This window comes from Lodderomyces beijingensis (assembly GCF_963989305.1).
Source record: "Lodderomyces beijingensis strain CBS 14171 genome assembly, chromosome: 5".
In the NCBI taxonomy this organism is placed as follows: domain Eukaryota; kingdom Fungi; phylum Ascomycota; class Pichiomycetes; order Serinales; family Debaryomycetaceae; genus Lodderomyces; species Lodderomyces beijingensis.
In genome coordinates, this window is record NC_089974.1 from 978491 (window position 1) to 1513145 (window position 534655).

At 44.8% G+C, this 534655-nt stretch overlaps 234 protein-coding genes across 234 annotated transcripts in view; 114 read left to right on the forward strand and 120 right to left on the reverse strand. All coding sequences in view use genetic code 12, as the record gives it.

Annotated features, from left to right (window-relative positions):
• Window positions 1–3514: 3514 nt before the first annotated feature.
• On the forward strand, window positions 3515–5689 carry LODBEIA_P43020 (uncharacterized protein; the record flags this gene model as incomplete). Its single annotated transcript, XM_066974509.1, has 1 exon — window positions 3515–5689. One exon carries the CDS (start codon window positions 3515–3517, stop codon window positions 5687–5689), a length of 2175 nt encoding a protein of 724 aa, XP_066831240.1.
• Window positions 5690–6232: 543 nt separating this feature from the next.
• On the forward strand, window positions 6233–6967 carry LODBEIA_P43030 (uncharacterized protein; the record flags this gene model as incomplete). Its single annotated transcript, XM_066974510.1, has 1 exon — window positions 6233–6967. One exon carries the CDS (start codon window positions 6233–6235, stop codon window positions 6965–6967), a length of 735 nt encoding a protein of 244 aa, XP_066831241.1.
• A 260-nt stretch (window positions 6968–7227) lies between these two features.
• LODBEIA_P43040 (uncharacterized protein) lies at window positions 7228–9399 on the reverse strand (the record flags this gene model as incomplete). The annotated part of the gene is made up of 1 exon (XM_066974511.1): window positions 7228–9399. One exon carries the CDS (start codon window positions 9397–9399, stop codon window positions 7228–7230), a length of 2172 nt encoding a protein of 723 aa, XP_066831242.1.
• Window positions 9400–9965: 566 nt separating this feature from the next.
• Window positions 9966–11126, reverse strand: LODBEIA_P43050 (uncharacterized protein; the record flags this gene model as incomplete). Its single annotated transcript, XM_066974512.1, has 1 exon — window positions 9966–11126. The coding sequence occupies one exon, from the start codon at window positions 11124–11126 to the stop codon at window positions 9966–9968; it is 1161 nt and encodes a 386-aa protein (XP_066831243.1).
• A 674-nt stretch (window positions 11127–11800) lies between these two features.
• Window positions 11801–13213, reverse strand: LODBEIA_P43060 (uncharacterized protein; the record flags this gene model as incomplete). The annotated part of the gene is made up of 1 exon (XM_066974513.1): window positions 11801–13213. One exon carries the CDS (start codon window positions 13211–13213, stop codon window positions 11801–11803), a length of 1413 nt encoding a protein of 470 aa, XP_066831244.1.
• A 484-nt stretch (window positions 13214–13697) lies between these two features.
• LODBEIA_P43070 (uncharacterized protein) lies at window positions 13698–14945 on the forward strand (the record flags this gene model as incomplete). The annotated part of the gene is made up of 1 exon (XM_066974514.1): window positions 13698–14945. The coding sequence occupies one exon, from the start codon at window positions 13698–13700 to the stop codon at window positions 14943–14945; it is 1248 nt and encodes a 415-aa protein (XP_066831245.1).
• Window positions 14946–15094: 149 nt separating this feature from the next.
• LODBEIA_P43080 (uncharacterized protein) lies at window positions 15095–16126 on the reverse strand (the record flags this gene model as incomplete). The annotated part of the gene is made up of 1 exon (XM_066974515.1): window positions 15095–16126. The coding sequence occupies one exon, from the start codon at window positions 16124–16126 to the stop codon at window positions 15095–15097; it is 1032 nt and encodes a 343-aa protein (XP_066831246.1).
• A 262-nt stretch (window positions 16127–16388) lies between these two features.
• On the forward strand, window positions 16389–17570 carry LODBEIA_P43090 (uncharacterized protein; the record flags this gene model as incomplete). Its single annotated transcript, XM_066974516.1, has 1 exon — window positions 16389–17570. One exon carries the CDS (start codon window positions 16389–16391, stop codon window positions 17568–17570), a length of 1182 nt encoding a protein of 393 aa, XP_066831247.1.
• Window positions 17571–17617: 47 nt separating this feature from the next.
• LODBEIA_P43100 (uncharacterized protein) lies at window positions 17618–20125 on the reverse strand (the record flags this gene model as incomplete). Its single annotated transcript, XM_066974518.1, has 1 exon — window positions 17618–20125. The coding sequence occupies one exon, from the start codon at window positions 20123–20125 to the stop codon at window positions 17618–17620; it is 2508 nt and encodes an 835-aa protein (XP_066831248.1).
• A 191-nt stretch (window positions 20126–20316) lies between these two features.
• LODBEIA_P43110 (uncharacterized protein) lies at window positions 20317–21831 on the forward strand (the record flags this gene model as incomplete). Its single annotated transcript, XM_066974519.1, has 1 exon — window positions 20317–21831. The coding sequence occupies one exon, from the start codon at window positions 20317–20319 to the stop codon at window positions 21829–21831; it is 1515 nt and encodes a 504-aa protein (XP_066831249.1).
• Window positions 21832–22412: 581 nt separating this feature from the next.
• Window positions 22413–22910, forward strand: LODBEIA_P43120 (uncharacterized protein; the record flags this gene model as incomplete). The annotated part of the gene is made up of 1 exon (XM_066974520.1): window positions 22413–22910. The coding sequence occupies one exon, from the start codon at window positions 22413–22415 to the stop codon at window positions 22908–22910; it is 498 nt and encodes a 165-aa protein (XP_066831250.1).
• Window positions 22911–23208: 298 nt separating this feature from the next.
• Window positions 23209–24600, reverse strand: LODBEIA_P43130 (uncharacterized protein; the record flags this gene model as incomplete). Its single annotated transcript, XM_066974521.1, has 1 exon — window positions 23209–24600. One exon carries the CDS (start codon window positions 24598–24600, stop codon window positions 23209–23211), a length of 1392 nt encoding a protein of 463 aa, XP_066831251.1.
• A 1479-nt stretch (window positions 24601–26079) lies between these two features.
• On the reverse strand, window positions 26080–28174 carry LODBEIA_P43140 (uncharacterized protein; the record flags this gene model as incomplete). The annotated part of the gene is made up of 2 exons (XM_066974522.1): window positions 26080–28061; window positions 28138–28174. 2 exons carry the CDS (start codon window positions 28172–28174, stop codon window positions 26080–26082), a joined length of 2019 nt encoding a protein of 672 aa, XP_066831252.1.
• A 269-nt stretch (window positions 28175–28443) lies between these two features.
• Window positions 28444–29691, reverse strand: LODBEIA_P43150 (uncharacterized protein; the record flags this gene model as incomplete). The annotated part of the gene is made up of 1 exon (XM_066974523.1): window positions 28444–29691. One exon carries the CDS (start codon window positions 29689–29691, stop codon window positions 28444–28446), a length of 1248 nt encoding a protein of 415 aa, XP_066831253.1.
• A 283-nt stretch (window positions 29692–29974) lies between these two features.
• On the reverse strand, window positions 29975–32224 carry LODBEIA_P43160 (uncharacterized protein; the record flags this gene model as incomplete). The annotated part of the gene is made up of 1 exon (XM_066974524.1): window positions 29975–32224. The coding sequence occupies one exon, from the start codon at window positions 32222–32224 to the stop codon at window positions 29975–29977; it is 2250 nt and encodes a 749-aa protein (XP_066831254.1).
• A 1109-nt stretch (window positions 32225–33333) lies between these two features.
• Window positions 33334–34119, reverse strand: LODBEIA_P43170 (uncharacterized protein; the record flags this gene model as incomplete). The annotated part of the gene is made up of 1 exon (XM_066974525.1): window positions 33334–34119. One exon carries the CDS (start codon window positions 34117–34119, stop codon window positions 33334–33336), a length of 786 nt encoding a protein of 261 aa, XP_066831255.1.
• A 247-nt stretch (window positions 34120–34366) lies between these two features.
• On the forward strand, window positions 34367–35719 carry LODBEIA_P43180 (uncharacterized protein; the record flags this gene model as incomplete). Its single annotated transcript, XM_066974526.1, has 1 exon — window positions 34367–35719. One exon carries the CDS (start codon window positions 34367–34369, stop codon window positions 35717–35719), a length of 1353 nt encoding a protein of 450 aa, XP_066831256.1.
• A 179-nt stretch (window positions 35720–35898) lies between these two features.
• Window positions 35899–36390, reverse strand: LODBEIA_P43190 (uncharacterized protein; the record flags this gene model as incomplete). The annotated part of the gene is made up of 1 exon (XM_066974527.1): window positions 35899–36390. One exon carries the CDS (start codon window positions 36388–36390, stop codon window positions 35899–35901), a length of 492 nt encoding a protein of 163 aa, XP_066831257.1.
• A 491-nt stretch (window positions 36391–36881) lies between these two features.
• Window positions 36882–38183, forward strand: LODBEIA_P43200 (uncharacterized protein; the record flags this gene model as incomplete). The annotated part of the gene is made up of 1 exon (XM_066974529.1): window positions 36882–38183. One exon carries the CDS (start codon window positions 36882–36884, stop codon window positions 38181–38183), a length of 1302 nt encoding a protein of 433 aa, XP_066831258.1.
• An 877-nt stretch (window positions 38184–39060) lies between these two features.
• Window positions 39061–40080, forward strand: LODBEIA_P43210 (uncharacterized protein; the record flags this gene model as incomplete). Its single annotated transcript, XM_066974530.1, has 1 exon — window positions 39061–40080. One exon carries the CDS (start codon window positions 39061–39063, stop codon window positions 40078–40080), a length of 1020 nt encoding a protein of 339 aa, XP_066831259.1.
• A 155-nt stretch (window positions 40081–40235) lies between these two features.
• LODBEIA_P43220 (uncharacterized protein) lies at window positions 40236–41013 on the reverse strand (the record flags this gene model as incomplete). Its single annotated transcript, XM_066974531.1, has 2 exons — window positions 40236–40247; window positions 40372–41013. 2 exons carry the CDS (start codon window positions 41011–41013, stop codon window positions 40236–40238), a joined length of 654 nt encoding a protein of 217 aa, XP_066831260.1.
• A 795-nt stretch (window positions 41014–41808) lies between these two features.
• LODBEIA_P43230 (uncharacterized protein) lies at window positions 41809–43542 on the forward strand (the record flags this gene model as incomplete). The annotated part of the gene is made up of 1 exon (XM_066974532.1): window positions 41809–43542. One exon carries the CDS (start codon window positions 41809–41811, stop codon window positions 43540–43542), a length of 1734 nt encoding a protein of 577 aa, XP_066831261.1.
• A 1115-nt stretch (window positions 43543–44657) lies between these two features.
• LODBEIA_P43240 (uncharacterized protein) lies at window positions 44658–46571 on the forward strand (the record flags this gene model as incomplete). Its single annotated transcript, XM_066974533.1, has 1 exon — window positions 44658–46571. The coding sequence occupies one exon, from the start codon at window positions 44658–44660 to the stop codon at window positions 46569–46571; it is 1914 nt and encodes a 637-aa protein (XP_066831262.1).
• A 665-nt stretch (window positions 46572–47236) lies between these two features.
• On the forward strand, window positions 47237–48664 carry LODBEIA_P43250 (uncharacterized protein; the record flags this gene model as incomplete). The annotated part of the gene is made up of 1 exon (XM_066974534.1): window positions 47237–48664. The coding sequence occupies one exon, from the start codon at window positions 47237–47239 to the stop codon at window positions 48662–48664; it is 1428 nt and encodes a 475-aa protein (XP_066831263.1).
• Window positions 48665–48778: 114 nt separating this feature from the next.
• On the reverse strand, window positions 48779–49873 carry LODBEIA_P43260 (uncharacterized protein; the record flags this gene model as incomplete). The annotated part of the gene is made up of 1 exon (XM_066974535.1): window positions 48779–49873. One exon carries the CDS (start codon window positions 49871–49873, stop codon window positions 48779–48781), a length of 1095 nt encoding a protein of 364 aa, XP_066831264.1.
• Window positions 49874–50152: 279 nt separating this feature from the next.
• Window positions 50153–53383, reverse strand: LODBEIA_P43270 (uncharacterized protein; the record flags this gene model as incomplete). The annotated part of the gene is made up of 1 exon (XM_066974536.1): window positions 50153–53383. The coding sequence occupies one exon, from the start codon at window positions 53381–53383 to the stop codon at window positions 50153–50155; it is 3231 nt and encodes a 1076-aa protein (XP_066831265.1).
• Window positions 53384–53741: 358 nt separating this feature from the next.
• Window positions 53742–54131, forward strand: LODBEIA_P43280 (uncharacterized protein; the record flags this gene model as incomplete). The annotated part of the gene is made up of 2 exons (XM_066974537.1): window positions 53742–53813; window positions 53877–54131. 2 exons carry the CDS (start codon window positions 53742–53744, stop codon window positions 54129–54131), a joined length of 327 nt encoding a protein of 108 aa, XP_066831266.1.
• A 227-nt stretch (window positions 54132–54358) lies between these two features.
• On the reverse strand, window positions 54359–55804 carry LODBEIA_P43290 (uncharacterized protein; the record flags this gene model as incomplete). Its single annotated transcript, XM_066974538.1, has 1 exon — window positions 54359–55804. One exon carries the CDS (start codon window positions 55802–55804, stop codon window positions 54359–54361), a length of 1446 nt encoding a protein of 481 aa, XP_066831267.1.
• Window positions 55805–56623: 819 nt separating this feature from the next.
• Window positions 56624–58384, reverse strand: LODBEIA_P43300 (uncharacterized protein; the record flags this gene model as incomplete). The annotated part of the gene is made up of 1 exon (XM_066974540.1): window positions 56624–58384. The coding sequence occupies one exon, from the start codon at window positions 58382–58384 to the stop codon at window positions 56624–56626; it is 1761 nt and encodes a 586-aa protein (XP_066831268.1).
• A 1651-nt stretch (window positions 58385–60035) lies between these two features.
• Window positions 60036–61934, reverse strand: LODBEIA_P43310 (uncharacterized protein; the record flags this gene model as incomplete). The annotated part of the gene is made up of 1 exon (XM_066974541.1): window positions 60036–61934. The coding sequence occupies one exon, from the start codon at window positions 61932–61934 to the stop codon at window positions 60036–60038; it is 1899 nt and encodes a 632-aa protein (XP_066831269.1).
• A 3082-nt stretch (window positions 61935–65016) lies between these two features.
• Window positions 65017–66345, forward strand: LODBEIA_P43320 (uncharacterized protein; the record flags this gene model as incomplete). The annotated part of the gene is made up of 1 exon (XM_066974542.1): window positions 65017–66345. One exon carries the CDS (start codon window positions 65017–65019, stop codon window positions 66343–66345), a length of 1329 nt encoding a protein of 442 aa, XP_066831270.1.
• Window positions 66346–66448: 103 nt separating this feature from the next.
• Window positions 66449–67438, reverse strand: LODBEIA_P43330 (uncharacterized protein; the record flags this gene model as incomplete). The annotated part of the gene is made up of 1 exon (XM_066974543.1): window positions 66449–67438. One exon carries the CDS (start codon window positions 67436–67438, stop codon window positions 66449–66451), a length of 990 nt encoding a protein of 329 aa, XP_066831271.1.
• A 307-nt stretch (window positions 67439–67745) lies between these two features.
• Window positions 67746–69137, reverse strand: LODBEIA_P43340 (uncharacterized protein; the record flags this gene model as incomplete). Its single annotated transcript, XM_066974544.1, has 1 exon — window positions 67746–69137. The coding sequence occupies one exon, from the start codon at window positions 69135–69137 to the stop codon at window positions 67746–67748; it is 1392 nt and encodes a 463-aa protein (XP_066831272.1).
• Window positions 69138–69625: 488 nt separating this feature from the next.
• Window positions 69626–69886, reverse strand: LODBEIA_P43350 (uncharacterized protein; the record flags this gene model as incomplete). Its single annotated transcript, XM_066974545.1, has 1 exon — window positions 69626–69886. One exon carries the CDS (start codon window positions 69884–69886, stop codon window positions 69626–69628), a length of 261 nt encoding a protein of 86 aa, XP_066831273.1.
• A 199-nt stretch (window positions 69887–70085) lies between these two features.
• Window positions 70086–71894, forward strand: LODBEIA_P43360 (uncharacterized protein; the record flags this gene model as incomplete). The annotated part of the gene is made up of 1 exon (XM_066974546.1): window positions 70086–71894. One exon carries the CDS (start codon window positions 70086–70088, stop codon window positions 71892–71894), a length of 1809 nt encoding a protein of 602 aa, XP_066831274.1.
• A 143-nt stretch (window positions 71895–72037) lies between these two features.
• Window positions 72038–72967, forward strand: LODBEIA_P43370 (uncharacterized protein; the record flags this gene model as incomplete). The annotated part of the gene is made up of 1 exon (XM_066974547.1): window positions 72038–72967. The coding sequence occupies one exon, from the start codon at window positions 72038–72040 to the stop codon at window positions 72965–72967; it is 930 nt and encodes a 309-aa protein (XP_066831275.1).
• Window positions 72968–73245: 278 nt separating this feature from the next.
• On the forward strand, window positions 73246–75093 carry LODBEIA_P43380 (uncharacterized protein; the record flags this gene model as incomplete). The annotated part of the gene is made up of 1 exon (XM_066974548.1): window positions 73246–75093. One exon carries the CDS (start codon window positions 73246–73248, stop codon window positions 75091–75093), a length of 1848 nt encoding a protein of 615 aa, XP_066831276.1.
• Window positions 75094–75182: 89 nt separating this feature from the next.
• LODBEIA_P43390 (uncharacterized protein) lies at window positions 75183–77081 on the reverse strand (the record flags this gene model as incomplete). Its single annotated transcript, XM_066974549.1, has 1 exon — window positions 75183–77081. The coding sequence occupies one exon, from the start codon at window positions 77079–77081 to the stop codon at window positions 75183–75185; it is 1899 nt and encodes a 632-aa protein (XP_066831277.1).
• A 1986-nt stretch (window positions 77082–79067) lies between these two features.
• Window positions 79068–80495, forward strand: LODBEIA_P43400 (uncharacterized protein; the record flags this gene model as incomplete). Its single annotated transcript, XM_066974551.1, has 1 exon — window positions 79068–80495. One exon carries the CDS (start codon window positions 79068–79070, stop codon window positions 80493–80495), a length of 1428 nt encoding a protein of 475 aa, XP_066831278.1.
• Window positions 80496–80550: 55 nt separating this feature from the next.
• Window positions 80551–81465, reverse strand: LODBEIA_P43410 (uncharacterized protein; the record flags this gene model as incomplete). Its single annotated transcript, XM_066974552.1, has 1 exon — window positions 80551–81465. The coding sequence occupies one exon, from the start codon at window positions 81463–81465 to the stop codon at window positions 80551–80553; it is 915 nt and encodes a 304-aa protein (XP_066831279.1).
• An 830-nt stretch (window positions 81466–82295) lies between these two features.
• On the forward strand, window positions 82296–83759 carry LODBEIA_P43420 (uncharacterized protein; the record flags this gene model as incomplete). Its single annotated transcript, XM_066974553.1, has 1 exon — window positions 82296–83759. The coding sequence occupies one exon, from the start codon at window positions 82296–82298 to the stop codon at window positions 83757–83759; it is 1464 nt and encodes a 487-aa protein (XP_066831280.1).
• Window positions 83760–86268: 2509 nt separating this feature from the next.
• On the forward strand, window positions 86269–87564 carry LODBEIA_P43430 (uncharacterized protein; the record flags this gene model as incomplete). The annotated part of the gene is made up of 1 exon (XM_066974554.1): window positions 86269–87564. The coding sequence occupies one exon, from the start codon at window positions 86269–86271 to the stop codon at window positions 87562–87564; it is 1296 nt and encodes a 431-aa protein (XP_066831281.1).
• Window positions 87565–87657: 93 nt separating this feature from the next.
• On the reverse strand, window positions 87658–88341 carry LODBEIA_P43440 (uncharacterized protein; the record flags this gene model as incomplete). The annotated part of the gene is made up of 1 exon (XM_066974555.1): window positions 87658–88341. One exon carries the CDS (start codon window positions 88339–88341, stop codon window positions 87658–87660), a length of 684 nt encoding a protein of 227 aa, XP_066831282.1.
• Window positions 88342–88503: 162 nt separating this feature from the next.
• LODBEIA_P43450 (uncharacterized protein) lies at window positions 88504–89199 on the forward strand (the record flags this gene model as incomplete). The annotated part of the gene is made up of 1 exon (XM_066974556.1): window positions 88504–89199. The coding sequence occupies one exon, from the start codon at window positions 88504–88506 to the stop codon at window positions 89197–89199; it is 696 nt and encodes a 231-aa protein (XP_066831283.1).
• A 13-nt stretch (window positions 89200–89212) lies between these two features.
• LODBEIA_P43460 (uncharacterized protein) lies at window positions 89213–89743 on the reverse strand (the record flags this gene model as incomplete). The annotated part of the gene is made up of 1 exon (XM_066974557.1): window positions 89213–89743. One exon carries the CDS (start codon window positions 89741–89743, stop codon window positions 89213–89215), a length of 531 nt encoding a protein of 176 aa, XP_066831284.1.
• Window positions 89744–90526: 783 nt separating this feature from the next.
• Window positions 90527–92341, forward strand: LODBEIA_P43470 (uncharacterized protein; the record flags this gene model as incomplete). The annotated part of the gene is made up of 1 exon (XM_066974558.1): window positions 90527–92341. One exon carries the CDS (start codon window positions 90527–90529, stop codon window positions 92339–92341), a length of 1815 nt encoding a protein of 604 aa, XP_066831285.1.
• A 278-nt stretch (window positions 92342–92619) lies between these two features.
• Window positions 92620–93303, forward strand: LODBEIA_P43480 (uncharacterized protein; the record flags this gene model as incomplete). The annotated part of the gene is made up of 1 exon (XM_066974559.1): window positions 92620–93303. One exon carries the CDS (start codon window positions 92620–92622, stop codon window positions 93301–93303), a length of 684 nt encoding a protein of 227 aa, XP_066831286.1.
• A 1000-nt stretch (window positions 93304–94303) lies between these two features.
• LODBEIA_P43490 (uncharacterized protein) lies at window positions 94304–96133 on the reverse strand (the record flags this gene model as incomplete). Its single annotated transcript, XM_066974560.1, has 1 exon — window positions 94304–96133. The coding sequence occupies one exon, from the start codon at window positions 96131–96133 to the stop codon at window positions 94304–94306; it is 1830 nt and encodes a 609-aa protein (XP_066831287.1).
• Window positions 96134–98101: 1968 nt separating this feature from the next.
• Window positions 98102–100474, reverse strand: LODBEIA_P43500 (uncharacterized protein; the record flags this gene model as incomplete). Its single annotated transcript, XM_066974562.1, has 1 exon — window positions 98102–100474. One exon carries the CDS (start codon window positions 100472–100474, stop codon window positions 98102–98104), a length of 2373 nt encoding a protein of 790 aa, XP_066831288.1.
• Window positions 100475–101526: 1052 nt separating this feature from the next.
• Window positions 101527–103689, reverse strand: LODBEIA_P43510 (uncharacterized protein; the record flags this gene model as incomplete). The annotated part of the gene is made up of 1 exon (XM_066974563.1): window positions 101527–103689. One exon carries the CDS (start codon window positions 103687–103689, stop codon window positions 101527–101529), a length of 2163 nt encoding a protein of 720 aa, XP_066831289.1.
• Window positions 103690–104717: 1028 nt separating this feature from the next.
• Window positions 104718–106136, forward strand: LODBEIA_P43520 (uncharacterized protein; the record flags this gene model as incomplete). The annotated part of the gene is made up of 1 exon (XM_066974564.1): window positions 104718–106136. One exon carries the CDS (start codon window positions 104718–104720, stop codon window positions 106134–106136), a length of 1419 nt encoding a protein of 472 aa, XP_066831290.1.
• A 421-nt stretch (window positions 106137–106557) lies between these two features.
• LODBEIA_P43530 (uncharacterized protein) lies at window positions 106558–107547 on the forward strand (the record flags this gene model as incomplete). Its single annotated transcript, XM_066974565.1, has 1 exon — window positions 106558–107547. The coding sequence occupies one exon, from the start codon at window positions 106558–106560 to the stop codon at window positions 107545–107547; it is 990 nt and encodes a 329-aa protein (XP_066831291.1).
• Window positions 107548–108004: 457 nt separating this feature from the next.
• Window positions 108005–108235, forward strand: LODBEIA_P43540 (uncharacterized protein; the record flags this gene model as incomplete). The annotated part of the gene is made up of 1 exon (XM_066974566.1): window positions 108005–108235. One exon carries the CDS (start codon window positions 108005–108007, stop codon window positions 108233–108235), a length of 231 nt encoding a protein of 76 aa, XP_066831292.1.
• A 347-nt stretch (window positions 108236–108582) lies between these two features.
• LODBEIA_P43550 (uncharacterized protein) lies at window positions 108583–109386 on the reverse strand (the record flags this gene model as incomplete). Its single annotated transcript, XM_066974567.1, has 1 exon — window positions 108583–109386. One exon carries the CDS (start codon window positions 109384–109386, stop codon window positions 108583–108585), a length of 804 nt encoding a protein of 267 aa, XP_066831293.1.
• A 315-nt stretch (window positions 109387–109701) lies between these two features.
• LODBEIA_P43560 (uncharacterized protein) lies at window positions 109702–110073 on the forward strand (the record flags this gene model as incomplete). The annotated part of the gene is made up of 1 exon (XM_066974568.1): window positions 109702–110073. The coding sequence occupies one exon, from the start codon at window positions 109702–109704 to the stop codon at window positions 110071–110073; it is 372 nt and encodes a 123-aa protein (XP_066831294.1).
• Window positions 110074–110355: 282 nt separating this feature from the next.
• LODBEIA_P43570 (uncharacterized protein) lies at window positions 110356–112008 on the reverse strand (the record flags this gene model as incomplete). Its single annotated transcript, XM_066974569.1, has 1 exon — window positions 110356–112008. One exon carries the CDS (start codon window positions 112006–112008, stop codon window positions 110356–110358), a length of 1653 nt encoding a protein of 550 aa, XP_066831295.1.
• Window positions 112009–112412: 404 nt separating this feature from the next.
• LODBEIA_P43580 (uncharacterized protein) lies at window positions 112413–113346 on the reverse strand (the record flags this gene model as incomplete). The annotated part of the gene is made up of 2 exons (XM_066974570.1): window positions 112413–113213; window positions 113338–113346. The coding sequence occupies 2 exons, from the start codon at window positions 113344–113346 to the stop codon at window positions 112413–112415; spliced, it is 810 nt and encodes a 269-aa protein (XP_066831296.1).
• Window positions 113347–114141: 795 nt separating this feature from the next.
• On the forward strand, window positions 114142–115335 carry LODBEIA_P43590 (uncharacterized protein; the record flags this gene model as incomplete). Its single annotated transcript, XM_066974571.1, has 1 exon — window positions 114142–115335. The coding sequence occupies one exon, from the start codon at window positions 114142–114144 to the stop codon at window positions 115333–115335; it is 1194 nt and encodes a 397-aa protein (XP_066831297.1).
• A 116-nt stretch (window positions 115336–115451) lies between these two features.
• On the reverse strand, window positions 115452–116504 carry LODBEIA_P43600 (uncharacterized protein; the record flags this gene model as incomplete). Its single annotated transcript, XM_066974573.1, has 1 exon — window positions 115452–116504. The coding sequence occupies one exon, from the start codon at window positions 116502–116504 to the stop codon at window positions 115452–115454; it is 1053 nt and encodes a 350-aa protein (XP_066831298.1).
• An 844-nt stretch (window positions 116505–117348) lies between these two features.
• LODBEIA_P43610 (uncharacterized protein) lies at window positions 117349–119409 on the forward strand (the record flags this gene model as incomplete). Its single annotated transcript, XM_066974574.1, has 1 exon — window positions 117349–119409. One exon carries the CDS (start codon window positions 117349–117351, stop codon window positions 119407–119409), a length of 2061 nt encoding a protein of 686 aa, XP_066831299.1.
• Window positions 119410–119844: 435 nt separating this feature from the next.
• Window positions 119845–121725, forward strand: LODBEIA_P43620 (uncharacterized protein; the record flags this gene model as incomplete). Its single annotated transcript, XM_066974575.1, has 1 exon — window positions 119845–121725. One exon carries the CDS (start codon window positions 119845–119847, stop codon window positions 121723–121725), a length of 1881 nt encoding a protein of 626 aa, XP_066831300.1.
• Window positions 121726–122036: 311 nt separating this feature from the next.
• On the forward strand, window positions 122037–123164 carry LODBEIA_P43630 (uncharacterized protein; the record flags this gene model as incomplete). Its single annotated transcript, XM_066974576.1, has 1 exon — window positions 122037–123164. One exon carries the CDS (start codon window positions 122037–122039, stop codon window positions 123162–123164), a length of 1128 nt encoding a protein of 375 aa, XP_066831301.1.
• A 2969-nt stretch (window positions 123165–126133) lies between these two features.
• LODBEIA_P43640 (uncharacterized protein) lies at window positions 126134–131343 on the forward strand (the record flags this gene model as incomplete). Its single annotated transcript, XM_066974577.1, has 2 exons — window positions 126134–127766; window positions 130130–131343. 2 exons carry the CDS (start codon window positions 126134–126136, stop codon window positions 131341–131343), a joined length of 2847 nt encoding a protein of 948 aa, XP_066831302.1.
• Window positions 131344–131832: 489 nt separating this feature from the next.
• LODBEIA_P43650 (uncharacterized protein) lies at window positions 131833–132570 on the reverse strand (the record flags this gene model as incomplete). The annotated part of the gene is made up of 1 exon (XM_066974578.1): window positions 131833–132570. One exon carries the CDS (start codon window positions 132568–132570, stop codon window positions 131833–131835), a length of 738 nt encoding a protein of 245 aa, XP_066831303.1.
• Window positions 132571–133366: 796 nt separating this feature from the next.
• LODBEIA_P43660 (uncharacterized protein) lies at window positions 133367–134578 on the forward strand (the record flags this gene model as incomplete). The annotated part of the gene is made up of 1 exon (XM_066974579.1): window positions 133367–134578. One exon carries the CDS (start codon window positions 133367–133369, stop codon window positions 134576–134578), a length of 1212 nt encoding a protein of 403 aa, XP_066831304.1.
• A 237-nt stretch (window positions 134579–134815) lies between these two features.
• LODBEIA_P43670 (uncharacterized protein) lies at window positions 134816–136630 on the forward strand (the record flags this gene model as incomplete). Its single annotated transcript, XM_066974580.1, has 1 exon — window positions 134816–136630. The coding sequence occupies one exon, from the start codon at window positions 134816–134818 to the stop codon at window positions 136628–136630; it is 1815 nt and encodes a 604-aa protein (XP_066831305.1).
• Window positions 136631–136791: 161 nt separating this feature from the next.
• On the reverse strand, window positions 136792–137808 carry LODBEIA_P43680 (uncharacterized protein; the record flags this gene model as incomplete). Its single annotated transcript, XM_066974581.1, has 1 exon — window positions 136792–137808. One exon carries the CDS (start codon window positions 137806–137808, stop codon window positions 136792–136794), a length of 1017 nt encoding a protein of 338 aa, XP_066831306.1.
• A 1576-nt stretch (window positions 137809–139384) lies between these two features.
• LODBEIA_P43690 (uncharacterized protein) lies at window positions 139385–139975 on the reverse strand (the record flags this gene model as incomplete). The annotated part of the gene is made up of 1 exon (XM_066974582.1): window positions 139385–139975. One exon carries the CDS (start codon window positions 139973–139975, stop codon window positions 139385–139387), a length of 591 nt encoding a protein of 196 aa, XP_066831307.1.
• A 294-nt stretch (window positions 139976–140269) lies between these two features.
• LODBEIA_P43700 (uncharacterized protein) lies at window positions 140270–142597 on the reverse strand (the record flags this gene model as incomplete). The annotated part of the gene is made up of 1 exon (XM_066974584.1): window positions 140270–142597. One exon carries the CDS (start codon window positions 142595–142597, stop codon window positions 140270–140272), a length of 2328 nt encoding a protein of 775 aa, XP_066831308.1.
• Window positions 142598–143190: 593 nt separating this feature from the next.
• Window positions 143191–145989, forward strand: LODBEIA_P43710 (uncharacterized protein; the record flags this gene model as incomplete). Its single annotated transcript, XM_066974585.1, has 1 exon — window positions 143191–145989. One exon carries the CDS (start codon window positions 143191–143193, stop codon window positions 145987–145989), a length of 2799 nt encoding a protein of 932 aa, XP_066831309.1.
• Window positions 145990–146253: 264 nt separating this feature from the next.
• On the forward strand, window positions 146254–147477 carry LODBEIA_P43720 (uncharacterized protein; the record flags this gene model as incomplete). Its single annotated transcript, XM_066974586.1, has 1 exon — window positions 146254–147477. One exon carries the CDS (start codon window positions 146254–146256, stop codon window positions 147475–147477), a length of 1224 nt encoding a protein of 407 aa, XP_066831310.1.
• Window positions 147478–147626: 149 nt separating this feature from the next.
• LODBEIA_P43730 (uncharacterized protein) lies at window positions 147627–149198 on the reverse strand (the record flags this gene model as incomplete). Its single annotated transcript, XM_066974587.1, has 1 exon — window positions 147627–149198. One exon carries the CDS (start codon window positions 149196–149198, stop codon window positions 147627–147629), a length of 1572 nt encoding a protein of 523 aa, XP_066831311.1.
• A 1998-nt stretch (window positions 149199–151196) lies between these two features.
• Window positions 151197–152408, forward strand: LODBEIA_P43740 (uncharacterized protein; the record flags this gene model as incomplete). Its single annotated transcript, XM_066974588.1, has 1 exon — window positions 151197–152408. The coding sequence occupies one exon, from the start codon at window positions 151197–151199 to the stop codon at window positions 152406–152408; it is 1212 nt and encodes a 403-aa protein (XP_066831312.1).
• Window positions 152409–153458: 1050 nt separating this feature from the next.
• On the forward strand, window positions 153459–154742 carry LODBEIA_P43750 (uncharacterized protein; the record flags this gene model as incomplete). The annotated part of the gene is made up of 1 exon (XM_066974589.1): window positions 153459–154742. One exon carries the CDS (start codon window positions 153459–153461, stop codon window positions 154740–154742), a length of 1284 nt encoding a protein of 427 aa, XP_066831313.1.
• A 1953-nt stretch (window positions 154743–156695) lies between these two features.
• Window positions 156696–157808, forward strand: LODBEIA_P43760 (uncharacterized protein; the record flags this gene model as incomplete). Its single annotated transcript, XM_066974590.1, has 1 exon — window positions 156696–157808. The coding sequence occupies one exon, from the start codon at window positions 156696–156698 to the stop codon at window positions 157806–157808; it is 1113 nt and encodes a 370-aa protein (XP_066831314.1).
• Window positions 157809–158368: 560 nt separating this feature from the next.
• LODBEIA_P43770 (uncharacterized protein) lies at window positions 158369–161508 on the forward strand (the record flags this gene model as incomplete). The annotated part of the gene is made up of 2 exons (XM_066974591.1): window positions 158369–158386; window positions 158473–161508. 2 exons carry the CDS (start codon window positions 158369–158371, stop codon window positions 161506–161508), a joined length of 3054 nt encoding a protein of 1017 aa, XP_066831315.1.
• Window positions 161509–161950: 442 nt separating this feature from the next.
• On the reverse strand, window positions 161951–162532 carry LODBEIA_P43780 (uncharacterized protein; the record flags this gene model as incomplete). Its single annotated transcript, XM_066974592.1, has 1 exon — window positions 161951–162532. One exon carries the CDS (start codon window positions 162530–162532, stop codon window positions 161951–161953), a length of 582 nt encoding a protein of 193 aa, XP_066831316.1.
• A 1400-nt stretch (window positions 162533–163932) lies between these two features.
• On the forward strand, window positions 163933–165630 carry LODBEIA_P43790 (uncharacterized protein; the record flags this gene model as incomplete). The annotated part of the gene is made up of 1 exon (XM_066974593.1): window positions 163933–165630. One exon carries the CDS (start codon window positions 163933–163935, stop codon window positions 165628–165630), a length of 1698 nt encoding a protein of 565 aa, XP_066831317.1.
• An 894-nt stretch (window positions 165631–166524) lies between these two features.
• Window positions 166525–167484, forward strand: LODBEIA_P43800 (uncharacterized protein; the record flags this gene model as incomplete). The annotated part of the gene is made up of 1 exon (XM_066974595.1): window positions 166525–167484. One exon carries the CDS (start codon window positions 166525–166527, stop codon window positions 167482–167484), a length of 960 nt encoding a protein of 319 aa, XP_066831318.1.
• Window positions 167485–168094: 610 nt separating this feature from the next.
• On the reverse strand, window positions 168095–169708 carry LODBEIA_P43810 (uncharacterized protein; the record flags this gene model as incomplete). Its single annotated transcript, XM_066974596.1, has 1 exon — window positions 168095–169708. The coding sequence occupies one exon, from the start codon at window positions 169706–169708 to the stop codon at window positions 168095–168097; it is 1614 nt and encodes a 537-aa protein (XP_066831319.1).
• Window positions 169709–171888: 2180 nt separating this feature from the next.
• LODBEIA_P43820 (uncharacterized protein) lies at window positions 171889–172195 on the reverse strand (the record flags this gene model as incomplete). The annotated part of the gene is made up of 2 exons (XM_066974597.1): window positions 171889–172096; window positions 172188–172195. The coding sequence occupies 2 exons, from the start codon at window positions 172193–172195 to the stop codon at window positions 171889–171891; spliced, it is 216 nt and encodes a 71-aa protein (XP_066831320.1).
• Window positions 172196–172503: 308 nt separating this feature from the next.
• On the forward strand, window positions 172504–173958 carry LODBEIA_P43830 (uncharacterized protein; the record flags this gene model as incomplete). The annotated part of the gene is made up of 1 exon (XM_066974598.1): window positions 172504–173958. The coding sequence occupies one exon, from the start codon at window positions 172504–172506 to the stop codon at window positions 173956–173958; it is 1455 nt and encodes a 484-aa protein (XP_066831321.1).
• A 211-nt stretch (window positions 173959–174169) lies between these two features.
• LODBEIA_P43840 (uncharacterized protein) lies at window positions 174170–175570 on the forward strand (the record flags this gene model as incomplete). The annotated part of the gene is made up of 1 exon (XM_066974599.1): window positions 174170–175570. The coding sequence occupies one exon, from the start codon at window positions 174170–174172 to the stop codon at window positions 175568–175570; it is 1401 nt and encodes a 466-aa protein (XP_066831322.1).
• A 65-nt stretch (window positions 175571–175635) lies between these two features.
• On the reverse strand, window positions 175636–178203 carry LODBEIA_P43850 (uncharacterized protein; the record flags this gene model as incomplete). Its single annotated transcript, XM_066974600.1, has 1 exon — window positions 175636–178203. The coding sequence occupies one exon, from the start codon at window positions 178201–178203 to the stop codon at window positions 175636–175638; it is 2568 nt and encodes an 855-aa protein (XP_066831323.1).
• A 1022-nt stretch (window positions 178204–179225) lies between these two features.
• Window positions 179226–180905, reverse strand: LODBEIA_P43860 (uncharacterized protein; the record flags this gene model as incomplete). The annotated part of the gene is made up of 1 exon (XM_066974601.1): window positions 179226–180905. One exon carries the CDS (start codon window positions 180903–180905, stop codon window positions 179226–179228), a length of 1680 nt encoding a protein of 559 aa, XP_066831324.1.
• Window positions 180906–182272: 1367 nt separating this feature from the next.
• Window positions 182273–183739, forward strand: LODBEIA_P43870 (uncharacterized protein; the record flags this gene model as incomplete). Its single annotated transcript, XM_066974602.1, has 1 exon — window positions 182273–183739. The coding sequence occupies one exon, from the start codon at window positions 182273–182275 to the stop codon at window positions 183737–183739; it is 1467 nt and encodes a 488-aa protein (XP_066831325.1).
• A 129-nt stretch (window positions 183740–183868) lies between these two features.
• On the reverse strand, window positions 183869–184612 carry LODBEIA_P43880 (uncharacterized protein; the record flags this gene model as incomplete). Its single annotated transcript, XM_066974603.1, has 1 exon — window positions 183869–184612. The coding sequence occupies one exon, from the start codon at window positions 184610–184612 to the stop codon at window positions 183869–183871; it is 744 nt and encodes a 247-aa protein (XP_066831326.1).
• A 1160-nt stretch (window positions 184613–185772) lies between these two features.
• On the reverse strand, window positions 185773–186180 carry LODBEIA_P43890 (uncharacterized protein; the record flags this gene model as incomplete). Its single annotated transcript, XM_066974604.1, has 1 exon — window positions 185773–186180. One exon carries the CDS (start codon window positions 186178–186180, stop codon window positions 185773–185775), a length of 408 nt encoding a protein of 135 aa, XP_066831327.1.
• Window positions 186181–186511: 331 nt separating this feature from the next.
• Window positions 186512–187693, reverse strand: LODBEIA_P43900 (uncharacterized protein; the record flags this gene model as incomplete). Its single annotated transcript, XM_066974606.1, has 1 exon — window positions 186512–187693. One exon carries the CDS (start codon window positions 187691–187693, stop codon window positions 186512–186514), a length of 1182 nt encoding a protein of 393 aa, XP_066831328.1.
• A 1310-nt stretch (window positions 187694–189003) lies between these two features.
• On the forward strand, window positions 189004–191049 carry LODBEIA_P43910 (uncharacterized protein; the record flags this gene model as incomplete). The annotated part of the gene is made up of 1 exon (XM_066974607.1): window positions 189004–191049. The coding sequence occupies one exon, from the start codon at window positions 189004–189006 to the stop codon at window positions 191047–191049; it is 2046 nt and encodes a 681-aa protein (XP_066831329.1).
• A 251-nt stretch (window positions 191050–191300) lies between these two features.
• LODBEIA_P43920 (uncharacterized protein) lies at window positions 191301–192647 on the forward strand (the record flags this gene model as incomplete). Its single annotated transcript, XM_066974608.1, has 1 exon — window positions 191301–192647. The coding sequence occupies one exon, from the start codon at window positions 191301–191303 to the stop codon at window positions 192645–192647; it is 1347 nt and encodes a 448-aa protein (XP_066831330.1).
• Window positions 192648–193018: 371 nt separating this feature from the next.
• On the forward strand, window positions 193019–194044 carry LODBEIA_P43930 (uncharacterized protein; the record flags this gene model as incomplete). The annotated part of the gene is made up of 1 exon (XM_066974609.1): window positions 193019–194044. The coding sequence occupies one exon, from the start codon at window positions 193019–193021 to the stop codon at window positions 194042–194044; it is 1026 nt and encodes a 341-aa protein (XP_066831331.1).
• A 172-nt stretch (window positions 194045–194216) lies between these two features.
• On the forward strand, window positions 194217–194471 carry LODBEIA_P43940 (uncharacterized protein; the record flags this gene model as incomplete). The annotated part of the gene is made up of 1 exon (XM_066974610.1): window positions 194217–194471. One exon carries the CDS (start codon window positions 194217–194219, stop codon window positions 194469–194471), a length of 255 nt encoding a protein of 84 aa, XP_066831332.1.
• A 715-nt stretch (window positions 194472–195186) lies between these two features.
• On the reverse strand, window positions 195187–195990 carry LODBEIA_P43950 (uncharacterized protein; the record flags this gene model as incomplete). Its single annotated transcript, XM_066974611.1, has 2 exons — window positions 195187–195245; window positions 195324–195990. The coding sequence occupies 2 exons, from the start codon at window positions 195988–195990 to the stop codon at window positions 195187–195189; spliced, it is 726 nt and encodes a 241-aa protein (XP_066831333.1).
• Window positions 195991–196245: 255 nt separating this feature from the next.
• LODBEIA_P43960 (uncharacterized protein) lies at window positions 196246–198540 on the reverse strand (the record flags this gene model as incomplete). Its single annotated transcript, XM_066974612.1, has 1 exon — window positions 196246–198540. The coding sequence occupies one exon, from the start codon at window positions 198538–198540 to the stop codon at window positions 196246–196248; it is 2295 nt and encodes a 764-aa protein (XP_066831334.1).
• Window positions 198541–200896: 2356 nt separating this feature from the next.
• On the forward strand, window positions 200897–202573 carry LODBEIA_P43970 (uncharacterized protein; the record flags this gene model as incomplete). Its single annotated transcript, XM_066974613.1, has 1 exon — window positions 200897–202573. The coding sequence occupies one exon, from the start codon at window positions 200897–200899 to the stop codon at window positions 202571–202573; it is 1677 nt and encodes a 558-aa protein (XP_066831335.1).
• A 2041-nt stretch (window positions 202574–204614) lies between these two features.
• On the forward strand, window positions 204615–205685 carry LODBEIA_P43980 (uncharacterized protein; the record flags this gene model as incomplete). Its single annotated transcript, XM_066974614.1, has 1 exon — window positions 204615–205685. One exon carries the CDS (start codon window positions 204615–204617, stop codon window positions 205683–205685), a length of 1071 nt encoding a protein of 356 aa, XP_066831336.1.
• A 182-nt stretch (window positions 205686–205867) lies between these two features.
• LODBEIA_P43990 (uncharacterized protein) lies at window positions 205868–207514 on the reverse strand (the record flags this gene model as incomplete). The annotated part of the gene is made up of 1 exon (XM_066974615.1): window positions 205868–207514. One exon carries the CDS (start codon window positions 207512–207514, stop codon window positions 205868–205870), a length of 1647 nt encoding a protein of 548 aa, XP_066831337.1.
• A 1236-nt stretch (window positions 207515–208750) lies between these two features.
• On the forward strand, window positions 208751–212446 carry LODBEIA_P44000 (uncharacterized protein; the record flags this gene model as incomplete). Its single annotated transcript, XM_066974618.1, has 1 exon — window positions 208751–212446. One exon carries the CDS (start codon window positions 208751–208753, stop codon window positions 212444–212446), a length of 3696 nt encoding a protein of 1231 aa, XP_066831338.1.
• Window positions 212447–212642: 196 nt separating this feature from the next.
• Window positions 212643–214259, reverse strand: LODBEIA_P44010 (uncharacterized protein; the record flags this gene model as incomplete). The annotated part of the gene is made up of 1 exon (XM_066974619.1): window positions 212643–214259. One exon carries the CDS (start codon window positions 214257–214259, stop codon window positions 212643–212645), a length of 1617 nt encoding a protein of 538 aa, XP_066831339.1.
• A 1579-nt stretch (window positions 214260–215838) lies between these two features.
• Window positions 215839–216864, forward strand: LODBEIA_P44020 (uncharacterized protein; the record flags this gene model as incomplete). The annotated part of the gene is made up of 1 exon (XM_066974620.1): window positions 215839–216864. One exon carries the CDS (start codon window positions 215839–215841, stop codon window positions 216862–216864), a length of 1026 nt encoding a protein of 341 aa, XP_066831340.1.
• A 212-nt stretch (window positions 216865–217076) lies between these two features.
• Window positions 217077–218093, forward strand: LODBEIA_P44030 (uncharacterized protein; the record flags this gene model as incomplete). Its single annotated transcript, XM_066974621.1, has 1 exon — window positions 217077–218093. One exon carries the CDS (start codon window positions 217077–217079, stop codon window positions 218091–218093), a length of 1017 nt encoding a protein of 338 aa, XP_066831341.1.
• A 344-nt stretch (window positions 218094–218437) lies between these two features.
• Window positions 218438–218887, forward strand: LODBEIA_P44040 (uncharacterized protein; the record flags this gene model as incomplete). Its single annotated transcript, XM_066974622.1, has 1 exon — window positions 218438–218887. One exon carries the CDS (start codon window positions 218438–218440, stop codon window positions 218885–218887), a length of 450 nt encoding a protein of 149 aa, XP_066831342.1.
• Window positions 218888–219182: 295 nt separating this feature from the next.
• On the reverse strand, window positions 219183–219476 carry LODBEIA_P44050 (uncharacterized protein; the record flags this gene model as incomplete). The annotated part of the gene is made up of 1 exon (XM_066974623.1): window positions 219183–219476. One exon carries the CDS (start codon window positions 219474–219476, stop codon window positions 219183–219185), a length of 294 nt encoding a protein of 97 aa, XP_066831343.1.
• A 1758-nt stretch (window positions 219477–221234) lies between these two features.
• LODBEIA_P44060 (uncharacterized protein) lies at window positions 221235–222869 on the forward strand (the record flags this gene model as incomplete). The annotated part of the gene is made up of 1 exon (XM_066974624.1): window positions 221235–222869. One exon carries the CDS (start codon window positions 221235–221237, stop codon window positions 222867–222869), a length of 1635 nt encoding a protein of 544 aa, XP_066831344.1.
• Window positions 222870–224087: 1218 nt separating this feature from the next.
• On the forward strand, window positions 224088–225080 carry LODBEIA_P44070 (uncharacterized protein; the record flags this gene model as incomplete). The annotated part of the gene is made up of 1 exon (XM_066974625.1): window positions 224088–225080. One exon carries the CDS (start codon window positions 224088–224090, stop codon window positions 225078–225080), a length of 993 nt encoding a protein of 330 aa, XP_066831345.1.
• Window positions 225081–225174: 94 nt separating this feature from the next.
• On the reverse strand, window positions 225175–227049 carry LODBEIA_P44080 (uncharacterized protein; the record flags this gene model as incomplete). The annotated part of the gene is made up of 1 exon (XM_066974626.1): window positions 225175–227049. One exon carries the CDS (start codon window positions 227047–227049, stop codon window positions 225175–225177), a length of 1875 nt encoding a protein of 624 aa, XP_066831346.1.
• A 253-nt stretch (window positions 227050–227302) lies between these two features.
• On the reverse strand, window positions 227303–229990 carry LODBEIA_P44090 (uncharacterized protein; the record flags this gene model as incomplete). Its single annotated transcript, XM_066974627.1, has 1 exon — window positions 227303–229990. One exon carries the CDS (start codon window positions 229988–229990, stop codon window positions 227303–227305), a length of 2688 nt encoding a protein of 895 aa, XP_066831347.1.
• Window positions 229991–230729: 739 nt separating this feature from the next.
• On the forward strand, window positions 230730–231956 carry LODBEIA_P44100 (uncharacterized protein; the record flags this gene model as incomplete). The annotated part of the gene is made up of 1 exon (XM_066974629.1): window positions 230730–231956. The coding sequence occupies one exon, from the start codon at window positions 230730–230732 to the stop codon at window positions 231954–231956; it is 1227 nt and encodes a 408-aa protein (XP_066831348.1).
• Window positions 231957–232569: 613 nt separating this feature from the next.
• Window positions 232570–233208, forward strand: LODBEIA_P44110 (uncharacterized protein; the record flags this gene model as incomplete). The annotated part of the gene is made up of 1 exon (XM_066974630.1): window positions 232570–233208. One exon carries the CDS (start codon window positions 232570–232572, stop codon window positions 233206–233208), a length of 639 nt encoding a protein of 212 aa, XP_066831349.1.
• A 128-nt stretch (window positions 233209–233336) lies between these two features.
• On the reverse strand, window positions 233337–234440 carry LODBEIA_P44120 (uncharacterized protein; the record flags this gene model as incomplete). The annotated part of the gene is made up of 1 exon (XM_066974631.1): window positions 233337–234440. One exon carries the CDS (start codon window positions 234438–234440, stop codon window positions 233337–233339), a length of 1104 nt encoding a protein of 367 aa, XP_066831350.1.
• Window positions 234441–234767: 327 nt separating this feature from the next.
• Window positions 234768–237785, reverse strand: LODBEIA_P44130 (uncharacterized protein; the record flags this gene model as incomplete). The annotated part of the gene is made up of 1 exon (XM_066974632.1): window positions 234768–237785. One exon carries the CDS (start codon window positions 237783–237785, stop codon window positions 234768–234770), a length of 3018 nt encoding a protein of 1005 aa, XP_066831351.1.
• Window positions 237786–238214: 429 nt separating this feature from the next.
• LODBEIA_P44140 (uncharacterized protein) lies at window positions 238215–239078 on the forward strand (the record flags this gene model as incomplete). Its single annotated transcript, XM_066974633.1, has 1 exon — window positions 238215–239078. The coding sequence occupies one exon, from the start codon at window positions 238215–238217 to the stop codon at window positions 239076–239078; it is 864 nt and encodes a 287-aa protein (XP_066831352.1).
• A 194-nt stretch (window positions 239079–239272) lies between these two features.
• On the forward strand, window positions 239273–240196 carry LODBEIA_P44150 (uncharacterized protein; the record flags this gene model as incomplete). Its single annotated transcript, XM_066974634.1, has 1 exon — window positions 239273–240196. The coding sequence occupies one exon, from the start codon at window positions 239273–239275 to the stop codon at window positions 240194–240196; it is 924 nt and encodes a 307-aa protein (XP_066831353.1).
• A 34-nt stretch (window positions 240197–240230) lies between these two features.
• On the reverse strand, window positions 240231–241148 carry LODBEIA_P44160 (uncharacterized protein; the record flags this gene model as incomplete). Its single annotated transcript, XM_066974635.1, has 1 exon — window positions 240231–241148. One exon carries the CDS (start codon window positions 241146–241148, stop codon window positions 240231–240233), a length of 918 nt encoding a protein of 305 aa, XP_066831354.1.
• Window positions 241149–241363: 215 nt separating this feature from the next.
• LODBEIA_P44170 (uncharacterized protein) lies at window positions 241364–242503 on the reverse strand (the record flags this gene model as incomplete). Its single annotated transcript, XM_066974636.1, has 1 exon — window positions 241364–242503. One exon carries the CDS (start codon window positions 242501–242503, stop codon window positions 241364–241366), a length of 1140 nt encoding a protein of 379 aa, XP_066831355.1.
• A 312-nt stretch (window positions 242504–242815) lies between these two features.
• On the forward strand, window positions 242816–243418 carry LODBEIA_P44180 (uncharacterized protein; the record flags this gene model as incomplete). The annotated part of the gene is made up of 1 exon (XM_066974637.1): window positions 242816–243418. One exon carries the CDS (start codon window positions 242816–242818, stop codon window positions 243416–243418), a length of 603 nt encoding a protein of 200 aa, XP_066831356.1.
• A 138-nt stretch (window positions 243419–243556) lies between these two features.
• Window positions 243557–245131, reverse strand: LODBEIA_P44190 (uncharacterized protein; the record flags this gene model as incomplete). Its single annotated transcript, XM_066974638.1, has 1 exon — window positions 243557–245131. One exon carries the CDS (start codon window positions 245129–245131, stop codon window positions 243557–243559), a length of 1575 nt encoding a protein of 524 aa, XP_066831357.1.
• Window positions 245132–245828: 697 nt separating this feature from the next.
• On the reverse strand, window positions 245829–247331 carry LODBEIA_P44200 (uncharacterized protein; the record flags this gene model as incomplete). The annotated part of the gene is made up of 1 exon (XM_066974640.1): window positions 245829–247331. The coding sequence occupies one exon, from the start codon at window positions 247329–247331 to the stop codon at window positions 245829–245831; it is 1503 nt and encodes a 500-aa protein (XP_066831358.1).
• A 1314-nt stretch (window positions 247332–248645) lies between these two features.
• On the reverse strand, window positions 248646–250199 carry LODBEIA_P44210 (uncharacterized protein; the record flags this gene model as incomplete). Its single annotated transcript, XM_066974641.1, has 1 exon — window positions 248646–250199. One exon carries the CDS (start codon window positions 250197–250199, stop codon window positions 248646–248648), a length of 1554 nt encoding a protein of 517 aa, XP_066831359.1.
• Window positions 250200–250416: 217 nt separating this feature from the next.
• Window positions 250417–252219, reverse strand: LODBEIA_P44220 (uncharacterized protein; the record flags this gene model as incomplete). Its single annotated transcript, XM_066974642.1, has 1 exon — window positions 250417–252219. One exon carries the CDS (start codon window positions 252217–252219, stop codon window positions 250417–250419), a length of 1803 nt encoding a protein of 600 aa, XP_066831360.1.
• A 498-nt stretch (window positions 252220–252717) lies between these two features.
• LODBEIA_P44230 (uncharacterized protein) lies at window positions 252718–256653 on the reverse strand (the record flags this gene model as incomplete). Its single annotated transcript, XM_066974643.1, has 1 exon — window positions 252718–256653. One exon carries the CDS (start codon window positions 256651–256653, stop codon window positions 252718–252720), a length of 3936 nt encoding a protein of 1311 aa, XP_066831361.1.
• Window positions 256654–257065: 412 nt separating this feature from the next.
• LODBEIA_P44240 (uncharacterized protein) lies at window positions 257066–258190 on the reverse strand (the record flags this gene model as incomplete). The annotated part of the gene is made up of 1 exon (XM_066974644.1): window positions 257066–258190. One exon carries the CDS (start codon window positions 258188–258190, stop codon window positions 257066–257068), a length of 1125 nt encoding a protein of 374 aa, XP_066831362.1.
• Window positions 258191–260650: 2460 nt separating this feature from the next.
• Window positions 260651–261961, forward strand: LODBEIA_P44250 (uncharacterized protein; the record flags this gene model as incomplete). The annotated part of the gene is made up of 1 exon (XM_066974645.1): window positions 260651–261961. The coding sequence occupies one exon, from the start codon at window positions 260651–260653 to the stop codon at window positions 261959–261961; it is 1311 nt and encodes a 436-aa protein (XP_066831363.1).
• A 419-nt stretch (window positions 261962–262380) lies between these two features.
• On the reverse strand, window positions 262381–264492 carry LODBEIA_P44260 (uncharacterized protein; the record flags this gene model as incomplete). Its single annotated transcript, XM_066974646.1, has 1 exon — window positions 262381–264492. The coding sequence occupies one exon, from the start codon at window positions 264490–264492 to the stop codon at window positions 262381–262383; it is 2112 nt and encodes a 703-aa protein (XP_066831364.1).
• A 3226-nt stretch (window positions 264493–267718) lies between these two features.
• On the reverse strand, window positions 267719–269911 carry LODBEIA_P44270 (uncharacterized protein; the record flags this gene model as incomplete). The annotated part of the gene is made up of 1 exon (XM_066974647.1): window positions 267719–269911. The coding sequence occupies one exon, from the start codon at window positions 269909–269911 to the stop codon at window positions 267719–267721; it is 2193 nt and encodes a 730-aa protein (XP_066831365.1).
• Window positions 269912–272671: 2760 nt separating this feature from the next.
• LODBEIA_P44280 (uncharacterized protein) lies at window positions 272672–274792 on the forward strand (the record flags this gene model as incomplete). The annotated part of the gene is made up of 1 exon (XM_066974648.1): window positions 272672–274792. One exon carries the CDS (start codon window positions 272672–272674, stop codon window positions 274790–274792), a length of 2121 nt encoding a protein of 706 aa, XP_066831366.1.
• Window positions 274793–274969: 177 nt separating this feature from the next.
• Window positions 274970–275962, reverse strand: LODBEIA_P44290 (uncharacterized protein; the record flags this gene model as incomplete). The annotated part of the gene is made up of 1 exon (XM_066974649.1): window positions 274970–275962. The coding sequence occupies one exon, from the start codon at window positions 275960–275962 to the stop codon at window positions 274970–274972; it is 993 nt and encodes a 330-aa protein (XP_066831367.1).
• A 3046-nt stretch (window positions 275963–279008) lies between these two features.
• LODBEIA_P44300 (uncharacterized protein) lies at window positions 279009–280787 on the forward strand (the record flags this gene model as incomplete). Its single annotated transcript, XM_066974651.1, has 1 exon — window positions 279009–280787. The coding sequence occupies one exon, from the start codon at window positions 279009–279011 to the stop codon at window positions 280785–280787; it is 1779 nt and encodes a 592-aa protein (XP_066831368.1).
• Window positions 280788–281187: 400 nt separating this feature from the next.
• LODBEIA_P44310 (uncharacterized protein) lies at window positions 281188–282585 on the reverse strand (the record flags this gene model as incomplete). The annotated part of the gene is made up of 1 exon (XM_066974652.1): window positions 281188–282585. One exon carries the CDS (start codon window positions 282583–282585, stop codon window positions 281188–281190), a length of 1398 nt encoding a protein of 465 aa, XP_066831369.1.
• A 1428-nt stretch (window positions 282586–284013) lies between these two features.
• Window positions 284014–285240, reverse strand: LODBEIA_P44320 (uncharacterized protein; the record flags this gene model as incomplete). Its single annotated transcript, XM_066974653.1, has 1 exon — window positions 284014–285240. The coding sequence occupies one exon, from the start codon at window positions 285238–285240 to the stop codon at window positions 284014–284016; it is 1227 nt and encodes a 408-aa protein (XP_066831370.1).
• Window positions 285241–285655: 415 nt separating this feature from the next.
• On the reverse strand, window positions 285656–287212 carry LODBEIA_P44330 (uncharacterized protein; the record flags this gene model as incomplete). The annotated part of the gene is made up of 1 exon (XM_066974654.1): window positions 285656–287212. The coding sequence occupies one exon, from the start codon at window positions 287210–287212 to the stop codon at window positions 285656–285658; it is 1557 nt and encodes a 518-aa protein (XP_066831371.1).
• Window positions 287213–287686: 474 nt separating this feature from the next.
• On the reverse strand, window positions 287687–289105 carry LODBEIA_P44340 (uncharacterized protein; the record flags this gene model as incomplete). Its single annotated transcript, XM_066974655.1, has 1 exon — window positions 287687–289105. The coding sequence occupies one exon, from the start codon at window positions 289103–289105 to the stop codon at window positions 287687–287689; it is 1419 nt and encodes a 472-aa protein (XP_066831372.1).
• A 690-nt stretch (window positions 289106–289795) lies between these two features.
• Window positions 289796–290836, reverse strand: LODBEIA_P44350 (uncharacterized protein; the record flags this gene model as incomplete). Its single annotated transcript, XM_066974656.1, has 1 exon — window positions 289796–290836. The coding sequence occupies one exon, from the start codon at window positions 290834–290836 to the stop codon at window positions 289796–289798; it is 1041 nt and encodes a 346-aa protein (XP_066831373.1).
• A 440-nt stretch (window positions 290837–291276) lies between these two features.
• On the forward strand, window positions 291277–293957 carry LODBEIA_P44360 (uncharacterized protein; the record flags this gene model as incomplete). The annotated part of the gene is made up of 2 exons (XM_066974657.1): window positions 291277–291477; window positions 291786–293957. The coding sequence occupies 2 exons, from the start codon at window positions 291277–291279 to the stop codon at window positions 293955–293957; spliced, it is 2373 nt and encodes a 790-aa protein (XP_066831374.1).
• Window positions 293958–294271: 314 nt separating this feature from the next.
• Window positions 294272–295462, forward strand: LODBEIA_P44370 (uncharacterized protein; the record flags this gene model as incomplete). The annotated part of the gene is made up of 1 exon (XM_066974658.1): window positions 294272–295462. The coding sequence occupies one exon, from the start codon at window positions 294272–294274 to the stop codon at window positions 295460–295462; it is 1191 nt and encodes a 396-aa protein (XP_066831375.1).
• Window positions 295463–295640: 178 nt separating this feature from the next.
• LODBEIA_P44380 (uncharacterized protein) lies at window positions 295641–296702 on the reverse strand (the record flags this gene model as incomplete). Its single annotated transcript, XM_066974659.1, has 1 exon — window positions 295641–296702. One exon carries the CDS (start codon window positions 296700–296702, stop codon window positions 295641–295643), a length of 1062 nt encoding a protein of 353 aa, XP_066831376.1.
• A 257-nt stretch (window positions 296703–296959) lies between these two features.
• Window positions 296960–297517, forward strand: LODBEIA_P44390 (uncharacterized protein; the record flags this gene model as incomplete). The annotated part of the gene is made up of 1 exon (XM_066974660.1): window positions 296960–297517. One exon carries the CDS (start codon window positions 296960–296962, stop codon window positions 297515–297517), a length of 558 nt encoding a protein of 185 aa, XP_066831377.1.
• Window positions 297518–297695: 178 nt separating this feature from the next.
• Window positions 297696–303047, reverse strand: LODBEIA_P44400 (uncharacterized protein; the record flags this gene model as incomplete). The annotated part of the gene is made up of 1 exon (XM_066974662.1): window positions 297696–303047. The coding sequence occupies one exon, from the start codon at window positions 303045–303047 to the stop codon at window positions 297696–297698; it is 5352 nt and encodes a 1783-aa protein (XP_066831378.1).
• A 1392-nt stretch (window positions 303048–304439) lies between these two features.
• On the reverse strand, window positions 304440–305633 carry LODBEIA_P44410 (uncharacterized protein; the record flags this gene model as incomplete). Its single annotated transcript, XM_066974663.1, has 1 exon — window positions 304440–305633. The coding sequence occupies one exon, from the start codon at window positions 305631–305633 to the stop codon at window positions 304440–304442; it is 1194 nt and encodes a 397-aa protein (XP_066831379.1).
• A 2578-nt stretch (window positions 305634–308211) lies between these two features.
• On the forward strand, window positions 308212–310809 carry LODBEIA_P44420 (uncharacterized protein; the record flags this gene model as incomplete). The annotated part of the gene is made up of 1 exon (XM_066974664.1): window positions 308212–310809. The coding sequence occupies one exon, from the start codon at window positions 308212–308214 to the stop codon at window positions 310807–310809; it is 2598 nt and encodes an 865-aa protein (XP_066831380.1).
• A 101-nt stretch (window positions 310810–310910) lies between these two features.
• On the reverse strand, window positions 310911–314075 carry LODBEIA_P44430 (uncharacterized protein; the record flags this gene model as incomplete). Its single annotated transcript, XM_066974665.1, has 1 exon — window positions 310911–314075. One exon carries the CDS (start codon window positions 314073–314075, stop codon window positions 310911–310913), a length of 3165 nt encoding a protein of 1054 aa, XP_066831381.1.
• A 454-nt stretch (window positions 314076–314529) lies between these two features.
• Window positions 314530–315758, reverse strand: LODBEIA_P44440 (uncharacterized protein; the record flags this gene model as incomplete). Its single annotated transcript, XM_066974666.1, has 2 exons — window positions 314530–315590; window positions 315704–315758. The coding sequence occupies 2 exons, from the start codon at window positions 315756–315758 to the stop codon at window positions 314530–314532; spliced, it is 1116 nt and encodes a 371-aa protein (XP_066831382.1).
• A 627-nt stretch (window positions 315759–316385) lies between these two features.
• Window positions 316386–318761, reverse strand: LODBEIA_P44450 (uncharacterized protein; the record flags this gene model as incomplete). The annotated part of the gene is made up of 1 exon (XM_066974667.1): window positions 316386–318761. The coding sequence occupies one exon, from the start codon at window positions 318759–318761 to the stop codon at window positions 316386–316388; it is 2376 nt and encodes a 791-aa protein (XP_066831383.1).
• Window positions 318762–318966: 205 nt separating this feature from the next.
• Window positions 318967–320115, forward strand: LODBEIA_P44460 (uncharacterized protein; the record flags this gene model as incomplete). Its single annotated transcript, XM_066974668.1, has 1 exon — window positions 318967–320115. One exon carries the CDS (start codon window positions 318967–318969, stop codon window positions 320113–320115), a length of 1149 nt encoding a protein of 382 aa, XP_066831384.1.
• Window positions 320116–320414: 299 nt separating this feature from the next.
• On the reverse strand, window positions 320415–321446 carry LODBEIA_P44470 (uncharacterized protein; the record flags this gene model as incomplete). The annotated part of the gene is made up of 1 exon (XM_066974669.1): window positions 320415–321446. The coding sequence occupies one exon, from the start codon at window positions 321444–321446 to the stop codon at window positions 320415–320417; it is 1032 nt and encodes a 343-aa protein (XP_066831385.1).
• Window positions 321447–322255: 809 nt separating this feature from the next.
• Window positions 322256–330709, forward strand: LODBEIA_P44480 (uncharacterized protein; the record flags this gene model as incomplete). The annotated part of the gene is made up of 1 exon (XM_066974670.1): window positions 322256–330709. One exon carries the CDS (start codon window positions 322256–322258, stop codon window positions 330707–330709), a length of 8454 nt encoding a protein of 2817 aa, XP_066831386.1.
• A 2217-nt stretch (window positions 330710–332926) lies between these two features.
• On the forward strand, window positions 332927–334741 carry LODBEIA_P44490 (uncharacterized protein; the record flags this gene model as incomplete). The annotated part of the gene is made up of 1 exon (XM_066974671.1): window positions 332927–334741. One exon carries the CDS (start codon window positions 332927–332929, stop codon window positions 334739–334741), a length of 1815 nt encoding a protein of 604 aa, XP_066831387.1.
• A 418-nt stretch (window positions 334742–335159) lies between these two features.
• Window positions 335160–336401, reverse strand: LODBEIA_P44500 (uncharacterized protein; the record flags this gene model as incomplete). Its single annotated transcript, XM_066974673.1, has 1 exon — window positions 335160–336401. One exon carries the CDS (start codon window positions 336399–336401, stop codon window positions 335160–335162), a length of 1242 nt encoding a protein of 413 aa, XP_066831388.1.
• A 662-nt stretch (window positions 336402–337063) lies between these two features.
• LODBEIA_P44510 (uncharacterized protein) lies at window positions 337064–339028 on the reverse strand (the record flags this gene model as incomplete). Its single annotated transcript, XM_066974674.1, has 1 exon — window positions 337064–339028. The coding sequence occupies one exon, from the start codon at window positions 339026–339028 to the stop codon at window positions 337064–337066; it is 1965 nt and encodes a 654-aa protein (XP_066831389.1).
• A 1734-nt stretch (window positions 339029–340762) lies between these two features.
• LODBEIA_P44520 (uncharacterized protein) lies at window positions 340763–342607 on the reverse strand (the record flags this gene model as incomplete). The annotated part of the gene is made up of 1 exon (XM_066974675.1): window positions 340763–342607. The coding sequence occupies one exon, from the start codon at window positions 342605–342607 to the stop codon at window positions 340763–340765; it is 1845 nt and encodes a 614-aa protein (XP_066831390.1).
• An 810-nt stretch (window positions 342608–343417) lies between these two features.
• On the reverse strand, window positions 343418–345940 carry LODBEIA_P44530 (uncharacterized protein; the record flags this gene model as incomplete). The annotated part of the gene is made up of 1 exon (XM_066974676.1): window positions 343418–345940. The coding sequence occupies one exon, from the start codon at window positions 345938–345940 to the stop codon at window positions 343418–343420; it is 2523 nt and encodes an 840-aa protein (XP_066831391.1).
• A 577-nt stretch (window positions 345941–346517) lies between these two features.
• On the reverse strand, window positions 346518–347702 carry LODBEIA_P44540 (uncharacterized protein; the record flags this gene model as incomplete). The annotated part of the gene is made up of 1 exon (XM_066974677.1): window positions 346518–347702. The coding sequence occupies one exon, from the start codon at window positions 347700–347702 to the stop codon at window positions 346518–346520; it is 1185 nt and encodes a 394-aa protein (XP_066831392.1).
• A 598-nt stretch (window positions 347703–348300) lies between these two features.
• On the forward strand, window positions 348301–350439 carry LODBEIA_P44550 (uncharacterized protein; the record flags this gene model as incomplete). The annotated part of the gene is made up of 1 exon (XM_066974678.1): window positions 348301–350439. The coding sequence occupies one exon, from the start codon at window positions 348301–348303 to the stop codon at window positions 350437–350439; it is 2139 nt and encodes a 712-aa protein (XP_066831393.1).
• An 81-nt stretch (window positions 350440–350520) lies between these two features.
• Window positions 350521–351639, reverse strand: LODBEIA_P44560 (uncharacterized protein; the record flags this gene model as incomplete). The annotated part of the gene is made up of 1 exon (XM_066974679.1): window positions 350521–351639. One exon carries the CDS (start codon window positions 351637–351639, stop codon window positions 350521–350523), a length of 1119 nt encoding a protein of 372 aa, XP_066831394.1.
• Window positions 351640–351843: 204 nt separating this feature from the next.
• LODBEIA_P44570 (uncharacterized protein) lies at window positions 351844–352623 on the forward strand (the record flags this gene model as incomplete). The annotated part of the gene is made up of 1 exon (XM_066974680.1): window positions 351844–352623. One exon carries the CDS (start codon window positions 351844–351846, stop codon window positions 352621–352623), a length of 780 nt encoding a protein of 259 aa, XP_066831395.1.
• Window positions 352624–352789: 166 nt separating this feature from the next.
• Window positions 352790–354328, forward strand: LODBEIA_P44580 (uncharacterized protein; the record flags this gene model as incomplete). Its single annotated transcript, XM_066974681.1, has 1 exon — window positions 352790–354328. The coding sequence occupies one exon, from the start codon at window positions 352790–352792 to the stop codon at window positions 354326–354328; it is 1539 nt and encodes a 512-aa protein (XP_066831396.1).
• A 129-nt stretch (window positions 354329–354457) lies between these two features.
• LODBEIA_P44590 (uncharacterized protein) lies at window positions 354458–357409 on the reverse strand (the record flags this gene model as incomplete). Its single annotated transcript, XM_066974682.1, has 1 exon — window positions 354458–357409. The coding sequence occupies one exon, from the start codon at window positions 357407–357409 to the stop codon at window positions 354458–354460; it is 2952 nt and encodes a 983-aa protein (XP_066831397.1).
• A 200-nt stretch (window positions 357410–357609) lies between these two features.
• On the reverse strand, window positions 357610–362739 carry LODBEIA_P44600 (uncharacterized protein; the record flags this gene model as incomplete). The annotated part of the gene is made up of 1 exon (XM_066974684.1): window positions 357610–362739. One exon carries the CDS (start codon window positions 362737–362739, stop codon window positions 357610–357612), a length of 5130 nt encoding a protein of 1709 aa, XP_066831398.1.
• Window positions 362740–363861: 1122 nt separating this feature from the next.
• LODBEIA_P44610 (uncharacterized protein) lies at window positions 363862–364545 on the forward strand (the record flags this gene model as incomplete). Its single annotated transcript, XM_066974685.1, has 1 exon — window positions 363862–364545. The coding sequence occupies one exon, from the start codon at window positions 363862–363864 to the stop codon at window positions 364543–364545; it is 684 nt and encodes a 227-aa protein (XP_066831399.1).
• A 171-nt stretch (window positions 364546–364716) lies between these two features.
• LODBEIA_P44620 (uncharacterized protein) lies at window positions 364717–365196 on the forward strand (the record flags this gene model as incomplete). The annotated part of the gene is made up of 2 exons (XM_066974686.1): window positions 364717–364738; window positions 364943–365196. 2 exons carry the CDS (start codon window positions 364717–364719, stop codon window positions 365194–365196), a joined length of 276 nt encoding a protein of 91 aa, XP_066831400.1.
• Window positions 365197–365340: 144 nt separating this feature from the next.
• LODBEIA_P44630 (uncharacterized protein) lies at window positions 365341–365907 on the reverse strand (the record flags this gene model as incomplete). Its single annotated transcript, XM_066974687.1, has 1 exon — window positions 365341–365907. The coding sequence occupies one exon, from the start codon at window positions 365905–365907 to the stop codon at window positions 365341–365343; it is 567 nt and encodes a 188-aa protein (XP_066831401.1).
• Window positions 365908–366587: 680 nt separating this feature from the next.
• LODBEIA_P44640 (uncharacterized protein) lies at window positions 366588–369101 on the forward strand (the record flags this gene model as incomplete). Its single annotated transcript, XM_066974688.1, has 1 exon — window positions 366588–369101. The coding sequence occupies one exon, from the start codon at window positions 366588–366590 to the stop codon at window positions 369099–369101; it is 2514 nt and encodes an 837-aa protein (XP_066831402.1).
• Window positions 369102–373216: 4115 nt separating this feature from the next.
• LODBEIA_P44650 (uncharacterized protein) lies at window positions 373217–374782 on the forward strand (the record flags this gene model as incomplete). The annotated part of the gene is made up of 1 exon (XM_066974689.1): window positions 373217–374782. One exon carries the CDS (start codon window positions 373217–373219, stop codon window positions 374780–374782), a length of 1566 nt encoding a protein of 521 aa, XP_066831403.1.
• Window positions 374783–375235: 453 nt separating this feature from the next.
• On the forward strand, window positions 375236–377929 carry LODBEIA_P44660 (uncharacterized protein; the record flags this gene model as incomplete). Its single annotated transcript, XM_066974690.1, has 1 exon — window positions 375236–377929. One exon carries the CDS (start codon window positions 375236–375238, stop codon window positions 377927–377929), a length of 2694 nt encoding a protein of 897 aa, XP_066831404.1.
• A 247-nt stretch (window positions 377930–378176) lies between these two features.
• LODBEIA_P44670 (uncharacterized protein) lies at window positions 378177–379790 on the reverse strand (the record flags this gene model as incomplete). Its single annotated transcript, XM_066974691.1, has 1 exon — window positions 378177–379790. One exon carries the CDS (start codon window positions 379788–379790, stop codon window positions 378177–378179), a length of 1614 nt encoding a protein of 537 aa, XP_066831405.1.
• A 1575-nt stretch (window positions 379791–381365) lies between these two features.
• Window positions 381366–383600, reverse strand: LODBEIA_P44680 (uncharacterized protein; the record flags this gene model as incomplete). The annotated part of the gene is made up of 1 exon (XM_066974692.1): window positions 381366–383600. The coding sequence occupies one exon, from the start codon at window positions 383598–383600 to the stop codon at window positions 381366–381368; it is 2235 nt and encodes a 744-aa protein (XP_066831406.1).
• Window positions 383601–385577: 1977 nt separating this feature from the next.
• Window positions 385578–387575, forward strand: LODBEIA_P44690 (uncharacterized protein; the record flags this gene model as incomplete). Its single annotated transcript, XM_066974693.1, has 1 exon — window positions 385578–387575. One exon carries the CDS (start codon window positions 385578–385580, stop codon window positions 387573–387575), a length of 1998 nt encoding a protein of 665 aa, XP_066831407.1.
• A 258-nt stretch (window positions 387576–387833) lies between these two features.
• On the forward strand, window positions 387834–389060 carry LODBEIA_P44700 (uncharacterized protein; the record flags this gene model as incomplete). The annotated part of the gene is made up of 1 exon (XM_066974695.1): window positions 387834–389060. One exon carries the CDS (start codon window positions 387834–387836, stop codon window positions 389058–389060), a length of 1227 nt encoding a protein of 408 aa, XP_066831408.1.
• A 410-nt stretch (window positions 389061–389470) lies between these two features.
• On the forward strand, window positions 389471–391261 carry LODBEIA_P44710 (uncharacterized protein; the record flags this gene model as incomplete). Its single annotated transcript, XM_066974696.1, has 1 exon — window positions 389471–391261. The coding sequence occupies one exon, from the start codon at window positions 389471–389473 to the stop codon at window positions 391259–391261; it is 1791 nt and encodes a 596-aa protein (XP_066831409.1).
• A 560-nt stretch (window positions 391262–391821) lies between these two features.
• Window positions 391822–393405, forward strand: LODBEIA_P44720 (uncharacterized protein; the record flags this gene model as incomplete). Its single annotated transcript, XM_066974697.1, has 1 exon — window positions 391822–393405. One exon carries the CDS (start codon window positions 391822–391824, stop codon window positions 393403–393405), a length of 1584 nt encoding a protein of 527 aa, XP_066831410.1.
• Window positions 393406–393492: 87 nt separating this feature from the next.
• On the reverse strand, window positions 393493–395394 carry LODBEIA_P44730 (uncharacterized protein; the record flags this gene model as incomplete). The annotated part of the gene is made up of 1 exon (XM_066974698.1): window positions 393493–395394. The coding sequence occupies one exon, from the start codon at window positions 395392–395394 to the stop codon at window positions 393493–393495; it is 1902 nt and encodes a 633-aa protein (XP_066831411.1).
• A 427-nt stretch (window positions 395395–395821) lies between these two features.
• LODBEIA_P44740 (uncharacterized protein) lies at window positions 395822–397186 on the reverse strand (the record flags this gene model as incomplete). The annotated part of the gene is made up of 1 exon (XM_066974699.1): window positions 395822–397186. One exon carries the CDS (start codon window positions 397184–397186, stop codon window positions 395822–395824), a length of 1365 nt encoding a protein of 454 aa, XP_066831412.1.
• A 1748-nt stretch (window positions 397187–398934) lies between these two features.
• On the reverse strand, window positions 398935–400845 carry LODBEIA_P44750 (uncharacterized protein; the record flags this gene model as incomplete). The annotated part of the gene is made up of 1 exon (XM_066974700.1): window positions 398935–400845. The coding sequence occupies one exon, from the start codon at window positions 400843–400845 to the stop codon at window positions 398935–398937; it is 1911 nt and encodes a 636-aa protein (XP_066831413.1).
• A 1577-nt stretch (window positions 400846–402422) lies between these two features.
• LODBEIA_P44760 (uncharacterized protein) lies at window positions 402423–403526 on the reverse strand (the record flags this gene model as incomplete). Its single annotated transcript, XM_066974701.1, has 1 exon — window positions 402423–403526. The coding sequence occupies one exon, from the start codon at window positions 403524–403526 to the stop codon at window positions 402423–402425; it is 1104 nt and encodes a 367-aa protein (XP_066831414.1).
• Window positions 403527–405066: 1540 nt separating this feature from the next.
• On the forward strand, window positions 405067–406092 carry LODBEIA_P44770 (uncharacterized protein; the record flags this gene model as incomplete). Its single annotated transcript, XM_066974702.1, has 1 exon — window positions 405067–406092. One exon carries the CDS (start codon window positions 405067–405069, stop codon window positions 406090–406092), a length of 1026 nt encoding a protein of 341 aa, XP_066831415.1.
• Window positions 406093–406390: 298 nt separating this feature from the next.
• Window positions 406391–408028, reverse strand: LODBEIA_P44780 (uncharacterized protein; the record flags this gene model as incomplete). The annotated part of the gene is made up of 1 exon (XM_066974703.1): window positions 406391–408028. The coding sequence occupies one exon, from the start codon at window positions 408026–408028 to the stop codon at window positions 406391–406393; it is 1638 nt and encodes a 545-aa protein (XP_066831416.1).
• A 2000-nt stretch (window positions 408029–410028) lies between these two features.
• On the forward strand, window positions 410029–412947 carry LODBEIA_P44790 (uncharacterized protein; the record flags this gene model as incomplete). Its single annotated transcript, XM_066974704.1, has 1 exon — window positions 410029–412947. One exon carries the CDS (start codon window positions 410029–410031, stop codon window positions 412945–412947), a length of 2919 nt encoding a protein of 972 aa, XP_066831417.1.
• A 144-nt stretch (window positions 412948–413091) lies between these two features.
• Window positions 413092–413850, forward strand: LODBEIA_P44800 (uncharacterized protein; the record flags this gene model as incomplete). The annotated part of the gene is made up of 1 exon (XM_066974706.1): window positions 413092–413850. The coding sequence occupies one exon, from the start codon at window positions 413092–413094 to the stop codon at window positions 413848–413850; it is 759 nt and encodes a 252-aa protein (XP_066831418.1).
• A 94-nt stretch (window positions 413851–413944) lies between these two features.
• Window positions 413945–416369, reverse strand: LODBEIA_P44810 (uncharacterized protein; the record flags this gene model as incomplete). The annotated part of the gene is made up of 2 exons (XM_066974707.1): window positions 413945–413970; window positions 414038–416369. 2 exons carry the CDS (start codon window positions 416367–416369, stop codon window positions 413945–413947), a joined length of 2358 nt encoding a protein of 785 aa, XP_066831419.1.
• Window positions 416370–416549: 180 nt separating this feature from the next.
• Window positions 416550–418688, forward strand: LODBEIA_P44820 (uncharacterized protein; the record flags this gene model as incomplete). Its single annotated transcript, XM_066974708.1, has 1 exon — window positions 416550–418688. The coding sequence occupies one exon, from the start codon at window positions 416550–416552 to the stop codon at window positions 418686–418688; it is 2139 nt and encodes a 712-aa protein (XP_066831420.1).
• Window positions 418689–420942: 2254 nt separating this feature from the next.
• On the forward strand, window positions 420943–424011 carry LODBEIA_P44830 (uncharacterized protein; the record flags this gene model as incomplete). The annotated part of the gene is made up of 1 exon (XM_066974709.1): window positions 420943–424011. One exon carries the CDS (start codon window positions 420943–420945, stop codon window positions 424009–424011), a length of 3069 nt encoding a protein of 1022 aa, XP_066831421.1.
• Window positions 424012–424566: 555 nt separating this feature from the next.
• Window positions 424567–425493, forward strand: LODBEIA_P44840 (uncharacterized protein; the record flags this gene model as incomplete). The annotated part of the gene is made up of 1 exon (XM_066974710.1): window positions 424567–425493. The coding sequence occupies one exon, from the start codon at window positions 424567–424569 to the stop codon at window positions 425491–425493; it is 927 nt and encodes a 308-aa protein (XP_066831422.1).
• Window positions 425494–426876: 1383 nt separating this feature from the next.
• Window positions 426877–431550, forward strand: LODBEIA_P44850 (uncharacterized protein; the record flags this gene model as incomplete). Its single annotated transcript, XM_066974711.1, has 1 exon — window positions 426877–431550. The coding sequence occupies one exon, from the start codon at window positions 426877–426879 to the stop codon at window positions 431548–431550; it is 4674 nt and encodes a 1557-aa protein (XP_066831423.1).
• Window positions 431551–431600: 50 nt separating this feature from the next.
• On the reverse strand, window positions 431601–432812 carry LODBEIA_P44860 (uncharacterized protein; the record flags this gene model as incomplete). Its single annotated transcript, XM_066974712.1, has 1 exon — window positions 431601–432812. The coding sequence occupies one exon, from the start codon at window positions 432810–432812 to the stop codon at window positions 431601–431603; it is 1212 nt and encodes a 403-aa protein (XP_066831424.1).
• A 353-nt stretch (window positions 432813–433165) lies between these two features.
• Window positions 433166–434557, reverse strand: LODBEIA_P44870 (uncharacterized protein; the record flags this gene model as incomplete). The annotated part of the gene is made up of 1 exon (XM_066974713.1): window positions 433166–434557. One exon carries the CDS (start codon window positions 434555–434557, stop codon window positions 433166–433168), a length of 1392 nt encoding a protein of 463 aa, XP_066831425.1.
• Window positions 434558–434730: 173 nt separating this feature from the next.
• Window positions 434731–435192, forward strand: LODBEIA_P44880 (uncharacterized protein; the record flags this gene model as incomplete). The annotated part of the gene is made up of 1 exon (XM_066974714.1): window positions 434731–435192. The coding sequence occupies one exon, from the start codon at window positions 434731–434733 to the stop codon at window positions 435190–435192; it is 462 nt and encodes a 153-aa protein (XP_066831426.1).
• Window positions 435193–435262: 70 nt separating this feature from the next.
• Window positions 435263–437562, reverse strand: LODBEIA_P44890 (uncharacterized protein; the record flags this gene model as incomplete). The annotated part of the gene is made up of 2 exons (XM_066974715.1): window positions 435263–437423; window positions 437540–437562. The coding sequence occupies 2 exons, from the start codon at window positions 437560–437562 to the stop codon at window positions 435263–435265; spliced, it is 2184 nt and encodes a 727-aa protein (XP_066831427.1).
• Window positions 437563–437874: 312 nt separating this feature from the next.
• On the reverse strand, window positions 437875–439959 carry LODBEIA_P44900 (uncharacterized protein; the record flags this gene model as incomplete). Its single annotated transcript, XM_066974717.1, has 1 exon — window positions 437875–439959. The coding sequence occupies one exon, from the start codon at window positions 439957–439959 to the stop codon at window positions 437875–437877; it is 2085 nt and encodes a 694-aa protein (XP_066831428.1).
• Window positions 439960–441192: 1233 nt separating this feature from the next.
• LODBEIA_P44910 (uncharacterized protein) lies at window positions 441193–442557 on the forward strand (the record flags this gene model as incomplete). The annotated part of the gene is made up of 1 exon (XM_066974718.1): window positions 441193–442557. The coding sequence occupies one exon, from the start codon at window positions 441193–441195 to the stop codon at window positions 442555–442557; it is 1365 nt and encodes a 454-aa protein (XP_066831429.1).
• A 236-nt stretch (window positions 442558–442793) lies between these two features.
• LODBEIA_P44920 (uncharacterized protein) lies at window positions 442794–443213 on the forward strand (the record flags this gene model as incomplete). Its single annotated transcript, XM_066974719.1, has 1 exon — window positions 442794–443213. One exon carries the CDS (start codon window positions 442794–442796, stop codon window positions 443211–443213), a length of 420 nt encoding a protein of 139 aa, XP_066831430.1.
• Window positions 443214–444125: 912 nt separating this feature from the next.
• On the reverse strand, window positions 444126–444980 carry LODBEIA_P44930 (uncharacterized protein; the record flags this gene model as incomplete). Its single annotated transcript, XM_066974720.1, has 1 exon — window positions 444126–444980. One exon carries the CDS (start codon window positions 444978–444980, stop codon window positions 444126–444128), a length of 855 nt encoding a protein of 284 aa, XP_066831431.1.
• A 571-nt stretch (window positions 444981–445551) lies between these two features.
• LODBEIA_P44940 (uncharacterized protein) lies at window positions 445552–447777 on the forward strand (the record flags this gene model as incomplete). The annotated part of the gene is made up of 2 exons (XM_066974721.1): window positions 445552–445797; window positions 445879–447777. 2 exons carry the CDS (start codon window positions 445552–445554, stop codon window positions 447775–447777), a joined length of 2145 nt encoding a protein of 714 aa, XP_066831432.1.
• A 539-nt stretch (window positions 447778–448316) lies between these two features.
• Window positions 448317–450353, forward strand: LODBEIA_P44950 (uncharacterized protein; the record flags this gene model as incomplete). Its single annotated transcript, XM_066974722.1, has 1 exon — window positions 448317–450353. One exon carries the CDS (start codon window positions 448317–448319, stop codon window positions 450351–450353), a length of 2037 nt encoding a protein of 678 aa, XP_066831433.1.
• A 235-nt stretch (window positions 450354–450588) lies between these two features.
• LODBEIA_P44960 (uncharacterized protein) lies at window positions 450589–452535 on the forward strand (the record flags this gene model as incomplete). Its single annotated transcript, XM_066974723.1, has 1 exon — window positions 450589–452535. One exon carries the CDS (start codon window positions 450589–450591, stop codon window positions 452533–452535), a length of 1947 nt encoding a protein of 648 aa, XP_066831434.1.
• Window positions 452536–453579: 1044 nt separating this feature from the next.
• On the forward strand, window positions 453580–454749 carry LODBEIA_P44970 (uncharacterized protein; the record flags this gene model as incomplete). The annotated part of the gene is made up of 1 exon (XM_066974724.1): window positions 453580–454749. One exon carries the CDS (start codon window positions 453580–453582, stop codon window positions 454747–454749), a length of 1170 nt encoding a protein of 389 aa, XP_066831435.1.
• Window positions 454750–455877: 1128 nt separating this feature from the next.
• Window positions 455878–457203, reverse strand: LODBEIA_P44980 (uncharacterized protein; the record flags this gene model as incomplete). The annotated part of the gene is made up of 1 exon (XM_066974725.1): window positions 455878–457203. One exon carries the CDS (start codon window positions 457201–457203, stop codon window positions 455878–455880), a length of 1326 nt encoding a protein of 441 aa, XP_066831436.1.
• A 779-nt stretch (window positions 457204–457982) lies between these two features.
• Window positions 457983–459425, reverse strand: LODBEIA_P44990 (uncharacterized protein; the record flags this gene model as incomplete). Its single annotated transcript, XM_066974726.1, has 1 exon — window positions 457983–459425. The coding sequence occupies one exon, from the start codon at window positions 459423–459425 to the stop codon at window positions 457983–457985; it is 1443 nt and encodes a 480-aa protein (XP_066831437.1).
• Window positions 459426–460411: 986 nt separating this feature from the next.
• On the forward strand, window positions 460412–461188 carry LODBEIA_P45000 (uncharacterized protein; the record flags this gene model as incomplete). Its single annotated transcript, XM_066974729.1, has 1 exon — window positions 460412–461188. The coding sequence occupies one exon, from the start codon at window positions 460412–460414 to the stop codon at window positions 461186–461188; it is 777 nt and encodes a 258-aa protein (XP_066831438.1).
• Window positions 461189–461309: 121 nt separating this feature from the next.
• On the reverse strand, window positions 461310–462479 carry LODBEIA_P45010 (uncharacterized protein; the record flags this gene model as incomplete). The annotated part of the gene is made up of 1 exon (XM_066974730.1): window positions 461310–462479. The coding sequence occupies one exon, from the start codon at window positions 462477–462479 to the stop codon at window positions 461310–461312; it is 1170 nt and encodes a 389-aa protein (XP_066831439.1).
• Window positions 462480–463659: 1180 nt separating this feature from the next.
• LODBEIA_P45020 (uncharacterized protein) lies at window positions 463660–464451 on the forward strand (the record flags this gene model as incomplete). Its single annotated transcript, XM_066974731.1, has 1 exon — window positions 463660–464451. One exon carries the CDS (start codon window positions 463660–463662, stop codon window positions 464449–464451), a length of 792 nt encoding a protein of 263 aa, XP_066831440.1.
• Window positions 464452–464654: 203 nt separating this feature from the next.
• LODBEIA_P45030 (uncharacterized protein) lies at window positions 464655–467357 on the reverse strand (the record flags this gene model as incomplete). Its single annotated transcript, XM_066974732.1, has 1 exon — window positions 464655–467357. The coding sequence occupies one exon, from the start codon at window positions 467355–467357 to the stop codon at window positions 464655–464657; it is 2703 nt and encodes a 900-aa protein (XP_066831441.1).
• Window positions 467358–474547: 7190 nt separating this feature from the next.
• On the forward strand, window positions 474548–476902 carry LODBEIA_P45040 (uncharacterized protein; the record flags this gene model as incomplete). The annotated part of the gene is made up of 1 exon (XM_066974733.1): window positions 474548–476902. One exon carries the CDS (start codon window positions 474548–474550, stop codon window positions 476900–476902), a length of 2355 nt encoding a protein of 784 aa, XP_066831442.1.
• Window positions 476903–478480: 1578 nt separating this feature from the next.
• Window positions 478481–479860, forward strand: LODBEIA_P45050 (uncharacterized protein; the record flags this gene model as incomplete). The annotated part of the gene is made up of 1 exon (XM_066974734.1): window positions 478481–479860. One exon carries the CDS (start codon window positions 478481–478483, stop codon window positions 479858–479860), a length of 1380 nt encoding a protein of 459 aa, XP_066831443.1.
• Window positions 479861–480199: 339 nt separating this feature from the next.
• Window positions 480200–480982, reverse strand: LODBEIA_P45060 (uncharacterized protein; the record flags this gene model as incomplete). Its single annotated transcript, XM_066974735.1, has 1 exon — window positions 480200–480982. The coding sequence occupies one exon, from the start codon at window positions 480980–480982 to the stop codon at window positions 480200–480202; it is 783 nt and encodes a 260-aa protein (XP_066831444.1).
• A 215-nt stretch (window positions 480983–481197) lies between these two features.
• LODBEIA_P45070 (uncharacterized protein) lies at window positions 481198–482544 on the reverse strand (the record flags this gene model as incomplete). The annotated part of the gene is made up of 1 exon (XM_066974736.1): window positions 481198–482544. The coding sequence occupies one exon, from the start codon at window positions 482542–482544 to the stop codon at window positions 481198–481200; it is 1347 nt and encodes a 448-aa protein (XP_066831445.1).
• A 357-nt stretch (window positions 482545–482901) lies between these two features.
• LODBEIA_P45080 (uncharacterized protein) lies at window positions 482902–483813 on the reverse strand (the record flags this gene model as incomplete). The annotated part of the gene is made up of 1 exon (XM_066974737.1): window positions 482902–483813. One exon carries the CDS (start codon window positions 483811–483813, stop codon window positions 482902–482904), a length of 912 nt encoding a protein of 303 aa, XP_066831446.1.
• Window positions 483814–484300: 487 nt separating this feature from the next.
• LODBEIA_P45090 (uncharacterized protein) lies at window positions 484301–485845 on the reverse strand (the record flags this gene model as incomplete). The annotated part of the gene is made up of 1 exon (XM_066974738.1): window positions 484301–485845. One exon carries the CDS (start codon window positions 485843–485845, stop codon window positions 484301–484303), a length of 1545 nt encoding a protein of 514 aa, XP_066831447.1.
• A 503-nt stretch (window positions 485846–486348) lies between these two features.
• On the forward strand, window positions 486349–487353 carry LODBEIA_P45100 (uncharacterized protein; the record flags this gene model as incomplete). Its single annotated transcript, XM_066974740.1, has 1 exon — window positions 486349–487353. The coding sequence occupies one exon, from the start codon at window positions 486349–486351 to the stop codon at window positions 487351–487353; it is 1005 nt and encodes a 334-aa protein (XP_066831448.1).
• Window positions 487354–487961: 608 nt separating this feature from the next.
• On the forward strand, window positions 487962–488198 carry LODBEIA_P45110 (60S ribosomal protein eL38; the record flags this gene model as incomplete). Its single annotated transcript, XM_066974741.1, has 1 exon — window positions 487962–488198. The coding sequence occupies one exon, from the start codon at window positions 487962–487964 to the stop codon at window positions 488196–488198; it is 237 nt and encodes a 78-aa protein (XP_066831449.1).
• A 497-nt stretch (window positions 488199–488695) lies between these two features.
• LODBEIA_P45120 (uncharacterized protein) lies at window positions 488696–489853 on the reverse strand (the record flags this gene model as incomplete). Its single annotated transcript, XM_066974742.1, has 1 exon — window positions 488696–489853. One exon carries the CDS (start codon window positions 489851–489853, stop codon window positions 488696–488698), a length of 1158 nt encoding a protein of 385 aa, XP_066831450.1.
• Window positions 489854–490239: 386 nt separating this feature from the next.
• On the forward strand, window positions 490240–491664 carry LODBEIA_P45130 (uncharacterized protein; the record flags this gene model as incomplete). The annotated part of the gene is made up of 1 exon (XM_066974743.1): window positions 490240–491664. One exon carries the CDS (start codon window positions 490240–490242, stop codon window positions 491662–491664), a length of 1425 nt encoding a protein of 474 aa, XP_066831451.1.
• A 280-nt stretch (window positions 491665–491944) lies between these two features.
• LODBEIA_P45140 (uncharacterized protein) lies at window positions 491945–493138 on the reverse strand (the record flags this gene model as incomplete). The annotated part of the gene is made up of 1 exon (XM_066974744.1): window positions 491945–493138. The coding sequence occupies one exon, from the start codon at window positions 493136–493138 to the stop codon at window positions 491945–491947; it is 1194 nt and encodes a 397-aa protein (XP_066831452.1).
• Window positions 493139–494134: 996 nt separating this feature from the next.
• Window positions 494135–494398, forward strand: LODBEIA_P45150 (uncharacterized protein; the record flags this gene model as incomplete). Its single annotated transcript, XM_066974745.1, has 1 exon — window positions 494135–494398. The coding sequence occupies one exon, from the start codon at window positions 494135–494137 to the stop codon at window positions 494396–494398; it is 264 nt and encodes an 87-aa protein (XP_066831453.1).
• Window positions 494399–494729: 331 nt separating this feature from the next.
• On the reverse strand, window positions 494730–495984 carry LODBEIA_P45160 (uncharacterized protein; the record flags this gene model as incomplete). The annotated part of the gene is made up of 2 exons (XM_066974746.1): window positions 494730–495811; window positions 495912–495984. The coding sequence occupies 2 exons, from the start codon at window positions 495982–495984 to the stop codon at window positions 494730–494732; spliced, it is 1155 nt and encodes a 384-aa protein (XP_066831454.1).
• Window positions 495985–496388: 404 nt separating this feature from the next.
• On the reverse strand, window positions 496389–497180 carry LODBEIA_P45170 (uncharacterized protein; the record flags this gene model as incomplete). The annotated part of the gene is made up of 1 exon (XM_066974747.1): window positions 496389–497180. The coding sequence occupies one exon, from the start codon at window positions 497178–497180 to the stop codon at window positions 496389–496391; it is 792 nt and encodes a 263-aa protein (XP_066831455.1).
• Window positions 497181–498572: 1392 nt separating this feature from the next.
• LODBEIA_P45180 (uncharacterized protein) lies at window positions 498573–499229 on the forward strand (the record flags this gene model as incomplete). The annotated part of the gene is made up of 1 exon (XM_066974748.1): window positions 498573–499229. One exon carries the CDS (start codon window positions 498573–498575, stop codon window positions 499227–499229), a length of 657 nt encoding a protein of 218 aa, XP_066831456.1.
• A 188-nt stretch (window positions 499230–499417) lies between these two features.
• LODBEIA_P45190 (uncharacterized protein) lies at window positions 499418–500428 on the reverse strand (the record flags this gene model as incomplete). The annotated part of the gene is made up of 1 exon (XM_066974749.1): window positions 499418–500428. One exon carries the CDS (start codon window positions 500426–500428, stop codon window positions 499418–499420), a length of 1011 nt encoding a protein of 336 aa, XP_066831457.1.
• Window positions 500429–501142: 714 nt separating this feature from the next.
• Window positions 501143–501745, forward strand: LODBEIA_P45200 (uncharacterized protein; the record flags this gene model as incomplete). Its single annotated transcript, XM_066974751.1, has 1 exon — window positions 501143–501745. One exon carries the CDS (start codon window positions 501143–501145, stop codon window positions 501743–501745), a length of 603 nt encoding a protein of 200 aa, XP_066831458.1.
• Window positions 501746–501802: 57 nt separating this feature from the next.
• LODBEIA_P45210 (uncharacterized protein) lies at window positions 501803–504884 on the reverse strand (the record flags this gene model as incomplete). Its single annotated transcript, XM_066974752.1, has 2 exons — window positions 501803–504765; window positions 504848–504884. The coding sequence occupies 2 exons, from the start codon at window positions 504882–504884 to the stop codon at window positions 501803–501805; spliced, it is 3000 nt and encodes a 999-aa protein (XP_066831459.1).
• Window positions 504885–505149: 265 nt separating this feature from the next.
• Window positions 505150–506628, reverse strand: LODBEIA_P45220 (uncharacterized protein; the record flags this gene model as incomplete). The annotated part of the gene is made up of 1 exon (XM_066974753.1): window positions 505150–506628. The coding sequence occupies one exon, from the start codon at window positions 506626–506628 to the stop codon at window positions 505150–505152; it is 1479 nt and encodes a 492-aa protein (XP_066831460.1).
• Window positions 506629–508096: 1468 nt separating this feature from the next.
• Window positions 508097–511630, forward strand: LODBEIA_P45230 (uncharacterized protein; the record flags this gene model as incomplete). The annotated part of the gene is made up of 1 exon (XM_066974754.1): window positions 508097–511630. One exon carries the CDS (start codon window positions 508097–508099, stop codon window positions 511628–511630), a length of 3534 nt encoding a protein of 1177 aa, XP_066831461.1.
• Window positions 511631–511863: 233 nt separating this feature from the next.
• On the reverse strand, window positions 511864–513981 carry LODBEIA_P45240 (uncharacterized protein; the record flags this gene model as incomplete). Its single annotated transcript, XM_066974755.1, has 1 exon — window positions 511864–513981. One exon carries the CDS (start codon window positions 513979–513981, stop codon window positions 511864–511866), a length of 2118 nt encoding a protein of 705 aa, XP_066831462.1.
• A 587-nt stretch (window positions 513982–514568) lies between these two features.
• Window positions 514569–517733, forward strand: LODBEIA_P45250 (uncharacterized protein; the record flags this gene model as incomplete). Its single annotated transcript, XM_066974756.1, has 2 exons — window positions 514569–514604; window positions 514686–517733. 2 exons carry the CDS (start codon window positions 514569–514571, stop codon window positions 517731–517733), a joined length of 3084 nt encoding a protein of 1027 aa, XP_066831463.1.
• A 179-nt stretch (window positions 517734–517912) lies between these two features.
• Window positions 517913–519829, reverse strand: LODBEIA_P45260 (uncharacterized protein; the record flags this gene model as incomplete). Its single annotated transcript, XM_066974757.1, has 1 exon — window positions 517913–519829. One exon carries the CDS (start codon window positions 519827–519829, stop codon window positions 517913–517915), a length of 1917 nt encoding a protein of 638 aa, XP_066831464.1.
• Window positions 519830–520281: 452 nt separating this feature from the next.
• Window positions 520282–521496, reverse strand: LODBEIA_P45270 (uncharacterized protein; the record flags this gene model as incomplete). Its single annotated transcript, XM_066974758.1, has 1 exon — window positions 520282–521496. One exon carries the CDS (start codon window positions 521494–521496, stop codon window positions 520282–520284), a length of 1215 nt encoding a protein of 404 aa, XP_066831465.1.
• A 607-nt stretch (window positions 521497–522103) lies between these two features.
• LODBEIA_P45280 (uncharacterized protein) lies at window positions 522104–522823 on the reverse strand (the record flags this gene model as incomplete). The annotated part of the gene is made up of 1 exon (XM_066974759.1): window positions 522104–522823. One exon carries the CDS (start codon window positions 522821–522823, stop codon window positions 522104–522106), a length of 720 nt encoding a protein of 239 aa, XP_066831466.1.
• Window positions 522824–524069: 1246 nt separating this feature from the next.
• Window positions 524070–524630, forward strand: LODBEIA_P45290 (uncharacterized protein; the record flags this gene model as incomplete). The annotated part of the gene is made up of 1 exon (XM_066974760.1): window positions 524070–524630. The coding sequence occupies one exon, from the start codon at window positions 524070–524072 to the stop codon at window positions 524628–524630; it is 561 nt and encodes a 186-aa protein (XP_066831467.1).
• Window positions 524631–524937: 307 nt separating this feature from the next.
• LODBEIA_P45300 (uncharacterized protein) lies at window positions 524938–526521 on the reverse strand (the record flags this gene model as incomplete). Its single annotated transcript, XM_066974762.1, has 1 exon — window positions 524938–526521. The coding sequence occupies one exon, from the start codon at window positions 526519–526521 to the stop codon at window positions 524938–524940; it is 1584 nt and encodes a 527-aa protein (XP_066831468.1).
• Window positions 526522–527861: 1340 nt separating this feature from the next.
• On the forward strand, window positions 527862–529574 carry LODBEIA_P45310 (uncharacterized protein; the record flags this gene model as incomplete). The annotated part of the gene is made up of 1 exon (XM_066974763.1): window positions 527862–529574. The coding sequence occupies one exon, from the start codon at window positions 527862–527864 to the stop codon at window positions 529572–529574; it is 1713 nt and encodes a 570-aa protein (XP_066831469.1).
• Window positions 529575–529722: 148 nt separating this feature from the next.
• On the reverse strand, window positions 529723–530811 carry LODBEIA_P45320 (uncharacterized protein; the record flags this gene model as incomplete). The annotated part of the gene is made up of 1 exon (XM_066974764.1): window positions 529723–530811. The coding sequence occupies one exon, from the start codon at window positions 530809–530811 to the stop codon at window positions 529723–529725; it is 1089 nt and encodes a 362-aa protein (XP_066831470.1).
• A 258-nt stretch (window positions 530812–531069) lies between these two features.
• LODBEIA_P45330 (uncharacterized protein) lies at window positions 531070–531912 on the forward strand (the record flags this gene model as incomplete). Its single annotated transcript, XM_066974765.1, has 1 exon — window positions 531070–531912. One exon carries the CDS (start codon window positions 531070–531072, stop codon window positions 531910–531912), a length of 843 nt encoding a protein of 280 aa, XP_066831471.1.
• A 13-nt stretch (window positions 531913–531925) lies between these two features.
• Window positions 531926–532768, reverse strand: LODBEIA_P45340 (uncharacterized protein; the record flags this gene model as incomplete). Its single annotated transcript, XM_066974766.1, has 1 exon — window positions 531926–532768. The coding sequence occupies one exon, from the start codon at window positions 532766–532768 to the stop codon at window positions 531926–531928; it is 843 nt and encodes a 280-aa protein (XP_066831472.1).
• Window positions 532769–533627: 859 nt separating this feature from the next.
• LODBEIA_P45350 (uncharacterized protein) overlaps window positions 533628–534655 on the forward strand; it is a gene marked incomplete at both ends in the record, with an annotated part of 3780 nt that continues 2752 nt past the window's right edge. Inside the window, one exon of the mRNA XM_066974767.1 lies at window positions 533628–534655. This exon is cut by the window's right edge and continues 2752 nt beyond it. Within this exon, the coding sequence (XP_066831473.1) occupies window positions 533628–534655 (1028 nt within the window).

The window sequence follows — 534655 nt, forward strand, 5'->3', positions numbered from 1 at the left end:
TGCGCGCGATATGTTTCGACATACACGAACCCACGATGCCGAATCTCGATTCCGGTGCCGGTTCCCACGAGACCAACGTCGTCACAAACTGGGCAAATTTGACCGCCCTTACGATTTCAAGAAGCATTTATTGAATCGCCATTGCCGATCCGATAATGCCAATATACCAAGCGGTTGCACAATTTGAGCGATAAATTGTGCCATTGGGGAACTTGTCCTTGTGGGCTTCGATTCAAGGGCAAGAACTGGCTAGACGAGCACATATTGACTGATATTGTCTTTAGAGAGTGTCCGTTGATGGAATGAAATGGCGTATAGTTGTGAAAGAATAAAAAAAATAGAAAAACTAGGTTATGGTTGTTTTTGACCAACCCCTTCTTCCCAGTCACTTCCCTCCTTAGCCACCCCCTCTTTTTGGAATTTGATCTAGTCTAAAATCAATCTAAACTTTGTCCAAACTAAAATGGGACTAAAAAAACAAATCAAGAAACAAGAAACAAAACAAACACTAGCCACTGCCAATGATAGCGGTTCTCAAGTATAGAGGGAATCAGCTTATCCGTTTATTTTTTTTCCCCTTGTTTGGGGCGGTGCTTGACGTTGTTTGTGGTGTCGCAAGCCACAAAGCAAAAGTGCAGCATAAAGCACTCCAACGCAGGGTTTGCTTTGCTGGCCAGACAGGAGCTGCCAGGAGCTAGCCACGCCCAGCTAGGCGCAACACTGACTTTAAATGGGAAAGCTTTGAAACGGTTTGAAACGGTGGTTTTGGTACTTGGATCGATTAAATCTTTTTCCTTTTTTAGTTTTCACGGGGAGGTATAATGAAGTAAAAAGGAGTTACATTTTATCAGTCTTCAGCGAAGATCCTTGGTTTCTATATCAGACAGCTCTCTGCCTTCAATTCCCTTGAAGTTCCAGCGACCAAAGAGGTTCACGTGAGAATGGAGATTCAAGACAAAGGATATTTTTTTTTAAAGACTGGGTACTGCAAAGTAGTTTCCTACGTAGCTGCTCGAATTTGTTACTTCCGTTCAAACTTTTGACCCTGACCCCTTTTATCTCAATACAAGGACATGGATCCGACCAGTCAAGATCCCCCCTCTCACGGTTTTCAAACGCCGCAGAAAATAGTAATTGGAAGAAGCCCTTCGTAAACGAGAGGTCAGTTCAGCATACGAAGCTGAAGCTGAAGGTGACGAAGCAAATGTTTGGGCTCTATCGAGTACAACACTCACGAGCAAAAAGTGGGAAGCACGTATGTCTTTATTTCCCTACAACACCGTTCTTGAACTCATATGTTCGTCTTAGTGGCGTGGAATTTATGATCCTTAAGCGATGTCAGAACTTAAATTATCCAAACACTTAAATGGCTGCAAAGTCGGAAGTAGGAGAGGCAAGATTTAGCGAATGTGCCCCTTGTTTTTTTTTTTTTTCTTTCTTTCACTAACCCTCGAGTCGTCGGTCTAATGCGAGGCGTTACCCCTTACTACGTCGAAACGGGGTCTCTTTTCCGCGGCTCCGCGGCTCCGCGGAGCAACCGTTGATAATAACTTTTGTTTCCTTTTGTGCACGTGCACGGGTTGGCAAACACAAAACGCAAAAATTCATGAAATCGTCAAGCTCGACCATGTTTGTTGAAATTTCATTAGCTGGCCCGGCACAGCACGACTGGAAGATGTTACCACGTTACATGAAGATGTTTTCCATGGCTGTAGTAATTCAGAGTAGCTTTCGTTCTATTTTTTTTCAAATTCTAAAGGGATCGAAGGGGGGGGGGGGGGTAGGCAAGGGAGAAGGTTTCCCACTAGTGTTGTGGCTTCAACTTCGCAGGTCCGCGTCAACAGACCAGTTCGAGGCCGCTCGCTGCGGTCCGAAACTATCTCTACATTTCTTTCCCTCTTTTTCCTGAGGTCTCGTAGCTATCCATGCGCGCAGAGATTGGTGTCGAACTTTGGAGAGGCTCTCTCTATTTCGCTATTTTGCGACTCCGCACCCGTTACAGATCAAGATTGCTACCCTGCTCGATGAGAATCTCAAGCGCCGGGGACTTCCTGACCGCTGTCTTCGTTTTTTTTTTTATTTTTATTTTTTTTTTTTTTAATCAAGAGAAGGTATTTACTGGATTCATCACCTGAGGTCAGAACTTGACAGTTTCTTCATCTTGGATGGCACTAATATGCGCTACACACTTCTCACCGAGTGGGCAAGCAGCGCTGGCTGGAGAGAGATAATGTCTGTAGCTCTTCCAAAAGATGAGGGTGATTAGCGAGACTAGTCACTACACTACGTGGGCCGCTCAAGTCACTCGCGATGAGCGGCAAAGTTTTTCCCCTCAAGAATTATCGGCAAATAGGGCAATATCACGTGACCTGGCTTGAGGAAATTATCCGTCACCACCTCAGTATCCGAAAGAACCACCACCATCTACTTCGTCTTGCTACTTTCCACACAGAGCTGGTCAAGAACTGCAGTCTCCTGCACAGTGTGCTTCTCTCCCTCCCTCTTGCACGTTGCTCAAGAAACATAAGATTCCTAAGAAAACAAGCAAACAGCAAAGAGCAAAGATAAATGTTTGGCAAAAAAAAAGTGATGTTGGCCAAGAAGAATACAAGTGGTAGTCTTCTCTTTCTCTACTTCGTGGTTTGGATTCGATTTGGCGGGATTGGAGCGATTAGTGCTAAAACAAACCAGCGGCAGCATAAGCCACAATTGACCAGCTCTTCAAATAGTGAACATTTTCCTTATTCCCCTTTAAAACGAGAGGATAACGATAAGACGAAGAGGAGGGGGGGAGTGGACATGTAAAAAAGCTCTTTTGGCTGTTCCAGGTTCCAACAATTGGATTAAAATACATCATCCGTTCGTAGAGATCTCTGTGTCAAAAATACGTAAAACAAATCGGGATATTGTGTTACGCCGCCGTCTTCTTGATTTGACTTGGTGCTTGATTGTACATTCACCTACAGTTACCGGCCGTCCTGGGCGCCAACGCCCCCAGCGGACTGTTGAAAAGAAAAAACTGACAAGCGTCCAAGCCGGGCGCCGGAAAGAAATAAATCCAGCGAGAGACAGCGAAAAATATAAAAATAAACGAGCACTCTGCCAGATTAATAATTTTTTGGGACTGAAACAAATCTCCTTCAGTTTCCATCATCATCATCAGTCACCAGAAAGATCTTGGGCTGTTCTTTGAAATCGGATCATCCTCCCCTTTATTTGGAGGCACTCACATATCGTCCAAAGCTAAAAACCACAGACAAGGATCTTTTTTTTTTTTTTTTTTGGCATCAACCCTTCTTTTTTTTTTCAATTTATTTATCTATTTCCATTTTTTTTTTTGGTCCTATTTCAGGATAAGCCAGTTATTTCATCAAAAGCTACGGGACAACAAGGTCGGTATTAGGGACATTGCTTTGCATTGACGACGGGTTTAAAAACGACTGCAATAGTCTGATATTACACCCTCATCATCCACGTATACATATATATTTATGAAGGTCTTGTCAAGATGACTATGAACGAACTCGGCCGGTCGAATTCAACCAATTCCTCCTATTTTGAAAAGTCGGGAAGCAACTACCATGCACAGGTGTCCAAGTCGTTGTTCAAAGGTTATAACAAGTCGGTGCAAATCTTCCACAACAACAGGGCCGCCAACGCTGAGAATGCAGCTGCTGGCGGTGGCGGGAACCCGGGACCTCATCCGCAGAACACTATGAGGACGGGAAGACGGGATTTCGAGGATAAATACCCTGCCAGTGACAATTCAGGCTACTTTACTGATCGCGCAGCAATATCAGTGCCTTCTTCTAGGATCGAGAACTACTATAGCAACAACACCATTGAGGAGGAGATTCAGCAGTTGATGGCACCAAACCAGAGTGACCACACCCAGAATAGTAATGGCAATCTTGCATACTACCAGAATCAGCCTCTGCACAACTATCAGCATCAACCTGTTCACGAGGCAAGTGCGTTTTCCCAGTACAATGCTCAAACTGATGAGTCCTCACAGCAGCAGCAACAACAACAACAACATCATCATCATCCTCATCATTACGGAGGCGATCATTTGAGCACGGCGCAGTTTCAGCACCCTCATCCTGTTCAATATCCTCAGGAGCACGCTCATCTTCCGCACGACGCATCATACCAATCGACGTTTAATAGCCAAACCCAAAATCTTAATCATCATCAACAGCAGCAACAACAGCAACAACAGTTCCACTCTCAGCCGCTATCCCAGTCTTTTAATGAACTGGAAATGGCAAACATGCAAGGCTTTCTGAATCCGCAAACCATGTTCGGCTCGTCGGAATCTTCCAAAATTGCCTACGACCCAAAGTTGAAATCACGGAGAGGACGTCCTAGAAAGAAACCAGGTTTTCACTTGAAGCTTGATGGGATAAGTAAGAAACCTGGTTTTGCCAATAGACTGGCGATTTCGTCGCAGTCGGACTCGGGAAGAGACTACTGGGATAGAACGCCCAGGAATGGCGCTCATGGCCTCCTGAAACTAAGCTTCACTCCCGCGTACGACGGAACCGAAGCACGGCGAGGTACGCTGGAGATGAATGACCATCATGACAGCCATGACAGTCATGACAACCATGGGGGCACCATGACACCTGCAATTAGCTTGACTCCATCGATTGACCCGCCTGCCGGCGGCACCAAAAGCTATTTCGAGTTTGACTTGACCCCCAAAAATGAAGGTTTAAACAATGGCGGCTTTTTCTCACCCGGTATCAAAAATGAAAATGTCAATAGCTTCAATCTGGCATTCCACAACTATATGGTTCAACCGCCAGACGAAAACCACAATGACATTGCCGACTTTGGCGATTTGAGTCTTCCCGGTAGCTTCCCCTCGGCAGGACACTCCAACTCCAACTCCCACGATTTGCCCTATCTGACAACCACTATAAATGAATCATCATTTACGCCCTTGGCGTTGAATTTTGATAATTTTGGACCTGGACCCAACACAGAGTCCTCTCCTGGAAACGAGCTTGGATCATTTGATGACCAAGAAAAGCATGCTGAACAGTTTACAGATTTCGACTTTGCAAGCTACCTCGATACAAATACCCAGGGTAATACCAATAACCACGCCAACAACAACAACAACAGCAACAACAGCAACAACAACAACAACAACAACCCAGATCCAGATTCAGATGCCAGGTTAGCCATACACGGACTTTACAGAACGGCGTCGAACCAAAGTACAGGAAGCGCGGCATCTGCAGAATCGGATGTTCTCAAAAACTCAGGCGAGCATTCATTAACCAGAACAGGGTCCAAAAAACGAGTTTCCAAGGGCGCCATTTGCCCCGTTTGCGATAAGTTCATCAGTAGGGACTTGACGCGGCACATGCGTATCCACAACGACATTGGCAGATTCCAATGCGTTTACCCAAAGCAAACGTGCAACCACAAGACCCAAAATTTCAACCGCCCGTACGATTTCAAGAAGCACTTGTTGCATCTGCATTTCCGATTCGACGATCCAAAGGGGAAAAATGCAAACACTTTGGGTGAAAAATTGCCCATACCGGGAGCTTGCATGGCATGTGGGACAAGGTTTGTTGCCGGCGACTGGCTCAGCGAGCACGTCTTGACAAAGGACCGGAGACAGCGATGTACCTACATTGAAGAAAGTGTGTCAGACGTACCGCAAGATTGATTCAAAATTCTTTTTCTCCGTTTTTTTTTCTTCTTTTTATTATTTATGAGGGTAGAAGCAGCTTGTTATGTATTAGTAAAACATTTTGAGAATAGTTTGGAAAGTAAACGTGATGAACCTGTTAGATCTCTTGTTCCTTTCTTTGGTTGTTTCGTTTGACTTACGTAGTGGTAGTCTGGCTGTCCGTTTTATCGTGATAATCTCAGTTCTCCAGTTGTGCTCGGAGGAAGAGAGAAGCACACCGCGCCGACTGAAAAACCAAAAAAAAAAGAGTACTAGGACGTAGCTAGACTTCAGAGGCCACTTACTCATCGACGAGAAAATCCACCATCTTACTAGACATACAGACTTGTAAAAGAACAAACTGAGTCCATTCTGTATGTGATGCAGTGCAGGAGATCCTTAGGTCTTGTGAAATCGGGCAATTTAGCGCCCATGACCGCACGAGCACCTCATCAAGCGATCGTCATGACACCCCTACATCACAAACCACCACCACCACCACCACGATCGTCTCAATTGACACTCCCGCGACACCCCTCCATGACCAAGTTCGCCCAATCCTCTCTCCTTCGCCAAATTAGCCCACCCGAGATAGACAAAGACGACCTCCGACGCAAAGCCAACCTCCTGAACCTCATCAGGGAGCTCAAGCACCAAATACCCCACATCCTCGAGACAAACTTATCCCGCGCCATCATCTCCCGCGACATCTACCTCCGGATCTGCCCTTCGCAAGTCGACGAATCCGTCTTGCCTAAGCTACACGGCACGCTCGCCTACTACAGCGCCTGCAAAGCCATCCAATTGTTTATCTGCTCTGTGATGTTGAGTCCGCGCGTCAAGCTCCACATCACCAACATCCGCACCACCACCACCAATAATAACAATAGTTCGCCAGATCCACAGTGCATGTACCCCAATTCAACTAAGGTGTACGTGCGGTGGAACACATGCATGCCGAACTGCGAGCACTTGGGCGCCATCGAGAGCACGTCGCATGCAAACTTGGGCTCGCATAAGTGGTCCCCAGAAGACACCATCAAGTTGATGAATGCATACAAGTTGAACAGCTTAGCGGGCATCGTGGCAAAATTGACCTCTTCCGTGATGAGCTTGAGCAAGGAGCTGGAGAAGTTGGAGCGGGTCTTGCTGGGCTTGTTCATTTTCGAGTTGAATGAGGAGTGCGATGCTATCATGGTTCACACGGTGGAGAATATGGATATTATCGAGCGGTTCGAACCTGAAGGGATCGATAACGGACTACGAGTCTGCTAGAGATATAAACACGGGGCGTGTTTCTTGGGTTCTCATTTTGATTCGGGAGTATTTTTATTGCAGATATGCGTGGGGGTAAAAACAAAATAGGGCTTGTAAATAGAGAGAAGGTCACCAATGTACGTGTGCGGTTTCTTTAGGAATATAAAAAAAAAAAATTGCTGTAAAAAATGCTATGGAATATGCTTTCGTTTAATGCCTCGGTTCACAGATGCTGGAAAAACGGGAATGAAGGTGACGGGGATGGTTTGTTGATTGTATTATGATTTCCCTTTATACTGCTCTGATGGCATCGACGCAATGCGGTTGAGGGCTCTCGTCATCGCTGAAAGCTGGTACATTACAGCCGCCTGCATGAGAAACATAATCGTGAATAGAATGAAAAAGACATAGACCACAGACCTCACGTCGGTGGGTATTGTAAACTTCTTCAACCCCACCGTGTCCTTGGTAGCCACTTTCGGGGCCTCTGCTTCCTTCTTCTTTTTCCTTTTGGAGATTTTTCTCGTTGGAGCACCTGCAGCAGTGGTGACATTATCTGCAATCTCATCTTTGAGCTCTTGAATCAATTGGTTCATGATAGTGGTGGACCCGCTCAACGACAGCTTTTCGATGACAGCCTTCATCCACGATTTGCCCTTCCATTCGACATAGTGGCTTATAAGCAACTTGGTGGTGTTGTTCTCACCCCACGAAAAGACATATCGGGTCTTGACAGCAAAGACACCCCCCAGGGGCACATCGGGAGTATGGGTGGTTGTGGTGACAACCACATAGTCAGCGAAATTCAAGTGCTCAATTGTTTCCACAATCTCGCATCTCGTGGATTTCGGACCAATAGAATAGCCCAAGGCTCGCCGGTAGGTAAACTCTCTCTGTAGTATCGCCGGATCGTCCGCGGCAGGGTGGAACTCGGTCAAGTCTGAAATGTCAGAGCCATCATGCCTTTCCAAAAAGCTGGTTTGGAATTTTGTGCACGATCCAAACAAGATGGAAAATACAACCCCCATCGGTGCTTGGAAAGTTTCTTCAACCAATTCCACTTCCTGTGGGAATTTCTCATATTTGGGAATCGTTGGAGGGTGAGAATCAGGGCCGCGATTGACATAAGGGGAACTCAGCTTCAATGTGACTAATCGCTGACCGCCCTTTGTTGACAGTTTTCTATTGATATCGCCGTTCGGCAAGCCGTCAGCGCCATCAACTCCAGCGCCAACGACATCAACGCCATCAAAGCCAGAGTCAACATCGAAATCCAGGACATCTGAATCGTCGCTCTCGTCGAGATCATCACTTTCTGCAATTTTGTCGTCTCCATCCAATGACATGATGTACGATTGGATCTTTGGCGACGTGTCCGGTGTAGGGCTACCACTAGCCACCTCCTTAGTTTCCTCTTCTTCTTCCTTTGCGCTTGGGGAGATGGCATTGACGCGGCCAGTTTTGCCCTTCCACACGGTGGTCATCAAATCGTATGTCTGATCACGCGAAAGAAAAGTAGCAAAAGTATGCGTTTGGCCCTCTTCAGTTTCAATGCCAATCCCGTTTGGAAATAAACCGGCGGTGGATTTTTTTTCAATCTTGACGATATTTTCAAACTTCACCACCAAGTTGGTCACCCACCCAAGCAAGCTCGAGTTGAAACATAGATAACTTTCGCTAATATAACATCGACCTTGCAACAAGATTTCCCGGCTAAGAGCACACGAAAAATCATCGAGGAGTCTATCTGTAAGATCTAGCGACCTAAAAAGCTGGTGAAAGTCAATGTTTCGTTTCATGATGGCGTACCGATATTGAGAATCCTTGTAGAATTCGTCGGTGTACAACTTGCTATCGTATTTTCTTGTTGGCGGCGGTGTCGTGGGCAACGCTGTGGGTTCAATCGCCATCAGCTCAACGGCGCCATCACTGGAGGTTCGCTTGGACTTTCGATAAGCTATAATCTTGGGCGAGACGACTTTGGGCACCTCCTCCTTTTCAGACAGCGGCGCCGGTTGCAACTTGATGGAGGATTCGTACTCCTTCAAGTTTTTCAAAAGGCGCGGGTTTTCATTCTCGCGCGGCGTGTTTTCGTTGTTGATGGACGCCCCGTTCGAGTCCCTCGAGATCACCGAGCTGGCGTCTTCCTTTGTGGTCAACGGGTGCAACGGCGATTTCTGCAATGTGCTGGAAAATGATATGGATGATCTCACGTTGGCGTTCAGATCAACCACTTCCAGCGGCTGTAGACCGTTCGAGACAAAACTGCTCGCCAACCTCAGGTGAATTTCGCTTTGATCCAGCATCCTGCCGCGCCTCAACAGGGCCAACTGTGGGTTGATCTTTTGCAGCGGCTGCGGCCTGTCCGTCTCCAAGGGCAAACTTTCATTTGAGGACGGGAAATTGTACGACCAAGGGTCGTCTTCTTCAATTGAAGCAGTCTGCGCCATCACTTTCCAAACAGAAGCTAATAGCAGTTGCCGTTCTTGTTAATCTTGCTGTTAATGTTGCTGTTGCTAACAAGAAGGTTGGTTGCTAATTTGTATCCTTTGCTTTGGCGCTGGGATCACTGGTAGTATATACTACATACATAGATGCTCTATACGAGGGAAGCACTTGGTAGCGCCCCACCCGCAAGAGAAGGCGCAAATTCCGATCTTGCATGATCTCCAAAATGTCACGTGACTCCGCCGGATCATGGATCTGGGGTAAAGAAGAACGAACAAGAGTATGTTACCACCGTTGCCACTCATGAAGAAGGAAGACAATTGTTTATTCAACAAACATTGCTTGTCTTCGCCTATATGCAATTTTGTTTTGTTTTTTTGTATTTACATTGGAAATGATAGAAGTCTCCCGGCCAAAGAACAAGTCATAACGTTGTGGGGATTTTTGAAAGAACAAAATAAAAAAAAAAAAAAGGAAAAAGGAGCACTGGGAACTGAAACATTGAAAGCCATTCATTTGACCATTAAAAGATGTTGATTGGTTATGTTTTTGGTGTGTTTAAGAAAACTTACTGGTTTTCTGGACGCAATTTTCTAACTTCTTTGCCGACTCTCCAGATTTCCATATCTCTGATAGTTTTCAATTCTTCTTCTAATCTGTCTCTGTAGTCAGCTTGCGAGTTGAAGTCGAGAGATCTTTGAGTCTCGGAACCGTTTCTGACGCTTTCGTACAAGTCCTCGAAAACAGGCTTCAAAGCGTCCTTGAATCTTGGGTACCAGTCCAAAGCACCTCTTCTGGCAGTTGTCGAGCATGCGTCGTACATGTAGTCCATACCGTATTTACCAATCAATGGGTACAAGGATTGGGTGGCTTCTTCAACGGTTTCATTGAAGGCTTCACTTGGGGTGTGGCCGTTTTCTCTCAAGACCTCGTATTGGGCCAAAAACATACCGTGGATACCTCCCATGAGACATCCTCTCTCACCGTACAAGTCAGAGTTGACTTCTCTTTCAAAAGTGGTTTGGTAAACGTAACCTGATCCAACAGCAATGGCCATGGCAATGGCCTTTTCCTCGGCTTTACCAGTGACATCGTTCCAAACCGCGTAGGAGGAGTTGATACCTCTGCCTTCTTTGAACAAGGATCTCACGGTTCTACCGGAACCTTTTGGAGCAACCAAAATAACGTCAATGTTGGATGGTGGCTCAACCTTGGTCAACTCCTTGAAAACAGGAGAGAAACCGTGGGCAAAGTACAAGGTCTTGCCCTCGGTCAACAAAGGCTTGATGGACTCCCAAGTTTCCGACTGAGCGGCATCGGACAACAAGTCCATAACAATGGTACCTCTTTGTATAGCCTCGTGAACGTCAAACAAGTTTTCACCAGGCACCCAGCCGTCTTCAATGGCTGCCTTCCAAGAAGCACCGTTCTTACGCACACCAATGATAACGTTCAAACCATTGTCTCTCAAGTTCAAACCTTGACCGTAACCCTGAGAACCGTAGCCAATCAAGGCCATGGTGTCGTTCTTGAAGTAGTCCAACAATTTTTCCTTTGGCCAGTCAGCTCTTTCGTGGACAATTTCCTCGGTGCCGCCAAAGTTGATGGTCTTGACACCACGGATAGCCATCAATGGAGCCTGTGATTTTGGGGCAGCAACGGTGGCCTTGGCCAAAAGCGAGAAAGTTCTCTTGGACAAGGTGGCTCTTGGAGCGGCTAATCTAGCCATACGAAGGGAAGTGGCTCTGAATGACATGGCAGATGAATATATATATGTGTCAAAGTTGAACTATCTGTTGTAGCTTACAGTCTTACAATTAACACGAATTGATAATGCTGAGAAAAGGGAAGAAAGGAGGGAAAAAGAAGAAAGAAAGTAACGAAGGAGGGGGTTCTTTTATATAAGTTGAAAATTTTTTACAGGAATTTTTCACCAATGAACATCTACCGCGTGTGCATACCTCCACCACCACTACCACTGTTTCACGTATAGGGAGAGTCTCGTGGAAAAGGGGAGTGAAAAATTTATCAATACTCCCACGATGATTCATCATGAAAATCACTTGGTAGCGAGATGAGGGTTGGACCGGTGGCCGGTGCGGCGGCCAGAAGCGATTATGCGCCGGATCCGGCGCTTCAGTGGTCTGCCATGGATCAACGGAAGACCCAGGACCCCCATCCTCTTCTTCTTCCCCTCTTCCGATGCAACGTCGCACGGCAAAAACAATGCCTTAGATCATCATCGCCACAAAGAGGAACCAAGTTGGCATTATCAGTCGCCCCTTATCGCCCTCCAACCGTTTTTGTCTTGTTTGGTAAATTTCACACAAGGCGGCCAATGGGTTCAAGTCAGGTCATCCAGCAGGTAGCTGCTCTTGTGTGTGTGTGTGTGTGAATCGAGTGTTACTCCCCCATGGGAGCAGTATAATGGTCAAGCCAAGCTAGCAACTGGATGGCGACCATCGCCGCATAGATTCCAAGCAAGACTGACACGAATAGAATGGGACCCCATCTCAATAAAACTAGACAGCTGCGGCAAATTGACCCCAAATTAGCAAACACCATGCTCAAGACGACAAGCACCATCATCATTTTGGACAAAAACAGGGAGAATGAAAACGACAGAAGCACACCCCACATGCTTGCAGCATCAAATTTACTCAACACGTCAGTGCTAGTCTGCTCGAGTCTTGATTCTAGTCTAGCGAGGGATCCTTGCAACGCGTCTTCCAAGTTCTCGGTCAATTTGGATGAAGTCTTGTTCACATGTTCTACTAATGAATTGGTTATCTGCTCCAATATTGACAGCGACTGCTGGTAGATGAGCGTCTTTTGCAAATACAAGTCATCGACGTTTGCTCGTAGCATCTTGCTTATCATTTCCAAGGTAAATTCCATAAACTGCAGTTGGCGATGGAAGACCAAGGCATGGGTTTTGGCCAAATCTTGTAAATCGACCAATTCCTTGGTAGTATCTTCCACCTTTTCAAGCACCTGATCTTGCAAATCCAAGAGATGCGCATTTTTGTTCAACATTTCCAGCTGTTGCATGCTCACCTCGCTCGCGTGCTGCTGGAGTCGAAAGCTAATGCCTTCCATTTCCGCAGTAAAGTAGTGTAGATGTCGCTCGACAATCTTGATATCAGTATCGATCCCTTTGTACGAGTCGCCAATGACGACAAGGGCATTGCTCATGGAAGATTCAAAATTTTGGAAAAACTTGGCAAAGGAATTGTTCAATTTTGCCTCTTCTTCAACCTTGCGTTCCAATAACGATTCCATGACTTTGAAAATCTTTTCAAACTTTTCCTGCAATTCATCTTGCACACTAGCACTATATCTGTGAGATGCTGTTAGATCGCGCATCATGGCCTTGTACAAATTGGTCACATTCCCATACACTTCAAGAATTTGCGATTTTTCATTCGGTAGACTAATCTGATGGCATATATCCTTGACGTTTCGGTAGTTGCCACTAAAACTGGTCCAGAACTGAGGACTTTTCTCCAACGATTGAATGCACCCACCAATATTCGCCTGTCTGATATCTACGTGGCACTCAAGCGGATATTCGATGCCGTTGTTTTCAAACTCGCAAATGGAAAGCTCTAATGCAACCCGCTTCTGGTCACTAAGAGACAAGTTTTCCAACCCCTGGGCGCATATGGTCGCCATTGGCTCTAACGCCCTTTGGTTGCAGTCCCCAATCCAGTTGGCCAAATTGGGGAAAACTTCAGCGCCAAACGGGCTCAACTCAGTGGCAATTGTCATTCTCGATAAAACTGTCCATAGGGGCACCAAGACGACAAGGTACATGCTTTTGCTCGTGCGCACAGCAAGCTCTTGAGGGTTTTTCGCTGCCATCAACAACAACAACTACAACTTGATCTTTTTCGATTCTTGATTGCCGTTTGAAATAATCTCTCCTTAGCGTCTTGAAACATTTCTGAAACAACATTTCCGTAAAGCAGCAACGAGTCAATTTCTCCCAGAATTACTTCCCCCCCTCTGAGCATCATAATAGCAGCATTGCTCTAGCCTCTCTATCTCTCACTTCATAGTTCCTGCAATAGCATTCCTCGAGTTCTTGTTTTATATTCCCACAATTCGAGCCTTATCGGCTGCCAACTCTCCCAATTTATGGTTGTGAAAAATAGAGAAAAAAAAATAGAACCAAAAATGAAAATCTGATCCTGGGTACGTGAATGTAATTGATCCACAACTTCACACACTTGTCATGTTACTACGAGGACATGGGTGGCGCCGTGCTTTGCGCAGGCATTCTAGGTCTACGTCTACGATGCTGACGTTTACTCCTAATCAAGGAGGCCATGTTTTTGAGGAGGAGATGTTGACACCAGAGGAGCAGTATGCAGCAGTGCCCGATAGGCCAGACTTTTCATCGGTGCAGAGAATCCATAAAGACATCATTAACCCCGAGGAAGTGGCCGACTTGTTCACCACCTTGAATGCAAACGACGTCTTGGTTACATCCTTGTCTAATTGCCAGCAGCTATATGGAGACCGCACTTTTCCCATCGCAAGCAAATTGCGAGAGAGCGTCGAACCGCCTGTTTTCCCCTACGCTAGTATCTTGCGTCCTTGGCAAGCCATTTACAACAAACAAGTTAAAACGCTAACGGATTTGGAACCTGCAACGCAATCTCCAAACCCACCACCAGCAAAATCGAGGCAGGAAGCACTTTTTGAAAAAGGCGATTTGACACTCGACCAATTCTTTAAACAGACAAGGGCAATTAACAATTCCCAAAACTTGCTCAACAAGGGGACCAGGCTCTCTTCTACTGAGCTGGTATTCACAGTCGAACAAGCGTCAGCTATTGTTCTCAGAAATGCCAAGAATGCATCGGATCTAGTGGAATTTTTGCAGTTCATTACACCAACCATCGGGCTTTTCTTCCCGCGAGGTTTGGAAAGAATGCTTGTACAAGCTTGTGACTCGTGTGAAAAGCTCGGCAGTGGAAGTTTTGCAATTGCCGACTTGGTGAGGGCCATCGAGAGGGCCAACCCTAGACTTGTTTCCAACATGTCTCCGCGGACTCTAGACAGCATTTCCTTTTGCGCCGCAGACGCCGATAACGATTTAAGTGTGTCCTTGCTCAAAAAGATGGTGACAAAGGGTTATTGTCCAGAGGATAGAACGCTAGATAAGGTCGCGGCCAATTATCGACAATCGAGCCCCGTGCAGACAAAGAAGGATTTGTATTTCTTGAAATCGGTCATTTTCCATCGAGAGCCCACCTTCAAGTTGTTCCAACTTCTTTTGTCATCCATAGGAAACATCAACGAACTCAACAAGTACATCACGCTCTTGAGCAAACGATACCCAGACACTTTGGCTCTTTACCAGCTCGATTTGTTTCAGAAAATGATGGAGCTTCTGAGCGAGAGAAACTTGTGGCAAGCCCAGTTCTTAAAGGTGCTAAAACAAAGCAACGTCAAATTGAGCAAGCCACTTGCAGAGACGATTCTTTCAAGCGCTAACGTTGATTTAAACGCAAAAGAAGCGTTGAAAACATTAATGTGAAAAGAAAGAAAATTGAAAATTAATCTTACCGATAACAATATGAGCGCATAAAAATACACATTAGAAACTAAACATATAAAACAAACAAAACAAAAAAAGAACCAAAAAGAAAAGAAAAAGGAAAACTAAGCTTCATTGACAGAGATCCGCTACCTCTGCCGAAGCTCCTCCAATTCAATTGAAGATCTACTCGAATTCACCGAAATTGCAGAATTTTCCTCGTCGTTGTAGTCGTCAACGTCTCTTTGCACGACTCGTCGCATGTCCATGCTCGAGGACGTTGTGGACAAGTTTCTCTCGTGGCCGACATTGCCCTCGTTTCTCGTGTAAAACCCATCCGTGTAAACAAAGAAACCATCGTCACTCGAGTTGTCATCCCAAGTCTGGTTCATCGCTCGCTTGCGGAGTAGTTTCATATCTTCGTTATCGTACTGGGTATCGTAGTTTTCAAAGAATTTCCTGCTTGAAATCGATCTCTTGATAAAGCATAGCATCGACGTGATCAACGCCATCGAAACTATCGGTATGAGCTGGATCCAGCCGAGATAGCTCAAGTTGGGGATGAATAGGAGCATATCGGCGAGAAACGCCAAGAGAGTGGTCAACACGGAAAAGATGGTCAAGATCAACATCATGTTCATGTACGACGTTAGGTCTCGTTGGTCCATCTTTAAGCTGTCGTTGCTGCTCTCACTCACGCCATTTGACGAAAATTCATCATCGTTATTGGGCTCGGCATCGCCAGTTTCCGCTGTGTCTTTTGCTCCGCGTGCCTGATTGTCCTCTGCCAGTCGACGGTTCCAGCGGTCGATTGATTCTAGTCCAAATAGCCATATTATGACAACCATGAATAAGCTTGAAAAGCAAAAGGCAACAACGTGCACCACTAGTAGTTTTGAAATGGTGTACTTGACATCCGAAGGTAGTAGAACCCCGCCATAGCCGTAGTCATCGGCAAAGTTGAACGAGCTGCTATTGATTGAGGGGTACCCTATTTTTGGCTCGCTGCAGCCGTTGCTGCGTTCATCGCAGATCCCAAACACTCCAAAAGTGTAGTTTGCGTAGTGTGACAAGTAGATCTTGCTCGAAAGCGGCGTGACGGGGACTGAGATAACCGGTAGGAGCTGGATTATCCAGCATATAAGACTTAGTATTAGCAAAGCTAGTAGAGCCTTGTACATGGCAAACAAAAAAAAAAAAACTAAATAAACAAAACAGCAAAATTTGAGGCCAGCCTGTGGTTCTTGATGAAAAATTCGGGAGAACAAGGGGCTAAGGCGTAGAGCCAGTCTTTGGCAAAAGCAATGGAAGTGTTTAAGCTGTGGTGTTGCTTGATATATATCTCGTGGTGGTCTCTTGAAGACTGTAAGTCACACTACTTGAGCAGAGGTGCTACCAGTCGGGATAAATCTGCCACCCCAATGTGTTGATATCTACGCTCTTATGAGACACAGCTTGGTCACTTTCCCAGTAGTCATCATTTGCGTATCGATTGCGTTGATCAGCTTGAGAAAGCAGTTTGTGAGTTTCTACGTCGGTCGGCTATTTTCAATGTCTGCAACTCCTACGTATGAAAAGGAACTTCGAGTCGCAACGTTGGCAGTCAAGCGAGCCTCGATCTTGACCAAGCAGTTGAGCGACTCCATCGCGCAGGCTGAGCAGGGCACCATCACGAAGGAGGACAAGTCGCCCGTGACAATTGGCGATTTTGCGAGCCAGGCTATAATCAACCATGCGTTGAGCGCAAACTTCCCCCAGGACGAAATCGTGGGCGAGGAAGACTCTCAAGATTTGCGAGACAATTCGAAATTAGCTGACCAGGTCCTTGACTTGATTTCTAAAGTTCAATCCGAAACTCTCGAGTATAGTGAAAGCTTGGGCGATTTGCAAGACAAGCAATCAGTTTTCAAAAGCATCGATTTGGGAAATTCAAAAGGTGGCTCAAAGGGCAGATTCTGGGCCTTGGACCCCATTGACGGCACAAAGGGGTTTTTGAGAGGTGACCAGTTTGCTGTATGTTTGGCCCTCATTGAGGACGGGAAAGTTGTCCTTGGCGTCATTGGATGTCCCAATTTGGCCAGAAACATCGAGTCCAACACGAAACAGCTGGGGACTATTGGTGGTTTGTACTCGGCAGTCAAAGGTCTTGGTTCGTATTACGCACCTTTGTTTGACTCTGGCTTCACCGAACTCGCCCAACAGCAACGCATAGAGATGAAACAGCACTACTCACCCCAGGATTTGAAAGTTGTTGAAGGTGTTGAAAAGGGGCACTCGTCACATTCCACGCAAGCGGCAATCAAGGCCAAACTCGGATTTGACCCGGAAACCGTGGCGGAAAAGACAATCAACTTGGACTCTCAAGTTAAATACTGCGTTTTAGCAAGCGGACAAGCTGACATCTACCTCAGGTTGCCCATAAATGATGTATACAGAGAAAAGATTTGGGACCACGCGGCTGGGAATATCCTCGTTTACGAAGCCGGCGGCAGAGTCGGGGACATCCAGGGCAAACCCTTGGATTTCGGCAAGGGAAGACTCTTGCCTTCTCAAGGCGTGATTGCAAGCAACAACAGAGTATTTGACAAGGTTATAGATGCAGTGAAAAGTGTATGCAATTTATAGATTTTTTTTTTATAAATAAAGGAACAAAATAAAATTTATTGAAAAGATTATTCGTTCAGGCTAATTTTCTGGCCTGCCATGACGTGAGGAGCAACTTCTTGGATCCATGACAATTGGATCGCGGAGCAATTTCTCGCATAACCTTTCGTGGTATACACGTATTCGATATACATGATGGCATCCATGTTGGGCTTCCCAAACAAGACGGAAGACGGGTGTATGCTGATGAGCTGGCCCGTGGTGAATGTTCGAAAAGATCGGTCGGGCATGCCCACGGCGGTGTTGGTTACAAACCCCTTGAGAAACGATTTTAGCACTGCTGCGACATCAAGTGGCTTCCCTTTTGCCCTCGCTCGCTGTTCTTCACCTTCTTCTTTGTGATCATCATCATCATCGTCAAGTTGCATCCGGAGAGATGCCAACTGCTTGTTTTTCTCGGCGTTGCTTATAAACTCATTCTGTTTAATCGTCGCAAGCATGTACTCTTTCAACTGATTTTTAATCTTTCCCACGTTTTTAAACCCCTTGTAGTTGAACATCAACTCCTGGCACCATTCTTTACCCATCGATAAATAAGCTTGATAGAACTCATACAAGGCAATCAAGTCGCCGTGTGTGTTTCCCTTTGGGCAGTATGATCTCCGTTTAAAATTCAACTCATCTCTTGCTTCTCCCGTTACGTTGATGATCAAATTGTCCACCGACAAGCACGACACAATGTCAATCACGGGCGCCAAGCAGCCCATTTCCACAGCAGTGAGCAAGACCACCGATAACTGAGGTGGCAAAGGGAGCACGCTCATTTTGTATCCCAACTCCGTGATCTTGCCCGCGTCGTTTAATGCTCCGAGAGTGTACAAGGTGTTTAATGCGCTCAAGATGGACTCGGAGCCAGGGTCTTCGAGCCATGTCCAGTTCAACAAATCGTCAATGCCCAATTTTTTGAGGGTAAGCACGGGCAAGATGATGTCGTTTCGCTTGATTTCGGACTCCTGCTGCTTGGGGAGACTAGCATATTGCGACTCCTGATAAAGCCGGAACACCTTCCCAGCGCTTTCTCTCCCAGCTCTACCTGCCCTCTGCCTAGCTGATGCCTGCGAGATCGGGGTGGTGAGTAAAGTCGACAAGCCGAGATTATGCTTCCAAAACTTGACTTTTCTCAAACCAGAGTCTATGACATACTTTACTCCTGGCACGGTAATCGAGGTTTCTGCAATGTTTGTAGCCAAGATAATCTTCCTTCTTCCGCGTGGCATAGTTTCAAAAATTTTCAGCTGCTGGTGAGGGGATAACGCCGCGTACAAGGGAAGCGGCACAATCAAGGGTGCCTCCCGCGGCAATTGCGGCGCGAGCTCCTCAAGACTCTTGACGCAATTGTCAATTTCCTCCTGCCCCGGTAAGAAGCATAGCACATCACCTTCGGGCTCGGTCAAGTTCACTTTGATGATGGACCGTATCATGCAATCAACAATGTCCTCGGAGTCTTCGTTAGCAATGTACATCTGCGACACGGGGTACATTTTACCCTCGACATACAAGATGGGCGCATCGTCAAAAAATTTGCTGAAGAGCTCGGCGTTCAATGTGGCCGACATGATGACGATTTTCAAGTCTTTTCTCTTGCCAGAAACCACGAGCGATTTCAAAAAACCCATGATCAAATCGGTCAACACCGTTCGTTCATGCGCCTCGTCCAAGATTATCGTGCTGTATTTTGTCAACTCATGATCCAACATAATCTCTCGCAACAACATACCATCGGTGAGGTACTTTAATTTTGTTTTATGGTTGCTCATGTTTGTAAACCGCACTTGGTAACCAACCTCGGCGCCCAATTTGCACCCATATTCTTCACTGACTCTTGCCGCAAGCGATGCAGCTGCCACCCTCCTAGGTTGAGTCACGGCGATGGCTTTGGCATTTTCCAGGACCAAAAACTGGGGGACCTGGGTCGACTTTCCTGAACCGGTTTCACCAATCACGATGGTGACTTGATTCTCCGTTATGAATTTTACAATGCGGTCCTTGTGATGGTATATTGGTAGTTTCTGTCTGGTTTCAAAAAGCTTTGCGGCTCTTTCGGACATTAACTGATGGGACTGGCTAGACTGGTTGAAGCTGTACTTGTTATTATTGCTGTCGGAAAGCGATTCATCCGCGTCATTGTGATACTTGACAGTCGTAGCTCTTTTCGTGTTTCCGGGCCCTTTTCGAGGAGAATCTCGCCAAGTTTCTTGCACGTTTGGAAAATTGGTGGGCTCTTTGGTTCCTGCCTCGTTTTCAACGTGGACATCTGCAACGTGTATTTGTTTCGCCAGTTCATCGTCATCAAACTTGATTTTCTTGTTCAGGCGTAGAGGACCTTCTCTTTCTACCTCATATAGCTGCTGCTGCTGCTGCTGCTGTTTTTGCTGTTTTTGCTGTTTCTGCTGTGTTGGTGCCGGCGGCGGGGACAGTGGCTGTTGCTCATTCTTTTGGCCGCGATGTTTGGTTCTTCTTCTTCTTTTCCTCTTCTGTGACCCATCAACCTGAATATTCTCTTCGAACTGAGACATTTATCTTTGTTGTCGTAGCTCTTTCTTATGTTTCAGTTGATTGTTCACGAGCTGACCTCTTATGATTGCAAAAAAAAAAAAAAAGAGAAGATCAAGATTCGTGAGAAATTTCAAAGCGCAAATGAGACTACAAGACACCCCAGACAACATAGACATACTCGCCTAGAACGACCTTTCCTCGCGTCGGGACCATGTTTTTTCGATTCCAGAGGGTGCAATTGCTCAAATACCTGAGGTTCTACTCGTCCGGCCTCAAAACTGTAGCGAGAGACCCCGTCACAATCATCCCCACGGTGTATGAGCTCACCGAGGGTAAAGATGTCACACCAGAAACAAATTCCGACACTTCGTTGGTCAGCTACTTGCAGTCGAGACACTTGATCGAGTCGTTGACTAATGACGATTTGTTTGTCATCACGAAACGCGGCAATGGTCACCGATTCAGGCTCTATTGCGGTGCAGACCCCACAGCGCCGAGTCTACATCTCGGTAATTTACTACCACTTATGGTCTTGTTGCACTTTAAGATTTGCGGCCACGATGTGTTTGGGCTAGTCGGGGGCGCAACTGGACAAGTCGGGGACCCCAGTGGACGGACATCTGAAAGAACCGGCTTGAACTTGACGGAGGTTGAGGATAATGTCTCCAAGATCCAACGACAAATATCAACGTTCCTATCTAATGGTATAAAGTACGCCAAGTCAAGGCAATTCCCCATGAACAAGGACATTGGCGAAACTTTCAGCGTCAACAACGAGACTTGGTGGAAGGACATTATGCTTTTAAACTTTTTGGCCACGTATGGGAGACACATCAGAGTCAGTGCCATGTTGGCGAGAGATTCCATCCTGTCGCGGTTGGAGCTGGGTGGACTTGGCTTTAATGAGTTTACTTACCAGATCTTGCAAGCCTATGACTTTTACCACTTGTATGAAGCCGAGAAAGTGGATATGCAAGTTGGTGGCAACGACCAATGGGGCAACATCACGGCGGGGATCGATTTAATATCGAGGTTGAGAAAGCGAACCGAGGATGGTGATGCGCGTGAGGCGTATGGGGTCACGGTGCCGCTTTTGACTACACCTTCTGGCGAAAAGTTTGGTAAATCTGCTGGAAATGCCGTGTTTATCGACTCGAAATTAACAACGCCGTACCAAATGTATCAATATTTCGTCAACACCCCAGACGACATGGTTGAAAAGTTGTTGAAAGTGTTTACATTGTTGCCCTTGAATGTGATTGAAGGCGAATTGATCCCCAAACACGTTGCCGATCCCGGCTTGCGGATAGCGCAGCGCGTGTTGGGCAGAGAAGTGGTGGACTTGATCCATGGCGTTGGTGTCGGTGACGAAATGGCATTTCTAACTGGATTCTTATTCCCTACTCCCGACCAGCCGTTTAACGACCACGTTAGCGCCGATGATCTCATCAAGAATTTGAAAAGATCGGGCATATTGCACAAGTTTCCCTTGCAAGAGTGCGATGACATCAAAATGAGCACGCTTCTTTCCAAAATCACAGGCAAGTCTAAGAATGAAGTCAAGAGATTGATCAAAGCAGGCGGCGTCTACTTGGGCTTAGACAGAGACCAGTTCGAGGACCCAAAAGATGTCGTCTTGTTTGACAAAGACCACCACTTGATCGATGGGAAGCTAATGTTGATACGAATCGGTAAACAGAACTACTACGTGGTCGAGTTTGAATAAGTCTCTCTCTAGGTTTTTCATGTAAATAGTGACTTTGGGGACTTTGTTAGGTTAGATATAAGAACTGAACAATAGTTGAGAGTAGCTTATCGGAACCCCGGCTTTCTTGTCCGTGTCTGTGTGTATTTGTCCTTTTTAATCTTTCTTGCCGCTGGAGTATTTTATCCCGAAGTGGAGATATCGTGGTGATACCTGAGCCCCCCCCCCCCCCCCCCCCCCCATCACGTCATCACATCATCATCGCAAGGCTGCCTCTCGGGATGAGCTCCCTAGAAAGTAAAAAAAAAAAAGAACGCTGATTGAGAGTTTCTAGGCTGTTGGATTAGAGTCCATTGCTTAGTTATCAGGTCCTCAAAAGCCTTGTGCCGTGTAAGTCTCAGACTATGGTCTATTGTAGTGGTAGTTGTAATAGTAAGGGTGGCGCTTTTGTTTATCGCGAGGCTGATTAAAACTTGCGGCTAACACCAACTTTCAGAGGATACACCTCGTGGAGTATAAATATACACCACCCACTCTTACCGTACATACATACACTTTCACAGCCGTCGCCTCGTTACTAGTTCCAACTTCTTGACCATACGATGTCCAAATTCTACGAATTGAGTCCCAAAGACGCCAAAGGCGAGCCATTTCCATTTGCGCAATTGAAAGGCAAAGTAGTGTTGATCGTCAACGTTGCTTCGAAATGCGGATTTACCCCTCAATACGAAGGCTTGGAGAAGCTCAATAAGGAATTCGCTGACCGGCCTGTCCAGATCTTGGGTTTCCCATGTAACCAATTCGCGGGACAAGAGCCTGGTTCCAATGAGCAAATTGGAGAGTTTTGCAAATTAAACTATGGTGTCTCGTTCCCCGTTTTGGGCAAAGTCGACGTTAATGGCGACAACGCTGATCCCGTTTACAAGTACTTGAAGAGCCAAAAATCCGGTTTGTTGGGTTTGACCAGAATCAAATGGAATTTCGAAAAGTTTTTGGTTGATGAAAATGGCAATGTTGTGGAGAGATTTAGTTCATTGACCAAGCCAGCTGAAATCGCGCCAAAGATCAAGGAGCTTTTAAAGAAAGGTGAGGCAAAGTGAAAAAGAGAAGGAAAAGAAAATCACAGGGTGACTAGTTGATGGTAAATTTTGATGATGATCTTCAGGTATCATGATTGTTTGTCTTTTGCTTTTTATCAATTTTTTGATTATTTATATTTGAATCTAATACGTCTTGTAATGGCTTTTGACTGGAGCTTACGTTGGAGGAGAGGCAACGAGTCTGGAAGAAAACTCCATTGAGGATTGAAAATCACTTACTTTATTTTTATAATATAACATTTATCTCACGATTTTGTTCATGTTTTTTTTTTTTGAATGTAGCTCCGAAAGAAAACTCTCATACCACGAGAGGAGCATCGTATTTTGTAGTTTTATAGTCCCAATAAAACGACAATTGTTGAGGAGTTGACGAATTGGTGCCGCATTGTGCGGTGTACTTGACATCACCGATTCTCTTGTTGATGTACTGCTCAAAGTCGTCAAATTTGCACGAGAATCCGGGACCAGAGGCACATGACTCGATTGGAATCACAGCATCGTTGATCACATACCTGACAAAGGAGTCCTTGCCACATTTGAACTTTTCAGTGTAAATTCTAGCACCTTGAGGAACAATAGCCGAATGGAGGTAATTGTGAGGAAAGGGGATGTAAGAAGTGGGCAAGTCTTCTTTTGGCTTAATCAATCCCAACGCACTATGGTAATTCTCCAAGTCGGTGTCATGGCTAAACGACAACCAGATCTTGTTCTGGGCAGATTCATCTTTCAAAAGAGCCAATGACGCGTTCAACAAAACTGATCCAATGAGTCTAGTGTAGTTGTTTCCTGGTCCATTTGAATAGTAAGAGCTTAAATCACTAGCATAGGAGTTTTTGATAAACTCCTCGTTGGTGAACAAGTCGCAAACTTGAGAGCTGCCATTGACGTTGATCTCGTAAGCACACCATGGAAACATGTTTTCGACGTCGCTGGTGGTGAGGTTCAAGCCTGGATTTGGTTTAGTCAATCTATCCACAATTGGCTTCAAGTAAGATTTGGTGTCATATTCGGCGACAACATGATCATTAGTTGAATCGTTATTGTTTGGACAACTGTGTCTTGGAGTCAATGAATTAAGTCCCGACTTGGCTTCTTCGGATAGAATGTTGAACACAACCGTTTTACCTTCTTCATATTCATCACCCAAGAACCCTCTTGCAAAGTATTTTGAGCTCTCGTGCACTCTATTTGAATTCGAAGTGAACACTGGCAATGTCGAGTTCTTCTCGTACAACGAGCCATACTTGGCCCGGAAAACAGCCCCGTGTCTCAATTCGTTTGTAGTTCCCGCATACGTGCCTTCGGAATTCGACGTGGTGGTCTCCAACCCATAGTACTTCTTGTCGTGGACAAAAAAAGTGTAGTCATTGAAAAAGGTCAAATCTCCCTTTAATGTACCGTTGTACTTCTTTATCTTTTCGTAAACCTCCTCCATCTTCTTCCCCGAGCCAGAAGTAGGGTACCTTTCCCCGTGTCTTGAAAGCAACTGCACTTGCTCTAATGAACAGCCCTGGGGTATACTGGTATCGATACCAAAACCGGCATTGGCGATATACGGTCCTGCTCCACCGAGGAAGTTCAAGATGTTGTATTGCTGAACGGAAGATTGTTGTGGCGTAGCAACGTCGGCGTAGATGCTTTGACCCACGAGGAGTAAGCCTTTGTTTAGCAAGTTTGATATTGCAACCATCGTCTATTGAGCCCCGTGTGGTGTGTGTAACAAAAGAACTACCTAGCTTTACAAGATGTATTTACTTTGGCATCTTGAGGCCCAAGGTTTATACATATATATATATATATGTATCTAAGGAGCACAAGGTAAATCGAATCAAGACAGGCCCCACGTTGTGGTCTGGCGCAGTTGATGTCAATAAATTGATACTTTTCAAAAATTTCAAGATGGTTTGGAGACTACTCTATTTGTGTTGGTACTAACCTTAAGTCGGTGATATCTTATTGTTTGCAAAGTACGTTGACTTGACACTAACAGTCTAAGCGGAAGAGCGGGAGAAGGGTTAGCATGCCCCGAGACAAACTGGCTCAATTGATCAATAGAAGCAGAAATGACGATGCTTGGGAGATCCCCAAATTTGTAAAGAAGCCAAATATTTTCAAAAACGATCCCCGAGAGCATATAATAAGTACTTGTTGTTTTCAAGTGGCTGCACCTAGCTGTACTACTCAAGTACAGAGTTGAACGGATCCTATTGGATATAATCCTTGTGAGTCCAGAAACAATAGAAGCAGAAGAGGACGCTGGAGTGGACACACATTGCATTGTCCTGTCCAAGATGCCAAACTAATTTGATTTGCAATTTTTTCTCACCAATTCTTGACTAATTGCAGATAATGGTGATGATAAAGAGACACACGTGTGTGGTTCAACCTACTTTTTTAATTGATGCCGAACAGTTCTTCCGGTGCATCATTCTATACATCCCTCTCTAGTGTCTTGTCGACCCTGGAAAGGACTCCTCCGATCCATTTTGGTTGCCCCTTGTTGAAATTTAACTTTAGAAAAGGAAAAAAAGATCCCGACAAATCTCACCAATCTTGGAAAGCTTTGCAGGAAATGAAAGTGCTTATTAAAAGTGTGAAGCTGACCTCGTAGTCCAGATAATCGAAAGGTGTCCTCGTCAAAAGGGAGGGGTTTGGGCCGCCAGGTTGAGCTTCGTGAGTGGCACGTGACTGACAATTATTCCGTAACTAAGATGCTTGGCAAAGCCAACCCCTTTCCCCCAAAAAGCCCCTTAACTTTCTGCTGTGTTATTTTTTTTGTTTCTATGCTTTTTAGTTCTGTATCTATACTGCACGAAATAAAAATATTCTCACAGATTCCCTGCAAATTTATGTGCTTTTGAGCAGGGAAAATACGTGATAGCTGGTTAGATTCTGTAATACACAAGCTCGTGTGACAAAGTACCTGTCCCCATGTCCATGTCCATGGCTTGAAAAAAACTCCGTTTCAGAACAAGACAGGTGCTACCGGAATGGTTTTGCTTGTTTTCATAATCAATGCCTTTATTGACCCTTGGCTTGAATTTTCCGACGGTAAAGTACTCTTGGCATTTCTTGCTCTCGTACTAAGAACCTTGCCAATTGCCCTTTTAGTTTTATTTGGCAGTAAGCAAGAACCAGTGCATCATATTTACTGAAATGTTTGCCAATCTCAAGCTCGACTGAACCCAAATTTCGGTTGATCGTCGTCATCGTCATCGTCATCGTCATCGTCGTAGTCATCTTCGAGGTGAGAATCAGTTTGACCATTCGCTCCTCGGTTGACAGCAGTTCCAGGGCGATGACCATTCCGCCTTCTCATATCCTGGAAAATAGAATCCGCTTCATCATCATCATTTTTTTCTTCATCTTCATCTTCGTCATCTCGTACAAATAGCGGCAGGTGATCACCTCTAACTTCACTCATGGCACCACCAAGCTCATCTTCAATTGTAGTGCGGTGTATTTTCCTTGCGTTTTGGTTTGCAACGGTGGGCATCTCGCCGCTCACCATTGGTATTCGCTGTCTTGCTCTCTTTGGAGTCGATTTTCTGAAATTTTTGAAATTTTTCGTTGTTGTGTTGGTAGTGGACGATGCGTCCAGCAAAACTGCCGAGGGTCGTTTGCGTAATGGAACATCGACAATTTCAACGATGACCAAATTCGACAAGTTTTTGTAAACTTCAGCATTGTCAGCATTATAATCTCCATCACCGTTACCACCACCACCATAAGAATAATCTGCATTGGTGTCTTTGTTCACCTCTGGGATCCCAAACTCTTTGTTCCAGAAATCTAGTGAACTTTCCTTAGCCTGGACTACGGCGTCAGCAAAGGATACTTTTGGTGTAAATTTGGCAATTTTAGGCGGTGTGTGAGCAGTAAAAGATTCAGTAATTTTGCGCTTAAGTGGATTGGGGGTTTCAACATGCTTGGTTTCGCTTGCTGCTGTTTCAACGGGAGGCAATTTTCTGGTAAATTTCTGATCAGGGTTGGAATGCGTCGTCGTCGTCGTCAATGATGATGGAGTCTCTGCCGTTTCTGTATGTTCTTGTGGAGCTTCAACATTCTGAGCTTCTACTGCTTTCGATAAATGTAACGTTGGTTGTGAGCCACCACCACCACCACCACCATGCAGAGACTCATCTGAGCCTTGCGGTGCAGAACTTACTGCTGCCTTGGTTGGCGAAGTATGAGGCGATTCGCCAAGTGAGAAAAAATGCAACTTGTCAACTTTCTCATACTTGCGTCGTTTTCGATGACCAGTAACGGGCTCGCCAAGTCTCTTTGAATCTGGAATCTTGTTGCGAGGTATCAGCTCGTAGGAACCGTCGACGATTTTTCGAAAAAGATCATCTTCATCAATTGCTTTTAAGGAAAACACATCTGAGGAATTCACGAGAATAAATTCATCGTTGCCTGCTTTCACTTTTATGTCTTGTTCCGAATTTTTTGCTACAATCACAGTGTCTAGCCAGCCGATCTTCTCAAACGATAGAAACTTGCTCATCTTGCAGAAATCGCTTCTTCCTCTATTAGGCGCAAAATTGCGATTGTGACTGGGCATGTATTCAACATTATCGCATTCTAGCACCCATTTAGGGTCATTAGGCTCATCAAGCGCGGTTTCAAACCAAGAATCATTCACCAAATGCATCCCCCTCACAATTGCCTTTTTAAAGTCATTCAGATCCGGCATGGACTCACTAGTATGGAAATGTGTAGCCTCATTGATCTCGTCAACTACAGCAACATCGACCTTGAGCTGAATCAACCCCTGAACCAACCCATTCTTCTTGCTCTCGGTGCTCTCCGTGTACAACTTACACTCCACCCACTCAATGGTCAACGGCGTATCCACAACATGAGGCTCGCTATCGCGCTCAACTTCAAGCACAATCTTGAATTCATGCGACAAGTCAAGGTCAATCGGCAGCTGCCCCTTTTTCAACCTCACGGTTTCGCCATTGATGATGCATTTAGCTCGAGATAAAACGCAAATATTTAATGCAGTTTTCCCCAGCGTCTGTTGGGAGGGTGGCCCTGTCCTTAATTCAAGTAGTTCTCTCGCTGTCTTGCGCGACTGGAAAATGATATCGACATCGGGGCTCCTTCCTACTCGGTAAGTTTTCTCTGGTTGCAAGATTCTGCTTACTTTGGAGATGGGAAAGAGTTAGTAAATTGGCATAACTTTTCTTTTTTTTTTCCTTTTATTCTTTGTCGGACGTACCTGCTTTCTTGTCGCCTGGGTGTTGAGCTATCCACATTCCATTCAAGGTTTCCAGGGCATTTGGGATTGACTGGAAGTGAACCGAACTGAAGCGAATGAAGTGAACTGGACTGAGTTGCGGGTGGTTGTAATTTCTGGCCATCCGATTCTTCACCGAAAATGGCTTTCGCGCGCCCGCGTTACACCAGAGATGATTTGGATCCCAAGAATCCAACGCTGGACAAAGCTATTAAAATTCTACAATCTGTAGATATCCACTGTGTTTATTCTTTTTTTGGTTGTTCCTACTGCTAAGCTACTTCTTCATTACTTATTTGGCTTGGTTACTTTACTATTCTTAACCTTCCTGTTTTGTTTAGTCTTGCTCTTGGTAGTTTCCTTCAACTTCTTTCCAAGAACCTTCGCAACGGTTTCAGCATCGGCCAATTCAGACAAGGTCTTTTCAAACGCCAGCAATTCTCCCTTGGATGGCGCTTCAGCTTCAGCTTCACCTTCAGCAACATCATCCGCATCTTCTTCCATCACGTCAGCGTCTTCATCATACAAGCTGTCTGTGTAGTATAACGGCAAAGCAGGCGACGCAGCGGTTTTCACCATAATCGTCTTGATGTTGTTGATATCGAACGCCGACACGACATCTTGTATATTCGACACAAGAGCATCTTGAGCCTCGGCGTCGGATGCGCCAAGATTACCAATCTTGATCGAGACGACAGTTCCTTGAGGAGGCAAATACCATGTGCTGCTCATGGCCTTTTGCAACTGGTTTTTCAACGTTTGCACCGACAATTGCTTATTGTTGGACGAGGTCGAGACTCTAATGGGGAGTGGGATCTTGCTCGATTGGTAAAAAGTCTTGCCCAACAAAGTCGGCATCGTGTTCAACACGGCATCGTCCACCAAAAACACATCGTACTGCGAAAGCAAATCACGCTTTTTTTCAAATGACTTGAATTCGGTCTTGAGTGCTCGAACAGGCACTATTTGGCTCAAGTTTGACGGCAACGAGCCTTCTTGCTCGAGTTGTTCGATTTCAGCTTCAGTCTTGACTATTTCATCGCGTAGTATCAAACATATCTTGGTATTGTCGTTGTATATCGACTTGGTGAGTTTGATGCTCTTTGGTTTAAACTGGGGCTTGGTGCTAAAGAATTTCTTTGACTCTATAGTGAGGTAAAGCGTATTGGCGTCATCTTCTCCAGCTTCGTCTTGAAACAATTGCAGCTTTTGGTCTGTTGGATTGCCAGCAGCTTCGTCTGCGACTCGGGTTAGGTACTTGCTCAACTCCGATATAGCCTTTTTTGGGACCTTTTCAGGTATAATGCTTGAGGGTGACACAGGCAAACCTTTCGATGACTCTTTGTGAGGCTCCTCCGCTGGTTTGGACTGTTCAGTTGAAGCTGGTTCTTTCTCTGGTTCTGATGTCTCCAATGATGCAACTTCCAGCACGGCTTGCTTTGGACTCTTTTTGGTCCTTTTGGTTTTTGCAACTCTAGGCCTTTGCACTTTGTCTGATACAGGGGAGGCAGCTCCCTTTGAGCGGGTCTTGGCCATGTTTAAAATGTGCTGTTTGAATATCAAGTAAGATGGTCTTGATATGAGTGGTGGAATTATTCACTACTCATCGCCCCAAACATACAAAAAGAAAAAAAAATTAACCAAAGCCTGCGCGCACCCATGGCATCTCCCACCACCGAGATCAGAGATCAGAGATGAGATAAGAGATATGGAGAATAGAAAATGGGGGACGGAGGATGGCCCACTTGCTCATAAAGACTCAAGATTTCAATCTTATTTCTATACATATTTATACAATCTCATTCTTTCTTTTTTTTCATCACACTTTATTGTAAACCAATATATAAGCATTTTTAACATCATCATTATCGGAGTTTAGCACGTCATCATCGGCAACTTCCTTCACAATGGTGTCATCGATTCTCCACCATTCTTTTGCGTCAGAGTCGTATATGTCGCATGTATAATGACCCGTGTCCGCATTAGCTCCGTGGTGGTAGACTACTGAGGCAAGTTGATATGTCTGCGAGCTGGCGGTAGGTATCTTTGGTGTTGCTGTTGCTGTCGATGCTGGTGATGTTGTTGATGTTGACGTTGACGTTGACGTTGATGTTGATGTTGATGTTGATGGTGCAGATGATGCTTGAGCTGTGCTCCATGGAGTAGCAGGTGACAAAGACAAGATCGCGGGGGGTATTGTTAACGTGTGGCTGTAGGTAACCTTCTTCTTCAATTTTTCAACGGCATTTTCTTGATCTTTGAAATAGCTGAATCTTTTCAAATGAATAACCAAGACTTCTGGCAATTTGGAGATGAATGTTTGTTTCTTGACATGTACTTCTGTGTTGTTGTTGTTGTTCATGTACGAGATATTCTCGACTTCATTCAAGTGCAAAAACGCATCTTCGAGCGAGTCGGAGTTGGAAATATCTAGTTGGAAATGCTGGAATGGATCCAATGTTATTGATTTTTGCGAGGAAGAACCCTTTGGCGTGGTGACCACCGATTTGAACTCGCCTCCAAAGATCATATTCAACGGGGTGGGTTCAACTTCAATCTTGGTGACATTCTTCTTGGACCCCACTTGGTTCCATTCGTCTTCTTCATCGTCCTCGTTCTTCACCCTTCGTATGCATGTTTTAACGTTATATTTAAATCTAGTGTATTCTTGAGCATCGTCATAGTCGTATGATTGGATCAACAGATCCACTTGCGAGGTGTTTACCCTTTTTAACGCTGCTAAAAACTCCTCATTCAACGCATCTAGGTAGTAGCCTAAAAACTCCTCAGCGTCCTCCTGTTGACCCCATCTCAAATGTGAAAACTTGCCGTGCCTGGATAATGCAGCGTAAAACCCTTCAATCGAGACTGGGGCTTTGGAAAAATTTTCATTAGGTTTGAATTCATTAAATAACCGTATCGTGGCGTCGAGTAACGATTTCGACGAAACGGAAAGGTCACCGATTGATTTTGTTTCAATCAATTTGAGTAATTTGTTGAATGGCGGGCAGTAAATTAAGATTTGAAGAATTGAATTCATGAAGCAAATGTTGCCTGTATTGGTCAATCCCTTTGGTTTGACATCAAAAGTGGGAAAATCTTCAAAGATGGAATAGCTCTTGTCAAACATGATTTTAAGGAGCAAGATGCCGAGCGGTTGTGCTGACTCGTTTGCAAGGTTAAGCTTTCTGCTTTCATTTGAAGCACTAGCAGCAACAGGGGCAGCAGTTGCAGTTGCAGTTGCAGTTGCAGTTGTATTTGTTGCAGTGGTTGTCGTTGTTGTTGTTGTTGTTGGTGATGTTGACGCGGCCAGGGCTGGCACTCTTGCTTGTGCTTCTTGTGAAATATCTGGTTTTGAAGTGATTTGCGAGCTAGATGGTTTCGATTTTAAAGGTCTTCGAGTTTGATGAGGTGTCACTGGCGCAGACGATTGCAAGAATGAGGCCCAATTTGTAACAGACTGGATTTGTGGTGTAGTTGGTTTTGCTTGATGCGTCAGCTTGTGATTGTTATTCTTATTATTATTACTATTATTATTGGGGACGCAACCACCGTATCTAGTTATTTTACCATTATTGTTCATGTCCACCACTTTGGATTGACCCTCAGCAATCAGAAAATTGCTTAGCTTCCGAATCGAATCTTCTTGTAGCGCATTGAGTCTGGATATCAGATTCAAAATGCGACTTTGTTTTGTCAAGGGATAGTCGTTGTGAAACTCACTTTCGGAGGTGTTTATGTACACGGGAAGTTTGTGACTTGTTGGTTCTGTATTGGTATGGGTGCTTTTGGAGGATACGGGAGCCTCCTCACTTTCGTCATGACTGCTCCGCGACTCTAAACTGTCATTTTTCTCTTCGCTTGGTTTTGTTTCTTCATGCAGACTTGGTTTTTCTAGTTTTGATGAACCATTTTGAGCAACTGCAACAGCAACTGGTTCAGGATTTGAATTATTATTATTATTGTTATTACTATTAGCACTATTATTGCCATTCACTAGCAGCTGTACAACTTGAGGTGACAGCAGAGGCTTCTGAGGGGACGCAGCCTCTGGCTCCGACTGGGCCATCAGTGGGGTTTGGTTATGTTGAAAATGTTGCTTTGCGGGACGTATATGCTGGTTTTGAATGGGAGAAAACTGCTGATGAGGCATGGGCGGTTGAACATGCTGGTGAATATGCGGTTGAGGAGGGAAATTTGGATGCACCATATAAGGCTGTTGAGACTGATGCGGCAGATAAGGTTCCGGCTGGTATGGGATGAAAACATATGGGCTTACCGGGACAGGATAATTGAAACTCCCGTATTGCATATAGTATTGCTGTTGCTGAGGAGTAAGAGGGAGGTGGTGATGCTGCTGCTGTTGTGGTTGTTGCTGTTGATGTTGTGGCAAGGGTTGTGAAAGTGGAGGTTGATGTTGGCTCTGTGGCTGAAAATGCAGTTGAACCGGAGTATGCGGTTGCTGATGGGCAAAGTGCTGTTGTTGCTGGTGATGTTGATGTTGCGGCTGACTAGAATAAGTCGTTGCGTAATGTTGAAGTTGTTGCGGTAAATACGCAGTAAAGCTATGGCGGGGTGAAAAGCTTACAGCGTCCCCACGAAAACGCAGCACCCCACTAGTACCATTACCATTGGAGCTATTTGTAGTAGTAGTAGTAGCTGTTGCTGTCGTAGTTTGAGTATTAGGATGTGAAGAACTTGAAGATGATTTAATGGACATTTAGAAAAAAAAAAAAAGTTTTTGGAAAGTTATCGGACTGTATGTTTTGTTAAAAACTTATTTGAAGCATGAATTTACACGGGGAACTTTGGTTCGTTGATTAATAACGAAATGTAGTAGCTTGGGTTACTTAAAAAAAAAGGGAAAAGAAAAATTCTTACTGTTGCTGCTGTTTTTTTTGTTAAAGCTTGCCTGGTTGAGGATGGATTGTATTTGGGGGAAAAAGATACCAGGGATGATTCTACTTTGGAGGATACCCTAGGGACTTGTCAACGTTGGTTAATTTTCCACTCTTGATGGAGGTGTCTAGCTGGGGTGGGTTGGCGATTGAGAGACTCAAGGGAAGAAAAATTTGATTTGAAGGTAACCTGTTGGAAGACGGGGTGCTACCAAGTGTGCCCTGGATAAGGGGAGGGTTCCAATGGGCATGAGGTTGAATGAAATCATCCTGGTTGTCATCAGGTTGTTCTTTTATTTGCTACAAGGATAGACTCTTCGTCGAGGATGTCGTAGTTATACAAGACGATCAAAAGCGCAAGCAAATGGCAGCAGATTGGTGAGGGGACCAACTGGTTGCATCGCAGTTGGTAAAGCAATTGCCAAATGAAATTATCGTGATTCAGCTCGTTAAACTGGAGGACATCCGCGGTCAGCTTGTCGAGTAGGAGACTCTTTAGATCGATACTCAGTTGGTACTGAATGCAATCGCAATACCAGTTTTCCAAATCAACTCTAAATTCGTCGCAATCTTGCTCCAAATCAGAGTCCCGGGGTAGTTCGCCGGTATCTTCGTCATTACCGTCACCGCCACCGTCACCGCCAGCTTCGCGAGGCACGAATATGCCGTCTTTCCAAGTAATGCTCAATTGGGCAAATAGGGACTCGAGGGACCGCCTTTGCGCGCCGCGCCGAATCAACACCTCGGGACACTGGCCGCCGCCTCGAGGCTCGAACTGGCAAGTTGAAAGCTGGAGATCCGTCTCCAACTCCATGTTCAACGCCCAGGTCAAGGCCTCATACACCACTTGGCCAAGCAACATGGTCAACACCAACATCTTGTTTGAGTCTACCGAGACCAGCGTCATGTTCTCGTCGGCTCGGATCAAGTCAAACTCGCGCAATTTCGATTCATCCTTCTTCAAGTGTCGCCTGATAATGTTGGCAACCGTGTCCCTCTGTAGCAATCCGCGCAAGTTGGAATCTAGGATTTCAAACCTGGTCAACTCTTCATCTTGACTAGGCATTGACAGACGCGGGATTCAACTAGAGTAACATCCCTCCGCGTATATACATATATATATGTATATGTATGCTGCAGTACAGAACCCACGATGACAGTTGGAATGGGCGCTGTTATTTTTCCTCCGGCCAGGAAACAAACAAAACAAAGGAAGGGGAAAAAAAAAAGAACAGCAATAAGTTGGGGAGGTTTTGGAAAGCTCAACATGAAACTGACTGCGTAAGAGTATATACCGGCGCTGATAGTAAAGTATGGAGTGGTTATCTCAACTACCTAATGTTTTAGAAATTCAGGTACAAGATGCAATTAGAAGAGACCCTTTGAGCAAGAAGGTGTTCCAAGAGCTAGTTACATATTTCACGGACGAGGAGAATAAACGAAGGAAGCTCAGTGGTGGTGGTGCTGACCATGATGGTGCCAATGGGAAAGATGCTTCGGTTTCAGGGCTAGAAGAGCTCGAGCCGTCGTCGTCGGTGCATCCCGACTCGATAATATTTGAGATCCAGCAAATCTCCTTTTCGTCGCCGTTGAGGAAACGAATGAACTTGACGTTCCACTTGATTGAGCAAAATGGCCAGGCGATACCTATTCTTTCCATCGTGAACCCCGCGAACAACGCGCCCGAGGTTTCGTTTGTCAACCTCCAGCACGCGGTGAAGCTATGTGTCATACTACCTGTGTTGGGCAACACCACCAATCCCCAAAAAAAGTGCGTAGCCTCGCTATGTTTCTGGATGCACGATCTGTACTATCAAGACGTCAACCAATCGAAAGATCCCGTTATATGCCAGTTGAACTTGGACGCAATCAAGAAACAAATGATCAAATCGGGCAAATTGGCGGCTGATATCGAGAGCCAGTTTGATTTGGCTAGTTATAAAAACCAGGTCGTCCTTAATCCGATCCAGGCACGAATCTTGGACTATTTCAAGAGACAATTCAAGTTGTGTGGCATGAACTTGGTGAGCTATCTACCATGCGATACTGTATTGAAAAGCAACTATGTCGTCAACGAGGACACGGCAATAGCCATGACTTTGGCCAACTCGACTTTCCCCTGCATGATCATGGTTGAATGTCACAAGGGTGCCCGCGATGGCAATTTGGTGTTTTTAGAACGCAATGACTGCAACCCGGCCTATATGATTTTTGCATTTAAAAAGCCGATATTGCTTTACACAATGTCGAGTGTCGTGAGGGCTAGTTATTTGAATGTCACCAAGCATACTTTTGATATCAAGTTGGTGGTGTTGAATGAAAGAGACGAAGAAAAACTGGTTGATTTTAGTATGATTGACGTGGCGTATTTCCAATTGATTGGAGACTTTTTAACGTCGCATGGCGTTACCGATGATTCGTTTAATGAGGCTAATAAGGAGAAAGTGGATGTCAAGAGTAATGGTGGCGGTGCAGGTGGTGAACCTGTTACGATAATTGATGATGATGACGTTGATGACGACGACGATGAAGAGGATGACGATTTCGAAGCTGGGGGTCCCGAAGAAGGCAGCGATGTTGCTGAAGAGTATGATAGTGCCGCAGAAAGCGAGCCGGGGCCCCCAGAAGATGGAGATGACGTCTTTACAAAAGCCCAAGAAGATTAATAACTCACAAGTTGGAAGGGGGCACGGTTTGCCCTCCTCACACTCGATGTCTCTGTAAATTCTTATGTATTTTAACTCAACTCATGATGAAAAAAAAAAAAAGAAAAAGACAAAAAAAAGACCAATCATGAACTTCCTCTTTCCCCGGATCCATATATATATAAAAAGGAAGTGTTTCTTTACTTGTAGGGTTGACTGTATTTTTCAAACAATTTGAAGAATCTGCCTCTGTCCCTCGCAGTAAAGATGCGATCTTCTTGATCATCAACACTGAGCAAACGCTCCTTCTTTTCTCGTTGCTCGCGCAACAGCACCAATCTTCTCTGCAACAACTCCTGGTTTCTCGTCATCAGCGGGTCGTAAATGAAGTAGTAGAAACTAGCCGTCAAACTCATCATGACACCGTAACCCGTCACTTTCTGTGTGAGTTTCGCTGGCGATCCACCGAGGGCCGTTTGGAACACCCTCATGGCTGCGCCTAATGCTAAACTTCCAAGGAATCCACTTGCTGTAGGCATCGTATCTGTGATGTTATTGAGTCTAGCTTTGTCTGACCAAAAGTAGTGAGCCAATTGGTCTTGTTCTGGTTCTGGTTTCGGTTTGCTTGGTCTTGGTCTGTAGGTGTATATGAGTTGGTTTTTTTTTTTTTTGCTTTCTCTGCGATCTTTCATTGGAGAGAAAGAAGCGTGAGACAGTGGGACATTAGCCATAGTAAGCAAACACACTCGCCAGATCCGCTCCTTTGAAACCCCAAAGATTTGACGCGAGAGACGTTAGGAGATATGGTATAGGGCTGTATCTTAACAAGAGGTTTTATCAGTAATACAGGGAGAGAGGATCGGGTTCTACTATCCGCTGTTCAGTCGTAATCAACAAGCGGAAACCGGGGGCTTCTTCTTCCCGCTCCGGCCTGGAAAGGGAGAAAAATTCCGCGCATCTTTCCCCAGGGCAAAATTTGGCGATAAAACTCCCTTTTGCAGCAGACGATGGCAGTTTGGGATCCACAGTTACGTGCTAGTGTATATATATATAAATCTGCTGCATCCGAGTAAGTGGCGATCCTCAAGGTTGGAAGGTAGGTGCTAGTCAAGTCTCAAAAGCTTTAGTTCTGAGGAAATTAAAAAAAAAGGTTAGCATTCAAAATCTTATATAGGTATTGCCAATGACGATTAATTTCTTCAAGGGACACCCGACAAGGGAGTTGCTTCCAGCACAGGAGATACAAGACTCCTACCGCAAGGTTCTAGTCGAGACCGACTATTTATCCTACGATTCGGACGTGAATAATCAGCATCCCTTGGCGTACGGCACCGACCCGGGCAATCTGGACGTGCGTGCCACGATTGCATCGTGGGTCAACAAGAAATACCACACAGATACAACTCGTGCGGATTTGATCAACTTGACGGCCGGTGCCTCGTATGGGATGGCGAACTTGCTCACGTCCGTCACTTCGCCCGGTATTACGCAGCGGGCATTTGTCGTCACGCCCACGTATTTCTTGATAAATAATGCATTCGTCGACGTGGGGCTCGGCGATTGCATGACGGCCATCAATGAGACTGCCGGAGAAGAATACGAAATCGACTTGGCCTATTTGGAACAACAGTTGCTTAAATACTCTGCAGGTTTAGATGCAGTCAACAGCGAGACGGGGATCATCAAGACAGACCCCAGGGGAGAGCGCAAGTACTACCGGTTTGTGATGTATCTAGTGCCTACTTTTTCCAACCCCGGTGGAGTTACATACTCGCTCAAGACAAGGTTAAAATTGCTCGAGCTTGCTAGACAGTACGATTTGTTGATCATGAGCGACGACGTTTACGAGTATTTGGATTATTCCAACGTTGCAGCCGCGCCGATTGCCAAGATCAACCAGTTGGACCAAGAAACTGTGCTGAACAAATACGGCAACTCGATTTCCAATGCAACTTTTTCCAAGATCATTGCCCCCGGGTTGAGATGCGGCTGGCAAGAGTCGCCCACGCCGCACTTGGTGCACCAGTTGGGCGTTACCGGTGCTAATAAATCGGGAGGCACGCCCGCGCAATTGGCAAGCTTGGTGGTGGCCGACATGATCAAGACTGGTACTTTGGACCGCATAATTCACGATTTCATCACCAAATATAAAGAGAGAGCCGAGGTGATCCACCAGGCCATCAAGGAGTATTTACCAGCGGGGACCAAGGTCCATGGGGGCGATGGTGGCTACTTCCTTTGGATTGAGTTGCCCCCGGATGTGGACAATCAAAAAGTCATTGATGCGTTGGCGGCCCAGGGGGTGGTTTTAGCTGGTGGACAGCATTTTGAAGTTTACGGCGATGAAAGAGGCTGGGGACGGCATTGCGTGAGAGTTTGTATTAGCTATTTAACTTCGCTGGAGATCAGACAAGGCATCCAGCTTTGGGGTGAGACTATTAGAAAAACAGACAAAGTTAGTAAGACCGCTGTTAATGGACATTAGACTTTTTTTTTTTATTTGTATGTGTAAAAATTTCCCTCGCTAAAAAAAAAAAAAAAATCAGCGTAGATCTTGGTGTATGTTGTTTGGTTTAATCTCATGTGTTATCGACTATAGGCGAAAACGTTATCATCATGTTCTAGTGAGGGAAACTTTCATAATCTTGAAAAGAATAAAAAAATAGTACTTAGTGGTTAAAACATACGTATTTGGCTGGGTCACTTGAGAGAAAGAAACAAGGACAAGATGTTGATGAGGATGGCAAATTTCAGAGGTCGAAAAATTTTGAGGTTTCTAGCAAAAATGGTGAATGTGGGAATGGGGTGCTACCATGTGTGCCATCGATCCAAAACCTTTTCAATCATAATCTGGACCTCACACCACGAGCATCAACGTCTGTTTGGAAGCCTCAAATCTGTCTTGAATAGCCACTAGCAATGGCTTTTGCTATAGCTTACTGTAAAAAAAAAAGAAGAATAGTCGTTGGGTTTTTGCAACCCAAAATGAGGCTTGTTCTCAAGCCCTCAAGCGGAAGTGGGCCGTACTGAGCCAAAAAAAAAACCGCTTACTTCACTCCCCAGGGGGGGTAATCCAGAACAAGCAAAGAAGGTATAATATGCTTTTTCTATTTTAAAGTAAAATGATACCAAACCGGAGGATGTATTCTTCCCATTTGCCAATTGTAACCCGCTCTGTCTTTCTACTATCTGTCTTTCTGAGAGTTTGTAGGTACCAAAAGTAACAAAAAAAAAAAAGAACTTCGTTTGGGGCCTTTTAAATTTAATTTTTTTGCAGTCAAAAGCTCACCAAATACCATAAAAAAGGAAAACTCCTTCAACTCCTACACACACACAGAAGGAAGAGATTTTCACCAAATGAAATGTTTCGCGATTGGTCATTGAGCTTTAGGACGATCCAACTATCGGGGCTAACAACAATTTCATACGCGGTCGACGTCGTCATCTATTTAACAATGTTGATTTTATCAGCCACCTTGGGGCGAATAGTCCCCCCGCGGTACCAAGAGTTTCTGATCTATGACATTTCCATCCGGTACACCTACTTCCCCAACGTCACCGTCCCCGTGTGGCTCCTCGCCATCATAGCAGGCGGAATCCCATTTTTGCAGTTCGGGGCATTTGCCATCTTCACTCGTGCCTCGTTGCGGCGCCGGTTCTGGGATTTCTTCGCTGGCAATCTTTGCTTATTGGGTGCGCTAGCGACCCAGTTGTGGGCGGTAGTGTTGCTCAAGAACATAACGGGTCTACCGCGGCCCGACATGATGGATCGATGCCAGCCGATTTTCCAGGAGTTGGACATTACCCAGCTATCTACGGTAGAGATATGTCTACAACCGGATTGGAATTTGGTTATGGAGGGGTTCCGCGCGTTTCCTAGTGGGCACGCGAGCACCGTTTTCTGCGGCATGGTGATCACCTCGTTGAATTTCGCGGCCCATTTGCAGACTTTTGACCAGAGGAATAATTCATTCAAGGTGTTTTTGACTATATCGCCTACATTGATAGCGGCCTTTGTAGCGGGCACGAGAGTCAGCGATAACCGGCACTATTTAAGAGATGTGGTATTTGGTTCAATGTTGGGGGCCTTTGTGGGCTTTGCTTATTACCATCAGTATTACCCCAGTGTTTTCAACTTGCGGAATCGCGGCAGAGCGTTCCCGCCCAGAAGATTTGGAATCAATCGGTTCTTGAGGAACGTGGGTGGGTTCTGGACTTTTAGCGAGGGGGAGCAGATTAACGACTTAAATTTGGTGGAGGAAAGAAGTTTAAACAATGACGATGTTGAAAAACGGCTAGCTTTGAATTCCAACGGTGAAGCTTGGCGGGTGCGGGATATGCAGGATAACATCCACTATGTCAATAACGTGTTGTCATCATAGTATTTTGCGAGCTCGTCTTCTTGCTTGTTTGAGCTTTGTTGTAGTTCCATCTACTTCTTCATTGAATTTATCCAATAGATAGTTTTGTTCTTCAACTTCGGCATTGATGGTTTCACCAATCTGCCGTTGTCGTGCGATTAAAGTGCGTAGTTGCTCTAGTTCTTGGTCTTGGTTTTTGTGGATTTGTAATTGATGTTGGAGTAGTTCCTGATTGGTTAAAGGTAGAGTATCTTCTGTCTCCTTCACTTGTTTGGGTTTACCCCCATCACCACCTCCTCCTCCCCCGAAAACACGTCTGTTACCACCCTTGGAGTCTTGCCACGGCGAAGGCCTTGGTCGGCTTTGTAGCTGATATAGCGTGTTTTGAAGCTGGACAACTAGTTGTAGTTTCTTGACTTTTTCATCGTTGTCCTGGCCTGCTTCAGCCGATTTCTGCAAGTCATCAATTTGCGGCTCATAGTCATTTCGTACTCGTTCTCGTAATCTCACGGTGTTGACATTCACCTCTGCGTCCAATACTTTCAGCTCCTGATTCAACTCGTTTTTGACTTTTCTATACATCTCGTGCCAGTTTTCATCTCTAATCTCGGGCTTTTGCTGGAATTTGAAATTCTTGGGCAATTGCAAGAAACTGAGCACTTCCGGTTCATTTCTCAACGAGCTGTCCAGTATAAGGCTGTTTAAAAACCGAGCCAATCCTTTTTTTCTTTCTTCAATAACACTTCTCTTAACCAACCAAGTCAATTTTTTGGGCGGTAAAGCATAGGGGAAGTCTTTATGATTGATACCTATTTGGTGGCACAAGGTTGACACAAGGTTATCGAAATCGGAATATCTTTTCTTTATCGAGTACGAGCGCAAGGGCAACTTGATATTTATCTGATAAAATGTCGAGCCGTCTATATCTGTCTCTGTTGGAATCGTAATGGACATGCCTTGTGGTGAAAACTGAATGTGGTGTGACGGAGTCTTGTGTGTGTGTCCGTGGGCTGGTCTATGGCAATGTCAAATTCTCCTTTTCTCTTATCGTGCGCGGATTATTTCACCTCCATGTTTCATTTTCAACAAAGTTTCAAACTATATATAAAAAAAAAATTGAGCCAAACGGTCAACAACTGTTCCTTTAACAACTGCTTTGAAATGAACAAACCAGGCAAAAGGAACAGTACCTAGTCAACGCGAGAAAAAGCCATCACTGTTGAAACTTCCACCAGGTATGAGTTTGTGAGTTTTTTGAAAAAAAAAAAACACCCCTCTCAGCTTTGGAAAAGTTATCGATAACAGCAAACAACTCAACTTACAAAGCAAGATGAAAAATGTACCACATATGCATCGGATATGTACGAGGTCATGGGGTCTCAGACATGCATCTGATGCTAAAACAGGCCGCAACCTTATGGCTAAAACATGTCCAGAGCAGAAACGTGCCGCCCACATCCACATTTACATCCACAGGCTTCTTATACAATTGCAACTCTCATCTGCTAAAGGGGTGCTCAATTGCCACCCCCTAATGCTCTTTTAGTCTTTTCCCATGATTGCTGCGCAAGCCGCACAAGGGACTCTTTGGTACACATTTAAATGCCTGACCAAGGGAGGAGGAAGAGGAGGAGGAGGAGGAGAAGCAAGGAGTCCAAACCTTTTTTTTACAGCCATCTTCATATCAACTTGGGCAACGTCTGCTTTCAAAGAAGGGTCAAGAGTACTTTCTGTTAGAATTTTGAACCAATGTTTCATTACAGGTCGACAGATAACGATAACAAGAAGGAAGATCCCCCCAATATAAGCAAAGCTGCAACTGGTGGCGCAAGTGAAAATAATGGACAAAGCCACGAAGATGTGGCCTCGTCGTCGTCGTCAGCCAGGCTTCATGAAGTAAGGCCTTTGTCAATTGCCTCGGGTGAGGTGCCACGAGAGGATTTGGCAGTTGCCTCTAGTAGAGAACTCGAAGCGCAACCCTTGCTTGACCCGGACGACCCCAAAGTGTCACCTTTGAACTTGGACAGGATCAAGGCGTTGAAATTGTTTCAAACGGGATTAGTTTTTGTCAACTTGGTCTTGTTTGTTGTTTTGCTATTTAGCGAGTTTTTCGCTATACCGGGCTTCAACAACCGAGGCAAGTCATTTTTGGAATTGGATCTTGCGTTGATTGCGCTCTTTATCAGCCTCGTTAATAATTTGTTCTTCATTGTGCCTTCTTATTACGAAAGGCTTGGTGGCTACATCGTTTCCGGGTTTTTGTTGTTTGACTTGTTATTGGTGTTGATTGTGCCTGGTACAAGAGACTCGTTGGGGGTCTTGGGAGGCAGTTTGTTATTGTGGGTGTGTTTAAACTCGTTGCTCAGCTCCTTAATTGACTACTGGGTCGAAGAAGGCAAGCACTATCAAGAGATTAGACTAACGGGGAGAATCGAAAAGAGGAAAAGCGTTGCAGAACTATCCGTTATACTCGTCAAGATTGTGTTTGAACTGTTTATTTTATGGGTCATTTGGTGTGTTAGTTTAACGTTGTGGCTCGCTTGTTTTGATACACATGAAAAGCCCTGGGGTAAACTAGTGCCAGTTGATAACAACCAGTTTAGAGTGCACTTGGCCTGTTTTGGCGACGTTTACAAGAAATCAGATCAACCGATCATCTTGGTTGAAAGTGGCCAAATCACTTCGAGTGAGGTATTTCAAGAATGGATCGAGGAGTTGTACCAATTGGGGAGAGTTGAACGATACTGTATATGGGACAGACCAGGATATGCCTGGTCTGATTCTGCGCCCCCGCCAGATTCAATTGGTATTGTAAGTGAGTATCTAGGCGAAGCTTTGAGAGCAGAAAAGATTGAAGGGCCCTTTACATTGGTTGGATTTGATATTGGAGGATTATATTCGCGGTTATTCGCGAGTAGGAACAAGGGCATTGTCCAGTCTATTTTATTGGTCGACGCGTGGTCGGTTGACTTGTTGAAGAAATGGCCATTTAGCGGCAGCGGCAAGAAGAATGAGCCAACAAAAGTTTTCAAAAACTCGTTGGAAGTTATGGATAATTGGACGGGGATGAAGTTATGGCTAAAAGGGTTTATATCGCCTTTGGGGATAATCCCAGATTTGCACTGGTTCCTACACCCCATGAAATTTTCCAGCAAGAGTAGGATCTTTGGAAGGGACATGTACTACAGCTCAAAGTATATCAGAGCAAGGTGTCAAGAGCAATTGGTCTCGGGGATCTTGTCCTATAACGAAGTTCGAGAGTCGGATATAAGCGACGTACCGTTGGCGGTTATTTCGAGTGACGTTATGATTAAAAAGTCGCTCAACTGGGGCAAATGGCAGCGAGAATTGACCCAGTTGAGCACCAAGACCACGGAGTGGGTTGTTGCCGAGAATAGTAACCACTTTATCTGGCAAAGTCCCAAGGGTAGAAAGCAATTGCAGGACTTGTTGTTGAGATTGATTGGCGAGGAAAAGTATTAATGCGAACAAAATGAAAAAGAAATGAGATGAAGAAAAACCTGACAATGAGGAAAAGGAGTGGGGGGGGGGGGGGGGGCGAGAATTGACCCAGTTGAGCACCAAGACCACGGAGTGGGTTGTTGCTGAGAATAGTAACCTTATGGCAAAGTCCCAAAGGCAGAAAGCAATTGCAGGACTTGTTGTTGAGATTGATTGGCGAGGAAAAGTATTTATGCGAACAAAATGAAAAAGAAATGAAATGAGGAAAAACCTGACAATGAGGAGGAGGGGGGGGGGGAGGGCAAGCAGAGCGTTATCATTGTATAATAGGAGAATAGTTCATTTACTTCAAGGTTGATTTGGATCTCATTGAATGGATTTGCAACTCTACTTGTAGGGGGAAAAAAGACCACTTTTGCTCGTTGAAGGTCGGTCACGTGACTGAGAAGGTCATATTCCACACTCCTCAGTCACGTGACTGGAGAATAGGAGTCTGGGACATTACCATATACCGCAATCACTCAAGCACAACTTCTCTTTATACATTTGGACACGGCTCGAACTCTATCAATGAGCTGTCCCGAATCGAACCGACTCATTTCGCTTGCGTCGGGTCGCCCCCCCTTCATGTGAGTTTCAAGTTCTGGCTAATAGGACACTTGCTGGGTGCTTCAGTTGGTAGCACACCGTTTCCTTCCCTCCCGTTGGTGTGGGTGTGGTCATTTTCACCCTTTAGACAACGGTATTGACGCTGGTGGAACTACTGCTCTGATTCAACCTCGTTTTGCAACAACTTGTTCTTCTCCCACTGCCTCTCGTGTATGTTGACGGTGCATTGTTAGCAGCAGTTTGGCGGTTGGCAGATTACTGGTGGTGTCTCTCTCCTAATTTCAATTGCGTTCTCTGAGACAACAAAATAAATTAATCCACAGTCGTAAAGCCAGCACTGCAAAGGCAACAGGCCAACTTGACCACATTGGTGGATATTACGTATCTCGCACATCACTTTGGCAACCCTGGTGCAACTGAAACGACCTACAGGCAGAGGCGCTATTCCAAAAGAGAAGAGAGTTTTTGGGTTGAAATTCCGTCATTGTAAACATCTACAACCTTCAACTCGTATCATTAATTTTATAATGCCTGAGAGTGGCCCTTCATCATCAACAACAACTACAACAACTGCAGCAGCAGCACCGGCAGCGACAACCTCCGTATTGAATCACAATCGTCACCATCACCATCATAACAGAGACCACAATCACTCACAGCAACAGCAACACCACCATCATCAGCACCAGCACTCGTCTTTCCCCATTAGAATCTTATCGACTAAACCAAATAACAGTGGTGGTATTATTATTAACAACAACAACAATAACAGCGGCGGCAGCAATAATAATAATCTTAATAATAACAAGGATACCATTTTACCGTCTTCAAACTCGAGCAGCAGTTCATCGTCGCCCATAACATCATCGGATACTACTGGTCAGTTTGTACCACCAAGAAGTGATAATCATCATCAGCAACATCAGCAACAGGTGCCCGCTCTTGCCGCTGGTAACAGTACCCCAAAACAACCACCACAGGCGTTACCCTCAAGCCACTCTTCACCATCTCAGGCACCTCCAACCACAAGCAGAAGACCTTCCTTTGGATTGCATTTCTTGACTAATTTGAGCATGAGATCACAATCTGACTCCAATACTGCTAAATCGTCGTCAACGTCATCACATTTCAATCAATCACTGCAACCACCGCCACCACCACAATCAGCTAATAGATTTGCTCAACCAAGCCAACCTAACCGACTGCTACAAGCGCAACAACAAGCGCAACAACAGGCTCAGCAACACCGCCAATATATGCAGTCTTTGCAACAGCCCTTGATGTCAAATAGTCCTACTATTGGTGATCTTCACACATATATTCATGGCGACAATGGAACTGCCGCCACCAACACAGGTCAAGACGACGCTGATGCTACTGCATTTCACGATAACCAGTCCAATCAACCTCTTTCTTCAGCTATAGATTCAGATAATGTTCCACCGCGCCAAACTGCAAGAGCCGCCGCGTCTGCGCATATCTTGGAAGATATCCATGGAGACGAGCCAAATGTGGTTGTAATCGAGTCCGATAGTGAAATGGCATCTCCTGCAAACCAACAACAACTGCAAGAGCCAGCATCATCAACAACAACAACAAAAGCTGCTCCTCCAGTTGCTACAGCATCTGCTTCTGCTGAAGATGAATTTTCAAATGGCATGGACAAAGATGGCCGTTTCTCAGTTAGACTAACTCCATTGATTGACCATTCGTCTGCATCATCCGGCTTGTATTTCTCACCAATTATTCGCAAAATCAAACCAAAGAACACCTTGAGTATAGGAAGATACACGGAAAAGAATAAAGCTGCAGCTCATGCGGCTCAGGGCTCATCAGCACCAATTGTCTTCAAATCCAAGGTTGTTTCAAGAACGCATGCATTATTAGATTGCAATGAAGACGGCCAATGGTTTCTCAAAGACTGTAAAAGCTCGTCGGGAACGTTTCTTAACCACATTCGGTTATCGCCTGCATCGCAAGAGTCAACTTTAATGCCCATAATCGATGGCGATATCATCCAACTAGGTATGGACTATCGCGGCGGCACCGAAGAAGTTTACAGATGCGTCAAGATGAGGTGTGAATTCAACAAGAGCTGGCAGAGAAAAGTAAACCAATTCAATTTGGAGATTCACCGGAAATTCAAAAACTTGCATTTGGGAGGAAACGCCACTGGGGAAACTGACGGTTCAAATGGCGGCGCAATTGACGCAAATGGAAGCTTGGGTGCAATCAGTGCCACTGATAGCAACATCAGCAGCGAGTGCGCCATTTGCTTGATGAAAGTTGAGCCTTGTCAAGCATTGTTTATCAGTCCTTGTTCCCATTCATGGCATTATAAGTGCATCAGACCTATTATTATAAAGAGCTATCCGCAATTTTACTGTCCCAACTGTCGAACCATGTGTGATTTGGAAACTGATCTCGAAGATGATGATTAATGGTTGAAGTAAAAGTGTCAGAGCAAACACACGTAGCATGGGTGAAAATTAACAACGACAAAAGGGCAATCTCAGTGGAGGAGATGAAGGTGGTTAGAACTGGCTCGAGGAGCAGAGGTATGAGGGGTGAAAGGGCCAAGGAGGAGAAGATTTATTCGCTAATTATCGGCATATATAGAGAGATTTACATATCCAGGTGTCTATGTGAATGCTTCAAATTTTTCGCTGTTACCAAGACCTCCCCCAAAGTTTGAACTCTGAAGAGATGATCAACGGTTGAGCCCGTTCAGTGGTGCTCGTTGTTAATAGTTTAGAAGCAAGCGGTTTCGCCATGTGTTGTGAAGTCAACCTAAACCTAAGCCTAAACCTAAGCCTAAGCCTAAACCGAAGCCTACACCTACACAACGTCTTTTAAAAAGTTTCAATGTAAATAATAAACTGTTCCTAAGTAGCCTCGCATGAAGCAGCAGCATTTCAGAGTATTCATCGAATCTCTCTAACGATTGGGACTTGGACCTCTCTCTCTCCTTTCCTTCGCCCAGTCCTCGGCTGAGATTTTGAAAAATCTCGCGAGGGTTTTTCTTCTAATTTTTCACGCCAGGCTCAATTGGCGGCACCTTTGCAAACCGACTGTGGCAAGGATTGAAGAAGGTCTATTTTGCAAAATGCACGGTTCTGTCAAGCTGAGACTCACACGAGCGTCGCTATCACTAGCGAGGAACTCAAGCACCAGCTCAAGCTCGGAAGGGACTATCAAAAACCTGGGAGCTAAAAACTCATCTATTCTACTCCGAGCGCAATTAGACATCAATGACATTATACTGCGACCTCAAATATACAAGGACTCAGTCACCAGGAGACATTTACCCTTGAACTTGATATCAGATATCGACTTTATAACTCAGAATCGCCCATTGCAAGCTTCGCACCTTGCCACGATCAATGCCTTGAAGCGAGAAAGGAAGGACATCACGGCAAACTTGAACAATACCCAGGAAAAAGATGGCGTCATGTCGAGGCTCAAGCAGATTAAGCTGGAGTTGCAGCCGTTGGAGAAACAATTGCGGGATCTACAGGAGCTCATCTACGCGAAGGCCGAAGACTTGCCCAACTTGTTGGACGAAAGTGTCCCGCGCGACTCGCAAACTGATGAAGTTGTATCCTATATCAACATGGATCCCGAGGAAGCACAAACCATAAGCCCCGCTGGAGCAAGGGACCACAGGAGCATCGGGGAAGAGCTCGGCATTCTAGATTTTGTCACCGCTTCACGCGTATCCGGCTCGTCATGGTACTACATGCTCGGCGACGGCGCGTTGCTCGAGCAAGCATTGGTGCAATATGCATTATCGCGCGCTCGCCAACGGGACTACAAGATGATCACGCCGCCTTCCGTCGTCAAATCTGAAATTGTGCAGGCGTGCGGATTCAAGCCGCAGGACCAAAACAACGAGAAACAAATATACCAAATTGAAGACGAGCCGTTGAGCTTATGCGGCACGGCCGAGATCCCCATGGGCGCATTCCACTCGTCGACCATTTTCCCTAGTGGCACCCAATTCCCCCTCAAATACGTCGGAGTGTCGCGCTCGTATCGCGCTGAAGCAGGCGCCAGCGGTAAGGACACCCGCGGCCTCTACCGCGTGCACGAGTTCACCAAAGTCGAACTATTCCACTTCACTAAACCCCGCGACGCCCAGCGCGAGCTCGACCAGATTCGCGATTTTCAAATTGACCTCGTGCGCAGCTTGGGCATCCAAGCGCGCGTGCTCAATATGTCGCTGGCGGACTTAGGCGCTCCCGCGATGAAAAAATACGATATCGAAGCTTGGATGCCTGGCCGTGGCTCGTGGGGCGAGATCACAAGTAGCTCCAACTGCGGCACGTATCAAGCGAGACGCTTGGGCACGAGGTACCATGATCACCAGGATCGAGTTGCTCATGTGGCGACTTTGAATGGCACGTGCATGGCGGTGCCGCGGGTGCTTGTTGCTTTGATTGAGCAGAATTATGACCCGGTGGCGAATGTGGTGCGCGTGCCTAGCGTGTTGTGGCCCTACATGGATGGCAAAGAGGTGATAGCTAAAAACTAAAACAACCGAAATAAACTAAAAGTAGTTGAATAAATAACGTCTTGAATATACAAGTGTACATATATATATGTGTATAAATATATGGGAGGTATGGGGGGGGAATCCCATTGTCTTTTAGTCATCGTCTGAATTGTTGGTAAAATTGGTCGGCATCGTCGCAATCCGTTTCTCCTGTTTGATATTTTGAGAATCGAGCGACTTGAGGGCGTGATGATGGAATTTTTGCAAGTTGGCGATATGGGGCAACGGCGACGCGACGCTAACTTCGTGATCCGCCACTTGAGCAGACAATTGTCGAAATTTGTCCATTAGCAGTTGATACTGCTGGAATTTCTCATTGTACTTTTCATTAAGTGAATTAAAGTTTTCCGTCAAGGAATCGTACTTGTGTTGAATCGTGTCGTAATCGTGTTGAAGATTCAAAGTCCTCTTGAGCAAAAGTTGCTCCTGCGCTTGAGTCTCTAGCAAGTTTTTAACTTCTTCCACGCAGTGTAATAGCTTTTCCTGAGTTGTCCTCGACGTGCCTGAATCCAGCTCTAATCGCTCGCGAATCTCGTCGGTTTTCCGAGTTACCCCAACTTCAAAATCACGCCGTATGTCCCGCTCCTTGTTTAGCAACACTTGCACCTGTCTCAAACTATCCAATACCTCATCCTTGTCCCTTGCGCTCATCGTCGCACCGTCCAGCAACCGACTCGACACTTCATCTTGTCGCTGAACAATCTTGGCCATCGCGGCATGAACCTCGGCTAACAACTCCGCCATCGTGCTCTTGAGCTCGCTGCTGTCCCGAGATGACTCGTCCCTTGACGAAGCAAGCTGCTCTTTCACCTCGCGTGCATAACCACTCGCCGACTTGATCTGGTCCAACGCGTCCAAGATGAGCTTCATGTCGGCCTTAGTGGCGTTGCCCTCGGTGGTGACATCCCTTGAATACTCAACCATACTCAGCAAGAGCTTATTCAAGTTTTCGTTGTTGCTCTTCAGTCGAGCAAACAATTGCTCCAAGTCGACATTCGTCTGGCTTGCCAACGTTTCAACCCTGTGGAGCTGAGTTTGAAGCAGCTGTTGCGACTCGTGAAGCGAGGACAAGTGTTTGTTGAGGTTGGCGACGTTGGCGACGTTGGTCATGTCTTTGAGCGTGTGCAGTAACGACCCCAATTTGTTCTCGTCTTGGATTGAGTGGACAAATGTGTTTTTGTCGGCCATCGCTTATGGTTTATTCTTCTCAAGCTAAAGATGGTGGAATTGTGGGATGGTGGACCGATGGATTGGTCCTAAGTTTATCTGGGAAAGCTAACGGTTGTTACTATCAGTTGGTCACTATCGGTTGTGTTTTGAAAAAAATTAACGTCAACACAACTCTGACACGCGTTTCAGATGAAAGAAAACAACCCACGACTGGTTTCAACGACTACCCCAAACAGATACGGATATAGATGTATGCATATGTATTTCTGTATTTTTCTACTTACAGTGTCAAAGGCCTCAGAAGCCAAACTTGCTTCTCAATGCTGAGCTGTAGATGGACTTTTTCTGGCTGTCCACACCCTCAGTGAAAGCTTCACTGGCGTTGTTTGCATAGTCGGTAATTGTCTCTTCAGCACTTTGCAAGCCCTCTTGTAAACTTTTCATAAACCCTTGATTGCCGAATCCGTATCCCTGAGTAGCTCTTCGCACTGGCTGTTCATAGGCATTCTCATACTTGACTTTGGCGCTGTAGCCACCGTAACTTGCCTGTGGATTGGCTTCGGGGCTGACGTCATGAGCCAACTTGGATTCCTCCGTCTTTGGCGGTTTCCTATTTAGTCCCGCAATCAACTGAGCCAAGTCGTCGACACTCACATACCTGATTTGTCCCTTTGCCCACTGCAATGCACTTGCCTGAGGTCTAGGTGGGATGACCAATGCTGGGTTGAACAAGGTATCAGTGCCGGCATCTCCCTTCAGCCTCAGCTTCTCATGAGCTGACATGTATACCGATTCCGTCGAGGATAATCTAAGGAACATGTCGCCCGAGGGAAGGAGATCCGAGTCACCAGCGGTTCCCGACGCCAACGATCTTTCAAGCTTCAGGTATGCTTCTTTGGGTAGCTTGACATTGGCAATATCTTGCAATGTTGGTAGTGATATAAGTTTAATGAATCCGGTTTTGACCAACACGGCTAGCACCACTCCAGCGTCGCGATATTGCACAACCGCTGCTTTCAAACAGGTATCATCAATGACCTTGTGTGCCAACTTTGTTTTCGGCGATTTGATAACACGAACGTCCCTATCTGAAACGGTAATCACTAACCCAGAAATGGCGATCCCTGTGGCTAATTTATTAAACATTTCTTGGCTTGCAACAGCAGATGCTCCGCGCTCTGCTTCAATGGGTATCAACTGCAGCAATTTCGAGGTCTCGACATTTCCCCCGTCGGAGCTTCTGTGATTGAGATTCGTGGTCTTGTCGGCAAACGCCACTTGAAAACCGCCATTGCCCATGGGCGTTATCTTGTAATATAAAAGACTGCCTCCGCAGTTTGTTCCCGCAAGCAATAACAACGATGAATAGCCATCGGCGCCATATTCCATTATCGAAAACTCCAAGGTTGTAATATAGCAGTTTCCAGAAACGGAAACCAAATTCTCCTTGACGTTGGCCAAGTTGAAGATTACCGCGGGTCCTCGTGCGATATCGCAGACGACAAGACGGCCGGATTTGTACGCCACTGCGGCAAAGCCAGCATCGCTCATTTTCAAAACCGAGATTGGCTCCGATGGATCCAACCGTAGTAGACTAACGGGGGAAAATGTTGCCGGCAGCGACGCAGTGCCGGCGATCCTACCACTAATGTCCAAGATCAGTGCCGATCCATTAGTATGCTGCATGGGACAAGAGCTGTAATCCCGTTGTGCAAAGCTGCCAACGCCAGCACCAGCGCCGACGCCAGTGCCTTTAAATTTACCAAATTTGCAAATCGCCACTTCTCCCGAGGCCAAGCCGACTAACAACTGCCGGTTTTGAAACGAGCACGAAACTTGCAATACCCTCAAGTTCCGTGGATTATCGTAATCATACAATGTCTCTTTCAATCCAACTTGAACTATACCTTCTGATCCCAGCTGTTCACCTTTAGTCACATCCAAAAACCGGACCAACCCATTCTCGTGACCGGTAACCATAATGTTGCGCGCGGTGTCATTAAAACCTATAGGTTTGGTGATTTTACTCAAGGAAACAGGTGCACCGCCTTGCAACAATGGTTCAAGTTTCGATGTAGTTCCAGAGGAGACCCTGCTTGACATGATGCTATACCAGTCAAGTCTAACCACGTGCTCCACGTTGAAATAGGTCATTGGAGGATGAATAAGGGAGATTGAGGTTGGCAATATAGTCAAGCCCAAATCCGAGCTGCCTTGCCCACCGGCATTTTCCGAAAAATGGATGAAATAGATTCTGCCTAGATTGGACACTAGCAACAAATACGAGGGGTTGTGGCCACAATGGAAATAGGGAGAGCCGTTTTCCGTGATGGGGTGGATCTGTTGAATCACTTCCAAAACATCTTCGTCGTTCAAGTAAAACTGGATTGGGATCTTTCTCTGGCCATTTTGAGGATTTGCATAGAATTTCCCCTGAGTTTCATGTGAAGTTAACGAGTACTTTAAAGTGTAGCCAAAGTCAATGACATGGAGTACATTTGTCGCCCTGGGGGCAGGATCGCCTCCACTAATCACCAATTTTGTATTTTCAGGGTCTTCACCACACACCCATTTCACAGCTTCAATCGGGTTGTGAAACTCGGGAATCTCCAAGGGCAACCCTTCCTTGTGGATCAGGGTCTCAGAAACTGTTCTCGCCTCTAACAACACTGCGCCTTCAATGTCCCAAAACACGATGGAGTTGTCATTGTGGATGGTCACGGCATGTAGCCCGTTTGGGTGGAAATGGGCCTCGGTGACAAACGGTCTAACCGTTTTCAGACTACCAAATATTTTCCTCTTGCCACCATTGACAATGTGGGATGTGTATTCAAATGCTCTGCTCTGTTTTGTTAGCTCGTACACCAAGACACTTTTGATCTCTGCGGAAACCAAGGAATAAACCACGGCACATTGATTGTAAGCGATTAGCAATGTGCCAATATCTCTCGGATGCCATTCGATAGAAACGACAGGCGACATTTTCTCCTTTGGCATCACTTTTTTCTGCAAGTTGTCGATCCTAAACGGGGTCAAGTTCATTCTGTCAATGTCGTAAAATAGAACTGTTCCGTTTGATAATCCGAGAATCAACCAGTCCAAAGCTGGATCCGCTTCCATAGCAGTAACAGTACCAGGGAACAGCGTCTTTCCCAAGATCGTCTTTGAGTAAAGTGAAAGTATGGTGCATCCCGACCCGGGCGAGCCACATAGCAAGTAGACTCCCTTGACAAAGTGCAAAAAAGTAATCGGGTGCTTGAGATTAAACTCAAACACAACTTCAACGTTGACCTGTCCGTAGACCCGAACGTCATTGTTCTTGGTCGAGACTGCCAAAAGCGACTGTGTGGGGTCATAGGCAACAGCAACGATGGAATCCTTGGGAATGCCGATTTGATTGACGACTGAGATGTCAATGGTCTTTGCATTGATTTCCTGAGGCGACAAGGATTTGGTCCCATGGCTCTTTAATGAGTTTGAGAGCGAGTTTAAGGACAAGGGAGCTTTCCTCGATTTGAATATCGCCATTGGATCTAAAACGTGCGGTCTTCTAGCAAACGTGTTTGTAGTTGAATCGATACAGTATTTGCTTGTTCGTCCTGGCTCTGGCGTCCGCGCGGCGTCCGTTGCGTGTACCCACTAAATAATGGCTGCCAGATTTATACACAACTCCTAACAGCTCTTAGCTTCTTGCCTGGCGTGTTAACAACCTTTGGGTGGGCAGTATGTGATACCTCCCACAAGAGACCTCCCTCCTGGATCGGCGGTTAATCAAAAAGTAAGTTGAGGGTCGTGGTTGGAAAACGCACACTTGGTAGCGTGCGGCGTTTGCCTCACGAGAGCAGAATCCCCCTCCCAAGACACGTCAGTGTGTTTCTTTCATGGCATGAACCACAGTCAACTTTCTCCTGATACTTCGTCAACTTTGTATATACACCTTTGTGGAAAAGACACCATGGTATGTAATGTTCAGGCCGGAATTGGAAAATAAGCATGCACGGGACTAACCGGTTTTTTATAGGCGCTTGATAAACTAATTGGTCTCCAGATGCTTGCCGTGGCTACGTTTGTATTCGTCTACTATTCGACTTGGGTCTTTGTCTTGCCGTTTGTCGATGAAGACTCCGCTGTGAATAAGTTTTTTTTACCAAGAGATTACGCTATAAAGTTGCCATTGTTGCTATTGCTAATTGGTGGGCTTGGTGTTGGCACGTTTGTTGGAAGAGTGTTGATCAAGAATCTGCAGAAACAAAAGAGTAAGAAGAAAACGCAGTGAGTAATGATATGAACCAAGGGAAGTAAAACGGGGAAACAGAAAAATGGAAAAAAGTATAGGGAACTTCCCGAGAGTGGTGCATGTATATTAACCATCATCTGTTCAGGTAGGACCCACTAAAGATAGAGAACTGATTTGGCGTGTTGAAATGAATGATTGAGTGATTGAGTAGGAGGAGCAAGGACGAGAAGGAGGAGCTAAGCTAAGCTGCTGGATTTGTTATTTTTTCAGGATCTTATTATATAACTGCCTGAGTTGGTAATATATTTAACGCCTTTGTAAGGCTTGACATTTGGAGCCATGCCTCTTGCGTTGACGACTTTCAAGCTCTCGATTTTCAATCCGCTAGGCACTTGGCCTTTGTAGCTGAATTCTAATTTAAGATGTTGCGGTGGGCTCTTATACGACGATTGAGTTTGTCCATTCGAGTCTTGCTCGTCTCGCTCGTCTCGCTCGTCTCTTTTACTGCCCGCTTGCATGACAACACCGCTCAAGATAGGCGTCACCCCCTTTTTCACATCCTGCATGCTCCATTCGTGGCTTCCCGATATCTTGGTTTGGAAATCCCCGTGAGTGATTCGATTGACTTTGATCTGGTCCTCGCCATCGGCGCAAACTATATGGACTTTGATGTAGTCGACTTTATTGATCGATTGCGCTGGAAATAGTCTAATTTCAAACTCCGACGAGAACTCATTGGTGATGAATTGCACATCGATCGAGCTCAGTTTGATCAAATTGGTCTTTTCTCTGTTACTTTTAAACGTGTTCAAATCGACTTGGTACTCCATCAATGTAGACTTGCCATCGGGTGGGATAAAAGACAACACACCTCGACGTTCTTTGAGCAAGTCATGGTTGATGCATCTGTGTAAAGTAGGCAATTGCATATTGGAGCCTACTTTGTTCAACACCAACTCAAGTGTAGGCGCCCCCGTCAACCTGCAAACAAGGTCAATTTTCCCATCGACATGGCCATTCAAAACGTAATTTTCCAGGCTCTTGTCACTCTTGCTTGAATAAAATGCCGAATCAAATTGCTCTAGTTTGTTATTTCGCTTAACAATTGGCTTGACAAGTAGGCTAATCTTTTCCACTATGTCCACATAGATTTCATTATTGGTATATTTCACATCTTCTCTTCTCCACGGAACATCGTTGGAAAAGCTTTGTTTAGCTTCACTCTGATTGAACCCCGTTTGCCTCTGCGCCTCGTTCAAAATCTTAGTGAGCAACGAGTTGTGGCTTACCAAATCTCGAATCTTGTTGAAATCAGTTATATGAGGCGAGCCATCGTCCAACATCTGGTATAGAAGAAGAGTAACCATGTCGTTATGGGTCTCAATTTTCGAGCCATTCAATTCGCCAAAATAATCCTCCAACGTCTCTAGAAATCTGGAGATGAAAGTGTATGGAATAGCGGGGTTGGACTCAATGTCGTTTGAACATAGCAAGATCAAGTTTAGCGAAAGGTACTTGTGAACAACCAAGACATAGCTGGAGTTTAATGCGACTTTGAATGTTTGGTTCTGCAAGGTCTTGCTGCTGGTGGTCTCGAGATGTGAAGTTTTGATTTTCGGAAGAAGCGACTGGAACGGAGGTACTGATAGCTTGCTCGAGTATTCGTACACTAGACTATGAGCGGCATTGGTGACATATATGGCATCAATCATTAGCTCTCAAAATGATACTACTCTGGTGGTGTGTGGTCTGTACCTACCTGCGATAGGCACCTACTTGCGTGAAAAAAGTTCACTCTTGTTGGTGAGGAAGAGCGTGAGAAACAGAGAAACTCACCGCCATTGCCAATCTGCCTACGTGTTGTGTTTCAAACCATCCTCTTTCTGACGATCCTCTCTTATGGTTTAAAGAAGCACCAAGTAGGCATGAATTAGAGAAAATTTCAAAGTTGATACTGCTACATTACCATGTTCCGATTTTGCTAATCACCGTGGTTTAAAATTGTATAAATCTGTAGGGGAAAAACAAGGACAAATATATACACACAACTCAAGAAGTGTTAGATATATCAGTGGCAAATCAAAATGAACAATCAAAACAAAAAAAAACGAAAATTGTACTAGGTGCAAAAGGTTTTGAATTAATTCATCTGAAGAAGGAGACCGGGGGGACGAGAGCGAGAAAGGAGTTTGAAGGTTGGAAGGTTGGAAGGCTGGAAGGCCGAAAAAGCTGAAGGGTGAAGGGGGGGGGGGGGGGGCTGTCATTAATTCGTTAATTGTTGGTGTTGGCATCGGGTAAAAGCTAGTCACAATTGTGTTTGGGCTTTTTGGTTCAAGCAAGGTAAAGTTTCATGAGATGATTTTATCATCCTTTGTTTATTTCAGGGAGCAGGATCAAACCTCATTCATCGTGTTTTTATCACTTTTGATTCAATCTTACTCCACACACACACATCTTTTTTCATTCTAAACATTGGAAGGACAAATCATGATGAAAACCCTTTTCTTGCCAAAACACAAAAAAAAATTGCTTTAGTGACTTCTTTTACCCGTTGTGTTATGTGAAGACGATGAGCCAGTCTCTATGATCTGGTCCACGCTGTCTTCGTTGTCTTCGACGTCGAGATCGACATCGAGATCTTCAGCAACTCTTTCTTCCACGTGATCGATATCTTGCATACCGTAAAAAGCAATGGTGGCCAACCCGAGGATTGCTGCAACGCACGAAAACACCAAGGCAATGATACCCTTGGCAGTGAAACCCGTGGGCAATCTCTTGACCTGGACATTTTCTCCGCTCAAGTCCAAATAGTTTGCCGTGTTTGCAGCGGCATTACCTTGGTAGGAAACGCCGACTTTTTTGCAAATGTCAATGTGGTTCTCGGTCAATTGCTGGGTTGAGTTGTTGATGATTGCATTTGGGTTTTCAACCAACACCATGGCCAAACCTTGGTCCAAGTGCCACTCAATGTGGCAGTGGAAGAACCAAACACCGGGATTGTCTGCTTTGAATCGAATGGCAAAGTAAGACTGTGGCCGAACATAGACAACATCTCTCATCATGGGGTACTGTGGGAACTCGGCATGGTCGCTAATGTTAAAGTTCAAGGGCGTCTCAGTGTCTTCTCTTGCTGGGCCTCGCGCGATAAGCTGGAAAACGTGTCCATGCAAATGGAAAGGGTGGGTACCAGTGTCAAAGTTGTTCAACACGATATCAATCACTTCGTTTTCCTCCAAGACAAAAGTGTTGGTGTTGCTACCGTAGATCAACTCATTCGTGGCTGCTTCACCTGCTGATAACACCGTATGCAAAGTGGGCACTTTTGGAGATGTGTAGGAAATGTTGTTAAAAAAGGCGTAATTGACCCCGTTGCCAAGATTGTCCATTTGCACGTCAACCGTGATGGTGTAATCAGCATCGTCATACAATTTGCGGCCTCCCAATGGCACCAAGTAGAAATCGTCCAAAAAGTCCAAATCCTGCACGATATTTTGCTTTGGCTTTGACTCTTCAAACAAAGTCTCGTTGTAAACGAGGTAATTTGTTCCGTTAAGTTGCAACTCTTTTGGAACATTGTCCAACATACTATCGTCGACCTTGTTCATAAAGGCGTAATTTTGATCAGTTGAATTCTTGGTTGTAATCAACACGGCATAACGTTGAGCCACTGTAATGTAAAGCATGCTTGCTTCCTTCGGTTCAGTGTATACACCATCAACTTCAACAACGGTCATGTTGTGGTCTTCAAGCCAGAGATATTGCGAAACAAACCTGCCCGTGTTGATAATCCTTAACAAATAGGTCTTGCCCGGCTCAACCTTCCAAGTTGCGTTTCTAGTTTCATTAAACAAGATATTGTCGATAATGGGCTCGGCTCCAGTGGGGTTGAATCTGCTCAAGAAAGCGGGCATCATATCGTCGGAGTACTGGTGGTAATGTTCACCCAAGGTCAACACCACTTCTTCGTAGTAGTCGTAGGGAAAGTCGTCATCTTCAATGATGAAAACACCCCTCATGCCATCGCCGTATTGGCCCGAAGTATGCGAGTGGTACCAATACGAACCAGCTTGATTGCCAACGGTGAAATTGTAAAGAAAAGTTTCCCCAACGGGGATAGGACACTGTGAAACCAAAGGTGGTCCATCCATTTGACTTGAACCCGGCTGGAACAAACCATGGAAATGTAACGTGGTGTTGGCTGTGTCAAACGTGTTTGTAAGGTAGAGGTTGACTCTATCGCCCTTTTTAACTCTCAAAGTTGGCAATGGCCATGAATTGTTGAAACCAATCATTTTCCTTGGAAAGACACCATCGGGGTTGGCATCGACCCATGTGGTGTTGAACCACCAGGTATGAGTTTCTGCTGATACAAAGGTTGCGAAAATTACAACTGATAAAAAAGTCCACCACTTCATCCTGTACCGAGCGTGACAAATTTATGAAAAAAAAAAATTACCTAGCTATGTCCAACTTGCGTCTCTGCAGATTTTTTATCCTGGTTGACCTGATGATTGGAGATTGATAAGTGTGTGGCTAGAGGGGGGTCCCTTGCCAAGTAAAAAATTGATTGAGTTTTTCCGGTTCCGGCTTGGCACTCTTGAGGGGGAACAAAAATGACGTACAAAATCAACTTCCACCGAGCTGTAATTGTAAAGTGTTGAAGGATGTGGAAGCTGGAAGCTGGAAGTTGTGGGCCTTGGCGGAGGTGTGAACTCTGGTGGAATCTGGTGAACTTCAAAGTTGTACATGGGGGAAGTTGAAATAAAGAGGGATTTTATCGGAGCTTTATATAGAAGGTTAATCGGAGTAGCTTTCTGTCGGGAACCTTTTTTTGTTTCAAAGATGCATATATTTTTTGAAGCCGTAGCTTATAACCCTAACGAGCCATTGGCTTTCTAACTTTTGTCGGGATACGGAATATTCTGACATTTTCTGCAACCAGTTGGGGAGAGGAGGGCAGTTGGCTCGTATATAGTGAGTGGTGCATAATAAGCAGTAATCTGATAATGCAAGAGGAACAAATTATTAATCAGATAAAAAAGAGAGAGAGAAAGAGACAGTGTTTGTCGTTCAATAAGTGAACTAACTGGAATTCACTAAAAACTCTGGATTTGCAAACCATCAAGTTTCAGGCAAGGAAAGCTGGGTGGAGCAAAATCAGACCACAACAATTATCAGCCAATAACGACCAAAAATTTTACATTTTTCAAATCCAAGTTTACTTATATAGCCGTATGTATAGAGACACACACTGAGAGAGAGAGCGTCTTAGCTACACGTTCATGAAAAATTTCAGCAATGAATATATTTTTCCAACAGCTGCAGATCGGGTCTTTAGAGTAGAAGCTGTCAACCAAATGATGGCTTAGCTCACATGAACATACTGAATAATTATCTACTAACCAACAGCGAAAAAGGTGGCTTAACTCACATCTACCGGTGACTGAGGGTGCAAATGAAACCATCCATGATTTTTGCAAAAGGAGGTTTGGAAAGAGTTGATATTTGCGCAAGCGTCTCGCACTCTTAATATCGGCTTATTCGTGAGTCTGGCGTATTTTTCAAGGGCTTGTAATGTATTGGTAAATTACATACTATAAAATGGGAAAAAAAGAAGGAAGGGGGGTTTGGGGGTCTATGGGGGAGGGGCTATTCTCAAATAATCATCACACACGTTTATCGTAATCAAAAAAAAGGGTAGAAAAAGGTCATTAAGTGAAAGCATCAGTAGTCGTCAAAGTATATTTTTGGTTCCCGCGTACCTCGTCTGCCACTCCTCATCGCCAAGGCAAATTCAAGAAAGTCTTCTTTATTCAATAGTCATTAGAAAGAAGACTTTCACGCACACACACATTTTTTATTTCTTCATCGTGCCTTATTTGATTCGGAGTGAGGCAGAAGGAGCGAGATGCTCAAGCCAAGTTGGTGTACTCCAAAAAACTTTTAATGCTTTCGAGTTGATGAGTCTCCAGCCGAAGAATTGGATGCTACAATCTCTGCAACTGCCCCATCTTCTTCTTCATCATCATCTTCATCTAAGTCCACGTCCAAGTCGCGTGCAACTCTTTCTTCGACATCATCGATATCTTGCATTCCGTAAAAGGAAATCGCCACCAATCCAAGAACACCTGCAACACAAGAAAACACCAAGGCAACAATACCTCTTGCGGTGAATCCAGTGGGCAATCTCTTTTCTTGCACGTTTTGAGCAGATAAATCCAAAAAGTCCATACTAGCAGCGGCATTACCTTCAACTTGAACACCATTCTTGCTGCATATTTGCTTATGGTTTTCAGTCAATTGCTGACTTTCTTCATTCTGCAAAGCCAATGGATCTTCCACCAATATAATGGCAAGACCTTGGTCCAAATGCCATTCAAGATGGCAGTGAAACATCCATATACCGGGGTTGTCAGCTTTGAATCTCATCACCATGTACGATTGCGGCTGGACGTAAGCGGTGTCTCTAATCATGGGATACTCGGGCCACTCGGCGTGGTCGGTCGCGTTAAAGGCCACGGGGTCGTCGTTGTCATCGATGGCTTCGTGTCTTTCAATCAACTGGAAAGTGTGACCATGCAAATGGAAAGGGTGCTTACCCGTGTCCAAGTTGTTCAACACGATATCGACCACGTCGTCACCTTGCAAGACAAATGAATTGGTGTTTGTACCGTAAACCAACTCGTTCGTTGCTAATCTGCCTGCACTTAACGCGGTGAACAAAGTTGGGATCTTGGGCTTGACGTAGGTGACGTTGTTGAAAAAGGCATAGTTGACGCCATTACCGAGATTGTCCATTTGCACGTCAATCGTGATTGTGTAATCGGCATCATCCAACAATTTCTCTTTGGAAAGTGGCTTCAAGTAGAAATCATCGAGGAAGTCATCGATAGAGTCCAACAAGTACGGTTGAGGTTTCTCTTGTTGGAACTTGTCCTGGTTATAAACGATATAATTGGTACCGTTCAATTCCAATTCGTCTGGGATAACGTCCAACATGTCAATATCGACTCGATTCATCATGGCATAGTTTTCGTCAGCCGTGTCCTTGGTGGTGACCAATACCGTGTATCTTTGAGCAACAGTAATGTACAACAAGTTGGTTGTGTTTTGCTCCACGTAGATACCATCGATTTCCACTACGGTAAACTCGTGGTCTTGCATCCAAAGGTATTGAGAAACAAAGCCACCAGTATTGACAATTCTCAACAAATAAGTCTTGTTTGGTTCAACATTCCAAGTGTTGTTTCTAGTTTCATTGAGCAAAAAATTTGCCGGAATTGGTTCTGCTCCCGTGGGGTTGAATCTACTCAAGAACTTGGGGATCAAGGCGTCAGAATCCTGATGATAATGATCAGATAAAGTTAAAATAACTTCTTCGTCGTAGTCATAGGGGAAATTGTCATGATCTTCAATGATAAAGACACCCCTCATACCATCACCAGTTTGACCCATGGTATGCGAGTGGTACCAATAAGTGCCCACTTGGTCACCAACGGTGAAATTGTACAAAAAAGTCTCCCCAGGAGGGATGGGACATTGAGTAACCATTTCGGGGCCATCCATTTGATTGGTGCCGTTTTGGAACATACCATGGAAATGCAATGAAGTGTTTCTATCGTCGAACCCATTAATCAAATATAGCTGAATTCGGTCCCCTTTGTTAACTCTCAAAGTTGGCAATGGCCACGAGTTGTTGAAACCAATCATCTTCCTGTCCATCATGCCATCTGGATTGGCATCCACCCATCCTGCTTCAAACCACCAAGTATGGGTCTCTGCTGCAAGTAACTGTGAAACGAAACTAGCAAATACAGCTAGAAAAATCACAGCGCTCTTCATTTTGTTTCTCTTCCTGTGCCTTAAACAATCTTCTGCTGGATGTAAAATTTGGCCACGTCCTGTTGAAATAAGTCTTTTGATTGGAAAACTATAAAGCGCTTTGATGATCAAATGAGAACCCAAAGAGCCAAAAAGAAAAAAAAAAGAGAAAGAGAAAACAGGACCTACAACAGTCAAGAAGGGATCCGTTGAGGTTCTTATAGTGAAACTTGAATCCCCAGTTCTACCACCTTTTGAACAAATACAAATAAAAAAAAAAATTTTGCAAACTAAAGCACCCTTTCAACACTGTGTGCTTTGTGTACCTGCCGCTGCTCCTCTGTCTTTACACCTAGAATTCCCCCAAAAAAAGCACTCGTAAAAGCCCATGGCGATGAAAAGGTTCAGCGTTGCAGAGGGTATTCAAATCCAACCTCATCAAGAAAAAAAACAAAGACAAAAGAGTATAAAAGTAGGGGCACATTTCTTGGCGTTTTTATTATGTTCCTGGCGGTGGAGAGTTTTTGGATAAAGGATTGGTGGACGAACGAGAATTGGGGGTGTAAGATGTTAAGAGCCAAAAAACTGAAGCTGGTTATGAGTAAACCGCTCCTCAAATTTTGCTAATGCGCTAATACCTCTATGCATCGCATGAGTTACCATAGCAGCTGCTGCTGCATGTTCTGGGTTGTGTTGTATTTCTCAGTAAAACCAGCCAATCAAACAATTAGCGTTGAGCCGTGATCCAGTGGTGGGCGGTTAATTAATGATGAATTTTATGCTTTCAAAGTTTGGAAAATAAAAAAGAAAGAAAAACAAAATTTATCAGATTCATCTATTGGGGGTAATGCAGACATTAAATTTTATTACACTTTCATCAGTCTATTCGACTGCAACATCACCGGGGAGATGGCTAGACGACCAATCTGTTGGAGATAAAAGAGAGACAAGGACTATTAATATTTTCTGCGTTGTTTATTAGCCGATAGACGGGGTTGGCTTGTGTGTATTTTTTTGGCTTTTTTTTTTGTAATTCAAATTTTTTCGTGGAGGACTTTTGTCATGTTGTTAGCCCTCAGGAGGACAGGGCTGAAAGATCAAATTACAAAGGGGAGGCGTTTGCAGTACTCTGAGTGTCTGTCTGGTTTGCAGATTCTTGAAAACCCGACGCCATGTCCGTGCGGTGGTGTCTGCGGGCTTACACGATGCTTCTATTACATCTGTTATAAAGCCGAAAAAGCCCATCTCTCAGAATAAGCCTGCTTGTCTACTTCCACAAACGAGAAACCTCATCTCTTTTAACGACAAAATGACGGGAGGTTTCAGTTTTCGTCCCTACAGAATTGTAATCTTGCTCTCATTCGCACTCTCCAGAGATCTGCTGTTAAGTGATTGGGCGTGGGTGTGTTTGACTTCTTGTCAGCTGCAGGCAGAGAAAGCAACGGTTGTCGCATGTGCCAATCATACTCAGGATTAGGTGATTTGCCGGTCTACTAACCGAGATTCGCAATTGACGGCTCTCTTTTTTTTTGGTTTTTTTAGTTCCTCAGACACCAAAGTTGTATGTCCCCATGTTGGTTTGATGCATCGTCTATTAATTTATCTGATCAATCACCTGCTTCCTCTTTCTGTAGACGAGGGAAAACTCATAATTTGCAGGGCTAATATACGAGTGGGGGGGAAAAAAAGTGGGCAATTCAACAGTTTCTGGCAGATTTTATAACCATGCAGTTAATTTAAAGATGTAAAATAAAAGAAAAAGATTTATTTCAGTCTGATTGGCTACAATTGCAAGGACTAGACCAGCCTCGCATCAATTGAAAAAAAAAAGATTTTATAGGGTCGTTGGGTCATTGGCTGAAAGAGATTTGAATTCAAACCCTGTTCGTTTGTTGTTGCTTGGTTTTTTTTTTCTGTCATCTTCCTGGTTTGTTGTTCTTGAAGATCTAGTTTTCTTGAGTGAGGGTGGGGGAAAGAATGGCTTACAAGGAGATGATTTTGTTGTGCTGTGCCTTGTCTTGTCTTGCTTTATATCCCTCCGAGGTCGAGGGTGTTCTTCTCTTGGCTCAAAAGTGGCTGATTAAACCGAGTCGATACGATCCTGGTATTACCTCTCTCGTCTGGATGTTATTTTGCCAACTCCGAGTTTGGGGAATGGGTGATCTGCAAAGCCGGTGGAAGTTATTTTTAATCCTTTGGGCCTCACTTTAGAGAACACCTTCCCTTCCTGCCCTGAGAGATATATCTTTGGTAGAGGTGGGCCCTACAACGTCATTTTACTGTTTTTGCTGAAAATTTGACAGCTTAGCTGAGGAAAGAATTTTATCCACTTGCATCAAAGGTCCCCTTTTTTTTTACTCTGGCAGGGTGGGCGTCACTGACTCGCTCGACATACTCTTGAATGGGTAGAAACCAGGAATTTGTCGTAAATCACATTCAATTGCATCGAAACTGCGGTATCGCGTCTGTTTCCGTCGGCGTTGTTGACACGTATCACATCTTGTAAACCTTCCCACATGGATATGCCTTGGTAAATGCCGTCTTGTTACTTAATAACAACAAGAATCGTCCCAATTCAGCCCGTTCAGCCCGTTCAACCTGTTTTTATCGTGCAAGTTCATGCCAGGACCCACACCGATAGTTTTGATATCTGATACCCACGCCCCGAGACGGGAACCCTATATGACGAAGGGAGATAATGAAAAAAAAAATAAAAAAAAAGAAACTAGACATCAGGTTTCATATTGCCAAAAACATCAAAATTTTTCAAATGAGCCACCAACTAGTTTTGACCAAGTAGCTTCTTCTTTACCTAGCTTACTGCTGCACAGGTGGAAAAATCTTGAGGTTTCCGACCTATATTTTGAAAGAAAGACTTCACCAAAAATCACTATTTCATCCTTAAGCTAGCTCCTTTATAACTCGTCTACCCCCCCCCCCCCCCCTCCCCTCCCCTCCGCGCACCGGCTTCAGTTTGATGTTTTAATCGCCATTCTAGCTATCTGTTGGCTATAGTTGGCAAATTCAGTTTAAAACCAAAGTCTTGCAAAACCATTCCGCATATATATATATTTAAAAGTAATATTTTTTCATCACCACCACCATGATGCAGAAACGACTATTGAGCATATCGAAACCAAGAGCCGACTCGGCGCTTCCAATCAATAGCTGGTCGGGACCTGCCCTCAAGAGAATGCCAAGGTCAAAGGATAAGCAAACAGATGCGGATGTCTCCCACGTGAAAGCAGTAGCGACAGCTTCAGCAGTCACCACGGCAAATGAGATATTTGCAGACACGCCAGCAAAGACATTATACAAGAGATCCACCCACCCTACATCGGTTCCATTATCAAAGATTTTCAGCAACAATTTCCCCTTGAGTCTCCCAGAATCTATTCAACATTTCAGATTACGCCACAATCCGCTCAAATTTCAGCATGACTTACTAGCTACACTTCCATTTTACCCGCACGTGGACGCAAGAAATGGGCGCACTTCAGAGGTTTTACAAGTACCAATTGATTCCAAGGGCAATTATATCAATGAGTTTGTCATTTACCCCGAGGGCAAGAGCCAAGCCGACCTGGCAAATATGAAACACTTGCTCATGGTTCACGGATACGGCGCCGGTCTTGGGTTTTACCTCAAGAATTTCGAAGCAATCGCCACGAGAAAAGACTGGTGCATTCATGCAATTGACTTGTTTGGGTACGGATGCAGCTCGAGACCTCATTTCCATCCGCAAAACTTGGCTCAAGTGGAAGACTGGTTCCATCACTCTTTCAAGAACTGGTTTGATCAAAAGAATATCCGCAAGGAGAATTTCTTGGTTATGGCCCATTCGATGGGAGCTTACTTGATGGCCACATATGGGATATTGAGAGATCCGTCATTTTGCAAGAAATTGCTCATGGTTTCCCCCGGCGCAGTCATTAAGCATAGAAACCAAGTTAACGTCCCTGCCTACTTTCAAAAATTGTGGGAACGAAACATGTCTCCTTTCAGTATCGTTCGCAAAGCTGGTCTTCTTGGGTCCAAATTGGTGAGTGGCTGGTCCTCGAGAAGATTCGCCAAGTTGGACAGCAAGGAAGCAGAGTTGCTACATACATATGCATATGGAATTTTCCAAGCACGAGGATCAGGTGAATACATGCTTAATTTCTTGCTTGCCCCCGGTGCAGATGCCAGGTTCCCACTTGTTGAACGGGGGATCCACAAGTTGAAGTGCGACTTGTCTTGGTGGTATGGAGAAGAAGATTGGATGGATAGGAAAGGGGGTGAGTTGTGTTCGAGAATCGTGAATGGTTATCACAAGACCACCAAGAGCACAGTTGATATTTTCAAGCATAGTGGACACCACATCTACCTCGACAATATCGAGATGTTCAACAATGCTGTTTTGCAGGAGATGGACCGGATCTCTATAGAATAGCTTTAAACGAAAAAAAAAAAAAAAAAAAAAAGGAAAAATTCTTGAATTTACACATACACCTATAAAACAAGACATGCCTTTTCCAATTTTTCTTCCATCCTTCTTATGCATTCCCACAGATGGGGCAGTTTGCTTTCTTTGCGTAGGAGTACGTGTAGGTAAAGATGGAGTCATCGCCCGCGTACATCATGTAGTTATCAAGCACGGGGTTCAGCGACGTGATTAGCTTGAACGCCTCATTGCAGCAACTAGCGGCAATGATAGCGTTAGTCGAGGCAATCGCGGGAATGATGTTCTTCACCACCCCCAAAGTCAAGCTCTTGGTCACGCCGTCGATGCCAAACTCGCGTGCTCTTTCCAATGCAACTTGGTACATCCACTCCACGTGTTCGGCATCGTCGGCATCGAATTTCTTGCTGGGGAACTCCTTGGGCCACTGCATTTGGTTTGCCCATTCGATGCAGTGCTCGGGTAGTCGCGGCGTGTTGGCGATGGTGCACACGGGGTAGGTGGTCTTGGGGCTCAACAAGTCCAAGCTGCATTCAAAACAGGATGTCGCCGTCGGTAGGATCACCCTGCTTTGCCCTCGGAACCCCTCCGTGCCCCCATCAACTAGCGGGATGATGTTTCCCTGGGACTTGACAATGGTGAACAAGACCGAGTTGATCCATCTGCGCGCCTCGATCGAGTCGAGCCCGCTCACAATCAACTGGAACGAGCTGTAGAAGTCAATATCGAAATCCTGAATCTTTTTAAAATGAGGCGTGATGGTTAAATCTGGATCATTGATTCTCTCGGTGATGAAAGCAGCTGCAACTTCAGCCTTGCTTCTGCCAATGTCGTCGTGCCGAAATAGGAATTGCCGGTTGAGATTGCTCAAGTCTATGGTGTCCATATCGATAACGTGGATGTTCTTGAACCCTGTTAACGCTAGGTTTTTGAGAATCTCACAACCTAGTCCCCCGGCTCCAATGGCTAGAATCTTGCTCATTTTGAGCACTTCGAGCGCTTCTGCCGCGTTATATTGATCTTTGTATTCATTGAATGGACCTACTTTGCTGACCAAGGATTCAAACGACGAGTTATCTCTCATGTGGTTGTACTGTTCAAAACAATATAAGCGACTTCGTGTGTCTTGTGTGTCCTGTGGGTGGGTAAAGAAGCCAGCTCAGTTTTATTGTAGCCTCCGAGGTAATCAAAAAGAAAGAAATATGAAAAAAAAACCCCTGCATCCTCCTCCACCGCCACCCCCCAATTTTTCCGTGATAGTCAATCTGACACCTAGATTTCCAAAGAAACATGGTTTTCCTTCAAACAGACGTAACGATTGTATTATTTAAAACAAAAAACTCTCTAGATTGTAGAACAGGCTATGTATATATATGTATATATTCATGGATTCATGGATTCGGCAGGTTATCCCTGTCAGTGTGTAAGCGCTTATTTATCTTTGGCGGAGGCATCCCCACCCTTTTCCCAAGATTGTTGTGCAAGGGGTTGATACTCGGTTTATTGATTCGATTGTGCAAATGGTTAATGCCGTTTGGCGAGTTGATTGCCCTTGCATCTGTCCTTTTCACGGGAACCGATTTGGTAGGGTCTACAGTTCGTCGGACGTTTGGAGACACGAAAGTAGTGTCGAATCTCTTCATCTCGGCTGTGCTGTCCTGTTGTCTCAGCTGCAATAATGGTGCACTCTTGGCAGTCACGAATGCAGTTACTGGTTGCTCCACTGGCGGAACACCCTCGTCAACGTCCATTGCTTCTTCTGACGCAGAAGGATCCTTTTGTTGTTGTTGTTGTGGTGGTGGTGGTGGTGGTGGTTGTGGTTGTTGTGGTTGTTGTGGTTGTTGCTGGTTATCATGCGATGTTTGAGAATCCTCTTCGCCAGGATCATCGCTGAACAAAAACGACTCGTCCATTTCATCCGCATCTTTCCCTTCAAAGTTCTCTTGCAACCTTCTAGGCAGCTTCGGCGTAATGAAAACATCTGGTGGAGCCATGTGCGGCTTCAAGGAAACCGCCACCGGTTCGATTCGATTTGGGCGTGCTCCTGCTCCTGCTCCTGCTCCTGCTACCCCATTCTCTGCTCTCTTTTGTTGTTCTTGCTGTTGCTGTTGTTTTCGTTGTTCTTCTTCTACTAGTTTTCTCTCTATATATTCCTTCTTGCGTGCCCTCTCAACAAGCAAAGGGTCTCTATGGAAGTTCTTCGCCTCATACTCAATCGGGGGTTCTTTCACTTTGTCAATGTGCTTAACTATAGTCTTGTCATACAAACAGTTTCCCAAGACGTTTCCAAAGCACCTCAAGCACCGCTTGATCCCATCGGTAAACGCCTCCTTCTTGCATTTTTCAAACGCCATCGCCTTGCTCTTGGAGTTATCGACAAACCCATACCCGATATCCTCGTGATACGTGCCGTCTTTGATCGTGATCCTAACGACGATGGAAAGACCTAGTGAAAACCGGCCGTTGTGCGCGTCGAGGTAGTCGATTTCACACGAGATCATCTCCGAGCTCCATCCGTTGAATCCAAATATCTCGTTGGCAAGGTTCAATGCTTTCCATCCTTCAATGTAGTTGATTTTGGCGCCCCCGCCGCCAGGTCGAGAGCTGACGTATTCTGGGCCCAAGGCTTTGCTCAACTTGGTTTGTATCTGCGCCCACTCGTGCTCCGTATAACTCACAACGGGCTGGCGACTTTGCGTCTCATGACGCCGTCCATGCTGTACAGGGGGTCTACCCAACACTCTAGCTTGTTGTGGGAACGGCTGCCCTTGGTTGTGGTTCATCCTGTGGCTGGTGTACTGACTGAAGAAGGGACGTGTTGCAAAAGGTTTCAAGTGAATTTATTCTGGGTGGTACGCGCCACGATCAGTCTCGATCGTGATATCAGAGATGCACCAAAAATACACCAGATACGCCATTGTGACGTGTAAGCATTCATCGTCAACAAGATAGCCCAAGATACTAGATGTATACGGACCCCATAGAGCCCAGGTCAACGGGGCCTGTTTTAAAGCTGCAATTTACGTCAAATTCCCATCAAACCGTGCAACATAGAGATAAAGAAAAGAAAAAAAAGATACTCATCTCAGAAGAGAAGGGTCCGCTTCAGATGTAGGAGAAGCTCTTAACAACAGCTGTGTATTACAATAACATCGAAGTAAACGTTGGGCTATATATCTTGACATGGGTTTGAAAAAAGGTCCTGCCAACGCTAAAGAAGGGCAGAATTTTCATTTTCGACTAACCGCAAGGGTGGGTGAGTTTTTCAACATTACATATCCAAACTTGAAATAAGCGTTATCGTATCGCCCTTTAAAAGCAAGCGTCCCAACTTGGTCTTTTCCCCATTTGCTATCTCTTCAGCATCATCCACCACGAGGTTCATAAACTCATCAAAACCTTGGATTTTCCCGCGTATTCTGTAGTCTGACTGTTCGTACAACCATATGGTGACTAGCGACTGCTGCTGCAAGAAATTGAATATTAGATTGATAGGCGGAAGGTTGGACTTCTTTATGGCTTTGGATGACATTGTTGAAACCACTGACATAGAGAGTGCTCATCCCTCTTCCTTCCTCTCCTCTCACTCTTTCAGCTCGCTTCTATATTCATTTTTATTTTGGGACGCGAATATCTTCTAACTTCTAACCAGGGGGAGATCTAGTGCCACACCAAGAGCACCATAGACCAAAGTGGTAAGAAAGGAATGCTTCTGCGCAAGTATATCAGCCATGGAATCTGCACCGAGTGACTTTAAGCCGCACATCATTGAATGGGTCCGGGAAGATGCCATTCAAGCGACGAGAAACGGATCAAAGATGGCTGTGTTGTACAACAGGATCTTGGGCCAAGTGAAACGCTTTCGCGAGCCAATCTCTGATATGAAAACGTTGAAGCTGATCCGCTATATCGGGGCGAAAACAGCGGTTGCTTTGAGCAACAGGGTGGTACAGTTGTGTAAGGATAAAGGGTGGGATCCGCCGCAGGGTTTTCTAGATGAGGCAGAGGCCCATCGAGTAGCGTTGCGAAGAGCAGATCAGCTAGAGGAATCGGCAGAGGAGCAGCAGCGGCCAGCGAAGCGGCCGAGAAGTGCGGCCAACAAGTACGTGCCCAAGCACAGGTCCGGTGCATTTGCCATCTTGATCACGCTATATTTGAGAGATCGCGAAGGGAATGGAATGACACGAGATCAAATCACGGCTGTAGCTGCTCGATATTGCGATAAATCGTTTGCCGCTTCCAGCTCCGCTTTCCATTCTGCTTGGGATTCGATCAAGACCCTCGCAAAGAGGGACTTGGTCTACCTGACTGGAAGATCCCCCAAGTACTATTTCCTAACGGATGCAGGCACAGAACTAGCGAAACAGTTGAAGGACGCTGTCGAGCTCGACTCCTCGCCGGCGCAGCTGCACGCTGCAGCAAACACCTCCTACGATAACGGCGTCAGATTCAACTCTTCGTTTGAAAAATCGTCACCTTTACAGCTCAAAAGCGGTGATTTGCTAAGTGACAACAACCAGCGACTACCACCAACGCAAGTGTTTAATCCAGCCCACGTAACTCATCCGTTGATCACCGAGACATTGAAGCGCCGGAAATTGACGCATGACGCTTCCAATAGAAGCTTTGACGGCACCTCCTATGAAATCTGGACAAAGGAGGAATACGAAATAGTCATGGTCATTGACAACAGAGAGGTTCGCTCGAGACAGGAGCGCGACTTTTTCCAGCGGAAGCTTGAAGCTGCCGGCGTCAAGTGCGACGTGATGGCACTCGCTTGCGGCGATTGCATTTGGGCGGCGAGAAACATCAAGACGGGCAAACAGGCCATCCTCAATTACTTGTGCGAGAGAAAGCGGACAGATGACTTGTGCGACTCCATCAAAGATGGCAGGTTTCAAGAGCAAAAGAATAGAATGAAGAAATCGGGAATGAGCCATTGCTTTTACCTCGTGGAAGAAGTATCGGCCCTAAGGGAAAGGGCCTTCTCGAGTCTCGACTCCATGCAGACGGGGATGGCACAAACAATGACCAACGCCAACATCTTTTTGCGGCGATTCAAGGATATCGACGAGACGACGAATTTTCTTGCATCTCTCACCGAAGTCATCAAGGACCGAATGGCGGAAACAAACTTGGTGGTGTTGAAACCGCGCGATATCCAAAATCAAGAACACTACCACCAGTTGTTGACGTCGTTTAGGGGAAAATTCGAAACCAGATCCAACTACGAGTGCAGCCATCTTTTGTCCAGCTTCCAAGATATGATGGGAAAAACGACCCAGATGACTGCTAAAGAGTTATTTGTGTTGATGTTGATGACCATCAAAGGATGTTCGCTAGAAAAAGCTATTGTTATTCAGAACCGGTTTCCTACACCAAAAAAATTGATTGACTACTTCCAAGTCCAGCATGGCCATGCATCGGTTGAGTTGAAGAAAAACTTACTAGCTGATGAGTTCAAGACCCAAGTTGGTAATAAAAAGATTGGTAAAGTGTTGCTGGAAAAAGTCTATGATGTCTGGGGATCCACAAGTTAGTTGGTTAGTTAGTTAACTAAGTATGTACGCTCCCCTGCACTATGAGTGAAAAAAAAAAAATTAAAAAAAAAAAAATTGGTGTAAATTTTTCAATCACCACCAAAGAGAGTTCATCTTCACAAACATCGATCGACACATCCAGTATGGGTAAGGGACCTCTCAAGTATGGAGGAAAGTCGGGTATTTTGCCAAAGTTGAGGCCGATCTTCGAAAGACCCATTCGTCCCATGAATGAGATTGAGTTGCAGAAGGAAAACTCGTCAGAGAGTGGATACGCCGAAGGGGTTCCCACGCCCTTTATCGAGAAATGGCCCGTTCCAAGAGATCAAAGAGCACAAGTTCCTCGTCAGCAGCCTCCGAGAAAGTACATAACGTTGGAAGAGCGCATCAAGTCGATTAATTACCCGCCAATGTCCTTAAAGGAAATGAACGAGTTGCCGGAACTTGAAAGGGACGCACAGAGGAGGGCATACTACAGAGCCGAGTTTTTAAAAGAGGCGTACCTCGAAGAAGGGAAGCGGTTGGAGGCCATTGACAAGATGAAGGAAAAGATCCACGAGCGAGAAGTGGAGAAACAGCGGAAACTTGCCGAGGAGAACAAGGACGATGCCGCAGTCATTTCGACTTTGCCAACAATCCAGCAATTGCTCGAGTTTAGAATGATCAAACAGAGAACACCAGAAGAAAAGCGATTGCTCAAGGAGGAGCGGAAGTTAAACAGGCACTCTCGGGAGTTGCATGCAAAGGAAGACAAGGCGCAGAAATTGTTGGAACTATATCATGCAGCTGCAAAATTCATCACCACCGAAGAGCAACTAGAAGAAGCCATCTACCGTGCATTTGAAGTTGATGTAGCCAAATTCGATACTCAGCAAAGCGTTGTGGATAGCAAGCTTTTCTCCAAGAATACCAGCTACTTGGTAGGCGAAGCCAACGAACAGAAAATAAGCGATGCAATAATGGGAGAAATCAATGGAAAACCCGGTTTGAATCAAGTTAAAGACGTTCTTAGTGGAACCAGAGAACAAGTCAGAAGAGAGGCCCGGCTGAACTATAGAAATGATCTACAGTAGTTAAATATATACATGTATATATATATATAGTGGGAAAAGTATGTAAATAGTGTGGAAACTGAAAAGATTGAAGGAAGTACGAAGCGCAAACAAGAACGAAGAACGCGATTATCAACATGTTTTGAAAGGTGTTTTAACTGAAATTTTTTTTATGTGTAGAGCAGAACCACAACCAAAACCACAACCAAAACCGCAACAAACACACACACAGCACAAACTTGCAAACGTAAGGTTAGATTTTTTGTCTCTTCAACTCATAGCACACCTTCCACCATCAAATGTCGACCCCGTTGCAGTGTCGCGGGACCGATAGCGAATACCATCGAGTCTTTAATAAAGTGCTCAAGAAACGACTAAAGTTTCTACTCAAGATAAACATAATTCTATCCGTCGTCGGAGCAATTGCGCTCGATCTACCATTTCAATCCAACTTGAGTCGATGGAACCGCATTCTAGTCATGGTTTTCATCAAGTGCCCACTCTTGTTTACGTCGCTCACGTTGATCAGAGAGTCAAGAAAAAAAGACTCAACGGTTGAGTTTACGCCATGCAAGACATTGGGATCTCAAATCTGCCACGCCGTGATATCCCGACAATTTTTGCAAGTCTCGTTATTCCACGTTGCGTCTGCCTTGTTGGTTTATGGCTTTTTCATCTTCCAGTTGCCATTCACGTTTGAGTATTACTTGATATCCAAGGAGTATAGGAAATCTCCCTTGTTGAATGACCAATGGGTTTACTATTGGACCAACGCCGTGACGCTCGCCGCTTATTACGCGGCTAACCAGTTGGTGTTTCAGCGAAATATGATCAAGGTGTCGTATGGTCGTTACAGGATCAATCCGCAAAGCGCCTTATTCTCCCATATTGCCGAGGCTTTTGGCCACTCGCTTGGGCTCAATTTGATATTCACCGTTGGATTTCCCATTTTGTACTGGTTCATCAAGCCTTATATCTACATGTCCTTGGTTTGGCTTAGCTTGTTTGGTATCGATACGTCTACTCCTCCAAATAACGTCACCATTAGCACCTACATGAAGATGACCCTCTTGTCGAATGTCATTTTGTTGGGATGGGAGCTCGCGAACCACTCCTTTGCAGTGTATGCAACTATTGGCTGCCTTGATGGGAAAAAACCATTGTCCACATACAGCGACGATCCCTTCAGGTGTCTACTTGGAGGCTTGAAAGATGTTTCAAGTGCTCGCCAGTTGAGCAGGTTGACGGCGTTCCAAGAGTTGATGTACATCGCCACTAGTAGCGATAAAGAGGCAGTCAAGTTGCGCTTGGCTCTTTTCAGCATCAAGTCCAAAAAGGACAACATTTGGCCGCAGTTGTATACGGAATGCGAGTTGGTGATAAAAGAAGTCGGCGATAGAGTCAATCACAGAAGTGCAAATGACATGAAAGTGTTGAATGGGCTCAAGTTATCAGTCGATAATGACCTTGGTCCAAAAAACAAAAGCAGTAGAGTCCCTGATCTATTTGGAAGAGAAGAACAAGTACGAAAAGCGCGAAAAGAAGATGAAACAAGAAATCAAAGCTCAAAACTGACTCATTTCTTTGCTCGGATTCACGACAGCGAGACATTGAGATATCTCGATAAGGTTTACCAAAAAAGCACCATCAACAAACATTTAAATCTCAACCGTGTAAATGCTGTTCTTTGTCAATATAGAGACAAGCTTTTAGACTCGGACCTTGGGCTATTTTTCAGAACAACGCTCAAGAGGGACTGCGAGTCGAGGGTGCGAAATCCCGTGAATTTCGGCAATTCCATCATTGCCATATCGGGCATTCTCCAACATTCACTTGAAGACGATTCTGTCGGCATAGTACAGGATGACGATGTTGCCGCTGTGCTCAACCTATTTGAGCGTACATTCCGAGTATGTGACAATTACGTGACGCATACTCCGGCATCTGTGTTTAGAGCCTCCTCCCAGGGCAAGGATCTGCTAATATTTAGACTAAGCGAGCTCACGCTTGGCAAATTCAATAGCCTCTGTCTCCAGTTCAATGGACAGTTGTACGACCTCAACTTGAACCAAAGGACCTACAAGATGGCTAAATGGGTGGTCAATATTGCCATTGCCGACAGAGAGCAATTGGAGAGGAGATATTAAAAAAATAAGAATTCAGAATAAATAGAAAATGGAAAATGGAAAATGGATACAAATGAATGGAAAAAAAAAATTCTTTGTTGTTATAAAATCTAATCTCTTCTACTACCCCCGGTGCTGAGCTCGTTCGTGCTGTCGCTGCTCGAAACTTGTCCAGTAGGTATAGTGTCTAGTAGCACTGGTTTGAGAACCTCTTCATCAAACCTGGTGAACCATTTAGCGTGCTCCTCGGCGCTCAAGAACGCCCCAAGCACGCCCTTGTCTCCAGTCCCATTTGAGAAAGTGTTTCTTGTTCCATGTGGTTCCAACATCAAGTCGTCTGCATCGCTGCCAGCGAAATCTTCATCGTCATCTCCAGAAATTATATTGGGATTCTCGCCATCAAGCAAGTTATGCATGGAGGAGTTTCTACTTGACAAGTTATCCTTGAATGCAGCGACTTTCGTTGTTGGTTTTGTAAATCTTCTGTTGCCCATTAGGTGCGGCACCGCCTGGTGAATGCGAGGTGCCTCAATGTCGAACTCGTCGTCGGACTCGGCAGCTTCATCGACACAGCCGATTTTGATCCCCAAGATTTCCAACATTGACGCCGTGGTGCCTCCAAAGAGAATAACCGTCAACACAACAACCACCAAAACCGTGGCAAGAAGAGCCCACTTCGCCTCGCCGCCAAAACCCATGGCTAAAGCAACACCAACAGCACCACGGAGACCAGCCCAAAAGATCATCATCTGGTACGAATGACTGATTTCGTCTGGGATATTGATGCTGTTGGTGCTCAAGTTGATACCACTATATTTTTCAATTCTTGCTCTGTACAAAAAATTGAGCAACCTCGATAAGGGGAAAACCGCGGACCATCTAGCAACGCAAATAGAAATAAATGCAACAATGATTAAAAGTGGTTTGAAAACCAATTCCACTTCGGTGAATAGGGATAACCCGAGATAAATAAATATGAAATTTTCCGACAATTGCGCCAACAACTGGAAAATGTATTTGGTGGCAATTTGAGTTCTTCTGGACATGTTGTAGTATGCATAATGTTTCAAAGTGATTCCGCAAAACAACAACGATACAATTCCCGACATGTGAGCGCCATTGGAGAAGAAATAGGATTGGTATGCAAACAATAGCACCAAGCATGTTTCAATTTGCGGATATCTGCGAACATGAGAATGCTTAAGGATCAACGCCACCAAGACACCAATAAGAATGCCAATAATTGTTGAGATGGTGAATGTCATCAAAAATAAGCCGATACCTTCAAAAAACGAAGAGAACTTCACGGGATGGCCATGGAACTTTTGGCATGTTTCAAACATGACAATGGAGATGGCATCATTAAGTAAAGATTCCCCGAAAATAATGGTGTACAACTTTGGATCAACTTTGTAAGCGTTAAAGATTGACAAGATTGTCACCGGGTCAGTCGCGGATAAGGTTGCGCCTACCGCTAATGCATCAACAAACTCCAACTTGACGTTATCGAGTCCAATCGCCGTCCATATGTAAATGATGATCCCCACAACCAACGCCGAGATAAACGTCCCCGGTATGGCAAACGTCAAGATGCTTCCGATGTTGCGGAAAAAGTTCGCCTGATGTAGCTCGTATCCACTATTTAAAATGATTGGCGGTAAAAGTATATTGAAGAAATAGCCAGGGTTGAATTTCACAGCATCTTGGATGTAGTGACCAGGACTCAATCTGATGATCAATCCCACAATCATACCACAAAAAATCGACAATACCGTTTCGTGAATAGCTTTAATTCGACGCTGCTGAAGGAAATAAGAAGACCATAATGCCAGCATCAACAACAATAACAAGATAAATAACGCCCACGAAGAAAAGATTTCATTTTCCACGGGGTTTGAATCTTCCATATGGTCATCATCGGGTGGGCTCAAATCGGGCACATCAACCAAATCATCCGGCACAGCTCGCTTGGCTAGTAATTGGAATGCATATATTGCTAGACTAGTCATATAGCATTGGGTTTGGTTCAAGGCCAAGTTGGAGAGAACTGGTACTTGTCCGGATAAATGTTTAGAAAAATGTGGTGAAAGTGCAAAAGTAACAATAACCCTTTTTTACGTCTTTTTTTTTTTTCCTTTTTTTTCAATACAGCCGATAGAATAATTTCCTGGTTATTCAAAATCGCCTATTCTTTTAAGATGAACTTTTTGAAATCTGGAGTTTATGTGGTTAAACTCTCTCAGGGAAAGATACTCGTATTACTGAGAGATCTATCTTTCTGGTAGACCTTTAAAATCAAAAGATACATAGACATAGAAGGTCGAGCTGTTCACATGACAAGCCGAGAATCCATACAAAAAAACAACTGGGCGAATGTCGCAAATCAAGTGTCGCAAGTTGAGAGAAAAAAACACGACACTAAGTAGTTTCTGCACTATCAAAATTCTTGCAACCAAATTGTATCCTTCCTTCTTTCCTTAGCTTGTGTCCAATGACGCCTGGAACTTGCCGTAAATCGATATCTGAAATGGTTTTTGGAGGCTGAATATCTTAACGTTTTTTTCTGAGGAGGGGAAGGGGGGAAGGGGGGAGGAGGAGATTGAAAGATGCATTGGTTGTTTCATAGGAAAGCAAAGAAACTTGGTGCGGCTATTGCTGTCTGGTCAACAAGGGGGTTCGAAGATTCGATAAGTGGGGGTTGAAACTACAGGTCCTGGGGTGATTGGCAAATTGAGCAACAAGAACTGGTTCTTTTTTGCTCCATCGGTAACTTGGTTGACAGAGAGTCTGCAGATAGACACCTTTGGCCTGGACAGGAGAGTCCAGCGCAGGCCGCAGTACATTGGTGGCACTTGTGGCCCTAGCAACATTTGAAAGAGGCATATACTGTCGAAACTTCTCAACTATCCCGATATTCTGCTCATGCCTATAACTATGGCTATGGCTCTCATGGAACAGGTTGAAGGGGCGTACGTTGTCTTTTTACTCGATAGTTAAAAGTTAGCTTCAACTTTTAAACTGGTGCTTATGACAGTATGGCTTTGTCTTTCTTATCAGATCATCGATCAGCATAAATATAGGCTACAGACAAGATCCACCTGTCCCAGTTCAACTACGGGATATTAATTGCGTGTTGCCGTTGTCAGTGAAAAACGATTTGCGCTTTGGTCTCGCGATTCCTGATCCAAGAAAATAATCCTAATACTAACAACAACCAAAAATAATAACCAACAGTAATAGCCAAAAATAAGTCAAAACAGAGACGACAATTTGGGAGGATTGAAACAATTTATGCGAATTGGGCGAGAGTTCACGTGCTTCTTCGAATCAATTGCCCATTTTCTGAATGCCTCCGGCCAAAACACTGTGTCCGTTCTATGCGTTCTTGGTGTTGATGCAATAATATGCTTTTTGGACTTTGGAACCCCCACGCAAGCAAAGCAAGACCGCCTTACGTCTCCTTTGGATGGTCTACAGCCACATTGTCAACTGGTTGAGCAGCCTGTTGCACTCTCACGTGATTGTCGGTTGGAAATTGCACGTAAACAAAGAGGCACAACAAAAAAAAAAAACAACAACAGCAGAAAAGAACAAGCAACTTAAAATAAATAATTTACTCGAAAACAATTGATAAAAAAAAAAGAAACACATCATCTTCAACACCGTCTTCATTTACTTGTTCGACTACTTGTTCACCATCGACTTGAAAAAAAAGTGGACGATTTGAGATTACCCTCGATCCAAAAAAGAAAAAACAACTTAAAATAAGTAATTTACTCGAAAACAATTGATAAAAAAAGAAACACATCATCTTCAACACCGTCTTCATTTACTTGTTCGACTACTTGTTCACCTGTCTGTGTATATACATATATATATACACATTATCAACATATGGAATGAGTAAACGAAACATTTACAGTCACAATGATGTACAAGGAACCAATGAACCTGCATCACCTTTCACTAGTTCACCACCAACACCGCTTCCCAAGATGAAGAAAAAACTACTGTCATTAGAGTTAAATGCTGTGAAGATCAACAATATATATCAGTCATCACAAGTCAACCCCAACTACTCATCTTCTAATTTATCCAAAATAAACCAAAATGGCAATCCATTTTATAGTCACAACGGCTCCACTGTTTCGATCAACTCGATCCCTTCAACGCCGTATGACGACTTTGGCTCGCCGTCGCCGCCTTTAATGTCCCATCCTTCATCATACATTTCTTTGAAAAATCTGTATTTATTATCACCACCCTATTCAGAAACTACTTCGCCTGAATTGAAACCGCACTATAACGATACTGGTCGTGATCAGGATCACGATGTGGAAATTGGACTAGGAATTAGGATTGATTCTGAAGATAATCTGAATTCCTCTACTACTATTGCTGCCACCTGTGTGTCAAGGTTGAAATCGATCTTACCACCCATAAACTACAAGATTTGTTCATTATGTCTAGCTTGGTACTTTTGTTCAATCATCTCCTCGAATTCAATCAAGTTGGTATTGAACAATTTTAAATACCCAGTCACTTTAACTCAATTTCAATTTCTCATCAATGCCTTGTTGAGTTTACTTGTCTTGTCCATTGCTGAGAGTGGTGTTGGTCAAAAGTTAATTCCTAGAGAAACTTTGCCAGAAAACACATCATTCAGCCTGTTTTTGAGACCAAACAAGTATGTCATTGCGGCTACTGTTCCAATGGGCTGTTTTCAATTCATTGGTCATTTAACGAGCCACAAGGCCACTTCAATCATCCCCGTTTCCCTCGTGCATACAATCAAGGCGTTGAGTCCCATCATGACGGTTTTGATTTATCGCTTCGCGTTCAAAAAGCAATACAAAAAGCAAACATACATTATACTTTTACCCTTGATCTTTGGGATCATGATGACTTGTTATAAACCAAATAACAAAGTCAATGCCGCTTCCAGTGGATATTTATCGGGACTCATTTTTGCATTCATTTCCATGGTGATCTTTGTTAGTCAAAACATCTTTGCCAAGGCCAAGTTATCGCCCACCACATCGGCAACCAAATTGGACAATCTAACCATCCTTTGCTACTGCTCGATTGTTGGGTTTGTTTTGACGTCGCCCATTTATTTGGCGTCAGAAGTGTTTAACCAAAAAGTATCACTCAAACAATTGGACCTCACCGTCATCTCCCTCGTCCTCATCAATGGCCTCAGTCATTTCATTCAGTCACTATTAGCATTTCAAATTCTTAGACTATTATCACCAATTGATTACTCAATTGCCAACATCTTGAAGAGAATCTTTATCATTTTAATTTCGTTCGTTTGGGAGCTGAAGCAGTTTACTTCTTTACAAACCTGTGGTCTCGCTTTAACCTTGTTTGGGTTATACTGCTACGATAGATGGGGCACGCAACGTTCAAAAGTTTTGTAGATTTTTCTAAGAAAATATTAAATAATGTTTTTTTTTTTAAAAAAAAAGTGGTTAATCAATGTGAACCATCCGTGTTTAACATCTTTTTGAAAATGTCACCAAATGCAACCATAAAGACGGTTTGCCAAACTCCGAGTCCGATTCTTGGTGTAACACCTCTGTACAACCCTTTGATACCGTTATTTTGGTAAACGTATTTGGCAGCTCCCCAAACACTCAAATTCTTTGGTCTATTTGGATCGTTTGTCTTACTTTGCATTTCGACTCTAATGACTTCAATTGGCTGGTTCCATGCACTTAACCCACCACCAATAACACTACTAGCGATTTTCTCAACATTTGACAATTTCTGGTCCTTGTTGGTTTTGCCCGTGAATTTTCTGATCCAATCCTCGGCTAATCTAGAGAAGCCAAATCGGGAACCCCAATTGGTCATTTGACGAATTGCAACGGCATTGACACCCTTATTGATCCCTCTCAACCCTTCTTTCCGCCAGATTTCCTTAAACACCTGGAAACTCGTTTGTTGAGGTGCTCCACTCACGGCAGCCTGTTTGGCCCTCGTGATTTCCACAGTCTTCATGCAGGTGCAAAACCCCATCGTCAAGTAGGCCTGAGCCAAGCCTCCCATGACACCACCACCCATTCCACTAACGAAATTGCTAGCTCCCACCTTCTTAAATTGGTATTCTGCCTCCGCTGAAACGAAAAGCAACACGGCACCTTTGGTACTGGCTTCGATCCAGGCCCAAGGGATCAACCCTTGGTAGAAGCCTAGTATGCCGCCACGGCTCCAGATCAATCTCGCAGCCTGGGCCATCGTCAACGATCTGTTGGCTGCCATGGTGGTCTTGATCACTTCTAGAGGCTGGCCCAAAGTGGTTACTTCAGACATGTTCAACCCGGCACCCAAAAGGATGTTGGCGAAACTGATGGGTTTCTTCTCTATGTTTTTGGACGCTGCAGCCATTTGTAGGTGGGGCAGGGAGGGGGGTCTATTCGTTGAAAAAAAAATGAACCAAGTAAGGGGGTGGGTGTGAAAAATGAGATTTGGATGGAAATTTTCGTCCACCAAATAATTGGAGAGGACTTTTTAAACCCTTTTTATTGTGCGTGAATGTGTATGGGGCGAGAACGGGGGGACAGGGCCGCGCCAAACATGAGAAATCTAACCGGCTTTTGGCCTTTCTCTACTTGTAATTTTGACAATGGACAATGGACACCTTTATTGGCAGAAGGAGCCTGTATATTTGTCGTAGATGAAGCTTAGATCTATATATTCATCGTCAGTAAAGAAATCGTAAAGTTATAGCTTGGCTTCTTGTCAAAATCAGACGCGTTGGGCCTGCTCCAATAAGGTTTTCACAGCCTGGTATCGAAACCCTTAGCAAGATCTGGGAGAAAGAGCCCTGCTGGTTGTAAAAATGGCGAGGGAAAAGAAAGAGTGATAAAGAGGAAGGAAGGAACTCTGGTCCAAAGTGTCAATTCCGTGAGTTCGCCAGTGGTATTGGGACTAAAGAAAGAAAATTCGAATGTGGGGATTCTTGCTAGATGAAGCTTACTTTGGTCAGGGTGGTATGTGGCGCCGTGGAACAGATTCTGTCACGTGCCAGTGTCGTGTCTAATTTGACGTAAAACTATCAATTTACGACATTCGCTCCACGGTCGCAAGAGAAGAGAAAAATTACAACTGAATTAAAAAGTGATCAATGAAAGTCACCCGAGGCGCGGTTTGAAAGCCACGGAATAACAATATTCAACCAATCTATCAACACACGCTATACAAATCCTCAAGCCAAGATGGGAATCAAAAAGATGTTTATGAAAAAAGATCCAACCGAGGAAGAGATACGAGAAGATCTCAACCGGGTTGGTATCTCGACAAAGTCCGGTAAAGTTCGAGAGGAAAAGTTTGGAGCGTTCAAGAACTACGCCCAGGAGAGGGCCCAAATGAAAGGTGGCTTGAAGCCTGTTAATCCATATGCAAATGCGCAGGATAACGACCCAAAACGCAACCCATATGCCAGTGGTGATCTTTCAAACAGCTCGGCGACGTTGACAAACACAAACGGCTCGAACCCTTCTCTGAATCCATCAAATCCCGCAACTTCAGTCTCAAGTGCCGGCGGCGGCGGCAGCAGCCCCTATGGGCAGCGCCAGCAGCCACGCAGTTCGCTGTATGATGTGAACCCTAGGCCACGACAAGCAGTTCCAACTCCATCGCCATCGCCAATGATGTCTTCGCTGCAGTCCAGCCCATATGGCCAGTCGCGATCTAAAAGTTCCGTTGATGCATACAGCCAGCTGAGGGCAGCCCCGGGGCAAAGGTCACTGTCGAGTGAAGGTCTTGCTTCAGCAAGTCGCGTGTCTACCAGGCAAACCACCAGCGGGGATACCGACTCGTCGCTCGATTTAAATGCCATAAATTCCCACCAGATGTTCCGCAACACCAAGCCCATCAAGAAGCAAACGTTTGATGACGAGTTGGATTTGAACGAAGAGTATGAAGAGCAAGACGCAGAGTTGGACTTGAATTTGGATATCCCTGAAGAGCAGCAGGAAGTCAACTCCGAAGACGAAGAAGTCGATGCGATAAAACAGGATATTCGATTTGTCAAGCAAGAGTCTGTCCAGTCAACACGAAACACACTCAGGATGGCCCAGGAGGCGGATGCCTCCGGTACAAACACGTTGGGAATGTTGGGATCGCAATCGGAAAGGTTGTTCAATGCCGAGCAGAATTTGCTCCTTGCCGACACCCAAACGCAGATTGCAGATGAGAAGGTGAAGGAGTTGAAAAGGTTGAACCGTTCGATTTTTGTGCCTGCACAGGGCAATCCATTCAACAAAAAATCCAGATTGCGTCAACAGGAGGAAACGATCAAGAACCGTAAATTGCAGGAGAAGCTTATGAGGGAAAATAACCGCCAAGGAATGTACGAAAGTGAGCAACGATTGAAGCAAGGGATCACCAATAACGCCACCAATAATGATGTTCATCAAAAGTACCAAAATGAAAAATACTTGAGCCAAGCTTCGAGGTACCAATTTGAGAATGATTCGGAAGACGACGAGATGGAGAAGGAGTTGGCATCGAATTTGGACCAAATTGGCGTTTACGCAAAGAAGTTGCATGGTATTGCTAATACCATGGGTAAGGAAGTTGACAGTCAAAATGTACGGTTGAGGAAGATCGAAGAAGATGCAGATAAATTGGATATCAATGTTCACATGAACAGTACAAGGTTGAGCAATATCCGTTAGAGTTATAGATTGGTTTTGGTTTAAAGTTTTTAGGTTGGCGCAAATGGCTAGAAATAAAAGATTGAAACAATTGTAGTAATTTGCGCCGTGTGTCACGTGACTTTTGTTCATATAAGTTCTTTGATCAAATTAAGGGAGTGCACACGGAGACCCAGTAAAACAGAGGTGTCATACAAAGCCGACGCTTCTCTTCTCTTTACCCTTGTGATCCTCATCATCACAGATGCAGAGTTTAGAAGGGATAAAAAAGAGTTGGAATTGGTGTACTTTCTTGTTTTTTTTTTTTTTTTTTTTTTTTTTTTGGAGCATTTTGCAGCAAAAATTTTGCAACCAATTTAGTCTAAAATTTGAAGCATGGGAAGAAAAACCACATCCCAGCAGAATCAAAAAGCTACGAAAAGTCAACCTATGGGTCGAAGAATGAGTTGGCTGGGAACTAATCAAGTTTGAAGGCAACGAAGTGGGTGAGGACCTTCAAAAATATTCCAAAACCATGTTTTGAGTCCACCTGAGACACAACCCAGTAACCCCTTCTTTTCAGAGTCAGAACATCCTACTCGTTTTAAACTTCGGATCGAGAAGCGCCCTTCAAATGTGCCAAAATTCTTCCGTCAGGTCCAGAACAAGATTATTTGGCTGAGTTTAGTAGCCGCGAGAAACCCTCACCCATTGGGCTGAAAAATGTCATGCGCTCTCCCGGACGCCGCGAGTTTACTCCCACGCAAAGAACTTCCTCTCCTCCATAACCTCGACGTGCATAGTCCATAAAATGTAGTCTCTACTACCAAGTAATAAAATACACCGTAGCGTTAAAAATATATATATAGAGTCAACCAACAACAACTCATTTCGTCATCCGAGGCGAAATGATCTACTGTCGAGTGAGCCCAAAGCCCAAATCATCTCTCCTTGCCCTTTTTTTTCCCTTTCTTCGTTTGAATTTCTTTTCATGTGAATCTTGCACATGGCACGGGCTCATGTTCAAACGTGGGCCAAGTTTGGTTTTAAATCATGCGCCAGGCGCGTTGTCTTTTTTCTCTTTTCCACCAAAAGGGGAGGACAGGTGGCATGTTTGAAATTGGACAAGAGGCGAGGCTGTCCATCGTCTGGTATGCATACAAAAAGAAAAAATTCAAATGGAGAGAGATGAGATGAGATTATCCTAGTGGGACGGGGATCAAGATGGGACCCGTTTACTTCAAAACCAAACCATTTCTCTTCCAAAATTTTTTTTATATCTATTTTAATGCTTAAGTCCGCTTACATTAGCACACGTCGATTTAGCCCATGGCGATGAGCAAGGAGATTTCTTTTTTTTGGGAGTTCGGCTATCTCTTTTACCAGCTGCTGCTGTTTGTTCGACATCTAGCATCTGGCTGTGAAAAATTAATCTAGCAAAAATAATTTGTTTCACCATGGCTGAAATCAAAGATTTTTTTTTACTCAAGGTTATTCCTTTTTAAGGTAAAGGAGAGTTAACCGAGGGTGGATGAAGAGGGCGAGGGAGAATAGGAGAAAGGATGGATTTACTGGATTGTCAGTGGTTCTGTTGCATCTTGTCCTTGTTGAAGCATACATAATAATAATCAGCGAACGAGGTCTCGAGTAGAAATGACATTTGAAGCGAGCAGTTAGTCCTTTCAGAAAAAGAAACAGGCAAAGATCGTCCACCCGTGGGGGGCTTGACTACAAAGAAACCATCTCAACATGCACAGTGAGGAATTCAAATTTCAAGAAGAAGAAAAAAAAAAACACCAGCGTTTGAAAGGGTTGAGGCAAAACGGGAAATGGCGAGGTTCAACCAACAAATAATCTCAAGAAATTTTTTTTTTTTTTTTTGCTTTGTCGGTCTGATTGTCTTCTTCTATTTCACTGGGATTTGCATTGTCTCGATCAAAGTAGACTTGATTACTTGTTATTAATTGTCTTGTCTTGGTTTGCGGATATGCAGCATTCGGGGTAAGGCTGATTTGACTCCTGTTCTTTGGCTCTTTCTTTTTTTTTTTTTTTTGGCACGTTCACCCGAAAGACATGTGTCTAACGTTCAACGTCCCTCTCTTGCTCAATAAGTTTATGCCATGACACATGTCAGTAACAACAACAACAACCACGAGCTACGCTAGAATTTGAAAACCGCTAGTACGTGGTGCGATGTCTCGTTGATTTTTTTTTTTATTTTTTTTATTTTTAATTTTAATTTTTTTTTTATTTTTCAATTTTGCAGTAATTTTTCTTCAGAGCACAAGCGACGTAACAAGAGAGCCCTTACCCCTACCACCCGGTTCCCTCCAATGGGATTGAATAAATAGGAAATGAACCGCCATTGGGTGATTTTTTTTTGTAGAAAGACTCTCTTCAAGCTGGGGATTTCGCTTCTTTCTTATACTCTCAAAACACCAGTTTTTGTTTCGGAAGTAGATTTTTCAAACTTTTCAAAACGGACTGGTTTTTAAAGCTCCCATAGCACAGGCTTAGCTTCAGCTTCAGTTTCACCAAATAATTTGACAACATGTCCTCGGCAACGACATCATCCGTGTCCTCCTCGTTCAATTCAGGAGCAGCGGCCAGCTCCTCCAAGATTGAGAGAAAGGGAAATGTTGCTACGCTTCTGACAAGCGCAGGTTACCAGACCAACTTGACTGCAGTCGATACATACGGCAACACTTTCCAGGTGCCCGATTACACCATCAAGGACATTTTATCGGCGATCCCAGCGCATTGCTACCAGCGCAGATTGTTGCAATCGTTATTCTACGTGTTTAGGGACATGACATGTATGGTTGTGTTGGGCTACTTGGCCAACAACTACGTTGCAGACATTCCTCTGCCATACCTCAGATTTGCAGCTTGGGCAGGCTATGTGTGGATGCAGGGTTTATTTGGAACTGGGCTCTGGGTCTTGGCCCACGAGTGCGGCCACCAAGCTTTCAGTGACTATGGCTGGGTCAACGACTTGGTTGGGTGGATCTTGCACTCGTATTTGCTAGTTCCTTACTTTTCGTGGAAATTTAGTCACGGCAAGCACCACAAGGCAACTGGACACTTGACAAGAGACATGGTGTTTGTCCCAAAAACCAAAGAACAATTCTTGAAAGCTAGAGGCTTTGACGATTTGGAAGACTTACTCGGAGACTCGCCAATCTACTCCTTGACCCAATTGATTGTGCAACAAACTTTCGGATGGATTGGATACCTTTTCGCCAACTTGAGCGGACAAAAATTCCCTGGAAAATCGTGGTGGCAAGTGAGCCATTTCAACCCATCTTCGTTGATATTCGAGAAGAAGGACTATTACTACATCTTGTTGTCGGATGTGGGGATTTTAGTCCAAGCAACGGTGATTTACCTTTGGTATCAGAATTTCGGCGCTTTCAACTTTGCCGTCAACTACTTGTTGCCATATTTCTTGGTCAACCACTGGTTGGTGTTTATCACCTATTTGCAACACTCGGACCCACAGATGCCCCACTACGAAGCACACCAATGGACGTTTGCTCGTGGTGCTGCTGCTACCATTGACCGAGAGTTTGGCTTTGTCGGAAAACACATCTTTCACGACATTATCGAGACGCACGTGTTGCACCACTATGTTTCGAGGATCCCGTTCTACAACGCAAGAGAGGCGAGCGAGGCCATCAAGAAAGTTATGGGCATACACTACCAACATTCAGATGAGAACATGTGGGTGAGCTTATGGAAATCGGCTAGATGGTGCCAGTTTGTTGACGGTAAGAACGGGGTCATGATGTATAGAAACACCAACGGCTTTGGGGTTGATCCCAAGAAAGAGACTGTAAAGAAGTAATAGAATGAAAGAAAAAGAAAGAACAAAGGGACTACATTACGCTATATATATATATTCATACACGTCAATCGATACGCTCTTTTTTTTTTTTTTTTATTCTATCAACATCCATGTCCGTGTTGTTGCTCGGTACTTGATATAACTGTCCTGGAACATGTTAATGAGAAACTTTTCCTCATATCTGATCCTGTCCTTGAAAAACTTCCAGAGGATAACGCTGCCAATGGCTAAGGTAGCAACGTTTCTCAACAACAACTCCATGCCTATAAACCACACAAAAAACCCAAAGTAACTTGGATGCCTGATGTAGCTGTATATCCCCGTAGTTACAAGCGTATGGGATTTTTTCCCCGACTGCTGCACATAGTGGTTGAAGGACTCGCGTGCCGTGTACATGCTTAGCGTCCTAGCAATCTGGCCCAGGGCAATCAGCAAGAGTCCCACCAATCTGACAACTGTAGGGATCTTCAAATACTCCGGCGTCAACCAGTGTTCCAACAAGGACAACGCCGTAATCATGTGGAACTCTTTATCCTCCAAGATAAACGAGTCGTCGTCCACCTGCGTGTTGTTGAACACGTATGTCGCTACAAACTCAAGCAGGTGGAACAAGCAAAGACATTGGATGTAGATGCACACGGGTATACACTGGGGTTGGCTAAACTCCATTACCACGGCGCCTGTGGTGACGGCGCCTAGTAAGAACGACTTGGCGGCAATTTTAAGGAGATTGTTCCTCAAGGGGTCATACCTCGAGTACTTCAGGACCAAGACCATGGACTTTGACACTTCATGGACTAGGCAACGAGGGGGTAGATCTCGAAAAGAAAAAAAAAAAAAAAACTAAAAAAAAAAATATGCATGAAACAGCATTGAAAAGAGGAACATGAGATATAACCCGTTCCCCTTCTTTTTTTGCCATTTCCTTTGCCAAAAGGAATGGATTCACGACGGCAAAAGGTATGCTATCACAATACGAATGTGTCCTTGATTGAGATTTTCATCGTTTGCTGGTGTCTTGGGTCACTATATGTGGTGGAGATATGGTCGTTATTCCACACTCGTAAGCACGCTCGCTTGGTGGTGTATCTCTTGGTGTTGCAGCTGTATTTCAGCTTGGAGTTTCTAAACTCGTGGTGGTACCAGCCGAGCAGTGTGACTTCGCAATCGTTCCTCATATATGGCGTCAGGGGCAATTTTGCCTTCTGGATGATGCAATGCTGTAGCGTGGTTGAATATTTGATGGTGGGCACGGGTGACTACTGCTTTGTTGGTGGTGTTTCTGCCGTGGGGGTATTTGTTGCTGCCACGGGTGTGCTCATTCGGCATTTGGCCATGAGACAATGCGGTGACTCGTTCAGCCATTACATTGCCACTGAGAAACTACACCACAAGTTGACGGTAGATGGAATCTACGGCTTGCTGCGACATCCCAGCTACCTCGGATTCTGGTTGATGACAGTTGGCATCGAGATCTTGCTCCATAATGCCGTTAACCTCGTGATTGACATAATCGCGTTGCATTTCTTTTTCCAGCAAAGAACCCGCTACGAAGAGGCAATGTTGGTTAAGTTCTACGGCGACGAGTATAAACGATATCAGGCCCGCGTGGGGGTATATATTCCTTTTATATAGCTGCTACCTACTACTACAAGCTTTTGTTCATGAATTTCCTCTTGGTGAATGAAAGCCAGTACTTGCTGGGAACATTTTCATCCTCCAGGTATACGCGTTTCAACAACCTTTCAGCCAACTCCTGTCTAAACTGTGTCAAGTAGCTCCTCAAGAGATCAGCATCGGCCTTGGTTTTCGGAGGTAGATATAACGAGTTCAAGGGAAAACTAATATCTCCGGGCAAGGCAAAATTGTCGAGACTCACATTGTTCAACACTCGTGTGGCTTCTCTCAACGGCATAGTCCGATTGAGCTTGCTCAAGCAGTCACTGATAAACAAGATCCCATATATCAACAACCTATCTGCGTTTCCTTTGATTTCAAAGTTTTTAAAGAACGAATTGGCCCGGAACAAGTCGAGCGTCTCTTGAGCGATATCGTAGTCTTGATCCGGTTCAAACGCGGGACCACGGTACTTTGTGTGGATAGGGAGCAACGAAAGGTTTCCCACGGTTCTGACACCTTGGGTCTCGTCCCCAAGAAACGTGGAATGGTAAGCAGGCATGGGGTGTATGTGTGTGTGGTTTGCAATTATGTAGATGGCAACCGTTCAAGCAACCACTCTCAAATCAAACACCAGAGTCTCCTACTATGGTGGATTTTGTCGCATAAAAGCGGACACGGAGGCACGCAACTGGTAGCGCCAGATTTTCGGGCCGATTGTCGGCTGGGAGATTGAACCCAGGGCCCAATGCTCTACACGTCAAAAAAAAAAAAAAAAAAAAACAGAGAAGGGGGGTCTTTCTTGAATGGGGGGTATGTCAAGTTTTGAATACAATAGAGCCTCCACCACTTTATTCAAAACAAGTTTTTTTCAGCATTATTCGTCTTTCTCTCTGACTTGTTGCGCTTGCTAACAAACTGGTCCTCAAGTCTACGTTTTCGGTAATGTGCGGTAAAGTGCATTCTGTGCGGACGTACACGACCACTCTTCGAGTCTCAATTAAAGTCCAAATCAGGCCCAAATGTACACAGAGGAGCAACCTGTTCAAGAAGGCTAAGAAGACACTAAGAAGACTGCAAACATAACGCAAGAACTTTTGAAAGCTTCACTCACTCATTTCCCTCAGGTTAGATCAAGATCTTCAACCGTTCAGTCAGTCCACTCATCTGCAGAACGGGCCCCCCGACCACTCCCTTTTTTACACGGTTAACATTGCACACTGCTCGACTCAAGTTGAGCTAGCGCGTTCCCTTCACTTCACCTCACTTCACATCATCTCAATTTGAATATCATTTCAAACTTCACTCGTTGTACAGCATAAAAGATCCTTCCCGATTGCAGTAAATGACCTCGGCGGCATCTCCCCCCATCAGCTCACGAGATACACAATCGACACTTAGCAATGAAAACGACAGTAAAACAGACTTTGGCAAGGACAAGCGCTGTGCCAGCGGACCGTTGTCGCTTACCGAGCCCATGCTATCCCCCTCCAAAAGACAGTTGCTCAAGCAGATGAGCCCCAACATAGCAAAAAAGCACCGGGTCATATCGAACGAGGCCATATCTAAACCGCCAAACTTTGATGGCACAAATACCAAAAAAACAGTCAAGGCGTCAAGGTTTGCCAAGCCGCTGCTCCCGCCATCGATCGCGGCAGGCCCCCAGTTTAGCCAGCGGTCAAAGTCGAGCATCACTGCAATGACCACCAACTCGTTGTCGTTGTCGTTGTCGTCGTCGTCGTCGTCGGCGGCGGCGGCTCCGTCATTGCTACGCCGGTCGAGTTCTCTATTGTCTCGGTCAAACAGCACCTTGACCGCGGAGCATAAATTGACATTGAAGGCATCTGACCGCTTTATCCCATCACGACACTACTCGGTTGGTCGCAAATTGGACCCCACGACGCCGACACCCGCGTTGAATGCATCACCTCAGAAACTCATCGAAGCGCAAACTTGTAAAATATATCAGCACCACGTCGCGGAGGCGTGCGGGTTGGAAGTCAACTCCAAGATTCTACTTTACCAGCCACAACCTCCCGAGAGGAAAAGACCCGTTGATTTGCAACCGGGTGGATTCAAAGTCAACTCGAAACTTCCCCCGGTGCTAGCCTCGTCTCGCATTAAAAAAGTCCCTGCTGCACCCGAGAGAGTATTGGATGCGCCAGGTTTGGTGGACGATTTTTACCTCAATTTACTCGCGTGGTCGCCTTACAATCTATTGGCGATCGGGTTAGAGGATGCCGTGTATGTATGGAATGCATCGACAGGTTCGGTTGGATTACTATGCGAATTACCGGAAAAGACCTTGGTTTCGTCCTTGAGGTGGTCTCAAGATGGGTCCTATGTTTCCATTGGACGAGATGACGGCTTGATTGAGATTTGGGACATTGAACAGAGTGTCAAGCTGCGCACGCTCAATTGCGATAACCATTTGACTAGGATTGCCTCGCAAGCGTGGAGCTTGCACACTTTGACGAGCGGGAGCCGGTTTGGCAACTTGTACCATTCCGATGTACGAGTCTCGCAGCACTTGGTGAGCAAAGCCGAAGGATGCCATTTCTCGGAAATCTCCGGTATTGAGTACCGACCCGATATGAAGCAATTTGCCACCGGTGGTAACGATAATTTGGTCAATATCTGGGACGTTAGAAGCAGCACCCCGTTATTTGCCAAAAGAACTCACAAGGCCGCCGTGAAAGCCTTGTCGTGGTGCCCCTACCAGCAATCGCTCTTGGCATCAGGGGGCGGCTCAACCGACAAGACAATCAACTTTTGGAACACCACCACGGGAGCGCGAGTCAACACCATCGAAACGGGCTCGCAGATCTCATCGTTGAACTGGGGGTACGCAAGCGGCACCGGCATGGAGATTGTCGCTACCCACGGCTTCCCTACTAATAGCATATCGTTGTTCCACTATCCCACCTTGCAGAAAACGGGCGAGATCTTGCACGCGCACGATACAAGGATCTTGAATGGCTGCTTGAGTCCCGATAATCTCACTCTAGCGACGATCGCCGGCGACGAGAACTTGAAGTTCTGGTCGTTGTTTGACTTGAACAAGCTGAGCAAGCGTGTTTATAATGAGGAAGATGCCGAGGAGAGCAGCGAGGAGCTCAAGGAGCAAAAGAGGTTGAAAAGGATGATTAGTTTGAGGTAGGGACAATATACGATTGCTTTACTTTGCAAGGAAAGGGGGGGGGGGGTAAGGAGAGGGATACGAACTGTAGTCAACTCCACAAGTAGTCGAAAGTCAATTCCAGAGATTGGACTTTGCTTCTTTTTCTTCTTTTCACTTGTTCTCGAAGTGAAATGACTTTTGTATATGTGCCAGTATGTTTGATGCGTGGGGATGGAGGTTTGGAGGGCACGCGAAATTCGAGATATTTGATACATTCGAGTATTCTGGCCACACTCTCCTCTTTTTTTGGAACACCAATGCGGAGCCCAACCAATTCCCTAATACTCACGAATCTTGATGAAACAGCCTTTGAAGACCCTCGCAGACTTATTGAGCAACTACCGGATGACTACCTAATTGAAGTTGTCTGCTTGCCCAAGCTTTCGAGAGTAGTGCTAATCTGCGAGTCGCTGACGGCGGCAAAGAACATCAAGGCCAAGTTCGATAACAACCTAATTTCGCACTCGGTGAAGACGTCATTTAGCATCAAAGATAACAAGTTTCAAGTTAGCAAACGCGATCTCTCTACTGTTTCGATCCGTGCCGACAAGAGCTATCTCGAGTTGCCTGATGATTTAGACCTGAAGCGGTTCTTGATAAGTCCGCCTATGAGTCCTCAGTCCGAGTGGAACCATTGGGATAGGAGAGAGGACGATCCCAATGACCGAGCTATATATTCACCCGAAGAGCTATCGAATTTGCTTTGGGAGAGATTGGGGAATACTAGTATGGTGAGAAAGTATCAAGAAGATGCAGACGAAGTTCAAGATCAAGATGGAGATGGAGATGCGGCAAAGAGGCCAACCATTAATCTCGAAGTCGAGCCTGAGTTATTGTTTGAAGGTATCGATAATGACGTGCCTGCTATTATCTTGGATAAAGCCGATAACCAGCTTTTGAATGAGAAATTACCAAAGACGTCGATGCCACCTGTGATTTGATTGATATAATCCTGAAATGGGGAACGGGGGGAAGACGGAGTTGTGCTATCGTTATCACTTCAATTTGGAGTGCTTCATTGGGAGCAGTTGTTGTTTTTGCCATGCGAAACAGGTGAAAGCAGACAGTTTTGAAGTTAGCAAGATATTAGTGCAAGTGGCGCAACTGGCGACTGGAACCACACGGTAGGCATATGCTGCCGTCTCCATAAAGTCAATAAACGTCGCAGCCACATAGTACTAGCTTGACTCGGGACGACAACAATATCTATTTAGCTATGGGTTAAGCAAACCGTGTACAAAATGGATCAAGAAATGGTCGATAAACAAACTACAATCAGATCCAATACCTCCAGCACTCCTGCCCTTTTTCCACCCATCTCTCTGTGTTTCCTTAAAAGGCGTGTGTGCGGCTTTTTGTAGATATCCCCATCGTCATACCATATACAATTTTCGTCCCAACCAAATTTGAGCAGTTGCTCGTTAAAAGGCCCAAAATCTTGAGTCTCTAAGGGATTATCGCATTACCGTAAAATGCTGTGTACGAGATTGAGAATAACGTTGAATTAGGTTAGTATTTACAAGGTTTTTCGCACTAACTTGAATTGGACCTTGGAGCTTACAAACTAGGCCCATTGAGTCTTGTTTGGTTGATTGGTTTCTGCTTAAATTCACCATTTTCTTCTATTTGTCAATCCGCCGTCTATTACTCTAAATTTTCAAGAGAACGTGGAGCCAGGGGCTAGTTGTGATTGTAGTTGAAATTAGAAAATGGACCAGTTTATGTCAAGCAGAACCGTTTCTCAATAAAATCTTGAAAAAAAGTGCCAACACTCTTCTTTGTCTGGTTATTTTGCACCCAAAAGACTCATCACTAATCATTAAACACTTTATAAATCGTTAATCGTTGCAATTCCTATATCATATGTCATATAAACATAACCATATCTACCTAACCCAGATCCAACAACCAAGAAAAGGTTCAAGCAAGGGGCAATCATCATCACATGAATAACACCTTGACCACTTTCTTGTACCATGGAGATCTTCTAAATTTTTCCTGCTCCTCTTCTCGCTCGAGAGCCAAAACTTCAGCATCAAAATGAGTTCGGTCCATGTTAATGTCAATGTCTTCAAGGGGGATAAAGAGCCTGTAATCGCCATATCTGATGCAAACGTAGACTTTCCGAACGAGGTAAAATGCCAACAAGACAATCATTCCAAGGTAACCCTGGAAAAAACTCTCCACGTCAACTCCGTTGCCTCCCTTGGGCCATAACGAGACCCAAAACTGACACACAAGGACCAAGATAAACATGACGCAGGCATAGTACGACCCCCAGACACCGGTCAGCGCGGTGTAGCCCAACGACGCGGTGGATTCGTCAGAGACAAAGATGCTCTTGATGAAACCCATAAACGAGTTTTGAGACGAGTCCAAAGCATTGGAATTTTTCAACATGTGATAGCGCAAGGCGGCTCTAAATCGAATGTGGCTCAAGCAGATGGCAACCATCCAGGTGAAAATCTGGGAAAGACCCGAGATGGCCAAGAGCCAGTTGAAAACTGTCTCCTGTTGATTGTAAGCTGCAATAAAGGAGAAAAGGCCAAAGATGGCGCAAACAACCAAAGCCCGGAATGGTCTACCTTTTCTGTCGATGTAATTGAACCACGAGGGAGCAAAGCCTTGTTCGGCGAGCGATTGCAAAGTTCTCGAAGCGGAATAAAGTGCCGATGATGCCACCGATGTCACCGACATCAAAATGACGGCATTAATGATTGAAGGAACCGCCTGGACACCATGCAACGATGCCGCCAACACAAAGGGACTCGCGTGGGATCCGCCTCCGCTAGAACCCATCAATCTATCGGAATTGTAGGGGACAAGCAAACCAACAATGGTCAAGCTTCCAATCATCAAGACAATAATACGATAGCCAACCAATTTCGTGGCAATTGGGATAGCCTTTGCCGGGTTTGATTGCTCACTGGCACTCAAGGCCACAAATTCAGTTTGACCCAATGCAAAACTACCAGTGACGAAAACTGAACATAACCCTTTGAAATTGGTATAGTAGCCGGGATCGTGCCAGTATCTGCCGCCGATGTATTCTCCGTGAGGACCTCCGCCGACATTGACAACTATACCCATAATGATAAAGCCCACAATCATCATGACTTTGCAACTACCAATGATAAACTCGGCCTCACCATAACTCGAGGATCCAATGAAATTGACAACCACAATGACAATGTAGAATATGGTCACCCAAACGTCCGAGTTGACCGAAGTGTTCCAGTAGGAGATGATCATTGCCGCGGTGACCAATTCAATTGAAATCACCGATAACCATTGAATACAGTAGTTCCAAGTAACGGCAAATGCCAAAGAGTCGTCAACAAATCGTCTTGGATAGTTGTTGTAACCTCCCGATAACTCGGAGAAATTGACAGCCATTTCACCTGCTGCTTGCAACGTTGGGTACACAAAGGAACCGACAATTGCAAAACCAACAATCAAAAACAAGGGACCCGAGTTGTGCAACACTTTACCCGTACCAACCAAGAGACCAGTACCGATACCGGTACATAGCGCCATGAGAAGCAAATGACGAGTACTTATACCCTTGGCCATTTGTTTGCCAATGGCATCTTTTTCAGACTCATCAACCTGTTTCCTCCTGAACGAGTCAACAAACCTCCCCGCAAACCCTTGTTTCTCCTCGGGAAGCGACTTTGTCGAAGTGTATGGCGCGTCGGAATCATTGAAGCTGCTAAACTCCTCCGGTTTCACCATTGCAGGAGATATGGACTTTTCTTTAATCGATGACATCTTCAATTATGAATCGAGGCAGATATCTTTATTGGCAAATGAATGCTGAGAATGATGTTTTTTATTCTACCCAAGCGATTCTTTCTTTTTTCTGGTTTTTTTTATGTCAACGATTAGATCTTGAGTTGGAATTGAAACTGTAGCAATGGAAGCAATTAATAGGAAATCTCAATTAGAGCCCAAGATCTCCGTTCTAAAAATTACAGAAGTTGCAAAACAGAAAAAAAAAAAAGAGAACTCACTGAGTTTTTTATATATGTATGTATATGTTTGACACTACAGGGGTTGCACAATATTCAGATGTTTTGGTCATGTCATAAATCTCTTTATCAAATGCACCCAATTCGTCAGTGAAAAATTTTTAGGGAAACAGGAAATATACGAAACATGAAATGGACATCGGATAGCGAAGGATTTGGTGAGATGAATGGAATTTCGGGGGAGGTATGGGATGTAGAAACAAGAAACAAATAAAAAAAAGAAAGAAGAGAAATAGCGAGGGCTGCAAGTGCGACTAAAACGGCAATCAGCACAAAGACACCCCCCAAACCCAAGCCCTCCATGCCCAAGCCCAACTTGGACTAAACCGCTTCAAACCACTTCAAACTAAGAAGGTTAAAAAATTTTTTCCCGATGATGGGTCTAGAGGGAAAGAAACACCTTGCCGTCCAAACATTGCGCGTTGAAAAAAAGTATGTAAGGGCGTGTGACATTGAAGGGCTCTCTGATGGGTGCAAAACAGCGCGGTATAACTGGAACTGGGATTCCACGCACTCGGCTTGTTCAAACTTAAGGCCACTTGACGAGGCATAAACCTCTATCTTCCTCCATACATATATACCCTCTGTGTACCTCATTTGCATGCGCTGTATCCGGCAAGCCCCTGTTTTCCAATAGAGAGACCCCTGCCCCTGTGTCCTGCTTTCATTAGCAGGACAGCAGAGCAACACAGTCTCCCGTCCGTCACTCCTTTTATTCTTTATCTGGGAATCAATTGTTCTTGTTCCTGCTATCTAGGCGGTTGTGTCTCCTCTTGACGCATCGTGCTCTATCAGTTGACACCATCAGCTGGGATATAACTCGGACTGATGAAAAAATTGAAACGGTGCAGCACTATAGTTATCAGCGCCGGTACCTGAATGCAACTAATGCGGCAGGAGGGTGAATCCTGCGATAGTTGCTGCGATGCAAGTCCCGGGGAAAGAGAGACTACACTACAATAGCTAACTTGGAACGAATTTCAGCGTCGTGTTGAAATTTGCTATCTCGAGTCTACGCTGAAGTACACCTGTACCAGCTTGCAGGTTGGGACTTCCCATGACCTCGAGTTGCCTACCTTCTCATACTGTCAAACACTAACTGAAAAAAGGGGGAAAAAAAAGCAGAGAAGAGTTTCAATCGTGCCCTCACTGCCCAAAGTGGAGGTTCCCAGCAACCTCCATCTCCAGCTCCAAGGAAATGACAAAGAAAGTGAAAACTTTTACCCTCATCTGCACAGCTCGTTTGCCGCTCGACTGATGGAATTCAAGCACAACGCACGGGGAAACTGGACGGAAGAGAGAGCGGGAATTCTTTTTTTTGACACATTAGGGAAGACATCCAGATATACGTACATTGCGCTGCTCTGCTGCTGATGTGACGGCATTTTGACCTGCGCGCGGTGAGAGCTGCAAAGAGGTTTTTTTTTTTTTTTTGGCCACCTTTAAGCCAATGACATGGTGTTGATAAAGGCGAGTCATCTGTGAGAAGAGGAAGCGGGAAGTGGCGGTAATGGCGGTCATGGCGGTGGCGGCGGCTGTGTTAGCCGAAGCGCTCTTTTCATGCTCTTAGAACTTGAGTCGATCGAGTCCCGCTGCGGAGGTACACCACCGACTCGTATTCTCCACCCCCTAAATATGACCTAATTTTGCATCAAACCTTTTTTTTATTTTTTTGCTTTCACAGTACGTTTTTTTGTATCTACAGGATCTATAAGTTTGACTTTTCAGCAATCAATTGCATGGCGTGCGAATCACCTCTGCTCAACTCCGGATTATCCAAAGCATCAGCTAAACAAAGCCAGGGGTCTCTAGTACCACCCCACTTCAACACGCTCTCCCTGTAAATGTTGCCCGCTTCGGGACTCCAGGGATCTTTCTCAAATAGCGTTTGCCAGAGCACGTCGGCGATCGCGCGATCTAGCAAGTAGGAGTAGTAGACAGCGCCGTAGGAGAACAAGTGCGGGAACTTGCCGTGCCATGTCGACCATTTATCTGCAAACACCCGCAACTGCAGCTCGACGGCGTGGTAGATCTCGGTCGAGTTGACCGCGTGCAATCCATTTTTCAACAGCTCAACCACGTTTTCATCGTGGAGTTTTTGGTCGAGCATCGCCATTTTGCTCTGCATAAACGTTTCGCATGCTTGAAGCGATTTGCTGTGCGCTTGCACTTGTTCGAGTAAAGGTGTGGGCACGGGCTCGCCGGTGAGGTAGTGGCTCCCGATGCGAGACAAGACGCGCGAGTCTTTGCAAAAGGACTCCATCAACACCGATGGGATCTCAACAAAGTCAGTGGCACACCTTGTACCGGACAAATTATGCAACTGGGTGCGGCCAATCATCGAGTGCATTGCATGTCCCATCTCATGGAAGATAGTGTCGACTTGGTCGAATGTTAATAGTGTCGGGAGACCATTTTTGCTGTTGCTTTTGCTTTTGCTTTTGGGGTGGTAGTTGCTAAAGTTGCACACGAGTGAAATCACCGGTAGTTGGTAATCGTTGCTCAACTGAACTAGTTTGCCTTGGTCTTGTACGGACTCGGAAGCGTTCAATTTCCGCGAACATACAATAGTGAAATGCGAAGGGAGCACTTTGGATGACCAAAAATCAAGGTACAAGAAGCCCAAAGTGGCATCGTCGCGGTTATCAACCACTCTTAGTTTGCGCACATTCGTGGCATTCCACACTTCTCCGTCCTGGGTGGGTTGAGGCACAAATGAAACGCCGTACAAGCTGGTGAAAAGCTTGCTGAGGCCGGCAATGACCGTGCCCACTGAGAAATATTCTGCAAACGTAGAAGATACCCCACCCCCGCCATTAGCGCCGTTTCCCTCGTTTGCTTCTTGAACTTTTTGAGCCAAGTAATCACGATCCCAAGGCTTCAAACTGTCGATTAATTCATCGTCGCTCATCTCTAGGTATCTAACATCCAGTCGCGTCAAGACGCGAAGTTCGTCAATGACCCGCTTCCGCTTCAACGACTGCTGCAAGTTGGCAAGAAACGAAACGACATTTTTGGGGCTCTTGGCCATCTTGTGCTCCAACTGGTAGTGGGCAAACGACTGGTACCCCAACATCCGCGCCAACAATGCTCTAAACGCCACAAACTGGTTCAAAATGCCAATCTGTTGCTCGCTGGCGTTATGCATTGCTATCCATATCTTCTTGCGCAACTCGCTCGACTCGCAATTTGTCATAATCATAAACGAGGCACTGGAAGTGAGAAGAACGTGGTATATTCCACGTGTTTTTTCTCCCGTGTATGCCTTTTCCGATCGTGCTATCTCCTGTCGTATTCGGTAATTTGAAATGCTGTCGTATTCATCTTGAGTGATTGTGACATAATACGACGCCAAATTGCTTGCCTCGTTGTTAAACTGCGATCCCATGAGCGAGATCTCCTGTGTTATAGCGACAAAGTTATCTCGAATCGTGGGGTCCATGTGGATCCCCGATCGTTCGAAATCTTGCTTTAAGCAAAGCCCCACTTTCACTTCTTCCTCACTTAATCGCGAGCTCATCTCCTTGTCCTCCAAGACGTTGATCAAGTTTGCATACAATTCAACATTTGTGTTGAGCTGGTTCATATATTCAAAGATCAACTCGTGTGTCTGTTGTGCCGCCTCAACCCATTTCTCATCGTCATGGACAACTCGGATAAACTCTGCCACGTCTATAGCTCGGCACAAGACATCCGACAACTGGTCCAACTTCTTTATGTACTCCAATTTGCCATCTTCCGTATGGACGTTACTGGTCATCTCCGAGACCAACTTTTCCGCTTCTCGCTTGGAATGCTTTGAAAACTCAACAAGGCCCTGCGGCTGCTTTAGATAGTCATTTTTGAATAAGCCCGTTCGGCTAGCAGGCTGAAGCATCTTCTCCATCATGCTGCTGCTGCTGCTGCTGCTGCCTCTGCCGTTGAATTCATTAAAGTAAGTTTGATCGTCGAAAACTTTCCTCAATGTGGTCAAATTGGCAGCCTTTGCCGACGAAACTGTAGCCAAGCGACACACTTGGATATGCAGTGGTCGAATCACCCATTTCAACAGGCCTCGACGGCAAATACGTGAGTATATCATTGTAAAATGAAAATAAACTCAGCTTCTTATCCTGGGGTGGAATATAGTCTGAACCGGGCGCTGTATCGGCGAAAAAAAATTAAATATACAAACCAAAAAAAAAACCAAAGGACATGCGAGTTCTTTATCAGTTGATCAACTGCCCGTCCCCTCCAACAAGACAAACCTTGATGAATGATCAAATAAAAAAAAGACAAAAAAGTGTACTAATTCGAGCTAGCGGGTTTCATTACTATACTTCGATGGTGGCAGCCTTTTCGATATCATGGTCGATTTCCCCGACAAGTGCGTCGATGCTCTGCACCAGAGAGTTAAAAAAAAAAATCAAAAATACCCCCTTGGTGAGTGAGCCACTGCAGTTGACCATCACTATTCTCAACTTCATGAGTTCTTTGTTTTCCCCTATCCATTACACGTGAGATAGGATACCATGTAGAAGCAAAATTTCTCTCCTATAGTGAAAATCAACGAACGTGTAACGAAAGGTGTGTTCTTTTTTTCCCCTTCTTAATATCTTGACCCTGTGTTGAAATAAGGGGGCTTTTTCTCCCCTTGCTTTCATTCTGTAGACACCAACACTGTGCCCACCCTCTTCTTCAGATGTCACCCAGCATTTTGATATCGTGAAGGGTTTTCGAGCATGTAAATTATCTGAAATCTCGCTTCTTCTTATCTACGTCATAGCGATGGACTCGGTATCGCGATTTTCAGGGGAAATGGTTTTGAACTTGTTGAAATATCCAAAAAAAAAAAGGTTTAGGTTCTTGTAATACAGTAAATTGTACACAGTAGAGTTGTAGATAATACACCAGTACTTTTCCTCTTCTTCTTTCGTTTGAAATGGTTCCAATGAAATAAAAGCTCAAGTCACAGCTACAAATATAGTATATACGTCGGTGGAATCTCGAATGATTGAGGGGTGACAACGGAAGCTTTCCGACTTGATCCCTGAACCAGGATGAAATCGCAAAAAGATGTTTTCCATTCGAACCAGGAATTGCTCGGCCAAGTTACTTTTTTTTTGATGTATTCTTCAAGTTTTTTTTTTTTTTTTATTGTTGCTCTTGTTGCTTCTGCTTCTGTTGCTGAGCGTTAGGGACTGGTGCCGCAGCAGTCTTTGCGCTCGTCCTGGATATGCTTCTCTTGACTTTATCATCTAATCCACCAGTCACATTTCGAAGATAGTGCGGTACTTCCATATCGTTCTTCAAGTAAAAAACCTTCCAGTTTCTCGCCTTATCCTTGAGCTGCACCTGCGACCTATTGCGTAAACTCTCGTTGATTTTACCGCCCTTGCCAAACAAGTCCAAGATGGCCGACCAATGGGGCCCTTTCAACTCCATTGCGTGCTTAAATGCTTTTTCCTCTTCTCGAGTCCATGGTCGGCGCTGACTAGGTCGATGGCCATTCACCTGTATTTGTTTTTCTCGTATTTCAGATGGGAGCAAATTCAGATGGTCGGTTGTCGAGGAGTCCCCACCAGCAGCGTCGTCGTCGGCTCGTGACGAAGGGGAGTAGTTCATTTGTGCATTGATCTGGTCGTACAACTCCTGGGTGTGGGCCGGGGTCTCTTCGCGTCTGTCCCTCGGTGGCTTTCCTGATTTCCCCCAGATCAAGTATCCCATGTTTCTCGACGTGTAATCAAACAAGTCTTTTAGAAAAGTAAACCACTTGAAGTTTTCCGAAAGCGGCTGTAGATTGCTCTCATCGTATTTCAAAAGAAACGCTTTTCTCGAGCGGCACCTTTCGACAAAGTCCACTTCGGTTGGGAGCAACATTGATATGTTTCTTCTTTCCAATAAGATCTGCTCCATATTGTCGGGTAGGATATCATCCAATATATCTTCTTTTGAACGTTCACCGGCCTCAATTGCCGATATGTAGGCCTGCGTCTTCAAGTCGAGAAATAGCAAAGCTTGGGGCTTCAACAACTTGCCAATCCTGCCGCCAACCGTTGATCCTGTTCCAGACTGAATACTAGTGGCTAGCGAAGATGGTGCCGATTCCATGTAGTTGGTATCCGACAAGCTGTTCTTTACGTCTAGACTGTTTCCGGGACAAAAAATCTCCAAATAAAACTCATTGAGATAGAAAAACCCAATCTCCATGGTACCCAAGGTGGCTGCTAGAAATGTCGCCAAGTTAACTTTTCTCAAAGTAGACTCGATGCTTTGCTCTTTGCTTTTGAAAATCTGCGGAGTGACATCGCCAACGCGCCACATTCCGGGTGCAAGGTGGTCCACGGTGAGAAATGGGTCCTCTTCCGAGTACAATCTCTTGGTAAACTCAAACAAGGATGTCAAATCACGATACGCGGCACCTTCGGGTGTCTCTGGGTTCGAAGCGAGGTCAATAATCTTGTTGTACGAGGACGTAACGGCGATCCTTAGTAGTTGTGTTGCCAAGTTGTCCAAGGTGGGTAGAGTGTTGATGAGTAACTGTATTCGGGGTGGCAAGTAGTTAGCCGCCACAATTGGCAAAGGTAGCACCGACAAATTTGCCAGGGTGAAAATGGCTCTTGTTGGGTCAAGGGTCAGATGCTGGAACAGCGACGATAGTGACGAATACGCGGCATGTGCGGCGTTTGTGTTGAAGAGCTCGGAATCGGGAGGTATCGCTGAAGACGAGTATCTTTTTGTGGGTGCTTGAGTCTCGGGCTCAACAGACTTGACAATCTCCGGTGCTTCGACTTTTCCAGGCTCGTTACTGCCGTCATCATCAACGTGGACATGCTCACGCTCACGCTCATACTCATGGTCTTGGTCACGGTCATCGCCATGCAGCGTGGCTTCCTGCGGTGGCTGCGTTTGCTGTTGTGCTTGCTGTTTCTCCAATTGCTGGTGAGCTTGTTGAATCAACCGTGCGTGCGTGTCGCTCATTGCGAGGCTGTCTGTCGGGTCTGGCATCTTTGCCTCGTCATTTTCCTCGGTTGTTGCCGTTGATGCAGCGCTTTCATCCTTTTCCCCCGAATCTCGCTGACTAGCTGATTCTGATTCTTCAATCTTTTGCCTTTTGATTTCTCTTCCCCGCTGCTCATCTTCGTGATGATCCTCGCCATCTGGTTCTGTCTTTTCTCTCTTTTGGTTAAAGTCAACGGGGGTGGATAGCACTTCTGCAACTGCAGAGAGGGCTTCTTCGTGCGACTCTAAGGGATCATTGTTTCTTTCTGAATGCTGTCTCAGAAGAAACACCTCGTCTATGTTTGAGTCTTCCATTTGCTTGCTTCCGTGCCTCGGGATATTCTTTTTCTTAATAAAATCAAAGGTGGCTAAGCGGGATGTGTTTACATTAAGTCAGTCCCTGAGCGTGGTTTCTACTTGTATGTGGTAGCGCGGCGTCTCTGCTCAGTTCTCAAGCTATATGACAAGTAAGTGTCCCAGGTAACAATAACAAAACATAGCATACCATATCGTATCCGTATGGCCATATAGCCGTATGGCCAAGTTGCGGTCTTAAATTGCCTAAGTGAGCTATCCAGGGCAAACGGAATTAAACTCTTGAGTCCAATATAATTTTCAAAAAAGGAGGGGAAAGTGTGTCGAATTCCGTCTGTGGAAATTTTTCAGAGAAAAAAAGCCACTTTACAGAGCATCTCACTTGGAATGTTGGTGCGTTTTTATGCAACCTCTCCCAGTGCGTTGAGGCTAAATTTTTTTTTTGGTGTTTGTATGTTTTATTGTGTCTACGTGTTTAGCATGGAGTGTTTTATTGCATCGATTCTTGAAAGTTAGTGAGCTTGGAGCGACTTTCTTGGTTTTTTTTCAGGTACTTTGACGCCAAAATTTTGATTCAAAAGACAAGCTTACTCAACATGTTTTTTCTTTCAAGTGATGTAATTCAAGACTACTAAAAGGTTCAAATTCCTCTCGATAGATACCCATTGTGGAGCATCTCAGGGGTTCTCACCCCAATTTTTAACAAAAACTTTAACAAAACTAACTCCGCTTCTCGAGGCCAAAGATTTTGTGTCAAACGGGGCGGGACGAGTGTCAGATCTGAATTTTTTTTACTTTTTTGGCAATTGCGGCGCCCGCCTAGCGCAATTACCCGATTGAGGGGTAGCAAAAAACAGTAAGCCGCTAAGGCGCAAAATGAACAGAAAAAGACGGGACCAAGGGGTATCATTCTAACCTATAAATTAACCACAATTTTCCACATCACGGTTTTCCTACTTTTCCCAATCTTGTTTCTATAGCTGCTCTTTCTTCCTTTCCATTATTCATTTGCATTTTCGTACTTCAACATGACAGTCACATCCGTTTCAGCTGAATACTTCCCAAACGAACCAAAACATCCCGTGGTTGCTTCCACGAGCAACCCCAAATCCAAGGAGGCCATCGAATCATTGGGGAAAAACTTTGACGCTCGTGGTGCCTACTTTGTTGCTGACTACTCCAAGTCCAACGGTAACTACATTGCCGATGTCGATGGCAACTTGTACTTGGACGTTTACGCGCAAATTGCCTCCATCCCATTGGGATACAACAACCCTGCCTTGATTGAGCTTGCCAAGTCCGATAAGATGATCAGAGCTATTGTCGATAGACCAGCATTGGGTAATTTTCCAGGTTCCGACTTGGAAGAAATCGTTGAAGATGTGTTGAAGGTGGCACCCAAGGGCCAGGACAAGTTATGGTCTGGGTTATCCGGAGCTGATGCTAACGAATTGGCATTCAAAGCTGTGTTTTTCTGGTACCAAGCACAAAAGAGAGGCTACAAGAGCAACTTTTCCCAAGAGGAAATCGACTCTGTCATGCAAAACCAAGCTCCCGGCTCGCCCGAGTTGGCAATCTTGTCATTTGAACGTGCGTTCCACGGAAGATTATTTGCCTCTGGTTCAGCCACATGCTCCAAGCCAATCCACAAATTGGACTTGCCTGCTTTCAAATGGCCAAAAGCCCAATTTCCAGCATACAAATACCCATTGGAAGACAATGCCGAGGCCAACAAAAAGGAAGACGAGAGATGCTTGCAAATTGTCAGGGACTTGTTCAAGAGCTGGAGCGTTCCAATTGCAGGTGTGTTGGTTGAGCCAATCCAATCCGAAGGTGGAGACAACCACGCCTCTGCCGAATTCTTCCAAGGATTGAGAGACATCACCTTGCAAAACGGTGCTCTTTTGATCATGGACGAAGTCCAAACCGGTGTCGGTGCCACCGGTGTCATGTGGGCCCACGAGAGATTCAACTTGCAGCCACCTCCAGATTTGGTTACCTTTTCCAAGAAATTCCAATCTGCAGGATACTTTTTCCACGACCCTGAAGTCTTGCCAAACTTTGCCTACAGACAGTTCAACACCTGGTGCGGAGACCCAGCAAGAATGACCTTGGCCGGTGGTATCGGTAAGGAAATCCTCAAGTACGACTTGGCCACCAGAGCAGGACAAGTGGGCGACTACTTGTACAAGAAATTGCACGCTTTGCTGGAAAAGTACCCTAAATACATGCAAAACTTGAGAGGTAAAGACAGAGCCACTTTTATCGCTTGGTCGTTGGAGAGCGGTGAAGCCAGAAACAAGTTCTTGAGTGACATGAAGAATGTTGGTGTCAATATCGGTGGATGTGCCGAGGACTCGGTTAGATTGAGACCAACTTTGGTGTTTGAGGAAAAACACGCAGATATCTTGGTTGAAGCTATGGAGAAAGTCTTGTCTAGCTACTGATTCTGTATATTGTCTACTTTTTTATAGTATGAGAGTCCCTGTCGATGATCGTCGAGACTATCGTGATGGCAAGTTGATGAATGTAATTTTTTCTTTAATACACCATGTACCGTGGACCCTTCCCTTACCCTCTTCGCTCCGGCTCGGTCAAGGTTGGATCTATAAGGATGTAAAAAAAATAAATGAAAAGAGCTGAGACGTTTTTTTTTTTTTTTTTCATACAAGGGAAGTTCGCAACCGCTCTCTCAGTGCAACCTGGAATCGCCGAATTTTCACATATCGTACGCTGTTGTTTTGGAACACCTGTTGATGCCCCTGCGCGGAAAAGGTGGAGCAGTCAGCGTTTAGAGTCAGTCACCTTCATTGTTATCATTGTCTTTGTTTGTCTCATTCTCGACGAATGGAAGGGCACCAATTGCATATGGTGCATCAGTCACAACTCTACCATGACGTGAAACATTTCATCAAAAACGACTCGAATGCCTCGTTCCTCGCGGGAGGGATAGCCGGGGCGGTGTCGCGGACAGTGGTGTCGCCGTTTGAGAGAGCCAAGATCTTGCTACAGCTACAGGGGCCAGGCTCGCAGCAGGCGTATCATGGGATGTTCCCCACGATAGCGAGAATGTACCGCGAAGAAGGCTGGAGAGGGTTGTTCCGGGGCAACACCTTGAACTGCATTCGGATATTTCCCTACAGTGCGGTCCAGTTTGCCGTTTTTGAAAAATGCAAGGATATCATGTTGAAATACCGAGCTCGACTGCAGTCTCATTCACTTCAGCCTTCGGAGCCATCCACTTCGCAGCAATTGAATGGCTACGAGCGGCTATTTGCTGGCTCCCTCGCGGGCATCGCGTCAGTGGCAGTGACGTATCCGTTGGACTTGGTGCGTGCGAGGATCACCGTGCAGACAGCCTCGTTGAATCGGCTCAAGAAGGGGAAATTGGCTAAAGCGCCCACAGTGTGGGTCACACTCAAAGACGTCTACAAACACGAAGGAGGCTTTTTGGCGCTTTATCGAGGAATCGTGCCCACCACGTTGGGGGTCGCGCCATACGTCGCGATAAATTTCGCCTTGTATGAGAAACTTCGCGAGTACATGGACCAATCCGCACGAGACTTTTCAAACCCGATATGGAAGCTTTCCGCTGGTGCGTTCAGTTCATTCGTGGGCGGTGTTCTAATCTACCCATTGGACGTCTTGAGAAAGAGGTACCAAGTTGCCAGCATGGCTGGAGGCGAGTTGGGGTTCCAGTACCGATCCGTTGGCCATGCTCTTTACTCAATGTTTAAGCATGAAGGTTTCTTTGGTGCATACAAGGGTCTAACTGCTAACTTGTACAAGATTGTCCCCTCCATGGCTGTGAGTTGGCTCTGTTATGACACCTTCCGCGAATGGATAAAGAAATGGTGATGACTGTCGATGTGTAATAGACCTAATAACCTAATAGCATAGACTAGCAATAGATATAGACCAGTAATTACCAATAGATAGAGAAACTTATGCATTACAGGTATGTGAATTGAGCACCACATCGCGTCTGCCAATGTTGCCACCGGTGTGGTCTATATTGGTAGATGTGAGTTGTCGGCCCTGTTGGTAGTGGTAGTGGAAGATGACATGGTGTGGTATGACCTGTCCTGTATATAGACTTCAACCAACCAAATCCCCAGCTATTCTAAACCTCGAGTTTTCCACTTTCTCTCCATCTAGCCCTCTCTGGAGAAAAACCACCAGAACACCTTCATACAAAGAAAAACCACACTCACAACAAGAACACAGCTAGCTCAACTAGGTTAAAGATTCTGGAGTAGACCAAGCCTATCACTGACTTATCTATTCATACCAACTAAACAGAAAAAAAAAGAAAATGCGCGCTTCAAGAGTTTTATTGAATTCGGCAAGGAATGCCAAACCCAAGATCACATATCCAGTCGAAATGACCCCGTTGTTTGTGGTTGTTGGGGTTGCCGTTGCTTCGGGCTGTTTCTTCACGTGGAGGCACTTGACATACGACAAAGAGTTGAGGTTATGGAAAAACGCCAATTTGTCAGAGTTGGACAGAGTTTTGGACAAGGCTGAAAAAGATGGAAGCAAATAAATGGGAGATCTGTGATGCCAATTGACGAAACAAAATGGCAATGTTTTTGCCCCTTAAGCTGTTCGTCGTAATCTACAAACCATCATCCTTACCATCACCATCATCATCACCATCATCATCATCAATTTGCGCGAGTTTTGTTATGAGTTAATTGCCAGAAAAAAAAAAAAGGAAAAGAAGTGAAAAAAAGAGGAAAAAGAAGAGAGATATTTTTGTTTTTATCAAGGCCTGATTAACCAGGTTGAGAAAATGCATTGTACTTGAACTGACGATCTTCGTGTGTGGTTTTTTTTTTTATTTAATTTTATTTACATAGGAAGTGAAATTATCCCAAAAAAAACAATGCTCTAAAGTGAAGCCAAGATTCTTGTTTGATGTTCGTTTTCAATATTCGTAAAGTAGTCGGTAACCTCTGGCGTCTGGTCCAAGTTGTCCAAAGCCCTCAAAAACCCCTTGGAGTTGGCCTCGGGGAACTCCACCTGGTTTTCAGCCTCGGCAACGAATCTCACTGAACTCTCAACCAACTTGTAGCCTTTGTTGCTCAATTGGTTGCAAATGCTATGGAGATCAGAATCAGCGCAGATTAACCTGAAAAGCTTGCCGCGCGCACTTGCATTGGACTCGTCGAGTTCTACTTCTTCAATGTCCTCAGCTCCGATCTCAATGGCAGTTTCAAACACTTGGTCAAAGTCTTCCTCCTTCTGCAACGGCTCAAACACAATTTCACCCTTTTTGGTGAACATGTAGTTACACGAGCTCATGGAAGCGTCAAAGTACGCCAACGCGTTCTTCACCCTCATCACTGTCCTCGCCTTGTTATCGGTTAGCGCCGACACCATCAACGCAACTCCACCGGGCCCCATAAACTCGTACGTGACTTCGCTCTGCTCAGTACCAGCTGCAATTTCCCCCGTGCCGCGCTTGATGGCGCTCTGGATGACCTGTTTCGGCACATTCAACTTCTTCGCTTTATCGATCAACAGCTCCAAATTGGCGTTGCCCTCTTTACCCCCGTGCCGAACTGAGCTCTCGATCCGCGAGGAAATGAATGCTGCTTCCTTCGATCTTTTTGCATCGTTCTTGGCCTTGTCGTGTCTGATGTTTGCCCATTTGGAATGCCCTGCAAACCGGTAGCTCAGCTGGAATGGCATTCGCCTGGGGCACCGTGGAAGTATCAGAATGCTTGGTCGAAACATGGAGAACTAACCTGTGTATATCTGGGGTATCTATCAAGGCAGTGGTTTTGCTTGATGTAGTGAAAAAAAAAAGTCCACTGCATTTCCCTTCCTCACCCACTTGCCACGGCCGAAAAATACAAGTTCCAAACCAACAAAATTAATCGTGGATTGATAGATAGGTGGAAATCTAGAGCGCACCTAATTATTCGACCTCTTGCAACTCGTTGAGGTAATAGACTACACCATTGGGTCACAGCCATAAACTAGCTACATATTTGTTTGGTCACCATGAGTTCGGAAGCAATGAATAAGCGGAAGCTTATCGCCGCAATTGCAGACGAGGACACCGTCACGGGGTTGCTTTTAGCTGGTGTGGGTCAAGTTTCCAACGAACCAGGCAAGGAGACCAATTTTTTGACGGTTGTGCCGGGAAAGACCTCGGTTGATGACATTGATGAGGCGTTCGACACCTTCACAAAGGAAAGAGACGATATTGCTATCTTGTTGATAAATCAGCACTTGGCGGATATGATAAGGTTCAAAGTCGACGGGTATACCAATGCCTTCCCCGCAATTTTGGAGATTCCTTCAAAAGACCATCCGTACGACCCAGAGAAGGACTCGATCTTGAAGAAGGTGAGAAGACTCTTTGGAGAGTAATGAAGGAAAAGGTAGACAGAGAGAAAGAGATAGAGAGAAAGAAAACAGGGTTTGGCTCCTTGTTCAATTTGGTCCTTTTTTTTTTTTTTTTTTTTTTGAAAACCATTAGCTTATATTCTTTAGTAGAGTCAGATTTGGAAATGAAAAATAATCCAATAGAATTTTATATCGTTGGTTGGTTCGAGCATTCTCCATCGATTTGCATCAGACATTCTATTTATACCTAAAGAACTTTTTCAGATTTGCTTTTTTTTTTTTCGACGCCTGATGGGAACTCATCGATTACCTCGTCTCGCCACCATCAGCCGGCTCCGCCAAAGTCGAATCTTGCTCTTTTGCCTCTACTTCCTCTCTTTCTTCTCCATTCTCCGGCAAGCTTTGAGCTGCAGCTGCTTGTGGTTTGAGATTTTCCTTAGAGACAATGGCAACTTCTTCCAATTCTAATTCGCCCGAATCAGCCGGTTTGCTTTCTTCTTCTTGTTGCCCTCCTGAATCACCAGCCGGTTCTGTCAAATCCGTCTCAAGCTTCTTTTCAGCACCATTTTCACCATCATCGTCTTTTTGCTTTTTGTCTTCCTCCTTGTCTTCCTCCTTGTCTTCCTCCTTGTCTTCCTCTTTCGCTTCGTCTTTGACGGTTGGCAACTCCAGGCCCACCGGCTCAGAAGCGGACGGTTCGCTGGGCTCTGCTTTACCTTCCTGCTCTTCAAGCTTGTTGTCCTTGTCTGCTGGCACATGTTTATCCCTGGAGGCCAATGCCTCGCTGCCGTCGTTTTGATCCGTTGCACCCACGTCAGCGGCAGGTTCAACCTCTGCAATTCCAGTCTCCTGCCCCGATGCAGCTAAAACGTCGCCGCCACGAGTGCTGTCGATTTTCTTGCCGTCTTCTTCATCGGCTTCCTTTACTGGCTCTTCTACTTCTAGTTCAGCAGCAGTCGATTCGGCCTCTGGAACCGAGGCCGCGGTGTCCTTCTCCCCCTTGGCGGCTTTGTCTTCTTCGTCAATGGGCTTTTCCGAGTCCTCCTCAGCTGCACTACGAGTCACTGGCTGATTAGCCAGAGTTTCAACCTCTTGGTTGCTGACAACCTCCTTTTTCGTCGCGGCGGAGGCTTCCTTAGTTTTCGCCCAGTAATTTTTAGCAAACAAATCCGGCAAGACGCAGTCCTTGACGTAAAAGTCTCGAACTCCAACAATTCTTCGCTCTCTCTCACACGCCTTGAGCCATTCGGGCCTCACAATCGGGATATTCATAGCTCTAGCCCGGTTGTAGTTTTCATTCTTGTCGTTCTCCTTGCTGCAAAGGAAATGCGTGGTTTCCGCTGAGATCAGCTGCTGCGATGGATGCTTGGCTCCCATGGCAACTAGTGTGTCTTCAATGTCCTGCTTTGTGAATGGATCGTTGGGACTAAGGTCTCCAATGCAAACAGTGACCCCTGATAAGTTTGTAATCTTGTGGGTGACAATCGCAATCTCGTTGGATAAAAAAGTGCCAGCCGTTGTTTCCAAGCCCAATTGAAACTTGAACTGCTTGTCCATTTGCAATCCGGTCATCTTGGAGACTTGGCTACTATATGGAATCGAGGTTATCCTTTTCCCGTCTTTCAACAAGTACAAGCTGAGGAACTTTGCCGTGGCCAAATCGAGCGGATCCCATTCGAGCACACAAGAAGTTTGAGTGACGTTTTTCACTTTCAACACGGGTGCTTTTGGGGCACGAGAAGCAAACGTCTGAAAGATTTCATCCTGGATGTTGCGGAACCTGATTTCTTCTTCTTTTTCACTTGCAAGATCTTGATCACATCTGATTTTGACAATTGATCCGGCCTTGACTCCATTGGGCAAGAGGATCGTGGGAAATTCAATTAAGTGGTGATCTTTGGTCAAGAGCAACGCCAATGATGCGTCCAACTTTCCGACTGTGAGTGAAACCTCAACCATTGTTGTTGTGTATAACGAGGGGTTAAGGGTGTGGGGGCCGGATGCTAATAACGTCTCGCGTTGCGTTTTTGAAATTGTTTTGGGGACACCGAACTATAAATTCCAGTCTCGTTGCGGCTAAGTGCAGATTAACCAAAGAAAGAACGAACTCTTACTGAACCTTTTCTCTTGGTCAAATCAAGACATGCTTGAACTGCTCGATATGCTTGAACATCTCAATCTAGACTTTATGGATAAAGCAAATATTTGGTAACTTTGTTATTTTATACAAAAAAAAAAAACCCACACACAACAACCACAACAACCACGACCACAACAGAATCAGTAACACCCTAATCTACGGAACTTTTTTTTTTTGATTTTTTATCTTTCATTCTTTCATTCTTTCATTCGTTCTTCTTTTTTCAGGCCTCTCCAGTATTCTTTTTAACGTAGTCCCAAAGGGACTTCAACAATGAGTCGGGAAGAGTGTAGAGGTCCATTGTGAATTCCCCGGCGTCTGGATCATTTTTAATATTCATGTCCGAAGTTCTGTTGTCCGTAACCATCTGCACAACCACAATGAGATCGTCCTCGGATAACTTGGTGAGGCCATTTGACAATTTTTCCAAGTCGATATTGCCCTTTATTGCACCTTTGGATTTCTTAGCCTTGTCAGGTTGACTTGGTGCGTGATTTGAATCTAATTTTCTCTTGACCCCTCCAGCTCCAGCTCCAGCTCCAGCTCCAGCTCCAGCTCCAGCTCCTCCTGCGCCTCCTGCTGCGGCGTTCCCGCTTTCTTCAAAGGGCAAGTTGCCACTTTCGAGAAGTATTTTGTTCAATTGCGGGTTCTTATTTGGCCCAACTGGGATGTTCAACACATGGTCGGTGAAGTAGGTCTCTTTTAAAAAATTCAAGTCGTGAGTAAACTTTCTCTCACCTGGCTTCCCGCTGATGCCAAGAAGATTCACCGTGATGGGGATGTCGAACTCTCCCCACCCTTGCTCTTCAACAGTGAACGGAGGCAGTTTCAACTGTCTCACGGGGTTGGGGAACGTGGGATGCAAATGGTAGGTCACTTTGCCCAAGATCTTGGCCGGTATTTCCTTACCCTGAGCATCAAGCATTGTTATCGAAATGGTCCACTTCCTCATGGGGAAGTTCTCAACCGGAGGAACATCCTTCAAAATGTGCTGTTCAGTTTTTATCCTTATGGTTCTTTTGACCTAAAATGGTTTTTGAAGCCTGTTAGTTGAGGACTTCACTTTGATGCTTTGCTTTTGTTTTCTTAAGAAGACGAAAAAAAAAACACACAGCCAGCGGAGTCGAGTTTATGCGTAGTATACATACTTCGGACATCTTTTGTAGAAACGGGAGGTGGTTTTGATGAGTGATCGATAATTGGTAAAATTTGTCCCTCTCTTGTTTTGCTGTTTTTTTTTTTTTGGTTTTTCTGTATTGACTTGATAATCTGGTGGTGGTGGTGCAAGGGAGGGGCCCGCTTGGAAAATGTATACAAGCTGCTCTTGCCTTCTTTTTTTGCAATTTGTATCGCTTAGCGTTGGGTTTGGTTTTTCACGCAGTCTTGGAACAATTGTAATATATACTGAAACTGAAAAAAATCCACCACCACCATGTTGAACTGAACATTCAGCAGGCAAAAAAAAACAAAAAAAAAAGAAAGAAGAAAAACTTGACGTGGATGTACTGTTCAAGGTCAGAGCTGAATGTAGTTTGGTTTGATCAAGAGAAAGAGTGAGCTGCCGTGGAAAGGAGAAGGGGAGCAGCAGAGAGGTGACCTATAAGGGGTTAGGTTTTACAGTAGTCGTAGCAGGACCGTCACCGCCCCTTTTTCAACCAGGTCTTTCAATCGATGTATATATGCAGACATGAATGGACGGATGACGGCACTGGTGTGTTGCTAGCTCCAAGAGGTTGACAATGCTGTGCTGGAATTTGGATTCCCGCTAACGGCCAGCCTGCGATTTGTCTCTCTCTATGTTTTTTTTTTGGCAGCGTCCATGTCAGTATATTAATTTTTCAGATTTTGTAGATAACATCTAGCCACACTGACTCATTGGTATACATAGATATATAACGAAAAAAAGGGGACCCAGTTTCAGGCCCTAACTACTGAACAACGATTGCCAAGTAATGCTGTTCTTAAGCCGGCATTTGTCCCAAGCGACCCGAAGAGCGCTATTGACTCCTCACATACGTCTCAGCTCCACCGCCGCGTCTCCATTAGAAGCTTCGAAATTGGTCATTGAAAAGACAAGTTCCCCCAAGGCCAAGATTCCCAAAGATGAGCTCGTTTTTGGAAAGACATTCACCGACCACATGTTGGAAATCGAGTGGGACCAAGCTACAGGGTGGGGCGCACCAAAAATCTCACCCTATCACAACTTGTCGTTGGACCCATCGACGATTGTTTTCCACTATGCCTTTGAGTTGTTCGAAGGAATGAAGGCCTACAAGGACGCACAGGGGCAAATCAGAACGTTCAGAGGCGACAAGAACATGATTCGAATGAACAAATCCGCGGAAAGAATCGCGTTGCCAAAGTTCAAAGGGGAAGAATTGCAGAAATTGATTGACCAGTTGTTAATATTGGATCAAGATTTCATTCCCGAGGGAAAAGGCTATTCCTTGTACATTCGACCAACCATGATTGGAACATCTGCATCTTTGGGCGTCAGCACACCAGATAAAGCCTTATTATACGTCATTGCATCCCCCGTTGGCCCTTATTATTCGAGCGGGTTCAAGCCTGTTAGCTTAGAAGCCACCGATTACGCCGTGAGAGCATGGCCTGGGGGCGTTGGAGATAAAAAGTTGGGCGCCAACTACGCACCGTGCGTGTTGCCTCAATTGAAAGCAGCCGAGAGGGGATTCCACCAAAACCTCTGGTTGTTTGGCGATGAGGGGTATATTACGGAAGTGGGAACCATGAATGTCTTTTTTGTCATTAAGGATCCCAAGACGGGAAAGAAGGAGTTGGTCACTGCTCCATTAGATGGCACAATCTTGGAAGGTGTCACTAGAGACTCCATCTTGGAGTTGACTAGGCAAAGATTGCCCGCTGACGAATGGATCGTGAGTGAACGGAAATTTACAATTCACGAAGTCAAAGAGGCTGCCGAGAAGGGAAACTTGGTTGAGGCTTTTGGTGCCGGTACTGCTGCTGTTGTCTCGCCAATCAAGAATATTGGCTATAAAGGTGAGGACATTGATGTGCCAGTAGCGCTCGGTAACTCTGGTGAGTTGACGGCGCAAATTGCAGAGTGGATAAGGAAGATTCAGTATGGAGAGGAGGAGTACAAGGATTGGTCTAGAGTTGCTCAGTGAATTATGGCCGATGCATGAAATAGATTTTTTTTTTCTTTTCACTTTACATTTTCTTCAACATAGAAAAGAATAGATTATAAATTTTGTTTGCTTGTTTTCTTCTTCTTTTTTTTTTACTAGCAAGTTGCCTTGTCGGGAAGATTTTCAATTTCCTTGACAATGTAATCTCTTTCCTCGTTGAGGTTGGAATCGTGAAAGCTCGCCGTGTCAAACGTTTTGAAAAACTCCAAAAAGTTGCTCTTGTTTTTGATCAAAGTATCATTCACTTTCTGGGTCCGCTTGGGGTTTGCAATGAAGAACTTGAGTAGATGGAAACCTTCCAATTGCAAATTTTTCAGCTTCTCGGTTAATAGCGTCATGGTATACTTGAGGTTTTTCGTGTCTGAAAAGTACTTGTTCAAGAATAGCGAGTTTGCCTTGTCCGATACCAAATCATTCAATAGCTTCACACTCTGTCGCTTGGTCACGTAGTTGTTGGACTTTATTAGGTTATTTATATTCGTCATAAAGACTTCGTAATTGTTGGCTAAGAATTCTGCAACCAATTTCTTGTGCGCGGTTAAAACATCATTCAAGGTCAGCATGGCGTCGCACGCGATTTCAAACGTGGGGTTTTGCACATACTTGAAATAGTTCCAGAACTCGGGGCTGTATAGAACAAATTTGTTGATGGTCTCAAACTTGATGCAATCTCGAAGAATCTGGCCCGCGGTCAATCCGATTTCTGGATTCTCGGGCCCACGTATAAGGCAAGTCAAAATGTTGGGCTGGCTGTAAAGTAAATAATCAACCACGGGTGGTGGGAAATTCGATATGATTTTCAAGCTCCCGCTGCCATTCCGTCGCAATAGGACCAGATATATCTTTGCCACATCTTTCCGCGAGTCAAAGTCCAACTTGGCTAGATTGACCGTCAAGAGGAACAACGTATTCGTCAGTAACAACTCGTGTAGTATATGCTGCACCTGATCCGGCTGGATCTCCATCTCGTCGTCGCCGTAAATGGACACCTTGACGTGCTTCAAGTGTCTAGCCGCTTCTTCTTGGTATTTTCTGAAACTAGAAGGGTCATGGGTTGCGTCTTTATAATCCAACTTGGCCAATTGGTCATTCAATGCTCTTACTAGCTCGCCGGGAGTTTTCGGATTTCTTTTGAAAAGGAACGCCATTGATTAAAAACGGTGTGAATGAATATCAAAACGAGTGGGTTCTCTCTCTCTCTTTCTCTTTCTCTTCCCCTTCTGCAGTGCTTATCACCAGGAGTTTTGCACCAAGACCAATGGAGCTGACAGGTACCAAGATAAACAATTAATAGCTTTCGGCTAATCCTGGACGAGTGAATCTGTTCTCTCTCCGTCCCGTCTCTGCGTCTGTATGTAGGAGTGATTGAGTATCGAGTGCTTATGGATGTTTGTATGTATATGTGTCTGTAATACGAAGTTATACTCAAAAGTTTGAAACTTATTCCGTAGTCGTCAAGTTGATGAGTTGATAAGGAGCACCCTTTGCGTGTTCAAAAGCTTAAAACACCTGATAAATCTGTACATATACAACTTCCTGCTTTGCCACTCTCTGATAAAATATACATATATACAAAGGGCAAGAGGTCACAACAACTTCCTGTTCTCCTCTTGATGTTAAGAAAGCTGGGATCTACTTTTTGCTCTGGGAAGTGTATTCAAGTGTAAGTGGATTTGGTTTTTTGGTTTTTATTTTTATTTTTTTTTTTAACAATATGCTGAGATCGAAGAAATCAATTTCATCACGAGTTCGATTGATAAACAATTTGACTGCAGCATTTATCCTGGTACTAAACCTCAAGAACCAGCTCAAAGCAGCAGATAAGGCGACTCAGCAGTTGCTTCAACGGGCCAAAATAATCCGACCAACCAAAAAATCCAAATCAAAAGCCCTAGCGGCACCACCACCTCCTCCAAAAACACCAAATTTGGCAGTGACAACCGCGCTTGAGGTCTTTATCTTGATATTGATTCCGGTTTATTTCGTCATCAAATGTCTTGGTTGAAGCTATGGCAGCCTGTAAAGATAAACAGAAGCAGCAGGCCCATTTTAGCCGAGGACGAACATAATTTGTATATTAGAGATAACGTGGGCATTTATCAGGGCAAGCAAAAGATCATAGGCCACCAGGATGGGAGAGTATACCTTACAAATAAGAGGATCATATACTTTGACAATGCTGACTCGGGTACCAATAGTGCTGCGATCGAAGCTAGTCAGTTGACTTCAGCAGAACTTGTGGACGGGTTCTTGAGATCTTCTCCCAAGGTGAAACTATATCTAAAGACAGAAGAGGGTACCAGTAGTCTCGGCAACAAGAATGCCCAGGTGAAGAAAAACGTGGAATGGGTCTGCAAAATTTGCTCATTCAATAATGTTACTGAAACAAGTTTCAACTTGGATGAAAATGAGTTGCCAAAGTGCGTCGCGTGTGGGGTCAAGCCAGCTAGAGCTTATTTACAGGGTATATTGGAAAATGCCAAAATCGAGAGCGCAACATCTCAATTTTCTAGTCTGCGGGGTTCCAGATTAGCATCTAATTTTGTTGACTCTGGCTCAGACTCGCCGTCGCCGTCGCCGTCGCCGTCGCCGTCGCCGTCGCCGTCGCCGTCGGTAGCGAACCTGCTGTTGGAGCTGGCGGCGACCCACCAAACGCCACTTCGAAATGGCCAGTGTCCGACTTGCACATTCCAGAACCACAGATCATTAAAATTCTGCGAGATGTGCGGCGCCAAGCTCACCAATGTGTCTTCAACAGGGGCCATGAGCCGGACTTTTGCCGAGATCTCGAACGAGACCAACCCCCTCAACTTGAAGCTCGAGTCTGGTTCAGAACAGTACACCAGCAGCCGCCCTTACATCAAAGTGAGTTTTCGCAAAGGCGGAGAAGAAAAGTTTTACCGCGAAGTTGTCAATGTAATAGATGAGATCAAGTGGGAAAAGTTAAAGGCCAAGGGCGGCGTGAATCAAAACTCCACCAAAGTTGAACCGCCAAAACCGACTTTGAAAAGGACGGGAGCTGGTATTCTGGCTTTAGAGCAAATTGGGGCACAACAACGAAAGAATAACGAAATCATTTTAAGCTCATCCTTGGACGATTTGGAGCAGTTGATGTTTAAGTTTCAAGATTTGATGAAACTCTCGTCGTCATTCTCGAGTCTTGTCAAAAAGAACAAGACTAAGGCAAGTACAAAGAACATCCCCTTGCTAAACATTAGCAAAAACTCCAAGCTCTATCACCAGGAGCTAAGCCGGCACATTAGCGAGTACTTGACTAGCTTCAGATTGAAAAACAACACGGCAATGATTACATTGCCCGATTTGTTTGCTGAATATAACAGGTACCTTGTGAAATCTCAAGGCTTTGCTTGCCAGTTGATTGATGCCACCGACTTCCGCAAGCTGATCAACCTTTTCCAAACGTTGGATTTACCAGTGGTTCAAACAAAGTACGAGAGGTCTGACTTGGTGGTGATACGGCCCAAAGTGCACACCACCGCTTATGGAGAGTACATTGTGTCCTTTTTGAAGGAGCAAGAGCACCGATTCAAAGCGGCGAGCTTGAGAAGAGAGATGATTGATGTTGATGATGGTAATGTAGTGAGAGATGAAATTGTCCATGAAAACGGATGTTATGGCTGTACCGTGTCTCACATTTCCCATGCATTCAACTGGTCCTACGGTGTCACGATGGAGGAGTTGGACAAGGCCGTTGGCAGAAGACAGATTGTGATTGACCAAAGCATAGCTGGTACATTCTACTACGTGAACAAGTTTTCCATGTCGGATGAAGAATGGAAAATTGAGGAGGAGGCCGAAACGGCCCTGATTAAAAAAAGCATCATTGAGGAACAGAACGAGATCACTCTCAATTTGAAAAAAGAGTTTGAAAAATTACGACAAAACGAGTTGGTTAATCTCAGTGCCGACTACCAATTTGGAAGAACTGTTGAGGTTGAATCTGGAGATGACGCGACCTCACAAGCGTCCGAAACTGTGCTGGCCACCAATGGGAGTTCCTTGAATGGACTCGAGGGTTTGAAGATCATATAGACCTTGCATCAACGTATACATTTATTTAACTTTGGCTCATCAGGCAGAACCGTTGACGGTGCTCTCTATCTCTCTCTTTCTCTCTATCTCTGTTTTCCTCATGGGTGCAAAATAAAAGAAAGAGAGTGTGAGAACGAGATTCGCCCAAGTTGGACAAAAGCGCTCTCTTTTTCCAATTTTTCTTTTTATCACAGAGCTGGAGAGTTGTGACATGGCCCATTCCCACAGGAATCTGATTTGACGAGGTCAACACCTAAAATTGATTTGGAATCTCAGTAACAACTGCTGAGCATATTTCACTAGGACCGAGTGTACCCCCCATAGAAAGAACCGACAGTTTTTCTTTTTTTTTTTTAAAAGAATTTCCCCACCTCCATAATCATCATGAACTATGGAGGAACATCCTCATCTTATAGAAAGCATAATACTATCCCGATGAATTTATCGACACAGCCGCAACAACACCAATCTCAGCATTCGTCCGGTACCAATCAAATGCAACAAGCATCGCATCATCACCAACAGCTGCAGCTACCGCAGCAGCAAGCACAGCAGCAACAACAGCAACAGCAGCAGCAACAGCATCATCATCAACAACAGCAACAGCTACCGCAGCCGAATAATAGCTATCAGCTGTCTCTAACTCAGACCCTACCGACAAATAACCCGTTGCTCTCGCAAAGTTCATCTAGTCATCAACAACTACCGTCGCATCTAGGCCATCAATCGTCGTTTGCAAATAACCACATGCCGACGATCCCACAACCTGCATTAATGGCGTCGAACTCCATTCTCACGTTGGGCCCCTTCAAGCACCGGAAAGATCTAACGAGAGAGTCGGTGATTTCAACTTATCAGATCATCGGCTACATTGCCGCGGGGACATACGGCAAAGTCTACAAGGCCAAATTGCGGACAACGTCAAATAAGAAAGAAGAGGATATCAGTCATGACGGGAAAGCGGGGGAGCTGAGCCATGGCACTGCCACGAGCAAAAATGGCGAGAATGGAGCTGCCAATTCGAATCACCAAGCTGACGAGAAAGCCGATGTCTCGACGGCAAAAGACTATCGACTGGACCAAACTGCCAACAACAATGTGTCATCATCATCATCATCGTCTGCTTCCTCTTCGGCGTTACCTCAGTTTTATGCGATCAAGAAGTTTAAAAGTGATAGTCAACATGCTGGAAGCAATATCAACAGCAACCTCAATCTAGGATCCAAGGGCAAGTCCAATCACGACATCAATGGCTCTGAAGTTATACATTACACGGGTATAAGTCAGAGTGCCATTCGGGAAATGTCACTATGTCGAGAATTGCACAATAACAACATCACCAAATTGATTGATATCATCTTGGAGAATAAGAGCATTTACATGATTTTTGAATTTTGCGAACACGACTTGCTCCAGATTATTCATTACCATTCGCATCCTGAAGTCAAGCCTATTCCTTTACAAACGGTGAAATCGTTAACGTGGCAGATTTTAAACGGAGTCACGTATCTACACAAGAACTGGATATTCCACCGCGATTTGAAACCAGCTAATATCATGGTGACATCGAATGGGTGTGTCAAGATTGGAGACTTGGGGTTGGCGCGCAAGTTCAACAACCCTTTGCAAAGCTTGTACACGGGAGACAAGGTCGTGGTGACCATTTGGTATCGTGCGCCAGAGTTGCTCTTGGGGACAAGACATTACACGCCGGCGATTGACTTGTGGGCCGTTGGCTGCATCTTGGCTGAGCTTTTATCGCTTCGGCCAATATTCAAGGGCGAGGAAGCCAAGATCGACATGAATAACAAGAAACTGGTGCCGTTCCAAAAAAACCAGTTTCAGAAAATCGTGGACATTTTAGGCACGCCCAATTTGAGCAATTGGCCGCTGATCAACAAATACCCCGAGTACGCTAGCTTCACCCAATCCATCAATAACAACTACTCGTCGAGCTTATCGCAGTGGTACAAAATGATTGGCGGCGACAATAAGCAATGCTTGGAGCTTTTGTACGGGTTGTTGAAGTACGACCCGGATGTCAGGTTGACTGCCGACCAAACGTTGGTGCATCCCTTCTTTTTGGAGTTGCCCAAGGTCAACGAAAATGCATTTGACGGGTTAAATTTGAAGTACCCGAACCGAAAGATTTATGTTGATGATAACGACATGAATATATTGGGGCAAGTTGGCGCCGGTGGTGGCGGTATTGGCGGTGGTGCTGGCGGTAACGGGGTAGGAGGAGGAGGAAGTAATGCTGGCAAGAGGGCAGGGTTTGACGATGGCACAAGCGCGTCCAAGAGGAAACGGGTATAAATCTTTCTTTTCAAATTTGAAAAAACACATTGGGCTACGCTACGCTGGGTCGATCATTACCTTGTGTGTTTATAGGACCAAACAGCAATAAATAGACATGATCTAGACATTTGGCGGTGTAGATGTAACTTTTGTTGAGCCAAAGCATACAGTACACACGTGCATCTTGTGAAGTGTGACTTGAGTTGTCGATGATGGAGCGAGTGGGGCGGAGATTAATATTAACAAGCGCGTCCGTGGATCAAACATTTTCCAAGTGTTGCAAAAAAAAAAACCACCTCATTAATACATAACCAGCGTCAAATCGAATAATGGTGAAGCTAGATGAGCTATACACCGAGAAGCAATTGATATACAATAGTCCCATCTCCGACATATGTAAAGCCAAACCCGTGAATCTGGGCGCCGCCGCGGTCGTCTGTCTCAAGATTGTCGATGTCGATTTCAAGATCCCGCCGCATTCGATCCATCGAGAAATCGAAGCCATAAAGAAATTACAGCTGCATCGTGCAATTGTGGAGTACATTGACCACTTCCAGATTATAGATGATATGATCTTGGTTGAGCAATACTACGATATGAACTTGCTGCAGTTGATGACGCACGTTGCCAAGTATAGTCGCAAGAAGACGAGATTGAACTTGGAGAACCCCTTATTGGCGCCCAGTTACACCATATGGAACAATATCGCTTCTGATGACGTACGGGGCTTTTTGACGAGCATGAGTGATGGGTTGCGGCATATTCATGGACATGGAATCATTCATCGAGATATCAAACCTAGCAACATCTTGTTTAAAAAAAAATTGACTTCAAATGGCGGTGGTGGCGATGATGATGATGATGATGATGTTGATATTACCCAACCGGTGATTGCTGATTTCGGCGTATGCTATGATACGACTAATCCACCACTGGATGAACCACCTTTGGGGAAATACATCGATGTGTGCACGGGGATATACAAGCTGCCGGAGTTATTGTTGGGGATGACAGATTACCAATACGAGATAGATGTATGGGCGCTCGGGGTAATTTTGACTATATTGTATTCACCCGATTTCAAAAGTGTTTTGCTCCGTGGCGGCTGTGGTCAACAAGAAAAAGGAGGAGAAGAAGACGAAGACGAAGATGGTGACGAGGAAATGAGGAATGAGATGCAAATTAGTGATTTGCATTTACTTAGCTGTATCTTTAACAGCTTTGGCACTCCCCACTACGAGCCAGACGACGATGAGGAAATGGTGTGGCAAGAGTTGGAGCGGGATGAATATCATTTCAAAAAGTTTAATTTGAAGAAACACAAACGCAAGGCAGTAGGCGAGTTGATACCTCGTTGTCACGATGAACAAGTCCAGCTATTATTTTCGAAGATGACTCGATATGACCGCGGTAAGAGGATTACGAGTGAAGAGTTGTTCAATTCGTTGAAACGGTAATTTTGTTCTGCCACGAGTGTAAATCTTATAATACAAGATGCAGCTAATACAGCCGAGATATACAATCACTCTCGATGTAATTAATCATGGCTGATTGGGTAAGAGAGAAAATGAGAAAGAATAAGCGGGAGTGAGACAGGGCAGGTGCGGGCATGTGTTGCATTGCTGCAAAAAATTGAGTTTATCCGATAAACTTGAGATGGAGTATACATATGGCTTTCTGCCTTTACTTGAAGCTCTTCAATAGGTAGTATACTGTTGCATTATGAATTGATAGCGACTTAATCACGAAGGCTGCGGCGGAGAAATGACACTTGGAGGACAAAAAGTGCTGCGAGATGGCATCAACCTCGGAAATGCACATCATCGATACGTGTACTTATGTCGTGAGTTATGTAGATCCGTGTATTGTGCATTATATCCACCAGCAAAACCCTGGAACAATACGAGGCCAATTTTGAGGTGGGGTGGATGTGGCAGCCACGTGACCCGATTGGGAGTCGCCACAAGTGACGCCAATCAACCCGCGACACTGACACAACTGCCCTGAAAAACGACACTGGCAACTTACACACACACACACCCCTTTCCCCCCACACACACATGATTGTCCCTAAATTGAAAATTGAGATTTACAAAAACTGACTGATTTGCAATGTATCGCAACTGGCAACTAAACAGCACACGTCTACTGTTACAAGAAACATTACCGCGCAGGGCAAGACGTGTTTTGAGTCGGATTGTAGATCCTTTGCCCAATTGGCGGAGGCAGAGACATACAAGACGAGACGAGCGGCCCATCTCAAGCTTTTATTGTTTTTGTTGTTTTTGTTCGACCATAGAGTCTCGGAGTTAAGTGCGTTGATCTCTTCTTGTTTTTAGTCTTTTCTTCTTCTAAATTACGCCATTTTTCATAACCGTAACCCCCTTGACGAGAAAAAAAATGTGCCAAACGTGCAGTACGAGATGGGAGAGGGGGGAGGAGATGAGGTGGATCCGTATACGCAGTGCCTGGGGGCTCCTGGCGTGATGGCGCACCCTGGTACGTTTCATTCTCTCCAGTGTTTTTATACGTCATAGAGCATGTTAGCATGGACAGTAAGATAAAAAAAGAAAGAATGAAGTGGGCAACTTGCCTAGGTGGGTTACTCACGGATATTTGCTGCTGCGTGAAATTCACCACCACCAAAAAAAAAAAGAAAAAAAGGGAAAGCGAGGCGGGTTTATGGCGGTGCTTGCGCGAGAGAGAGAGAGAGAGAGAGAGAAAAGCCCCGAGCATAGGGTTGGCAGGGGTGGAGAAGGGGAAGATAATAGGCAGTTAGTTCAATGGTTACCCGGCGGTAGTTCATTTATTGAACAATTGGGGAATATTATCGAAACTCAAAAAAAAAGAAAAAAAGGTTAAACTTCGGGGGCAGAGTGAACGAAAGAAAGAGGGAGATCGACGGGCTGTGTACCATTTGGGGCACTTTACTACAAAGCTGCTTAGGTAGGATAAAAGCAAGAAAAAAGAGAAAAAGGAAATGCAAACTTCGGGGTTATTTTTGAGACCAAGAAACGATGATGAAGTTGACGGTTGTGGAGATGATGATGATAGGGGAGTTTGAGGGCGAGACGTCGTATCTGTGAGCAATCGGTTAGTCCGAGCCACGCGGGCGGAGTGTCAAGTGTATAGCTATCTCAGAGATGGAGTAGGAAGGTCCCTCTTGGTCTCTCTCTCTTTCCTTGTCTCTTTCTTTCTCTCTCCACATCGAATATTAAACAACAATAGGCAATTGGCGATGACGTTGTATTTATGCTTCACGGATGTCAAAATTGGATTACCTGACACTTTGCAACTCTTGTTGCTCGGGATGTCTTGCGATGATCAGTTGCGACACCTCACATCTCCTTATCGCAGTGGTGCCATTTACCTCCATATATACATCTATACATATTCTTGGTAGTAGTTAGCACCATGGTAAGATTTAAGGTACTGGTTGCGCTGTGTGTCTGTAGTGGGTATCACATACGCATGTCCCAGTTGGTAGCGGAAAAAATCTCCCATTTGAGTTATCTGTGCCACAAGTGCACGACCCTCGCTCTAATTCTAAATATTTTTTGTTGTTTACAAACAACAGCATTTAAGTGGCACTACTTTGGGTAGTCACTGGTTTAAATATTTAAGAGAGAAACACCAACCACCACCACCACTATTACCACCGCTGGTACCCCCACTATTACCACTACCGATACCTCCACAGACACCAGTGACTCCAACTCTCCAACTCTCCAACTCGAGCTCTCTTTCTCTCTCTCTCACACTCACTGCGTCCCGCTTGCCTCAACCACACATCAGTTATATATTCAAAGAGGGAAAAAAAAAATTAAAACCACCTTTTTACAACCACAACTTCTTTTTTTACATATATACCACCATTTTCATTTTTTTCCCATTTCCTTTTTCCAATCTGGCAACCGGTTGATTCAAGACTAACACTTTCCTTAAACAAGAACTGAACAAGACTAAGAAGGAGAAGAAGAAGCCGGCGACGAAAAACAGCAACGAGAATAACGACATTGCTTTATAACCGGGGTCTATATATACATATATTATTTTTTTTCTTTAAATCCTGGATCAACTGAAAATTAACCAGCATATTCCGACAGGAACTTTGAATAAGCATTTGGAACGACCGAGTTCGAGTACTACCCATATCAGTCTCATCATCATCATCATCATCATCATATTACCCAGTTTGTGCTTTTTTTTTCCCCTTTATCTCACACCAACTCATTGAGAAAAGAAAATAATATAATTAACGTCAAACTGTGTAGGGGTATATTCCAGTCAGTCAGTCGGTCAAAATAATCAGCAGTGATTTTATACAACTACGACTGCAACTACAACTACAACCACTTCAGTCCCAGTTTTACATCTTTCATTTGCAAGTACAGGTACACCCACATCCACATCCACATCCACAGCTATGCATTTATCGAGAAGTATAAACAAGCTTTCATTAGATCCACCAGATCTACTGAACCCTTTGCGATTTCACCACCACCACCAAAACCTGCAAAACGATGATATGCCCTACATGAACATCAAGAATATAGACTACGACTTGTTGGAGTCCAAGTACCAGATTTTCAAGTATTGTCCGCAGTATATCCACAATTATGACATATCAACCCCGGTGTTGAGAGATTTGATTGTGGACAAGCCCATTTACAACGACGCCAACAAGCATGTGAAGCTTAAAAAAAGAAAAAAGAAGAAGAGAAATGGCAATTTGGATGAACAAGGAGAAGAGCCACAGCAACACCAGCAACAAAAGGACGAGCAAAAGCAACGCAAGGAGAAAAAGGAGGAAAGGAAGGAGAAAAGGGAGGAAATGAAGGAGTTGAAAAGGCAACATCAACGCGAGAAGAGAGACTTAAAAGAACAGCACAAGCAACTGTATTCTGGCCACTACATGAAGAAAGTCAATAGTTTGAGTTGTGCCAATGGTGGTAATCTTCAAGTAAGCCATAATGCTGGACAAGTCAACCCATATCAGTTGAAGACGCAGTTTTGCAATGGACTTGGCATAACCGGCATGTCGAGGAGAAATTCAGAGGCTTTGTCATATCTTGACAATGCCAATAACACTGCAACTAGTGATCAATTTGATAACAGCCATGATCATGATCAAGACCACAAAAATGGAAATGAAACTGAAGCAGAAACTGAAGCTGAAGCAGATAAATGCCACAACTTTGGTGGGTACGACAGTGAAAAGACCGAAGTTGATGACGATTTCAACAGCTCTATTGCATTTAAAAACCCATTCAATGGTGGCGGGTTCAACCAAAATATGAATATGATGACTCTGATGTCAAAGTCGTCCTCATACAACAATTACAATTTCCTCCACCACCAACCGCACCAGCAACAGCAACACCCCAATTCGAGAAATAACTCGGTAATGATGTCTACATCGGCCAGTATGAACGCCATGCATCCTTCAAATCTGCAGCACTCTTCGCAATATGCAAACTCTCAATCCCATTCACAGCGGGATAGAAGATCGTCATCGATCACTTTGATCAATAATAGTCAGAATTCGTCTCAAAATAGGTACAACAACAATCTTGGCGGTGGCTATAATGTTGGCCATTCAACTAAATCAAAGAGGTCATCTTCTATAGCTTCCAGATTCATGAACATTTTCACAAAAGATCACGATGATGGCGCCGCTGGTGAAGAAGACGACAACGACGATGATGATGCTGACAACGTACTTGCATCATCAGAGTTTATTGCAAGAAAGTCAGGTAGCAATGGCAGCCATGGTAGTAATGAAGCGACAGCAGGAGGAGGAATCAATACGATGAAGAGAGCCAGCTCTACTGCTCTGCATAGACAGAGCCACACAAATCACAAGCCTCCCAATTGCAGTAGCAATTTCGACTTTAACTTTGGATCCAACACGAATAATGGCGATAGCATGCATTCGTCATTCCCAATCCAGAAATCGAGCACATTTGACCAAACAAGAAGCGCCAAGACTACATTAAAGAACAAATTGAAAATGAAACTTACAAACGAATCCGGGAGGAGGTTCAGTGAACTGATTGGTATGTATACAAATATCCTACCCTATACTAACATCTACTTACTTTTGCAATGCTAGCGGAGAGATCAACAAAAAAATGGATTTTTAGAAGCACAAGTTTGGGTTCAGGGTCGAGATACAACGGGAAATGCCGAGGAGATCCAAAGGAGGGGAAAACAAAAACAGGGACCAAATTGTCCAGAGGGTACCAATGCAGGCAAAAGGTCCGTCAAACCAAGCGAGATCACGTTGCTGGTTATAAGATTTCGATGTGGGTGTCGTTGTGTTTGTCAAAGGATGTCGAAAAAAGAAATGGTTCTAGACCACCACGACTCCGATTCCATTTTGCCAGAACTGTTGGGGTGTGCAAATAAGGCGAGTTGAAGGAAAGGTGGGGTTTAGGGGGTAGTTTCAATGCCACGAATATGATGCGGTGGCAGTTGCAAGTGTGACCCTTTTTGGTCATGAAGTATTTTGTTCTTTATTCCATTTAAACCTAAGCCCAAGTTTAAATTTGTGGTGATGTTTGGCTGCAGCTCGATTGGTGGGCGATGCAGTGCGGTGCAATGCACTGCACGGTGGGCAATCTAGACAGTGAAGGAATGGAAGAAAACAAAAAAAAAAATCAAAAAGCGGGGTAACACGACACAAACTGCACCGCGTGTGTCGGTCTCGGCGCTACCGCCCTTTGAAAGCCCGTGCACGACACCTAAAGAATCTTTTATTACATCATTGGACTCACTGTGGGTGTCTTTTTGCGCGTGCAGCAAAAACAGAGAGGCGAACAAAACCAAAACTATCGAATTGCACAAGGTTATTGATAGGGGCCGGAGGGGGGGAAATTTGCCCTTGTGCTTTGGGAGGCTTTTTTTCATCACGCGTGGTGGCAGTGGTGGTAACGGTGGCAAGGCGGCTTTAAGTCTAACCTAGTTGGCGATCCTGGATAAGTTGAAGAGCAACTAGGCGAATGAAGTAGAGGGCTAGCTCAGTACTTGCCATTGAGAGACATGGGGTGATTTCTCTAATCAACCTCCGGGGTGGAGATCCACCCGCAATCTTTCCAAGGTCTTGCCACTAGAAACACACACACACACTGACACTGTACAATTAACGGTGGTGATTGCAGTAGTGTTGACAGCAGCGATTGCAGCAGTGATCACATTCGCAATAATTTGTGGGTGAAATTTATTAACGCGAGATCCAAACATCAGTACTGATGCCGAAAGTGGTGGTTGAGCAATAATAAATCCATTCCAGACACTACCATCATTCGTTTTTTTGTTGTTTTTTTTTTTTAAAGTTGACAAATTGGAAACGGGGGAAAAAAAAACACTCACACTCCCAACTCACTACCCACTGCTGACAACAACCACAACAACTACTACAGCAACTACAACGACAACAAATACAGTAGCAGCGAATCAAAGCCAAAAGCCATATCCAAGGCCCAAGGAATCGACGTCCAATCGAGAGAAGAAAACAATACCCGTTTCATCTCCTCCAGTCTTTTTTTTTTTTTGTTTTTAATTACCAACCTTTTAGCTTCTACGCGTTCCTGGTTTACCTGGTTTGGTCGCAGCTTTTCTCCACCGCAAGAGGCACACACACCTCTCGTTACGAAGATAGTCAGGTACTTTGCAAAGGAGAGAAAAAAAAAAAGTGTGAGCGAGAAATTGGATTTTAAAAATTCGGAAAAAACTCAACCAACAAGTTCCTCTTCTCCTTGATCAGATCAATCATTAGATCAAAAGCAATCGATCAATTATCAATAGTCGTTCTTGTCGTCATCACTATTTGACGACAAAAGACCAAGACAGAGAAGCAGAAGAAGCAGAGGCAGTGGAAGAGGACGAAAGAGGTTGACTAAACAATTTCTAAGTAAACTCTCCCCGCCACTTGAACGAATACTTTTCTGTGCAACCCCAGAGCTCGTTCCCCCCCGTGTTTTGTTTTAACAACCAATCAAAGAGTCAGAGACGTTTTTCTTTTACAATTTACTCCATCAAGACGTTACGACAGAACCCTCGAAATACCTCACTGCTGCATCAATTAGTCGCTCCTTTTCTTTGTCACTAACTTTGTTAATTTTGCTGTCATTGTCACTGTATTAAAAACGACCCCAGACCCTGTTTCCATCCATCCTCGAGTTGTCCCTGTTGTCAAATACAAACAAAAAAAAAAAAAAAAGAACAAAAAAATCCCTTTTACTTGCATATTTTGAAATTTTGCCCCGGACCAGTTCAGAACCGAACCAAAAACGTTGGCTCATAGTTGAAATCCAAATTGAAATCCAAATTGAAATCCATATCCATCGCATTGCATTGGTATTCCTATAGAGTTATAAATATTCTATAAATATTGAAAATACTAACATGTCGAAAATAGAAGTTGTTACCGAAAATGTCACAAGCGGCCATACTGGCGAAGTGCAAACAATCCAATATACGCAGTCGCAAATGGTGGGCCATGGGTCGTTTGGAGTGGTTTTCCAAACCCAGATTATGCCCGCTAATGAGATATGCGCCATGAAACGAGTTCTTCAGGACAAGAGATTCAAGAATAGGGAGTTGCAAATCATGAAGCTCGTGCATCACCGCAACGTGGCTGACTTGAAGTATTTCTTTTACACCAACAATGACAAGAATGAATTGTACTTGAACCTCATATTGGAATTTGTTCCTGAAACATTATACAAGGCAAGTCACTATTATGTTTCGAAAAGATTGAGCATGCCGCCATTAGAGATTAAGCTCTACACCTATCAAATGTTTAGAGCATTAAATTATATTCACTCGCAAGGTATATGTCATCGAGATATAAAACCGCAGAATTTACTTATTAACCCATCGAGTGGTGAACTCAAACTATGCGACTTTGGATCGGCCAAGATTCTCAACCCACAAGAACCCAATGTCTCCTACATATGCTCGAGATATTACCGTGCCCCCGAGTTGATTTTTGGAGCCACAAACTATACGACAAAGATTGACGTGTGGAGTGCCGGATGCGTGATGGCGGAATTGATATTGGGACAACCGTTATTCCCTGGTGAATCTGGTATTGACCAATTGGTTGAAATCATCAAGATCTTGGGCACGCCGACCAAGGAACAGATTAAGAATATGAATCCAAACTACATGGAGCATAGATTCCCACAGATCAAGCCAATTCCATTAAACAAAATCTTCAAAAAGATGTCGCAGGATTGCATTCAATTTTTAATAAAGGTACTTCAATATAGTCCCATTGATAGAATTAGTTGTGTTGAGGCATTATGTGATGGTTATTTTGACGAGTTGAGAAACCAGGCTACACAGTTGCCCAATTATAGAAAGTTGTTTTCCCAGAATATGCATCAAAGCTCGTCATCGCATTCGTTGAATGCCGCCCAGTATCAATTGTACAATTCACAGCCGGACATGAAGCCCATGCCTGAGTTGTTTGACTTTGACGATCGAGAATTGAGCGTTGCGCCGCAATTGAACTCGCGACTAATACCAGCATGGGCGTGGTCACATCTCCAATTGAGGAATCCCATTAATAATTTAAGTGAGTTTGTGCCCAAGACCGAGGAGGAGTTGAAGGTTAGTTTAGAATAGAGAATGGGGTGCTGATGAAAAGGTGATGGTGATATTGATGATCTTAATCTTAATGACGATGATGATGACGATGATCTTGATAATGACGTATTCTTGTATCTAGTATATTCGTATTCTTTTTTTTTTGTTAAAAAAAAAGTGGATAATACTGATGGACCTTTAATTTTGGACATTGTTGGGCGAGGTCAACCTTTACAACTTTATCGTCTCCCCTGGCATTTCGATTGCTTATTTTAAATTTGAAAGCGTGAATTTTGATCAAGGGTCCTCTTTGGTGTCCTCGCTCTACTTTGAGTTTGATTAGTGGAGTTTGTTTTTCCATACCCTTGAATTAAAAGGAATGGGCATGTTGAGTTTAGAGTGAAGCTAACTAAAGAATAAAGATCACGATGGAAATATACACACTTCTTTTCCAGTTGGTTTTTTTTATAAATATAAACAGTCTATAGTCGAGAATCGATTAATCTCTACATATGGAGCCCAAACCAATCACAAGCGAGGCTTATCCACCTGTTTAGGCTCCCTTTTCTTCGCAAGCTGGGCATTCTCCCTTTTAATACGCTTAATCTGTCTCAAATTATGAAGCAAGTTAGTAATAGGCAACACAAACCATCTAGCAAACAAAGGCATCCCCCACAAGCTAATCACGACCCGCACCGGTAACAACAACTTGACAATCGTGAACGCATACGCTCCTTCCATCATCAACACAATTTTGTCACTGGTGTTGAAATTCCATTGGAATTGCTCCAAGAGCGAATCCAACACCTTGGAGCCTTTAGAGAGGGCCCATTGCGGGAGATCCAAGGGGACTATGCCCGGATGGTGGTGCAAGTAGTACCAGATTCCGAAAAGGGGGATGATTGCTGTTAGTTCGTGGAGGATTAGGAAGGAGATGAGGTGGGAAAAGGGGGCATTGATGAATTTCAGGGCGTAGCTGCGGAGGAATTTGGGGATGCGTTTGAGGATTGGGTGCGTTTGGAAGTCTGCTTCTGTCGGGCCCGGTGTTGCAACGGCGTGTGTCGGAGGTGCTGATGACGGTGGTGGTGATTGTGGCGGACTGGCTTGTTTCCGCTCTGCGGGGTTGGGGTTCTTTGGTTTACCACTGAAGAGGGTCCTCGTAGCCGCCGAGGCGTGGAAAGTGGCTCTGAAGCATGGCGAGGTTCGCCATGTCGATGTAGCTGCCGGTCTCGCGGCTCGGATGGTTCTAGTGGCAATTTGAAACATTTCCGTGTATATAATCCGTGTGAAGAAGCCTTTTGCCGTTGACCAAACCTCACTGAAACTAAACGGCCAAATATCGCCTCTCTTTTATATTGTTCTTTCGAGATTGTAGCCATTTGACAAGTTGCTGGAAACGGCAATAGTGCGGCTTGAATTCCGGGCACACACACAGAGCCCCCATCTCGATTCTTTTTGCTGCCATTTTTTGTTTCAACTAACTAACGAGCCTCAGTTGGTCAAACAGCCGTTTCAACGGACATTGCAAGGTTAGCCTCGACTTATGGACTTTAAGACGTTTTTCCTTTTTTTTTTTCTCATCTTTCACCACGATTACTCCTAATGAGGTCGTAATGCGAGAGGCAAGGGACGAGCAACGAGCAGCAAATAGCCCGAAAACAAGCGAAAATTTGAAAGTATGGTCCCTTCTGGACTGTGCTGGGGAAGGTATAGGGCTACGAACCCAGTTGAGCTAGGTCTTCGTGAGCATCTACTAACATGACGGCCGAGGCCCCTTTGAGCACAAGGGAATGCCCTTCTTCTCATTTGGACTCGCTTCATACGGTTCCATTTCCTTCCAGCTACAGTTTACATGTCACCTCTCGTTCCCATATGGAAAAAAAAAGGCATCCTATACGATACACTCCCACGGAAGAAAAAAATACACGTTATATATTATTGGCAAACTTTGGTTCCAGTTTTCCAAACCCTCTGGCTCTTGCTTCTTTCCTTTCTTTCTTTCCCTTCTTTCTTTTCTTTCCTGTTGAACGTTAGCTAGTAATATCTGCAATCAAAGTCAAAGATGCCGTTGCCTCCAGTCTACATTGTCTCCACAGCACGTACGCCGATTGGGTCTTTCCAAGGTGGATTATCGTCGTTACTGTACAGTGATCTCGGTGCCCACGCCGTTAGGTCAGCGTTGGAAAAAGTTCCGCAAATCAAGCCGGAACAAGTTGACGAAATCTTGTTTGGCGGTGCGTTGCAGGCCAATGTTGGCCAGGCCCCAGCTAGACAGGTTGCCTTGAAAGCTGGCTTGAGTAACGCTATTGTTGCCACCACCATCAACAAGGTTTGTTCTTCCGGGATGAAGGCGGTTATCATTGGTGCTCAAAACATCATTTGCGGCACTAGCGATATCGTTGTTGTTGGAGGAGGCGAGTCAATGTCTAACACTCCTTACTATCTCCCCAGCGCTAGATCAGGCGCCAGATATGGCGATGCTTCCCTCGTTGACGGTATTCAAAAGGATGGGTTGTTGGATGTCTACAGCAGCAAGTTGATGGGTGTTGCCGCCGAGAAATGTGCTGCTGACCACAAGATTTCCAGAGAAGACCAAGACGAATTTGCTATCAACTCGTACAAGAAAGCCCAGGATGCTCAGGCCAAGGGCAAATTTAGCAACGAGATTGCCCCAATTACAATCAAGGGCGTGAGAGGTAAACCCGATGTTGTCGTTGCTGAGGATGAAGAAGTCAAGAACTTCAACGAGGCCAAGTTCAAGACGGCGAGAACCGTTTTCCAAAAGGAAAACGGCACTGTGACGGGCCCAAATGCAAGTAAGTTGAACGATGGTGCCGCTGCGTTGGTTTTGGTTTCAGAAGCTAAATTGAGAGAATTGGGCTTGAAGCCATTGGCAAGGATCATCGGGTGGGGCGAAGCTGCAAGAGAACCCATCGATTTCACCATTGCTCCTGCTTTAGCTGTGCCAAAAGCATTGAAACATGCTGGTGTCGACCAGGAATCAGTGGACTTTTTTGAATTCAACGAAGCATTCTCAGTGGTTGGTGTTGCCAACACTAAACTCTGTAACATCCCCTTGGAAAAAGTCAACGCCTACGGTGGTGCTGTTGCCTTGGGTCACCCCTTGGGCTGTTCGGGTGCCAGAATCGTTATAACTTTGTTGTCGGTGTTGTCACAAGAAGGTGGTAAGATTGGTTGTGCTGGTATATGTAATGGTGGTGGTGGTGCTTCGTCTATTGTTATTGAAAAGATGGAACCAGAAACCAAATTGTAAAAAAAGAAACAGAGAATAAATAGACAAGTATCGTGGTATACCTGGCCCTTTTCGATAGAGATTGCTTGTGATGATGAACCCTTTTGCTCTTTTTCCTTTACTTCTCTTATATCAATGTGGATGCAAAATCGCAGCCATAAAATGAGAAGAGAAAGAGTAAAAAAAAACCCCCTCAGGGATTGCCACATCCTTTCATGACACATTCTTCATACACTATTAAACACCACCAACGAGAAGATGTACCAAGTAGACTACCTCTGGACAGAAGACGAGCCGCAGCCGTATGAAATTGACAATTTGTTCGCTGAAGATACCCTAACATTCGTCATTGTATCCTCAAACATAGATCAAACGTTATCCAACTACATCAAATATATGGACCCCTGGATCAAGCAATATCCATGGAACTACAAACAACCCGATTGCCAAGCGCGCGTCACCAACTCGATAGAGTACATCTACGGCGAGTTCCAATACCACGAGCACAAGCTTGACATGGAGCTCTTTATAGCTCTCCTTCTCAACTTTACAAAATACGACCACAACAGCTTCATCCACGTGTTTGACTCCGGTGAAATTGAACCTGTATTGGTGCTATGTCACGATTGTCTCCCCGCGCACCTATTGAGTGTAACCAACGGCCGGAATAAAGCGTGGCTACATCGCGATTCCATCGTGGTGGTGAATGATCATATTGCCGATGGGCAAGAGCGGTATTTGTCGCTCGATCGCGCGGTTCGGCAGTTGTTCAATGGCGACTTCAGCGAGAACGCGGAGATGGCACAGGTGGTCAAGCGGCATTGCTCGCTTGGCGTGGGGTTGAGCCACGCCCATGACCTCGTGTTGAAGTTGCCGCGCACCGCAGCGAAGGTGGTTGCACATGACCCGATGATGATTGCGAGGAGCTTAGCTACCCTTGAAGATATGGAGCTGATTCAGCCTGTGAGCAGTGAAGCTGCTGCTGCTGCTGCTGCTGCTGGCGATGACGTAGTTGAAGTTAACGTTGTTGTGAATGCGATGAATCTCGGGGTGTTGTTGCGACTAGCTGGTGAGTTTGATGGTGAACTCAATGAAGGTGGTGGTGATCGTCAGGAGTTGATTAGCGGGCTTGTTATTGCTGGATTGCAGCATTACTACGCGGGAAAGCCCGAGCCCAAGGTGCCGGAAACTTTGGTCGCGAGCTCGCGCCATGTATTGCAGGATGAATTGATTGCGCGTGGCATCATCGATGGACGAATCGAGGAAGATCACGAAGTCGTTAATGTCATTTCTGGAGTTGGCGGTATGCCGGGGACGCAAGAAGATGAAGAAGCGTACGCGAGGAAATTGCAAACATTATTAGAGCAAGGCTATGATGACATGGGCGGTGTGCTCGATGACGAAGAAGAGGAAGAAGAAAATGATGATGAAGATGAAGATGGTGTTATACCGCTGGATTTGCAAGAGTTTAGGTGGAAATATTACGACATGACTTCGACTTGGCTCTCGGAAGAAGAATTGAAGCCGACGTACGAGAGAATCAGAGCGTTGATGATGGAAAGCAATGTCAATTTCCATCTGGATTTTAAAGGTACCGAGTTTGAAGATTTTCCCGAGTTTATGGAACTGGATATCATCTTGGACATGGCAAGTCAGCCTCACTGCGAGGGCAATCACAACGATAATGGTGGTGATCATGATGATGCAGGTGTTTATCAAGGAGATATGGCGTACAAGGATTACGTCAAGTTTAAGAAAGAATTGAGGAAAGATGGCAGCGGTGCCAATCTTCATGAGAATGACGATGACGATGATGACGACGATTGGGAGGATGTTGATAACGATGATGACGACGACGACGATGACGAATCAAGTCAAGATGGAGATGAATTGGTCGAGGTGTATGATGAGAAGCAGCCGCAACTTGAGCCGTTGCATGACTTGGTTGATTCTCACGAGCACCCACGGCTCAGTAAAGAAGAGATTGAACGATTGACGAAGGATCTTCAGCAAATGAGGACTACGGATAACAAGAACTTGGAACTGCTTTTGCAAAAGCAGAGGAAAATATAGACATTGCATTTATCATTAACTTTTAACCCAAATGGTTTTTTTTTTTTTTTTCAAACTGAAGTGAATTTTCCGTTTTTTTATATTAAGAATATAAAGCGAATGGCAACGATGACGCTGTACGTAAATAAATAACCACCCCATACACACACTGACTCTCTCACTCATATAGTAATACCTCTTTCCGCCAATTCATGAATTGTCCAAATCCAGGTCCTAGCAGCGTAATCCATATTATTAGCAATCTTAGACGGCTCAATCTCCTTGCCACGTGGTCCGTAATACTTGCCATTATTTTTTTCCACCGTTAAGTTCGAATTAAGCGAGCTCGTCAAGACTTCAGTGGCGCCCTGTTCAGTGGTGACGCCAAAGAACCAAGCAAAGATCTGGAAAAAACACCAGAATAAAATCCCGACAATGGGCAAGTTGGTCCAGTAGCTGAAGATGTTGGTGTTCATCACGAACCCCGGGTGGATGCAGAGACACAAGACCTTGGGGTTGCGCAAGCTGAGCATTTTCATGAAATGGATCCCGGCGGTCTTGGCCACGCCGTACCGGAGCCAGGTGAAGATGAAATCGGGTTTATAATTCATTGATTTTGAGAGGTTGAAATTGCTCAATGCAAATTGGTGTCCAATGGAACTTAGGTATATGATGCGTGGTCGTTCAATTTGAGAAAACTTGTCACCGGTGCGTTCCAAGATTGGTAATAGCTTGAGGGTTAATAAAAAGGGAGAAATGAAGTTTGTTTGAAGCTGGATTTCGAAATTATCCTGGGTTAACGTATATGGCAACGCCATTACTCCCGCGTTGTTGATGAGTAGATGCAAGTATGATTCGCGAGACTTGAAAATGTCGACAGCTCGTAATATCGATTGCAAATTGGTCAAGTCGAGTTCCAAATAGTGCAATTCGCCCAAATGCCTTTGCTTGGATTCTTCTTCGCTCTTGTACTTGAGTCTGATTCGATGCGCCTTTTCGTTGATCTCCTTGCACAGCTTGACGAACCGAGATTTCGATCTTCCGGCAATATATACGACATACCCGTGCAAATATAGGTGTAATACTGTGTAAAATCCCACTCCGCTGTTACCACCGGTGATAATAGCTATTCGTCTGTCTCTGCTGGGATTCAAGTAGGCGTACTGTTCTACTTTCAACGACGATGATACTGAGGTCATCGCGTCTTGATGGCAAACTTTATATTGACTGTATATGCTTTTGTATAGAGAGACGAAGTGGTCGAGTCAAGCAGAGCAAAAATGCTATTGCAAAATTGGAATAGTGGATAAGTCTGCTTGATGCAGTTGAAAAGTGAAGGAAATGAAGTTGATGAAATAAAAAAAAATGCAAGTGGATTATGATAACAATGAGGAGTGTTAAAATGGTTTCCTGTTCCTGTTGCTCCTGTTGCTCCTGTTGTTCGTGATTGACGATGATAATGATGGTGTTGGTGGGTGTTTAATCAGGAGGATTAATCTCAACTCTTAATTTGGTTTAAAACTGTGATTTTTTTTTTTTTTTTTTTTTGTTGATTAAACGCCTAAGGCTATCCTCTGATACCTGCGATACCTCTCTGATAACACCACCACAACAGAGTATCCAGTGGGAAGTAACAGTGCAAAGTAACAGAGGTGACTGGAGGGTGGAATACTGGCTTGCATCGTCCGCTCCAGGACTACCCCGTTTTGAAACGGACAAAACTATCGCTCGGTCAAGAGGCCACGGCTGGCAGGAAAAGCGGAGAGAGCGAAGTAACTTGCTTACCACGTTATTGCAAGGACAACACCAAACCCATCACGGACAGAGTTATTTTGCATACTCAAGACCCACCCCCCTCTCCAGCGCCTCCAACACCTCCAATTTGTTTCTTTATTTTACGCAAGCGGTTGCTCGGTTTCCAAATTGGGGAGCTGAGCGCAAGGAGTGTGCCTCTCTCTCTCTCATCCAGCTGAAAGTAGCATAGTCGGCGATGCATCTGTAACTGAGCGATGAACCCAGCAATACAGAAACTCTTTTCATTCTATTGTTCGGGGTAGATTTCGTTTGTCACTATGCAAGTATTGTTCACGCATCCACTTTGAAACAAGATGTCGAGCATTTGCGCCTGTCTGGGGGGTAGAGTACATTTTAGTTCGTCACGGTGAAGAGGACTCGGGGGTTTGCTCTTTTTTTTTTTTTGCTTTTTTCATGTCATCAAAAGTGCTGTGTTTGCAATGCTCCTGACTATTGCTTTCCGTGTTTGCAATGCTCCTGACTATTGCTTTCCGTGTTTGCCTTGTCGATATAACCCTCTGTTTAATATATGCTGGTACAACCTGTGCTTGATTCGTAAAAAAAAAGCCTCCAAAAGCCTCTTAAACGGGATTCCATTTTCAACCACAATCATCACCATAATCATTGTTATAACCACCCATCTTCTTCTTCGTCTCCTTCTTCTTCTTCGTCTCCTTCTTCATACGATTTGGCATAGCTCGCTGGTGCCGAGGGTAGAGCATCTACTTTTTTGACCTTTTTGTTCATTCTTAAGAATTACGAGTGTCTTTTTTCGAACTGATAGGTTGTCCTTTCAACGTTTACAAAGAGAAACACCAATTGCGCTGACAGTTGGACAAAAAAGTACCAGTGGCTGTATAAACAATTGAAATATGTGTTGAACAGTTGAACAGTTGAGTAGTCGAGTAGATTAGTTTCCTGTGACAGAATCTCTTTCCCACTCCACGCCCTGCGCTGTAACAACGACAACGTTTGAAGCAACTACTTCACTGGCTCCTGACGCTTATCTTCATCCGGCAACTCGAAATCACCAAGAACCTCCTTGAAGATCGTCTCGCGGCTCTTGCCACTGGTATCAACAGCAACAGCCTCGCCTCCATTTTGCAACAACTCGCCACCGTGTGGAATCTCCATGATCTCGTACTGGGACCGCACCATATCAGACTTCATGAAATGGCCCACGCGCGCCCCGACACGCTCCATCAATTCGTCGAAATTAGTATACAAAAACACAAATCTAAACTTGATATCTGGACCACCACCACCACCAGCAGCAGCAGCTTGTTGCTTGATGTATTCGCGATACTTGCGCTTCAACATTGAACATGAGACAACGCTCAAATGCGAGGGATCCAGTTGCGCTTTCGTTGAGGCGACCTTCGATATCTGCGCGAGCCAACCCCAACGGTCCTCGTCTGTTAGTGCTTCACCGCGCGACATCTTGTCGATGTTGGATTGCGGATGTAGTTGGTCTCCTTCTATAAAGGGGCATTGGTAGTATTGCGATAATAACACGCCCTGCGTAGTCTTGCCTGTTCCTGCTGGACCTCCGACTACAATTACCGTCACCATGGCCTTGAAATTAAAGGAGTTGGTTAGTTAGTCAGTTGGCTGGTTGATATGATATCTCACTACGTGAAAGATTTTGTCAAAGATATGTTGGAAAATTTCCTGGAGCTTGTGGTTATGAGCAAATTGCACCGTAAAGCCATATCTCGGTAATTGGTTTTTTGGGGGTGCCCCCACTTTAAAGTGGGGGATGCGCAGGATCCGCATCACCAAAGCTAAATTCGCCTCGAGATCTTGTCTTCAGTTCAGATCTTACAACTGTGATCGCCTCTATTATTCTATATGTGTACTAATTATTTACAAGTTTGGTTTTTCCATCTTTGACGATAGGAACCTATTTCCTTTTTTCTTTTCCCCCCAACCTGCTGGACCTCTATTGCCATATCTTGCTGCTTTCTTGTATCGGTCTCCCCTCTTATCTGTCATCATTCTGTTCATTCGTCTCATGTGGTTCAACTCTTCCGAAAGCCGCTTTTCCACAAAATACTTGAAATGCATAGCTGACTCATTATCGACAAATAAAGTTGGGAACCTTTGATTCAACCAAAGATAAAGCAAGGCCAATTTATGTATCGCTTCGAGTTTTTCCAACCCGTTGAGCATAACATCTAACGGTAATATAGCCGTCTTCTGTTTACTCGCAAGCAAGCCCACGACATTGTGGTCCAGAAGGAATTCCAAATCAAAGATGTTCTGGGTTTTTCTTTCAACAATGTTTAAAAACATGGCCTTGACTGCGGGGATTATAAGGTAATCGCTTGTTGGCGAAACAAAGGAGATGGGGCATTCAGCTAAAGTGAACTGATCATCGATTGACATTTTCCTTAAATTCCAATCTCGATTAATAAGATCCAAGATGGCGAGTTTAGGTCCTGCTTCAGCAAGAACATACGTGTCAGATTTCAAATTCAAGGCATTAAGGTAAAAATCAGTCATGGTTTCCACCAACAGTTTTGTAGTCGAGTTGCTGGTCATGTAATTTTTCCAAACGCCAATGGTTGGCCATATTCTCGCTGATTCAATAGCTACAACAGGTTGCAGCAACGCATTTTTGATATAGACTAACGCCGATCTCAGCAACGCCGTGACAAATCCTTCTTTGGAACCGTGTTCGGCACTAAACCTGCCAGCCCTTCCGGCAATTTGCTTCACTTGCGACGAAGTAAGGTTGAGAAGCTCAGTTCCGTTGAATTTCGAAATGCCACTAAATACAATCCTGCTGATTTTCAAGTTCAAACCCATGCCAATGGCATCCGACGCCACCAAGACATCGTAGTGGCCCGTGTTGAATTTTTCAGCCTCTTGAGCTCGAATCTCGGGTGGTAATGCACCATATACTACCCCAACTTTCAAATTAGTCTCGGTTTCCAATTGCATTTTAAGTTCCATGATTTTCCTTTTCGAAAACGCCACCAAGCAATCACCTTTTTTCAAACTGTGGATATTGGTTGCTTGACTCTCAACGGTCAATTTGCCTAGTCTTTTAAATCTCTTGACGATAAGCTCATCGCCAGTCACTTTAACCAACTTCTCAATCAAGGGAACGGCACTTTCTTCTCCGCACAAGTGTATTTCGTGAGCCAATACACCCAACACGGCATTGGTCCACACCGATCCTCTTTGCTCATCGGCAATCATTTGGATCTCATCTATAACACAAAGATCCATCTTTTTATGCAAAGGTATCATTTCGATGGTCCCCGAGGCCAAGCCACTAAGGTGTCCGTACTCGTCGATAGAGGCGATAACTTCTTCTCCCGTGATCAAATTACATCGAACTCCCAGTTGCTCGTATCGATCCCAAATCTCCCGCGCGAGCAACCGCAAGGGCCCCGCATAATAGCCAGTCTTGGATTGGGCAAGCTTTTGCAATGATTGATACGTCTTGCCGCTATTTGTTGGGCCGACATGCATAATGATTTTCCGCTTCATTTTTCTTGCTTCCGGGTACCATTGCGCCGGGTTGGAAAAATCAATCTGTTTGCTTTCAAATGGAGTCGTTGCGATCTTATGATCTTCGTAGTATTTGTTGTAAACGTGAGTGATTAGATGCTCGATCAAGTCTTGTTCATTTTGCAAGTTGTAGTAGGTGAGGAGCTGCTTGGGGTAGTTGTTGTCCACCTGAATCAGCTTGAAAAGTGTGGGTAAAAGTTGTTCATTAGGGTTGATAAAGTCGACAAATGTGGGGACATGGTCGGGGCCATGGTTTCCCTTTGAGCAAACTCGGTTCAAAATTGATTCTGAAAACACTTTAAAGAGCTTGCGATGGTTCTTGTTGGCATCGTTCAAGTATTGATACGGGTACTTGAACCCTCGCTCGAGGATGCGTTGTAGAACCCGGCTGAACCGCGGCTCCAAATCTCGAATGAGATCCTCCGCAGAGACCAGAGACGAGCTAGCTGTGGTAGTAGCGGTACTGGATGTGCTGGCGGATGAGTTCAATGACGCTGGACCTGTGACTCCATCTACTTGACGTGCCGTTTCTGGGATTTTGGTCCTTTGTGAAACTGTAGCATAACTCCTGCCTATGGTAAAAACAAGTCGAGCATGTCGCTGCAAACGTGTATACCGTCCTATATCGCTCCTGGCATATCGCAGTAGACCACACTTCACCTTATGATACATCTCTTTTGAACAAAAAACAGAACAACCCCTTGAGAAAGATTATTGACCCAGATGCTTTGGTGTTTCCTGCTTTTGGTGCCTCTCTGGAATGTTAGACCCACTGGTGATGAGCGGACTGGCTCCGTGTGCGGGTTCGTGTAGATGCTATTCTATCTCTGTTGGAGTTGCACTTTTTTCCTTTTGGCTCGTGAATTGAAACAAGCACCATCCAAGAGCACACAGGATACAGAGACAGACACACACTAGAGACAGTTACGAGGGTCCATTCCAGCTTCTTTCCCAGATACATATAGAGAGGCACTCACAGACATCACTCGATTCCACAAAATCGGGAAAACGAAGCTGTTAGAGATCTCAATACCCGATCCTGCCAGTTAGATATATATCGAAAAAAAGAAGGTGCAATAAAGCTAGTGCCAAGGGCTTGCGACACGGCAAGTCCCTATCTTATCCCTCCAAAAGACTTTTTTGAAACCAGCCACAGTTGAGCCACTTGCTAGATTCGTCTTTTTCCTTTTTTTTTTTGATTTTTTGATTTTTTTTGATTTTTTTACCAAACCCCGGCCATATAAGCGGCGTGGGCACTGTCACGGATGCATCTAGATGACCATCAGCATACGGCGCAGCTAGCTCAGCAGTTTAATGAGTTCTACTTGTCCATCACGTCGCCCGAGATTAACCAGATTGGCAACTATCGCATAACCAAGGAGATTGGAGAAGGCGCGTTTGGCAAGGTCTACTTGGCTAGACATGTGCTTCTCAACATCCATGTTGTGCTCAAGTGCGGCAAAATCGACGATCCCAACATTGTGCGGGAAATCTACTACCACAAGCAGTTGAAACATAAAAACGTGGTTAGCTTGTACGAGGTGATCAAAACCGAAAACCATCTTTGGATCGCGATGGAGTATTGCGAAGGCGGAGAGTTGTACGACTTGATTTACGAGAAAAAACGACTAAATGTGCAAGAGGCGCAGAATATCTTTTTCCAAATCGCTCTCGGGGTGCAGTTTGTCCATTCGATGAACTTGAGCCACCGGGACTTGAAGCTTGAGAATATCTTGCTAGCAGACAAGCGGAAATCGGTGGTGAAACTAACTGATTTTGGCTTCATTCGCGAGTTTAATCCGCTGGCGAGAAAGTTTTTGTCGACAATCTGCGGCACCACCGTTTATATGGCACCAGAACTACTCATGGGCCAGAAATACTCGGGGTTTGCCATCGACGTGTGGTCGCTTGGGATAATTCTATACACTGTGCTCTATGGCATACTACCGTTTGACGATGACGATGATTTAAAGACAAAGTCGAAAGTCTTAAACGACACACCCATCTTGGGTGACCATGTGCCAGAAGAAGTAAACCAATTGATTTTAAAGATGCTCAATAAAAATCCAAGCGAGAGGCCCAGTGTTGGTGAAATCTTAAACTCGTCTTTTTTAATTGACTTGTACAATAGGCATTTGGAGAAAAATCAAGATAAAAAACATGCCGACGCCGAGTCCATCATCTCGATCAACCAGCATTACAACTGCATTCAAAAGCCATTTGACACCAAGATTGAAAAAGATTTGCTCCGACGATTGCAAAAACTAGACTTTGACGTCGACGAGTTACAAGCGGGCGTCTACAGCAACGATATAAATCTGTTGACTGCATTGTACGAAATCTTACTAACACATGAATTTTCCAAAAAGCGGAAGAAGTACATTCGCGAAAAGAAGCGGAAATACTATGAGGCGAGAAACTCGCTACGCAAGTCGAGAAAGAGGGTCAAGAGCGCATTGTCGATGTCCGAGCAGTATTCCGGGTCGCAGCCGTTGGAGCGGATCATATCGAGTCTAAGCTTGGCCTCGAACAAAAACTCCAACTCTAGCAAAACCAACCTTGCGAGATTCTCAACCGCGTCTAAAAAGACCGATCCCCAGTACCTGCCAAAGTCTCCAACAGCAAATGCTCGATTCAATAGTGCGGTTGATGACGACGGCAAACTGCTGTTACTGCTGTTGCAGCAACAGCACCAACACCAACACCAACACCAACACCAACACCAACACCAACATCAGCATCAGCATCAGCTTCCGCACTTGGGCCCGAAACGAGCTTCTCAGGGCATTTCTCCAACATCTACTGCTGTCAACACGCCACTACACAGGGCAGTTTCATTTGTTCCCGAGCAACGGAAATTCTCAGCTGCATCAACGCAAAAGGAGCCCAAGGAGTCCAAAAAGTCTTCAAACAAAATATTTAACAAACTTCAATTTTGGCGCAAAAACAAAGGCGAGAATGATGACGAAGATCGAGACGATCGCAGATCTTTCCGGAGCAACAATTCGCAGAAACTTGATGACTCGGATGAGACGGGGTTGGAGATCAACATCAGGCCGAGCCCCGAGCGGAATTACAATCAAATTGGCCAGCCGGTGCTAGTTCATGCAAACGGCGGCGACGCCAACGGTAACGGTCCAGTGGCCAACAGGGTCGAGCTCGAGCGTCAAGCAATATCGGCACCCAAAGGTGTAACCACAACTTTGGACAACGGAAGCACGGCCTCGCTTACCCGCACACCGCCGCCAAATGAAGGTAGGGCGTTCTCGAGAGGCACCAGGCCGTCGTCGATGATATCACAGATTAGTCAAATAAGCAGATTGAGCCAGATGTCAACGATGTTATCGGAGTCTGAATTGGATATATTGGATGAAACCGATACCATGGATGATGAATATGAGGAAGACGATGCTTACGAGTCCAGCATTAATGTTTCCTCAGAGTACAGACAGAGTACTGGCCCCGTCAGGAACCTAAGGAAACGGCCTAGCTACAGAAGAGCAGTGTCATCGGACCACTCGCTTAATATCACTTCTTCGCCCGGTGGTGGTAGTGGCTCGACACACGCGCGCAAGAGGTCATCGCTTTCTCGGCTACCAAGCAACTCGTCTGACGAGGTACCAGGCGAACAACCAAACCTTCATGACGAAAGTGCAGCACCCGGAATCACGAAATACGAAACGGTGGTGAGCAAGAATGCGCAGACAAAGCTGGCAGCGCTTGAAGTACAGAATAAGTCCGTATTTGCCATTAACGGGCTTGTAAATGGAAATGGACATGGAAGTGGCAGTGGAAGTGTAAACGAAAAGCTTCAGCGGGCCCCTTCGCCACCAGTTGCGTTCAACTTGAGTTTAAAAGGGTTGAACCGCGATCCAAAGCTAAACAAGAGAGTATTGTCACCGTCGATAGGCACAAACAATGTCAATTTGCCCTTTCCTCGCACTTTTCAAGATACAAAATTGGAGTGGTCTGGAATCACAGCAAATAGCGGTACGGCAGCATCTCATGTTAACAAGAACCCCATTTTCCAGCCTATCATCGATGAAGAAGAAGAAGACGAATGAATGGAAACTGATGTACCGGTGATTGATTCAAAAGATAATGAGAGGGATATGGAATGGCTGCAAAAAGTTTACGACAAGATTGCACGACTTCCTCTTCCGTATATAGCACACTCCTGCATATAATTTTTTTTTTTTTTTTTTTATTTTTTGGAAAATTTTCATTTCGATTTTCGAACACGAAGTGTGAAGCAGAACACCAGGCATCGGTACTGTTTTTGACACCACCATCGTCATCACCTCCACTACGAGTCTTCTGAGGCAGGCATGGCATCCGTAATAGTCGTTGACAATGACTTGAAAGACTCAATTCAGGAATATGCACAAATTATAGATGGAGTCACGGGAACTTCCGAGTTTAGCAAAAGTATCGACTCCCATATACCCAAGACCCTCGACCAACAGCTTTCCAACAAGCCCGAGTTGTTTAACAAGATTCAAAAAGTGTCGACCGCTGAAAACTTGAGGAAATTAACCGACAAGGAGTTTGAGCCCACCATATATCTATTAATCCACATATTATCGGCGTTGACTTCAACCGACTCAGTCTTGAATAATGCGCAATCTCCCATCTACCATTTAATCCTCACCATCAACCCAACACAGCCGCTTTCGTTGAGAGATAGAAAGTCGATCAAGTCCTCGACCGTGTTGTCGATACTAAGCACGATATTCAACTTGTTGCCCAAGGACTCCAAGGTGAGAATCTATGTCGTGCAGGAGATTTTAAAGGTGATCAAGACTTCAGGGGTGGAGTTTCTGAGTATACAGGACAATGTCGGCTCCAACCTTGTAAACTGGTTGAATTTGAGCAACGCCCAGGAGTCTGAAATCAAGTCGATATTCTGGGACTTTATCGCTTTGGACCCTTTATACTCGCTCACGTCATTGAAATTGATTAAAGACTTCACACATAGATACACTGTTGCAGAGCAAGAATTGGCGAAATTGATTGAGTTTGCATTGCGTTCCAAAGTCGTTGACGTTTCGTTCTTGGTCAATAACAATGTCGCTAAAGCATTACACGCATCGTCTACGACTGGCTTGTCGCAGTTGTTCTTGAAGTACGTCAAGGGCGAAACGATTCAAGCTCAAGGCGTTCCCTCGGACTTGCCTCAAGAGTTTATCCATCAGAAATCGAGGATCTTGAGCTTGGCCAAGTTTTTCGCTGACTCAAAGCAATCGTCAAGCCACGACGACATTGTTTTCAGCTACAAGGAGATTCCCCTTGTATCAAGCCATTTGGAGTTTGAGAAGTTGTTAGTTGAAGCCATCAAAGCGGGTGTTGTCGAAGGGAAATTGAACCAAATCGATGAAACTTTCAGCTTGAGCAGGGTCAATAGATTCATCATTGCCGGCGACGACGCTGTCATTGCTCAAGAGTGGGAAAATGTCAAGGTTGCGTTACAACAGTGGTCACAGTCCATAAGCAACATTGATGAAATTGTCAGACAAACAAGAGAAAACATCGTTAATGGTGGTGCCAATTAGACAACAAGGACATTTTTCTTTTTTGAATTCTAGGGTATATATTGATTACCTATATATATATATCACCTCTATATATATATATACATACACACATAATAGATGGAAAAAGAAAAAAGAAACTAGTTAGCACAGATTTCATTATTTTTTTCCTAATCACGTTCGTCATCGAGCACCACTAGGAATCCACCAACCAAGTGTAGCGAGCCGCATACAAACACACTGAGCTGGGATGGTTCCAGCTTCAAATGGTCCATAGCAGTTTCGATATCGGGAAACACGCATCTCGCAGCTATGCCGCCATCCAATTTTTCCCATAACGCACTGAAGTTGTGCTGGATCTCCAATTTCTCAACTGCGTCCTGCGAGGTGTTTTTCGATAATAATTCTGCGTTGTATTGGCCCGTGGACCAGGTGATGTTGGGCGTGAAGATGACTTTGTCGAATGCAATCTGGGGTTGTTCTTGGCAGATCACGGTGTATAGTCTAGTCAAGAGCTCTTGGTAGTTGTCTCTTCCCTGTTGGTTGAAAAAAAGCACTCTTTTGGTGGGTTGTGGTTGTGATTGGAGTTCGAGTTGACAATGTTTAAACCAAGTCGAGGACGCGCTGATTGATTCCAATGTATGTGCGCCATCGACATACCATGTGACGTTCTCGGGCTTGCCCGTTATAATCTGGCATCTACCGGGCCAATTGACATTTTCCAAGCCACGGATAAATTGGCGAGGCAAAGATTTTATCCTCCCCTCTCGGTCAAATTCAACTTGATCTGCAAGACCGAGGGACTTCAAATGTTCATTGGCTAACCTCACCGCTAACGAAGCATTCTCCTTTTGGAATTCGCCAGAGAGTCCCAATTTGAAATCTCCGTTGGCGGGCACGTCAGCTGGCACAAATTGCAACGATGATGCACCGAGTTCTTTTGCTCGTTCTTCAATTTGCTGATGGGTTTGCGGGTATTCGCGTTGTTGGCTTACAAAAGCCGGCACACCAGCCTTGAAAATGCCAGTCTTATTATCGGTGATGCTTTCGATGGTATCGCCCAACATAAAAGTATGGTCGATCCCCAAGGCGCTGATCCCCGTCACAGTTGGGGTTTCCACGATGTTTGTAGAGTCATAAGTTCCACCTACGCCAACTTCATATATTGCGGTGTCGACCCCCTCCCTCAAGAACACGTGATACGATAACACCGTCATGTATTTGAAGTACATGGGCTTCACTTCATGGCACGGCTGCAAGCTCGGCCAGAGCTCCGGGTCGGATTTCGTTGCCGATAGCCTATCCCAGACTTCAAAGAAATACTTGGTGAACAAGTCCTTGGCTATTGGCTCACCATTGATTCTAATGCGCTCCCGCACCGACTTCAAATGCGGTGAAGTGTACAAGCCCAATTTCGTGATGGCGGCTGGCTGATATTGCCTCAAGATACTTTCAGTAAAGGCGCAAGTCGAGCCTTTGCCTTTGGTGCCGGTGACATGGATGATGTTCAATCTATTGAACTCCAGTGGGGTGTACCCCATTCTGCGAGTAAACTCTCGAACTTCGTTGATCAGAAGCTCGTTGCGGTTGACATTGGCGCCTAATTTTTTCAATGCTTCAATCGAAGCGAAATTCGACTGTAACGAGTTGAGGGCATTGATTGCATCGGTATATGTTCTCTTGGTCACTGCCGATAAGGCCATTTCTGCGTTTGGTTCTGGCTCTGGCTCTGTTTGGCCCATTCCCGGTGTAATGTGTATACGTAGCCGTTAACCGCTGTCAGAAATCAACAGATAAAAAAGATTCGGGTTACGGCGGTTGAAAAAAGAAAAAAAGAATGTCTGCCAGCTTTGTGTTAATTTTCGAAAGTGAGACACTCATCTTCTGCTCCCAGTGCCAGTGTTAAGAAGAGGTCCAGTTTCGCAAGGGGGGGGGAGGGGGGTTGAGTATACTTTGCAAGTGGGGACATGTAGATGGTCCGACCACTTTTTGAATATATGGTGCTGAAGGTCCTTTTCAATGTACTTTGGAATCTGACATTTTTTTGCGCCTTCTTCCCTTTTTTGAAATCTCTCAAGAACAGCGCAATTTTAAAAAGTTTCAGGAAAATTTGTGGCAAAAAAAAAAACCACTTCTCGTCAAAACTCTTTCACTCTTTTCTACAGACTGGCTTGGGATTCATACCCCCATCCTCTCAAGCTTGGGATACTTGTGTCAGATTTGCTCAAAGGTCACCATGTTGAGCGGTACACTTCCAATTGACGGGCGCTCTGCTGTGGTTCAAAAGTCAAGGGGTTTGCAGTTGGCCTTCCGGAAGGAGGTGACCGCGACGTGACATTTGGTGGTGGTGGTTCAAGACGGGCTGTATTTCTTGCAATTGGAGTCTGACTACACAATTGAGCTACACGTCTTACTGAGGCAGGCGGGTGGTGTGGACGAGGTACCACGGTCCAGACGCGGTTGCTTTGGTCTTGCATTCCTGGCATACTACTTCCAAAGGGGATGTACACGTGATTTTCCAAGCCACGGAGATTGTCGCAGTTTGTAACGGGTTCCAGTTGCAAAGGGAGCTCGTCATGACAAGACAAGAACTTGATCACGACTTTAAAGAAGCAAACACGTGAAAACGTCGGTCTGCCTTTCTTCTTTCTTTTTTTGGAAGCAATTGTGAGTCATCTCGCCAGCATCCTCTCCTTCAAAAACGCACTGCCAAAGCACCAGGGTCTCATCAACTGGCAATAACACCATCACTAATGAAAGGTGGCAAAACGAAAGACTACTGCAATTAGAAAGGCACATTTGGTAGCCCTTTCGCTTTTTTTGCATCCATGACACACTTGCACGCACCCCTTCTCCCCCTTTAGTGGGCAGTGGCAGCAGCGGAGATTCGCGTTGAAAGCGGAAAAAAGAAACTGCAACGACGGAAAAATATGAGTCAGAAAAGGTTGATGTCGAGGAGAGTCAAAGTATTGATGTTTGGATGTCCCACCGGTTGACTCACTTACCATCAAGAAGGTGAAGTCAAGCAACTACCAAGAAACCATCCTGACCAAACATCATACATCAAACACCATACATCAAACACCAAACATCTTTCAGACTCCACACATACCTTATAATCATCTACGGTATACACGCAACGTCAAGTATATTAACTAACATAAAGCGTTTCCTAACTCTTAGTGCTATTATTGAAGTTTTACCTTTGCCCAAACCAAAGCCGAAAACCTCCAAAAATCTACAAAAACCTACAAAAGCCTACAGAGCAGATTAGACCAAAGTCCACTTGCTCAAAGTGATTTCCAGAATTCTATAACCCCTACTATTAGTCTTTGATTTTACGAGCGAAAATGAATTCCACCTGGGTTGTCATCAACTATTAGAGATTTACACATTTCTCAACGATCTCAACGAAGTTAACGAAAGTAAAGAAAAAGGTTTTTTTTTTATAAAGGTTTTTTGGTAAGGCAAATTAATTCAATAATAATCATTTAATTCAATCGAGTTCAACATTTAGAATCAAAAAAAAGAACGAAAGAGAACTCGCACATAGCTTGCTCTACAATAAGTTGTGTGTTCTTCCAATAGTATCGAATATATCATATTTTCAAGGTGTTTAAAGGATTGATTTTTTTTTTTTAAGGTCTCGAGTTTCGATCAGTCTTGCTCTGACTTCCGCCCCCCGGTTTCAGAGAAGTATTAAGATCTCCATAACTTAGGTTGTGTGTTTTGCAGTAACCATGATTAATGATAGTTTGGATACTAATATTCAACCTTCTTCTTCTGCTGATGCAGCAGCTGCAGCGCCTGCAGTAGATGGAGGTAGCGTCGTTAGTCGCCACCACAAGTCTGTCCTGCAAGATTCAAGTAATTTGGATACCCATTTAAAAGGATTCAACCAGTTTATTTATCTCGGCGCAGCAGAGGAAGCGGGACGACAAGAGGATCACGAGGATCAAGTTGCTCAAGCTTTGAAAATGAAAGCTGGGCGTCAACACAGTGAAGGAAGTTCAACTTCCTCCCTCGATATTATGTCTGTTCAAGACAATGAAAATTTGAAAGATGACTTTAGTGAGTTTATCGATATCCCACATTTGGTCTCTGATAATGAATCCGATGAGATTACTACTCAACTGACAAGTTCTTTCACTCAAGAATATTGGCACCAAAAGAGGGCTACACAAGAAACTCCAGCATCAGTTGCAAGTACTACTCAAGAGTCTATTTTTTCGCCAGCACCAGCGCCAGCAGCAGCGCTAGCACCTGAACCAATAGTCACAAGAATAGCAACAGCAGTCGCACCCTCACCATCATCACCACCACCAGCAGCAACAAACACAACAGCTCAACAACAGATTAGAAATTTGAGAAAATCCCAACACCACAACAAAGCAACTAAATCTCCCAGCAGCAACATCTCGCCTCAATTGTTTAAACATCAACGCACTCAGTTGATGAATATAATTGTCAAGTATGTGGCAACAAAGATCTACAATGCGTTCCCACCAGATTCTTCGAGAAAAGTCGAAGTCAAACCCGAACTTGCCATTGACAAATTCTTGTTAATCTTGATAAGCAGATCACAAGTTTCATTATCGACTTTCCTCAAGAGTATAATTTATTTATTCCGGTATATGGATATCATCTACTTGTTACGTTATCTCAACCAAACCAATAACTTTGTCCAGTACAACGACATGGGATTTGAGTTGAAGAAGTTGATTGTTGGGTGTTTCAAGTTGACTGTATTGAAGGAGAATAAAGGTAAGAAGGCAGAAGACAAGAGTAGCATCAATTGGGAAGCGATTACGGGGTTGAAGAACTCAGAAATCAATGCAATAGTTAAACAGTTGATTAACAGAATGAATGGCAAATTAAACATCAAGGATATCGAATTGGTGAGAATCAAGAATGAAATGTTTAGGTTTGTCAAGATGATTTCCGTTGAGTGAGTGGGTGAGCTGGCAGGAGGTTGCAACTGCTGGAAGAGCAGGTTTTGGTGTGGATTATTCACTGGTGTCTCTCATTTTCTTTTTTATATGTATATATATATATACGGGATTTTTTCACAATTGAGTGTATTCAAGAATTCGGATATTTTGTATCAGAGAGTTTCTGTAGGCGACTGTTGCTGGCGTTCGAGAGAGGGAGCCGGCAGTCAAGCCTGTTCTGTGGTGAGAAAAGGAAGAAAGAGGGGGGCTAGGGGGGGTTGTATCACGTGATGGAGGAACTAGACTGGGAAAGCGAGTTCATGTACAGAAGAGACAGGTCTCCGTTCCCGATAGTTGGAACACAACGGCCCGAGATTGTGTCTCAACACACAGAAAGGCAATCTCAAGACTAGGGCTCTCACTTGGGCTTGTCACGTTGAAGCTGTAGCCGAAGTTGTATTTGAACTAGTGTGGCTATGAACGACAAAGGTACAGCAAGATTAGGTAGATACGTCCCGTAAGACCGGTGAGTGTCGTGGAAACCCTGATGTCGTGAAAGTAGGAAAAAGAGTCATTGAAAAGAAAAGGAAAAAGAGCAAAAGACTCTGCGTCATTGATATACTCTCAGTCACGTGAGCAGGAAAAAAAAAAGATCGATGAGTCATAAGGAGAATCTTTTTGCTCTTCTTACTCAATCAGCTTATCACTATTACTACTACAGCGGCAGCTACCAAGTGTGATTAGTATGGGGAAAGCAGCAAAGAAAGAAGAGCTGCGATTAAAACTTTTTTTTTTTTTTTTTTTTTTGCACAAGGGCCGCGGTTAGTCACTTGAGCTGCAACTTGACTGTAAAATCAAAATTTTTCACTCTCTGGTTATATACCGAGTTGAGGTATCCACAGCAGTATAAGTAATAATTTATTCCAGAGCTTGCTAGACTTTACACCTTCATCTCTTATAACAAGCACATTCATCAATAACTTTTTTTTTTCGATTTTTTTTTGTTTTTGACAAGCTATAACTTTTCAAAAATTTCAAACAACCACAAGTAAATCAAACAATCAATCAAAGATGTCGGTGCAGTCTAATCCTTATGGTCCAAATCCATCCGATTTCCTTTCCAACGTCAACAAGTTCGAACTAATAGAAAGTACCTTGCGTGAAGGAGAGCAATTTGCCAATGCCTTCTTCACCACTGAGAAAAAGATTGAAATAGCCAAGGCTTTGGACGACTTCGGTGTTGACTATATCGAGTTGACTTCGCCCGTAGCTTCAGAGCAAAGCAGAAAAGATTGCGAGGCCATTTGCAAATTGGGATTGAAGGCCAAAATCTTGACCCACATTCGATGCCACATGGATGACGCCAGGGTCGCTGTTGAGACCGGTGTCGATGGGGTCGATGTTGTTATTGGTACTTCGCAGTTTTTGAGAAAATACAGTCATGGTAAGGACATGAACTATATTGCTCAGTCCGCGATCGAGGTGATTGAATTTGTCAAGTCTAAAGGTATTGAAATCCGGTTTAGTTCCGAGGACAGTTTCAGATCCGACATCGTTGACTTGTTGAACATTTACCGTACTGTTGACAAGATTGGCGTGAATAGAGTCGGTATCGCTGATACTGTTGGGTGTGCTAACCCTAGACAAGTTTACGAGTTGGTCAAGACGTTGAAATCGGTTGTCTCTTGTGACATTGAGTGCCATTTCCACAATGACACCGGTTGTGCTATTGCTAATGCTTACACGGCATTGGAAGCTGGGGCCAAATTGATTGATGTTTCGGTGTTGGGCATTGGTGAACGTAATGGTATCACCCCCTTGGGGGCATTGATGGCAAGAATGATCACTGCTGATCGCGACTATGTGCTTTCCAAATACAAATTGCATAAATTGAGAGACTTGGAGAATTTGGTGGCCGACGCCGTGCAGGTGAATGTTCCATTCAACAACCCAATAACAGGGTTCTGTGCATTCACACACAAGGCAGGCATCCACGCCAAGGCTATATTGGCCAACCCTTCAACTTACGAGATTTTGAACCCTAGCGATTTCGGATTAACGAGATACATTCATTTTGCCAACAGGTTGACTGGATGGAACGCGATCAAATCGAGAGTTGACCAGTTGAACTTGCATTTAACCGATGACCAAGTCAAGACCGTTACCGAGAAAATCAAGAAATTGGGCGATGTGAGACAGTTGAACATTGATGATGTCGACTCCATCATCAAGGACTTCCACGCTGACTTGGCTACTCCTGCCGTTAGACCTGTCACTACCGGTCACGGCGAGCGCGACGTTGAAGTTTTGCCCGACGACGAATTGGCTGCTAAAAAGAGAAAATTGGACGAATAAAAAGTTGGTTTGCAATTGCTCTAATTTTGTCGTTCGTATTCCGAATTTATATAAAGTAAAGTATTAAATAAAAGTTACTCTGGTTTTGGTATATCAATTTTTATTTTTTTATAAAGTCTCTGTCACGTGCTTACTTTGGCTAAACTTACTTTAAATGGCGTGTGCTCATCTCTGGTCGATAAAATTTACCCAATCGGTGACCTCTTACGAAGGTTGAGAAAGCAAGGGGCTACAGAGTTTACCCTTGCTCTCTTCTTGTATGCTTATACATATACATACACATTTGGATCTGCAAATCCAATGGGCAAGTTCCGCTGAGCCCATGGCATTGTCTGTTGAGTTGGCCCCCGATTAAAGTTTAGAGAAAGGCTTTTGAAGTGTCGGGGTCGCCTAACAATCAAGATTTTTTTCGTCCTTCAGTGTCAGCTCTAGCCTCGCCTCGTTTCGATAACTGCCGTGCACGTGTCGCTGCTGGGAAAGCCAAACCCTTGAGCATACTCTCCTCTCCGCCACGGCAACCCCGAGCCCACATACAAAATGAAAAAAAAAGAAGAGAAAAAGGAAGCAACCCCAGTTTAGCACTCTCCTGCTGCGTACTTAGTCTAAGTTGACTTTACTTAGCCTCTTAGCGCTGTCAACTCCATCAACGCAAATCATTGACAAGGGGGGTGCTAATGCAAGCTCATGTGAGTGAACCTTTCAAACTGAAAAAGACAAAGGAAATTTTTTTTTTTTTTTTGGCGAGATCCAGCCGTAAATCTCGTGCGCTTATTGTATATACGGTTTTGTGTAATGCCATAAGCCTGACACCCGCTAGGGGGGTTTCTACAATTGATACGTATAACATTGGGCCCAGGACGTAAATGAGCGGCTGTTTTTTCAAGAACAAATGGGACATGGACTGGGAAGGAGGAGGTCGATAAGTGATCGAGTTGGAACTCCTAAAGGGGCAAGTTTTCTGCTCGAGAGGCAAAGACAGCACTGTGCTACTTGCAGGGCCAAAAAAGCGCAGTTTTTCATCTCACGAGCGCAATTGCACTTAAGGGGGGGGGGGGAAATCGTTGCATATAGTTGGGTTTACAGGAGCACCATCAAATTTTGCCTCGTGGCTCCGAGGCATGGTCGGGGCGGGAGAAAACTGTTTAAGGGCAATTGCAAATGGCATGTAGGTGAAATGGGGGTTAGCTGGTGGTGTCTTAGTGTCTGAGGCCTTTTTCCTTTTTTTTTTTCTTCTTTTTGGGAATATGTTTCGTAAATGCCGTAAAAAAAAAAGTCAGCTCCATTCCTTCCCCTCTCCATCTCACTTCCCATCCTTCCCCCCGCAGCATTTGAACCAGCGCCGAGGCAGGCTAACGACTTTCTATCACAGTACTCGAGTTCCAACAAGAGCGCTTTTATGTCCAAGAAAAGGGTCACGGAAAACAATGGCCAATCACCACGGCTATTCCGTCCAGAAAACGGAGAAATCGAAAACGAGCAAACCCTCACACTTGCGATATGTCACCGGATATCTGCCCCAAATGCCAATGCCGATACCTGTTCTCTTTCCAGTTCATGACCGAACTTTTCAAAGTCTGAGGTATTTTTGACCAAACCTTCTCCCCTTCTGCCCCTTCTCCTCAACAATCTTTATCCCTGGAGCTACTAACGGCGCTGGCTATTTGAAATTGTTAAAGCCCAATTTTGTGCACCTACTCCTTGAAAATCTCTGGTTATGCGGAAAGTCTGCATGATTTCGTGCTACCCCAGATTTTCTCAGTTCTTTTTGGTTCTCATTTTATTTTTTTTCGTTTTTTCTATTACAGGGCTCTCGCTACACATTTTTTCTTTTCAAGATATAAATAGGCAGCCAAATGTGTTCTGGCTTGAGGGTCAATTTTCAAAAAGATTTGAAAAATTTTTTTTCATTCTATATTTTCATCAACGTAAATCACCTTTTTTTTTCTAAACGCCATGGATTATCAGCACGTGAATGAAGGAGACGCTAGCGATGATAATTTTTTGCATCCGGAATTTCCAAACGCAACTTCATTTTCGCAGGAGATTTTGAGATCGATTGTTACTTCATTTGACCAGGTTCCACATCATCACGTTGGTGGACCCATTTGCTTTCGCGAAGTTCAATTGTTGGACTTGCTGGATACTGCCCAGTTCCACGATTCGGGAGCATCTTCGTTCCCGCACCAGATCTTAAAGTCGATTGTCACTTCGCTTGATGTCCCGTTTGTTGATACCCCCTGCTTCCACGCGGCGCACTTGTTGGACTCGCTGACTGAATCGGAAGTAGAAACGGCGCTGGTGGACACGGTGGAGACCCAGCTGGTTGACATGGACGAGGAGACACCACCGCTACTGGTCAGCACGGCGGGACCGATTCCGATTTTGGGTAGCAAAAATCCTCCAGGGGTATCAGCATCAGTTTCATTTTCAGGTGCGGCTCCAAAATCAAAAAGGTCTTTTCCCGAACATAGCATTTCCAAGTTCAAGAACAACGAAGTCAAGGACTTCCGGGCCTATGTCTTGTCGAGATATTCAGTCAAGTTGATCGAGTCCATCAAATTGTGCTCCGCGGATGCGCAATGCGAAAAACATTGCTCTAAAATTTTCCAGTCCTATTTAGACATGATTGCCCATTACCAAGAAAACAAATTGATGAGCTCGGTTTTTGATCGTAACTACAGATGTCCCGTGCACGAATGCCCCTTGCACGTGATTGGTACCAAGAATCGTGCCGATTTGAGACACCACGTCCATTACGAACACATCACCAATGGCTACGTGCACCAATATTTTAAACAGTACGATCAGAATATCAAGGATATTCTATTTGTGTGCTCGGAACCAGATTGTGGCAAATCTTTCTACCGGAGCGACTCCTTGACGAGACACCTCAGGTTGGTTCACAAGGAGAAAAAAACCAAAAAGAAAAAGAGAAGAAGAGGCACGTCATGGAATTCGCGCGATGAAGAAGAATACGGAGATGGAGATGGAGATGGAGAAGGGGAAGAAGCAGAAGAAGGAGAAGAACAGATTCGAATTCCAAAGAGGCGCAGAAAAAGATCCTAGCGATTTAGGCGCGTTGATTTGGAAGCCGCTTAATTCTTTTTTTTTTTTCTTCCAGGATCAACAACAACCCAAAAAAAAAAAAAAAGAATTCTGATTCTACGAAGGTAATGGCAGCAATGAATTTAACGAATGATGAAATAATGAGTGATGAAATAATGAGTGATGAAAATAACGAGTGATGGTGGTGATGAAAATGTAACAAAGATATGGAAAATGTATATGTAGTTGGCGTGTGAAAAGATGGCAATGTAAATTATTTTACTCAAAGCTGATTCAGATTAATTGATTGATGGAAATCCCTGTAGCTGAAACCCGTTTCATCTATTGAACCGACTTTTCCTCTATCCTTTCAATTGGTAATGTAAAGTGGTGTCGGTCAATGGGTATGGATCGATGATTGTGAGTAAGCGATGGTGATCTGTAGTGCCAGAACACGTCCGAGGGATCTTTCTCTCAAAGCAAAAAAAAAAAAGAAAAAAAACGGAAAACAAAAATCAACAAACGTGTTGGCGACGTACTGGACTCGATAGGTCACAACGGCAACAACATCCACCCCAAACATGAGCTCTACGGAAGTAGTATGTTACTCGTCCTTTTTTCTCCTCCCTCTTCAACAAGCAAGCTTTGACTAACATTCATTTCCCCTTTTTTTATTTGGAAATAGACCCCCTCGCTTGAGATCGATGAGAATCACCTTCCCAGCAAACCAAATGCAACCAGATACTTCACCCGGTCCGAGAAGCAACAAGTAGACATTGAGAAAACCAGCAACCGATTCAAGTACTTGCTTGGTCTCACTGGTCTTTTCCGCCACTTTATCGAGGCCAAAGCCAGCAAAGACCCCCTTTTCAGGAAAATCGTCGATGACATCCACGCACTGGAGTTGAAATCGCAGTCGAAAAAGGACTCCGATTCGCATAGAAGGAGGAAAACGGAAAAGGAAGAAGATGCCGAATTGCTCAAGGAGGAAAACTTGAGTAAGCGGAGGTTTGAGTTTAGCGAGAGTCCTGGCTACGTGCATGGCAAATTGCGGCCTTACCAGGTGCAAGGTTTGAATTGGCTCGTCTCGTTGTATGAGAATAACTTGTCAGGTATTCTTGCCGACGAGATGGGGTTGGGGAAAACGTTGCAGACGATTTCGTTTTTGGGGTACTTGAGATTTATGCGTGGCATCAATGGGCCGCATTTGGTGATTGCGCCCAAATCGACGTTGGACAATTGGTTTCGCGAGTTCAAGAGATGGATTCCCGAGATTAATGTCTTGGTGTTGCAAGGGGATAAAGACGAGAGAGCCAATGTGATAAAGAGCAGAGTCATGCCTTGCGATTTCGATGTCATTGTGGCTTCGTACGAGATTGTTATTCGAGAGAAATCCACACTAAAAAAATTTGATTGGGAGTATATTGTCATTGACGAGGCTCATCGAATCAAAAATGAAGAAAGTCTATTGTCGCAGATTATTAGAGTGTTGCATTCAAAGAATAGATTGTTGATTACCGGGACCCCGTTGCAGAACAATTTGCGCGAGTTGTGGGCATTGTTGAATTTCATTCTCCCTGATGTGTTTGCAGATAACGAGTCTTTTGACGAATGGTTTCAGAAAAATAACGAACAGAGCGAAGAGGATCAGAAAGTTATCCTGCAACTTCACAAAGTGTTGAAACCGTTCCTCTTGAGGCGAATAAAAGCCGATGTTGAAAAATCGCTCTTGCCCAAGAAGGAGATGAACATTTACACCAAGATGACCCCCATGCAGAGAAACTTGTACCAAAAGATTTTGGAAAAGGATATCGACGCCGTGAATGGCGCCAACAAAAAGGAGTCTAAGACGAGGTTGTTGAATATAGTGATGCAGTTGCGAAAATGCTGCAACCACCCGTACTTGTTTGAAGGGGTCGAGCCGGGGCCTCCATACACCACCGATGAGCACTTGATCTTCAATGCTCAAAAGATGATCATTTTGGATCAACTTTTGAAAAAATTCAAAGCAGAAGGATCGCGAGTGTTGATTTTCTCACAAATGAGTCGAATGTTGGACATTTTGGAAGATTATTGTTTTTTCAGAGAGTTTGCCTACTGCCGAATCGACGGCCAGACCGAGCATACTGATCGTATAAATGCAATTGACGAGTATAACAATCCAGGCAGCGAGAAGTTTGTATTTTTGTTGACAACAAGAGCCGGTGGGCTCGGTATCAATTTGACTTCGGCAGACGTTGTCATATTGTTTGACTCGGATTGGAATCCTCAAGCCGACTTGCAAGCGATGGACCGTGCCCACCGAATCGGCCAAACGAAGCAAGTTAAAGTCTACCGATTCATCACCGAGAATGCCATTGAGGAAAAAGTGCTCGAGAGAGCAGCGCAGAAATTGCGGTTGGATCAATTGGTGATCCAGCAAGGTCGCAACACCGCGGGGCTCAAGGATGAGCCACAAAGTGGGAAAGCAGCTTCAAAGAATGAATTGCTCGACATGATTCAGCATGGCGCAGCAGACATTTTCAAGAAAGAAGAAGCACAAATTGGAGGAGAAGGAGATGAGGAGACGGTGGACATTGAGGAAATCTTGAGACGTTCAGAGGAAAAGACGCAGGAGTTGAATGAAAAATACGCCAAGTTGAACTTGAATGCGTTGCAGAATTTCACCAATGACGAAAGTGTTTACGAGTGGAATGGAGAGAATTTCAAAAAGAAGGAGCCCACGGCAATCACCAACATTGGCCATGCCTGGATCAACCCTGGCAAGAGAGAGCGCAAGGAAAACTATTCGATTGATCTGTACTACAAGGACGTGTTGCACACTGGGGGAAGAACGCAAGGGACAGTGAGCAAGTCTGGGCCCCGGCCACCGAAGCAGCTCAATTTATACGACCATCAATTCTACCCGCCAAAAGTGTTGGAACTATATGAGTTGGAAAAAAACTATTATCGAAAGCAAACGCATTACCAGGCGCAGCTCAAAGCTGGAGACGCATCAAGTTTGAAACAGCGTGAATTGGAACAAAAATTGGAGCAAGAGGAAATTGACAACTCGCGCGCTTTAACCGAAGAGGAAAGACAGTTGAAAACGGAGTTGATGAAGCTCGGGTTTGGCAATTGGAACAGGAAAGATTTCTATCATTTCATCTCTGTTTGTGCCAAGTATGGACGCAACTCGATCCCCTTGATTGCTAGTGAATTCGAAGACAAAACCGAGGAGGAGATCCGCGAGTACGCCAAGGCCTTTTGGAAGAAATACGATGAAATTGAAGGCTATGAGAAATACATTAGCCAGATTGAGCAAGGTGAGGAGAAGATTATCAAAGTCAAGATTCAAAAGGAGGCCTTGAGGAGGAAATTGTCGCAGTACAAGTATCCACTTTTCGACCTTCGACTTAAATTCCCCCCCTCGTCGAGCACTAAAAGGGTGTACAGCGAAGAGGAAGATCGGTTCTTGTTGGTGCAGTTGTACCGCTTCGGGATGGACTTGCCTAATGTCTATGACCGGATCAAGGAAGCCATCCGGGACTCGCGGTTGTTCCAATTTGATTTTTTCTTGCAGAGTCGCAGTGCCATGGAGATTGGACGCAGATGTGCTACTCTTTTAGGGTGCATTGTGAAGGAGATTAATCCTGAGCAGCATGGCAAGAGCCAGAATGGGAACGGCAAGAGGAAAGAGGAAACCATGGATGGCCCCAAGGCGAAGAAGCTGAAGAAGTAGCGGTAGCAGTAACAGTAACATTTGCATCTATTACTCTGGTGTATAAACTTTTAACATCGTCATCATCATCATCATCATCATCATCATTTTTTATCATTTTTTATCGTGAGGAAGAATTTAAACTGTGGGGGGAATGACTTTGACCCTTTTCAACAGTTGATACCTCGGGCTTAAAAGTTGGTCTCAGCTGTTGAAAAACATTCAAAATCGGTCGGGCTGACCTTGTACTTTGATTTTTGTAAAAACACAGCCACGGGTTTGAGTTTCTATCTCCTTCTATGATTGATTCTAATTGCACTGTATTTCAAACTGGTTCAAGCCTGCAAGTCAACTCGACCCGTAACGGCCATTTGGGCCAGTTTCTTATACTTTTAATCACAATGGCAAACGCGTCGCCCTTGCAAATTGCGTTTCTGATTCCTGCTCTCCTCGCACTTTCTCTTCATCCTCTTTCTTTTCCCTCTTTTACTTCTTTACCCTCTCCCACTGCCTTTCCTTGATCTTTTTCCCTTCCATCCGCTTCACACTCCAGTAACAAGATCAGTAGATAGTTTTCAAACTGCAAGGGAGTAACCCACGAATCAAACCGCGCAACCACCTCTCCGGCTGCACTCACTACAAACTTCTCAAAGTTCCATCTCACGCCTTCAAACCCAAATAAACCGCGTTGCCGACTCTTCAAAAACGCATACAAGTCAAGCGTATCCTCGCCGTTGACGTTGCATTTCTTCATGATGGCGAAATCGACCCCGTACGCGTCACGCATATCCCGCGCGACATGACGAGAGCTACGAGGCTCCTGGTTGCCGAATTGATTGCACGGGAACGCCAATATCACTAGACCTCGCGACGCATATTTCGAGTGGAGTGTTTGGAGCTCGTGGTATTGCGGCGTGAAGCCACATAGGCTAGCTACGTTTACGATGAGGAGGACTTTGCCTTTCAAGGTTGCGAAATCTACGGGTGTGTTTTGCGCGTCTTTGCATTTGAAGTCGTAGATGGATCGTAGGGTTGTGTCGGGCATGATTTGTGGCTGTTGTTGTTGTGTTGGAAATGGCGGGGATACATGCGGTATGCATGTACGGGGTTAATTGCCTACAATATATATTTGTGTGTGACTCTCGTGATGAGCTATCGTGCGCGAGGTTTGTGGGCTGCAAAGGAAGAAAAATAACTACAGCGGGTCCAGGACGTGTCACGAGACTGTAGATGGAAAGTGAGAGATGATGCCTACCACCACATTGGCCATGCTAAGCAGGAAATCATACCATTTTTTTTTTCTTTTCGTTTCTACCGACGAGATTAGCGAGGGCTAGCCTCGTCCGTGAAGGAGACGATGCTTCATCAAACCGGCTCTCGGAGTTTAGCTTCTAGGATAACTAGAGTCGTGAACATTTTTTTTTTAACAAGAAGAACAACTGTACTTTAAGATTCAAGCAAAACTGTAGAGTTGTATTCCTTTGATAGTTGAGGATCTTCGCCCTGTAAAAAGAGCGTCTTGAAGCGTTTGCCAGTTGGTTTCAGGACGGGGGTGGGTGTCATGCTGGTGGGACTTTAGGATCACCTCATCGTCTGCTGCTGTTCGGCGCCGCACTTGGTAGCGCCGATAAGTCACGGAATCGCCCGCCTCGCTGCAAAAATTTTCTACCCCGGTTTTTTACGGCTGAGGAAGTGCTATGAGGTCACCACCACCACCACTGTAACCACGGGCACTATTACAACCAGCGCTGCTCCGTCCTCGAGCCTTTGAAGTTTGCGCAGACCGCCCTTTTTTTCATCTTGTAACAGCGAAGCAGTTGACTGTCCAGGTGATGGCCCTGCGGTTGTAGCAGTTGCAGTCAATTGAAAGAAGAACGCGTTTGAAAAGGTCAATAACCAGGGTATTGGCACCGTAACTGTGGGAACTAGTGTTAGAGCTAACTATGGGTGCTACCTATGCCAACTTCACCCCTCTCTAGCTCCACCAGCATCCAACCTCGCTCAATTCTGAGACCACAGGGCGACCCCTAGAACCCCAGACTACACACCACTTTGACAGCTTCTTCTTGTCCAGTATTGAATGCGGGAGATAAGCTGGGAAAGAAAAACCCCTCTGCTTGCGGGTACTACCCTCTCTCTCTCTCACATTTGCCCCCCCCATCCGAAAAGAGGTAATCAAATTTTTTTTCTTTTTTTTTTTTTTTTTTTTTCCTTCTCCCCTTTTTCTTGCTTTGAATATAAACTGGGTAGAATCCCACCCTACGCCAACCAGGATAACAACAATTGATACTGGCAACCAAGCAACCGCCACAACACACCACTTGGTCTTTTGGCAACAGCAGAACCCCATCCCGTGTACATAAACACAGAGTGCCGTTCTAGTTTTCTTTTGTTTTCATTCTACATGGTAGCTAGTGCTTGATACGCATATATACACAAGAAAGTATGTCTTTTAAGGTAAATTGGAGTTCACTAGAAACAGACTCGCTTTCAACGTGGACCAAGGAAATTTTGACGAGCGCGTTGAACTCGGGCAAGAGACCCAATATATTGGCGTCGAACATCACTATCAAGGATCTCAATTTTGGGCAGGCTGCACCCGATTTTGAAATTTTGGAGATTGGCGAGTTGGATAAGGACCGCTTTCGAGGGATATTCAAGATCAACTATCTGGGGGATTTCCACTTGACTTTACACACCCAGGTCCAGGCAAACCCGTTGAACATATACTACCTGAACTCGTTGGAGCGCGAAGTTGCCAATGGCGACTTGCAGTTTGTTACGCCTCGCTTTGGCTTGAGTAACGAGAAATTCGCGATCCCCTTGGATTTGAAATTGAGCGATATCCAAATCAGCGGCATTGGCATCATTGTGTTTTCCAAGTCCAAAGGCTTGACTTTGGTTTTCAGAAATGACCCGTTGGACTCTATCAAGGTGAGCTCGACGTTTGACACGGTGCAAGTCTTGGCCAATTTTTTGCAAAAGCAAATTGAATCGCAAATTAGAGACTTGTTCCGGGAAACCCTACCTACTTTGATCCACCAACTATCACTCAAGTACCTTAGTCTCGATAACAACATGAGTGAGTTGCGAACAAGATTGGCTGCCAATATAACAAGCTCAGATAATACAACTTTACCTTTGAAAATATTGGACGGCGGCGATAAGGAAGATTTTTCAATGATTTACTCGTCAAAAAACTTGAGAAAAAATTTGCAATTGTTCAAATCAAGAGAAAATATGAGTTTGCACATTCCGAAATTGAAATTTGTGGTGCAGCGAACTCATATGGATAAATTCAAGAAAAATTACCCAAACTTGTTAAACTCACTTGCCATTGACAATGCAGAGTTGCAGAAATTTGTGCAAAAGCCAAACTCAAACAACGGAGTCCCCATTGATATATTTGAAACGCAGTCATATCAAAAGACTGATGGAATCCTCAAGGACATTTCGTCAATACAAGCCACCAATTTTTATAAATTTGCCAAGGATCCAACCAAGCCAAAGAGAAGAGTTATTAAATTGGGTAAAAAGAAGTCATTGAAGCAACAACCAAGACCCGAAACTCCAGCTCCAGCTACAAGTACAAGTGTAAGTACAGGCTCAGAAACAACTAGTATAATGACTAATGAACCATTGTTGACACCCATGGAACCCATGACACCCGCTTCAACACCTGTCAAACTCCTGCCTGAACCCAACGGCGAGCTCAAGTCAAAGACACCTATTCAACATCCAACACCACGGAAGGCGGAACCTAGAGCAAACTCAACAGCTCAAGCCGAATTAATCTACAAGGAGTTTATGCGACCAAGCCAGTCGCCTTCAATTTACGACAAGTTCATGCACTCCTGCGGCGGCGTCGGGTTGGGAAATACTGGCTATTTCAACTTTGTCCCGCAAAGAACATTGAGCGCGTCGCCCATAAGAAGAAGTGCAAGAGCAGAAGAAGAGAAAAAGTCCAACAACTACATGGACTTCAACACCATCAACCAGAGATTGGAGGAGAAATTGAAATTGAACGACGATCACTGCAAGATGCCTCCATTGGTCCATCAAGACACCCTATCTGCCACAGCCGCAGCATATGCTGGATTATTCACTGCACCACCGCCACCTTACTATCAAGCCTCCTCTTGAGATTGGAGAAGACAACCAAAAATCAAACCGTGATTACAATTTTTAATTCTTCTGGTTACACATATATATCACAGGATTATATTCTTTTTCTTATTTTTGTTTTTGTTTTTCATTTTTTTTTTTGTTGACAACAGTGGTTAGCTGCTATTGTAATTTAACCTGAATCTGTAAATAGGTTGCTTTGTAGATTAGGCTACTAATCCGGTTATTTATTCGTATATTTATATCTGATGAACTTTCCCCTTGAGATATCTCTCATTAGTCAATGTCCTGTCTTGTCTTGTCTTGTCTTGTCTTGTCTTCTCTTGTCTTCTATGACGCGCCTGAAATTCACACGACACGAAGTTTACGACATTGACTTTTCGGGGACACCCACGGGCACTCTATTTATATACAACGGTGATGTGCGGGCACTGTTACATTAAATAACCACCAGTCTAGTAACATTCAAAAATCACCATCTCGTTTGATCTCACCTCATTTCCCCACTAGTCTACAGAGACTCATTCACATTCGCTTACTCGTACAAAATAACTCACTTATATCTGTTTCAGGAGGATAACCAGAGACCATAGCCACATCTAGTCCTTCTTCTTTTTAAATTTTTGTTTTCGGGTTTTTTTTTTGTTTTTTTTTGGATCACAACCTCAAACAATTTATACAAGCTAAATCAAACAATTTCCAACTTATCCAAAGAGCCACTCTTTCAGCTTTATAATCCTCGAGAGACGCTATCGTTTATAGAACAAACCAAAAAAAAAACCAACGACTCCGTTTCAGCTGGACTTTTACAAAAAAAAATTGAAAATAACAGGTTAAATCTCTTGTATTTGATTTGATTTTTTTCTTCCCCTTACAACATAAACTTTAGCAGACAATAGACATACAAGAAGAATGGGATTCGGCTCATTCGATCAGATATGCAATAGGACGGCACTTCCTATATGCTCGGTAGTGGGAGCAATCAACCAAACGTCGGTGTTCCAGCGCGGTGTCGTGCCGCAATGTTATGCCCGGTCAGTGGAGTTGGCCAACACGATGATTTTCCAAATCGGCAACGCCTTTGTCCAGTTTGGCGGGTTGATCTTGTTCTTGATCATCATTTTCAACGTGCGTGCCAAGTACACCGCGATTGGGCGGACCGAGATGTTGAACTTTATGTACTTGATGATTGGCTTGTTGGTGAGCTCGTTGATTGTCGATTGCGGTGTTGCTCCACCCAGTTCGGCAACGTATGCTTATTTCGTGGCGTTGCAAATTGGCGTGGCGCTGAGTTGCTGTATATGTTTGCTTTTCAATGGTATCTTGTGTTTCCAATTTTGGGAAGATGGCACGCGCAAGCTGATGTGGACGTTGCGTTTCTTATGCTTTGGCTGGTTCGCCGTCAATTTCATCGTGGCGATCATCACCTTCAAATCGTGGAACACGGCTTTGGATTTCAGGAAAACCACCTTGTTGTTTGTGCTCGCGTACGTTATCAACGCCCTCATCTTGGCCGTTTACGTGGTGTCGCAGATTGTGCTCGTGATTTTCGCCTTGGACAGCTATTGGCCGCTAGGTGCCGTGTGTCTCGGGGTCTTTTTCTTTGTCGCGGGCCAATTGTTGACGTATGCATTCAGTGAAGAGATCTGCCGAGGCGCAAGCCATTACATCGACGGCATCTTTTTCGGCTCCGTGTGCAACATTTTTGCAGTGATGATGATTTACAAGTATTGGGATATGATCACCTCGGACGATTTGGAGTTTAGTGTCGCTAACGTCGAGCAGGTTGTCAATGAGTTTGGCAATGGTGCCCCTGGTGGTGCTGGCCCCGCGGGCGTTTACGATGAGAAAAGGTCAAGCATGTTCTTTTAAGACACAATTAAGAAACTAGGACTCTATATGCATGTATAATTGAATGCAAAAATTTATTAACGAGAGATTTCATTGCCTAATGATACGAGTTAAGCTCCTCGTGTCTGGCAAACGCGTTTGCCAAAATAAAAATGAGAAATTATTCTACATGTTTCAAACTTTGCCAATCTAAGAGGGAGTATAGAAATAGCGTAGCATGACTCTGGTGTTGCAATTCCGTCAACTTCTGTTCTTAGTTGTCCGACGGTAAACTACTCCACCTTGTTCTCCAACCCTTTTTCACTCCGTGGCTATTCTGATTCTGCCGTGTGCTTGAATTGCATCTTTCAAAACACACTTTGAAAGATAGTACACGACGCTCATGTCAGCATTTTGGTTCAAACATTCAAAGTCCTTCCAACTCCCATATTTTCCCTTGACGTGGTTTATAAACGTGTTGCGAACGTGGTTGTGGTGAATCTCAGCTCCTGACATGTATAGGTGTTTTATGCCGAATTTCACCGGTGATGAATTTTGGCTGCGAAAAAAAAAAAAAAATTAGTCTCAATTCAAACTAAAACTGTTCTACACTACAGAGTAACAGAAGATACACGCTTTATACTCTCCTACCTCAAATGCCCCATTTCCTTGGAGGCTTTTCAAAGGTATCAACGTCGGCTCTTCTGCCTTCGTCCAAATCAACCTCTTTCAAGTCAACCCATTTGGACCGCTTAATCACCTTGAACACAAGGTAGATTATGAAAAACACCGGCAACAAAACATAAGCATCGACCCAGTCGCCAGCGTCAAACGGCTTGAAATACTGCCAGCCTTGAATCAAGGCCAAAAAGACATTCAAAACCACGCCCACGATGGGCAAAATGGGATAGCCCCACGCCTTATACGGAAGCTCATCCACCGATCTGCCTTGCAACTTCATGGCGCGCCTGAACCGAAGGTGGTAAAAGCACACATTGCCCCAGACTATAAAAACAGCCACACCGGAGAGATTGACAATGTAGCTGTATGCGTTAGCCGCGTCAGTACTATAATTCATCAACGAGATCAAGCCGAGGCAGTTCATGAATATCACCGCTACCCAGGGCACCCCTTGCTTTGTGACCCATTTGAAGAAAAACGGAGCGCATCCTTCGTGCGCCATGTGCACCATTGCTCGCGAGCCGGTGTAAATCGACGAGTTGATGGCTGAAATGCAAATGACAATGATGAACGCGTTGATCAAGTGCGCGCCGCCTTCCCATCCGGCTCTCTGGATAGCGATGGTCATGGGCGACTTTAACGTCTTTGTGTCTCTTCCCAACCTGTGATCGTCGTAGGGAACGGTGAGTCCATAGGTGATGGCGATTCCAATGTAGATCAACAAGATACGCCACACCGTCTGTCTGATCGCTGAGGGCACTGCTCTTCCCGGGTTTTTCGACTCGCTAGCGGCTATAGCGACAACTTCAGTGCCACTGTAGAAAGTACTGGCAAAAGTGAAACAGCTCGCGACAGACTTGAACCCGCTCTTGAACGCACCAGGATCGTTCCAGTAATGGAACCCAAACGCTTTGGTGCCCTTGACTCCACCACTCACGTAGACAATGGAGAATATGTAAAAGGCAATAAAGCCAAAGATCTTAAACAAGGCCAACCAAAATTCAAACTCGCCAAACGTCTTGACGCCAAGAAACTGGAACGCCATAAACGCAGCCCAAAAGATGAGAATGTAGCCGTATAACGGCACCTGCGGGCCCCAAAACTGCAATATCGACGCAGTAACATTATATTCATTAGCTAGCACGCACACCCACACAATCACATAGTTCCAACCCACGGCGCCACCCCACGCGTAATCGACAAACTTGGCGCCCATGGTGCTAAAAGCGCCGCCCACGGGGTACATCGTAGTGAGCTCGCCCAACGACTGCATCATGATCAACGCGATGATTCCAATCACGCCGAAACTGATCAACATTGCCGCGGGCCCATTCGCGAGCGCCTGTGCTGCTCCAACGGCGATACCGGGGCCAATTATCCCCGCGAGAGCGATAAGTGATAGATGGCGATCTTTCAAGCCGTGCTTGAGCCCGCGCGTGTCGTGCTCTTGCTCTAGCTCTTTCTCCTGCCCTACTGCTTCTTCTTCGGTTGATGAGCCTGCGTGCTCTGTGAAATCTTGCGATTTGACGTCTACAAAGACGTCCTTGTCGTGCCCACGTGATGACGATTGGTACGGTATGGACATAATGGGGCAGAGATCTTTAGGTGGTTTTTTTTTTTCACTTTGCAAAGTTAGGAAAAAACTGGGATCTTTTTTTGGGGGGTTGAAGCAGAAGAAAGGAGTATGGGGTGGGGATAGGACTCATCTTTTATAAATGAAAAAATTGGCGACTTCTTTCTTTCCATCTCCTTCCCTCCCCCCCAGACATTCATGCGCAGGGTGCAAATTATGCGGATTGATATCAGAGGGTTAACTTCATGATGGAGGAAAAAAAAAGAGAACATATGGTTGGAAAGGGGTCAAAGTTTATGGCGTTGCCACAGTAGTCATCCCGTTGTCGGCACAGGTGATTTCATGAAAGAAGAGAGTAAGCCGTGGGACTCGTTTGGGTACGTCTTGAACTGGCGCTTAGGGAAATGTAGTTCCATTGCTCGTTGGTGGATGTTTTTTGCGCCAACCTTATCTCCAACGAGACAATTTTTGAAAAAAAGAGCGTTGTGCATGAGATAAATTAATCAACAACAAAACACTATATTGTAAATTTGACACCCCCGTTCTTGTTCGCTCAAGAATGTAGTCGATCCTTTGAAGCTACGGTGAAAAGGCCAGGGTTTACATTAACAACAACAACTCCGACCGCCATAGGGGATGGCGCTTCCATAAGCGGACTCAAGCAATTTTTGCCCAGGTAAAAGCATACTTGTTCCGAGGAATAGAGGTTTGCTCTGTGGGCTAGTCTCACGTATATTTGGCTAAAAATCTACTCACGTGAGAACAGAAAATTGTGGATTGAAATGATGGAACTCTGCTCAATAGCAGAAAAGTGAACGGCGTTTAGACCGATTCAAAGCTCTTGGCCTAGATCAACAGACACACACATACGCACATGTTCCATACTCCACTAGTGGGTAATTCGTGGGATGTGTCTAAATTTCATTTTTTGTCTATTTTTTTTTTGTAGTTGTTGCTGACCATCATCAAGCCTTGCTTGGCTAATATCTTCTTATCATCACAGAACATGAGCCGCGTGCAAGAGCGCAATTCTGCTTGACGTTTGTTCTACACGAGAAACAGATGAGGAATTAAAGCAAACAAGAACGGGATTTTTACGCCACCAAGGCAAAATCTAACTAAAAACAAGAAACATACATGGCCAAGCTCTCCAGCATCTTTTGGGCCTCTGTTTCTTTTTTTGAATATCTTTGCCATTTCTCCACCGACAAGTTCAATATCCAGCGCAGCGTGTTATGAGGGATGCGGGAGATGCTGCATTTTGCAGTCACTCCATTAAGCCAAACTCGTGTACTGTGTGCACGACCGAGTTCTCTTGCGACCATCTCTCGAAGAGTTTATATTTCAAAAAAAAAAAAAAAATTTCAATCCCCGATCTTCTCTTTTCTTTTCTTTTGAAACCACTCCTGTTTCTGCCTCAAATTCGTGAATTTTGATAGGATTATGGGTTCTGGTGATGGAGAAGATTGAGCCATGAAATGAAGCATTTACTAACTTTTGATACATCCTGTATTTGTTTTGTTTCGTGGATCGTGTGGTTGGCTTTGTATCCCTTGTGTGGCTTGAATAACCTTCAATTGGCAAGGTTCGAGAGCCTGATCGGTCCCACTACATTTTTTTTCATTTTTTCATTTTTTCAGCTTATTTGCAAAGCGTATATCTCTGAGTAAGAGTAGGAGGAGTTTGCTCTTGAATGCAAGAGTAGGGAGAGTCCACTAGCTTTAATAGAGGGAGAAGAGCTGGTTTCATGGGAGGATCTCTGGTGAGAGAGGGCAGTTGGTAGCGCGCACGTGACCGTGTCCCGTCATGGACAGAGATCCAACTGGGGTCGCTGCGTGCTTGTTCATTCAACACCTTGTCTCTTTTAAAGCAAGAGATCAATCCTCTCAAATGCTTGGGGTTTTGGAATGTGAAGGAGAACGGAGCTCCAAGTGCCCTTTTCCCACCCTCCTCTACTCCCCCCTGGGATGCTTTGAGCTTGATCGATTTCAAAATCACTGGCATGATCTGATGAACAAAAAACGTGTCCACCATTGGGATCTCAAATTCAAATATGTACAAAATAAAAGTAATCAAACTCCCCTTTGGCATATCGATGCGATAGGGAACGTGAATCCAAGTAATTCTACAAAAGTAGAGAGTAGGATTTCGAAAAAAAAAACCACTATATATATGTATTAAAGTGAAAATCTCTAAGCGAATTCTGGTCTCAAGTCAGACCTTCTTGGTGCCTCCAATGGGTGTAGTTGTGCTAGGTATGTTATTGCCCACATCAAGTACATCATAGCTAATGCCAAGATGACCGAGGATCGAAACACAACCGTGTTGGACTTGGGAGCAAACACCCATGCTAGCCCTGATAACGCCACCACCACTAGTAAAACGATAACAACCGCGTACCTATTTTTTTGCAAGATAGTAGTTAGTATCCCAGATTATGATGTTTGAAAGATGGACGTCTGCTATGTATATATATATTCATGTAACATACCCGCTCATGTTGCTGTGTTCAAGTATTCGGACTGATAAGTGATTGATTCAGTAGGACGAGGATGAAATTGGTCAAGGTCCAATCAACGTAACAAAAGAGGTTGTAGTAGTAGTAGTAGATGTTGTCTTGTTGCTGCTGTTGTCTCAGCAGTGGTAAATATGGCTCTTTTGTTGAATACGAAATCCTGGGTGTAGTAGTTGACAAGATTTCACGGTTCAAGCAACGGTAGTGGGTACGGTCTCTTGTTTTTCTACTGTGCAAACTTAGGCGTTTATTCCAAATCTACCCCGACACTTTTCTTCCAGGAACTCATGTCATGTCTCAGTTGCCTCAGCTGGTCTCGAATTGGTTATTCAACGTTATACAGCCTCTGTATATCCACAAGCAACTAGTCTATGCTCATGTATACCAAATTCTCAGCTTGCACCTAAAAAAGAATTTGGACTTTCGGATCAGAACCAAGGTTTATACAGATGAGGAAACCGGCAAGTCGGAGCTATTGATCAACTTGTTTGGCACTATAAACATTAGCGACCAAATTGGCGTCCCGGTGGAGATATGGGTGCCTCTTGCTTATCCAAGGCGAAGCTTTGAAGACCAAGGGGTTCCTATCGTCTACATTGTACCGGACCACTCAAAGAACTGGTTCTTGAAAGCGGGCAACTTTGTCGACTCCCAGGGTAAATTTTACCACCCGTATCTTTCTAGTTGGCACAGGCAAAGTGACGAGGACATGGATCCTTCTTTTAATTTGGTGAAATTGGTTGATGTTCTCTTCCACAGTGTCGTCGCTGAGCCACCGATAACGATCCAGCACACGGTTGCACCTCCCAAGCCAGCCAAAATCGAGCAAACTCACTCGGCGTCGGCAACTTCTAGTGTGGGAGTAACGCCTCAAAGCACGGGTAGCACCAGCGGTCCTCCGTTGCCGGCCAAGCCACCAAAGATCAAGTCACCCGTTCAGAGCAGCACGTCCCCCACGATTCCATTGAAGTACCAAAGTCCGTTACCGATCCCAAATCCTGAAATCAGGCTGCCTCCACCACCCCTGGTTTATTCTCAACTCGAACAACTTGCAATTTCTACTCCACCGCCGCCGCCGCCGACACAATCACAATCGCAATCACAACCACCAGCACAACCACCAGTACAACCACCGCAGCCTGCACCACTACCGCCGGTCGACTTGGTCGATAGTGAAGCGCAATTTGCAACAGTTGACCAAGATCGGGTTCGCGCTTTGGAAACTTTATCTCTCAAGATAAACGAGTGTTTTGATGCGGACCCCATACATCAACAAGTCATATTTGCAAACGAAAACACGCAAAGGGTGAACGCGTTGTACAACCAACTAAGTCATCATTACCTCCAGGCTGCCGAGAATTCAAACAAGTTGGACGAACATATACTGCACATTTCCACCCAAGTACAAAGCATATCGAGTCTAAACCGAGAGTTGAACGCATTAAGCGAGCGTAATAGCCAGTCCGAAACCAAAATTGCAGTGAGCTCTGCATGCGAAGTCGAATTAAACGAGCTCATACTTCCAGACTCGCTACTAGTCAAGCAGTTGTATGACGTTGTGCTGGAGATCAAGGCCATCAAAGATACAATGAGCCTCATCTCGGGCCATTTCCACAATTGCAGCGAGATTATCAACGACAAAAACATGGACTACTGCGTGAAAACCATGCGAAGCTTAGGCAGAGAGTTGTTCTGGTTAGAGTTGACCAAGAACGAGATTGCAAATATAATGAAGTTGCAAACATGATTATGATTATGACAATGATAATGATATAGGGACCCGATCTAGTGAAAAATATGAAAAACAACCAAGTGCGGCTTTCCTTCGTTTTTTCCTCTTTCTCTCAGTAAGGTATGCGATGGAAAAAAAAAAAAACTTTGCTCATCATCAACATCATAATACCTGAAATTTTTCCTGCCTTCTTCCCTTCCCCACTCCACCAGGAAACACCGTCAAGATGTCAAAAGAAGGGGATTTTCAAATCAAGCCTGAGGCTGTGACGCCAGCAAACGATACCTCAGACTGGCCACTTCTATTGAAAAATTATGACAAACTTCTCGTACGGTCGGGACACTATACCCCCATACCAGCGGGCTCATCGCCAAACAACAGAGATTTAAAATCCTACGTTTCTTCCGGTGTCATCAACTTAGATAAACCTTCGAACCCTTCATCTCACGAAGTTGTAGCTTGGATAAAGCGTATTTTGAGAGTGGAGAAAACCGGCCACTCTGGAACCTTAGATCCTAAAGTCACGGGGTGTTTGATTGTTTGTATCGATCGTGCCACCAGATTAGTCAAGTCTCAACAAGGAGCAGGTAAGGAGTACGTGTGTATAGTGAGGTTGCACGACCAGCTCCAGGACCCCAAGGAGCTCAATAGGGCCTTGGAGAATTTGACTGGTGCCTTGTTCCAGAGACCTCCCTTGATTTCCGCCGTCAAGAGACAATTGAGAGTGAGGACTGTCTACGACTCCAAATTGATTGAGTTTGACAATAAGCGCGGCTTGGGTGTGTTTTGGGCCTCGTGTGAAGCGGGCACCTATATGAGAACCTTGTGCGTTCACTTGGGAATGTTGTTGGGTGTCGGTGGCCACATGCAAGAGTTGCGTCGTGTGCGCTCCGGTGCCATGAGCGAATCCGACAATTTGGTCACGTTACATGATGTGTTGGATGCGCAGTACGTGTACGACAACACGAGAGACGAGTCTTATTTGAGGAAAATCATACAGCCATTGGAGACTTTGTTGGTTGGCTACAAGAGACTCGTGGTGAAGGACTCTGCTGTCAACTCTGTGTGCTACGGTGCTAAATTGATGTTGCCTGGTTTGTTGAGGTACGAAAGTGGTATCGAATTGTACGATGAAGTTGTATTAATCACCACTAAAGGTGAAGCTATCGCTATTGGTATTGCACAAATGACCACCGTGGATTTGCAAGGTTGCGACCATGGTGTTGTGGCCAAGGTCAAGAGATGTATAATGGAGAGAGACACATACCCAAGAAGATGGGGTTTGGGACCGGTTGCGCAGAAGAAGAAGCAGTTGAAAGCCGATGGCAAATTGGACAAATATGGTAGAGTCAATGAGGAAACTCCCGAAACGTGGAAGAAGGAATACAAGGACTTGGATGAAGCTCCAGCTCCACCTGTTCCCGAATCAAAGTTGATTGCTCCAGAACCGCAGTTGCCAAAGAAAACTTTGATTGAGGAGGTTGACATTAAAGAGAAGACAGAAACGACAGACAAGAAGGAAAAGAAGGACAAGAAGGACAAGAAGGACAAGAAGGAAAAGAAGGAAAAGAAAAGGAAAGCAGAGGATGACGATGGTGAAAAGAAAAAGAAATCTAAAAAGGAGTAGTAGATCCAATGTATATTTTATAATACAGTTTTTTTTTTTTCAATCAGACATTTACTCGAGAGTTTTCAACCTTTCATTTCTGCCCCCTCAACGACAACGTTTTTGGCCAAAAAATTGTAGCTAGGAGATAGAAGCTTACATAACCGTTGTTGCTGGAGATCGTTTGTCTCTGCTCGGCCGAGATCCGAGTTCAGGGTCAAATTCTTGTGCAATGCACGGAGGATCATGACTCTGCAACTATCAGCCACCTCCGAAGTCGACGCCAGGTACAGTCCATTTTCCCTCAATGGCTCACTCTTTGAGCTGGGCAAAACAGACAATGCCTTCTCGAACGCCTTTTCCTGATCCTTGGATGCACCCATTTGGGCGGATAATGCAAAGCTTAGCAAAAAATGAATGAGGTAAAATGCTGGCTTTTCCCCTAAGCTAGCCAAAACAGAATGCACATCTTCTCCAGAATCAAAAAAATTGGGATCCGCATCATTCAATAATTGCAACACAATGGAAATGGTGAAAAGGACCAATCTGTTTTTACTTAAAAAGTTGTATTGGAACAAATCTGAGCCATGTTCCGTGAGAGTTGCCGCTCGCAACTCATCTGCAATACCATTTCTCCAAGCGGTTGCGCTTTCACTATTTGTTCTTCCTTGTCGTCTTTCCAACTCTCGTGCTTCGTAGTCCAAAAGCACGACCAATTGTAAGCTGGAGTAGATGTACAACTCATTGAATTTTCCCTGCGGTCGGCAACTGTCGCATTCAACACCCAGGGTAAGCTGGTTTAGCGATTCAAGGTTGTCAGTATTCTTGTCGACATCAATGGTCATGTTCCTCACTAGAGCGTAGTAATATTTTGCTGCTTGCAAGTCTCCTTTACGGTGACAATAAAGTGCAAAAATGTAATTCGTTATGGGCAATTGAGGTTTCAAGTAAAGGTACTCAAACCGCGGGATACCTTTATTGTTCAAGGTCACGAGGTCTTTAATATATAAAGCTCGATAATCATCCATCCCAAATGCATAGTATTGTTGATAAAGTTGGATGAAAGATCTAAAAGTCTTTGATTTGACCAAACGATCCCTCAAGAATCTCATGGGAGCTAACCGATTGGAGTTTAAGTCCTCCTTTGTCAGTATTAGAGCCTTCTTGAAATAATCCCTTGCATTCGTTCTTCTATCATTCAAATATATCAAGCCCGAATAAAAGTACGTGATAGCTAAAAACTCAGACTTGAGTAACCAGGGAAAAGAAAACGTGAGTTGATCCTCTTTTTCATCAACTTTGATCTTAATCTTTATCTTAGTCTCGCCATTCGCCAGCCACTGGTCCCAGTTTGTTTTCTTGCTCTCGTCCCGAACAAATGCAAGTTCGTTGAGTACTCTTTTAGCACCTGGGATATCGTTTGAGGTCAAAAGTGCCAACATCGTGGTCAACAATAAATATGCTTTGAACGGGTGGGAGGAACCAAGTTGCACTTGGTCAACCTCTTTGAGTATAGTGATTGCCCTCACAGGGTCACCTCTATGGATAAGTAGCCCCGCTTGATAGATGGACGCCAAAATGTGGAGCGAGGGATGTAATTGCTTGCCCTTAACCAATCGTTGCAACTTTATTGAAGCCACTGGAAAATCGTCAACCAAGGAGTAATGGACTCTAATCAACGTCAAACACTCGGCAAACAATTGGCAACCACCTATTTTTTTCTCGCCATACTCACTTATCTTCATTTCTACATGTTCAATAGCAACCGCAACGTTTGTCTTTTCCAATACTTTGATGAGGAGCAAATCACAGTAAAACTCTTGCTCGACGAGCTCTTCGGACTTGCAGATTTTGATGGCCATGTTGATGTATTTTTCGGCAACTTCGAAACTCTCTGTTTCATTTAGATAAATCTCTGCGATTCGATAGCAGACAACGATTCTCTGACGCGGGGTCATATCCTTCTCATATTTCCTCCACAAAAGCATCAAGCATCTGAGAGCCGCCTTGACGAGTTTATGGTAATTCTCCCAGTTGTAATTTTGCTTGAAGCGAGCAAGATGCTCGTGCGCTGCAGAAATAAAGTGGCTTGATTGTTGGAGAAAGTAGGAAACTTTCAATGAGGTCCTCTTTTCTTTAGCTAGGTCCGAGGCCAATTGATGCATGGAATAAACGGCTGCAAGATGAGGATGTTTTATCCTGCCTTTTATGACTAGCGGCTTCTTTGGCGCGGATTTATACCCCTTGTCCAGAATTGGGTTGAGCAGAGCCATCTGATCTTTTCCATTCTCCCTTGCCGAGCCCAAGGATACCTTAGGACGGTACATATCTGTCACTATTGTCCTCTTGCTCATCGAGGCCATGCTGGGGGTTGATGATTTGCGTCCGCTTGTGTGGGCACCGCGCTGCGATTGCGCCTGCCACTGCCGCTGCTCCTGCCATGATGTCTGAGGCTGATTTGCCGTCAGCGAGGGGCTTACAGACGTGGATTTGTCAATGGGTGTCTTGTATGTCAGAGCGATATCTGGAGCTGTTTCAGAAAACTGCAGTTTTGCTCTGTGCTGCTCTTTCGATTGCTGTACTGGTTCTACTAGACCTGATCCATTTGCTGCATCTAAAGTCTTGGGAACCGGCACGGCGATGCTTTCCGTCATAGGAAAATTCCCTGAATTGCTGCCTTGTAATGAACTTGTTTGTAACAGGCTCAGATTAATCAAAGAAGTTGTCGTAGGTGAGGCCGGATCGAGTGATGCAACTTTCTGACGTTTCTGTAGCAGTTCTTGCACTGCGATAGTACTTCCCATAGTTGCATTATGGTCTCGTTTCTGACCTGTACTAATAACTTCTCCAATGACCCCTGATGAATCGAATATTAGAGCGGGATCTCCGTTGACGTTGCTTGATGACTCTGCAGTCCTCTCTACGTTGTTATGAACATGAAATGGCGAAAACGAACGACTCGAAGCTCGGAGTGGATTCGAAGGCTCAACATGTTTTTCTTCTTCTTTAGGACCGTTCCCAATCAGCCGAGATGCAAAACCTTTGTCTAAACTATGTGTGGCAGGATGTTTGCTGATTGAATTGAACAGCAGCCCTCGGGTCATGTCGGCTTGAACGCCTGTTGAGACTGAGTCCTGCGGAAGGTCGTTGAACAGTTTTTCACCAGAAGACCGCGTCGACAGAATCAATTCGTGATCTTTTGTGGAGACTCGTCTTTTCTGTTGTTGTTGTGGTTGTGGTTGAGATTGAGATTGGATTTGCATTTGCTTGAGCGAATCCAAAGTCTGATTCGAAGCTGCAAGCGCGTCGTTTTGTTTCTCAATCACGTCTATGTCTATGTTTGTACCTCGAAATGGTGTCAAAGCTTCATCTATTTCTTGACTCTCATTGCCAATAATGGTGTCTCGCATTAAAGCTGCTGGGTTGAATCGTTTGAGGTGTTGCCAGCGTTGTTCTTGTTGCGAGGCATATCAACTGCTGCATTTGTAAAAGGTGTTAGATTGAGGTGTACGTGAAGATAAATGGTTGTAAAAAAATATATATATATCAAATCGGTTGCGAGATTTCTCTATACAAGGAGATTACATAGACTTATCAACTTACAAATACAACGAACATCTACCAGTGATTTATAGAAACAGATCAAGAATGGGGAAGGAGGAGGAAAATAATTAGTTCAGCTGCTGCTCTCCTTCAAACGAGCCAACTCTTCTTCTAGTTTCTTCCTTTTCAATCTCTCTTCAGTCAAGTCCATCTCATATTGGTCTTGCAACTCATTGACAATTTTTTTAAACTCTTTCCGCAATATGTCATTGCTCACGCCTCTGGAAGAAACTGCTTTCGTGGGCGACGACAGCCAACTGCCGTCTTGTTCATCGCTGGGAGACACGTTGAGACTACTGAATGGAGCTCCAAGACCAGCGCGTGTTACCGGTGAGATATTTGTCGAGTGTTCAGCCTGGTTGGTTGATGATGAAACGAGGGTTGATGCGCCGCCTGTGTCGGGTGGAGTCGAAGAGCCAGTCTTGTTGACTTTTAAAAGATTCAACTCCCTCCGTAGCCTTGAGATTTCTTGGTCTTTATCGTGGGACGGCGATAATAAATCAACAGTCGACAGACTCTGGTTTGCTCTGTACCCGAGCTTATTCTGGCTCTCGAGACTCTCGATTTTCCTTCTGTATGTTTGTATCAATTTTGACGTTGAGATTCTCGACATTTCATACTCCTTGGCTAGGTATTCGTACGAAAACCGAAGATCCGCTAACGCGGTTTTATATTCCGATTCTGATCTAAAAGTTTCTGCTTCCGTCAACTTGATTTCGCAATCGTCTGCCACGGCACTTAGTTCGGCAGACGCTGACGGAGCGTCGCTTGTGGAGGCCTCGCTTGCAAGAACTGCATCGATGCACAGCTGTAGCCATCCAATCTGAACATCTGTTGTCGTCAATGCTCTATCGGGTATCGGAAGAGTGGCTCCACGCTGCGCTGCTACACTAGCGACATGACCAAACAATGCATCAAAAACTTTGGCATTTGCTTGGCTATTTGAGTCCAAGGGTGCACTGGTCAACAGCTGCTGCTGCTGCAACTGCGACTGCAACTGCAAGCGCTCCGGTGAGGTGGGAGACGCAGACTCGTTGAGTTCGTTGAGCTCGTTTGCTTTTTGGTGCCTCCTAACGTCATCGATGTACCCCAAAAGCAAGCACGAGAGGTTGTGGTCATTCAACTTTTGTTGCAAATCTTCAAGCTCGGCCGTTGTCTGACCAAGTTGCTCTTGGAGGGAGATTATCATGCTCATTGCCCTTGAGGAATCCGACAGCGGCGTTGAATCCGATGGTAATAGCACGCTCTTGACAAACTCGTGCGCGAGATTTAGCTTGGTGTATAAATAGTGTTGCAATTCCGACTTTTCGAGGATGCTCTTTTTAACCAATTCCAAGTGGCCCAACGACATGATGGAGTTTTCCTCCAATCTGCTCGCGTCGAGTAACGAGTTTTCGATAAGAATTTTCAAGTTTAAAAAATTCGGGTCTTTTGATTCCCGACTCAAGAAGCGATCCAAACTATTCTGCTCTCCTCCTCCTTCTTCTTCATCGTCATCATCTATTTCCTCTTCGTCCTCTGGATCTGGGTCTGTAAAAGCTGAAGTTAGACTAGGTAGGGAGCTCATGAAAAGTGAGCCACGGTCAAGTCTCGTTTGCAACAACGCGTTTAAGGAGTCTTGATAAACGTGCGTATACTCGTTTGAAGTCGCACGATTCTGGTTCTGAAGCTTGTTCATCGTGGATCTGTGTTCCTCTTGCAAATGGAACTTGAGCAAGCCATTGGTAGTGTTGGAAATGTTGAATGTATCCATTGAATTATGATGGGTGTGCTCAAACGGCGACTCACTAATAAAAGAGTCGGAGTCAATCATTTTCAGCAAAGAAAAAGCAAACTCAAACTTTTATCCACTGGGTTAAATCTAAGAATAGGGGGGGTTAAGGGGAAACCCCGTTTCCAATTTATCGAAATTTTGAAGCAATTGGTTTTTTCAAACACCTATGAAGGAACAACGGCCCCAGGCGAAAAGGAAAAAAAATGAAACTGAAAATGAAAACAGGTGTCTAGGTTGTCAAGTTAATTTAGGTTCAACTGAGTTGAGTTGAGTCGAAAAAATTTATTGAAAGTGGAAGGGGCCCCCGCACTAGGTGATGATGGCGACAAAGATGATAAGTGAATAGGACAACGAATTTTGCTTCGTATTGCAGATTGGTGTTGATACCACTTGTTATTTTGATTTTGGTTGTAAAAAGTTGATTTTGATGTTTTGGAAAAAATTGGGGGTTTTTTTTTCGCTTGGTAGCACCCCAATCCTCCGCACTAACTGTGGCCCATCCAGTTGTTGTTGTTGTTATCAACTTTGACGGGGAGGAAAGAGACAAAGAAAACAGCCACCAATTACACGGCCCACTTCGAGTTTGGGATTGGCCGGTTCCAGTCACGAAACGAAACTCGTGTAAGTGAAGACTACGCCAGATGGGAAACTGAATCTAGGCCCCTTTACGTCTTTAGCAGCTCACGTAAACCTCTCCTATTCTTGCTAAAACTTATTATAGGGCGTGGAGACTAAAAATTATATAATTTTATCACGGTAAACACCGCATACAACATTGGTGAAAAAAAAAACAAGACGCGTCTACACACGCTGACGAGAGGGCGAAAGTTGAACTCTCAACGACACGCGCACAGGCAACCCTTTTTCAATTCTATATATTTGCCAGCAGCTTTTCTTTGGTGAGGGAAGAATCTGAGCCAGCATGACAATGGTTCACAGCCTCTTGCTTGTGTGTTTTAACATGATTGCATTTCCGCCCCAGCTGTAGTGTGCCCCCCCTTTCGCTTCTTTTGAATTTTTGGTCTACTAACCTTTCTGCACCCTTTTTGTTGTTTCTCTCGGGCCAGCTAGAGAGCAGAACATGGTTGGCTGGTGATTGCTTTTACAATCGGCCAGAGGCTATGGAATTAGAGTTGGATGACGCCAATCTTTGACATTGAACACGGTGATGGAGCTTGTCGCGTTTGTAAAGTGTGTGTGTCGCACTCGCCAGGCATGACGCGACATTAAAGTTTGTCTCTCGCCATGAGTCTCACAGTCTCTCATTTCTATTCACCTCCTCCTTGTCTTTGTCGTCCTCGTCCCATCTTGCCCCAAATGTTGCACAGCACAATTTTGCATTTTTCATGGAAAAGGTACTCTCACAAGAACCATTCACAAAGATCCCAGTGAAGAATGACAAGGCGATAAGATTTGTGACTTTCAACGTCAACGGAGTGAAAACTATCTTTCACTACCACCCATGGAACCACTTCAACAACGACTTGAACGCCATGTTCAACTCGCTAAATGCCGACATCATCACGTTGCAAGAGCTCAAACTCACAGCGTCGACGATGAACACGATGAAAAACATCGGCCATTTGCTGGATTTTAGATCTTTTATCAGCCTACCGGCGAAAAAGAAAGGGTATAGCGGGGTTGGATTATTTGTGCGAATACCGAAAACCGAAGCGCAGAAAAAGGGGCTAACTGTGGTCAAGGCCGAAGAAGGCGTAACTGGGTGGTTGCGCAATAGAGCGGGGAAACGGTACAGAGATGGCGATGGCGACGGCGAAAATTCAATTGGCGGATACCTGGAGGAGATCGCCGAGGAACAAGCGTTGGAGATCGATAGCGAGGGGCGATGCGTCGTTGTTGAGTTGGCCAGCAACTGTGTCGTGTTTGCGTTATATTGTCCCGCAAACTCACTGGCGACGGAACATGGTGAAAAATTCCGACTCGACTTTTTGAGTTGTTTGCTCAAGCGGTGTCATTACTTGAAATTCCATCTCAAAAAGGATGTGGTCATCATGGGGGATATAAACGTGAGTTTGGACTTGATAGATAACGCGGAAGCCATTAGCGAGCGGTTGGTGAACCAGCAAATAACAGACATAGCCGACGGCCACGCTTTTGAAGTTCAAAACTATGAAGAATGTTGCAAGTTTAAAGAATCGCGAGAATCTAGAAACTTGATGAACAAGTACGTCTTTAGAAGCTTGTGGCAGCAATTGCGCAGTTTCAAGATCAAAAACCATTTTTTGTATGATACAACCAGGTACATACAAGGACGACGGAGAAACATGTATACAGTTTGGAACACATTGACGAGTTCACGACTGGTTAATTACGGGTCAAGGATAGACTTGATACTCTGCAGTTCCTACGGGATGATCTCGAGCATTTCAAAAGCTGACATCTGGCCCTTTATTTTAGGTAGCGACCACTGCCCCGTGTTTACGGATTTCGATATCCTAGACAATGATGATAGCGATGAGCAAAACACAGATAATGACACTGCAACATCGGGTCTTGGTCCTGGAGACAAATTGTTGTTTGAGGCAAAGAACCATTACAAGTTGAACAAGAGCAGAGACATTTCCACTCTATTTGGTGCTCGGGCGCGCTCGCCCCCCGAGTCCGAGTCAGAAACTGCCACAACATCAACATCGGAAGATGGAGTTCTGCTTCAGCTGCAGCTGCAGCTGCAACTGAGACTGCCGACAAGCGCCCGAGCCGGCAAGACAAAGAGGCCACGAGAATTTACCTACTCGAGTAGGAAGACTGCAAAGCCCAATCCTCAGAAAACAATAAATCGCTTCTTCTCGTAGAAAAAAAAAAAAAAAAAAAAAAAAAAAAGACAAGAGCAACTTTGTAAAAATTACAAGATGTTTCGCTGAAAGTAATGCATTTGATGCGAGAATATACCTACGTATATATGTACACACTTGATACTCTCACTAGGACTTTCGAAATTCACTCAAGACCGGGTATATAGCTTCGAAAGCCGCATATATCTCCTCTCTCTGTTTTGCTCCTGTCAAGACAATTTTCCCCGAAACAAAAATCAAAAGCACAATCTTGGGCTTCACCATTCTATAGATCAAACCTGGGAACAATTCAGGTTCATAAGAAGAGAAAGTACCGTGGGAAAATGCCAAGCCTTCCAACCTGATGGGGAATTTGACATCACAAGAACCAACAATATTCTGTATTTTGAAATCGGTGAATTTGGCATTGAATCCCAACTTTTGTATAATACGGGCGTATTTTCTCGAGGCCAACTTGGAATCATCTTCTGATTTGGCACCGGTAACAACCATTTTACCACTAGCAAAAATCAAGGCTGTTGTTTTTGGGTCTCTGATTCTCATAATCACCGCAGCAAACCGCTTAGGGTTATATTCGGCGTTACGAGCATGCAAAGCAATCGTTTTGAGATCCAACCGGCAGTCCAAATTGACAGTGGCAACTATATTCTGTAAAGTCGGTACAATACCTGAAGTAGCACCATCGTCTTCTTCCTGTTTTGGCTCAAGCACATCCGAACTAGCTTCTTTTTTCAACTCAGAAGCGCCTGGCTCACCGTTGAAATCGGCAGACTCGTCGGAATTTGCGTCAATCCCTTTGGGGAATAGTATCGAGTTTGGTGCTGTGAATTTCTTAGCTTGAGCTGCGTTTGTGGGAAGTTTCAACGAATCCATAACGGCTGTGAACTGATGATTATGATAATGTTGTGTTTGTGGTTGTTTTTGTGGTTGTTCAAGTTATATTTATATATGCAAGAAATTGATGGTTCTTGAGATGAACAAATGAATGTATCCCAATGGGTAATTGATCGGTCAAAAGCGGTAAGATGAGTAAGGAAGATATAAGTAATACAATACAAAAGTAGTTTGCTTAACGATCAAAATATTTTGTTTTTCTTCAACTCAGGATTGTTATTTGTATATATAGGCAATCCCCTGTCTAGTAATATGTGTATTGGTGAAATGCTGAACTCCTATAAACAAAAAGATTTCCAAAAAATGGTTGCAAAAAAAAAAAAAAATTTAAAAAAAAGAAGAAAGTGTGTTTCCCAGGTAAATCAGTGTTGCTTCACAGATAAGTTAATATTGGAAGTATATTGGAGGGGGGAAGGGCAGGAAGGGAAGGGGTTGTTGAAATGTGTATATGTATGTTATGTATGTGGTTTGTGTTAATAGAACCCCTATTTTGTAGCCAATGTACACGCACGAACAGAACCGATCCAGAAAAAAAAAATTTGAATTTCAGCGACAGAAAAACAAAAAAAATGAGAGAGAATCTCGGTTTTATTTATACTCGTGAGAGAAAGCCGGGTAGCTTTTGAGTCGACTATTGATGTTTGGATGTCACACGAAAAACATCCTTGCAACAGAAAAAAAAAAAAAATTAAAAAAAAAATTAAAAATTAAAAAATAAAAAACACTCAGACCGATTAAAAGATATGCTGGCCTATATCCATCAGATAACGAATAAAGGGGGAGTTGAAAAATTTACAGATTGTGGACTTGATTTATGACTCTCATGGCGGGGATTCAATTCAGGAATTGGATGATGTAAAGCTAATTGGTCTTATTGGATTTTTTTTTTTTGGTGCTCGTTCGTTGGACTAGATGAGCCTTTACCCTGCTGGCAACTTTTTCCAATGGGGAGTTTTCATTTTTGGGTGGCGGAGGGGGAAAAATTGTTAGGCCAGATGGTAGCGCTCGCGACGCGATGAGATGAGGCTTGGTAGTAGTAGTAGTAGTAGTAGTAGTAACTGCAGAAAAGGCAGCCCACCCCCAAGAGATTTTCCAGATCTCGTCCAGGCAAGAATTGAGGATTGAGGACAGAGAAACATTCAACGCTCCTTCAACATTTTGTTCCTCTTTTCTCTCTTCTTCATCCTCTCCACTTTCTTCGCATGCATCTTTGCTGCCATCTTCTCGTACCGTTCCTTTTCCGCCTTGATCTCTCGCCTGCGCTTCAACTCGTCGATTTTGGCCTTCTTCATGGACTCCTTCTCCTCTTTCAACTCCTTCAACCTGGCCTTGTACTGCTGTTCCTGTAGTTTTTTCTGTTCTCTTTCCTTGTACGAGTTTTTGCTCTTTGGCTTTGACACTCCCAAGGTCTTGACTCGGAAGGCATCCTTTTTGATTTTCCAATCTTTGCCATTTACTCTTGACCCTTCACTTTTATCCTTCGGAGTCGATGGGTCTATGTATTTCTTCGGTATTTCATCATACTGCAAGTTTGATGACGTGCTCATGCTGAAGTGTTTTTCTGTAGTAGCTGAAGGGTGAGGAGATAGTGGTGATGATGATGACCTTTTATTTTCGCATATCTAGAAGTTTTTTTTTTTTTTCGTTTTTTGTTCTTTGTTTTTTTTTTTTCCCACTCTGTTTCTCGCCCCCTATAAATTTACTATCGAGCCGCAAATTAGGTAAGTGCAACTGTAGCTTGACACGGTTCTCCTACTTTGTTGAAGTTTACTTTCTACATGGACTCAGCTCTTTTAAAGAGTAAGAGAGTATGTGTGCGAGAGAAAGTATTGGGCCAACGTAAAACGCAAAACTTTTTTTTTTTTTTTTGGTTCAAACCTATTCATCGTACACGGTTGTTTGCTTGTCAATCACGAGTGAAGCCTTCTTGACCCATTTTCTGGATCGGGTGTATTTGCTGTAACCGTCTTGGTATCTCGGGTGCTCCCAGTTGTTATCGTAGTAGACCCAGCCTTCTTTGTTTTTGGACTTGTTAAACTCCAAATCTAACGACCATTTGTCATCGATCCACTCCCACTCATACGAGTAGACATCGTTTTCAAACACGGGAAATGAAAAGTCCTTTGCATTTGACGTGACTGCGGGGGCCTCCTGTAACGTCTTTTCATAGCAGAAATTAGCACGCTCGCTTGGATACAATAGTGCAGACCAACCTATGCCAAACCACCTCCGTTCATTTTCTAAAACTTCAAACAAAACGGTTTGCTTTAGTTCAATGGGAGATATCATTTTCTTTTTCAAGATTTTGAAATTGGACAAGACGGGTAAAGTGTGGGAGTCCTCCATGTCGCTGCCCGAGACACTTTGTGCCATGGGGGTCTCCTTTGTTGGACGGGTCCTGCTGGTTTTGAAATTGACTCCCGTGATATAAACAACGGCTAGCCTCAAGTACAAGGATCTCCACAAAAGCTGTCTAGTTGCATGAGCATAGGGGCTGTTGAAGGAAAGAAGGAAAAGACCAGCAAACCACAAGTACCTCTGCGGAGGGAGGATTGTTTTGACCAAGACCCAGTGTAGTGGGGTCAACATCATCGCCATGAAAAAGAGCCTTGTGTAGTTCTTTGGAGTGAGCCGGAACTTCTTGATGGGGCGCAAGAGTATCTCCGATCTGATGGTGATGTTGTGCAAAGTATAGAGGACCTCCTCAATGGTGGGCTTTTCGCCGTATTTGGAGTCGTAAACCACCGAGCTGATCAGCCACACAAAGAGTGAAAACAAGCCAACTATGAGCGTCGGGAGGATATAATGCGACACGAGCTCCCAGTAGACCACCACGCACGAGTAAAAAGTCATTATAAGGAAATTTCTGTACGGGTCGTCGTTTGTCCAAGTAACCGTCTCCAATAAGCCGTCAACGAGTAGTAGAAACGGGAATATCTGCGATAGCGCAGTGGCAAGTGCTGGTGACTCGACCAAGAGTTTGGTGGTCGGGGTTGTAGTAAGAAGCTTGGTGTCACTTGGCTCAAACGTAGCCCTCACATGATCGGAAAACTCTGGCATTTTGATTCAGCTGAACTTATACTGTATATAAAATAGCCATTGACTTGTAAAGAATTGACAGCTTTGTCTTTGTCTTTTTTTTTCTTCAATTGTCAATTGCTTGAACTTGCTCAAGTGGCAAAAAGTGAAAATAGATGCAAAGATGGTGGTTGGATTAGTTGAAATCTTTCACCTGCGCAACAAGAAAAGATTATAATATTTCAACCAAAAGAGCCTGTCTCTCCTCTCACTACTGCTCCTTGTTCCCCACCAAATTACTGCTCCACCCACTATGAGTTCAGTACTAACTTTTCATATGCCGCACAGTGTGTGTGTCTTATTTAACCGAGCCGAGAGCCAGAAAGAGGGAAGGTGTTTCTTGTTGGTGGGGAAAGAGTCGATTGGTAGCAGCTCGTGTTAAAGGGACATTTGAGTTGTTCAGTTTGATGTTCAACTTATGTGTGGGGAAAGATATCTGGTTGCAAGTATCTGGTTACTATCATGGGAAGAAGAGGTAGTGAGAGTTGCCTTATCGGCTCTGTGATGTGCCTGGAGATATTCAAGATGCTCAAATTAGCGAATGACCCCAAATAAATAGCATATTTTGGCACCTCAATTGTTTTCAAAGCAGAGCTTGAAAGTAAGCTTAGACGTGCCAGATCTGTAAGAGAGAAAAAAAACCAACGATCTTAGATACATACACTCTCAAGTTTTCAAGCAAAGCATTACTGTGTCTCATTTTGAGCCAGAAGGCAATGAGTTCTTTGAGTCTCTATGCCATTCGAGTGGTGACTGAAACACCTCCCAATTTGCTTTCAATATTGGTTGCATTCATGTTACAGTGAGAGATTCTCAAAGTATGCGATTATCCTCCTCCTCCTTCCCTTTGTATCTCCAACACAGAGAAAACACGACCCAACAGTAGACCCCGAAGTAAATGTAAACCGACATTTCTCAAATTGAATTGGATGTTTCCGGCCTGCAAGTTTTTTTTTTTTTTTTTGGATTTGCCTCCCACGGTGGCAACATCGCAACTACATCAGCTCCCTGAGCTGCACACACGTCAGTTGCAAAAAAATTTTGGGGTTTTTTTTTTTTTTTTTTTTTTTTGCAGATTGTTCCTTACGGTTCCATTTGGGGCTGGTGGCAACGTTCCAAATTAAGTAAAAAACGCTTGAGCCGCACTCATCTCATTGCAAAATGCACGGACTTTAAAAAAAAAAATTAGTTTCTGAAAGCTGTTTATAAAAAGGATAGCAAATTTCACCACTTGGTTTGAGAATCGGTACTCTGAACTTGAGAAAGTGCAAGATCAGTAACCAAATTCTACAATGACAGCAAGAGGCTATAACCATAGATACAGCAGAAAAGGATTCCACGGTGTTAAGCCGCAACATGGTGACTACGTGCCCGATACCAGCAAACAACAAAAGAGACGTTACAGAAAATACTATCACGAGCAGCCCTCCAAGCGTTATGTATACGTTGAGGAGCCAGATAGCGAAGCTGAAGATAGTGAAGAAGTGAATGAAGAAGTTGAACAGGACAGCGAAGGAGACGTTTATGGCTATGACTATGACGACGACAGCGAAGAGCTCGAAGAAGAAGAAGAGGATGATGATGATGATGATGATGATGTTGTTGCTGCTGATTATCTCGAAGAAGACGATGTTTACGTTGACTCAGACGGTAATGAGTATATCATCGACATTGATGGCGAAGAAGTTGAAGAAGAGCCCGAGATTCACGATTTGAATGACGAACTAGTTGAGTTTTACGACGATATGGGTTCCGAGTCCAGTTCCGAGGAAAGTGACGAAGACGACGTGCCAACAGACGCATTCGTTCGTCTCGTCCAACCTGATTCCGAAGATGACGATATGGAGTCCTCGAGCGAGTCGTCGAGCTCGTCTAGCGAGGATTCCGAAGACAGTGACTCATCGAGCTCATCTAGCGATTCTTCGGATGAAAGCGAAGATGACGACGATGAAGACGATGAGGAGGAGGATATTGATAGCGCAGTTGTCAGGGAAATCGCTGATGAGGTCTTGCTTGAGTTGGTGAGACAAAACTATGAAAGTGGTTTGGTGAGTCCTGACGAATACGAGTCACCCGATGACGAGGATGAAGACCTCGGCTCAGAGCCAGAATACATAGAGGCTGAGAGTGACTCTGAAGAATCCTCAGATGAAGAAGGTCTCACAATCTACAAGCGTGCTTTACCTGGCGCTTTATGTGATCACTGCGGCGAAGAAGAAGAAGAAGAAGATGATGTTGAAGAGGAAGAAGATGAAGACTGTGAATGCTGCGAGGACGACGATGAGGAAGACGATGAAGACTGTGAATGCTGCGATGAGGAAGATGAGGATGCGTGTGGATGTTGCGATGAAGAGGATTCAGATGAAGAGGATTCAGATGAAGAAGAAGAAGAAGACGATGAATTCTCTGTGATTGACTTGTCGGATGACGTTGAAGGCAGTGCAGATTACCAATTGGAAGAGATTGACTCCAACAACTATAGGTTGCAAGTGAGATTTCCCTCTTTGGTTAAAGATGAATTGAAAATCGAATTCCTCAAGGACAAAAATGAATTGGTCATTAAGGGAAAGTTAAACTTCAACAGCACAGCTGAGGAGGATGAAGAAGACACCACTGAATTGACCCCACAGGAATTCATTGAGTACTCTTTGGCTGAAGACGAAGACGAAGATGAGGAGGAAGACCAGGTCGAAGAGGAGGACGACGACGACGACGAAGAGGACGAAGAGAACGAAGATGATGACGAGGATGCCCTTGGAGAAGAAGAAGAAGAAGAAGAAGAAATTTTAATAGTTAATCCTGAAGGCGACGAGAATGAAGATGAATACAACGAGGATTCTGATGAAGATTACGAATTCGAGAGCGAGGCAGATGAAACCAGAGAATTCGAATTTTCTGGCTTTGACGACGAAGAAGAAGAAGACCAAGACAAAGACGAAGAAGAATCAGAAGATTTGCTCCGAGCTGAGGCATCAGATGACGATGAAGAAGTTCAAGAGGATCTTGAAACTTTGATCAACGATTACAAGGACAAGGAATTGTTCTTTGAGAAACATTTCCAATTTGACAAGGTTATCAGGTTTAACCAAATCAAAGCCAAATTCATCGGTGACGATGAATTGGCAATCGTTATACCGCACAAGGACGAGACCGTTGAAGAAAGCAATTCGTTCGTGATCAAAGTTGATCCGCTCGAGGATGATGACAAGGAAAGTAGCACCACTGAAGAGATTGATGTTCCTATCGCCGTGCCTGCCCCCATCTTGGAAGCATTAGCCGAACAAGTTGTCGAAGAGTTAGCAGCAGAAGAAGCAGCAGAAGATGCAACGGATGAGTAAAAAGACTCCTGAGAAAGTTTTCCCAATGTTCAATTCGTGTTTTCACCTTTTGCTTCGTTAAGCACTAATATATACATATTCATACAAGTTTACATAAATAGAATAGATCAAAATTTGATTGTCCTTTTTTTTTATACCATTTTTACAACCAAAAATTTTGCAACACTTTAATGTTGGTGATCTAACCTTACTTTCCAATATCGACTTTTCATCCTAATTAGACGCCACTTATATACGTATCTACATCACGAATGCGCTGGCCAAAAACTTTAGAAGAGAAAATACTAGACGACCAAGGGGCTCATGTTTATGAGCTTAGTGGGCTTCCAGCAACGAGTTTGGGGATATTTTCAGGCGCACACCCCAAAGTATTGGACTCGGCCAAGGATCACTACACTACAATGGACTTGTTTAAGATGCATTTCTCGCGAATCTGCTTAACGTTGACAATTTACGTTTACATGTGGATAGTCAGCTTACATGAATCCATTTTGGATACGGTTGAGTTGTTCCGGATTCTTGATTTAGACGTCAAGTACCAATTGGTGCTCCACAGTAGGGAGCCTGGTCCAAACTACTTTCTCAACTTGTTCAACGACTTTGTATCATACTGGGAGGTGATCCTCAACATCCCCGCGTATTTTTGGAAAGTGTTTCGCCGAGGAGGAAGCACCCCCATTGGCCTATTCAAGTGCTTGGAGTACATTCCAAAGTCCAACACGCCAAAATCCATGTGCTTGATCTTGCATTGCGCGCCGCCTTTAATAAAGCCGCCACCTAAGATGCCGCAGCCATATCTCGACTCCAACCGTGCAGTTGTTATTCCGGACAAGAAAGAAGTCCAATACGTGCTCGCCATTAGAAACGAGTACTTTACACAATGCAAGTCGCATGTGGCTGCCGAAAGAGTCAGGCTTTTCGGCGAGATTGGCCGTTTCATCACCTGGGCCTGTATGGTGCCTTCACTAACTGAGTTGACCATATACGAGAAGCTGGGCAACTGCTGGGCCGAGGATTCCGACTACCTCAACTCTTTAAAGAATGCGATATTGGTGGAGTTGGTCACAATGGCCAACACCGGCACCAAAGAGGAGTCCAAGCGGTTCAAGGCCTTGCTTCCGAAAATCGTCTTGATTGAAATGTCAACAAAGGAAAAGATTGTCATCAACGATGACGATTCGGTGATCCAAGATGTTGGCGGAAGCTCAATAACTGTTGAGGAGATCATTGCCGACTATCAGGAAAAAGCGAGAACTCTTGTGGTTTATTTATGCGATAGGAGAGTCCGAACGACCAACTATCAATCGCTAGTGGCGGGCGGAGAAGCCTTGCACGCGGGCAGTGAGCAATTCGCCGAAGAGTTTCCTCCAATGCCAGAGTTGATAATAGGATGCATGAACAATGACAGTTCTAGAGATCAACTTGAAGGGTACGCTTGTGTCGAAAAGGACGAACAAGCGCAGAACATGGCGGTGGTTTACTTTTCGCGTCTTAGGTTTGGCTTTCCATTCTTCTCAAGGTCGTTGTACCACTATTCTTTGGAGCACCCTTACCAACTACCCGCTGAAGCTGGCAAAGCAGGAAAACCAGACATCTAGACATCTAGCTCTGGTGGCAGCTGAAACTATTCTGTTGGAATAAAACAAAAACAAAAAAGAAAAAACTCAAAAATTGCGTTTCTAGTCTCGCTATTATCTATTTTGTTTGCTAACCAGGTAAAGAACAAAATATATATATAAAAAGGAAGGTTAGAATTATTGCGAGGTGACCCCAGTTTCATAAGCAAAGCAGACACCTATACCAGCTTTCACATACATATATATATATAGTCGTATATATATGTTTTTCTTTTTTACTGAATTTCTCATAACCAACCACGCCGTGAACAAAAATTTCCGTGAACGAGTTTGATATACCTTTGTTCCTTCTGCCCCCCTCGTTACCACCAAACAATTACGCTTGCCAGACGATGAGAATTTACCTAGGGCGACTCACTCCGTTGAAGCACCTGATATACCCCATCCGGCCCACCATCAAATCGAATAGCTCAACTGGGTTTCATATGAGCTGCTGCTGTTTTTCCCCCTCGCCACTGCGACAGCTTTCATCGAGCTCGATCCTATCTCAAGAAATCATCAAAAGCAAGTCGCCGCAACCTTCGAATGATAGCGCCAATGCCACCTCAAGCGATGCCCCGAACAAGAGCATCACCAGCTCGCGCAAGTCGTTGAGCATATTGCATAGCGAGCTAAATGACGACGTTAAACCTGGCGAAGCCAAAATTATCCCGGAAGGTTCGAGAAAGGATGAGTTCTTAACTGAGATATTTGACAATCTCGAGCCGTACATTGACACCTACACCGTTTATTCCAAGTTGAGAGACGCTGGTTTCACCGAGACGCAATGCGATTCCATCATCCACTTACTTATATTCCAACTAAACTCAAAATTGTCCAAGTTGTCGACAATCTATGCGCGCCAAGTCGAGTTGGAGAGCGAGCAGTATTTATTCGAGAGCGCGCAGCAAGAGATACGGGTGGACATCACCCGCAGCAGAGAGCAGCATATCAACGAGTTGATCACGTTGGTGAACATATTAGAGCGTGATTTCAACGTTATAACGGACGAGTTGAACAATGACTATTTGCAGTTGCAGAATGACTCCAAAGTTGCCATCAATGATCAGAAATCGGAAAACACGTTGAATGTCAAGAAATTGTTTCTTCGGATACAGGAGACTAACCACAAGATTACTACAGAGTTGAACTCTGCCATTAGATCGGAAATAGAGTCGTTGAGATGGTACTTATCTCGCTGGGGGTTGATCACCTTGTTGGTTTCTTTGTTTTTGGCAAGTTTGATCTTCTTTAGCAAGAAATTCAAGCTTGAGAAGGAAGAGGCCAAAAAGGAGTTTGTGCCGTTAGTCATTAGAGAGCCAAGTGAGTATGACGAGGATGATTATCATACTGATTTGGACAAGTCGGTAATGGATTAAATGTCCAGCCTTTGATGTTTTATAATGTGGTGTAGTGCAGTGCGCAATTTTCTCATATTTTTTTTTTAAGAAAATGAGAATATAAACTAGCCACTTAAACTTGTTTGCTTTCTTGAGTATATGTTCCTCATCAACTCAACTTTCCCCCTTCTAAAACCAATATATTCGTATCATGTCGGACTCATCTGAAGCTTGTAAGGCCAAAGCATGTGCCATTCAAGATTGTTTGCAAAGCAGCGGGTACAACGAGGCCAAATGCTCAACTTATATCGACGACCTTTACAAATGCTGCAGGGAGTTTTATGAACAAAACGGACCAGATGCAAAGAGTGTCTGCTGTCCGAAATTCAAGCTACTACAGTTGAAGCTAAAGCAAAGGTCATTGAATCAAATGGACGCAACTTTGATAGAGCATAGAAAGGGGTAAAGAGTCCCGAAATATGCATCTTCTTTGAACCAAACAATCTTCTCAACGAGGCTCAAATGCTTGCCTCCCACTAAACTCCTTGATCCCACAGTGAATAGACATCCGTGGTGTAACCTCCTCCCTTTTGCATCGAACGCATCGAAAAGAAAACAAAAAAAAAAGAAAATTAAATGTATGTTTAGAACCGCATAGTAAATCCATAAACGGATAGACATGACAAAACTAGGCTGGTAAAAACATGTTGGTTTATGGCTTACCCGAGCACGAAATAAATCACACCATGGCGATAAATAGTCGATATGTGGAGGAGAAATACCATATAGACCGTGACTCTAATGGGCGCCAACAATAAAAGACATTGATGAAGAAAAGAAGAAGAAGAAGAAGGAGAAGAGAACCGAAATGCAAGTGGTGAAAAAATTGAAGAAAAAAAAAAGGAGTTTTATGAGAGCAGAGAGCAGAGAGCAGAGAGAGAATAGAGTGTGCGATGCTCGCACGACTTTGGAATATCAGACATCACAGGGTTTTCTTTACCTTTGCAAGTTATCCTTTGGACTACATACGACTCTATATATCTATCAAGGGACTTTGCTCCTGTTCGAGGAGGAGAAGGGCGACGTCACGGCATCTCGATGATAGATCTTCTGCAATTTTTACTTTATTTTATTTTTATTTTTTCAAACGCACTTTTTTTCTATGGAACCCTCTTTTTAGTTCAATTGGACTTTTTCATCTTGTCATACTCCATGGAGTCCGGGATGTACGGCTTGAAATCTACAAAATAAAAGTCGTTAGTAGTCGGGGCGCCCGAAACGTGAAGGTAATCTTTATTTTCGTTTTTGCAAGACGTACCTGAATTGTCATCGAGCCAAAGGTATTGTCCAGTGACATTCTTGATGGAGTTATCCGCCTTGACGCTCCTTTCAAACTCGGCCACCGCCTGGTCCATGCTAACTGGATCAACGCCAGCATCACTCAACTGTTTCCGCAACATGGCAATATGTAGCGCCATCTTGAAGCTTCGCTTCGCGATGTCTCTCCGTTCCTGTAACGACTGCAAGTCTCGCTTTTTGCGCTCCTTTTGATAGTTCAACTGCTGCACTTGCAACGCTTTTAGATTGATGGCTGTCGTTTCGTTGTGGAGTTTCTCGAGCTTCATCCGCTCTAAGTAGTTGTCGATTGCAATGTAGGCGAGCGCAAGCATGGCGAGCAATGATGTAATTTCGCGGATCGAGCCCTCGTGGGCATTCTGGGTCCGCCTCGATTGCGATTGCGGTTGCGATTGCAATGGTGATTGTGACGTCTGCGGCAATGATGAATCGGGTGGGGTTGCGGGGGTGTATTGGTTCTGATATTGAGGTAGGTTCTGAGATGACAAGCTATTGTGGCCCGTGGAGGAGTTTGGGCCATATGTCGAAGGAGGAGGCTCGTTCGGGTTGGAGAAATGCGATGGTGGAGGCGGATTATGCCCGTAGCTTATCATCCTGCTTAGCACTATGGGAACTCTTTGTCTCAACATTGTTGATCTCGATGACTGGTGACACGCCTCGTGTTGTTGAAAGAAAAAATGAACAACTAAAAAACTTGACGTTAGCAAGTCAAGTTTGAGCAATATTGCGAGGTTTGAGCTCCTCACGTCATTTTTTTTTTCAAGTTGGAACGCGCTTGTGTGCTCCCCCACACTCCCATCACATATCCGAAAGAGAGAAGGATACATGAAGAAACACAGCTTCATTTCATTTCATTTCAAGTTTCGTTTCAATTTCTATACCGTCTATTTTTTATCCTTTTTCTTACTGAAGAGATTCAAATTTTGCAAATTGAGGCTCGAGCTCGTTCGGTTTGGCATTAGTGCCGAACGGTCTGACGCACTGCTCGATAGTCTCCCCACACTTTGCTCGGTGGAGGGACTTGGCTGGCGGATTTGGGTGCCGGTGGGGCTAGTTGACAATGAATGCGGAGCCAGAGGGCCGCCATTGTTGTTGTTACTACCACCAGGAACGCTCAATGCATTGGGTGTTCTTTGAGGGATGGGTGCAGGGAAAGCACTTAAATTATTGGACGATTTCCGCAGCGAAAGCAAATCTCTCAAATTCGAAGAAGAAACATTTCTTGAAGTCGAAGGAGATGAACCCTGTGAAGAACCTCTTGAAGCAGTTAAGGAGCTCAACCCGCGCGAGTTTGTAGGACGGCCCTGTGCATGGTTTGCTAAATTTCGATTGACTTCATGCAAGTTGATGGGCAAGTTTGGCGACGGGGGCTCATACGCCGGCGAAAAATCATCGTTTCTATCGCTCTTCATGGCTTGGCTGTATGAGGGGACTTTTGACATCTCGTTGCTGTTCAACATGCTTGCACTGGAGTTGACCCTGGATAAATGCACGGGTGGCGTCATTGTATGGTCTCGCAAAAAGCTGTGGTTTCTAGCAAGACCCGGTGATCGTGTGCGAAGCTCGCTTGCATGGTGACTCGTTGTGTGTTCTGGATGGTGGTCTTCATCGTCATCAAGGTCAAATGTTGCGCTTCGGGGCTGCTGCTGGTTGGTTTCTTGAGCTTGTCTTTGCAAACTCAACTGCCGCAAGTTTTCACTTAAAGCCGACGAATCCAACGGCTGCATGGAAAACTGACCGTAAGCATCGGGTCGGCTCCTTGGTGTACTGGCACCCGACGTTATTGGCGTTTCGATAGGGGACACATCGTTCCAAAGACGGTCGTATATGTGCCGTTCATACAATGGTGGCGCGACAAGTCCAGTAAGGGAAGTGTGCGAGCCATTGCTGGAATGGCCGTTGTTATTTGGTTGCCCTTCCAAGTTGTTCAACTGGTCGTAAGAGTCGCTCGTGAACAAAACGTCCTCTTCGGTTGTGCCGTCATCCTCAGATAGCTCCGCGTCATGCCTAGAGCTGATTGTGACAAACGGGGAGATAAACAACTGCACCGGTAACGATGCTCTTAATTCGGAGACGTGGCCATCGGGGTTGATCAATCCGATATTGAACTTGAGCTTGTGCCTCACTTTCACGTGCTGGGCATCGATGTCTTGACAGCACTTGGACAAGCTCGCGGGGATCTTTAAAAAAGTTTCAATTTCCCACTTGTCGAACTCAAGCTCAAATCCGTTTGAGTTTTTTTCCGAAATCTTTTTGCTTGCAATCACTCGCTCAGCGCTGTGCATGGGTGGCACGTTTCCCATGTATGAGTAAAACTCTATCAATTGAATCTTGATGTCTCCTAGACCCAAACCTTTGGCCAAGGGGATAAGCATCATACTGATTGGAGTCCTACTGCCGACTGCCAAGGCTCTAGTGGGGCAGCTCAACGAGTACTCCACTTTTTTGGGCCAGGTGTTGTCAACGGCAATCGTCTCCGTTAGCTCTACCGCGTCAGTGGTTAATGTTCGCACCACTCGAATGTGCTTTCTTGTAGCCATTGAGCTGTGGAACTTGCCGCGGTCGATTGTGGCCTCTAACCTGTATATGAGTGAACAACCGGGCAAGCCCTCAATCGACTCAGGCATGTTACCGGGCAAGATGGCACTAAAGGGGATTTCATAGTTTCCTTGGACCAAAGTGTGGTTCGAGGCCGAGGTGGCAAGGTTGGTTGACGAGTTTGACGAGGCCAAATGGGTCAAGCTCAAGGCACTTCTCGAGCGCAACCCTTTCAAAGATGTTGTAGAGTGGTTCTTTTGCAAAGGATGCGGGTGGTTTGCCGCACCTTCATGGTCGCCCTCGTGTATATGATCGATGTATTGGCTAAATTCGTTTGGGTCCCAGCTGTATTCGTATACTTGTTTTGTGAAGGTAAGCAACTTCCTGCTAGATCCTGCAGCTGCGGACGACGGCGAGGTTAGATCCGCTTTCAATCGCAATGTCGAATATAGCCGGAGCGAGATCTTTTTAATCGAAATAGGCTCGTTGACCGACAACACTATGTTCCCTGATAATAGCACTGACCCTGCCTCGTGTTCGTTACCCTTGAGGACTAGCACGTCGTGGTCGAGGTTCTTTAACCGTATATCGAACAAGGAAGTAGACTTGGCTCCGTGGTGATGATGCGACTTTTTCAACATTGGTGCTGCAGTGGAAAATATTTCTACTTGTGGGTTTGGCTTAGTTGGCTGAAGTAGAGGTTGGCTTCGTCGCTTTCTTTTTTCGTAGTAATAATCCAATTGTGACGGTGACGATGACAGTGTCTGCGAAGATGCTTTCTTGCTAGCTTTGAAACTGAGTCAAAAGAAAGTCTGGTTCTAAAACAGAATAGCGATAACGGGTAAAGGCAATATGTTTTTCCTTTTCTTTTTCTTTTTTTTTCCGAATACCAGGTGTGTGTGAGATGATGGTGATGATGGAAGATAACCTTGTAGATCCAAATGCGCAACAATAGAAACGTTGGATCCCCCAACGGGTGCCCACCCACTCCAAGCAGCTGCAGCAGCAGACGTAGCAGAAGCAGAGTCACGTCAAGTTGCAAGACGAGAGAAAAGACAAGAGAGGAACCAAAGCTTGCACCGGGCCGCTGTGCCCCCCTTTCACCTCCCCTTTTCTTTCTCCTCTTTCGGGGTCGAACTTGACAACTTACTTGCTACCCTAAAGACTACCTTCCAGATCCATACAGTAGACTCATATGCAATCGAATCGGATGTGGTATCTCTCGGGTTCATGATTGTTCAGTGCTACTTCAGCCGTTTTGAACGTTTCCATCATCTCGGACGTTTTTCTCCGAAATGCGGCTTTTCCCCAACCGAAAAAAGAAAAAAATGTCGCCGGGCACATACGACTTTACCTCGTGGCTAGCGACAAGTGTGTATTTGAATCTCAGCTGAGCTTCTTCAACTTTTCCCTTTTTTTTTTTTTTCTTCCTTCTAACTTGACCATGTTAACTTTGGGAGAATTGTCTCCAGAGGTATAACCCAGGCTGACTAACCAAATGAATATAGCCGGGTCAAAATACAAATGGAAAGCAAAGCCAGTGACTAGGACAAATGTAGACCAATAGATCCGATTTTTTTTTTTCACAAATTTGGGCCAAGCTGCAACGCCAGCAAAGCTGGTCTCTCGTGGAGCTTTTGGCAGGCTTTCTCTTTCTCAAAAAAAAAAAAAAAAAAAAACTCAGATAGTGCTGTTGCCTCTCGACTTTCAACATGAAACAAAACTACGTAATGTTTTCGTCCTTGTAGTGAAATCGTGGGACTGCATTAACCCCGGGAGCCCTGTTTTTGCAGCATGCTAGCCAGCGCGTTTAGTCACGACAAAGGACCCTATCCTACTAGTTGCACAGAGAAAAATCCAAAATCCACCAGGCACAAATGAATACCATTCACTAGGAACCACTTTGAGAAAAAACCGCCGGTAAACGGATAGATCAATTAGCAAGCATTACTGTTTCAACTAGGACCACCAGCAAAATCAGAAAGCAAAAAAAAAAAACAAAAAGAAAATTCAGCCATAGCACGTCACAGGTACCGTAAAGTAGAAGAGTTTACCCCCACTGAGTATCCTGTCAAATGGTGAAGAAAAAAAAAAAGAGCCACTGTTGAAAGTACGCACAGCACGAGGGGAAAAAAAAACAACTAAAAAAAATTAACTTGCGGCTAGCGAAGGTTTAAGCATTGTCTTTTTTTGTTTTTTGGTGTTTTGAATATTAAGTTTTTCTTAGAACAAGCTAGCACCAGCCATCTCTCAGTGAAAAATAACAAGACAACATCTCGTATTCTTTTTAAAACAAAGATATTTTAAACTTGCATTGTTCGTTGAGACCCAAGACGTTGTATTATTGATAATAATAATCGGCACTGTGAGAGCTGGTTCGTCTATTGTTCAAATGGAACGTCTGCAGTGAAATATTATTTACAGCTTAGGGAAAACTCTTTGCTACGGCAAGTCGCTTGCAAAGAGTTTATGCTGACAAAGAGAGACCGGTGTGGTTATCATTAGCTCCGAGCTGGTCATAAAGAGCGTTGTGGAAGGGTCCAGCTTCGTAAATTGAAAAGAAAATTTGAAGATATATACCAGAGTCAACCCTCCGTAAGGTCTGGGGAATTTTTCTGCTGTTTCTCCTTTTCTTTCTTTTCCTTATGAATTGAGCCACCATCGACTCACAACCCACAGTTCACCGCTAATCCACGTTCTCGCCATAGGGGGGTTTTTTTTTACCTACATTCGTTTCACTTCTCCCTCGAAAAGCCAACCGGTCACCATCCCAATCCATTCTGCATCAACAAACTCACCCTAGTCTATCTTTAAACTACAAGTATTGCTTCAAAAAAAAAAAATTCATCAAGACTTTACTTTCAGCATATTTCTCTGAACTAACGCGCGCATTTATGAAGTTTCAATTGAGCTACATCCTCATTTGCAACCAAACCCCTTCGCATTAAGCATAAAGAACAAAAACACTCAAAAAAAAACAAAAAAAAACAAAAAGCCATGAGCCGTATCAGAACAGGCCCACTACCTTACGATAATAGCACGAGCCACCAAACAATGTATAATCCGTATATGAGATATGAAGAGACGCTGGATGAGGAAGACGTCCAGACGCCTACAAAAAGGGCCAGAATCGGGGGCGGCATGGGCCATATCCATTTGAAAAACAGCATTTCCAGGCAATCGAGCACATCATCCGTCACTAGTTATGTCGACAATGGCTCTTCTCCTCCTCCCAGCAATAATCATGTGTCATCGGATTTGGAAAGTTTGCCTGACTTGACCGATGACGAGGGATATCCAACGCCAAGAAGCTCTCCGTTGAGAAAACGCCCCCACCATTTCGTGTTTTTAGAAGCACCGACAACTTGTGGTGGTCATTTGAACCAAAAATTGGTATTTGAGGCAAGCGAGACGTGCACAGTGACGCTGGAGCCGGAGCCGGAGCCGGAGCCGGAGCCGGAGCCGCGGGCGCCCTCAATATTTGACGTGCCCGAGATTCTCCACAGGATTATATCCATCTTGGATGCCCAAATAGACTATTCCTGTGAAAAAACTCAAGTGAGGCGAAGACCTCGCTCGCTAAGACACGCAGTATTGATCCACGGCAGTAAAGAAAAGGCTGAAAAGGCGTTAACTTTAGATCATCAACCGCAATCGACAGCCAAGGAGCACTGTTTGTTGTTCCCGTTATTATTCGTCAACAAGTTATTCCATCGCGTCACGTTGGATATATTACTACACAGGTTCCATTTCGGCAAGGAGGACGTGCTTGAGAAATTGGACTACAACCTTAGTACAACTTTCCAGCCGCGTCATTTCAGCTTGTCCAAGCTTTTCCACCTCAAACAATCAAGATACAATGCGTCTACCAAACACGTTGATTTCCACTTGTTAAAACTGTTTACCTTATTTATGTGTCCCAAAATCGACCCGGTTTGGCAGAATTTGGCTGCAGCATCTGGCAATTTGAGGGAGGTTGTCATCACGGGGAACAAGTCCATTGATGATGAGTTTTGTCAGCGAGTCAGCGAGCATTGCCACAGTTTAGTCACGTTTGACATTCGTGGTTCCGAACATATTACTGATGCTGGTCTTTCAGCGATATTTCTGGCCAACACCAATTTGATCAATGTCAATCTAGGCCGGAAAAACAAGGGCCATTTAATCACGGACCAATCTCTTGACACCTTGATTCAAAACAACCGCAAGTTGAACACATTGGGACTTGCGGGAACCTATGTCACTGATACCACCTTGGTTTCCATTTCGAAAAACTTGCCCCACATCAAGCGACTCTCGTTGAACAAGTGCATTAGAATAACCAATCTGGGCGTCTCGTCAGTCTTCCACTACAGAACTGGGTATTTCCAGCACTTGGCCGTGCTTGAGTTACACAACAATTCTCAATTGGTCAACTTGACGCATTTAATCAAGTTTAAGCAAGGGAGAGACTATCAATTCCAGCGCGGTTTGCGAAGCGAGCAGTTGCTTTTGGAGCTATGTGAAGAGTTGATGTTGCGGTATCGCTACCAAGAGACGGAGATGGACAGAATTGTGTCGCAGAATATCGTTAATGATATCCTAGTTTTCGTCAATGACGAGATCAACGATGGCGATCTATCGGCGGAGATGGTCCAGCAACTTCGAGCTCGATCCGTCATCAGGACTCGCTAAGTCCATGCAGAGTCCATCTGTCTGTCTGTGTTCCTAAAGAGTTCCACCAAGAGATTCAATTTTGTAGAACTATTTATTTAGCAAAGACAACTTTGCCTGTCTGAGTTATCAGTACACAAATACACTCTTTAACAGGAAACGTCATACTACACCTTCTAGGTTCGAGCAGTCTCGAGGTAGGCGTAGCACATGCTGCAGCAGACACCAGCTATAAGCATGAGGTAGGAAGTGGTGCATGTCGCACCACAGATAACAAAAATACTCAATCTGATTGTTCTCAGTTCTGGATCTTGGCTCTCCTTATGAGATGGTGCCGCGTATTGTGCCTTCTGCGCGGGAACAAAGGGGAAAAGAGAAAGGTTACGCTGCCCGATGAAATCTCCCTCTCTATTTTCTTCATCCGAAACATCCCCCCGTGCCCCATTTGAGAAGTTTCCCGTCGTGGCGATCCCTCCCCTTTCCCTTACAAGAGAAAATAACTACAACTTGATCAAGTCTAGAACGTGTGGGGTGATTGAAGCTATCTGGGCTGAGATGGAAGAGGAAAAACAAAAAAAGAGTTCTTAATTGAGTTACTGCCCCACCAAGTTTGGTTTTTCAAACAGAGACTTGAGAGAGGTAGGGGGTAACTGTAAAATTTCACACTGTGTGTGTGTGTGTCGTCAATGAGCTAAAACTTTAGTGGTGCTGTCAAGCCCACCTAAGTGTTTTAGTCGAGATTCAAAACCACAGACGAAGAGAGAGTAGTGTACCTGCGCTCATTTGTTCTAGCTGCATGGATCCGATTTGCGGATCTAGAACATTTCGTTGTGAGGGGTAGGGGCAAGGTCACGTGGCTGCGGTGTTTGAGAAGGAGTGGTTGGCAACGTGAGAAACTCTAGCGCTCAATTAGGAAGTGGTGAGAAAGAGGCAAGGAAGGAAGGGAGAGGGAATGGGAGATGGCTGTGAAGTTTGCCACTGGATGCTCTGCTCACCGGCTCTGCTCTTAGTTTTTTTTTTTTCTTTTCAATCACCTTTGACGGTGGAGAAGGATTCTGTTGGGAATTTGGAGGTCACACTCTTTCTCTGGCTAAGTGAAACGGGGTTGGTGTGTGGTATCGCTCCCCGTCCAGCAACAAGGCGAATAAACCAAAACAAAAAGAAAAAATTTTGCCTCCCGAACTTCCATCTTGTTTCAGTCTAAAATACCCCGCTACCAATTGCCGCTAGTGGTACTACTGCTAACAGCTAAATGATAAATACAACACCAACACAACCACATAAAAAAAATTTATTATGGGAGACACAATCGCCGTAGTGGGATCGGTGTATTTTCCTCTCAACAGCGTAAGTTGTCGGCTCGCAACTCAGCTAGCAAGCACTACCCAAACAAACTGACCTAGCCCCAACTGCAACAACAGAGATGGCCAGAAGAGGAGCATGAGGCATGTTGGCTAGATCTATTAGTGCCAATCAAGCAAATGTATAAAAACCTTTTTTTTTTCTCTATTTTGGCTCTTTTTGACCGTCTAAAGTTATATTTATATTCATACTGGTATTGATATTACGGGCATATTTCCACCCCTGGCTTCCCCCCCTCCTCCCACCATAAAAGAGAGCAACCTACCGGTTTTTGGATTTCTGGATTTCTGGATTTTTTGTCGAATATTTCATCCTTCAACAACGTCTGTGTGTGTGCCCCCCTTTCGGAGCTCTCCATCGATTAAGCTGATTAGAGTCTTTTTTACAACAACAGCAGCAGGAGCAGCAAGTCAAGTCAAGTCAAGTCAAGCCAAACATCTTCCAGATTGTGCTTTTTTTTTTTTTTTTTTTTTTTTTTTTATTTTTTGGCCTTTAGCTGTACCTGCCTTCCAAAACCTTTTGCACCCGAGACTAGGTATACTATTAATAGGGAAAGAAGAGAAGTTTCAACCCTACCCACCCCCGATTTCCCAGTTTCGAGAAGCAGAAGATAGCAGGAACCGATATATATATAACGACTCCAAACTAGACTGAACTTTTCACACCCATCGAGAACTTAACGTAGGAGTCTCGTCAAGAAATGTCTGCAGCAACATTATCCAGGAGCAATTGCTGTACCCACGACAAGAACACAACGAGATCGACAACGAGTACGCCAAGTACAACAACGAGATCACTTAGACACCAACCGTCCAAGTTGGATCTCATCGACGATACGACTTTGACTTCATTACCGTTCCCTCCGCCTCCACCTTTTAAGCGAACGTCAAATCAATCCTCACGCAACTCGTCGGTATTTTCCAAGCCAAAACTCCAGCAACAACAGCAACAGCAACAATGTCAACAACATCAGGTATTGATGCTGCTATCGAAACTGCGTCTGCCGTCTAGTTCTTGTCAAGAATCAATCGATAGCCAACTCCGGCCTACAAGCAGCGCGTCAAGCTCGGATGCATGCCAGTTTGGAGACGATGAAGCTGAAGCTATAGCTGAAGCGAAATACAATACCGAGGATGTCCGTGACTGTGACCGTGACGACGATGACAATGACGATGACGATGACGATGACGAAGATTACGAATACTCATACGATGACGACGGCGACGACGCCGATGACCCGATTGTCTTGGTGGAAGACTACATTTCACCACGCACCTGTCCCGCGGCATCAGTGGAGGAGCCAATGAAGGCGTCTAATTCAAACCTCACGGAATACCACTTATCGCGGCAGAAATCGCTCTCGAACTTTAAGCAACGGCTCATGTCGTCCACCACGACCACGAACTCACAAGCGACTTTAGCAGACGGGATTTCAAACAAGAAGAGTGAAAATGCCTGCTCCAGTGACCATCATACGCGATCAGACGAGGACTTTCAGGCTATATTCGGCGATATCCCATATTGCAAGCTACTCAAGTACTGCGACTTGTGCGACCGGCCCTTGTATGAAATCTCGTCGATTATCAACTCGCGGAAATCGGCGAATTTGCAAGAATTTGTATGTGGCGATTGCATTTCGTTGTACGAGGTGTATTTGGTTGAAGAGCAGAATCAGGGGATGACGAAGAAGAAGAAGAAGAAGAGTTGTGTTGGGCGAATGGATAATAAGACCGCGGTCAAGTTGCTTCGCATATTGAACAAGTACGTTTAAGCAAGGGACAAGACAAAGTTTATAGATGAATGAAATGTAATGAAATGAAATACTACAAAACTGGCATGAAGAAGGTGCGGAGGGGGTGAGATCTAATGAGAATAAAAATTAATTAACAGGTAATTGTCTATAAGATTTAGCAAACCAAAAACTGGAGCCGCGGAGTTTTGCTACCGCCGAGCTCAAAGGTGTTGCTTTTCATCCAACATTCCATCGACTCCAGGAAGTGTTCCCAATTCACCTTCCAACTCTTCGTTATCAAGATTGCTCTTTGGTCCAGAATACACCTTGTAGCCCCACGCGAAATAGTAAATCAAACTCAATAACCACACACCAACATTGATAACCACTGTGTAGTTCATGGTTTCCCTGTTGACCAGCTTCATGTCGGGGAACATCGTCAACACGATAATAAAAGCTAGCCAACCCGTTGCAACAACACAAATAGTGGTACTGAGCACTTTGCCAAAGTAAAATGGTCCGGGGATGAATTTCTTCCAGCCGTATGGAAGCAAGATTAAAAGCACGGGCATGCCCCAAGCGAGAGAGTTGGAACAGATTCCCAATGAGAAAAGCGCTCCGGAACCAGCGGAACCGTTGATAAGCACAAGCAACCCAATGATCAACGAAACGATACCGGCAACGAGCGATGCACGAACTGGTGTTTGAACTCGCGGGTTGACGACTTTGACCCAGTTGTACACCACGGGTAAACCATCGTCTCTGGCAAATGCCCAAACTTGTCTCGATAGCGCAATCATGATGGAGACGGCCATGAGGTACTGGCCCACTGCAATCAAGGACATAAACGCAACTGCCCATTTCTTGCCCAAGGCGTCATATATGATCTGCGCCATGGGCGAGCCGGTCTCTGATTGCAAGACCCGTGACACGTCGCCGTCCTTGATACACGCGGCACACACAATGACAATGGCCCATCCAAGCACGGCACACGCACCAATCGACCCCAAGATCCCGATGGGAATGGCACGTTGGGCATTCTTGCACTCTTCAGAACTGTGGATCACCGAGTCGAAACTTCCAATAACCCATACAGCTGGTTGTAACGAGATGAAAAAACTCCAGCCGGTGCCCCAGTCTCTTGCATTTTCAAAGTTGCCGAAAATGTATCCTCTGTCATTGAACCCGTGTCCGACACCAGCGGGGACGGCAATCAAAAAGAGCAACACCAAAAACACATTGACGCAAATGGAAACAGTCTGTAGTGCTGCTGCGTGCTTGGTTCCAATGCACAGCACAATCATGTTGGAAACCACGCAAGCGGCAAAGATACCATAACACTTGGCGTTGGTGATGTGGAAATCACCATCGCGCGAAATTTGCGCTGCTGACAACACCTGCACGGCAAAACCATAACTGATACTACACAATCCACCCATAAGCCCCAATGAGTTTGAACATCCAATCAAGAAACTGAGTGGAACACGGATCGAGTCGGGACAATAATAGTTGGCATAGTAATACAACCCACCACTCGTTGGAATGGCACTGCCCATAAATGACATGGCGCAACCAACGAAAAGGATAAAGAAACACGCCACGAACCAGCCCCAGACCAAACCGGCGGGACCTGCTTCCAAACCTTGCGCCAACACCGAGGCAATACTTGGTAATAGCCCCATAATGGAGAATGCGATACCAAAGACTTGTAGTGTTGAATAATGACGCCGTAATTCTTGCTTGTACCCGATTTGGTTCAAGAGGTCGACATCGCCTTGGTTATGCCTGGGGTCTATCGACCGGACCTCGGACCTGTTAGAAAGGATATTATGTAGGTGGTCTTCCGTTTTTGATCTAATGGCGTCCATATTTGTGAGTTTTTATCAACGGGCGCGTCTTAATGGTTGCGGCTTTTTGAGGTTAGAACACGAAGAAGCATCAGAAGTAACAGCTGGAAAGGAAGCAGAAACACCATCTCATATATACTCACAAGAGAGTCCTTGGTTCGCTTGCGGTCTTTCCCATCCCCTTGTCCCCCACCCCCCAAAAAAAAAAAGAATTCGCCTGCTGTACAAGGTCCAAATTTTTATATGTTGGCGGATTGATGGTGTTTAGTTTGGGTTTCGACAAAACGCATCCTGTAGCCCCAAACATCATGTCCCACAATAAAAACGATAGATAAGGCGCACAATCTTTTTAGCATCTAATGAATTTTCCCAACGGGCCTTATCATCCTATCAACGATTGTCAAATGAATTAGAAAAGACAAAAAAAAAAGTAAGAATGCGCTTCGCTTATCGACAAAATGCCCTAAATTGCTGCATATGCGGTTGTTGAAGAAGAAACAAAGAAAACGTATTGGTTTCTGTTAACGGGCTGACTTAACCGGACACTAGCGCGGTTCTTGTCCAAAAATGTAGGCAAATGGGAAATGATAGTGAAAAACTGTTTCTTGGCGAAGGTCGACGTTGTTGACACGCTGACGTTAACTCGTTCTGCGGTAAAAGAAAGCTAGTTCAAACAATCGACTTAAGCGTAGTGGTGACGTTTTTTACATTTTTTGTTTCCCGTTATTTTTTCTTATCAGGTAACTGGTTCCAAAGGCGGTGGTTGCGAAATTGGGGGGTCTCGCTTCGGGATTTCCCCAACTTGACTCTGCTGTGGAAAACATTTGGCATGTATTAAACTGCGTTACAGCAAGACTTTGAAAAAGTATGATGGTGGAGGATTTCCTTTCTTTCCACTCACTGGCACGGTCGCCTCTCGTCATTCCAAAAGAGCGAGATGTGTGTACTCTCATGGTTTTCTCCAAGGTAATTTTGGTGTTGATTGGACCGCAAAAATCACATGACAAAGACCCACTAAATTCGGTTTCTCTGTATGACTGTGGAGATATTTCATACTCTAAGTGTGAGCTCTTCTATTATTACCTCACAAGCATTGAATGGTTCGCTCCGCCATGATCAGTTGAAGCTCTCACAATTCCAACCGGCTGCAAAAAGCAAAAAATGGGTTCCAAATTCAATGTCTCAAACTGAAACCCGACACTGAAACCCGACACCGGCGGAAAGCAGCAAAAGACTATATTGGCAGTGGCAGTGATAATGGGTAATTCGAGCTTGAGAAGGAGAAGGAGGTTGAGTGTTTTAACACCAAAAGATGATCTAAACGGGAGCATGGCTCAACATCAAAAAACGGCTGCTTCCCACCTCCCGGTTCTATACAACCCGCTCCTCAACTGCATATTCAATAATCCCAATCACAACAAGTCGCCGTTCAAAAATGTCGTTGAGGAATTGCGTCTGAAACACAACCAGTATACGATTATAGTGCCGCCGGCCCATGTCTTGAATGAGTTTCACGATCCAGCAACCGATGGCTCTAGCAACAAGGTTGTCTTGAAAAGCCTTTGCTACACCAGCGAGGACTTTATCAAGTCGCACGTCATCAAGACGGGCTCGCCCGTGTCTTCGACAATCACGCCGATTTCGAAGGAGCAGCTGGTGATTTACAACACTTTGAACAATAAGCAAGTGCTCATCAAGAATAGAATGATATACACGGGAAAGGGATTCAAGCGCAGTCTAAAGCTTCGAATAGCTTCGATTCTGTACTTTAAGTCGTTTTGCGAATACTTTCCTCGAGGCAGCCAGTTCATGATTATATTTATCGAGAGTTCGCTCATTGGAGGCTCGCCACCGTTGATGCAGCCACAGCTTCCACCAGTTGTTGCGTCCAATGGCTCTGCTACAACACTTTCGCTGGCCAGCACCGATGTCGAGTCAATCACTTTCGAGAAGCTATTGCGGAGTTTTCCATTGCTTTCCAAAGCCGTCAGTGAAAAGTTTTACCGACTATTTCACCACAATAACAACCAATTCTATACTATTCGCATGCAGTCGAGGAAAAAACTACGCCACATAAAGGTTGAGTTTGACAAAATTTTGGAGGAAGCATTCAAGATTATCCTGGATAGCGTAAAAACGGAAAACCCCAATAGTGAACAAACGTACAATTTACTTAACCACATTATTAGCATATACCCGGGGATAGACCTCGACCGGCTAGTACACGAATACGTGGAGCTTAATCTATACGACGTTTTCTGGTCACAATTGATATACCAATACAACTGGTCGAATGAAGACAAGGAGAGTTATGATCCGGAAGCCGTGAAAAATTTGACCGCTGCCGAGTACGAGAAAATGTCGTGCTTGTCCTTGAACCAACTAGACATTCCCACGAACAAGCCATGGCAGATTAATGAACTACACGAGCGAATAAACCTTGCAGTGCAGGAGTTTAAAAAACTCGGCGGATCCTCATCCTTGAATCTGACTGCAAAGACAAACATTGTGTTAAAGACTGTGGATATATTGACTGCTCCTAGCTATAAAAGTAATTTAATGGTGGATGCGGATACTTTGATGGCATTGTTGATCATGACAGTTGTGCATGCAAAAGTGGACAACCTTGAAGCGCACATGTACTACATGAAAAATTTCAACGCGGCCGACACCTCCAATGATGGACAGTTTCACTACATAATGAGCAACTTGGATGCTGTCATTTGCCACTTGTCAGATAAGGACACGGGTTTTGCCCAATTGGTGGAAAGCTCTCAACAAAACTACGAGCTATGGAGCGCTATATTTGATAAAGATCTCGAGAAAGTGAAAAGCATTGTGGAGGCGGTCCAAAGCGAGTACATGGGGAAAGAAATCCCCGCAAATCATTTTTTGCGAAGCCGCAACATCACCGGTGAAGGTATCTTGAGCTTTGCTATCAAAGTTAAAGATTTCGATATTTATGACTTGCTCATGAACTCGGACCCGAATTGGCTCTCCATTGAAGACATCTTGTTCGACATGAACGTCATGACTAGCCAAAACTTGTTGATGTGCGCTCTACTCGAAGAGACCTCCGACGAGATTATAGACGACCTCATCACCACCATCATTGAATGCGCCAGCGTGCAAGAAAAAGTGGCATATTACAACATGCAAGACAAGAATGGGCGATGCGCTGGCCACTACTTGTTCCACAAGTATGAGCTTATCCCCAGGATAGGCCACTTGGTCAACTGGGAAATGAAGGACCACAATTCGCACACTCCGTTGTTTAGTCTTTGCCGCTGCTACGATCATGCAGATTATATGGGCCTCGTGACCACCGCGTTTGACGTGGTGTACAAAAAATACGACAAGGGCATCGACTTTGACAAGCACGTGGATAAAGCAGGCAACACTCTTTTACACATCCTCTTAAAAGGTATACCAGAGACTAAAATCTTGTCAAATCCGAAAAATCTAATCAACGTCAATCAGTTCAATCTGAGGAACCTTACGCCGTTGATGCAATATGTCAAATACGGCCGTTTTGCCAACCTCCAAAATATACTACAGCAGGACAAACTTGAGTTTATGTTGGAGGATGACAAGAATTTCTACAATGTGTTTGACTATCTCAGTTTCCTGGCTACTAAATCTGCAAGCACCGAAAAATTCAAAAGGATGTACGATGCTCTAGTGGCGCATTACTTTGACACGTATTTCCCGCAGGACTCTGAGCAGAAACTTGCAGCCTTGAATGGGAAATACCATGCAAACGCAAGAGACTGGTTGATTTACCAAAGAGACGGACATGGCCGTTTCAAGGCCAAATCACTTAGTGCATTTAAACAGCTCATGTACTTGGAGAAACTCAAGCAGCCACTTACAACTTTCCCAGATAGCGATATCTTCTGGCGAAACTATGCACTAAATTTCTCCACGACCCCCATCTTTCACAAGGCAAGAGTGAATAATTTTATCAAGAGACTCAATATCATGTACCAAAGCATGGTGTATCAAGAAAACATTGACACCAACAAGTTTTTTGAGGCGTTTGTCAACGACGTCGAGGAGATTCTGGTTTTGGATCTGAAAAAGAGTATTTTGGCAACCTACGAGCAAGAGAAGGCGGGGCTTGGCGAGATCAAGCTTAAAGTGGGCCACATCCAGGAGATTGAGTTTTTTCTCAATTTTTCAACTGATGAGGTGAAGAAATCAGCGCACTTGATCAACAAAATCACCAAGTTGGTGTTGGTTGGTGAACAAAAACAGCTTGACTTGAAAAACGTGGAGGATTTGGCGCTCAATGGCGTGAATGAACAAGCGTTTTTCAAGAAAAGTTTTGACATTGCCGAGTTTGCTCCTCAAAGAGCAAGCCTTGATACTTTGGGTGGTTATATGTCTTGGATTGCCCAAGTTGAAAACGAGTTACTAAAGAACATTTATAAAATCTCAACGGACGTTGCGCACTGGAAAGACTTGTATCATAACATATGCAAGATTAACCTGGAGTTGAAGTCAATGGAGCCGCCAGTTGCTGAGGCTAGCACTGATGGTAGTGCGAATGGCGCCCCTCTTGTTCCACCTTACCCGCAACCCACCCTGCCCAATGAAAATGCCCTCACCAAAGTTGCAACAAACGGTTCTGCTTATTCTGCCTCGGACAATGACAATATCCCAGATATCAAGGATGAGGGCGAAGGTTTATTCGGTTTCGGCACAGGTAAGAAATCAAAGTACAAAAAGTTGGTAGTTTCCAAAGCTGATTTGGTTAAAAAAATCATGAACTTGAATGCGGAGTTGAAGTTGCTGCATGAGATTATCGCAACTGAAATTTCCAAATTCATGAAATTCAGAGGCCAATTTTTGGTATTTGCATTAAAACAGTTTGTTAAGGAGGACTTGCGGAGTATGCGAAACCGCCAGTTGGAGCTTGAAAAGGCATTGTATAGGATCAAGAATCACTAAACAAAAGAAAAGAAAGGAAAAAAAAATGGAACAATTAACCAACCTTAGCTTGGGAAGTTCACCGATCGTTGGCCGTTGAATGCTGGCCTTTAGCCGTTGACCGTCCTCGAGCAAGACAGGACAAAAGATATATACATAGAAAGAAAAGCTCGGTCATTACTCGTAAAAATTACTAAACATCTACTCATATTCTTTGCTACAAAAAGTTTTCCACAAAATTATGCTTAAACTTGGCAAACCCGGTTAATGAAGCAGCATGCTTTTCTTGCTCCAAATCTTCCTCCGTTGATACATATCGATCCGTATCGAAATCCATATCCGGTGCACTCACAAATGGGTCCTTAGTTCTCTTGACGACAAAGAACCAAAACAAGAAACACAAGGGAAAAATACCCAACTCCAAATAAGACTTGAAGAAATCCTCTACTGCAAACGGGCTGAATGTCGACCAGCCCTGCACCAAGATAATGAATCCGCCAAAGATCACCACAAACCAGGGCCCCACTGGGTACAATCGGTTCCTGAATATAAGCTCATCCGTTCTTCCCTGTTTCGCCAACCCTGCTCTAAACCTGAGCGAGACAACGCCAATCACCCACCATGCAATCAAGTTGGAAAGACCGACTATCGACTGCAACCAATCCCACAATTCCCCACTGCCTACAAAAGCCGAGGCAAAGCACAATCCACCAATGAGCCACGTGACAATCACCGCGACATAGGGGATTTGGAATCGGTTCAAAGGTAAAAAAATCTTGGGGATGTACCCCTGGGTGCTCAAGTTATAAGCTAGTCTCGAACCGGCGAACAACGCATGGTTGCCCGCTGAGATAATGGACAAGAGCACCACCAAGTTCATAAAAGTGCCGCCTCCTTTACTGCCCACCTGTTGAAACACAATGGTGAATGGCGACGTGGAAACTGTTTTCGTCAGCAAGTTGGGGTAATCGTATGGCACGTTCATGCCAATGAAAAACGCCGTAAACACGTAAAAGAGGATAATTCTCAAAAGTGTGGCTTTGACTGTTTTGGGGACGGTCTTTGATGGGTTTTTGGTTTCGCCGCTTGTGAGCGAGACGCTCTCTAAGCCGCCGTAGGCGTAAGCAGTAGTGACAAACAAAGTGCTAAAGCCGCGGAAACCGTGGACGAACGGGGCATCGCCATAGCTCCAATACTTGAATCCAATGTACTCGTGAGCCTTGTTGACACCGGCGTTGCAGATGATGCTAATGATGAAAAAAATTATGATGGTGACAACTTTTAAAAGAGCCAACCAGTACTCTGCCTCGCCGTAGAGTCTCACGTGGATCACATTCAACACCAATAAAAAGACCCAAAAAATGATCGAAATGACATACCAATGGAAATCGGTCCAGTACTGAATCACCATCTGCAACGCCGTCAAGTCAGCTGCGACACTGCAACAGTCATTGAACCAGTAATTGATCAAGATGGCAAAGCCAAGCGAGTCATTCCCGAATCGCTTAGCATAGGTTGTAAATGATCCACTAACGGGGAACTGAGCTGACATTTCTCCCAATGAAAACATCATGCATAGCACAAGGAGACCCACGATCAAATAGTTCAACACGAGACTGAGGGGGCCACCTTGCGCCAACATCTTGCCCGTTCCCAAAAATAGACCCGTGCCAATGACACCGGCAATGGTGATCATGTTGATTACTCGCGTGCTGAGGCTCCTATTTAAATTCTCCGTGTGCTCGATCGAGTGCAGCGACGACACGTCCTGCTGCACTGCGAGGTCCTCGTTGATCTCATAGTTTTTCTCTTGTAGCTTGTTGGCGAACGACATGGCGAATGAAGAGCTCCCATTTTTTTTCTTCAATCAAAAAGGATGAGAAATTGCCCTTGTAGATATATATATAGGATGCATCTCGGAATAGGACGCGGCGTTTTACAAATGCGCAATAGATCGATGAATTGGGGAGGGTCTCCACAGTTTGGTAAAAAAAAAAAGTAATTCGAGAACAGAAAAAGAAAGCATTGCTTATGCGACTTAAGATAATATGAAGGGGAAAAAAAGGACAAAAAAAATAGCAGCTACTAAGCGAAGAAATTATCCGACCGGAAGAACTTCATTAATTCATCCGTCAAGGTACCGCTTATGTGGAAACAAAAAAAAAATCTTTGAAACAAGGCAAGAAAATAAAAGCCCGTCATAATCATGGTTTTTGCTAGTCTTTCAAAGAAAAACTCTATTTGGAGAGAAGGGATGTGGAAACTGAGAACATGAACTGGTGGGATGAAACGGGACGGCATTGTAGCGGCGAAACGACGGGGACAGATGGTTTGCTCCCACCTTGCACAGTTAGGTAATTTCACGTGCACGATTTCTTTCGACATTTTTTTTTTTTTGCAATCCAGAAGGCTGCCACAGCTTGGTTCGACAAACATGATTAAAAAAGAAAAGCGGTGGTGGTGATTACTCTTTTCAAGCGCGGCGATATTGAAGAATACTCCTAGTGTGAAATGCTCTTAAACTAGGCCATAAAAGAGTGAGGAAAGTCCATTTGCTTTGCATTGTCATCGACGTCGAGAGTTTTCTCACCTCGATAGTTCTACACATTTAACGAGAGAGAGAGAGGGAGAAACACGGAGCTTACTGAGCTTTCACCTTTTTCAGGTCATCTTGCTTCGCCTTGAGACGTTATCCCCAAAATTGATAATCTTTAAATAGGCCCACGGACCTGGGTGGTCAATTGGAATGGGCTGTCTACCCTAACCGGATCAGCCTTTCGCTTAACTCTTTCGACGTTCAAGATTATGTCTCATGTGAACTCGGGTGGGAAACCTTTTCTCGAATGCTAGCAAGTACAGACTAAAATACAGATTTCGACCTATGGAAGCACCCAGGCTACACCCTTTGTGTTTATTCTCCTTGCCGCTCGTCATAATGGTTCTACTCTCTCAAAATCGTCGTCGACAAATTTCTATTTATCAGGATCAAAGGCAGGTTCGCACATTATTTCCACAGAACATGAAACTGTTCCCCTAGCAGAACAGCCATTTCTGAGTAAATGATGTAACTTCAACGTCCTCCTGTTTTTTTTTCTGACCATACATGTCCCCAACCGTACCAACAGAGGTTCATTTTCCCGAGTCTTGGGCTCGACAGACAAGACGGTGTCTCCAGTATAAACCGTCGCAGAAGAAGCCGTACTCGTGTCCTGGTCCTCTTCCCGCCCCAACGAAACAAAAAAGAGCAGGAAAACGAAGGAACAGAAAATAATAAAATCGCGATAATTTTCAAGTGCAGATTCGACAGAAGAGATCAGAGATCTGGGAAGAACACGTTTGCCCTCGTTTACTACCACCAACACCAATTATTACCACCACCACCTCGACAACAACAACAACACATCAAGCATCCGATGTCTTCCGTATCCAACAAAGATGTTGCGTTATACATCATCAACTTTTTAAAGCAGTCGGTGGCAGACAAGACAATTGCTGAGGACTATGTTGAATCTATGGATGTTGCAATTGACTGCATCGCCGATGCGTTTGAAGTGAACAAGGACGACGACAAGAAGGCCTTGACCCAATTTGGAGGTAAATCGTTGCCTGAGTTGTTGAAGGGCTTTGCTTCGAGCTCAGCTGCCTCATCGTCAAATGATAAGACCGACAAGCCATCACCCGTGATTGTAGATGATGAAACCAAGGCCAAGGCCGACGCGTTGAAAGTGGAGGGAAACAGATTTATGGCATCCAAGGATTACCCAGCTGCTATTGCCAAGTACACCGAGGCAATTGCGTTGGACCCTACTAATGTCGTCTACCTTTCCAATAGAGCAGCAGCCTACTCATCTGCCAGAGACCACCAGCAAGCAATTGAAGATGCCAAAAAGGCCATCCAATTGAACCCCGAATTCTCAAAGGCCTACTCGAGATTGGGCTTGGCTGAATTTGCCCTTGGAAACCCAAAAGCTGCCATGGAAGCCTACCAGAAAGGGTTGGATGTCGAAGGAGAAACCAAGAGCGAGGCTATGAGAAAAGGCTACGAAACTGCAAAGAAAAGAGTCGAAGAGCAATTAGAAGATTCCATCAGTACAACAGATAGAGATGACGGTGCTTCGCGTGGTGGCGCTGGTTCAGGTGCCGGTGCCGGTGGTTTACCCGATTTTGGATCCATGTTTGGTGGAGCTGGTGGACCTGGGGGTGGTATGGGTTCATTTGCTGATATGATGAACAATCCACAATTGATGCAAGCTGCTCAACAGATGATGTCGAACCCTGATGCCATGCAGAATATCCTCAATAATCCAGCTATACGTCAAATGGCCCAGTCCATGGGTTTGGGTGGACCAGATGGCCCGGATTTATCCAATTTGATGAACAATCCAATGTTTAGCCAGTTCATGGGTAGAGGTAGCCAAGGCGATAATAACGAGTCATGAGAAAAAGATAAGTTTCAAGTATTTCGAAAGTGAATGAAAGTATGTGACAAAATATAAAAGAAAATAGCAGAAAACGTAACTTTTCTTGCTTGTAGTGTGGTGTGTGTTACAAGACTTTTATACACCTGTTGTTTGTAGCGCGATTGTATACCTATTCTTTTTTGCAGATGATTCAATAACAGCAGTAACAACTGCAACTACAACAGCCGTTTATGTTGTTGAAGGTCTCGCTATATACTACTCGGCGGCTCAGCTCGAGTCTGCTACGGAACAATTTCAAGCCATCGTTCAATGTTGAAAAAATACCTGATCTCAAGATGAAGGAACATGTCGATCTTGAATGGAAGCAGTGGCTACCAAACAAGGTCAAACTCGACAAGAGAGCAACACCAGTACTATTTCTCCATGGACTATACGGAGGCAAAGCCAGCTTCAACAAAGTGGGACGAAATCTAAGTGAACATCTCGTGACTCCCGTTTACTCAGTGGACTTGCGAAACCACGGGGACTCACCGCATGCACTCCCGCACTCGTACATGCTGATGGCCCACGACGTTGCCCGGTTTATCCAGGAACGGCAATGGGCCAATTGTGTCTTGGTTGGACACTCAATGGGAGCCAAGGTGGCGATGCTTGTGAGTCTACTACATCCAGATTTGATATCAAAGTTGGTTGTAATGGACAACACACCTCACTCCAAGCCGTTGGGGAGAGCCTTCTACGAGTCGCTCTTGGGGATGTGTGAGCTCGAAGCTGGCGGAATCGATTTTGGAGCAGTTGGTTCTCCTCCAGCTTTGGGGTCAGGCGACGACCACAGACGCAAACAAGTCACCAAGACCACGGTGGTGGATGAATTCCTCTCCAAATACGAAAAAGACGCACTGGTGCGTCAGTTACTATTGAGCAATTTCCGCTACAAGTGGAAAGGCAACGGAATCACTTCCGATGGCAAGCACGGAGAAGCGTTCCAGATCCCAGTGTTGAACTTCTGGAAGCACGATGTCATTGATGCCATGTCTTCGTGGCCCGTCTTGGAAGTTGCGCAATTCACCAAGCCTGTGTTGGTCATGTACGGAAAAGAATCGAGTTTTGTGAAGGAACGATACCGCTCAATTTTCGAAGAGTACTTTACAGACCTCGAGTTTGTAGGATTTGATACTGGCCATTGGATATACCTGGAACAGCCTGCGCAATGCACAAAAGTGCTTCTGAAGTTCATATCGGGGTGACAGTTTCAAAGAGAAAAAAAAGCAAAGAAACAAAATAGAATGGCAAGAAGACGAACCATAGATACCTGCTGAAACGAATTGGGACTAGGTCTTAAACTAGATCATTAGATAATTGATATAGACCATACTCTTTTAACGTAGAAATGATATCATCATCATCTATTTTTGCTGATACCACCAAAAAATTGCGCGGGAAAACAAACCAATCCATAAAAAAAAAACGTAAACAGCGCTGACCCCGAATACCAGAATCCCCAGATCCCAAAACCAAATCACCATTCCACCAAAATCCCCAACAACCCATACCACTGTTTACTAAATAATTCAACCGGAGCCAATCGATAATGTCCGACTTTGCAGGCTCAAATGCGGAAGACTTGTCTCTACCAAGAGCAACGGTGCAGAAGATAATAGCAGAAATATTACCGAAAGATATCGCGATATCGAAGGAGGCAAGAGAGGCGATAACGGAATGCAGCATAGAATTCATAATGATGCTATCTACACAGCTGAATGACATAGCGGAGAAGGAAGCCAAAAAGACAATAGCATCGGACCATGTGGTGAAGGCGTTGGGTGAACTTGATTTCAATAATTATCTTGAGATAATAAACAAAATCCTTAGTGAGCAGAAGGAGCTTCTCAAGGGGAAGGAGAAGCGGAATAACAAGTTCCAGAATTCCGGATTAAGCGAGGAAGAGTTGTTGAGGCAGCAGGAGGAACTATTTAAAAAGTCGAGAGATCGCTTGCAAAGCCAGTCGGGGTCGCCGATACATGACGTGAAGCTGGAGTGAAGTGAAGTTGTCGTCAGTATGTATATGAATATGTATATAAACATGTATATGTATATTTGCACTGATGTATATATATATGTATATATGTATATTAAAAAATCCCACGCGCATAGAAGACACAATCGATTCTAGGAGGTCTAACCAATACCCCAGTCTCTGGTGGGTCGTAGAAGGAAGAAGGTAGAAGGAGGACAGAGCTGTGCGCAACTTGTATAACCTACTCGTGGATGCACCACCAAACCTCCAACTCTTCCCCTCTTTCTCTGTCTCCGCGTCACTGTCTCGGGATGTTTGATCAACCTAGAATCAACTCGTACAAGATCATGCCGATATTCACCCCAATCAAAGGTATCCTCATCAACGTCCTCACGGCGCTTATTAGATTGATCAATTTCGTCTTTATTGAACCTTCGCTCAGCTCCAAGCCAGTGTTGAACTGATTGAACTGGTTCTGCAAGTTGCCATTGGCGTTTGCTGCTGCTGTTGTTGAGCCCCATCCTATTCTGTTCAAGAATCGATCCTCGCTGAGCACAGCTATACCGTTTATCGTCAAGATGATGACGTATAATAGTTTGCCTAATCCAAACATCCTTGCTAACTTTAATGGGGGGTGGATTGATTAAATGTATACAAGACACGTTCAACTACCTCTGGTTTACCACCACTAACACCACCTGTCTCTCTCTCTCTCGCTCACTTGTAGAGGTCTGGGTGCTGAAATGTTTTTTTAAGGATCAGTTGCCTGTTTTGGAGATCGTGCGGCGTCGGTTCAAAGCAACTGCACCAACACGTCTAGCTGGATCAACAACTGTGAGGTGATCTCGAATTCCGAGAGCGATTTGATTATGAGGTAGGCCAAGTGGTAGTTGCAAGTGAGGAGACATAGTGAGATTGCACTCGAGGAGTCAAAGCACCACGATTGGAAAAGATTGGAAAAGAGTGACCAGTTCTGATCATCAAGTATATCTACCGAGCCAACAATGGCCCCCCCCCCTTTTTCACCCAGATAAAAGAAGAAAGCTGCCTCCTCCTGAAGAGAATATATAATTGTCTCAAGCCAAAAATTGGCAGTTATGGTGACGAGATATCAGCTTTGTTCTTAGCGGGTGATGCGGACCTTATATCTTTGACTGAGTTCACGGCTGCAACAAGAATTTCTCTCCAACTTACTTGGAGAGAAAAAAAAAAAGAGAATAAGAGAGAATCTTGCTCCGGTAAAAGGATCGAGTTACCAGAAAGGGTTCAAGCCTCGGAATGAACAGAGGTCCAGACTTCAATACGGAGAACAACAAAAGGCTAGAATGAATTGTTTTTGTTTTTTCAAATTGTTTCTTCTCGTAAATGTTTACGCGGCGTTGGTCGCGCGCGTGGTTCTGATACGATTATTCAGCGTTAAGCGGCAAAGAATTCATGCATGGGGCAAAAGCTTGTAGTTAAGATAAGGATCTTCACCGGGGTTAAAGTCTTCGTATCTTTTTTTATTTTTTTTATTCTGATCTTTGTTTCAGCTTTCTGATAATGTTGCTGCGTGCAAAGGTGAACGTGAAGCACTTTGTTATGGCGAGCCAGATCCCGGCTGGAACTGGTATCCGAAGGACCTGGATGTACATCAAGATGTAGCGGCAGTGGGTGGACTGGGAAAAAATAGAGTTACATGTTTGTTGAAAAAGAACAAACAAAACTCGGAAGAAAATATTTGATGAGTATGTCTCCTCTCTGCCTACACGATACTCTCAACGTTTGGTTCGTTGATTTCGTTGTCGCTAATGCTGGCGCTGATATCTTGAATCTTGAATCTGAAATGCTTACGACCCTTGAGATACAGTTACGGGGGGGGGGGGGGGGAAAGAGAAACTCGGGACATGATGTCATCACATTGAGTGTGTTGAACAAATATACGGGCAACCACGGGGATGTTCAAAAGAACTTTGAGAAGTTTGCTTCTTATCATCACCTGTTGAGGCGATTTGGTTTCCAGAAAGCCTTATCTCATTTTCTTTTTAAAAAATATCAGAATTCCCGCCTAGTGGAGTTGCAGCTTTAGGGGTTGTGGTTTTTTTTTTTTTTTTGTGTTGTTTGTTTGATTGACAAGATAAGCAGCCATTACGAAAGACGGTAAAGAGAACCGTTTGCCCATCCTAAGTAAAATATAGAGCGAGATGCATGTGCCTTTTGGAGAAGCTATGGGCGGGTATCTGGAGCTTTGAAGGGAAGCAAGAAAGGGGAAGAAAGGTTGGTTTCTAGAACTTTTTTTTTTTTTTTGGGGGGGGGGGTATTGCTTATAAAAGTGCAAGTGTTTGCCCCATGGAGTTTTGATTGAGATGTTTTGCTTGAACCAACCAGCACTATGAACGCAGTCAAATCTAAAACAGAAGACCACATACATCACTTGGCGTCCATCCGGTCCAACGTGAGGGAGGTTGATCCTCTAAATAATGGCGGCGACGTGGACTTGTTGAACCAGATTGGTTATAAGCAGGAATTGAGAAGACACTACTCAACGGTGCAAGTGTTTGGTATCGCATTCTCAATCATGGGTTTGCTCCCCAGTATATCCTCGGTGCTTCTGACTGGGTTAGCGTCTGGTCCAGCTGGTTTAGTCTGGTCCTGGTTCATTGGTGGTTTATTCATTCTCAGTGTCGGTACCTCAATGTCGATTTTGGGAAGCGCTATTCCAACGAGTGGTGGTTTATACTACTACACCAACTACTATTGTCCCGACTCGATCCGTGTCCCACTCAGTTTCTTGGTGGCTAGTGCCAACTCGCTTGGGTTGATTGGAGGGTTATGCAGTATCAGTTATGGGTTCGGGGTCGAGGTCTTGTCCGCCGTGTCTATTGCACGAGACGGCGATTTCGAAATCACCAATGCCAAGTGCTACGGAATCTTTGCTGGAAGCATCATATTGAACATCCTTATCGCTTGCTCCACCACCAAACATGCAGCTAAGCTCCAAACGACATCGATCGTGGTGAATGTGTTTTTGGTTGCTCTATTCTTGATTGCCGTTCCCGTTGGATTCAAAAGTGATTTCAACTCGGCCAGTTTTATCTTTGGCAATGTCCAAAACGCAAGAGATTGGTCGTCGGGGTGGAGTGTGATTATGTCCATGCAGACTGTTATCTGGACCATTGGTGCTTTTGACTCTGTGATCCACAGTTCCGAAGAATGCAAAAGTGCCCAGAAATCCATCCCTTGGGGTATCTTGGGTTCGATTGGTGCGTGTTGGGTATTGGGCTGGGTCATTGTCATTGTGTGTGCCGCGTGTATCAAGGATGGCGACGTGTCACGGGTCTTGCAATCAGATACCGGCTCAGCGATGGCTCAGATCATTTACGATGCCTTGGGCAAGAGATGGGCCGTTGCGTTTATGTCCTTGATTGCAATGGGCCAGTACCTCATGGCAATCTCCATCATGATTGCGCTATCGAGACAAATTTGGGCATTTGCCAGAGACGATGGTTTACCCGTGGTGTACAAGTGGGTCAAAGTTGTCAATCCAACAATCAAAGTGCCAATCAGAGCCACGATCTTTGCCGGCTGCATGGGCTTAGTCTTGGGATTATTGGTGATTATCCCAGGATCAGCTGGAGCTGGTGCATTGTTCTCGCTTGCTGTCGCATCCAACACCTTGGCTTTTGCTGTGCCTATTCTACTTGTATTGTTACCATACGGTAGAAAAAAATTCATCCCTGGTCCATTTTACTTTGGCAAGGCCTTGAGCACGATGATAAACACAATTACGGTGTGCTGGTTAGCATTTGTGTTTGTCTTGTGCATGTTCCCAGACAGTATCGCCGTGAATAAGGAGTCCATGAACTACACCGTGGTTATAAACATGGCGGTCTGGGTCTTGTCCTTGGTCTACTATTTTGTTTGGGGCTACAAGTCCTACAGTGGGCCCAAATCCAATCTCGATTCCCTGGACCTGGAAGACGGCAGTGTCCACCATATCGACGAGGTGTTTGCTGAAAAGGCATAAATGGGAAGCTGGTTTACTTTTTTGTTTCTTCATACGTGGTTTGGAGATTTTGAATATATGTTGTTTATTTCTTGCAGGTTGCAAGTAGTGCTATTTGTTTTAGTAAAAGAAAAAGAAAACGGGCGTGAAAAGATAGGAAGTTGAAACTTGCGATCAAGTGCAAGATTGAATGGGATAACAATGAGACTATATCAACGGTTTTGACACCAGAGTTTTCACCTTGATTGGATGCATGTAGAATGATATCAACTTTCGCTGACATGCGCTCTTCAATTTACGTCGGAAAGGGAGTTCCCCCCAGAGTTATGATGTTTCAAAACGCATGAAGAAGCACGGAAAGAAAAGATGACTTGATAAAGAATGATTGAGCGGGAGACAAGGGGCAATTTTTGAAAAGGGGGTTGGTGCATTGACTTTTTTTTTTTTTTTTTTTGTTTTTGGCAGCCGCTTTGTTATCTGGTTATCTCTGTTATCTGAAATTGCAACACTTGCCAAAAAGGGAATGTCTAGCAGATCAATACTAGAAGCACATAGATATATTGTACATTCCAAAGAAATTGCATGAAGGAGAACCACGTTGCTCAAGTCATCATTATCACCGTCGCCATCTTGGGTTGAAGATAAGCAAGCAACGCAAGGTAAATCAGGCCAAGTCGGAAGCCAGATAATCATCTTTTATTTGATTGGGCAATCCGATTTGTGGAGTTAGAGAACTCGATCCTCTGCACAACAGCGGAGATGGACACCAAATTTTGTTGAATCCAATTTGGTAACAAGCAAGATACAAGACGACGTCATTTTTTTTCCATGGATTAGAGTCCACACTTGTAGTTGTCAACATGCGACAGTTTGGGCAATGACCTTGATTCCCCTACTTTGTCCGAGGGAAAACCCTACTCTTGCTCCGGTTGCAAAATCTAACACTGGTGAAAAACACCAGAAAAACAAATTGGTTTCCCCGAGTCCGCGCCCAAGACCACACGAACTCCATTTATACCTATATCCTCATCCTTCTCCCCAAATCACACTAGTCTGAAGGTTCTAAAAACAAGTGCTGGTGAATGTTTAAAGGATATATTCTCTGGTGGGTTGTGGAGTAGCAGTTGTATGCACCGCAGTATCAATTTTTTTTTGAGAAAATCAGAGCGCGTGGAGAAATGTAAAAATGTAAATGTTAATGTAAACATAAACCCTCGAAGTTGGTCGTTTCGATTGTGGATGCCAAAAAGCAAGTTCACTAGACCAAAAAACCACAGCATGGTGACTGAGAAACAAGATGTTAGAGGTAGAAGGAAGGACTCGATTGAGCAGTTCATTGGGCTGTCTCAGTTATTTCTCGACAATAGTCTTTCGCAACTTCGGTACATGATCCTTATCGAGGGACTTTCAACACCAGAGGGCTACGACCAGTGTCCCTATAGGAGCTACGTGTGGTCCATCTTGATACGAACGCCAACTTTCCCGAGCCAGAAATACTTGCAACTTCTTCACCAGCTGGAGCTTACCGTCTCGGAGGAGTTGCTCAGCAAGATCAAGAATGACACGTTTCGCACACTCATGAATGATCAAAAATTCCACAACAAGGTCTCTGAGGATCTGCTCGTTCGAATATTGGCGTGTATTGCTACACTAACGAAAGTGGGCTACGTGCAAGGGCTCAACGTGCTACTAGCGCCCATTGCTTACTGTTCATACAAGAGCGAGCCACAAGCATTTGCATTACTCCATACATTAGTCACTAAACATATTCCATTGTACATAACTCCAAATCTAGATGGAGTTCACACGGGACTCAGTCTCGTTGACGTGACTTTAAAGATCATCGACCCCGTCTTGAGCGAGTTTCTCGACTCCAAGTTCTTAAAGACTGAAATCTTTGCATTCCCCTCGGTGCTCACTCTAAGCGCCTGCACGCCGCCGCTTAAATCAGTGTTGAAATTGTGGGATTTTTTATTCGCTTATGGCTTCCACATGAACATCTTGTTTATCGTTGCGCAGTTGATCATCAACAGGTCCACGATTTTAAAGTCACAACAACCGATGAAAGTTTTGAGAAATTTCCCCAATTTAGAAGAAGCCGAGATCATCAAGTTGAGCCTAAGTTTTATCCCTGAGCTTCCAAAGGACTTATATGAGTTGATTGCAAGACACGGATTTGACAAGTCGGTTCCGGAAAAGTTGAAAAAGTTTCAGTACGAAAATAATCTTTAATTGGAAAAAGAAAAGAACAATTTTTAACATAAACATTGACATAGAGTCAAACTCACACTTGAATTTCAATTTCAATTTTTTTTCAGCTCAAGTTTTAAAAGATGCTCTTTTTGTAGTCCTCCGAATCGAAATAAGTTGCCAATACAGTCCTGTCGTTGTACAGTCTTCCGGCCATCTCCATGATTGCCTTCAACGCTGATCCTTCATCGTCGTACTCTATAAACACCTTTCCCACGCCTGGTGTTTTAAACTGCTGCAAGCCCGGTGCAAAGTCATTGGCGGGTCTGGGCACTCGAATGGACGTGACATTGCCATACTTGCTGGCTTCATTCTTAATATCCTTGGTGGCGAACTTCACCACTTCATCGTCGAGCAAGTCTTTGATAGACAAGACATTGATCAATTGCACAACTCTGGATTTCCTCTGCGGCTGCACACTATCACCTCGAACTAGTCTAGGTATGCTGTAAAAATCCACTGGTCCCTTTTGGACGTAGGTTCTGTTATCAATGCAGGAGTATGTGGCATTGTTTACAAATGATAGATTTTCCAACTTTTCCAAGATGTTTTTCTGCTGGTCCTTGAACTCGATAAAAACCAAGCCCAAGGGCTCCTTTGTTCCTCGTTGTCGAAAATATTGCATAGCTTGCAAGGGTGCAATCTCCTCCACTTTCTCCATCACTTGATCCGACGTTGTGTTGGGTGTGATGAGAAGCGATATTTTCCTCGGGCTATCCTTGACTGTTTCGAGAATATCCAGAGAAACCACTTGCTCATCTTGACACACGTACTCGTTGGGGCGACTGAGCAGTAGCCTGTATTTTTCACCGGCTTCTTGTCTAGCAGCCACTTCGTCTCTCTTGTAAGCGTTAAACAACAACTGCGTACCGTTTAGAGACTGGATGATAGTGGCACATTCGCTGTTGTTGAACTCTATAATCAAGGTTTTGTCATCCTTGAGTTTCCGCTTGCTATGGATATTGTTTGTCGAGCCATGTTCAGAGTCAATCATCTTTAAATAGTCATTGAAAAATTCGACAATTTTCAAATAATTAATCTCCTCGATATTGTTAACAATCAACGTTTTCGCGGCTCTCGAGTCCTCGGGGTCAATTTTAGAAACCTCATTCAAAATGTCGTTGCTATTCAGCAATCGGTCCTTGACAAGACCTTCCAATTTAGTGAAATCGATAGGTCTCGGGAACCCCGGCAAGGGAAACAATCCAGATAGTTTTGCCCTGGGTGCGCTGACTTTTTCAAAACCTTTTGGTTTGACCCCCCAGCGTGAATCAATCACCTTGATGTCATCGATGGACTTGGTGTCTTCCAACTTGGTAAGGTGTTGCGTCAACTTGGCTATCTCATCCTGAATTTCCTTTGCTGACAACAACTGTTTCGGTTGAGACTCTGTGTGTGCAGAGTGCGATGGAGCACTTGGCCCATAGCTCGACCGGCCACTCGACCGGCCGGGGTAATACGACTGCGAGTGGTCACCGTGGTTATTGTCGTATGTATGCCTGGAGTGAGCGGCTCTATTATTTGGGTGCCAATGTGGTGGATTCATTGGTCGGCGATCAGACCGCACGTTCGAGGACCGGTCTGGTTCGTAACTTGGAACATAGGATGACGAAGTTGGTCTGCGGTTATCGTATGTTGTTGATCCTCTGGGATAGGTATTCCTGCTCGCGTCGTGGTATCGATTTTGCTGATACTCCCTCGCAAAACCAGGCAGTCTTCCACCAATTACCCTTTCTCTTCCTCTGTCCTTGAAATCTTTGCTTGGTTCCTGATGTGCTCCATTATTATTACTTTGGAATTCATGTTGTTGCCTGCTGGCTCCATAAGGAGTTTGGTACTTGTTGTAGTCGTTGGGGCGTTCCGATCGACGCAATCTCGCTGATGATTCATCGTTAGTATCATCGAGCCGTGATCTCTTTCTTGAGCTATCATTGATTTCTGGGTCCGACATACTGTGGGGAGGGGACAGTCGAGGTTTTTTTGAAAATAAGTTGCGATGGTGGGACGGCAGGCTTTATTAATTTTTTTTTTTGGAGGTTTATGTTGCAACTCTCTTTCTTCAAAAGATAAAATTCGCCTATGGCCTTGTAACCCACTGTCAATGTTTTCAACACTTTACGAATGCTCTCTCTTTTTTATTTTAAAAATATATAAATGTATATATATATATCTGTGTGTGCGTGTGTGTATGAGTCTATATATAATCATAACTCGTCATGCTCTAAATGCGTCTCCAGGGTGACTGCAGGTGGTTCAGATACAGTATCAGCTGTCGTTTCAGAGCTTTCACTTGCTTCCGTTGTCGAGCTCGAGCTCGAGCTCAAGCTAGAGCTTGTAACTTCCTCCGTGTTGGCATCATTCTCTGTTGAGGCGGTTTCGATGGTCTCAGAATGTTCAAGAGTGCCACTTTCAGTTGCCGCCTCGCTGACCTCCTCAGCCTTGTCACTTTCTTTTGTTTTCTTCTTCTCAGCTTCTTTTGCCGCTTTTCTCAACTTCTTTCTGTATTCTTTTTGTTGTTGTCTAGCAAGTAACTTGCCATATTGTTCTTCGAGCAACTTCATTCTCTCTCCGTGACTAGATTCAAGTTTGATAAGATCAAGCAACATCTCACTGACTCCCTTAGCCAACATGTCGTGGAAGGTGTACAATTCCCTCTTGCTGATTTCATTGAATTTGGCGTCGGAGATTTCAATCAACTCTCCAATCTTGGTTATAATCTCCTTGTATTCGGCCAAGTTCCTGTCAAAGGAAAGCATTTGATTTTCTTGGCCAGCCGATTTGAGTTTTATCCGGTCGTTTTCCTTATCAAAATCAAGGTTCGAGTCTTGGTATTTCTTTCTCATATCGGACACACCTTGACCCAATTTCAACATACTCGATTGGATGCTCATCAACAATTTGGTTCCGTCTTCGTGTAACTTTCTCATTCCTTCCTTTGACAAATCCGTCAGTGTCATACGGACGTGTTTCTTGACTTCAAACTCCTTCTCTTTCACTTCATCAATCTTGTTCTTCAAGTCGTCAAGCGAAACTTCATCGCTGTCAAAGTCAAACCATTCAATCAAGTCGGTAATGTACTCAAAGTAAGAGGCAATTTCGTCCTCGGTCAACTCCTTCTTCAACTCTGCCTCGTGGATCTCCAAGGTTTCCCTAAATTGATACAATTGGCTCTCCAACTCGTTTCTAATCTCCTCTGATTGCAACTTTTCCTCCTCCAACTTGTGCAAGCGGGCAATTTCCTTGAGCAAAACTCTTCTTGTTGTGTCATTGAGTGGCTGCACGTGAGGGAATGAAGCTTTTGGAATCGGGATGGCAATGGTGGCAGCAAATTTGGTTTTTGGTTTTTGAGGCGAGGTTGAACTGGTTGTATTGAGACGTTCGCCTTCAACCTCGACTTTATCGTCAACTTCCTTTCCGTTTTCGTTGTCATTGTCATTGTCATTGTCGTTGGTATCCTTTTCGCTGTTGTCCTTTTTGAGCAAGTTGCCCAAAAACGATGTTTCCTTCTTGACGCAATGAGCGCGGAGTGCAACCAAATCAAAAATCTTGCTTTCGTTAATCTCAAAAGTGGCATTGAGTTTCTTTTTTTCTCCAGACTTGCAGCTCAATTTGCTGTCAATGCCATCCAATTGATAACTTTTGAGCAAAGAGCCATCCTCGTACAAGGTAATGGTAACAATGTCTTTGTTGTCATTGTTGTTCTCTAAATCGAGCTCGATTGACTTTGTAGTACCGACAACTGCTCCGCTTGCAAAGACCATCAACAGCTCGTCACTGTCATTCACGCCAACTTCATAATTGTGATGACACTTTTCTATGAGCTGAATGTCCTTGGCCGAGTTTATCTTAAGTTGCAAGCCCCTTTGAGTGGTTCCCAACGCGGCACTTTCGTCAGTGTTGACCGACTTTGAGATTTTTTCCTCACCGAAAAGCAACGCAATGTGTTCTTTGACAAAGGGAATTCTCGTGGATCCTCCATTCAATATGACAGACTTGACATCTTCAACTTCAACGCCACCCAATTTCAAAGCATCCAACACAGGCTGGGTAACATGTTGCATCAAGTCGGAATTGACATCTTCAAACTCTTCTCTCGTGACGTAAACTTTAAAATCCTCGTCGTCGTACACCGACTCCACCACTGTTGAAAACTCGCTATTTGCCGACAAAACTGTCTTGGCCTTTTCGGCAACCGTGTAAAGTCTCTTTGACGTCTTTTCTGGCAAATGGTCCAATCCAAAGTGGTTAAGCGCCTTGCCCTCAATGAGCTCGTGGATGGAGTTGGTCAAAACCTGGCCCCCGAAATTTTCATCCGAGCCGACACTCTCCATTTCAACCACGGTTTGGCCATTCAATTGCTTGACGGAGAACAAGGTTGCCTTCGTCGAGCCGGCGCCTGCGTCAAAGACAATGTAGTACTCCTTTTCCACATTGTCAAATTGCTGGTTGGAAACAAAATTCAACGCCACGGCGGTTCCATCCTCCACCAAGCCCAAGACGCTCGAGACATTGGCCAAGTTCAACGAGTCCAAGTAGGCGCGTCTCACAACCTGGGAGCTGGCGGCGGGGATATTGATGGCCACATCAATAATCGCCGGCAACTTCCCGCCCAAGTCCTGTGCGGCACGATCTCTAATGTCGTCCAAAACCATCGCAAGCGACACGAGCTGAGAATCGTAGTTCTCTTCCAAATTCTGCTCGGTGAATAGCTGGATCCCCGTCTTTTCCTTCCTGCTGCCTTCATCTGTAAGAATAATCTCAAACGGGACCGCGGGCGCAAGTAGCACGCTCTTTGTGAATTGCAGTCCCAAATCAATGCCCACAATCGCAGCACAAGCAAACGTGGCCACCGACAAAAGAAGCACTAGCGTTCTAGCCAGAAACCTAATCATGACAATCAAACCAAAAACTAAGCTGAAAAATGACCTCTATCGTAGGGGGAGAAGCAAAACTCTGCTGGGACCAGAGAATGAAAAAAATTAAGAAAAGAAAAACAAACTAGTCAAATGTGAAAAATTAGTTGATGGTTGATGTATCCTATGGTCCCCCATATACTTACACCCTGTGGAGGCTCGATCCAAGTGCTACGTGTAATTTAAATATCAATTTTTTTTTTCCGCCTCCAAAATTTTTTTTGGAACATGCGCTGCCCCTTCATTGCCGAAATGGGTGATCTTTTTTTTGTTTGTTTCACCTATTGGTATACAACATGTTGACATGGACTAAGTGAGGCGGGGGGTATTTTAAATAAAAAAGCAGGAGAAGCAGCATCTAGCGATTGGTATACCACGACGGCCTTTGCAAGAAGAAGATAAAGCGTAACAAACTTTCCCGGAACCCACCCACAACCGAAACCTGCCGTTATGGAGGAAAAATTGTTATGCAGATGGTAGCCGCCGATTTGGCTGCAAAAAACAAAAAACAATAAACCTCCCCAGGATCGTGGAGAAGTTTGTTATTCTAGATGGAAAAAGTCTATAAATATACCTCGAGGATAACAATAAAATTTCCCCTATTTTTTGGTTTTCTTCCTGGCCCTTCCCCTCCTTGCCTCTCCTACTGAGTCCCCGTTCTAGCCGGTAAGCAAAGCCTACGCAAATAAAAAAAATATATATATAAAAAAGGGGACAAATGACGGACTTGACGAGCAACAACAGTTTGGATAAAGGGTCGGTTGGTAGAACTAAAAAGTTTGCAGCCGAGGAAGCATTGATTAAGGTTCTGCAGGAACCGAAACTAGTTGCGAGTGATCAGTATCGACTCGAGGCTGAGGTGACTGGGCCGCGCATTGACAATGAAGAGAAAACAACTGGCAACACCTGTGGCAGTTGTGGCAATTGTGGCGGTGTTGGTGTTGGTGTTGGTGTAGGTGGTGGTGGTGGTGGTGAACGTGTTCATGAAGAGCCCAATTATCATCCTTCTTCCTCGACACAAGTGGACACTGAGTCCTCCGGAAACAAGTCTGCCACGTACTCCAAATGCAATCGTGATCGGAATGAAGGCGATATCCAACCAACCAATTCGCGGATTAAAAACGTGGACGAGTTTGATGTCAAGCAGAAGCAAGCTAGAGAAGGCGCGCCGGCGTCTAGTGGTGCAGACAAGGCTTCTTCTGCAGAGGGACAAAAGACTCCTGCTCAGCAGAGTCACGATGGCCCCGTGACGAGCAATACCGGTTCGGCGTCAACAAGGTCAACCAAGTTTAGCCGAATGGTGTTGCTCTCATCGCTCAAGACGTGGTTTAACTTTAAAGACTTTGGCGTAAAGATTACTGATGAGGTCAAGAGTATTGATTCCGAGGGCGCGACAACGGACATGTCGCTGCACGAGTGTCTCACCCAGTTGCCCAATATCCCCTTTCAATACCGCCCAAAGGAGGTGAATGGGTTTGGCATCCTTTCTCAATCGCAGTCGTTGCCATCCAAGATCAAACGGCAGTTTGAATTGCTCTTGACGTCGGCTTTGCAATTGGAGTTGGAGTTTTGCCAGTTCTTGGAGATGTTGCACGAACGCTCCAAACGGCAGGATATCCGAAATATATTTCTTTCGCAGTTTGACAAGATGCATCGGGCGTTGCCCTTTACAGTGGAGTACTTGAATGCCAATGACGACATCAGCGAAGAGATGTCGTTGCATTTGAAGGTTCTATTTGGCGATATCTTCAATAACAATTTTGTTGTTTGGATTGCAAACAAGTTTGAATATAACCAATTTAGCAGGAGGTTTAGAAAAACGGTGGTGGAGGTATTGAGAAATGACTACCAGTTTGATATCAGCTACAGAAGGGAAACTTTTTACAGACAGATTATCGCCGCTAGCTTGATCCAGTGGAGACGGCATATTCCATTTTCGGACTGATGTTGCAACTGCAAAAATGAAAAAAAAAAGTAGAGAAAGAATTCAAAAGAGCTCATGTACAACAGACGCACACAGACACACAGACACACCGTCGATGTTGGTTTTTTGGTTTTTTGGTTACTTTTTTGGTTACTTTTTTGTTCCCACGGAGATTCCGCGTATCTGGAAAGCTCATCAGGTGCCACACAACCACCCCAAACACACCACCCATTTTAGTGAAAAATCTATTGAAATTTTTTAAAGTGTCTTGTCCTTTCAAGTAAAGTTGTTCGCTCTCACTTCCCACTCGCGCATTTCGAGAGCCGATAGATAGAGGTCACTGCGTTTTCATACCTTGAGTCAAGACGGGAGGGAGTGGGGGATCGTTCTTCATCATCATCATCATCATTGCTGGTGGTTGACAGAAAAAAAAAAAAATTAGATTGAGTTTGAGCGCAGGGCGCACGGGTGTTTTTATATAAGTGATGCATCGTCCACCGTAGAAATAAGCCCGGTGCCTTGCTGGTACACTTTTCTTTTCCGTCTTTGATACAAAAAGGCCCCCCCCCCTTCCCAAATCACCTTCGCCTTGCTCATCTAGCTTGAAGAAGCCCAGTTGTAATCCCCCACCGCAATGACTGACGAGAAAACGTACATTTCCTACAACAATGTGCACCAATTGTGTCAAGAGTCGGCCGAGAAGATCAAGCTGTTCAAACCTGACCTCATCATCGCCATCGGTGGAGGCGGATTCATCCCAGCGAGAATGTTGCGCTCGTTCTTGAAGGAGCCAGGCGAGCCCAATGTGCGAGTGATGGCCATTATATTGTCCTTGTATGAAGAAATAGCGAATGCCGACGGCGTGGAGAAACCAGGCACGCAAGTGGTGAGAACGCAATGGATCGACTATAACCAATCCAAAGTGGACTTGGTGGGCAAAAACGTGTTGATTATTGACGAGGTTGACGATACGAGGACCACGTTGCACTATGCCGTCTCGGAATTGAAAAAAGATGTCGCGGAACAGGCCAAGGCTCAGGGTGCCGACCCAAACGATACGAAGTTTGCCATCTTTGTGTTGCATGACAAGGATAAGAAGAAGAAGGCCGAGTTGCCGGATGAGATCATGAAGACTGGCAACTATTTCGCTGCAAGAACTGTGCCGGATGTGTGGATCGCGTACCCTTGGGAAGCAACCGATATCGTGTATCACCAGAAAAAAGCAGAAGAACAAGGCAACGACGTGTTTCTTCCTTCAACAACAAAAGAGTAGACTTGGGGAGATATATCAATATATCAATATATATATTTAGAGAGAACGAGAGAAAGAGAGAAAAAGAACCATCTCTTGAAAGCGCATTTTATTGGCATTTTCTTCTTCGTTTCTTAATCCTTCTTCTCTCAATCAATCTCAATCACGTCGGGACTCCTCTCATGATTCTTTAACGATGGATGGTTGATGCTCTTGTCCTTCCGTTTCTTACTCTGCCTAAGCGACTGGCCAGAGCCGCTGAAAGCTTGCTCCTTCTGCTTCTGTTGATCCTTGGCATCCTCTTCAATTTCTTCCTGCGTGGGGAGAGTAACGGGGAATCCAAAAAACAATTGATTATCCGGAAGCGTCAACGGCACCGCGGGCGCATCGGGGTCTAGTTCATCAATCTGGATGCTCCGTTTCGGTTGCTCTTCAACTTTTTTACCAGAAAGCTTGTTTCCTGCACCCCCAAACCTCGACTCGCCGTTCATCGCGTCCTTAACCATCAGGGCGTAGTTGATTGACTGCGCCATTGTGGCAGCACCGGCTCCGCGATTGACACTGCTAGGGTTTATCGGCTTCAGATTCCGCTCCGAAGGAGTCATGCTCTTTGGCGTGTATTCCGGTTCGACGTAACCTACAGGTGGCGCAAAATCCGTCTCCAAATCAGTTTCCACCACACATATCCCGTGGTAACTAGAATCGGGTTTCACCTCCAACACCTTGATGCCATAAGTGCTATCGTTGTAATTGACCTCGATGATGTCGTTAACCGTGAGCGTCGAGAATTTCCTCAACACATTCTCCAACACCGCTTTGGGGTCACTAATGTCCAAGAAATCAACGCTCTGCGGCTCAATCTTGACAAAGCTCCCCAACGGCAAATCGCAATTGTTGATCCTGACTAGACTGCCCGGCTGTAGCTCGAGCGTGTTCATCATCCATTGAGGGATATAGCACCTGCCTTCCTCAGCGACGAATTCCAAGACTCCGCTATGGGTGGTGACGTCTTTTTGCTCGTTTTTGATTTCAAATAGCATGGGGTATCTGATATGTAGCATGGTCAATTTATGCAATGCCGATGGCGGCAAGAAGATCTTGCCCCCGAAATTGGCGTCGTCTTTACGGATCAAGTCGGGCATCATGGATATGGGGTAACATCGGAAATACTCTTCAAAGTTGTTGCTCACCGCCATGCCGAAGCCCGGCATTGCTCCTCCTCCAAACATTGCGGAGCCAAAATTGGAAAACATGAGAATGGTTTTTTTTTTTCTTTTGGAGAGGGGGGGGGGGGGGGGGTATGAAAGAGTCCTGGTTGTGAGAGGAATAGACTTGGTTTGAAGATGTGATAGATATTGTCAGTGCTGTATCTGGATCACTGGCTATATTTTGCCATTGAAAAATATAAAAAAGGCGCCCTATCTTCACCGGCCAAGGGTACCATGAAATGCTACCGTTTTTTGTCTTTCTTTTGACATATTTCCAACATGCGATATATATAATGCAATTTCCATTTTCCACTCTATTTAATTTATTTACTTTGCCTAATATATTTGACTTGATTCGTTGAATGTTTCAAGCTAGGCAGTGCTCTGAGTGATCTTGATCAACTCGTTGATGAGCTGATTCTTTCCCTCGTCTAAATCGCTAAACAACACTTGATACTTTTCAGTATCATTCTGTTTGATCGCGAGAAATGTGTTGACGAATTCTTCAAACGCATTGACTTTATCGAGAGGCGTTTCCTTCAACGCTTCCATTTCCGCTTCATCCAACTCGTACTCGTCTTCCAAATCGGCGACTTTGTCGTACTCGTTGCCCAACTGCTCGGCGCCCTTGATTTGCTCCTTTTGGCTCACCTCGTTCATGAGAATGACATTCTTAGTCTTGATTGCGTTGGGTAAAGTGGCCACATTGGCCAACAACAAGTCCACTGTCTCGCCCACCAAGTCGTCGGAAATCTGCTTGATGACATCGCTTCGGATGATGGAGAGCGCGGCCAATATCTGTAATTTGCAGCCGTAGACACTCTGGAAATCGCTGCTATGCCTGATCCACAACTTGTAAAACTCGTTAAAGTAGCCTTTGGAGGAGATGAACTGGATTGTGTTTGTTGGATCGACATAGATTGTTGCCAACAAGACCTTCAAATACGAGAGTCTGTGCAACATGTGGCCATCAAAGGCGTCCACCGCGTCCAAGGCACTGTATATGTCAGATATCTCCAGTAGCAAGTTTGGAATAATGTTAAAAGATGCTAGCCGGGTGTTCATTGCCAACACCGTCAATTCAATGTCTTCAAAGGCATAGTGGGCAAAAACTGGATCCACCTCATCCAGCTTCAAAACATTGAAGCACACAGTCATCAACGACTGGAAGTGGGTGTCCTGCGCGGTCAAGTTGGGGTCGGTGAAACCCTTGTTGATTACGCTGGCGAAAAATGGTTGCAACTGGTCAAAGTATTCAAACGCATAAGTTTCAAACGATTCAATGACAACTTGGTAAATCAACCATGCTACGGGAGACACTCCATTTCTCAAGTTGATCAAGGACTCCATGATCTCAACCACATCTGTCAAAAACACCACCATGGCGTTTTCAAGAACAAACACAATCAAGTCTTTCAATGCTCTTTCCAACAGCTCGCCAACTTCTTTTGCATTCGACATGGAAATCACCAAGGTGGTCAATGTGTTGAGCAATCCGCCTGCTTGGTATTCCTTATCTTCTTCTACACGTCCCGAAGATTGTTGCTCCAATATCTCATTCCCCAAGCGAATAAACTCATTTGACAACTTCTCCCCGAGTTCAACCGCGTATGGCTCCAAGTTGGTGGCAAATTTCTCAACAAACGTGTCCATGACATTTGTAAGAATATCGCTTTCGTATTTCTTGGATTTTTCCAAAAGATTTTCCATCAATTGAGGCGCTTGCGAAGCTATTTGCTCAGCAACGGAATCCTCATTGACAAGCGTGGCCAAGGCGTCGGCCGCGGTTAATTGTACGGGGAACTGAGAATCGTCTTGGAAGCACCCAATGACATTTTGAAACACTTTTGCCAAGACATTGGCATCACTGTAGGTGTGAGTATGAAACATGGCTATGGTGTCACAAGCTCTAGCTGTGAGCCAAGGTGTTCTTTTACATTGCTCCAGCGACAATTCAGGGTTGACAAACATGTCGATAACGGCATCAATCTGGCCTCTGCATGGCGAGCCAGCGTCATCTAACCTATACGAAATGGTAGACAATACACGCAACGCACTCTCTGTTTTCAATGCCGTTTCCAAATTACTGCGGTTGTTGGTTCTCTCTGTAAATACTTCATTGATGACGCTAAACAACAAATTGATGGTTTCTTCAAATTTTTTGTTTGCCAACCTGTTGATAAAGTTGATTGCAGCAATGTCAGCCGTCTTTTGTTCACGATTGAGGTCGAAATATCTTCTAATATACTCGTTAGGGTCATCTTCATAGATTTCGACACTTTCTTCAGTTGCCTGCAAGGATGGAAGCACAAGGTGCTTCGTGATTGCGTCTAGTTTCTCCTTCACCAATGGCCAACACAGTGTCTCCACCACTTGCTCCAAGAATGAAATCATGTAAAACATGGAAACGGGACTCAACCACACTTTTTTCGAAGCCCAGTCCTCGATTATATTCCAATATGCGTTTAAAATCTGAGGAACAAAATTGCTGAGAAACGCCGAGATGAACGCAGGGTCAGCTTTGGCTGATAATATACCACCACCGTGTCTGTTGATTAATCGGTTCATGTTGGCAAAACACCACTTGACTGCTTTAACTCGTGGGTTTGTCAGACGTTGCTCAATCGTATCTTCCTCCAATACTTCTCGTGGGAGCGGTTTTTTGATAATCATGATTTGAATCTGGCACCAGAGTCCCAATTTGTTTGTATCTTGGAAATACGATGGTAGACTGGAAAAAGTTGCATTTTTAAACGACTTGACAATGAGATAGAGCATTTCGTCACTTGTCGTGTTGCTGTTTTCGCTGTTTAAAATGGTGTTCGCCAACGACTCTATTATGGGGAATAATTGCTGGGTGATGTCCTCCATAACTGGATTGACAAAGCACTTCGACTCAAGCCCCGACCATCTGTAGCTCTTGACCAATTCGTATAGACAAATCAACCCCGTGAAGATCTGGTCTTTATCCTGAGATTGGAGCAAGCTGGAAACAAGTGGGATCAATTCATCCCACTTGTCGTGATCTAGAATGCTGTTTAGCGCGCTCGCCAAGGAAAATTTGACTTGATGAATGGCATACGTCTTGACCAAAGTTGCAACCAACTTGCTCTTGATATTGGACTTCTCGTTCTCCTTGATAAAGAACGACACAGCTTGTTTCGAGCTCTCTGGCTGCACCCAAAAATTGCTGATTCTATTTTTGAAGAAAATAGCCGCCGATATCTGAGTTCCTTGCTGAACGTCGCGTTCAGTAATCAAGTCTAGTAAATAGCTTGTAAACCCCGGCTGCTGCTCATAAGTGTGAAGTGCTTCTTCACTGGTTTTTCTAATGTGCTTATTTGGATCAAGTGTCCCCGCTAGAGCCTTGAGTAAAGACTGCTTATCCATTCTTTCTTTTATTTTTATTTTCAACCCGCCAAAAGACTCAACAATGGGCTATAGAGGTGGAAAAGTATACGTACAAAGTAAGTGGATCGGACGTGTTTGGTGTGAGTCGATTGTATTGATTGTCCTGCGCTTGGAACGGTTTTTGCTATCAAGATGGGTTGCAAAATATCTTTGTATATAACCGTATATTATGAGATGGAAGGGTTCCTGTTAGTACTGAGTACTAGTGATAGTAGTTAGTAGTAGTGGTGGCACTCTTAGTAGTGGCACCGCACGCTCTCTTCGCTGAAGAAGAGATTTTTCAACATGGGCAATTAGGCCTCATCTACACTACCCAACCATCTCTGGGAGATTCATCTTTCGAAAGTCCATGTTTGCTGGACATCTAGGCCTCATTTGAAGTAGAAGGAAGGTACATATACTTTGGAGATGGGAAAGTTTGAAATAAAGGGGTTTCAGGTCCTACCGGTTAGCTTTCCCGAGCGGAAATCAAAGCAGTATGTTTTCTACAAGAAACACGACGCAAAGAACCAAGCCAGTGAGGGGCCTGGCGATCGGTCCTTGTTCATGGCAAATTTGCCGGTCATGAGTGATTTATCCGTGGTAAGAAGGTATTTCCAAACGGTCGCCTTGGGCGCAACTATAGAGTCCTTCACTCCGTCGTATCTCACAAACTGTCCCGAGGATGTCTGGATAAATTTGACCAAACTCACCTCCGATTTGCCGGTGAACAACATCGACGAAGCAGCTAGTAAATTGCCCAAGAACTCGGCAGTTGTCACGTTTATCGACAGGGCCTCGTTCCAGCTTGCCTTTAGTGCGTTGAAAAAACTATCTGCGTCAGCACAGCTAACAACGTGGCCCCTCGCCGGCGCGACGTCACCATCGTCGTCGGCGGCGTATTACTTGGCAAAATTGAAACTGGATGTGCTTGATAGCGAGCAGTTGGCTGCAGAAGTACTGCAGGCCCTCGCAGACTTTGATAGAGCTGAAAAGCAAAGCATGGAGGAGCTACAGGACCAGGCCAACTTGGTCGACGAAGATGGGTTCACCTTGGTTGTTGGCTCGCATCGAAAGACAAAAGCCGGAATATTGGGTAAACAGAAATTGGCCAGCACGGTGGAAAGCGAAAAGGCCAAAGCGAAATTGAAGAAAAAGGAAACGCAGGATTTCTATAGGTTCCAATTACGACAGCGCAAGAAGGATGAAATGAATGAGTTGTTGAATAAATACAAGGCGGACCAGGAAAAAGTTCGGTTGATGAAGGAAAAGAAAAGGTTTAGGCCGTATTGAATGTTGACCTTGAGCTGTTTATTTACTGTATAAAACTGTTTCAACTGATAAACGCCATCACTGTTTGATTAACTTGCAATCAAAGAGCCGCGCACGTGACTCTGGCGCTTGGAAACCCTCGACTCGTGCCTCTTTGTTTTTAAACTTCACCACCTTAGCGGTATAAACCTTAACCCACCCTCCCCCCATAGCAGATGAGGCTAGCAAATACCATGCCCAGTAAGCTCGATGGAAATCTATGCGACATTTACTCGGACTACATGGTAAGGCATTTTCCTAGTCTTGGGCCGGATCCAACACTGGATTTCCAAGTTCTTGCAACCATCAGATACGACCCCAACCTTTCCGAAATTACACCGCTAAGCTATGAAGATATAACACGACAGAATTTCTTTCTACTAGAAGAGCATGTTGCTAGACTCAACTTCACTTTTGAGTTTTTCCACAACCTCTATGGAACCGCGATGGATTTCGAAGTGACTCAAGAAATATTGTGGAAGCAATTGGTTGAAAGTCTACGGAGCCTGGGCAAGATTGTGTTTATGCCTTATAAAATTAGAGGCTTGTTCAAGCTCGATGGGTCGGCAGTGTTGGAGATTCACGACACCACAAATAGATTGAATCTTCTTGGGCCTTTATACCCTAAAGCCGGGGTTAATTTTGGTGTTAATGTCGATATTGGTGGACTAGAATACTTGCATAATTTCGGCACCAGTGACGGTGCTGAGGATATAGTTTGGGATGTCTACTTGAACAAGAACTCGACCTTGATGTCGCCTTTCACGTCCTTCAAGACTACAAAAAGAGACGTTTACAACACGGCCCGCGCCATTTTGCCCGGTTTGAACCCGGGGATAGAAGAAGTGTTGCTTTTCAACACCCAAGACCAACTTATGGAAGGGTCAATCAGCAATGTCGCGATTCAACGGAAATCAGATAAGCGGTGGATAACCCCGCTTTTGAGCTCCGGTTGTCTATGTGGCGTGACGCGACATTTCTTGCTACGGAGAAACTTGATCGAGGAGGAGTTGATCACTATGAACCAACTAGAAGTTGGCATGGACGTTTTGCTATTCAATGGTGTGATGGGCGTAGTAAAGGGGAAAATCGTGGGATGATAAAAAAAAAAATTGTACAGATAGACTTTCTATTCTATTCTATAAGTTTATTGATTTCTTCTTCGGTGTGGCCCATTATATACAAGACATCCAACAAGGACTCCGTGTTCAAGCACGCCGGCGCCTGCAACTGGACTTTTGGTTTAGCATTCCACGCAATTCCAAACCCAGCCACGGACATCATTTTCAAATCGTTAGCGCCATCGCCAATCGCCACCGCGTCTCGAGGCTGGATATTATGCCTACGGGCAATCTCCAACAACAACTCGGCCTTTTTGTCGCCATTGACGATTTCGCCAATGGTTTCGCCATTCAAGATGTTGTTCTCGTCGGTGCCCAATCTGTTGGCGTAGGCGTAGTCCAACCCGAGCTGGTTCTTGATGTGTTCCGCCAAGGGGATGAATCCACCGGAGCATACGCCCATGATGCATCCTAATTTGTGCAACGCCGTCGTCAAGGGCCGAACGCCATTGGTGATTTCAATTTTGTCTTCCAACTCCTTCCATATCGTGGATGAATTGATGCCGCGTAATAAGCCGACTCTCTCCCGTAAGCTTTCGTTGAAGTCTAGCTCGCCGTTCATTGCACGGTTGGTGATTTCAGCTACTCTATCCTCGATGCCCGCGTATGCGGCAATGAGCTCAATCACCTCTTGGTAAATTAAAGTTGAATCCATATCAAAGATGAATAACTTCTTGTTTTGTCTAGTGGAGACTGGCTGGATCACGAGGTCATAGTCCTGTTTGAGGCATTGCGATTTCACTAGATCTCGAACACTGTCGAGGTCTTCTGTGTCAAAGTAGTAGTCCAACGCACGTGCCGAGAGTTGCTTGGATTGGAGCGTCGATGCATCGATGTTTAGTGTCTCCACGATGAACTTTTCTGTTTTGGCAACAGTCTCTTTTGCAAGCTGCTCCAGATGAGATATGACGGTGAGTACACTAAGAACCATCAGGGGGGGGGGACGTGCTTTTTATGCTAGAGATGGTGTTTGGTGACGGTGACAGTAATCACGTCTTGCATCTATTGAGGATGGAAAAAAAATTATCATCAAATGTGAGACAGAGTTTCACCGGTTTACTCCATTTTCAAATTTAAACATCTATTTTACTCTATCAATCACCCTACTATATATTTGCCACGCCATGTGGCCTGGCTCCTTAAATTTCACGCTGCTACATTAGTTGGATTTCTGCGTAAATCATACTCACTCAATCCAATCCGCGAGCCAAGCCGTCTGAAATTATCCATGTACAACTTGAACTTTCGATCAGCAATCTCATTCATCACCGGCCAATAAATATCATGGACGTATTCGAAATCCATAAGCCCCAGAAACTCCTTATCCAATTGCTCCGCGGGGACAAAGTTGGCAAAAGGCTGATCGTAGATTGTTTTCAGCCTCGTGTATGGGTCAATAAACGGACCAGCGACTTTGAAAAACGCTTGGCCAATCAAGGGAATGTTGGTGAATAAGCCTCGACCTAATCTCTCCGGGTAATGGCTTTGCAAAATATGAAGACATTGTTGCGTTGTGGAAATCGAGGGAAACTTCGAAGACAACTTCATCTCCGGCGGAGCGCCTTTAAAGTCAATCAAAAGTGCAAGATTATCTGTGCCTGGGGGCATGTAGTGGATCACGCGTTCCAACATAAACACCAAATGCTGCACTTGTCCTATCCCACCCGAGGTGTTTTGGTAGCCATTGCGTAGGTAAAGACAAGGTCGGTTGTCGTTGTCGTATCCGACAATCAATTGCTTGCCCGTTTCGTTTTCATGGGATACCAAATCGGCCGTGATGAGTTTTTTGGGGTCGGAAACGTTGGGGATGTTGACGACACCGAATGTTCGCCTCCATACAATCGTCTCGTGAAGTCTCCGGATGGCGGTGTCCAATTTCCATTTGCTGGCACGCAAGTATCTCAAGAAACACTCCTTTGTAAGCCACGCGAGCTCTTCTTCGGTTATCGGATGTGTCGCTGCGTTATGTGAGTCGTTCACCACAATGTCCCTGGTGATGTAATCCTGGTAATGCTCGAGCAATTGCCTGTAGAGCTTCTCCTGCTCTTCAGTTAGATCGAACTTGGGCGGTGTTGTAGAAGGATTCACCGGTTCTTCAAAGGGAATCTGGCGCTTTGTCAATTTTGGTCCGCCATCACCGCCATCAACACTCCCGCTACTATTATTACTACTGCTACTGATCCCGCTAGTAGACGTATCCTTTGTTGAAACTGAAGCGCCTTCAGGTGTTTGGCTTCTCGCGCTCGACTCGCTATCTTCCTTCCGTCGAAAGAAACTCAACACCATCCTGTTCCTCTGGAGTTTTCGCTATTTTTTTTTCTTTTCTGTCCTTTGTCCTTTTGGACTTTGACTGGACCCTTGCTTTTTGCCAATTCGCCAGAGAGTAAGGGTAAACTATCTACCACCAGCGACTCAATCAAAGAAACGAAAAGAAAATAACTCCGAAAAGTTGAAAAAAAAAAAAAGTTGGCGCTGGCAAATAATTTTTCGGTCCGTTGACACCAGGATATACCCGAGATATCACCACCCCAATCACCACTGCCTTCACCTACACCTACACAATCACCAACATCATCGCCGCCGGGTTATTGCAAAACTATGTCAACGGTCACCATCACAGGCAGGTCGAAGTGCGCACAGCCGCCATTCGCGGAGGACCAATTGCTCGCGATCATTGAGGATAAAAAGGAAATCGACCCTACTGAATTAGTTGCTGTCATTGGGCAAGCGTTGGATCGGAGTTCCTCGAAGCACAAGTTCATTGTCCATTTCACCAACTTCTATATCGGCCAGCAAGATCTCGATTTGAAGATAGATACTGATTTCGCTGCGTTTTGGGATTCGGCGAAGGATGGGTGTGTTACTGTGCAGATAAAGAAAGAGTCGTTGAAGCTGCTGCTGCTGCCGGGGGTGCTGAAGGGGTCGGCTGGGGCGGAGAAGGATACAAAGTTGGAGTCTGGGGAGTCGCAAATGCAAGCTGCCGAGGAAGTCAACGGTGAGGACAAAGAGACTGCTCCGAGTGCCACGGCGGCGGAGGAGGAAGTTGGCGGTGCAAGTGCTCAAGTAACAGCAGCTGGTGGAGATCAAATTGAAAGTCACCAAGAAAACGTAATTGGAAAAGAGGGGCCTGCCGGTGTCCAGATCCCGCCTAATGCATCAGTTTCTGCATTATTGATTACGGTCTACTGGATCAGCTTGTGAAATGAAGGAAAAAAAAAAAAGAGGGAATAATCCTGTTTGAGAGAAGTTTACAATTATCCTAGGTATGATTCAAATGAGAGACATTTTTTTTTATTCTATTTAATTTTTATTTTTCAGGTAAATCTCTAGATGAGTAATCTACTGTGGAAGGAGCAACTTGAGTCTAACAGCTTTACACTGAGTATATTCGTGAAAGACTTCTTCACCCATTTCTCTACCGATACCAGAGGAGTGGAAGCCGCCGAATGGCACCATGGGGTTGAAATCGTTGTACGTGTTGACCCAAATGGTTCCTGCATTGACTTTGTTAGCCACATGGATGGCGGTGTTGACGTTGGTGGTGTGGATACCGGCAGCAAGACCGTAATCTGAGTCATTAGCCAAAGCAATCGCCTCTTCGACGGTGTCAAATTTAATCACAGTGACAACAGGACCAAAAATTTCTTCCTCTTGAATCCTGTGGTGTTCCTTAACGTCAGTGAAAATAGTTGGTTCGAGGAAGAAACCTTTACCGTCTTTCCTCTTTCCACCAGTAACCAATTTCGCACCTTCTTTCTCTCCAATCTCAATGTAGTTTAAAATCTTGGACAATTGACCTTCAGAGACTTGAGCACCCATAAAAGTTTCGGGGTCAAATGGATTACCAACTTTGAGGTTCTCGGCAGCTTCCTTGAATTTAGCCAAGATTGTGTCGTAGATTCCCGATTGGATCAAAACACGCGAACCAGCGCAGCACACCTCACCTGAGTTGTAAAAGATTGCATTGACTAAATTTTGCACGGTGTTTTCAAGGTGAGCATCATCAAAAACAATATTTGGAGATTTGCCACCCAACTCCAAAGTGACTTTTTTCAAGTTGGACTCGGCAGCGGCCTTCATGATCAATTTACCAACACCTGTCGAACCAGTGAATGCGACTTTTTCCAACTTGGGGTGCGAGGCAATGGCCATACCAGCAGTCTTGCCGAAACCGGAAATAATGTTAATGACACCCTTTGGCATACCTGCTTCGACTAATAACTTGGCAATGTACAAAGCCGACAATGGAGTAGACTCAGCGGATTTCAAAACAGTAGTCGAGCCAGAGGCCAAGACGGGACCCAATTTCCACGACAACATCAAGATTGGGAAATTCCATGGGATGATCTGACCGCAAATTAATGGAACTCTTTGAGTATAGTTCAAGTAGCCCTCGCCGGTGTTGATCAAGTTGCCCAAGATCTTATCGGTCCATCCAGCACAAGATCTAAAATATGCCGCGGTCAAAGCAACGTCGCCCTTGGAGTTTTGAAGCGATTTACCATTATCAAAAGTCTCAATCTCAGCCAACAATTGGGCATTCTCCTCGATCAAATCGGCCAACTTGTACAAGACGCGGGCTCTGGTGTCAGGTGTGACGGACGACCAGGACTTGTACGCTTCACGAGCAGCATCTACAGCCACATCGACATCTTCTTCGAGTGCCTCGTAAACGTCGGTGATCTTCTCTTCGTTGACTGGCGAGATGACTTCAAAAGTCTTTTTCTGTTTAGGACGGACAAACTCGTTGTTGATGAACAAACCAGTAGGTTGCTGGTATTCGGTACCCGTTGGGATTTTAACTGTGACTTTTAATGGCAATTCCTGACCCATTTTGGCTGTAGCGGTGAATGCTCTGCGTGGCACCAAGAATCGAGTGCAAAAACCAGCTTTTATACCGTTCTTGACCAACATGTTAGTTTTTTTCAAAAACAATTTCTTGTTGGGAATACCCTGATTCAATCGATTGCTAATAAGAAAATTCAGGAAGAAATGACGTAGTTTTCAGTGGAAACTCCCCCTTCCCTCGTGGTAGGTTTAGCAAAGTTGTGTTGTGTGCCGTCCTTTTTATACCCTGCCCAGCATCCTCAGCAATTAAAATTCAACCCCACTACTAAATTATACCGAAAACCATCACCACCATCATCATCATCTGTTTTTTTTTTTGTTTGAGGGGATGGGTTATTATCCCTGTCAGATGGATTTGCACATCCTGCGTCATGAACTCCGATTGCATCAAGCGAAGGTGCTGCAGATTTGTAAAATTGTTGCTGTTATGTTTCTTTCTCTCTCTTTTTTTTTTGTTTTGTTGGTTCCAGTACGGGTGCTGTTTTGTTGTGGTCTGGGCGACTTTGTTTGTCTGGCGCAATGGCTGCAAAAAGAAAGATTCAAAACCACATTCCGAAACTATTCTAGCGTCGATTCGACTCAAATGCCGAAGGGCTTTTCATGCACGTACCGCGTTTACAGTAACAGAAACAGTAACAATAGCAGAAAATTGGAACTGGGCTAAAAGCCTCCACCCGTTACGAAACTGGGCTTGCAGAAGAATAGATATAAAAGTCGAGAACTTTTTGCTCTTCATCATCGTGCATTTTTTTTTTTGTTCTACTTACATTTTGGAGTCGGGCTTGTTGATCTTCATTCTAACAGCCTTGATCTGGGTGTATTCTTGGAACACTTCCTCACCCATTTCTCTACCGAAACCAGAAGAGTGGAAACCACCAAATGGCACCATAACGTCAAAGTCGTTGTATGTGTTGACCCACACGGTACCTGCGGTGATGTTGTTTGACACGTGAACGGCCTTGTTGATGTCAAGGGTGTGGATAGCAGCAGCCAAACCATACTCGGTGTTGTTGGCCAACTCGATAGCTTCTTCAACCGTCTCAAACTTGATGACACTGACAACGGGGCCAAAGATCTCTTCCTTGGCAATCCTCATGTTGTTGTCAACATCGGCAAAGATGGTTGGTTGAAGAAAGAAACCCTTCTTGTCGCAACGTTTTCCTCCAGTGATAAGCTTGGCACCTTGTTCTTTACCTGCCTCGATGTAGCTCAAAATCTTGGACAATTGTACTTCAGAGACTTGCGAGCCCATAAATGTTTCAGGGTCAAATGGGTCGCCGAGTTTGATCTTTTCGGTTGCGGCTTTGAACTTGGCCACAACTTGGTCGTATACTCCCGACTGGATCAAAATACGAGAACCGGCACAGCACACTTCACCCGAGTTGTAAAAGATTGCATTGATCAAGTGCTGGATAGTAGCGTCAACGTCAGCATCGTTAAAGATGATGTTTGGAGATTTGCCACCCAACTCCAAAGTGACCTTTTTCAAGTTGGACTCGGCAGCAGCCTTCATGATCAATTTACCAACAGCGGTGGAACCGGTGAATGCAACCTTGTCCAATTTAGGGTGAGAAGCAATAGCGGCACCAGTTGGGTTACCATACCCTGAAATGATATTGACGACACCTTTGGGCATACCAGCTTCAACCAACAATTTACCAATGTACAATGCAGACAAGGGGGTGTTTTCGGCAGACTTCAAAACGGTGGTAGAACCAGAAGCCAAGACGGGACCCAATTTCCACGACAACATCGCCAATGGGAAGTTCCATGGGATGATCTGACCGCAAACCAAGGGCACTCTCTGGGTGTAGTTCAAGTAGCCCTCGCCGGTGTTGATCAAATTACCCTTGATCTTGTCACACCAACCGGCGCAAGATCTGAAGTACGCGGCAGTCAAGGCAACATCGCCTCTAGAGTTCAGCACGGATTTACCGTTGTCAAAAGTCTCAATTTCCGACAAGAGGGTGGCGTTCTTTTCAACCAATTCGGCCAACTTGTACAAGACGGCGGCTCTCTTGGATGGATGTGCAACGGACCAACTCTTGTAAGCTTCACGAGCAGCCTCTACAGCCACATCGACATCTTCAGGAAGTGCCTCGTAAACCGAAGTGATTTCCTCTTCGTTGACTGGCGAAATGACCTTGAAGGTTCTCTTCTGCTTAGGATAGACAAACTCGTTGTTGATAAACAAACCAGTAGGTTGCTGGTATTCGGTACCCGTTGGGATCTTCACTGTCACGTGCAATGGTAATTCTTGACTCATGGCTGTTATATTTTTTTTTTCTTCTTTAATCAGAAAAGATGAATTGGTGTTTGTAAGACCAAATGGGCAAATGGACAAAGAAAAGTAGTAAAGACGGGGTGGTGGTGGGCAAAAGGGCAATCTATCGGTATTTATAAAAAGAAGGAGTCATTATTTTCTTACAAGTGAGACTGATACTCCTCCGCTAACGTCGCCAATGATCCCTTGAGACTAAAGCGGCCTCCTTCCCGCCCCCCTCCCTTTCCCACACCATGCCCCGTAGCCACTCCCTTTACTCGTCCCAACTTCCTAAAGTATAATTTTTGCCTTTTTCTGCTCCTTTTCTCTTTATTCCTCTTTGTTTGACTCCGTACCTCGAAGGTGAGTTTCCCCGTTGTATCGCGAACTTTATTTTTTCTGTTGGTTTTTAACCCTGCTCTTTTCGATGCGAATCGAGGATCAAATGCGGGGGAAAGGTGAGCCAAATAACAAGCGCCCACGGGGACACCCACACACAAGAGAGACAAAAGCACTTTCTCCTAACCAAATTCGAAGTGGAGTTTGTCAATACATGTCACTTGTAGTTGGCTAATTAGTTACTCACTTTATTCGACAGTTCTCAACTAGTCACTGGAGGAAATGTGGAGACGGTGTCGACTATCGTCACTCTGTGCGGCTCGTGATGCCTAGTTGGGTATGTGCGGCTCAGTAAACGATCTTGTCGGGGATCTCAATCTCCACCTAAAAATAAAAAAAAAAAAAAAAAAGAAAAAAACAGCATTTGTCCCAAAGAAGTAAGCCGCTAAAAACAAGAGCCACAGAACGTGCCCCGTGCGTGTGGTATATACGTGTCCACTTTGAATCCCCCGAACCCTGCTGGCTGCTACGGTGCTGTGTGAACAGTGTCTTGAGGAGACTGTCTTTCGTGGATGGTATTGAAAGCCAGAGTCGGGCTGAAATCGAGCATCTCCAGTGGGACTGTAAACGTGTGTCTTAAAAAACGTCAAACTACACCAGCCCTGGAAGTTGGGCTTTTTGCAACATTGCAAAACCTGGTGAGTGTGTGAGACCTTGGCCGGGGTACCTTGTAGTTTCCCTGTTCGGATCTGTCGCGGACCACGTCTTCCACATGCTTGATCTTTTATTTTTTCTTGATGGTGTGAATCGAGCCAATGCTTGCGCAAGTCTAAAGCAACCCTCAATGGAGTGGCGATAGAGCCGCTGGTGGCCGCCACCAGTGGTGGACACATGTGGTAGCTAGCTCGTGCCCCTGTTGGAAAATTGATAGGAACTGCACGTGAGCTCGACTGGACTGTACTTTGCGGGCCACATTGATTAATTCATTTCGCCAAAGTTCTTCATTTTTGTAATTCTTTTAGTCACCATCCTGTAAACACTTCGAAGTTCCTCCAATGAAAGATTTACCGTGTTTGAAAGCTTGCGAAACAACATGGCGTCAATTTCAGCAGCGTCACGAATCTCTGTTAGAGGTCTCCTCGACAACTCATCACTAGACTCATCTTCATCTTCATCTTCCTCTTCTCCTTCTTCGTCATTTTCAACTCGGACCAAGCCTTTCACGTTAAAGATTTGAAACAATCGCTTCAGAACCATGGCCATCTCTTGACTTTGAGCAACCTCGTTGTATTTCTGAGGCACAAGATGATTATAAACCCAGTCGCAATATCTGCTCGTTTGGTCAGCTGACATATCAATCACACCCGCGTCATCACGATGAGCATCACCATCGCGATCATCGTCATAATCCTCAGCAGCATTTGCCAAATTTTCAGTAAAGAATTTCTGGTTGCCAAACTGGAAATTTAGCTTGAGAATAAAGATGATGACCACGCTGACATATACTTCGGGGAACGCATCGACGACTTTTCTAATAGTTAGGACTCGCTTTTGGATTTCAAAGCTTGTCTTGCCCATCAGCACGAGAGATTGTTCAATTAGCATAAACGCAGTGGGCGCATTGTCCAAATGCAAAACATGCGACAACACTTTGAATATGAATGGAAAGTAGAAACTCACGGGAATGCAAAGCTTGGAGTCGAGGATTACCGGGTTGAGTCTATTTAGTCGCTTGTAGACTTGTATCGGTGGCGGGATCCCAAACCCTTGCAAACGGGCATAGTAAGGCGTATGAAGCTGGTCGAGGTCCTCCTGGGCGAAAAAATGGTACGTTTTGAAATAGGGGATCCTGTCTCTCTTGATGCATTGCAAGATATCGGAAAGGTAGAGCGGGGCCGCTTGAAGCTGCAAGTTGGACACATAGATGATCAACACGAGGTCCAAAATGTCGGCTCCTACCTGCAGATACACTGGCCCCATCCTTCGCGGTCTCCCACTCACCTCGAGCTCATCATCATCCGATTCATCCTCCTCCTCTTGCTCTGTTTGCTCCGCTTGCTCCCCCGTCTCCCAGGTCTCCCCGTTCTCCCCGTTCTCCGGCCTGTATAACTTGGTGACAAGTTTGCACCAGTTGGTCTGGACCAACAAAGTCAAGTCTTGATGAGTAGCCTCATCGTGGAAGAACAACTTAATCATAGCGCGCAATTCCTCCTTCAATAAAATCTGCAAGCATCGGAAAAGAATCGGTTGGGCCTCAGCTCCACTCAACCGTTCCCGTTTCCGGTTGCTTGTCCTCGAGAAATCCCGCTGGCTCGCGGACTGGCTCGCTAATTTCCCCCGCTCATCCACCGAGACCCCTTTCAATCTTCGCGTGGTCACCATGGCTTGATCTTGATCATCGTTGAACTCGACGGCTCCTTCTAAGACGTGCCCGAATTGGCAGACGGTTAAACCGTCGTGGTTGCGGTATAGTCGAGAGCGGCAGTTGTCGACTCCGCATACGGGGCCCCTCGTCCATTGTTGCCTAGCCATGTGAAGTAACCAAAATAAAACAATATGGCAAGCAACCTGTTGATGTTTTTTTTTTATGGTTCCCCTTTATCGCGATGATCATTTTACGATTTATGAAGTTTAGGGGGTGGCGTGGGGGAGAGGCAAATTAAGGGGTTGGACAAAACAGAAAAAAATAGCGAATATAAAATTTGTTTTTATTCTTTTGCGTCTATAAATTTGAATACATATATGCAAGTCAATGGTTCAGTCTACATTCATGTTTTTCTATGATGTGGCCAGAGTTCAACTGCTCGTCTAGATCGTCTTTTGGATCAATCTTAAACACCTTGTCTGGGTTCAAGATCCGTCTCGGGTCCAACGCCAACTTGATTTGTCTCATCAAGTCAATTGTCGGTTCTCCCAACTCTTCCTCAACGTAGATTCTTTTACCGACTCCTACACCGTGCTCGCCTGTGCATGTACCCTCATAATTTAGAGCACGCCTAACCATCTTATCCACAGCAACATGGGTCTTTGCATAGTCGGGAGAATTGTAAAGAATCAAAAAGTGAATATTTCCATCTCCAATGTGTCCAAGCACCGAAAACTTGTGCTCGTATCCATCTTCCACCAAATCGTCGTTGATCTCGTCAATCACATTCGCCAACTTGGACACGGGCACAGCAACGTCGGTGGTCCATAACTGCACATCCTGGGGGTCAGCCAAGATTTTCGACCCGTATTCAAAAGTCGACCAGAGTCCGTTTCTTCTCGCGGCCCACAATTGGTTATTCTGCTCGTCATTGGTGCTCTTCTCAATCTTAATGGCGTGGTTCTGAGTGGCAATCTCATCGACGACTTTCGATTGCTCCTCGATGGCTTCCTTTGTGGGACCGCCAAGCTTGAAAAATAAAGTTGGCTTTTCCAATCTCTTTTCCGAGTCGGAAATTTCATTGACAAACGACATCATCGTGTCATTAAGTAGTTCCATCGCGTTTGGCTGGATGCCTCTTGAAATTATAGTCTGAGCAGCAGCCGCGGCATCCTTGATCGTGGGGAAGGCAACAGTAGTGATATACTCCAATCTTGGACGCACGTGCAATTTCAACGTGATCTCAGTCACGACCCCTAACGTTCCTTCGCTCCCGATAAACAACCGCGTCAAATCATAACCGGCACTGGACTTTCTTGGTCTCTGCCTCGTCTTGATCACGGTGCCGTCGGCCAACACCACAGTCAAATTCACCACGTTTTCCTTCATCGTGCCGTATCGAAACGCATTGGTGCCACTGGCGCTAGTGCCCACCATGCCCCCGATATTGGCCCCGATACCAGGGTCAGGCCCAAAGAGCAAATTCTTCCCCTTGGGGTCATCTTTCAAAAACTCGTCCAAATCCTGCCACCCGACCCCCGGTTGCACGACTACATCTAAATCATCGGGGTGAAAGGCAATGATCTTGTCCATCTTGGCGCACGAAAGCGAGATACTAAACGGTCCTCGAGTGTGGATGTTCTGTCCTTCCAACGAGGTCAACCCCGAGTTGGCCACGACGGGGATTCTGTAATCATGGGCAATCTTTAAGATCTGAGAAACTTGCTCTGTGGAGGTGGGACTAATGGAAACGTTGGGTCTTTGCTGCTCAGGGTTTGGCGGGTGGTGAGTCGAGAAAAACGAGTCGTTGAACGAATCGAGGATCCCCTTGTCGAATTGGGCATTCTCCTTGCCCACAACATCGATGATCTTGTCCAACCCTTGTTGGAACTGGTCCTCGTTGGCATAGACGGGTGTAGACAACACCGACAACGGTGCAGTCGAAGAATCACTCAATTTAGGCTGCTGGCCCGGTTGAGCGTGAGAGCCACTGACAATCTCCGAGCTGGTCGATTTTCCCACAAAATATCCAGCTGCCACGCCACCAGCCCCGAGCAAAACATACTGGAAACTCGAACCAAAACTGGAAGAGCCTCGTGTCTTCTGGCTGCCATGGATAGCTCTCCTGCTAAAGTGCTGCGGTAGACCAGCTAGCCTTGAGCCATATCTACCCAATCTAGGAACCATGCGAGCGAAAGTGAAAGTTGCAGCAAGAGCCCGGACTGGTCATTTGCACTGTGCTTGTATATATATCTATATATGTATATACGAAGTAGCAAGCTAGGCGGATAGATATCGTCCAACGTTGGAAAATAAAAAGCAACCATAGAAAAGACAAAAACGGCAGTCACTCCCTCACTCTGTCGGTCCGTGTACTCGGCCCGTTCCGCTAAGAGGATGACTAAGAGAGGGCCCAATCTCCAATTCCTTGTCGCATCTAGTTGCAAATCGCGCGTGCGGCTCTCCTACTCTGTGGCTGCAAAAACCACCAACATTGACACCACTCAGATCCGACTGTGGGGACGTCTCCGATCATACCACTCTGCATTTGGGAAAACTAAAAAACAAAAAAGGAAAAAAAAAAAAAAAAAAAAAGAAGAGTGGATTGGGTTGGGTTGTTGACGGAAACAATGGCATAAATCGTAAAAGCCTCTATTGTCTCTAGGTATCTATTTAAACCGGTGTTTAATTTGTGTTTTGGATAATAGTTCTCATGCCTACTGATCCAGTGAGCCTCGTCGGCTTGGAGCTTTCCACAGGGTAATTCACGCCATTGGCCTCGTTTGCGTCGTTTCCTTCTCCGTCAGCGGCGCCTGGCTTCAGCCCAAATCCACCTCCTCCGGGCGTGTGAATCACGATTCTATCCCCTGCTTTCACTTTCACGGTGCACTTGCCCCCGAGCGATTTTCGTCTGTACTCGCCGTCAGCAAGCTTGTAAAACCAGCTATTGACTCCTCGAGCGCCATCCTCTCCGCCTAATAGCCCATACGGCGCCAAACTTCTTCGTTCCATCAAACACGAAACTTCCAAGGGGTACAAGAACTCAATGTCTCGAACGACACCGTTGCCGCCTTTATGGAGGCCGTCGCCTCCGGTATTTTCTCTCACGGAGTACTCGTGCAACAACACGGGGTACCTTTTCTCGAAAACTTCGACATCTGTCATTCTCGTGTTTGTGGTGTGGCATTGCACCACGGATTGGCCATCCCATGTGGGCCCTGCGCCGGAGCCGCCGCATATGGTCTCGTAATAGCCAAACGAGATGCCGTTTTCCTTGTCATTGGTGCCAAATGTGAGATTGTTGCAAGTTCCCTGCGAGCCTGCGGCTGCTTGGAACGTCTTGAGGATCACGTCGGTTATTCTTTGCGTGGTTTCCACATTGCCTCCGACGACAGCTGCATCCGACGACGGGCTCACCAATGAGCCTTCCCTCGTCTTGAACTCAATTGGCTTCAAGCACCCATTGTTCAATGGGATATCGGTGCTGATGAGGCATCGGAGAACGTACAAGACGGCCGAGTATAGGATCGCCGTTGGCGCATTCAAGTTGCCGTATATTTCATCGCCCGTCTCGCTGAAATCAAACAAGGCCGAGCCCGTCTCGGGGTCAATTGTCACCGCTAATGCAATCGGCGTGCCGTCGTCGATGTAATCGACACCTTTCAAATTGCCCGATCCAAACTTCTCGTACGCTAGCTTGAGCAAATTGCGCACGGCAATCTCGGCGGTGGTTTGGATCCCGCTCATGTACAACCGCACAACTTCGTAGGTGAAATCGTCAATCAACCGCTGGAGCAAGGTGATACCTTTGTAGTTTGCCGCTACTTGTGCTTTCAAGTCGGAAATGTTGTCGCTCAAGGTCCTGGTTCCTGAGCCGCCGGGGTGCTTCGCCGGCTCATCGACGAGGAGTTTGGTGATGCCCGCTTCATCGAATACTCCCCTAGGGCATAACTTGTGCGTGACAATTGCTGCTCCTTCATCATCAAGAGTTTTCGAGTTGGGAGGCATGGAACCTGCAGTTATGGACCCAATATCAGCATGGTGTCCCCTCGATGCCGTCCAAAAGATCGGTTCATTCTTGTCATTGAGAACTGGGGTAATCACGGTAATATCGGGCAAGTGAGACCCACCGGCAATTGGGTGGTTGGAAACTAAAACGTCGCCTGGCTCCAATTTCCCCTCCCAAATCTTCATTTGCGCCTTGACAGCATACGACATCGAGCCCAAGTGGATAGGTATATGCGGAGCATTGGCAATCAAATCACCATTGTGGTCAAATATCGCACATGAGAAATCTAGTCTTTCCTTTATGTTGGTGGAAATGGCCGTTTGCTGCAATGTGCGTCCCATCTGCTCGGCGATTGACATGAATCTGTGTCCAAAGACGGATAATTGGATGGGGTCGATGCTGGTGCTCGATAATTGCGGTTTCTCCTCGTGGGCAACATCGATGAGCACATGATTGGTCAAAATTACGGCTTTTGATCCCGGCTCAATCAATAGCGTTTGGGTGTCGTCGATGATGATGGCTGGTGCAGCTACCGTCGATCCAACTTCCAAATCTGATAGTGAGTAAATGGAAGCATCGGTCCAACCTCCCGCTTCAAAGTAAACTTTACTCTTCTTGGTTGTTGTAGTGTCTGTGGTGGACTTTGATTTTAACTTGGCGTACTCTTGGTAAGGATTATGCTCCTCCTTGTCATTGGACTCGACGATCAATAGCACTTGCACGTCGTCAACCAACACCATACGGTCTAAATTGAAACCATACTCGCTCTTGTGCCTAGCGATGAATTTTACATCGGCGTCATGCTCGCCGTACTTAGTGGGGATCAACAAGTGGGTGTCGCTGCCAACATACCTCATGTTGAGAAATACGTCGAGCTTGGTCTTGAATTCAGTTAAGTGCTGGCTCTTATAGTCCTTTTCGGCCTCGGCAGTCAATGCAGCAATCTTTTCATCCACGACATGGTGATTCTCAGCATACGTCAAGGATGCTGGCGACTGCTTCTCAATGACAATGTCGGCCAATTGGATCCCGTAAGCTGATAACAACGACGAGTACTTGTGCACGGCAACATTGGAAATGCCCAAGTTTTTAGCTAATGAAACTGCAAATTGGCCACCGGAGCCACCAAACGAGGCCAAATTGTGGAGCGCGGTATCGTGCCCCTTGGCCTCGGTCAAGTTCCGTATTGGTCGCGCCATGGACTCAACGGCGACTTTCAAGAACCCGCTAGCAACTTCCTCGGGGGTCAATTTCACCTCTTGGTCTTTGTTGATCTGGTGCGTCAATTCCTCAAACTTCTTGGCCACAATCTCGCAATCTAATGGCTCATCTTGATTTGGTCCAAAGATTTTGGGGAATTTTTCAGGCACCAATCTTCCTAAAAACAAGTTGGCATCTGTCACGGTTAATGGTCCACCTTTTTTGTAGCAAGCTGGACCGGGGTCAGATCCAGCGGACTCGGGACCCGTGACAAACATGTTGTTTTTCCAAAATAGCATGGAGCCACCACCAGCCGCCACGGTTGAGATGTCCAATTGAGGAGTTTGAAGGTTTACCTCGCTAACGACAGTTTCGTAAATGTGCTCCAAATTGCCCGCGTATCGGGAAACATCGGTGGACGTGCCACCGGCATCGAATCCAATTGTGGCCTTTTTGCTCACCGAATCGTAGCAAGTCTCACCAAAGCCAACCATGCCACCTGCTGGGCCAGAGAGAATAGCTTTTAATCCCGTGAATTTGTACCAGGGACACAATCCGCCATTAGACTGCATGAATAGAAGCTTGTTCCCAAATGCCTCGAGTCCGCCTTCGAAGCCGGAGCCAAAGTTTTGCACATAGTCATTTATCACTGGTGAAAGATAGGCGTCGGCCACCGTTGACGATGTTCTGTTGACGAAACCCAACATCGGCTGCAATTCATGCGACACCGATACGTCAAAGCCTATTTTTTTGGCAATGGCAGCAACTTGCGCCTCGTGTGCCGGGTAAGCGTACGAATGGAGCAACGACAATGCCACGGTTTTGATTTCGCCCTGGTTGAAAACTTCAGTCAATTGTCTCTCGACTTCTAGGTAATCTGGCTCTTTCAAAACTCGGATTTTGTCGCCCGTGACTCCCTTTTCCAACTTGCAGCTGGGGTCTGTTTCACTTTCATTGTCTTTCAACTTGTCACCGCCTCCTTCTGAAAATCCGGCAATGGTGACTCTCTCATCGATCTCGAGCACTTTTTCATACAAATGACCCAACTTTTTCGCTGTCAAATCGAAAATGTCGGGTCTTGTCTGATTGCCAATCACCAACACATCTTTGAACCCCTTAGTGGTAACAAGTAGAACTTTTGCACCTTTCCTCTCCAACAATGCATTGGTGGCCACAGTGGTACCCATGCGAATACTCTGAATCCGGTCCAATTTGAGCTTGGCGTCCCTGGGGATCTTTTCACCTGAAAAATGCTCCAACACACGCCTTATGCCTTCGGTTGGCGCATCCTTGTAGTTCTGAGGGTCGACTGATAGTAGCTTGAAGACGTAATCTTCTCGTCCCGGGTATTTAGCGATCACGTCGCAAAACGTTCCGCCTCTATCAATTGCAATTTGAATTCCCTTTGACATGTTGTTGATGTGACTGACGGTGGACTAATCTAGACGAAAAGGGGGGGAGGAAATTTGAATCAACTTATATACTTTTACCTTAGTGATTACTGGAGGTTGGGGGCAGGGAGGATGGAAATTATAGATTACCGACCTGTGGCTCTTATAAGCTAACCAGAGCGCTTTCTTCCTATTTGGGCATCAAGCGCTTTCCTTTCAATGAGATGAAAAATTTTTAGAGATTACGCGATAGGCGCTGGTGGTCTTTTTGATAAAAGTTGGCCCCCCGATTAGGCGCATCGTTTTGAAGCGGGCTCCTAAGATGGATACAAGCGAATGCCAGATCAAAAGAAGCGCAATTCTGCCGCAGCTAGAGGTAAGTTGTGATAATAGTTGGATTATAATTGGTCTATATTGTAGTCTATATTGGATGCTATATACTGAGAGCGCCAACTTTTTCGGAAACAATGTTTCCCAAGCTGTCATAGGTTATCTTCTCCAGCTCTATCGGCAGCTCTTCCTCTTCGTTCCCCCCGCTATCAGAATCGTCATTTATTGAGACTCGCTTTTTGGGAATGACATTTCCAAGCTTATCATATTCGACGTCACTCTCACTCTCATCCTCACTCTCGGCATAATCTTTCTCGCTATCTCCCAAGGATTGCCCTTTTGAAATCACATTACCGAGGTTGTCATATTCTACTTCGCTTCCTTCACCGTCACCGTCATCGCCACTGTCACTGCCACTGCCTTCGAGCTCCTCCTCTTCATGCTTGCGGTTCACGTTTCCCAACATCCAAACGTCCCCGTTATGCGCCTGCTCTTTCCTCTCCTTCGACTCCCGTTCAATCTTATCCAACCACTTGTCCTGAGCTTGCAACACACTTTCAGAATCGGTACATTTCTGATACACCTGGATCAACTCCTCATTAATCTTCAAAAAAGTCAACCCCCACGAGAACTTCTCCAAGAGCAGCTCTGCCCAGTCGATATGGCCCACAATCGCAAAGCAGGCAGCGAGAGCCTCGACGCAGTTCAACTTCCACGGTCTGCCGTAGTTGACAGGGTTGGCCGCTACTAAATAGGGCAACAACCGTTCATGTTTGCCGCCAATCTTACCAAATGGCACTTCGTCTAGCCGGGCCCATGAACACTCGACAACTGCAGCACCGTTGGCTTCCACGATTTCCAAGTCATGGGGACAAACGGTGGATTTGCCGTTGGGGCTAACTACTATACCTTGGAACTTCTGGCCCACGCGGAGGTTTTTGATGAGGCCCAACCGCTCGAGTTTCTTGCCGCTACATCGTTTGGGGTCGCAGTGGTCGAAATCCCACATGGCGAGCTTTGTGGGGAGCTTGTACTTTGCGGTGGATGTAGCATCGCCGGAAGTGGAGGTGGTAGTGTTGTCGGTGGTGGTGGTGGTGGTGAAAGATGGAGATGATGCTCCGGTTTCCTGTCTTCCTTTGCGGACGTGGTGTTGCTTTGATTTATGACCGTTTGAATTGCGGGTACTGCCGGATACATTTTCGCTCTTTTTATTCTTGCCCTTTGCCATGGTCTATGTGTTCTTAGCTGGTGGTGATGGTGCTCGTGATGGTGACTATGCGATGATGAGCTGCCGTGTCTGGAAAAATTTCAGACATTGAAAAATTGACATTCGCAAACTGGGCTGGAGAGCGGGAAGCCAGATATCTTTCACGGGTATGTCATTTTCTGGCAAGCTTAGCTGGACTTGATTTTGGAGAAAGAGATCAAGGTGTAAGGGGTCATCAAGTCAGCATTACTAGCTGTTAAAGTACTTCTGAGACTGTTAATCTGGTCAAATCTCTAGATGTTGCATGCAAGTTTTTCTTTACAATTTGCAACCAATTACGGCGAAAAATAATTAGTTCATCAACAACAGTTGACAAATACCTGGTTCAAATAGAAGGAGAAGGTGCTTCAGAATGAAGCCAAAACTCACGGTTTCAAGGGATGAACCCCCCCTTTTTTTTTTGGTGGATTAGGCAATCTACAAGGGTTTCGAAGTTTTCAGCAGTGAGAGCAGAGGAACAAAATTCGAGATCCACCAGTGCATTAGCGTGAGGTGAAGTAGGTGGTAACACCATAGAACCCCATACAACCCTCTTGAGAGATCCTTCTTTCCTATCTTTCTTCACCCTGGTTGTTCAAAATCGAGCAAGCGGAGTTACCTTGCCACAGGAGCTGAAAAAATAATGGCGCTACTCTCACAATTGAACTGCGCCGTATATATTGAGAGCGAGCAGCACCTACCGCAAGTGGCGGAAGAAGATTACCTCTTGTCCTGAGTATGCTCTGGCTCCAACCAACAAAAAGACAAAAATAAAGATATGGGTCGACTTCTCCATAGAAAAAGAAAGTGATGGGAATCTAGCTCTTGATTGCAACATACCAATGGGGCCACCTCTGGTGAAAAAAAAAAGAAAAAGAAAATGGGTTCTTTCTTGGAGACACTCGATGCTTCTTCGATCTCGGCATCTCTCGACGTCTCTCTAGCCATTCACGTCTCAATACTCGGTGCCAATACCACATCGAGCGAAGATGGAGTGTCAACATTTCGCCCCCATTGCCCTCTGAGATTTGTCTTCTCCGTAACGCACACGCGGGTAAAAAAACCAAGCAGGTATGCTCAATATACTCAGGCGCAAGACAGAAAGGGGTGGGGAGGGGGGAAGGAAGACTCGGAAGTGGAGTATTATAAACAAAGACTATTTTGACACCTAACGCATAAACCGGCCGAATCAACGAGCATACAGGCAAACGGAGTCTGGATTTTGAAGCCAACGCTAATGTTGGTTGTACTGGTTGCCTCTACTGTTTGCAACGACAAGGGCGTTTGTGTTGGACTCGTCGCGTCTTGAAATAATTTTTTTAAATATTTTATTTAATTTTTTTTTTTGGAACGTGTCGTGGGAGGAGGTATTTCTTACGTGTCTGTGGGTATAAGGGTTGAAAAGAGGATGGGGTGATTGGAAGGCTGCCGTTCTCCTGGTCTTGAACCAAAGGGATCACCTTGTCAGAATCGTCAGGTTTTTTTATCTCAAGAAGCTGAAGCCGGGCTGTTTAAAGAACAAGATGGGAAAAAGAAAGAGAGGGGTGGGGGGAGGGAAAGGGGGTTGCGTGAGTTGAGCAAGGACTGCGCGTGTTTGCGTCCCAACCCTGTCAAGTTTCAGCTAAAGAAGAAACACGGGATGGTTCAACCAGCTGTTTGTTGAAGGTACATCCGTAACGGGACCTTTCCCGCGTATTCGAGAGCTCTATGGCTTGCCCTTGCCATGGCTATCTAAGCAGCTAGCTAATTAATAATCTGGCTGATTGTTACTAAAAGCCATTCAGGTATACAAACCCCAAAAGAAAGCAGAGCCCGTTTCTTTGTAGCTTCTTTTGCTTTTATTATTAGCCAAACAAACACGCGAATGTCTACAGGGATATCTCGTTGCTTTGCTTTGCTTTGCTTTGCTTGATCTCCTCGTCTATACGCATCATTAGATATACGTATTATTACCGTTCTTGCCCAGCTGTTCCGACAGTACCAACAGTACTAACTATTGTAAGTGTTGAGAAATGTACGCCGATTACGTTCTTTTTGTTTTTCTTTTTGTCTGTCTTGCTCTTGGACGATGCTGAGTTCAGTATTGTCAACAAGAAACTCAAAACATCGTCAGCTTTACCTTTTGCAGAAATCGGATCACTTTCGGTATTCTCGTTACGTTTTGTGGTTTTACATGTAAAACTCCCAAGAGCTCCATTCTCTTTCGTCTCGGTAATATTTAAAGAGGATTGGTATTCCACGTCTTGTTCCAATTATCAACATTTTTTTTTTCCTCTTTAGTTTTTTTTTTCATTTTTATTTGACATTCCCATCTCCATCATCTCCATCATTTATCCTGTTGAAGAACATATAAAGTAACAATTAAAACATAAGCTAACAATTAAAGCATATTTTTTCTTTCATTCACCACTGATTCATATCATATATATATAGACACACACTATGCCAGTCGAAACTCCAACGAAAGGATTAACTTCAAAAATCTCAAACTTGACCACCAGCAGCAACAGCAGAAACGTCACTGATCAATTGGCAGCAGCAGCCAAGCAGAAAGATGAAGCTCAAACCGTTTACGAGCTGAAGAAAAACGTGTTGCAACGTGAGCCAAAGCCAGCTGGCGGAAAAGCAGAAAAAGATGCCACTGCCACTACCACTACTACCACCACCACCACCACCAAAAAAGAAGAAGACAAAGAAAGTACATCGGCATTGGAACGTAAAAAGTTTTTGCACGAGCACCGGGCACATAGAATCCACGTGAAGGAGTGCGAAAAGAACGAGCCTCTTCTCAAGGAAAACAAGAGACGTTTTGTGATGTTCCCTATCCGGTACCACGAAATTTGGCAATTTTACAAAAAGGCAGAAGCGTCATTTTGGACTGCTGAAGAAATTGACTTGAGCAAAGATTTATCCGACTGGAAAAACCGTCTTAATGACGATGAACGTTTTTTCATTTCAAGAATATTGGCCTTTTTCGCTGCTTCCGACGGTATAGTTAACGAGAACTTGGTTGAGAATTTCAGCGCCGAGGTGCAAATCCCAGAAGCCAAGAGCTTTTACGGGTTCCAGATTATGATGGAGAATATCCACTCGGAAACTTACTCGTTGCTCATTGACACCTACATCAAAGACCCCAAGGAAGCCGACTATTTGTTCAATGCAATTTCAAACATCCCACCTATCCAGAAGAAGGCCCAGTGGGCATTGGATTGGATTGCCAATGACGACGCGCTTTACGCTGAACGGTTGGTTGCCTTTGCCGCAGTTGAAGGTGTCTTTTTCTCAGGATCGTTTGCCAGTATCTTTTGGTTGAAAAAGAGGGGCTTGATGCCCGGCTTGACTTTTAGTAACGAGTTGATTTGCAGAGACGAAGGATTACATACCGATTTCGCTTGCTTGTTATTCAGCCATTTGGAAAACAGACCCGACCCAAAGATTGTCGAGAGAATCATTACCGATGCCGTTAACATTGAAAAGGAGTTCTTTACTGATGCTTTGCCCGTTTCACTCTTGGGCATGAATGTCAAATTGATGTGCCAGTATGTCGAGTTTGTCGCTGATAGATTATTGGTGGCCTTGGGCAATGAAAAAGTCTACAAAGTGACGAATCCATTTGACTTTATGGAAAACATCTCCTTGGCTGGTAAAACCAACTTTTTCGAAAAAAGAGTTTCCGACTACCAAAAAGCGGGCGTTATGGCCAAGACTGAGAATAAAGATGCCAATGCCTTTGCATTTGATGAAGATTTTTAAACAAATAAAAGAATGTAAAAGAAATTTATTATTGGGGGAGTTTTTTTTTCACTTTCTGATTTTTTTTTTTTAATTTGGTTTGCTTTGAATAAATAGTTTGTTTTTGAATCTCGCTAATTTAATGAAAGAAGAGGTTTGATTGATTCAACAAATGGGGATACTTTTTTCAAATGTAGTCAATACTCAAATGGTAAATCAATTTTTTTTCTCTCAAGCTATACAAGTGGAAAAAACCTCTTTTCTATAAGCAAATCCGTAGCAAAATAAATTTCGAACTGAACAAAATCAAATGAAAAACAAAAGAAAAACAGCCCCTACGGCCTCCTCTGCCTTCTCTTCCCCCCCTCACATATGTATAATTATCATCATCATCATTTCTTTTCTTTTTCGTTTTTCTTTTTTCTTTTTTTATTTTTATTTCAAACACTCAATGGACTGGCGACTCGTGGTTGTTGATCCAAGTTGATTGGATCTCCCAAGGGGGAAAGACCACTAATCTGTTGACTGATTTGGGGACTATATGGCGGAGAACTAAACTCTTCAAAGTCAAGATCCAATTTTTCATAGAGTCTGGCAATGTTGCCGTGGCCACGATATGGCTTTGATCTCATCAACGACACAATCTTATCCTTCAATACATCCTCCATTTGGAAAGGACCCATGCTTGGTTGATAATGCTGGTTAAAAGCCTCGGTGGCCTCTCCAATTGAAAGGTATTGGTGGTGGGGCAAGGAAGGCAAACCGAAAAGCATCGAGTCTGGGTTGGCCTTGTCGCTAATCAAATGCTGTGGGCGTCCATACAACTTGAATGCATCAATAATGGGGATAAAGTTACGAATCATGGTCTCAACTGCACTGACACCAGGGTGTGGAATGGGCATAATGTACATGGTGTTTGTGGCAACAAATGCGTCGGCGTGCTTTTTGAAAAAGCCAGAGTCGGTTTTGTTGAGCGAATCTGAGCGGTCTCTTGTTTGAGTGTTGCAAGGAGATGGAGTATGGTTAAAGAATGAATTAGTAGAGTTGACTGATCCAGACCTCGAGCGAGTACCCGAGTTCAACGAGGAAAGCGAATTGTTGGAGCCAGAACGTGAAATCGATCCTGATACAGATCCCGAGCGTGACATTGCTGAAGAGTGGTTCTTGGCAATGAGCTTGCGAGGATCTTCATAGGGAAACAAATGGTCAAAGCTTCTATTGACGTAAACTTTGCCCGCGGCGCTCATGATTGAGTTGGAGTCAATCATATTGGATTGCTCCGGGTAAACATTGAAAATGTAGGCCAAGTCGGAAATGTATGCGATAAGATTCTTTTTGCCAGTCTTTTTCTCATTTGGGTAAAATTCGATACGGCCCAAATGGTGCTTGTCACTGGGCAAGATAATCATGTAGACTTTAATCCATTTCGACGACACTTCGGGAAGTCGAACGTTGCACCATTCGTATTGCGGGAATCTTTTTTTACGAGACAACAACACGTGAATGTCCAGCAACTTGGAACCTTTAGCAGACAAGACCACGGCAGTAAACGCCTCGTTGAGCTTGGCGTACTCAAATTTGGTCAAAGTGATAGCAGCCAACCACTTGTTCATATCTGCCGTATTGTGGAACTTGATCAAAACGGCGCGGTCCAGGTAGTCTTGGAAAATCTTGATTTGCAAATTTCCGAGACTCTCCAATCTTGCGTCAATCAAGTTTATGTACTTTGGTTTAAACTCGTCGTTATCGTCAATCACGTATGCGTCGGTTGATGGTCTCCAAATAGCCAATTCGTCGCCCGTCAATTTTGCATCCACTTCAAACCAAACGCGTTCTTCACCCATGTATCCAGGAATCTGGAAAGAGCCGTGGCAATAAGTTCGGAGTTTCTGGGCATTTAGCAAGCTGACTATGGGGCGAAGCTCGGGAAGCAAGTGTTCCGACTCCAACTTGCTTTGCAATAGCAAAGATCTTCCCGTCAACGAGTTCAACGACACGGCATCGTCTTCATCAGCGGAAAGAAGACGACTTCTACGCACAAACGAAGAAGGGGCTTTTCTCGCCTTCTCCGATAAGGCTCTCCTAGGAATCGAGCCAGTAATATGTGCACCACTCATTTTCGAATTTGTCGGTTGCAACGAGTATTGGTCAAACACGGGAGAAATCTTGGAAACATCGTCCCCCGTGCTCATTCTACCCAGATCGTCACTATTGCTCTTGGCAAGTGGCGGGGCTTGGGCTTGTGCTTGACCAAAAGTATCTTCAAAAGTCGTTGGTGGTCTCGACAAAGGTGACTTGACTCTTTGTGCGGGAGAACCAAGCGGTGTTGCTCCCAAGCCTAGCGACGACGACAGCGGGTCAGCATCTGCCTGCCGTTGTGTGGCGTGGTGGAGTGCATTATATTCTGGCGTGTGCTGAAGCGAAGTAGGCTCGGTGTAATTTGGTTGCAAAGTTATTTTGTCGGTTGTAAAATTGCTGTTTTCGGTGGTAGCAGAACTCGCCCGGCTACTGCTTCTAAATCTCTTTGGCGAGAGTAGACTGGTCAAAGGCATTAGTGAGGATGAGCAAAGAAGAAGAAGAGGCCCTCAAGAATAAGATAAAAAAAAAGTTGGGAAATGGAAATGAAACTGGAGCAATTGGTTGTCGGTAAAAAAATTTTGGTTGCCAAAATAGATTTCCAAATATACTTGAGGCTATTTGTATTTATATAGGAGTTACCTCAACTGAACGCTTCAACACAACTGAGTTGAAACTGAATGCACTGCAGTTAAATGAAATTAAATTAAAATTAAAAAAAAACAACAACCAGAGGTTAAGAAAAAAAGAAAACCTTGAACCACAGCAGAAGCAGGGAAAGCAAAATTGCTTTCCACCAATAAAAGCCAAGGCCGCAGGTGTAGTGAGAGAGAAAGAGAGAGAAAGCGAGATGGAGAGATAGATGGATGGATGGAGAGCAAGGCTGAGGAAGAAGAGGAAGAGGAAGGAGAAGTAGAAGAAGTAGAAGAAAAAGATGCAATGGAAACTTCTCTTAGCTTAGACACCCTACGTCCCACCCCGCTTAAGCAATTTTAATCTTCGTGGAAAAGCAATGCAAGCCTCCGTAAGAGCAAAGATTGAAAAAAGGAAAGTCCTGAGATCTTTGGCAAAGTTGCAAGAGAGGTGGTGGAAAGACGGAGAAGATAAAGAGAAGCAGAAAGGGGAAAGAAAAGACGTTTTGTATTCCGGTCAATGAGATTAGTCCCCGACGATGATGATGATACCACTGCCCAAACCAATAGAGATTTACTCTGTCGCTACACTTTCTTACAGGCGTTTTTTTAATCGAAATTGTCGGTTGGAACAAACGGAACAAAAAAAAAAAAAAACAGGACAAGCTGCATGCCGAGCGAGCCCTGTGGTGGTAGTGGTGGTAGTGGTGATGGTAACGGTGGAAGGAGGGTGATTGGTGGGTTTTTCAATTTCAGCACATAATACGTCATCTGGATCTAGAATTGACAAAGATGTTAACTGAGACATCCAAAACTCGTGTAAACTAGCCTGTTTCCCAACATCCCTCAACTTCAACTCCAGGCAATTGCAAAAAAAAAAAAAAATAAGAAAAAAATTTGGAGAGCCCAGTTATTTTTACGCGTTTACACTGTAGACGTGGGTTGATGAAGGGATGGTGTTGGTGTAGGTGCTGATGTCGATGTTGATGTTGATGCAATCCAAGAAGGCTTTTTTTGCAAACAAACACCAAGACTGAATCAGAAGGGGAAAAAGAAAAACATAAACCGTATAACCCTACCACCGAAATAGAAACCCAGTTTTCATTGCCCCGTAAGGCCGTCAGCACAACAAACCCAAACCCAAACCCAGCCCGGATTAGACTTCGCCAAAGGTTCAAGCTTTTTTTTTTCTGTTTTTATGAGCCACTCTTTTATCTATAGAGGAAACATATTAATCTCTGAGGGTTGGTTATCAGTCACTTAGTTATCTCATCAACGGACATGCAAATCACGACCGTTGATCGCTGCCGGAACTTTTTCAAAAATGATGCAACACTGGTTAAAATTAGAAAAAAAAAAAAAAAAACAAACCAGTTCAACATAATATCAAAGCCACCAAGCTAGGGGAAGTTCGTCCCTGGCTCAGGCCCAAGGCCCCCCAAAGCTATACTATACAGTTTCAAAGAGCAAATTGTGTACTATACGCCTAATTCCAAGTCCACACTGGAAATCGGACCGTTTCCCCCCTTTCCTTCAAGTGCACTTCCGCCACTTCCCCTTTCCTTTAGCTAAGTGCATTCCACAAGTGTAAGACTCCACCACCAGCTACACACTTTGAACATTTTCACTCGAACAAAATAAATAAAAGAGGCATGATGTAGCAACGAGAGTTTCACGCACGAGATTTCTCCTCGAGTTTCGGATTCGTTTTTTTTTTTTTTTTAATTTTCAGATTACATGCTTCTTTGGCCGCAACCTTGCTTTTTTTCCAATGCCCAAGATCTCGATCGATTGCTTCCGATGGAGGTGATTTCTTTTTCTTTTTCTCTTTCTTTTTTTTTCATTTGTAGAGGCTTTGCGGAGTTGGCCACGGGACAATAGAATTATTGGAGATGAGGGAGGAAATTGAAGGGCTGCTTCATCTCCTGCTGTTTGTCTCAAGATTGCTTTCGCTCTTTTTTTTTAATGTTTAGAAAAATTTGACATCATCTGCCCAGTTTTTCTTGCGAAAATTGCGGAGTTCGGGCGTGAAATTGGATGCAATCTCGGAGCCTATGCCTTGCATTGTAACAGGGGATGGGGGGGGGGGGGGATGGATCTTTTTATGCTCTCGTGGTGTTAAATTGAAGCTTTTGACTCAAGTCGTAAAAATAAAAGTATAAAACGAAAACAAAAAAAAAACGTTAATTGCGCTATCCAAGATTTACGATTATAGCCTCTAGTGATATGATGTCATAGGCCAGTCTTGGATCTTGGTCTCGGGGAAACGAAACTATTCAAACGCGTTTCACGTGTGTTTTAATGACATTCTGTTGAAGCTAGAAATATGCAAGAGTTGTGCTATCATGAGATCACTCTCTTTCTGAATCTTGAGATGAAACGACGTGGATTCGTCCTGACTCCGTGTCTAAACCAAATTCATGGCATGGTGAGGAAATGTCTGTAAACAGTTTCAGTTGTGTTAGCGGAAGAACTGCCGGAATAAAAAGCCGTGCACCTCTCATTTGACGGTGGTGGTGGTTGCGACGATGCTGAACGCAGGAGTTGCATTCATGATGTCATTCTTGCGTTGGAATACACTTGGAAAAAAAATGGAATAAAAGGCCGCACTTGCGGGCTCCTCCTCCCTGCACAAACGTGCCTAGCGATCATGGTGGCTGTACTAGATGGATTTGACCTTGATCGTGGCTTTTTTTCTCAAGCTGCTCGAACAATAACTGGGGTACCTGTGTTTGTCAGTTTTGAAGAAAGCGTTTATCGAGATGCACGAGGGAATTTGCAATTGAAGGTGAGCTTCTGCGACTGTGAACACACTCGATGGGGCTGTGTTTGCACCCATTGTATACTAAAATTCGTCTTTTGCAGCCGCAGTTGGCAGTTGCAAGTTGCTGCAGAACCCCGGTTTTCCGTGGTCTTCCCCCGTTTTTTTCCCCTTACTCCTTTCCCCTTGCCTCTTGCTCATTTCCCCTTGCATTTCAAGATTCTTTGGCGCAATCATCATTAATCATCAAATTTATAATTACATCTATACAACAACAACAACAACATCAAAAAAAAGGAGGGCGGCCACCTACCAAGGGAAATACAACTGGGCTCGTTCTTCGATACTTTCTCTCATTTCTTCATCATTCATAAGCAAATCCATAAAATAATCACTTCGCAACGCCTTCCCCACGCCAACTTGATCGATATACTCTTGTTGAAACTTGCCGAGTTTTTCAAAATCGCCCCGCTGGATAAACTGCATCTCTTGCACGTGCAACTTAGTGAAATTGCGAGTTTGGGTCCATTCTTGAAGTAGGAGCGGGTCAAGCTTGATCAAGTTTATATGGTCTTCCACGGACAATTGGTTGGTGGCCATTAGTTCTCGATAGGTCAACTCTTCCTTGGGGTCCTTCTTGCGCGCATTGAGGTATCGCTTGACTGCTTTTGTATGGTACCAAAGTCGCAAATTGCTGAAATAGGTGAATGCGCGATGGTTTTTTTTCGTCAATGACTCCAAGTTGTATTCAACGTTGAGAATCGTGAGGAACCGTTGCGGCACGTAGCTGACTTGGTTTTCAACTATGGTTCGGATCAAGGGTGATATTTCCTCGTGCAGGGTGAAATGGTTGTTTCTGCAGTTGTATAGCTGAAGTTGGTTGTTGATCGTCAATTGGTCAAGGGTATCTTTCGAGGACGATGGTGGTAGTTCGACGTTTGTTGCTGGTGAGAGATGTTGATAATGTTGATTATAACGAGATGGCACCTTTTCATTCGTCAATGCAAGTGCCGTGATGTCGATAAACAACCCCGTGTCGACATCGATGAACCTGGCATCGATGGCATTATTGCCATTCCCTTTGGTTCTATTCGTGATTGAGGATCCAACATCGAGAAAGTACCTACCCACGCCATCAAATTCACCATGGGCGTCAGCAGCATTTTCAATAATCAAAGACTGGTTGTAATATCGGCCAATCTTGTAAAGCTCAGAAATGGGCATTTGCACATCGACATCGGTGTCCCAGGGAAATGCAATCCCGTTCCAATACCAGCTCAAGAGCGAGCCATGCGCGATCCAAGTGACAATGCCATGATTTCGAGCAAACGCGAGCCAGTTCTTGACGAGTCGATGCAAAACCACCGATTGTTCGGGCTTGTTCACGGTTAACTCGCTAAAGAATCTCCAGTCGTAGTGTTCGCCTTGCCAATCATCCGGTATCGAGCGAAGCAAACTGGCCTCGTAAAAGAATTTCGGCGGGTCTTTTGTTTCAAAACTAAATTGAATCGAGTCGAGATAATTGGCTTCGATCTCGCTGATATCGGGGTGATCCCACAATTCATCGATCTTGGCGCTCGGGTCGATATCGAAATTTTCCGGTGGGATCTCGAGTAATTGATCTTCCAAAGGCGATGAATATTGTTTAATCTTTGTTGATAGCAAGGCTTGGAAATTGTGCACTATATTGATATTTGTGGGGAAATTTAACTTCTCCATCATTTCATTGTAGAGTAAACTCGAGTAAAAATCATTTTCCTCTGGCAGCTCAACGCCTATTTGATACGAGCCTGTTGTGGTTAAAAACACCAATTTTTGAGGGGAGGGTGCATGGTTGAATAAATATGATTTGCCAAGGATGGCTCTATTTTCGATGGTATGAGGGCCCGTGTTGGAGAAAATGGTATAGCCTAGCAAACTATCTGGATCATACAGACAATAACTATCGACATTTTTCAACCGGGAGTCCTTGATCAAGTCGGGCTGACTAGTGAGATTAAAAGTGGTTTCACATAGATTTTCCTTTTTCGGGTTGGTGATGTAGGGATATATTCTGGATAAGTCAACCCAATCGATCCAATGGAAGGGTACCGTGCCGTCTTCCTTGTTGTGATAGTGCTGTAGATACTGGTAGTAGACCCCAATTGTGAGTCTCGGGTCAAAAGGTTGAACTATGGGTTTCAGCCCCGTGCGATAGTATGAGGGCACCTCAACATCCAACGGGAGTTTCTTGACTCGAAGTTTCCACAACGCTGGGGTGATGGAAGCTTCTTTGGCTGTGATCTCTTCGACGCTCTTGATGAACCGTTTATTTAGATCCAAGTCAAATCTAGACGCGAGGAAGTTGAAGTAGATTTCATTATATCTATGTTTCAATGAAATGTCTAGTCGCTGAAAAAAGGGCCGCGACATGATGAGTTTGAGTGAAAGGAACACGGCGTAGAAAACCGTTAATAGGAGGATTGACCTCACCAATATTCGCTTGGGACGTATCTTTGCCATCTGCACTGAGTATAATGTGAAACTTTTTTCGTTTTTTCGGCTTTTGTTGAAAATCGAATGGTATCGAATCAGTTTATCTTCGACACCTTTGAAAATTTGGAGAGCCGGCTGCAACCGTAGGTGGGTGGGGGGGGGGGTTCAATTCAAGTATAGCGGGGGCTAGGACAAGTTAGGCTTTGATGGCGGTTCTGCGGTGAACTTTCATATCCTGTTCTGCAAGTTGAAGAAGTTGAACAAGGGAAAAAACGCAACAGGTTGAAAATGGAAGAAAAGATGGTCGAGATGGTGAAATGGTAAAATCGGTGAAAAAGACGAAGATGGCAAAGATGATGAATTAGATGATGTTGACTTTTGCTTATCTGTTGACAAACTTTTCATGACAATTCTTTAAAGTGGGAGGAGAAGAATATTGGAGAGTATTATATACTTTGATTAACAACAACAACAACTACATCAACAAGCTTGCTGCTGTTGTACATGAATTTATATATAATATCTATATATATTATATATTCATAATATTTAATAACTAGTTTTCTTAATAGCTGCAAAAAGAATAAAAACTGGCTGTGAAAAGAAAAAAAATAAAAGAGTCTGGTTTTGTCGCAGATGGATATCGCATGACACAAAACCAGTGTGGAACACAAATAACCAAATATAAAGAAGAAACTGATAAGCGGAGTGCTGCAGTTCGTAAAAAGAAGAAAGCCACCTTCCAAGTTGTCTAAGGATTGAACAAAAAAGGGAAGTGTTGGAAATAGTTTTGGAAACGCGCAAAAGTCTTGTGACCTACCCCCTTCCCTCCCTCACCCCATACCAAGATTTCTTCCCAAGAGACAGTTCTCGTGTGACTTTTTGTTTTTTTTTTAAGAAAAAAATTTCTTTAATTTTCTTTGATGATATTTTTCTTCAGCGACAGCAGCTTCTACTGACGGCTCAGGATACGCCCTCGCAAACCCTATGGCTGTGAAGCACCATTCCATGCTCGGCTAGGAAACAAGCAACCAACAACAGCACCAGCCTCGTAGCTTCTTTATTTCGAAAATGGTGCTCAAGTTGGCAGCTTTTTGCAAAATTTTTTGTTTTTTTTTTCTAGGCGTTCTGCCGTGTCAACGACAAAAAAGAGAGTGAACGTCTCCCCCACAGATATAAACTTAAGCGGAACACCGAGCAAACAAACAGCCAAGAGTTCCATTTCCGATTCAGATACGAGAAAAACGACAAAAAGGCTCAAAGCAAGTGGAAAGAGATGGAATTCGGTAGATATCCGACAACGAGTTGGAGTCCCAAGACGTATAAATGAAGACCCTCTGTTCCACCAAGAACTAAATTTCACGTACTTACGCACCTTTTTTTTTTTTCAACTATGTGATACAAGTTTTATACGAATGCATAATCTATTATCTTTCGCAACTGCTCTACTTTTTCTTTTTGTTTTTACCTGGGATATACGAGGGGTAACCAAGCTTCCAAAGCTATCAGTTCTGGATCGCCTCTACTGTTCTTGTGAAGGTTGTGAGTTTTTCTGTGTTTCACAGTTATTTCATACTATGCTTGTATTAAGCTTTTGCTCTGGTCTAAAGAGCTATCCTTAAAAACCTTCGTTGGTGGCCATCGTGAGCTTGCGCGGACAGAACAGTGGATCGTAATCTCAGCCCTGTTCAACTCGGATCATTTTATCAATTTTTTGTACCATCGACAGATCTTCCTCACCCTGAACGGGAAGCACTCTTTGACTCCAACCTAATCCGCACTCCTCAGACATCTTACCCCAGAAAAAAAAAAAAACAAGCAAAACACGTCAATTGAGAGCTCTCTCTACTTCCCTATCTCCTTCCCTCTGTTGACGTTATCTCAAGCTTGTGCTGAAACAAAACGGCCCTGCATTTCTGATTCGGTTTCGACATGGACTGGTTTCGGCATTCCGATTCAAGAACCAAAAGAAAAATAAAAATAAAAATAAAAACGGTTGTTGGTTTATCCACCCGTGAGGCAATGTACAAGGTATGACGACTTTTTTTTTTCAAACAATCGCTCTTTTTTTGTAGGCTCGAAGGAAACCTGGAGACCGATAAAGAATAAAGGAACAAGAGAAGAAGAAGAAGAAAAAAAAGAGGAGACGGGCAGGTAGGACTAGAACGTTACGCTTTCACTCTTCTGGTTAAATTTTTCTTTTTCTTGTTTATTATCGTCAAACTCCAGTTGCTGCAAGCTGTGTCTACCAATGTATTTGAGTAATTGTGAATATGTCTTTTGGACTCTTGTTATCTGTGAGTTATATATGACTCGCGCCGTAGATAGTATATGGAGTCTATGGCCTTTTAATCCGCAAAGTCAGGTCCCTGGGTTCTCAGTATCAATACATGGGGGAAGTGTGTTTAGAATGTAAAGCAGAGAGGGCGTGCACATGACCTGCACGTGACGCGCTATCATTTAAACCACTACAACTGGCCAACTGTAGCTACCAGGAGCCGCAGACACTTGTCCTAAAGCGGCAATGTCTCCCCCGTAGCCCATAAAGCAAACTAGGGTCTCTCTCTTTCTTTTCTTTTTGTCATTTTTGAGACAAATTTTAACATGTTGGTGCGGACCAATATTACTTGGAAAGCAGCACATACATTGACACACGCCAGACCACCGATCGGTTACCTCCCCCCATAGACAAGTCTGATGTAAAGAGCGTTGACAGGACCTGATTTTAATTTTATTGAATTGATTGCAAATTTGCTGGAGCTGCTCACCCTGGTATTCCCCGCTATAATGCAGCAATTTATATGCGCTGAGCCAGCAGCTCTGCTAGACAAAGATCGCCAAATTGAACAGTTGTTAGAGCCGGGAATATCTTTTAAGGACAGAACGTTAGCAACCCTGGGGTGGTTGGATGAAGAGGAATATGAAGATGAAGATGAAGAACAGCGCCTACAGACATTTGCAACAGATGAGAGCAATAAGTGCGTATCGGACGCGTGTTTGCCAGACAGCCAGCTTGAGTCTTCTGTGTCGGATTTCTCCCTGTCGCGGAAATCCACTTTTGACGTTGGTCAGCAACAGTCGAAGCAAGCGGCATTTTCAAGTGCGATTTACAACGAATCAACTTTATGTTCATCAAGAGTTGTTGCAAGTGAGCAACGTTGCCAGAGGCTAGTTCTCAATCCTACCAGTTCAGAGTCGACGATTGAGGACAAAACTTTTAGTCCGCTAAAATCGGACTCAGCAACGGCAATCGCGACCAATGACGTGCACAGCCCCCTAAGATCTGACGCGGTAACAGTTGAAAATATATTTGGTCCGTTTGCAACAGAAGGAGACGACGAAGAAGAAAAAGAATCTGATGAAACCAACACTCGAGCGTGCAATGATGCTCTCGACTTTGATTTTTTCAACTTGGGATCGCTTTTAACAGAAGAAATCAAACGCATGAATCTGGCTTCGGCGTGTCTACCAACGGCATCGGCCACCGATGATTCAACTCGTTCATGGGACCTTGTCATTAGCGGAAAGCAAGACGATACGGTACTGCTATGTGTTCCTTTACTGCAGGATGATTTGCTGCGAGAACTAAGCTTGCAACCTCACACGGGAGCCCTTCCTGTGCATTCTTTAAACAACAAAAATCTGGCCCTTTCCTTAAACGCAATGGGCTATCGCGGGGACATTTCCAGTGTTGTCGCGTCGATGAAACGACTCAATTGTACTTTACAAAGTACAGCATTAAACAATACAAACAATTTCTACAAGCTGCACACGGCGGGGAATGTAAAAGATAAACTCGTCCTGTCAGACTCAAACGCCCATGCATTACAGCGAACTGCTGATAATGAAAGTTCGCTGACAGCGAAGATGGAGACCCAAATGGTTTCGATTCTGCCACCAGTGAAACGACAAAGAGTATTATCATCAGATGATAAGATAAGCTGGGGTTCGCGAGAGTTGCAAACTCAAAGCTATTGCGAAAGAAAAAAGCGGCGAAACCCTGAGGCAAAAGTAAATAAACAAAAAGGTTTTACTGAGAATAGAAATAGAGACACAAATAGAAGACGGACTGGGGATGCGCTAGATTGTGCTTTTGAAAGTGAGGGTTGCAGCGAAAGCGAGGCAAACCCCAGTGAAATTGAGGTTAAGGAAAAAAGTGATGCTTTTTCTTTAAGCCTTGAGCTCAGACTGAGGCGGACAAGAGATGGTGATGGTATTGAAACTTCAGGCAAAGATGACAGTTCAGACTCTGATGCTTCTGATAGCGATATTGAGTTGGTTCAAGAATATGTGAATGGCGAGCTAATATACCCTGGGCTGTTGAATTTGACAATGGCCGATCTGGTTGACCGTGTGAGCCGAAGCACTTCACCTGATGACGACTCTATAGAACATTTGAAAGAAAGCAGAGAAGGTGGAGGAGGAAACATGGCAACATTGAGGCAGAAACACGCGAGGAGCCACCAAAAGCTCGGACTACCGCTCACGCCAGAACTGGACATTTCTTCTTCTCTGGGGGACCAAGATGATTACAGTGTCTGCGGGGTAGCAGATGGGTCTGGAGACAAACAAAAAGAAGAAGAAGAACTTGGTGGCGGCGGTGGCGAGTTACGAGATCAATTAGCTGCGGCTGGAAAAGACCAAGCTCTTTCAGTTTGCTGTAACCGGACCTTTAATGTCGAAGTTGACGAATTACATGCGGCGCCAGTGGTAACAACGCAACAAGAAAAAAAAGCCCCAGTTTGCTCGCTGGAACCTGCGATTAGAATAAAGCCCATCATGACTTTGAAAGCGGTAAGGAGAGCCATGCAAGAGCGAATGAACCAGGTGAGGAATCGCGCCGAGGCGTTAGCTGAACAAGCTTTTCAAGAACACATTGCGAAAAAATTCATAACTGTTGCCGATTAAAAACCATCGCAAAACAAATGTATCAAGTGTACGTGTATAATTTATTTGATAGAGACTTTTTTTGAACTTTAGATTCCGATGCAACACCTGCAAAATCCTTGACTCTCAAGAAACCAACACTTGGTTATAATTCCTTCGTTGCTTGAAAATGCCCTTCATTTTTGATTCTTTCCTTTTCTATATATCTATCTCTTGAACAATAATTCCTTCTTCGCTCTGTGACAAAGAATCCACCACGTCAACACTGGCATTCTCCAGATTGACCTCCTCGAATCCATGTCCAGCACCAGCCTCGACATCATTATTGAACCGCAAAATAGCCGAACTTCCCCCGTACACGATATCACCCTCCTTGCCGACTCGATTACAGCACAAGACGCACACTTTCTCCTCCTTGCGCCACCATTTTCGAGGAAAGCTGTATTCGTGAGTTAGAAAAGGAAAGAACCGCAAGATCCAATAATTGATCGTCGATGTGCATGGCTCACGGGGCAATTTGAGCTCCTTGGCTATTTGCACTCGCTGTTGCAACGTTGGATATGCTTCTTTTTGGATCGAGGGCGACTCAGGTGATAGCCAAGCCATGGGGCAGATTATCAATTTGGACCGATTGGCGAAGCACGCGGAGCTGAATTCGAATGCGTTGAAAGGAGCTTCAAATTTGTATGGGTTTAAATCCATGCATATTCCGAAATTTGTTACCGTTGATGAAAGCGAGGGGTTGTTGGTTGCGGGGTCTGAGAAGTCGAGCTGTGTTGCGCGAAATGATTTGTCTGGGTTCTCGCTGCATCCCCATACTTCGTCCGTTTCATAGAGAAATGTCTTTCTGTAGTTGTGCACTAATTGGCCTTGTCGACTAAACACGGCGCATGAGTTGTAGATTGTGTCCTTGTGGGATTCGGGGTAGCCGATAACTGTGATACAGCGGTGCTTGCTGCTCAACTCGCGAGCGAAATTCAAAGAAGGGCCGTAGTTTGTTGCTGATTCGAGATAGGGCTTGATGTGAGAGGAGGAAGTAAAGTTGTATCCTGTCAATGCCAACTCTGACAACACAACCAAGTCGGGGAATTTGCCTTTGATTGTCGATAGTAGCTTCTGTACTTTGGTTATGTTCTGCCTCGGTTGACCTAGGATTGAGTCAATTTGCACTATGGCAACTTTGAGTTTCATGTCTATTGTCGATACAGGGAATGCTCTGTTTTTTCTCTTTTGGTGAGTTGCGCTTTTTGGCTCATGCCTTGGTTGGGCTCGATGGGTTTAGTTTGACATCGTCAAAAGAACCGAGGACGCTACCAAACGGAAGGGGGAGTCAACTCGTATGCTCGTAAATTTTTTCGAGACCCTGTCCAACGCCCAGGGCCCCTTCCTGCGGTTTTTTAGTTTGAAGTTGCAAATGTGTTTATAACGGTGATAGTGGCGGAGGCATGAGCCAGGACAGTTGCCAACTTGTTTAATTTCTTTACTCGCGTCAAAATTTATACAGCCAAGACATCCGTGCGGTCGGAAACTTGATGTGAGGGTTGATGGCACTACAGTAGAGGGACACTGGTGGGCAAACTCGATGCCGTGTCGTCGAGGACCGGGTCAAAAATCACGATCCCGTCTTTTTTTTTGGCGAGAAATGATTTCATAAACTGCATTGGTGTTTTCGCTTTTGAAGGTATAGTTAGGCGAGAGGGCGTGGGTTGTGGCGCCATTGGCGTTGGATTTCCCAAAATGCTGAAAATGCTTTATGGGAGGAAAACCCTCGAGTCATACTCATGCAAGAGAGAAAACCTTTTCACTCCTCTTCTCTGAGTCTGCATTCTATCGTCAATCCTCTCCTTTTCATTTTAGTATTACAATGCAGGGCCATTGACTTATTTATATGGATCACGGTTTTTCAAAAAAAAAAATGGAAAAGGACTTGAACCGTTTGAGGCTTCCGTACTAGGCAAAAATGTAACTGGGGCGTTCCTCCTTTTCTCTTTGAGTTCAACGTTGAAGTTCCCCAGAGAAAGAATAAAGCCGTTGAACCCAGACGTTCGTAGTTTTCCAGGATCGGCGATGGTTAGTAGTGCCGTTGCACGGTTTGTGGATACACGCCTGCGTATTACTCTGTTCAAGAGTAGAAATTTTGTGATTTTTTTTTCGAGTCAACCACGAGCAAGACACATGCTTCAACCCGTGCGCATGCTTGTCGCAGTTAGCTCAGGATGCTCTAGCGAAGTTGAATTCATGTTGGTTTTTTTTTTTTTGCTTTTTTTTTTAATTGTTTGTTGTGGATCAAACGCTTCGGTTAGGAACTGGTTGCAAAACGAGAAAAAAAATGTGTTTTGGTGGAGCTGCAAATTTAACTCAAAAGGGAAATAATTGTGGAATTAAACTGGCAGCAAAGGAGAGATTGCGGGAGACAAAGCAGACAGAGACGCCAACAACTACGGCCTATTGTGTGGGTGTCTTCTTGGGATAAGACTCGATTGATGTTGTCTACATCGAGCAGAAATCCTTAAGGCAAGTGAAGTCATTGCAAAATGAGCAAGAGCGAAAAGAATTTATTGGGAAAACTCTTGATGGACTCTTGATGCTCTTAGTTCTGTTGAGTATTAGTTGATCAGCCATGGTGAGGGGAGGAGAGAAGAGGGGAAGAGAGAAGAGGGGAGGAAAGAAGAGGGGAGTCAAGAAGATTTACGTCGCTAGCAAACGTTTTTCATCAAATTCAGGGACTTGTAACATTTAAAACCCCCCCTCTCTTCATAGTAATGTTGGTTCCTCATTAGAGCAGCTGAGCAACCATGTATGGAAAAAAATGGTTGCACATTCACCGCAACGAGTTGACTGAGACACTTGCTGCTAATTTGATGAAAAAACCCTTTGCAACACGCATTCAGCTGTAAATAATGGTTACTTCAATTTTTCGCTCAAATTCTGCGTTTGGCGATTTGGATTCATTTTGCCGTATAGAACCGAAACGATTTCCAACTTGTTTTGACGGCGAGCCACTTCAACGCGGATCCTGGGTCGAAAATTTCCCGCGCACCAATGAAGAATAAAAAACAGAGAAATAAAGACCCTCAAACTTTCGTATCTCTGGAATCCCTGGAATCCCTGGCATCAATAAAAAAAAACAAACGCACCCTTAGCGTAGTCTAACCTTTGACGATCATTTACCCTGAGAGCGAAACTGGGCGAATGATCGACATCCTCCCTTTTTTTTTTTTTTTTTTTTTTTTTTCAACCGCCAAATTGACGATGGATTTCCAACGACACTTGCTAGCCCACTCCATGCGAAGGGCTCCTTCGTAAATGGGAAATTTCCAAGACATGCTCAGATACTGCCACTACTCCGATCAAATCGGCGGTAAACGAAACAAGCTGAACTCTCTTTTCCCTTTGCAGCTTCTCAAACCACGGCGCAGCTCAACTTGGGGTTCGCGTCAAAGCGCTCTCGTATCTGTTTGTTGAAAGAATCGAGAACTTGCATCGAACGAATCCCCAACCACGTTTACAAAAACTGCGATGAACAATGTGGAAAACCCTTTTTTTTTTGTTCTTTTCTTGCAAGTGGCGAGATTGCCTTATTCTGCATTCTCTTGTTCAAGACAATGTTGCAGTCGTCCGCAGTTGTAATTGTAGAGGTGGGAGGTGGGTTTGATCTGGAAAAGGAAGAGCACTCGCATTGAAATTTTGCCTTTTTCGTACATCAATGCAAAGCTTCATAAACTCGCTCCTGCTTTATTCCGCTATTTCTTCACACCTCCAATGCGCAGATACATGTCACTTCGTTGTTCGTATCTGGTGCTTTTGTTCTTGTTGAGCTTGGTCATTTTTCCAATGCACCCTGTACATCGACTGAAACGGAGACCAGCTGTAACCCTTGCCCTTGGCTAAGCGTTCCACACTGGCAAGTTTGGCTAGAAGGATAGTCTATAAATATGATTGATATTTTCCTGCCCCTTGCCCCCTTCTTCTCAAACGTTTAAAAGGAGGAACTATGGTGTTGGTGACTTCATTCTTGCTACATAATCAAATTGAATTAAAGTTCTGTAACTGAAACCAACATTGCGAGGAGGATCTAGAAGCAAGTGATTATAGCATCTGGAACCTCGGGAAGATCTGACACGTCCCGAGCCACTTCCTTGTTTGATCTGGAGATTTTCTTCGGTTCGAGTGTTTACTTTGATCGGGACAGTTTCCTCACTAGCATAAGGGGGGGATTTTTTTAAATTGTGAAGTTATGATGTTGGCGTCTCACAATTCCACAGGTTCCACATTTTCAACTTCTTCTTCTTATTCTTTGACTGCTTCTACTACCACCACATCTTTTTCTTCTTCATCACATTGCAAAAGGATCCCATCTCGTCAGGCTCTTAGACAGGCAAACGCCCAGTTGAATCAAATCAAACGTGCAGAAAAGCAGTTCAAATCGAGAGAACAACAACACATTATCAAGCAATTGCCCGTTGTTCAGCCAACTAAACCTTTGTCATCGCCCAAAGAGCAATACTTGATGTTTTCGAAGTATGAAGCTAGACTCATTAAAGAAGTTTGGATATCACTCGATGTGTGTCTCGATTTCGACATGTACGACTCCACAACCACCATTCAATACGATGTGCTGAACCGAGACCAATTTGAGTCGAGATTAGCCACCAAGTTATTTGAGTTTTGTAAACCTGCATCCAGCAGTGGAGAAGTCAGTTTAAGAAGAGGCGATATACTCGAACGCTTTGAATTGCTGATATCGCGAGAGAATTTAGCCAGAATTGCAGAAGACTATCAAATTCACCAGCTTGTTGAGCTTATAACGATGGTGATTCATCAATTGTCGTCAAACCAAGGGGTGGTGTCATATCTGTATATTCTGCAAGTGCTGAAGCAAACCAGCAGAATCTACCAAATGACAATGAAGCATTATATCGTTTTTGCTGAATGCTTGGTGCTGACCATTATCGAGGTCACCATGGTCAATGCCCAAGAGCAATTTGTATTCAATAAATTTCTCACGCTGCTTTTTGCCGTGGTGGGATTCTACATTAATGAAAAACAAGTGATACTAGAGCAGACACCAAAATCACTCTTGTTGTCTCAAAAACAACAGCAACCAGCACCAGCAACAATACAGCTGCTTCATCTTGCTACATTTACGCCTACTTTACAACCGAGTGCTGAATTCAAGTACCATTCAAGCGACGAAGATGAAGATGAAGATGAAGACCAAGATCAGGTGCCGCTGCTATTAGCTTCATACGATCTAACTACTCCACCACCCCCACCACCAACAACAACAACAACAGGTTTTTCTTCAAGAAGAGCTGCATCGATCCATCTGTCGGTCTATTCTTTGCCATCTACCCATACGGAGCGCTCTTCGTGTATGTCACTTCGTCGAATGGATTCACTTTCAACGTATGATTCATTTGGTGACGAGTCGCTTAGTTTGAAAGATATCAAGGATTTCCTTCGCCGCTTTGATGATGAAGAAAGTGTCATTGGCGACGACGTTGACGTCGCTTTTGACTACCTAAACATCTTCCTGGATGAAAACCCGACAACACCCAATGACAACAAGAAGAAGCAAATAAAGAGTTCCCAAAAAACTGCAAAAAAGACCAGTCCCTTGGCTCTGACGCTAGTGAACAGAAAAGAAGATGCCGCCACTGGTGGTGCTGTGTTTGGCGGTGACTTGACCAAAATCAAATCCAAGTCGATGCAAGCCAAGATGCGAAACAAGATCCTCAACGCCGGTGAATCTGCTCTCGCTAGAGTCACAGCCATGGATCCAAGATTAGCCAAGAGGGCAACCAATCTAAACCTAAATGGCCACCTCGACAAAACCAAGCCCCGAGAAGCCGATGCCAAGTTGAAGCTCAAGCTGAATTCGAATTTGAATTTGAATTTGCACCAAGTTGAAACGGGGACCAGCTCGCGTTCAATTGCAACTGGTGACACTTACACCACCACTAAAAAGACGTTGGATCCTCTTGAATTCGAAGAGACGTGTGTTATTACATGATATATTTAATGATCCATAATACCTTTTCTTGCGGGTCGCAATGTTGGACGTAGAAGAGTTTATAATGCCTAATGAAAATGTGTGAAATGAAACTGCAAAAAGCGGCTTGATGTCTTGAGCGTAGTACAAAAGTTACCCGGGGGGGGGGGGGGGGGGGTGCTTGCTTCTGGTTCTTATAATATTTGGCTGCAAAATCTGCAAGTTGATATTTTCCCTGAATGTCACGTGCCAGCTTTTCAAATTTATCCAACGCAAGAGCAAGATCAGTAAAAGCGTTTGTTTAAAAACATCTAATATCTGAGTAAAACTTTCCAGATTCTATACGATACTATAACAATACAACTCCAGCTTCCAAACTGCAATTTTTTTGTTTTTTTTTTGGCCTTTCTTTTTTTTTTTTTTAATGGCAACTTTGACTATCGCAATTGGTAAATTCATCAACTAGACAATTCAGCTTTGAAGTACTGCCAAATGCATTTTGTTCATCTCCAGCACCATTATTGGTTTTGATCTTGTTCTTGATACTGGGGAACTCCGGCTGGATAGTGACTGAATGAATGCCGTACTTGTGTAAAACGTCACGTACTTGCGAGACAACGGTAAGGAAAACTTGTCGATTGATGTGCATCGTCTTTAAATCGTCGTCTTCGCTTGAGATCTGCGAGCCGTTCGATGTGTCGTGGCCGCCTGAGGCAGGAAGTATCACTTCGCAATTCGGGGTGAACTCCACGTGCAATGAGGCAATCAAGATGTCTTCGTTTAGCCCCCACACGTGGAAATCGTGAATGTTCTTAACCAAGGGAAGCTTGTTTATACTGGCGACTATTTGGTCCGAGTTGATATATGCTGGTGTTGCTTGTAATAGAATCTTGGACGATTTACGACATAAGGGCAAGGCACTGTTGAAGATGATGAGGGTAATGACTAGGGAAGTCACGGGGTCGGCGTAGTATCTCCAAGAGTAATCGGTTTTCCAAATGACCAAAGCGGTAATGATGACACCAACGTTACCCAAGGCATCTCCCAATACATGTAAAAAGACACCTTCCATATTCATTGATTTCCTCTTGCTCTTTTTAGCGTCTTCGTGTTGGTGCAGATTATGAGAGTGGCCATGTTCTTCTCCTCCTTCTCCTTCTCCTTCTTCCTCATCATCGCCAATTTTATCCCCTGCTGCTTCTGGAGTCACAGAGTTGTATCTCGCAACAACATTATCTGGGAAGTAATCAAACACATTAGAGGCATTGGCATCGGAGTTGATCAAGGGTGTATCCTCACCAACGTGCTCTTCTTCATCGTGCCTATCGAGTCCGTGTCCTTCTCCGTCGGCATGAGAATGCGAATGGCCGTGGCCGTGTCCATCACCACCACCACCGCCATGAGAGTGGGAATGACCATGTTCGTGAAACAATATCAACCCGACTCCATTACTAATCAACCCGGCAATGCCCACCACCAAGATTAACTTAGGGTTGGTAATGACTTGAGGCAGGAAAAACCGCTGGATGGCGTCCATGATAATGGTGAAGCACAAGGCAATCAAAAAGACAGCATTGATCAAAGCGCCCAAGATCTCGGCTCTTTGCCAACCATAAGTGTACTTGCCATCTGCTGGCTTTGAATTTTTCATGCGGACTGCCCAGAGCGCGATAATCAACGATATGATATCATTGAGCATGTGGAACGAGTCGGCTATCAAGGCCAACGACTGCACCGTGTAGCCAATAATGGCTTCAAGTAGGAAAAAGATTGTGTCTAGCACCAACAAAGCACCGATTCTGATCTCCTTATTATTCATCTTTCCAGGTATTCAAACAAAATTAAACAAAAAAAAAAAAAAAAGGAAAAAGTGAAAAGGGGAGCACAAGTGTGTCTCAGTTGAAAGTAAAGACAGGACGGTAGCTGAGTCAAGTTCGAATGGCTCCTGAAAACAACTGTGTTTCCTGATGATAATGTATGAGATGGTTGATGGAGGGGGTCGAAACTGAGAAAATTTGTAGATAATTGGGTCTCCTAGTTTTTTTTTTTTTGGTTTCAATTGTATGAGGCTGCCTCTCTCTCTCTCTCTTTCTGGCGAGTATAGTGGTGGTGGTAGAGGTAGTGGTTATAACCTGTACGCCCAAGGATTGAAAACCAGCCAGCTCTCCAAAAGTGATATGTGTTGCAAAGATATAAGCTATAGGCTATAGGCTATCACGTTAACACCAACCGGAAAGAGCAAAAGAGGAAAAAGGGCGAAGAAGAAGAAGACGACAAAGACGAAGAGAAGCGGAAAGTTTCTAAAGTCTAAAGCTTCTCAGAAGTGCAAAATGTCACCACAACTTTATAATCCTCTCTCTCTATCTCTTTCTGCGTGAACTCTGTTACATCCAGGTTGGCCTGTTCTGTTATCGCCAGCCAACTAGGGGGTCTTTTCAACGAAGAGATTGGCTTAGTTTTAGAAAAGTCGGGTTCTTAGGGGGGGCACCATCCCCATGGGGTTAACGATGGGCCGAGTCCGGGATCCTCGCAGGCGGGTCATATACGCCGGTCGGCGGAATAGAGGCGCTACCTAACTCCGTTTCCCTCGCTGTCGCTCGGATCGAGCGGCCTTCCTCCTCGCCTCTCGATCGGGCCGGGTACGGCGGTAACGCTGCCACGAGCTAGCAAGGCGGTCGAACCAATGCACGCAAAGAAGTCAGAGCGAGATGCATCCGTTGATTGCGTCGCAAAAAAGCTGGTCCAAGAAGAAGCTACAACCTACTAGGAAAGATAGCCGAAAAAAACAGTTTTCTTCTCTCATGTTTATATATGATAAAGCGAACGTAATCTATCATCATCAAATGTTGATCCCCAGATGGATCTTTGTAAAATTTGAACTTATTTACTTCCCTTAGCTGAAAAGTATAGTGCGTTTATCTCGTATCCACGTAGAATCCATATCATATTCTGGCAATTCATTCACATTGTTTTAATCAAAATGTTTTTGTTTGTCGTCTTGTTAGACCAGTAATGGTAGAATATTTAACCATAAAAGAAATAGGGGGGGTTCATTACTTCCTGAAGCATCTTTAAAACAACATAAAACTGAAAATTTTTGATTTGAATTGAACACATGATGTAGAAGAATAATACCACCTGGGAAATATGTGAAACACTGAATTTAGAACAATTACAAGATAATGATGACAATACTGGAAATGAAAAAAAAAAAAAAAAATTCTAGTAAATGATTATTTTCTTTGGATCATTTTGAAGAACTTAAAAGATCATTAAATGTAATCTTCTGACCAGACTGATTTTGTTCTTGTTGAAGTTGCTGAGGTTGTGGAGGCTGTTGAGGTTGTTGAGGTTTGGGGTGTTGCATCATGGGAGGTGCAGTCATGTAATGAGTGAAAATTGGCTGTTGTTGTGGATGATGTGGAAATGAGTGAGCTTGCTGAGCTTGTGGTTGTGGTTGTGAATGCTGGTGGGGTTGGTGAGAAAACGGTCCAGGGTAAATCGGTTGCTGCGGTGGATAAGATATAAACCCATTAGGATTCACATGATATGCAAATCCCGGTTGAATAAAATGTGGCGAAGGTGCATAGCCTTGAGCTAAATGCTGTGGTTGCTGCGGTTGCTGTTGCTGATACATTTGTGGTAGAAGACTTCCTGGTGGGTAAGCAGTAACTGAATTCGAAGGAGGAGGAGGAGGAGCAGCAGTAACTGAATTCGAAGGAGGAGGAGGAGGAGGAGCAGCAGCAAGGGGCTGTTGAGACTGCGGAGTTTGTTGACGTTGCAACTTTTGTAGTGAAGGGCTTCCCACTGACAGTACAGCAGAAAGGGAGCCCGCGGGAGAAGTTTCCGACAACGAAGCAAGTTCATTGAAACTTTTAGACAATTCCCCCGTACCATCGGACTCGACTTGTTTTGGTGATGTTTTAAACTTTGGTTTAGGCAAGTTCAACGCAGCAGGCGAAGAATGGAATGAAGACCCGGCATAAGTGACATCTTCAATCGGTCCAACAGCAACCACGCCCTTTTCCTTCAGTTGTTTGCCATTCCCGGGTTTTTTCGACTTGGTAGTCGACGCTTCATTGTTGAAGTTGGGTTTTTCGCCACTGGGCAACGATGCCTTTGCAATCTCCTTGTTAGATCTGGACTGTTTCTTCTTGACAAACGTGTCTCTTAAAGGCTGGAAGTTTGGCTTTTCGCCGTTCGGCAACGACGGCAAACTCGACAATTTGATCGGTGGCGGCTTGGATTTCCTTGGTGATTTGTCTTTGGTGCCATTACCAAAATCAACCGGATTCCCACTTGGAAGCAAGCGAACTTTTGCCGCTTCTTGCGCACCACTGCCGCTGTTCCCTTCTTCCCCACTGTTTTTCTTTTTAACGTTACTGCTATTAGAGGTCATTTTATTCTGAAATGATTTCCTGTTATCATTAATACTTTGTATCTCTATTGGTCTTCCAATCTCATGCGCCATCATTATGAAAATTTACTGCAGCGTTGCCCTATATTTTTGGATATTATTAGTACAATATAAATGCTTTTGCTTATCAAGGTAGTAATGACGTATGACTGATATATTCATTCGGAACTCGTTGTATATATATATCTTGAGATAAGCAAGAAGAAAGAAGAAGAAGAAGAAGAAGAAGGAGAAGCAAGCCGGTGATGAAACCAAAGTGGTTGTTGTGTTGAAAGAGAGACAGAGAGGCAGATCCAGTGCGTATCCACCTTGTTAACTATGTATGTTTGGATGTGTACTAATAATACTGTATCTATTACTATATAAGTGTGTCCATTTGGTAGCGCGCCTTCGTTTTACCAATCGCTATCTACGCCAGTTGGCCATCACCGTCAGCCACAACCACAACCAGTAGAGCACTCGGTTGACCGTCTTATTTAGCGGAAAGGATGGATGAGGAGCCAATTAGGATGATTCCTATAATGCACCATAACATGATTTGGTTTGCGTTGCCGCCAAAGGCAACGGCGCTACCATACATCGAAAGGGCAACAACAGTTAGAAACCCGCTTGTTAGTGCAATGGTGACCCCGAATATAAAATCTAATCTGCTTAAATTGTAATGTTGATTGAATTGAAGAAAAAAATAGCCCAATAGCGCACCCAATGGTTGTGCAAGACCTCCCAATACAGCACTGATTGTAACTGCTTTAATTTTAGCATATTTCGACGATTTTGCCATGGAAAAATACAAGGGCAAGCACATGGAAAAGCCTTCGGTGAAATTATGCAAGATGAGACTGATGAAAATGGATATTCCAAGAGTAGGATTAGTTTCCGAGGTAATGTAGGTGACAAATCCCTCCGGTAGTTTGTGGAGTGTAATTGCCAAAGTTGTTTGTATACCGATTAGCAATAGCCTTGATAAAGGTGAGTTGGTGTGGTGGTGATGATCGGGTTCATGTGAATGATGTGACTGATGTGAATGCAGATGTCCGTGCAGGTGCTCATCATGGTGGTTGTTTTCTTCCTCCTCTTGTCTTTCTTCATTTTCTTCGCCTTCTTCACCTACATCCCTAGACTCAATTTGTTCGTTACTAGCGCAATCATTCGTCAATTCGGGCAATTCACAGTAGTGCAATTCATTTTCGTGGCCTTCGTTGTGTCCACACCTTTCAGCCGACGAGTAGCCCTTGCATTCGCCAACTGTCACTTCATCATCATCGGCGTGTTTTAAAAACATTTGAAGGAACGATTTCCTTGGTTTCAAAGTCTTTCTGATTAAGGGGGCATTTTCATGGTCGTGCATTACAACCAGCAAGATGCTTTGCTTATTTGCCGGGCGGTCTTGCAAATACTCTAGGGCCGCAGCAGGCACTTTAGAAGTATCGATACTTTTTGATTGTTGTACCTGCTCATCCTCGTCATCGTCATCACTGTGATGTTGTTGTTGGTGGCGATGGCCATGATTGTGTCCTTGGTGTTGTTGCGAATGATTATGGTGGTGGTGATGACGATGATGGTCATTATCACTTTTGATATCACCACCGTGATTACAATGCACAATACTCTCACTGGTGATCAAATGCAAAGCAATATTAAAGAATGAACAAATCAATATGCCTCCAAAATAACTACTCATCAAATAAAATTGCAATTTTCTTCGACTATTGCCGCCAACCTCTTTCTCGCTATTATCACCATCATCTTCCTCGTCCAGTTTTTGCAAGTATTTCAGTGCTTCCGGAAGCAATCTGTATAAGGATGTGAAAATCAAACACCCCGAGCTGAATGCTAATGACCCATTAAGGAAAGCATAGTTGCCTTTCAAGTGGAACTGATACCTTGATGTGATAAACTTGGGAAAGACAAACTGGTAGACTTGGTCGAAATATATAATAAACGCGCCCAGTACACAAAGTAGCGAGGAGAGTATGGTCAACACCCAACCCTGGGAAGTTGGAATAATGTATGATAGAAACGATACCATGATGAGGAATGTGATGATGCTGTTGTTCGTTGAGAAAACTGACCTTGTCGATGATTCATAAGTCCCTAATTCAACACCATGTATTTATAATGTCCTGTGCACCGCCTCGATTTCCCCCTTTGTTCTTTATTCTTTTGTTGTAACAACCGTGGTGATGATTGATTTGTGTGCAAATTCTAGAAACGGCTTGTTGGAATCAAAGTGGTGATAGGAAGAAAACAGAGACAGGTGCAACCTTGCTAGTGTCGCATTGTGGAAAGGAAGTGACGCGTTTTTTTATGACACTGGCACTGAACATCCAACGTCAAGTTCAACTTACCGTAAAGTTCAGCTGATAGGGAATGCTTCTTTCTATGTATATACATATATATTCAATGTTTTTCTTCTTCTATTCTTCTATAAAGTTAACCACGACAAATCATCTGCCATCAACATTTTTCGGTCTTTTTTTTTTCCTGTTTTTCTGTGTTTGTTTCAATCAGTTTTGGTGCCTCCAACGTCCAAATTGCTCATTGGTAAGCTCTCACGATTCAGCTTCTTACTCTGGACAAATGGAATTTTTCGATGTGATGTTCTCTCGCGGGCAAATTTCCTCTTCTTCAAATGGCTCAAGTCAAACTTGTTGATCCGAACAAAGAGCCACATGCCAAAAGCGGCAATAACCACACACATCGGGATAGTGATCATAACCATGTACTTTTCGAAATCAATACCTTCCTCAATTTCAATTTGCAAATGTCTATTCTCATATTTCTCCTGCAATTTTTTCAAGTCAACCAAATCCTCTTTGCTGACTTTGGAGCCTTTCCAGAATTCAACCACAATTGAATGGTCCAAAACGTTGAATTCGTCGTCAGGGATATTGTCGGGCTGGATGGAGATCATCACTTTTTTCTCGTAAACGTCGCCGATCCACTCTTCCAAGATTTCCAAGGGATAGTAACCTTCTTCGTTCTTGACCCATTCAGTGGAGTAAAATGAGTTTTGAACTTTGCCTCCATGCTCGAGAACTTTAGATCTTTTGACTTTATTGCTGTGAGTTCCATTACCAACGACGACATCGAGGTCATCGCCATTGTCTTCGGTATCGCCATCGTAACCAGGATCCTCTTCATCTCTCTTTCTAAGCCCCTTTTGTCTGTAGCTTTCCTTCACATTAGTCAAGATTATTCTCACTTTTTCAACCAGCGGATCGAAAAACCTTGAATACCACGTCAAAAAATAGGTCTTGCCCATAATCAACCGCACATCGTCCTTGGGGGTACAAAAAGGCTCCGTGGTTCGATCTCGGCCAATGCCCTTCTTTTGGTATCTATCGGGCGTGCATCTGATGATGGGATTCAACAAGTGGTCTTCCAAGTCGGCTTCCTCGATATATTGCACTTCGGTGAAGATTTCATCGTCGGCCATGTTATGAGCTTGCAACTGCTCCTTGTTATAAGTAATCGTGGTGGCAGTTTGGAAATAAGTGCTGTAATCGGGACGAGCGTTCTTGGGTCTGCCATTCTTTATTTCCGGTTTCATTGTTTTGGGAGATCCATCCGGTTTCAAGGAGACCCAGATCTCCAATCCATCGGTGGTTTTCGGTGGTTTGGCACTTATGGTGACCCCGGCGATAACTGTAGGGTGCACAATCTCAGCACGTCCGTCTACGGTTCGAACCCAGTCCGGCGGAGGTTTCTCAGATGAAGAGCTGGTTTTTGCAGCTTGGTTTTTGGCATAGTCCTTGTTGATTATAATCTCTCTAATCCGTTTATATAGGTGGTGTCTGGGCTGTTCAAACACGGCCGAAACAGTTGGAGTTGGCTCTGCGGTCTGTTCTGGCTGAGACAAAGTCACACCATAGACCAGCGATAGGAGTGACAATGCCACAAACTTTGTGAAAAGCTTCATGCTCTTGTTCTATGCGTCCTTCTTTCAAGCTGATGACCGGCAATATTCAAGAGATTGGGAAATGTGGTGCTGTGAATCTTAGCTTTTAGTCTTTTTTCCTCGTTCTGTATCGCGACTCGATCTCCTTCAGATCGGCGCGAACCAGGATGTAACCTCCCCCCCATCGACAAGCGGCTACAACGGCAATAAACTCAGCAGCACCAAAGAGACCTGCTTCTACTTCTTATCTACAAAAATGTGAGTTAGCCTATGAGATAATAAACTCTATTGGCATCTATGGGCTTTTAGGAAAGACGCACGAAGATATCATCACAGGCAGAAACTCATATATCTTTTGTTCTATGGCAAGAAAATTCCATCATTTATTACGTGGATTTTTTGATATTGTCGTAATAATGAAACTATGCTGAGATTGCCAAATTTTCGCATCGTTAGAATAATTGCGGTATTCAATGTTCAAAAGAATATGAATTCAAATACTTTTATTGAGTCTATACTCTCTCTGTTCACAGAGGTTGTCAAAAACCACTTGGTCTTTTGGAAGAAGAGTTGGTGGTGGTGGTGGTTAGCCAATGAGAAAATTTTTTCTCCGCGCAGATTTTGTTTTTTTTTTTTCATTTCTTCGTGCTACGTTTGAATCTTCTTGCGGTTAATCAGCCCAGGGCAACTACAAGGGAGATGGGGGGGTCCTTAGAATTTGACAAGTCCCGTCCAGTACAATATTTCATTGTACAAGCTAGGCACTTCGAAGCTCTTGGGTTCGGCAAAGCTATTGTGAGTTTTCTGCAAATGCGAGTGCAAATCGCGAATGGCGAGATTGGTCTCCTTGATGAGCTCGGGCTCCCTGCTCAGGAGATATTCGGCAATGAATGCGTCCGGCAATTGCTTACAGGTTAGCGTCAGCATGTATGCCGTGAAAAGTATGTCACTTGTCGAGGGCAAGTCGCCAAACAAGTACCTCTTGCCTCCATTGCTCTCACGTAGCCTCTTGAGTCTCGCCAAATACTTGTCTAGAACCATCAAGCATCTCATGGAGTTGCTCGATTCTCTCAATGCTTCGTTTGTTTTTGATTTCTGCAACAAGTACTTTTCGTGCAACCCGCTGATGCCTTTTGAATGTCCGTCGTCAGGAGCGTCGGCATCGGAGGTTCCCTCGTTGAAAGTCTCGGTTTCGGCAACCTCGCTTGCCTCTGTTGAAAAGCTGAAAAATGACGACTTGCCCTTGTCCAAGCCTAGTATTTTCACCTTCTCCTGAGCGTTTTTGTAAAACTTTGACGGCTGGTTGTACATCATTGGAAAAGGGAAGTACCTGGTGAATAGCTTCCGTGTGTATTTTTCGTAGTTTGCAGCGTTCGAGTATAGGTTATACTGGTTAAGAGTGTCAAAAGTTTCATTCAACGAGTTGACCACACTGTCGTTTAGCAACTTTTGGCGCAACGTCAATTCCTCCACCTGACTTGCCCCGTATTTCGCAACAAGATACGAGCTCAAACTCCGGAATCCGGTCAATTTGACTCGGCGGTTATTGTCATCACCATCACCAGCACTATCATCTATCAACACGGGCAACTCTCCAAACGGGGAAAGGTTGGTGTTGTTCGATGCAATGATTTCAAACGGAATCCCCTGCGATGTCAAAATTATATCTGCAATCCACGCAGACGCAATTGACTGAGGCGAAATCACGGAAATCTCATCGTTGCAGCCCCATACGTGAAGTTCCAATACCATTCTTCTTTCTCAGCTGAAGCAGGACCAACAATACAGCCGTCTCTCTGGTGGCAGTAAGCAGCTATGACAGCCTTGAAGCGTAGGGTAACGGAGGATTGGGAAGTAGTGCAGTTGGGTCATTTCTTGCACTTCTCGCATGTTTGCATTTTCTTCAACATTCCGCAGGCCTCCTTTTCGTTGGTGGTCTCAGATGTTTCCTCCCCTTCTTCTTCTTCTGGCAACCAACATTGTCATTGGTTATCTTCCATGCTTGTCCTTAGAGTCAAACAATCACCTTTCTTTCAAACTTGATAGAGCATCAAAAGATTTGAGAACAAGAGCTAAGAAAACGAAGAAAAGGAACCAGCACATTTTTTTTGATTTTTTTTTTTTTTTGAAATACAACCAGCGAGCTGCTTTTTTCCCCTAGAGGTGAACGTCCAAAAACAATACTAGAGAAAATGAGCTCAGTCTTTATTCCAAAAAATGCCAAAGTCAAGAAAATGTCGCTAGATAAGATAGCCCAATTGGAAGACGAATTGAAGGAAAACCCGCTAGACTACAAGAAATGGATAAAGTTTCTAGATCAAGTAGTGGCAAAAGATAACCAGGAGCAAGTTCGAAACGCATTTGAAAAATACTTGGAAATTTTCAAATTTGATGTATGTCGTCCCGCAACACCACCTACTATTTTTTTGACTGCTGCGAAAAAGCTGCTGTTTGCTGTTTGTTGTCCACTGGTGGCAAACTCTGAGATGTGCATGGGTTCCACGCTGCATACCGCAAAGATCACAGATATATACCTGTTAATTCACGCTAGACCTGATGAAAGTCAGGTGCTCTCCCCTCCGTGGCAAATCCCCCCGCTTCACGCCCCATTTCCAACCCCCCACTCGCGCTTTTTCTCAGTAGTCGTAGTAGTAGTAGTAGTACGAGTCATGTTCAACGTTACTAACTTTTTTGATTATAGGGAGCCCAATGGAATCGGTACATAAAATACGAGTTGACACGAGGAGAGAAAAAGAAAACTGAAGAACTCTTTAAAAGATGTTTTGATGTCACGGATAGCGTTGAACTCTACCGCCTGTATATCGACTATGTGCGAAGTAACTCGGACTTTGTCACTGGAGGTGAAAAGGCACGCTCCATCGTTGTGCTGGCGTTTGAATACGCTATAGGCCGGGTAGGGATCGATATCAACAGCGATGAGTTGTGGCAGGACTATATTGCATTCCTCAGATCTTGGAACCCCACCGCCAACTGGGAACAGATACAAAAGACCGACATGATTCGAAAAGTGTTTAGAAAGTATCTTGTGATACCGACCGAGAGCATCGAGACCAACTGGACCCAGTACACGAAATGGGAGAATGAGATTAGTCCCGCTACTGCGCAAAAATTTGTCTCGGAGAGGTCGGCCGAGTTTATGTTGGCGCGGTCGTGGAACACGGAATGGCAACGGATTACAAACAAAAAGCTAAAGAGGTCCATTTCACCTTATACAATGAACGATGAAAATGTCGAGCAACAGGCTAAATACTGGGCTAATTGGATCGAGTTGGAAAAGAGCAACTCGTTGGAGTTGAAGGACGACAATGCTCTTCAGAACCGTATAAGCTATGCTTACAAGCGAGCTACTTTTGCTCTTCCATTTGTGCCTCAAGTATGGTTTGAATATGTAAAGTATTTGATGAACACCAACGAGGAAAGTAATCTAAATGGTTGCATCGAAATTCTCAAGAATGGCCTCAGCTTAAACCCTAAAAGCTTGCTCCTCTCCTTCCAATTGGCAGAGTTGTACGAGAAGGATAATTCCTTTGCAAAAGCCAAGGTAATTTTCAACAATTTGATAAGTAAGTATCTGGCGGACTTGGACGTGGTGTCGCAAAACTTGGATGCCTTAAACGATAAACTCAAACCAAAAAAGGGAAAAGAAACAGAGGATGACGACGATGATGAAGAGGAGGCGGAGGGCAATGGCAACCACAACGGAAAAAATGATGACGAAAAGAATGGACAAGGCTTGTCGAAACCTGGTGCAGCTAATGGAACCCTGAATGGCAACGGGTTACCAAGTGTCCCTCATTTGCCAAATATTCCCAATGCCAACAATCTTTCCAGTGCCTCGAGTCTCCCCAGCTTGCCAAAAGTACCCAATAATGGAGGCAGTGGAGGCACGATATCCTTGGCCGACTCGAGACAGTTGCAAACGCTCGAAAAGGAAAAGAAACGTCTTGTGGACCTCGTCACTTTGGTGTATTCTAAATTCATGACTGCAAGCAAGAGAGCCGAAGGAATCAAAGAAGCAAGAAATGTTTTCAAGAATGCCAGAAAGTTTGCATCTATCGGCTACCAGATGTATGTCGATAGCGCTTTACTCGAGCATTTTGCTGACAACACCAAAACGGCCATCAAAGTGTTTGACGTTGGTATCAAGTCATTTGCCACTGACGGCGAGTTCCTTTCCAAATTCTTGGACTATTTGATCATGATCAACGATGTCGATAGACTAAGAAGCACGATCCAGAATGCAGACACCACCATAACCAAGCAATTGTCGCTGCTTGAAGAAGAATTGAAAGCTGACGGCTTGGACCCATTGAGAAGGAGAGAAATTGAGAAGAAGCTACGTTTACAACAAAGGCAGTTGAAAGCTCTCTACAAAAAATACATTTCATTTGCCGCGGCGCATCTTTCTCTCGATATAGCTAATAGTTTCACCAAAAAGTGTGAGCAGTTGTTCCCAAAGGATGACCCGGTCGACTTGTTCACAGATAGGTACAAATTGGGTAAGCGCAACTTGATCAAATCCGAGGAACTAAACCAAGACGCATACGATGAAGACGAGCTGTTGGACTCGCGTCCTGCAAAGAGACAAAGAAGGTCCTCCTTGAGTCTCGACGCGGGAGAGTCGACTTCAGCAGTGAACAGTATTCAAGAGTCGAGCCGTATTGAAAAGGAGATGGCTGAACAAGAGAGGGACCTTGCTCCTGACAACTCCATTGCTGTCGTTGGTCCCTCGATAATGACATTGATGACCGTATTGCCAAACGCGTCATACTTTGGTCTTCCCTCGGAAAATATATTCAACAGCGAAAAGCTAGTGACGCTTTTTGCCAACTTGCCCAACATATCACCATGAGACAGCATAAATAAATCAAGGAATATTTATGGTCGGATCCATGGATCAATAGATGTTAATGTTAACAACTTGTATATTTTTTTGCAGCAAGCAGCACAGTGCGCGCGCTACCTCTATTTTGGTATACCAGATTCTTTCTTCTATATTTTGGCTGCAAAATATTTCTTGATCTACCTCCAGTCTACCTGGACTCACAAACCCCATACCCATACCCCCTTTTGCATTGCATCCAAATTGTTGAAAAGTTACATGAGGTAGAGGGAATAGCCTTGACTTATACTCCTCCGACTCCAATAGACACTTAAGATAGCACGATGAAGTATTTCTCCAACGAGGCGGCAATCAACTTTTTCCAAAAGAGCAGCAGGTGGTTAACCGACTCGACTCGACAACCCACAACTCCGAAATTGCGCATCGTATTCGCATTTCGAAATGTCGTCGTGTGGTTGTTTCTCATCAACTTGATAAATTATCGCTTTCTATACATTACTTTATTCTTTGGCGAAGCAGACGTGGTTCAAACGTTAGCCAAGCCGAGAAACAACGAAAACGACGCTGTTACTGCTGCAGGCGAAGTAAGTGGCAAGTTGGAGGATATACTTATAAACATCTACATGAGGAACGAGAGGGTCTATTTGGAAAATATCAACGTGACTACGATAACTGTCAAGCCGTATTTCGAGCTCACGAGCGGCTCAGTGCAATCCAATTTGGAAGAAGGGTTCTTCATTGGTGATTTATTCCAAAACTCCACCGGTGCCAAAGTCCACACCCTGATTCAAGTCGACTTGCCCTGGAGATTCCCCGCGTTCCACGTTGGCGCCAACAAGGCGATATTGAATGGGTTTCTAACTGCCCATTTGGAAAGACTCTACTCCGATAGTATGAACGCGACTCACGTTGTCGCGCAAGTGACTTCATCCTTCCACCATTTGCTCGTGGCTCGATTTGGAATCTTTATCGTTTCATTCATCATCATCGGCCTAAATGCCGCGCTCTTTTCATGTCAGAACCAATTGCTATGGCATTATGTGGTCCTCATATCGCTCTACGCGGTGAACCTCACCAACGTTTCGCTTTTGCTCGTGGTGATTATAACCAGGCTCACAATCAACAGCACCAAGGATTATGTCCTCTCGTTGCTTTTGCTCGAGCTAGTCTCGGCGCTAGCTTTCAACGTTGTCTTTTTCAACTTGCACCAGACAATCATGGAGACGTGTCTCTTGGTGACGCCCTCGGAACTGTCGTCGGTTTATTCGGATAGGGACCGAATGGAGGGCAAGCAGGATGCAGATTATCAGCCCTCGACTAGCGATGGCATCAGCGGCAGAACCGCGACGAAGAATTTGGCAGCGGTGGCGGGCGCGAAGCAGTTTGGCACGTTGCAAGTTGAGACTATCTATGACAAGACGGAGAGACGATGTGCTACTGCCCCGATTAAGAGCTCTACTGATTCGTCGTATTTGAGTGGCAAGTTGACATCCACCTATTTACAGAAAATGTGAATCTGATCAACTTCTTTGACATTGTTGAGGAGGGAAATATCTTTATGTTGAGTACCCCCCCCCCCCCCCCCAATTTTCCACCACATCCCAGACCTTTTACATAATTATCTAAATCGTCCCATGAATGCAATTAAAAAAAAAAAAATTGAAAAATCGATAAATTAAAAAAATGTTGCTCTCAATGCCCATACTGCGAAACTTCGGTGATATCAAAAGTCTCTTCGATGGTCGGCTTGAAGGGCCATTTCTCGTACGCCTCAGCTATGCTCACCACGTCCTCTTTAGTGAGCCACTTGGAGTTTTTCTCCAACAAACTCTCGGGAAGGAAACGCGCCAAGTACTCAGCCCCAGGTGCCAACTTGTGCAATTTATGTTTCAACGGAACCGTATTGAGGAAAATCGGCAGGAGGAGGTGTTCAATATTGGCGATGTCTTCAGTTGTGTATTGGCCACGCACCACTTCCAACACCGTCAATTCGCGGTCCTTGACGCAGGCGTCCTTGGCCAATACCAACGGTTGATCCCTCACCAAGACACGTGGGTCGTAATCCTTACCAGCTTCATTCTCACCCGGTTCTATCGCGATGAGCTTGGACTCAGTGAAGAGCTCGCGCTTTAACGCCGTCCGGTTTCGTCTGCGGAATCCGGGATCGCTCATGAACTTTCTAATCGACGCAGGCGGTCCAAATAGAACCATGCGGATCTTGCCGTACTTCATCAACCAGTTCCGCGCGCCGCAGCAGCTTATCCATTGGGCAATGAGCGATTCGTCTCGGGGCCCGGTCCAGTTCGCCACAATGAGAAGCTCGTCGTGGATCTTGTCCTGCGGCTGCTCGCTGGGCCAAGGGAGGATCTTCTCTTCAAATAAACTCAGATACGTCGACCATCGAAAAGGGTTCCAGTTTAACAATTGGAAATTTTCCGCGTTGTTCGATATTTCGCGGGCCATTTCGAGCTTCTGCGCCAAGTGGGCGTGGAAGTGCGGGTTGTGCTCGATGAGTATATGGTTTCGGGGCTTGAGTTCGTAGTTGAGCATCACTGAAAAGAGTCCTGCTCCCAGGTTGACGTCTATGATGTCAAGCTTGGAACAGTTGTATTTTGTCCGGAGATCAAGTTTGTCGATGATCCGTTGGCATTCTGTGGGGTTGCTTAGATGTTTCTTGCCGTAAAGGGAGGAGATTTTGCTTTCAAATGCGGCCCTGAATGCCGGGTTGAATGACCGAGGCGTTGCAACGCTCATGAGACCTTTCTTTTTTTGGTTTTGTTTGTAGTCAGGTATGGTGGTTAGACCCCGGCTGGTGCAAATTTTGAGACTTTTGCGTTCTTCCCAGAGATGGAGTGGCAGAAAATGGTGAAGAATGCGCATCGAGAAAGTTGTACAAGGAACAGAATCTAGATCTTGCCAGTGTGACCCCCGCCATCCTTGCCAGTCTGCCATTGAAAACGGCGACCAACAGTTCGATCTGGTCCATTCCAGTCCATTCCAGTCTTAAAAAAATGTCAGTCAACGGAGCAGTGTTGAAACCTCATTACCAAAAGCACCTCGGCACCAACAACCTCCCCTTTGACGTAAGCAGCGACGGATTAGAGACCCTCCAATACATGTCACCCACGCCCCGCCAATCTCTAACGATAAAATCAAACAACAGCAATAACACCAGCGGAACCGGTGGTGTTGGTGGTAATGGGTCCCATACCAGGATATCCGCTTCGGACGGATACGTATATTTAACCAGCAAGAGATTCATCTTCATCACCGCCACACAGGGAGATATCGACTCGTTCGTCATTGATTTGACGTTGGCGCCGCTACTACAATTAACGCACAAGTTGCAGGCTCCTTGGTTTGGTTCTAATTATTGGCAGTTTATCCTTTTCAGCGTGCCCGAACCTAGCATTGCGAGCGATGGACTACCTAAGAATGAGTATTTCAAGGGAGACTTGCATTTTCATGATGGTGGGGTGTTTGGCTTTGTGGAGGTCTTGAACCGGGTCTTGAATGATGTCGTGAACAATAAAGATATCGACGAGTCGTTGCCTGCCTACTCCGCTTGAAGAGATGAACATACATATATGTATTTACATATCGATGTTGGTCATAGAGCGTACACCTCTCTATATATATTTATTTATTTATTGGTGAATACAAAATTGTGTGAACTAAATAATACAATACAATAACTAAAAAATGATTCTGTTCTTCTTTTTTTTATATATGTTTTTTGAAAAAAAATCATTCCAAATTCGCAGGTGTGGATTCTTCAGTTCCCGCAGTGGTTGATGCACCTACTAATGGACTGTCCACTGTCTCGCCTTTATCAAGCTTTTCTAATTTGGTCTCTATTGGCTTTTTAATTGCCGTAGATGGTACAATATGGTTGAGTCCAAACATCTCGTCAAAGTCAGCAAAGTTCAATAGTTTCTCCACTTCAATCTCCAGCAAATCGCCCATCAAGTCTCTCATTTTTCTTATGGCAATCTTCTCCAATGCCGCGGCGTCCTGATACACTATTGAACCTTCCTCGTTGTAGATCTTGGCGTTGCTGAACATGAGATGCAAGTCCTCCATAAACTCTCTCATGAGTGTATAAGTGTTGCCGGAGGCTCTCTTTTTTATAATGTCTAATGCAATTGGATGCTTAATAAGCACGTAATAGTCGGGGTAAAATTTCTTGGAAGGTTTCACCAAGAACAAGTCGCTCAAGCGTCTATCGTGCTCGTTTCGGTGATTGATGACTAATCCCAAAATGCTCTCAATGTTGTTTTGTAACCTTGCCCGTTCGTCGGGGGACAAGGGGTCAATAGCGAGCGTGGACCTGATCAACGTTGAGCCGCGACCTCTACCTCTACCTCGGCCTCTACCCCTGCCGCGGCCCCTTCCTCTACCCAGTACTGCAACTGGTTTGGGCGTTTCCACTTTTTGTTTCTTTTGAGCAGGCGTATCGTCAGACTCGTCTGCAGATCTCTTGGCGTCGTTTTCAGTCGAGCTTTCTTCGTCGGCCTCTACTTTGACTCTCGATGGCCGACCTCTACCACTTCCTCTGCCACCGCCACCACTTCCACCAACAACTCCTCCTCCTCTGCCGCCGCCGCCTCTGCCACGTCCTCGTCCATTTCCGACATTTGAGCTTTCGGTCTCACTTTCAGACTCGCTGTCGTCACTCTCATCGCTTTGGCCGTCATCCGAAACCATTCCATCAATTTGCTCGAGCCATTGCTCTTCGGTCAAATTGTCGTCGTATTTGGTAGCCTTTCTTTCTCTTGCACCACGACCATAGTCTTCTGAAGCAACATCGACTTTCTTGAGAACTTCTTCGGGGTCTTTCTTGTAAACTCCTGGCAATTCTTGCTCAGAGAACAATCTAGACGGATAAATGGCATTCTTGGTGGTCAAGTACCTCTCCTCGTCGAGGCGCTTAAACACCTCCAACTCATTCTCATTCCTGGCAATGATTTGGTTCAACTCGTCATCGTCCAAATCTTCATCCACGGGCTCAACACCTCTCTGTCTACGCTCGTCTTCTTTTTCAATCAATGCCCGCAACATGGCTTCTTGTTCCTCGGCAGTAGACTTGTTATCAAACTTACCTGCCTGAATGACTTTTCCATCAATCTCCAACTTCACTTGAGCTCTGCCCAAAATCATCTCCTCTACCGAATCCTCCGTGATCAATCGAAGGATTCTCACCTCGTTTTTCTGACCAATACGATGTGCTCTGTCCTGTGCCTGTAAGTCCTGATGCGGGTTCCAATCGGTATCAAAAATGATGACAGTATCAGCAGTTTGCAAGTTCAAACCCAACCCACCAGCTCTTGTCGACAAAAGGAAACAAAAGTAGTCCGACTCGGCGGCGTTGAAAAGCTTCAACAAGTCCGTTCTGTCGTCGGCTTTGGTGCCGCCATCCAATCTCATGTACTTCAAGTTCCGGAATCTCAAGAAATCCTCCATGATGTCCATAACCTGGGTCATTTGGAAAAAAATCAAAACTTTATGGCCTGTTTCCTTGAACTTGGGCAACACTTTATCCAACAATTCAAACTTGCCCGCAACCCTCCAAATTATATCGCCATTCTCCGAAGTAGGATTGATAAAGTTTTCGACATCTTCATAGACAAACGGGTGATTACAAATTTTCTTCAACTGCATGATTTGATTGTTGGCATTCTTTATCGGCACAACCGTATCTGGATCGTTTGGATCACCGGCATACAACGCATTGTACCTCAACATTTGTTGGTACAATTTGTGCTGCACTGCTGACATCTTACACTTTACCACTTTTTCAACCTTGCTTGGCAAATCCTTTTCGACATCTTTTTTCAATCTCCGCAACAAAAACGGTCTAAGCACCTTGTGCAATCTTCTAATAACCAACAAGGTTTCCTCTTCAGTCAATTCAATCTTGTCCTGGCCACCGGTGTTGGCAAAAGGTTTGTTGAACCATTCTTCAAAAGACTTGACCGAATTGAAAATCTTGGGCAAAACAAAATTCAAAAGTGCCCACAATTCGGGTAAATTGTTTTGCAATGGAGTCCCTGTCAAGATCAAACGGTAGTCGGTGTAATAGTTTTGGGTCAATGTCTCTGATAATTTGGAGTTTGCATTCTTCATACGGTGACCCTCGTCTATAATCATATGCACCCACTTGATTCTGCCCAACAAAGCCTTGTCCTTGATGATGTACTCAAAAGTGGTTAAAAGAATCTGGAAATTGCCCATTCTAATCTCATGTTGCAATAACTTTCTTTGGTTTGGAGTACCCTTGTAAGTAATCTTTTTAACAGCAGGCGCCCATTTTTCAAACTCCAAATTCCAGTTGGTAACAGTGGAAAGCGGAACAATGACCAAGTATGGGCCCGAGATTTTCTTGACCTCGATCAAATAAGTCAACAACGAAATTGTTTGGATTGTCTTGCCTAGACCCATCTCATCTGCCAAGATTCCGTTCAAGTGGTTATTAAACAACGACACCATCCATTGCAAACCTTTCAATTGATACTCCTTAAGGGTACCACCAACCAAGATTGATGGCTGTTTCGTCACTTCTTCTTTGATTCTGTGGGCTACATTGTAGTAATCGATTTTTTCTCGTTTTTCGGCCTCGTCCATCTCGGTATCTCCTCCCATTGCTTCTTCCTCTTCTACCTGTTGCTGTTGTTCAATATCACCTTCTTGTTCTTCTTGAGTACGACCTGCATCTACAAAATTGTGTTTGGATTCCTTTTGTTGCGATTGCACTGCTTGCGATAAGCAGTCCAAGAATTGATCGGTTTGCTTCAACAAGTGTGTGATTCTGGAATCCTTGGTTTGATCCAAAAGCTTCAAATACCCTTCTTCGTCATTCAGCCTCAAAGCTTGCAAACGCTGCTTAGCCATCTTGTCGAATTTCTTTTGCTCTTCTTTCGCAGTCTGATTGTGAAAGTTGTTGACTTTGTTGATGAATCTGAGCACCTTGTCTGCCTTTTTGGACTCCTTCATGCCGGTGTCGACACTGAATTTCAAGATCCTTTTGACAATTGTGGAGTGCTTCTTGTTCTTTTCCTTGACAAATGACTCCAATTGGTTCTGATACAAGTCAATTGTAATGGCAACACTGTCCATTGAAAGTGCGTTGAATCTCGCTAGGAAATTTGGATGGGAATTGGGTAAGAGGGACTTGTTGAACCATGTTTGAACAAGCACTTTGCCTCGAGCTTCTTTTTGCAAAGGAAGTATTTCCAACATGTTGAGTCTCGTCTCCAATCTAGAACGCTCGTCAGCGTGGTTGTTGTTGTAGTTCTCATTTTCGACGTTCTCGTCATTGTCGTTGTCGTCCTCATTTTCAGAAAGTTGCAATAGCTTTCTTTTAATGTACTCCTTCTCTTGCTCCATCCTTAAAATAACGAGAACCTCATAGTTGGCTGATAATTCTTCCATGCTCATTGCCTCGGGCATCAACGAGGGTATTTGGAATCTGCTTTGTGGAGTGTAAAGTGTGCTCAAGGGCACATCCTTTGTGTGCTCTCCGACAATGTTGTATATTTCAAAAGTGTCCACCTCGATGTTTGGTTTTGTTACCGGGATCACCATTTTGTTCTTTACTGAGCTCTCGGATATCACCTTGCTGAGCAACTCGGGGGGACTAGGATCGGCTAGTATGATCTGGTTCTCCGGCTGAGGTGGAGGAGGAGGCGGTGGCGGTGGTGGTTGTGGTGGTTGAACTGGTTGAACTGGTTGAACTGGATGACCTGGATGACCTGGATGACCTGGATGAGGATGCGATTGTGAAGGAGGTGCAGCAGCAGCAGCAGGATGAGGATGAGGAGGAGGGTGGTTAGGATGAGTACCTGACGGCATATTTGGTGAAGCTTGCAGATTAGCAAGTCCTTGATGTGGGAGAGGAGGGTATGGGTACTGTTGCGACTGTTGTTGATTCTGCTGCGATGGTTGTGGAGGAAAAGAATGCTGTTGTGGCGGCGGCTGTTGTTGCTGTTGTTGCATGAATTGTTGGTTTTGCTCTTGGTTCATTCTATTCTGTTGCTCAAAGTCGCGTCTCTGCTTTTCCATAGCCAGGCGCTGTTCTTCTTCTCTAATCTGCTTCTTTGTCAATTTCTTTGGCTGGTCCTTGTTCTTTGGTTTAGGTCCTCTTTTACCCTTCTTCTTTTCAGAAAGAGCTAGATTATGTGGGCCTTTAGTGCCGTTAAATGCCGCGCCATTTGGCTGTCCCATCTGAGAGTTTGGAGGAAAGAAATTTGGCGACATCTGGCCATTGTTTGGTCCACTTCCTTGTATAGCTGGCAAATATTGATCATTAGGGTGAGCTGATGACGGGTTGGTAATGAAATCCACTAGATTTTGTGGAAGCGGTCCTTGGTTGGGCGTTTTCACCAACAATTTGAGTGCCTGTAGTTGAGATTTGAGAAGTTGAAACTGCTGATTTGTGAATGCAGACTCTGGCCCACTAGGAGCAAGTGGAGGTTGGCTCATTGACCAGCCGTTGTTGACGCCATTGTTTTGGACGGGAAAATTGGGGTTTCCATTCTGCGGCACCCCTTGGCTTAACATGGGGTTGGACTGGAATCTAGCATTGACATTGACATTGACAGAGGCTCCTGGGATGAAGTTGGCATTTTGAGACATGGGCGTACCGTTGCTAGAGGCATTCCCACTACCGCTACCGCCCACGGCTGGGGAGTCGAGAGCGTTGGAAAACTGAGATGCATTCGATACCGAGTTTATCTGCAGCTGGTTCTGTGGTGTCGGCTGGCTTTGTAAATGAGGAGTGGTCAGCTGTGCTCTTCTTTGTTGTTGTTGAAGTAGTTGTTGCGGAGATGGCTGATGCTGTTGTTGTGGAGTCAGCCGATGCGTGACTGGGGCCTGATGCAGTAGTTGAGAAGTTGCGGAATGCTCCGCCAGAGGAGGCCGCTGCTGTTGCTGTTGAAACCCTTGTTGTTGCTGCTGCTGCGATTGAACAGGGCGTTGGTCATTTTGTTGGCTGCCGGGCTGTTGTTGCTGCTGCTGCTGCTGCGGTGTCTGGCGTTGTTGATTTAGTTGGTTTAGTTGCTGCTGCTGCTGTTGTTGTTGTTGCAACTGTTGCAGGTGCATTTTGAGGGTATTTATGGTCTTGTTTAGCTGAGTAAACTCGGGGACATTGACCACCTGTTCGCCATATTGGTCTCGTAGTTGCCGCCAACGATGAACTATCTTTTGTATTTCCTCCTTCGTGGGCATACGATTCATCGTAAAGGACTAGGTGGTAATCTGTTAAAACGGACGGGAATGTGTAGCTGTATATCGTTGGCTTGGTTGCTGGTATGTAGAGAGGTGAGAAACGTTTGTATTAGCGGTAGTAACTACAAATTTTTGCTGCTGTCTATCTTGATGTCGTTGATGTAGTTGACGCCGATGTTGGTGGTGGTGGTGGTTGTGGTAGAAAAAAAAAAAATTTGTTAAGCGTTTGAGGGAGTCGAAAGTGTTGAAGAACTGCCTCAACTAAACAAGGTGTGTCGATATATTCACCCAAACTCGAAATAAACAAGCAGTCAAGACTTCAAAAATCAATCAATCAAACAAACAAAGAATCTGCCTCTCTTTTTTCCGGCTAGATTGATTCGAGTAATATCTCACTACAGAAGATTGCAAAATAAACACTGGAACACCCTAAACACGCTTGCATTAATTATGTGGGAAATAGTCGTACTTTCCTCCCCCCGAGGCAACACCCACAGACAGACAGCGGTACCAGCACCAGCACGAGCAAGGAGGGGGGGAGCAAAAGGCCACCCGCTCGCGGTGACCCCGCCGAGAAGGAGGGAAAAAGGAAAAGAAGCAAGCGCAAAACAATTGTGCCCATGGACACTACCAGGGACATTTATAGGGACACGCGTTATGTGGATAGATATTTGGCAACACTTTTGGGGTGTAGCCTTTTTGATCAAAACTGCCAAACGGTCAAAACGGCAACTTCTACTCGATGAAGCAGTCTGACTCCATAGTCGTCCTACGAGATGTATATAGATGTAAATGTCTGTTTGTTTTTTTTTGAAACTGGGCTTTATTGAGACAAGAAGGGCGGTGTGAATAAATGCACCAATTACGCGACACCTATACACGGCTATTTGCAAAACACCCAGCATTGGTCAACTAGGATGGAAGGCATCCGCCACCGCCACCATCGCCACATCCTGCTTTCATAAAACCCTTGCTTGGTTTGCCCGTTTCTGTCTACCAGTAAGTTCAGAAGAAAAAAAAAAAAAAAACCAGGAAAAAAAAAACCGTTTCCAGTCACTGTTGCCCGAAACCGCAGTAGGGCTTAAAAAGCATCTATCTACCTGTGTTTTTGTTGTCAACCAAGTGGCACTAGAAAGGTGCAGCTTTCGCGAGGATGCGTGAATAGTGGATGCGTGAATAGTGGATGCGTGAATAGAGAAACACCTTTTGTGAGCTCTTTTGTGAGCTGCGGGCGCTGGCGCCGCCTGTGTTGATTCAATTCATGGCTCACGGTTTCCACAATTGCCCCTCTCCTCTTGGAGCATAGTTGATGGCCTTGAACTTTTCCTTTTTCGTCGTCCCAGACTCGGTTGTTTCTTCGTGGACCACCCCTTCGATTGGGATTCTGGGAGGCTTTTTGCTTTTGTTCATCCTGTTGCGGGCTCGAGCAGACCTATTGGTGCTATTGTTGTTCTTGTTTCTATAGCCAACTCTAGGTGGTGCCTGTTTAACACTGTAATACGAGTACAGGGTCGTGTCAATTCTGTTTTGCAAGATATCGCTTCTTGGATCAAAGCTGTTTTCATCCGAAGAAAAAGGGTTATAGACTCTGAACGAGTTGACGTCATAGTTTTGGAAAATGAGAAGCTCCGCTTCATTGACATTGACACAGTCGATTCCGTATGCTTTTGCCCAGATCTTGGTTATGGGGTCCTCGGTGACCAACTTCCACTCCTCGATACTGTTCTTTGGTGGCGGCTGATACTTTTCAACAAATCTCTTGTAAATGCAGGTCCTGATCAAGTATCTTAACCGGGCGGGCATCTCGGCATTCGAGTCAAAGTCTGCTGCCGAGTCCTGGTATACATCCTGCGAGCTTTCATTGCAATAATTATGGTTGTGGCCTTGCTGGCTACTGCCGAGGTTGCTTGGATCGCCCACCTGTCTCACTTGGTTCGAGTCAAAACTGGTCTTGTAATTCGGAAAGTCCTTAATCTTTGGTGTAAAAACCTTAAACCTGGTGCAGCTGTTCCACGAAGGGGTAGCATCCTGTGGAGATTCAAGATTCAAATTGTACTGGATTCTGTCGCAATCTGGGGCCTGGGGCTGGCCAGGGGCAAAATTCTCCAAGTAATTATCGATAAATTTGATAGCTTCTCGTGCATTGGTGGCACTGATCGAGGTGCCTCTTTTGACAAAGTCAAATTCGTGCAAGGTATACGAAGGGATGTAAATGTTGAGCTTGATCTTGTCTGACGAGGCGTTCCAGTTTTGCTCGATATATTCGTCGTTAAACCATCTCTTGACATTGCCTATCCCTCGAACAAATGCAGTTTGGTCCAAGATCAAGCGCACTTGGCGCATGGAAAGCTCATCGGATAATTGATGCGGCTCACGAAGCGAGCTCTGCTCTCTCATAGGACCAACAAGCTCGTCCTCGAAGAACTCTTCTGTATCTCCGAAGTCATATCCATCGGACATTTCTTTTGCGGTTGGGCACAAACCCTGACAAGCTACGTTTTCTCTCCAAGCTGAATTTTCCCTTTTGTCAGGATCAACAAAAAAAAAATTCACCTCTCAAGGGTTTTGGAGGAAGGTGTCGTCGCGCGCGGGCGCACCTACGCACCTACGCAAATACACTTTACACTTACACTTACACTAACAATCACACCTAGGCTCATCCACGATGGAAATACAACAAGCTGAGGAATGAACACGGCCCAGGGACTTTGAAGAAACAAGAGATTTTCAAAAGGTTCGATAATCTATACAAGATGAGTGTTTTTCATGGAGTGAAAATTCCAAGTTTAAGTCAAGTCAGATCAAATCAAATCAAATCCCAATCGGCTCATATTCTCTCATCACTCCATCGCGGCACTTTCTTCATAAAGACCGGATGTTCTCTTTGCCGCTTGTAGTAGTAAGAGCATCTTGATTTGCAAGTTTTGTTAGTATCATCGCAACAAAAAGTGTCCTCGAATGGAAATTTTCTTTTTTGGAAAGGGCAAATTCTTTCAGATAGTTTAGTCAGGGTATAAGCATGTAACTTTCACAACAATGGAAAGCTTTCTAATATTAGAGATGCCAGAAAAAACATACTTTATAAAAAAAACGAAATTCATCCTGATAATACCCTTTTCCTTTGGTTTTCTTTTCTTTTCCAAAACTTTGAGAAACTCCCATTCATGATGATAAGATCCATACCTTTTAGAACACTTCTTTTATCTATATCTGTGTGTGATTCAGAAGAAGAGGAAGAAGAAGAGTAGGTACAGTGTTGTTCGATGGCTACTAAATTTTTTTGTTCTCTTTGCTCCTTCTCTCTTTTGGTGGAAAGGAGACAACGTCACGTGCACGACTAAGGTTGCAGCCGTGCACGTGACGTTGTTTGGCCCAAAGGTCCCCACTCCTTCAAACACAGACACTTTTCAAACCATCCTTTCCCCGAACTATGTCAATCCGGTAGTATCGAAAAGTACTGCCGACCTTTGCTTTTTTGTCCCTGACATCTAATTGCTCAAAATAAAAAATGAGCAATGTTTTCTTCAATTCATTGACAGTGTTGTAGAAGTCAAGGCAACTGCTTGCTGCAAATCATGCTCGAGCCAGCTCCATGTTTTGCTTCCGTTACATGAGACCCCACCTTTAGTTCTCGGGAAATGGATGCCGCGAATTGGCAGCTCGGCAAGGCGTGGATGGTTAACTTTAAACCGTTTGAACAAGAAAAAGACAAATGGTTACACCCAATTAGTACAGAAGTTCTCGTAAATTTTGTAAGGATGCAAAAAACAAAGAGAGAGAGAGAGAAATGAAGCTGGTGGTTCTGGTTTTTTTCCCATTGTTCGAATCAGTTTCTGGTGGGAATCACGAGAGGTTGAGCTTCTTCTATTGTGTCCATTGCTGCTGTTCCAAGAAGAGGAAGCGCATTGGGCACTGGGTGCAAATTGCAACAACGCACATACAATTGGGGAGATCTCTCCAAAGCGAGACGGAAAAAAAAATTGTGCTGCATTTGCCAAATTCGGACCATTTATCAACACCCAGAGATGATGATTACAGGTAAGAATGGGCCAAAAGGTAGTCAACAATTCACGATGCAAGCCTTAAATCTCAACATTGGGCTCCCCTCCCTACTTTCGTTTAACTATCGAGGAAAGTTCTTTTCAAATTTTATTTTTGCTTGTGTGTCAGAGAAGATCAAGGAGATTCACATCATTTAGTTCTATCCAGGAATCCCCTTGACTTGGCCAACCTTACTTGCATTATTCACCATCCCACCTTCACTTCCACATTCCCAGCTGTCACTCCAGGGCTTGGTCATAGTGACATGATGCCGTCTCCTCCGACGTCACCCAATGCAAAACTGCTGAACTCACAGCAACGCCAAGGCCGTGTGGCAGCTCATCAAGACAACAACAACTACAAGGGAAGGTCACGATCTCATTCTCCAGTTAAAACTTCAAATCGCCAGAGTTTTCCTGAATCGACTGGCTCTATTGATGATGAGGACGAAATAAGGTCAGTCATCTCCACTCCAAGCATTAGTCCGTCCCAGCTAAAGCAAATCTCAAGGAGCCCGCTAGCTCTACGAATGCATGTTGTGTCGTCGAGCCCGAGTCCGAGTGGGAAGAGATACAACATACCAGTTCCCTTGACCCTAAAACTACCACCGAGGCTAAGCCCTTCTAAACCAACCACTAACACAACCGCAACCATTGCAACCACAAACACTGTGTATACTGCATCAACTTCAACGACTTCCAACAACAACAACAACAACAACAAGTCACCAAACAATACTCCGGGCCGTCTCCGCTCACCGAGAAAGCCAAAACAAGTGACCCTTATTTATACTCCACAAGGATACGAAAAAGTCTCATCGTCTCTGTCGTCCGATAACGAGCTGGACTTTGACAGTTTTGGCGACTCAAGAAAGACAAAATTTTCATTGCCTTCGCCAAAGTCAACCTATCTCGACAAAAAAAGCTCAAGCCCATCACTCGCTAAAAAGTCTCCAACACCTCCGTCGGTGGCAAGCAACAATAACAAGTACCTGAAGATGGCATTCCCATACAGGGATTCGGACGAGCTCAGTACAATTGAAGAGGCATCCCACGCTGGATCAAGAACCTCGACTATCATGCGGAAAAAGACAACCATGGAGAAGGAGAAAAGAATGGAGCCGTCTCCGTTTACTCCTACAAAGCCGAATAAGAAATTGCCGCCATTGCCATTCACCGCAGATGAGGAGCGAAGATTGAATATAGCAAACGCCTTGGCGACGCCCTCGATTCCAACACCAAACAGGCAAAATCCCAATCCGAAAGTTGAGAGAAGCCCTCCTCCAAAAGCTCCTATTTCACAAACCACATCTTCTTCAAGGTTCCTGGACCCCAGATCCGCCGCTCGGAGAAAACTTTTCCCAGGCGAAAGCAGTTCTCACTTAAACAAACCCATAACAAACGGAATTTACAACCAAGACTCGCATGCATCCTCAGTTAGTTCATTCAGCTCTGCCGGTGAGTTTAGCTTGTATTCATGCAACCGGAAACCTATGGACGCCGTCCAAGCGGGTCAACTTAAAAAAGTCGCTCACACGCCGTTACAAGAAACCACCAATATCGAAACCCATGCTTACAAATCGCTAACGAGACCGCATATTATCAATTCCAACCTTCGAGTTGCATCAACCGACTCTTCCAGCAGCGACGGGAGCTGGAGATCGCTACAGCCGTCAATTGACATTTCGTTGAGTAGAGAAACCACATGCACACCGGCAAGGCTTAAGCTGAAGGAACCCCTTGCTTTCACGGACAAAAACGTAGTTAAAGACGATGAAGATCCCTGGGTCGATGTTGACAGTTCAGATGACAACGCAAGTATAGGCACGGCACCGCTAAGCATCTCGAAAAAAACGCCGAGCTTGCAACCGCAACCACAGCCACTTGCACTTGCACCGAAACCCACGCACAACCATGAAAACACTACAACTAATCACGATAACGAAGGTGCTGGCCACGCGTATAGTTTCCCCAACAGTCCACTCAATGTGACAAACAGTGAAAGCTTTCAGAAGGAGAAGAGGGACAATATTGACAAAGACAATCGAAGCTCTGCATCAAGGCACATCTTCTACTCCAACGGCCAAATCGAGATCCCAGACTTGTCAAAGAAAGCTGTGATGGACCAATATTCGTTCAAGACACACTCTGTGTGCAGTGAGGCGGTGTTCTCAGAAACCCGCACAGAAACATCGGTGTCTGAATTTGCTGAATCTGTTCACTCGCAGCCACAACCACAACCACCACCACCAGTATCAAAGATGAGATTTCCAAGTGAAGGCGCTCTTAACCATTTGCGAGAACAGTTGAAGTTGCAACTGCTCGAAGACGATTCTGACTTTGAAGTCACATCGAAATCGGCGTCCGATTCGTATCCCAAAGTATCGAATGCGTCCCCCTTGAGACACAGGCGAGGTAAGTCTATGCACTCTATTAATTTTGAGGTGGACGATAAACGCCCCTCTGGTACAATATCATCTGCCGGCCATGCGAGGTCTAAATCTGCTGATGTGCTTGCTCAAACGAATCGACCGAATCGACGCACTCATACACGTGGAAATTCATTTGACGCTTTAAAGGAAATTGAGCAAATGAAATTGGTGCACAACCAAGATGCGCCAGGAAAGACACCAGGAAAGACGCCAGGAGAGACGCCAGGAGAGACGCCAGGGCGGGAACTGCAAAAACAAAGAAGATCAGAAGCAGAGAATACAGGCGCTGGAATGGACAAATTGACACGGGAGAAAGAAGCACATGCAGTAGCGGAAGAGATGAAGATTGTCATTTGCGAGCCTCCCAAAGCAGTCCAATACGCCGTTGATTTTAAGGAAACAAATTTCAAAGATGACGATTTCGGGGCATTGTATGCGACGCCCAAGATCCCACCTCCACCGAGTGAAAAGGAAATGAGCTCACCGCTTCGAAAGACGCGCAAACTGAAAGCCCCGGCCAACTCCAAGTCTAGGTCCAAGACCAAGACCAGAACGTCGCAGGAAGAAGATAATTGCCGCTCCGAGTCCGATAGCATAACCATAGATTTGACAGATGAGCAAGGCGAGAAATGCACCGTCAAGCGAACCAACTCCACCACGTCGTACAAGTCCGTGACCGAGACCATCAACGGCGCCGACGTTGAAGTGATTATACTTGACGACGACGACGATGAAGCTGAAGCTGAAACTGAAGCTGATGACGACGAGTTGTTGAGCATCTACTCGAAATACCGCAACGACAGTTGGTTATTTGGCGTGGGGAATGCATCTACCATTTCAACCGCTAGCTCACGTGGGTCCGCGAACACATGCGAGAATGCTAACCAATTACGGTCACTCACTACCGCGGGACGAATCGTCCACGAGCTAAACTTGAAACGGTCCAACGTTACCCCCGCTGACATCAAACAAAAACAACGGCCCCTAGCTCATCGCGCCGCTACAATGGCCACCGCGATGCGTCGCGCTGAAGAGGAACGTCGAGAATATGCAAAGAGAGGCACAGCGCCCAATTCAAATGACAACTATTTCGATTATGCAATGAATGAAAACTACAACTTTGATACTTTTATGAAAGAAACTCGGGTCCAGAAAAGTTTCTGATGCGATGCTAATGTTTTTGTTGTGTTGGTGGATTGGAGTCAGGTCAAGTAACGTGGTGTGATGTATGCGTTATAAATGTTCTTTATTTTGTCTTTTTTATTTCATTTTCTCAATTTGACGAGCACGGGCACTGAGGGGCGCGAAGTGTTTGTCTGTGGTGTGTTGCCCATCTCGTCTTCTTCCGCGTCCTCAACCACAGAAGGACACGAGCTAGTTGACCTCGTCGACGCTTCTCTTCTCAAACTGAAGTTCCTCAACGCGCCTGACTCGACTGGTGCAGCCAGCACCAAGCTCGATTCTCGCTTGTAGAAAGTCACCGTTTTGTTCAACGTTTCAATCTTGTTGGATTTCGGTTGCGTGCTCAACACCATCTTCCTCGGTTTTCGGTTGAACGAGTTTGAGTGCTCGATACCTGGACTGCTCGGATATTTTCCGCCGTGCTGCTCCTTTTCGAGCACGATGGAGTCTTCCGGTAGGAGGTTGATCTCGTCGAGGAGGTCCTGGTCCAAGGGCACCGGTTTGAAGGAGTCGTCGGTGGGGTCGATCTCCTTGAGGAACTGGCCGTTGGGCGTGTTTTTCGACGATAAGCTTTCTTGGCTGCTGAACCACGAATATCTCTTGAATGAGGGCTTGTGTTTGAACTGCGAATCTGGGTTGCTTGCGTCTGAAGAAGGGATTCTTTGGATGGACCGCGATAAATATATGCCTGTGGAAAGCGATGTCTCGACGTTGACTGCTGTCAGCTCAGACGACTCGTTGTCGGAACTCGCCAGGTACGTCATGGAGTCAGCTGCGGATGCTTGAGTATTGTAATGTGGGGAGGTTTTCAGATGTGATGGTGTTTGTATCCCTAGACCCATCATGTCTCCTTCTGAATTGCCATCTGCCTGTTTGTTGGTTTGGCTGCCTCGTTTTGCGTCGTAACAAGTGCCAGTTCTGTCGGATTCTAAATTGGCCAATAATCCCATCATTTCTGCGATTGAGTCGCGGTTTTTGCGCGATTTATTAGCACTTTGTGTTTCATCGAAATTCGAATTGCGATGTTCAATGTCGGTGTCCGCTTCTGCCTCAGCGGTTTGGGTGTCTGTGGTGTCCTTTGTTTCGCTTGCCACAAGATTGTCGCGCGATTCCTGGAAAGAGCCCCCTGCTTTACTTTCCGCATTCAGAAGAAGGTTCATGATGTTCAAGGCTGCCAGACTCGGCTCCTCGTCTTTTCGTAAAGCAACGCTGTCAACCTCTTGCGTTTCATCAACCGCGGCATGAGTGGTGGCTTTAAATCCCGCAGGGAAAATAACTGTACTCACAGATTCGTCAGCTTCGTTCGAGTTTGTCAAGGACCGGAAAGAGTCAGCTTCATCAGCAACATTCACAGACGCCGTGTCTGTGTTCAGCATGGCTCTAAAAAACAGATCAAATTCTTCAACTTTATGAAGCACGAGGCTGTGTATTTTTTCATCAAAGGAGCCGTGGAAAGACGGAAACAACCTGCCTTGCATCAAATCTCTGACATTCAGCTGCTCCGAGTGCAACGGCAAGTACTCCAGGTTCGCTAGATCGCGATGTATTTGGAGCTTATTAGGATTGGCATTTGCTCGTCTCGACCGGTGTCTCAAGTTATGGCCCACTGTCAATCCGTTGATCATGGGACTGCTCAATTCAAATAGCTCGAAACTTCCATGGTCGTCGGAAAATGGAGGTTCCATGGCCGCGGCGGCAAAGTCACTTTGAGAGTTCAGCTGGCTCCTGGTGAGGTAACTCTCCAAGATGTCATCTTCAAAATTGGATTTTTTGGGGCTGGAAGTTGCAGATGAGAAGCTTTCGGGGCCCAGGATCGATAGATGGTAGGACAGGTTAAACGGAGCAAGCGTGTGCGGAGATGCCGAAAAGTTTGCATCGGTTAACGGAATACGAATGACTGGCTGGCGGGGAATTGCAACTTCACCCCCAAAAACCCTTTGAGTGGAACCATCATCCCCGGAATCAGTCGTCTCGTATGCTAAATTCGACGCGCTGTTCTTGACTTTGGGAGAGTCTTCAAACAAGTCATGATTTGCTCCAAAATCATCATCCTCTTCGTAATCGTCTTCTTCATCCATACCGTTATTGTCAAAGTCATAGTCTGAAATATCGTCAGCTTCGTAGCCCAAATCCTGCGTATCGTACGGGTTCCGCTCTATTGGTTCCTTTTCAAAAGGTTTCTCGGGCTTGATCTTGTAGTACTTTACAGATACATTTCGACCTGCAATCATGTCCTGCAGGAATGAAAATTGCGAAGATGCAGTATCGCTTTCATCAAGAGAGTCATCTTGGTCGTGATTCTCGGAGACCACCAGGTGGCCTCTAGAGACATTTGGCTGGTGGTTGTTGAATCCTTCTTCACACTGAGTCGTTGGTGGAAGCGGCGGTGGTGATGCTTGTGATGGTGATGCAACAGCAGAGTCAGATAGACCCAGTCTAGAATCTAGGCTTGGTCTTTGCGATAAAGTGATTGGCGGCCCAAGCGAGTTGCGAGAGGAATTTCGCGGAGCCCCACCACCTAAATGGTGAACCTGAAACGGCATCACTGATGGGCTCTTGGTGGTAGCGGCCGTGGCAGTGGCAGTGGAAGTGGTGGTGGTGGTGTTACTAGCAGTAGTAGCAGCAGGTGGCGCCTCCGAGTATTGTTTTGGTGCCCGTAGATATGGTGCCGAAAACGATTCCTTGATGCCGGGCCTCTCCGCCAGATGCAGGGCTGATTCGTTGGGTAGTTCCTTCAAATTCGGGGACTGGCCAGAAACGTAACTTCGGCTTCGTGTATGCTTTTTAAAACGCAAGTTCTTGGGTTTCTTTGGCGACGTCTTGATGTTTAGCACATCTTGTAAGTTGTCATTTGATTTTGGAGACGATTTCGAAGAGGAAAATAGGTTTTTGAACGGACTGAGTATCTTCAACGGGGACCCCGTGTTTGACGAGCCAGCTAGGCTTGTCGAAGATGGCGAGTGTTGCGAGAACTGAAGTCCATTGGGCGACAGCAAAGGTGTGTGCCGTGCGTGGCTGCTTGACGGTGGCTGGTAGTTTACTGTTGTGTTCTTGATCCCACCCGGGAAGCGATCACTATCAAAGTCCCTTATCGTCGTCCTATTACAACTAGTGCCGGGAGCAGCAGCTGTTGTTATTGTTCCTGCAGCTGTTGAGCCAGCTCCTGTTGTAGTATTGGCTCCCGCTGTCGTAGCTGGTGTTGTTGTTGGGGTATCATTCTTCCTATGTGACTTGATAATTGCACGCATGAAAGCGTTTGACCAACACCGTTAATGAGCCAAGACTAGCTGTCTATTTATCTTAAATAGTGAATATCTTAATAGGTTTATATGGTGCCAGTAATCGTGAACGTGCACCTTTTCGTCCCCTCCTCTCTAGAAGACTCCCCCAATCGTTGCAACTGAAGTTGTAATTGTAGTTGTAATTGCACAGCAAGGTTTTTGCCAGGAGACGAGTTATTTACAATAGCACGGCGGTGAAGTAATTGAATCTAAATTTAGGAATCAGACAATTGCGCGTGGATCACTTCGCTTGGAGTTTTTTTTTATATTCCTTTTATCACGGGGAGGTTTGTCTTTTGATTTCTCTCGAGACACCTCGGTAGGGGAAGTTAGTTGAGCTACTCGTATAGCCGTGTGTTGTTGTCTCTGCGAACCGATGCATATACATATTCAGATACATAAATAGGAGAGATTTTTTCTTTTACAAAGCTCTTCTTTGTTTCACAGCGTCGGCCAACATTTTCAACACTTCTTCTGTTGTTTCCCAGCCTATACAGGCATCGGTGATGGAGACACCGTATTTCAAAGCGTCCTTGCCCCCTTCTTCGGCAGGAGGGACGTTTTGTCTTCCCTCGTTGATATTACTCTCAATCATCAACCCGCAGATGGATCTTGTTCCGCTTGCGATTTGGTCAGCGACAACTTTGGCCACTTTTGGCTGGTTATTGTGGTCTTTGCTGCTGTTGCCGTGCGAGCAGTCGACCATGATACGCGAATCCTTTTGATCTTCAGCGACGATTTTCGCCTTCAACAACTGCTCTTCGGTGCTCGTGATCGACTCGGGGTCGAAGTTGGTGCCCTGCTTGCCGCCTCTCAAAATCACAAAGCAGTCCTTGTTGCCGTCTGTTCCCACAATCGCCACTACCCCGGGCTTCGTCACCGAGAGAAAGTGGTGGGGGTGGGATGCTGCGCGCACAGCGTCGATGGCTACGCCCAAGGTGCCGTCGGTGCCGTTTTTGAACCCAACGGGGAACGACAACCCTGAAGCGAGCTCTCTGTGCAACTGCGACTCCGTGGTTCTTGCGCCAATGGCACCAACCGAGAAGAGATCGGACAAGAATTGAGGCGAGATGGTGTCCAACATCTCCCCGGCGATGGGCAATTTCGAAGTAAGATCAACAAACAATTTTCTCGCGATCCTCAAGCCTTTGTTGATGTGGAAAGTGCCGTTGATATCTGGATCGTTGATCAAGCCTTTCCAGCCAACCGTTGTTCGTGGTTTCTCCAAATAGGCCCTCATCACAATCAAGAGTTCCCCCTTGTGTGTCTCTGCTTGCTTGTAAAGTCTTTCAGCGTACTCCAAAGCAGCTTTAGGATCATGGATGGAACATGGTCCAATAACAATCATCAAACGGTCATCGTCACCATTGAGAATTTTGCATGCAGCGTCTCTTCCAGCCAAGATCGTCTTTTGCGACTCGGCAGTCAAGGGGTATTCATGTTGAAGCAAGTCTGGCGGAGTCAATGGATCGTAACCTCGGACTTTATTAAAGGAAAAAAAAAAATAGAAAATCGATTAGTATCATGAGCAATGTCGCAAGGCAATAAAAAAAAGTCCTTCTGAAAAGGAAAAAAAAAGCAGGTTTTTCACATACTTCTCCAGTCTTCCAACCTGGTTCTATCACCAACGTTCTCGTTCGTAATAAACATCTTTGACCTGTGCTCTCTATGGAGGTTGTTCCACGAAATCGAAGCCTAGCGCAAAAAGAATTGTACTGATGTTGTATCTGGGGTGAGGTTTGGATCGGTGCAAAAAGTGAAAAAAAAAAAATGTGTGTACCTTCCAGTTTTGTGTTACTATCGACCCACTGTAAGGCAGTGAGAGTGTGTGCGTGGTGCAGGTGTCGCGACTTCAAAAAATACGACATCATCAGATCAGGTCATCACAGCTAGGAGCTACTGGATTGGACAGAGGGAGAGAGACAAGTATGTGATAGGTGTATGTGTATGTGGATGCGTATATACACCCACCAGAGGTCAAGGTCGATTCTTGCAAACGGAATGCATCAAGCTAAAGGGTTGTCTTTTTTCTTTTTAGATGCAAAGACTCGAGGTTCTTTGTTCGTGGTGCAAAACAATGTATTCCTCTCGTTAACTACTTTTCTACGGAATCTACTTTCTAGCACAGGTTGGTAGCAAGGTCACGTGTCAGACCACGTGCAATGATAGAGTCACGTGTCAAAACAAAGTCACGTGCAACGGTTGACAGCAAGGTCACGTGTCGGGGTGACCTCGCCCCGACACGTGCAGAAATACGGTCACGTGTAAAATCTTTTTTCAATGGACCTTTTCGAAAATGTAGACATACCCTGTTTTCTCAATCTCGGAAAGATTGCTTTCATCACAAAGAACAACTTTCTCGTCGTTGAACTGTACCCATTTCCACTCGTTGTCAATCAATTTTTTGATAAACACAACGTAATGGCCCGTATGTGGCGAAGTGCCCTTGTGGCAGATGACAGATTTTAAAGCATACTTTGAATCCAGACCAGGCTTCGTTCTCAATGCTTCGGCTAGCTCTTGCTCTTCCTTTTTGACGTCAACCGCAGGCTTGGAAGAATCCGCGGCTATCTCACCGTCATCGTCAGGATTGGCAAACAACCACTCTACAGCTGCATTGGGGTCGCCGCCGGTCACGTGAAGAGCCTTTGCAGCCAATTTCGACGAGAATCCCATCGAGGCAAGCGTTGCCACTGCTTCGTCTGATACTTTAGGAGCCAGCAGAGGCTGAGGCAGACTCAAATCCAATAGAGGTGCATCAATGTCGGGATCATCCATGTGGGCAAAAAGCCAGTTCATGGCGTCCTCTGCGCTACTGTTCCCTGTTGCATGAAGAGCCTTGATGCACCTCGGCTCGGGGAATCCCATGGCTAGTAATGTATTCAACGCCTCTTGGTTGGCTTCAAAAGTATTGCCGGGCTTTTGCGACGAGGCAGGCGTTGCCGTTTGAACCTCATCGTCAACAAAGCTTGGCGCGCCAAACTTTGACAAGTCCAAGTCAAACGGTATTTCGACAGCAGTATCGACTTTTTTAGGCGTCCAGTTTTCCAACTTGATCCTTTGAACATTTAAAATTAAATATTCTGGAAAGTTGAAAAACCCCAACGTCTTCCACGCAAGACCTGGCTCGGCGTGACAATCATCACACTGGTATCCTTCAATGTTTTCCCTTGCAGTGAGCAGTTGGAGACTCTTGGCGATACTTGTCTTTTCTTCTTGTTCCTTTTGGCCATCTTTTGCTTGCTGCGGTTCAATAATTGGCACCGAGATGCTATCCAACAACTCATCCTTGATTGATCCATGTTTGCAGTTTGCGCAAATCACTTTCGACGCAAATAGAAACTTGAAAGCCTTGTTTAGCTCTAGTCCAAATTCGGAATCCTCCTTGCCGAGTAAATACTGCAAAAACTCAAAAGCATCTTGCTGTCTCTGGGTTTTGAACTCCTCGTGGTTCTTTCCTATGAGCAGTTTAAATGCAAAAGGTTTGATACCCAATTGGTAATCGTCCCCCTTGAGTGACCCTGGCACTGAATACCTGCCGCTGTAGATGCCGTCATAGAGCTTAATAAGCTGGCTTCTGAGATCCTCAGTGGGATCTACTGCGAGATCAAATGCTTGGTTTTTGAAAAAATGCGAGTACTGGTTTAAATCGAATAGCGACTGCAACACGGAATTCATGTAGCACGAATTGCCTAGATTTTGCATTCCGGTCAAGCCTTTCCCGTAGACTGGAGGCAAGTGTGCGCCACCAGCTCCTTCCAACTTGAAATCCCAATTCAAGTTCTGGTCGATATTTAGCTCCACCAACGACTTTTCAGTCTTTTGAGCGGTGCTCAAGTCGATCCCAAACACCTTGATTTTCAATGCCAAGTCTGGAACTTTCACTTCCTCGTTGCACTGGTAGCAGTACGCATCGCAGCTGTCAGCGTCATTGGACAAAGAGCCCAATTTCAACGCGACTGGATGGTCCGAGTTCAGTTCGTAGTGCTGCAACGCATGTCCGTTTCCCGTGAGTGACGAGCCAAATTGCAGTCGTCCGCAACCCAAAGTTCCGCAATGGAGACAAATCCATAGGTTTTCTTTCAAGTCACACTGTTTGCATTTCGTCAAGTCCAAAAATTCTGGTTTTGGTGAAGGATGCAAGTCGATCGAGTGCGGACAAGGAACAATCTCTTGCTCCCACTGCTTGATCTCCTCGTTTTTATTAGAAGAGTTGGATTCTAATATTTGCTCTATGAGCAGATTAAACTCCTTGGACACCTCGTCTCTCAGGTACATCTTGTCCTGACTCACGTCGTAGATGCCTATGTTCGTCACATAGTAATCGTCATCCCTGACATCCTTAATCTCCAACTTTTGTATTTTGGAGTTTTTCTCTCCTTGCTCGTCGTATAGAAGCTTGTTGATCTCATCCTGAGGCTTGAGGGTCTTGTTGATGTTCAAATACAACTTGTTGCCGGTTCTCTCATAGTTTTGCCGTGTATAGTTGACATCTGCGTTCCTCGAGTACGACTTGTACGTTTTCAAGTCCACGTCTATCCCATTGCTGTTATTCTCCGGGGTGTCGTAGGAGTAGATGCAATCATCTTTATAAACCTTTGCATTCGGTGGAACTGTCTTTGGGATATCAATGGGCAAGTCCAAGTACGCCATGTCAAAAAGTATAGTTTGTGCCAGTGGCAAACCTCAAGCAATTGTAGTAACAAAGTATGCAAATATCACGACTTACAAACTTGGGGCTTTTTTTTTTGACGGCGCAAGCCACCCCACAAAAAACAAAAGTTGCACACTTGTATCTCGGAAGGGGGGTGATTGATTGATTCGGTTATAGTTGTTGCGGTCCATGTGTCACCGGATGATGGACAAGTTTAGAGCACGTCTTTCTAGCCATGAACCTGGAAAGCCAATCATTCCAGATAGTGAAAGGTTCAAGACCTGTGTGTATTTCACTAATTGGGCCGTCTACGGGAAAAAGCATTTTCCCTCAGATATTCCGTACGAGTACTACACCCACATATTCTACGCGTTTTTAGCGATCGACACCGAGACAGGGGAACTCAAATTCACTGATGAATGGTGCGATTTGCAATTGGAGCAGAAGTCTTTGGTCCCGGGCAAAGAAAAAATCGTTGGCAACCTAGAGCTGCTACGGCAGTTGAAGCGAATAAGCGGAAGGCTAAAGGTGGTGATGTCCATTGGTGGCTGGGGCACGTCTCATCAATTCGAAGCAATCACGAGCAGTGACTGCAAACTTCAACGGTTTGTTGATAGCGTCGTGGCATTTGTGGGGAAACATGGATTTGATGGTGTTGACATTGACTGGGAATATCCGAAAAACCCACAGGAGAGCAATGCGTTTGCACGCATGATAAAGGGTATTAGACAGGCACTTCCGCTACATTATTCCCTCTCGATCGCTGCGCCCGCTGGGAAGGAACATATGCAGTATATTCCGTTCAAAGACGTGGACCAGTATATTTCATTTTACAATTTGATGGCGTACGATTTCGCAGGGCAGGGCTGGTCGGCCAAGACGGGATATCATTCGAACCTATTTGGCAACAACGGCGATAATGACCTTTGCGCCCACGATGTGGTTCAAACTTACTTGCAAAAGGGAATCTCGGCCAAAAAATTGATCTTGGGAATGCCAATGTATGGCAGGATCTTTTCCGGTGTTGACGCCTGTGGCGTTGGACAAAGTTTCCAAAAGCTGGGCCTGGAAGATACCGTAAACTACAACAAGATTGAGGAGAACATGGATTGCCACTTTGACTCGCGAAAAGTCGCTGCGTTTGCTTACAACGCAGCAACGAAGGAACTTACAACTTTTGACAATGCGCAAAGTGCCAAAATCAAGGGAAGCTACGTGCGGCTGAATGGTCTAGGCGGAGGAATGTGGTGGGATTCTTCAGGAGACAAACCAATTACAAGTGAGAAGGGGGACTCGCTGTCATTGGTGTATAACTTTGTTGAACAGCTAGGCGGAACATCTGCCTTGGAGTAGGAGGCGGACAACTACAACACCTCTAGTCCCATCACCACCACCATTTAGAGCTCAACTGTCTTTTTTTTTTTTTTTACAGGCAATAGAAAGAATAAAAAAATTAACACCACCACCACGCACAAGATCAATTTTTTTTATTTTCTTGATTGTTCCTTAACTTATAGGCCCTAGCTCCTGATATTTGTCTTCTATTAATGAGGTGCGGAGTCGACATTTGTCAAGACTAAATTAAAGAAAAAAAAAATCAATGCCTATCCTCTTTTTCTTTCTTTTTTTTCACTGCTCGGATCTGAAACACTTCAAAGGATAGAGTCCATTCTAGCAAAGACGCTCAAGACAGCGGCGATTAACTCCAACTGCAACTCCGAGGCTGATGACTTTTCAATCTCTTCGCTAACCTCTTGCCCCAAATTCAAGCCTAATCCCAAGGGGCTTTGATGGCTCAAGTTGAAGGGGAACTCGCTATAGTCGGCCAATAACTCGTCGGCTCTGGCAAATGCTTGATCTCTCTTGTCGTAGTTTAAGGACAACAAGACGTTCTCCAAGACGTTTGCCGCGTAAGAACCACACACCAAGGCAATGGTTCTCAAGTACCTAAACGAGGTGTCCTTTGGGAATTGGTCATTGGCAACGGTATCGAGGTCGACTGTTCTAGGCACAAGAAGCATCAAGATTCGATTTTTGATGTACTCCTTCGACAACTTGTCGGCCACGGGGTGGGTGGCCATGTCGAACAAGAAAAAGTTTTTTCTTTCGGTCCTCAAGATCCCCTTGTCCACCAATCCTTTTGCTAGTCTCTCCCGCACTTGCTTCAACTGATAATTTATCTTCATCAAGTTCCAGGTCTCTCCGCTCAACAAGTCAATCCAGTTTGTAACAGACAAATTCGATTCGTCGCTCTTCATGATTTTCAAAGCCTCATCTAGAAGGACCTCGCCTGTGGGTTCCGAGTCAATCACCTCGACAAGGCGATCGCTCAACTCGAACCTCCTCCTTGCCGGGTCATTGAGCAACGTGATTCTATTACGGAAGGTCAACTCCAACAAGATGCATCCTCTCAACGCGTATGAGATATTGTCGTTCCAAAAGGATAGATACCCTTCCTTGTCCTTCAAACCCATCAACAACACCTCCTCCATAAGGGTCAAGAGAGGCTGTTTGAGTTCGCTGCGGTCCTTGATGTCGCGGTCATCGTAGCCTATCTTATGGTCCGCATTGTTATTCTGCACATCCCTGTCCTCGTCAAAGGAATTGGAGTTGTTCTGGCTGCCTCCCGACGGAGTTTGTTTCTTGGCCCCTCGGCGTCTTTGTAGCCCTGACGAAGTCGACATCTAATGATAATCAGCTGCTATATAAACGTCACAACAGACACAATACCAAAAAATCTCTCTACCAAACCAATGCCTGTTTAATTGGCGGAAGGTGGAAACGGGTCACTTGCTTCTCTAAAAAGAGGACACGTCTCTGTCAAATGTAAGAGATCTCTTGATCAAAGCAAAAAAATCGCTTGCTTATGGCGTCGTGAATAAAATCCAAAGGAACTTGTCACCTGAATCTCTTTGTTGAATTTTGCTGGCACTGTGAGGGAACGGAAAAGTGAGAAAAAAAAAAAGCACAGAGAAAGAGAGAGAGAGGCTAGATAGTGACCAACGTTAAGTAGCAGGTGCTCAGTTAAAACGTGTCAAAACTGTCGCTTTCCGGTGTTTTTTTCAAACCGAGTTAGCATTGAGCATGATGGGATTGTCAAAGGTACTAGGGGTGACGGCAGGTGAGGCGACTTTAACCTTTTGGCTCATGGACGGTCTTGTTGTTGGCGGTTACGAGAGTCTCTTTTTGAAGAAGCCCCCCAGCTCCAGCCATTTTTGTTTTTTCCAATGTCGCAAGCGTGTCGTAAAAAATCGGCGACACTCCCCCTGGCCGATTGGGTTGAAACATTATCAAAGGCAGCCATTTTGCTTTAGAAACACTTTGGAACCTGAGTTATAGGTTGCCATCATAAATATCAGATATATATATTGGGGCATTTTTATTTATGCAGCATCATTGTTGATCAACGGTACTCCCAGCAAAGCTTTACAGAATTTCCTTGTCTAAAAAGATAGGTTTGGTCGATGAATAACAGGGTGGGTACTTGTTGAGTATGCGAAATCCATCATCAGACGCTACGCAGGTGGAGCCTGCCTCTCCGAGCAATGAGCTACTGAGACGCCCTTCGAACTCGAACAACAGCGACGAAGAAACCCAGGATTCGGCCAAAGTGAAGGAAGACTTTGTGTCCTTCCCCACAATTGCAGACCCCGAGGATACGGACGAGAAGTCGTTTTCGGGACTCATTTCCAAAACGTTGCGCAAAGTAACCACGAATGCCACCAAACTAGTCGAGAACTACTCGGGTCATTTTGACTATCCAAAGCCGCCCAACAACGAGGCGGCCAACAACAACAATAGTCACAGTCCTCGTGAAGCAGCGCGTCCTGCTGGAAGGACCGACAGCGCAGACGTCGCTTCGATAAGCCGGGACTCGACCCACGTCAAGGCCAACTCCATCTTGAGCAGCAAGGCCTCGGTTTCCAACTTTAATAACCCCATCCTTGCAGACTTGATAGATGTCGACTCCGTGTTGCCCAAGCACATCTCGACAGAGGGCATGAACTTGTTGCCTCCAGCACCGAGTGAGGTCAATAAATTGGACAATTCAAATGTGAGGACCGCCCAAATGGTCGACAGCTCGACCCGGTCCGTGAATAATAAGGAGAGGCCAGAAAAGCATTTCCCAGCTCAAGAACTGCAATTGCGCCCGTTGCTTCAAGACCCGATGGTCTCGCGCTCACCCCAAATAACATCATCTTCAGCAGCAGCTGCAGGAGGAGCAGGAGCAGGTGCAGGAGCAACGGGAGCAGGTGCAACAGGAGCAACGGGAGCAACAGCAGGAAAGAATTCTCGACCCCTGCTACTTGCAACGGACCTCAGTAGTGGATCGGTGAATGTCAACAAACTTCGCAAGGTGGCCTCCAACTCCAGTGGACCAAAAGTGACTTCTGATAGCAAGAGTCTACGACTATCAACCTTACAGTTTCCGCGAGCTCACCATTCCATAAACCCAAGCGCGACAAACTCAATGGTCAATGTCAATGCCCAAGCCAGCTCCACAGACCTAACTGCAGGCACTTCCAGCTCAAAACGGCTACAGAGCGAAAAGGATCGCATCCATTCAAGCTCCAATGCAAAGGAAAATTCTTTAAAAAAGAAAATGTCAACCATATTCAACAACTTGCCCAATGATATCGAGTTGTCCGATGACTCGGCTTCAGACCTGGATACCACCGAGAGCACTCACCATGAACGAATAGAAAACAGTTTGAGCCAGCCATTTAGTAAAAAAATCACATTGGCAGAGGCAGGAGCAGCAGCAGCAGCAATACCCCTGAGCCCCAGAACTAGCGTTCACCAGCTCCAATTCGACCTCGGTTCTCGCTACAGCGACTCTATTGCAAAACTGTCACCGATCAAAGCCGAGAGCAAGACAAAAGCAACGTTCACAACCCATTTCGGCGACTCGCCCACTATTTCTTCCTTCCAAGCCCTTCAAAGCAAGGATCACAACAAGTCAAAGAAACGCTCTTCCACTTTTTCATCGATATTGCTAGATAACGCAAAGACGATAATCAATCAAAATATTGGCGCGGTTGCCTCGTCGGCCTCATCGATTGTCGGTAAGAAGAAGAAAAAGTATAAACCGAAAAAGATTTCTGAAAACCCACTCAAAAATGGTGGTATACCCAAGAAATATTGGATGGATGACGCTTTTGTATCGGATTGCTTAAACTGTTTTAAACCGTTCACGGCGTTTAGAAGGAAGCACCATTGTAGATTTTGCGGTCATATTTTTTGTTCAGACTGCATGCTATTCATTTCATATACACAGCACAAGGAAGAACGGAATAACATCATTGAGAAAAGGAGACCCTACAATGACAAGTTGCGGGTCTGCAAACCTTGCTACAGTGACGTCATTATCTATCTCAGTGACGAGTCATCTGGATCGGAGGCCGACGACGATAGCGATGTCGTGAATGAGGAGTACCAGGGGAGCCTGGAGATTCAAAAGGGAACCGATCTCTTGGTTCCCAATCATCCATTGTCCAGGATACGATCTTTGTCGACAAACTCGGTTAGGGGAAGCTTGCATGGAGGTGATCTGGGCAACACGACTCAAAGCAGTGACCATAGAAACGACGCTGGCTCTTCGAGAGCGTCGAACTCGCCTTCCCGGTCAAATAGTCAATTCATATATCCAGACGAGTCGATCAAATCCAACCCGAAGCAAGCGCCGCGGATGGCGATCCCCACGACTCGTGCAGGCGAGTCCGTTGAAATTCCTTTAGTTCGGCATTCCTTGTCAAGTATGAACATCTTTAGAAATACAACAAAGACTCATGGAGGCAGTTTCAAACAACAACTTGAGTCATTCCCATCCAAGAATAACTTGCAAGCCCCTCATTTGAATCAATTGACGGCAAATCCCGTCCACCACAGCCACCACCATCACAACCACCAAAACCACAATCACCATAACCTTCTCCATCACAACCACAACCACAATCAAACGTCGTATCCGTCGCGGCAAAACCAACCTAGTCAATTTTTCTCGCATACTCCATTCGGTGCAACTTCGACAAATCAAGCGCGGTTGAGTAGTCTGGGGGCCAACAGCTCGGATGCACCAGTAAGCCGAAGCTACGAGAACCCCGGAGTAGCATACAACAACTTTGTTTCGCGAAAGCCTTCTCTCAAGCTGAGACTTCAGTCCGAATCAAAGAAACTCGAGAGCTTTGAATCATCAGATGAGGAAACCTCTCGAGTTTTCATGGAATCGGAGAGCTTTGACAGCGACAGCGAAGAAGAGCTAGACCATCGCTTGCGGAAAACTTACAGCGAGGAAGAAGATGAGCATGCAATGTCCCTATATGCCTCGCTCAACGACCTGCAAAAATACGGATCAACCCCGCATGCGGCAAACTCGAGCCACATCTTTGGCAGCTCTTCATCTTCTGTTCCCACCTTGAGGGAGTTTCCGTTGATCAAGACATTTTTCGGAGAAGGGGTCAATCAGCTATATGCAGATATTGCAAATTCTACCAACGTCAATTTTGCAGAGTCTCAGAGACACCCGGAGAGTGTGCGTTCTAGAGCACGGGCAAATGCATCTCTTCAAAGAATGAGGTCAAGGAGGAAGAGCAAGCCTGCAAAGAGCGGGCTGGCGTTGACCAACAACACCCGCTTGCAGAGCCTAGAATCACCAAGTCCTCGTCATCATAACAGCAACCACCAAAACCAAAGTCAACAAAACCAAAACCAACAAAACCAACAAAACCAAAGCCAAAGCCAAAATCAAAGCCAACAACAGCAGCAATTTTCAAGTTATTTGAGTCCAATCTCGTCTCCTACGTCTCCCAAGTTGGAAAATTCAAACCGCTCCAACTTGACAAGTGCAATAACAAGCGCAGATATCCATTCTGATGCCGTCAGTAATCTGTCGAACCCAAATTGCTCGGAAATGCTCTCGCTTGGACCCAGAGTGTCCACGAGCACAATGTTGGGCTCGAAAAATAACAACAACAATGCTAATAACAACACCGATTATTTTGCTTACGACCAGGACGATAGCCCAGTCAGGCAGGACACCACCGACCATGTGCTTGATCAGAAAAGCGTTGAAGTTGGTCATCAAAGTGCATTGCTATACGAAAACTATCTTGCCAAAGTGTTGAGGCAAACGTTGCAAGATTGCAACATCACTGCCGATTTTGGTTTATGGATGGCAACTCTTGTCGAAGTCTTGAAAAGCGTCGACTCGATCGAGTTGACCGATACGCTAGACATCAAGCAATATGTCAAGATCAAAAGGATTTGCGGTGGGAAAATTGAGCAGACCAACATTGTAGATGGTTTGTTTATGACAAAAAATGTCGACACCAAGAGAATGGCCAACACCATAGATAATCCTCGGATTGCGTTGCTCATGTTTCCAATTGAATATTTGAAGCAAAGAGAGCAGTTTATCAGCTTGAGAATCATCCAGGCTCAGCAAGAGGTTTACATTACGAATCTCGTCTCGCGACTCATTTCCTTGGAGCCCGACATCATTGTAGTCGGGGACTCCGTTTGTGGGTTGGCTGAAAAGTTGTTGGAAGAAGCTGGAATCACTGTCTTGTCAAACGTCAAGCCGCAGGTCATTGAGCGAATCTCGCGGTACAGTCAAGCAGACATATTCCAATCTGTGAATGATCTTTTTTTCAAAAAGGGCAACTTGGGCAAGTGTACCAAATTCGAAGTCAGGAGATTCAGATACAAGGGTACCGTCAAATCATTTACTTTTTTTAGCGGGACACCATTATCGCATGGCTTCACCATCTGCTTGCGCGGTGGCAATGACGAAGTGCTTAGCGGGGTGAAATTTGCGGCGGAGACGTTGACCCCGGGCTATTTCAATGCTCGATTCGAGAGAAGCTTTTTTGACAACATGCTTCTCACTTTCGATGCCTCTAATGACTCCGATGGCTCTAATGGATCCAAGAAGCTGGAAGAAATAAACAATTTGATAAATGATTTACAGAGCAGCGAACTTTGGCAGTCGATTGAACCGAAATTAGAGGACGAAATTATTGCATACATTGACGCTTTGGGTAAGCGGATGCTCTCCTTGTCTCCATGCGTCGAGTTTCTGTTGCCTGTGCCCTTGACGAATCTAATCCGGTCCTACCACGAGTTTTACGACGCGTTTGCCATCAATCAAACGGTTCAGGCACTTTCGTCTTCAGAAGTGGATAATGCGCACGATATCTTGGGAAAATTGAATGCGCTACATGTGCTTGAATTTGAGTTACCGGGTAAAAACGTTGACTTGGTTCGCATTTTGAAATGTATGAGTGACCACCGGTTGAAACTTTCCTTGAGCGAACTTCACTTGCGTGCTCGTATATGGGCAAACTCTTTGAAATACACTTCTTACCAGCTACTACCTTTGTTCCACCGAAGCATCTACTTGTTGCATTCCACCGTGTCCATTAAACATGCAACTCCCTGTGCTGGCCCAAACATTGTTGTTGTTGATTACTACACGGAGAACGACAAGAGCTTGGGCTCCTTTTTGGACCAGGCTTTCAAAGATAGCTCAATTACTTGTGGCGAATGCCAGGAGAAACTTCTTGATCATTATAAAACCTATGTGCATGGTAACGCCAAGCTTGATTTGATTATGGAAAAATACGATATCCACTTGAACGATGAAAGTGGTAATTTTCAGGGCAAGAACCAGCGAGTCATGTGGAGCTACTGCAAAGAGTGCAATTATGTCACTCCGATTATGGCCATGAGTGCGGAGACATATTACTTGTCTATTGGAAAGTTTTTTGAGTTGAATTTCCATGGGGAAAATGTCAAGGGCCACTGTGGCCATGATTTTTTCCAAAACTATGTAAAGTGTTTTGGCTTTAACGAGTTACTTATCCGAATGGAATATTCCAAAATTGATAATTATGAGATTGTTGTGCCCAAAAAGCAGCTACAATTTATTGCCGATATTGACATTAAATTGAAATTGGATTCGTACAAGTCGATTCGAAGCAGGGCTCAGAGGTTTTTTGACTCCATCCTGAAGCGTTTAAATAGGGTCAAGTTGGATACGTTTGTCAAGGCGGAAGACGGAACAAAGAAGATTAAAGAGTTGAAGGAAAAACTAGCCAGTGATGTCCAGATCATTTATTCCAAGCTAAACCAGAAATATGAGGAAATCAATGCCAAGAGCTACCTCGAGTTGAACGGGATATTTAGAGACTTGCAGAAGCTTGGTATTCTTTGGGACAACGAGTTTAATGAGTTTGAAAAAAACTATTTGCCAAATGAAAGCGAGGTTAATAGGATCACTCAGTTCCATTTGAGAAAGTTTTTGATGGACAAGTATGATAAGCAACCGGCTGAGAGTAGTAGCGAGGCAGCAACAGGTGTAGATCAGAGCAACGAAAATGATGACAATGTTCCTGCTGAAAGAGAAAAAGAAATTGAAATTGAGCAAGAGAAACAGGAGGAGCAAGCACTGCAGCCCTTGGATAACGAAGAAGATGAGTTGAAAGAAAAAAGTCCACGAAAACAAATGCCACAAAGCAAATCGGCACCCCACATCCAAACAGTAACGAAACCAGTAGATGATGAAGCTGTTAAGAGTAACAAGGAGGATGCAGACTTGCTCAAGCCTTTGCCTGAAATTACATCACGCAGGCCCTTGGAATGGCAGGAAGATCGAAGACGCTCAGATCCGAACATTGAGTTTAAAATGTTTCTGGCCCCATCACCGATCCGCAAGCAGTCGTCAAACATATCTGAGAGAATAAGCAAATGGGAGCAAACCGCGTCCGAAAATACGAATCCGAACACAAATACGAACACGAATATGAATATGAATATGAATTTAAATAGTTCTCCGCTTGCTGAACAGAAACACACTTTGAGTCATCGAGGTTCAGACAGCTCGTTGCCTTCGATCAACAACGTCATCATTCCGTCGCAAAACAAGGTGACCCATTTGGCCAATTTCTTTGACAAGATGTATTACGACCAGATTTCGCTTGAGTTTTCCAAGCAACGAGAATTTGAAATGAAAAAAAGGAGCAGGATCAAAGCTCAGCCGATTATGGACAGTAAACCAATTGTTGAGATTTATAACAAGATTGAAGATGTCGTGGGAGGATTGGGACCATATGACAAGAAAAAGATTGTTGAACTTGAATCGAAACAAGATGATCGGAAAAAGAAAAACTTGGAACCTGAACTGAAGAAACCAGGTGATTCTCGAAAAAACTCGGGCCAAGAACCCAAGAAGGATGAGAGCGGGTTGGAAGTTTCCGCATTGAAGCAAGACGATAGCGAGTCCGTCGAGTCATCATCTCAGCAAGTCACCAAACAAGTTGATACTCCCGAAAAGCAATCGCTTTTGAAATCATTGACCAATTTCTGGGCCGACAGATCGGCAACCTTGTGGGACCCCTTGGCGTACCCCTTGGATAGACACGAGCATACATTTGCCGACAGTGACGTTATTGTGCGTGAGGATGAGCCTAGTTCTTTGGTGGCATTTTGTTTGAGTTCAAACGACTACAAGCAAAAGATGAAGAATGTATTTGAGGCTAGAACTCCGGCCGCTGCAACGAACGCCACTACCAACGCCACCACCACTGCCGCTGCTACCGCCGCCGCCGCCGCCGCTACCGCTACTGCTACTGCCCCAACCATCACCACCACAAGTGCAAGTGCAAATGGAAGCGTGTACGATCCGCGAGATGAGGAAGCTTCGAAAAAGGCCACTAATGTTGGTGTTGGCCAAGGGCAGCAGTTGAATAACGATGATGTTGCCCAGAGGAAAGTTGACGAGATAAAAAGCAAAGTGGAAGATGTAGATAACAAGTTGAATCACATCATTGAAGAGCAGCAGAATGAAGAAGATTCGGGTGTAGAGCTATCCGATGGCCAAGCCGATAATAATAAAGGAAAGGAGAACGAGTACTCGAGCGACCAGGGCAACAAGGTCAATGATTTTGGGTTTGGACTCAATTCCAGTTTGAACAAGAAGTATGCCCAATTTGCCAAGATTGAAAAGAAATTCAAGCAAAAGAACCCTCAGGTGAGCAACAAGGAGAGTCCTTTGGAAACAGTGTTGAACCAGAAAAAGACCAACCATTTAAAGTATCAGTTCAGTGATGGCAACACCAATTTGTCATGCAAGATTTTCTACAGCGAGCAGTTTCATGCCTTGCGGAAAGCATGTGGGGTTCAGGATAGCTTTGTCCAGAGCTTGAGCCGGTGTATCAAGTGGCAGTCGAGTGGAGGCAAGAGTGGCTCGAGTTTTTTAAAGACGTTGGATAATCGCTACATTGTCAAGGAGTTGAGTAAATCCGAGCTTGAGTCGTTTGTTTCCATTGCCCCGTTCTATTTCAAGTATATGGGCCAATCGATGTTTTACACTTTGACCACGGCCATCGCCAAGATATTTGGGTTTTATCAAGTTGAAGTCAAGAATAGCACCACGGGAAAGTTATTCAAGATGGATTTTCTCATTATGGAGAATCTTTTTTACAACCACAAGACCACTCGGATATTTGATTTGAAAGGGTCGATGCGGAACAGGCATGTTCAGCAAACAGGCAAGGAGAACGAGGTGTTGTTGGATGAGAACATGATTGAGTATATTTACGAGTCGCCGGTGTTTGTAAAGGAGCACCTGAAGAAGCTCTTGCGTGGGTGTTTATTCAATGACACTAGTTTTCTTTCAGCGATGGATGTCATGGATTACAGTTTGGTGATTGGCATCGATGACACGTCGAAAAAATTGTACATTGGTATCATTGATTGGCTCAGGGCTTTCACGTGGGATAAGAAGGTTGAAAATTGGGTCAAGGGAAGCAATTTGATGATTGGCGGAGGTAAGAAAGGCAAAGACCCTACTATTGTTACTCCCAAGCAGTATAGAATCCGGTTTAGAGAAGCGATGGAGAGGTATATTTTGGAAGTTCCTGATATATGGTACGAAGGAAGAAAGTAAACTTGTTTAGAAGTAGAGCTTTTATAGGTGGACATGGAATACACAGAAAACCAAATGCATGAGTTTTCGCACGGCTCCTTGGTTCGAGTCCGCGCGTGGGCAGGGGAAGAAACCAATTTTTTTCGCATTTAAAAGCCTCTGCCCACATGGATGTGCACCAATGTCAAGAGAGCGTCTTGCCTAGTTCCTAAAGGCTTTTATGGACCTGCTGAGTGTTGTGCCTGGACTCGTTTGCGGTGGTCTTCTGCTTTATGATACTCCGTTGAACCTCCGATGTTTTTCTGCTTGTTTCATTTTGGTTACGGTAGCAATTTATCAAATTGACAGATTTCTGTAATTTTACAACCAAATTATCGAAGAAAAACAAATACAAAACTGACAGATTTCACTTTCTAGAGCGAGCAACGTGGGATCATGGAGCGAGAGAAGGCAAAGACTCTGTTTGCTCGTAGTGGGAAACTAAGATTCCACCAGTTACGGGATCGAGGGTGGTTTGTAGAGGAGGAGGCAAGGGAGCAATATCATTAAGTTTCCATCTCGCAAGGCGGGACTTAGTTGTGTAAGCAATCCCATGAAAGAAAAACGCCGTCAAAATCACCAATTCCAAATCGAATATTTGCTCCCCTTGATTTGAGTTTTTGTTGTGTATCGAGTGTTATGGCTGAGCTAGCTGAGAATAGCATTCGCCAGCGCAATGCATCGAAATCTCCTAGCTCGTATCTCTCGCCTTCGTATCTGCTAGTAACCAGTAAATTGAGAGATTAGAGGTGGTTGGCATGTATAGTTGAGCCTCAGCCCCGTGTGGGAGTCAAACCCAATGCGGCTGAAAAATTGACCTTTACGGCAAGAATGATAGGCAGAGATTGTGTTGTTAGGGTTGATTAGCGAAACGCATCGAGGAGAGACAGAGAGAGCCATCAGCTCAACTTGAACAAAATACAGTGATATACTCGATGCATTCAAGATTCAGAATCTTCACCCCCCCACCCCATCCCCCCCACTCCTGAGCTCTTATTTTGGCAATTGCCCTCTCGAAGTCAAAGGATGAGCTATATAAAGAGGTCGCTTTGATCAGGAGCTCCACTGGAGGAAAAAATTTTTTGAAACGAGCGACGTGCACAGCGCAGAAACAACAAAAGAAAAATAACTTGCGGTGCGTTTTCGCGTGCTATTGTTCCATGGGGGGGGGGGGAAATAGGGGCAAACGGGGGTATTGGGATAAGGAGGGCACGGCGCAGGTTTATAGAAGATGACGGCCGTTTCCAAGCCAGGAATGCCACTGCTCTGCACCTGCCAGTGATGTAACAGCCTTCAAGGCGGGTACACGGGCATGGACGTGCTAGTGCAAGCCGCCAGCAACCAATACCCAATTAGACAGCCAATGAGCAGACGGGAAAGCGGTTGTCATGGTCCTGGCAGGGCCAGTTGTAGATTTCAAGATGGCACACGCGGTAGCGCGCGGCGCTCGCGCCAGCCTCGCGCTACGCGCATTTTCATACGTGGTCGTTCAAGTCGCCGTACAGTTGGCAGCGCCTCTCGCGATAATAATAGTCTCCGGAGGGAGTTGGGGCTCTTGACTTACATATCCTCACATACACCACCCAGGATACAATACACTTACAGGGACACTTTGCACAGCAGAAAGGGAACAGAACAGCAACAGTCTTTGTTATTGTTGTTATCATTGCTGACTCCGCTGCCCCCCTCTCCCTTTTTCTCGTTCTTTTACTCGTTCTTTTTCTCTTTCTTCTGCATCAGCTTCTTTTCGTCCAGTTTACGACAACTATTCTCTAGCGACTCCTTCTTGTGCCCAGCACCTTCCACCCAGCTTCGACTCTTGAAGGATAGGCAAACGAGCCACCCATATACCTATACATATACACCACTGAGTTCAAGACACTGAGTTCAAGAGGCGACAGGTTCAGCTTACATTTTCGTGCAAGAGGAAATAACACGAAGGAAAGAGCGAGCACGAGAAAACGAGAAGCGAGGAGGGATTATTTTTTTGCAACAGATTTACCAAACCCACACATCACACACCACACACCGCCACCACAGACACACAGGTACCAACTTTTCATCTCACAGGTAGAATCTCGTTGGTGCAAGAGCTAAAAGTAAGAAGGTAAAAAGAAAAAAAAACCCAGGACCACTCGCTAGATTTTTTTTTTTTTTTGAAAAAACAACCAAACAGCAACAAGAACTGGTAATTTCAACATGAGCTCAAGAGTAAGTTTCACTTGCATATCGTTTGTGTTGATCTTGGTGTCATTTGTATTTTTGCTATTGGCAACTATAAGCACACCAGTTGTCTCCACGTTCAACTTGGGCAAGTCGGCTTCGCACACGTACGGCTTGTTTGGCTACTGCTGGAATGAGGACAATAACTACAGATGTTCAGGTATAAGCTACCCTATTCAGTTGGGTCAAGTGGACGATCCAAGCAGTAACTGGACAATGTCGTCAAACTCAAGAGACACGTTGGCCAAGATATTCGTCATTACGCCAATTGCCTTGGGGTTCAATTTCTTCACCTTGGTGACCATCTTCACCTCGCTTTTCATTGGCAAAAAAGGCGTGTTGGTTGCGATTGGACTCAACGTTATAGCTGCCATATTGTCTGTCATTAGCTGCATTGTCACGATATTGGCCTTTTACCCCAATTTGGCGTGGACCTCGTGGATCTTGATTGGCTCGGCCGCGGCAAACTTGGTTTCCGTCATCTTCTTGATTATCACCTTGACTGTGATCAGTAATGAAACCGATGAAATTGAAGATTCAGACGACGAAGGGCTTGGCTTTGGAAGAATCAACAATTATGACAAATTGGATGACAAGTTTAACCATATTCAAACTTCAACTTTCAAAAGCCCCAATAGCTCTAGTTCAATTGAAAACGACTATGATTATAAACCGTACAACAACAACAACAACAACAACAACAGCAGCAGCAACAGCAACAGCAACAGGGGAAATATGTCATACAATAGACTCAATCAGTCTGGACCATCTGCAATTGCTGCAGCTAACGCTGCTAGCAAAAACTACTCAAATGCTAGTCTAATCAACAATGGATATGCCCATCGAGCACCAGGTGGTGGCGTGCCCACAGCAGGAAACGGCTCCTTGACAAGCGCTTCTTCCTACCATATACCTCAATCTGCTAACGACTTTACACAAAGACAGAATTCCAACGGTAATTTATCGGATCAGCCGCTTGTTTCAGGCAATGGCTACAAACCAGTAACTACTTCGAGAAGTATTTCTCCACCATATCCTAGCACAAATGGCGATCCTAGTATTGCCAATGCCAACCCCAACGGAGCGTTTAGTAGAAGTGTGTTTGAACATCATCCACAAGTTGAAGGTCACAAACCATTTACTGAATTGGACGATGATTACGACGATGAAGAAGACTTGGGAACAAGAAATATAGTTGTTACTACAAACAACGATCTGGATGAAGACTCGGACTTCACCAGTGTTTCGCAAAGAGCACCAAATCCTCAATATAACGGCAACAATGGCTATAACCCCAATGGTTATTACCAACAACAGCAACAACAACTTCCACGATCACAGCCACTTCCACAACACCATCATCTTCAACAGCAACAACAATACCAATTGATGAATCAGCAAATGTTTGGTCAACCCGCAGGCGGCCCACCAGCACAGTATCCAACTTATAATAACTCTAATGGATACTTTGCCCAGAATTCAAACTCATCACCACCACAACAACAGCGTTATATGCAAGCAGGACGCACAGGTGCAGGTGCAGGTGCAGGTGCAGCAGCAAATCAACAGAGACCAACAGTTTCCGATAACATCATGAGCAGTAACCCTGAGTTGAATTTCAATCGCGGGGGTGCCATGGCGCAAAAGAGAAAGATCAGTCCCGGATTCGTGCCCGTTGCTGCTAGATACAACACTTTGAATATAAATAACCCAGCAAGTTCGTTAATGGGCAGAGATGGCACGAGCGCAGGACAAGCGAGAAATGGACCTTATGGAATGACGAGGCCATAGTTATTGAAAACTTGAAATTTTGAAATTTTGTATTTTTTTTTACAAAAGAGACAGAAAAATCTTGAACAAGACAATCATTGCATCCCCTATATATTGCTTTGATTTAATTTCATCTCATTTCATCTCATTTCATTTCATTTCATTTCATTTCATTTCATTTCACTTCGTTCCATTTCATTTCCAACCTGCGCTTTTTTTTTTGGTTTATTTCATCCCGCTGCGTCGAAATTTTCATGTTGGTTTTGTTGTTGGTGGTTGTTGTTGCAGTATGCTTTATAGAGAGTATGTATGGTTCTTTTTTTTTAATATTTTTATCTTGTCAGTAAATATTGCATTGAGTTGTGCCTATACTTTCAATCATACCCCGTAATGTTAATGGCAAGACCAGGTAAAGTTTTTTCTTTTGTCTTGTTTTGCATCAAATCGGTGAGTCGGGGTGATTTACTTCAAGTGGTGGCTTCAAAGCGTCGTCACTGCCACCACCATCACTCGGCAGTTCTGGCTGCAGTGGTGCCCCCGTTCCCGGTTTTTCAATAACCGTTGTTTTATTACCACCGCCACCGCCACCGGGTCTCACCAACACCAACATCAACAACGCAAACACACAGAGCCCCAAAAAGAAAATAATCTTGCACTTTGTCGTGCGTTTCTGATACGATCTAGCTTTGACCAACTCCTTATCTGAACTCTTGAGGTCCTGCACCGTGGAACACAAATTGTAATCGATGCGATCCAACATTGTGCCTTGATCAATCACCAACGTTTCCATCTCTTTGAAAATCGTCAGGATCTCAAGGATGCCGTGGGCCAATTTGTTTATCTCTTTTTCTCGTTGGTCAAGATACGCCATGTCGCTAGTTTGGTTCAATTGCAACTGAGCTTGAGTCTGAGTCAGTTGTAAGAACTCTTTACTGAATTCCTCCGCATCATTGTCGATTTTCTTGGTGGTGGTGGTGGTCCCCGCTGCATTGCCAATTTTCTTTTCCTTGATCAACAATTCAAATTCGTCGTCGTCATCCCTTAAGAAATTCATATAGTTGTTCTGCAACGAGCGAAACAAGACCAAATGTCGTTGGATTTCCAGCGCGTATTTCCGCTTCAAATTCTGCAAGATGTCAACGTCTTGAACTTGATAGTTGAGTCTCAATTTGACGTGATGCTGAGCCAAATATTCGAATTTGCGAATGGCAACGTAGCATAGCTCAAACTGGCGCAAGATTTGGTAATTGGACTCTTCAATTTGTTGCTCCATTGTTTTCTTCTCTTGCGATTTGTTGCAAATGATGAGCTGTTTGTACAAGTGCTGTAAATCTTGGGTTTGTCGCGATATCACCGCGAGATAAGTATCTAGATCCCGACTGATTTCAAACGGTGTGGGCACCATGGGTTTCATTTCTATATCCTGTGATTTGGATTTCTTGTTGGACTTGGATTTGGTGGTGGATGAAAGCTTAGATTGGCGTTTGCGTGAAGATAGAATCAAGTTGTCGTTTTCGGAATTGAGCAAATCGTCATCATCATCATCGTCGCCGTCGTCGTCATCTTGATAATAGGCATCGTCTATTTTGTCCAGGAAGGGGTTTTGAAGCCTTGAAGCTGATGGTTCGCGTGTTAGGGTGCGTCGAAATGATAGGAAAAGTTTCGTCCTGTCTCTAATCATTGCTGTCGGTTCCGTGTGTGGGGGGAAAGTAGGAGTAAAAAGAAAGTGGAATTATGGGTGAAACTAAGGATACGGGGGATCTGCTTGCGATTAAGGAACCGTCAAGGATGTGACGACTTGAGTTGATGGAAGAAGTCTTTGCTTAGCAAAGTATCGGCTGTCAAAAACATTGGTGGTGGGTTAGTCAAAAATTGGATAAAGCCGACCGTACTACATCAAGGGTTTGCGCTACCATATGCACCAAAACACCTTTTAGGCGGGCATCAAGAACATGCACAAGTTGATACCGCCGTGTAAATCAACGGTTCAATTGCACATATCGTCGTTGTTACTTTTGCATTGATAACCACTGGTGGTGGTGTAAAGCCAAGAGTTAATCAACAGTAATCTACTCCATCTCAGTTGGAATAAATGAAATGAGCGCACTAGTATCGATACCGAAGTTGAATATTTTGTTTCCGAGGATCTCTTTCTGCTCCTTTTCCGTTTTTTTTTTGTTTTGTTTCAAGGTCAACTACAAGCTCTGATAGGTTGAAATGAAACGTGGAATTACACTTTATGAATTTCTAATCGTCGAATGCCTTGACCAGCAACAAGCAACCAGCAACCACCAGCATCAGTGAATGGAAAAAACAACGTGAAGAAAGGTATGTGTGTGAATCTCACACATAAGCATCCGAGCCTCTGAAATTGTAATGTCTCGCAAGTTTGAAATACTCTAGTTTCTTTTTATCCAAAACCAAACCCTCGTGATCCTCTTCGTAGTCTTTCAATGTCTTTGGCTGCATTTCCTGGCCGTACTTTTCACAGAATTTGGTCGATGAATCCAAAGCGCACACAATGTTGTCGTTCGTGACTCGAAACTCCGAGATTGGCTCGGACTTGTCCTTGCCACTTTCGAGCACCCCCATTTGGTCAATGACTTGGAGTAGGCCGCGGATATTTATCCTTTGCACCGTGTTATCGGCAATGGAAAACGTAAGCGTGAGATAATCTTCGAGGATCTTGCCGTGTGGGTCAAAGCGGGCGTGCCACATTGATATGCCGTTGGGGATGAGGATACTCGAGCGAAGACAAACGTTTTCCGGGTACAATATGTCCCAGCCGCCCACGGGTATATCCAACGACAAGGACGACGAGACGTGGGTGATCATGTACCGAGGCTTATAGTTCCACGAGTCGCGGACAACAATGACGAGATTGGGCCGGTACATTACAGAGCCGCACCCGCAATTATCCAAATGGGCCCTGGCGAACCCCACGTATATCTCTCTCTCCTTGTTTGCTTTCAAATGTTCAGGCAAGATGGAGTGGAGGTTGAATAACTGGGTTCCCCCGCGAAGTGGACCGATTTGGTTTTTTAAAGATAATTTCTCATCGAGTCTGTATTCAAACTGGCAATTACCGTCAAAATCGCACTTCAACACATCCAAGTTGGCCCACCGGTTGACGAATCGAATGTGGGTATCGTAGCCTGTTTCCTTTCGTGCAATGTGAGAAATAAAAGGCGTCCAGTTTTTCTGGATTTTCAAAGTTTCCGCATTTTCAATTTTCAAGCCCACGGTTTTAACGTATTTGCCATCTTCTTCAAACTGCCATGGCCAGCACATGAACAAGGACCGGTAAAAGTCGTACTGTTTCGGCAGCTTCGAGTCCTCATCGTCGTCAAACGGTTCCATTACCCCGTAAAAGGAGTTGTACACAATCAACGGTTCATCATAACCGCGCGAGTTTTTCACCAAGATCAATCTGGGGTCTTCGGGCCCGTAATATCTTCCGTCAAGGTGATCGATATCGTGCCAAAAGGGGATTTTCACAAAATGGGGAAACTTCATGAATCGTAGTATGGTGCCTTCATCCGTGTCTTCATCAGCCTCTGGGTCTCCTTGCTTCAATGGCGGTACGATTAATCTAGCGCCAACAATTTCTTTCCAGTCCTTATCGTAAATCTGGGCGTATGTAAGCGAGATTATCGGCTGGTTTCTCACGCCTTTCGGCGAGTATAGGATTCTTGAAATCATGTAATGCACGCCGAAATCCTGCAACCAAACCGAGCTTCCAGCAATGCGGTACCAAAAACGATCCACCACGTTGAGCATTAGTTGTAGTTTTAACTCCGGTAGTATAAACGGTTTCAAATCGTTGAAATACTCGCTCTTTTCCAGTTCCAAATCGTATAGCACCTTGGTCAAAATCTCATGCATGTCAGATTTCATATCTTGAGCGCGGTCAACATAAACGCTTTTCTCTTCCTGCAAGCTTTTGCAATTGTCCAAATCTAAACCTATATCCTTTTTGCTATTGAACAAGGTGAAATTGACAGCATGGTAACGAGCTCGTTTGGGACTTAGACTCGGGTCTTCATACTGGGCCTGTTTGAAATGGGAACCTTGCCATATTTTCCAACCGCGCTGTTTGCCGCTATTTACCGAGGCAGCAATCTCGGCCTCGCTATGGATGAACCCCGAGGGTATGATGGTTTTGTCGGCCACAGCTTGGAAATTGGACAACGATAGTCGTGACAACAAGTGTGTGAAATCACCCGAGAAGATAAAATAGAGCAAGGCAATGATGCTGGCACCAGTGAAAATCAATAGCCGTTGTTTGTAGCGCTTCGTAATAAGCATTATCTCTGTGTGGGAGAAGAGCTTGGCGGAAACTTTTTTTTTTTCAAATGTTTGAATCGAACGGCTAAGGCTGAATGAAAGTGGGCTTGGGGAGAGCTCTCAGGGGTTGAATGAGTGGAGTCGGCTTGCGGCTGGCCTCGAGTTATAAATAATGCAATAAGTGGTTGTAGTTGTATTGGTTGTGGCAGTAGTAGTAGTGGTGGTGACAATGTTATAGGTGGTATCTGTATCTAATAGCGAACTACCATCGAGATGTGAATTGGAAACCTAGTCGCAAGGGTGAGCTTGTAATGAAACGATGTACGAATGAAGCCCATCTGGGAAACAGAGATGCAGAGAGGGTAAGCGAGTCTCATTATATACCCACGATACTGAATTTTTCAAAAGTGGAACGGTTAGCAGCAGTGTCGACATGCGCCAGCGCCAACCACCAGCAACAGCAACAGCAACAGCAACAAGAGCACAACTTTTCAACCATGTCTCCGCCGGCAACACCAGTGGAGACTAGAGCATGTCTACTTTGGCTGAGAGCTCTAAAAGAAGACACTAGTTTCACTAGCAACTCAACACCCCTTGCGTTTTGTTTGTTAATCCTCTCCCCTTTTCCCCACAGCCACACAGACCACTCTCACTCCGGCACTTTTCCTCTCTCTGAAGCCTGCGTCCGGGGGAGGTGCCTGAATTCTGTTGTAAAACACCACTCCATCCTAAAAGACAAAACCCTCGAGCGGTAGACCCTGCGACCAATGGGAAAATGCAAATACCACAGCTAACCAAAAATAGTGAGATTTTCAACAAAACTGCAAGTTCGCCACCTCTAGACTAAACCCTTTTTTCCTTTTTTTAATTGTATTTTTTTCGTGTCTCATGAGCGTGCTAAGTGGATTTTAGTTGGCTGGAGGACCCGGTTGCTTTTCGTTCATCTGGACCCGAAGTTTAAGACAAGCTGTGCGCTTGTCTTTACCAATCAAGATGGAATACGAGCTAGCTTTACTATTTGCAAAGTATCCCTTGACAAATCTAGCCCCGAGGACTCTCAATGGCTTGGAGCTTGAAAATGTTCCAATTGCAACCAAAATGCACCAACCTAGTCGCGTGGAAAAAAAAAAAAACGTTGCAATGACGATTCACTGAACAACTCAGGTGCAGATTCGTCGGGGAGATGGACTTGCGAACTAAAGAAAAGGTCTCTGGAAAAAATCCTCAAAAGGCTCCATGACTAAAGATAAATGCAAAGTGGGTAGAAAGAGAGTGGGTGAAAAATGTGGGGACGGTTTAGACCAAGACCAAGGGACGGTGTAGACCAAGGGACGGTGTAGACCAAGGGACGGTGTAGACCAAGGGACGGTGTAGACCAAGGGACGAGTGAACCTAACCTTGAGAAAAAACTAAATCATACCATGAAGAAACAAAAGTCAAGCGGGCGTGGGACCCCCCCTTTCATTTGATCCTGTGATTTGACGACATCTATACCATCTCAACTTTATCTCCACGGTTTATATCTCTAGAGTTGCACTTTTGCATCTCGACCCGGTGTGGTTTGGATCACACCTCTAAAAAAAGGTCAGACTATTGCACGATTTAAAACGTTCCTGCGAGCCGTAAAGCAAAAAATACAGAATAGATCAAGGACTAAAAAAGTGAAATCTGAAAACCACTACGACAGAAGCTAACCACACGTCTTTGAAATCTTTGTATGCATTTGTTTCTTTCTCTTTAGGCAATGGGAAAAAATTAGATTTCATCTATAAACTCTTCGGCGTCGCCCGCGTCAGAGTAATCCTTATCCATCGAATAGCTTTCACAAGCTTTGAATGCTCCGGCAATGGCGCAATGCACTAGCTCAGACTCGAAAACAATCTCGCTGTTATAATCCGCGAGTTTGCGGTTCAAATTGCCAAATAGTTCATGCACAAGTCCCTTGACGTAGATGAAATCCACGGTGGTGTCTGCGCGCGAAAGCGTAAGCGTCAACACGTCATTCGTCTCTTTATCTATCTGCCAGCTCGATATGCCATTGGGCATAATCAAGTTTTTCCCCCGGCATAGTTGATCGCTTCCGTCCCAGCTGATTACGGGCACGTCAAACGTGATGCTTGTGGAGGTGTGCGATATGATGTACTCGGTGCCGACTTTGAGCAATACGATCAAGTTTGGCCGGTAAAACTTGACGCCGCAGCCGCATCCTTTCAACGCTGTGCGCGCAAAGCCAATCCACATCTCCGAATCTTCGCCTTCGAGCTGGTCTCGTAGACCTTGCAAAGCTCCCACTTGGGGGTTCTCGGCGACAAACTGCGAGACACTCATCAATTCTGTGCCGCCGCGGAACTCGCTGATTGATACCACGTTTCGCACTTCGTATTCCCATTCACATTTTTCATCTTCTTCCGCTAGTGAACACTTTAGTATCCGCAAGTCCTGGAACTGATAGACAAAGTACAAATTGCTATCGTACCCCAAAAGCTGCCGCTCTTTGAAATTGACAAAGGGAGTCCAGTTTTTCTCCTTCTTTTCTCGACGTCCACTCGGTAGCAATAGCTCCTTCACCTTGATATATGTCTTGTCCTTATGTTCCTGGTCTAGCTCGTCTACATTGTTCTTGCCCGTTTGCGTTCTCCATAACCAGCCGACAAATATACCGCGGTACGATTTCATCTGCAGCGTGCTGCTCCAGTCGTTTTTCATCTTGGTTTTAACCACTTTGCGATGGTGGGAGTTGTAGACAATTACGGGCTCAGCAAACCCCATCGAGTTGTGCACCAACACAAGCCGTTGATCTTCTGCACCGTAGAACCGGCCCGATTGCTGCTTGTAGTTGTGGTAGGCTGGCACAGGAGCAAAACCCGGATATCGCACAATTTTGAAGCCACTTTCATTTTCCGCCGTTGGGATAACAAGCTCAACATTATCGAGTTCTTGCCAATGTTGATCAAACACTTGCACATATATAAAGGAAAACACCGGTTTCACTTTACTTTCAAAAGGAGTGTAAAAAATCCTCGTGGTCATCAAGTGAACTCCATATTGCTCAAGCCAAACCGAGCTGCCAATCAACTGAAACCAGTACTTGTGCACCGTCTTGAGTCTGAGCTGTTCTGCTAAATCGGGAAGGAGATCCTTCAACTCTCGATAATAGTCGCCATTCTCCCTCATGAATTTCGTCAATACGCGATACAAATCAATGTTCCTATTCTCGACATCACTTACTTGGACATTTATAGTCCGACTCGTCTCCTGACATACCCTTCCGCCGCTGTCTATCGCGCGCGCAGACTCGTAAATTTGAACTTGGTGGCTATGGTACTCCACATCGGGGATATGCAACCCCTTGATGGGGTTCTTGAATATGGAATCGTGGGGAGACGGCAGCTCGCCAAGCTTATCTAGATAAAACACTTTCACGTCCCCCTGTTGGAAACTAGCGGGGAATATCACGTTTTTACCATTATGATGGTAGTTGATCCTTGGTAGCTTGTGATACTGGGGTGGTTTCTTGTATGAATCAAAGCCAAACACTATTAGTAGCAATGCAAATGTGAAACTTAGCAAGATGAGAAATATTCTACTATTTCGTCGCATCTGAGCAGTGATGATATGCACATAATCTTTTGGCTTGGTGGGGGGCTCACTCAACGGGTGGAAACAGAAGTGAACGGAGTCTAACTTTCTTTCCCTCCGCTTCTCTATCAAGTCCGGATCTCTCGGTGGCTGTGGTGATGAATCTATCAAAAACTAAGAACGCCAATAGCCGTCTTTTTTTCTTTCTTTCTTTCTTTCTTTGTTAGAATTATATCTTTACTATAACAACCACCACGACTTGTGGCGAGTTGGCAAAAAAATTGATCCCTATGTCATCACCGTTTCAAGTATATTTTTCACCATGGAAATTTCGTACATACTGCTACAGTACTTCACTTACGAAGTATGCACTCTTTCTTGATGCTTTATTATATTCGCTTGTAGATACAAAACAAACAAACAGAAACAAGGGATAGTGTCTGGCGAGGCTAAAATATTTACCAATAGCTAAATGAAATTATCATCAGCTTCAACTACGTAACGGTTTATTGTTGTTGCTTGTGGTTGTTGCGGGATGTAGATCTAGTTAGAGTGCACTGTGTAGTCACGAGACTATACCAGTATTACTGAACAAGTTGGAGGCAGTGTTTTAACTTCCTCTTTTTACTACTTATCAGCTTGTTATCTACTGCCGCATATCATAGTAATTGACATCCGAGGGAAACTCAGATCCAATGCTCTATACAAGAAGAACCCACAAAATTTGCAACAAAGAGTAAAAAGAACTTCGAGGACTCCAAAAAAAAAAAATGTTGTCTATTACTCTACTGAAAATTTGGATTGATTTCTCACCCCTGCCTCATTAGTTTATCATTTGGCATCAACCTGAGCCTGGCTTTGCGTTTGCGTGCTCTCCACTGAGGCTTTCTCATTGGAGCTTTCCTGAGGGTTTAATGCCACCGCTTTCAACGCATCACTTAGTTTATCTTCTGAGCCATCTTGATTTCCTTGTTTTTCCTCTTGAGCATCTTCTTCAGCCTTCACTACGTCAGCATTCTCATCGTCTTCTTCTCCTTCGTAGTCGTCTTCATCGTCTTCGTCGTCCTCGTCAACGCCGTCATCCTCGTCCTCGTCCTCATCGTCGTCTTCATCATCCTCTTCGTCGTCATCATCCTCGTCCTCATAATCTTCATCCTCGTCATAATCGTCGTCGTCGTCATAGTCGTCGTCAGTGTAATCATCTTCGTCTTCTGTGAAATCACCCTCGTTAAAGCTGCTTGGTTCCTCTTGATAATCCTCATCATCGTCATCAGCGTTCTTTTTCCCAAACTTCATAAAACTCTTGAGCGGCGAGGCAAACGACGACGACGACAAGGGCCTCTCTTGCTTAGGACTCGAAGAAGGCGTGCTATCAAACGAGTTGGAGTAAACTTTTTGCAATAAGCCAGGGTTATCACTGTGGTCCTTTTTGTGTTTCTCATTGTTGGCCATGTGCAGCAATTTTTGGTTTTTGGTAAACCTGTGCGACGAAGCGTCTTTCAAGTAGTTTCCCTCGAGGTCCTCGTCTTCCAACTCACTTGCATCCAAATCATCAAAATCAAGAGGCGTTCTCCAATAGTTGACGTCGTTGAATTTCTCATCGGTCTTGTACTCTTCCATGTAGTTGCGCGGCGAGCCGGGCAGTCTGGGCGACAGCTGTCCCGAGCGAATCGACCTCACATCACTGGTTGTAGACTCTGGAGTTTCATGGTTTTGCATATACTCGGACCATTGGGCGTTATTCCAGTAGGAAGATATCGAGCTGACTTCTTTTATCGGTGGGAAAAAATGGTCAACCAACTCTCCAATGTGAAGATATGAGGACTTGTAACCGGCCAACTCCAAAAGCTCCATATGCACTTCTCCATTGGGGTTGATTGTAAAGATCCGGTGGCTTGGAATGTAAACAGACCTATAACTAATGGCATCGGTTATTCTATTCCCAAACCCAGCGTAAAAGGGTGTAATTTGGTCCTCTTCTTCGCCTTCTTCGTTTTCAAAAATGTCTTTTTCAAAATACAAATTCCTGATATCAGATAAACATGCCATTTTGAAAACTTCGGGTTTTTTCAACACAACTTCTCTTTTCAAAGCAGCCAAAGTTCGATCGGGACTTAGAATCACGGGACCAGCCGGTAGTTTGACCCCGTCCTGATTGACCCCTTGCAAGTACTGTCTTGTAGTGTCGGACTGGCCCAACGAACGAGCCGTCAAGTAAACAATGTGGTACCCATTCTGGTGGATTTCTTGAAACAAGCTCGCCACACCGGGATGGGTCCAGTCCCTTCCAATAAGGTTTAAAACATGCCCTAGAGCGTCCGATTTTGTGATTGTGCCGTCGATATCCGAGATGACTATTGGTGTCGACGATTTCCAGAGAAACAAGTTTGCCGTGACTTGCGACTTGCCCTCGCTCGATTTGAATCTCAACGAGTTTTCACCATAGTGCAAATTCATCTTTGACAATTGATCCGACGTCAACCGCAACGTCTTGAAATAAATTTGGTCGCTTTCGGAGGATGTAGACGAGGAAGAGACTCTCGAGATTGTGCCCGTGGCCGTGGTGGACGAAGTCGCCGTGGTGGTGGCGCTAAGAGGCGTTTCTGCATGCTCTTCAATCTCGCCGCTGTCCGTATCAGAAACATTCGAGATCCGGATGTTGCCGTTCTTGTCCTTGGTTATGATCTGGTCCCAGGCTTTGACGTGCTCGCCTTCGCCTTCGCCTTCGTGGAGGTGATGCTCTCCTTCGATTTCTTGCATAAAGATTTTCTTGAACAACTCTCCTGAATTATCTATATTCTTTTGCGAATTGGCCTTGTACCCGTCCATATCAATCACCATGTCGCCATTCATCTCGACTTTGGTCGGTATGTTCAACTTTTTGGTGATCTTCTTGGCATTCTCCATCACCAACTTGGCCTCGGCAGCTGCAAGCTTGGGACCAGGGATGTCGCTGAGCTTGATCTTTTCATCAAGATCGAGCTCGTCGGGCTCAACATCACTACTAGCTGCCGAGCTCCCCGGTGACGACACGGGCGAGATCACGGGCGAAGTGAGCACGCTATGCGATAGCAAGTGCCCGGAATCATCTGCTTCAAACACGAAATGAGCCTCTCCGCCTTCGCCCAACTTCATGGGCAAGTTGGTCTTGACCCCATTCACATATAGGTCGATTTTCTTCTGCGAGGGTTTGGATATCTGGAAAAGCCCAAACCGGACATGCCACGGCGAAGTGTGGAGAGTTCCATCCGGGTGCTCAATCACTATCACGTCGATTGCCCCAGATAACGTGGCGGGGTTCAAGGAGCTCCACTGATTGTACACATAGCCTCCAACTTTTCCGACGTATTGCATGATCTATTCTTCCAAGGTTATTGCTGGTGGTGGTGGTGGGGGTGGTGCTGCTGCTGTTGTTGTTGTTACTGCTACTTCTACTCCTGATGTGCTATTGAGAGGGGGGATAGGGCTGAGGGCTGAGGGCTGCTAGTTGAGGTTTGACGGCTGAGGGCTGACAGTGGAGGGCTGGTATGCGTTGAGGAAAGACACGGATGGTTATGGATGGAACCAACTATGCCATTTAAGCAAATTGCTCCTCTCCACAGGGAAAGCCGCACAGAGTCGACTCCAATTTGGCAATCGGTTCAACACCACGAGCGAGCTATGAGCCGAGAGACCAGACCACCCAGCAACGCTGACTTTTGCACCCAAAGAAATAAAACAACAACCACATTACATTGATATTATCACAGCTTTCAAAAGTGATGTATTCTCTATACCAATATGACCTTGTAAATAATTGTAACTATACGCAACTATAGAAATAAATAAATGAAAAAAAAACCCTCCAACCACTACCACGACTACCACCACCACTAGAAATGAACTGAAACCAAGCAGAAAGTGAAGCTGTGAAGAAAGGCAAAATTTTTTATTAAGCCACAGTGACGGGATCCAATGTACTGGCAATGTTGCATTGGTGCATCAATCTCCTCTCGTCCTGTCCTTCTTTCCCTTGTCCCTTGAACTCGCCCGTGACCGAGTGCCAAACACCGCGGTTGAAGAACAAGACCAAGTCTCCTTGTTTCCAGGAATGGGCCAAGACGTTCTTTGGCGCAATAGCTGGTCTCATCAACTTGTGGACTTTTTCTCTTGCTTCCTTCAATCCCAAAGTGGTGATTTTCCCGTCTTTGTTCTTGGTGTGAAGTTTGAACAAGCAGCAGCCGTGCGTTTGGAAATGGTGCTGTTTGGTAACAGGGTTGGTCCACACCATTGGCAACTTTTTAACCTTCAGCTCCTCCCATTCGGGCAAGTCGTCAAGGCTCCTCTCCTTGCCTTCGGAAACCATGGTCAATCCGTCGGGGGTAGCGCGAGCTGGCGAGATAAAAATGTATGGGTGTGGCGCATATTCAACGGTGGTGTTCAAGACAAAGTCCTTGTCTTCTTCGCTCAAGTTCTGGAACGCTTGTGCGCCGCTAACAAAACAAGTGGCCCCTTGAGTCAACTTCAATTCGGAGCCGTCATCTTCGTACTTGATGGTTTGATATTGGGTTGCAGGCGGCACTTTGATCCCCAAGAGGGTGGTGACCATTGGTGGGGACAAGTCGTACAAGGCACTGTCAATGTGCCATCTGTAGAATCTCGTCTGTTTACCTTCTTTGATTTGCTCTTCGGTCAATGGGTCGTGGTGGAATGTCGTGTGGGATGGGTGCGTCAAGCTAATGTCTTCGCCGTTTTCATTCCCTGGCTCGTCAGCAGCAAATTTGCCTTGACCCAAAATTTGCACCTGTGGCTGGTCTTTCACTGAACAGCCGTCCTTCTTCAAAACCGACTGGTCGTGCCTAAACTCCTTACCGTGGCCGTAATTAGCTCCGGCGCCTTCCTTTGCCTCGGGAATTGCTGGGTCGAAGCGTTTGGTTAAAATGTATTGCGATTTAGGCGCCAACTCTGCTTGATCTGGAACTATAGCAACCAAGTGGGTAAAAACGGCGTCCTTCAAGATCTTGAAGTCCTCATCGTTCAAATAAGCAGGGTCGTTGTTACAATAAGTCGGAAGTTGGATCGAGCACCCAAACGGAGTATCTGCCAACGGAGTAACAACAACAGAATCTTTATGCATTGTGAAAGTAATAGAAAAGGGCCAAGTTTATCAATCAATACAATGTATCGAGTATGAAAACTTTGGACATTTCCAGGAGAATATTCAAAGCCTATATATACGTGTATGCCACTATTAGCAATCAGTGGTGATCATGGGCCTTTCCCTTATTGATAAGGCTCCACGCATGCAAGGCCCACGACTGAGCCTATTGTTACGGGCAACTCCGCCGGGACCCCGCGGAGTACGCTCATGGAAATCTCCGTCTCTACTTACCACTGCCCGAAGGGGTATGTCTTACTCCTCGGGGTCCGACGAAGAACCCGTGTGCTTGCAACAGGAAAAAGAGCATACTATATCGCTCTTGGAGTCATGGCCTGACTCCAAGAGCTCATTACTATGCTCTGTTGCAGCTGGGTGAGTGACTCCCCATCCTCTTCCTCCATGGTCTTCCTCCACACTCCTCCCGCTGATGGGGCCTTTGTTTGGCGGGAAAAAAAATAAGGCAGAGATGTCCCGCGGGGATTATTTCCGTCGGAAGCGAGCAGAAGGTGGAGGAAGAAGAAGGGAAAGGGGAAGAGGAAAAGGATAAGGACAAGGACAAGGAAGAGGAATCAAGATGGGTCAATACGTCACTTTAGCCACGTGCAACTTGAACCAATGGGCGTTGGACTTTGAAGGGAACAAGGAACGTATCATTGAGAGCATCATTGAAGCCAAAAAGCAAGGAGCGAAATTGCGAGTCGGTCCTGAGTTGGAGATTTGCGGATACGGTTGCTTGGACCATTTCGCGGAGAACGACTTGTATCAGCATAGTTGGGAGGCCTATGGAGACATCTTGCAGGATAAGCGCACCCATGGGATCCTATTGGATGTGGGTATACCCATCATCCACAAGTGCATCAAGTACAATTGCAGAATCATTTCCTACGACGGGCGGATATTGTTGATTAGACCCAAGTTGTCCTTGGCCAACGATGGCAACTATAGAGAAATGAGGTACTTCACCCCTTGGAACAGGCCAAAGTACTACGAGCACTTTCAATTGCCCTACCACATCCGTAAAATCACGGGCCAGTTCAAAGTTGTTATCGGTGATTGTGTCATTGAAACATTGGACACCAAATTGGGGTGCGAGACATGCGAAGAGTTGTTTACCCCGCAGTCTCCTCACATTGCCATGGCCTTGGATGGCGTGGAGATTTTCACCAACTCGAGTGGCTCGCACCATGAATTGAGGAAATTGGACACCCGGTTGGGGTTGATCATGGAAGCTACTAAAAAATGCGGTGGAGTCTACTTGTACGCAAACCAAAGAGGTTGCGACGGAGACCGTCTTTACTATGACGGATGCGCCATTATTGTTGCCAATGGAGAGATCTTGGCCCAGGCATCTCAATTTTCGTTGAAAGACGTCGAGGTGATTAGCGCAACCATCGACTTGGATGATGTTCGTTCGTACAGAAACCAAAAGTCTTCGGGGATGCAAGCGGTTGACAAAGAGCACCCCTACCACATCATCCAATGCGACATGGAGTTGTCGCCAGGCGAGGACGTTTACAACCCAAACGTTGTTCCCACAAAACCGCAAAATGTCAGATACCATTCCCCCGAAGAAGAAATCGCATTTGGGCCCGCGTGCTGGTTATGGGACTATTTGAGAAGATCGAAATGTGGAGGTTATTTCTTGCCCTTGAGTGGAGGTATCGACTCCTGTGCCACTGCCGTGATTGTATACCTGATGTGCCGTTTGGTGGTGGACTCGGACGACGAGCAACCTTTAAAAGACTTGCGCATGTTGACCAAGGACCCCAATTTCACTCCAGAAAAGCCGCAGGATGTCGCCAAGAAGCTCTTTAGTACTTGCTTTATGGGCACTGAAAACTCGTCAAGGGAGACAAGATCTAGAGCCAAGGAATTGTCGGAAAAGATTGGCTCGTACCACATTGACCTTAACATGGATAATCTTGTTACTGCCGTGGTGTCCCTTTTCAAAGTGGCCACTGGAAAAAAACCTATTTTCAAGATCTTTGGTGGCTCGCAAACTGAGAACTTGGCGCTTCAAAACATCCAGGCTCGTTTGCGTATGGTGTTGAGCTACTTGTTCGCCCAGTTGATACCATGGACACGAGGCCTCTCGGTTCCCGGGTTGCTAGTCTTGGGCAGTGCCAATGTTGACGAGTGTTTGCGAGGATACTTGACGAAATACGACTGCTCATCAGCAGACGTCAACCCAATTGGCGGAATTTCAAAGACTGATTTGAAGAGATTCATTGCTTGGGCTGAAAAGAAATTCGAGTTGCCCATCTTGCACGAATTCCTCACCGCGACTCCCACGGCAGAATTGGAACCAATCACCAAGGACTATGTCCAAAGCGACGAAATTGACATGGGAATGACCTACGACGAGCTTTCCAGGTTCGGCAAGTTGAGAAAAGTCGACAAGTGCGGACCGTTGGCAATGTTTGTCAAGTTATACCATGAGTGGTCGCAACCACCTTACAATTTGACTGCTGAGCAAGTGGCGGAAAAAGTCAAGAGGTTCTGGTTTTTTTACGCCATCAACAGACACAAGATGACAACCATGACCCCGGCGTATCACGCCGAGCAGTATTCACCCGATGATAACAGATTCGATTTGAGACCGTTTTTGATCAATCCTAGGTTCCCCCATGCTAGCAAGAAGATTGACGAGATGGTCGATACGATTAACCAGAGACAAAGGGAAATTGACGAGAGCAACAAGAGTGTAGATTAGTTATAAACAAATAGACTAAAAAGACTTTATATACGTTTGCCAAATCAAAAAAAAAAAAAAAAAAAAGAAGAAGAAAGCCTCTCATTTATTCACCTTACCTCCCCATTTGGGAGTTATCCCAAGCTCATCCTTCATAAACTTTTCAGGCGCAGTTGTTTTGCGGATGAAATCAATCACGCATTTCGCCACCTGCATCGGTAAGTCCTCATGCACGAAATGGCCCGTTTTCTCACTGTTGTTGAAAACAACGAGCTGGTACTTACCTTGCATCTGGCCAATCATCAAAGACGTGTCCAAGGACTCGTGCGTGGATAGGATCAACAACTTTGCACCTTTGAAAGCGATAAAGTTGTCCGAGAGGTTTTTGAACCACGTTGTCCAGTACGGCTGCGTGTGTCGCAAATCGGTCTTCCAGGTCAACGTATCCAAGTTTAACAAATGCGGAACTGAGATCTCAGCGGAAGCACGATTGTTGAGTAACGTCTTGATATGCCACTGTATAGCCTGGTCGAGTGATGCGAATCTTGGCGGTATTCGGTCTATGAATTGTGGCATCGCGTTTAACGACGAAATGGCCGTTTCTTCAATTATGTCTAGTAAGATCAACCCTTTCACGAGTGCATGAGGGTTCTCGGTTGCGTATTTGGCAAACACCGCTCCGCCTAAGGAATGGCCCAATAGGAAAATGGACTTTGGAGCGTATTTCGTCACGAGTTTGTCTAGCACGACCTTGACGTCCTCCACCAAGACGTTCAATGTGTATTCCTGCTCAGCTTGAGAATCGCCGTGGCCCCTCATATCGAAAAGAATTATGCTTATCGACTCGTCCGGGAAGAAAAATCGTGAAAACTCGCCAAATGTCATCGATGAAGAACCAGCTCCATGATGACAGACCAATAGCGGGCCGGGGTTCTTTGCCTGTTTGTAGTACGTTTTGATCCTTGCGCCTGGAGCCGGTAGTATCTCCGTCTCGAACGTGTCCCGAAAACTCTCATAGTTTCTTATAATCTTTTTGTCATCGTCACCATTCTCATCATCATTGCCAGCAACGCGTAGTGGCTGATCCGGCAGTTTCGCGGAAAAGCCCGATCCACTACTAACCGCGGTCTCATCAGTCGGCTCCTCTGAAAGCAGCGAGAGACCAAGCGCAGCCTCTTGCTTTTTGATCCTCTTCAAGAAGACCTTTTGCAAATCAGACATACGAAAGTGTCCCGAGTTTCAGAGCTTGGGTTGGTTATTGTAAAGGGTGAACTATCGGGAGGAAAAACCGTGTGAGAGGGAGAGAGAAAGCGGTAGAGAATCCATGCGCATGTATGTGAGTGAGTGAGTGTGAGTTCGTAACGATGGTCCTTCCTCAATGGCCTCTCCCTATAAATGAGCGACCTCACTCCACATTTTGAATTTATGGCAGTGGCCTTATTCATCGGATACAAGGCGCTTTTGAGGAATGAGACGCCGGTGGCATGCATCGTGACCAAAGGAGACGAGATCCTCAGCATTGGCTACAATTATACAAACACGTCGTTGAATGGAACCAAACACGCCGAGTTTATCGCGTGCAGCAGGTTGGCAGATGATACAAATTTCCAAGAGTTGACACTCTATGTAACGGTCGAGCCGTGCATCATGTGCGCTTCGTATTTGCGCCAGCTACATTTTGGAAAAGTGGTCTTTGGTTGCGGTAATGACCGGTTCGGAGGCGCAGGAACCATCTTGTCGGTGCACAACGACCGTGAATTCGCCAACGCTCCGTTTCAGGCACTCGACGGTATATGTAGGACAGAAGCCATTCAGCTATTGCGGAACTTCTACATCCAAGAAAATGAATCGGCCCCGAGTCCCAAGGTGAAGAAAAACAAGAATATCGACGAGAAGGAATACCCCATGAACCCGCTTGAATCGCTGAGAATGGAGCACGCGTCGTTCTATGGCAAAGAGAGGCTCATTCAGAGTGGCAGGGAATTAACTCCGAAGGCGAACTTGGGGTACAGCATCGCCAACTATCTCGATATCCATAGGCTCCGGAAAGTTCCGTATTTGGAAAAAGAGTTGGGCGACGTGACTTTGCAGCAGTTGGAAGAGTTCAGCTCTCTCTTTTACGATGTCGATAAGGATGGCCAGGTGGTTTACTCCAAACAGGTGGAAAGATACCAACCCAAGAGGCGGAAGTTGCTGGAATCTTGAAAGCCGAGTCACGTGACACTCGATCTAGAGTATAGAAAAATTGTATATGGAGAGAGAGAAGGAGAGGGAATGAGGAAACGAGGGACATGAACAGACTTGAACAAGACCAGAACAGACTTTTAGAGGTGGCTTCCCTCCCAACTATCATAGACGCTTGTTTTTCTAAATGAACGACTCCGATGATGACTTTTTGTCCGGGGCAGAAGAAACCAGATCACCGTCCTCTCGTTTATCATCCTCAGCGCCAGAGTCGCGTGCACCGAAAGATGGAGTATCAGCACGCACGAGATCACGAGGCGCGATAAGCGACTTGAGAGGCGCCAATGGATACGCGTGGGAGGACGAGTACCAGAGGTCATGGGATATAGTCAAGGACGACGAGCAAGGGAGCGGCTCCTTCGAGGCGATGGTGCAGACGATCATTGAGAATCGGAAAAAGAAAATCATGAAGAACCCAAGTACACCGTTCCAGCGTGGGATCATTCGGACATTGGTGATTGTCCTTGACGGCTCGCTTTCCATGGCTGAAAAGGACTTGCGGCCCACGAGACTATCACTCACGTTGAACTATCTACAGGAGTTTGTCGTGGAGTTTTTCGACCAGAACCCCATATCGCAAGTGGGGATCATCTTGATGCGGAATGGGGTTGCCAATTTGATCAGCGAAGTGAGCGGGCTGCCGCAGTACCACATTGACAAATTGCGCCTCCTCAAGGCGCGCCAGCATAATAAATTCGAGCCAAAAGGAGACCCCTCGTTGCAAAACTCTTTGGAAATGGCCCGATCGCTATTGAAGTTCAATTTTGGAACCACGTCCAACAACACGAAAAACTCCAAGGAGGTGCTCGTGGTTTTCGGCTCCTTGTTCACGAGCGACCCTGGAAACATCCACAAGACAATCGACGGCTTGGTGAAGGACGACATCAAAGTGCGAGTCATTGGACTATCTGCTCAAGTCGCTATCTGCCAGGAGCTTGTAAACCGCACCAACCACGAGCCACGAAACACCATGTCTAAACACTATGGTGTCATCATGAACGAGTACCATTTCAAAGAACTCTTGATGGACTGCGTGACTCCACTACCGTTGATGGATAAGGCGCAGAAAAATACCGTCGACGAGTCCAGAGGCGTGCCCGTGATTAAAATGGGGTTCCCCACAAAGATCCAGCCGTCGATTACCTCGACTATAGGCAACTCGGACTTTACCGTCGAGTTCCCCCGCTTGAACGCGTCGTACCCGACGCAGGGATCCGAAGAATCGAGAGACGTAGTAGAGATCAACAACAACAGCAACAGCAGCAACAGCAGCAATTTGCCTCAGGCGTCGTCGTCGTCGATAGTCGGTTACCAGTGTCCACAATGCAAGAGCAAAGTGTGCAATCTACCTACGATCTGCCCCGTTTGCGGATTGATGCTCATCCTTTCTACCCACTTGGCGAGATCCTATCACCATTTGGTGCCCCTAGCACCTTACAAAGAGGTTGAAGTGAGCGCCACCTACGCCAGCGAATATTGCTTCGGGTGCCAGCTCAAGTTCCCCGCGGGTGTAGAGACTAGTAGCGCGTCGAGAAGAGCCATCGAGTCGTTAACTAGCTCGAGGTATCAGTGCGTGCGATGCGAGCAGGACTTTTGTATCAACTGCGACGTTTTCGTCCACGAAGTGTTGCACAATTGTCCAGGTTGCGAAAATCTCACTTCTTAGAAAGCAAAAAGAACAAAAAGATGAGTTGATGTAGCGTATTTTCGGGTTTTTTTTTTTCGTTTTTTCATTCATCTTTAAATATAAAGTTTAGAGAGTGACTTGTAGCGATCGGGGTATTGCGCATCTATCTTACTTCCCCCAACTACTTCCTCCGCCGCTTCTCTTGCTTGAAGAGCTTCCACCCCATGTCGAATTGCTTCCCGCGCCACCCCACGTCGACGCATTGCCTGCACCGCCCCATGCGGATCCGTTCCCCTTTGCAGCGGCACCCCAAGTCGAGCCATTGCCTTTAGCTTTACCAGCAGAGCCCCAAGTCGAAGCGGCACCACCACTACCACCATTCCCGATTCCACTACTTCTTGCGGCTCCGCCCCAGGCCGAGGCATTTCCCTTTGAGTTCCACGTCGAACTGGATCCGCTGTTCCACGACGATGCACCTCCCCAGCTCGAAGTTCCGCCAAAAGCTGGGGTCTTACCACCCCCGCCGCTGCCGGCGCCATTCCATGCAGAAGCGCCTCCGCGGCCCCAAGCCGATGCACCACCTGCGGCTGCCGGAGTAGCACCCCCATTCCAAGCTGATCTGTCGCCTTGTGCGTTGTTGATGATTCCACTGGCAAGCGGCTTGGGGAATTGTTGAACAGCGGCTTCTGAACTTCCTCCGATAAACTTGAGATACGGGATCGCCTCGCCTCTGATCAAGACCAGCAAGTCTGTCTTGAGAACCTTGACTTTCTTGCTCTTTGTATGCAATTCCACCCGCGCGTAAACGTCATCTGCTTCTGACACTTTGCCCTTTAGACCTTTGTAGCTGCCAACTCTTATCGCAACGTCCTTATAAAGTAACTTGTCTCTTCCTCCAAAGCGGGTCTTGAGTCCCTGCACAGCCAACGAGTCCGGTGCTTTCAATTTAGGGTTCATGCTCGTGAGATCTGGACCAAAACTCTTTGAAACCATCGAGTCCTTTGTGGAAATTGTGCTAACGGTCATCCTGTTGGCCACAAAGATACCCAAGTTTTCAATTAATTCATTGGACTTGACAAACAAGGTGTTTTTGTAAATATGCAAGATTGCACCTTCACGCCCTTTTTCTCCTACAGACTCCTTAACGGTGTCGCCGACTTTTATCGTGAATCCATTTTTGTCTGTGGCAACCTGTTCTTGGCGGCTTTGCCTCACCTTGGATGCAATGGCAGACGGCTTGACGTCCATCAATCTGCCATCCGTGGTGAGAATTTCGAAAATGTTCTTTTCGGCCTTGACAATCACACCGACTGTCGTCGCACTCAACTCGACGAGGTCCTTGATTTCGAACTTCAAATTGGCAGAGTCCATGCCCTTTTCGACAGTCGACGAAGCATCGGTGGCTTTCACCAAATAATTGGCAAAAACTTTGACATCTTCTTTTGTCTGGTCACTGACCAACACCACCGAATCGCCTTCGATTTTGATGACCAAACCGGTCTCGTCAAAGTGCTTACCTTCAACAATACGAACATGGTCACCCTCGTGGAAGATTTTCCTTAAATCGCTGGGCGGCACAGTGATTCTCAGGTCTATGAATTTGGGGTCTCCGCTTTTGGTGACTCTAATGACAATTTCGTCTATGGAAGCCTCAACCACCAGACCTATGGTTTTGGCTTGCTCGCCTCTCCGCACCTCTACTTTATCTCCGGGTTGGAACGGCGTTGATTGATTGCTTTCACCCAAGCTTTTGTTTTTGAGGGAGCTCACAATTCGCTTCAAGTCCAATTCTTCGCTTTCAGAACCCGCTTGGAAGAGTTCAAGCTCCCCCAACGTGGGCTGGACATCCTGCGTTTGAAGGAATTGCAATTTGAAGTCTTTATACATGTAACCTTCGACGTATTCGTCTCCCTTGTAAATATAGGCTCTGGCGCCCTTTTGCTGCAAACTCAACCCATCGTACATCTTGGCCTGTTGCGGATCAAATCTTTGAGGAGGTGGCCTGATCCTCAGCTTAACGACTTTGCCATCGATGATCTCGTCGTTTTTGCCGTAATCAAGACGCGGAACAATTTTACACCTCACGTCCAAACCATTTTCTGACAAATTGTCCACAATGGCAAGATCGCCCTTGTACTTGCCTCTGTTGATTCGAACATAGATGCCCGGTTTAAGCTCAACGTCCGACGATTTGACTTGTTTCAACAAGTCAGGGTACTCCTTGACGGAAACTAATAGTTTGTCCCTACCATAGATGTTCACCATACCTTGGATAGCCTTGTCGATTGCATCTGGTCTCTTGGCTTCGATATAAACGTAGCCTCTAAATGAGTCCCTCTGAAACACAGTCAATATATCTAGCGGCATCCTTTGCCTTTCCAAAGTTCGCTTTTTCTCGTACAATTTTCGAACAATTTCCTTCTCCTTGCCCGGCGAGCACTTGATGGCGTAAATGGAAGGATCGTTGATGGAGGGCATCAAAAGCTTTTGAGACACGAGTCCGTTTGCTGAAGATTCGCCTCGGTAAACCACGTGGCTCTTCTTATACCTCTGCTTCAACGTCTCTGCCAACTGCTCTGCATCTTGGTCTTCTGCCACTTGGCGACGACGATCGTATTCTCGATGCAATCTATCGTCATGGGGTTGCGGACCAGCATCTTCATGCGCGTGGTCATCGCTGATAAACTGCTCCCTCAACATTTCCGCCTCTTCGTCGTCTTCCTCGGCGTCTTCGTCCTCGTCCTCGTCGACCTCGGCTTCGATATCAAAGAACTGGTTGGCTCCTCCTTTTCTTCTCTTCCTTCGACTACTCGATACTTCATCTTCATCATCGTCATCATCGTCGTCATCTTCATCGTCATCTTCATCGTCGTTGTCGTTGTCGTTGTCGTTGTCGTTGTCGTTGTCATTTTCATTTTCATTGTCATTGTCGTCTTCTCCTTCTCCATCATCTTCACCGTTGTCACCCCCGCTTTTCACTTTGGGTTCCTCTTCTTCTTCTTCATCATCGTCCTCTCTTGGTCGCTTATTTGGGTTCTGCTGCTCTTGCGCTGCGATTCTAAACTCCTCGTCTAGCGAGGTGTCATCATTGGTTTCTTCTTTGAGATGCACGCTTGACATGGCAAAGCTTCAGAAGATATATCCGTTGTGATGGAGTAGTTGTGGGTGAAGAAGGTCTGGTAAAAATGGGAGTTGAGTGGTAAATGTATTCCATATTTTGCGTGATAGATTGTTTCTGTTGCAATGTTGGAAAATGCACCTTAAAAACAGGTCGTGTGGATTAGAACAAAATTGGCTTACATATAGAGGATATATACATTTCACTCTTCTACATAGACATGAACCAAGTACTTTAACAACTTATGGACAGCAAAGATGTGCCAGGGCACCAACGAGCCGTCCTCTAGTTGCTGCGACTCACTGGTAAACAGATCCCACTCTCCATCGATTTTGCGAGTGCCGAGGATATCATTCAACACCACCAACTTCTTGTACTGCTCAAGGAGTTGTCTCATCAAAACGTCCAAATTCCAGTAATTCGAGCAGCTGAGAAGATTAACCTCAAAAACAAGATGGCTCAAGAAATCGTCTGCTTTTGCGTCCTTGCATTCTCTGACCAAGTATCCCACTTTCATGCCCACTCTGCTTGGAGAGCTTGTAGACGGCAATTTAACTCTTGGTATGACTCCGTAGACGTCATCTTCGGGACCTTTCATGACCAGATCGGCATCATAAAGAGAAGTAAAGGAGTTGCCATTCGCGCCTGGCGTGTTGCAAGCATCCTGAGGTGATAAAAAGTTGGAAGGTGCGTTCAAAAACTGTTGAGGAGAATGAAACGACAATGCTGTGGGAGACGATGTCAATATCGAATCGGCATTCTGCCCTAGTGGTGAGGCTTCTTCTCCGCTTGCAAAGCTTTTAAAGTTGAAAGCAGTGTGCTGCTCCTTGTCGTGCTGATGCTCGGGCGAGTTATTGCTCATAAAGCTGCTTTTGAAATGCGAGCCTTGAGTAATAGTAGTATGCAATATCCTGGGTATTGGCATGGCCGACAAAACAATGAGAGAAATGTCCTTAAACTTCAAGCTTAGTCTTTTCCAGTGAACTAGCTCGTCGTCCGGTATGATTCCATTGATTCTAGTTAAAACTAGGAACTTCTTTGCTCCCGGTTGAGTCGATTTGTCTCCGAGATTGTTCAACTTGCGGAAAAGATCGGCTGATATGTTCCACATGTCATCAGCAATGCTGGCAGTATCCATTTTATCTCCATTGGAAACTCTATTCTGCGTCGTTGATGCATTATTATTAATTTGATTATTATGATTATGACTATGGGTGCTGTTGGGGGCTGTTGCCGGCTTGTTCTCAGAAGTATACCACGCTTTGGTGTAGGTAACTTGGCCTAATGGGTCCGACCATGCGGCTGCAAACCACGTTTTGTCAATCGATCTTTCATAGGCCAAGTGGATAAAGCTATCATCGCAGTTGCCTCCAAATTTGTAGCCATTATTGATGAATTTAAACTGGATGTGTGAAGGCGGCTCCTTGACCAAAGGCGCGTATATTCCACTTGAAAGAAGAACTTCCGTGTTTGAAGCGCGTGGGCAAGCGTTGTACAACATCAGCGAAAGCCTGGTCACAGTGTAGTTGCTAAGCACACGCAACTTGAGTTCGCCGCCGAAACTCTTGACTAGCATTTTGGAAGGTAAAATTTTGGTGAAAACCTGCACCAACGGCAACTGGTGATTGATTAAGGCTACTTTGAAGTTTCTTAAAACCTTGCACAATTGAAGTGAGGAATTGAAGCTTTCGTCAAAGTTAATGACAAGAATCAAAAGCGGCTGGTCAAACTCAAAATTGCCTGTTTTGTTTATCAAGTCAAGCTTGATTAATTCCACCAAGGAAGTCAACTTCTTGTTCAATTGGCTGTAATACTCGTTGCGTTTGTGGCTCAAATCGTTATGGAGAAGCATGACTCCATCACAAACCGAATCCAAATCTGTTCGAGTTTCAACAGTAGACAAATTCAATTTCGAAATCGTGCCAAAATTGCTGTCCTTGTAGTTGCTCACAATTTTCTCCACAACTTCGAATATATAAGACTTTGCACTCGCCATGCTGCTTTCCCCGACTGCCAATATCTGGAAATTTTTGGACTTGTTCAAGGGCGAGAAATTCATATACTTCCAAAACTTGAGCGATAAGCTGTTAACATTTAAAATTTGGTTGTTTTTCTGCAACTTGACTTTCACAGCCTTTGTCGGAAACAAGTTGGGGGTATTGCTACCACCACCACCACTACTACCACTGCCGCCACTGCCACTGCCACTACCACCACCACTACCAGCGGCGGCGGCGGCAACGTCGTTGACAAGACTGTCAATCAAACCCTTGTAGCTTGTGAAATTTTTCTCATTGTCCGGCTGTTTGTCGAGTGTGCAATTCCAAACATATTTGTTGAGAGCTTTCACTCTCGATCCCGCGTCATGAAACTTGTCCTCGAGAAAGTCCAATTCGCATTCAAATGAATCTAGTTCAGGCAGTTCTAGGTCCAGTATAAACTCGCCCAATTGGACTTGATACGATGTAGGAAATGCTTTGCCAATGTAGTTTTCCAACGCAGTTTCCAAATTCACCGAGCGCCAACTTGGGCGAAAACCAACAACATCTTCGCCTCCTGCTCCCCCTGCCCCACTCCCCTCGCGCGAGATTTTCTCCTCAACGGGGCATAAACTAGGGGTCATGCCGAGATCAAAAACAACGTTGCTTGTCAACACATTCAAAAACTCGCTGATGTTGGTCAGTTTCACAATCAAATCTGCATCTGTTGTCTCCAAGTCGTTTTCCCATTCGTCTTCGCTCATGGAAAAGGATGGGATTAGTCTCGTGCTATTCAAGTTGTTCATCAAGAACGAGTCGGGGATGGATGAAATGTTCACGCTTCGTAGCACCAAGGGCAAATAGTTGGAAGGATCATTCATCCTGCCTTGAAAATCGGCAGCTCCGCCCTTTTCAAGAAGGGCCAGATTAGCTGGCGTGGGTGAAGCTTTTGATTGTTGAAAATTTGACACTTCTTGAAAGAATGGAGTCATCGGTACTCCATCGATGGATGGAAATGGAGAATCTGACTTGAACGAGAACCTGGCCGGCATATTGACGAGGGGCGATCCTAACAAACCCGATGCAGCGTTCATATTAACATTGTTGACGGTGCTCATCACCGACGACGACGACGCCAATGACGACATTTGGAAATCAGCAGCGCCAGTTTGACTCAGCATGATACCATTATTGTTGTTGTTGTTGTTGTACTGAGGGAAATTGTCCTCTCGCTCGTTTGATTTGACTGGTGTCGTGTCAACAACGGCCACGTCGTCTTCGTCGCTCTCTTCGCTGCTAATGAATACCTCCAGGAGCAGCGATTTTTTGGACAGTTCATCCCTTCCCATTAGGCTCTCCGAAGTAGCACTTGTAGCTCGTGTTGTTGGAAACGGTAGTGTTATGCCAACGTCCGCTTCTTTATTGATGAAAAATTTCCCTCCCTTGCCATATTTCTTGTCAATGTTCTTTTCAATGATTGGGTTGAAAGGGATGGGAGAAAATGCAGATTTTTTCCTCCGTTTCAGGAAGTCTAACGAAGCTGTGGCCACATCTCTTTGGTTTCCGCTTCGCCATCCCTTGTCCCGGAAAGAGGTATCGACACCGGGAGCAGCAAAATTGGCCACTGGCGTTGGATTCATTGGCGCTGGCGCACCGGGATCTTCATAATCAGGAGTCAAGTTTTCCGCCACAGTCATTCTGTCCTTTAAAGCTTCAAAATATGGCAATTGGGCGGGCACGTTTTTGACATCACTGGTTGTCATCAGTTTTCCGTCGCCAGTCTCTGACTCACGAGCGACATCATTATTTTTGTTTGCAAAAAAATTCTCGGAGGTAGGATGAGAAGAACTTTCGTCGTTTAGAGATTCTCCGAACAAATCCACGTCCTCAACATCGCCATTGTTAGCTTCTTCTTCTTCTTCTTCTTCTTCTTCTTCTTCTTCTTCTTCTTCTTCTTCTTCTCCTCCTTCTTCTTTTGCCTTCCCACTCGGCTGACTATCCAGGTTGGATTCCTCCGCGGGCTCTTCGGCTTGGTCGCTATCGTCACCGTCACCAAACAAGTCATCAACTTCCTCCATGTCATCGTCGTTTCCATGATGTTGTTTATCTTCTTGGAAAACCTCCTTGTCCATCGATTTCGAGAAAAAATCCCCCGTTACTTGCATATCGAAATGGGCTGCCCCCATTGGACTCGTCATGCTGACATATTCCACCGATTGTGGGTCTTTTATGGGCTCAACTGTAGGTTCTGCGAAAAGTGCACTCGAGTTGGACACAGGCTCGTTACTCAACGCGGCGGTCCGCGGGAAATGTCCATTGTGCTCTTCTCTTGATCGATCTGAGTTTTGGTGAATGGTGAAATCCAAAAACTCAGATAGTAAATTCATAGGATTCGACACCTGGGACACTTGCTCGCGAGAAGCGGGAGGTTTAATGCGCCGCTCCTCGCTTCCAAATTGAAGAAGGCAAAGGTCCCATGGCCACAAGATGTACTTTGTATTTTCTACCGCATGTATGAATTTCGATATGAGTGAAGTCTGGTTATTCAAGTGTTTGAGGTTCGGCACTAGTTTAACCCATATTGTGTCTGTTGGGATTTCCTTATTCGTGCTATACTCGAGCAATTTTTTGATAACATCCTCATTGTCAAATTGAGGAGTGTCGACAAAGTTGTTGCGTATGTTTTCGTTATCGAATAAATGGCAACGGATACCTCCCGGCAGAATGTAGATCACGTAATCGCGAGCTAGAGCTCGATCTCGAGCTGACGCTGGAGCTGACTCTGGTGGGTATAGTACCAGCGAGCTGACTAGTTGCAAGGACCGGCGCTGGACACACGAGACCAAAAGGTCGCCGTTTTCGAGCAAGAATGGGTCGACGCTAAATGGTGTATAGTGGATGTCGTCTTGGGATATAATGCAATGGTTGCCAAACAATTTGATCGAGTGTTGGAATGCAAGGTTGTATAGAAACATTTTCTTTACCGCTTTCAAAAAGCTTAGGCTTGCAAGCGTGAGCTCCTTGCTATTTGGTGTTCGTGACTTTGCTGGATCGGCGAGTACCTTGGCCGGCACAGTCTCCGTATGCTTGAGAAGCAACTTCTTGTCATTGTCCGAACTTAGGTTGTGGTCGTCGCTGTCTTTGATTCCCGTGTCGTCCAATGCAAACTGGTACAAGCTCTTGTTGTAGTATGTGATTAAAATTTTGGGATTCTGATGCCGAAGCGTGAGCTCCAACTCCAACAACGCCTGGTCGTTGAGATCTGTGCTGTTGTAAATCCAATATTGAATGTTAGTTAGGTGACCAATCTTGAAGCAGTTGGTTTTGATATTTGAAATGTGCTTTTCTGACATCTTCTCTTTTTTTTTTTTGTATGTATAATTGTTACCACGTATACCTGGTAATCATAGTCTCGGGTCTTTGTTTTGCAACTGATAACGTCTTTGTTCACAACAACGAGGGGTCTTTGAAAACAAGGAACGGGGAGTGGGGTGGGAAGGTAATTGGGGAGGGTAATGGTAAAGGGAAGGGGTAAGGGGACCGAGACCTGGGTCGTAAATGTCTCGAGCATATGGTAGCACGCATGTTGAAATTTTCACACCAAGAGGGGGGGGCAGAATAAGAGGGATTCAATCTGTCAAGGAGTCGATCAAGCTAAAGCCTGCCTAAACCACCGCCCCAACAACCTCCAAGGTAGCAAGAGAGTCGGGTTCAGGTCTCACTATTTAATAAACTGGTATTCCCGCCTTCACTCTTTCTCTCTCTCTCGTAAGAATAGTTTTCGCAGCAGCTTTCAACGCTACACTGTGTGTTCACATGAATTGTTGGTATCGTTAGAAAGCAGAATTGTTGGGAAGGAGAACCTGCTAGGAACCACCAGGGAAGATCCCAAAGTGTACTTGTTCCGCCATTGACTCAATGTGTTTGCAAGAAGGGGTCTGATGAGCGCCATTGCAAAAAGAATACACGGGAGAAAGAGGCGATGAAGAAGGGGAAGAAAGGGAGGGAGATCACGTGATGCAGGAACCAAACAAGTCAACCCCCTTCTCCCTGTCATAGCGATACTTGAAACAGATATGCCACCGCAGGAGGCCTATTGGTGCGTCTCCTCAGTCTGTCGCTCTAGTTGTCGTGTAGTAGCACTGATGTTGAGCTTTTGACGATATGCCATAAAGGAGCTTGAATATATCCCCTCTGAAAGGAAGATTGCTTGTTGTACTGTGGGGAGCAAGTATGCGTTTAACAGTTGCTTAGAAATGCGCTTTTGAGTTGATACTTTCAGTCAATTGATCTTAATCTCAGCAAGCCCCTTGCCTCCTCCTCTTTCTACTGCTAAACCACTCCCCCTCTCCAAAGCTCAATTACATTATATATATCGATTTATATAAGGTTGCCAGTTTCCTTTCTCAACCCTTGAGTCCTATATTTTCCAAAAAAAAATACAGCTTTTATTTCCAACACCTAATCCGAGTCTAATGTCTGCATACGGTTTTGTCAAGATAGAGAGAGATGTGAAAAAGGCCATCCCCAACCCAAACAAGCCCACACCTCAAACCGGTACTCAATTGCCCAGGACGCAAGTATCAGATTTTACTCTCAATTATGCAACTGAAAAGTTGCCTGCGAAAGTGCTCAACCATTCCATCAGAGTCTACTTGTACAGTCAAGCAATCATCAAGGACCAATTCCCGCAATGGAAGTTGAGCCCCGAGTTGGTTTTCGTCACGAGTTTGCTCCATGATATCGGCACCACGAACGAGAACATGCACGCGACCAAAATGTCCTTTGAATTCTACGGGGGACTCTTGTCTCGTGAGTTGATCTTGGCCAAGACTCAAAACCAGGACTATGCTGACGCCGTAAGCGAAGCCATCATTAGACACCAAGATTTGGGCGAGACGGGATACATCACCACTTTGGGGTTGATTTTGCAGATTGCCACGATTTTAGACAACGTGGGATTGAACTCGCACTTGATTCATGAAGATACCTTGGATGCGGTGAACAAAGCCTACACTCGTGATGGATGGTTGAACTGTTTTGCCGATGCCATTGGAAACGAAAACAGGTTGAAGCCTTGGGGCCACACGAGTGCTTTGGGAGTTGACGACTTCCCCAACGACGTCTTGAAGAACAAGTTGAAGTATGAAAAGTTGTAGCTTGTAGATCTCATGGTGTGTCTGTGTGTCTACTCCCGTGCATACTAGCGGCGGAAAAGAACCAAAAAGAGAAAAAAAAATACACACCTATTTTATCGAAAGTGGTATGTAAAACATCAACGGTTGTGACTGGCCCTCTTTAGACATCAACTCTCATTGCGCTACAAGATAATGGCAGAGCATGACAATACTCGTATGTTTCTTACCTACTTGAAAATAGGTTTCTTGTTTCGTCGTTACAAACAAAAAGAGTGTACGTGATACTAACTGGCAAGTCCATTGAAATCTTTGACTTTGAGCGCATGTCAAGAGGAGATGAAGTGGGGAGGAAGGGAAGGAGTATACCTCGGGACACGTCGCTCAACGTTGAAAGGTTCAAGGCGCCGCATCCGTCTAGCGATTTTAAAGGCATCGGATTTATCGGAAGAGATCCAGGGAAAGATCTTTGAGCTTACTGATCAAGCGATCCAAAACTACAAGGTTGAGAAAGATGTTGCAGCCTATTTGAAAAAAGAACTAGATCAGATTTACGGGCCAACATGGCACGTAATAGTTGGAAAGAGCTTTGGAAGCTATGTTACTCACGAGCAAGGCTACTTTATTTATTTCTACATAGGAGAACTAGCCTTTTTGATATTCAAGAGTGGTTGAGAAACCGTAATCAAAACATATCTTTACTTCTTTGAATCTGAATCTGAATCTAAATCTATCATATCTATACTACTTGCAAACAATAAAGGAAAGAGCGTCTAAACGAAGGATTTCTGTCTTCTTTTTTTTTTCATCTCATTCCATTCAGGTTTGGAATTTCTCCTCTTGGCCACCGAATAAGGTGAATACAGGAGCATGTAACTTGTCTCTTCCCTTCAAGAAGTCCAATTCCATGACGAACAAGAATTCCACGATTTCAGCACCTGCCTTGTGAGCCAACTCACCCGCACCGAAAGCCGAACCGCCAGTGGCCAAGATATCATCGACAATCAAGACTTTTGCTCCCTTTGGAATGACCCCTTCTTGAAGCTCAAACACATCTGCACCGTATTCCTTTTGAAACTCGACTTTGTAGACGGGGCCGGGCAATTTGCCTGGTTTCCTCACTGGGATGAAGCCGGCATTCAAGGCCAAGGCCAACGTTGGTCCAAACAAGAAGCCTCTACTTTCCAAACCAATGACATAGTCAATCTTCTTATCGCCAACGTGCAATTTGAACGCAGTGACCAATTTATTGAATAGTTGCGGATCTGCAAATAGCGGCAAAAAGTCTTCGAAAAGTATGCCTTCTTTTGGGAAATTTGGGAATTGTTTCAAATTGGCTTTCAATTCTTTGGCCAATGCGCTGATCTCTTTCACGGTGTCGGTCATTCTCTCGTCTCGCTTACTGAGGTATGATATTTCCGTGTGTTTGCTTTCAAAGAAGGGTCTGAATTTGGAGACTTTGGGGTGGTTCTAGCTTGCAAAACTTCGTGATAAAACTCGAAACTTACAAAGATGTCACACTTGAAGACTGTGGAGTCAAAAAAAAAATACATACATAATAGACTGCAACACTTGCACGTGCCCGTTTTCGCTTGACTCCGCCAGTGTCTCGTTTGCGGAATCTGCGACATTGACTGTTGCGTCACTGCTACCAAGTCGACGCAAGCTGCAGCACTTGCACGTGACCGTTTGCGCTTGAATCCGCCAGTGTCTTGTTTGCAAAGTCTGCGACGTTGGCTGTCGCGTCACTGCTTGCGTTGGCGTGGTAGCAGTGACGCGACAGCGTGTCTGATTTTCACTGTTTACAAATAGAACGCGTCGCTACACGCACACACACACACACAGAGATACATACTATACCGTATCAAACAAGTAACTTTCTACCACCTGATTCAGTTCAATCTCAGTTCAACTTTCACAACATCTTTTGCATTTGAGTAGCGATTTGTCTACTACTTCAAGAGTACACCTTGTTCAAGCTAACGCACTAGCATCTACGCATATTTTTTTTTTTTTTTTGATTTTACCTCCATCGGCTCATACAAATTTGACGCTATCCAAAACACATGTCTACTATCCACCGATACGATAGCGCCACGTTTGAAAGTCCATCTCGAGTGTTGGAGATGGACGAAAGGGAGATTAATAGAAAGATCAGCCAAGGAATTGATCGGGACATCCTCAAGGAAAATGGCAGAACGCCAGTTAGATTTGGCAGTGGAGTCGATTATGACGCTGGCAGGGACCGAAGATCGCCTATTAGAAGCCAGCTTGGTATGGATATCAATGCATTCAAAGACGCGCGGACGCCAACTCGATTAGTTGTGCGAAATGATGTCGATCCTGTTAAAGAGCGAAGGTCGCCGACTAAAGCCCAGCCTACCAAAGCCCAGCCTAGTAATGTGGAAACCAATGCACTCAAAGATCAAAGATTGGGCCATTCCCGATATGACACAGATCTGTTTCGAGAGAGGAGATCACCAGCCAAAGCTGGTAAGAGCCGCTCACCCCTACACAGGGCCACTGCCGCCGACAGCAACAACACCACCAACAACGCAGAATATATATTTAATAACCACAGTCATTTGCATCAACTTCAGGAAGAAAACTCGCGGCTCATAAAAGAAGTATCGAACCTCAAGGCTGAATTGACCAAGATGGAACTAAGAAGGGATTCATTGGACGAGGCGTTGCAATCCTGCTCTGGTGATTTACTCTTGGAGAAGCAGAGAGTAGTGGAATTAGAACAAAGGGAAAAGTACATGAAGTTGGAAATTGAAAATCTAAAAGAAGCTAATAGCTCTATACCGAAGTTGAATGGGAAAATCGATTTCTACAAGAATCACATCAACACTTTGCAGAAATCCAACCTCGAGCTTGATAATATGAGAGTCAGACAATTGGCCAAATTAGAGCAGTTGGTTGCTCAGCGAACATTATGGAGAAAACACTGTCGTTGTTTTGTTCCATCAGACAAGAGGGAGGCGCATAGGGAGACGCAGAAAGAAACGCAAAGGCAAGTTTCTCTGGAAGCTGAAAAAATGCCAAATGGTCCTCCAGAGACAAGTGCCTGTGCAGAAGCGCGAGCAAACAACAATGATGCGTCTCTGGTGAAAGCAAACAACCCACCTTTTAATGCCGACCAGATGTTGCTGATGCTCGAGGAAGTGAAAAAATTGCTCACTAGCCTTCTTCTGAGCCCAGTTGAGAGAGACGTTGGACTCTTGCGAAACGAGGCTTTAGAATTGTTGAAAATATATTTTGCAAATGAAATTGAAACTGCAGCTGCAAAAGCATTTGGAAATAAAAAAGCTGCCGATCGTGTTTCAGCTACACAGAGAAAAGATGATTGTGGAAATGGAAATTGCAGTGACAGTGACAGTGACATTAACAGTGACGACGCAAGCAAGGGCCTTGTGTCTGATGATGTTGATAGCAAAACGAAAAAGTCGCTGAATAGCCCCATACCCATACTGCAGCCAGTGTCGAAACCTCTGAAGCCACATATATCGGATGAAGGCGCATCTCGAACAGACGCAGAGATTTCGACGCCGGTAAAGGATCTGCTGAGCACTGTGAACCTAGTGAAGGATCAACAAAAGAGCATTCTGCCAGAGAGAGCAGTCTCGGCCCTGTCTTTTACTCCTAAAGTGCAACTCAACATTTACTTGAACACGAAACAAAATGGTGATTGGAAGCAACAAGACCTCGTCTTGGAAAATGTTGCCTATAGCCCGGATGTTGAAAAGAGCTCAAAAGAAGCTGGGCGTCGTGTCTCAAACTCGGAATCAACGGAGAAACCAGAGCTTGAAAATCTGCAATCTGAGTCCAATATGCCATTGAAAACGACAACAATAACGGTTTGCTCACCTCCCGCAAAAGAGGATTGCAAACGACAGTCTGGGCGTCTGGAGAAACAAAGTCTGTCTCAAGAATCTGGAGCCGATGCTTCGAACAGAAACCACAAAAGTGATGATGAGCCCGTTCACTTCCCCGCATCTTCAAGCCGCGTTTCCAAAAAAATGATTGACCATGCTAGTCAGAATAATTTTACGCGGCAAAAAGACAAGATTGATCAACAATCGCCACCAGTTACCCCAACTCGTTTATCTTCAGGAGACGTTTTGCAACAATACAGCAAGCTGATATCGGGGATTATTTCTCCTCCCGATTGGCATGCAGGTGCAAAGAGTGTCAAAGGACCCTCTGAGTCTGTGAAGGATTATTGCAGCGGGGGACGATACCCACCAGAGAATATTCCGGACTCAGATCCCACCATTTCGCCACGACATCAACAACCCATATCTAGCCAATTCAAAATGCATCCTGAAGCTACCAGCACGCGCAAGTCAGCACACTTTGTCAACAGCAGAGAGCCAACACAATACGCCAAGGGTCAGGCTAACCCATACAGCACCACTACCACCACTAGTACAGCTACTACTACTGAAACTGATGAGATGTTATTGACTCCCGATGCAAGTCCCGAGATAGACTGTGAGGGCTGCTTTGGGAAGGAGGACATCACTGGCTCGAAGCTTCTTGGAGACTACGTGCGGTATGAAAAGCAATGCTCGTAATATACTATCTAGCCTGGTGTTTTTTTGTTTTTTATTTTTTTTTCTTTTTGATTGCGTTCTGAAGTAGGCCGCGCAATAGCAGTTGCAAAAGAAAATAAAAAGCGGTACAGCCATGTGTTTACTGTGTTTTCAGTGTTTACTGGACGATAGCGATGTTTACTTTTTTTTGGGAACCTGAACAGCTGCTCTATGGCGTAAGAGACATCTATCCCACAAACTCCACTTCCCCGCCACTTTCCGCCAGAATTCACGCTGCAGGGAGGGAGGAAATCGGTCACGGCGTGAACGTGCATAGCAAGACTCTGTGTTTATCAAATAAAATAAAGAAGAAAATCATCTCGTTAAATGAAGAGATCCACTTTTGTCGATCTTCGTGTGGGTGCGTTAGAGTTGAAAGAGCGAGAGAGAGAGAGAGAGAGGCGGTAGAGCAGATTTCAAACATGAACGCATCTGGTGCTATGCAGCGGCACTAGCGAAAGTAAGTCATAGCAATATTTACTATTCTGGTAATTTAGTTGATCTAGAGTTGGAATGGGAGGTTGCTTCAGTTCCAAACGCATTGAACCTTTTAATGGACTGCTCTTCTCTTGCACGGGAACATGACCCAGGGCAGGGGATGAAACAAAGAGGGGGATTGCAATTTTTGATCTGGACGTAGTGGAGTGTCCCCATTTTCGGTCAAAGTTGTGGGCAATTGCTGATGGTGTAGATGGTGAAGATGGTGGAGGTGATTGCCAGTTGCAAATTTATACTTTCGCTTAACGCGGCTTGTGTTTACCTTTTCCGATTTCTTTCTTCTTTTCTCTCTCTCACCATTGCCGTACTTTGACTCTGCAGTTTTACGTAGTGGTGGAATAAGCGGCGATGATACCAGAGGATAATAATGTGGAGTTAATAAAAACATGAGAGGGGAGGAGGAGGAGGGGGGGGGGGGAGAATCGGAGATGGAGATGGGGATTTTCCAACTTGGGCTCAAGCAGTTGTCACCTTGATTAACCCCAACGACGCAAGATAACGCTAGGCTTCTCCTTGTTTTTTTCATACATTCCAGTCACGCCCCCTCCCATTTTCCAATCGACTCCATCAACATGAAATTTCTGCCTCTCTCTAGTTTGCAGTTGGAGAGCTGAAATTGGCCCAGTCTAGCTTAGCCTAGCCTATTCTAGCCTACTCGATTCAAAGTTTTACCTGTGGGTGTGTAAGTTTATGTCGGTCTCGTACTTTTTGCTCTTTTATTTTCTTCGCAGCCAACGCTAGCCCTGCAAAACGGCGTTGAAAAACACAACCACCTAAAAAAAAAAAAAAAAAAATCTCGAGATGCGTCTCTTGCAAGCGGAGGTGCAGAGAAGAAAACCCAGGTGAAAGGGCCTCGGAACTTTGTTATTCCTTGAGCGCCCCAGTTGATAGAGAGAAGGCTAGATAGATGCGTGATATGCACAGCTTGGAAACGCTGTGGCTAGATCACTAGTGAAAGAAAAAGTTTATTCTTTTCTAAAATTTTGGTCATGAAATGGCAATTGTTATCGAATACGCAGGGAAGGAATTAGAGCAAACGAGAGCTTTGGGATCCTCTGCCTTTTCGCTGACAAACGCGTGCAACATTTTGGCGGTTATGAAATATTCCACTCTAGTGCGGATTGTTTGGTGTTTTGGTGTTTGATGTTGATGCATTGGACCAAAGAGGGTAAATTACTAAAATCTACAGCTTCTGTCAACAATAGCCAGCCCAACTTGTGCGTTGCACAAACACGGTAATCAGGCTGATGCCATAACGGGATCCAAGCCAAGTTCAATACCGGAAAACGCCCCTCTGCGTTTTCGACGTTTCTAACTTGTTTTTTTGTCAATTTTCTTTTTCTTTTCTTCTTTTTCACATAGGGAAGGGGAATCGACTTGTTTCCAAAATCCCAAAAAGCCCAAAAGCCAACCCAGTTTTTCTTTTTGTTTTTTTTGTTTTTTTTATACTCCCATATGACTGAAACAGGACTAAACTTTTGTGAAACTGTGGTATATCGCTTCTGGGTATGTCAAACTCTGGAACGTGTGCTGATTTGAGAAACTGAGGGCTTGAGACTGAAAAGAGAGCAGTTACTGAGAAAGCGGCGCGTTCACCCAACGCTCGGTGGCTTGCCTGGGGGGTTTTTCCGTATCCCAGCCAAACGGCTGATCTCCCTCTATAAATGTATGTATATATATGTATATGTGTTGGATAGGTACACCAGATTTATCGTAAGTATAAGCACGGAATATATAGCGCTATCAATGTTATCTATTCTTATCCAACCTCCCCTCCCGCGCTCCTTTCTTTCTTTCTCTCTGTGTGTGTGTGTGTCGTTTGCAGTGTGATTTGAAGCGGAGATTGGGGTTATGATATCTGGATGTGCCCTGGGGGGTTGTTTTCGCAACCGATTGGGCTGATTCATAAATAAATAGAAGGTGAGAAAAAAATAGCGTATGTGTGTTGCGCTCAGAAACGGCCGTTGTTGCTGGGATTGCAAGAGTTCCACTCGGGCCCAAGCAATATACCCGTGTCGATGAAAAACACACATAGACCGGCCTCTTGGAAATTGGAAGTTACCGCCCTGGGTAAATGGCAAGAGCAATTCTCGGCACAAATTTTGTATACTCTCTTTTGGTAGGCGGCTCGTGTTCACGTTCCCACCCATACCCTTGAAATCGGTTTGATTTCGTTGCTATAAAACTATACAAACCAGTCTAAAACGCACATTATTTTGTACATCTCTACAAGTCGCCGCTGCTGCTGCTGCTACGACGGTCCTGATGTTTTGTATGCTACGCCTGAAATTCATGACGTTGAAAGGATCTAGCAATCTTAAACACAAGTAGTTCCTCCTACATCTGTGTATTTGTATATATTGGGTCGTGTTTGACCTCCTTTTTTTTGCCTTTTTGATAATCAAAATACCTGCCGTTACTTATACATACCCACATCATAATAGGATAGCATCTCGTGTCGGTCACCCACTCTCATTTCGACGGAAAGGACAAGGACAGACGGTTTGGTTTGTGGAACTTCAACTCTTGGTTGCAATTACACTCAATTTCCACCGCCTCCCACTCACCCAGTTGGAGCAAATACACATCCTTTGGGCACGGATTTCAGCATAGATACAGATATACAAAATATACAAATACACAAATAATTCAGAGAATTCAAGTACAATAATAAGCAGGGGTCAATATTGCGAGTTGCAGTTGCTCATTTATTATTCAGAGAGATCTCACTATCTTCATTGACTTTTCAACTTACTTGGTAAACTCAGAGAAATATTTTGGAAATTTAATAAATAAAAAAAAAAGCCCAAGTCTCATCCACATACGTAAATACATCCACCCACTCGCTCACCCTCCAAATTGAGAAAGATCAATAATATCAAAGAAAAAGTTTTGAATAATTATCAACCAACAAACACCAACTTCTTAATCAGCTACGATAAACAAACTAGGTGAACGTCTTGGTAGTAGTCACACTTGTTGGTAGTAGCGGTAGTAATAAGTACTAGCAGCAGCAGCACAGCAGCACAGCAGCACAGCAGCGTTGGTATTATCGTTGGTATTATCACAGTTTCAAGTTTACTCCCACCCCACTCAACACGGAACGCCTGGGAGGACACATTTGCACCGCAAAACATTCCAAGTTAACTTCGTACCTTTCTCTTCAATTGTTAAAAAAAAAAAAAAAAAAAAGAGAGATCATACAACCTTCAATCATTTTTAAAAATATAATTCGGTTCTTGCTTTCTTGAATCAAGCTTGGGTTACACTTTCAACAAACAACCCAAACCCCCCAGTACTTTAAAAGTTCGTTAGCATATTAGCATTTGCATTCCCGATTTCATATTCACCCCATTCCCTTCTCCGTCTTTCAATCTTCCATCCCTCAACTTTCGATCAACTGACCCATTCCTTCGCTTAATTTGTCAAAAAAAAAAAAAAAACCAAAAGAACATTGCCAACTCAGTTGTCGAAGTTGTTTGACTGATCCCACGGTTTGCATTTTCATTTTCATATCTTCCAAGTTTGTGAGTTAACATCAACTTCCCATCCTTCCCCCCCCCCCCCCCCCCAAATACATCATCGGTCTCGATATCAACATGCCCAAATTCGCACAAGTGCCTGCTAGCGATGAGAATGAGTATAGGCTAGCGCGCTCGAAAAAGACACAGCTGCTGGCGCTTCATCAGCAGCAGCAGCAAGCGCCTTCGAGTGATTCGGTCAACTGTGTCTACTCGTCGAACCAGGAATTCTCGTCTCAGGAACCAGTCGAGACATCCACTCAGCAAAAAGACGAAGAAAATGTTCCACCTGCCTTGAATGCTGCTGCTGCTGGTAATGGTGGTAATGGCAAGTCCAGCCTCGTGAAATTAGCATCAAGGACGATTACTTCAACACGTCTGTATCTAGGAAATGTTTCCAACCAGTATAATGTCAATTCTACCAAATTGCAGCACAATAAAAAGAGGAAGCCGTTGGGAGGAGACTTTGCTCCCTTGAATCAACATAATAAACTTTCAAATGCCATCCCCATTGCAGGAGACGTGCGTTCTGGGGAAAGCCAGTCCAATAGGGCTCCTGCCACTGTTCAGCTCAATACAAAAGACGCATCCAGCTCTGCTTCATTAATGGTTCCTTCGCGATTACCGCAAAAGAGACAAGCCACCGAATCGTCAACCAATTTGGTTGAGAAATTGAAAATGCCCCAGGCTGAAGACCACCACCACGCGGCTCTCAACCTCGCAACTTCGTCAACATCGGCCCACAAAAAGTCCCGCTTGGTCGATTACGAGTGGCAAGACTTGGACGAAGAAGATCATGATGATCCATTGATGGCTAGCGAGTACGTGGGCGAGATCTTCACCTACTTCTACGAGCTCGAAACGCGAATGTTGCCCGACCCTCACTATGTTCAAAATCAAAAGAACTTGAAGCCCAAAATGAGATCGATTTTGGTGGACTGGATGGTGGAAATGCACCTCAAATTCAGGCTCTTGCCAGAGTCGCTATTTTTGGCAATCAACACAATGGATAGGTTTATGTCTCTCGAAAGCGTCGAGCTTGATAAATTGCAGTTGTTGGCCACGGGCTCCTTGTTCATTGCTGCAAAATATGAGGAAGTCTTTTCCCCGCTGGTGAAAAACTATGCCTACTTCACAGACGGATCATACACCGAAGAAGAGATATTACAAGCGGAAAAATACATCTTGAGCACATTGAACTTTGACCTCAACTACCCGAACCCCATGAACTTTTTGAGAAGAATCTCGAAAGCCGACGAGTACGACGTGCAGTCGCGGACTTTGGGCAAATACTTGTTGGAGATCACCATTGTTGACCACAACTTTATCGGCATGAAACCATCCTTGTGCTGTGCACTGGCGATGTATTTGGCAAGGTTGATTTTAGGAAAAACTCCAGTTTGGAACGGCAACTTGATCCACTACAGTGGAGGGTACAGGATCAACGATATGAAAGTCTGCATAGAACTCATCTACCACTACTTGTTGCAGCCAGTAGAACACGAGGAGTTTTTCAAAAAATACGCAATGAGGAAATTCATGAAAGCTAGCACTTTATGCCAAAGCTGGGCCAAGAAGTTCCGCGCCGAGGGAAGGGATATCTTTGACGAAACCTTGTCCACTCATCGTTTATCGATTGAGTAGTGCGTTTTAAAGAAAGAACAAAGAAAAAGAAGAAAAAAAACTAGATTCTACTAAAACACCATACCACATCCCCTTTTGCTTACAATGTGGCCAAACTTAATGATGCTATGACTTTTTGAATTTATTTTTTTGTAAATTTTTTGCATGCCGTTATAGATTTTGTTGATTTTTGTATGAAAAGAAAGAAATAAACACGTAAATCTATATATATCTGTGTTTTCCGTATTCAACTTGTCAATTATACAAGGAGGAGTGTGGTATAGCTAGATTGAATATTGGCACTTCTCGAGAGAATTCTTCACGTGACAAGCACGTGACTTTGCTTGTATGTGTCTTTGTTTACTTCTTTCTTCGCGTCCACCACTAAACCGTCCCTTTTTTTTTACAACCAATTTGAAAGAAAACACACAACCCACATTACAAGACCAATTGGGCCAAAGCAAGCAAGCAGCCATGTTTCAAGGTCAGTCGTTCTTGATAGTGGCGTCGCCCGAGTTGAACAGCGATGAAGCAGCCAAGTTGGAGAGATTGCTCAAGGAAAATGACGCGGAAACTGTATACATCAAGCAAGAGTCTGACAACAGCCACAACTATGTCGACACGCCGACGATAACCCATATAGTCTCCCGTTCCATAGCATTTGTCGAATACAGTCAGGCTCTACGGTCAATGATCCCCGTCACGACCCCAGATTGGGTGTTCAAGTCGATAGATGAGCTTCAGCTCCAGCCCGTGAAGCCGTATAACCCCGACCCGGCGTACTTTATGAAAGACTGCTTCATATGCTGTGCTGATAATCTACCGCTGGGGGATAAAGAGCTCATATATGACGCAGTGAGGGCGTTTGGCGGGAATTACGTTGACATCTTGTCGAAATATACCACGCATCTCATCGCGATGGATATGAGTAATGAAAAATCGATTATTGCGGCAAGTATCATGGGCAATGAATTCTCCCTGGGACCCTATAGGGGCATCAAGATTGTGTATCCTCACTGGGTTGACCGTTGCATTAGCAAGGGTCGGAGGTTGGATGAGACAAAGTATTTGGTCCCCGGTGTTGATCCTTGCTCAATGGCTACGCCGCGAGCTGACGATGCGCATTTGGAGATTTTGCTCAACGATTCCTTGCCAAAAATTGATAACAATGATGATAATGATAATGACAATGACAATGATGATGAAGATAACGATGATGATGACAGTCTGGATGCATCTTTGGACTTTTTCAAGGGAAAGAAAATCCACTTGGGCTCTGATTTCAACTTGTCGCAACGTTTGCACAGTGCTATTGAACGTTACATTGGGAATTTTGGAGCCATGGTGGAAAGGGAATTTAGTCAGGATATCGACATTTACCTTGGCAAGTACCGCGCTGGTGATGCCTATGAAAAAAGTATGAATAGTGGTGGTGGCAGTAGTGGCAGTGGCCGGATTCTTGTTGCCAATCTACAATGGTTCTTTTCGATCGTTGTCAGCAAGAAATGGACAATACCGCTAAACTCAAACATTCTTTATTTCCCCATGCCTCCTGAGCCAATAAAGGCTTTCAAGGACCTCAATATATCCATTACAAATTACAGCGGTGAAGCAAGAAGCTATTTAACTAGGCTAATTGCACTGTTGGGAGCCACATTTACAAAGACCTTGACTAAAGATAACGACTATCTTATCTGCGCCAAACCGGAAGGTAAAAAATACGACGCGGCTCGAGCGAGATGGTTTGATGAACTCGGGGACCCAGAAGTCATCGTTGTCAACCATGTGTGGCTAGAAGACTGTTTTATCAAGTGGGCCAAATTGAGTCATTCTGATGAAAAGTATACAAACTTTGGAAGCTCGATTGGGATGGAGCCTTTGGTGGGGAGAGTCCACTTGGATGCCGACTTGTTAACTCCTCGACCGGGTCTCGGCTTGGTTGGTCTGATCGGGTTGACCGATTCGAGTAAAGTCGAAGACAGCATGAGCGAAGATGAGAGCACCCAACGGCGATCGAAACGTCAAGCGTCGGTGATGTCCAGCGTGCGCACTCTCACTAGGAAAAATACAACTGATTTGCAAGTTGGCGATGAAATTACAAACTTGTCTCTAACGCCCGTGTTTGGGACACCAAAAAGATCCAAGGAGACTGCTACTCCAAATCAGTCCGATTTGACTGTGGACTTGTTGTCCCCCAAGACGCCCGTTGGGTTTGTTGAACCCATCGGCGGAGCTCATAGATACGGAGGGCGCTCGGCAGCAAAGAAAGCGGCAGCTAAATTGCATGACAATATGAGTGATTTGAACGCCTACCAGAAAATGACAAAGAGTAAAAAAGAAATGAAGCATTACATGGACGAGTTGGAAGTGTCAGTGGCAACCAAACGGAGACATCAGGATCCTATGCAAAGCAACGTCGACAACGTGAACCCAGCTGAAGAAGAAAAACTACTGGAGGAGGGCAAGAAGCGGCGACGAATGGATGAATGTTCAATCGTGGCTATTTTGACTGGTTGCGAACTGGACGTCGTGTTGGATAGAAACGATTATTTCAAACTTGAAACCGTGGGTATAAAAATAATCCAGGATGTGAGCAAGGTCAGGCCCAATACATTGATTGCACCAAAGATCCTACGCACGGAGAAGTTTTTGCGCAGCTTGAGCACTGTCGACAAGATTGTCCATCCTTCCTACATTGTTCACGTTTTGGAAAACATCGAGAATGGTTACGATGTCTTGAACCGGGTCCAAATAGAAAATTACCGGCTAGATAAGTGTAATTCCACCGTGGAAGCTGACTTGGATCTAAGGTCATTATTGAAAAAATCAAGTGTGCGTGGCAAGTTGTTTGCCGATATCGAGTTGAATCTCAGCAGCAACTTGAACGGTGGCCTTGATGTAATTGCACGGATTTTAAATGACCACGGCTTGAAAAATTTCAAAGAAGTCAAAACGGTACCGCCACCGGGCAAAAAGAGCCACCAGATGCTTGAATGTGAAATCAACGGCTCGAAGTTGTCGATTTTGATTGCGAACAAGACCAAAGATTCCAAACTCACCAAGGCCTTTAGAAAATCCGTTGACAACGGTATAGTCTTGAGTTGGGATTGGTGTGTCAAGTCGATTTTCGCAATGCAGATCCAGTCCGTGGATGAATTCCAGCTATGAACCACTTACTTGTAAAGTACGTACGAACCACAGGAGGAGATTCAAAAAAAAAAGGTTTTTATTGAAAAGTAAATGTACATAATAAACTAATTTGAATGAATTTTTTTTTTTCTTTTGGTTTTTCTTCTTTTTTATAAAAATGTGATTATTGATCTAGAAGCAGTTTGTTTCAGTACAGTAAGAGAAATGAACCTAAAGACGTAGGAGAGGCGGGGGTAGGGAAGGTGGAAGGAAGGAAAGCTGAAAACTAAATGTCTATCAAGCTGGGCCCATCGTTGCTTTTGTGTTGTTGTGGTGGTGGTTGCGGCTGGGCATTCCCAAATCCGAACCCAGTGTAAGCGGCGTTGATCTGCTGTGGAGGAGCACCAGCAGCTTGTGGCTGTTGTTGTTGTTGTTGGTACCCCATGCCTGTGTTTAGGAATGGGTTGCCGGTGGCGTTTGAGCTGATGGCGGGCTGAGCATTGGTGATTTGCCTGTATCCAGTTCCGCTTGAATTGATAAATTGCTGCGTCTTTGTGTGTTGGTGAGAAATACGCGAGGCACCCGTGTTTCCAAAAGTGTCCAAGCCTGTTCCCTGGGTCAAGAGGTCGTTCAACTCGTGAGTTTCATTGAATCTCGAACCCGAGGTGTTTTGTTGTTTCAATGGAGCAGTGGTGGGCTGTGTAAAGAACTGAGGCTGTGTCTGCGGTTGCGATTGTGGTTGCTGCTGCTGCTGCTGGAACTGCTCCTCTGCCAAGTCGTTCAACGTTTGAGTGTGGGGCTTGTTGTTGGTCGTGCCTGAGTTCAAAGCGAATGGGTTGTTTGAGCCGGTTTTCAAAGGTTGCAACGGAGCCTGTTGTTGTTGTTGTTGTTGTTGTTGTTGAGGCTGGCCATAGTTGAATCCGGTAAATTGATTGGGTTGGAATTGCTGTTGCTGTTGTTGTTGTAGTTGCTGCTGCTGCTGGTAAGCTTGTTGCATATAAAATCCAGTATCCATTGGGTTTTGAATTGGGTTGCCAAACATGTCATATTGTTGATACTGCTGGGTTTGTTGGTCAAACAATGGCTGCTGCTGCTGTTGCTGGTAATATCCCGTAGCTAAATAATACTGTGGTTGTTGCTGCTGTTGATGCTGGTATTGCGGCTCGTCATTCAAATCCAACAAGTTTGAGTTCTGTTGCTGCTTCCTCAATTCTTCCTCCTCTAAAGACAATTTGATGGCAGCATCCAAGTCAGGGTCATTTTCAGCCTCTCTTGCGCGGTTCTGCTCTTCTTCAGCTGTCAACCTCGACAATTCCAACGCTTTTTGCAAGTCTTCATCATATGGTTCGTCTCTAGCTCTATCTCTATCCCTTCTTCTATCTCTTCTTCTTCTTTCCCTGCCGTTGCTATCTGAGTCCAAGTCCTCGTCGTCGTCGTCGTCATCAAAGTTCTTACGCTTACCACGCTTGGCCAATTGCCGCTCCAGTTTCAATCTCTCATCGTCGCGTAGCAAAGCAACCAATTCCTGGGCTTTGACACGGATAATAGCACCTTGGTCTTTATCTGCCTCGTCCAAGTGGATAAACTCTCTCAACGTTTTGATGATGTAGATGTTATCCTTGGCCCACAAGACACATTTTTCAGAGCCGAATCTCACCAAATAGTCCAACACAGTCAAGGACTTGGCGGTGTGCCTCCAGTTCTTGCCCTTGTCGTTGAGACGACGGTCTAGCATATCCATCACTTCCATAAACTCCGTTTGTGACTGGTAAGTGTAGGAGGCTATCTCCTCCATATCGTACTTTGTTGGTCCCGTGGGGTCATTTGAGGTGGCATTTCTGACAAGATTCTGGGCCGAGGAATACTTGACATTCTTTAAGGAACGCACAAGCTTAGACATTGCACTTTGGTATCTATTTTTCTATTTCCAATCCTGGTGAATTGCGTTGGATGAGAACTAACTGCAAGTGGGATCTTGGTTGCTGTCGTGGTCGATGATCAGGTGTACGCTGACTTTTTGATTTGCAATAGAAACTTCAAGCAGAAAAAAGTTCCTCCCCCCTAAGAATAACAATCAATCAATTCTAAGACCTATTTTTTAAAGTCCAACTTTCACGATCTTTGCCTAAGTCGAGGTATATGCTGTGGCTGACAACCTATGAGTTTCAATCAAGTTTTAAGGAGCTTGTTCATGGGCCATATCTTTAACGCCGATATAGAGAGAGATATTGAGAGTGTCACTTCTAATGCTCTTACTAATTTTTGGGACCTGCTGCACGACCGTGTTTTCTTTTTGCAGCCCCGGATTATCCACCGAGTAGCAACTGAGCAAATGAAACGATCACGATGAACTGAGAAACACACATGGGCTGTCTTGGAAAACTCACCTGATGGAAGAGTAGGGGGAAGGAGAACAAAACTAACTAAGAGTATACAGTTTTCCCCACGAGAATGGCACCTGTACGTTCGAAAAATGGTGTAGGTTTACTATGGATTGTGGAAATCGGTGGTTGCTTTGGGAAGAAGCGGACCAACCGAGGGAGAGCAAGCCGGCGAATTCCCCGAGCCGCCGTCTCCTTGGTGTTCATTTGCTCTCGACCGTTGAAGATAAGCAAGCATTCACCACAACAGGAGCTGTCGCAGAAGTAATCTAATGAAGAGCGCGAGATTCGAACACACGGTCTAGTCCATGTCCTCCCCCCTTCAGAGACAGTTACTGTCAGCGTTGAAACTCGCTTTCAGAAAAGTGGCTTTGTATCGAGAACGGCTTCGAGATGTCTTTAAAACGATATCAACTGTGGCGGTTGACTCGCCAAGTGTATTCCATCTAGAATGCAAAACGCAACTTATCGTGGCTGCGAAAAAAAAAAGCAGGCGCCCTATTTGACTTGATTTCGATGCCAAAATTTTTCTATGAAAAAAAAAAAAGAAAAAAACACCTAGCCAAAATGATCTACTCTTAATCTGTGGTTGGATCTAACTGTTAATAGTGGCCAGTTTAGACTCACAGAGGTGACGCTTTTTCTTGCTGGTAGAAGATACTACCCTCAAAATCCAGTGCATAACGTTTAGCTTGTATGTAAGTTCAGTGTGGTTTGTGAACACAAAAGTATGGAGAGTTGACCGAGTTGGTTAAGGTGACAGACTTAAGAAATGCGATGGGTTCAAATCCCACCGTCAAGACTCAAGTAATCTGTTGGTATGTCTACCGCGCGAGTTCGAATCTCGTACTCTTCATTTGTTTTTTTTTTTTTTTTTTTTGTACAGTTTTGCAACCGGGTTACTACTATTTCTCATCACTTTTGCAGTGTCATTTCGAAACAACGGATGTATACACTAGAACTCCCGTCTGGACCAGATCCAACATCGTGTTATTTCAAGATACAAATCATCAGATTATACTAAAAGTAGCGCTTTTAAAAAAAAAAAATTCTATTAAATCTAACTAACCTATATACCGTCAAATTTTTCATTTTCAGGCACCGGTTTTTAAAAACTTTCTCTGCAAATCCACGTGTTGGCAGATCTGCGTTCTCTTATCAGAGCCAGGTGGTGGGATATCGTTCATGTTGATCATTGGAGATTCACAGTAGCACGCCCAAAGCTGATCGGCCATTTTCAACTCGAAATCGTATTCTCGGCCCAATTCTTTCCTCAATGATTCGCCGTATAGCCTCCTTCTGTTACGACTGAGCTTGTCCACTGGTCCCTTGTCATCTTCAAGGAATAAACTTTCGATGTATAGCTTTGGCCAGCTTGCACGGAGGAAAAACAACGACGACGATTTGAATTGGTGGTAGTTGTAACTGGAGAGTTTCTTGTCTTCACTATCCAAGGCAAACCCTGCAGGGGGATCTGTCCCGTATTCGAAAACAACTGGTTTCTTCTTCTTGTTCGTGGGAGTCTGGTTTGGGTAGTCCGGGTCGTTTGGATTAGCTTGGATGTAATCGATTATAGGGTCATATTGCCCGATACCGTAAAACTCGTGCTTTTTGGAGTTTTTGTGGACTGGTCCAAACTCACGAGCAAATTCGGAAACTTGATAGTAGGGCAACTCGAGCTTATGTGCCGCTGCGATAAGCGTTTCCTTATCGCTTTCTCCCAGAGCACCTTGACTCAATAGCGGGTAGTAAAAATCTGGACCGTGATAGTTGTAGTAAGATGCTAAAACGAGTGTTTTGAAATGAACCCGCTTGTTGATCAACAACTGTCCCGCATCTGAACTGGCCTCGGGGATGGTGCCCTTTGTGTCGTGAAAGGAGACTTCTGCTTCAGTCTTGCCCAAACCTCTTGGATCGCCTCTAGTATAGGAGGACCTCTCGCGATGAGAAGGATCAGTGGCGATATCAGCGATATCATAGAAATGGGGCGATGTTGACCTTCTCCAGAAATCTGGCCAAACAACCATGTGGTGGCTTGTGAATGGCTTGTTTTCAAACAAAGGATCAGGGTTCCTCAAGGGCAAAATGTCGGCGTCAAGGTACAAGACTCTTTCAAACGAGGAAATGAGAATGGCAAGACTTCTCATCTGATAGCTCAAAGCCTTGTAAGGGTACTTTTGCGACTCGGGATCACTATTCTTTTTGCACTTTTCGACATTTTTCATGGCATTGTCGAGGTAGGATTGGGGAATATAGTCGGTCATTATCTTGCATCTCGCGTTCAAAGTAGGGAGAATGCGACCGCAAAACTCAGCATCGTAATCCTCTTTCTTGGGAAGAATCACTTCGATTGGCAATCTCGATCCATGGTCTCTCATTAGTTTGATCGAAAGGAAAACCACCTGGTCAACTTTGCCGCCTGCAAGGTAAACAATACCGTCGCCTTTCATAAAATCGTTGAAAGTGTTTAATTCAAGCAAAGGTGCAGGCCACTCCTTCATCATCAACTTGAGGAATTTGGCGTGGTTTTTTTTCAAACTATCAACTTCAAGCTGGTTCAAAGTGAGATACATTGAGAGCAACTCCTTGGACCTTACCAATTCATTGATATAGTACTCTCGTAAATGGCCTCCATTTGCGGGTATTCTTCCTCGGTAGTGGATCAATTTGTCAGGGTTGACATATTTCATCGACTCTGGCGTTAATTGTTTGGCAACTTCGTAGTATTTTTCCAATTTGGCACCATTAGGATAGTGCTCGTCATTGTTGATGGGACTGATATTGGGCAGGGACTGCTCAATCGTGGCTACCAAATCGCCAAAGAATTTTTTGAAAGCATGGGCGAATTTCATCTCTGTTCTAAAGTGGTCGTGAAATGAGCGGCTTAGCAGGCTACTCAAAAGCTGAGACTCAGTTTTAATATAGCTTTCATAGTTGTAACCCTCAATCAACTTTAAATCGTAGTTGTTGGATTTCAAGTCCCCCGTGAAGAAATTCCAAAGATGATCGGCCCTGTCTTCAGCCATGTGCTCGTTGTGGTACGCTTTCTGGACCACCACCAAGCTGGACTCGTCGTCATGGTGGTATCCAACGACCGAGTAGCCGCGGTTTTTAAGCGGCGATGACGATGATTTCGAAGACGACGAGGAAAAGAACCCAAAGTCTTGAAGAAGCGTGTTTTTGGATGCTGGCTTGGCCAGACTGCCCGACTGATATTTCGATGAATATGGCGAATAAGAGGAACGGAATGCAAAATAGACATTCAAAAGGGTAAGTATCAGTAAACCCAAAAGAATCGCCTGAGTAGGTTTGATTTTGGACCCTATCATGTTTCTCAAAAACACGGTACTTCCCATTATCAGAAATAGATCCCCACAGAAAAACGTCCCGATCTAAGAATATGTAATAAATGAAGCACGCTCCTCAATTTCTTGCTCTTTCGTTTTTGTCTTTTTTCGAATCTCAGCCGTGGATTTAGTTGAGATCGGGGTTATAATAGAAACAGATCAACCGTTGAAAATAATTAATTATCAACAATCTTTTCTTGAATTGGCACCTTGTGGTTGATAGTATTTTTTTTTAGTAAATATGTCTATATACGCCTTCTTTGATAATTACCTCAGGGGGACTCGATTAGTTCACAAGCAGTGTTGAGCACTTTTTGTTTGCAATGTAAAAAAAAGCGAGTGTGAGTGAGAAAGTCCACTGGTTGAACTGGGACGAGAACTGATGGGTGGGTTGACGGTTGATGAAGTAAATGCTTTTTTTTTTACAAAAAAACTCTGTGCCGTGTTGATTCTGAAGAAAGCAAGAAAGGAAGAAAGGAAGAAAGGAAGAAAGGAAGAAAGGAAGAAAGAAAGGAGGATTGAGTATGAATATGAAAAAGGGCTGCGCTATGGTGGTAATGAAACGGTGGAATCTGAAATTTTGAAAATGGAGTGATGGAAGAGATATCCCTGGAATTATAGCACAGTGTAGCATTTACAAATATAGAACACCAACAACAACAATGAAAAGAGAACCACTCGAGTCAAACAGCGGCAGTTTTTTCATACAACCAAACAGTGCATGCGTACCATGGCCGACAGGGTGTTCCCAGTAGCCCCGGAAGCCTACTGGGGCTAACTCACGACTAACTCAGAAAGAACAAAAAAAAAAAACCAAGAAGAAGAGGACAGTATAGAGTCAAGTTGATTATCTGCACAAATGTTGCCAATCATCGTCCCATGAAGCGCCAAACGTAGTCTCAGCTCAACTCAACTCCACTTAGACTCTACTGAAAGCTTCTGTAGTTAAATTTGCTAGCCGAGCTGAATTTCCAGACTTACTGTTTTTGGCTTCAACGACGCTATTCCACCCTTACCTCCCCCCCCCCCCTGCACCGAGAATTGATGGTGTGGTTGCAGATAAGCCAAATGCAATTAATGTTTTAGGCGATATACATGTCTATCGACATGTCGTTAATCCTCTTGCTGTTTTCTCGGAGGAGGGAAGCGGGTTGGGCAATTGTAGTTCATGGTGTTGAAAATTCAGCAGGGAGGAGGGAGAAGGGAAGAAAGAGGAGGTTAAAAAGGGCAAGCTGAATGCAATTAGATTCAGCTCGTAAATTTTATGCTAAAACGCAGCCAGCCTTGTTGTGGAAACGAGGAACGTTGATACAAATTGCAGTACGACGCTCGCAAGCTCACTAGGACACGCGCAACAAGACTTTTCTGACATGTAGTTGCCAGAGGTTGGCAAGTTGGAGCAACCTGTGAAGAACCACTCTTGTACCCCTCGGATTGAGTGTAGTTATGCCTGTTCGGGCGAATCACTGGATGCCCCAAACTGACAATGTCGAAGTTTAGTAGTTGCACCTACTGGCAAAATCCAGTGGCGTCCAAATGCCCACACACTCGTCGGCTCTCAGCTTGAAAAAAAAAAACATCAAGCTTCCTCTAATCTAGCAACAAATCTACCTATACCACGTCATTGCCTTCATCGTACCATCAGTGATTGCAACACTAACCCCGACAACATCGAAAAACCCGCCTCTCTTGCAAAGATCAACCCGTGCAAAAGACCAAAAATTGGTTTCGTACCGGGTTTCGTTCCGAGTCTCGGACCGAGTGTCGTCCAGTGTCGCAAAATCTGTTTCAATGTCGTGCGTCACTCCGCCCTTTCAGATAACAAACTAAAAGAGGAAATGCAAAAGCCCAGATACTCACAAACACACACCAACTTGCTATCATCGTTTTTAACTCCAGCAGCCACACTTCGAGGGCGGTTTTCTTCCAAGTTTGAGTAGCATTTCCTCCTCCTTTGCCATGTCGGATGACAGCTTGTTTGATGACTTAGAACAGGACAATAATCCATCGTTTTACGGAAATCCCTCGATACTCACAGATCCGTATCATATCACCGCGTTTAAGGACACTACCAAAGACGCCGCCCACCACAACCAGCACCCAGGCGGCGACAGCAGCAGCAGCAACTCCAATGCCGTTGCCAAGGGCAAGCAGCCTAGCATCTCGCCGCCACCCCAGCACAGCAAGACTTTTGGGAGAAACGAAAACGACTACCCTGAACTAGTCAATAGCACGATAGGGCTTTCCAACAAGATCACCCAGTTGCTAAATGCCCAAGATTTGCAGATTGAGATTGTCAACTCGGAGAGGCTCATCAACTCGTCGATTATTGTTTATTCAATCCAGTTGGTGTCGGAAAAGACGGAAAGCAAGATTGTCGTCAAGAGGAGATACAGCGAGTTTAAATCGTTGCGAGATAATTTGATCAAACTCTTTCCCACGTCGATAATACCACCAATTCCGGAGAAACACTCGATTCTAAGCTATTTATTGAACACAATCAATACCGATAACGAGACCAACATCATTGAAATGAGGAAAAGATACTTCAAGTTGTTTCTTGACGACATCGTTTTCGACGCAAACGAAGAATTGAAAAAATGCCCGCTTGTACATAAATTTTTGGACCCCAATTATGAACTATGTTGGTATAATGCATTGAACGAGCCACCAGTAAACATCATACCCAACAATCTATTGCTAGCCAACCCCGTGAATCCAACCGACCAGAATGGGCTTTATTCCTTGCTCCCTATTGTTAATGGGTTCGATATTAGCACCAGCAAACAAGACAATCTTTCAAATTTAAAGAAAATCAACGATGAATTGTACAAGTTGAATGACCAAATCAAGCTTTTCGAATTAAAGGGTTTTGACCAGGACTTGAAGTTCAACATTCCCGATGAATTGATTGCTTTTGAGCAGAACTTTCATAAAGTGATCAGCTGTTTATCCCACTTGAACAAGATTGACATTAAAACGACCAAGGAGTATAAGGGACTTATCAATGTCTTGATTGACCTTGGGGGAAACCTCAATAACTTTTCACTACAAATTTACCAACAAAAGAAGCACGACGGCGAAGTCGAGGACCATTATCAGCCTCACAACAACAACAACAACAACTACAACTACAACAACAACAATAGCCTATCGGAAACGATTGAGAAGTTTGGATCATCGATGGACCAATCGTTTCTCAATTTTGAAAACTTTGTATTCAACCAGTTGATCCCGCAGTGGCAAGAACCGGTGAATCAATTGTTGCAATACCACCAAACAGCATTGAATTTGATCAAATTCTACAAGTACAAAATCATTCAATTCAAAGTGCTCTACAAGCTCAAGTTTAACAAGTTCCAGCAATTGATAAATTTAAACAACATTGCAGAAGGAGGACCTAGTGCCACCAACAACAACCACACCACCTCTAGCAGCTTTACCACGGCAAAGACAGACGAGGAAGAAGACGCAGTTGTGATTAATTCGTTGGACCACTTGAAAGAGCTCAATAGCCCCACGTTGAATAACGCGTTGAAAAACCTTTCCATGAAAAAAGTCGCCAAGAAATCCTCTTGGTATGGCTTGTTTGGTGGCAACAACTCCCCGCGACAACTCAACTTCCGGCTACCGGTGGATGAAAATAGCCGTCCCTCGACGTCGGGGTCATCGAGTGGCTCGCAACAGCTCCCCACCAATCCCACGGCCTCTATCCGATTCAAGCTTGCACATTTGGAAAAAGAGCTCAACAAGATTAACCAGCTAATCGAGCTTTGCAACAATGACATGATACAACTAACTAAAGCAATAATGAACACATTCAATGAGTTTTTGCAGAAGTTGGAAAAAAAGTGGCTTATTATCATGGTAAACTATTTGAAAAACGGTAAGGCCTTGTTTGAAGAGAATTTGCTGAACTGGAAGACATTTAGGGAATCCTTTGATCTAGCCTCGTGATTGCAGATCGACCTGGACCTCAGCACCTTAGAATGAAATGATTGCAAAATACTAAAACCCGAAGCCTCTGTACCTTCTTTTGAATGTCGCGTAATTTCTGTCGCAGTGTCGCGACTTTGCATTCGTTTTTGGTGGCGAACCGCCGCAATTGTCAACTCTCATTTTTTTCATTTGAAGATGGGAAGCTGTACAAGGGAAGTGAAAGTGTTGTAGTTCAGAGAAGGACATACAAAAACATATATATATCTACACGTATCAATGGACATTGACTCCGAGATATCTACAGCGTTGGCCACGATAAGGCTGGAGTTGGAATCGCCCGAACTCGTGAGCACTTTCTACCATTTGGAGGATTTCTACGAGCGGAAATTGTGGCATCAATTGACCCAGGTGCTCGACGAACTTTACAACAAGGAGTCGGCATTGGCCCCCTTTGAACTAAAGAACAAAATCTACAGTTTATTTATTAGCCAGTTCCAGACCAAGCTCAACCCCATTAAAATTGTTGATTTCTTGTTGGAGAGTTTTGCCGCTGGAGAAGCCTTGGATAAACTTGTACAGCTTCGAGGCGAGTTTGTCACCCATTTGAAGAAGGAACACAACTTCAAAGATGAGCTGGATCCTGAGTTTGTCAGGATCTTGGAAGACGACGACGCGTTGATATATACAGATTTGCAAATTGCTAGATACTACTTGATATTGAACCAGATTGGCGACGCCGAGCAAGTGTTGACGAGATTGGAAAAATCCAAGTTTCAAGACTTGAACAACGACCTCAATGCAAAGATCAACGCTGCTTATTACTTGGCCAAGTGCGAATTGTTCAAAATATTGAAAAACTACAATGAGTTTTACAAGAACGGGTTGTTGTATTTGTCGTCGACCACCAGCTTGACCCATGATGAGAAGGTCAAATTGTGCTACGAGTTGTGCATTGCTGCGTTGTTGGGTGACAAGGTGTACAACTTTGGAGAGTTGATCCTACATGACATCTTGCAAGTCATCCTGGCTCCAGAATCGGAGTATTTCTGGCTATACAACTTGATCCAAAACCTCAATTCTGGAAACTTGAAGGAGTTCAACCATTGGCTCGCGATAGCTTTTGACAAGTCGCCCTTTTTACAAAACAATCAAGCTTTTCTCGACCAAAAAATCATCATCATGGCGTTGCTCGAATTGATCTCAATCAAGTCCTCGTCGACTTCGATAGACAAGACACTCACATTCCTGGAAATCAGCAGTTTCACGGGAACCGATATCGATAATGTCGAGTTGTTGATTATCAAGTGTTTTTCATTGAATCTAATCCAGGGGTACATCAACCAAATCGATGAAATTTTGATTGTGACCTGGTTACAACCGAGAATCTTGAACTTGGAACAAGTAAAGACGTTGTATAATCACTTGGTTGAATGGGATAGCAAAGTTGAACAATTGGGCAACGTTGTTTTAGAAAGCGGTGGTTCCATATGGGCCGGTGTCTAGATACTTGCTATCAGTAGCAATTCTCAAAAAAAAAAAAAGGAAAAAAAAGAAGAAATGAACACCATTTGTAGAACAAAATGATCTACAACTTGGCAATGGTGGTGGTAATAGCATCTCCCTCTCTCGGGAATCTCTCACGGCCGGTGTTCCTGTTCTTTGGTTTCACCAAAAGCCGGCTTTCTGCAAACCCACTCGGTATACCTCACCCACTCACTCTCTCTGGTTATAACCCTGTTTTTTTTTTCGCACACACACTCGGTAGGAAAATTCAGTCCAGTTCACTTCAATTGAGACGATCAAGAAACCGACGGAATTTCAACCTCCATACCCTTTGATCCCCTAGACGTTCTCGGATTTTTCATCAATTATTATTACGAATAAGGAGAAGGGAAACCCAAACTGGAATCACAATGCGCGTACTTTCTATCTTGCTCTTGGTGGCAGGCACACTAGCCAACCTAGCTAGGTTTGACGATAACAGCTATTCGCAAGTATGTGCCGGGTTATATTCCAAGAAGGATTGGGGCGGATCGTTCAAGCCGCATATCGGAATGTCGTTGCAGAAATACGGCGACCACCAATTCAATGCCAAAGAGCCCGACTCGGCCAATGTCGACGGGGTCTCTGTCAGCTACATCATCTTTGAATATAAGGACTTGGTCAATATCGGTGCACCTTTGGGCGATGGCAGATTCAAGTTCATCTGTGACGACTACGCCGTTGACGAGCTAAAAGTTTGCTCCGAGGAGCAAAAGGGCCAGTTTATCGTCAATTCCAACTCCACCAACTCCACCATTTTGACGTCGGAGTTGACGCAGTTGGGCCCCGCGAATATCCAGTACCCGATCAACGTCACTGGCTACTATTGCGTCTCGACCTTTTCCAAGCACGATGACGCGCAGTACCGAGGCACCATCAACTTCCAAAACGCCTTTGGCAACTTGAATGCTAGTGAGATCCCCAAGTTGCCCGGATACGGGATCATGACCTTATGTTACGCGATAACGTTGGCGTTGTTTGGATTCCAGTTTTTCAAAAAGAGAAAGCAAAACCAGATTTTGCCGTTACAGCGGTATTTGCTTGCCATGTTGGGGTTCCTTACGTTTGATACGTTGGTGGTGTGGTCGTATTACGACTGTATCAACAGAGTCCAAAGTCCCACTAATGGACTAGTGATTGCCTATATGGTGTTTATGGCCATTTGCAACGCCGTCAAGATTACATTTGCCTTTTTCTTGTTGCTTTGTATTGCCTTGGGGTATGGTGTTGTCAAGTTGAAACTAAACAAGAAAACCATGTTTTGGTGCAAGATTCTCGCTGGTTGCAATTTCGCTGCAAGTTTGGTTTATTTGATTTTCAATTACTATACTGGTTCGTCTAGTGCGTTGGTGAGTTCAGATTCCATCGACACCGTGGGCGCAGGCAGTTTCCTTGGACTCTTGCCGTTGATCCCCATTTCGATTGTCTTGTCGATTTACTATGTCACGATCTTGTCGTCGATTCGCACAACAACACAAAACTTGCACCAGCAGCGCCAAATCATCAAGTTGCAATTGTACCAAAACTTGTTCAGGATCATCTTCTTTGCCATCATTTTGACGTTCCTCGGACTCACCTTGAGTTCGTTTATTTATTTGAGTATGTCCACAACCGAGATGTTTGAGCAGCACTGGAAAAGCTCCTTTTTCATCTTTGACTTTTGGCCCAGTGTTGTTTTCTTCTTTGTGTTTGTGATTATCGCATGGTTATGGAGACCAACAGAAACAAGCTATATGCTTGCCGTTTCACAACAGTTGTCAACTGGTGGCGGCGGCGGCGGCGACGATGACGACGATCCAGAGAATCCAAATTATCAAAATTCAGGCGCTGGAGATTTCGAATTGGACGATTTATCACTCATGAGCCACGACGACGATGATGATGAAGAAGAAGGCCACGCGGGTAATGTGGCTGGTCGAGATAGAGTGCAACGCGATAGTCTAGAACTCGGCGGCGGCGCAGATCACCAACTGATCCAAAAGAAACCTCCGAACCATGAAGATGACCAGGCATCGACATTTTCAGCTCCACCCGCGTACGCGGAAGGTACTTCAAACAGCGTACCGTCGGGCGGAGAAGAAAACGGCGTGACTTTGTTTGATTTGGGCGAAGGTGAAGATAGCGATATCGAAGAGGACGACAGACTAAGCAAGAAAAGATAGATAGACTCGCATGAAGCAAACAAAATATGAAAAATGAAAAGAAAACATTGGAGAAACCGAGGCAAGCATGAGCGTTGCAGATGAATTGAAGATTCAGGTTGTGAGTAGTAGATATCGTAGAGAAACTGTACAAATCCCAGAGCCTGAAAAGCCCTGTTCTTGGTTTGGCACCACAGTGCTGGTTGTGTTCACGTGAAGGACGGTCTCTGGTTCTCGCTACCAATAGGTGCAATATTCGTTCCACCGCGTAACTCTGGCGGAGACAAGTATCAAATATTGGACTATCGCCAACCACCATCCACCAACAGCATCTCACCGGCAGTGGACACACATAGACACCCAGAGACAAGCACGTACAGAGTGTCTTTGCTTTTCAACGTGGAAATTTTCTAGAAACGCGTTTTTCCTTTCCACCTGCCGACAGCTCCAATTTTGTTCCTAGGGCTTACTAAAACATCATTCAATTTTTTTTGAAGCAACTTGCTTACAACATACGCGATCATTGGTAGAAATTGCAACGCTTGACAAAGCCTGAGGTATTCACAGCGACAAGGATAAATATGCATGGCAATGTGCAAATACCGTCAGCATCATCATCAGCAGCAGCAGCAGCAGCAACGAGAGCAGCAACAGTGACAACGACGGCAGCACCAGCACCACCGAAGCGGATATACGAGTTTAATAGCTTTGGCGTTGGTGATTTTGATCCTCGGCCCATATCCAAGATTCGGAAACTCACTCCGAGGGAGATGCCGCAACCCAGGGTGGATAGTCTACATACACGAAGTGACACTAGTCCAACGCAGACGAACCAGCACCACGACACCCCCTCGCCATCCTTGCAACCATCGGCGAACAAATCTCCTCTGAACCAGGACCTGGGGCAGGACCTGGACCAAGCAAACAACTTGCACATCAACACAGAGACAACAAGTCTAAGCACCCCCGAGACCTCAAGCGTAGAATCGCCGCTTTCAACGCCGATTATAGATAAATTCCAACACAACCATAAACTACAGCATAGATATCGCACATGCATCCTACGCAAAGGAGCGCGTCATTTCCTCCGGAAAGTGCTACCGCCAACGGTATCGAGCTCGGATCTAGTCGAGTTGATCTTGACGTTGGGGTACCCCAAGGAAGTCGTGATGGATTACCCGCTCTTGTCCACTAGGGAAATCGGCCAAATTTTAATGGAGCTAATTACACAAGATGCCGAGTTTGGCGCGGCAGCGCGGACTCGCGTGCACACGGTGAAGTACACCTTGACTGACTTCATTTCCGATTTGCGTTCGCGGTCGCGGATCATGGTGATTACGGGCGCGGGCATCTCAACATCGTTGGGCCTACCTGATTTCCGAAGCGACCGCGGCTTGTACTCCCGCTTAGCCAAGCTCGAGCTATCCGACCCACAAAAAGTATTCGACTTGGAAACGTTCAAGCTTGACCCCACGATTTTTTACAGCGTGGCGCACATGGTGCTCCCGCCCGAAGACAAGCTACTGGTGTTGCACAAGTTTCTCAAGTTGCTATCGGATAAGAACAAATTGCAACGCATCTACACTCAAAACGTCGACAACTTGGAGAAAATTGCTGGTATACCCCTGGACCAAGTCGTGCAATGCCACGGCTCCTTCGTCAAGGCCACCTGTCTCACATGCGACGAAGTCATTGACGGCAGCGAGATCTTTCGTCACATAATGAGGCAGAGCGTGCCGCGTTGCTTCACGTGCTGGGCCAACGTCGATGAAGCCACGGTGGATTACGGCGTCATTAAACCTAACATTACCTTCTTTGGGGAGGATTTGCCAAAGCGGTTCTTTGACTTGTGTTTCCTGGACTGCCGCACGTGCGACTTGGCGATTGTCATTGGCACTTCGTTGAAAGTTGAGCCCGTGGCGAGTTTGATTGACCAGATCCCGCGTGGTGTTAAACGGGTCTTGATCAATCGCGAGCCGCTTGATGATCGCGGTTTTGATTTGAGTTTGATTGGCTATTGCGATGACGTGGCGTCGTATCTTGTGCAGCGGTTGGGCGAGGAGGACTGGCGGTTGAATCATAAGGATGTGTGTAGGTATGACCGGTTCAATGTTGTGTCACGGGATTCTGCAACTTTAGAGATTACAAAGGAGAAAAACGTATAGATAGTCATACACTCGCAACTGATTGCCGGTTTTTTTTTTTAAAAAGAAAAGAAAAGAAGAATCAAAAAAGTTGGACATTAATTCAGTTCAATTCAATTCATCGAGTCTCTTTGAGAGCTTCATCTCAACTTGACTCCAATTATCAACTAGCCCATTGTAGAAACCAATCTGTTTATCGCATAGTCCAAGCATAGCGCTCTTCAACTCCTGTTTATTAAACCTGTCCCAATTGGGGTATTCTTCATTGATGATCTTGGTGGTAAAGTCATTGATGAGTTTAGTTTGCACCGTGATTTCGTTTTCAAGTTGCTGGATTTTGCTTTCGAGTTTATGGATCTTATTATCGGAGGCTGTTGATCCAATGTAAGGGGTAGCCGAAGTCGAAAGCGTATCTCTAATCAACTGGGTGGTATTGTTGACCAATCCGCCACTGCTGCTTTGATGCAGGTGTTGCGATGCGGGAAGCTGGGTTGGGTGACCCGTCAAGTTGCTCAATTCGTTCCTGCCTTTATTCAAATAATCTTGCAACACTTGCAAGTCGATGCGCTTATTGTGTTGCAATTCGATAAGATTGGTGAGGCTAATCACGTACTTGGCACAGTCTTTCAACAGAACCAAGAAAGATTCGTCCATGTATTTGTACAAGTCATCCCATGAATTCAGAAAATAGGTGAGCGACTCGGCAAAGATTTTGAAATTGGAAGTTATCGACAATTCTTCATTCGAGTCCTTTTTTTGTAAAGTTGACAATTTCTGTATTTGGTTCAGAAACTGCTCATAATCATTGCCCAATTCGCGGTTTTTCCTATTCAATTTTTGAAAAATGCGATCCAACTTGATCAAATTTTCATATAGCTTCTTTAGTTTATCGTTGATTTCCAAGATTTCCCGATTGGTTTCACGTTTGTGCTTCGATGACGTGAGGAAATTCATCACTTTTTCAGTAAGGAGGTCTTCATTGACCACTTTGTTAACAATGCCGCCTTGCTGTTCTCCATTGATGCTCAATTCTTTAATCTTTAACGACGTGGTAAACGTGTTCCAGTCGCCCGAGTCGCTAATGAATAAATGAAAGATGGACAGTTGAGAGCATTCTCGATGCTGGACAATAAAACGCACAAACCGGTCTAATGAATGTAAACGTTTATGCACAAAGTCATGGCTAAAGGTGTCACCAGTGAGGTATTTGATATTCAGCTTCGAGGGCAAGGGCGGCACCATAACAGTGGGGAAGTCATTGGTCAAGCTCTCGTATAAATACCTGAAGTCGCCGTATCTTCTGCGGACACTAAATGTAGCATATTCTTCTCCCTCTTTGATCGTTTTCTCCTTGCACAATTTTAAGATCGAAGGGTTGTCAGTTGTGGTTGTTACGAGATAGGAAATAAATGGTTTTGACGAGGCATCCAAATCACGCGTCGGGTGAGTCACGGAGACTTTGATCGAGTACTTGTCAAAGAATGATGTATCGATTGATTGAGCAACTGTAGCGAGAATATCCTCGCTGCCACGACTACGTTGATTCTCCTGCGTAGCCAATGCTTCTTCGTGGCTTTGACTCTGGCTTTGACTCTGGCCCTGACTCTGGCCCTGACTCTGGCCCTGAATCTGACCGTGACTCTGCTCTGTTTCAACTTGATCTTCCCCGCTTTCTGCAGCCAACGGAGCATTTGAAGATATAAAAAGAGAGTTGCTGGGATCATTATCGTCGTGCAAGTCATCGGCGTCATCAGGTGCAGCCGTCTTGAGTATCGACTCCTCGTCATTTGCAATGTTTGAAGCAGCGACGGGACTAAACTCTTGCTGCAGCTCATGATGCGACGAAGAAGCATTAGCCGTCGTCGTCGTCGTCGCGCCATTTTGATCCGTGTTTGATTCAGCTGGCTCTTCTGCAATCGTATCGTTGTACAAGGCGGTGCTGGTGTCTGTGTCCTTGTTGACTTCATCCCTGTCCCATTGCACCGAAATGAACTGATCTTCTTCAGACATGGTCACACTAGCTCTTCTGATATCGTTTCTTGTGGCTACTGTGGGTGTCTTGAAATCAAGCAAGTGAAGTAACTGTGGTGGCAAAATAAATAAAAAAAGGGAGAGGGGGTTGTTGTTAGCGTGGGGAGAAACCCTGAGCGAGTTTGGTTGATAGAAAATGTTTTGATATTTTTCTCATATTCCACAGCGATAACGATAACGCAGGTCGTAGCATTTTGCTGAATGTTCATTCTTTTTGAGCACCATCCCCCCTTCCCGTGCTAGCACTAGGCGGGAGGAATAGGAATATGCTACAACCGTGTTCAAGGAGGTGATAAAAATGGAACAAGTTTGAGTGGCTTGGGTTTACTCTATATGGGGCTCGACTTGTATAAATATAGATGATGTATATCCTTAGATATATACAGTATAGTCCCTATCTATAACTCTAAAGAAGTAGCCAAACACAGCATCCCACGAGAGATATACCAATGACAGCAGTAAGGATCCCAGCTCCAGCTTTATCTCCGGCATCCAAATCCAAAGGTGGGGTGTTACTTGGAGCAGTTCCGTAACCACTAGCAGGATGCGGTTGCGAGCTTCCTCCCGTTTCTGCCGTGTATGGCGGAGGTCTATGCCACGACATCAAGTTCTGCATCACTTCCAACGCCGACATTTGCTCGCCTAGTCCGTAATAGCCATCCCATCCAACTGTCCAATTTGTCCAACTCAACCCGCAGGTATGGCCATCCAAACCACCGGTACATGAACCAGCGGCACCATTTGCTGAATCCACGAGCCATTTATAAATAGTCGGTTGCGTATCCGGCACCAACACCGAGGTTAGTCCGAGAAACCTTGAGAAATAAGCCTTGAATGATCGTTGATCGTCGTTACACGAATTATAGTCTTGACACGCTGCCTCGAACATGACTTCACTTCCGTTCATGTTCCTGAAAAAGACTCGAGCGCTGTTCAACAAATGGTGAGTATAATTGTACCATTTTTCTTCTTCGGTGTAGTTGTAAAGATAAGCGCAACCAGCAAGCATGAAGCCTTGGTTATAGCTCCACTGGAATTTGGTGATGTTTGAGCAATTATTGTCAATCTTGACTCCATCGTAAACAAACCACAGGTCGCCTTCAGTCAACAACCCAACTCCGTACATCCAGTCCCAGACTCGTTCCGCCCACTCGACATATGAGTCATTTCCAGTATACCTGGCCAATCTTGCAGCCAAGTGGAAAAGACAACCATTGGAAACGGAGTTTTTGTAATCGTAGCCGGAGTTCCACTGGAAAATCTGCCACCTCAATCCACCGTTGCAGTCGGCGTGATCCCATCTAGCAGTCATGGTGTTGAACACCGCTTGAGCCAAACCCAACCAACTAATCTTGTCGCTGTCGGGGTTGCTGAAGTTTCTCTCAGCGGCACCCATGGCTGCAATGCCCCAAAATCCCTGATCGTCGTTACCTTCCGTAGTACTTTGGTTCAACGGGATATAGTTGTTATCTTTACCTACTTGGTACAACATGGCTTCTTTGATCAAGGGAACATAAGTGTCATTTTCAAAGAAATAGGTATAGTCGATCAACGACCCCCACGCCCCGCCGGCTTCCCACCAATAGTACGGCCATGTGAACTCGCCGATGGTTCCCCCATACTTGGAACCTTCGTAGTAGCTTAGTAGCCCTTCAGCTATCAAGGCGCAGTCCATTTGGATCGTGGTGACATTGTTAGTATCAAGCCATATAGCTTGCGCTAAACTTAGCAAATGTGATATCGCCAACAAGGCAATACTTGTGATTTTCATCCTCTTGCTGACTGAAAAAGGGGTAGTGAGAGAAATGTAGTTAAAATTTGTTTTTTTTTTTTTTTATTTTGGCAATTGCAACCTTTTGTCTTTTTGCTTTTTGAAAAGGTTGTTTGTTGAAGAATGGACCCTTGGATGTCAAACTAGCGAATGGGGACGGAACAAAGTTAAGAAACAAGCGATATTCCGTGAAGAAACTGGGGAAGAAAAAGGGGGGGGTGTGTTTGCCTCTTCTTTGATTAAACTAGTACAGGATGAGGAGCTGTACCCAAACTGAAAGAGCTATTGACAAAGAGCTGTTCTTGACCAGAATATATAGAAATAAAATAACTCAAACGATCTTCCCAGTGGTTTTCACTCTCGAAAAGAGGGAGGGAGATTCGTGAGATTCAGATTCAATTGTTTTTTTTTCTCTTTAATGAAACTGCTAGCGAAAAGAATACAAGGAGACGAACAAACAAACAGGGCAACGAGGGCCGCTGTACGCGGTAGGGGCTACTAATACCACCATAACACCAGGCAGGCAAGTGGTGAAGCTTTTTCTCGGCTTTTCTCACAGGTTGATTTGGAAAATAGAGATTGGCAGTGGCACTAGTAGCCTCCTTTATAGACCCTCGGAAAGGGGTCAGAATTAAAAGCCGAACTTGATGTATTATATCTTCGCCTCTTTTATTTTTAGTTTTTTGGTGGTGGCAGAAATCCGCGTGCACCGGGGTCACGTGATTGTGTGGAACGCGCAGCTGGTTGGACAGGAGGTGGGTGGTCGGTGTATCGGATCGGGTCGAGCCGAGCTCCGAGTCTAGTGAAATCTCTCCCTCGATCCGGGTAGGGTACCGCTACTGTTATACATGAATGATACATCACGCGAGACATTGTTTACTCAGGACGGTTTACAGCCTCATCTTTTCGTAGCTTAATCGTATGTGTTATTAGGATATTTTTAAAGTCTATAGAGTTTTGGTTTTTTCTTTTTTTTTTTTTTTTTTTGGAAAAACAGTTGATGGTAGATGGTTCATGGGTATTTCGAGTAGCAGCCGCGATGTGCTGAGTAAGGATCAAGTTCTGCATCACGTCCAACGCCGACATTTGCTCGCCTAGTCCGTAATAACCATCCCGCTGGTTGTAGCCAGTCTGTCCAACCAGCGGCGCCATTTGCCGAGAACAACGCCTTGAATCCTCGTTGATCGTTATCGCATGTAACTTGTTGTTCTTCTTGACAACCGGTTTCATACATCACTTGGCTGTTGCCCTTTTGCATAAAGAAATATCGGCTGCAAGTTCGCAAATCCAACGTGGGATGCCGCCATTTTGAATCTTGCGTGTAGTCATAAAGATAAGCACAACCAGCGTGCTTGGGACCCTGGTTATAAGACCACCTTGTCTCGGTGACACCCAAACAATTGTTGGCAATCTTTGCCCCGTCGTTAACTACCAAATTTCCACCACCACCATCGGCGAATAGTCCGCTCAGAAACATCCAATCCCAAACTCGTTCTGCCCATTTCAACATCGGTGTGGGTTTCCGTATACCTGGCTAATCTCGCAGCTAAATGGAATAGACAGCCATTGGAACCTGAGTTTCTGTAATCGTAACCGGAGTTCCACTGGAAAATCTGCCACTTCAAGCCGCTATTGCAATTGGTGGTGTCCCGTCGGGCAACCAATGTAATCGTGAGATCGAGACTTTGATGCATCATCATTGGGGATTTCAAAGTTGATGCTGGGCTAAGCTAAAAAATAAAACCAGGTCATGATTTGAAAACGGGATCCACAATTTCAAGCGTAGCTTCCTTCTGAAAAGAAGGCTTTGTTTCTGGACGTTCCATATTTTCAACCGCGCCCTTTAATACCAAGGCAACGTCATTCAAGTCTTGTTCTTCTTCAAGAGGAGACGGATTACCATCTCTAGTCTGCTGATTATCTTCGCCATCATCTTCACCATCGCCGTCTGCTTCATCGTCGTTTAGTACAAAATCGTCCGCTTCCGTAACTAAAAGTACATCGTTCTCATCACCTGCTTGATTTTCTTGTTCCTGTTCCTGTTCCTTTTCTTCTTCTTCTTCTACTACTACTTCTTCTTCTTCTTGATTCATTTCGTCTTCTTCTTGATGTTCTTGGTCTTTGTGATTTTCCTCTTCAATTTCAGGTTCTTCTCCTTGAGCTTCACCTTCCTCAACTTGAGCTTGAGCTTCAGCTTCAACTTCAACTTCTTCTTCCTCGACATCAGAATGAACAAATGCAGTTTCAAAGTTGGCAAAATCGTTAACAAACTCCTCCTGGGTGATGCCCTTGAGTTCCGACATGACTTCAGCTTCCAACTTTGGTAGCAGTGACACAAGTCTACCAAATACAAGAGCACCTGTCTCGAGATCATGACCCGGCTCTTCCTTGCCATTTTTCCCCAACTCTTTTAAAATTGACCAAACTGCACGCTTGAACGCCCGGCCATACCTCCTTTTCCTAGGTAAATCCAATAAAAAGCTAATCTTGATTGTAACTATATTATGGTCTCTGTTGTAGCTCAATCCAATCGTCGAACTTTTAATCTTCCCGAAACTCAAAGTTTCATTTGGGTTTTGGTTAATGTCAATGTACTGGTAGTATGATCGCAAAGTGTGACTAGATTTATAGTCGTGAACATTGCTCGACTTTTGAGTAAAATCCAACCCCAATGTCGCTATGATTGGATCAAGGTACAAGGTCTTTAAGTTTTCCAACAAGTTCATCCGTATCTGTTTCTCATTCAACTTGAGATGCAGGTAATTCGGGAACTGGACATTGCACGACATTTTCTCAGCAAACTCGCTATCGTGCTCTTTCAAAAAGACCAAGTTCTTGAGGTTCACCTTGTTTTCCTTGTGCTCTATAATCTGCAACAATAGCTTTTGCAAGTCGTGATAAACATTGTTGTAATTGTAAGGGTTGAACTCCGTCAGGAGGTCATCCACCATCATATCGTCATTGCCCAACTCGGCAAACTCTTTCAAGAGGCTGTTTGGCTCGTCTTCAGGAAACGGCATAGCCGGAAAATCACTCACTTGTGCCGCTGAGGTTTGTGGCAAGTGCAAGGGCAACGGCAAGGGCAACGACTGGGATGGTGGTTGAGTTTGTAGTGCTCGATTCTGCAGCGCTGTTGCCATTAGAATTGGAGCTGGAGTATCGTGACCTAAGTAATGGCGAATGTCCTTGACACTAGGCTGCCTTGGTTTCCGCGGCTTTTCAACACGATACGAAGGTGGTCTCGACGGTGCACCGTCGTCAATCATGGTCATTTGATACTTAGTGCCGTTGGGAGAGGCAACTTCCGAAGACACCATAATCTCTTCGGTGTTGGCAGTGATCACCGGAGGCACATAGTTGGGGTCATTCAACACCCTTGCAATCTCCAAGTCGTAATTAAATGGTTTATTGTGGTACCGTTTGAAAAACTCGTCCTTCAACAACCCTTCCTCTTCAATATAGTTTTCTGTTGATTGCTGTTCTCGAAATTGCTTCAACCCATAGAGCATAGTCTCTTCCGCCAAGGGCTTTCGCAGGTTTTTCTTGTTTCTCTCTATGATTCGGCACTTGGCACATGTCTTGTATTGTCTCACCTCCAATGGTTCATCGTCTAATCTTTTCCGCTTGCATCGACGGCATCTCCTGATATCTGCCCTCATCTTAACTGTCTTTCAATTTTTTTTGGGGGGAAATCCAAATTGACTCTTTTATTCAACACTTTTTCTTCACGAGAAAAAAAAAAAAGGTTTGCCCCCAAGGGTTAATCACTGATCCGTAACCGGTTCCTCAACCCTATGTTTTTTAATTTAAATTTTGATTTGATTGCAAATCTGTATAATTATCAACTCACCTGAGAATTATTCGCGGTCGCAATAAAGATCTTTGGTCTTTAACTCAATGCGCCCTGATTTTTTTTTTTTTTTTAAACGCGAGTGCTGCTCTCACAGACAAACACACTCTCTCTTGACTTTTCTTTTCGACTTTTGTCGGCTTGTTGATTTACGACTCTTTGTTGCACTTTGAAGTCAAAGGGTTTGGCTCTTTTTGGATAGATTGATTGGTTGAACTTGGAAATAAAGATCAGTGTGGTAAAATGTTGTTGGCATAAAAATTGTGATGGACAATTTTTCGTCTTTTTTTTTTTCCCTGGCTAAGGAAAACCCGAGTCACGTGAGGTCCAGTTTTGTTTTGAGACATGACAATTATGTTGATGACTTTTGGGGAAGGAAGTCAGGGAGGCAAGTGGCAGTGTGGAATGTCAGCGAACTAATGATTTCAACAAACAACAAAAAAACAAAAGCATACAACAGTTGGGACCAGGAATCAACTTTGATTAGATGGTACCTTTGTCGTCTTGATTCGCTTTCTCTCTCGTTTTTTTTTTTAATTTGCAGCCAAAGTTTTACAAAGTCCTGATTTTTTTTCGTTTCAGGTGAGAGACGCGAGCAACAATTTTGCAACCAAGTTCAAAGCGAGAACCATGTTAGTCCAACTTAGCAAGTAGTGTAGTAGGGGAGGTTGTTTGAGTGAGAATGGCGACTGATTTTCTTTTCAGGTCAGTGCTTGCTTTGTGTGTGGCTAGGTCGGGTTTGGATTTTGTCTTTTAAAAGCATTGTCTTGAATTTTGTAAGTTCGCTAGGCATTGTTGCCCAGTAATAGAGTAGAAGATTTAGTGGTTACACTGAGTACATCATTTTTTACTTTCACTCCCGTACGGTGGCCCTTGACGAGTAATGCAGCTTTGCGTTTGAATCTTAGGCGCATCTACCAGGTAACGGCAGGTTGCCAAAAAAACCGACAACGGCACAGTCGAGTGCCATGTTGAAGCAGCAAATGAAACGAAAAAAAAAAAAAAATTTGGTGAAGAGTACGAGATTCGAACTCGTGCGGTAGACATACCAACAGATTACTTGAGTCTTGACGGTGGGATTTGAACCCACGGCAACTTCTTAAGTCTGTCACCTTAACCAACTCGGTCAACTCTCCATATTTGTGTCAGTCCAAAATTGTGGTTCATAATATTTTATTGATTTTTAGCATCACTTAGCCATCACGAAAGTTGAAGTTTCCACTGCTAAAACCGCCTTCCTCAACAATAAAAGAGATTCAAAAACGAGAAACCAAGTTTTGCTAACGAAAGATGTTCTTAAACAAAAATTTTTTGAAAAAAATGCTCTATAAAATAAATCCCCATGAAAATTAAATAAAAAAATCAAGTGTCCCTTCCGTTTCAAGTCTAAAGCTTGGTTTCCGATTTCTTGACCATCGTTTCAAATTGGTTCAAGTCCAGCTCGGTGGTGCACGAGCCACCGCAAACGACAATCACCAAGATGTCATCCTGCAGCAAATGCGAGAGGCTGCTCTTGTAAAGCAAATCCAAGCGGTTGTAGCAGACAGATAACGCGGCCCCGCACGCAGGCTCCACAATCTTGTTGCAACATTTCCTGTATGCGATGCAGGCTCTCAAGGCGTCCATGTCGTCGATTGTCTCTAGTTGCGACACCACGCCGCTCGAGGTGTCTTGGTAGTACTGCAAGGATTGCCTCGTGGTGTAGGAGCATGCTAATGACGTAGCTAATGAATTGACATCGTTGAGAGTGATGATGTCGTTGGCTTTGATTGACTCGTTCAAAGTTGGTGCTTGGGCCGTTTCGATCAACAACACGTTTCCTGAAACATTGTTGTTGACCATGCCTTGGTAAAGACCATTGTACAAGCCACCGCCACCAAAGGAACATACTAATCCCTTGAGTTTGTCACGCTGGTCTGGGCCAACTTGTTCAACAAGCTCGTCAACCAACGACGAGTGGCCATTCCAGATATTGGGGTTATCAAATGGGTGGCAGTAAACGGGGAAAACACCGTCGCCGACTTTGCTAATCATGCCTTTCAAATATTGGTCTGCTTCATTGATCGATTTGCCGTAAAGAATCACTTTAGCGCCATAACTCTTGAGTTTTGCTTGAATGACAGGTTTAGCAATGGTAGGGATAACGACAGTACATGCAACTTTGTAGAATTGGGCCAGATAAGCTGCGGCTAAACCAGCATTACCGCCACTTGAGGCGAAAACGTGAATCTTGTTGAGTGGCACCCCCAGCCTTTGGGCTTTTTCAATGGATTGCTTCACGAGGTGGCCAATGCCCCTCAATTTGAAACTTCCTGAAGGTTGTTCGTTTTCGTGTTTAAAGAAAATGCGGCATGGTGGTTTGCTTGGTAGGATTTTTGTCACTTCTAGCAAGCTGGTTTTGATGTGGGGGGATCTTAATGGTGCTGCTGCTGCTGCTGGTGCGGTGCTGTTTGTTGCCAGGGAATTTGGCTGCAAATTTGCTAAAGACATGTTGAATGTGTGAGATTTTAAAGTTGAAAACTCAATACTCACTTCAAATAAGCTTGACATGAGTTTAGAGCAAAGACCAGTCTATATATATATATATACATAGACATGTACAAGTACATGTACATTGGCTTTCTACTGCTCATCCCCTACCGAAGCGATTCTCCGTTGCAATTACTAGATAAGACGCAACTTCTTACTAAGAAAAGAAACAAAAAGCCGTTGATAAGCGAGGCATTTTTTTTTATGTCAAAAAAAGGAGTCAGAGTTTGCTGCTCTTTTTTTTTTTAATCTGACTTCTCTCGCACTACATTCATACTCCACAGTGGAGCAGGAACGAATTGACTCCTTTGAGGAGACACGGAAGTATACTGCCTTTCACGAGTTACAGTTTTTTAGCTAGACCATCCTGTCAGAATTCGGCAAAAGAAGGGTGAGTGGAAGGGGGAGAGAGCAACAACTTAATGTGTCAAAGGTCTAGGCTTCCACGGTTTCTATTGTGCGTGTCTTCTATATATAGACGCCACTCTTGAATGGTTTGCCGCGTGTTGGTGAAACGAATGGATCGAGATGATCTTTCGCTTTTGCTTTTCCTTTAACACAGTTTTATTCCTTGAAACAGAAAGCCAATCATGTCTCGACCTCTGAACGTGTGCTTTTGTCGCTGGAGTCATCACCAACCGTGCAAATGTCTTTCTTCAATTCAGTATATCGACCATTCTCTCGTGTAAATCACGTGACGTGTCACGTGATTTAACAGATCACTGAGCTGTCACGTGCTTGAGAATGGCATATTATATCCATACATATAGCAAAAGTGATTATAGAGACGAAGGAGAGGTTGAACGGGTCCTTTTTAGGGATACTGACTGTGTTTGAATGAAAATTTTTTATTCGGGCTGTGCCGTCGCGCAACCTTGTTGATTCAAATTGTACTTGAAATGAAAGGGATGGGGGTGGGGGTGATGTTGGGGGACTGTCGAGAGTGGAGGGAAAGGAAAGTGAGATGGTGACCATAGTGGGTCATCAATGACATTTGCACGTCGTGGTGGGGGCGGACCTTCCCTCGCTCTTTCTCGCTCTCTCCCTTTCTGTCGGTCGTTATAAATGTAACACCTGCAACAAAAATATCCGCTTTGAGAACCATCTGCTTCAGAATGACTTGAAGATGAACTAGCTTTAAGGACATCCCTTGCAACGACATTCAATAATTTCTGGTGCTACTACTACTCCCACTACCACAAGCACCATCACCATCACTTCCAGCAGATATTGTTTCATAGATCATCTTTTTCTCATTCACAACAACCCGCGTTTTATTCTATAAGTTTTTTTTTTTTGGTTCATTTAATTTCATCTATATCTTGACTGTGTAATCCCCACGAGGCAAACTTTTCGAAAACAAGCCAGACCAAAAGATCAACCAATTTTCTAGTTATATTCCTACCAAGCATCTTGATTCGCAGCAGTGGCAAAACGTCCTTTCGCCGCTCACTGGTGTCTTTCTAGCAAAAACAAAAAAAAAAAAATAGCAGAAAAACCCATGCCATCGCCAATATTGATCTCCAACAGCTCGGGATATTTCACGTTACCGGTGGTGATACGAAGCATTGCGGTTACCACGTCGGGAATATGGACTTCCCCAGCAAATCTGCATTTTTACACGGCGGAGAACATTCACAGTTGTTTGAAATACATTGCCATCTCGCTCTTGATATATTTTCTCCTGTCGGGCCCGTTATTGCTCGCAAAACTCTTGATGATGGCAATACACAATGAACGAGGATTCCAAATAGTCAAGACCGTGCAAGAGTTCTGCAGCAACCATGTTGTGTTTGAGTGCTTTTCCGCGGCGTTTCTCAGCTTTTTCGACCTGGACCTCGAAAGGTTGTTCTTGATGAATTTAAAACATACAGATGAGTTGAACGGGGGCACAAACTACGGTAGAAACTACTTAAAGTTGCCTGATCATAACCGAATAGGCGGGTGGGATTTCAAATCTTTCAAGCGGGCGTGGAAGTTTAATCGACAATTTAAATTTTTCCTCAAGAGATACACCAACTACTTGTCGTTAAACGCGGTTGTGTTTTGCTGCATCTACATCTTGCCCCAGTCCCTAGCATCAAGCATTTTAGCATTTATTTCATTCCAAGCGCTTTTGGACAAGTTTGGCACCCAGTTGTCCATTGTGTACGTGGCGTTGTTGCAAATGACAGATTTACAGTATCGCGCCATGTTTATCACTACATATTTCGGCGCCATGAACTTGGCTCAAGATTTGCTTATCCCGTACTTTAACCGGGTCAACTTTACAAACCTGGAACAAGAACAATGGATCAATACCAGAAAGGGGGTGCTATTTGGCATTGGCATTATTTATTTCATCGCGATCCACAAGACGCGCTGGATATCCATGCTCATATACTCGAATGCGTTTTTCAACATGGGGTCGATCATCACTCGTATCACGAGCGAAATACCTGCAAACTCAAAGGAATTGAGTGCATGGGCCACATTGGAAAGCGTATGGGATGGACATGAAAAATTTGTTGGAGAGGGAACATCATGACGTTAGAGTATGCACTTTGTTAGAATTGAAAACGGTATAGAGCTTTCTTGTTTTTTTACATACATGTTTATGTATTTATTTATATTAATATCAAAAGTTTTGTCAAAAAGAACAATCTATTAAGATTTATTTTTACATAATGAAATAAATATGTGAATGGGCGGAACCTCTGCATTAAGTTGATGTTAATCTTGATTTAATCTTATTGTCTTTTATTTTCTTTTTTTACCTCTTTTTCTTCTTCTTGTTCAATGTAGTCTCAAGATGGTTGTTTTTGGGGGGTTGGGTTGGGGTTTAATCACCATTCGTTGATGCAAACATTGGGGAACTCGATTTCTTCCTGGTTTGAGCCACCACGGAAGTTCTCCTTACATGCATACTTCTTAACTGGGAACCACCAATAAACAAGCATGCAAATGACATAGACAGCAAGCACCACGCAGAAATAGTTCATGCCTGCTGCTGTGACTGGATAGTATGCGGGGAAAGAGAAGAACACCAATGCAAATACGGTCCAGCACAAGACGACAATGTTGCAGAAGACACCAATTTTACCCAACCAAAAGGGGCCGTGGCGAATTTGACGCTTTCTCATCAACAAGCAAATGGTTGGGATGGAGTAGGCAATGAGCAAGAAGGAGACGCAAGCTAATGCCGTGGCCTGCAATGCTGCATCGGAAAATGCCAACACGGAAACGACTGAGACGAGGATGGTGGAGAACAAGTGAGCGTACAAGGGACCGCCGGACTTGGGGTCAATGATGGACAAGTATTTTGAAAATGGCAATCCATTGTCTCTGGCGAAACTCCAGCACAATCTAGCTTGCCAGGTTTGGCATGCTACCGTACAACCGGAAGCGGTGAGAAAAACCAATGCTCCTAAACATGTAGCTCCGATTTTGTTCTTCAATGCCTGGTAGTAGATGTCGAGAATCGGCATTCCTGTAGTCGAGTTGACAATGCCATCGAGATTGTTGATGCAAAAGAACATGGCGATGGAGTATGTGAATGCGGTAGCAAAGCCAATTGCTACTGTTGACAAGACCGCTTTAGGAATATCTCTCTCTGGTTGAGATGTTTCTTCACTTAAATGGGTGACACTGTCAAGACACGAGAATGACCATGCGGGGTTGATCAAGCCTACAATAAAGGCTATCCCTTTTGAAGGCCAGCCGGTACCGTTGGTGAACTCGACAAAGACAAAATGAGGGCTTTGGTAGTTGCCTCTTGAGCAAACCAACACTGTGATCAAGATAATTGTGTACGAGGTTAAACTAATGCCAAAGATACTATTGCCGATAAAGGGCAAGTATTTATGCCAAATGTTGAAAAGGAAAAGAAACCAATTGACAATGTTGTAGATGATGAAAATCTCCCATTTCTGAGTCACATGCTCGGGGTGATTCAAATTCCAAAATCCCAACAATTGCAACGCCAACGCAATGCACATGGACGAGGTGGTGAAGATGGACCCACCCCACGATATACTACCGGTGATATAGGCCCAGAAACTGCTATATTTCTTGGGTGCCAACACTCTAGCCCAGACGTACTGTCCCCCGGCACTAGGCATGGCACTAGCCATTTCACCCAAGGTGATTGCAATGCACACCGAGATGGACGCGACAATCAAGATCCCGTAAACGATCAAAATGGGTCCACCCGATTGGATACCAGTGACCAAACTCGACGAGATCCCCAACCAACTGTTTGTCAACGAAAAGCCAATCATGGCAAGACTCAAGTTGGAGAAATTTCTCTTCATCTCCCCAGCTGCCCCCGAGATTGTGCGGGAAAGCCTCGTGCCGAGCCCGTCGCGGTCATGCTGTTTGAGTTCTATACTAGCTGCCGTGTCTGCTGCATCTAGCTTGACTTCGTGGTCTTGAAAAGAGGGCGCTTCAGATGAGCCGAACCCTTTACCGAAGGATGCGCTCATAGTTTTTCTTTCTTGTCCAACAGTGAAGCAAATGAAGCGAAAAAGTTGAAAAAAAAAAGTGGGAAACTAGCGTGGGGGGGGGTAAAGAGTATTGTCTCCGGGGTTGCAGCGGTAGGAGACGCAAAAATGGAAATAGACGATTGAGATTTGAATTTATACCGACTTCTGGAACCTCAACCGTCTTCCTTTTTCTTTTTTTTTTATTTTTCAAAATGATTGCGAAAAGACTCAGCTGCATTTTTCCAAAAAAAAATTTCTTTTTTTTTTTGTTTTTTTTTCGCAATACGACAACGGTTTGGCGGGGTGGCTTTTTGGGGTCGCCTGTGGGAGCTTTTACGAGATGGAAATCCAGCTTGGTTCCTGTCACACCTTGGATCTCTGAATAAACGTTGGTGGATTCAGAGATCCAAGGGGTGATTCTGAACAATGTCTGTGCTATGGCGAGACGGCGCATGGTGATGGGCAAGTTCACACGAAATGGATGTGGGTTTATGTACCCACCACCAGGGAGAGAAATATACTGATTGTTGGGTAAAGCTTTTTGGTGCCATTGGATCGCTGGCGTAATGGTGTGTTTCTTCCTCCAAGTTTCCTTCCGACGTTGACATCTCAAGCAGGTGCCGTCGTCGTTGACGTTGAGACCCCTCTCCTGAAGTAAGCTGTCCCACTACAAAGTAGGTCGAACACGCTCATCCCGGTCCAATTCGAACCGGATCCCGGAAGGAGAATACAAATAGAAGAGAGTCGGGCAATTCCGTCGCAAGTTCATCCAGAGAACAGATTCTCTATTGATGTGAATCTGGCCATACTTTGTCTCTCTATTGATGTGGATCTGGCCGTACTTTGTCTACAAACTCTGATCTACACCCGCCTCATGATTGGTTCTTGATGGACGCGGCTAGCACATTGGGCCTGCGACCCTATTCGTAACCTGTACCATTTCCAATCATCAGACGAGGCACCCGCCCTTTTTTTTTTTTTTTCAATGCAACCTGATGCAGCGTTGGGTCGATTTTTTTGCTCTTGTTGGCACACGAGATGTAATTATTTTTGATTCTGAGTGCTAGTGGTAGTGGTAATGGTAGTGGTAGTGGTGGTTTTTTTTTTCTTGCGAGGTGATTTGATTACTTCAAGATCTGCCTGATTGCGATCATACGGGTGGGTCCAGAACTGGCTACTTCTGCGATTGGAAGCACGTGAAGAAAATGAGAGGATACATTTTCATCATTCCCGGGACGATTTCGGCTGGGTTTTTGGCAAGAGACTAGTTGTTACTATAGTTAGCTTTGTTTGGTTCGGGTTGAGCAGTCGCAGCTCTACAAAACGAGGAGTTTTACCGAGTAGTCACCCATCTCGAGACAAAGCACTCAGAGATTGCAAACACTAAAGACTAGAATGGAGAACATCTCCTCCCTCTAAGTTTCAATTCTTTCTTCCCAAGGCCTGGGATGTGGCAAATATCTGCACCCACTGACACCTCTCTTTCATCATAAACATTCCAGACAGGTTCTTTAAAGGTACACAAATTATTACAATAATTTTCGCTCTATCCATCAACGCATCGCAATTAAGATTGATTGAAGTTGGATCCTCATCTTCACTGAGCCGTCGACACCGGCGAATAAAACCGCAAGAGGAGATCAAGAACTGAAACCCTATAGTATGCGAATCGCCAGTGGTTCCAGCTCAGTGCATAGACAAGAGATCCCAAGTATATTGCACTGTCTATAGTGATGGAACAAAACTTTTGGACAAAGTTGCAGAAGAAGAAGAAGAAGAAGAAGAAGGAGTGGAAGATGGAGGAAAGTTTTACGACCAAATTTTTGGTGATGAGGTTTGGCGTTTTTTTTTTTGGTGACAAGTGCACACACATCCAAAACGTGAATAATCAACAAAGACAGCGGGGACTGGTAGGATCTGTAGACAAGTCAAGACCAACAAACAAGCAAGGCGCTGGACTCCTGCTGTAGAGGAAAAAGCAGAGGGGAATAGGATCTGGAATGTTTGCAAACAAAACAAGCAACACGGGGCCCTCATTTGGAGGAGGATTCAGCTTTGGGTCATCTAATCAGCTGCAGGCGCCTCAGCAACAACAACCACAGGTATCGATTGGGTCTACTACTCAGACAAGCATCAACCCGCCCACCGCGCCGTCGCTTAGCACAACGGACGTCGACATAACCGCATCGCTCAATAATCGAAACAGCAGCGAGCTCTTGAAAGAATTGCTCGAGTCAGCAAGCAATTTGCCCAAGGATTGCATTTCCCAAGTCAACCTCGGCTCCATTCACCTTACTTTGGATGAGCTCGAACGCAAGTCGGAACAGCTCCGGAAACAAGAGTCCAAAAACGCCAACTTCACCAAAGCTCATTACTTGTTGGCCAGAGGCGGGTTAGCCACGGGCGACATTGAAGACGACTTGAGCAGGATACAATTACCGCAAAACACTGCTGGCATCTCGCACTTGCAACATCCTCACAATAATAGTCTCCATTATGCTCCGCGCGACGACAATATCGAGCAATACCTCAAGGCTAAGAAGGAGGAAAACATCCTCAACACGATCGAGCAGTCGTTTGCCTTGGCGTCTAAGGATTTCGATAATTTCATCAATGCCAACATCTCCATTGACTGGAACAAGAGAAGAGAAGAGTTGAAAAAGGCGGTGGGCTTGAAAGATGATGCCAAGTTTCAAGAAGAAGCCATGAAATGCTCCATCGTTTGGAAATCAATGTCGGCCGCGGGCAACATTTTAACACCATTAAACACTAAAGCCAGCCCCTCGGTGCGCCAAACTTTACGAAGCAAGTTTGAAGATTACGCTAGAGTTGTTTATTCATTGAACGAGGCAAGGTTGAGATCGAGACCTTTCCCGTTGTGTGGCAACTTTTACGAATTGAACCGCGTGCAAGACGATTCGAGATCAAAGCAGGTTTGTGAAGCATGGCGGATTTTGAGGATTTTAATCGATGAAGAAAGTGCCACTTCGAGCCAGGAGCAAAAATTCTTCAATTACCCCAAGAGCAAATTGAATGATGATATACTGAAGAGCAGTAAAAAGTATTTGGAACGCGAGTTTTACAAATATGTCGAGCATTTGTATGCAAAAAGCGCCAACAAGCCCCAGAATTTCCTTCCGGCAACAAACATCAACAAGATCTCCTTCTTTATCCACCTGGTTATCCTCAAGAACGACCCCGAGTTGGCCAGCAAGACATTGTTGGTTAACGGAACCCCCATTTGGGCCTTGATCTACTACTTGATGCGTGCCGGTTTGTATCAAGACACCGCCGAGATTGTTTTCCGCAACCGAGAGTTGTTCAACAAATTCGACAAGAATTTCCCCGTTTACATTAAAAAATTTGTCGATGACGACGACGATAGTCGCAGCCAAACGTTGCCCACCGAGCTCAGCAACAGGATCCACCAGGAGTTTAACCAGCAGTTTCAATACGTGATGAATGATTTGAACCTGGGCATCAGCTTTGACCCGTACAAATACTCCGTGTACAAGATTGTCGGCAAATGCGACCTACACAATAAATCGGTGCCGCAAGCTGTCAACTTGAGCATCGAAGATTGGTTATGGTTCCACTTGGTCACAATCAATGAAACCCATCCCAACGACGAATCTTCCGCCGTCATCTATAGCAATTACGGCTTGAGCAATTTGCAAAACAAGGTTGTTCAGCTAGGCGCCAAACACTTTTTATCGGCGTCCAAAAATCCATTGTATTTGAAAACATTGATCTTGACCGGGTTGTACGAATTGGCTGTCCAATACACGTATGAGAATCTCAACGACACCGACGCCGTGCATTTGGCCATTGGGCTTGCTTATTTTGGCCTTGTCAAATGTTCTTATTTCAACAAGGACGAAGTGTTGACTATTCGCGATAATGAGTATGAAATCAACTACAGTCGCATCTTGGGGGCTTACACCACCACGTTTAAAATCAGCGACCCTAAAGTTGCTTGCGAGTACTTGATTTTGATTGCATTGGCACGCGGGGGTGATTCAAAGGAGGCATTGGCCGTTTGCCACGATGCGTTGAGAGAGTTGCTTCTCATCACGAGGGAGTTTGGCATCCTTATCGGAGAGACGAATCCAAACACGGGGTTATATGAGCGCGGCGTGTTGGAGAAACAGAGGAAATTGATCCAATTGGAAGACATTAGGCAATTCCATAGCCAAATCGTCGAGGCTACTGCCATCAAGTGTGAAGAAGAAGGGCGGATATTCGATGCGCTTGCACTTTACCAATTGGCGTGCGATTACGAGACAACCATCGTGTTGGTCAATAAACTCGTTGCCGAGTTGATCGCCACCAGCGACTTGAACAAACCTATTATATATTTTGGCAATTGCGACTTTATGGCCAGTGGAATCGCTGCTGATAATGGTGTCATTGAAGAAACACCTGAAAATAACCTCATCTTGCTTGCGGAAAAGATCTGGAACCAGTTCTCCAAAAGCAGCAAGGTCTTGAGCAGCATCACCGCCAAGGTGAGAAACACCTGCGAGACCCTCTTGTCGATTATCAAAATACGAGACTTGTTTGTCACAAGACACTGGCAGGATGTGATTACCCAGGTGGACAAATTAGGGTTGTTACCTGCAAACTCCAAAGACGACTTGACTCGAGTGCGAAGCTACAGCGAGCAAGTTGAGAATGGAAGCTTGGATGCCAATTTGATCAAAGTGTTGCCCTCGTTGCTCATCATGGTGATGACGTGCGTCTCCAATATCAACTACGACATTTTGACGCGCAGGTACCAGCCTCTAGGTAACGAGCGGGGCGAGTTGGAGCATTGGAAAAAGATTGCCAAGAATTGCATGATCTACGCCGGTATGGTCCAGTATAAGATGCCGCGTGAAGTGTTTAGCTTGTTGATCAACTTGGAGTCGCTGTTGTAGCCGTAGACGCAATGTAGAAACATGTGAGAGAGTGTGTAAAATACATAGACCTATATAAAAGATCTCAAGATAAAAAAAGAATAGTTGCAAAACCATCTACAGTTCGTATCTTGAATATTGCGCTTGAACAGTGACATCTCCCATATGGCAAGGAAGCAAACAACGACAACAAAGAAGACCAAGCTGAGTTTGAGTCCACTGCCAAAATTCCTATTCCCCAAATCGCTCCATGAATACCTCACAACGCCAACGCCAAACTACACCCCAACGCCAGAGATCATCGAGCCGGGCCAAATCATAATCATCGCAAACTTCCTCCCGCCCAAACTCTGCGCCCAGCTAATCCAAACATTCACAACCTCGCTTCATCTAGAACCGACACCTCAAATAAAGAGCAAGGAGTACGCGGCGCGATATAATGACCGCGCGTCGCTTGTGGACCTAAATACGGCGCATGCGTTATGGGTCCACCTCCGCTCAATCTTGCTCAATCGCCAAGAAGAAGAAGAAGAAGAAGAAGAAGATGGAGGTAAGGAGTTATGGGGTGAGTTCTCCGGTGCACGGGGCTTGAATCCGCATATCCGCATCTATCGGTACGGCAAACACCACCACTTTGGCGCTCATTACGATGATCTGGTGAAGTGCTATATCCCACCTGAGGGAACCAAACAAGGCACGACGAAGTGGACGTTGTTGGTTTATTTGAGCGGGTGTCTGGATGGCCTACGTGGCGGATCGACTATCTTCTATAAGGGCGATGGTGGTGCGGGGGGTGAGGTTAGAGTTGAGCCCGTGCGCGGGATGGCGTTGTTGCATAAGCATGGAGACTCGTGTCTCTTGCACGAGGGGGAGATCGTCACTAGTGGCGAAAAGTGGGTGTTGCGCAGCGACGTCATTTTCTAAGACGGTTTACTTGAGAAAAAATCTATACACTGTTGTTGAATCGTGGAGGTTGTCGAGGTGGTGGTGGTGATGATGCGGTCTCTGACCCATGAGCTTAGCTTGTTTTGGATCCTTGCGGTGCTGAATCGAGAATCAATCAAGAAGATCATGGCGTAATCGTTTGCGTGCCGTATGCTTCGTCCGATACTTTGATTCACTGCTTTCATGCATAGATTATCGTAATATTCCGCCGATTTCAACTTGGCTTGGTGCCGTGTCCCTCCCTTGGCGATGACTTGTTCCTCGATAAAGTTTCTGCGCGCCACAAGTTCCCCCGAGAAGGCATTGGGGTAAGGCAACCCCACCATGATGACTGCGCGGGCTAGCTTATCGGAAAAGTTTATTCCTTCGGACATTTTGCCGCCTACCACAGCTAAAAGTATCGCGCCGCCCTTGGCATTGGTGTTGATGGTATGTGAATAATTATGCAAGATTGAATCTACGCCACGTGATGAGCCAGAGCATTCTTCAAAGATTTGCTTTAGTTGGTTGAGCCGGGTGTATATGGAGGACGAACGCCAGATTTGTAAAATCTCCGCTAGGACCTTGTAGCTGCTGAAAAAGACCACTACCCCGTGCGGCACATTTTGGCATATTTCAATGATCAATTCGCCTAGGTTCCTGATCTGTTGCGTGTCATTTCTTCGACTATAAGAGAATTCAAAGTCTCTTGTTGTTGCTTCTTTTCCTTGTCTGTATTGCGAGACTGGTATCACTTGCAAGTTATTCTCGGGAATGATGTGTCCACACGAGAATTTCCTAATCTTCTCTGATGGAACTTGCGGAAACAAGTAGTCGGTGAAATCGGAACTTGGCTCTATTGTGCCTCCACAAAGGATCACGCATTTGGCTTGGTCGACGATATCTTTGAAAATGGTGCTTGGGTCCAAGAGCAAATACTTCAACACAAGTTCGCCATCTTTGCCCTTGTCCCAGAAGAAGCGGCCCTCTTTTGCCGGGTTAGTTAGACATTTCAAAAACTGGATAATGTCAAAAAGCACCGGTTTGGAAGCACGGTAGTTTTCGTCGACTTTTTCCATGTAAGATTCCAATTTGAATGCAATCTTTGATTTCGAGAGATAGTGATCAATTTGGTGGATATTGACCAAGTCACCAGTGGAGTCGGAAAAGATTGCTTCCGATTGGATCTCGTCGCCGGCACTAGCTGAGCTTGTAGCTTTTCCCATGAAGGATAACAACAAGTTGCACACTTTGACCAATTTCATAAGATTGACCCTGTTGCCCGTGTTTAATTTTTTCAGAAACTTGCTCAAATAGATTTTCAACGCCTTTATAGTTCTTGCAAGCTGTTCCATGGTGATGCTCACCGAATTCATAGAAGTAATCGCGTCAAAAATGTTGTGAGCCTCGTCAATGATGACGATTGAGTCCCTCAAGTCAAGATTCCACACCTTGCGCGAGCCATTTTCTATGAGCAACTGGTACGGGAGCGAAGCAATCTCTGCTAGACTGGTTCCCTGTCGAAGTGAGTAGTAGGGACACAAATGCAAATGTGAGCCTAAATCGGCCAAATCTTCTATATCTCGAATCTGGGCTAAGCTCAAATCAACAAACTCCCGCGTAAGACTTGAGCTGGCGAGATTCTTGTGCAAATACGAGCAACCATCTTTTGTTTTCTGCAAATCGATACACGCGTCATTGATGTTCTGTTCGCCGGTTTTTCTTTTTGAGACTTTTGCATTGACACAGAGCTGCTTCCTGGAACCCAACGGCAAGTATTTCGTTCGTTCTTGTAGATCTTCAAACGAGGCCTGAAAGCTAGTTAGTCGTAATTGACTCGAAAACTGGTTCAACTGTGAGTGAGTGCGCGAAGTGAAAAAGATCTTCGTAGGGCAATTCTGGTTGCTATACTCTAGGGGCTGTTTCTGTTCGTCGGCGGCCCTCATCAATCGCTTGATTTCATCCGAGATTTTGGCATTTTGAGACTCCACCAGGCCTGACTCTGTTTGCGTCTCGTGGTAGTCTGCGGGCAAGTACGCTTCTTCTTCCGATTCTTTCTTGGTTTCGGATGTTCCACGTTTCTGTCTTCTGGCGCCACCACTAGCGTCTAGACTAGCGTCTTTGCGACGCCGCTGGATAAAAGACGCATTAACTTCATCGAGATGTTTTTCATACTCCTTTAGCTCGAGCTTGGTTTTATCGACGATTGATTTCTGGTACAGTGTCTTGACCCATTCGGGCTCGTCGTCGTCACCATCGTCGTCATCATCATCACTGGTAACCGCCCCCATTTTTACACCACTTGCTGTTTTTCTATTCCTTTTGTAGTCTCGGAGCCACGTCATTGACGAACAAATGATGGACAAAGTTTTGCCTGTGCCCGTGGGACTTTCAAATAAGCCGATCTTGTAGCCATTGTCGAGCGTGTCGTACAACGCGTCCATGAACTGGACTTGAATGTCATACGGGGTGAATGGATGGTGATACTCCCGACATTTCTGCTCGACAGCTGTTGGCATACTTGGAATCCTAGAGTAGCAAATGGTGTGGAGTAAAAGAAGAGGGATGGGGTCTTTACGCGATCGCGTCTCGAAATTAAAAGAGAAAACAACAAAACGCCAGGCATCAAATATTCACTTTATGTACAGAAGAGGATGCAGTAGACAGGTTTGTATATTGGGAGATTGTTGATGACTTCTATGATTACGGACTTGACACTACCTCGAGTCGACCTAGCCTTTGGGCGAAATGAGCCGGTTCAATGGTCGGAGAATCTTCAGTTGGCATTGAACCTGTACAGCGAGCTTCTTATTGTTGAGCCGAGGTTCCCTTCATACCATCACGCCATCACCAAAACCAGGAACCAGACCACTTTAAACGCCAAAGAGATATTCAGGATTGGCTTGGGCCTCCACACCGAGAGTATCAGCAAGTTGCCCCTCGGCAAGTTTGTCAATGTCGTATTTAAGGATGGCGACGAGTTTTACAGTGGTCTTGTTAACGATCCAGCGGTGGTGTTGCATCAATGGACTTTGAATTTCAAAAGTACACGAGATTGCTGGCTAGGGGTGCTTTTCAACACTTCGGAGCTCTTGGTGTTGGGACGAGAAAACTACAAGAAGCTGTACAATTATAGAGTCAAGATCAATGTTTTTGAGACTTTGGTGCAGTTGTACGATATCCCTTACTACGATGGCAAGTGGTGGGTCAGTGCTGAGGAGTGCCGGCACTTGCGAGTCAAGTTTTTCACGTTCAACACCATAAACGACGTGTTGTATTTGGCGTTGGTGGACCTTGCCAACCGTGTTTCCATTTTCAAGTGGGAGACGAACAAGTTGCACTTGGTGAGCAGCCACGATTTTGCAAAGAGTATACTTCGAGTCTACTGGAAGGAGAATATTTTTTTGGTGGTGGGGCTTGACAACTCTGTCACTGTGCTCAGCAATGAGTTGGACCACCTGAGCCAAGTGTCGCCGCTGCAAAGTGCTCAGAACCAGAAAAATGAAATTGTTCTTCATCAGGGGAAACACTATATTGTATGCGTGTTTACGTCGAAAGTAGTCATCTTTGACGAAGATGAGAGTTTTGAATTTGACACCCACTCGTGGTGTGCGTGCTCATCCTTGAATGTCGGTGTATTGGAAAATAAATTGAACTTGTTATTGTCTTTTGAGGATGGGAAATTCTTGAGATTGGACTTTGATTTAGAAACAAAGTGCTTTCAAACTAGGGACAACGGCCAATCATTGGATCTTTTTGTCGCAAGGGCCTTGTACAATTTCGAAGTCAATACCAATGGGGAAGAGAATGAAGTTGGCGAAGGGAGCTTGATCATTCAAGGGGCCACGAGCATAAGTGATAACATCTTGGCCGTTGTACTGAAGGTTATCCCAAAGCGTGGGTTGCACCTCCGAATACCGTCGGAGAACTCGGTCCAGCTTCTGTTTGTGCGACTAGAAAAGCCGGTAAAGCGATTCAACGATGAAATATCAAACACAACGTCGCTTGCCAAATTGGCCAAGCTCTATTTGGAGAGTTATATGGAGTTTCCCGCGATTGTCGATGCGATAGCAACTACCCATTACGACAAGGTGAATGCTTTCTACACCGAGATTGGTTTGTTCACCGACAAGATGCTTGCTAGTGACGAGAAGAAGTTGACCTACAGCGGTGGTAGTAATGGTGGTGGTGGTCTTGCTCAAGTATTGAAGAGCCATTTTTTGGAAAATGCCAAGGTTAAAGACTTGCAGTTCAAGCACACGCTAGCTCGGCTACTTCTGAATGCGATAGAGACACACATCACCAGCAACAACAAGGCTGCCAAGATGTTGTTGGAGAGTGTTTCCGTGACGCGAGACTTGATCGAGAGCAAAATCAAGCATTATTTAACCAGCCTTGTTCTCGACGCGTGTGCTAGTCAGCTGGGTGAATTTGATGCCTACGACACATTTGTGTTGCTCTCGATGCAAAAGTTGCATCTGTGGGACAAGAACAGCTCGGACACAACGCTTCCCGATAAAGTTTCGATTACCGTAAAGGGAGGCAGGACCATTACCGAAACTTTTGAAATTGCGTCTCGGTCGTCATCGTCACCTCAGTTTCAACCTCAACCCCAAGCTGAGTCTAGCAAGAGAATGGTTTTTTCAGTTTCAAAACATGGATGGGCGACTTGTGACTTGACCAACTTGCCGATACTTACGATGCATAACCAAGTGGATGAATTGAACCAGTTTAGATACTTCAGCGTGTCGGAAGTTGACAGCAAGATAGTAAAGACATTATTGAATACCTTGGGGTATTGTTATATAAGCGGCAATCGGAGGTACGATATACGATAATAAGCTAAATAAAAAAAAATGTGACTTTCGGTGTGTGGTCACGTGACCCACCCTCGTTTTCCCCCCTCTCTATTCGTTGTGATCCGTTGATCCGTCCACCTAAGAAAATAAAAGTTGACTTCTTTTCTTCTCTCGCCTGCTATGCGACTAAGAGTTTATCCGATTTGTGGGGAAAGATCACCATCACCATCGTCTATTTCGACGGGGAGGTTGCAGCAGTACTATTTTTTTTTTTATCGTCATTGTCATGTTATCTCCAGTATCTAATATTTTCGGCCAAGGTTCTTTTTATATCTGTTCCTCCCCAGGCATGGCATGACCTTGGTCTCGTCTCTGCTGTAGAATCTAGAATCAGCGGGGAAGGAGGGGGAAATGAGGGGGAGATTTTGACGTTGTGTCGAGCAATGTCTGAAATAACGGGTGATTTTCCCATCTCTCTCTACGCTCTGCGTCTTGAGAAAAAACGAGCTCATCTCACTCTACCCGTTGCTCGTTTTTTCTCAACTTTTTATAGGTGCCTCGTGTGGGCCGTATGGGCCGCGCGAGCGTCGCGCAACCTCCCACCATGCCCCCGCGACACTTTGCTCTGTTGCTCTGTCTGTTTTTTTGTCTTTTCTATATGAGGAATGGGGAGATCCTGCTGCTCGGTGGGGTCGCAAGCAATCCCTGCTGCACGTGCCCGTCTCGCTTTTTTCCCCCTTTGTCGAGAAATGACAACTTTACCTTGCTCGATGAGAAGAGACAAGATAGTACAAGCTGCGTCGATAAAGCAGGGGTTTTCCGCTCCCCGACGTGAAAATTTTTTTTTCTTCGTCTTCTTCCTCGTCGGTGGTGCTGGGACGGTGGTACGGGGACCGCGAGATAGCCCATCGGAGGAGTAGGATTTTTTTTTTTTTTGCTTGCGACGGAAGAGTCCGGGAAAGGAATACTCCGTTGATGTGCGGAAATCGGAATCGAACCAGAGAAGAGCCACCGGTGAGACGATGAACAACGTCCACACAACAAATGCCAGCTTCACAGCTCTTCCATTTGCCAATCGACAGAGGTTGCATTGCGTCCTCTTGCCCTGCGTCCTCTTGCCCACCATCATGGTTCCCCAAGGCCACGCCGCGGGGAGTCTCGGCACACCATCTCTTTGGCTTGCTCTGTTTACCTGGGGCGGGAGTAAAAGCGGCAAATCATGTGATTGATGCATGTGTTGTCCTTGCGCATGCTGAGTCTCAGATGTACGCTTACTAAATGGGCTGAATTCCGTCGTCTTTGACAACGTGCAGAGTGCAGAGAACAAGACAAGGAAACGGAGACAGAGAGAGGAAGGGCTCTTTGCTTCTTGAGCCGGTCTTGTCAGATACAACCGCGCAAAGCTATGCCGTGCGAATGGGATCGCCAATCTGCCTGTTCTCTCAGGCCGCCTGAAGCCAATGAATATTTAAGGAAAGTGGGAGGAAGAGAAAAACCCCCCTCTCTACGGCAGCCGGGATCTCTGCCTCGCTGTCTCTCTGTCTTTCTTTCTGTCAGTATGCGCTGGAATGCTTGTGCTGTTGCAAGAGTGAGTGGGAGTCACATGGGGCAGAGGCTCGATTTTTCGGTGTTAGTGGTGGGTGGTAGATCGCTCTCGCATCTTTCCTTGTTGACAATGAAGCTTCGCTCACACATTGTTAGTCCCTAGTCCCTTGAAAATACTAGCTGTTCCGAGGACTCTCTTGCTCTTTTTCGAGGCGCTCCCTACACGAAAGAGCGCCCTTTGTTCTTGGGGATCTACTGCTTCGTTCGTCCCCTCGTGAGTGTAATTGAGGAGTTGGCTCTTGAAGGTGACAGAGAGAGCGAGGGAGAGTGTGTGTGTTGGTGAAAGAAATAATACCCAATATATACACACTCATACTCGCACACACCAACTACAACCATTCCAACTACCACCCTTCTTTCTTACAACCAACCAACCATCCACGCAGTCTTACAACAATCTGCACTAGTCCAAGTCAGAAACATCCAGTATAAGAAAAAAAACGGGGGCCAATTTTATCTATATCTACTTCAAATTACAAGTACCAGGATCCATCACATACACACACTCTCTCTCATTGAAGCAACAGCATTTTACTAATAGTATATATATTCATACACACATATACATATATATATACTTGACCAATTTCCTCGAGCCAGACGAAGATCAATCTTCTTCAACTAGAAGTAGCTTAAAGACCCAAAATAAAAAAAAAAAAAAAAAAAGAAGAAGACGAAGAATAGAAGAATGTCGGGAGAAGTATTCACTGGCGGGGCAACAACGTCTCAGCATGTCGATGCTCAAGACGATGATCACTTTGAAAATACCACATTCAAGTTGAAGAGAACACGATCATTGGGCTTGTTGGACGAGTTTATACCCGACAAGGCCAAAGAGCAAGCTCTTGAAGAAGGCAAAGTTTGTAAGCATCCAAACAGTGAGCAATCACCGTCCTTGTCAAGCAACAGAGACGACGACGAGTCGAAGTTTAGCGACAATAGCCGACCTTTGAACAGCATTGACACAGATACCAACAACAGCTACTACAACTCATTGGCAACGTCGGGTAGTAACCAATCGACGTCGGTTTCGTCCTCGCCATCGCCGGTGGCCTCGCCAACCAACCCCCCAGCAGTGCAGTCGCCAGAGTTGATCCCTTATGACGACACCGATCTTGCAGTTGAGCCTTCCAGACACGTTGACTACTTATCCCACCAATGGAACGTCAGCGACATTTCGAAATCGTGGAGGTATGTGATATCGAAGAAGAGAGATGTCGCAAATGCCGCTAGACTTGAAAATGCGTCGTGGAGAACTTGGGCCCAGAGAAGATCGAATTTGAAAACCATTAGTCCCGAAGTCGTCAACTGGTCAAAGGAAAGCGACGTTACCTGGCTCTACGGTCCAATCTTGAATAACAATAGCAACAATAACAGAAATACCAATAATAACAACAATGGTGGTAGTAATAATAATAATAATCAATCACCAGGGCTGGAAAAGAATGCCACTTCCAACGATGAAAATAAAGATATTCACTCGATTCATGAAGAACCACTTACTACAGTCCCCGTTGCAGGCGACCTTTCCGTTGCCAAAAAGGCCAATAATTCAAATGCTCCAAAACCAATTTTGAAAAGAAGAACCGTGGAAGAGTCGATAATAAGCCACTCAAATTTGTTGAAGTTGAAATTGGCCACGTCTCTACATCAAAAGAAACAAGATCAAAAGGCAAAGCACCATGCAGAGTCAAGTCACCACACAAACGATTCCAACCCGGATGAGTTTTTCGACTACAATGCATTACTGAATAAATTAAACTCGCAATATAGCAACAAAAACCCCACTGATAATGCGCAAGTGGCGAGGTTTCAAAATTTGTTGAACAACTCCAACTCCTCCTCGTTATCGACAATAAAACAGGATGAAGATCTAATGGACGCTGATCTGGGCAATTACGCGGAAGACGTCGCACCTTCTCATTTCCAAGCTGGGCCCAAGAGCAGAGATGAAGTTGCCTCGAAAAAGGATAGACATATCCATTTCAACGATGAAGTCAAGCAATGCATTGCTTATGATGCAAGCTCCGACGACGAGTATGAAGATTATAGCGACTCTGGAAACGAGGATGACACCGAAGTTTACGACGATTACAATGATCAAGTCAATGACAATCTCATTAGAAGCCACTTTTACCAGCGCGATGGAGACGAAGGAGACGGCAATAAAGATGGCAAAAATGACGATAATGACAACAACGACGTTAACGACGACGACGATGACGATGATGAAGACGACGACGACGACGACGACGATGATGATGATGGTGGGTTCTTCCTTCAAGTCAAGTCGAGCTCAGGTGCGCCTTTGAAATTCAGCAATAGCAACACCAGCCGTTCAGCCAGTATCAAGAGTGCCGATACTGCTTCAGAAACAGAAACAGATTCAAGATTGAGCGGCAGGCCCAGGAGCTATAAAACCATCCACCTTTTGCCCTCGACCATCTTGAATTACGGTTCAGACGACGAGACTAGCGATGAAGACTACCCATACACGTCGAGTGTGTCGCACAATGTCAACAATGACGTGAGTCGCGGTTACGACTACTACTACGACTACAATACCGTGTACACTTGCGACCCCACTCATCCAACGTTGCAGAGTTATCAGAATACCGATGTCATTGACGTTCCGGAAAACCTTGAAATTGGCTCCAACATCAACTACGAGCTAGTCGACGACAAGGACCTTCCACCTGCGCACGAGTTGGCTGCTAATTCATCTATCGAAAGTGGTACCCCTAAACAGTCGCCGGTATTGTACAATCTGCCTTCACCAACCTACAATGCAGCGGACGCGCATCATAAGCAACTGCCTTTCCAACTAAGCGACTCTGAAGGTGACTCGGATGACGATGCCGACTGTCTCAGTATTGGAACAAGAAGATCAAGTCAGGGTATTATTGAGCTGGTATTGCACCAGGGTCATTTATCCGAGCTAAGGGAGAGTGCCCAAAAAAATGCAAATGCCAATGAAGGTGCTACAAAATCCACCTCGTCCGAGGCACAATCACAACCACAAGAACAAGAACAAAAACAACCTCAGTCGCAGCCTCAGTCACAATCACAATCACAATCACATTATCGGCAATTGCAACCGCAGCCGGAACCGCAACCAGTTAACGAACCTGTATCGTCGATCAACCCTCGCCACACCTCCAATAGCCTTTCCAAACAATCTCGCAGCTCGAATTCATTATCCCAGCTGTTTCTTGGTGGTGGCAGCTTAGAGTCAACGGCACAAGACAAGGCATTGAGCAAGCTGTTCTTCGGGGCACCTTCAACTTCCTCGTCCACCACCAATGAGCTGGAACTGAAAAGCGAACCAAAACCAGAAAAGCCCACGTTGGCTCGAACATTGTCCAACACGAAACCTAAATCCTCGTTATCGGAAGCCATCGCCACCTCGGAAAACGCATTTGGCGTTTCGCCGCAATCGTCTCTGGCCTCTTCGCCAGTGTCCAAATCTCACGATATAAAGCAGAGTGCGCAGCCACCTAGAAAAGGCGCGTTTCTTCTCGACAACGGCTCTGAGTCCGAATCGGAGTCGGAAGATGAAGGGATGGTGATTGGGGCAAGACCCGGCAGCAGAGGACAGAGTTATACCACCTTGAGCCATTTGGCCGACAAGAACGGAATACGGAACGTTAACGGCGGCGGAGTGCAGCCCGCGCCGAATGAACAAGAGGGCGACGAAGAAAAGAATAGAAACATCATTGGTAGGACAAAGGGACTTGCGAAGCATTTTTTTGGCTGAAACTTAAAAAAAAAAAAGAATGAATTTGACGTTGATGATACTGGTGAAGGGGAAAACGGCAAGAGTCTTCGTCAAGAGTATAAGTACTTATAAGTAAGTATATATATAAAAAAACGACATGTAAAGATAGAAACTGAATCATCCTTTCTCTTTTCTTCTCTTTCCTCTAGCTCTGGATGACCCTGAACTCTCTTCCCCCCCCCTTTCTATGCTGGAGGCGGCATCCCAGCCTGAACTTTCTTTCTGACGCTGTTGCATCGCACCTTCATCAAACAGCCACTTGCGCGCACGCGCCACTTTATAACCAAAAAAAAAAAGAGAACTAAAGCGTACCACCCCCAAATCTCACAACAACGACGTCATTAACGACAATTTTAACGAATTCAGGTTATCTTTATTGCTGCGTTTAAGGCAAGGGAGTCTGAGGATTAGGGAGGTACAACGAGTCCTCACGGCAAGATCTAATCGTACTCATACATATATAAATACAAAGACCACGGGGCGGGGGAGCGATACAGTTGCTTTTTTTTTTGATAGTGTTGAGATCCATCATTGATGCTTTCGCTATTGCTCCAGCCGATATCGATAGCGCACGCGCCGCACGCGAAGCCGGGGGGCGACGACGATGGCAAATGCGAGCTCGTGGGCACGTTTTCCTTGCTCACGCAGGCTTGTTTGGGACTCTTGTGCGTGTCGTGCTTGATCATTAAGCGATTTTACGAGTACCCTATCCGGAGGACGTGGCTGGTGTGGAGCTTTGATGTGAGCAAGCAATTGGTAGGCGCGTTGGGTGTGCATGTTTTCAATGTCATTTTGTCTATGCTCAAGACCACCTCGCTGCAGATGATGCTAGCTGCAGCAGAAGATGGTGGCGGTGGGGATGCTGATGGTAGTGATCTGGATGATCCGTGCGATTGGTATTTCCTCAATATCGTGTTGGACTGCACCATTGGCGTCTACATCTTGTATTTGGTGTTTCGGTGCGTCAACCATTTGTTGAAGAGGTATTTCCAGGTGACGCAGATTGACAGCGGAGAATACGGCAACGTCAACCACCCGAGCTTTGTTGCGTTCTACAAGCAACTCGCGGTGTATTTCTCCTCGCTCATGATCACCAAGTTTATCTTGTATGGCCTCGTTGAGATTTTCGAGCGGCAGTTGTTGTGGATCACGAGCAGGATCTTGCTTGCGTGGCTCGATGAGTTTCCCGAGAAGTTTGAAATTTTCATGGTGATCTTTGTTATCCCCATCATTATGAATTGCTTGCAGTTGATTTTGATTGATAATTTCATCCGGGGACAAATGTGGGTCGAAGGGAATAAGCTCTTGCGGTTCCGGTTCCCGCAGTGGGACGAGGAGACTGAGAGCGTGCGGCAGCGGGAGATTGAGCTGGTTATGCGTGAGGAAGAAGGGATCGAGGCGGGCAAGGACGATGATGAACCGCGTGTTACGAGTACGGGATACGGTGCGGTTCACGAATGAGAGCCCAAGATGAAAGTTTTATTTGGTTTTTTTATTATAGATTTATATACAACTTTGTTTATTTCAATTTTTAATTTTTTTGTTTTTTGGTTTGTTGGTTTCAACAACGATTGCATTCTATTAAATTAAACGTTTCACGAGCTCTAATTGTATATGCAGATGAAGTTTCTTCCTTAGACTCCCGGCTGGATCGAGTCAGGGGCAAAGTTATAGGACCTCATGCAAGACCAGTAGGCGTCGATTTCCTTTTTGCAATTGTCGTCGCTGACTCCGTGCCATAATGCACATTTGTCTCTGGCTTCCCTTTCCTTGATGCAAACGCAGCATGGTTTGGGTTTTTCGTCTTTCTTGGCTTGTTCTTTAGCTGCCATTGTCAAAGTAGGGGAAAATGGAATTGGAAATGGAAAAAAAAAAGGAAAGTTGGTGTGTTTGGGCTACTATGGATTTCTTTCGAGTGGTGGTGATGAGTGGGAAAGAGCAATTACTCGATTTTACGCAATAGTACGCTAGCAGCTGATGGAACCCTGCGGAACCATGTGGACTGATTATCATCACCAATGCCCGACGTTTCCTCGTACACTTAGCAAACGCACGATAAATTGGTGCCTAATAGCAATTTGGGACCGCGATACAAGAACCCGGGTTGGGGAAAAGGGAGAGGAGGGACGACTGTAGTGGTGGCCAATTGAACCTCGTACCTTCCGTCGTAATCTGCGCAAATTGAAAAACAAAAAACCGCCCAATTTCAAGCTATTCACGGTCTCGTTGTTCCCACGGAATTAGCTGTTTCCGGTTTCAACAAAGCCAAATCTGGACGGTTACTGATTTTTCAATCTCATCGATTCACCAAGCGTGTCCCCGTAAAAATTTCGTTCTTTACTCCCCTATGGGTTGTGGTCTCTGGAACCCCACTTGCTTCTTTTCTTACAGCCAAAATGTGTGTCGATCGAGTCGAGTAGTAAGCTTTTATTCTTTCGCGACACCGGAGTGTCGTGAATTGCATTGCGACACTGAAGTGTCGCACATTTTACACGACACGCAATTTCTAGACACTAAAGTGTCGCAAACTTTATACGACACGCAATTTCGAGACACTGAAGTGTCGCAAATTATATACGACACGCAAAAACGAGACATACCTTTTTTTAGTTTTTTTTTTCACGCCAATTTGCAGTTAGGGGTTCTGGCTACTACGTAATTGGTATCAGCGATATCGAGTACTGGCCAACGTTCAAACAAAGGACACTTAAAAATAGAAGTTTAAACACCCACTTCCGGCCCCCTTGTTTGTACCGACCATCACCGATCTTATTCAAACAAGAAACACCAAAACCCCTTGCATTTTTTTTTTTTTTTTTTTTTTTTTTTTACACACACACACACATGGCAGATGGATCATCTTTTCAGATAAATACACCCTCATTCGAGGAAGGTAGTATCAATTTGAACGATGATCTAGCCACAGGGTCAGACCGGTCTGACGCCAACTCGACCGTGTACGAGTCGTCGTCGAATGCTCGCTTTAGCAGCCATCCTTCCAGAATCCTGACCCACAAGCGCACGGGGTCAATGGCGTCGCTTTCGAATTTCAACCAACGGCAAAGTTTGGATATCGAGAGTGTGGCCCTGAACAACACTTTTTTCAATTTCGAGGAGAACGGGAAAGACGAGTATTCGCCATTGGGGCAGAACTCGATCTACGAGTTGACCATTGGCTCGGATGTCGCGCGTCTGAGGCGGAACCGGACTCCAAAGACCTCGGTCACGCTACACGGCGGAGCCACCACGATTGCCAACATCCACACTCCAACACACAAGGAGATTCCGCAAATACAGCTACAGCGGTTAAGGAACAAGGTCAGCAACCACACGATAGAGGAGAAGTTCATCAACAACATAGCTGCCGAGTATAAAAAGTACGAACAGAGCTATCGAGCCTTGACGGAGGACTCGCTAAAGAAACTTTCGCAGACGGCAGAGCAGGCGCTCTCTGCATCCTCATCGATAGAAAACTTCCATCCCAGCGAAAAGAGGCTGCTACTACCACTACTGCTGCTGCTAGCGCAAATCCCCGAGGTGTTTCTAGATCCCGATCTAAAGTTGGACGATCCGCGCATATTCAAGCAAGTCTTGCAGGACTCGGAGTTGAGGCTCGGCGAAGAAGACACTATTATCAAGGATACTGCATTGCAGGATAAACTATCGCATTATTTAGACATTGTGGAAGTCAATTTGGTTTCCGAGATTGAAAAGTCCTCGGACTCGTTTTTCGACGCCATTGGAGATATCGAAAGCATCCAAAAGAATGCTGAGCATTGCGTCAAGAACTACAACGCCATAGCTGAAAAGCTCGCGATTCTTGAGCAAAAGCAAGCGAAGCAAGCAATCAGGATTCTCGAGAAGATGATCAAGAAGCGTAACGTCGAGTCATTGGAGGCATCTGTTCATCAACTCGAGCATGTCACCGCCATGACCCAACGTGCAAACAAGTCGTTTCAAGATAACGACTATTTCAAATGCTTGAACGAAATTGTGGCCGTGGAAAGTCTTATATCGGGGATTCCACACGATAGCATAATTGACGACGCAGTGAAAAGCATCTACCCTAATCTCCCAGTTATCGATTTGCAAACACTACCTGCATTGATCCATCTACAAAACGACTTGCAAACGCTTAAAACGGACTGCTCCAAGAAATATATAGAGGACTTTGTCGAGTTGTTGATGAAAGACTTGAGAAATCACTACACAAACGTGCCAACACGAGACACTTTGAACAGAATGTACGTTAACAAAGACAAGACAAGAAAATATGCATCAAAGCCCGTCAATTTGCGGTATCGAAACGTCGAGGACTCGGTGAAGCTGTCACTAGAGGAGTTTGTCAAAAATCTCATAAAAGCGGGCGAGCTTGCCAACGCTTACACCGTGTACCAGAATAGATTTATCAATGAGATTAAGGAAATCATCAAGCTGAACTTGCCAACTAGCACTGCAACTAGCACTGCAACTGGAGCAGCAACTGCAGCAAGTGCCACCAACTCTGCCCAAAGCTCAATCGAATCTACTCCAGTACCCGAATTATCCAAGCCTGGCCAAGCCCCAAATGCCATGAGCGCCAACATCAAAGTGTTGACTCCAAAAGAATTCGAGGAAATGCTTTGCCAGACGTATGCCCAGTTGTCGGAGTGCTTGAGGAGGTTGACTGTACACCAAAAGTTGTTGCTTGACATTGCATTAACCACTTTGCCCCCTACCGCTGAGACAAACATCATGTCCTTGGACATCACAAAGGCAATCCACAAGGCCATCGAGTTGACTCAAATACGAATCATGAAGGTTATCAGTGTGCGACTGGAGCAAACAGGCGACTTGCCGGTGCCACTTTACTTACGGTTGTACTCCATCACATCCGCCTACCTCCAAGAATGTGAACTTATAAACCCAGCATTTAGCTTCAGCGGCGCAGGAAACGTGTTGAGCGAATGGTTTCAAAACCACATTACTTATTTTGTGCATAGGCTTCACGTCAACTCTTTTAAGCAGATGACAGCTAGCTGTGCCAAGGAGACATGGAAGGTTCTTGAAGAACCTCAAGCCCTTAAACGTGCTCAAGAGTCCATCAATGAAGTCAGTGGCTATGCCGAGTTTGTTCAGTCCAATGGGGCAAAGGGGTTTTCCGGTGCCGAGTGGTTAAACGCATTTGACTTTTATGAAGATGACACCGACAAGAATAACAATAACGACAATGACAACAGCAACAACAACAACCGGCTGCCAGTGGAATCTACCGAAAATACCGAAAACGGAGCATCGCCGTCAACGTTGTTTGTTGGTGAAGACAATGAGTTTATTGTTCCCAACTTGGCAGTGGTGGTGGCGAACCATGCAAAGAACTACTTGATAGCATGCAAAGCGTTTCCGAATTTTGTATACACGATAGAAAGCAACCTCCTTCTTTACTTTAAAGACCTCAATTCAAAGACATCGCAAGCTGTGTTGGGAGCTGGCGCAACTCGAACCGCGGGACTAAAACACATTACAACAAAGCATTTAGCATTATGTATTCGGTTTATCGAATTCAATATAGCATACCTTCAAAAATTGAAGGGAGCGTTCAAAGAAGCCAAACCACAAGACGAAGACGAGATGACGTTTGCTAAAACGATTAGCAACTACAAAGACCATGAGACTGAGTTATTCGCCAAGATTATCACCATTATGCAAGACAGAACCGTTTTGGGTTGTAAGAAGTTGTTGAGCATTGATTGGTCGGTGCCGCTCAAACACCCGCAGCAGTGCCACGGCTACATGGAGGATTTAGTGCGAGACACGTCCACCGTGGCCAAGGTTTTGATGAAGTACTTGCCGGAATTGAAGTACTCGCTTGTGTTGCTGCAAATCTTTGATAGCTACAAGAGACTCCTCGTTGAAAGCTACTGCACCAAGTTGCCCGCATTCAAGGATTTCAACGAAAAGCACAACTTGTTGCGGGACATTGACTATTTCAGGGTCAAGCTTGGCGATTTGCCCGGGTATGGAAATTCGGGACAGGTGATTTGGGAGAATGTCAATCTGATGCCGACGGAAGAAGACGTTCAAATGGAGGAAAAGATGAGACAAAGTGCAGACCTTGAGAAAAAGAATAGGGAAAATAAGGAGAAGATGGAGAATAAGAAGAAGAATATGGTACAACAAGCAGAGACGCCAGCAGCGACGCCGGTAGCGACCGCCACTCCATTAGTGGGGAGGCTCTTCCAAGGGTTGGGTTCAGGTCGAAGCTCATTTGAGCAAAGTGCAATCCTGACGAAGGAAAATCTTGCCGTTAGTGATAATAACGGCGAGAATCAACAACGGGCGTCGATTGACTCTGCTTTGGAAAATCCCACGAAACTGACATCACCGATAGCTGAAGCAGCAAAACCAAGAGAGAAAGAGATTAACGCAGATGTGGTAATTACTGCAGATGAAACTGTCACTAAGCCAGCCGAAACGCTAAAAAAGGACGAGCCGGATGTTTTGTTTGACATCAATCAGGAATATCTGGAAATTTCATCAGGAATCGAAGAGAAAGAAGACGGGGAGTCTCTGGAAACCAAGGACAAGGATAGCGTTGCAAAACTGGAAAACGTGGCAGTAGATGGAAAGCAGCGTCCTGGCTCAGTAGAGTTGGACGAGGCGAAAAAAATTGACGCACAAGCAGACGATGGACCTAGCGATGTGGCAAATGGGGAGCCATCGCCAGTAAAGGACGAAAATGTCCCTGAAAATGTCCTTGAAAAGGAGGATAAACAAGCTTCAAAAGGGGCACCGGAAATTGATTCGCTGGCGCCAAGGAGTCAAGAAAGTAGCGAAGAATCACAATCGTTCAAAACTGCCCCTTCCGAACCCGCAGAACTGAGAGGGTTGGCGCAGCAAGAAGAAGATACTCCACAAGTCTCGCAAGAGGTGGGTAACTCTAAGGTTGAGGCTGACGCTGAGGCTGACTCGGCTCATGAGGAACTGTCCGTGCCCGGCAAAATCAATAGCGTAGTGGACCAGCAACCTGAAGTAAGCGGAAATGCCGAGGGCAATTTTGCTTCTAATGATGAGACCAGCCCGCAAAAAACAGACACGATCGAAAACAACAACGAGGCAAAATCAACAGAGGGAGCAGAAAAGGAACCAATTGATGAGCCGGTCGACGCTTCCAAACATGACCAGGTCATGAAAACCGAAAATGACGCAGTTGATAGTGCTGCCAAACGGGGAAGCGTTGAAGAGAGTCCTGAAGCGGGAAAGGAAAGCGATCGATTGGAAAGGGAAGAGCAAACTGCACACCAAGAAAAACCGGCCAAAGAAAACTTGCCAATCTCCCTGGAGGCTAAAGAATTGAATGTAGAGGAAAGCGCAAAGCAGGTTGAAGATGATGAAGAAGAAGGAGAAGGAGAAGAAGAGGCCGATCTTGATCCAAATCAACCTCCAGCTAAGAGCGAATCTGCTCCTACCAAACTGCCGGGTCTCACCAAGAACCAAAAAAAGAAAAAGAATCGAAACAAGAAGAACAAAAAAAAGTAAGATAATCTAGTCATTGTATCGATGAATCAATAAATAAAATAAGTAACCAATCATGCGGATAAATTGTAGTTGCCATCTTTGTCCTTGACGTAAGCCTTTGGATTTTCCGTAATGATACCATCAATCAACGCATGCGGAGTCACATCGAATGCGGGGTTCCACACGGTTATACCAGGGGTCGCGATCCCAACCGTGATCTTCTCGCCAACTTGCAGTCCATTCAACACGGGCCCCACAAGCGTAGTCAACTCCTTTTGAGGTCTCTCCTCGATCCTGATTCCAGCGCCATCCGCAGTATCTAAATCAATCGTGGTTCGCGGCGCAGCGACAATAAACTTGATGTTTGCATTTTGCGTCGCGTTGAAAAAGGAAGCAATCGTCGCAAGTTGGAAGGTGCCGATCTTGTTTGCGGTATCGCCATTCTTGACGATTCGATCAGCTCCCACAATAATGAATTTCACCGGTGATGACTTGCCGTGGATGACTTTGGAGTGGCTCAAGCTCGCGATCAATGACGACACCATGTTGTCGCAGATGAGCGTGAATGGGATTGATTCGTACGCTAACTCGTACGTGGTGAGCTTGGCGCCTTGGTTATACGGTCTCGTTTCGCAGGGGTAGACGTGATCCAAGTAGAACTCGTGGTTGCTGGTTTCTTGGTTCAATTTCAGAAAGGTGGAGCGGATGATACCTAGAGCAGTGCCGTGTCCTGAGGTAGCTAAGGACCCAGTATTACATATCGTGATGATTGAAAATGGACCGGTGAAATTTTCCAGCTTGAGCGACTCGACGATGTAGTTTAAGCCATTGTCGCCGATCTTGAAGTTGTTCGCGAGGTCGTCGTCGTACAACTGCACTGCGTACTTGTAAATCTTATCGTATACTTCGTGATCCACCTTGTGTTCATCGTCGTAAGCGGATAGAATCAGCGAGATGTCGTTTAGGGCATTGGCCAAGTTGACCGCGGTAGGGCGCGACTTGATCAAATGAGCCAACGCCAGTTTCAAATCGGCAATGGTGCGTTCGCCGTTGCCGGATTGGAGGTGGTTGAAAGTGTCCACCACCACAGAGAACGCACCGACGATGGCGATCGCTGGCGCACCGCGCACTTGCATCGACTTGATGGCGTGGAAGGCATCGGTGGTGGTTGCGATGGGGATGTACGTGGTCGAGTAGGGGAGAACTAGTTGGTCCAAGATCTCGAGCTTAATTTTCTCCGTGTCGAACTTGATCGCTTGAAGAGTTTTGGCTTCGTCGGGCATGACTTCGTTTCTCTTTTTTTTTTGCTTTCGCTTGTTTGTTGGAAGGCCTGGGTGGAGTCTCAGTTGACAAGTGATGGTGAAGTGGGCCCCTCGTGGGGTGGTTTACTCGTTTTTCAACTGTGAAAAAAAAAGAGTGTGGCGGAGACTTGTAGCCGCATCGGGGAATTTTTTGGGCATATACTGTGCTTCAACACGAGCCGAAGAGTGTTTGGGCAATTGTGTGGACGAGTCGAACCTCTGAGCACCAAGAGGCGGCGGTAGTGATCTATGGAAAGAAGGAGGAAATGTACAATAGAATACAATGCAATACAATACAATCCATTCGTTTCATATAGATACTGTTTGTGTGTGGTCTAGAAGATGAGCCTGCGTATCCCTTCAATCTGCCATTCATTTGTAAGTGGGTTCCACTTGCACCCCAAGAGTTTTCTCCCCGTGATGGGACACCTTCCACCTTTGTTGATGTCAATTATTGTCTCATCAACCACCTCCTTTTTCTCGACTTTATGCTCTTTCTTCTCATCAGAGTCTTCAATATCAGACGTCTCGCTTTCTTCGCTGTCATTCTCTTCCTCCTTCTTCAGTTGGGCTTTCTTGGACACGATGATGTGTGACTTTTCCAAGTAGTTGTATATGCACGAGTAGTCGAACACGTACCCGGTTTCAATGATGGCGGGATTCGTGATTTCCTTTTTGCACAAGGGACAAACTTTACCTGATTTGTAAGGCTTCTTGTTGCGTTTGTGCTTGTCCTCGTGGGCACGAGCTCTTTGCTGGCGAAGTGCTCTGGTTAATGAGGATGGAGGCGGCAAGGTGAATGTAAGAGCGGTGCCTTGATTCTTCAAGAGCTTCTTGGAGAAATCCGAGTTGTTCCACCACTCGAGAAACTTTAACGAGAAAATCGCCACGGGGAAGAAGGTGCCCAAGACGAGCTTGGTTGCTTTCCAAAGCGGGTGCTGAACTCTCCTACTGAGCAAATCAAGCACAAATTCAACTGTCGTGGGAGGTGCAATTTTATTTTGTTTCTCGTGGTCTTTTAGTTTCTGATCCGGCTCGTTCTTATCGTAGTCGTACTGATTCAATCGACTATAGTTCATCTTGAAAAGAAATGTCAATAGAGTCGGAGACTTGGAAGCACCGCTCAAGTACATCAACGTGGTTACAAAGTTCGCCAACCGGTAAGCACTTTGAACATAGGGGTATAGTTCCACGAATTTCCGCTTAATCTGGATTATAATGTTTTCCTTCCTGGTCAACGACGCGTGCGGATTCAATTGGTTGGTGATGTATTTGGTGTGCCACACATCGTAGCAGTACTGCAATTTTTCCGACAAAAATGTGACACCGGTAACTTCGAAAAGAGAAACGAGCTTCTGCACACCCGTGAGTTGTCTTCCCTCTTCAATCATCGCGGGGACCAACTGCGTCAATTTGCCACTATTGAAGTTTCCCTCAGAAAGCGGAGTTTGGTTCACCCGCTTCAACCCGTAGAAGTTCTCGGTGAAGGAGCCTTGCCAGTAAGTCAAGAAATACCATTCAATAAAGCTTCGCAATAGCAAATTGATCTCATCGAAGTAGTTGTTGATTTTGAGCAAGTACCGAGGATACCTGCCGGCATAATGAACGAGGATATATCGCAATGACGGCGAGAGAAGCGACTCGAGTTGGTTCGCTGATATTAGCTCGAATAGCGTTGGTCTTTCCGAGTCGAGCTGGGAAGCATCTAACGACGAGTAGTACTCCATCTTGTCTTTGGAATGTGAGATGTTGAGATGGTGAGATGAGGAGATGGTGGTGTGGGAGGTTCCTCGAAACCTTTTTGCGGAGAGAAATATATTTTTTCCAAGTGGCACACCGAGGGTGGGAAGCTGCACCAGCAACAGCACAACCACCACCACACAAGCCCTTGGTTTCAAGAATGATGGATCTGTTGCAGAGCTTGAAGAGTATCTTGGCCGGCCTCGATACCAAGAGCGCGAAAATCAAAGCCTATGGCTTGGATAAAGTGGACCTCGAATCCTACGTCGACGTTGCTGAGATTCCAAACCCAGCATCGTACACCTCGGCTCCCGATTTGGTTGCAAAAAACGGGCAGGTGTTTAAATTCAAACAAATGCCCGACTCTGCGCTTGAGAATGGCAACGGTGAATATGGTACGTTATTACTGGATGTCTCCACTGACACGGACGTTATCTTGACGTCTGAAACAAATGCGTTTCAAGTGGATATATCGACGAATTGGAGTTTTGCAACTCAAGCCTCAGCTAGTTCCATGTCGAGTGGTGCTAGAGATGCTAGAGGCATCCATCTATTCTCGGATGATGTATTTGACGCATATTCACCGCCTACCATTATTGATTCAGAGGATAAGAACATTTAACAACAACTTGCGTGTGCGTTGATTGAAAGATATAATTTATATATATATATATTTGGTTTTCTTCTTCTCTTCAAAATAGCGTCTTGGATGGCTCCATCTGGCAGGACGCATAGTCAAACTTGAATCCATATTTTACAAATATCTCCCAAAACTTCAAGTCAAACACCTGATAGTCTCCAAATTCAAACTGCTGCTGTTGCTGGTCACCATTGGAAATCAACTTCAATCTCCTAAACCAGTAGGCGTACTGGTTAATTTCAAACGCTTCATTTGCTTTACCGTCCGGAGTACCAGATCGAGAAATTGACTTGCTGGTTTGAATTGCATTGTCTAGCTGGGCTTTGTACGGTTTCCAACCTAGTTCAAAGAGGCAACCCTCTGCTATTAGGTTTTCAGCTGGAGTCAATCCATAGTAGAATCCATAGAATAGCACAAATGTCAATTCTGCAATCACCGCGGCTGAGTTATCCTGGGTATTCTGCGCTATTAGGTTCTTGATCTCGGTCACCAAGCTGTCAAAGCCGTAGTAGGCTCTGATCTTGTTCCAGTGCGATTGGAATTTGGTCAACTGTATAGGGTGCTTGAAGCTGAAATTGGTAAACTGTGAATAGTAATTTGGTTGGACAGTGTTTGGCAAATATGGCTTGTAAATTGGAGAAGTATATTGGTTAAACTGGTCCGACTCAACCAAAATTTTAAACTCGTCATTGTTGCGCTTAGACGCAAACGATATTGCCAAATCCTGAATACCCGGCGGCACGCGTACCAAATTCATATCCGAAAAAAGATTGAGTTCTGTTTTGGATAATGACGAGTTGGATATAATCTTCCTGTACCTCTCCAAGTCAATCAGTTCTATCTCAAGTGGTTCAAACGGTATACTCTCTTCCTTAACGATGACGTTGTTGTTCTCATTCAGCACGGAATCAGTCACTTCTTCTTCGACAATTGGCTTCTCCAGTGGCTCTGGAATACCAACGGCAGCAGCCGCTGACCATTTAAGACTTCCAAGAGGTTTCGACGGTGTTGTTGCTGGTTTCAAAGTTCTCACAATCGCAGGAGAAGTAATATCGGGACTACTGGGGACTGTGTTTGCAGCTGGCAGTTGTCCTTGGCCACCCAGCACAGACAGCGACGCTGTCGCTGTCGCTGTCGCAGTGTTTGCGCTGGAATGAGACTGAGTAGAAGCAACTTTGTTCGGATGTTGTTGTTGTTGTTGTTGTTGTTGGTGTTGATGGTGGTGACCGGGACTCGGTAGCTGGTGTGTTGACTGGCCAGTTGTAGCCAGAGACAGCTGCAAAGGTGCCGATTTGACTGTAGAGTGTGCTGATGAATCGTGTCCATTCTGTTTTGTAGTGTAGCCGTTACTTTCCACCAGGGTAGGCTCAGTCGATTGGTCCTCGTGAATCTCAGAATAGTCCTCGTCACCTGCAGCTATTTGGTTGAAGATATCCTCGTACAACTCAGTCTCCTTTGTGAATTCGTATTCTCCATTTGTGTTCAAGTACTCTTCAATGTCGCCTTTCAAAGCAAATATGAGGTTGAATTCAACAACCATGCCGTTTTTCAACATCTTGATCAACTTGCGCAATTTTTTCTGGTGGAACTTGTTATTGGCAATCGTTTCCTGGATTTTCTCCTTCTTCGACTCTATCGTCGACAAGTTATTCTTTCTAATCTTTTTCCCGGCCAATTTATCAAACTCATGACTAGCTTTTTCAGTCTGTTCCCTAAACTGGAAAATGGCATCTTTAAAGAACCTGATAGAGTCGACAGCTTCAGTCGATAGGTCCTCGTATTCGTTTTCCTCCTCGTCTTCACTACTTTCCATCTCGTCGCTTTCCTCATCGTCGTCATCGCCATGCTTGCTATCCAAAAAAGTCATCATGATCGACTGGTTCGAAAACGTTTTTAGCTTCGTCTGCTTCTCCACGGACTTGTACGTCTCCATTGCATCTTCGATAATGCTCTTGTTTTCCAGAAGCTTGGTGCTGTAGGAAGTGCCCACGGGGCCTAGCGTGTTGACCGTGTCATTCAGGAGCCAGTGCTTGATCTGCTCGCGAAACTTTTGTAGCTTCTTAATCTCTTTCTTCAAGTCATTCGCTAGTTTTTCCTTTTCTCTTTGGTTATCCGAGTCATCTTCCGTGTTTGTTAGGCTCTCGTACCGCTCGTAGTGGTAATTAAAGTCCTGCAATCCTTCTTGGATTCGCTTGAAAATGATATCGATATCCCTGTAGGCTCTGATGTTAGTAATATATATTAGAAAAAACAACCCACACATTCATTTCCTCTTGAACCACTCGTTCAAGTGGAAGTTTGGTTGGTGAGTGACGTCCGAATCACATACTTTTGAAGCTTCCGGTTCGCCATATTCTCCCAGCTCTCTTTGCTTGTCCAACGTGTCGTGACTACTGTCAATGCAACAAAATTGAAATTTTTCTGAAACGAATTTTCTTTTTTTTTTTTTTTTGCCAAAACCCACCTGGTTGAGCGCTAGATTAAAGAAACTACACATTTTAGCCCTTTATTGTCAATATAGATTTCAACCACGCTAGGTGATCTGCCAGGCCAATCTCATACTCCACTTTTTCTGTTTTTTTTTTTACTTATTCACTTGTTTTTTTTAAAAAAAAAAATCTTACATACTCTATAACGAAGCTATCTCTCCTTCTCTCTTTCTATTTACAACTCGTCATGATCTATCTCATCATCTGAATCGTCGTCACCAAACTTGGCGTCGCCGCTGGCTTTTGCACCTGCACCTTCGTCTCCAGCAGCAGCACCTCCGTATAATTTGGCAGTGATTGGGTTAGCAACATCGACCAACTTCTGTTTTTGTTCTTCAAACTCTTCGCTTGTAGCAGTGTCAAAGTTATCCTCGATAAACTCCAAGGTTTCCTTAATGGCGTCGTCCAAGGTCTCTCTGTCGTCTTCGTTCAATTTGGAGCCCAAGCCAGTTTCCGACTTGTCATTCAATTGGCCCTTCAAAAGATGAGCATAGTTTTCCAACGAGTTTCTAGCTTCAATCTTTTCCTTCAACTCTTGATCCTGTTGAGCGTATTTCTCGGCTTCTTCAACCATTCTGTCAATTTCATCCTTGGACAATCTGCCCTTTTCATTGGTGATGGTGATACTTTCGGATTTACCAGTTCCCTTGTCAGCAGCTTCAACTTTCAAGATACCATTTGCATCCAAGGAGAAAGTGACCTCGATTTGTGGAACACCTCTTGGTGCGGGTGGGATACCGGTCAACTCAAACTTACCCAACTTGTTGTTATCCTTAGCCATGGTTCTTTCACCTTCGTAGACTTGGATCAAAACAGTTGGCTGGTTGTCAGCAGCGGTGGAGAAAATCTGGGATTTCTTGGTTGGGATAGCAGTGTTTCTCTTGATCAAAGTGGTCATGACCCCGCCCGAGGTCTCGATACCCAAAGTCAATGGATTGACATCCAACAAGACAATGTCATCGACACCTTCTTCACCACTCAAGACACCGGCTTGAACAGCAGCACCATAAGCAACAGCTTCATCGGGGTTGATACCCTTGGAGGCCTTCTTGCCGTCAAAGAATTGCTCCAACAATTCTTGCACCTTGGGGATTCTTGTGGAACCACCAACCAAGACAATATCATCAATTTCCAGCTTTTTAACGTTTCCATCTTTCAAAACTTGTTCAACTGGTTTCAACGTCTTTCTAAAAGCGGCAATGTTCAACTCTTCAAACTTGGCTCTTGAAAGGGTTTCTGAAAAGTCAATACCGTCAACAAACGAGTCAATTTCAACCCTAGTCGACATTTGTGATGACAAAGTTCTCTTGGCCTTTTCTGCTTCTCTCTTCAATTTGGAAATCGCTTTAGCATTGGTACTAATGTCGATATTGTGCTTCTTCTTGAATTGCTTAGCCAAGTATCTCACAATCTTGTGGTCGAAATCTTCACCACCCAAGTGGGTATCACCAGCAGTAGCCAACACTTCGAAAACACCGCCTTCAATCGACAACAAGGAAACATCAAAAGTGCCTCCACCCAAGTCGTAAACGATAATTTGCTTCTCCTCATTGGTCTTGTCCAATCCATAGGCAATTGCTGCCGCAGTGGGCTCGTTAACAATTCTCAAGACGTTCAAGCCGGCAATGGTACCGGCATCCTTGGTTGCTTGTCTTTGAGCGTCGTTGAAGTAGGCTGGCACGGTAACAACAGCGTGAGTCACTTTTTTACCGAGATACTCTTCAGCAATGTTCTTCATCTTACCCAAAATCATTCCCGAGATTTCCTCTGGAGAAAAAGTCTTTTCTTCGCCATTAAATTCAACCTTAACCACGGGCTTATTGCCCTTGTTTTCAATGGTGTATGGCAAATGCTTCAACTCCTTTTGGACAGTGTCGTCATTGTACTTCAAGCCAATTAGTCTCTTAATGTCAAACACGGTATTGTTGACATTCGAGGCTGCTTGATTTTTAGCTGCATCGCCAACCAACCTTTCCTCAGCGTTAAACGACACGTATGACGGAGTAATTCTGTTGCCTTGGTCGTTGGCCAATATTTCCACTTTCCCGTTCTTCATGACTCCGACACACGAGTACGTGGTACCCAAATCGATACCAATAACTGTGCCGTAGTTATCTGTCACATTGTCGTCGTCTGCCGCGGCAGCGGCAACTGCAAATGGACCGCCACTTCTAGGGGAAACCAAAAACGGTATCAACAAGATCAAAGCTACGTAAAGTAGCCCTATACGAGGGAACCACGAAGACTGACTGGATCTCATGGTATACTATGGATGGATATGAACTGAAAAGTCAAATCAGACCAAATCAAATGCTGTTGGTTTTCTTTTTGTTTGTTTCGTATACCGAAGAAAGCTGGATGTAGATGGGTCAGAGCGTGGTTGGAAAATTGAAAATTTGCAATTGATTTATATTGCAAACCAAAAAAAAAAAGAAAGCTCGTGCCGCTCGCACGCTCCATCAGCATAACCACCGCCATTATCATCGCTATTGCCACCACCATTGCCACCACCATTTCCGCCACGAAGAGAGAGAGAGAGAGAGAAACAGCGGGGGGAAATTTCACTCCGGCATTTGGATTACGTGTAACTTTGAGAGCCCATACTCCTCCTCGCCAACTGGATAGTAGTCAATAGGACGGCCTGGTAGACAAAATGAGAGAGGCAAGAAAGAAAGTTTACACGTCACATCTTACAACTCTATAGCATTGTCTGTTTGCCTCTAGAGGGGGGGGCCGGTAGAGTTCATCCGTCGTGTGTTACGTGTCCCTACGACTTCTGTGGGCGAGAAAAAAGGCTGCAAAAGTTGGCGGGGGTGGCGGCAGCAGCTACCATGTGTCGGTAATTTTGCGAGAGAGAGAACTTACTAGAAAGATTTAATTTTTTTTTGTTGACGTGTTCAATTTAACCTCCATTGGAGATCCCCCTATGTAAGTGTGTGTGGAGGGGAGACGTGTGGCGTGCAGTGTCGTGTTGACAAGATGAGAGTGCGACACTGGCGCTCTTCTGAAATTTGCGACATTGGCACGTGCACAGTAGGTCGTGCCCAGTTGTGGAGGAGGGGATATGCTTCTCCCACAAACACACATGATGTTACTCTATCGCCACTTTTCACCCACTACCAGAAAACAGACTGTACACGCTAGCAAGATTCAACAGATTTGAAAGATCTCTTCTGGCGCGAAGTATACACACTTACAGGTAAAATCTCGCCTTTTACTGAAGAGCTGCCTCGATTGATTGATTGGTTCTGGTTTTCCAGGTTCTTGTTTCATCTTCAGCTCCTTTTTTTAATATTTTTGTTCCCCCCCCCCCCCCCAAGTCTCATACCTGCCCTTCACTCACTCACTCACCAAAGCGCAATCATCTTTTTTTTTTTCCAATTTTGAACTCCGCACTTGTTACAAAATCTCGTCACCACGGGGAGACAACTAGCACAGCAAGACTATTGCTACTACTACTACAATAAGTACTAGAGCCACTATAACTACAACGATGTCTCAGCACTTTGTAAATGAAGAGTTGAGCCAGCTACAGAAGGAAATCTTGTCCAAAAACCCCGAAGATGTATTGCAGTTCTGTGCCAACTACTTTAACAGTAAATTGCAGGGGCAAAGACAACAGTTGTGGTTGCAGCAATCCAAAGCCAAAGAAGCAGGTATAGACTTGTTTCCCCCGGTTGAGTATACCCATTTCCAGGTTTCTGCGGCTAAATCTGCCAATGGCAAAGAACCCAGTTTCAAGTCTCCATTTGGCTTGAATGACCCCCATCTGACCCACGATGGTGACCCAGTATCGGCTCAAGAAAAAGGAACAGAAAAGGCAGGCCTTTTCAAATCCAACTTTAATCTCGAGGAAACTGATCAAGCTCCGCTCACTAAAGAAATCAGTCCCGACGATCCATCCTCAAAACAACAACAAGCACCATCACAGCCTTCTACGGCTCAAGCTCTGGAGCAGACTGACAAGAGTAAAACGCACCAAAAGCAAATTCCAAGGGCTTTCAATGCGAATAGAAGAACCTCGGTCTCAGCTGAAACATTGAACCCGGCAAAATTGAAATCAGAAAGCTGGAAACCATTTCAAAACAATTTGTCCGCCACGGAAGAAGAAAACTTGGCAGAGAACCTCCAAAACAATTTCCTTTTCAAGCAGTTGGACGAAAACTCGAAAAAAACGGTGATTTCGGCATTGCAGTCCAAGAATTTCAAAAAGGACGCCGTTATCATCAAGCAAGGTGACGAAGGTGATTTCTTCTACATTATAGAGTCAGGCACGGTTGATTTCTTTGTTAATGACTCCAAGGTCAACTCAAGCAGCGACGGCTCTTCATTTGGGGAGTTGGCATTGATGTACAACTCGCCCAGAGCCGCCACCGCCATTGCTGCATCCGACGTGACCCTTTGGGCATTGGATAGATTGACTTTCCGCCGAATCTTGTTAGAAGGCACCTTCAACAGAAGGTTGATGTACGAAGATTTCCTCAAGGATATCGACATTTTCAAGTCACTAACTGACCTTGAGCGTTCCAAATTGGCCGATGCATTGTTCACCGAAATGTACAAGAAGGGTGATAACATTGTTACTGAAGGTGAAACGGGGGAAAACTTTTATTTGATTGAAAGTGGCTCGTGTCAAGTCTCTAGTGAACGGTTGGGAGAGATTAAGCAATTAAACAAAGGTGACTATTTTGGTGAGCTTGCCTTGATCAAGGATTTGCCGAGACAAGCTACGGTTAGAGCCTTGAATGATGTCATTGTGGCAACGTTGGGCAAATCCGGATTCCAAAGATTATTGGGACCCGTGGTTGATGTTTTGAAAGATAGAGATCCAACAAAAGTCCAGGATCCAACAGCTTAATAACCCTATACTATAATTTTTTACGAATCTTTTATTGCTTCTTTTTTTTTCCCCTTTTTAATCTGGTTATTCTTTTAGTATATATGTTTTCATGAACTTGCTTGAATTATCTAAAATTCACCTTCACATTTGACTGGAAAAAAAAAGGTACAACAAAAAAAAAAAACAAAATCGAATAAAGATACAAACACTGTAATTTTTTCCACCTGAAACCACCACCACCACCACAACAGACCATGTCAATTGGAATAGAATCGGTGCTTCCTTACACAAGAGGAGGCAAGCTCCCCTACTGGCTCCTCTTCATATCAATAGTCTCAATATTCAACTCGTTCCAATCGTATAACCATGACTTATCACTAACGAAACAAGTATACAACAACAAGCCGCAGCAAGTGACCAATTTGTCAGCACGCACATTTGGCACATGGACATTGATCACGTCGCTCGTGAGGTTATATGGTGCTTACAATATTACTAGTGCTCCCGTTTATCAGTTGACGCAGTTGACTTTTGTTGTTGCTGCGTGGCATTTCGGGAGTGAGTGGTTGGTTTTCGGCACGACAAAGTTGGGCAAAGGGTTGGCGGGGCCTTTGGTTGTTAGCAGTGTGAGCTTGGTTTGGATGTGGCAGGTGCGGAACTTTTACGTTTTTTGAGTTCAATTATGGGAAAAGGGGCCAATGGGCGGATGGAGGGGTTGGAGGAATGAGCAGGAGATTGTTTTGAGAGGGTAGAGGTGTGGCGGTGCTACAATTGTCCATTTATAATAAGATTGAGAGTTTTCGCTTATGTCTCTTCGTTATGAAACTATGTTATTCTTGTCAGTTGTCCTTCTGTTTTAATCTCTTGATGTGTATTTATTGTAAAGAGGTGAGGATGACGATGCATTTTCGATCGAGTTTGTTGCAAAATGGGTGCGAAATAGGTGACGAAAGTGACGCAGTTGCAGCACGCTTGCAGAAACAACAAAAGGAACAAGATCAAACAATCATATCAGTCGTTGAGATGCAAGATTGTGTCCTGTCGCTATAGAGAACAGAAGTTTTTAAAAATACAATCTAGTAGGGTAGATAGTTGTTCGTGATGATCTGCACAATGTTTGTTCTATTTATGAGTATCCTACAGGCTGCATCTGAAGTCCATCAGACGACACTTTGGCCGAGTTGGTCTAAGGCGCTAGACTCAAGAACCTTCAAATTCTTGTGACTTTAACGAGTTGTGAATTCTAGTATCGTAAGATGCACGCGTTCGAATCGCGTAGGTGTCACTATCTTTTTTTTTTTTTGTTTTTTGCCGGACCTTTAGAACAGATCAAGTCACGTAGAATTGAAGGACGTCTGTTCCATATTCTCCACGTTTAGCTGTACCTATGTTATTTGCTCTAGGTTTCCTATCCTTATTTACTGTTGGAGGTTTTTTGATTTATTTCTCTATTTCTTTATAGAACTCCTGAGTCAGTACTACAGCTCCCCTCATAACATGCACGAGTGAAGTAAACTTCAAAAGTTTTAGCAGCTCGGATCTGGCAGTATAAACATGGGCTCAGTGGCCTTTCCCAACAGATCCGCCTACTTTAGTCTCAATTGCTTCAAAAACTGATTTTGAACATTCTCCAACACCATTTTCTGCTCCGTCAACAATGCCAACTGGGTAGTTTGCAACTTGAGGATGGTTGCTTCTTCCGTGGCCGTGTCTTTGTGAATCTCCCTGAGCAGGCTCAACTTGTTTGAGAGCACGTTGGCATTTTGGTCAGCAAGATCCTCCTCTCGTGAAGCTGGCGCAGCTTTCGAATCCGAGGTTGTTGCGATTGAGGAAGTGTGCAACTTGTCATCTAATATGCTCAAAGTCTTTGATATTTTTTCCACATGTTTCTTGATGTTGACTTCTTCTCTGTTCTTTTTGCCGTTTGCAATAAAGTAAGCCTTGTGGTTTTCAATGGTGAGAGCAGCGATACTTTCAGTTTCACTCAAGTCAATCACGGTGGTTACCGGTGTCAGCGAGTCAGCGAAATAAGCTTGGAAAGGTAGTTTTTTGCGCGATTGAAGCTGTGAGCTCAGGTTGTATGTTAAATAAATGGGCGTTTCAACTAGCGGTATTTGGTATGTGTTGCAAAAATGTTGCATTTCTTGCGACATTGCCACTGTCGACGAGTTTGGCTCGTTGGAACTGGAGAGTATTTGGTATATACCGAGCACCAAGCACTGCGGGTAGACAAGTTTCAACTGGCCGTGTCTCTTGTAGAGGTAGTCGTAGTCTACCGAGTTTGACTTGGTGATGATCTCAAACGAGGTCAATACAACGAGCTTGCTGCCATCTTCTCGATACCCCAATACTACTCCAAATTGCAAATCTATATTTCTTGCTAGGATATCCGCTATATTTAGGAGTAGTTGCGATCGGAGTTGCACCAGTTCAATCATCATCACCCTTTTCTTTTCCTGAGGTCGGTTCCAGCGTAAATTGGTGTTGGCTTGCCCTGTTGTGATAGCTTGGACCGGCCTATTCAGTGGGTGGTGGGGGTTTTCATATGTCTGGCTGAAACCGCGGCGCTACCAATTTTGGCAGACGGCTCAGCATCAGCCAGAAATGAATAAACTCGCCAACCACCCAAAACTGTGTGGCTCTTGATAACGAGATAAGCAGTCTATTGTTGTTTTCAACGTGTCAGCTGACCCAGGAAGTATCAAAATGTACGTCCCGCCATGCCTATGGATGGGAGGGGGGGGGGAATATCTCCATTGGTAAAAGTTATTGAATCTTCCCATTTAGGTAACCGGTGAGGCTCTCGCCTTCGCTCCTTTTAATTTATTTTTTTTTTTTTTTTTTTTTTTCACTCCTTAAAACTCTTCTCAAATTTTATAACCATGAAATGCCACTCCTTCTTCTCAACCACATCTCAGGGGGAAAAGGGCTAATACAAGTTTTTCAACAAACTCGTATATATATGTATATAGATCTATATATTGATACCGTATGATAACCGTGATATAGAAGATGTCGTTGCACGATCCCATAACCAGAAAAAGAGACGTTGAAGTGGATACAATCGAGGAGTTCCGAAGTAACAAGAGATTGAGGAGTGAAAAATTACCACAATCGTCGTCAGAGATGATCTCCTCCAACAAGAGCGCCGCCGGCAACGACAAGACGAAAAGGTCAATAATGAGTCAACCGGATAACGACTTTTCAAAGCAAATGTTCTACCAATATGTCAAAACAGCATTCACGTCCTTGGAGAAGGTATGTGCCTTTATATGAAAAATTTTTGTTCCCCTCGTTTTTTATATATGTGACATACTAACTCAATTTTTTTTTGCCTAGGACGATTCACTACAAATCGACACATTGACCGATAAGATCAACTTGCCTAGCTCGAGCCCGGATGCAATAACACTAGCTCATTTTAGCATCATTTTGAAAGCGCTCATCCACAACACGTCGAAGTTGGACAACAGAGCTTGCAGCAACTTGATATTTGCCATCCTTCGATATAAATGGTTGGAAGTTCAAGAGGAGAGCCTGGAAGAGTATTCCATCTTTAAGGACTTGTATTCGCATTTTCTCACTGTGTTGGTTAGTACTTTGCCCAAGTTTCTTAGTGAAGTGTTGAACAAGTTGGTTCAGGAGTTTGAAACATTTAACCCGTCAGACGAGGTGCTACCCAGCCACCATATAGTCTTGCGAAAGATACTCAAGTTTATCCCGCTTAGTATCAACTCGATACCACAAATCTTGCAGGGCAATTTCCCTCACCATATCTCGTCTTCAACGTCAGAAGTTCTCAACTATGTGCACAATTTGTTGAAAATCACAGAGTACAGTCCAGAGTTGCAGTTTAGTGTATGGCAGTTGATCGTTGAGTGTTGCATTAAAATCGACGTTGAGTTGCAGAATGAGTTGGATGATTTAGATGACGACGAAATTGAGGAGCTAATCAATGGCAAAGAGGATGACATGGAATTGCTTGCAAACTCAGACAATGATGAAGACGAAAATATACACCATAGAAAAGAGGTGAAGGATGTAGAGTCGCAAGGTGAAGATGCCGATGCCGATGCCGATGTTGACGGAGAGGTTGACGGAGAGGTTGAATGGATAGACCCAACTAATTCGACCCAAAACATCAAGCAATTATCGTCAAAGCTAGACAGTATAGTGCATTTGCTTTTATCAACCACGTCAACTTCATTTACCGATGAAGAGATAAGTAACGGCAATGGTGTTACTCTTTTCAACACCATAAATTCTTTATTTAAAAGTCACATCCTACCTACACACTTCACCAAACTGATTCAATTCTTATTATTCCATATCACTCAATACCAACCAGAGCTCGCTGATTCATTTTTGGTGCTCCTCATTGATGTTGCCTTTAATCCGAGTGAAATTGTCGAAAAAAGGTTGAAAGCCATGCAATATCTTTCTTCCTACATTGCTAGAGCCAAGAACTTGTCACGCCATCAGATCGTCTTCATCGTGAGCTACTTGATGGGGTGGATCAACAAGTACATCATTGAGAGAGAACAGGAGACCTTGGACAGGGAAAAGGACAACAAGAAGAACAAGAACAACGAATCAAACCGACAAACTGGAGGAATGGAAAGATTCAAGCTTTTCTACTCTGCATTTCAGGCATTGCTATACATCTTTTGCTTTCGACATGAAACGTTGCGCAAGCAAGATAATAACTACACGGGATCCGCCGATTCAGAATGGGAATGCGACTTGGACAAGTTTTTCCAGCGCGTGATCATTGCCCGGTTCAACCCATTGAAATTCTGCGACGAGACCGTGGTCTACATATTTGCCAAACTCGCGACGAAATTGAATGTGTGTTACTGTTATTCCATCATTGAGCATAACAAGAGGGAGAGAATGCTTCAAACTAATGGGTCGGTGACGATGCCTTCTGCAGTGGGGAATTTCAAACAGAAACAGGAGTTTTTGGACCTAGAGGCGTATTTCCCCTTTGACCCCCTCGTGTTGCCCATGAGTAAGAAAATCGTCGGCCGCAATTTCGTTGAATGGTCGGAGGTGAACCCTGAAGAAGAAGATGACGAAGATAGTGGGTCCGGTAGTCACATGGACGACGACGATGATGAAGAAGAAGACGATGAAGATGATGACGAAGAAGAGGAAGATAGCAGCAGCGGAGAGGACGGAGATAGTAGCAGCGACGAAGAAGAAGACGACGACGACGACGCTATGGCTGATGAATGAGTTAGGTTAAACTTGACATTTCCAAGACATTTGATTGTAAATTTCGTTCACACTAAAACCTGGCTTCTTTTCTTTTCTATACCTGCTCTACAACGTTTGAATCACCCGCCAATCGAGACGGGATTGTTCATAAAGGCGAGATACTTGATAAACTGGAATTGCTTGATTATGGCTTTTCTTTGTGTAATGCTGCAGGATAGCCACAGTTGACATATTAAATTGAAAACTTGACGCAATCGAAATTCGAATCTACTCAAGTGAGCAAGCTACCACTTTAGCACTAGACGCATCTTGTGCACCTTATCTCCACCATCAAGGTCTAGAAACCATATTGTTCCAAATTGATCCGGTTCGCTTGTGCAAAACTATGGCTCAACCACGAGGGATGCGAGAAGGGGGAGAAAAGTTGGAGGCTCATCGTCTCAAGCTTCAGTAGCCAGTACTTAACATGCTTCAAATTTCTCTAACATTCATTTCCCCCCAACGAGGAAACCAAAAAACTCCAAACAGATTGTGTGTAAGAAAAACCATCGCAGAAAATGGAACCATCTTTATCGCAAGGAGTAGGCTATGGCCTTATCATCGGGGGTGGAGCTTTCTTTGCAATTATTTTAAACTACGTCACATTTCTTCAAAACAAATATAGTAATCACAGTGCCAAAAAAGTCGATGAGTTTGTTTCTGGTAGCAGATCCATCGGATTTGGTCTACTATTGAGTGGTATCCTATCCAACTGGACCTGGAGTTTGACATTGCTTGAATCGGCTGTAAAAAGTTACGACCAAGGTATAATAGGCTCGTACATGTACGCACTCGGGGGGATACTTCAAATAAGTGTCTTTTCAATCGTTTCTTCAAAGATCAAAACCAATGCAAATCTCGTCACCACGTTCCCGGAAATGGGCTACTTTAGATTCGGACGTGCGGGCCATTTGAGTTTTCTTTGGTGTGGGTTCGTGTGCAATGCCATTGTGAGTTCATGCATCTTGCTCGGTGGAAGTGCCGTGTTCGCAGCGGTGACGGGGATAAGTCAATATTTCACCTTGTTTTTGGTGCCCTTTGGCTGCGCCGTGTACGTGAGTTTTGGTGGACTAAGAGCAACGTTTATTTCGGATGCAAGCCACACGTGCATCATCTTGGTGTTTCTTATAGTTTTCACGTTAAACGTCTATTTTGTAAATGACAAAATCGGCTCACCTCAGAAAATGTGGGAGTTGTTGCAGTCTTTGCCGCCCGTTGAGAACAACTACCACGGCTCGTACCTTACATTCAGATCAGAACAAGGTGCAGTCTTTGCCGTCATTAGTGTAATCACCGGTTTCGGACTAGTTGTCAATGATCAGGCCTACTTGTCTCGTGCAGTTGCTGCTGACCCAAAAATCACTTCAAGAGCATATTTTTTCGCTTCAATTTGTTGGTTCGTCATTCCGTTTGCAATGGGTGCCACGTTAGGTCTCGCCGCGAGGGCCTTGTCTGTGTATGCGGATTTCCCCGAGTTATCTGCATTTGAAGTCGGCGAAGGGTTGCCGCCCGTGGCAGCTGCCGTGTATTTGATGGGCAAGTCCGGATCTGCCATGATATTGGTGATGATCTTCTTTGCAGTCATGCTGAGTTTCAGCGGAGAGCTCATTGCAACCTCCACCTTGCTCTCGTACGATGTTTACAAGCGGTACATCAGACCTGATGCCACGCCCAACCAAGTGGTGAAAGTTGCTAAAATAACTGTCTTTGGCTGGGCCATTTTCTCGTCTTGTCTCGCGTCAATCTTTTATGGGGCTGCCAAGATATCCATGGGGTGGCTCTTCAACTTTTTAGGGTGCGCGACAGGTGCTGGTGTATTTCCCATCGCGTTGTCGTTTGTCTGGAAAGATCTCAATAAAATCGGTGCCGTCGGTGGTTCCATCGGGGGCATGGGGATTGCCATTATAGTGTGGCTAGTTATGTGCAAGGCCTACACGGGAGAAATCAACGTCACCAATTTGTCAAACCAATGGGTATCGTTTGCCGGTAACGCAACGGCCCTTATCATGGGAGGGTTTATATCCATAGTTGCCTCGTTGATCTGGCCTGCCCATTTTGATTTTGAAGAAACGAGAAACAGAACCATTTTGGTTAAAAAGAAGCTCCCTCAAGTTACCGAAACCAAGGGCAGCGGTAATGACGACATCAAAACCGCCTACAGCGAGCCGGAGTCTGAAGACAACAAAAAATTTGAAAAGCAACAAGTTGAAGATCAAGAAGTTGAATCGCTTTCTCACAGTTCTCACAGTTCCGAATTGGACATGAACTTGGAGGCAACGATTGACCACAAACACTTGGATCATCAGTTTAAAAAATACTGCGGCCTAGTGGTTCTTCTTGCGGTTATCGTGACGTTTGTGATTCCCATTCCACTAGGAGCGTCGCCGTACGTTTTCAGCCCCAAATTCTTGTACGGTGTCGTCATAATCATCGTCCTTTGGTTGTTTTTCTCCTTGTTTTATGTCGTCATTTTACCAATAATCGAAGCCAGACACAGCATATGGAGAATCATCAAGAAGCTGGTGAATCGTGTCGAGAAGGCTCCTGAGCAATAGCATTAGAGGATACTGTTGTGTAGAATCATCTTGGTTGTAGAAAACCATTGATTGTCGTTTTTTATTTATTGTCGTGTTTTTGGTGTTGCAAAAAGTTGCGACACCATCTCTCTCGGCATCGCGAAATTTTCGAATCTCCACCAGGGGAGGGAGGAACCATCTTACCTTTAACGTATATGAGAACCCTCACAAGTTCGTCAGTTCGTGAGCCAAGCCCCGCCTAGAAAGTTCCATAATGAGCGAAGATAGGCTACAGAGTATCATAAAGAATCCGCAGGATATTTTCAAACTCAAAAGTTCCACTCCTAGGGAGCCTCGTTCTTCAAATTTCTTTAACGATTTAACGAAATCATTCATAAATCCACTAGTCAAGGACTACTCTGTACTAGACGAGTTGTACATAGATGGGTTGGATTCAACACAAGTCTTTGGACAAGCAAAAATTGTACTCGATGGCATAGGAAGGCGATTGTTGGGGGAAGATATTCCCGATATTCGAGAACAGATAAGCAAAACTGGTAAAGACGTGCGAGAACAAGGGTCCGAAGACGAGGAGGATGTTTCGGAGTCTGAAGAAGAAGAAGCGGAAGCGGAAGGGAAAGGGAAGGTAGAAGAGTTGGAGGAGAGTGATTTCAAGGAAGAGGAGGATGAAGATGAAGATGAAGATGAAGAGACACTAGTGGGAGACGAAGAACAAGGAGAGTTTCAAGCTGAAGACGATGATGTAGATGAAGACGGAGACAATGACGAGGACGGGGACGACGACGAGGCGTCAGGACAGGAGCCGGCACACCAGAAGGACGCATTTGGCTTAAATGATGGATTTTTCGACATTGATCAGTACAACAAACAGGTCTTGGCGATGGAAAATGACGACCAAGATGATGGGGACGACTCTGAGGAAATTGACTACTTTGCAAGTCTAAGTGACGGTGACGGCGACAACGGCGACGAGGAAGGGGCAGAGGAAGAACAAATGGATTACTACGACGACTTTTACGATAAGCCTGGCAAGTTCAAAAAAGCAACCCCCAGGAGAAGAACAGGTGATGATGATGCATCGGACAACGAGGACAAGGAAGAAGAATATAGCGAAGGGGATTTTGCAGACGAAGAATACGACCAAGCGATTGATTCCGCTAGACTTGACTTGTTTGCCGATGAGCCCAGACAAGACCCCGTGAAAAACTCAAAGGGAGAAAACTTGTCTTCGTTTGAAAAACAGCAGCGCGCATTGCAGCAAGAAATCGCCAAATTGGAATCGGAGTTGGTGGCTGATAAAAAATGGACTTTAAAGGGAGAAGTCACCTCTAATGAAAGACCAAAGGAGTCGCTACTAGAAGAAAATGACATTTCATTCGACCGCACAGCAAAGCCCGTGCCGACGGTGACTGAGGAAATGACCGAGAGCATAGAAGACTTGATTCGGAAAAGGATCAAAAACGACGACTTCAACGATCTTCCACGAAGAATTGTGCAGGACTTGTCGCGATTCCACAAGGGACCTCAAGCTGAGGTCTCGGAACAGAAATCGACGCGAAACTTGGCTGAGCTTTACGAGGACGAGTACAACAAGGTTGACGCTCAACAAGAAGCATTAAACGACGAAGAAAAAAGGCAGCACGAGGAAATCAGCGAGTTGTTCATGAAAGTGACCCATAAACTAGATGCATTATGCTCCGCTCACTTCATACCCAAGCCACATGAAACCAAAAACATTGAAATAAAAGTGACAGACGCGAGCGCTCCCTTGGTCAGCATGGAGGACGCGCAACCCTTGCATGTTTCAAGTGATGCCAGACTCGCACCGCAGGAGGTGTACAAGATCGGTGACGATGCAGCCAAGGGCAACGGGGCCAAGGGCAAATCGGAAGTTCAGCTAAAGTCGGGTCTTTCTTATTCAAAAGACGAAATTGATCGCGATGATAAACAGAGGCTTAGACGAGCCAACAAGAGGAAAAAGGCTAAAAACTTTAAGGAAAGAGAAGAGCACAAGAGACAACGGACGATGCAGGAACCAAAGAGGCAAGACGGGAAATCGAATGCCGGCGAGGTTGTCGATACTTTGTCTAGGGCCAAGAACGTTACTGTTATCGGCAAGAAAGGCGAGTTTAGGGACGCAAAGGGCAACTTGAAGAAGAATGGTGGTGGCCCTCAAACTTCGCAAAATTTCAAGCTATAGGGATAGAGGTTACTTTTGCAAATATATATATACATACAGAAAACAAAAGTTACACTTGGTTAAGAGGCTCTGGAGCAACTTTTAGAAAGTTACATGACTTTGTAGATCATGCACTCATCAAACGCGTCTGCTACTCTCGTTCTACCTCTCGCGTGAATATGGGCACCAACTCAGGAGTCTTTTTTTGTTTTTTTTTTTCTTCAATCCAGGTGAGTTCATTCTGTCGTATATGGCACAACGCGTGGTCGCTTCACGAAGTAGAGACAATCGAGAATGGTGTCAGAGGGGCGTCAACGCTCATTTTTTTTTAAAAAAAACTCTACTCAGGAAGGAGGAATGGGGAGAAGGGGGTAGGTAGAAACAAGGAGGAGGCTTAAAACTGTGTTGTTTGCCGTGGGAGGAATTGATTTACTTGCTATCACCGACAACAAGTTTTTTTTTCTCGAGATCGGGTGTTTTGCAAACCGTGAAACTTTTGATGTTTCTCATGTTTCCGCAAGTGTTAGGAATAATGAGTTGGTACATTCCCACCTGGTTCTAGAAACCTCTTCCCTACTTCAGCTCTCAGCTTTCAGCTCTTAGTCCTGGGCTCTCCTCGTTTGCTCTCGGTGTTAAGGTTCTTGCTTTACCTGCCTTCTTTCGGGCCGTAATGAGGATGAATGTGAGAAACGCGCACTTGCTAAAGTGACTGGCTTTTGCCCCCAACTGGTACAACCGAAGCGTACCCATATCTACCGCGACGATTGCAGGGTATAAAAGTGAGAGAATTATGCACGGTTGACCACTCCTACTACTTACCGAAGTTGAAACAACCAGTTCTGAGCTCACAACCGGGATCCAGTATATCTCTATTAAATATATATGAAGCTGGCGCTGCGACGGGATTTTCGTATTCGAGGCGTCTCTCTACTCCGGCACCCAAACTCAAACTCAAGCTCAACTTCCAGATCTATATAACATTCATTTTTTCTTTCAAGACCGCCTACCTAATTGTCTGAGTGGTGTCATTGCCATTCATAATCGCTTTTTTTTCTTCATTTTACCATGATAAGTTTGGAGTTTGCACTCAAGATAGCGTCATTGCCGTATCCCATCTTGGTCTGTGTGCTTCAATATTACACCGTTGGAACCAAGTACTCCCGAACCAATATCGAGTTTAAGAAATCATTGTACAAGAATGTCTTGCTAGCCATGGAATACCATGTTTCCGGCAACTACCACAAGAAGGACATGATTGCAGTATGTTACCAGCCCATTGAAAAAATCATCAAAAAGTTTTCCAAGCACCCGTTAGCCGCGCCCTTGAATGATTTTGGGGCCAAGTTTGACAAGTACAGTTATTGGATCCACAGAGCCGAGGTGCCAAAGGAAGAAACCAATGTCTTGATCTACTTGCACGGGGGAGGCTACTTGGTCAATATGTTTGAATCGCAGTTTGTCTTTATCACTGCGTTGCATTATTCCTTAAATGACAAGGCAGCAGCCAAAACTTCAATCTTGGTGATTGATTATTCTTTGACCATGTTTGATCATGAATACCCGACTCAATTGTTTGAGTGCTTGACAACGTACAACAATTTGGTCAAGGCCGGCTACAAAAACATCATGCTTCTTGGTGACTCGGCCGGTTCACACATGTCGTTATCGCTTGCTAGAGCAATTGCATACCCCGACGAAGTGAAGCAGCAATTGGAACCCTTCCCTCAATTCAAATTGAATTTCAGTGTGTCCAGCTTACCTCAACCAAAAGCACTCATCTTGGATGCTCCGTGGGTTCAACCATGCACCAAACCGAAAGTGCCCTTTAGACACGGGCAAGATACATGGGGCGATCTTGGAGCGCTAGATATCAGCATGGGCACATTTTACAAAGGCAAGAATGACATCAATTTCATCAATAATTTCCTCACCTTCACAAATACCAATTGGCAAGACCACTGGGCGAAAGTTGATCCGATCAACAACGGCAACACAATAATGATTGTAGGTGAAAGAGAAGTGTTGAGAGATAGCGCTGAGGATTTTTACCACATGGTGAACAAAATGGGCAAGATTCACTACTATACTGAACCCGGTGGAATCCATGCTGGCTTGGTCTATGTTGAATCCTTGGACTACGCGTCTAAAAGGGGCGCCAAACGCGCTTTTGCGGGTGATTTTAAGAACAAGTATGGGTACAATTTAATTTCACAGTTTATCAATGAGAGGTCCTGAGCCACACAGGGTCTTGAAGAAAGGGGGATTCATTTTTTCTTTTTTTTTTTTTTTTTTTCTATTTGGCAATTGCACTTTAGATATATATACAAATTAAAGGAAATAAAAAGGGGGAGGGAAATTATTTAGTTCAATCGCAATATGGAGAATTTTAATGGGGTGTAGCTGTTTTGTAATAGAAACCAGTGATTTGGTATAAACGTAAGATCCGTCGCGTTCGAACTTGCGTGGTGTTGGAATGCGAGCTGTGATTTTCAACCGTTCTTGCTGTGAAAGAATAAAAAAAAACAGTCACGTGATTGAACAAGGTGTGCTCAAATTACAACACACACACAGAAATGACTCGGACGAGACTTGGTCTTCCCTCCTCTTTCCCGCGCATCTCAACCAGAATTTACCGCTCGCTAAGTACAGCTCAATACGGTTTTGATTGGAAGAGTTTTGGTCAAGTTTGGCTAAGATGTAAAGCAAAATCTGTTTAGTATATTAGTGTCCATGTATCATTACCATAACAAATGGCCGGTTAGTCTAGTGGTTTATGACGCGACCTTCACATTAAGAAGACGGTCGAGGTCCCGAGTTCAATCCTCGGACTGGTCACATTTGTTTCTTTTTTTCGACCAACTCAAAACCTTCTGTTGGTGATTCTATCTTTTTTCAATTTTTTTAGTCTACATGATGTAGCGAATGTGCTGAATTGGAGATACTCTTTGGTGAAAGTTGATCGATGTATTGTGAAACCTCCTTGGTAGGGAAACTTCATTGGGTCATTTGCGTGACCCCCTACTCCCTATAAACAACTCTTGTGGGTTGGTTTTTAGGTACAATACTATTATTTGCTTGAACCCACGTTTCAGAGTCCCGGTAGATAATTCTATGAAATTATTATTTCATGGTTTTTCGCCGTCATCTTGGTTGTTCCAGGAAGGAAGATTGTGGGAGTTCAGACAAGAGAGGGTTTTTCGCAACCATGGCTGCGCGAAACAGGAAGAGCTTTTTCTTTTCTTTTTTTCATTCAATTTTTGTCATAAAATGAAACGAAAGTTCCACTTTACCTTCTGTATAATGGTTAAACAGAGTGTGTAGCGTTTTTTTTGCCCATTGACATTATTGTAAATTTCAAAACATTTATAGAGTCATGAAATTAAAACGAGGTACGAAATACAATATTTGAGCAATGCTAGCGTTGGTCAATAGTTTTTTCCTAGGCTGGCTGAAAATATCCAATTCGCAAAACCCATCAGGAACAGCTTTATAATTATTATCATAAAGCTGAAACACGCGTGCAAACCGATCAAAACTTTTTTTAGTCGAAGAGGCTTGGTCAAAGAACAAACCATAGTCGCCCTCGTCTTGTAAGAACTTGAAGATGAAATTCGCTTGCCTTACGACTTCGGATCGAAACTTGTGGAACCGTGGCGTTAAAAGGAAACAATCATAGAAGCCCTTGAATACATAGTGGAGCTCATGCGGTGTGCCGAGCCACAATTTCTCAAAGCTCATCACGGGGCTATTCTTATCCGTGAGCGCTTCAGCTAGTGCCACGGCGCGATCCACCAAGATGGGGTTGCCGATGATGCGGAATGTTTCATACAAGGCCGACATGGCGACCCCAGCAGTTTGGATCAGCTTTGTGTTATACACCACCTTCTGTGTCTCGGAGAGCCGCGCCGAGTCGAGTCCATCGTAGAATAGCTTGTCCTTGGGATCCTGCAAGTGTGCAAACAAAAAATTGAAGCTCGCTTCGCCGAGTTTAAGCATCGACATGTCGTTGTTGATGCGGTGGAGGCGGAGGGCACTGCGCGCAGTTTGAACCGTGGCGATGGTGGAGACTCTGCTGGCCTTGTTGTTCTGGAGAATTGCTCCTCGGTCGTCAAAGTCGCGTGTCTTGATGTACTCCATAACTTCCACTGCGTATCGCAAGTACTCGTCCTCCCCCGTTTGCTCGTAAGCGTCGAGAAACACCTGGACAAGCTGGGCATTTTCATTGGTGTCGATCTCGTCGCCTCCCGGAGAAGTTGCAAATGCGCCATTTTCCAACCTGTATAGCAAGATGGACTTGAGAAGCTGCTTCATTTCTTTGGGGGTGATTTTCTTCACGTGGAGGATGGCCTGAGTCGCAACCACGACATCGGTCAATGCCGGATGTTTGAACTCAAATGTCGGACACGCATTATCGTTGAAATTCCACGTTTCCATACCTTGGCACCAAAAACGGTCCCAAACCGCATTTAGTGTGTGCAAAGATGTAGTCCCCCTAAGATCTGGAGTTGAACGCAACAAGTGGAACAACAGTGGTATCTTCCTCATATCCGTGGCTTTAATGGCCTTTTTTGGAGCTTGCTGGACGACTTGATAATCGCTTAGTGGGATTATGGCCGCCTCAGCTAGCCAAGCTGTCGTGATTATCGCCAAGTAAAGCGGTAGCAGTAGTAGTGGTAGTGGTAGGAGCATGCTAGGCTAAGATGGACACGGTCTGCTTCACCCTTAAATGACCAACCATAGGGACATGCTCTGGTATATAAACTTATATATATATACACATAAATACGTACAGCTAGCTCATCGGGTTCATATTATTACAGGTGGCTGCAAAGCCCTGACTTGACTTGGTGGCCCTATTTTTTGTTTCTTTTTTTCTCTTTGGCGGGAACGCACAAAGACCAGCAAACGCTTTTTTGCAACTGTACCAACACGCAGGCACAAGCAGGGTTTTTGAAAGGGAAGCTTTCTCTGGAAAAAATAAAAAGCTGAAGTGATAACTTCTATTATTATTTATGAAACCTTCGGAGGTGGACATCCCTGGTGCCAGCTTCACTGTGGTCTTTGTCTTTTGATAGATGGGTCTAGACTATTTTCCAGGGGGGCGCAAAACTCCCCCCTAAAGAGAATCTGTCACTTGGTAGCGTAAGTGGTACAGTTTTTTTTTTTTTGCAGCTATTGTCTGGTTTCAGAGTTGTACGCACAGATGTTTATTTGCCAGGGCAGTTCTAGTTCTTTTTTTTTTTGATTCTTAATTTCTATATAATACAACAAATATTCTAATGCTAATTGAACGAATGTCTCATGTCCGTGAACTTTGATGAGTAGCAACGCCACATAGAGAGAGTGAACTTTTTTTTGTTCTTTTTTCTTTTTTGGTTTTCTTCATCGGAGCTATCATTGAACCAAGACAGCTTATCGATGACATGATGAAGAGTCCCCCCCCCCCCCACAGTAATTCGGCGATTCAATTAGCTGAGCAACGACATTACATACAAGATTTGCGCTGCGCTCGCGTTGACCATGAGACTCTTTTTGGTGTGTTGCGACGTGTTGCCGTTGCAGAAAAGCAGGCTGTCCGGAAGGTAGTTTGGAGCGGCATTGGTGAATGTGTTTGTATACCGTCGATGAACCGGTGTAGAAGACGCCAGTATCATGTCGAAATAAAGATTCTTGTCCTCGGGATCTTGCAAGAACTGGTAAACAAAGTTGCCCTGCCTCGAGACCTCGGCTTTGTACTCATCAAAGTTTGAGCTGACTTGGAAAGCGTCATAAAAGCCAACGAAAAGTAAATGAACGTACAGCAAGCTATTATTCCATGTCTTTTGCGCAGTATAGAAAGCCCCGTTCCTGTTCGTGGCAGCCTGGGCTAAAGTCACCGCTTGGTTGAGAAAAGATCTTTGATAAGTGTGCTTGTAAAGTAACGACAATGTGCTCATCGCGCAGCCGACGGTGTATGTCAATTTCCCTTTATTGACCGAACTGAATGCCGTCTTATCTAACCCGTCGTAGAACAAATGGTCCGAGGGGTCTTGCAAATATTTAAACATGAAATTCATGCACTGCTCGGCAAATGGGATCAACGACAGGTCGCCATTCACCTCATATAGTCTCACTGCAGCTAACGCAGCTTCTACGGTGGAGATGGAAGCAATGTAGTTCTGATTCACCTGCCACACTATACCACCGGTGTTGTTATAATTTTGCGTCTGGAGGTACTTCATGATCCCCTCCGCTGTAGACAAATACTTCTGGTTCCCAGTCAACTTGTAAGCGTCTATAAACACCCACAATATTTGGCCGTTATCGTCGGCAAATATCTGATCTGGCAAGTTGGGGAAAGCCGAAAAGGCACCCGTATCCAGGTCCAAGTGGTTCATGATTTCGTCTATCGTCGTCTCCAAGCCTGAAACATCCTGCGTATCGGCTATCGCCTTGCCCAAGACTGCCAAATCCCAAAGCGAGAGCTCGTCAGACTTGCTATTATTGCAGATGCTATCGTCTTCGTTCCATCCGTTGCTGTTGTGGAATCGCAGCCACAACTCGCTCACGGTGTCGGTGTAAGCACTGCCAACTTGTGGAGTTGATGCCACCACTTGAACAAGATCAGTGGTCGGTGTCGCCTGCGATGCTCCCGCAGAGCTTGAGTATGTCTGCGAAAGACTGGTTGATGGTGGAGCCGTGGTTGTTGGCGGAGGTTGTGTTGGCAGATTTGGATGAGCCGTGACTGTGCTGGTGACCATCGCTGGTGTTGTCGGCGATGGTGCTATCGTTTGGAAAGGCCACCAATTCCCATTCATCATCTTGGTGACGATGGCAATTTGATGTGGAGCAACCCTCGTCTTGATAAGCACAGGGAATGCATAGACAATAGTGGTGAAAATGAAGAAGACCAAAAACCGAGGAAGAAGCATTGGGAAAATCCGGTTCCTAGAGTCTGTCTCTGGGAAAATTCATCATCGGTAGCCAATCTTGGGAGAGGAGAGGGCGGATATTTGGTTGAACTTATATCAAACAGTGCTGGTAAGTTCAATTCGTATCAAATCAAATCAACACAACCCAAAACTCCTCCACCCCACCCAGCATCCAAAACAACAGCTCGGAATCCGAGCAACAAGAAAACAATTGCGAGTAAACACCATGCCATTGTTCCTTCGCCTGTCCTTGTTTTTGATTCGTTTTTGGAAAACACCACCACCGTGAAATTTTGAGAGTGTTCCTCGACAGGGAGTGTCACAATCCTTTCTCTTCTTTTTTCTTTTTCTTGAACACGCAAAAATTCCATTCGTATATGTTTCAGTTTCGGCTAACGCTCTAAAAAGGGTCTAAATCTAAACTGATTGATGGCAAATGCTGTCCTATTTCGAAAATAAAGCGATGCACGACGCATCGCTTTGCCCAATTTAACCGAATGCGGGCTGATTGACCCAAAGGGTTCGACTCTTTATTCGTTTGTTTGTTTTGCTTCGGAACTTAGCTTGCGCAGAAGGGGACCCTTTTTTGGTCATACTGCAGCTGCCAGAACAAAAAAAAGAAAACTCGTGTCGTAGCTCATAGCTCGTGAACTTGGACAAAGCGATGCACGTTGTGAACAATTGAGATTTCTCTTGATAATTGTGCAACAGCAGAAGACATGCAAATTGAGCTGGAATTTGTTCTATGATGGCGATCGCATCTTTTAATGTTTACCAAAACAAAACGCATGCAAGACTGGTCTGATGAGATCATATGGCATCATTGTTCTTTTCCTTTCCTTCCTGGGCGTATTGGGAAGGTGGGCGAGTTCAAGATTTCGCGTTTCAATCAACTCGGCCTTCAATTCTAGAACAAGATCTTCAATACGAAAAAACCAAAAATTGAGGGCAAGAGTGGGAAAGACACCCAGCATAGTGCCCGTTCCATGCCCCGGTATCCGCAGCAATCTCAAACGCTAGCACGGGTGCTCAGGAGCCCCATATTGACCAACCCGACGAAATGGCTCTACGACGTGCCGAGAAAGCACTCGCACGAGTTGAGTGAAGAACGCGATATTTTCTACAACCGCCAGCATTTGCATTCAAATCCCTTTGCACAAGCGTTGATTCGAACCCGACCCGACTCAGGATGGAGTGTTGTACCTGAGGGAATATCCATCCCGCTCGCCGCTAGTAAAGCGCACGCTGAAGCGAAGCAAGAGCAAAAGAAGAAGAAGAAGAAACAGCAAATTTGTACATTGTCGCCAGTGTTGCAAGATGATAAAGTTGATTCAACTAGGAGTCCTCTATTTCGAGGGATCATCAACAACAAGCGAGTTATTGAGGATGTGAAGGAGAAGAACAAATTTATTGCCCGGTTCAGACTGTTTCTAGTGTGGAAGATGGGAATCAGCCAGGACGCAAGACCTGAACTAGCGCCAGACATGGCTGGCCTCATCGAAACGCACTATCGCTCAAAGATCCAGGAGATGCTCGAGCTTGTTGGCGATGAGCTTGAGCCAAGGTTGTCAACGAGGCAGCGAGATGGGATTTTGTGCACTTCGGTGGGAGGTTTGAGTCAATGGCGAGATGACCATTTGGAGGTGAACAAGTCAGCTTTCGGATTGGAGAATGACAAATTTGTGGAGTTTGAGAAACACCCAGAGTTGGCTAAACTTCTTGTAGCGTATGCTGGATACCATAGCAACAACCCCGGCTCTTAGATAGAGGAACTAGTAGAAAGAATAGACAACGAATGAAGTTGGAACTTGCTCTTCTATATTCGCAACAGATTCTAAACGGAAATTGTACTCATCAGCTGCATTCTCTCTTTTTCTTTATTTTTTAAATAACCCATATCGTCAATACAGCAGCAATCATATTGACCAAAAATGATGGCGTGTACGCATAGCCATCGCCCTTCTTTGGACTAGACTTGGAGCTGGCGGTTGAGCTGGCCAAGGAAGCAGAAGCCAAGGTCGTGGTAGCTGCTTCTTTCACGCCTTTAGCCCAAGAATTGACATCTTTCGCAGCAACTTGTTCATCGAATGACGTTGAATTGGAAACCCAAACCGTGGCATCACCATTAGAGTCGAATGAAACACCACCAACCATGGTGCCGGTTAAGTCTCGTTCGATGTATGAGCTGATGGCTAGTCCAGACTCGATCTCGCCAGTGCCTTGATAATCATGAATCGTGCTGTATAAATGAGTGTATTCGGTTTGGTTCATAATCTCGAAAATGTCAAATTCACCGCACCCGGACCTCCAACATGAGCAATTGACATTGTTTGAATATTGGGCAGTTCGAGGGATCTGCGCATTGAGCAACCAAATAGCGGGCATGTTGTAATTAGCCACATCCCAAGGCGAGTGCGTTTCATTGGGCATTTGGAACTCGAAAAGAAACATCTTTTCCGTACCGTAAAAGCCGTGGTAGGCGGGGATATCCGGCCTGTAAACTCCACAGTCGCCAGTAGTGCTCGATGAACCGCATGAGATATTGGTGAAGATGACATATTCCTGATTCGAGTTGATCAAGGTGTCCTTCGCCAAGACAGTCGAGGAATCGGCTTGACTCACACCATCTTCATCAGCAAAAGTCAACCCTAATCCTAAACACGAAGAATTACGACCGGCACGAGTTAAAAACGTAACGTTTTCACTAGCGCCACTGTCAGCGTCATAGTAGCTTAGTCTAGTCCAGTTGCCCGAGTTATCGTCTCCGTAAACATAGCCCAGCGAAACATAGGATGCAAATTTGTTCAACACCAAGGGCCCTCTAAAATGAACGCTCACTTCTTCATTCAAGGGGGTGTTTGCGCCGGAGAATGTTGTTCTTTGCGAAGCAAGTTGACACGAACAGTCGTCGCTGTAGATGTCATTGAGCGCCACGACGGGCGAATAGCCTCCTGAATAGCCAAAGTTTTCAAATTGAAGCAACTCTACTGCGTCTTTAGCTAGGACTACTGAAGATAACGATGCGAGTAATAATGAGGCAACAACTTTCAACATTTTTTTTTTTTTTGTAAATATGTAGATGTCCTGGCAAGTGCAGTGATTGAAGCAAAAAAATGAAGAGCCAAAAAAATGAAGAAGAATTAGAACGAACGTTGATGTAGATGAAGAAGAGCCAGAGAATGTTACGATTCTTGAAGGTTTTTCATTGAAAATGTTTTAAAAACGGGGGTATTGGGCAGAGGCAGGGGGGCCACGGGACGGGAATTGGAAGTGGGACACGGAACAAGGGGATCGGAGCACTGCCCGATAGTTCAAACACACACTAGTGCTGTCCGATATTGTCTTGCAAAGTAAATTAGATACATCACATAACCATCGATTGCGACAGCTCCAACTTTTTACTCAGTTGATTTATCAAGAAACCTCTCCTTTCTTCCCCCAACCGTGTGCCAGACGTATGGTGTATTATATCTGCCACTTACTATTCCCAATCGAGTTGAGATATAAATAGATCCTTGCGGCACGGTGTGTGCTTGAAAGAAACAATTATGTTATGAATCGGCATCGCTGATTCTGAGCCAAATGCAAAATTTCAAGGAGAACTGGACATGGCAGTAGGAGAGTGACTGGTTGATGGCGCCTAGTTTTCACCTCCAGCAACACCAGAGCTCTGAGCTTTCTCAGTGCTATTGAGGGGGTTTTTTTTTTCCGCGTAGAGGTTTTTCAAGCTCGGCACTTTGATTGAGCAGAAGCAAAATGGGGGTTTTTTTCACCAAATGAACGATCAACGTTCTAAGCCTTGTTCTCCTATTTTCGAGAGATAACCCTGTTTATGGCCGCTCTCAACAGGAAAAAGCGCCTCCTCCTCATCATCTGACCAGAACCCATATATTGGCCCACCTTTGATCTTTGCCACTACAAGCCAACGAGACGCTCTAGTAATGCCCCCTTGTCACGTGCGATTCCCCTTTAACTCCGCTAAAGCCGAAAAGGAGTTAAATGAGGTACCGAGCTGTCGGAGTTTTGGAGTACGTCACGTGATAGTCACGCGGCACAATCTCCAAGTGTCTCGAGAGATCTCGAATCTCTTCTTCATGAAAAAAAACAACCCAAACTAAACCACCAGCTAGCTGTACTGCAGCAGCTTACCAGTACCACACCCACACAAGTTTTCCCAACCGGAAAAAATCCACTCAATTGAAACAACTCGCAAAAAAAAACGAAAAAAAAAAGCATGCGCCATCATCTACGACTATTCACCACCAGCTCCATCTCGCGACTAAGCAAGCCCCGCGGACTCCATCATCATCAGCATCACCCGTCGCCAACGCATCCCCATAAACGGGTCACCACTCTGCCTCATCATCAGCCGCGGCACGCACACCACAGCGAGGTCTCCCAGATGTTCCGCGACGCCATGTCCCGCGTCGCGCAACAAGCAATGATCCTCACTTCCTCCACCTCGCCGCACACCGCGCAGAACATCAACCACGGCATGACTTTGGGATCGGTGGCGTCGCTCGCTGTGTATCCGCGCCCGCTCTTGCAATTCAACTTGCACTTGCCCTCGTACACATCGCGGTACTTGCACGAGTTTCAAGTCTGCTGTATCCATATGATGCCCGCGACGAAAAACGCAGCGAGACTAGCGCGGGTGTTTGCGCTGGGGGTCAAGCTCCACCATCGCGATGGCGAGGTGTTTCATGAGCGCACGCAGCCGTTCCGCGATTTGGTTGAAGGGCAGGAGTATTTCATGTATGATGTGCGGGGAGTTGTTGAAAAGGAGGGGGATGGTGGTGGTGAGGGTGACGGTGACGGTGAGGGTTTGAAGGTGCCGGTGTTGAGTGCTGCTGAGGTTGCGTTTGTGTGTCGGTGTCTGCGGTGTTTCACGGTTGATGACCATGAGATCTGGGTGGTTGAGGTCTTGGATGTGTTGCTGATGCGCGAGGAGTATCGCGAGCATAAGACTGGTGGGTTAATTTATTTTGATCGTGCGTTTAGGAAAATCGGCGAGAAATTGAGTTAGTTTGAGGTAGGGGGGAAAAAGGGGAAGAAGAAACGGTTTTTTATATCTTTACATTTTACGTTTAAGAGACAGCTCTTGGCTGTTACTTTCGGGATTTTTTTTTGGTTTTTTTTTGGTTTTTTTGGTTTTTGGTTTTTTTTTTTTTTTTTTTTTTTGGTTTTTTTGATTTTGCTTTTAAATGTGATTTAGATTTTGGTTCTCCGCTATACATGTACATACTCATCCCCGTTTTCAGCGTGCTCACCGTTGGATTGTAACAATTGACGACATTCGGCCTTTAATGCCTCGGTTTCATGAAAGATCTTTGGAAGAATAGTTTCAAATTTTTCATTGGTCTTTTTGATTCTCTTGGTGAACTTATTCAAGATTTCATTCTTTTTCAAATTCTTCAACTCTTGTTGCACTTGCTTCACTTCTTCTTGCTTAGCCGTTTGCTTTACAAGGAGTTTCTGGTACTTGGAAGCAAATTGGCTCGAATCCTGCTTGATCTTGGAAAGTTGAGATTTCATTTCCTTGATTCGCACTTCATGATTGGCATACTCTTCTTCCAAGTTCTTGATTTCTTCATTCTGCAAGTCTTGCTTCATGGATACATCCTGCTTGAGTTTTTCTTCCTGCTGCTGAGCCTCGCCGATTTCACTCTTAACAGCGTCAATTTCATTTTCCAATTGAATCACCGAATGCTTCAAACCTTGAATTTTACCAAAGACACGGTTCTCATTTGCTGGCTTGGTGCTGTTGTATTTGGAAATCTTGTTCTTGAGCACATCAATGGAGTTTCGCAAATCGGCAATCTTTTTGTTTTCATCCTTTTTAAATTTTTTCAACTTTTGTTTCAAAAGATCGGTTTGAGACATGGTCGAGACAAGCGAAGTCTGCAACGTCATCAACGACGAGTTTTCAGTCAACGACTGGTTGCTGATCTCATTGTTATCATTGGTGGTGTTTACGAGAAAGTAATTAACAAGCTTGTTTTTGCTGAATATCTCGACTTCATACTGGAAAAGTGGAGTTAACCCATAAATCGCGAGGTACGAGGCACCACCATTACCATCAGGAGTGAAGATTTTGAAACATGACCAAACTATGCTGTTTAATTTCACAAAGAGATTCTGATCAAATGTGCTAGCCAAGATTTTAAACACAACTTTGGTAGAATCAATCACCACAACAGCCATAGGCAGGTGCTGTTGGTGTGGTGATTCTTGTTGTCGATCCTTTCCCGAGTCGAGTGCTGTGGTATGGTGTCTGCTTTTGGTTGGTTCTCCATTGAATAGGTTCGGGTTCTTCAACATGGCCTTGCAAGCAGCAATGATGGACCAGAATGGCTGAACAATGATTGTATTCTCAATGATGGTTACATTTGGAGCAATGGTAGTCGTCATCAAAGACTTTGAAGTTGGCGACGACGACGACGTCGTGGTAGTGGTGGTGGTGGTGGTGGTGGTGGTATTAGTGGAAGTGGTGGGAGAAGTATGAGCCGCACCAGCAGCACCAGCAGAAGAAGAACAAGAAGCAGAAGAAGCAGAAGCAGCAGCATTATTCGGGTTTGATCTTGGCGCAATGATTGGTTTTGTAATTGAAGATGCTCGCATTCTGTTCTTCAATTTGGTGAGTTTACTATTGAACGGCGAAACAACAAAGTTTTCGAAATTTTTAAAAGCAATCGAGTTCCAATTTTTGTGATTTTTAAACTCTTCCCCCGGCTTGATATTAATTTCAATGTCTAAAAGTTTATTCAGGTCCACATTAACGGTAACTTCATCGCCGCTGCCAATGTTGGGCACTGAGTTTTGTATAATTGTTGATTTCTTGGTAAAGATGGCTCGATTGATTATATGTATCGATAAGAATAAATAAACTTGAGTCTTGTAGTCGTGAAAGTTGAAATTGTTGATATACGATAGATTAATCGGCAAGATTCTATTTTGTAGAATCTGGGAAAACGTGACATGATCAGTGGCTGATGGCGAAATATCTAGATGCATGGAGGAGAACTGGAACCAATTTAGTATATAGTTGATGTAGTTGATGATTATAAAGCAAAACAAGGCATTGACAAGGTTATTGTTGAAAAACATCTTGTTCTTATCGTCGTATTGGATCTTGGTGATGATTTTTTTGCTGGAAATGGAGCTGATATAGTTGATCGAGGAGGAGCCAATCAACTCGCTCAGTACAATCGACTTGGACAAAAGAATGAAATAGTTGAAGTAGTTTTTCTTTCTAAGGAACCGTGTTAATGTCAAGTAAATGATGGAGTCAATGATGGTAATCTTGAGCGCAGAAAAAGACATATCTTTCAATCCTCGATAAATGAATCGATGTTCCTTGGGCAACAAGTAGTTGATCAAAAACCTTCCTCCCATGAAATTTGAGCCCAACATCAAGTAAACGATGCAACAGACCAAGGAAAAGGATTGAGGCAAGGCAAGCATAATGAAAACAAGCGACAAGATATCACGCAAGCTCGACGTGGTGGGGAAAATCGAAGATGACGTTGGCGTTGCATGGTGATGATGATGGTGGTGGTAATGGTGGTGGTGTTCAACAGAAGCGCTTTGCAGTTGGGGGCTGTTCAGGTGCACAACATGGCCGTTTGTGTGCTTCTCGACATTTTTTTCGGCAAAGGGGCCGTTTCCGTTGGCTCTATTACCGTTGAGATGATGGTAGTGGTGATGATGGTGTGAAGTAGTTGTAGTGGCGCCAGTGCCGGTGCTATTAGTATCATTAGTGCTAGCTGGAGGTGTCGTTGCCGTTCTAGACAACAGCTTTTGCAGCTGCTGTTGCGAAGGCACCGTTGAAGTGTACGAAGACGAAGCTGAGGACGACAACGAAGTAGTGGAAGAAGATGCTGACAATGAACCTGACCCGAACTTGATACTCTTGACTGTTGTCTGATGCATTAGACGTGGAAAGATGGACCCATACAAACACAAACTCAGACTCAAAATTAGAAAGGGCAAGGAGCGTGGATGAGCCTAGCACAGTTGTGTGTGTGTGTGAGTGTCTCTTCTCTTTTTTTTATGTTGATCAAGAGCTTGTAGTGGTGGCGCTGGTTGCAAACCCTAGACCTTTCTTCTTTTCTTTTCTTTTCTTTTCTTTCTCCTTTGCTTTCCACTTGTTCGGTATCAAGGTGTGCTCTGAAACGTTTCATGCAAGAGCCTTGGTTGGTGTGCTGCAATCAAGAAAGGCAAGTGTTGTGTGTCAAAACAGGTTTGAAGGTTGGCTAAATTTTTCCATATGGTTTTTGGTAGTCCCTTTGAGAAGTCAAGATTTTTTTTATTCTTCCTCGCGCTCTTCGTCTTCCTTCCCGCCATAACTAGCCACCGGCCAATACCACTCTCACCTGTCAAACTGGCGACAGTTAAGCGCAGCTGGAGAACCCAGCGGGCTTCACGTCGAGGTGGAAAAGAAAGAGGAATAGTAAGAGGATGAAGAAGAAGGCGCCCTTCCCTGAAAGACGGCTTGTTCCAACCTCTCATTTCTAGAAAAAGAGATTGAAATAATACACCTATCCCTCGAAGCTCAAGACTCTCTTATCGCCCTGTTTTCTCTACTCAAGTCGTATCGAAATAAAAGATGGGGGGCAAGCCTCCTTCCCTCACCTCTGGGAAGTGGCGGTGGACGTTGCAAGAGGCGAGGACCAAGTTAAAAGAAAAAAGGTCAATTTTGGCTCCCAATACAAGTTCATTGGTTGGCTCATGTTGCAATTTTTTTCCCCCCATAGTTGCTGCTACCGCCGGTGCCCACTGACTTGCCCATTGGCGGGAGAGAAGATAGGGGCAGTTGCGTGTCGGGCAAAAGGGGACTTTGTTTTGTTTTTGACAGCAATGAGATGTTCACGCGACATCTGTCTGCGACACGCTACCATATATGTTCATCTTCTTTGTTAGCGCTAAACACAGGTAAAAAACGGAAGCGAAAGTGCACGACTCCAGCGGAAAAAAACTTTTCATTCGCGGAATGCGCTGGAAACTGACATCTGGTGGAAATCACGTGACACACAACTTTGACTGCGAAAAAAACAAAAGAAAAACTATTTGAAAAGAACGATGGAAGATCGGTAACAGGCGTACCCAACCCATTTAGTTTGCACTGCTTAAAAACGAGCACTGACATTGTTTTTTTTCTTTTTTTTACTACAAATTATCTGTGCTACGGTGTTTCGTATACTGAATCTTGGCCTATATTGGAATGAAATGTGGCAACTCAGTCCCGTTGAGTGAAAGGCTCTATTTTACAAAACCGTAATTGTCAGGTACCAATCACCGTTGGCATCACCACTCCACCTAGGAGAGTTTGCACCCTCTTCTCTTTAATCTAGTCTCTAAAAGTCTGCAGCCTTTTTTTTTTCCTCCATTCATCTCATGACGTAACTCGCCCTTGGCCACACCACAGTTAGCCCGAGCCGAAGTGTCTCTTTTCCAGTCAGGTGAGCCATAGAAAAAGACAAAGAGCACGGGCGGGATTACCGCGTATGGCGTCGTCATCCTCACCACGCCAAACGTTTGACTGAGCTGGAGCGCGAAAAAAAAAAAAAAACATCGAAAAAACCCGCAGATCTCAATTATACGGCCGGAATGAGCTTTGGCTCAGATTTGAAGAATTCACGCAATTTGTTTTTTTTTCTTTTTGACCTAGGCTTGTTCGTCTTGGTTGGCCGGCAAAATACGCCGCTACGAGGGAGGAAATAATGGAAAAAGTGAGGACGGCTATCGGAGTTTTTTTATTTTTGTTATTTTTACCTGCCTTTGCGGTGCGCGAGGTGACAATAGAGGACGAGATAGCAGTCGAGGTGGACGAGTGAAGCGGGAAAAAGAGCGGAAGATAGAATAGGAGTTCTCGAAAGCCACTTCGGAATGTCAAATGTCGAGGATTAGAAAGATACTGCTGAGATGATTGATGTCGATACTGGTGAGTTTGAAAAAGAAAAAAAAAAGAAAAGTCTCGATGAGACCAGCAGTAGTGAGAGCACCACTTCTACAAAAAATCAGACACTCGGCATTTGAATCCACCACAGCGGATAAATCCACTCGGAAAAAATTCACCAACGACAGACACAAAGTTTCTTGCAGGTGTGTTTTTTTTTTATTGTCGGGTGTGATTTAGACTGATTGGGATGAGATTACGAGATGAGATTGTTGCAATATTTTTTTTCTCTCTTCTGCGCAGACACACACACATACCCCTGTTTTTTTTCATCATAGAGACAGATCCGCGGAGGATGCTTGCTTGCTCACTTATTGTTTCATCGAACAGACTCTGAAGCTAATATACACCCTGTTTTGCCTTTAGATGTTCGACAGGATTACGTCAAGATCATTTAGAGTGTACAACATGATGGTGCAGTGGACGTTGAGATGTTACCCCATCTTTTTTGAAAAAGAAAAAGAATTCGCTGGAAATTACGAAACACTACTTTCTCTTCTCTCTTCACTACTGTAATCTTGTGTGTATGAGAAAATGCCAGTTTACTATTGGCGTAGAGATACTACTTGCCCATCTCTATCTTCTTTCGCTCCTTTCCAAATCGCCTCACGCTTGTGAAGTGACTTCATAACCTGATGGGGGGGGAAGGTAAATTCCATCTCGCCGTGGATCAGCAATATCCACCTCCTGTCAGCGGATAAATGACAAGTGGGGGGTGCGAGTCGAAAGTACAACTGCCGTTCTTCAATTCTGTATATACTCTTGTCCCCCGCCATACGATAGTAAATCTCTGTTTTCCAGCCGGGTAAATTTAGAACCGTTGAACCTGTATTTTATTTTTTTTCTCTATTGGCTCTACTTCACCCAGCAACATGTCCTGACTTCCAGCATGAGCCTGTCTGATAGCGACTACAAGCTGAGATTTCCGAATAAAAACAAGAAACAGTCGACGTTGGGAGGGGGGGTGTAAGGTTTGAAGGGGGAGAGACTTGTTCATTCCAGTCGTGAGAGAATTTTGAATCAATGATAACACCGTCCGGTCGAGTCTAGAATCAACACTCTTCCATAACAAGAATGCTATTTTTGTCTTTTTTTTTTCTTTTCTTTGCCTGTGGTGTGATTCTCTGCCGGTGCGATTTTATCATCGTTGGCGAAACATCGTCAAGTATAAGCGATGCCCTGCTAAATCTATACAAAGTCAACTAAATTACGGTTTGGTGTGTGTTTGAAGCCCCCGATCCCCCATCCCCGTCAAGTACCCATAACGCTGAGGACTTCTTTGAATCAACGCACAATTCAAGGTCTGAAATAAAGAAAGAAACAGAAAAGAAAATTCTCATCCCCGTCGCGACTGAAAGGGCCACCCAAATGAAAATGAAGAAAACCGTTGAGTTCTCTTTTTTTTTTTTGTTTATCACTCACAACAATAGCTCTTTGTTCTTTAATTTACAGTCGACAATTCTAAAGTTCCCACTGTCATGGGGGATCCTCAATTGAATAACTGGGCGTGTTTACACTCGAAATAAAACGACGTCAGTGGACGGCAGATCGAATCATTCGATTGAAATTAGTTGAACTAGCAGCAGAGAAGGAGAAGAAATGGCTGATCGTTGTCTGAGCCAAGCTGCGACTAAAACTGAATAACAGCCGAACCATAAAAAAAAGCAAACTTTGGCGCTCCACTTGAAGCGGGAATCGTCACCCTCTTCTTTTCTCTATTTTGAATATTCTCGAAATTGGTGCAGAAATTTGTCACTAAACATAAAACATAAAAACAAAAAAAAAAACAAAAAAAAAGCAGATAATTGGATCATCGAACTTTGGTGTAGGAGATTTGGGGGTGATGGAAGGAGGTAAGGGGGAACAATCTGGACTTGAAGGAGCAGCAGCAGCAGCAGCAGCAAGATTTTGGTTATGGTCCTTGGTTTTGGGTTGTTGGATTCGATTTCTTTCTTTTTTTTGTTGTTTTTTGATGTCGCGATGGACAAAACCAAACAGACGACACAAAGCGCACTGTTCTTGTTTCTATTCTTATTTTTAGTAGTAGGCACAACAACAATTCGCTGAGGGTGGGGGAAGGGGGGCGGGAGGGACTTTGCCAATGCCGAGGACGTGCCAGCAGGTGGTTTCAATTCTTGGGTTCAGACAGGGAACTTACGGCTTCGAGCAACGCCGAATGGAAAACGTCTCGTAACAGCCGGAGTAAGAGGTTGGTATGGGTTCTAATGTGTCTAGAAGCGAGTGAAGGAAAAAGAGGAAAAAAAGAAAGAACTCACGAGGCAGAGAAAAGAAAAAGAAGAAGAAGGTGGTGGTGGTGGCGGTGGTGAAGTATCATTCGGTTCATCTCGATGTGCTGAAATATGTCAACGCCCACAATATAAGTGTGGGATGTGTCTTAGTAGGCGTATTAATAGTTCAAAGATCTCTCGTCTGCCGTCTAGCGCACTCTTTTTTTCGTTTCGGCCAGGACGACACTTGACCACCAACTTGGGGAGGAGGACGGATATCTGTCAAGTTATTTTGATGCATATATATGTATCTTCAATGGCATCGTCTTTTGTACTTTTAATGGTGGTTAGGCCGGGGCTAGTGAAAGGTGATGGTGTTGTGGTTGGTTGGCGAGGTTTTAGTGTTATGCTTGGCTCAGAGATGACATTCCACACACAAAATCATAATCTGTTTTACTGTTAGGCTGCTGCTGGGGGTTAGCGAGAGCTGCCCACTTCCCAGTTGGAGTTGTACTTGTAGCAGCAGTCGTGATTGTAGGAAGCAGTAGCAGCAGCTTCAAAGTTGTTGGTATGCTCTTAGTCTGTAGTCGTTCCCCATTGTTTGAACCTGCCGATACCATTGAGTATCAGAAAACGGTGATGTGCATAATTTGTCTGTGTCTGTGGGTGTTATCCGACTCGTAGAATCTTGCCGAAAATTTTGGTTGTCAAAAATGTTGAAAAGTTTGTACTTCCACAACTCTTGGGCTCTTTTTCTTTCTCTCCATTTCAAAAATTCAGGCAACCTACATCCCACAAGACCTCTGTACACCGCCAACACAAGATCACCCCCCTGAACGGTTATCTGATTGAAGAAAAAAACTTTGTGTTGATACAACCCACCAAGTATCCAAGCAATCAATCAACCAATCGATAAAACAAACAAGCTCCCACTCCAAATAGCTCAGATATACGAGAGAGAGAGAGACTCAAAGATAGACATTTGGGCTGTTGAACCCAGAGACCAAACAACCCGACATATACTTACATCTACCACAGGCGCAGTTTTCCTGACAACACTCGCGAGGCTGCACTGTTAGGTAGACACGGGCCACCCTCCAGGCTTGGCGCTCTTTTAAGAATCAGACAGTAAAAAACTTGCATAGAGTATCTCAAGGCTTTTCTAAAAAGACCCTACGCATCGCCAATATCACCTCATACATCGTACATCTTTCATAAAAAATCTCCCGCTCAAGCAAAAGCACCTTTTGCTGATCACAGCCAACACACCTGCAGATAGACAAAATAACAGTGGTTTGCCGTTGCTGCATTTAAACGAGATCAGATATCGAGAGCGAAACTGGTGCCGAAAAGTTGAAGAGAGAGACAAAGTGCTTGAGTTTCAACAACTCCAACAGCAAACAAAAACAAAAAAACCAAGAGGGAAACAGGCATTTTTTTTGTTTTTTTGTCCAATCGTCTTCTGGATTCAGCTGAGCCACGTCATCACCTTTGTTGTTCGTCAATTTCTTCTGTTTTATTATTTGTCTTTTTCGTCTTTCCATAGTAAAATTTCCGGCGGGGGAGGGACTTATCTGGGGAAAACGAAGCTGATTGCGGGGCGCCGGCCACTTTGAAGGTTTTGTAACGTTTGTAACGCTTGTTGCTTGTATTCAACAGGACCGGGCTATTGTCGCGAAAGCAAACAATCGGACACTGGACAGAAAACACGACACACGACGCACACCCATTGCCGTGCCCTTTTCCATTTCCGCGACATATCAACAGATTGGTGACAATTGTACACGACATTTTTTTTTTTTTTTGTCAGAGCAGACCTTAACAAAAAAAAAAAAACAACATCCCACCACAAAATAAAAATTATTAAAAGTTGTGAAGACAACATCAGCAATAACAACCACCAATACCAGTACCTCCAGTACCACAAGAAGAACTCAGCGATTGCATCAAGCCAGTTCGTCTGTGAGAAGAATAAGAAGAGGAACTCAAGGATAAGAAGAAGAACAAAAAGAAGAGAAGGTTAGAAGAACACGACTTAATCATCAATCAATCGTTACAATCAAAAATTAAAAAAGATCAAGCCCAAAGGGAGTACAAAGAAACGTTGGGCTTTTAATCGAGTAATCAGCACAAGCACAAAAATAACCGAACCTCACCGAAGCTTGTCCGCTTGGAAATAAAAAAGACGTAAGAGCTCTGCCACTTTGAGAGTTTGAGCATCAACTGAGACGTTCAACTGGGATCAGACCAAGAACAAGAACAACTTTTGTAACTGAGAAATCTTCCCCCATTTCCTTCCCCCATCTCATCCATCCTACTTTTGAGATTTCAGGTTTGTTTTTTTTTTCTTTGAAAAATTTATCCAGCTGTGGGAGTTTAAAAATACTGCATACAAAAGTAGTTCCTTTTTATTCCGTTTGTTCACCTACTACCTACTACTTACTACTCACTGCTTACTGCTTACTGCTTACTACTTGCTTGACAAAGAGAAGTAGCAGAAGTAAGAGAAGTAACAGAAAAAGAAGAAGAAGAAGAAATTTGAGACTTTTCGCACAACACAAAAGAAGTGTCCATCTTGGGGGTTTTTTTTAACAATTTTTTTTTTTTTCGTTTGTTACTCAGTGGGATTTTTTTTTTCTTACTGTCTTTCACATCTCAATCAAACACTTCTCCTGCGTTCATCAAGTGCCTTTATTTTCAGTTTAACGACTAGTATCAACAAGATTTGAAGAAAAAAAAAAGGTTTGAGAAAACACCAGCTTTTCTTTTGTATCAGCTATCTGATCTATCGATTATTATCATCTCCAAGATCAACTTTCACACTCATTACTTCCCCAGAAATTTTTTTTTTGTTTTTTTCTTTTCAATTGGATACTGGTTACGTTCACTTGTGTATAAGTCACTTTGCGTCCATCAGAGTATCTTGAGCAGAGTCGATGAAGATGATGAATTTGGCGAACGAAGACTCAGGTATACCGAATGATGATGCTTCTTTTGTCAACGGTGCGAATATGCATAATCACATGAAGGCGGAGGATCCGTTACTACAACATTATCAGCAACAACAACAACAACAACAACAACAACAACAACAACAACAACAACAACAACAACAACAACAGCAGCAGCAGCAGCAGCAGCAGCAGCAGCAGCAACAACAAGAACAACAACAACAACGGTCAGCATCGGCGAATAGTGGAGTGGGGTCACTAGCCAGATCGACCGTTCCACAGCCGCAAGTACAAGCACAGCAACCACAGCAACCTCAGCTCGCGAATATATACGATTCAAACGGATTGGGAGCAGCATCGACCAACTCTCACATGAATGGATCACATTTTCAGCCACATCATCATCACCAACACCAACAGCAACACCACCAACAACATCAGCAGCAGCAGCACATGCAACATCTTCATCAGATGCATACGCTTCCTCAGCTGCAGCAATTGTCTCATCATTACTCGCTACCACAGCATCAGCAGCAGCAACAACCACCTGTACCAGCACCACCAGTACCACAGCCGCAGCAGCAGCAGCATTTACCTCACTCTCAGCTGCACACTCCTCAACCATACCAACATTCGACGGCCGCTGCTGGAGCAGTTCCATTGACCCATTATGGACAAAGCTCACAGCTCCATCACCAAATGCATCATCAGTTGATGACACCAAATTCTTATACTCAACCGCCGCAGCCCCATCATCATCAACACCAACACCAACATCAGCAACACCATCAACAACCATATCCTCAGGCTCATAATAATCAACATTTGTTACCTCACTTGCCAGCAGCCACCGGTACTGGTCACGAAGCACATGACCAACTCAATTTACAGTTCAACCCCATGGCGTATCAACAGCAATCTCAACAGCAACAGTTGCACCACTTGGGCCACCAGATACCCAGTGCCCAACAGATGGTGTCATCTGCAACACAGGCGCCAGCACCGCAACTCCACCATCACCTTGCACATAACGCGCTTGCGCAATCGCTCCACCACACACCTCATGGGACACCACAACCACTATTAAATGCACAACAGCTACCACAGCACGCGAGAGCCAATAGCACTTCCACTGTCAATACTACTGCCAGTAACAATACCACCGCCAACACGGTTGGCACACCAAGACAACAGCGCCAGACTAAAAAGCAAAAAGAACTCCAACAGAAGCAGCAAATGGACCACCACCACCACCGCCCCATCAGCAGCGGAAGTCAACATGATCAAAGTGCAATTGACGCGCATACCTTGGCTCAACAACGCCATATGGAGATGTTGGCGCGTGCTAGCCATAACGAAATGATAGAATCGTCAACAAGAAAAGTTGCCCCTAGATCGAGTGATTTGTTCCGCGTGGGACCACCGTTTGGAATAATGGAGCATCATCAACATGTATATTTAAAATCCAACGATATGCCCGTTGTTCCAATTATCCACGCGAGAATCGACCGTGGATTTGAAATGGGAGAAACAGGCACGTGGATTGGATACAAGCGTAACTACTTCACTTTGGTGGCCGCTTTCAATTTCCAAAACTTGGACTTTAGCAGATTTCTTGAGAATAAGTTTTACACCTATGACGCGTCAGCCAAGAATGGCAATATGAATGGCAATGGTCGCAAGATCCCATCGGCAATGAATCAACCGCACAATCATCCTCATCATCCTCACCATCAGCAGCACGCAGGAGAAACCAGATTGGACATTAGTTATTTTGCCATTAGATTAGTTGCCAAATGTTCCGATGACGATGTGGCCATTTCGTTGATTCAACACACGGCAAAGAGAGATAAAGGTCCTCAGTTCCCACCTCCAATTTACCCAGCCTTGCCCGGAGATTTACCCGACCACGATACCGTTCGTGCAAGTTGTAATAAGCGCAATGGCGGCAAGATTGAACATATGAACAAGATTTTCTTTTTCGATAGAAACCAGTACTATAACGACTTCAATTTAAATGTTCAAAACGATGCATCAGTCTTGAGAAACTACCCCAGCGATTCGATTTCCAAAGTTGCTAGATTTGAGAGAATCCAATTTACCAGTTCCATTAGAGTTAAATCCACTTCAACGGCGGCAAGATATTTCACCCTTAGTGTTGAGTTATTGGGAATCGTGGAAAACGAAGAATTGCAAATCCAACCAATCTTGTTGGGTTCGATCGAATCGCCTCCTTTGGTGATTAGAGGCAGATCGCCGTCCAGCTATCACAAGGACAGAACATCTGGTTACAGACCACCTACAAGCGCTTCACCTGTGGGCAACGCTCATCATCAGTGAGAAAACATAATCGAAGAAATAGAGATGATGGTGCTTTTTTTTTTTTTCCTCACGGCGTTATTTTTGCTTTTTTTTTTGTCGTTTTTGTTTTACTCACCTGCGTTTATAATTGTCAGGATCGTTTGTCCTGCAGTATCTTTTTTTGTTTTTGTGTTGATGATAATGGATCGTGTTATTGCTCATTTTGTCTTGCTAGCTTGAAATTTGGAAAAAAAAAAGAAAAAAGGAGAAGTTGAATGGCAGAAGAAGGAAGGGAAAGAGGAAAGAGGAAAGGGGAAAGGGGAAAGGGGAAAGGGGAAAAGGAGAAGAAAAGGCAAGGGGGATCAAAAAGTTTGAAGAGGAGGAAAACAGCGGTAGTTGTCGGGTCCCCTTTTTTTTACATTGATGATATCTTGGATTATTCTCTTTTTTTTTGTACTACTACACTATATCAAAAATATAAAAAAGGAACGAATTTATCGAATGTTGGTGAGGCGCGTGCAAGAGAATCAGAAGTAGGCTTTGAAGTTTGGGATTTTGAAACTCTGAGTTTGAGCCGGTACAGGGCGGGAATCAAGTGTTATCAAAGGGTAGTATGTGATTAGACAGTGGAGGAAGACGTCACGTGATATGTCGTTCCTTTGCTGGTGCGGCGCCTGGAACTTTGGTCCAGCGCAGTCATCGACACCAAAAGTTGGCTTTCACCCAGCCTCTTCGCCCTTCAGCTGAAAAAAGTCATGCATGACAATTTTTGCATTCATATATTTTATCAAAGTGAATTACAAGGCCCCCCCATGAAAGAGGCAATGACTGGCTTTTCTTCCGATGGACTCCGTTTTTTATTATCCAGCGAGTTTTGCAATCTCCGGGGTATGTGAAGAAAAAAAAAATTATGGAAATAGAACAAAGCTGCTGCTAAAAAAGCTACACTTTTTTTCTGTTTAACTGCATTCACGATTCTGGTTCCGACAGACCTCCATCATTGACTTAGACTCTCTCTGTCTTTTTTCTTGAAGACTAGACTCCACTTCTTAAAATGAGCGTAGTACAAGCTCGTGGTAAAAAATCCCAGCCTTTGAAACAAGTTTGGGCTGATGATCCACTCTCCTTATAAAAGTCAGCGCTACCATATGGCCGATGGGTAGTGCAAACTAGACCAAAAAAACAAAACCTCCAAAACTCACACTATCGCTGCTCAGCAAGAGGCCAACGACTAACACTCCATTGGTAACCAAGCCAGAATCAAATGACTGTCACTGGGTGTGTGTATGAAAGGACCACTCTATAGAAACCTTGCCCCCCCCCCCCCCCCCCGCCACCAATCACGGGTATATGCTGACTGACTTCACTAATTACGAGCCAACACTACTCTCTTTCTAAACTCCACTCCCCACCCCCACAGTTAGACCTCACAGGATAACTGTTGTGCCGTTTCGGAAAAAATAAAAAGTAAAATAAACAGAGTGAGAAAGGGAAAAAAAAAAGACTTAGCCTTCATCCACTAATTACCCCAGATCTGCTTGGGTGGTACCATCATATCATTTCCATTTCCACGCTTCTTCACTCATATATACCTCTGGTATAAACAAACGTCACTGAATGTCTGAACGAACAATACTACCAAATGTTAGTTCACATTCAAGTTCCAACTCAAACTCGCATTCTCACTTTCCTTCGCATTCTCAACTGCCGATATCACTAACCACAACCAACTCCACTACAACCAACACCACCACTGCTACTGTTCCTGCTAATAATAAGATTGAGGAGATGGATGACATTATCACCTCGCCAACAGCCAGCTTGCGCTCTTTAGCCACTGGCTCCAAAAACGAGTTCAACGCAGGGGCCATACCGCGACCCGGGTACTACTCAAATGACCAATCGACCCCGATTGAAAGTGTCAAAGTCATCAACAAACAGAGCATGCGATATGTGATCTTGCTGGGTATCGCAGGTGGGGTGGCAGGCAGTGCAGCAAAGACATTGGTGGCGCCACTAGATCGAATCAAGATTCTTTTCCAAACTTCCAACCCCGAGTTTATCAAATATAGAGGCAAGACTAGAGGCTTAATCGACGCCGGCAAGAGAATCTGGCGCAATGATGGCATATGGGGCCTATACCAGGGCCACTCGATAACCTTGGTGAGGATTTTCCCCTACGCTGCCATCAAGTTTGTCGCGTACGAGCAGATTCGACAGATTTTAATCCCCAATGACCAATACGAAACCGCCGGACGTAGGTTTATGGCTGGCTCTTTGTCGGGGCTCGCCTCGGTGTTTTTCACTTACCCCTTGGACCTCATTCGAGTGCGATTGGCTTTTGAGACCAAGTACTTGCCCCATTTGCAAGCTCACCCCGATCATTACAAGTTTGCCCATAATCACCGCGGAAGAATTTGGCAAATAGTCAAGTTGATCTACGGCGAGAACCCACCTGTTCGCAGTAAAGACCCAGAATGGTACAGATTGATGAGAAATTTGTTGCCCGAGCGCATCCAGCGCATTTCCAACTTCTACCGCGGTTTCGCTCCGACGATAATGGGGATGATCCCTTACGCTGGGGTAAGCTTCTACACTCATGATTTGTTACACGATATATTGCGGTCGAAATTTTTCAAAAAATTCACCGTGCAGCAAAATGCCCCACCGCTGCCTCGTGTCGCTGGCAAGGAGTTGACGCGCGAGTCACGTGCCCCGCTCAAGGCATGGGCCCAGCTAACTGCGGGTGGATTAGCTGGGTTATTCTCACAAACGGCCGCGTACCCGTTCGAAGTCATTAGACGCCGAATGCAAGTTGGCGGCGCCGTTAACGGCGGCAAGTTTTTGACGTTTAAGCAGACTGCCAAGTTGATATACCATGAGAACGGGCTCCGGGGTTTTTTCGTGGGGTTGAGCATCGGGTATATGAAAGTTGTGCCTATGGTTGCATGTTCGTTTTTCGTCTATGAACGAATGAAGAAGTTCTTGGGGATCTAAACTCGCTCAATGAGCCGTTCGATTAAACAGCTTGATTGGACTTTTACCTTCTTACCTTCTTACCTTTTACCGGTTTTTTTTTTTTTTTTTTTGGCATTCAGAAAGATGTATATAGAGACACATAGAGAATTATATTGTAACTTATAATGATAAATTTCAAAGCATTCACAAATATAGACTCTGATGTTATAGGATTATTGAAGAGCTGCACCATCTGGATGTGTAACATATTCTATAGCTGAAATCAATTTCATTACATAAACTCTGTCCATGTATCAAAAAAAAAGAAGTCTCTATTTACAAAAGTTTTCTTAAACGTTTTATCTTGTTTTTTCTTTTTTAAAAGAACCACCACCATTTCTTCTTTCCAGGGCGAACGCCAAACCTCTCACTAGAAGCAGTGAAATCGCCCATTTTGCTCTTATTCAACGCCATCTCCTTCGCCAATTTCGCCGTGGTGCTCAACTTGTCAGTGCCAATCTTGAACCCCCACCGTCTCAAGACGCCCACGATCCCCGGCGTGATAGCAGCGGTAATGGGCAATCGAATAAAGATCAAGCTCTTGTGGATGCCGTAGGCAAGGGCAAACTCAGTCCATGAAAACTGGTCCTTGATAAATTGCAACCAGCTGCTACCGCTTGCGTCGCCATTCTCCAGTTTCTTCCACTGCGGCTCATTCTCAGCGTCAATCCTAGCTTCGATCTCTTGGATCTCGTGCCGTTTCGCCAACTCTTCATCCAGAACGCCGTACCCGAACGCTTGTTTCACTTTGTTCTCGTAGATTTCAATTTGCTCTTTGCCCATTGAGTGCACGAGGATGTAGCATAGCGGCAAGTCTATACATGAGAGCGCTATGTATACTGCTAGTGCCGGGTACCCATATTCCTTCATCAATGCCTTGATTCCCTTTGGTCTCGGCTTTGGTGCAGTGGAGGAGCTGGTGGTGGATTGGAAGCGGATGTTTCGCCAGGGGCGTACGTGGCAGCTTGATGGATTTAGACTTGTGAGTCGTCTCGTTGGGTTGAACATGTACATTCTTGAAGACGACGCTGTGAATCTGAACATCGATTCTCCTGGCGGGTGGACGTGAAAGTAAGAGGTGGGAGATGGTGGAACATCCATTGGGTTTCTTGCGCATCGAGAATTTGGATGCGATTGGAAGTTTGCGGACGCGGATATATTTTTCCTTTCTTCTCCCAAGCCCGAGATCTCCACGGAGATTAGCCAGAGAGCCACAGGAACAGAAACCACCTGGAATCAGATACAAACAACCATTGGCGTGGAGTCTATAGTCATCTCCACTACCGCGTGTGTTTCACTCATCTATATATGTATATCTAACGGAATCTAGAATAGTAAGCCTCGTCTTTAAACCTCTTGTTGACCAAAGTCACCACTTCTGCAGGATAAACACTGGCGACATCTTCGCCACCCAACAAGACGCGCTTCTCATGGTTTCTCTGTTCTTCCTTGGTCATGACTACCACGTTCAGACAACCGAGTTCTCGAGCAGGGTCCCATCGACTCAAGACTAAGCGCGAAGAAAGCAAAGATATTGGAGATTTACCGCGAAACACCTCCTCCAACAAGTAGTTTGCATCGCCAACGGAAACAGGCACCCTCTGCTCTTCGATGCCCAATCTCCCCTGTTGCGCAGCTAAACTCTTGACCAAATCATCGTACACCTTGTACCGGTTCTTTCCCTCAATTGGCTCCATGGGGTAACCGGCGACGCTGGTTAAAATGTGGGTGGCGATAGCCAAGCCAAACATCCCGGGCATCGTGCCCAACACAGGCAAGATCCGCACGCGGAAATCCTGGAGTGCTGACAACTCATCAACGGACCCGCGAGCAAACTCCTCCTCGGGCAAGGGCAAGAGTTTGGCTTTTCGAGGGTCGGGTTTCTCAGCTGAGAAAACAACAGGTATGCCTTCCACCACGCCTCGTTTCTTCAACACGATCCTAATCTTTTTCGCGAGCGGGTCTTCTTCCGTCTTGGAGATGTCGGCAATGTTGATCCGCGTGGGATCAGATTTGGTCGCTGCTCCCCCGGAAGAAACAATTGGTATCTTACCGGCATGGCAAAAGGCAAGGAGATCAACTTTGGTATCCAAATTATCGATGCAGTCAACGACATAAGTAGGATCGAACCCGTCTCCGAAAATGAGCTCGTCAGCCAGATCCAAGTTCCACAACTTGTTAATGGCATCAACGCGGATCCAAGGTGCGATCTGCGCCAAGTGCGATTGCAAGCACGCGACTTTGGAAGTGCCCACGTCAGCTAGCGTCGCTACGGCATGACGGTTCAACGAACTAAGTGAGACTTGATCAAAGTCTATTATGCGGATTTGGCCGACTCCCGATCGGGCAAGCATTGTTGCTACCCATGAGCCGACTCCACCTGCTCCCACCACCACGATCCGCTGCGAGCGCACGCGCGACATGCCATCTTCGGTTAAAAAGGCGTAGTTTCGTGCTAGCTGTTCGCGGATTAGTTCTTCCGAGTATTCATTCTTGGTGGATGAAGGCTGCGGGAGTTTGGTTTTGCTTTTGCTTGTGGTTTTAGTGGTAGTTGTGGTAGTGTTAGTGTCGTTATAGGCGTGGTATAGTTCTACTAGTGCTGTTGTTATTGCTGCTGTTGCTAGAACCGATAGCACCAAGTTGGTGGTAGTATGCGGTGGCATTGCGATGTGGATCAAATTGGTGCGTGTGTGTATGTGTTTCGTGATGAGAGAAGATGATGATGAAAAGTATGGAGCGCGAGATGAGATATCTCGGGTGGTGGTTGTTTTCAATCTCGAAATAATTTCGCAGCCATGACAGTCACGATTGCAATTACAAACTACAAACTACAAATCACAACTTTAATCGTCGATACTATGCAAATGGAAAAAAAATGAGAACTTACTATCTAAACTGTGTAAAAAAGGCCACCGCCGCTTTGCTTCTATGAAATAAACTCTGCTACTCTAAAATGAAAAGATGAAAAAAAAGAAGAACCAAAACCCCAAAATCAAGAAAATTCGACTCGTGTGAAACTTCTACAATTTCGCCTTGTCACCTTTTCTGCCAACGGTACATTTGATCAACCCATTTGGATCTGAGGATGGGTAGAACAAGTCGTTGTTGTCCTTGATTCCCTTCCATTCCAAGTTGAACAAGATGTAGTGCTTGTTTGGCAAGACATAAGTGACAGTGGCAACTTCGTCGACATTAGCCAAAATCTTTTCCGACATGTTGTACATTGTAGCTTGCACAGAAGGAGAGTTTTCAATGCAGAAAAGCTCCAAAGTGACATCTTTAGCTTCCTTGTATGCCCTGTCGAAATTGGCGCCGTTTTTGATGATATCGTCCAATGAACCAATCTTGTTCGAGTCAAATTTCCAAGTAGCGGAAACGTCCGTGGACAAGATTCTGTCCTTGGTGGGCTTCAAAGTGGTATAGTCGCAGACATTGTAGTTGTAGAACATGGAGCCCGTGGATTTCAACACCGTCAAGTCCTTAATTGACGACTGCAAAACCAACTTCTTGGTCAATTTATCGTAGTTCAAATATGTTTGGCGCGTTTCGGGACCTTGATGTTTAAAAGAGTGGGCATGAGGCTTGCCGTTCAACTCAATCTTGGACCACAAGGCTTGGACAATGTTGACTTCAATGCCTTCAACTTGAGCGTATTTGGCGGTAAAGTGCTTGGCCAAGTGCGCAGCAAACGACTCAATTGGCCAGACATTATTGGTTTTAGCTTCCACCAAGATGGTGTTTTTCACGGTATCTGTGGGAACAATCGACGAGTTGTCAGCCTCAGTGTACGAGGTGTCAAATTTACCTCTCAACAACACTTGGACATTGGCTTCCAAGACTTCTTGCACCTGTGGATCGGATGGATCTTTCTTGACTTTCAAGAACTTGACGTTGCCTTTACCGTATGAGCTTTCGAATAATTCAGTGGACATTTTTTTTGTAATTGTTGCAATTGATGTGATTGAAATGAATAAAAGTTGAGATGGAGAAGAAAGAGAGATGACGCTGGTGGAAACAAGGTGGGAATCTTGCTTCAATTTATACAAATCTTTCCTGCTTCTTCTCTTCCTCCTCGCCCATCGGAGACGTCCTTTCAACTTTTGGGCTTGAGATAAGGGCACCCACTGTAAGTAGTGCAAAATCGAGTTTGCGGCATCGTGCCTTTTGCAGAGAGGTGGCGGGTGGTGGTGGGAGCTCGGCCATCTGCGAGGTCACGTGCACCACGGAGCGGGCCATGAGGAATCATCCCACATTAGGCCATGAACTTTTCAACCAAGTATATTGGCGCCTCCTCTGCTCGAAGAGGATAAGATATACCCGAAATGCATTATCACCATCATCACCATGATCATCGCTAGCAATCAAGGGATGTTAGCGCCCTGTTCAAAAAACGAATCACGCGACCGAAAATTACTTACCCTATAAATTTTTCTTATCAACTACTTCAATGACTTTATCTTCATCTTTTTCTTCTTGCTTTCCTTTTACCTTTCCTTCTTTTGCAGGCACCGCAGCAGTGGTCTCTTTGACAGCGTCGTCGATCTCCGTCGCCTCAGCAAATCGTAAGTTTTTAATCTTTTTATCGTGCACCGGGTCTCTACCAGTGGCTTTGACCGAGTCGCCGGACTTTTCCAACTTCTCTTCAGCTACAGCGCTGGCGACGTTATCGTACACCAACTCAGCTGTTCGAATCCATCTTCTTCTCCTTGTATATTTCGAAAAGCTATCCTCGGTCGACGGCTTCTTCCATACATTGTCATAGTATATGTAACCTTCATCTGATGTGGGGTTAGCCGTGGTTTTGGAGATTTTCGACGCGGGCAATGTAATGGCTCCATCGTTGGTCAAATCCAACCTCCACGTTTTGTCGACCCACTTCCAATTGGCTCCTTGAAGATTCGAGTCAAATGGCAAATTGTCCGTGTCTGAAGCATTGGGCAATTTGAACAGATCAATCGAGCTGCTCTCGTTGAGAAACTCATCGGTCCAAGCGGCTCTTTCGTACGATAACAAGTTTGAAGTCCAGCCGATCCCCAACCACCTTCTTTGGTTCTCATAAATGACATAAGTGAAGCGCACTGGCTTTGAAGGCTTGGCGCCAAAAGTGTCCTCGTTTCTTTGCACTTTGGCAAAAGCAGCTGCAAAAAGTGAATGGTTTCTCGATTGCGACAAATCCAAGCCTGTTAAATAGAAACAGACCAACTTGACAGCTTTTATTCTCCAAAGCATTCTCCTAATGACAATGGAATAAGACGAATGATACGTCATGATGAATATACCAGTAAAGAGCAAAATGATTCTGGGCCTGATGAAGAGAAAAGTGATGATGAGGTAAACTGGAGTTAAAAAGATGGTGGTGAACAAAAGTCTCTTGATGTCATAAGCCGTCAATCCAAGTGACGTGATTGGCAAAAGCAACATGTCAGCTTTGATACAGGTTGAATTCAACGCTTGCACGACATCGTCCAAAGTCGGGTGCAAATTTGCCTCCTCGATGATCTTGTTGTTCAACAAGGCATATAGTGTTATTACGGCAGCAATGATCAAATGTCCAAACCAAGTCACGATGCTCTCAAAGTATAAAATGGCTAACGCGTACAACGAAATGAGCACCACGTTGACCCAGTAGTCTTCGTTGGTCCACGTCATAATCGACAATAGCTTGTTGATGATCAACAAGTACGGGTAAGAGTTGACCAATGCCTTTGACACCAGCGGAGGTGTCGTAGACAATAACGGCGACGACTGCGGCTTCACGGCCACTGTGCGCTCATTCTTCTTGGTCGTGGTCGAGGCATGGGATCCCGGTGGTGTTATCGAGGCAAAGTTCGCCCTTAGTTCACCGGGGGGATTGGATGCCGGTAAATCCGCCGTGGGCAACTGACTTGTGTTTTCATTTGTACCTGAAGAGCTCTCCGTGTCGTTCTTGAAGCTCTTTGCCTTTGAACTTTCGGGATTTGACATTTCTTCGTGTTTGGAGTGTTTTTTTGCCTTTCTATCTGGTCCAAGGAGTTTGGGCTCTTTAACCTAGCTGTTCAACTTGACTCTGTTTATGAAATCAGTTCCAACGGTGATATATAGGAACCGCCAAAATAAGGATTTTGATCAATTGACGGCTAATTGGAACCTGTTAAACCCACAGCTGAGAGAAATGAAAACAAGCAAAAATAAACAACCAGTGTCTATTGATGACTTGTAGTTTTGAAAAATGTTGGGGTAATATCCTATCGTGCTGTCTTTAAAAATTTCGATTGCGCTCGGACAAATAAATTGCATGAACAAACAAGAGAATGTAGAAATGTCATATGAAGGAGAAGCGCCATTAACCAAGAACAACGAGAACCCGTGCGGTTTAGTCTACAGCAGTGAAGTTCACTAGTATAGTATCTGGCAAATTGCTTGGAGGTTGTTCTTTTGTCCAATACGGACTTTTTCACAAATGAATCGGTAGTCACTAGATACGGACAATGGACTTTTCAGCGCTACTTTCACAGGAAATCAACAAGAAGAGGAAGACAAGCAAAACGTCAAGCAATAGCGGGAAGCGGAAAGTTGCGAAGAATGTTTCAGCTGAGCCAAAGCTAACTGGTCAAAAGGACAAAGATAAGGACCCTGGACAAGACCAGGACCAGGACCAGGACCAGGACCAGGACCGGACCGGAGCTGAGCAGTCAGCGTCGGAAACTGCGGCCGAATATGAGATCATCGACTTGTACGAGGACGAGAAAAAGCTGCAGAATCGGGAAGACGCTGACAAGGACAATGACAATGACAATGACAATGACAATGACAATGACTTGATGAGAGGTTTCCGAGACGAAGAGCTTGACGCGCAATTAAAGCATTTCGACGAGTTTGACGAGACCTTAACCCGGCAAGAGAAAATCAAGAAACTCCAGTTTTTACTCCAACTGCAGTTGAAAGAGAAGAAATACGAATCATGGCTAGGCATAGAGAAAGCCCTTCTTGATGATGATGACCCCGAGACGCGAAAGATCCACTTGGAGTCGATCATTGATCTCGATTCCAACACGCAATCGCTCCGTGCTCGAATCCGACTATGCTTCAAGAAACTCATTTCCGAATGGGAAGCCAGTCCCAATAAACCAATTGATGACGAGCGCTTACTACTGGAAACTAAACGGGACATCATCAAGCTTCTTTATAAGCTTCGTGCTGATAAATTGTCGGAGGGAATGTTGATCTCGCTCGCCACCATAGTTTATCATTTGCAGGCTCACCAATTCAACAAGGCCAATGAAAGCTATATGAAATTGAGCATAGGGAACGTTTGCTGGCCCATTGGTGTTGTGAATGTTGGTATTCATGCGAGATCTGCGAGTCTGAGAATCACCGGTGGAAGAGAGGTGAGTAATATTTTGATTGGCGAGTCGACTCGCAAATGGATCATTGGTGTTAAACGATTGATTAATTTTAAAGAGAAGCTGGTTTCAAAAAACACTGGAGGCTAAAGAAGTTTTCAGAGTCTTGAAAAGGTGTAATGTTGATGAGAGTCAAGATTGCGGAATCTTTTACAGCGAGACGTTCTTCCAGGCCGTGAGTTGGCCTGCTCGGTCTCGACCGCTGCTGAGCTCATCTCCCAAACCGTTGGAGATTACCCTGGTGCTAAGCAGAACAAAACAAAACAAAATAAAGCCTACTGTACATTACGCACTTACAAAAATAAAATGAGTAACTCAAGATCGGACTGGATCAAATCCGTAGCAAAAACTCGGTTTTTGGTCCAATTTTATAGATTATTTTGTTTAGAATTCACCTTGCATATCCATTTTGACTGTCGTATTGTCTCATTTGCAATACCGCGGGTAGATTTTGTTGACGGCATTAGAGTTGAAATCCGACAACCCTTACCCTAGAAACCTTCACGTGATATGCACGTTTTTGAAGGAAGGTCGTGGAGAATTGACATAAATGCAAAGGCTAGAGAGTAATGCCTGTAGTAGCCCACCCACAGCTCAGTTAGTGAAAAATATATCCCATTAACGTGAGAGCGTGAAACCCACCATCAAGCCCAGTTCTGACCAGTACCAAACTCACAAATCACATATATACACACACAATGGCAAGAGAAGTTAAAGACATCAAGGAGTTTCTCGAGTTAGCCCGTAGAGGAGATGTGAAATCCGCCATCATCAAGGTCAACAACAAGATTAACACCAACGGTAAAAAGTTCAAACAAACCAAATTCAAGGTTAGAGGATCAAGATACGCCTACACTTTGGTCATCAATGATGCTACTAAAGCTAAGAAATTGCAACAATCTTTGCCACCTACCTTGACTGTCAAGAACTTATAAAGAACCAAGTTTTTTTCCATAATTCTGTGTATTTTAATGTATAAGATGATATAAGATCTTTTTTTTTTTGGAACTATCTGACTGTATTGGAGGGATTTGAGGTTCTGTCAAGATTGGTGATTTGAGATGGAAGAGGAATAGAGGTTTTTAGATTGGAAGAATGTTCCAAAGGTTAAATTTCCGAGGGTTTTTCAGGGGGAAATAAGATTCAGATTTATACCAGGAATAACATTATTGAAAAGTGTTTGTCCATGGATCTTGCGTTCAGAGCTTGAAGCAGTCCTCGTATACTCAAATCACTCTTTGGCTTACTCTTGTCATCTCTGAATTTCTGCCACAGCCACTTGGGCTGGGAGAGAGAGTTCCATTTTGGAATGTCTCACTATTCACGGGAGAGGATAGATACCAGCTCTCGAATTTATCTGATCTCAGCGTGTGTTGACGGGACAGAAAGAGCAAAAAAAGGTCATTTATACAAAAGTAAAGAAAAGACAAAATCAAACGACATCCTCCATATCCTCATCATCATTTTCGTCTTCTTCGTTTTCCTTATCTTGCTCCTCGGTGAGACCCAACCGAGCGGCCCTCTCGGCGTCTCTCAATCTCTTGTACTCCGGTTTCAATGCCCATTTCGAAGTATAGGGACCTTTTTTAATCAAATGAGCCACTGATTCTAGCGACTCCTTCAAGTATGACTCAGGTTGCTTAGTCTTCTCCTTTAAGCCCTTCATGGACCAGTACTCGTACTCTTCGAATAACCTAAACAACATATTCAAAAGATCCTCCTTGGGCATCCTGATTGCTCTTCCATCGGCCTTGTTCTTGGGTTGTGTCGACTTGAGGAATGTAGAAGTGTTGCCTCCTTTGATCGAAGGTCCGGCGCTAGCTTGAATGACACCGGGGATTTCAGTAAGCAAAGTAACTTTAGGTCTCTCGGGTCCCTGGATTAAAGAATCACGTTTCTTGATCAAGTCGGCATAGGATCGATCATTCCTCAGCGGTACTATTGTGCAATCATGACATATCTTGCCAACGAGGCTCGTCTTTTTAGGAATGGTTTTCACAAAAGGGATAAATTTCCGGATTGGGCCTGCTCCTCCTTCTCCATTCTTCTGGACCCGAAAGAACTTGTACTTGCGTCTTGGTTGGAATTTTTTTTTCTTTTCGTCCAATTCTTTCAACCCTGGTTGCGACGGCATCTCGCCGACTTCGGTGAGTTCTTGTTTAAACTTCTTGAGGTTCTCCTCGGTGAATGCATAGGTATTTCGGACTTGGGTGTTTAGCATCTTGATGTCGTATTCTTGAGGGATATCAGCGAGTTTCTTATCTAGAACCAACTTAACCTCCAATTTGCCCTTGGGGTCTTTTCTTATCTTGACATTCCCTAGCGGATTGCCGCTCTTTAGTGACTCTGGCTTATTCCATTGATCCATCAAGTATTTCGGAAGTTTCAATAGCCACACTTTTTGCTCGCCGTTGGTCAAATTGATATCCAATGATTCGTTACCTTCTAGGTAATCCTCCGGATCAGAGAGAATAGATGGATCTTCATCAATTTCTCCTTCTGCTGGCAACTCTTCGTTTTTTGGTATAACCTCTTTCTTCTGAGGCGATGGTGTCTCTTTCTTTACGGGACTTGATTTCACCGAGCTCATTCTGCGGGAAGTAAGAAAATACAATAGGATGACAAGGAGGTAAGGAAGTAAGAAAGGAAGAAAGGACGGAAGGAGGAATGGAAACTGAATATGCTTGGTTAGACTAAGATCTGTAGGTAATTGAACAACGCAAGTAAATTCTGATGAGTTTCTGTCTCTTTCCTTTTATTTTTCTATTCTTGTATGATCTATCTTGTGAGGATCAAGAAGATGGAGGAGTAGGAGTAGGACAAGAGTTGCCAAAGGGTGTTTGTTTTTTGAAAGGTGTATGTGTTTTTTTGTTGATGTCATTTTCCTGCTCTCAAATTTATTGAAACATTTGGCAGTTACTTTTGCTGGTATCAGATTTTACCCCAGATTAAAACACCTGGGTTGGTGGCGAAATAATGATTATCACGTTCCCACGTTACATTGCAGATAGACATTGTGGGTACTGCAATGATTCAAAGACCGACTATTATGCCTTGGAAAGCGAGGCAAAGGCAAAGGCAGAGACAAAAGCGGACGAGATGGATGCAATTGACTCTAAACAAGCCATGACTATTGGCTGCTCAATTATAAAAATGACGTGTCTAGAATACGATGAACTTATAAACAAGGGATTTAGAAGGTCAGGAACGTTTCTATACAAGAATGACTTGTTGCGGACATGTTGTCGACTATACACCATTCGAACGAACCAGTCGCAATTCAAGCTTAATAAGAAACAGAGAAAAGTGGTAAACAGGTTTATTCATGAGATCTGCCCGGATGAATCCGTGCTTGAACCGGTCAAGAAAAACCAATTTAGCTTGGAGAGGTTGATAGAAGCTCAATTAAAGTCGACCAGCTACAGAACCTCGTTTGAACCTTCGTCTTTTACGAAAGAAAAGTTTGAGTTGTACAAGAAATATCAAGTTGGTGTGCATAATGATGATCCGGCCGATGTCACTGAAAAATCGTTTAAGCGTTTTCTTTGCGATACGCCGTTTTCAAAAAGGGAAATGGCGGGGCTGGAGGAAGAATGGCGGGGCTTGGAGCTTGGCAACTGGACTCGTCGAGACTCCACCATACCAGGCAAGCGTGTTGGGCCCACACACGAATGCTATTACCTCAATGACAAGTTGATTGCGATATCGGTTTTGGACTTTTTACCGAGTGGCGTTTCTTCGATTTATTTCATTTGGGATCCCGATTACGCTTACTTGTCGCTTGGGACACTACTGGGGATAAAGGAGATTCAAATGTGTGACAAGTTGGGGTACGAGTGGTACTATTTGGGATATTATATCGAGGATTGTCCTAAGATGGTTTACAAGGGCCAGTTTGGCGGCCAGCTTTTAGACGTGTGCAATGAAGCATACTATCCGTTGGAGAAGGTGCACGATTACATCAAAAATGGCAGACTTTTTGTCATTGGTGACAAAACTAGTCTGGCTCCATCTGCTGAGATTTCGATGCTAAATAATGATTATCCTGAGCAAGGAGTTTTCAATGAGGATTGTTACAATGCCGCAGAAGATATCTATGGCCGTACTAACGATGGTGGAAGTGATGTCGCGCGTAACCACCAGCGCGCCCTACTAAAGAAATACAAAGTCGATACAACTAGCAGCGAGTACATGTTGCCGGCAGTTGTCCCCGGAGTGATTCCCTTGTCGCAAATCTTGCAATGGTTTAGAGATGGCACCATTGGAGAAGGCTATACTCAAAAGATTGGTGGAACAAGTTATAGACTTAGTGAACTATCACCTGTAGGGAGAGGTCTCGTTATTGATTGCATCAGACTATTTGGCCTAGATAGAATGAACGATACCGCGATTGCTTACTAAAATTGCAACATAAGAAAGGGAGGAGGAGGAGGAGGAGGAGGTGTAAAACATTTTTTTTGTCTTTTTCATTAAGTTTGTTTTATTAAAAATGACCATGGGAAGAAACGTCCCACGGTTGAGAAAAAAAAACCAACAACAACAACAACAACAAAACGACAACTACGAAAGTTGTAACCGAAAACGAAAATGAAAACGAAAACGAAAACTATAGGCACATAAGGTGCAATGTGGTGCGTTGTGGTGCACAATGGGGTGCGCAATGTGGTGCTAAATTTCACCGTTAAAGCAAAAGCAAAGCGATGAATGCAATGATGAAACCTCCGAAATAGGAGCTTAATATTGTCATTGGTCCAGCATCATTTTCGTTGGTTATAGAAGGCACGGAGACATTGCTATAGTTTTTATGTTCCGAAGGAGGCAATGGCTTTGGTGGGCCATTTTTGTAAAGGGCTTGCATTTTCTCCATTTTCTTTCTTTCGAACTCGTCTTCATCTTGCTTTGACCAGTGATTTTTCGTTTTGTTTACCAATTTCAGCGGAAGTATTTTGACATCCTGGATCAAGTGTTTTAAACCCTTGTTGGCCTTGTCACTGGGCTCATGAGCTGGTGCGAGTGCCGGTGGTTCATAAAGCGGCTCTGTTCTAAATTCATCTTCTCTCTTACCTTCTTCGTCTCTGCTGTCTTGTTGAGCAGCAGCAGCACCACCTGCACCACCATGTTCTGGACCAGGTCCAGCTTCAGCTTCAGCGTCGGCTTCTTCAGCTTCAACGGTGACGTCCTCGAGTTCATCACTCTCATAAACCTCATTCAGCAATGCGTCCAACTCGTCGAAACTGTAGTTTTCATCCGAAGTGGACAATTGGTTCAATTCCTTGATTTGCAAAGCATCATCGCTTTGCACGTAGTCTTCAATCAAGCTCTGGATTCTAATGTCGGTAGCGCATTCGATATCAGCACAGGCCAATTTCGTCATATTGGGATAATGGAAAACCAAGCTCTTGCCAACTATATAGCTCTTGGATCTCTTGTTCAAGCTAAGGTATTCGTCGCAGTATTTGTCGTCAAAACATGTGGTATTGATCAAGCCATGCTTACCAGATAAGTCACCGACTTGGCAATAGGAGTCAGATTTTTGATTAGCACAATCGAAACTAGCATCATAAGGGTTGAAATGTAAACCGCAAGCGTCACAATTGCCATTTTCAGGAACGGATCTTTCGTGGATGTGGTAGTAGAAGGGACCACAGTCCTTGGGGAAACCCGTCATATCGATGTGGACATTGACGTAATTACCTTGTGATGCCGTAAAGACTACATTACCTTTAATGTCCTTGTTTCCACCAAAGGGAAAGTCGGCAATGGCTACTATATTACTGGGGTTCTTTTTGATTCTTGGTGCTTTATCGGCCATGACTATGGATGCCATCGTCCATATGAGCGTCACGAATGCATTCGTTAGTGTTAAAAACTTCATTGCGCGGAGGGGGAGTTGAATGGGGGGGAAATTAAGTTGCCAAAAAAAAAAAAATGCCAAAAAATGCCAAACAGGAACACACGAGCTGTTTTTTTTGAATAAAATAGTTTGGGTGGAAAGCTGATGAGGGATTTGTTGTGGAAACTCCTTTCTTTCTGACTTGTTGTCGATTGATACTGGTGAAAACAGAACAAAAGGGAAAGGGAATTTCTTAAGATAGAGAAAGCAATATATCGGAGCAGTTTTTTGTTTTTTTTTTTTTTGGATTTTTGAATGGTGGGAAGTTTTCCATTGACTTGATTTTAATGATATGACGCAGCAAGCTTTGGCTGCAAAAAAAAACAAAAAACAAAAAAATGGAACTGGTAGCGCGCCATATCAGAGAATTTGCAGATAAGGTCAATCTGAAAAAAGAAGCACTGGAGTGACAAGAGGTTGGTGAGCCCAAGGAACCATGTTGCAATGGTTCGGAAACATAAAAGAGATATCAATATTACTGTCTTTGATACAATTGCTTAGCGTGTTATGACAAAAAAAAAAGCAAACCGCAAAGGGCCCCCTATTGTCCCCTATCAACCTCGATTGATCCCCGCGCAGGTGTCAAGACGACAAACGGTGAAGAGCTGCACGAGACACGAGACACGAGAAGCAAATGCCTTTGACACTGGAAAAAAAGCTGGCAATTGAGCTGGCAATTGAAGCTGGTTGTAGCCTTGTCTGGTTGTTGTTGCAGTTGCAATCGTGAGATTTGAGTGTGGAGTGTTGGGCTGTTGAGTTGCCCAAAACGGACGAGGCTTTCCATCACGCGACATTTGGGTCACGCCTTTTTTCTTTTTTTGGTTGTGTCTAGGGGGCTACACACTGAGGGGATCAACCCCACAAGTTCCATTCCCTTTTTACCCCCTATTCTTCGCAGGAGTATAAATACACCCTGGAAGGCCAACAATCCTGGACAATTGCTTCAAATTTGTTGCAAAAAGATTGCGAACAAAACAAATGTCAAAGACAAAGAAATGGACTACTAAGTCGTCACAAGCCAGTGAGCCTAAATGGTTCACTCACAATGGGCACTACAACACTGATCCTGCTGGCGTCAAGAAGAACGGAGCAGGCAAGAATAATTGGGGCCAGGCTGTTGACGATGTCAATTTGGGCGAGTACAACCGCACTACCACGGCGGGAAGAAGGAACTCGAACCACGAGATGAATGAATTGAGAATGAACTCGTTGAACGATTTGGTTGATCAACAGTTTTCTTGAGGATATTATGGTTGTTTTACCGAGTTTGATGCAGTTGACGAAATTTTACGTGATTTATGACGATTGATGAAGGGATTTTTTGAAAGTGTTTTATTTTGTACATATTGACCTCCAGAGTGGTCAGATTGGTAGATTTATAGTTTTAAAGTATGAATTTTATTCTTTAACCATTGGGCAACTGGACGATTGGCTGGAAGATTGAAAAAGTACTCTCAGCATTCTTGCAACAGAAATAAAGAAGTTCTAAAAAAATTGTAGAAAAGTGTTAATTTGTATGCAAATGTAAAGATTTTCAACGTCCCCAGTGTCTACTAGCTCTAACCTCCCAGTTTTACTGATTGCTGTTGGCCTTTTCCCTTGCAAGTTTCTCATTTGCCTCCAACACTTTCTCAACTTCAGCTTTCCACCCTTTCTTCTTTTGCCTCTCTTCATAGGCAACTTTATTCTGCAACACCCGGTTGACAATGAATTCAGTGTTGATTTCGTCATATTTGTGCCTGGGGAGTTCTTCAAATATCCCTTCCACCTGCTGGTATATTTCACCGTCAATCTCGGTGGGGCCATGGTATACTCTCACAACATTGCCGATTCTATTGAGAAATTCCAACGTAGGAACGTAGGGCGCATTCAAGACTATGCCATCAACGTATCGACATTGCAACACACACAACGATCTTTCAAAAATATTCATAATGGGGTAGTTCAAACCCTTGTACTTGTTCACGGTTACGTCATCATGGATCCCCACCATCACCTGGGCCTTTAGCTGCAACGCGTGATTTTTGACGATCTTGAGGACCTCAATGTGGCCCGGATGGAATAAATCAAACCCACCGTCGATATAGACAAATTTGTTTGCGTTGTCTGCATTGTTTCTGTCCTCCGGTTTGGGCTCAACAATGACTTTCAATTGCGTCGGGGTGTTTAAATACACAATTGAGCCAGGTTGCAACCCGGTTTCGTCACTGGCATACTTGGTGAATCGATCCAAATTGTCGCTAGTCAACAATGCATCGCCGTGAAGATTCAAATCCTGATAATGGTGATTCTTGGACATCAACAACATTCGCCCTACTAAATCGGTAGTGGAAATATTGGGAGTACGTTTAACAACGACAAACTTGCCCATGTCTTTAACTAATTGGTAGCAATCTTCTCCATTGGCATCAGTAGTGATGTCATCGCCATGGACAACGTAAGCACACCCGTACTCGTCCATTACCTTGGGGTCAGTCACGTAGGGCGCGTTGGCTACCGGTTTACTCGACCATTTGCATGCTTCAACGGCGGTTAATCTTTCATCCAATTTCATCACGGTGGGGCCCTTGTTGGCCAAGATTTCCTCGTCTGAATGGACCCCGACGTATAGTTCTCGGCCTAGTTGTCGTGCTTGTAGCATTGCTCCCGCGTGACCTATTGAAGCGACAAAAGCAAACGTTAGTAAAATGTCAAACGGTCGAGTCATAGTAGTAGTTTGCGTTAAGGGTTTAGAATATGATATTGCAAGACGTACCGTGGTGGGCGAAATCAAAGCATCCGTCGATCCATATGCGACAATTTTCAATTCCTTCCGGTCTTTCAAACATGAACTGGTGGCTATTCTTTTCTTGATATCTCCCTAGCCCAGTTGATTCAAGGGGGGGGTGGTGGCTGCGGAGCAACAATTGGACATTATGGTTGGCAGATGTCGAGAGAAACCCGTGAGAGATAAATAGAGCCACGAGGGGACGAGGCTGATTCCATCTCGTGGTAGCTACCATGTGATACCCGAACCATTTGATTTTCATGGCCCGCCGAAGCAAGATCTCGAAGCCAGATCCTAGGGCCAGATCTTGGTCTTAGAGGTGGGCTGAAAGTATGGCAAAAGTACAGTGACAAATACTGCCGAATCAAAGAGTATTCACTTCCTCTCCAAAATTAAAATTAATCGCGTGTAGGTATCTATATTGTCCCTCCATATTAAAAAACAAAAAAAGACATTCAATGACCGTCACCTGAATCCCGCTTGTTGCTGTTGACCAATCTCAATTGAGTTCAGAGTGTTCTTGCTGAATATGCCCAGTTTCTTCGTGTATGCCAGCTTTGGCTGTGTCGGGTTGGAATACTGGGCACTTCTCACATTCAGCAGCCCCACACCACCACCACCACGAACCTGCGTAGTCTCGGGTTGACCACCAAACTCCCCAGCCCCAGCATCAAACGTCCCAGCCGTTCCGCGTCCCGTGTACTTGGCACCTCCACCTCCCGCAGCAGCTCTCTCCTGCGCATGCTTCAACATAAACGCATATATCATCCCGGCATTCCGGGTGCTGCATCCATGCAACCACCCGAAAAAGCTGCCGATAACAGGCGGGAACGTAATCAACAAATCGATCCCGATATTCGAGTTCAACTGCGCCTCGAGCTTGTTAGGGAGGTGGAATTCGCGCTTGGCAATCTCAATGAGCCGAGCATGCATGGCGTACATCACCAATGGCCCAAGCACGGGGAAGAAAAGAACAGCAAATGGCACTAACCCCAATCCGCAATCGAGCCCCACGCCACATGATCCGCACATGCACTTGTCGTGCTGCCATGCTTTCGATTGGATCTTCGACCATGCTTTCTGCTCTTGCTTGGTGGTTATGTCAGGGGGTAGCTTTAGCTTTTTGCCGGTCTTGGGGTCGGTGAAGGGGTCTCTGTTGTTCCAGTGGTCCTCGGCGTAGCTGTTGAATTTGTCCATGGCCAAGCTGTAGCCTGGGATGCTTTCCAATTGATTCTGCGCGTTTTCTAGCGCTGACATTGCTGCCGGTGGTGGTGATACTGGAGATGTGAGGATAAAATGAACACGGCTATGGATATCAGGGGTTATTTCTATATAGCTTTGCCTTCTAGTTTAAGTTTTGGGGAAAGGAAATGGTGTGGTGGTGGTCTCTGAGGAGTGGCTTAAAAAATGGACAGGTACGGTCAAGTTTTTTTTTAGATGGGGGGCTCCAACTTGCTTGCCACTGATGGGGCGTTACAGAGACAGGGCTCTTGCCAGCTTTCAATTGTTGGTGATGAACAAACCCACGTCGGCTAATACGGAGAGCAATTCGAGGCACATCGACGCGGAGAGAATACGAGAGTGCGAGAAGGAGTGCAGTCGGGTAACAGATCCGACCTTGGGTCAATGCAAGGTTCTACGCCGCATTTGGACTCTCGAAATCACCACGACGGACGATTTGAAACGATATCTTGCTTTAGTTTGCTTTTGTTTGCTTCGTTATCTCGTGTATTCATGAAATTAACTGATCTAGTTCCTTCGGCAGCACAGGTATCATCACCCCGTCGACATCGGCACTACAGATAAAACACCCGATCTTCTTTTGCCTTTTGAATCGGTCCAAGAAACACTCCATGCAGAAGAGATGGCCACACTGGGTCTTGATGGGAGCACGATAATCTAGTTTGCATATGGCACATTTGAAAGGCTGCAACTCTTTTTTGCCCCCACTGCTTTCGCCACCACCTCGATGGTCTCCCTTTCTCTGCTTCAGCGTTTGCACATCCTCCCAATCTTTCCGCACCGGTTTCTTCTGTTTTGATTCTTCTCTGATGTGTAGGAATTTGCAAGTGTCGCCGTACCCGCAATAGCCAGTTTGGAGGAAATCCTTGCACACATCAGGTTGGAAGTCTGTTATTGTGGTGATTTTGATGTTTGCAGCAACGGGTTTCACAGATTGGCCGTTTTCTGCGGGGGTGATTTCAACTGCGGCTTTATCCTCTTCAGGTTTGCTCGGCAGAGGGTCAATTTGAACTGGTTGTTCCCGCGAGGGGGTTGTCTGTGTCTTGTTGAGTGGCGATGTTTGCTGTTTGGATGGGAGTCTTGATCTCTTTCTAAGTGCTGGTGTCGTGGAGCTCTCAGGTTCGGTGCCTAGTATATCATTCTCGCCACTTGGATTTTTCCTCTTCGCGTTTAAGTCCTTGACTATTCGTTTTTTGAACATCTCTGTGCTTTACACCAGAGTTTATGTGCTGTGCTGGATGGGTGCTCTGTGTGTGTTCGTGGTGATGGTGGGGTCTTGAAATTTTTCGGTATTTAAAATTCCGCGCCCTCTTTGATATTCGCTGCTTCCCCTGCCCCCATGTTTCTTATCCTCCCATCCTCATCTCCTCGTATGAGATAACCTACAAGTCAAGTTTCAAAAAGCACATGTTGACCCATTTCATCCACAGTCGAGCTACAGCTCAAGCATTCAAACATCTAATACGATGCTTAGCCACTAACAATTCACTGCAGTCGTATTTCAAATTGTTCCCCACGAGTTTTCCTCACGGTGGTCCACCACGAGACCCCTTCAGTATCGACGAACGCAACTTGCGTCGAGAATATCGCCTTTTGCAAAGCGCCAACCACCCCGATGTGTCTCAGGATACGCTCAAGTCGCTGAATATCAACCAGGCATTTACACATTTGAAAAATCCCTATTTGAGATTAGCGCATGTTATCCAGCTCTTACATGGAGTAGACGTTACCGACGATGCCGTTTCCAAGTCGATGATCCACAAGTACCAAGTTGAAAGCATGGAGAACTCGATGCGGTACAAGGAGTTGTTGATGCAAGTGATGGAGGCGCACGAGCAATTGGAATTGGCTGAGCTGGAACACGAGTTGGAAGGGTTGGGAGTGGAGAATAACGAGAGGATCGAGGAAGAAGAGCATAAAGTCGAGAGGGAGTTACAGCGGCCTGTGGAAGATATCGATTGGGATGAGTTGATTATGGATGCTATTAGGTTGAAGTATTGGGTGAATATACAGAATGGGATTAGGGATTGGGAGCCTGGTAAACCTGTGCATTTGACCCACTAAGTCATGAAATCATTCAGTCAGTCAGTCAGCCGAGGTGGGAAAAGCAGGGAAAGGGGGAAAAGAATGGCAGGAAAACTTCGAGCTCTGGTCTCTCTTTTTTTTTTTTTGAGCTTAAATAATTTTTATAATGCACTGGTTGAGATTCTTTCTCTGTTTGTTTCCCTCCCTCTTTCTTTTCTTTCCATTGATTATTCACTTGCCATTGTCTTGTCGTCATCATTATCCTCGTCGTCTTCATCCATCTCATCTTCTTCCTCTTCATCCTCGTAGGTTAACTTAGGTACACTATATTCACAAAAATCATATTCCTTCTTTTCCTCTGGCGTCTTGGGATGCATTCTCAACCACTTCATTCTAGGTCCAGTCGAGCTCAACTCGTTAATCTTAAAGCCAAACAACTTCAACCCAAAGTCATTCTGGCTAAACTTGTTTATCCTTATCCTGCACTGGTTTTCAATCTCGGGAAACATCTTGACTAATAACCCGGGGAAAGTAGTGCCGAAATAAGCACCGTCGATATTCAAATACCTCGAACTGGAAGGGATATATATATCATTACAGCAGGGGCAATACAATCGTACAGTTTCTTGGCCTGGTATATCTGTTGCCCCAACAGGTATCAAGTGCATTCCGTCACAGAAATATCTGGGACAGGAACCAAAGTCGTTTTTTTCAAATTTCGACGCCATGGCAGTTAGGCCTTGCTTCGATACAATGAAGCGCGCATGTATCAAGCCGTATAATAGCTCCGCCAGGTGCGCTAATAGCGCCTTGTTTGGCAATTCCGGAGCAGGTGGATTGGATGATTTCGATTTACTCGTGGAAGCTCGCGAGTCGTTTATCCCCGTATTCGTGTTGTAGATGTTATTATTATTAGTATTGCTAGTGTTGTTGTTGTTGTTGTTGTTATTGGGTGTAGCTCCCGTTGGCACTGTTGTTGTCGTTGATGCCGTTGTTGCTGTTGTTGTCGCTGTTGGTGCAGGTGTTGATGTATTTGGGTGATCTTCGGCTGTTTCGACTTGGTAATCTAATATTGTATATAATGCCTCTCTATAAAATGGTACTTGCAGCGATAAACCGGTTAAATTGAAATCATCCTCAATAAACTCTTGCGACACTTGGACAAAATAATCGTGTCCAAACAACTCGCAAAACTGCTGAATCCATGGTATGTAGTCATCCTCTGGATCACTCGGCATTTTGGCGATACTCGATCTTCTTATTCTTCTTCTTCTGGTTGGATAATGCAAAAGATAGAACCGTTTCAAGCTTTGCAATGTGCGGATTGTAGGCAGTCTCTTCAATTTAATAACGACTCGTGTCCCTGAAAAATTTTTTAAAAAAAAGCCCGGAATTTAATGTGTCAGTAGTGCTGGTGGCAGTGGTGGTGGGTTATGTTGGTGGGTTGTGTATTTGGTATTGTATTATGTGGTGGACTCCCCGTCTCTCTCTCTAAAATATTTCAACGCACAGTCTCTGATGACGGCACGAACCAAACCCCGGAAGCGGCGTAGATTTGATACGATCAAACAAGGAAATAAACTACAGGAGGCTGATTCTAGATAAACAGATACCCACTCTCGTCGCTATCGAAATGAATCTACCCTTTATCTACTGATTGTGGATTGGAAATAGCTGCCGTTCCCTCTTTCATTAAACCTTTCCCTCTCTCTTTCACTCTCTTCTTCTTCTTTTCCGGTGTCGTGTCTTTTTTGCATTTTTTCCGACACACCCAATGTCGTGTCTGATTTTTGGTTTTTGCGACATTGGAATACGACACTGGTCTTTCATACAGCACCGTTGGGGATATCATCAGTAGTAGCACCAACCACTTTTTCCACACCTACTTCTTAGTTCAAGGGTGTTTATCAGGTCAATTGTCTGACACTTAGCCCCATACGCTCCGTTTTGTTATGTTTACACTCGACTTGGATCCGTATGCTATCATACTAACAAGCTTGTTCATCTTGATCTTGCAGAAACTTCTCTCGATAACTGGAAAATCCAAGATTCAGAACCAAGTCTGGCAATTCTACACCAGGTATCTATCGCAATCTAAATCTATAAAATTGTACAATGGCAAGCAGAACGAGATCAGAGGTTTGACTCGCGAACAGAAGGCTATCAGTGCGCAGGACCAGTATGCCAAATGGACCAAGTTGAATCGCTCGTTGGACAAGCTCAAGAAGGAAGTGCAAGAGTTGAGTGAGTCTATTCAGAGTGAGAAGTTGAAGGTTGATGGATTGACCAGCTTGTTGTTGAGTTTACTCGTTACGTTGCCGATTTGGGTGATGCGTATATTCTGCAGAAAAACAGCCTTGTTTTACTTGAGAAAGGGGGTTTTGCCCGATTATCTTGAATGGTGGCTCGCTTTGCCGTTTTTCAAAAGTGGCACTATTGGTTTGACGTGTTGGATGTTTGCTGTGAACAATGTGTTGGCCATGGCTGCGTTGTTGATTAGCTTCCCCTTTGCAAAAGCTGTTGCAAAGCCCGTGAATCCAAAGGGTAGAAGCTAAAGAAACTGGAGAACAAAAATTTTGAAAAAAACTTGTCAAAAGTACCATTATGATGCTTTAGTCTATTTTTTTTGTTTGTACGTGTGTCTGTATCATGTTTAATGATTCTTTACTTCTTGTAGTCATAACATTTTTCAACACTTTACTCTTGGCAGTGGTGAATTTGTACGTGTTAAGACTGCCGATTATCTTGTCATTCTTGTGATTCAATTTCAGCCTGTGCAATACTCGCTGCAATCCGGGATTGTTTTCAATTGAGAAATCTTCATGGACATTGTAGTACCAAGAGTCAATCACTTTTGTCCAGCACTTTACATCTAGACAGTACCCATAAACATCATTGCTGGCGTCGGTCAAGACGTAAGGAGACCCGTCCTGGGAATTGAGGTCAATGCATTTAACTCCAGGTGTAGTTACACCATTCTTGACACTGTCATCTAGTTGAGTCATGTTTAATACTGCGGCGATTGATATCCTCTTCATATAACATTTCATGGTGTTCAAGTTCCATCCATAGAATACTCCAGACCCAGTCAACACCAACAAATGGCCATTCCTGTAGCTCATCGATACCACATTCTCGCGAAGCTCGATTGTTGGTAAAATATATCTCCCCGTTTTGGCCGAGACAACTTGCACACTTCCATTGAATGAACATAGAACGTAATATTTTAAATCGTCACCTCCATCACCACCGAGACCCTCCTCTAATATCGGAAGAATCAGTTGGATCCTAAAGGGGAAATAGAGGGTGAATAAACGACGCTGATGCTGCTGCTGCTGCTGCTGCTGATCACTTGGGTCATTGTTGTAAACAATCACCTTTGTAGCATCGTCGAAATCACGATCTTCCTGCCTTGGGTCATCTTCATGCCAAGGTTTGCCATTTCTCACTTCTATTGTAGTGGTGATCTCGTCAACTTGTTCAACTCCAATTGCCGGATTCGCCCTTTGTTTGTGGATTGTTTTCCGAAGAATAACGTAAAACATCGAGTCCTCGTCAAACTCAATTGCTGAATTGTTGGAGATCTCGCCAACAATGTCCTTGTTATTACTCGCGTACGCCTTGTAGATTTTGCTGATTTCCTTATTTTGAAGGGCATTGTTGCTGAAAAGGCTTTCTGGTAAATCCAAGGAAATGTCAATAAATGTGCTAGGATATTTTGTTTCCAACCACCTTCGTTTCTCTCTATTCTTGAGTCTTCGAAGGGCGGACTCGGAAAGTTGTGCTGTCGGAGATGATGATTCATCCTGTATCGCGACACCTCCCATGTCATCAAAATCCTTGACTTCCTCATCTTCAGCTGGAGCTGGAGCTATGCTTGAGTCGCGCTTTTTAATGCCATATACCGTTGTTTGTAGTCCTAGTCGTGGCAAAATGTAGTTTGGCTGAGAAACTTTAGAGTTGAAATCAGCATTCGATTTAGATTCTAGCTTGTGCTTCTTTAGAGCACTGCCTTGGTCGTTTGGCTTCAACTGGGCTGCTGCAGTCTTTAACGATGATGATGACGGTGACGACGATGAAACAAGCAACGGTGCAACTCTTTTCTTACCAGACTTGGTAATCGATATTGTTTGTTTTCTTAGCTTGGCAGTATCAATTGTCCTTGCAGGTACCAAAGCTTGATTTGGAGTCGATGTGATTGCTCCATTTTCGACGGACTTGGTCTCAATTGATTTCTTTGGAGATGCAAAGATGGGCGTGGGTGTGGGCGTGGCGGTTTGGTTGTTGTTAATGTTGACGCTGTTATTTGCAAGACTTACTTTACTAGCTTTCTCTTCCAACTGCAACTGCTCCACGCTCTCTGGTAAAATGGCAGCTTCGCGATCAGTGCCGTATTTATTGAGCTGCTTGTCTATCAACCCACGAGAAGCCACCACCTCGCCCAACTCGCCCTTGTCGAAACGCACGCAAGTAATGGAGCCATCGAGACAACTGAAATATAGTGTCTCCCCATCCGGTGCCCAGCAAATGTCCGTTATGGCGTTGAACACAATATCCAGACACACAACAATCGGCTTTGAATTGTAGGTAGACCACACCGCAAGTGTGCGGTCTTGGCCACCTGTAGCTAGCACAGTTTGGAATTTGGGGTCGTCTTCGTTTTCATCTGCGTCCCCGCCGTTGGTTTGGAATAGTTGCGGCGAAAACGAGCAAACTTCTACTGGTGCTTCATGCCCAATCAAGGACACGTCGGTGCCCCAATTGCCTCGATTCACAATTGCCACTGATGGCACGGGCCCATTCGTGGCGTTGGGAACAGCAATATGCTGTCCATCGGGAGACCAGCTCATCCTTCTAAAATATGAAGTGAGAGGAGATTTCTTAAACGGCTCAATGACAACATGCTCCATTTGAAACTCATATTTGTTGTACTCGTTCAATTTCTTGTGGTATCGGAAAATCCGCACTGTTCGGTCATCAGAGGCAGTAGCAAAGAACTTGTTGGCGGGGTCAAAGACTATCCCCTTGACCATCGACTGGTGCACGTCATACCTCTTGATTCTCTCAAACGTCGTTGCGTTCCAAATGATGATTGACCGGTCCAAGCCAACAGTAACGAGCAAGTTGCCATCTGGGGACCAGCAGATATCCTGAATGTCGTTATCGTGAGCCACTAATCTTTTGCGGACTGTCCAATGCTCGAGGTCTTCTTGTTCTACTCCAAACGCCTTTGGCCGCTGGTCGTCATCTTTCTCCCATATAAGCACAATCTTGTCGTCGGACCCACTCGCGAGCCACCTTCCATCGGGGGAAAACTTGAGCGAGGTGACTACCCCATTATGTCGAGACATGGAACACAACGGCCGGCGTAGTGTCTTGTCTGGTAGCTGTGAAATTTCAACGTCTGCTTCCAAGGATTTCTTGCACTTGTTGTAGCGTTCATCCAGAAGCTTGAAAAAACGAGTGATTGTATTCACGTCCCATATCTTGATGTAGCCGTCCAACCCGCCCGATGCCAACCTTGTGCCGGTGGAGTTTATCGTGACTGAGTAGCATTCTATATTTTTATTTTCAGCTAAACCATTTTAAGGTTAGTAAAAAAATACAAATCAAAAAGAAAAGCCGGGAAAGGGAGTTGGTTTTTCAATTCCACGTACTACTATGTCCAAGCCATGGTATCTTTAATATTTGCATGTTTCAGTAGGGGGACCAGATCTGGCTATATAAAGGTGTATGTGTATGTGTGTGTTGGAGTTCTTCCCTAGTCTCCCCAACCTTACACGCCAATTGGCGAAATTTTGTTGAAACTTTCGAGCGCACAATTTACACCATGGTGAAGAAAAGACTGAACTTGCAATCAATCTGGTCCTCTACTTTGGTTGTTTTCTTTACATTGTCTTTTATACATTAAACCTTTCCTACAACAAGTTGTTTTTCCTTCCTCTACATATGATTCCTCCTACTCCAACTCGAATTGTACTCTGAGAGCCTTGCCGAATTTTTCAAGACCAATAACCAATTGGTCTAATGGAACTGCGGCATATGTACCTCTAAAGAAAATGTGTGTCCTTTGACTAGGGTTTTGGGGCAAGTTCTTTTGTGGTGGGGTCGATTGTCCTTCACTTTTGAACCACGAACCTGGAATCATCAAGGTGCCCTGTTTGATGCCTTCTTCGTAAATCAACGACTCTATCTTGATTGGATCTTCACCCAATTCGTGAAATTTTGGATGTTTGGAAACGTCAATGGAAACTGTGAAAAACATACCGGCAACTGGTGGCACCCACGTGCAAACTTCGCTTGGGAAATATTTCTCCAATGCGTCAATGGCAACGTCCCTCTTGTGGGTGTACTCTGCTCTCAAGCCAATCAACCAGTCGAGGTAGCCGGATTGGCCCCATTTCTGCAACAATGCGTTCGTTAAAGTTTGCGTTAAACCAGATGGACACTGGATTGAAACTTCGTGCAATCGAACATATCTTTCCAATAACGCTGCTTGGCCAACGATCCAGCCAAATCTCAATCCAGGGGCAATGACTTTTGAAAACGAGTCCAATCTAATGACTCTTCCCTCAGTGTCGAGGGAAATGAACGATGGCACCAACGCCTTGACAAATTCATCGTGGCCGTGGACTTGCTTGCCTTCTCTTTGAGACTTGTCCTTGGTGTATGTTTCCATTTGCAAAAAATAGTATGGCTCGTCTTCCACAATGATAAAGTCATATTTACAAGCAATATCGTAGATTTGCTTTCTTCTCTCCGCGCTCAAACTGGAACCAGTGGGGTTTTGGCCAGTGCAAATGGTGTACAACAATTTTGGCTTGTTTCCCGTCCAGCGCGACATCAACGTCTCCAAAGCACTTGGGATGATGCCAAACTCGTCCATGGTCACTGGAACAGTGTTTATACCTTGGCCATTGGCAGTTTCCAACGCCGACGAAAATGAGTACTCTTCAACCAAGATGGAAGAACCTCTGGAACAAAATGTTCTCAAAGTGGAGTCCCACGACTCAGTGTTTCCCACGGAAGCAATCAAGTCCCAATCTTGGTAAGGAACACCATGAATAGTTTCAGTGTGCTCTTTCAAAAATGCAATAACTTCAGGTTGGCCCTCGGTGAAGCCATACTGCAAAGATCTCGCCAATTCAATCTGGTTTGGTTCATTCTGGTCGGCCTTCTTATAGACTTCAACTGTGGACTTGATGTCGTCAGTCAATGGTGCGCCAATGCCCTTGGTGAACCCCGGCGTGGGGATCTCGGCCGTGATCTTGTTGAATGGAAAGTAGTCTGACAAGGGCAAACCGCCGCCCAAAAAGGTCATTCCGGGTAATTTATAGTATTTGAAGGCATCTTTCAACGGAGAGTTTTGTCTCGACTTGGCCTCTGGCGACAACAAGTGCGTCAAGTTCTTAGCTTTCTGTGATTTCTCCTGGGTCATTTTCTCAAAAAATATAAAGCGTAGTCAAAAAGGATGGGTGGGTTAAGTTGAAACCTGTAAAATGGAAAGTGAAAATTGAAAATTTATGTATATATATTCTTTTTTTTTTGGAGAAGCTACCTGGGTGTTGTACTTATAGTGCGGCACCAGATCGGTATGAGCTTGTCGGCAAGAGACGGATAAGGTGAATTGTCCAAAGTGAAATCTGCAACAAGCGGTTGTGAGTCAAGTTGGAAATTACTAATTCCACTGTTTGCTATGGCAGAGTTTCCCCTCTGAACCCCCCCCAATCGAGATCGATTTGGCAAGAGCTGAATAAAAGATTAAAAAAAAATAAAAAAACGAAATCTGACTGTTGGTCGTTTTTTGCGCACTGCACGGATATTTGGAGAAAGCGGAGTACCCTTAGGAAACCACAAGAGCAGCTTCAGGAGGGACTTTTCTGTCCATGGCTGCAAAAGTAGAGCTTGCAGGGGCCCAGGTCAAAAGTAAACTGTGCTGTTTTTCTTTCGGAGCAGCTCCTTAGACGTCCACCCCCGTTCCCGCTTTGCGATGAGTCACTATTTAACCACCGCTTAGCGGAAAAATAAAACGAGATTTCGTATGGACAGCGCCTATGCTGGGGATTCAACACTGCAAAGCCATATCTACATGAAAGAAGAAGTAGGAGTAGAAGAACGTGTTGGTCAAGCTTGCAATTGGCAAGACTTTGAAACGATGAGAGTCTTTTTTTTTTTTCTATTTTCTTCATAAAAGTGGCATTGTGGGGGGAATTGCCTTGCTTTTCAACAGTCAATAATTGCCAGGATTAGGATTTTAGAACAACTCTCAGCCTTTTCAGCATCTCGCGTCCCTAGCAGCTCGCGAATTGTACACATTTGCATTGGAAATTGTTGCAAAATTACGTGTAAAACTTACTCGATAGGCCCAAAAGGAAGCATGTCAGTAAATCACAGTCTGGGCAGGTTCAGGTACAAGCGCTCTTACTTAACCCGTGTCACGATTGATATGAACAGTTGTGTAAATATCGCGGGCTAGTGAATATAAGCTCTTGCTGCACCTGTTAAAATTCCACCTGACACACGTTAGCGTTTAGCTGAGCTAGTCTGAGCTGAGCTGATTGACTTAACCCGTTTCACGATTGTTACGAACAGTTCTGTAAATATCGCGGGCTAGCGAATATAAGCTCCTACTGTATCTGTTTAAACCTAACACACGTTAGCGTTGAGCTGAGCTAGTCTGAGCTAGGCTAAGCTGAGTCGATTGGCCAAGTGGCGGAGGTTTGAGCTTTGGTGTAGAAATGGCTGCCAAAAAAGCCGGTTGCGAAACGCAGCAGTGACAGCTGTGGTAGAAGCAGCTTATGCTGAGCAGTGCGCGTTTTCTAGAACACTATCGCGTAGTAACATTTTCATTTTGACAGCCAGTTGGGAGAAAAGTGGCAACCACATATACGCCTGTACATATTTTGATGGCAATAACCAAGTCGAGGTTCTTCTTGCCCAAGACCAAGAAGGAAGAGGACCTCAAGCTTCAGCCGCTGTCACCTCCTAGTAGCAAAGAGGACAGTTTATTTGTAAACTCCGACGAGGAGGAACAACAGCGTGAGGAAAACACCGATGCACATCAAGAAGAAGCCATCTTGCTGCAACCACGAGAAACAACCATTTCTTTGAACAAATTTGCCAAAGACTTGAAAGCTGTAGTGGGAGACATTTTGCCTGTCATCTTGGAGTATTTGTACAACAAATACTCCACCGAGAAGCAAAGCGTAAAGGCGGCCATCAGTGAGCTATTCACTAACCCGCCCGACATTGATGAGTTGCAACACATGAAAAAAGACTCAACGACGACGACGCGTCTACTGCAGCTGCCGAGCCCTTTATCCACCGCAGCACAGTCACCGGCTCTTGGCAATGACGCACCAGCAAAGCGAAAGATGGACGCGCTTGAAGAGTTGGAAAAGCTGAACAAAAGGATGCAGATGGCATCTCTGTTTAAAAAGGGGGAGATTGAGCAGCAATCGTGGATGAAAAGTTTGGGAACAATCGAAGTCCAGGCGTGGGCCACTCGTCCCACTATAAAGCCGTTGAAGTTTCTGGATCTTCTCACCGTGAAGCGACTAATACCACGAAACTCATCGATGCAAAAAAGCTCAATCATACGACTATGTCTCAATGAGCGCGAAATCGGGAGGTTGCCCGAAGATTTGACTAGGATATTTAGTCCCTTGATTGATTTAAATATAGCGCACTTTAATGTAACTGTTATGGAGAATATGAAACGCCGGTTATCCACTGGCGATTCGTTCTTGGTACTGATTGAAGTCTTGTTGAAGAATAGTGCATTTGTCAAAAATATAAATGCTTTGGAACAAACACCGGTCAAGAAAGGCACAGGGTTTAGTTTTGCAACTGAGAGTGAGGGCGAAGCTGCCATGAGATTAAGACAATTTGCCGTGGCTAATTTGTTTGACAGGCTAAAGCTCAGGCCATTGAAGTTGGATAGTGAGGGCAAGACTGAGGATGATCAAGCGGCGTCGCAAGTTGCTGAAACAGAAGCAGGTGCGGCAGCAGATGCAAAAGCGGAAGCAGATGCAGAAGCAGATGCAGATGCCGATTCGGAGGTTGAGGAGCCAGTCGACAAAGTCAATCTTGATCAACTAAGACAATTTTATCAAGCAAACAACCAGTCAAAGTTGTTGGAAAGTTTGCCCGAAACAACAGAGCCACCAGAGGAAAATTTCAAGCTCCAGCTAAGAGACTATCAGAAGCATGGACTTTCATGGATGCTAGCTCGAGAAAAAGAGTTGGACGTGTTGGACACGTTATCTGGCGACGACGACAAATTATCTGCTGAATCCAGAAAAAATATTGATGAAACAGGGATGGTGAACCCGCTTTGGAGGAAATACAAATGGCCCGGTGCTGCAGTAGTAAGCCTGCAGAAAATCGAGCTTACCCAACTTTCTCCTTCGTCAACGCAAAACCAAGCCGACAATGGTTGCAAATTTTTTTATGCCAATTTGTACAACGGAGAACTCTCTTTGGAGAAACCTGTCATCAGGACCAGCGTCAAGGGTGGGATTTTGGCAGACGAGATGGGGTTGGGCAAGACCATTGCAACATTGGCGTTGGTGAACTCGGTCCCTTACGATACTAGCGAGGCAAACTGCAAAGCCAATTGCCGGTACGCGTCGAAAACTACATTGATCATAGTGCCCATGTCCTTGCTTTCCCAATGGAAGGAGGAGTTTGAAAAGGCAAACAACAACACTGCAAATCACGTTTGCCATTTGTATTATGGCGACGAGACATCGCTAGACTTGTCGAGAAAGCTTTGCAATTTGGATGCGTCTTTGAATAATAATAATAACAATAATAAGAAAATCCCGATTGTTGTAATCACCACATATGGTACAGTTTTGAATGAATTCACGAGGCTCTCGAAACAGAGAAATTTTCAAGGCGAATTGCCCAAAATCGGCTTGTATTCCGTCAAGTTTTTCCGAATAATCTTGGACGAAGGCCACAATATCCGGAATAGAAGCACCAAGACGGCAAAGTCAGTTTACGAGTTGCAGCTGAGCAGGAAATGGGTGCTTACGGGAACTCCAATAGTCAATCGCTTGGACGATTTATATTCGCTAGTCAAGTTTTTGGAACTCGACCCTTGGAACAATTTTTCCTATTGGAAGACGTTTGTCACCATGCCCTTTGAGCAGAAAAAGATTCTGCAGACTTTGGACGTGATCAAATCCATATTGGAGCCGATTTTTTTGAGGAGAACCAAAAATCAAAAAAAGAATGGCAAACCTTTGGTTCAGTTGCCCGAAAAACAGGTGGTGATTGAGGAGATCAAATTTAACGAACAGGAGGCAAAACTATACCAGTGGTTTAAAATGAAGGCTTACGAGTCGTTTGCCGAAGGTGTCAAGTCTGGCCAGTTGTTGCGCCAGTACACGCAAATTTTGACCCACATTTTGAGATTGAGACAAGTTTGTTGTCATGTGGATCTCATTGGTGGAGCTCACGAAATGGACGATGAGGTGATTGACCTCGAGTCAGACGAGCAGATGAAGAAATTCTTGCTTGAACTCAAAGAACAGCAGGCCAAATTTCTCAACGATACCGAAGTAAAAGAAACCATTTACAAACTTTATGAGCACGTCAAGGAGGAGAACGAGTGTTCCATTTGTACGACATCTCCGATTCCTCGCAACGAGCTAGCATTGACCCCCTGCGGTCACACTTTTTGCATATCGTGCATCTTGGAACACTTGGATTTCCAATCCGAGTTGCGCAAGCAGAAACTCTGTCCCAATTGCCGAGAGCCCATTTCCAAGTACAAGTTGTTCAAGTTGAGGCAGCAAAAGACCACCAGTAACGAAATCCGATTTCATACCCAACAACGAGACCATAAGCAAGATTATCCGTTTCAAATATACTTGTATGATCCCAACCGGTCTAGTTCGAAAATCCAGGCCCTTACACGCCACCTCAAGCAGCTTCAACAACAAGCGGCCAATCTGAAAGTTATTGTCTTTTCGCAATTTGCCTCGTATTTGGATATCATCGAGGCCGAGTTGAAACTTACTTCGGATAATCATTTCAATGTTTACAAATTTGACGGCAGGTTGAACATGAATGAACGGTCCAAGCTCCTTAACGCATTTAACGAACCCGTCACCAATGGCAAAATCTCAGTGTTGTTGCTAAGCTTGAAAGCCGGTGGTGTGGGCTTGAATTTGACTACTGCGTCCAGAGCATTCATGATGGACCCCTGGTGGAGTCCAAGTATCGAAGACCAAGCCATTGACCGGATTCATCGTATTGGCCAGAATGAAACTGTCAAGGTTGTCAGATTTATAATGGAGAACAGCATCGAGACCAAGATGTTGAAGATCCAGGAGAGGAAGAAACAAATTGGCGAAGCTGTTGGCGTTGAGGAAGAAGAACGACGCAAGAGACGTATTGAAGAGATTCAAATCTTGTTTGAAGAATAGGGATAAAGCATTTATTTTGTTGTTTTTGTTTTGTTATTAGCATTTTGCGTAAGGAAGATGAAAAGAACTACCATCAACAACCACCATCAACAACTAACAAATCACTTTATTATCGTGTATATCAGAACCAACCCATCAAACCCTTTTCCTCGCATTGCATTTTTTTTTTTTTTTTTTTTACACAAATATTGCTTTTCTTTTTCTAAACTATAGTTTAGTTGTGGGCGCCCGCTTCAGTACCTAGAAATTGGTTCGGTTTCCTTGCGTAACCATTTATACGCCACGCTATTCTTTTCCAAGGTCCCATTCAACTCCTTCCAAATCGACGCGTGGTACCGATTCAACCAATTCAATTCGTCATCAGTGAGCAAGCAAACATCAATCAACTTCCTGCAAAAGGGCACTTTCGTAACAGTCTCAAACTCTAAAAATCTCTTGCCGTTGAATGAGTAATCGGATTGTTTGACAAACATGACATTTTCCAATCTGATGCCGTAATGGCCTTCCTTGTAAAAGCCCGGCTCGTTTGAAATTAGATTGCCCACTTGAAGTTTATTCTTGGCTGCATTTGGTCTAGGTCCGATTCCAATGGGTCCTTCATGCACATTCAAATATGCACCGACACCGTGAGATGTTCCATGTCCGTAATCCAATCCGTTTTTCCATAGATATTGTCTAGCGATTGAGTCGATCAAGTTACCAGTAGTGCCCTCGGGGAATTTCAACGTTGATAATGCAATGTTACCCTTAAGTACCAACGTGTAGTTTCTAATTTGTTCACTTGATGGCTGGTTGAAATGCACAGTTCTGGTAGTGTCAGTTGTGCCTTCCAAAAATTGGGAGCCGGAATCGTTCAAGTAAATCTTGTTGGGGTTGATCATTGATGCTACGCCTTTGATGGGTTTGTAATGGATCACGGCACCATTAGCACCACTGGCGCTTATTGTGTCAAATGACAAACCGACAAAGTTGTCTTCTTGTTTCCTAAATTCCAAAAGTTTCTCATCTGCTGTCACTTCATCAATAATGTCCTCTTGTTTCGTCATCAAATCTTCCAACCATGCCAAGAATTTGATCAATGCGCGTCCATCTTTCAAATGTGCTACTTTGGCACCTTGCAATTCAACTTCATTCTTTTGAGACTTGAGAAGCTCAATGGGCGAGAGACCGCCTTCAGAGTATGGGCATTTGAGATTTCGGACAACTTCCCAATTTGCATTGTTGGAAATGGAGAATTTGTGACCGTAGACTGAAAACTCCTTTGATACTGTATTGAGTGCATTGTAGAAATCATTGTATGGTTCAATTGTAACGCCAATGCTTTCCAAATCATTAATTATTTCCGGAGCTAGTCTTTCTTTGTCAACATAGAATTTCAACTTTTCATCAGTCAAGATGACATAGGAGTAGAAAACTGGGTTATATTGGATATCCAGGCCACGTAAATTCAATAGCCATGCAATCTCATCTAATGATGTAACTATCAAGCCCTTGACATCGTCGCCATCATCCTTCTTGAATGTTTCTTTTCTTACCTGTTCAATCTTATCCTTTGCTGATTTACCAGTAAATGCAATATCCAAATGTTTAATTTCACCTCTAGTTGATGGCGGTAAAGTTTCAAACTCTTCCCATATGCCATCGACCAAGTTTCTTGCAACGGGTGTTAATTCGACTGCTGCCTTTGGCGATTTCTTTTTCGCTCCGTCAATCAATTTTTTAAATTTTGCAACTTGCTCAAAAGTGATTAGTTTTGGATCGACCCCGATTTTGGCGGTTTGCCCACTATCTAAACTCAACTGAACTGCTTGTTTGACAGTCCACTCTTCCCAAGTTGGCTCATCTTTGGCACCTTGTTTCAATAAAATCCAGTTAAAATCCAATTCATCAACAGCTTGCGTGAAGTATCTACCATCCGTGGACAATGCAGCAGTGCCTTGCTCCTCCTCAGCAATGCTGTTTAGTTCTCGGGTGATTATTGCCACACCGGCGGAACCACTAAATCCGCTGATGAAGCTTCTCTTTTGGTCATAAGCCGACGTGTATTCAGATTGATGTTGATCTTCACTTGGCACGATATAAACGGCAACATCTTCCTTTTTCATTTCGTTTCTCAACTTTAACAATCTCTGAGTCGTGTTGACTTCCTTAGCCTCGGGTAAACATAACGACTGAGGATTCAACGTGAAAACCGAACCTTTACGCGACGTTGAATTTGGATCTTTTAAACCCGAATTGATTCTATTCAAGTTGATCTTTTTCGCAAACAACGACGACTTTCTATTAGCTCTTGATAATAAGCCTGGCGAGCACGTACAGTTGGCACACTGTGCTCTTGCGACTCTAGACATATTGACGTTTTTTCTATTCTTGCCGCTTGTTAAATTCAAAGGTTGTTGAAATGAACCAGTAATTTCCGACAGCAAGGTGATACTAACTAGCAAAATGAGCTCCAAATATGTTTCAAGAGTTACCACGGTTACTGAAAAGAAAAAAAAGAAACTCCTTCTCCAAAAAAACAACAAAAAGAACGGGTGTGTGCTCAAGTGGCTGTTGCTTGAGAATAAGTGGTTGGTTTCTTTTCGTGAGTGCGTTAATGATGCCTCGTCAAGCAGTGTGATATAAACCTCCTGATCATTTAGATAAAATTACTGAGGCAAACCGAGGGTGCTACCACCTGTCTTCTGCAAAGGGAAAGCGGTGCGGCGTGGTGTTTGGTAGCGCAGGGGCAAAAATTGCGCAAGTACACGACCATGTCATATAGAGGCAAATTCCACCGCAGCGACACTGACTACCCTATTAGGAAGTCAACGATTTTGAGCTCTCGCTCAAAACTTTCAGCCAACCACACCACGATAGGACCCCTGGTAAGACCCAGACACCTTACTTGACGTATATACACGTTGATAGCAAGTCAAAAGAACAAAGTACTAGGCTGATGTTGAATCAATTCAACATTGAAGATATCATTAGGGTATGTTTTCCTCAGCTATCATTATCTCTGTTTCCTTGTTCCTTTTTTTTTTTTTTTGTTGCTAACCATGTTGATCACTAGGATATAGAAATCTTGTACACGTCAAAAGATGCTGCCGAAATCCACACCATTCAGGATAAGTTGCAGACATATCAAAGGAGCCGGGAAGGGTATGAGATAGGTCGACTACTTTTGCAACACGACAACCAAACCGTCAAGTACTTTGGCGCCCTTACAATTACTGTGTATTTCAACACGTTTGGTGTTTCCAAGGAGAGCTATTTGCAACCATTTCGAGATATCCTGCAGTCCATTCAACAATTGTGTCAGGACAACTTCCAAGGCAACCTATTCATAATAAGAAAGTTGTTGAGTTGCATGTCGTTGATCTTTATTGCAAATTACAAGGAATTTGATCCGGTGCTATTTATGCTAAACCTTGAGTCTACACACACTGCGGCATCCACACCCACATCGGCATCTATAGACCCCTATTTGCAAAGCTTGACCGATCTGCGACATTTGGAGCTTCTCGTTATATTTCTTGAAGTCTTGATTGAAGACGTGGTCAAGTTTACAAACAACTCACCTGAACTCCACCATTCAATATACAAGAATATTTTCCAGCATTGCCGCGCACTTTACAAATATTTGCTACTTCAACACGCCAACCTTCCATTGGCACTACTTTCCATCCTGTTTGACTGTTTAAACTCATGGATCGTCTATTGCTCAATTGCTGAAAACCAGTCTGGAGTGAGGTATACTGAAGACTTGGAGCCTTTTATTGAATTCACGTTGAGCACGTTCAAAACACCAGTGGACTTTGACAAAATCGATGTTTACAATAAAGCTGTCTCTGCATTGACAGAGTTTATGGACAATATACCAAGGGTTCTCAACCCATTCAAGGGACCGATAAACAGGATTTTGTTTGCGGACAATGAATTTGGATACCAGTTCCTAAACGCGGTATTTACCAAAAAAAACGACACCGAGGGGCTCATCATCATGGAGGAACACCAACTGGAGGTGGACAATATGGTCAACATGATTGTAACCTACTTGACTCTTAACTTGGTACAAATCACCCGCAGTTTGTTGAAAGACGAAACGTTTAAACTACTTCAAACGGCAATTGTCTTGACCAATGCTCCTGGCACACCGACGGCGGACGAAAATATTAGCTCTCAATTTCTCAATTTTTGGGACGACTTTGCCAATACCTTGATCGATGATGCAGATGCCATTGAGGAAATACTTGCTGAAGCAGAAACAACCCGCATGGCATACAACGAGAGACGAGATTCGATTTTGATGGAGGTTGCCGTTGTATACTTTCAAAAGATTCAAAAAGTCTCCGGAACCGATACTCAAGATTTTACAAAGTTTCGTACATTGGTAGCTGATACTTTTATCTTGTTCTACTCTGTTTTAGGAAAAACATTGATTGAAACCTTGTGCCAAGTCGTGGGCCAAAACTTGGTAAACACCGAAGCCGCCATCTATTTGGTTTACAAAATCATCAGTGATATACAATTTTATGACGACGACGACGATGAGGGCGACGGCGACGACAACGTGGAAGGAAATAACGGCAAGACTTTAGAACTTGCTCGGTGCATTAGGACTATATTTGATCGAGGCGTGTTGGATTTGGTGGCAAAACTAAGTCCCACTGATCAACAACAAATTCCAATTAGTTTGCTAAACTTAATGTCGGCATTACCTTTTTTTTACAAGTCACCCGAGGGAAACCTGTATTTAGCACCCAGTTTTGATTTTCTTTTCAAATTGATCCACAATAGTGGTAATCAACAACTATCGCTCGTTGCATCGAGAACAGTTTTCAGAATCTGTAAAGATACAGAAAAACAGTTGATACCTTTCTTGCCCCAGCTCGAGATGGCCCTACAGGAAATGTTGCGAAATCCCGCGTTTGACAGTGTGATTCGTGAACGAATCATGTACTCCTACATTACCATTGTGAGGACACTCAAGGATCCCGCTGAGTTGGGAAATAAGATCCACATGATACTCAATGAGATTTGGCTACATCAACAACAACAACAACAGCAGCAGCAGCAGCAAAACCACTTGAACAAGGAAATGATGGAAGACTATTCTGTTAGCTTGCTCGCGTGCATCAAGGAAATCGGCAGTGCTAGTGTTTTGCCCGAGGAAGCTGAAGATTACCTCGACGCTAACCAACTACAATACACCATCAGTTACTGGAGCCAGGACCCGTTGGGGATTCGATTAAAGATACTCGATTGCCTCAGAAATTTCTCATTGGACTCACATCTTTTATCTCTGAACTCCATTGTCACCGAAAAATGCTGCTGTGTTTTGAAATGCGGCTTTGGAGAGCCAGTGCCTGGTCCTTTTACATTTGGATTGGACTCGATATTCCTGTACATGAATGCCAAATTGCAATCTCGGAGCACGTCATCTATCTACTATCTTCACAAATTGTTGCTCAGCACCATCATCAACAAGTACAAGGAAATCGAGGTTCAGCAAGTTGAGCTCATTTTGCAAGCTGCTTTCGTTGAAAAGATCGATGCAATTATGAGCGACGTGGATTTGATAAGCTCCTCGCTTGAGATTTTCTCGGCAATCATCGACGTGAAGCCGAGTTTATTGCTTCCAACTCAAGTGTTTTCAGCTTGCATCATCCCGTTTGCCTTGGATGCATTCGAAAAGCACGAAGTGCCAACTATCAAATCGACGATTAAATTTTGGAATGGATTGGTAACGATAAAAAAAGGTAGACAAGAAGATCAAGTGTTTGTTCGTGAGATGATGACTCGAGAAGATGAAAATGGCCAGTCTCTTGGATTGCGGCTCTCCCAGACTTTACAAACCGCGTTTTTGAAAAGTCCGCGATCAGCTTTGGATTACTATTATCCACTTTTCACCACGTTAATCGGCAAGTATCCCATGGACTACAGAAAGTGGCTACTTTTAGTCTCTAATAACTTAAATGTGGGCAAAATTACCTTGGAGAAATGTGAAGTACAGCAGTTTGCGAGTAAATTGATGATTACACGTGGTCAAAGGATGGCAAATGAAGTGCTCCGAGAATACTGGTTAAAGATTAATAAACTCGTTGACTACAAACGATGAAATCATACACACACAAATCGATGAAAAATAAAAAAAAAAAACAAAAAAAGACACAACAAGAATAAGAACAAATGGTGATCTTTCTCCTCCAACTCCTCCTCACTCCACCCCAGATTTTTTTTTTTTTTGCTTTTTTTTTTGCTTTGCTTTGTAAGGGGTTCAATATATATAGATATACCTTATGCCAAAGTAGCATCCAATTCTCGGCATAGATATTCGCATTCAGCATTAAAATCAACATCAAACAAGCCGACGCATTGATACCTGATTTTCAACTGATCATTAAATGTATCTTGCTTGGCCCTAATTCTGAAATTAAACTCTTTGAAATAGTTTTTCTGCATGACTTCAGCAACGGGGTTCTTGTCACTAGCGGCTTCTTCTTGACTCAATTGCATCAATTGATTTGCATCCATTCCTAATAACTTCTTTGCTTGTTCGTCAAACAAGGTGACCCATATTTGACCCGATGAGTCCATGATGGCACAGTTCAAGATATAACGCCATGTGGGTTCGTCGTATTCGATATTGCAACGTTCACAGGACCACTTGTCACCTAACTGGGCCAATTTCTTGTTACATGGATTCGCAGGTCTAGTGCTATCTCCCGAGTTACTGAGTCTATTATTGCATGCGGGATAGGCAAAGTTGTCAGGCTTTGAATAGGAGAAGCTTGCTTTCGTGGTGAAGTATTCCGGCTTGTCACCTCCGTTAGCACCAATGTTTTCTTCTTCTGCTTGAGCAATCAATTTTCTTTGCGCAATCTTTTCCTGGGCTGATAATCCTCCCGATCCCAACTCATTCTTTAAGGACTTGTAGTTGTTTTCCTTGACGCCTATATTATCGTACCAGCCTTTCAATTGGTACGACTCTGGTGTGCCTGGGTTGGGGATCAAGGAACCCGATTGCGTCAAACCCAAGGTTCTTCCATTGAAGTCTGACACTTTGCAGCCTTTAAATGCAATCACGGTACCTTCTTCAACATTGAAGTCCAAAGCGGTGTTGTTCCATAAACCCACATCGATGGCAAACCCAGTTTCGTCGACAATGGTGATGTCTCTTCTATCGAATGCTTTACCCGTGGACTTGGCGGTGATTTGGAAGGAAGGATTGACGATTTTTAAAGCGCCCATAACATCAACGATGGCATTTTGTTCCAAGTTTTGAATTTGGTCCAATTTGACAAAATTGAAGCTTAATTTGGGTACATCGGATTCATCAAAACACTCGGTGATTTCGGTGTCTTTATCAAGTTGTAACTCATATGGATGGGACAAATTGTTGAATTTCTTTCTAGCTGCGGAAACTTTGGCCTTTGAGATGTAGTAAACTTTGCCTTCTTCAAGTAAATTGTGGGCTCTCTCTGCCGTTTCATTAAATGCCGAAGCTTTAATTTCGTCCGACTCATCAAGAAAGTTTATGCTCGACACTTTGCCTTCACCCTTGGCATTTGACCAAGTTCTCAAATCACCCTTGTACGAGACGCGAGCTTTGATGGTCCAGTTGTTTTGATACGGAGACAAGGTTTCAATTGGTGAGATTCTTGGTGCCGGGGCTCCACTTCCGGCAGGGGCACCTCTGGGTTTGGGGTATTTGGACATTTCGTTGGAATAAGTAGAGTGTGCAACCGGTGGCGTTGCTCTTGTAGGAGCAGGAGATTCGTTTCTAGCTCCGGAATCCATCGAGTCTTGTTTCTTGGCAATTTGGAAATGTCCCTCGTCAGGATGCTCAGCAAAATAGTCATCGACACCAATGGGCTTCTCCACCGTCTTCTCGCCTTTGTTATTCAAGATTTCAAAATCTTCAATAAGCACGAAGTGCTTTGTCGAGCCCAACAAGGTGTATTTGTTGATTTGAATGGTGGCGTACCTTGTACAATTGTTGTTTTCCAAATAAGGCGTACACTTTTCGTCTATCAAGCCATGTGTGCTATAGATGCCATCAGTGATGAGCACACGGTACTTCCTCTGGTTATTGATGGTGTCGATTGCCTTCATGTTTGTTATTTGAACAACAATCTGCTTAACGGGTTTACCAAACCCGGCTTTGGAGAAAATCTCTTTCAAAGTTCCCTTGGAGAGCTGGAACGAGGTCATCTTTAATCTCTTTTTTTTTGATAATTTCCGCAAAAGATTGAAAGTCGTAGCTATGCTCGTGTGTGGGTCGAGGGTGAAGTGTAGAAAGACTTGTGAATAATGGATTGCCCTCTGTGGTTTTTGGTTTATATCGCGTATCGGGTGGTGGATGAAATGACGCGTTCCATCCGTTTCTGGTCACGTGCGCAAAAATTAGGGTCGTGCACGTTTTCCCTTTTTTTTTTAGCAGAGGCTATCAACACAACATACAACAGGCACTATCAAGGGCACGAGAGAGCATACTATGTGATGGCGATGACGGTGGCGATGACAGTGGCAATGGCAGCCTTTGGCACGGCATTTAGAGATGAGAGAGCAGGGATTTGGTTTTCAACCGAGGTTTCTTTTTACAGACACACTGACATTTCTTCTTCATGTTGACTTTATGGTATGTATTTATTGCGACGATCCATCTATAATTTTGGTTGCAAATCCACCGCGTGAAACAACTCGTCACGGTTATTGATCTTGACAACGCCGCTCTTTAATAGTGCCTTTGTCAAGTCGTCGATCAAGTCATCGACGTTTTCAATGCCGATACATAGTCTGATGAGATCTTCCGGGAAAGCTCGTTCTTCTCTCGTTTTAGCGTCAATCGAAGCGTGCGACATTCTGCAAGGCATAGAAATCAACGAGTTGACACATCCAAAGGAAACCGCGATTCCAAAAATGTCTGTGTTCTCCACGATTTTCTCACTTACTTTGATCGATCCCGTTTCAAACGATAGGACAGCACCGTACCCCGAGCACATGGAACTGTGAAGTTCGTACTGTGGATGCGATTTTAGTCCCGGGTACCTGACTTTGAATCCAATATTTTCCAAAAATTTAGCAATCTTGATGCAATTTTCCTGTTGCCTTTCGACTCTAACTGCCAAAGTTTTCAATCCTCTGCCTAATAACCAACAGTCAAATGGCGATAAACCGCAGCCAGTGGAGTTTATCACATAGTACAACTGTTCGGATAATTTGGTCGACCTTGTAGCTATTACGCCAGCCATGATATCATGATGGCCATTGAGATACTTGGTGGCGGATTCGTATTGGATATCAACTCCCAAATCCAAGGGAGTCATGAAAATTGGAGACATCATCGTGTTATCGAAAACCACAACCAAGTCGGGGTTCACCAGGTGCGCATAGTCGGTTATGCTTTTAACATCAACCACTTTAATCAAGGGATTGGTTGGCGACTCCAAGAAAATCATCTTGGTCTTGAGGTTGATTTTCGATTTGATCAACTCGGTGTCGGTTGTGTCATAATGATGAGCAATTAAATCGCCCTTTTTGTTCAAATAAGTCAACAATCGGTGGGTGCCTCCATACAAGTCATCTCCTGCAATAACTTCGTCCCCCGGTTTCAACAATCTTGTTATAACATCTAGACATCCCATACCTGATGAAACGGCAAATGCATGTTTAGCCTTCATGATTTTAGCAACGTGGTTCTGCAAGTGGGTTCTTGTTGGATTCCCCGATCTTGTATAGTCGTATTCTCCCATATTGGAAAGCGAAGGCTGCTTGAAAGTGGCCGATTGGTATAATGGGGGCACGGAAGCATTGTATTGATCTCCTGATTTGGACAAGACCAACTCTGTCTCAAGGCTATAGTTTTTCTTTGGAGCCATCCTTTCTCTTTTTCCTCAGCCCTAAAAATATTTGTTTGAATCTGTGCTTAGTAGTACTTGCTTGTAAATAAAAGATATACGGTCTCGACAAGAAAGAGTCTTGTATGAAATAGAATAGTGTTTTGAATAAAAGTGAAAAATGTCTTTCTGCGGAGGATATGATTCTGTCAAGCGAAAGGAAAAGAGTCAGAGATTTATCTATGGCATCATTTAATATGACAGGTCACGTGCCACGCATCAAAAAAAAAAAGTACCAGACCTTCGGAGGTTCCGCATCCTTCCAGTTTCCCTCTACATTTGAAGTTCGGTTGATTAGAGATAAAATGTCACAATTACTGGATTGATCGAGTTCTCTTGCATTCTCAACTTGGATCTCTAGATGCACCTTTTATTTGCATTCAAGTAACTCGCTACTGCGACGAGGAAAAAAAAAAAACAACCCTAGACCCTAGACCGTGAACACTATCGTCAAAAAGAAAGAGACGGAGAGAAAAGAACCACCCCCCCTTCGCGCTGGAAGACGTTATATTTGCAGTCTTTTCTCTAGATATAAATCATCCTCCTCCAGTTCTTTTAAAAAATCTTCACATTTGCTTCAATTTTGTTTCTAAAGATCGGTCCTGGTGAATTTTCTCAAATCGGTGGGTTCTTTACCAAGTAAAACCTTCTGTCCGCCAAATGGCTCGCACGAGGTTCTCTTGTTCAACACAGGTCCATCTTTTTCCAATTCTTTGCCAGCCTGCAAGTTTTCTAAAAGCTTAACCGTTGCCTCGGGTGTCAAGTCTTCGTAATAGTCATCGTTGATGGCGAGCATGGGTGCATTCACACAAGCACCCAAACATTCAACTTCTTGAAAAGTAAACAACTTGTCAGCCGTGGTTTGACCAGGCTTGATTTTCAAGTGATCCTTTATTGCCTTCATTATTCCGTCACTGCCACACAATTGACAGGGTGTGGTGGTACATACTTGAACATTGTATTTACCCATGGGGTGTCTGTTGTACATGGTGTAGAAAGTAGCCACTTCGTAAACTCTCATTGGGGGCATATCCAACAATTTGGCAACGTAGTTCATGACCGAGATCGAAGTGAAGCCCAATTGACGCTGGCCCAAGTCCAATAATGGCATACATGCGCCCTTCTTGTACTGCGGTGGGTATTTTGCAATGATTTCCTCGGCTCTCTTCTTGTTTTCGGAGTTGAACTCAAATGGTAGTGATGTATTGTCTTCTTTGGTTTCTCTGTGTACTGAGATTATCGATGAATACCTTTTCGCAACTTGTGCTGTCGGAGCTAGACTGGGTTTGTAAAATATACGGGATAACATTGTTGCTAGGAGCTAATTTCTATCTGTTTCTTTCCAATATGGTGACACACTGAGGTACTTTATCAGGTGGTAGCTTGGTGGTACAACAAAATCTGCTTATTTGTGACTACTCGTGGCTCTTGTTGTAGCTTGTTGTAGCTTGTGGGCAGCGGCTGGTCTTTTTATTCTTGATGATTCGGGCTTTCCAAAAGCTTACTGGTTACCTTTTCTTTTCCCTCTCCCTCTAAAGTGATTTGGTTTGAAAAATATTTGATTGGTTGTGTGTGGGCTGAAGCGGGCGCTACCAGATGTGCATTTGTGAGAGGACCAATATGATGAAGCTTAAGTCAAATACCAATTGACCTGTCAGATCCTTAACCTTCAATATATTTCTGGCAAGAGCCGTTTGACATATTGGGCAGCGGCATTGACCGAGCCAGCTCTCTTGGTGGAGTCAAATACAAAAAAAAAAAGTTGAATACTGAATTAATTGTTAATTGCAGACCTAGACATGCAATGGAGGTACAGTTGGATCAACTCAGCAAAGGAAATGAAATGACAAAAACAGGCTTTATATAAAGATGTTCAAGAAGCAAAGAGATATGAGGCCTGCCTTCAATTACCCCATCCAACTGTGTGTGGGTATGGGGGTTGAGAGGAAACCACTGTAGTGATTGCAAAAAAACCATTCTAGGTCACGTGACTCCTCGTAGACATCATGAACTTTCCACTCCTGTTTTTTTTAACTTCGCTAACAGTTTGGAGGTGCTCTGCCTTCCCCGCAAAATCCCAATCCAAAAAAAAAAAAAAGAATAGAATGAAAAAGAAATCGAGATTAACACAACCTTGGAAGTGATATCATGCAAAGTTAATGGATATAAGAGAAGTTGATCTTTTGGCTAGACCGGTGTTTAGTTTGAGGTTTATTTTTGGGAATGGATATGGTAGAATATACGTGTAGTGTTGACGAGTGACATCACACTAAAGCCATTATCCCCAGGTCAGCGATAATGCAACCTTATGTGTAAGCCCGTCATTTTTTCTCAAACGTAGTTTTGCAAGGGGAACAGGGTAATGGGCAAGGAGGGGATTGAGTAAGGATCGGGGAAGAGGGGAGGTAGGCTAGAGCCACTTAGATTACCCAAGGAGAAGATATACCCTTTTGGAAACCATATATAAAACTCCTGTCATCCTTGTTTTAGAACAATTCAACCACTTTATTTCCTTGAAGAAACCCCAATCTAAAGTGATAGTAGTAGCACCAGCAATGCCGAAAAGAGAAGTTGAATCTGAACCCAAAACCGACTTGTTCCACTTGGAAGACCCCTTTGACTCCGAAGAGCCCGGTCTCGAAGGAGCATGGGAACACGAAATGGAAAAGAAAAAAATCATACGAGACGACTTGCGCAGCAAAGCATGGAAACCCCAACTGCGAGAAGTCGAGGACCACGATATAGGCGAGAACTTTGGCGAGCACCGCGAAGCGAGAACTTACGAGCACCATTCCAATCTTTTCAGCTCATTGCCCCATTTGCATTTTGGCAGTATTACCAATTATCCCGGATTCAATGAGGACTCCCGTGGTGGCCAAGGCGGCCAGGGCGGGAAAAATGAAGATGAAGAAGAAGGAGGGGGCGGCGACAAGCGGCAGTTGAACAAGACTAGAGACGAAACGAGAAAGAGTCCCGCAATGCGCGAGCATGTATATGGGCAGCAGCAGGAGATGGAGGAAGAGGATGTGGATCGTGGAGGGAGGGGCAAGAAAGCCGGTGGCGGGTCCAGCGGCTCGGGCGGCGGGGCTGATGATTTCATTAACTTGTTGGGGTAACCCTCGGATTCAATTGGTGGAGGACGAAGTGGTTCATGATGCGAGAATCGAATCGTTTTGGGGCATTTTCCTGTGGTGACTTGATTTGACTTGGAAGTCAATTGGGAGAAAGAGAGGAAAATAAAAAAAGAAAGATCTCGGGCTCGGGCTTTTGATCTTTGGCCTTTCGCTACAAACAAACTATTTATGTAGGATTAGTAGCTTTCATGAAAGAAAAAGCATAAAAAAAGAAAAAACAAATTTCAATGTGTATTCGATACATTTGAAAATCTTTTTAGACGGTCTCTAGTAGAGATGATGTAGTTTTCTAAAGAATATTTTTGCGGTCAGCTGAGCAAGCATAGATTGTCTTTCTCACGATAGATGCACGTGCTTGTGCATTTTTCCAAGAAGAAGCTGCGGGTGTAGAAGTAATCGATGATGTTGAAGTGGTAGTAGTGGAATTGGCAGTAGCTCCACCAGTGAAAGAAGAGGAAGGAGAAGAAGAAGTGGAAGCACTTGCGGCTAAAGTTGATGATAAAGGTGATGATGACGACGACGAGGTCGATGATGATGATGACGACGAGGGCGATGATGATGATGACGAGGGCGATGATGATGACGACGACGACGGCGATGATGATGACGACGACGGCGATGATGATGACGACGGCGATGATGATGACGACGACGGCGACGACGTAGCTGCTGAGATGGTGGTTTCCGAGCTTGCCTGGTATATAGTTGCATAAGTAGCTGAAGGCTTGGGTGGGTCTTTAGTAGCCACAGGCAACTCGTATCCAGAAGCAACGGCAACGGTTTCACTTCCCTGTTGATCAGCTGGCTTATATTTAGCAAAATAGATTTCACCATTATCATAATCCCAAACGGAGTAATAGTATTTGAGCAAATAAAATGGCAATGTTCCCGCGTCAGCATCGATGTTGATACCAACAGAAGCCTGGGGGATTCCAGCATAAGTTGAACCATTCACAACCTTTGTTTCCTGGATGATATCGCTCAAGGGGAATTTCAACTCAACACCTTGTGCGTCGATAATAATTTCCTTGTCACCAATGTTGTCAACGTTGAAATAAGTCAACCCTTCTTCTTCATCTGCAAAGGAATCGCCTCCAATTGCCGTGAACAAATTGGCTAAAACCGGAGTAGGAGGAGCGAAAACATCGGCTCCACTATCAATGAGATACAACGTGTCCTGATTCGAGATGGTGATATTGCCGAGTTTGATTTCATTGACTGTAAAGCCCGGCACCGAATAGTAGTCCAATCTTGGTCCAGCACTACTGAGTCTCTTTAAGATCGGCACTCTATTGAGTGGAGCCTCGTACACATCCTTGTGAACACCACCAAACAACAATGACCCACTATCTGCTTGGCCGTTGAAACCGAAAAGTACTCTCTCAATCAGGCCTTGTTCCTTAAGCAAAAAGGGGAAACTGTTGTATTCAGGTTGAATAGCCTCTGTGTAAGTGAACCCAAGACCAAAGATGCCGTAGTAGCCATTGAAATTGTCCGGGGTAACACCTGCAACACCAATGGTCTCGTTCTGAACAACGAGTCCGCTAGTGCTACTAATTGTGTCATAGGCCTGGTACATCTCAAACGGCTCGATTGAACCATACCAGGTAGTGAAAACGTTTGTTGTGTTGACGAAACTGACAGACTTTTTCGGGTCATAATACGGGGTCAAAAGGACAAAGTCAGTAGAGCCAGTGTCAACAATCACATTGTCAATCTTTTGCGGTGGTGTACCAATGTACATATCTTCAATGTAGTACATGTCTTCCAACTTCAATCCAAATTGGTGAGCCAAAGGACCGCCACTGGTTGGAGCCGGAGCGCCTGCAAGTTTGCTTCCAAGAGACAATAATGCTGAAAAATTGATAAACATGGCTGTAGTTGCCGGACATCAACTAGCACATAATTCAAGTTTGTGGAAATTTCCAAAGCCATTTATATAAAAGCACTTGGCTCCCCCTCCTCCCTCCTTCAACATCATTTGGGAACAGAGGATCCAAACCGTCTGACCATAATTTCGTTTAGATCCGTTTGGATCCAAATATCCGGACTAGTCTGTCATTGGTTTATTCCTTGTTTTTTTTTTTGAGCATTGTTGCACTAGACACGGACCAAATAACCACCACGTCAAATTTGAAAGATTTCAAAAAAATTACCCGATTGAGCTTCCACAATCAACCTTTTCAAGTCCAACGTGTTTGAATCCACTTATTCCACCACGGCTAGCAGAAACAACAAGGATGTTGTTATTCGGGAAAAGTAACAATGAGCTTGAGAACGCAGACGCTTGTCATTTTATCGTGAGTCAAGTTGTGCTCGCGGCATTGACAATATTCGACGCTTGAAACCTGGAAAAAAAAAAATTACTCTGTGAGCAACTTGGAAACCTTCAAAACTCTTTTGGCGATGAAAATGATGAAATGGACCACGCACTTTTGCCGGAGCCATTTGAGCTCTTGGGTTAACCTTAACATAAATAGCCTAAATGGAGGTTTGTGAGTAGAAAGAAGTCAAGAAAGTAACCAGTTTGGTTCGATTCTTTGAAGCCCTCTAAATCACCCCCCCCTTCCCCCAGGAAAAGCTGTTTATTCACCCACGGGGGATCCCAAGTAGATGCTACTCTAGCTAGGTCTTTAGAGCTTTTGCTCAAAATCAAGTCATAGTGGGTGGTGTGCGTTGCTTTACCCGTGGAAACTCAACCTCGTGCCATCAAACAAACAAATAAACAAAATCCTCCCTGGAAAAAGTAGATGGCGAAGTATCGAGAACATGACGGTTGCGTTTCCCAGCAGACTGTTGCTTTCATCTTTGTAGGTGCTGCCTAGATGAAATGGGAGGGGTTGAAGATGAAATCTGAGGCCACGTTTCATTTTCCATGATCAGTTCAGGCCAAAAAAAAATTGATCAAAACGACGTGTGTTCGGAGCGAGCATGTTGACCACCCCAAAGGTCCTTTATCAAGCCATCTTTCCTTGCAATGGTGTTGGGTTTTCAAGAAGATGATACACGTATCGTATACACATGTATGTATCGAAATGTACCGGTATCAAGTACAACCGTGAACTTCAAAATTCAGGGAGAGAAAAAGAAAAAAAGTAATCAGCGTACGGGAGACAAGGTGACCGCTCTCACCACCACCACCAGCATAACCACCACACGAGTGTCAAACTCAACTTGCTAGAGCACTTCATCCTTTGAGTCGGAGGAAGAGAAATGGATAATAAACAAGGACGAGGGTCTCTCCATCCCTTTGAGACGCCCAAGTCACCGTCGCGGTCCACGAGAGGCAATGGATTACTTCCGCCCATAGCGTCTGGATCTCCAAGAGGAAAACGAAGTAACAACGCCGTGTTCAGTGACCGATATATCCCTAATCGGACGGGGGTAGATTTGCAGGCTGCATTCAGTTTGTCCAGTGACGACGTACTACCGGATCTCCGAAACAGTGCAAATGGAGATAACGATATCGAGATTCGACGGGAAGAAGAGGCTAACCGGACGTTTTCAACGGTGTTGAAAGCTGAGTTATTTGGAGACAACGTTCCTATGGCTACTGCCAACCTCCTGCCGAGTGCCAATGCCAATAGCAGCATGCGACCGAAGACGGCTGGTTTGCGGCAGAACCCCATATCATCGTCATCATCACATAACACGGGGACACCTCCGAGATCAGCTGGCTCTTTATCTGCATTGATTGCTCCCGGCTCGTCAGCTGCATCCTTCTCCAGCAACAGTGCCGGTAGTGGGCAACAACGTCCCGGCACATCTTCCACCTCTTCATACGAGGCCGACGACGTCACCGCGACTCCACGGCGGAAAACTAATTTATTTACCTACCAGTCACCGAAAAAGACGAGACCTATATCGAGGGACTTGCAACAAGAGTTGTTCTCGCTATCCCCTGTGCGACAAGAGTCTCAAAAGCTACTACTCTTGCCGCAGAAGAAACCCAGATCCATATCTAAGGTTCCGTATCGGGTGCTCGATGCACCTGAGCTTTCGGATGATTTCTATTTGAATTTGGTGGATTGGGGCCAACAGGATATCCTAGCGGTAGGATTAGGCGATAGTGTCTATTTATGGGATGGGGCTACGCAATCGGTTGATCGCTTGTGCAATTTGTCGAGCAAGGACAAGGTTACTAGTCTCAACTGGATTGGTGCAGGCACCCACCTAGCGATTGGCACTTCTAAAGGGTTGGTGGAGATTTGGGATGCGACAAAGATCAAGTGCGTGAGAACAATGACTGGTCATTCGTTGCGTGTGAGCTCTTTGGCATGGAATGAGCATATCTTGTCGAGCGGCTCCCGAGACAGGACAATCTTGAACCGAGATGTGCGAATCGAGGACCACTTTGTCAATAAATTCGAGTGTCATAAACAGGAAGTATGTGGTCTCAAATGGAATGTCGAAGAGGGCAAGCTCGCAAGCGGAGGTAACGACAACAACTTGTTTGTATGGGATGGCTTGAACCCCAAGCCGTTGTTTCAGTTTACAGACCACACAGCCGCGGTCAAGGCCATTGGCTGGTCACCGCACCAGCGAGGGATACTTGCCTCGGGCGGAGGCACCGCTGACAAGACGATAAAGGCTTGGAACACGCTTTCGGGGAACTTGATCCACGACGTCAACACCGGTTCGCAAGTGTGCAACTTGATCTGGTCCAAGAACTCAAACGAGCTTGTCTCGACTCACGGCTTTTCGCGAAATCAGATTATCGTGTGGAAGTATCCTTCGATGCAACAAATTGCGCAATTAACAGGTCATACATACAGGGTCTTATATTTATCATTATCGCCCGACGGCGAAACTATAGTTACTGGAGCTGGAGACGAGACCTTGAGGTTTTGGAACGTGTTTGAGAAAAACAGACACAACGAAACCCCATCCTCTGTTTTGTTGGGGGCTTTCCTGCAGCTTCGTTAACTGTAAAATAAAGAATTAAAAAAAAAAAACCAACGACAAATAATTTTATAGAGTATTTAAATGAAGAAAACAAGATTCATGCTTGGTAATTGTCTGACCTCAGAAACGACTTTATGTTGTTGATGTAGAAGTAAAGAAGGAAAAGGGTTCAAAGGTGCAAAAACTTTTCTTGAATCAAATTTTCATCATCTGCTGCAGGTGATGGTTTTGGTGGTGGCTGCAAATTGTTGGCTGTGATCCAGTGTTGGAGACGCGCATAAGACAAAACCACCTGGTCCATTTTGCCTTTCACGACAAGTACTCCCATGTGCTCAAAAGTAAACAAAATATCTTCCTTTCGATACCCAGTCTGCTGTGACAATTGCTCGAGCGTAAAAGGTTTGGTGACGTTGCGCCGCGTAGTTAAAATGGAAACCAATTTCTTGGACCAAAACTTTAAATAGGCAATCTGGCCAAATGGCGACAAGGGCACCTCGGGACCACTGCACTCGTAGGACTCGTGCCTGGCTATTCGGTACAGGAGTTCAATAAGCGTCGCACCAATGCGTCGTCTTTGAAACGGCGGGAACACGCAGATGCAGGCCAAGTTATTGGACAGCTCATTTGGAATCATTTCTTTTGAAAAAAAGCCCATTGGTATGAAATTGCTCTTGCCTTTTGTGTTTTCCTTCGCGTAGTAGATGTAGAAATTGAAATGCTCGACGTTGTAGTAAACGGACTTGTCCTCCAAGAATAGTTTGCCAAATAGACACAAGTTCTGACAAAACAAGGGCTCGCGGAACCCTCGCACCTCTCGCACAATGATATCTTTCTCGTAGTCGTAGTATATCAAGCGGCCAATTTTCGGTCTGGCCGTGTTTAAACTACATCGTCGTGTGTGCTGCGCAATGATATAGTCGGTGGCCTCCGCTGCTCCTGCTGCTGCTGCTGAGTATTTGAAGCAATACTCACACACATTCAACCCATTAATCCACAATTCATTCTCCTCCTCGTGTACTTTGGACCGCCGGCGCGACATGGGGTCTAGTGCCACTTGGTTTGCATACTCATAGCCTAGCATGTCATGAGAACCTTCGTGTGGGTAAAAATAAGCGGCGTTGCCGAACCACGGTTGAAACTTGTAGTTACCGAGCGTCACCGTTCCAATGTTTGCCGCATTCGATCGTCCGTAAAAAGTGTTGGGGTCCGGTGAGCCATCTTTCTCATGTGCATCTTGACTAGTTTGGTTCGGCAGCATTCAAACTCATGGAGCTCCTGTGATGAGCGAGGCGAGGCGAGGCGAGGCGAGGGGCGGGGCTGCTGTTGTTGTTGTTGTTGCGTCTGGACGATGGATCACATCTCTCTTTCACTGTCCTTCTTTCTCGAGAACTCGCACCTCCCATAAAAGGATTAGGACGCGACTGGCAGTGGGTTATCACCACCATCACCAAGATATCACCTTCACTCATAGCAGCAGCAGCTACAAAGATAGAGAAAGAGAGACAAAGACACGAATATGCCACCAAAAGGTTGGAAGAAGAACGGCGATCCCAATGCCCCGCAGCCATACAGAGAAGCTGATCTCGTATCCATCGATGATATCCTTTTTCCCAGATCAACCCTTCAGAAACTAGCCAAAGCTATCCTTAGCGATGACGAAAATCACAACAGCATGTCGTTGGCCAAAGATGCGCAATTGGCGTTGCAGAGGTCATCGACTGTCTTTGTGAGTTATTTGCTCTTCCATGCCAAACTGATATCGAAGGAAACGGGGCGCAAGACTGTCAATGCCCAGGATATGATGGGTGCCTTGGAAAGAGCCGAGTTTGGTGGCTTTGTGCCTGAACTAAAGCAAAAGTTGAGTGCGTTTGAGGCCACCACCAAGTTGAAGAAGCAGAAAAAGGCCGAGGAGAAGGCTGCCGTGGAAGCACCTGCAGAAGAAAAAGTTTACAAGAAGCCGAAGTTGCATGACGGAGGAATCACGCTTCGGGAGCCGCTTATTGAGCCCGTGGATAGCGATGACTCGGATGAGGAGGATTTGAAGTCGAAGGAGAAACTGACAGAGAACAAGAACGAGGAGGCTGGGTCCGACGAAGACGTTGACCTCGAGGAAGCAGAAGCAGAAGAAGTAGAAGTTGAAGATAATGACGATGATGACGACGAGGGAGAGGAAGAGGAAGAGGAAGAGGAAGAGGAGGTGAATCCGATTGCTGCATCGTCGAAAGAGGGCAGGGATTTGGAAGGTGAAGAAATGCAAGATGATGATTCTCTTCTGAGTGGAGATGATCATCATGATAATAATGGTCACGACGATGATGACGATGACGACGATGACGATGACAACGACAACGACGAGTAGATTTTTTTTAAAGCTATGGTCTACAATACTGGAAAAGCGGGAATCCGCATGCTTCCCCAGCAAAAAAATACAATACTAGCAACCCACCGACAATGAGCAATAGAATGAATTTCGTCTTGTGAAACCACATTTTCCTTTTAATCTGCTGCGCCTTCTTTTGGAAAAGCAGCGACGAAGTGTTCAACCTGTCCGTCTGATCCACAAGCGAGTCGATCTTGTCCCCTCGGCTCAACAACTTGTTGATGTTATCCATCATCAACTGCCTGACTTCTTCGACCTCTTCGTTCGCCAAGATGAGTTGGTTTGGGTTGATTTGACGGCTTTGCGAGCTGCCTTCATTCGTTTCACCATTTTCATTGGTGGAGCCATAAGTGTATCTTTGCTGATTCAGATTATAATTCGACTCCTCATACTTGATAATCTGGTTCATCAACAATTTAAATTCACCCGGCTTGGGTTTACTATTTGCCTGGGTCTGATCGCTCTTGTCCTCTTCTTTCCTTTTGAAATCAATGTATTTATCTATGATGTTTTTGAGCACAACCAAGATGAACGTTCTATTGACGTCAACATGCGCAATGGCCACTACTGTGATCAAATCTCGACTGCCATCTATATTTATAAACTTTTTCATAAAGTATAACGACAACTTGAGCGAGCTACTCCCTGACACTGGGATAGACCCAACCAACGTCTTGGTTGAGTTTATAAGTCCCAATTCCTGTGATACAATCTCTGAGCTATTGATCTTGGGGAAATGCGACGTGAGCTGCTGATTCTCATATGTGTATAATGTGGTTGAGTTTATGGTTAACGTGCAATAGAATAGATGCTTGTGGATCTCAGCTGCCGTCATTGTTTTTGCATATATCTTATATCTTGACTGTGAAGATGTGGTCTTTCAATTGAGCAACACTTGTCCTCGTCAGTATGTCTGGATATTTTTGCTACAAATTTGATTTTTTGGATGTGCGCTTCGTCATCTCTTGTAGTTAGCCGCATCAGAAACGAATCAGCCACCCCCCCTGTGTTGCACAACGGTGCACAACTGTTGCCATGACTGGGGAGTAGCTGAGACGCAATAGTATGGCGGAGCAGGACTTAAGAGTGGGAGAAGCTTTAATCCGTTCTTGATGATAGAGGTGGGATGTGGGAAGAGCGATTGGCTGCACTCACTATACACATGTCTGGAATCATTGCCTTATTGCCCTGAGTATCAGAAAACAAGAGAACAATCTTCTCGGCCTATTCTGCTTGGATAGAGACGGATAAACAAGCTGATAATTTACAGTCTTATGTCGAACTGACTGAAGCTTCAGCTACAGGCGAATGCAGGGTTCGTCAAGGAAACAGGGTCCAAAGGGAAGGGAGGGAATGGCCAGAGTCACGTGCCAGGCACGTGACCTACTCTAGCAGTACTACATCTCTTATCAGACAATTTTTTTGGAACAAGGAACAACGCCAACGCCGTTGGTTGGAAACCCGAGCTCGACCAAAAAGAAGTCGTTGCTGGAAGTCATTGACTGATGTCTATGGTCGCCAATATTTGGAATCAAGTCTGTTTGAATGCCAGCTAGATTGAATCCCTCATCTCACCTCTTCGCAGCCAAAAAAAAAATAATCAAAAAGGTAGAAAATTGCAAAACCGCGACCAGGTCTAGAAAGCGCATGTTACCAGGTTACTCCACACCACAATACGCCAATTTCAATAATAGATGGGGAAATATAGGAAAAGATTTAATGAGAAGGCGAGGTCTGGAATGCTTGCAAAGCAAGCTGCGTTGAAACGGGCCAGAAATAAGCAATTTTTCCAGGAAAAACAAGAGCAAGACAACGCGACAGAAGACGCAGAGACACCACCACCACCACCAGTTGAAGCTTCCCTAATTAACCGCGCTGAAGACTCCAATGCAGAGATATTGAAGCCGGTGTCGGAAGAAGAACGTCTAGCGAGGAAGAGAGCCTTGGAGTCGAGCTTGTTCTCGGTGAATGAGAAAGAGCAGAAAATATCGCGAGCAAAGAAGAAGCGGTTGGATAAGTACATCGAGCACCAGCTCAAGCGTGAAGAAAAGAAGATTCTACTAGAAAAGCTAGCGGAGACCAAGATGGATACCAGCCACTTGTCAGCTTTGAAGGACTTGGGCAAGGGGAAGCTTACAAAGAAGGAGGAGATGGTGGAAGCTTTGGAGTTGGAGCGACAAGGCAGAGGAGACGAGAGAACAAGAGAGATTCTATATGAGCCGAGAGAGGCCCATATTATGGACGATGTACCTGGTGAAAATAAAGAGATGATAAACCATAATAATTATGAAGATGACGCTCAGGATAAGGAAGAATTTCTGCCGAAGGATCGGCCGTCATCTACCTTTGTTGATTTTCGACCTGCCAAGTTTGGCGGAGCAGGATCAGGATTTGGGTTCAAGAACATTCCCGTCATCAAAAGAGACACTGAAGCATCCAAAAAAAAGTACAATTGGAGAAAAAAGTTGGATCTCGAGAAGAACAAGTTTGTGAAACAAGAGGACTTGGATGATTTTGCTAGTTCGGAGGAGGATGAAGAGGAGGAAGAGGAAAGTGAAGAAGGTGAAGATGAGCCAAGCGTGGGTGATAATGACGAAGACGAAGATGAGGAAGAGGAAAGTGAAGAAGAAAGTGGAGAAGAAAGTGATGAAGAAGAAGAAGAAGGAGAAGAAGATGATGATGATGATGATGAAGAGGAACCAGAACAGTCCAAGCTTATGAA